We start from the raw sequence: 522493 nt of genomic DNA on the forward strand, positions 1-522493 counted from the left end.
GAATCGAGTTTTTCTTCTAGTTCTGCAAATTTTCCCCTAGTTCAGTTTTATAATCCAAGATCTAAGGTTACCCAGAACCCCATATTCAGTATTTTTTTCCCCCATGAGTCTCCTAGAAGATGAAGCACATTTGCAAGAAACTTATAAGGGCATTTGAATAAAAGTATAACCATCTATAAATGACAAAAGACTTAACAATGGCCACAGTTAAAGACCTGGTTAGAGTTTATTACAAAGCAATTGACATGGAAATTTGGTTATTTTTGTGACATACAACCCTTCGAGATAATGACATATCAAGACATCAGATTTCTAGGTGTCTCATATAATTTTTACAAACTTATTTTAATAACATATCTATATAAATATTATGTAAGAGTTTAATATCACTTATTTGATATACCAAATAAGCTCATAAGCTGAATTTCTCATAAAAAATTTATTTTTTGAATGTTCCAGGGGCTCACTGGAAAGTTTCAGCTAGACTATGGTCAATATACTTCATTTTAGAATTTGATTTTGAGAAGTATGTAAAAGAAATAGCAAAAGGTTTGAACATTTGATTAAATAGGATTACAGATCATTATGAAAGAATCATTATCTATTTAACCAAAGTGACAAGGAAAGATTTCAAAGGTAAATGCAGAAGATCACTTAGTTGTGAACAAAATTTAGTTTCTTTAATATGAGACTCAGTTTTCTTAAGACATCAAAGAGCTGGGGTGCCTGGGTGGCTCAGTGTGTCAAGCCTCTGCCTTTGGCTCAGGTCATGATCTCAAGGTCCTAGGATAGAATCCTGCATTGGGCTCTCTGCTGGCAGGGAACCTGCTTCCTCCTCCCTCTCTCTCTGCCTGCCTCTCTGCCTACTTGTGATCTCTCTCTGTCAAATAAATAAATAAAAATCTTTTAAAAAAAATATCAAAGAGCTGATAAAAACAGGAAATTATTTTGGCAAACATGAAATCATTGTCTTTAGGCAGACGACTTAAAGAAAAACTTTTGTTTACAATTTCTTATGAAGAGCAGGTCAATGGTTATAGAGAAAATTGTACTTTTAACAAAGAGAAAACAAAAACTTTGCATCAATGATATCAAGATTTGATATCACGATTCATTTACTTATTTAAATTATACCAATCTTAGCAAGTACTGAGCACATATAAAATTTCTTTCCAAAGTTTTTTTCCTCCATAAATCTTCTATAACTTTTTTTTTTTTTTTTTACACATTTAGATTGTGTCCTAAATTTTCCATCTTTAAATAACCAGTCTTAGTTTAGGACAAAACCATTTTTTCCCCCAACAAATATATATTTTTATTCGTTATACTTTCTCTTACCAAAAACATGTATCTTATTTTTCTCACATACAGAGTTGTTTCCTTTATTATTTCTAATAGTCTTAATTATATTTAGTAGAATTCTTAATGCTTAGCAACTCAATTGCTAGTGAAAACTAATAATTATGAACCTTGTTACACTAGAATTCTTTAGATTAGCAAATTTATTAATATATTTCATAATTTTTAGAATTGTGTTGTTTTTGTAGTACAATCTTTCTTTCTTCCTTCCTTTTTTTTTTTTTTTTTTTTAAGGTAGGCTCCACTTCCAACATGGAGCCCACTGAGGGGCTTGAACTTACCACCCTGAAATCAAGACCTGAGCTGAGATTAAGAGTCAGAGGCTCAACTGACTGAGACACCCAGGCATCCTAGTGGTACAATCTTTCAATAAAGCATAAAACATGTTTACTAACAAACCCAAATTTCTCTTTAGTTTCTTTATAAGACAAAAGTAGGTAAGCATATATTCATTGTTTTATCTTATGTACATCTATTTTAATTAGCTTGTTCTTAACAATTATGCTTAGACCACCCACAAAACTTCATGGAGTATTAGACAAAGTCAACCATTATTCTGGGGGGGGGGTTGATAAATTTTGTAACAGAGATACCATGAAATTATGTGACTTTTAGAAAACACAAGCAGAATAAAAGTTTTATATTCAATGCTGATAATTCTATGGACAGGTCTATTTTAATTAAACCAACAACCTTAGATTAGCTTTAACACCAAATATGTTCCCAGATCATGTGAACTTGAAAAACATTTGGGTTAGTTTCTATCTTTCTGAGTTTTAGAATGTCCACCCCTTATAAGTGTGTGCCTTCAAATCAGCTAAATAAAGCTTTTTCACAAATTAATTTTAGCAATACCATCCAGAGGTAGAAAAAATATCTCACATTTATAACATACATGGACACACACATACAATATACACAGACAAGATGTATATGAAATCTTAATTTTGTTTCTACTAATATTTCTGGAAAGGACATTGCAGCCCCAGTTTTTAAATACTTTTCTCTTTTTTCCTTCAGTCTCGGGAGACTGTGGGCTGTGTTTACATTTCAAAGATGTGCTAAGATTTATAATTTCAAGGGACAGAGAAAGAATGTAAAAACTTTTTTCTAGAGTTTCAGGGTAACTGCTATTTAAAATGTACTTTTTTTTTTTTTTTAAGTAGAGAACAATTTTGTTCCAATACCCTGATCTTTTATAATAGTGACAAACATTTTGAGAGGAATAGTTAAGGTAAGGATAGGTAGGATTTAAGTTGTTTCTGGAGTTGTATTCCTGGTTTTGTAGAGATTTGTAAGATAAAGCCCATTGTTTCTAATTCCCCAAAGACCTGGATTACAGTTCAAATATCAAGGGATGGCTCATCTTTTTAAGTAGATTTACTCCTTTATATCAGGGAGAATTTTAACTAAAATGGGAACCGAAGGATTTATGCCTTTGTAAAATTTGTTTAATGCATTTTAAACAAAAGCCTTTTTCCTGGGTACACAATTTAAACTTGGCTTCTATTAGCCCCTGAATATTGGCCTTTTGCACACCATTTCTAGGAGGGCCTAGGAGAAATTGTGATCATCTATTTCCTCAGGAAATGGAAGGTTGTAAATATAGTCAAATAATCTTTCTAATTATTCTCTAAATTTGGTAGGGTAATAGGGATAAAATGGCTGTATAATTTAAAAGATCTGCTGCTGTCCAAGGGACACAAATTTTGTTGCAGTGGTGATGGGGAGCTCTAGTAGAATCCTGCAAGGAACATTGTATAGGGACATCTAAAACAGGCAGAAGTCAATTACAGAGCTCAAAGGTAGGGGCAAGCCAAACCTTATTACCAATCTTGGATGCTTTGGTTAAATTTATTTTCTGGCTTTCAGCATTTATGTGAGCAAACTATATACTTAGAACCTAGAGATAGGCCAGAGTAATCTCTGTAAATCTTATAGGAAAGGGAAGTTAACACATGCCTATGGATTTTTTTTTTTAAATTTATGTTATTTATTTGAGAGAGACAGAGCATAAGTGGTGGGGGAGCAGGAATAGAGGGACAAGCAGACTACCCACTGAGCAGGGAGCCTGATGCAGGGCTGAGATCATGACCTGAGCTGAAGTCAGATGTTAACCAGCTGAGCCACACAGATACCCCAGGTTGGATTTTAAGAAGAGGAATTAACACTGGATGTGGACATTCATTTTTGAGTCTTAAGTCTAATTTCTATGCTTTTATCTTGTTAAGGGAGTCCCTAAGGCTAGCTGTACTGACAATTGAGAGTTCTTTATAAAATATATATATATATATAGGGGCACCAGGATGGCTCAGTGGGTTAGGTATCTGACTCTTAATTTTGGCTCAGGTCATGATCTCAGGGCCTGTGTTGATCTCCACGTTTGGAATGGAGACTGCTTAAGATTCTATCTCTCCCTCTATCCCACCCCCTACCCCCACCCAGGTCACGTGCCCTCCCCCCCAGTCTCTATCTCTATCTATCTATCTATACATCCATCCATCTATCTATCTATCTATTTAAATACAGCCAATTTAAATGATCCATCATCCAGCCATCAACAGATAGGATCTATTAATAGTGACTCAAATCAATAAGTCTTCTAATAGCTTAATCAAAGACACAAGGAGTGTCCAGAAAGGTACAGTGTCGGGGACCGCCTCCGGCCGGGAAAGTCCCCGCCATTACAAGATGGCGCTTGGCTCACTGCCAGCAAAATACGCTGCAAGTAAACAACGAACTTTCTGGTGAAGCTTGCCTAAAGGAGGACATGGTCATTGGCTGTTTCAAATTTAATCAGCATAGTAACAGGACTCTCATTGGCTCTCCCCATTGCTTGGCCCCTTATTGGTCACCTTGTTCACTGATTGGTCATGTAAACGTATATAAGTGTGTAGACTTGCGGAAATAAAGAGAGAGAAGATACATCCGAACCGGGGCTTCTTGTTGTCCTTGCGGGTCGAGGGCGACAGTACAGATGATGTAGTCCTTGTAATTCAAGTTTAATCCCGAGAGTAGTGAAAGCAAAGGTCTTTTTGCACAGACAGTAAGGATGCTGTAGTGAAAATGGTGTCTCTGGTCTCCCATGAAAATATGAGATGCTTCCAGTCACAGGCCCACTCATCTGTGACACTGTACAAATGCTTCTGGAATGAGATGTTCCAGCACTACCAAGCAACACAGGCTGAGACAACAAAAGTTCCCGTGGGCTAGAACCTCTCATGACACACATTCCTGAGAACTGGCACTGCCGGATTCATACTTGGATCCCCAAGTCTATTTGACTGGCCACCAAGGAGCACCCCAGTAAGTACTCCTGAGTAAGGGCACCTACCCAAGTGGTGGAGACCAAAGAGAAATTTCTTGCACAAAGCCAAGCTCTCAGGACACAGAAAGAGACTAAGAGAAAAATATAACAGTTTTATCTAAGCCTTGGGTTTCTTGGAATCAAACTAATACCTATGAGAGATTTGCCATGGTTGGGGAATGCGTGTAGCTATACAACAGTACCTCACTGCGTGGAAGTTTTCTTGAAGCTGGCAGGTGACCTAGTGTGAATCTAACCCATTCTCCAACAAACTTATCCTACCACAGGAGTTCTCTTGAGGAGGCCACCACTCTGATAGCTTTTAAGTGTTCAGCTTGTGCCCATGAATTTTGAATTTTGCAGCTTTAACTTCCAAGATGTCCCTTAGCAACGGATGACAAGCAACATGAAAGACAAAAACAAAGGAAGACAAAGACCATTTCTGGGAGGAGGTGGACCAGTAACTGAAGAGTACTCTAACACAGTCAGCCAAAGAGCTGTCAGGCCCAAGGAATTGGTGCCACAAATATTTTCTCCTATGGATTTAAATTTACAAAGAGAAAAAGGACTCACATCACTCTTGCTCCACTGGACTCGCAGATAGAGATTCTGGGAGGCTGACATGGTAAGAAATCTTACCTTCCACTGGCCGTATGTCCCACATCCCAGGACCTCTCAACTAGAGCAGTACTGGGGTGAGCTATGTCCTGTGACTTAGTGTCTTGCTGACGAGGCCAACTGTCAGGAAGCAGGAATTCCTGTCCCCTCGAGGTCTGTCTAGCTGGATGAAGAATCAAATCGACATGAGACAGACTAACAGGAGGAAACGGAATTTGATAGTGTATAGATGGTGAATCCACACAGACGTGGAAATTCCAAAGACAGGCAAAATGAGGCCCGTGTGTCATTCTGAACTAAGGAGGAAGGAGCAGTGGTGTGGAACTTTGGAGGAAAGGAATGCCGTTCACGGGGCAAGAAGAAGAGCAGAAGTTTGCTCAGTAGATATTTGCCCTGCCATCCAGATGGGTCACTCCGATAAAACTGATCTCAGCTAATAACACTTACTCTGGGAAAGACCTCCACTGATACAGTTTGGAGGGGGCAAAAGTTTCTCTTGAGCCCGTGGGGTCTCTATTGCCTTCAGCTTAGAATAATCTTTGTGCCAAAGTGGCCCATCTTGGGGAAGCCTGCCCTCTGCTCTGAGAATAATAGAAATGATCACCCGACTTTATCACGAACTACTGCCATTCGTGTATACTCAGCAGATTCGCCCCTTTCTCTCTTCCAGAAGACCCTCACCAGGGAGGACCAGGTGCCTTATGGTGGACCTGCGATCCTGGGGAGCCATTCACAGTGCATCAAGAGGTAACTGCCATTTTCCCTGAGGTGCTGCTCCCATGTCTTTGCAAAGATGGGACAGTTAGGGTCCTTTCTTTCTTCGTTCCTTCATACAGCTCAATCATGAGAACCTCAGTTCATTTAAGGACTTCAACAAATATGCTTTAAGTGCTCCTCAGTACCAGATTCTGCTTTAAATTCAGGGTCTAAAGAAATGGTTGCCATCCCAGTCCTCAGCAAGCTCACGGCCTAATGGGAAACGAGATCGTTGTCCTCCTTACTACAAAACGATCAGTGGGATCCTATATTCGTGGTTGGACCAAGATGTTAATTGGAACAATTAGTAGGTAGTAAAACATTTGGCAGGGAAGATAGTGACAGAAAGTTGGGAGGAGGTGATGTGAGCAGAAGGGATTCTGGTTTTACTCTAAAAGCCCGTAGGAAGGGGAGAGTGGAGCTTCTGATGGTGTCCCTTGATGAATCCTTCCATGTTTCTGTCAAGTTTCTCCGGCGAGATAAACTCAACACCAGGCAAAGTGGGTACAAGGCAAGATTTATTAAAAACACTCTCCAGTGAAGTTTCAGGGCTCAGGAGAAGGGGAGCCAGGAAAGTTGCGCCGGGAGGAGGTGGGCACCCTCGGGAGAGGTTCCAGTGACTCTGGAAAGTCACGCCCAAGGCAGGGAGGAGGGGGCTTCTAAGGGGCCTCGAGGGGAGTTCAGGGGTCTTTTGTCAAGTTTCCCTTATTTGGATATTTTGCCTGCTCCTCGGGGTCCCATTGCTCCACTGGAGCCCGGGGCGGAGGGTCTCAGATTCCTGCTTGGGCTTTTGTTCTCCTGTCCGAGCTCAGGTCTTGTGGAGGGAACTTTCTGCCAGCCCAACAGTTTCTGGCCGCATCCCCCCTGCCGCAGATTTCTTAAACACTCACGCCACTGGGCTCACCTTAGTTCACCACATTTTCTAATGCAGCGATTCTCAAGGTTTGGTGACCGACCCGAGCAACACCAGCACCATCCAGGACTCCGTTAGAAATGCACACTGGGGCCCCCAACCAGAGCTGGGAACTGCTGGGATTTCACCTGACCCAGCCTCCCTGTTGACCACCACGGTTCTCACACACCCAGAAGCTTGGTGGGCGAGTGGAGGCGGGGGTGGGCACAGAGAATGACCTGGGCTGTTTGCGTGCGTGGGACCTGCAAGGACTGGGTGACCCGCTCGAGGTTCCTGCCTTGGCCTGCGGGTCCCAGGTTCCAACCGGACCGGTGGGCCACGTCGCGCTCCCCGGCAGTTTCTAAGGGTCGTTCTGCTCCAGCAAACACGCGCTCCCTGGGGTCCCTGAACTTGACTCTTTCTTCCCCACGAGGCGGTCAGACCGGGAGCTTCAGCCAACTCAGCAGCCTCGGGCCGCCGGGGGCGACTACCGGCCTCGCTGACGCTGCCCTCCAACGCCGCAGCGCCCCTGGGGTCCTCGGCCTGGGACAGCAGCCGCTCCCGCGCGCGCAGGGAAGGTTCCTTTGTCCTGACGGCGCGGTCAGGTGACAGCTCCGAGCCTACTTCGCGGGAGACCCGGAAGGCGCGCGCTGGGCGGCGGCGGCGACATGCGGCCCCAGGCGCTCCCGGGGCTCCGGCGGGCGCTCCCGCTGTCGCTGCTGCCGCTGCTGCTTCTGCTGCTGCTGTCGCCGTCCCTCGCGCCCGGTGCCGCCCCCCGCGCGCCGCGCTTCGACCCCACCTGGGAGTCCCTGGACGCCCGCCCGCTGCCGGTCTGGTTCGACCGGGCCAAGTTCGGCCTCTTCATCCACTGGGGGGTGTTCTCCGTGCCCAGTTTCGGGAGCGAGTGGTTCTGGTGAGCGCGCCCCCTCCCCCGGCCTGCGCCGCCGCCCCGCCCCCGGCTGGTGCGGGTTTGCGGCGCCCCCAGGGCCTCGCCTCCCGCGGTCTGGGCGGCGGTCGGCACTTCCGGGTGTTCGGAGCCCAAGTCCCTGCGTAAGTGCCGGGAAGAACAGGGCGTTTCTCCTCCGCGGGGCTGCGGCGCTGCCCCCTGCCTGGCTTCTCAGCGGCCTGGTGGTTGCGCGTGTCACGCGGGAGCTCCCGCCCTGGAACCGCCCGGGGACTAAGACGGCAGAAGCGGCTCCAGTTGTGCGGGGGTCAGACCAGGAACCGCGAGGCTTGGGCCTAAGCTGGTGTCCATCTCTGTTCAGCCATGAAGTATGGTTAAGACCTAAGTTATGAGTCTGTGATGCTTCTGTTCATTTGGACATGCACTGGCTCTTTAGGGTTAAAATGTTACCATGTGTGACTCTGGGAATTAAAAAGTTTGTAGAGGGGAGCCTGGGCGGCCCAGTTGGTTAAGCCTGGCTCTTGATCTCAGCCGGGGTCTTGATCTCGGGTGCTGAGTTCAAGCCCCTGTTGAGCTCTGCGCTGCATGGGGAGCATCGATGACAAAAAACAACAAACAAACAAAACAACAACAACAAAAGCTTCTAGAATGTTATCCTAAAAAGACTCCCTAATGTTATAAGGAAAGCTGCACAAAAAATTGTTCTTTAAACTTTACTGAGATCTATGCCAACATGCGCATGTAATCTCTTACAACTTTGAACTGTTTTATCTACCTTTCCTGATTAAATACACAAGATACTGAGTTCTTCAAGACAGAAAAGTTACCAAATGTATGCATATTTAATGTGCACACATATATAATGTATTCCTGTGTAAAACAAGAATATAAAGGAGTATTTAACTCTATTTATACTATACAATAATATGCATCAAACTATATACAATATAGAGTAGATATAATAGAGTATATATATTATATTAACATTACATTATTACATTATACCACTTTCTACAAAGACACTGACTTTCTGCAAGCAATAGCCTTTTTAAATTAAATTAGTCCAACTGATGTAAAAGAATGTGTAGGGTATGAGGCACAATCCATACATTCTTTTTGAAATCAACTTGTAAAACAAGGGACTTTTTTTCCCCCTACTGTCTATTACTAGACATAGTTACTTCAGGATGTTATAAATCTTTGTTTGCAAGTTTTGTGCTATAAGGCATTTTGAATTTATTTTTAAAATGTTTCAGATTAGCAGGTACATAAACAGATTTTCTTATCCTCATGTTAAGATGTAATAAATTATATGTTATCATTTAGTTCAACTAGGAATATTAGATAAATATACATTTGGTGCTAGAAGAGGATTTGATGTTAATTGAGACTAGTGCTGTGCCAAAAATACCTAGTTTTGAGTCCTATTATTCTTTGCAATGGTTAATTTTTCATGTTCTACAAATAAACACAAGGTTGTTTGTTTTAACCTAGAAGAATAAAGATACTGCTCATGTGAAACTAACTAGAATATATTTCTAATAATAAGTGCATTAACTCTGTAGAAGATTTTTCTAAAAAGATTTTATTTATGTATTTTTTTGAGAGAGAGAGTGCAGGGGGCGGGGGGAGGAGCAGAGGGAAAGGGACTCTGCACTGAGTATGGAGCCCTACACTGGGCTGAGATCATGACCCAAGCCAAAATTAAGAGCTAGACACACAATGGACTGAGCCAGCCAGGCATCCCAGCCCTGTAGAAGATTCTTTAATTATCTGTGGTCTCCCTTTGTTTCCTCTAAACCTCTGGTCCCCATGCCAGTTTCACTCAGGACAGGCAAACAAACAGTCAGCAGTAGAGATGAGTATATCTGACTGTCCTTAATAGCGATTCAAACCCAGGTATAAATGATGGATTCTTTACAGTAAGTGCCTCTTTTCATCTCTATTAGTATGGAATTTGAAAGTAACTCTAAACTATAGTAGAGAATGAAGGTTCAAATTAAACTGTACTGGGGAAAAAGAAATCCCTCATCCTTGTTCAACCTTCTGACTGTCCCAGTTTGTCTTCTGTAGTTCAGGCTTTTTAAATTAATTAATTAATTAATTAATTAATTTTATTTTTAAAGATTTTATTTTATTTATTTGCCAGAGAGAGCGCGAGAGAGCCTGTGCACAAGCAGGGGAAGTGGCAGGCCGAGGGAGAAGTAGACTCCCTGGCTGAGCAGGAAACCTGATGGAGGACTCAATCTGTGGACCCTGGGGTCATGACCTGAGCCAAAGGCAGAAATTCTTTGACTGAGCCACCCAGGTGTACCTGTAGTTCAGTTTTAAAGGCAGAAATGCATCATGGATCAGTTAGGATACTTTCACTTCAAGGTACAGAAAACCTAAGTAAATGATATAATAATAAGGGTTTGTTACTCAACACAAGAAATGTAGAGGTAGCTGTCTCACTGATGAAATCAAAGAAACTTACCGATTTCTGTCATCCTCAGCCTGTTGACTTGTCCTTTCATGGTGACATGATTACTGCCAGCCAGGCATTGCTTTACACAACCAGAGCAGCAAGAATTGCTCAGAATGAATGCATAACAAGTAATCCTTAAAGGCTGAGTCAATATGTTAAAATAATAGTATCATTTTAATATTACTGTTGCCAACTCCCCTGCTTGGTCTTTACTGGTGAATATAAAAGATGCATGCTGTTTCAGGCATGTGATCTCCCTTTTGAAGACTGTCACTTATGTTGCAAAAGACTATGTAAAGATACATACTACATTTTGTGATTTGAAAATGAAGAATTAAGAGCAAATATGTGGCTGGGTTGTCTAGAATGTTCAGAGGGTTAGATGGAAAGCAAGGAAAGTTTACAGTAAGCTTTCTTTAAGGCAAAGTCAAACTATTGGGGAAGTGAGAATGAGAATCTGGTAATATTTGAGTAAGGGGGAATTAGTAAGGGGAGCTGGGCCAGTTATTTCAAATGTTTATGTGTATGTCATTTATGTGTTCTCTTCCTTCCTTTAGGTGGTATTGGCAAGAGAAAAAGATACCGATGTATGTGGAATTTATGAAAAATAATTACTCTCCTAATTTCAAATATGAAGATTTTGGACCACTATTTACAGCAAAGTTTTTTAATGCAAGCCACTGGGCAGATATTTTTAAGGCTTCTGGTGCCAAATACATTGTCTTAACGTCCAAACATCATGAAGGTAAATAAATGCAACATTTGCAAACGCTGACAGTAGTTATGAAATGTAAAGTAGTTCTTTCGGAAGAAGAAACTAAAGCACATGAAATTAGTTTTCTCTTAGGAGCAGCAGTTAGTGGTTACTGACTTTTGCCTGTAATTTAAGGGACCACGTATTGCATCCACTTGAGAGGCATTAGGTTTGTAGAATGATCAGACATCCCCCCCACCACATAAAAACAAACAAAAAAGAAAAATAATCACATTTTGTTATGTGCATATTTAACAATATTTCCAAAATTTCATTTAAAGCTATTTGAAGTGAGATGTGGATTGCAGCTCCAAGTTTATCATTAAAATTGCCTCTTTCTTTCTTTCTTTCTTGATTTTATTTATTCACCTATTGGAGAGAGAGAGAGAGAAAGCAAGCTCAAGTGGGGGGAAGGGCAGAGACAGAGATTCTGAAGCAGACTCTGTGCCTAGCCCTGAGATCATGACCTGAGCTGAAACCAAGGGGCTAATGCTTAACTGCCTGAGCCACCAGGTGCCCTGCCCTCTCTGCTTTCTTTGCCCCTCTGTAATGCATTCTGGAAAGGCTTCCTCACCATGGAGATTATAGTGCTGTAGTTTTATGTCATTACCCACATACCTTGCTGCACTTTTGGCCAACTCTTAGGTGGCCAAATGGTGGATGGTTTGCCAGTGATAAAAGTGATGCAGATCATCCAGAGGGACAAAGATGATGGGACTGCCATGGTGCCCATAAAAGTCAGAGGTGGTGGAAGAATATCTACAAGGAGACACAGTGGTTGTATCAGTGAAGCTTCTCCAGAGAAGCAGAACCAAGTGGAAGTATGTTTATATAAAGAGATTTATTATTATAAAACATTGGGCCATGCAATTATGGAGCTGAGAAGTCCAGACCAGGAAAGCTGGCAGTACAGTTCCAGTCTGAGGCCAGTGGCCTGAGAACCAGGAGTGTGAATGATGATTTAGGTTCTAGTCCAAGTCTGAGTCCAATGGCAGAAAGTGTGAGCTCGGACAGGCAGAGAGAGTTCTTATTCAGCCTTTTATTCTGTTCAGGTCTTTAACAGATTGGCTGAGGCACACCCACACTGGAAAGAGCTATCTGCTCTACTCAGTCTACCTATTTAAACCTTAATCTCATGCAGAAACACCCCTGTGGAAACAGCCAGAAAATATTTAATCAAATACCTGAGCACCCTGTGGCCCAGTCAAGCTGACACATAAAATTATCCATCACAGGGGTCCTACATTAATAGGATAGTTTCTACCCATTACTGCTCTAGTATCCAGAAGATCAAGGGAATGTCAACAAATTGTTACTATCCCAACCACATTTTAATTCATTTGACAATCTCCTTTGCCTGGTATAAGAAAATTTGCCTCAGTGCTTTCTGCAGAGGGGGGAAGGGGAATAGGAGGAAAGAACCAAAACCAAAAATCTGTAATTATCTTAGAATACTTTTCCCTTTGGTACATTCTAGTGGCTTAATGACTTTCTCCTGTAGATGTTTCTCCTACTGAGGTAGATATTTAGAAAATGTATTTGCCTGAACATGTTGGTTTCCTGATGTCTAGGAACTCTTTAAGCTGCATAGCACAAAGTATTCCATAGTGAGCTTATTTAAAAGCAAAACAAAATAACTTTTAATCATACCATGAGGAGAGATAATGAAGCCCACATCTGTAAACTTTCTACGACTCATGTTTTCATGGCTTTATGGAAAAAACCCACTGAGCTTGGTAGGCAGGAAGATCTCTCCGTGAGCTTTTATGCTAGTGATGAAGACCCATGTGATTTTGGTACTATCTGGCAACAGAGCCTGTCAACTCAAAACATTTTTTTAAAAAAATATTTTTTCTTATTTTTAAGTAATCTCTACAACCCAACACGGGGCTCAACCCACAATCTTGAGATCAAAAGTTGCACGCTCTACTGACTGAGCCAGCCAGATACTGCCAGCTTGAAACATTTTGCATAGGACTTGAAATATCAAGACATTGCTTTGAAGCTTACCACAAACTCCTTTGGAACAAGAGCGAGACGTTTTAAACTCTTCCTGAAAAGGAATCCAAAGACTGTGTCCATCTTAGACTTGTCCTAATTCATGAGAGTAAATAATAGAGTGCCTTATATATGTCTATTCTCAAAGATTCTTTAGATTTCAGTGGGATAGTAACAATGCATTCCAAGCAACATTCCTAGGCACTAAAATTTCTGAGGCTTTTATTATTACTTCACGTTATATAGCATTTCTATTACTTTTATATAGAACAATCTAAATGCAAATTCCTTTTAAAATAATGAGCTATTTCAAAGTGCTTATTTAATGGCAGACATTGTTTTTCTTACCATTTAATTGGTAGATAATTGCAGTTAGTTTAAAGAGTACCATCTGAGTTTATGACTCAGAAGGATGAGATTACAAATGGTGGGAATATTTCAAAGAACAGAGCTACTGGGGAAGCATATTTTTTCCCTTCTGGTGATAAAGGATGAACGATGAAGCTCAGTGAAGCTCAGGATGTACTATTAGATATGGATCGCCTGTGTTCTAAGACTCACACTACCTAAAGCATCCCCAACCAGGGAACATACTTTAATCTTTGGTTTAGGAGACAAGTAAGAATCTTGCAGGGGTGCGTTTCAGGATCTCCATTATAAGTAGTAGTGTCATTGTTAAGGACGGTAGATGTGGAGTAGGTCCCCCTCTTAGCTGTGCTCTGTTTCTGTTATTGATTTTGTGCTAGATCTTGTGCTAACAGAAGGCTGCAGGCATGATGCTGTCCTTCAAGGAGCTTCTATTCTAAGAAGAAAATATTCTTCTTAGAGTTAGAGTTCTTCTAACTCTATTCTTCTTAGAGTTAGGTCAGACTCCACAGACCTTAAGGGGGCACCCAGAAAGTCACTAAAAAAACCTCTTGGTCCCACCTTGTTGAAATTCTCCTTTGTTATTCATAAGAATACATGCTATGAAAAAAAAATGCCATAAAACTGATGTTGTAGACATTTTTATATGTCCCACTTACTATCTAGTGTGTTTTGGCATTGTATAGGTAGAAATTTGCTAGAACAAATTCATGTTCTTACAAAGACTCAATATCATTGTGCAGGCTTCACCCTGTGGGGCTCCCAGTACTCCTGGAACTGGAACGCTGTAGATGAGGGGCCGAAGAGGGACCTCGTCAAGGAACTCGAGGTGGCCATTAGGAAGAGGACTGACCTGCGTTTTGGACTGTACTATTCCCTTTTTGAATGGTTTCATCCTCTCTTCCTTGAGGATAAGTCCAGATCATTCCAACAGCAGCAGTTTCCAGTTTCTAAGACGCTGCCGGAACTCTATGAGTTAGTGAACAAGTATCAGCCGGAGATCCTGTGGTCGGATGGTGATGGCGATGCTCCTGACCACTACTGGAATAGTACAGGCTTCCTGGCCTGGCTGTATAACAGAAGGTGTGGGTGCGCTTAGATTGCTCCCATGACCCTCCGTGTTCCTCATTCCTGTCTAGCGTTTGCTTTGTGAAGTTTTCCCTCTCAGGCCCATCTATGGTGTGGGGTAGGTGGAAGTCGTTGTCAATAATGCCTAGTAGATATATCAGTTTTTACTCAGAGTAATCAATGAGCAAGAGTTATAACTCAATAGTCTGATTTTGAAATCACTAAAATCATGAATAATTTAGAATCACTGAGAAAAGATAAAATCACAGAATCAAGAACTTTGAAGACATTAATTTTGTGGGTCTCCCTTCTCATCTCCTGTTCTGAGACAATAGTTTACCACTCTTTGTGATTATGTGCTTTTGAATTCCTCTGATTCCTTCTTTTCATCTTTTGACCCTTTGGTAATCTTTGCTGCTCAGTTGCTATCACCCTTGTCTGCCTCCTCCTTTACTTCATCAGCATTCTTGCCACTTCCTGTTCTTTACCTGTTGATTTCTAGCATGCTCCAGACTGCCACCTTAGAACAGAGAATTCGGACCGAGCTCCTCCAAGAGACTTAAACCATGTGGACCGAATTTATATTTTAACTAGAAAATACTCAGTATTGTGTTTTTTTTTTTTTTTTAAGAGTTTATTTATTTATTTGTCAGAGAGAGCACAAACAGGGGGAGTAGCAGGCATAAGGAGAAGTAGGCTTCCCGATGAGCAAGGAGCCTGATGTGGGACTCGATCCCAAGACCCTGGGATCATGACCTGAGTTGAAGGCCGACCCTTAACAACTGAGCTGGCCAGGCATCCCTTGGTGTTGTGTGCTGAAGTCTGGGAGTGTTCTATGTGTGTTACCTGAACACACCTGGGGTGTGCCTAAGAACATTCTGGAGAGCTCTTTCTACTTAAAGCAGCAATTTCTCCAGGTACTTTTTCCAGGGGGAAAGACTGGGAATGATCCACTTCAGTTTGGAAAGCAAACTGTCTCTTCTAAGTGGGGAGGGGCAGGAGCTTTACACCTGCTCTGATGATAACGTTGTGGGGTTTATTTCGTGCCATTGTAGATTCCATGATGGCAGCAGTCCACTTGCTGGAGATTTTTCAACCTTAGACACAACTGTAGGAGGAAGACTAGAATGTATGTATGAGATTATTTAGTCATAGGTGAGAAGAATATTTTGTGTGTAAATTCAAATCTGATTATCATTCATAATATGTGGGACAAGGAGCTTCAAATAATAGTATGATAGTCTTATAAGTGCTCTATGTGCGGATTACTGGGCTAGGTGTTTTACATAAATTATTTCTGTTCTAATAGCAGTTGAGGAAATTGATTCTTCAGAGGAGTTAGGTCCCTTACACTGGGATAGGGAGCTTAGAAAGTGACAGAGCCAGGATTGCAGCCAACCCACTCTATTTGACTTCCAAACCATGGGCTTTGCATTATATTATGCTATGATGATCTTTCAGAAGTGGATTTCAGTTAGACCTCTTTCCAGTGACATTTCCTTTTATGTAAAATATTTTATGTTTTATTTAAACAATTATATTTCAGCCCAGTTCGGGACACAGTTGTGACCAATGACCGTTGGGGATATGGTACCATCTGTAAGCATGGTGGCTATTATACCTGCAGTGACCGGTACAACCCAGGACATCTTTTGCCTCATAAATGGGAAAATTGCATGACAATAGACAAGTTTTCCTGGGGCTACAGGAGAGATGCTGGAATTAATGACTATCTTACAATCGAAGAACTAGTGAAGGTACAGTAAAATATCTGGTGACCATTAAGGTAATATTCTTAATTGTGTGGGTATGTGAGAATTACATTTTTATAGTTTGTATTTTCTGTGTTTGTTCTTCTGGATGGTGATTACATATGAGGTGGAAGCACACAAATACAACTTATCATTAACACATTCACAATGGAATTGTTTCATCTACCTAAGAACTTTATTTGCTCTTAACTTTTCAGGAACTTGTAGAAACAGTTTCATGTGGAGGAAATCTTTTGATGAATATTGGACCCACACATGATGGCACCATTTCTGTAATTTTTGAGGAGCGATTGAGGCAGATGGGGACCTGGCTAAAAGTCAATGGAGAAGCCATTTATGAAACCCACCCTTGGAGGTCCCAGAGTGATGATGTCACCCCAAATGTGTGGTAAGTTCTTGTTACCAAGTACTGTTTGATGGAGGAAGGCATCTAAAATTTCTCAGCGATGTGAAGAGAAAAGTAGGATAAAAAAGGAAATTGGATTTTTGCCTATTTATTCAAAGCACTTTCCAGACTTTAGAAGAAGTCAGCATGTATTTGAACACTTGTTTATCAAAGTGAGCTTAAATCATCTTTAGAAACTTCATAATAGTGGGCAAATTTTAGTGAAAAATAGTTCTTATAAAAATCCTAAGCCATTCAGAAAAATGATAGATATTGAGTGGTTAATCCAAAAGGAAGACTTATGTTTAGTCATTTAATTCTAATTTTCACAGATGCTCCATCTTATGAAATTAGCAAGTAAGAGGTGCTGAAGGGTAGAAAATATATTTAAAATCAGCCCAAAAAATAGCATTATTTTAATTGAAAAAAAAAAAACAAAAAACAAAAACAAAACCAAAAACCTTAAAACTTGTTCATGTTATTCTAATAACTCTAAACTTGAAGTTTCCCTAACATTATTTTAACTTGCTAAATTTTCTTTTAACTAGAATCTTCTTTAAAAGCCTTGCTTCAGGCTTATGTCAGAGCTTATGTCCAAGCTTTCGTATGCCAATGAGTATCTGAACCACACTTTACAAATATGATGGTTTCTGATGTGGGGTCTTAAAATATATAAATAAGAGTCGTATCAGTGAAACTCTAAAAATTTACCTTTTGTTGTCACCAGGTGAATATAGCCAGGTCAAGTATAAATCAAAAGATTAGACTAAATGTTCTTCTTTGATCTTACTTGACTTATGACTTAAAACTAATTGTCAGCTCACTGGAGAAAATAAAGGAGAACAATCTAGACAGAAGCAACTAACTGTAGAACTTTAAAATGGCTGGGAGAAGCCATAGTGAGAACCGCACTAGCTGTCCTTCATTTTACAGGTACTAGTTTAAATCTGGTATTAAAATTTGTGTCTGGGCATATATTTGACCAAAAGGGGGTCTGATCATGATTTTGCAAGTATTAACCAATATTCCATTAAGTTTTATTTCAATAAATAAAAATAAAAGCCAAAATATTTAACAAGGCTTGTGAAACCCCTTGTTTGGCTCCTACTAACTTCACCAGCCCCACGTGGCCCTCCTTCCCTGCCAACCACAGCCACCCCCACAGCAGAAGGTGTTTCCTATACCTGTGTGCTGCCTCTCCTTGCTGTAGTCATCTGTAGACCCCCTTACAATCCTTCACCATTTCAGCCCTGACTGTCACTGTACCCAGAACTACTTTAACATCAGTCTTAGTGATTTGAATACCTATATTCACATTTCTTTTAATTTGCTGGCCCCTCAGTTCCTGGACTCTCTCCTCTAGGGACCTTCTCCACTCTCCCTTTGCTACCCCACCCTTTCGGGTCATGCCTTAGGTCCTACGTTACCAATAACCAAACCTCATCCACACTCTCAGCTTGAAGCATTCTGTGGTGTCCTACCACTTTTTATATCTCAGCTCACTCCACACAGCACTTGGGCTTCTGGAGGGATCTATAATCCATCAAGGATACCATCTGTGACTTGCTCACTTTTTCTCTGTCCCTCAGCCCTCTTCCCGATTCTGGTCAGATACTGTGGCTTGTCACTCCATTGCATACACTCTTTTTCTCTCTGTCATACTCACTTGACTTTGATTAAAACCTCAACTTTGGTTAAATTTAGCTCTTATTCCATACCTGCCCTTGGATAGCCACATGTGACTGAAATACACAGACGTAGACAGACACACACTCACACATATTTCTTGGTGTCCCAGATCTCAACAGAAATTAGCCACTCAAAGATATCATTCTAGCAGTTCTCTCCTTTTGCTCCTCATCTTCAATTTTCCCTCTTTATTAGATCCTTTCCTGTCCACATGCAAATGTGTTACTTCTTACATCTTAAAACAAACAAACAAAAAACCTCTTTTAACTCTTAGATTTATGGGCACCTCCCTATTTCTCTCCTTTCTTGTATAGTAAAACATGTTAAAATATTTTATTATTATTTCTTGTTATTATTACTTGTCAATTACAATTTCTTGCACCAGTTATCTCATGTACCACTCTGGTCAGACTTCCATCCCAGACTTCATAAAATCATTGTTACAAAGGCCTTTGATATGCTGTCCTTCACCAAATCCAGTGTCATTTCATGGTCCCTATTTTCTGAGTTTATGGCAGCATCTGACTCGTTGATTGCCCTCTCTTCTGTTTCTCCTCCCCCCCCACTTTTTAAAAAAATATTTTATTTTATTTAAGAGAGAGAGAGAGAGAACACAAGCTGGGGGAATAGCAGAGGGAAAGGGAGATGCTAAGATCTTGACCTGAGCAGAAGGCAGACATAACTGACTGAGCCACCCAGGTGTCCTGATTGCCATTGCTTCTTGTTGGCTGCTCCTTCTTAAGTGTCCTTTGCTGGTTCCACTTCCAGTTCCCAAGCACTAAACCTTGAAGTGCCCTGAGGCCTAGGCCTTGGATTTCCATTCTTCTTATTTATTTTTATTCCCCAGATGATCACATCCGTTTTCACAGATTCAGATGCCACACTGATCACCTCTACAGTGCTGACTTCTTTTCTTGAACTCCAGACTCATAATCAACTTCCTAGTCAACCGCTCCTCATGGAAGCATAAGCACCTTAAACCTGGTACTGTCCAAAACTGAGGTCCTCCTAATTTTTAAATTTTGCTCTAAACCAGCTCCATGCAATCTTCCCAATCTCAGTTAATGGCAGCTTCATCCTTTCAGGTGGTTGCGAGGCCAAAATCTTGGGAGTCCTTAACTCTCCTTTTACATCTCACAGCCAACCCATCAGCAAAGGTCATCATCTTTGTCTTTGAGGCGTATCTCGAATCCGACCGCTTCTCATCCTCTCTTGTGGTAACTCTCTTCTTTTTAGTCTCTGTTATCCCTCCCCTGGTTATTTCAGTAACTTTCTGAGTGATCTGTTTCTGTCCTTACCCACTTAATCTTTCTGCTATAAAACCTTTTAAATAATAAAGCCAGGTTATGTCACGCCTATGCTCAAATTCCTCCAGTGGCATCTAGGCTTAGAGAACGAGCCAGGTCTAATAGAAGTTATAAGGTCCTATAAAAACTGGCTCCTTGGGGCGCCGGGGTGGCTCAGTCAGTTAAATATCTGCCTTTGGCTCAGGTCATGATCTCAGGATCTTGGGATCGAGCCCTGAGTAGGTCTTCTTGCTCAGTGGGGAGTTTGCCTCTCCTTCTCCCTCTGCCCTACCCCAACTCATGTGCATACACGCTCTCTCTCTCTCACGCTCGAATAAATTCTTAAAAAACAAAACAAAACAAAACTGTTTCCTTGCTGTCTCTGATCTTGTCTGCCATCCTGCCATTCCTCATTTCTCCTTCTGCCCTCCTTGCTGCCGTGTCAGCAGGCCAAGCACACTCTTACATGGGGACATCTGTGCTTGCTGTTCTCTCTTCCTCCAGATACTCACATGTCTCTCCCTCATGTTCTTCAGGCCTCCTCAATGCCTCCTCCTCAAAGAGGTCTTGCTTGAGTATTAGATTCAAAATAACATCTACACTCCTCCTTTCCAACCTAGCACGCTCTGTCCTCACCTGGCTTGTTTTCCCCTTGGCACTTAATCATCACCTCATTCTAATTTTTCCCACTACCGTGTGAGTTCCATGAAGACAGGGACTGTGTTCAGTACTATGTCTCCAGCCCTAAAAAAGTGATTAGCATTTTAAGATTTCAATAAATATTTGTTGAGGGGCGCCTGGGTGGCTCTGTCTTCGGCTCAGGTCATGATCCCAGGGTCCTGGGATCGAGCCTCATATCGGGCTCTGCTCGGCAGGGAGCCTGCCTCCTCCTCCTCTCTCTGCCTGCCTCTCTGCCTACTTGTGATCTGTCTGTCAAATAAATAAAAATCTTAAAAAAAAAAAGTTTGTTGAAAAATTAAGTAAAAGAATGAGAGAGTTCTGTTTCCTTTGTCTAAGGCTTCTGCTTCTTACCCTTCTATCTTCTCTTTCATCCTCTAAGCTCAGATTAAATGTTGTTTTCTTAGAGAGGCTTCTTGCTGATGGTCTCATTTAAAGAGATCGCTTTGTTATAATCTTTCAATTTCCTTTTCTTTCATTGTGCTTGTCAAAACCCACACTTTTGACATTATTTGTGATTACTGAACATCAGTCTTCCTCAGTCTAGTCTAAGTTCCATAAGAACAAGAACTAAGTATGTTTTGTTTTTTTCTTGTATTCCTAACACAAGCTTCAGTACTTGGCCCAGCACTGACACATGCATGTCTGTTGGTGAGGGAATATGATGATTGGAATCAGCAGGTGGAAAGGCATTTACTCTCACAACTTACCTTCTTTGCTGATATTCCCCTGCCTATTTCTAACTCCATGAGAACTGTCTGATGGAGAGTAATATTAGAAAAATATCTGGGGGGCGCCTGGGTGGCTCAGTGGTTAAAGCCACTGCCTTCGGCTCAGGCCATGATCCCAGGGTCCTGGGATGGAGCCCCACGTCGGGCTCTCTGCTCGGTGGGGGGCCTGCTTCCCTTCCTCTCTCTCTCTGCCTGCTTCTTTGCCTACTTGTGATCTCTATCTGCCAAATAAATAAATAAAATCTTAAAAAAAAAAAAAGAAAAATATCTGTTCCTTTTAGTTAGGGGAAGTTGGGGGGAGGGAGGTACTAGGATATCATGATTGACAATAACAAGTATATATTTGGTCTTGTCTCCATTTCTGGCACAGAGCTCCTAAAGCTCTTGGAATTTCCTAAGTGATGAGAATCATAAAGATGTCTTTTGTTATGTTACCGAGGTGAATTTTCCACTTCACCAAGAGGTGAGGCTGGTTGCCTGGAGATCCAACCTTGTGACTACAGGGTTAGAACTTTTAGTTCTACTCTCTGCCTCCAGGTTGAGGAGAGAGGCTGGAGGCTGAATCAGTCCCCAATGGCCAATGATTTAATCAATCATATCATTAAAAACCCAAAAGGACGGGGTTTGGAGAAGTTGAGGATTGTTGGGAGAGTGTGTGCCTGGAGAGTTCCTGGAAGCTCCAAGCCCTGTCCCCATACCTTGCCCCATGCATCCCTTTTTTATGGCTGTATCTGAGTTTTATCCTGTTGTAACAGACTGATAACCCAGTAAGGAAAATGTTTCTGTGAGTTCTGTGAGCTGCTGTACAAAATTAATTGAACCCAAGGAGGACGTCCTTGTAACCTCCCGTCTATAGCTTGTGGGTTAGATGACCAGGTGATAACCTGGACTTGTGATTGGTGTGTGAAGTTGAGAGTGGTGCAGGCAAGCAGTCTTGTAGGATGGAATCCTTGACCTGTGGAAATCTGACACTGTCTCCAGGTAGAGTCAGAACTGAAGAACTGTAGGACAACTAGCTCGTGTCTGAGAATTGCTTGGTGGGGTAGGGATCCCTCCCCAGCCCCTAATACACACCCTGGAATTGGGTACCCCTTTTGGGTGCTTTTTATCCTACCATGGAGTTATTTTTCTTTCTCTCTATTAATGAAGATACTGGTAAATATTTACTGCATGGAAGTATCTCTGTAAAATAATTCCAAACCTGACCTATAATGAGAAATATTACTACACTTTTTTCCCCTTTTAATCAGGTACACATCCAAACGTAAACAAAAATTGGTCTATGCCATATTTCTTGAATGGCCCACGTCAAGGCATCTGTTTCTTAGCCAACCGATAGCTACTCTGGGAGTAACAAAGGTAAGGGGATTTTATCTTTATTTAAATTATCTTTATTTCTATTATTTTATATCTCCTAAGACTACAGGTTTCCCCCACTATCTGAAAGCAGAGCATTCCTATGAAGCCTTTCATAAACTGAAACGGTGTGAAGCCAAGATGCAATTACCATTAATTTACATGGAAGTTTTTTTTGAATAGTTCCAGACCCCCAAAATAACCTTGGGCTCTTCTGAAACCTTAGAACACATCTTGCTAATAGATGCACAAAATGAACTGTGACAAAACACAGGTGCTCACAGACATAGTTGAAAGCTGTGGCAGCTGGATGCTGAGATGCTGAGTGTAGGAAGGAACTTGCTGCCGCTTGGGCTGCTGCTTGGGCTGGGCATGGCCTCTAACCCAGCTCCCTGCAACACAAACACTGACTGCTGGTTTTACTTTTTGCCTTATTTTTGTAAAAGTAAAAATCCTCTCTAGATTTCTCTGTTATAGAAACAGGTACTAACTACTATAGGTCCTTCATAAAAGTGACGTGGCATAACACAAACTTTCAAGAAGTGAGGGATACTGTAATTTGAAAATGAACTTCCTCGGTGGTAATGTTTGGCCAAAGCTTTGGAAGTTTTAATTTCCCAGAAAACTAAAATTTAAAGAGCTATGTTATCTCCCTGCATATCAATGTAAAATAGATATTCTTTCTCACGGTTATTTTGGGTTGTTCAAGTTCTGCAAGCATCCAAAATGAATTCTGGAATTCACAAATACATACACATGCAGACATACATAAAATGAATTCAGATTCTTCCCCAGACATCCCATCCCAGAACACATCTGAATAAAAGTAAGATGTGTGGCATCACTATTTTAAGGTCATTAAAAAAATGTGGAGAAAGTTAATCTAACAGTTGTAACCAACAGATCTGGCACTGAGTTCTTTTTTATATATTTTATAGCTTATTTTTAAGAAACTGACAATTGCCTTGGATGTAAATTGTCCATATGCTTCTCCTTGCATCATTTTCCATATTTCATCTCTAACAGGCAGATCAGGCAGAAAAACAGAGTTCAAATTTAATGTTTAATTACAGCTTAGTGGCCTAGGTATGACATCAGCTTTTTATTTGATCTGTATTCTGTTTGACTCCCACTAATACTGCTATTTAAAAGTTCATGGGCTTTGTTTTTGTGTTGCTCTACATGATAGGCAAAGTTTTCTTTTTCAGAAAAACTGCAGATATATAGGAAATTACTTATATCTAAATCCACTTAGTGTAAAGCTAAGGATATAAAACAATTACAGTAATAATTGATCAGACTTATGTACTGTTGATTTGTTACTGGAAAATCCAGGGAGGGAGGGTTGCTAGATAAGGGGTCGGGGTGGGGGTGCTTTCTCCAAACATTCTGTGCAAGAACTACACAGGCCTTATGTTGGGCAGATTGGGTCCAGAGTCCTTTTCCCCAATCCTCTTTCTGTTCAGTGTTTACCCTATTCTGACACTATTCAACTTAGTCTTTTCAACTCTTAAGTACTTATATATGAGAGGAATACACGAGTAAGATATGTATGCACTCATTTGGATCAAGGGTTAAAACAGTATATGAACCACTAAATAAAACTAAAAGACGAGTCTCCTGTCTACAGTATTTTAAAGAAATACCATCTACTCTTTCCAAATAAAGTGGGTGAGTCAAAGAGATACATTCGGAGATATTTGTGTGTGCTTTTAATTTCAGATTAAACTGCTGGGACATGGACAGCCACTTAACTGGACTTCTTTGAAGCCAAATGGCTTATTGGTAGAACTGCCACATCTAACCTTGCATCAGATGCCCTGTAAATGGGGCTGGGCTCTAGCATTAACTAATGTGATCTAACTTGCTGCAGAGAGGTTCATGCTGCAGGTACACTGGAGACTAGAAAATATCAGGTTTCTATAATTGTAGCACTTAGAGAAAGCAATTGTAAAACTGGTCAAGGAAAGTCAAGTAATTATTTAGGCAATTCAGACTTTTCTTATGTTTCTAATGTTTTTCTTAAATTACCCATGTTAACTGTTTTAACTCTACAGTGTACTTTGCCATCAGTCTCTTCACATTGAGTTTATTTCCATGTGTGATTAAGAGGTGGGAATTTTTGTTTTATAATAGCTAGGAATTGGTGGTGGTAATGACTGACTGATTTGTGTCTCCTGAATTGTGTCTCAAATTCATTTGTTGAAGCCCTAACCTGCAATGTGCCTATATTTGAAGATGGAGCCTTTGAAGGGGTAGCTAAGGTTAAATAAAGTCATAAGAGTGAAAACCTAATCCAGTCTGACTGGCATCCTTATTAAGCAAAGAAAGAGACACTGTAGATGCAAACACACAGAGGAAAGGCCAGGTGAGGACACAGGGAAGAGGCACCATCTGCAAGCCAAGTAGAGGCCTTAGGACAAACCCAATCTGCGAACACATTGGGCTCTCAGCCTTTGGAATTGTGAGAAAATAAATTACTGGGATTTAAGCCACATAGTCTCTGGTATTTTGTTATGGCAGCCTTAACAGACTAATACAGGTGATAGGTATATAATAAATGTGACATATTTCCAATGCACATAGTAATTGTCTTTTTATTAAAAAAAAATTCTTTTTTTTCCTGTCTTGGTAATAAAACTGATATATGTTTACTTTAGGTATTTTAAAACATACAAAAATGCTCAAAACATGTTAGAAATGCTAAAGCCACTGTTTAGAATAGCACTGTTAATATTTTAGTACATTATCTTTCAGGGTTTTTGAGATAGGGTAGAGGGTATGTGGGATTGGAGGCACAGGCCAATTTTTGTAGGTGAGCTAATTTGAGCTCCAATTTACATTAATATGTTTCCTATGTTTGCCTTCAAGCAAATTGGATTTGAAAACCTAGCTGAAAATTAGGAATTCTGTTCAATTCTTGCCTAAGAATGAAGCAAAATAATGAAGTAAAAACAATATTGATTTTGATGTAAATTTAAAGAAACATGATTAGAGAACTCTCTGTCCTCAACAAAAGATGTTTAATTGGCCAGATCTTTATTTGAAGTCCTGCAGGTTCCATTTGTTACATAGTCAAATGCAGACATGTCACTGTTTCCAAAAAATGGTTCAGAGAGAGAATAAAACCAAAGCACATATTTATTTCCTAAAATCATGCTATCATTGAAAACTTTTAAAAAAATTACTCACTGTTAAAGTTCCTAAAATTACCAAATTTTTGAAATTATGCCAAGGTATTTATATACATAAATATATTAATAGTTCTAAATTCCAATTAATATTTTATTAGGGATTCACTTGGACAGATTTATATGATCCCAAACAGTATACTAAGAAAAAACAAAAAAAGGAAGTTTTGTTATTTGGTAGCTACGAGGAACCTAAATGACAAAACACAGTTCAGCATTGAACCCAACTATATAAAAAAAATCTATGATATGAGGACAATAATAATGGTAAGGATAATTAAAAATCAGATCTCTCATTACCTATTTTAAGCCAATAGTTTTATCCTCCAATCAAATAATCATTTTCCCAGAGTTATTAAAAAGGTATAAAATGGCCTGATTTGAATTTCACTAACTTCTGGTTTTCCTTTAATGACTAGAGAAATGTTGAAGGCAAAACAAACTGGATTATTAGACTGAATAATCTAGTTATTGATATTTTAAATATGGATACCACTGTATTAAGATTCTCTCTCTCTTTTTTATGAGTACCATATTCAAGCAACACAATTCTAAAAGGTCAGGCTATTCAACTAAATATGAATCAAGACAACAGAAGACAAGACATATTTTTTTTTTTTAAAGATTTTATTTATTTATTTTGAGAGAGAGACAGTGAGAGAGAACATGAGAGGCGAGAAGGTCAGAGGGAGAAGCAGACTCCCCATGGAGTTGGGAGCCCGATGCGGGACTCGATCCCGAGACTCCAGGACCGTGACCTAAGCCGAAGGCAGTTGCTCAACCAACTGAGCCACCCAGGCGCCCCGACAAGACATATTTTGCCTTCTGTTCATTTCAGTTTTGTAAGTGAAAAAACTCATTAGATCAAATCTTCCTACTTTCCAAGCAAATAAAATAATGGTCTTATCAAATTTTTATACATACACAGTAACAAACACATTTATACAAGTTTGAAGGAGAAAAAGTAGAGGCAGTTTTAAGTAATCTCCATTCAACCAATTTACTGGGTTAATGATGCTCTCCATCTTCTTGGAAAAGCATACGGATGGTTCCTAGGGCAAGCTACATGTTTCCTGTTAATACACTTCTGTCTGGCACACCCTTCGATTTCTACTTGCTGCAATCAGAGTATGTTTACCAAGCTGAGTTGAGTTTGTTTCTATAGTGGGTTGAAGAGTATTTCTTAACAATTCATGTTCACCTGGAAGCCAAGAATGTGATCTTACCTGGAAATGATGTCTTTGCAAATATAATTAAAGTAACTGTTGAGATAAGATCATACTGTATGTAGGTGGGCCCTAAATGAGAGCATGCTTGTAAGAGATACAAAGACACACAGAGAAGGCCATGCGAAGACTGAGACAGAGACTGAAGTTTGCTGCTATAAGACAAGGAACACTTGCGCCACCAGAAGCTGGGAAGGTCAAGAAAGGATTGAAGTCTTCCCTAGAGCCTTCAGAGGGAGCATGGTCCTGCTGACACCTTGATTTTGGACTTCCAAGGAGCAGAAATGGTGAGAGGATAGATTTCTGTTGTTTTAAGTCACTCAATTAGTTACAGTGGCTCTAGGAAATTAAAAGTTATCAAACAAACTGATCATGACAGTTGAACTTTTTATCATGATTATACAAACTGTGATAATGTGAGTTTGAAGAGTTGTAGTCTCAGCAAAAACCAAGCTGAACTTTGGAAAGACTAGATAAAAATGTGTTGCTTTTTTTAGGGGAGTATGGCTGGCTGTCAAAAGAACACTTGACTCTTGATCTTGGGGTTGTGAGTTCGAGCCCCATGCTGGGTAGAGATTATTTAAAAATAAAATCTTAAAAAAAAAAGTGTATTGCTTTTTAAAAAAAAATTAAAGGTTTTTGTAAATTAATTGTGGGCAAAACAGTTCTAAAAGATTGGAGGAAAATATAGCAAAAATCTATAAAAATTTTGTATCCTGGGTTCCCAACTATAGCATGTAATGCAATTTTGCAATTTGTACAAGAAAGATAATTGGAGGGCATCTTTAAGTAGACCTTATACTAAAGAGACCTTATACTAAAAAGAAAAGACCTGGGTCCTACATTAAATAACTGACAAAGGATATTTGATTTTTAGTTAAAATATATAAAAATTAAGTTTTTTTTTTAAAAAGATTTTATTTTTCTGAGATAAAGAATGTGTGCACATGAGTAGGGAGAGGTGCAGAGGGGGAAGCAGACTCTCCACTGAACCGAGAGCCTGATGTAGGGATCTGTCTGACCTGAGCCAAAGGCACACGCTTAAACAACTAAACAAACCAGCCATCCCTAAGAATGAGTTTTTGGTGCATGATACCCTGCTTTAAATGACCTTTTGGATCAACCAAACAACTAAGGGTCTCCAATAAGAGGGCTCTTACTGTATTAGTTGAAGACAAATTTAGAATGTCTAAACCCAAATAGCTTCAAATACATGTGGTTTTTACCTTGTCATCTCTAACTGCCACAACTCCACAGATGTAGGACTCCAGGTAAAAATTTTCAGCTGACCAGGGTTTGATTCTTTTATAAGGCCACACCTGTTCAGTCTCAAATATTCCTTGAATGAAATCCTGGGTTAATACTGCTGGAAGAGATGCATGCCCTATTACACAATACATTTACTAATTTTCTAAAATGTAGTTTTTCAGTTACCCTATTAGAAAATAATATCACTCTATTCTGTCAAATTTTGAAGAGAAGCATTTGCTCTTCTTACCACTTTTACATCTCTTTTTTCTTTTCTTTTTTTAAAACACTGTAGACACAGAATACCTAGTGGTTGGCTTTGGGCCTTGCCTGCCTCTCCTTGGAAGAGACTTCAAAACTAATTTTGTACCTTCTACTACACTCAGCTATAATGTTATGCTTGAGGAAAATAAAGCGATGTCACTGAAAATATTCTTATATTACTGAAAATGTATCTACTATACGGATGATTCATATATTTCTGCCCTAATTACCCTTATAAATATAGAATATAGATTTAACTAGAGACAATGAAATATTTCTTTTCAGAAGGAAACGTTACTTATTTTTTCCAAACAAAAAAGTTAAAAGAAAGCATCAGTTATATTACCAGTTAAAATAAAACTTGAAAACTAGCATATTCTCCCAAAATAAGAGCAAAAAATGCTATGGGACAAATAAAATTAATGGCTCTAAGGTATTAACTCAACAAAACCACATTTTACTAAAATATTTTATTGCAATAAGATATTTACTGTCTCAAAATCAATACAAAGTTATTAAAATTATTTACATAAAAATGAATGAAACTATGTAGCTAATAATAGCTGTTGAGTAAAGAGCATCAGCACAATTTTAGTCTCTAAATACCTAATTTTCTAGGAATTGTTAACAAAGTAAAAAAAAAAAAAATTACTGATCATGGTTGTTAAATTCACTGATTTCCATAAAAAGAAAAGTGCTTCATCAGGTTTATTTACAATAAATAATTTATACCTTTGAAGAGTAACTGAAGAAAAGTCTGATTCCCTCATCTATACTTCAGTCCACTGAACTTTATGATTAGTTAAGAAGTACATTTTTTTCTAAACTTCACACTTATTTCTCATATTTTTTTCTCAGTATTAATGTCAATGTATATTATATTTCATATAATAGTAAAAAAGTATCTACACTAGTTTTTAGTCAGTTTGGAATTAATATTCCACGGTGTAACAAATATTTGCACTGTGTACACTCAGATATACCCACAAAAACTAGTCTGTTGGTGACCTGACTTTAAAAAAATATATTAAGATGCCAAATAAAACTATTTTATTATGAAATGAAGACTTCGATTAAGAATATATTTTTATTAGGCATTTTGGTAACAAATCATTACCCTATATGTAGTTGATTTATTCATTGTATTTTTAAAAGTAAATGAATTCCATTGTAGTTTTTCTGGAAGCAAAAGAAATCACTTCTCCAGTTGCTGGGGAGTACTAAAAGCTTCATACACATTAGCAGCAAAATCTTTCACTTGCTCCATCATCAACAGATCCTAGCAAAATAAGAGTAAAACATTACAATTTGTAAGAAGTATAGATCATTTGAATCCATATCTGCAATTTGAGCAATAAATTTAGCTCTAAGTTTTATGGCACTAAGGCCAAAAAGAAAATCATTTAAAGAAGGGAATACTTTTTCTTATAATAAAATCTACGAGATACTTATTGTTTAGGTTCTTATGTGAATGATGGAATGATAAGTACTCAAGTGTGACTTTGAGAAGATGACCCAAAACAGTCTACAAATGGAATTTTATGTATGCCAAGGGCTAGATACATTATTTGTTGAATGAATGATTATAGTACTAAAGATACAAATCTAAAGGTACTTTTGCTAGAAGCTGATATAACATGGTTGTGAGATATATTACTTTTTTAGAAGACCTAACATAGAATACATGTAGCATGTCATATATTATTGCATATATGTACATAAACTGCACATAGACACTTTAGAAGAAGGATTCTTAAGAAATTTGAAAATGTAAGAATAAGAAAAAATTACATTTTTATTTTCATTAACCTTTAACTAAAACCTAGTATCTTTCAGTTATGAAATTGCCAACCAACTATGATAGTATTAGCATGGCCTATGACTTTGTCTTCAATAGAAATCAGACATTTTCATGTACGATAGTTGTGGAAGTTGGATGAACTGCTGTTATAGCTTGTTATTTAATGCATGAACAAAAAAGCAATACTGCTTCTTCATAAATTTGATTTTAAAAAGCATCTTGAAAACGGTTTATAATTGGTTTTCTTTAAAACCCATGTATTTTGTAATATACATTTATAGATATTTTTCAGAGAAGGGGCCCATAGGCTTCACCAGATTGTGAAAAGATCCATGACAAAGAAGCATGGGAGTGCCCTGGTGAACATCAGAGAAACAGTGAGTGAAACGGTCCTTTGTGTTCTCTCTTAAGTATCAGAAAACCCAAGTGATCTGTCTTGATCTCAATAAATTCATGATTCAATTCTCTGAAGGCAATGTGGCATTTTAACTCATAAAAATTATGGTTAAAAGAACAGGTGGGAGTCTTGTCAAGCAATAGTGTAGTATATTAGTTTAATCTACCTTCAGTCACACTCAAAAACTTTAAACAATATCAATGGTGTTTTTATAAGACTGAAATCTTTTGTTTTCATTATAAATTATTCAGATTTTAATTAATGTAGTGTATGAATTACTTAAGGATTGAAGCTGGTGGTGGTATATTATGTATGCCTGCTTGTATTTCTCAATCGTTACCAAGACCAACAGCCTACTGATGAAACTAGAGACTTATGAAAGTGGAGAAAGGTAAAGTGAAGGTTTAAATGCCAGAAGTTACAACCTTTTTCTCTCACTGATACTAAAAATTTAAACTAAGTTTTTGATTAAAAAAATTGAGCTGAAATTAAACTTAAAGTGAAAGGAGATCAGTCTCATTCACTCATCCTTCTGCAGTCTGAATGTCTAACTGTCACGGGTGAGAAAGATGACACAAACGACTGAAGAGAACAGTGAGGGAAAATAAGCATGTGAAGGACAAACTGATGAAACTATACACAAAAAGGAAGAAACACAATCTGTGGTCTCAGTGCTTTTCACCTTCCCAAGTGGATAGTACAAGGAATATAATCTGACTTGTCTGAGACACAGGTTACTGAGAAGATGCCACCCTGACACTTCAGCCGTAGCGTCTCCTCACTGTCCATTACTGCAGTAGTTTGGAATTGAGGTGTATTACAAACAAGTTTTACTTTTTTTTTTTCCTTTTAAGTAGTTCCACACCTCGTGTGGAGCCCAACATGGGACTTGAACTCATGACCCTGCGGTCATGACCTGAGCTGAGATCATGAGTTGGAGGCTTAACTGACTGAGCCACCCAGGCACCCTGCAAACAAGTTTTTACTTCTAATACAAGTTTTAGTCTTTTAAACCAAGTTTTCTAATCCAAGTTTGCAAGTGACTCAGAAAAACAACAACAACAACAAAACCAACAAAAAACTACATAGATTCAGAGTTACTATTTCAATAATAGTAGTCTTAATGCATTCCAAAATGCTTTTTGGAAAGGATGGAGTTATGGAGTTTCTAAGAAAGGATGTAGTACTGTCTTATGCCGCTTTTCATGAGATTATTGGTACACTATCAACAGTCATATTTATTAAATCTAGAATGCTTTACTTCTCCACAAAAGTTTTTTAGTTTTCCTCAAAATTTGTGGAACTGGATTACTGATCTCACAGCTCAATCTTATCACCAATAGTTTAAGGCAAAACATTAACATAGTAAGTTCAACTGACCACCAGAATGTATGTGGACTAAAAATGCAGGCTAATTGCTGTTGGACCTAACATGGAGAAAGGTATTCCCAACCTCATAAATTTGCCATGATACCCTATTGCTCTCATGGGGCATTCTACCACACTCTATGTGTGATTTCAAGTTTTTGGTTTCTTTGAACATATAAATATCACAGGAGAGAAATGTAATTTAATTTCAGACAAATATAACCGCAACCAAAGATACAATGTTTTTTTTTAATAATACCCCCCAACTTTCTTCTTACCTGAACAAAATGACTAGGTGTTTCACTGCAAACTGAATGGATCTGTCCATTTACTATTGGAATTATTTTAGCTAGTGGCAAGCTGACACTGGAAAGACTGAAAAATCATCATAGTAATAATTATTTTCTGAAATTTTCTTATGGGAACTTAACATTTTAATTATAGTGCAATACAATCACTGAAGAATACTCACAAAAATGTATTAAGAAAATAAAAATCACACATAATTCTACCCCCTAGAATAACAACTGTAACTGACATCATGGTTAGTTTCTTCCAGTAATTTTATACATATCTATGCTTTTTTGTGTGTTTTTTAAACACAAGACTATAACTTCCCCAGCAATATTGTTTTGTATTTTTGTTATTATGTCATGAACATTTTTCCATCTTACTAAAAGTTCTTCTAAAGTTTTTATCTAGTTTTTAATGATTATAAAGCTAATTCATCCTCTAGCTGTGACAATTTAGATCTAGCTCCTTGGAGTTGGGTGTTTAAGTTTTTGCCTCATTTTCCTTAAATAGTTTCTTGTATTAACACAGAATTACTGGGTCAAAGGATATGATTATTTATTTGTTTGAGAGAGAGAGAAACTGGGGGAGAGACAGAAGGAGAAAGAGAGAGTCCAAGCAGCCTCCCACTGAGGGCAGAGCATGAGGTGGGGCTTGGTCTCAGGATCCTGAGATCACTACCTGAGCCCAAATCAAGAGTTGGACGTTTAACTGACTGAGCCACCCAGACGCCTCAAGTGTATGAATATTTTTAAGGTTTATAATGTATATTGAAAGATGCCCACTGCTGCAGCAGTGTGTGAGAAAACCTGCTCCATTATGCCTCTTTCTACATCAACCATGAGTTTTTAAAAAAATCTTGATAAAGAAGTCTTGATATGTCTGATAGATCAAAACAGTACCTTCCAGTTTTAGTCTGTATTTCTCTCAATTACTAGCAATGTTGAATGTTTCTCCTCCCTACTCCAGTGAACTACACCATTATCTATCTGGCTATATAAGAGGAGACTTAGGCACTTCTCTATCCTGATTATATCAAATCCGTCCACAATCCTAAATATTACCTAAGTGGGTCTACCTCTCCCTATGGCCAAACCTAATCCAGGCTAAGCAGTTTCTCTTGTCTGGACTATAGCAGTGACCTTCTAACTTGTAAGTGCTTAACAATCATTTTTTTGGTGAATAAATGAATGTGTGATTACGGATGATATAGTGACTGTTAAATGATGAAACAATTTGTAAACAATGATGAAATAATTTTTGCGTGTGGATTACAGATGTAGGTTTATTACATTAAATGAAACATTTCATATATTTATACCTGAGGCTACATTAGAAATTTCCTTTTAAACATCATGAAAATGCTGAAGCTATGTCATCTAACCAGTATGCTATGCTGAGATTTGAGGCAATGTATAAAAAGAAAAAGCAGTATAGTGATTTATGTGTTCCTGAGAAAATTACACATTATTGTCCTTTATGATAGCATTTTTCAAAATCTGTCATGTCTTTACCTGCTTGATGTCTCTCTTTTGTACATTAATTCTTCTTCAATAGAAACTGAAGAAACCACTATCATACATGTCTATTTTACTCACTGTATTATCCCAGTACTTAGAAAAGGGCCTGATGCACAGTATGTGCTCAAAATGTACTTGCTGAATCAATTAATAGAAGTTGTTAATAGAAGTCTTCATTCATCAACTGCTATATCCCACCCCGATTCTCCTTTCCCACTTCCTTCTCCACAGAGCAATCCAAGTGATCCTACAATGTAAATTTCATCATGTAACTCTCCTGCCACTTCCCTTGTGGTTCCCCCAGGACTCTCAAGATGACAACCATAATCTGTATGTGCTCAATTCTCCAACTTGACTTCACAATTCCCCTTTTCCTATTCACCTGTTCATTTGTTTTTATTGTTTAAACCTCCTGGCTTTTTTGGCTATGTGTATGGTACAAAAGGGTCTAAATTTATTATTATTTTACATTAGTCATTGTAAAATGACTAATCTGTCTTACTGTTTACTAAATAATACATCTCTTCCTCACCTTCATCATATACTAATTTCCTGTATATTTTAGAACCTGTTTCTGGATTTTACATACTATTCTATTGGTTTACCTATTATGAATAACATATTATTCTAATAATTTCACCTTATATGTTTTATAAGGAAAGTATATTTGCTGCTTACTTTTTCAATAATTTTTTGAATATTATATATTACGTGCATATGTTAAATGTATATAGTATTATGGGAATATATACATATTAATACACAGACACAGACACAGACACAGACACACAAACACTCATATATAATTTGATCTTGTATTAATTAGCATCACTTTTCAGTTGATTTTCTTAAAGGTTCTAGACCATTTTGTCTCTTTGCCAATAACTGAAAATCTATTTTCTTCACTTACAGTGATGGCTAGAACTTTCACTACATTTTAAATAAAAGGAATAACATAAGGCATAATGGAAATATTTCTAGTATTGAATTATGGAGTATTAAGTTGATTACTGATACAGAAGAGAAAAAACTTAAGACAGATATCTACTGAATACCTAGTGTGTGTAATGAAATATGCAAGGGCATTAGATAATCTCTGACTTTGAGAGAAGCATTAAAATATAACTGAGGAAACATGATTTGAGGTGAAAAATGTAGGTTGTATGGGAAAGTAAAATATGGAAAACTGTAAGAGTTTAAACTACTGGCTGATGTGGTTATATTTTTGTAATTCTTTAGGGTATAAGGTCAAGTATTTGTATTAAAACAGCGATTATAATTCTTTATCCCTACTCAGGAAATAACTAACACCTTGCTAGGCAGAGATTACAGTGAAGTTTTATTAATTGGAACAACGTGATTTAGGGAGTATACAGGGGCTGAAATTTATTTTTGTATAACTTATCTAAAAAAAATTTAGGGTGATATTTAAATTGTTAAAGAAAATAAATGTTATTGCTCTAAGTATTCCAAATCCTCAATGTTAATTGCGAATTATTCTTTTTTATACAATAAAGAAGGGTTCCAGAGAACTGAGTAAATAATTTCTTACCCTATATATTTACGAATTAAATTGGACATTACACATAAATACTGCATATCACTTACTGTTTCTTTTCATTTTAATGGACTATTTTATAGTCAGTTAACATTGGTTTAGTACTTACTGTTTTCTGAGTCTAACATAAAAATCTACAAAATAGGTTATTAAAGAGTATAAATTCTGCTAGGACACCCAAAATATTCATGCCAAAATAAGAATGTAATAAAATCATATGATACATTTTAGCAATATGACTATATGACTTAGAAATAATTGTGATTAAAATTACAAACAATTGCACTAACTAAATACTCCCAATCCTACAATAAGAGCTAAAAATGAATATATTATGTAGTTGTGTAAGTAAGAAATAATTCATCAAATGGGAATTTATAACAAGACTGCTTGGTTATTTTAATGTCCAAACTATTGAATTATATGGGCCAATTATGGTTTATAGTAATTAAATACATTTTCAGTTTTATATTCTAAAGAGTTAAAAAATAACCCAAGCCCACAAACTGGAACTGGAACTTGGCTTACAGAAAGGTAGTTTCACTATTTATTTCCATATAGTGGCAAAATTTGGGTAAGAAATGAAATTTTTAATATTGAATCCAGAAGGGGCTTCTACAGAGTCATTGGTTTAAGGGAGTTTAATTTGTTGACAAATGATCAATCAAATTTGGAACAAAAAAAACCACATTCAAAGCACTCTTTTATTAGAGTATTCATTAGACACATAACATTTTTTGTTATCTTACCTACTCATGGAGTTGCTATGTTGAAGGTCCTGTTCAGTAGGTCGAAAGAACTCAGCCATATTGTCTAGCAGTCTGCTAAAACCTCGGTTTAAACATGTATTCAAAACTGTACTAAAATCTGGACTATACAAATAAGAAGGATAAATTGCTTTTTAGATTCTCAATGGAAAAGGAAATAAATTCAGTAACTATGTTGTTATATTTGACAGCCACCAATATTTCTACTTACAAACTACTTTTTATAGCCTAAAACACTGTAAGATTATATCAAGGAACTAATCTTTAACAATGAAGCATAAAAAGTGAGCTTATTATTTAGCACAACACAATGATTTTGTGAGTTTTTTTTAGTATCATCCAGCATTTTGTACAATGCGTTTTCAAAAATATCAAAAACAGTATTACTTCTCTCCAGGGAACATTTTTTTTTTAAAGGTTTTATTTATTTATTTGACAGGGAAAGAGAGAACATGAGCAGGGGAAAGGGTAGGCAGAGGGAGAAGGATAAGCAGACTCCCCACTCAGCAGAGAGTCTAATGTCAAGAGGCTTGATCCCAGGACCCTGAGAGCAGGACCAGAGCTGAAGGTAGATGCTTAACTGACTGAGCCACCCAGGCACCCCTCTTTAGGAAATTCTTGAAGAGGAATCATCTTATAGTCACAGATAATGGTTTGCTTTACATACTGTGTAATGACATCCCAGTAAGACAGAAAATTTTATTATCATGTACAGATGAGAAAATGGATACTTAAGAGATGAGGAAATTTGTCCAAAGGTATGTAATTAGTAAATGGGAGAGCTAGAATTTGAACCCAGGCTTTTCTCATCTTAAAGTTCAAGCTCTTTTGTTATATTATGTAAGTATCTCAAAAAACCTCTTTTTTTTTTTTTTAAAAGTAAGGTTCCATGCCCAGCTTGGAGCCCAGTCTGGGGACTGAATTTACAACCTTGAGATCGTCTATCCAAAAAGGACAGCTAAAGAGCCGAGATCAAGAGTTGGATGCTTAACTTACTGAGCTACCCATGAGCCCTAAAACCTCTTTGATATAAAGAATAATATATATGTGTTATAAAGTTAGAAATACCTAGTTGAACAGATTAATTTGATTTTTGACATCTAGAAATCTCAAGTGCATGGGAGTGTTGGGCAAGGGGCTATACATTTGGGAATTATTAGCATACAGATAGTTGTTAAAGCAATAGGGGAATATGAAATTACTTGGGACAGCTGAGGATGAAATAAGAACAAATACCTTAGAAAACTAATGTTTGTAAGAAAGACGGATAAAGAGGAAACTAAGAAGAAATAATCTGAGAACGTGGAGAGTAATTAGGAAATTACGGTCATGGAAGCCACTTGAGAAAAGAATTTTAAGAAAGGCTTGATCAACAGCGTTAATTATCAGAGAATGGCCAAGTAAGATGAACATTTTTGGCTGGATTTGGCAAGAGATCAATGATGACCTTTTCTAGAAGAATTTTGTCGAGTGATTTGGTGGAAACTGGAATAAGAAAATATGTGGAAATGGCTATTGTAGAAAATCAAGAGACTACAACTTGATGAATCATACAGTAGATTCAGTAGCTGAGTTAAACTTCAAGTTTGCTGATTTTTGTCATGATCAAGAAAATATAAGTGGAGACTATAATTCCCCTGAAAATAAAACTAGAGAAAATGGTTCTAAATTATCTTGAGGACAAAAGAAACTTTGATATATTAACCACTTAAGACTGGTACTACTACTCAGATTCTACAATGATAAAATCACCTCAAAGAGTTTAAGTGGCTCAGCCAATGCTGAACAGCTAATGAACAGGAAAGTCAAAACTGAATCTAGGTCTTCCAGACTTCTACTGCATAGTCTGATGCTTTCTCCATTTTTAACACTCTGGTTGTCTTCTGGGTGACTTAAAACAGTAATACTCAATTTGGGGAAGATGTGAAATTTTTATCCCTCAAAGTTTTAGGGACATTATAGTCTATCCTGAGAGGATTAGAGGATTAGGGGGAGTATTCTCAAAACTTGAGTGTGTGTGTATGTGTGTGTGTAGGGGGGGGAGTGTACACACACATTGCATATGTGTGCGTGTGGTATATATGAGGACTACCTGGAGCTGGCTATCTCTGGCTTGAAAGTGCACTTCTCCCCAACTCCTCAAGTCAGTATCAAGTGATTTCAAGTTGGTAGTAAGAACTGCTGCCGCTACAATTTCAGTTTCTGGTTTGTTTGTTTGTTTTAAAGAGCTAGTTGTTAAACATTTACTAATACACTGAGTATATCAGAATCACCCCTGAGAGTTTTTCTCAAAATATAAATGCTTACTATCTTCTAGTCCCTCCACTAGTATTTCAGAATCTCTAGGGCTAAGGAAGTAGCTTGAGGAAGGCATGGACATCTTGATAAAAATCTGTTTCTCTCATCACCTTAATAAAAGAAACATTAGATAGGAAATGCTACCTAAAGACAGGGAATAGATTCAAAATGTAATTTTAACAAGATACTACATTGCATATGTCATTTAAGAAAAGCTAAAAACCGTCATAAGTACATTCTAAATAGAAACACATTTTCTGTTACATGCAGTATACATACCTTTCCAACATGTCTCTAGTTTCATTGAGTAGTTTAATAGTGGTAACATCTCTAGGAGAAAGCCCGCAGGCCTGTGAAATAAAAATGCTATACTTTAGGGTTTCAAATATTAGCACAAAGTTATGACAAAACTAATCATATTAAAAACCCCAAGAGTTCAGGAAATCTACAAGTCTATGTTTTAATAAAAATCAAGAGATGAGTTTTTTAAACCCAAGAAAACTGTAAAAGTTCATATGTATAGGTGAGTACTATTTAAAGCACGAGTCAGAATCTTAGTTATTGCAAATAGTGTTGCAATAAACATAGGAGTGCATATATAAAATTAGTGTTTTTGTTTTCTTTGAGTAAATACTCAATAGTAGATTTACTGGCTCATACAATACACACACACACACACATATACGTGTGTGGGAATATTACACAGCATAAAAAAAGGATGAGAAGATACCGTTTAAGACAACATAGATGGACATAGAGGGTATTGTGCTAAGTGAAGTAAGAAAAAAAAAGACAATATGGTATCACTCATATGTGGAACACAAAGAAATGAATGAAACAAGCAGCAGAATATGACCTATAAATATAGAGAACAAACTGATGGTTGCAGAGGGGAGGGTTGTGAAGGGCTGGGCAAAATGGGTGAAGGGAGTGGGAGATAAAGGCTTCCAGTCATGGAATAAGTAAGTCATGAGAATAAAAAGCACACCATCAGGAATATAATCAATAATATTATAACAGAGATGTATGGGGACAGATAGAAATTATACTGTGGTATAGCATAATGTATAGGTTTATGGGATCACTATTTTTTTTTTTTAAGATTTTTTTTTATTTGACAGAGCTCACAAGTATGCAGAGGCAGGCAGAGAGAGAGAGGAGGAAGCAGGCTCCCTGCTAAGCAGGGAATCCGATGTGGGGCTGGGATCACTATTTGTACCTATGAAACTACCGTAACATTGTGTGTCAACTATACTAAAAAAATGAGTCAAAGTAAAATTATACTTTGTAAGACTCTTATTTATTTGGCCTCTCTTAAGCACATTTCTAGAATACATTTACAAAGAAAAAAAGAGTCCTTTGAGGTTCCAGAGGCCTGGGATTTTTTTTTTCTTTAATTGGTAAGACACTTTATCAAAATCTCCATGTCTTTCTTCATCATGTCTAGTCTTGTCTGGGGCTGTGTGTGTCCTTTCAGTCTAAAGTTTCAAGGTTTAATTCAGTACAGGTAAGATTGGGTCTGTCATTCCTTTCTTCACCTGTTCTTTGAACCATTTTCTTTTTTAGTTCCACTGTTGAATTTTAAAATTTGGAAACCGTTTTATCATTCCAGAAAGTTTTTTTTTAATATTGCATCTTCTTGAGAAGAATTTATAAGTTTTCTCCTTTTTCTTTCATTAATTCTGTTTCATCTATTTGCTTATTCAGTTTAGCCTCCATCCTATAGGTCATGGGGTTCCCCTAAATGGCTGCAACCCTTTCTTTGGCCTAGTCATGAAGGCAAGGTCTCTGGACACCCAAACAGGACTATCTTTGGGGATGGAAAAACAGCTGGCATTGAAAACCATGGTAGTCTTTGTTCTAATGGGGCCTCTAAGACAAGGTATAGCTTAGAAGCCTCTTGGGTTTAAGGTTTCTCCAGTTGTCAAGTGAGATCTTCTTCTTAACTGTAAAGAATGGTATAACCTGCTTACATATGAAAAAACCCCAGTATTTAAAAATGAGATATGTAACCTGCAATCTTTGACATTTTTCTTCTTTTTTTTAAATTGTAACTTTATTTATTTATCTCTACACCCAAGATGGGGCTCAAACTCATGACCTGAGATCAAGAGCTGCATGTTCCACTGACTGAGCCAGACAGGTGCTCCAACATTTTTCTTATTCTTAATCAATGAATAAATCACAACTGCCCAGGACACACCTGTATGGAGCAACACCATAGTTGATAACTGTTAGATCAGGCCTTATTTGTTTCTCAAGTGGATGATTAAAATTTCCTTTAGTCCATTTTGATATTGCCTTCATTGATTTATTTAAAAAGCAGATTGTGTAATTGTGGTATTGGTCTATAAATTGAAGTTCATGATCTTGATCATGATCTTGTCCCAGCTATCAGCTCTATCTTCTGCTATTTGGTCTCATATAATATAGTTTAGCCACAGAAACTGAACTTTTCTCATGAGTTCCTCCAAATTTAATGAACAGGTTTTATTCATTTTTATATGACTCAGATATCACAGTGTCTTTCGCATAACTAATACTCAATAAAAATTTGCTGAAATCTAAAATTATGTTTCTAATTAGAAATTAGTCATAATTGCTGTTTGCTTTGTAAATTAATGAGGTTTTATTTAAGTTATTGGAATACAGGCCTTTTATTTAATTTTTCTTTAAAGATTTTATTTATTTATTTGACAGAGAGAGAGAGAGACAGCAAGAGAGGGAACACAAGCAGGTGAAGTGGGAGAGGGAGAAGCAGGCTTCTAGCTGAGCAGGGAGCCTGATGCGGGGCTCACTGCGTGGCTTGATCCCAGGACCCTGAGATCATGACCTGAGCCAAAGGCAGACGCTTAATGACTGAGCCACCCAGGTGCCCCGGAATACAGGCCTTTTAATCATGAGTCTTTCAAGAACCTCAGAAACCTAATTTCAAGAGATAGTAAAAATTTTTTAAAAATATAGAATAACTGGTTTGATTAAATGGTTGTGAATTAATCACCTGAACTGCTAATGGAGTTTCTTCATCTGGCATCATATAATGGCATAATAAAGATTTGGATCCATCTTTATTAATCCAAGAAGAAGATTTATGCTGTTCAACTAGATTTCTGATTTCTTTTAGTTTTTGTTCCAAGTCCAAAAGAGACAAAGAATGTTTAAGAGAAACGCTAGAAACAGAGAAAAGGGAATTGGGATAAATTGAAACTATACAACATATCCTATACACACTCTTTTTTTAACAGATTGCTCTCTGAGATCCAGTCAAACTTGAAACTGCTGACTGAAATCACTAGAGTAGATTAAGAAATCAGTCATCAGTTAAGTGTCTTTATTACAGAGCCACATCAAGTCTTGCTGTAGACTTCACAAGAAAATTTCCACTGTAATTATAGAAAGTACTAGTATAAATGGAAGATAAAAGGCTCAGAGGCAGATTTTAAAGTAGGTATTTCATGTTATGACCTAAATATTTCTGGTTTGTTTGGAAGTCAATCAATAAACAATTAAACATTAAACCTGTTCCCTTAGTATCAAAAGATTGGCACTAATGCATAAAATGGGTTCACAATGCAGTATCTCAGGGCTGTGTCTATATAAGGTTACAAAGAATTTTACAAACTACCATTTGTCAAATCACCAGCTTCACTAGAACAATTCTAATTTTTCTTTTATTCACCAGAATCAGGAAGTCAGAGAAGCCAAAGCAAAATGCCTTACCTTCCTAAAATCTTCTGCACAGCTTGTTTAATGACTGTGATCAATTCTGTTAGGCCTATTATTAAAGGAAAAACAAACATAAAAGCCTTGTTCACTTTAAGTTCCTCAATAATAAATATGAACAAATAAAAAAAATTAGTTTCCAAGTCACAAATAATCTCACCATCTCCAAGGAGGTGTTGAATACTTGACAAATATTGCTGTTGGACATCTGGGGGAGCAAGAACTGTCTGTACAAAATAGAAACAAGGTTAAATTATCTAATATTATAGTAAATAATCTTTACTTACTAAAAATATATACTATATAAGTTTACTATAAAGCATAACTTGAGCTGAGACTTTTCAGGACCTGAAATGATAGAAAAAATAATATTCTTTATCCTAACAAAAAGTCTAGTTTCAAAATATGAAAAATCATGCTAGAAGTTTATAATCACATGAAATATAAAGATACTTATTTTATAGAAATTATCAGGGTAAGTAATATTCAGTTAAATCCAGTTAAATCTTAATACAAAAGGGATTATATATGTTAAGTTTATAAAACTTACAGTGCCATTTTTGCCAACTGCTGCATTATCCAGGTAAATATATCCACCAATTATGTTTAACTGGACTCGCAAAAGAACCACCAGCATACAAGTACTGTATACTGCTACGATACTTCTTGTGAAACCTTCACAGAGAAAGATAACCATTTGGTACTATTATTAAAACAAACAAATATGTAAAATCACAAACAGTCCCTATGATTATTCTTTTTTACAAGATGACTTTAAGAAATACATTTGCAATTGTTTCAAGTACAAAAATATATCAATTCAAAATAGTCATTGTCTATCTCCTTACAACTTGTTTAATGTAAATTAGGTATGATCTCCTAATTGAAAAAATAACTAATAAAAGCAATAATCAATATATTGAGTAAAGAGTTATATATTATTAGTTAGAAAGGAGAACACAAAAAACCTGGGAAACACTGAGATTTGCAGCCTCAGAACTCTGAGCTGTTCAGGGAGCTAGCCAAGAGCTGAGAATAGAGGGCTGAGCACGGAAGAACTCCAGTTTGCAACAGCAGGTAAAGGAGGCTGAGACCATCTAAGGGCTGGAGAAAGGTACAGATGGGGGACACCCAGAGACTAGCTTCACAGCAGCCTGGGACAAAGTGTTCAAAACAGAGGAGAAAGCAAAGGTGTTAAATGCTGCCAAGAGGTCTAGAAGGACGAAAATGGCCGGTAGATTTAGTAATACAGAAGTTACTATTGGTGCTTGTGAGATATGTTTGGGTGGAGACACAGAAGTAGGAGTCAGGCTTTAGGGTGTCAAAGAACGAGTGGGAGGGAAGAATGTAGAAGTCTTTGGTATTATATAAGGGGTGGCTGAAATAGAGTACTATAAAGGTTTAATTTATTTTTAAATAGGCAAAGCTAAAGCATAATTTAGTTGATAAGGATCATATGAATGGATGGGAAAATGTAGGGATGCTTAGTAGTATAAAGTACTGAGACCTGTGTGTATACTCTGTATACACTATATACTCTGCTGGTCTCCTCATGTACTCTTTCTCTCCCTCTCTCTCTCTCAAAAAAAAAAAAAAAAAGACATAATATTGTAGGTATCAGTATCTAATGTAGGCATATGTGGTCTAGGATAGGTTTACATATCATAATAATAACAACAGTAATACTACCACCACCACTAATATTTCCTGAATACTTTCTAGAACCAGATATTGATCAACTTGCTTTATGAGAATTATTTAATGTGGACAACTTTATGAGGTAGAAAAGGGTCATCCACATAAAAGAGTGAGTATAAAAACTTCTCTTTATATGTATTTTAAAGATGTGCTCTCACACAAAGTAGGAAGACTTACTTATTATCTTTAGATCCTCCCATATTTCCAACTTGTTTGAAGGCCTAATGAAGAAAATATAAAGAATAGTAATCAGGTAATCTAACAGAAAACTTAGTACTTTATTATCTTTATAATTAATTTTATTTTATTACAGGATAACTATAGGAACTATAGGAAACAAAGCCCACAAAATATAGTAAGTATAGTAAAAAAAAAAAAAAACAAGTGTAATTTCAGTAACCAATGATAACAGCCATTTTCACAGGGTACCTGAGTATCTCAAAGTGTCTTCCTTCAGCCCAGGCTATGATCTCAAGGTCCTGGGATTGAGCCCAGCACTGGGCTCCCTGCTCAGAGGAGTCTGCTTTCTCCTCTACTTCTGCCTTTTCCCTCTGCTTATGCTTGCTCTCTCTGCATCTCTCTCTCTCAAATAAATAAATAAAGATTAAAAAACAAAACAAAACAAAACCCACCACCATTTTCACTAGTGTATTGGTATATATCCTTCTGCTTTTTATCCTCCTTCTGAGCATATTCATATATACCATAAAATCATATAGGAAAATCAAGAAAATTGTTTCTTTCCCTCATTTACCATTTCACAAATAATGAAGCACGTCAGTAATCCTTCAAAGGTAAATAATAAAGTATTTTTTGTTTTGAAATATCATTATAAACATAAGAATTTAAATATATATAAGTATATATTTAATGTTTGACTCACTGTATTTATTATTCTTATTGGTGTTCAAATTGCCTGTCTTTGACCCAGTATTGTGGGTGCTATTTCAGATTGGTTCCTGAATCCTTCTGACATTACCCTACTAGTTTTTGATAGCTTCCTTGCTTACTGACAAGCTGTTCTAGGTTCACCTTTTTTTTTTTTTAAAGATTTATTTATTTTAGAGAGAGAGTGCATAAGTGGGAAGAGGGAAGGGACAGGGGCACAGGGAGAAAAAGAAATCTCAACCAGATACCCTATTGAGCATGGAGTCCTTTGTGGAGCTAGATCTCGGGACCCTGAGAACATGACCTGAGCCAAAAATCAAGAGTTGGACACTCAACCAACCGAGCCACCCAGCACTCCATGAGTTCATCTTGTTCAATTTTTGCTACAGACCGGAAATCACCCTTTCTCCAAGAGTCCTGCTTCCAGGACTCCTGGGTAGCTCATCAGTTAAGTGTCTGCCTTTGGTTCAGGTCAAGATCCCAGGGTTGGGATGGAGTCCTGCAGCAGGTAGCCTGCTTCTCCTTCTGCTGGCCACTCCCCTGCTTGTGCTCCTGCTCTCTCTCCAACAAACAACTAAATAAAATCTTAAAAAAAAAAAAAAAAAAAAAGAGTCCTGCTTCTTTGTAGCAGAAAATGATAGTCTGTAACTACGTTCTCTGATTAAGGATATTAATTGCTACTAAGCCCTTTTGGTAGACTAAGCTAGTAACTGTGTTAAAACTACAGGGGTTTTTAACTTCATCTCCTTGATCTTACATCTATTTCTTTTTGCCTACACTAAGTCAATGAAACCAATGTAACTACTAATTTGCTTCATCCTTCCCTCTATGAACAACAGTCTCAGAACAGCAATAGCAATATTGAAGAGTTTTAAGGATTTTGTACCTGGTATAGTTTCTATCTTTGTGGTTTTAACAGCAACTACACATTTAGGTTGGTTTATTTTACCATCTCTTTCTAGACATTGTTTTGTAAACACTAAATATAGTTTTATAAATATGTAAAACATTTACATGGTTCCAAAGTCAAATTTACACAGCACAGTATATTCAAGTAAGTCTGTTTGTATTCCCTTTTATTCTCTCCCTTCTTCATAGGTGACTATTAAAAATTTTTACTTTAACTTATTGTTTTGCCTTATATATGCAATTTGCCCTCTTAGATAAATGGTAGCATACTATACACATTTTCTTTAGCTTTAAAGTATATATATAACAATATATCCTGGAGATCGTTCCACAGGAATACACAGATAATAGCCTTTTTTTTTTTTTTTTTAACCATGGCATAGTGCTCCACTGTGTGGATATACCTTGTAGATGGAGTTCAGTGCTTTTCAAACCATCTACATGGAAGGACCAATTTTATTTTTCTTTTTTATTTCCAATCTATCACAGACTAGTACTTTTGTAAAATACAATAAAAACAAATTAGAAGGAAAATGAAATAAAAAGCCACAAAGATATACAAACTACAAACCCATATTCTTTATTATTATATTTAGACATAAATTTACATTTTAGTGAAAAGTTGAGTTACCATTACAATTGTGGCATATAACTAGCTTCTTATCTTTCTTTGCCATTGAACTGACTCTAGAGTTCAGTTATCCCATTCCCAGATGACACAGGTTCAAGACGTATGGTGTACATCTTGCAAGGTCCTTACATCATGAAATGAGGAAAATCATTTCCTTATTTAAACACGTTTGTAAGAGCTCAAGCTCCTCTTTATGCAAATATTTTTCAAATGGATATTTTTATCCCAAACTACAAACAGTAATTTTATGTCAAAAGAAAGGCAAGAAAAAAATAGCATTGAGAGACTCAAAAAAAGGAAACAGTAAATAAGGAATAATAAACTCAGGAATTTAAGAAATTTTGTGTACTAAGAAAAGAGGAACGACACCTCTTTTTGAAAGCTGTCCAGGGTTATCCATCAAAATAAATCCCTTTCTTCTTTAGCTTCCTACATTTTGTGCCCACATTTTGCTTTCACTTTTTATCATAGACTAAACACAATATATCTTGAATTATCATAATCTGTCATATACTCCCTTCTTTGGGTGACAAAGTCTTAAAGGGAAAGAGATCTTAATTATCTCAAATACTCCAAAATATAGGCAACACAGGGCCTTGCAGGAAACAGTCACCAAGAGGGAAGAATGCTACTATATTTTTAATATGTCTGTTATTATGTTGATTTTATAAATACTATTCACTTATTTCATTTGTCTTAGTTTCCTAGTAAGACTAAAACTTAAGGCAATTAAAACCTATTTCTGTTCTTCATCTACTTCTTACATATATTTTTCCTTTTCCTTTAAGATTTATTTATTTGAGACAGACTGAGTGGGGGGAGGGGCAAAGAGAGAGAGGAAGAAGGGGAGAAGCTAACTCCCTGCTGAGCATGGAGCCCCATGCAGGGTTTCATCTCACCACCTTCAGATCATGACCTGAGCCAAAAATCAAGAGTCGGATACTCAACCAACTGAGCCACTCGGGTGCCCCATGTACATATTTCTTTATCTTCTACTTATGTACCCACAGGTGGTAATTAAGCATTCATTTGACCAAGAGAAATGTTTTCATGTTTTTTATGTATATAATTATAAGAACTAATTTATAAGCTAAACTTTATAACTATCAAGTGGTGAATATGCATCATCCTCTACAAATGATAAAATTTGTATGACTAGCATTATACTTTAATCAGATTAAAAAAATCCCAAGCAAACAAATCCATTGTTATTTTGGGAAGAATTCTCTGAATAGAGAAAATGCTTTTAAAGAAATTTTCTAGCTTGTTATTTAACCTGAGTAGTAAATTTCTCTCTGCAAAATACAGATGATGATAATATCTGCCTCACAAGGATATTGTGAAAATGAAATGGAAGCATGTACATAAGGTGTTTAGTCCTGGGCTCAGCATAGAGAGACCCTCTAGGAAGAGTATTTCCTTCTCCCTGGCTATTGGAAGGTAATTACAAGGGAAGTGAATACAAGGTCACAATGATTAACATTCATTTACTGAAAACATTTTCCTTCATCTTGTTCATTAAAATAAAATAAAATAAAACATTTCCCTTCATCTTGTTCATTTCCCTTCATCTTGCCATTTCCTTCTGGAAGTCTCCTCAATGAACACAGCATCACACTAAATTACAAAATCCCAACACATGCTGTACTCCAAATATAAAGTCCTATGTGTAAAAAGTGCTTTGTGCTCAGAGAACTGTGATGGTAAGGTAAATTATTATTATTGTACACTCATGTTATATTTGCACTTCATTTTGTTAATAATATAAAATGTAAATTCATATGCCTTTCTCAAAATGTTCACGTTTCACCTATTATACTGTAAACTCTTTAAGAAGCACAATGTTTAACATAACTTAGCTTCACAACATCTGGTTCAGAAACACATTCTATAAGCACTCAATAATTACATTTCTGAATAAGGCCAAAGTGATAAAAGATCTATTTATATGAAAACCAGAATACACACAAATATTGTTGACCTAAATATATATATTGTTGGCCTCCTTTGTGCAGCAAGGTAGAGAAAAAATACATAGACAAAATAGAATGAATTTAGTGACAGAGTCAATAAGTACTTTTTCAAATGAGTATATTACAAGCATCAAGAAAAATAAGGAAACAAAGATGTTTGAAAAATATTTCAGTTCATTCTATAAATTTAAGTGACCTGGATAAACAAAAAATGATGTTAACTTGCTTTTACCTGTTTTTTAGCAGAGCGGTTAGGCTCTCAGAATTGAGTTGTTGCATCAAGGCCTCTCTCAGTGTCGGAAGCATGGACAATACTGTGATGCAAACAGAAAATAAAAAAGGTCGCAAGTGATATGACTGCCTTCACTGAGAAACACACGTTGTTTTAGGTCATATGATTGGACTAACAACTAGCAAGGGTTAGGAGGGAATGTCAGGGGTAGAGTTTCAAGTTGTTATTATTAGGAATAAGAAAAACTGAGTTTATGCTAATAAATCATTTATCTGCTTACATTAAGTGACAGAATTATATATATACTATGACTATAGCAATGTAAACATACAAGAAAGAATGGGAAGAATTATTCTGAGACGTGAAAAGTGGTGGTCTCTGGATGGTGGAGTTATAATAATCATCTTTTTTTCTCTTCTTTTCTGTACTCTCCAAATTTTTTTTTAAGATTTTATTTTATTTATTTATTTATTTTTTTTTTAATTTTTTTCCAATTTATTTATTTTCAGAAAAACAGTATTCATTATTTTTTCACCACACCCAGTGCTCCATGCAAGCTGTGCCCTCTATAATACCCACCACCTGGTACCCCAACCTCCCACCCCCCCACCACTTCAAACCCCTCAGATTGTTTTTCAGAGTCCATAGTCTCTCATGGTTCATCTCCCCTTCCAATTTACCCCAAAGCACATACCCTCCCCAATGTCCATAACCCTACCCCCCTTCTCCAACCCCCCTCCCCCCAGCAACCCACAGTTTGTTTCGTGAGATTAAGAGTCACTTATGGTTTGTCTCCCTCCCTATCCCAGATTTAAAAAAAAAAAATTTTATTTGACAGATAGAGATCACAAGTAGGCAGAGAGGCAGGCAGAGAGAGCAGGGGAAGCAGGCTCCCTGCTGAGCAGAGAGCCGATGCGGGGGCTCAATCCCAGGACCCTGGGATCATGACCTGAGCTGAAGGCAGAGGCTTAACCTACTGAGCCACCCAGGTGCCCCCCCAATTTTTTTTTTACAATGAATTTATTTCTGATATAATAAAATGATCAACATTTTTATCTTTATACTTTCTGTATCATATTTTATTTCTATTTTTAGAGAAGTTTATTAAATATTATAAAGCAGTAAGCATGTACTAAAACCTAGACAAAAGTGCATCAGGCTGGGAATTAAGAACTGCTGAGTTGTACTTTGGTTTTGCCAAAGGTTATTGCCTATAACTCCAAGAATAACATTAAGACATAGTGCTCTATGGAAAAAAAGACTGCATGTAATTTATAGAAGTTACTTTATTTATGGATCCTGCATGGTATAAGAAAAGTTGGAGAAATGCACATATAATAATTTAAAATGAGTTTCTAACACTAAATAAGTCATGATAACAAAATGAAAAAATATCAAGAGATCACAAATACCACATTCTAAAAGGGAAAAACTTCAGTGTGTGATTTTTATTTCTTGACTAGGTAAGACATACTAATTATAAAACCCGTATTATTTTTTTCTATAGAACATTTAGCTTTTAGCCTACTCTAGACATCTATTTCAGTGCTGTACTAAGGAGCTTCAGTGTATTTCCTCCAGCCGTATGATTAAATCACCTAAGTCATTTAGATTATTTACTAAAGTCACAGCTCAGGGCCAATGTAAAGGTAGCTTATTTCAGCGTATTTGGTACCCAAAAAAGTATTTGGTAGCCCAAATGCGATATGTTAGCCAACCAAGAAAAATTACAGTTTAGAGACCTACATATAGAAAATGGAGTTAGTAAGGAACTAATTCAAAGATTATGCAGTAAAACAACATGATTTGAGAGGAGTCTCTCCAACAATTCTGAAAGATAAGAGCTTTTCACTTTCCCCTTCAGCTATTCAACTGAAGACAAGTCAATTCTTTTCTTCCAGGCAGTTTTTTAAAAAACATGGACCAAATATGTTTCTGTACCTAGCTGAATGCAGCATTCATGTTTTCCTTTAGCCATCTGGTCTCCATGATAACCCCCAGTCCAACCACAAATCACAAGACAACCCTTCACCAGCTACTGAATCTGTGTGACCCTGAGCAAGTTATTTAACCCCCCAGTGCCTCTGTTTTCTCTGAAAACTGAGGAGAACTTTGGATCTATCTTACAGAATTGTTGTAAGGTTTAACTGAGACATACAAAGCATTTAGAATATTTGCACATGAGAATGATCAGTGTCAGCCCTTATTATTATCCTTGTTTGGCCTTTTCTGACACATTCTAGTTTGTATCTTCTTCTTCTTCTTTTTTAAAAAAATTTATTTATTTGAGAGAAAGGGAAAGCATGAGTAGGAGGGGCAGAGGGAGAGAGAGAATCTCAGGAAGACTCTGCACTTAGCATTGAGCCCTGCCTGGGGCTGGATCTCATGAGGCTGAGTTTATGACCTGAGCTGAAACCAAGTGTTGGGCATTTAACCAACTGTGCCACTCAGGCACCCCTGAGGCAGAAGTGGACCTGCACTCTGACGATTCCAGAGCATGATGCAACACCTGTGATCTGAATCAGATTTTATTTTTGTGGTCTAAGATTAAATAAGTACTTCTAGAAATCATATTAAAGTCTTTATAACCAGTTTGTGCTCAACTAGAACTCCCAAACCTTACTCATATATCCTGCTTGCAAGCAAGATTAGATAATTGTGTATCTGTACAACTGACTTTTAATGCAGAACAATTCATTTATCCCAGCCTAGCACTGTGTCATATATAAATTTAATAAGTATCTCTCCTGAATATTCAGTAAAAATCATGAAGAAGATAAAGCCATAGGGCAGAATACAGAAACATTTTATTAGATGGTATCTTTCAAGTTGAAACTTTCAAGTTTCAAGTTTCAAAAGGGTCAACTTTTTGGGTAAAAAAACTAGTCATATATACCTAAAGCTACTAAATTTTTCTAGTATATCCATTGCACCTTATTCAAAAGGATAGAAATTTAATCATATGATTTATAACCCCATTATCAATGCATACCAGAAAGCTAATTTGGAAAGTGTTCCAGTGAACTTCTATTTGGCTCCTACAATATTTTATTTTTAATTACCTATCTGCCGCCATTTATTCATCTGAGGGTTATGATGGTCATGGAAATATTCCACCAAATCTGCTAGGAGCATGGTTGGCTGGCAGCCCAGCTGTGACCCCCTTGGATCCATTACCATGTCTGCACCGCCCCCAGCCAATAAGAGTGGTGTGGTGATACTAACAGAGATCCATTCCAGAGAGCTTTGACTTAAGGACTCCCCACTGGCCTGCCAAAACTTTCTTGAAACTGTGCGATAGGCTGAAACTCTTCTTATCTAATCTTCCCTTCTCCCTTTCCATTCACCCATGAGACCTGCACTATGGTCTGAAAGCTTCCCTCGCCTCCTTCTGCTCCCTCCCCTTTGTTCTTTGCAGGTGTTCCACCCCCCCCCAATATATCTCTTGCACATCTAATCCCATCTTAGCATCTGTTTTCCAGGGAACCCAAAATGACACAAAAGTCCATGTCAAATTGAGATGGATTTGCAGACTCTAGACTACCTATTTCTATTTTCTGAAAATCTGAGTAATAACCAGAAATGCACTGTACTTATTTTCTAAAAAGTCATTAACATGTCCTTGATAGCATCAATTCATTGAATGCTGAATATCAATTTAAAGAATTATGTAACTTTTTTTTTTTCTTTTAAGTAGGCTCCACATCTAGTATGGAGCCCAACGCAGAGCTTGAACTCATGACCCTGAGATCAAGACCTCATCCAAGATCAAAAGTCAGATGCTTAACTGACTGAGCCACTCAGGCACCCCAAAAATTATGTAACTTTTAAAAGTTATCATTTACTGATATCATTTACTGAGTATTTATTTATTTATCATTTACTGAGTATTTATTACACACCAAGCACTTTACATGCATTATCTCTTCACATTCTATAAAATATTTATGAAGTGGGTTTTATGATGATCCTTTTATAGAAGAGAGAATTGAGATATAGATTTTCCCAAAGATACAGGGATATTATAAGGAAAACCTAGGAACTCACTGCTTTTATTTATTTTATTTATTTATTTTTTTTTTAAAGATTTTATTTATTTATTTGACAGAGAGAGATCACAAGTAGGCAGAGAGGCAGGCAGAGAGAGAGAGGAGGAAGCAGGCTCCCTGCTGAGCAGACAACCTGATGCGGGACTCGATCCCAGGACCCTGAGATCATGACCTGAGCTAAAGGCAGCGGCTTAACCCACTGAGCCACCCAGGCGCCCCAACTCACTGCTTTTAAAAAAATTTTATTTTATTTAAATTCAATTAATTAATATATAGTGTATTATTAGTTTCAGAGGTAGAATTCAGTGATTCATCAACTGCATATTAACACCTAGTGTTCATTACATCATGTGCCCTCCTAATGCGTTTTATCTGAGTTGTCATTACATGCAGTATTGATGATCACTATTCACTTTATAGAATGAAGTATTATTATTGTACTAAATTTAAAGTCCTTTAAACTCAGAAAAAAATTCTGCTTTCAAAAGTAAATAAAGAGGGGCGCCTCGGTGGCTCAGTGGGTTAAGCCTCTGCCTTCGACTCAGGTCATGATCCCAGGGTCCTGGAATCGAGCCCCACATTGGGCTCTCTGCTCCGCGGAGAGCCAGCTTCCTCCTCTCTTTCTTTGCTTGCCTCTGTGCCTAATTGTGATCTCTGTCTGTCAAATAAATAAATAAAATCTTAAAAAAAAAAAAAAAGTAAATAAAGAGAACCTACCTTTACAAATTCTTTCTAAATTAACTGTTATTAAAAGAAGTGTTAGAGAAAAGATTAAGCTTTAAACAATAACAAAGAAAAAGAGGTTTGACATGGATTTGAGAACTAATTCTTTAAGGGGTTATACCAGTTATAAAGCCTATTCCCTTCAAATGTGAGCAGTTGATTTTGTTATGGCATTCCCCCAGTATATTTCCAACTCTGGAGGTTAAATCATTACTATTAATTCCTGTTGAGTAGTGTACTCTTCTGTGCTGCACTCACGGGTTTGTAGCTGCCTACTGTAAGTTTAACACACTTAGGAATTTTTACTGCAGCTATTAGGCCTAATGAAATCAGGCATAGCCTTACAGCCTTACTTCCCACTACTCTTACATTGCTCATTCTGCTCTAGCTACATACCCCTTTTGCATTCTTGAGTGTCAAGCCCATTCCCATTGAAGGCATTCTGCATGGCTCCCTCCATTGAATCATTTGGTTTTCTTCTAAGGTCACCTCCTCAAAGAGGCCTGACTCTCCTGATTGCCATTTCTTAAAGAACCACTCCCTTACACATCTTTATTCTCCTTAAAGCAGCCATCACTGCCTTAAGTTATTTATATGTTGTTTATCATTTGTTACTCTCATTAGCATATAAATTCTAAATGTCAGGGATTTTAAAAAAATTATTCTTATTTCCCCAGCGCTAGGTACCCCAAGTATTTGCTGAATGAATAAATAAGCTGAATGAACAAGCATTTATTGTATATTGCATATTGATTTATACTGATTTTAAAAATCAACATTTAATGATATATTTCAGTTAAATCATATAAATCCTTTTGCCTTTTCCTCTTTGGTCCTGGAGGTATGCAAATTAATATAAATCATCAAGTAATTTTACATACATGTATAAATATTTCTCTTTGCCTTACCTGTCATATTGCAAGTCCTCTGGTTACTTTCAAAATGATACTGTCGTCTTGCTTGAGCAATGTACTCTGCAGCTTCTCTTTCTTGTATTTCTCTGATTTTCTTTTGTCCATATTTTCCCAGGATATATACTCCTAAAATTATTTTTTAAAACAAACAAGTATGTTAATCTAGTTAATTAGGGTGGTAAAAATTCCAAACAGTATTTTTAACGTGCTTCATCCAAATTTAAGGTTTATATCAATGAAGAGTTAAAAATAATAACTTTTAAAAATCTAATTAAAGACTTACTTAGGAATTGTGACCTAAATGTAAGGAAAAGGAGATAGGCATTTTAACAGCCAATGATGGGTACCATAAAACTAGATCTGAAGAAAACAGAAAGGAATTAAGTGCAAAGTCTGGCAATGCATTTAATAGTGAAGTGGAGATATTCTAAGTGTCCGGCAATAAGGGACTGTTAAGTAAATTATGGTCTACCCATACAAAAATCTTGTGAAATCTTATGTGGCTGTTAAAAACTGCATTGCTAAATTAGCCAACAACTCAAGGAAATATCCATATATGTTGTTAGTTTATAAAATAAGATCTTTTAAAAAAAAAAAGCTTTCATTTATTTATTTATTTATTTAACAGAGAGAAATCACAAGTAGACGGAGAGGCAGGCAGAGAGAGAGAGAGGGAAGCAATATAAAATAAGATCTTGATGTCGTCCTTTTTAACGTAAGTAGATACATGGAAAAAAACATAAACTATAATCATTGTTGAACAGTAGGATAGTGGATGATATTTTTCTGCTATTTGCTTCTTTCCATCTTCCATATTTTCTTCAGTCAACATATAATACTTTTTAAAAATGTAAGATAAAATGTTTATTTATTTATTTATTTATTTAAAGAGAAAAAGAATACAAGAAAGGTAGGCAGTCAGATAGACATCGAGAACTAGCACTTTCAGTGGAAAAGGGAGAGGGAAGAAGGTACAGAAATTCCTAAATTATAACATCACATCATAAAAATATAGGTGGGGTCATGAGGCCTATAATTTTGTTGAACACATTTCAGGATAGACAGATGATATAAATGTGCACATTTTGGTCTATGCCCCAGGCGCAGTCAGTTGTCCTAACTTACTGGAAACGTGAATACTCCTGAGTGGTTGGTTAGCATTTGACCAAAGCCCACTCCAAGGTTTAAATACTTCAACTAACTTTTATCTAGCATAATGAGTATTAGAAGTGGATTTTCATAGATTAAATTAGTTGTGTTTAAGATACTGGATTAGCCAAAATGTTTTAGTAATACTCATTTGAGCAAGAATATATGAATCTATAAAGTCCTTTATCCTTAGGAATGACTTAGCCTTGAATCCTCAGCTGCTACTTAGGAGGATTCTTAGTCAAAGGAGTTAACCAAATGGCCAAGGAATCCTCCAAAGCATTTACTTCAGGCAATTTTTCTTTTCTTTTTTTTTTTTTTTTGAGAGCGAGAAGTGGGTGGAGGAGAGGCAGAGGGAGAAAGCAAATACCAAGGGCTTGACCTTTGTACCTTTTTATGCAAGGTTCTGTTGCAGCACTGGAAGAGGATGGTGGGACTTCAATAAGCTTATAAAACAAGTTATGATACTGTCTTATTTATACTGGCTAGCCAGATGCTTTTATGTGTGCCAGCATGTGTTTCATTATAACCTGGCAACAAATTTGTAACAAATCCTCACCTATCTCCAACCAACTGCTTGAGGCCCTCAATATCTATCAAAGAGAACCTAAGAACTGTGCAGGACCTAAATAATTGGAGTTAGTCTGTTTGTCACAAGTGGGGGAGGAGATAGCCCTGTAAGAACTGCAAAGAAAACACACATCCTGAAATATTTTTTTTTTCCCCAATTTATTTATTTTCAGAAAAACAGTATTCATTATTTTTTCACCACACCCAGTGCTCCATGCAAGCTGTGCCCTCTATAATACCCACCACCTGGTACCCCAGCCTCCCACCCCCCCGCCACTTCAAACTCCTGAAATATTTTCACTAATATAAGCATTATGGATAAACTGATAACATATTATATATTTTTAAAAATAATAGTTCAGGGGCGCCTGGGTGGCTCAGTGGGTTAAAGCCTCTGCCTTCAGCTCAGGTCATGATCCCACGGTCCTGGAATCGAGCCCCACACTGGGCTCTCTGCTCGGCGGGGAGCCTGCTTCCCCCTCTCTCTGTCTCTGTCTGCCTCTCTGCCCACTTGTGATCTCTGTCTGTCAAATAAATAAATACAATCTTAAAAAAAATAATAGTTCAGTAAAAGGTATGTCCTGCAAATAATTAGACAGAAATAAACTATGACTGCAGCTATATGCAAATAAATGTATTACAATCACGCTTAAAGAGCAAATGAAAGTTATATAGGTGGCTTCAGAGCAACCTTTTTGTAACCCATCCTCAATAAACTGATGACAGTGCCATAACACCAGTAGAATGAAGAAACTGACTTATATTTCATAAAGTAACTCTTTGATAGGCAATTCTTAGGTAACAACTACTTCTCAATGAATTGCTTGTGTTTTACTTGCACAATAGGCTTCTTAAGGTTACGTGTGAAATGATTACTATTTCTCAAATAAAAATAATAATAATGTAAGGTGAAACACTGCAATGATGACATTTGCTTATCTAAGAATTTTCTGGAATAATAATAAATGACTGATATATGTGTTTTCTGGGAGAAAAGGTAAACTGCTTTCATTAGATTCTCAACAGTGTCTGATAAAAAAATTTCAGGAGCTACTGTATTTTATAAGTGTTGTATATTCTAACTAAAGCTAAAAGAAAATGAATTATTATGGGTTGAACTATGTCACACACACCCATTCCCTATTCATAAATTAAAGTATCCCTACTTCAGAATGTTACCTTATTTGGAGAAAGGGTCTTTACAGAGGTAATCAAGTTGAAAGGAGGTCATTAGGGTGGGCTCTAATCCAACATGAAGGTATTCTGGTATGAGAAAATTTGGACACAGACGTGTGTAGAAGGAAGATGATGTAAAGACACAGAGGAGAAAACCATCTAAAAACTGAGGAGAGGGGCCTGTAGAAGATCCTTCTCTTATAGCCCTGAGAAGAAACAAATCCTGCAACACATTGATCTTGGATTTCTGGACTCCAGAACAATGAGACAATACATTGCTGTTGCTTCAGCACTCAGTCTGTGGTACTTCCTTATGGAAACAATAGCAAACAAATACATGAAATTAGGCTAAAATCCCACAACCCATTATTATTATTATTTTTTTGAGTTAGCACTGAAGTAAGTTACTACATAAAGGCAAATTTAGCCAAGCTCTCATTCCTAAAATTAATAAATTCTGATTTTTTTATTACCTAGAAAAGTAAGTATGAGAGCACAGAATTTATTAGCTAAAATATGGGATTCAGGATCATCTATATACTCGAGTGGCTGCCTGCATCTGACCTGAAGACAATAGATATTGATGGTTATGGCACCATTTAGGTAGGTAATTTGAAGTAAGTCTCTTCCTCTCTCTGTATCTATTTTTTTTCATCCATAAAAGGACAGGCTGGGATTGTAACCTTACAATCTTATTTATGGATAATGGAAACAATCACTAAATACTTCAGAAAATGGGGGCGCAAGGTAGCTTAGTCTGTTAAGTGTCCAACTCTTGGTTTCAGCCCAGGTCATGACCTCAGGGTTGTAAGATCAAGCCCTGCTGTTGGTCTCTGCACTCAGTTTGGACTCTGCTTGAGATTCTCTCTCCCTCCCCCTCCGCCTCCCAGGTCTCTGCCCTCACCCCTGAACTATCTAAAAACAAAAACAAAAATAATCCTCCCTCCACCTTCTGAATCAATGTAAAATGTTGTGAGATTTCTTTTCAGAACATCGCTGGTAAAGCAAAACATCTTCTAGTCTATCTACATTATAAATTCAGGGTTTTTTTCCCCAAACTGTCTTTTAGTTGTTTTCTTTTTCTGGACAAAAATCCCTGGAATACAACTATTTTACCAGATTATTACTAGGTTAATAATTTCAGTAAGAGTTTGAAAATAGTCTATTCTATTATCACTGCTCAAAATCTAACAAAACAGCAAATCCTGCTAGTCTGATTCTATTTCAGAAGTATTTTCTAAACTTTGCCACTTTACTCCAACTTCTTTACCATTGTCTTCATTGAGATTCTGAATAATGCTCTTAAGAACTGGTTTCCAGCTTCCTCCTCTCCTCTTTCCTTCTGGTCTCACACCTTCCCAATCCACCTTTCATATGCCAAGTAATTTTCTAAAATTTAAATCTGACTACATATTCCTGTGATTCGAATTCTTCAACACCCTGCCACCTTTTCTTAAGATGGATTCCCTGTTTCACTTAACAGCACCTGTTAAAAACATAGCTTTTAAGGGAGTTCCCTGAGATCATCCCCAAATATTTTGTCTTATACAATACTGCATCCCCAATACATAATATTGTTACACAGAGGAAGCTCAATAAATACTTGCTGGATAACTGATGAATAAATGAACTGGTCTGGATCAGAAGAATCAGAATCTGAGAAAGAAAACTATGTTTTTGGATGCCTGGGTGACTCTGTTGGTTAAGCGGCTGCCTTTGGCTCAGGTCATGATCCCAGGACCCTGCTCAGCAGGGAGTCTGCTTCTCCTTCTGCCTGAGACTCACCAAGCTTGCGTGCACTATCTGACAAATAAATAAATAAAATCTTAAAAAAAAGAGAAAATTCTCTGTTTTTACTAAGCCCCTTAAGTGATTTTTATCATAGAAAATCGAGAAGCACTGGTGCCCAAGATAATGTCCAGATCTATAGAATGGCACAATATAGAAGGCCCTTCACAAATTGCACTCAGGCTAGTTTCCCAAATACATCTTTTGCTGCTCCCTTTTATTCCCTGTTCTTAGCCATAGTGAAATACATGGATTCATCACAAGCAATATATTTTAATCTGTTGAATATCCCTTTTTCCAGCTGTGTCCCATTCTTTTGCTAGCTATACAACTTGACTCAAGTGAATTCCTGAGTGAAGCCTGCCAGACACCTTCACATTTATTTCTCTCTCCTCTAAGTCCCCACAGTACCAGCTCTACTATGGTACTCTATTATGGTACCATCACTGTACTGCTTTCCAGTCAGCACCAAGAGTTCCTCAGAGTCAAGAACTGTCTTATTCCTTTGTATTCCCAGAGCCTGATATAGTGGGAGGAGGCACTCACTCTTACTCAGATATTTGTTGATGAAAAAAAATGGAAAACTAATGAGACCAAAAATTACAGAGATTAAGACATAAATTATAAGTCAATGCTCTGAGATTTTTAGAAATCAGCAAAATATAATCTGGTTATTCTCTGTTCTGCAACATTTTCTCTTGAGTATTGGTTCTCGAAATGTGGCTTGGGTACTCTTGGGGGTGTTCAATACCTTTTTATGGAATCTGCAAGTCAAAACCATTTTTGTAGTTTTTGTCTTTTTTATTCTTATTCTCTCACACAGCAGAGTATTCCAGAGGCTGCATGATGTGGTAACGAAACTGACCAGATGCAGAAAGAAAGACGGGAATCCAGCTTTCTTTAATTAAGCCAGATGGTGAAGAGATTAGCAAAAATGTAAAATGATGCCTCTCTTTTCACAAAAAAATTATTAAAAAATAATATTTGTGTTACTATGTAATGGTTTACTATTGTTATTTAATATTTTTAAAAATTGTTTTAATTTCTAATATGGCAACCATTAATAGATATAATTTTTAAAGGCTATTTAGAGTCTTTAATTTTTACAAGTATAAAGGAGACCTCAGACCAAAAAGTTTACATTTCATAAACTGGTCAAATTGTACAAATTGGTCTAAAGCAGTTACTCATCCAAAATGTAGGAAATTCCTATGAAAGGCCTGTACCTCAAAGTTTTAGTTTTTTTTTTCACCACTGATAGCCAAACTTCTTTGAGCATATATGTTGATATTGTACCTGGTTTTCAAGCCTGACAAAATATGCCACTTCTTCCATGAAGACCTTTTCTATTTTTATCCAATTGCACACACTATCTGCTGGTTTGATCTGTATGCCGTATTTTCCTCCAGCTCTCAAACTGTTTTGTATTTTTATTATTTATATACTTGTTATATTCGGAATGTTTGTGTCCCCCCAGAATTCACATGTTGAAATCCTAATGCCTGATGTGATGATATTAGGAGGTGAGGTCTTTGGGAGGTGCTTAGGTCATGAGGGTGGAGCCTTCATGAATGGGATTAGTCTTCTTACAAAAGGGACTTCACAGAGACCTCTCCCCTTGTGGCCATGTGATGACACAAAAAGTCTGCAACCTGGAAGCAGGCCCTCACCTAACTTTGTTGGCAGCCTGATCCAGCCTCTAGAATTGGGGGAAATAAATTTCTGTTGTATACAGACACACAGTCCATGGTATTTTGTTATAGTAGCCCTAGCGGACTAAGACACTTGTTTTCCATTCCCGTCAGACCATGAAGTCCATGAAGGCAGAATGGTAAAGTATGCAAAGAGAAAGTGATTCAGAATCTAACACACCTGGTTTGAATTCTAGTTTCCTTATTATTAACTCTGAGATCCTGGGCAAGTTTCTTCAATTCTTAGGACTCTAATTTTCACATTTTTGAATGGAAATGACAATAACTACTCTTGTTGTCCTGCCCACTGAACACAAGAGCTTAGCACAGTGCCCACTGGACACCCAGTAAGTGGTAGCTATTACTATGAAAAATCTGTAACTCTTGCATTTCCAATCATACTACCGTAAACACTATAGGCACTGGATAAATATGTCTTAGATTAACTGAAATGTAACATTTCAAAAGTTGTAGGAAGATATAAAACACTTGGATTATTTTCTCTTCCTGTCCCTCTGAACTTCTTTTTTTCCTTTCTCATTTCCCTTAATCTGTAATTATAAGCTCTCAAAAGATTTTTGAAAAGAATCTATAACTATGTCTTAAGTATACTCTTTAGCATCCCCTGTGATTATCTCTCATCTACCATTAAGTTGTTCCATAAATTGGAAGGGGTATGCTATTTTGAGATTGCTAGAGAGATTATTTTCCTTACTTCAGTAGAGGCAAAAAATATTTTATTTTTACTTCTTCCATCATATGTATATCTTTAACTTTGCAAATAAAATGGACTTAGTGGTTTTAGCATAACTGAATTATATAGATAGTCCCTGAATTATACAAATTTTTGACTTTATGATGATGCAGAAGTATTACACATTCAGTAGAATCCATACTTTAAATTTTGATCTTTTGCTGAGCTAGCAAATATGCGGTAACATACTTTTGCGATGCTGGGCAGTGGCAGTGAGCCCCAGCTCCCAGTCAGCCACACAATCTTTGAGAGTAAACAACTCTTACAATCATTCTGTAATCATTCAACCAGTCTATTTTTCACTTTCAGTACAGTATTCAATAAATTACAGGAGATATTAACACTGTTACAAGACGGGCTTTGTGTTGGATGATTTTGCCCAACTACAGGCTAAACTAAGTGTTCCTAGCACATTTTATGTAGGCTGGGCTAAGCTATGATGTGTGGTAGATGAGCTAATATTAAATGTACTTTTGACTTATGATATTTTCAACTTCCTTTATGTTTACTGGGTCATAACCCCATTGCAAGTTGAGGGAGAGCTGTACATTAGATGTCAGTGGCTGAAAATACTGGAGAGTTTATTTGTAAAGGATTTCTCAAAGAATGCTGTAAAAATTCACACAAAAATGTACTGACTTGTGAAAGACCTCAGAGATGAGGAAGACTCTCCTTACCTCATCAATAAGCTGATTTCAAACTTTCCAGAATCAACAGATCTGAGTTACCAATGCCAAAAATATTGTTAATCTCAAATAGTTTGGAGGCAATAGAATATTATCTAATAGTCTGATAAAAGCAACCAAACTCCTTAGAAAACTTCTGTTCTTGTTTTTTAAGTACTTCTGTAACCAAAGCACGTAGTTAGTGATATTTCTCAAAAAAAAAAAAAAAAATCAAGCGCTAAAGATTCTTCTTTACATTCCTACATTTCTTTCCGTCTCACAAAGCTTTTTATTCTCACCTTCAAATCCCTGCGTGTTATGACATGACCACCAAATAAGGCAAAGGCTCTCACCATTATCCCACCTGTATCTTAATATCTTAATGTCTTCTCAACCTAAGCTGACTCAGTTATGCCAGCCAGACAGACGGGCATTGATCCTAACCTTGAAGATCCAGAGGAAAATTGCACAACGACTTCCAAACACCTTCTCACTGCCTGACTGTATTCTCAAAAAGCAGACACAGAACTAAAACACTGATTTGCGTTTCTCTGTCTAGTACACATCTTCCAGTCCTTTACATGTGTGCGGTTAAAAAAAAAAAAAAAATTAACCTAAAACAACACCGGAAAGTGCAGGCTTTAGGTTCTCCTAGACTATGACGAAACTTCTGAGAAGGGTGAAAAGCCAAACTGCCGAGAACGCGATACCCGTGAAGAATCTCACAGGAAAAACCACAACTTAAAAATACGTGTCTGTGGGGCGCCTGGATGGCTCAGTGGGTTAAAGCCTCTGCATTGGGCTCAGGTCATGATCTCAGGGTCCTGGGGTCGAGCCCCACATTGGGTTCTCTGCTCAGCAGGGAGCCTGCTTCCCCCTCTCTCTCTCTGCCTGCCTCTCTGCCTACCTGTGATCTCTGTCAAATAAATAAACAAAATCTTAAAAAAAAAAAAAAAAAAGTGTCTGAAACAGAAACTTAAGTGTGGCGGCTTCCCCCAAGGTCCGCGAGAGAAAAGGAGAGGAGAGAAGCAGAGTAAGCGGCCGGGTCAGGCCCAAACACACAAATGCCACGACTGCAGAGGTGGGAAGAACCTCGGAGGCTGGTGCCCCCGCGCCGCGTCCGACGGGTGAGCGACTCTCCTCTGCATATCCGGCACTAGGGTCGCCCGGCCTCTGTTTTAGAGGACAGTCACCTCTCTTCCGCCCCTGGCTCCCAAAGAGAACGCCGAGAACGCCGTCACCCACCTCCGAGCACCGTGCCCAGGAAGATGCATTTCTTTTTATGACGTTTTAGAAAATTCCACATAGACCTCAGCATCTTCAGGCCCTACAGGTACGGGCTGCCCTAAGTGCGCGGGGGGGAGGGGTGGGCAGTTCGCCGGGAAACCGCTTCCTCGTCGCTTGGCCCGAACCACCGGGCAAGACCGCCGTCGTCGTCCCGCTGGGTGCTCTCCAGAAATCACAAACACGACTTTCCGCAGAGACTGTCACCGGGGCGGGAAGGGGGCGTGGACTACAGCTGAGCAGCGGCGCTTTCTGTCGCTGCCGCCGCGCCGCGGTCCCCGCTCACTGGTCCCGGGCACCCAGGTCCGTCCAGAATTCGCTCCCGAGTGCGTCGCCGTTCGACTTCCCTGGAAACCGTGGCCCGCCGTCGCCGCGTTCCGTTACCCGCGCTCCTCCGCGGCCCCAGCCCCTGGCGCCGAGCACCGCGGCCCGGGCGCGGCATGGAGGCGAAAGCTGCAGCCACGCCGGCTCCTGGCGGCTGCGTGGGCTCGGTGACCGCGGAGGAGACCGAAAAGTGGATGGAGGATGCGATGCAGATGGTGAGGGCTGCAGGAGGTGGACGCCGTGGGTGGGAAGTTTCATTAGCCCCCTTCGTGACCCGAGCATTTGAGCAGACGCCCGGGGTGTGCCTTCTCATCGAGAAGGAGTCTCGATGGCAGTCACGTTTTCTGGGGTGGACAGCTGGCTTTACTGCCCTGAAATGGTCTTTAGTCTCACAGTGCTGTAGGGGAAGGAAGAGAGGAAATAGAGAAGTCGTTTCTTTTGTCACTGGCATGTCTGAGCCACACATCCTCGTTCAGCTGCTGCTGGCACGGAACGTGCTGAGTCCCCTTCTTTCCCGCAGACACACTCCAAATCCGGAGAGTCACATTCTTCTGTACTTAGGACCTCTTGAACCTGTCCAGGAGGGGAAAGGACGCTGATAGATCAGGATAAAAACAAGTCCCTGCACAGCCAGATCTCACCAGTCATTCGTCTGTCTTCCTGCCCTCTGGCCTTTGCACTTCCTTCCTTCGTTCCCTCCAGGACGGCTGGCTCATTAGGGCTCTGATCTGATGGGTGTCCAGTCCGACCTTCCCCATACTTCAGTGTGCCAGTGAGCTCCTTCATGGGGAGAAGACTGTGTTTGGCATACGTATGTATAATGTCCTTCCGCTTCACATTTTTTTAAAGCTGCTGTAAAGGAAATCTATTTCAGACATGGTTCTGATTGTATTTTTCTAGTGGCCTCTGGTCTCCAGTAGTTAATTGATTGCATAATTATGTATTCATTCACTCCACAGATGTTTATGGAGTACACCATGCTTGGCATTGGGAATTCAGCACTGAGACTGATTTTGGTATATTTCTCTCTGCTCTCTGTTCAGACGGTTTCCCCGGCATTCATTCGCTGTTACAGCCAAATGTTTTTCTCTATTCCCGGATGCATGACAGTGTCTATCCATTTGTTTCTGCTACTTACACAATGTACCTTTAAACGTGTTTCTCATACTTTTTGGAAAACGACCCAGAGTAAAAAAAAAGACCATTTTATATTGCAACCCAGTGAATAACACACGTAGCTATCACCGAAACAAAAGTTTCACAGAACAGTACTTAACCTTCCTTTGTACAGATTTCCTGGTATTTTTTGGATGGGGGAGGGGTGTGCTTGTATTTCTGACAAATATTCCACATCCGTGAGCCTCTTCAGTCACAAGTTTTTTTGGAACGATGCTGTTGGCCTTGGCCAGTCGGAGGATGGAGTCATCTGACTCACCCATCCTAGTAGTGGCCTTACAGATAGCGTAGCGTAAAGTGGTACTTGAATCTGCCTGTTGTCCGGTCACTCAGCCACGTTAGTCTGAGTGGACGCGTGAGCCGTGGTGCGGACGGGGCGGACAGTGCGGTTGCTGACAGAGCGTTTCCGCGACAGGTCCAGCCAGGTCCACGAATTGGCCAGCATCGCTCTGCAGGTCCAGAGCGCGCCTGCCGCCACCGCCACCACCGCCACCACTGCCCCCACCACTGCCCCAGCGCAGAACGCTCTTTTGTCCATTTTTGAAAAAAATGCTGGTCCTGACCCACTAACTTGATTTTATGACCCATTCTTGGAGCTCACTTCATAATTTATTTCCTCCAATAAACTTATAAGATATGTAGCATTCCAAAACTTTAATTACTGTTCGCATATACATTTAAAAATTAATTTGTAACTTGTGATATGGATTTGTTTGTCCTGAACCTCTTTTGTGTTACTAAATCCTCTACATTGGAGACAAGGAGTTTGCACGTGATATCAAAATCTCACTCTCCCTTCTCCAAATCATTTCAATAATGTGTATGCCGGGCAGCTTCTTCCTAAATAGTGAAGATGATAACATATACACTAAAAGGCTAAAATTCCCTAGAGTAAGCTGCATTTGTATCCTTACATGGGTGAGAGTTCCAGAGGGCAGATGATGCCTGAATGCTGAGAAGTCAGAATTTATGGGCTCTTCTGTTTATTTTCATTTGCTTCAGGAGCTCTCTCCTTAAAGTATTTATTTGTGGAGGCTGCTTAGATGAAATTTTCAGAGATGCTACCATGGAGAACTTAATAGTGTTTTTGAAAACAGATAACTTTATCAGTCATTGGGCTTTCTTGCTCATGTAGCAGAGTTGGGATTTTTTTCCCCCATCCTTTCACATTTTGGGCCTTTATTTTCCTTTAAGTGTCTTTTGGTCATAATATATTGGAATATTTCCTTCATCTATCTCTGCACTTTTCTCTAGACTTTGCACTAAATACTTAAGTCCTTTTACTACTTTTTGCTGTGACCTTGCATAAGTCATCTCCTACCCCCTTCCCTTCCTACCTTGTAATATGAGATGGTTGTACTCCACATAGTTTCTCAGATCTCTCTGGCTTTGACATTTTTGTCTCTTATTGGATTATGTATTTTTTAAGATTTTATTTTTTTATTTGACAGAGAGAGGCAGGGTGAGCAAGAGAGGGAGAAGCAGGATAGGGAGAAGCAGGATAACCGCTGAGTAGAGAGCCCTATGTGGGGCTCAATCCCAGGACTCCCAGGATCACGACCTGAGCGGAAGGCAGATGCTTAACCACCTGAGTCACCCAGGAACCCCTCTTAACTGGATTATAAAAACCTAGGGGATGTGATTACCTAGTTTACCTATACCTACATAAGGTCAAGAAGGATCTTAACTTAGCTCTTGTATTTTGGTTTTGACATATACATGTTCTTCTAGGTCTTAAAGAAGGGGAAAAGTGCTTGTCAGAAATCTTGTGCTTTGTTTAGTCTCTCCCTCCCCACTACAGAAACTTCAAATCCTGAACTACTTCAACGATTGTTGAAGTAATTCAAGGTTTACTGTGTACTTCTGAGAAGAGTTTAAGATTCAACAAGAAGCATAGCCAGTGCCAAATGTGCTCACGCCCGAGGAATTTGACAGGGAAATATGCAGGGTACATGTAGTAGGGAGGATACTAGTATCTTCATAGCACTTGTGCAGAGTAGACATATGTAAATGGCCAATATGGATAAGTAGAATGTCTGGCTCTGATTGGACCAGCCAAGTCATATAATTTCTGGGTCTTACTGTTTAAAATAAAGGGGGTAGTGCTAGAAAATTTCTATCCTAGTTTATGATTTTAATCTATAGACATAAGCCTGAATTATAAAAGAAAGGAAAACAGTTTTTGAGAAAGCTTAAAATCTATTTTTTAAAATGTTGTCTAAAGTAAGTGAGTCTGAGCAAAAAGCCATACAACCCTAATAGTTCAACAGGTATAACATTTTTGGAAGGCAACCTGGCATGATATGATTAATAGCCTCAAAAAAAAAATGTTCTTATCATTTGACATAGTAAGATAAATATGTGGCACTTAGCTTAAGGAAATAGTTTAGAAAGATAAAGGTAATCATTGTCATTTCAGTGTTTCATGTAACAGGGAAAACTAGGAAGCATTTCAAACTTCCGATGAAGACAAGTGGTTAAATTATGGTATATTACTGTGTTGAATAACGTGCTTTTATCAAAACGGTTATGGCTATTAGGTACAAACATGACATTAACTATGACAGCTACATATGGTATTCAACATTAAGCAAGCAGAATACAAATTATTTTATACTATATATATACATTTAGAGGTTAGGCATATGTTCAAACCCTAGAATGACTACTGACAGCCAGCTAACCTTGACAGTTCTTGAGCGTTCAGCCACAGAGGCCTCTTCTGTAAAATGGGTATATAGTATCTATGTGACAGGGTTGTATAGGTTAAAAGAGATAATGTTTGTAAAGTCCCTGACACATTATGCTCAATAAATAAAAGCTGTTTTTTTTCTTTATCAAATAAACAAAGACTAGAGGAGAACACACACACAAATAATTAGTTAACACGGTAAAGATATTGGTCTTTTTTTTTTTAAGATATGGGTAATTTTAAAGAAATTTTTCACTATGCTTTTTTAGTAAAAATCTAATAAAAAAGATAGCGTAAGAAGAATAAAAACAGAAAGGAGCCCGTGGTAAGTAAATAGATGTTAGTGGAATAGAGTTGGGTTCTTACTGAGCCACCCAGGCGTCCCGGGTTCTTTATACCATCAAAGGCAGAAAACAGACGAGAAAGATGGATGGGTTTTAATTACATAAATATTAAAAACTTCTGCATGTTAAAAGGACAAGGTACAAAGTAACAATGCAAATTCACAAAGAAATGATCAGATTTGACCGAAAGTTGGTGGGAGAGTTGAAGAGTATAAGAGGAGATGGATTGAAAACTATGTAAATTATTTAATTCGTTTAATTCTATTTTGAACTTGACAGCAAAACAAATATGTATTTTATTGAACAGCATTTCACCTAAACCCATTTCCGTGGGCTTTTAGGGTTGTTCTCACCACCTTCTCTCTAACCCACCATTCCCAGCTGCTCAACCACTCCCCTTCAGCATGGTGGGCTGGGCTAGTGCTCATTAATAACCTGATTTGCCCCACTGCTCATGTTTCCTCTCTCATTTGGACATCAGCTAAAGGCTTTTCACAAAAAAACGAGTTACTCTAAGCAAATAGGAAGATAGTGGAAGAGAGGAAGGGGCGTGGAATAAAGGAGCTACATTTGCTGGAAGGAAAAAGAGAGAGTCGCAAAGAAAGTATGAAAGGCACACGTCCAGTCACCTGGGGCCCTGGGTGGAGCAGGAGGCTGCCAGGCTTTTTCCCAGGTGACCTAAGTCAGGACTTGGAAAGACAGTGGGCTCCACAGGTTCTTCCTGTCCTATGCCACTCCTTCCCCACTGAGCCTTGAATTCCCATCTACGTACTTGAGGTAGCTACACAGCCACACATAGAATTACCTCTTCAGGAGATAGTTTTACAGAAAATCTGTGTCATGTGGCCCCCTGATTTGTTTCTTGCAGTTTTTTAGCCTTCAACTTTCTAGGTCTCACTCTCCTTTTGTCCCTTGAACTAGGCCTCTTTTGAACCCCAAAAGTGACAAAGTAGCTGGTCAGTGGTGACTGGAGTAGAAATTTGAGGCCGAGTGGCCAGGAACCTTGTAGGTGTTCCGTAAATATTTGTTGAAGAAATGAATACCTGAAACAGATTGCCTGGATTTTGGCCTCGGCCTCTCACAGGAGCAAATCCCCTAACACCCCCATGTCTCCATTTACTCATCTGTAAGCTGGGGAAGCTCACTGAATCAATCTCATAGGGTTGTACGTGAAATGCATTAATAATGATAAAATGCTTAAAATAGTCCTGGGTCAAAGTAAATTTTTCTTTTCTTTTCTTTCTTTCTTTTTTTTTTTTTTTAAAGATCTTATTTATTTATTTGACAGACAGAGATCACAAGTAGGCAGAAAGGCAGGCAGAGAGAGAGAGGAGGAAACAGGATTCCCGCTGAGCAGAGAGCCTGATGTGGGGCTCCATCCCAGGACCCTGGGATCATGACCTGACCTGAAGGCAGGCAGAGGTTTTAACCCACTGAGCCACCCAGGCGCCCCATCAAAGTAAATTTTTCTATAGTTGTAAGCTCTTATAATTTATAAACTCAGAATCAGAACAATTGTTATGTAGACATAATAGTCTAGGGTAATAGGTAGAAGCTAGAAATTTAACCTGTAGATAGGTCACTCTTCAAGCCACTGGTTTTCATTTTCACCCTTCCACCAAAATTACATCTGTGTCACCCACCCTTTTTTCTTGGTCTGTGTCCATCCCCCGTCCCCGCCACTCCGGGCCGCCATCTTCCCTAACAGCAGACACTTCTGATTTTCTTTCTCCCTCCCTCCCTTTCTCCCTTTCTCCCTCCTTCTCTCCCTTTCCTTCCTTCCTTTCCTTCTTTCTTTCTTTCTTCTTTCTCTTCCTTCCTTCCTTTCTCTTCCTTTCTTTCTCTCTCTCTCTCTCCTTCTTTCTCTTGAAATAGTTTATTTATTTATTTTAGAGAGATCACACAAGCAGGGGTGGGGCAGTGGGAGAGGGAGAAGCGGACTCTCTCCTGAGCAGAGCCACCCAGTCGCTCTGACACCCTTGATTTTCCTGCTACCTTCCTAGGCATTTCTTCTTAACCTCCATTGCAAGGTATTTCTCGTTTACTCTACTTGTACTATTATTTTTTAAATGTTTCCTTTTGAAATAATTATAGATTCACGGAAGTTGGGGGAAAAAAAAAAAGTATATAGGGAAAGCTCCTGTACCCTTCACCCAGCTTTCCTCTGTGGTAACATCTTAGGTACCTGCCGTGCAGTGATCAAACCAGGAGAAGGACATTGCTGCAATCCATAGAGATTATTCAGATAGAACCGGCTTTGTATGAACACGTGTGTGCAGTTCTGTGCAATTTTGTCATGGTTGGTTTTGTTGACCCTCCACCGGAACTGCTCGGTTACAAGGCTTCTTCGTGCTATCCTTCATAGCCGCTATTCTCTCAAACCTTTAAACCCCGGCAGGCACTAATCCATTCTTAGTAGCTGTAATTTTGCATTCAGGAATGTTATATATGTGAATATAGAATCTTCGGGGGGGGGGTGGTTCTTTTCATTCAGCATGATTTCCTTGAAGCCCATCCAAATGTTGAGTGAATCAGTAGTCTGTTTCTTTTGTTGCTGTGTAGTATTTTATGGGATGGACGTACCATAGTTCAACTATTCATCCTCTGAAGGACATTTGGATCATTTCCAGTTTTTGCCTGTTATGAATAATATACCTACAAACATTTGTGTCTGTATATGAATTTATGTACTGTATGACCACAAGCTTTTGGTTCCTTGGGATAACGTCTGAGAGTGCAGTTGCTGGGTCATGTGTTCACGGCATGTGTTGCTTTTTAAGAAGCTACCAAACTGGTTTCCAGAATGACTGTAACATTTTACAGTCCTACCAGCAGTGTATAAGTAAGTGACCCCATTTTTCTTCAGCCTTACCAGCATTTGGTGTTTTTACTTTTTATTTTAGCCACTGATGGTGTGTATTAGTAACTCATTGTGGTTATAATTTGCATTTCCCTAATAGCTAATGCTATGAATATCCTTACATGTACTTATTCACCTCTTTGGTGAAGTGTCTTTTAATGTCCTTTGTCCATCTTCTAGTTGGATTGTTTTTGGATTTTTTTGTTGTTGAACTTTTAGAGTTCTTTGTATAGTCTTGATAGTAGACCTTTGTGGGTTATACAGTTTGCAAATATTTTCTTTCCGTTTTAGCTTGTCCTTTCTTTTTTGTAACAGTGTATTAGTTTCCTATGGCTTCTGTAACAAATCACTACAAACTAGGGGGCTTAAAATGACACAAGTTTATTCTCTTACAGCTCTGGATGCCAAGTTTTTGAAATTCATTTCATTGGGCCAAACCCAGTGTTCCAGCAAAGCTCTGTGCCCTCTGAAGGTTCTAGAGGTGGTTATGTTTCCTCAACTTTTCCAGCTTCTGGAGCAACATTCTTTACTTGACTCATGGCTTCTTTACTTGATTCATGGCTCCTTCCTCTATTTTCAAAGCCAACGGTGTAATGTCTTCAAATCTCTTTCTCTGCCTCTCTTATTAGGAGACTTGTGATTGCATTTAGAGCCACCCAAATAAGCCAGGATAATTTTCCTGTCTCAAGATATTCAATAAATATTTGTGGGATGAGTAAATGATTTCTCCTTTGTGTGTGCGTGGGGTTCTGTGTACTCCCAATCTAATTTTAAATAACATTTTCCGTGTGCTGATTGCCTTAACTATGTGGGTACTCAGCATCACCATCCTCCCTAGCTGTCAGTCCTCCTCCTGGCTTTTCTTTCTCTAGTAGCCAATGGTGCATTTGTGTATTTATTTATCTGTGTATTTATTTATTATTTGTATATATTCACCAAACCTTGGAACTCTTCAGACTTTCGAATTTTGCATAACCTGGCATGCTTTAGCCATTGTTACGGAACTGAACAGAGCTAGCCTGTGGGTGGTTCATGACCCGGTTCAGAAGAATGCAGTCTTACTGCTTCCGCGACTCTCTCCCTACATCTCTGTAGGCCCTAGCTCTGCCCTGCCAGTCTGGAGGAGGAAGGAGAGATACAGTTTGCTATCCCTGTGCTGTGTGCCTCTCCTTTCACCTTTATTGGCCCAAGGATAAGTTAAGTGTCAGTTAAGAGCCTGGTTGAAGTGGCTAAGTAACCCATGTTAGCATGGTGATAGAAAATTATTGCTACTCTAAATAAAGTATAGCTGGGAATTGGGGCTAGTGCAAGAGGTAGAACGTGCAGTCTTAAGCAATGTCTTCAACCTTACACTGTACATGCCTTAGGCTGTATGTGAATACCAACACTTAATTGGTAATCTGATCTTCCAAAGTGTCTTCAGGTCTGTCAAAATAAGAAATGCTGTGCCTTTCTAAAAACAGCTATACTTGGATTTTCTTGACTACAGTGAGTTGGAAATGATTACACACTAGTTCCAGGGTTGTATTCTTCCTTGTTCGCTCTCAGCAACAGGATCAAGGAGTATGCAGATATAACCTGCTTGCTTTTGCCCTCTGCCCAAAGAAGTACTCTTTAACTATTTTGGGCCTCGACTGCTGTGGTTCAGTCAGCAACAAAGCCAGAAGAAAAATGGACAGCCTCTGATGGAGGAGACTTTGCATATTTAACCAGTGGTTTGCCCTTTCCAAGATGCAGGTGGTGGACATATCCTTAAGCATACTTTTCTAATGGATATTTTTCAGTCGAGATGTTCTTTACAGGCAATGAAATACACGGGTCTTAGATAAGTTGTCCATTCAGTTTTGACTGATGCAAACATCTGTGTAACCCACCCCCTTTACAAGATAGAGTTTTGACCACCCTGGAAAAGTGGTCTATAGATGCCTTTCCAGGAAGAAATTGCTATCATCGTGTTTAGTTTTGTCTGTTCTAGTACTAAACCTGAAGGGAGCCATACAGCGTGTATGCTTTTGTGTTTGACTTCTTGCGCTCAGCGTGTCTGACATTCACCCGTGTTGTTGTGCGTATCTCTAGCTTGTTCCTTTCCATCGCTCAGTAGCAATCCATCGTGCCGCTGTGCCGCAGTTTGTTTCCCCGTTCTCTTGTTGGCGCACACCTGTGCCATTCGTAGATTTGGACTATTATGAATCAAGCTATTATGAACGTTCTTTTACAAGATTTTTTTTTTTTGTGGACATGTATTCCCTTCTCTTAAATATATACTTAGGATTAGAATTTGTTCATAGGCTACATGTATATTTACTTTTTAGAAAAATTTCCCAAGCGTTTTCCAAAGTGGTTGTGCCATTTTAGCATAGAGCGCTCCAAAGCTTTTCTTGTGTCAAAGCAGAAAGAGCACAGAGAGTCCAGGCTGGTTACCTTCATGCTGTTTGAACTTGAGAGGGTATCTTCTATAATACTTAGTGAAACAAAAAAATGAAGCAAGTGGAATTTCAACAAGGAGAGGACTTCAGTAAAATATTTATACATTCTTTTATATATAAAAGTTTTATACATTTGTCTTATATATTCTTTTATATTTATATATAAAATTATTTATATATTCTTTTCCTTTGCAAATATGTATGTGATCTCCAAAAAGCTTTACAGGCCCTGCCACCATGGGAAGAGGCAATAGCAGCAGCCTTTTGCTCACTTCTGCTTCCAGTGAGAAGAAAAAGAACCAGGAACTTGGAACCAGTGAGGGGGTTTTGTTCCCGAGTCTCTCTTAATACAGATAGAACAGAACAGAGGCACTAAATACTGAACTGTACGTGAGGGAAGGGAAAGCTCAGCTGTATTTCTTTGTTCTGGTGTTTATACATGTGTGCTTGGCTGCAGGTATTGAACATTACGTCTTAAATTTTCTACTTTGTCTTTTAGGCCAAGGAAGCCCTAGAAAATATTGAAGTTCCTGTTGGCTGCCTTATGGTCTACAACAATGAAGTTGTGGGGAAGGGACGAAACGAAGTTAATCAAACCAAAAATGTATGTTGATTGAATAGTTGAATTGCAGACACACAACAGTAAGGGTAGGAATGCACTGCACTGCATCACAGTTGGCCAGAAGGTGGGTCTGTGTCAAGACCTGTAGCTATGAATGGAAGGGTAGTTTCCCTTAACTTTTCTTTTTCTGAATGCCTTCCTCTCTGATTATAAAAATGATCCATGTTCATTGTTTAAAATTTGGAAAATATAAAACGTCTAAGGAAACAAGACAATCTTTAGGGCTAATTTTCTATTTCATGGAGTTTTATTTTAGCATTGAGTGAAACTCAAGAAGGAATTTTATCACTTTGGAGTGTTAGTACTGAAGAAATGAATCTAATCTCCATCTTAAGCAAATCTAATATAGAAAAATTCCACTTTACAAAACTCATCAGTTTAACTCATATCACATTATGTAGTACCTTTAAATAATGTTTTCCTCCCAGTAAATTTAAAAAAATCACCTTTAGTTTATACCTTTAGAGGTATTAAAGTATTGTGTAGAGGAAACTGTTCGTTTACTAGATAATTCAATGGAATAAAGTCTCTACCACCTGCTGTCTCTGTACCTACATGTGGTATACACTTTATTTTTTTTATTTTTTTTCCAATTTATTTATTTTCAGAAAAACAGTATTCATTATTTTTTCACCACACCCAGTGCTCCATGCAAGCCGTGCCCTCTATGATACCCACCACCTGGTACCCCAACCTCCCACCCCTCCGCCACTTCAAACCCCTCAGATTGTTTTTCAGAGTCCATAGTCTCTCATGGTTCACCACCCCTTCCAATTTACCCAAAAGCACATACCCTCCCCAATGTCCATAACCCTACCCCCCTTCTCCCAACCCCCCTCCCCCCAGCAACCCACAGTTTGTTTCGTGAGATTAAGAGTCACTTATGGTTTGTCTCCCTCCCTATCCCATCTTGTTTCATGGATTCTTCTCCTACCCACTTAAGCCCCCATGTTGCATCACTACTTCCTCATATCAGGGAGATCATATGATAGTTGTCTTTCTCCGCTTGACTTATTTCGCTAAGCATGATACGCTCTAGTTCCATCCATGTTGTTGCAAATGGCAAGATTTCGTTTCTTTTGATGGCTGCATAACACTTTATTATTTTTTTAAAATTTTATTAATTTTTTAGAGAGAGAGGGCACACATGCATGAGTGTGGTGGGGAGAGGGAGAGAGAGAATCTTAAGCAGGCTCCACACCCAGTACTTGATCTTATGACCCTGAGATCATGACCTGAGCTGAAAACAAGAGTTGGACGCTTAACCCAGGCACACTGATATTACACATTAATGTTATTAATGTGCCTTTATGTTATTGTGGTTAGGTTGAGAAGTTTGTGAATTAAGGCAACGCTTCTTGGTACCACAACAGTGTGTCACAGTAAGTATAAATGAATTCTAGTTTTAGGATTATCAGAAATACTAGGTGGACTCACAGCTTATAACCATAACACTGCTTACACAGACTTTGATCTTATCGTTCAGTCGTGGGAACCAGAGAACAGGCTGGGCTGGTACCGGTGCTATGGGGTATTTAATGTTTATCCATCACATCTATCAAAAATAAAACACATGCAAAGTAGGACCTGGATTCACAGAGCAATTATTATTTGGATATCAAAACATTTGTAAGGTAAGTAATAAACATGATGCAGCAATTAGTAAATACACAGATACTTGTCGGGGAGTAGAATTCTGTATTTTAAGTAATTGCCCTCTCTCCCTATTTTGTGTATTTTGTGCTTTGGGATGATATCTTTAATATCAGAACTTTGAATGCCCTGATGTCCATCTAATCCCCCCATGACCTGGGTTTCTTCTGTATCTTGAAATTAACCTGCATTTATTTTGGTTTCTGTACCTGATAGAAGATTGCCCTATAAAATACTATACAAAGACCTTTGACCCCAAATGAGGAAACCTGAGTCCTGCTTTTGGCTCTGATACTACCATCACCTCTCCCACTGTGTGTTTTTGACATGTCCTAAATTAGCTTCTGGTTCTTCAGCACCAAAAGAGGGGTGGAGGGGCGCCAGGGTGGCTTAGTTGGTTAAGTGGCCAACTCTTGATTTCGGCTCAGGTCATGATCTCAGGGTCCTGGGGATCAAGCCCCAAGGTGGGCTCCATGCTCAGCAGGGAGTGCACTTCCTCTCCATTTGCCCCTCCCCCTCCTCTCTCTCTGTCTTTCTCTCTGATAAATAAATAAATCTTAAAAAAAAAAAAAAAAAGCCCAAGGGTGCCTGGTTGGCTCAGTGGGTTAAAGCCTCTGCCTTAGGCTCAGGTCATGATCTCAGGGTCCTGGGATCGAGCCCCACATTGGGCTCTCTGCTCAGCAGAGAGAGCCTGCTTCCCCTCTCTCTCTGCCTGCCTCTCTGCCTACTTGTGATCTCTGTCTGTCAAATAAATAAATAAAATCTTTAAAAAAAACCCCAAAAAACATACAAACAAAAAACCCAACACTTTCTTTACTTGTTTCCAGGACATTACATCACTCTGGATTTTCTAAAAAAGTGAGGTTGGTTGCAGGGATTCAGTTAAACAGTTACTTACTGAGAATTCTGGGCAGATTTGACTCAGTAATTCTGAGGCTGATTGTTAAAAAGCCCCTGAATTGGGGAAACTTTTTTTTTAAGCACCCCAGTTACTTCTGCTATGCAGGTGGCTTTGGGAATCTGTTCTCTAAAGTCCCTTCCAGCTCTGAGATCGTAACTCAGGACCAGCCTTGCTTCCACCTGCCTGTAGTTTCTATGGCACCTTGGGCCACTGTGCCAGCATCTCTCACACCCTACTCCACGCCACAGGTTCATGAGCACTTCCTGTTTGCCCCAACCAGATCTGTACTTGCTGAGGACAGACTTTGTAGCCTCATGCAGTATTTAGCACTATGGCTTGTACATCGTTAACAGTCAGTGTAAGCTTATTGATAAATGTGATTATTCTGAATATCATTAATAATTCTTGCATGTCAGAGCACGTGGACTGCAAGGAGCATATGCTTCTTGTAATTCAGTGTTTTATAAGGTATAGATGCCAGTGAACCCTGTTTTACATACGGGGGAACCAAAGCTTCGAGAAGTTGTGTAACCTGCCCAAGGCCACGTAATAAGCGTTGTCACAGTCAGGATTCAGACTCAACTATGGTTATTTCCACACACTGTATGATTTCTCCTATAATCTCTGCCACTCAGGAGGTATCCGAGACTGATACCAAATCTGCTTTTCTCTAGAGTCTGCCAGAGTGAAAAATCTCATTCCAAAGAAAATATAAGTGATGACATCCTACTACCTACCTACAGATTTGCCTAGAGTCAAGTGAGGGACGGCCTTGGAAATGTCTGGAATGGCCCACATGCTTGTGAAGACTTCAGGCTTCCTCTCGAATATTCACAAGCTCTAGATTACTTTTTTCCTCCCTGAGACTAATATTCTCTATTGCATTTTAATTGAAAGAGCATTTAGTTAAGAGGTACTTAACTAAAAATGCAGCATAATTCTTGTGCTATCTCCTATTTGGTGTCTTTTGTTGGTGAGGTTATGGGACTTGAACTGGGAAACACATTGCCAAGCACTAAGAGCATCCCCAAATGTTTATTCATTAAAGCATTGGCAGAAGCATTAGACCTATTTTTTTTTGGTATTGGTTTTCATATGTTTGCACAATACAGTTACATGTTGATGTAATAAGCCCCTCTCTCACCAGGCTACCCGACATGCAGAAATGGTGGCCATTGACCAGGCCCTAGACTGGTGTCATCGAAGTGGCAAGAGTCCTTCTGAAGTATTTGAACACACCGTGCTGTATGTCACCGTGGAGCCCTGTATTATGTGCGCGGCTGCTCTCCGCCTGATGAGTATCCTTTGACTTTGTGAGTTAATGTCGTGTGCCCTTCCTGTAACCTTGAAAATGGCCAGACACATAACCTGCTTTTCTCATATGCAAAAACAGATTTATGAAGCAAGTTGAAATAGATTGTACCCCTTGGCCAAAAATTTTTAGGAAGGATTTTTAAATCACAAGATTTCTTCATTTTATATCAATAGATGTAGAACTATTGACCAGATGAACTAGAGGAAGAAAAACTCAGAGCTAACAAACTTACGTAAGGATAAGTCACAAATTAAAGTAGATTATAAAACTGCAGAGAAAATGTCTGAAGAATATGTACCTTTGAATAATAGATTATAGGCGATTTAACATTTTTCTTTCTCTGTTTATATGTTTTTGTTTGTATGTGTTTTGTTTATATATTTTTGCCAAGAATACCTGTTAAATTGTGTGAAAAATTTTAAGTCAAAAGTAAACACAAGGTAAATAAAGTCACTGATGATATTATAATTGTAAATAAATGGAAATTGAGAAAGTTACAGCTCTTTGAAATGTGTCTTTCATAGAGTAAGTGACACAAATACCGAGTGTTAGCAAGTTTATCTCTAAGATCTTTAAAAAATTACTTGCTTGTTCAAAACCTCAATTTCATACTTGCACATTTTTATGTACTTATTTTTCTATGTATATGTGAAAAATTTTTATCACTTTAAAAATAACAGAGGGTTTTGAGTATTACATGTATAGTCTCTACTTTGTGAAGAAGGAGGTTCTGGTAAACTTAGAACTTTCTCCCCATCCTGCCTCACAGAGTGGCTCAACTTTGGTCTGTTTTATATTGGGGAATGGGTTATATTTTATTTGGCAAAAGGTTAGGGGACCTTTTTTTACCTATTTTTAAAAGGTAAAAATCCCCAGATTAAATTCCTGCTTCCTTTCTGGCTCCAATTCTCTAATGACTCAAGGAAAGTGAATTAGGAAAGACAAGAGAGAACACCAAACAATGAACACCAAACAATGAACATTCAGCAACTATGTATTTGGTTTTCATTATTTGCAATTGTGAGATGTTAATCTCTAAATCCTTAAAACTTCTTCTGTGTAATGGTATTGTATGGTTTTTAAAATTAAGCCTAAACTTAACTGTTTTTAAAAGTAGCCTGAGCTTGTCTGTCCAGGGTGGCCTGGTTTTGTTACTCTATGCACTTGTTACTCTATGCACTTGAGCTGCATACTCTTTTCAGGACCTTAATTCTTTTTCATAAATCCCGCTGGTCGTGTATGGCTGTCAGAATGAACGGTTTGGTGGTTGTGGCTCTGTCCTAAATATTGCCTCTGCTGATTTACCAAATACCGGGAGACCATTTCAGGTAATGTTTCCCATTTATGCTTTTTCTTGCTGATGACTTTGAGCTTTTCACGGGCTTGGGAATAGTTCATGTGTGGTCAGTACACCAGAAAGCCATGCTGGGACTAGACAGACTCTAGGACTTCTCGTCAAGTTCATTTGTGCCTCGGTGGAAGACAGGTAATCATTTCCAGGTGAGTGCTTGCCTCTCTTAAATAGCAGAATCTCTCCAGAAGGAGAGTCCATGGCCTTCTCAGGTATCTCCTGACAGTGTTCACCAGCGCCTTCAGGTATGTTTTGGAGACGCTGTCACTGTTGACATTTTCCCTCGGTGAGTGTCCCCAGCTCCCTGCTGCCTCGCGCTTGTGTGAAGCTGGGCCTCTGTCAGTGACAGCAGATACTATTTACGATGCACACACAATATTTTTGCTCCAAGTCCTTTTGCTTTATCACTGTGTACTATTTGTTTTACATTTTTAAAAAAGATTTTACTTATGAGAGAGACAGTGAGAGAGAGAGTGTGGGGCGGGGAGGAGCAGAGGGAGAGGGTCAAGCAGACTCTGCAGTGAGCTTAGAGCTCGACATGGGGCTCAATCTCAAGACCCTAAGATCATGAACTGAGCCAAAACCGAGGGCCACATACTTAACCAACTGGGCCACCGAGGCATCCCCGTTGCTATGTACTATTTTTGTGTCTAGCAATGAATATTTGTATTTTCATTATGTTCCCCCCTGTCTTTTTAATATTGACATTTTCCCCAGACCCAAGTATCCACATTACTTTAATCTTCTCTTTCTCTCTGTATCTCTCTCTCTCTCTTTTTTTTTTTTTTAAAGATTTTGTTTATTTATTTGACAGAGAGAGACAATCAGAGAGGGAACACAAGCAAGGGGAGTGTGAGAGGGAGAATCAGGCTCTCCGCTGAGCAGGGAGCCCAGTGTGGGGCTCTATCCCAGGACCCTGGGATCATGCATGAGCCAAAGGCAGATGCTTAACCCACTGAGCCACCCAGGCACCCCTGCTTTCATCTTCTCTTAAAAATTTTATTTTCCCTTTAATCTTGCCAACTGTCCCAAAGTTTTTATGTTTAATGCTATGTGCATTAAGAATTGGTAGTTCAGAGTTTGGCTTACAGACACATAGCATTTTTTGCAAACTGGTTTGATTGTTTTTTCCAAGGTTAATCCAGAAATATAATGTTTTAAAAAGAAAAGGATTTAATAAATGCTGGACATGGTGGGTGGTTAACTTCAAAGCCCTCAGATATTCTTAGGAGAATACTGAGCACCTATGAAGGGCTAAATTTGGCTGAATCCCACTGAGAATAAGTTTTGGAAAACATTCTATTTTGAGTCTTCCCAGCTGAACATTAGCTTTCCTAACAACTTCTGTACATTTTAGAATAGATGACATTTAATATCACATCAGAAAAGAAATTGTAATAAAATGATGGCGAGTAAACAATATAATCAGCTTGACCATTTAAAAAAACCTGTGGAGTGATTTTATTTTTCCAATCACTTATATCAGTAGCTTGAATTTTGATTACCTAACTCTTTGCAAGTGAATTGCTGCTGACTTTGTACTTCATTTATGAGAAAGAGGTAAAGAATTTCTAAAAGTTTCTGGGCAGAACAAGGATGTGCCTTTGGATATCAGACATGGGTAAAAAATTTCTCTCCAACACCTCAGTGACATTGGTGCATAAATAGTCCTCTCCTGTGCATCTCTGCACAGCACTGATCTGGCTGAACTGAAGAATAAGTCTGTTTGTAGTGTGTGTACCTGGAAAAATTGGCTTTAGGGAAATGAATGACCATGATTTGAAGCCATATCTCCAGGTTTGATGCCAAATTATGGTGTTTTTTTTTTTTTTTAAGTGTCTGAGATTTTTTTTTTAAAATTAAGATTTTATTTATTTATTTGACACACACACACACACAGATCACAAGTAGGAAGAGAGGCAGGCAGAGAGAGGGAAGCGGGCTCCCTGCTGAGCAGAGAGCCCAATGTGGGGCTCTATCCCAGGACCCTAAGACCATGACCTGAGCCAAAGGCAGAGGCTTAACCCACTGAGCCACCCAGGTGCCCCAGTGTCTGAGATTCTAAAGAAAACATACCTTAGGTCTCTGGATCCTGTGTTTTCTCCCTTTATTGGACTGGTTTGGGTAGGTGGGTTTGTGGGAGGTGGGATGTTGTTTCTGTACTGCAGAGTCGTAGACTCATTTAATGCTTCTAAGCAGCATTAAGCTCATAGAGGAGACCTATAGAATTATTCTTTTCCGAGAAGATGGTGGTTACCTTATAATACAGACCTGGTCCATTTTTTAAACGCTTATTTTAATAAGAATGTGTGCTTTTTATTAAAGCCACAAATTTGTACTTATAATGAATAATTGAAAATACTGTCTTGGTATCACAGAGTGATGCAGTTTCCTTCTCCATCTAAAACTCAGGTGGTTTCATCCCAGACTGCATATTATAGAGCTTTTAGGTGTGGCTGTGGGAGGTCCCCACCCCAGACCCATTGGATAAGAAGGTGAGAGGGTAGAAGAGAATATAGTAATTTTTTTTTTCTTTTTTAGTTTTATTTATTTTTCACAAACTCTGTGTCCAGGGCTAACTTTCACTAGATCGCAGGGAGGGAGCTGCTCTGCTACGTGGGAAACCCTTCACCCAGAGGCAGGTTTTCCATGAACATTCATTGATGATGGGTGAGGGGACAGGCCCCTATATGTGTTCTCCCTGTTTCTCAGGAGAGGGGCTCACCACACCGGACCCTTTCCGAATGGATCTGTGGGGGTGGGCGGGTGGGGTCACCCAGGCAGCCTTGGGCTGGGACAGCAGGGGGACCAGCTATCGGGGACCAACCAAGGCTCCATATCACTATCTTATTTTCCACCTGGGGGGGATTCTGACAGAGAGGCATTCAGCCATAATCCCACAGAGTTCCCAGGTGATTCCACTAAGCAGCCAAGATGGAGGAACACTGGTCTAACTTCATAGGAGAGGAGCGTGCTTTGTGCTAGTTGGTGTTCATGAGAGCATGAGGAGAGGTGGCGCTCTGAGCAGCATGAACGCTTAATGTGGTGTGAAGAGAAGGGGACTGACCTTCTCTTGGTTAGCATGATCTGAGAAGGTTGTGAGAACTAGAAGCCAAGGGAGGAGAGAGCTCTAAAAGGAAGCAAGATTGGTCAGTAGTCTCCCCAGCTGCAGAGAATTGAGGAGGTTGGAAAGGGAACCAGCGTTTTGGTCAGTAGGGGCCGGTGGGATATCTGGAAGCAAAGCCAGTGAGGAGGAGGTTGAGGAGGAAGTGAGAATCACATGAGCAACAGTGAGGAGTCTGGAATGTTCTCAGGGACCAGCAGGGTAGCAGCTTGCCTGAGGGGCAGGGTGGAAGGAAGGTTATTGGGATCCCCCGCCCAAGCTTTACTGAGCTATAATTGACATATAACGCTGTGTACGTTTAAAGTATACAGTGTGAGGATTTGATAGATGTATAGATTATGAAATATTTACCGCAATAAAGCTAGTTAACACACATCCACCGCACATAATTACCCTTTTGTTGTTGTTATGGTGAGAACATTTAAACTCTACTCTCTTAACGTAACAGTTTTCAAGAACACAATATAGTATTGTTAACTAGAGTCGCCCTGCTATACCTTAGTTCCTCAAAATTTACCTTAGAACTGAAAGTTTGTATCCTGGGATCAGCTGTCTCTTCATTCCCTCCAACCCCCCACCCCTCCACTCCTGGCAGCTACCATTCTACTCTCTGCTTCTATAAAGAAAGTGTTTTATAGCTACATATATCATTATATATATGCAATAGAGTATTCAGCCGTAAAAAAGAAGGAAATTCTACGATTGGAGACAATGTGGATGGACCTTGAGGGTACTATGCCGAGTGAAGTAAGTCGGAGAAAGACAAATACGGTATCATCTCACTTACATATGCAGTCTAAAAACATCGAACTCTGAAAGGTTATTTCTTTTAACAGGGAAGGTTTATGTGGGCCATAGAGGCTCAGGTAAGAGCTGACTGAAGGCACAAGAAAACGGGAGGTTCGTTCTGACCAACAGACCACACCGGCCAGGCCCTTGTGTCGGCGCTCATCACCAGCCTCCCCTCCTGTGGCTGCTTCCAGATGTGCCTCCCCGGAATCTCTGTCCATTTTATCATTTCATGCACCTTAGAAGGATGCCATGTATCAAGTCCAAATTCCTGTGACACAGCTTCAAAGCCCTGCATATTTTGACCTCATTTTATCTAATTCTTTATCTACAGGTCCCCACCCCCCATTAGTTGGTTTCCTCACACAGCCCAAGCATATTCTTACTCTTTCCCTGAAATGCTCGGCTCAGTGTCTTAAAATATTCGTTTTTCTCTTAATTTTAAATTTTTATTTATTCTAGAGAGCACATGTGCATTTGCATGAGAGTTGGATGATATGGCAGAAGGAGAGAGAGAGAGAGAGAGAGATTGAGAACCTTAAGCATGCTCAGTGCCGTGGGGGGAGCCCGTCTCGAGGCTCGATCTCATGATCCTGAGATCATGACCTGTGCCTAATTGAGAGTCGGACGCTTAACTGACTGAGACACTAGACACCTCAAATGTTTGCTATCTTTAAGACAAGTTCAGATTTCATCTTCTTACAATATTTCATGTAATTTCACTCCTTACCATGATCACAGTTTCTTATTCTTTCACGTATCGATCTCCTGTCTAGTTAGATACCAAAGACGGATCAAACTGAACACTTTACAAAAGATTATTTATCTGAGAGAGAGGGAGCACAGGGAGGGAGGGGCAGAGGAAGAGAGAATCTTAAGCCAGCTCTGCACTAAACACAGCACCTCCTGGGGCCCAACCTCACCACCCCAAGATGGGCCACTGGTAAACAGGAGTAGAGAAAAATAGCTCATGCTTAACAAACACTGAAGATGTGCGAGGTATGTAACAGGTGTTATTTTTGTAATCTTATTTAATCTTCATGAAATCCCTCTGAGGTAAGTGCTATAATTACCTACCTTTTACACATGAGAAAGCTGAGGCACAGAGAGTTTAACTGTCATATGGAAGATCACATAGCTAATAATTTAGTACATGGTTGAGAAAGAATAGTTGATTGGAGTGATGTGTGAGTCCATACATCTGTTCTTTTGGTAATGTTCTTACTTACCCACATTGCTGCTATCCCCAAAGTATATTAATGTTATCTGAAATAAGTTTATGTAATTATGTATACTTTGCTGTGTTTATGGGATATAGGCCACATTTTCATATGCCAAAAATCATTCTCAGTTCTTTCATTTCATCAGTGCATTCCCGGATATCGGGCTGAGGAAGCGGTGGAAATGTTAAAGACCTTCTACAAACAGGAAAATCCAAATGGTCAGTTTTCCCCTGTTGTACATAACGTAACCTCACTGAAGAAAAATCAGTGTGAAAAGACTCGACCAGGGTCCACCTCTTCATTTTCTCTTTTCCTTTTCTATTCTTTTCACAGCACCCAAGTCAAAAGTCCGGAAAAAGGAATGTCAGAAACCTTGACTTGCTCTACTGGAAGGCTGATGCCCCTCGATGACATTCTTGGACTGAAAGCTGTTGACATCGTTGACTCATGTTTACATATGTCCTTAACTCCTGGGAAAATCATCTCTCCCCATTTGCTCTGTTGATGGAACCAATCAGCACTTTTAAAAAGTCTCCCAGTTGTGAACAATGATTAGCTTTTCTGTAAGCTTAAAGAACATTTTAAGAAGGGGGGAAAAAAAACAAAGATTGAGGTTTTAGAAATTAGTAAGCAGTGCATAACCTTCTTGCCAAAATTCACACTGCCCAGGCCAGGAATGTCCTGAGTTTCAGCGTATGTGCCTCCAGACCCAGTTGGCTGGCATTGGCCTCCAGACCCAGTTGGCTGGCATGTATCTGGACTGGAGTGCACCACGCGGGGGACACCTGCTTTATGCCTGGCTTTTCAGAATCGGATGCTTCATTGTTTGTCGTCACTCTGTTCTCCCAGGGGTTGAGGGCCGTGACTTCCTTGGAATCTGTAGAAGAGTTATGTACATCTAGACTATGAATGTTTGCTCCTCAGAACAGGTTTTTTGTTGTTTTTTTGCTTTTATAAAGCAGAGAAAATGCATATTTTTAAGACAAGTACTTGAGCGTCATTTTTTTTTGAGCATAATTTTTAACTCATAGCATATTGCTATCAGAAAACCATCCTTATGCCTTCTTTAAAAATGAAGATGAATATTTTCTTAAAAATAAAAGGTAAAAGCAGAAATAAGACAGGTCCTTCTTTATTATCAAGCAGCTGTCCTATGCTAGGCTCTATTCATTAATTGAATCCTCAAACAAAACACAGAGCTGCTGTTGTAGCAGGGGGAGACAGTAGACGCCACCTAGATTATATATTTTAGAAGGTGTTAAGAATTAGGACAAGGGAAAAGCAGGGTAAAGGGGATAGACATGGCATTTGGGGTTGGGACTGCTGGTTGTGCAAGTAAATAGAACGGTTCGTTTAATCTGAAATCAAATTATTTCTTTTTATAAAAGTCCATATTTAGAATTAAAAGCTAAAATGCAAAAATGTGCATTTCCACAACCCTGGAAAGGGTCTCTGCAGCAGGAAGTCCCCGATACTCAGCCTTCTGACTGCAGCAAGCAAGGGGCCCATGCGGGTGAGCGAGCAAGCTTGCCGAGCCGCCCTGGGTTTCGCTGCGTCTGCCCAGAAGGGGGCCTCGCTGTTCCACCAGAAGCTCAGCTCCGGGCCCCTGTTGCATTTCTTCGGTGGATTCATTTCCTTGATGCAAAGCATCTGTATTTGTTGGTTCTGCCATTTGAGCGATGTCTGACTTGTTTGTTTTGAATTACATTACAGGCTGGAATGTAATTGTGGTAAAAGTATTTTTATATTGCTGAGAGTAGCAGCTAATCACAGTTACATGCTTCAGAGGATTTATAATTGCTTGGTTTTGTACGTGTGTGTGTTTAACTGCATTTGAGAAATTTTATGGGGAAGAATATGCACAATTTTAAATCTATAGTAATGTTACATGTAACTTCTCAATTTCACCTACTTTAAAAAATTATCTCTTCATTAAATTTTAGTGCTTTGACTAATTTATTCCTTTCTGCAGTTGGTCATAATTCATTTCTGGCTCCTTATGCTTTTCTGCAAGCTGACATTAGTGTCCTTACTGTCTTCAAATCATCGCTTTTTCAGGGATTATTCATAGACAGAAAACCTGGGACCTTTCCTCCAGTGCCAGTAAGGACCAGTAACTTTGTCCAGTGCATCTATGGCAAGTAGGTTCTTGGTTAAACATTTGTTAAGTAACATTATTGATTGAAGTTTGGAGAAAATAACAAGGGGGATATCTAGGATAAACAGCCAAAGCCCAAGATAGTATATGGGCATTTTAGCTTAAAAACTGTCAATATTGAAAGTGTGAAGAAAGTAATAAAATGAAACCAGAAAGGATCGAAAGAAAAGACCTACTGATATATTCTGTCTCTGCTTTGTTTTGGGGAATGGGTGCTTCCTAATTTCTAAGCATGGCCGACAATTTTAATTTTGGTTATACCTTTTTGATTCTCTCTCCAGTGATTGATTGACTTATAGAAAATTCTCTCCTATATTTTTAGTCTTAGGCAGAGTTTCCTCTTCTGCTTTTGGGGAAAAAATCAGGTCAGACAGCATATGGCAGATTGCCGGTCAGCGCCTCTAGTGCTGAGATGGGAGCATTGTGAGGGCATAGACGTCAGTCAAGCCTATGGGAGCCTGAAGGCAGTTTCAAAGCTGAGTTGTGGATGTATGATGAGGTAATCCTGCTCCCCGAGCTCCACGTTCTCTAGCTACTTAGACATGGCTTAAAATGTTAGGAAGCTCCAGTTCAGATAGAATCCAACTGATCGACATGCATAGTGCCTGTCTAAGATACTCGCTGAGAGACTTGTTTTGCGCATGGGATGAATCTGGAAGTTGTGGATGTGAAAGGGTTTTAGAATCACAGCCCTGTTTGGAGGGGTTTGTAGGAAGTGATTGCATCTAAGTTGCTAGAGTATCCGGTGTTTGCTGGTCTTTGCAGTGGACTCTGCTGAGAATGGGTGGTGTGTAATGCTTTGGCAGGCTTAGATCACTGATAAAAGATTATGTTAAAATAACTTTGCATTTTCTTGTTACATGGTATAAGCATCTCTTCCTGTGTTGTATTTGGAATATTACAGAGGCCAAATAGATAGCCAAGAATGCCAATGTAGAAAAGAACTCTTAATTTTTCTTTTATTTTTTTTTAAAAAGATTTTATTTATTTATTTGAGAGAGAGAGAGAGAGAGAGAGCACAGGCAGGGGGAGGGGCAGAGGGGGAAGCAGACTTTCCACTGAGCAGGGAGCCCTATGCAGGGCTCAATCCCAGGACCCTGGGATCATGACCTGAGCTGAAATCACGAGTCCCACGCTTAACCGTCTGAGCCATCCAGGCACCCAACTTTTCTCTTTTTTCAGTAATGGTGTGTTCTTGTGATTAGATTCAGGTTATACATTTTAGGAGATGTTATATTCTCAGAATATCACATCTGAAGGCACCCAAAGGGCATTAGTTCCTAACTGGTGATGTTAATTTTGGTCACCCAGTTAATTTTGATCACCTTACTTCTATGCGATATAATTAGTGTTTTTTTTTTTTCCCCTCTCCTTTGCAATGAATAAGCAATCTGGGGAGAAAAAGTTAAATTTTTAAAGGAAAATGTATTTGACATTAGTGGAAAGGAGGAGGAAAAATCAAAGATACGAATTTCAGAGCAACTGTCAGGTTATTCCTCTTTTATTATGTCTGCTGAAATTTACAAATTCTTTTTGTAATAAGAATATTTCAAATAGGGCTGTCTTCATAAAAATGAAAAGGAAGTCTCAAATAAGTTCTTCTTCTCCTCAGCAAAACTAATACTTACATCAATTTAAGTACATCTGATGAGAGAGTTTTGGAAACATAAGTCTGAGATGTTTCTGGTATCACAGATGGCCCACAGTGATCCAGTAGGATGTATAATCTAGGTAGGTAGTCATTGGCCATAAAAGCGGAGTTCTCTTGGGTTTCCATAGAGACATCTAGACTTAAAATGTTTTAAACACTGCTGCTTTTAAAATGAGTGTCAGTAAAAATAGCAAAACCCAAGGCTCTTTAAAAAAATTGTTAAAAATTTTTAAAGTAGTAAAGTTCCTGGTTAAAAATCCACGTTGAAGCCAAAGCTTGTCCTTCCTAGTCATTCTTCATCAACTGGCCTTGAATAGCCTTGGGGAGAAGAGGCATCAAGAACTGGTTTCTCTGCCTTTTGGCAAAGGAATGAGACTACACTGACTTCATCTATGAAGACAACTGCCAACTATTTTCTTACTCCATAAACTGTTAATTGTGTGTGGTGAAGAAAAGGGTGATGGGTGACGTTATTTTTATGGGTAAGCCTGGCATAAGTTCTGGTGAAAGTTTGACATCTTTAGGATCTTGTGTTTTTTCAAGTTGAGCTAATAAAAAAGAGGCTCATGGGATTATTTCACACCCAGTTTTTAAGTGAATATTGAGCTAAACACCATGTGTCTGTGACTATTAGGGAGACTTATCGTGTCGTGTGGTTGAAGAAGCATGAATCTTGTGAGTCTAGAACAGAAGTCAGCAAAATATGGCCCGTGGGCCAAACCCAGCCTGCTGCCTCTTTTGGTACCGCTAACAAGTGAAAGATGGTTTTATATTTTGAAATGGTTGAAAAAAAAAAATCAGAAGACTTGAGTGACCTGTGAACATTGTATGGAATTCAAATTTCATTGTCCGCAGATTGCTTTATTAAAGGGTAGCGCGCCCATTTTCGTGTGGGCTGGAGTTGCCCCTTCGCTACTACAGTGGGTGAAGTAGGGGTGACAGGCCAGTGCCTCTCAAAGCCCAAAATATTTTGTGTCCAGCTCTTTAGGACACTGTTTGTGCCCCCTGGTCTAAAGACTAGAAAATGTGGAGGTTCGATCTCTAAGGTGCTTGTTGAAGTTGTAGGATGTTGGAACTGAAGAGTGTGGCTCACTGGGAAGCATGGTAAATTGCTTTAGTACCATGATTTTTTTTTTTAAGTTGGTTTATAAATATGAAAGAGAAATCCAAGCTCCTAAAATATTTATTCTGGCTTAGAATATTTGGTTTCCTTACATCCACTTTAAGAGGCAAGGGGAAAAGATCATTTATCAATTTCTTTAGGTAAGAATAAACAATATTTTATTTATGATTTTCACATTAAACATATTATCAAGTATTTATCATCTGTAAAAAGTTACTCTAATGGCAGAAATCTGTTGGATCCTTTAGGACTCAAATGGAAACTGTTTCTATACCATCCCCATCACTGTGCCTCCCCCAGTTCTCTCTGTAACAGGTTTGGTAACTCTTTGGTACTAGAATTACATACGCTGAGTTTGGAGAAAAGACAAAAAAAATAAACATTTATTAGGAAATTTGTTTATTTTACCCAGCATTGAGTTCAGGACAAAGCCTTACGTCTAACAGACAAATACTATGTCTTAATTTTTAAGTTGTGAAAACAAAGCAAAAAACAAAAAAAACCCAAACTCTAAGTTGTATAGTAAAGCAGGATTGGAAGGAGACTTATGGAGAAGGACACCTGCTGTGCATGGAGAGACGGGTGGGGTTTGGAAGGTAGGTGAGACAGCATGGTAGTGGGGGCTAGAGTAGATGACTGTCCTGTGAAGACAAAGGGATGGGATGTTTGGGCTGTGTTATCATAAGATCTCCCTTTTTCTGAGAAAGGGTAATTTTTTGGGTACCTGGGTGGCTCAGTGGGCTAAACCTCTGCTTTCGGCTCAGATCATGTTCCTGGGGTCCTGGGATCGAGCCCAGCATCAGGCTCTCTGCACAGCGGGGAGCCTGCCTTCCCCACCCCCCACCCCCCGCCTGCCTCTCTGCCTACTTGTGATCTCTCTCTCTGTCAAATAAATGAATAAAATCTTTAATAAATAAATAAAATCTTTTTTTTTTTTTAAAAAGGTGTGATTTTCCCCTTCTTTCTGATGTGTGATTTCCCACTCATTCCTAGAGTTTGTGTGTTTTGGGGTGGGGCCTTGCCAGAGACGAAGGTTCTGACATCACAGTCATTGTGGTAAGAAGACTGGAATCACACATCACCCGGCAAGATTTGAGCCGTGGGGGGGATGGAGTGTGTCGATATTACATGCTAGTATTCACGTCAAACTTGCCAGGCTCTATTCATATGTTACCTCGTTAATCCTCATACTGTTCCCATCTCCCCTTTACTTCAGGGAAACTGAGGCCCAGAGAGATGAAGTACCTTGCAGGTTGCAGAGTACGAAGAGACGGTGTCAGCCGAATCGACTGGGTTATGCCAAGGTGGTAGCCTTCAGGTTCTCCTGCCTTCGAACAAAGTCTTAATTCCTTCATGCTTCACTTCTTGTCCATCTCAGGTCAGGCCAGGGGTTCAGGTTAAACTCCACTGTCTGGATCGCCATCAGTCACTGTGGCAGGGATAAGAGAAGGTGGTGAATACAGCTCTGTGTCTCAGAATAGGGTGGGCTTCACCAACTCGAATGTGCATCTGAATTGCCCAAGGGGCTCATTCAATGCACGTTGGTTCTGGAGGCCAGGGATGGGCCTGCCCTTCTGCATCTCTAGCGAGCCTCCGGGGCATTCCTGTAGGGCGCAGGGCCCCCTTTCGAGTAAGGAGTGCTTACTGGCTTTTGCCCGGAAGTGACAGGTTATTTCTGCTCACATAAGCCTTGTCCAACGTCAGTCAAGCTGGCAGGAGACGTAATCTACCATCTATGTCAGAAGGAGGAGAATTGCAGTGTTTGTGAACCATCCAACGAAGAGGAGAAAATGTGAAGTCAGGACTTGAATTCAGACAGGCTGGCCCAGAGTGGGAGGTCTTTATCACCCCATACAGTGGTGGGTGTTGGTCCCTTCCCTGTGGAGAAAGGACAGCGTCATGGCAGCTGCCCTACTTGGTGGCCACCAGTCAGGGTAGTCCTCCCTCAAAACTGACCAGTTGCAGTTGTCTCATGTGACACCGATACTGGGTGTCCCAGGCAGTTTAGTGTCAACGGCAGCAGTTGTCAACATGATGTCGCAACCCTGTGAAAACGTTTCAATTCATTTTTTTTCTTAATAACAGGCTGACATCTATGAATTATTTATTCTTATTCAAATCATACCTTAGAGCAGAGTTGAGCCTTTCCCCATGACTCCCTCTCATCCACTATTCTGCCATGCTTTCCTGTTCCGGACAAGGGGTGCGGTTAGAGCCAGCATTCAGGGAGTTGTGCAGGATCCTGGGAACGCCCCTGGGTGCGAGTCCACACAGGCACACCACGCATCACGTACGTGGGCTGCAAAGCGCCGGAGTTGCTGTTCTCGAAGCATCCTAGGCTTGTGGTCCGTCCCCGGATGGTGGTGGCTGAGAAGCGGCTCTGAGCCTGCAGCCCGCTCGTATGACTGCGATCTTCTGATAGGATCATGGGCACCTGAGAACTGGGGGAGTGAGTGGTGGAGTCCAGGCTTCCCAGAGGGTCTCTACAGGGAACGCGGTAGACGGGGTTCGTCACAGCCCAGGGAACATGGCACTGCTTTTGACTGTCCTTCCAGGGCCCACAGAAAGCCCAGCTCTCCCTTCCACCACAGCCTACTCTGCTGTCGGTTCCTAGGTCGAAGTGTTGACAAATAATTCAGAAACACAGGTTTCACTGGTCTGTCTGCTTTGTGGAAACCCGGATCTGCAAATGGCCCTTGGAACGATAGGAGATTGTTCCTCCTCCATTAAAAAACAAAACAAAACAACCCAAAACGCAAAAAATAAAACTTCCCGAAAATGAGAAACTGAAATAAAGGTGCGTCTCTGTTTTACATAATAATTACAGTTGCGATTTCACAGTAACCCCACTACCCTAGTGGATTCAATCAACAATTTAGCTAAACATGAGGGAGAAAATGGGCCTTGACAGTGTTTTCTTTGGAAAGTCAGGTTTGCCATGTTGAAAAATGTTTGCGCCCTGGCCCGTCTGTTCTGGCGTCGATCTCGAGAGCTGGGTAAACCGGACGGTTCCTCCAGACACAGTTGGTCCTGTAATGCCCTGAGTTTAATTAAAATACGCAAATGCATGCCAAGTTAATAATTAAGGGAAAATAAAACAAAGTAGTAACCATTTTTATTCACTACTCAGACTGAAACCTACAATAGGCCTTTTCCAAATCAATGGCCCAGAATTCTACTGCTTGCCTGTTGTCATCCTAATCCTAGGAGGTCTTACCAGTGATCCTCCTCGGCTGTCAGTGTCCCTCGGAGGAAGCCCTGTTGCTCCACCAGTGATCCTAACTCCACAGGAAAGGGCTTCCAGCTTTTAATCTCGCCTGTGCTAGCATTGATAGAAAGTCATTTCTTTTAGTGACATTTCTGTATTGGAGGGCTAAATAAATTAAGGATGTCAGCTTGATTCTCATAGGGGCAATGTCACCATCCTGCTTCAAATGCTAAACAATTTCAAGAAAGATTAAATTTCTTCTGGACCTGAGAGAAATCCCATCTTCTCAGGCAGAGGCTGTGCTGGCAGGATGCCAAGGGGAGCGCCTTGGGCTGCCTGCTCCCGTAGATGTCCTGCTCAGGTAAGCCCGCAACACCACACACTGTGTTCTTTTATTACCAACTTCATAAGCCTCTAGCATGATTTTGCTCTTCCCTTCAAAGTCCTGCGTTCTCCATGAAATCTTTTCCAATGACTCTAGCCCGCAATGATCGTTTTCTTCAAAACTCCTACTTAGTGTCACATAGTTTAATCTCAATTGGTCTCTAATTACAGTAATTAGGTCGTAAGCTCCTCCAAAGCAAGGATTTAGCCCAGTGCTAGGCCCAGAGGCGGTTTCAGTAAATGCTTGCCGAGTGATGGATTTGCAGCTGTGGATGGTTTCCAGTAGTCAGGACGAATGGGTGAATTAGCACTCCCAAGAGGACCCTGTCCAGTCTTCCTGGACCGAACAGACCTGGTCTAGAAGCATTTTGGCTAAGACCGTCATTGCCAGACAGTGGGGCAGCCAAGGGAGCACGACAGACGATTCCGATGTCTTCCTCTAGCTCATCTCTTCTCATCTGGAAACCTACATTTTGGACTCAGGCTTGAGATTTCCCATCTTCAGGTTTGAGAAATCAGGAAGCCATAGAAGGTCAGGGAGGTTAAAAAAAAAAAAAATATATATATATATATATATATATCTGCCTTCCTAGAAACTACCTTTCTTGTGGAGGGGTAACAAAAGAGAGGACACGTTGCCTATTTCAGAGCAACTCAGATGCTGTGTGGAAATTGATTTATATAACTTTCTTGCTAGATTAGTCCAGAAACTGGATTAATATTTTAATCATATCCCCTGGAGAGGAAAAGGCAGCTGGTGAAATTGTTGGAGGTGACATGCCAATCTACATAGAAACCAAGTGTGGTTTGGAGACCACCATGGAAATAGTAACTTCAGTCATTAAGTGGAGAATGAAAGGAAGAAAGAAACCAGATAAGTTTTCCAGGATCAAGAAGTTATTTTTATTATAAACTAACCTTAGGGAGACCATAAGATTTATTATTATTTTAACATTTAAATTCAAATCCTGATGGCTTTATCTTTTCATTGCTGATTACTCTTGGCAACAGCGGAGGGCAAGGAGTGCAATTGAACATCCTTCATCTTTTTAAGTTGCCATTTGTGTATATAAGCTCAGTTGTGCCGGCAAATCATGGCAATGAGCACGCAGTGGCACAGTTCATATCTCACTACAGGATTTCTCTCTCCCTGGGAACATAACTTCCCAAGACCTGAATTCGAACCACTGGCATCCGAATTCACTGGCATCCTGAAATCAAAAGGAAGACAGAGGTCTTTTTCTGGAACTTTTTTTTTTTTCCTTTGTGGACCTGGATAACACCAGATCTTTACAATGGTCTGTAGTTGGCACTAGCAACAAGTATCTGGAGTGTAACGTGTTAGACTCTGGGAAATGCAATCCTCTGCTTGGGAACTGCCCTCAGTTGGAAACTGATGTTTAGATTATTACTGGGAATTTGTTTGTGCTTCTGAATTCTATGGGATTAAGGCTGGTGCTGTGATATTCTCATGTGTTCTGTTGACCTGTAGGTATTTTAGAAAAGAGGGAAATGAGAGTCTGAGGGTTGAAATAATCAGACTTTGGAGGTGCTAAGGCTCCACTCCGATTATATTGGCAGACAGCCCAGGGCGCAGCTGCTGACGAAGGATCCCAGATTCCATCCGAAGGCCCAAATACCACCTCTTCTGTCTGGAACTGAGTCAGTAAAAGGAAATAGGGTAGGGCAGCATTTTGGACTGAAATTTCTCTGTGGGAGCAACAGATTGAATTGATAATGGGAGAAAGTTTGTATTGTTAACTTTTATAAGGTGGCCCAGTAAATTTCATGAGTTTTATAGGATGGGCACATTATTTGGGCCACATTTTCATCTGGTGCTCATTGTTTACCCTGCCTGGTTGGCTAGCGGAGCTGAGCAGGATCCAAGATGAGAAAGAGAAGTGGGGCTGCCTGTGGCATTGGGGCATAAGGTAAGGAATGTCATGACCTGTTTCAGTGGCTTCTGGAGGCCACAACAGAGAGGCACTCATAAAAGCGCCAAGGGGATGAAGTGGCCGTCTCTTTGACATCAAGAAAATGTGGAAAAAGAGAAGGGAAGAGAAGATATGGAGAAAGTGGCTCCATGGAGAAGAATGTTCTCTCCTGTCCTCCCTTTCTGAGGGGGAAAGCATCACTTGACCTGGAGATGCTCTGACTAATTTCACTGGCTTAATTAAGACAAATAGACAACAAGGGGAGAATATTGGTGTCTAAGGGAAGGTAAGACACTTCTCTATTCATGCTCTTGCTTAGGGTAAGAGCATTGATTTGTGTCCATGTCAATGGACAGAAATACACTGCGAAGTTAGAAGGCACTTTGAACTCTCATTTGAGGCTGGGAAAGATGGCTTGGAAGCAGCTGGGAAATATTGCTCTTGGCATTTGTCCAAACCCTGTGTCTTCTCTCTCACGAGTGGCTTTTCCTTGCATTGGAATGTAACATCTAAGATTCAGTTTTTGATTTACATTTAGGGTGGCTATGGGTAGTTCCACACCAAAGGTCTGTTTTGAATCGAGGCCTATAAGCTCACCTTACTAAGACAGTGTTCTCCGCAATGTAGCCTAGTTAGAAATGAAGCTGATGGATGCTCCTTCATTAGAAGAAGTAGTAGTAGCTAATATTCCTAGCCTCCCTATTGCTGCCAGGCTCAGCGGTTAAGGCTTTGCACCTATTACATGATCCTAGAAGCATACCTAGGAGGTTCTTATTCTTTTTCCCACTTAAGGAGTGAGTTAACAGAGGTTTATAGGGTTTAATTTGCTCAAGATCACAGACCTAGTGAGAGACAGAACCAGAATTTAAACTCTGGAAGCTCACATTTCTTAACCATCATAGTAAACTATTTCGAGAAGATTACCCAAATAGGAAAAGAACAAAAAGGGTGCTGAATCTTGTTTCCTGCCCAGCCCTCCACTGAAACAAAACACCATAACTTGGGTTTATTCATGAGGCTAGTTTTTGGCTTCTTTCAGTAGATAATGAATTTGAATGTCTTTTTCTACTGTGTGTGTATATCTTGTATTTTTAAAAAATTTAATAAAGCAAATCTTCTAGAAGGAAAAGAACTGTTTTATTTGTGAGAACAGATCCTAAGGTACTTCTAAAATTAAAAAAATACAATTGGATCATCAGCTTGGTTCTTTTCAAAAGTTGGAAATAAAATTGCATGATTCTGTAAAAAAAAATTCCAGTAAGACGGGTTCTGTTAAGGAAGCATGGATGAAGTACCAATACCTTTGCATGATCTGTAATTGTTTCCTCAAAACAACAGCACATGTTTTCACTATTATTGTTATTATTACCATTAGGTATTGTGTTAACTGATTTACATGTATTCTCACATTAATACGTATGTGATAGGTTTTACCATCATGTATCACTTACCTACTATCACAGCAATGCTGCATAACAAGAACCCACAAAACCTCAGTGGCATACAAAAATAACTCTTTATTGTTTTTACATCTAGAGTGATTGGCTAAACGGTTCTGCCAATCTTGGCTGGGCTGACTTACAACACATGGGGTTTGGCTCACTGAGGACTGATCTAGCCTGGCCCTGGTTCAGATGAATGGGCAACCGAGCTCCTCCATTTATTTGTCTCTTATCCTCCAGCAGGCTGGGCTGGGCATGTTCTGTTGGTGATTAAAGAGCTGCAAGCTCTGATTGCAAACTCCGAGCAAGCCTGATTGCATAAGTGCATTTCAACTTTCTGCTTGCAGTGTCTCTGTTAATATCTCTTGGTCAAAGCAAGTCATGTAGCTAAATATAAGGATAGGGAATTATGCACTCCATCCCTTGGGAGAGCATTGGGAAAAAGTATGGCAAAAGGCATGAGGATAGGCAATGCAGAACAACTGGGTCCATTTTTGTAATCAATCACATATTCTTTTTTTTTTTTTTTTTTTTTGGTTAACAGGCAAAGAACTTGAGACATGGAAATAAGTGGCTTGCCTAGATATTAAATAGCAGAGCTTAAATTTGACCCCGGGTTTATCTTTTCTCAGAGTTGGAACTCTTAATAATGTATGATAAATGCAAGATTTAGAAACTAGTTCTGCCTCCAATTCCTTTCCAGATATGAACAATCTTTTTGCTCCCTTTTTATGCATCTTCACCAATGAAGACAAAATGCCGCTGTTGATATTATAGAATGAGAATGCTGTGAGGAGTCATTAATGTTAGCAAATTTCTCTGAACAAGTGCTAGGTATTATGATCAAAGAAATATACAGACTTTTAAATCTGTGCTTGACCTCATTTTACATTTTGTAGTCTTTCAGATCTCTCTCACCTGCCAGAGTTTAGAATTGTACTGGGTGTAAAATATCTTAATGCTCTTACTCCTCCTCGGCAAACCATCCTAGAGGTACCCCAATCTGCCTATATTAGCAGTAACTATACGTGAGGATTATACTCTATACAGATTCCTTTTTCAAAAATTCCAGGTGACAGTAGCGTCTTTAAGACCGGCCAGAAAGTTGTACATTTTGGCAGTTGACAAATGTGGACTCTGAGCGGATAGAAAAATCTAGTCTTTTGTATCAAGTGCCCTTTCAACAAATGCTTCCTGGCCTGGTTTTGCCTCGTAACTTGCTGCTACTATTGTTATTCCCTTTATTTTTTATTTTATTTAATTTATTTATTTATTTTTTGAATTTTGAAGACTTTTTAAAAAGAGATTTTATTTATTTATTTGACAGATAGAGAGACAGCAAGAGAGGGAACACAAGCCGGGGGGAGGGGGCAGTGGTAGAGAGAGAAGCAGGCTTCCTGTTGATCAGGGAGCCTGATGTGGTGCTTTATCCCAGGACTCTGGGATCATGACCTGCGTTGAAGGCAGACACTTAATGACGGAGCCACTCAGGCACCCCTGTTATTCCTTTTCTTAAGCCAATTTCATAGCACCGGGTTTTGAAGAAAGTTGAAAAGTTTTTTCATACTTCTGTTGACCCTGGGAGCAAAACATCAGAAGGACACATTCATACTTGGTGCTTGCCGAAAACGCATTCCTAAAGAAATTCCGTGGTGTACCCATTGGCTCTCGACCTCCTGGTCCTGTCCTGGAGCACTGACTATAAAACAGACACAACTTTCTGCTTTCAGAAAGTTGAAAGGAACTTTTTTATGGACCTCTGAGGACCGCTGAGGGTCCTTCAGGGTCCTTGTGAAGGCATCATGGGTCAGAAAGGTGTGGGGGATCTCCTTAGAAATTCAGAATTTGGAAGGGGACTATAACGAAGAAAGGGGGAAGTTTAGAGAGGGGATGCTGTGAAGATGAAGGGACATTGGCTCTGAAAGGAGGGAAAAACCAAGGAGGGAAAAACTGATCAGTTTCAATCAAGATACAAATGATGGAGAAACACAGAAATTCAATTCAGATTCTTTGTGAACATAAAAATTTGGGGAACTTGGGAACATGCTGTGTCTTCTCACCCTAGCACCCGCTTCACATATGGCCCTTACCTGTTCTCCCACAAGACCATAAATAATGAGGGCAGGGACTGTGTGTGTCTTGACTGGTGCTATTATTATTATTATCTTTATTTCAGAAAGCCACGAGAGAGAGAGAGCACAAGTGGGGCTGGGAGGGGCAGAGGGAGAGGGAGAAGCAGACTCTGTTGAGCATGGAGCCCGGTGTGGACCTGGAATCATCACCTGAGCTGAAGGCAGGAGTTTAACCGACTGAGCCACCCAGGTGCCCCTTGACTGGCATTATTAACACAAGGTAGCTCAATGCATTGCACTAGTGTCCACTACATAAATATTTGCTAAACACATGTCCCGGAACCAGCTAGTACTTCTATTGTTTTCCTCTAGCAAAAACTCAGAAATTGCCTTTATCTGGTACAACAAAAGAATAACCTATGAGTTGGATGTAATGTGGGAATTAAATAAAATATAATACCATTATTTAATTGTGTCCTGAAGGATGTGTTTCTCATTCCAGTAGAGAGGGAAGGAACATCACTATAAGTCAAGGGACCTGTTTTCTCATTGTAGCTCTGGTTTTGATCTTGGCCACATGACCTAACAGCAGCTTTCCTATGTATCCAATTGGAATAACAAATAATGCATTGTATTTGAAAATGCTTCAGAAGTAAAAGTACAAATTAATACTAGGTACTATCATTGTGTAAGACACAAGTTAAACTGGAAAGTGGAACTCCAGATATAGGAGCCAGGGAAGGGGACTTGTCTTTTGTTTTTTCATCTTTTTTTTTTTTTAAAGATTTTATTTATGTATTTGACAGAGAGAGAGAGACAGCAAGAGAGGGATCATGTCCAGAGCCGAAGGCAGATGCTTAACGGCTGATCACCGAGTTGCCTCCATTTTTTTCATTTTGCGCACAACTCCTGTGCCCAATTTAGTGCATATTCAATAGTTGGTACTTGGAATGTGTTTATGGAATGAATGAATGATCCCCAACTGCAGCAGAAAATCTGAAGATGATCTTAGGTGGCTGTTCTTGTCTCTTTGTGTTTAGATGAGGATTTTCATATGTTATTGTCATGCAGTTGAATTGTTAAAAATTTATGTAAGGAATATAGAGTCATAAGACAGAGTTTCTGCCCTTAAGAAATTTTCTATCTCATTGGTTCACAAGACTTCATTAGCTTCTTTCTCCTCAAATTAAACAGTAATAAAAGGCAATAGGAGGGTCCTAGTTAAGTTTATTTGGATGTAGGGAGGAATATTTACTCTGGCCAACTTAAGGGGGGGAAAATGTATGGTTCACAGAAAGGAAGGACATATGAAGAGCCAAGTCCAGCCCAATAGTGTACCTCTGAGAATCTAGGGGGTTGACGAAGACTCACCAGGTCTCTGCAGCCTGGCGGGTTGAGCTTCATCCATTCTCTCCTTCCATCACTCACTCCATACAAGGGTCATATTCCTTGGAGACAGAGTCCAGTTGGCATGATGAAGCATACATGCTCACACAGTTTGGCCAAGAAAGAGCAGCTAGGCAAGACTTCGTGAGGAATGGACCATGTAGGTCTGCAAGCACAGTTAGGGGGCCCCTCTGAGATGCAGTGAATCCTATACCCGGTATTACAAGAGTTCAGAGAAGGGAGATTCTGGTGAGACAGATGCAAAGGGACTCAGCTGGATCTTTAAGGATGGGTAGGCATGAGATAAATGAAGAGGAGAGATTTCAGCCAGGGCCACAAGAGGAACAAAGGTTTAGGGTTAGGACTGAGCCTGATGTGTTCACCAAAGGCAGAACTGGTGGAGACAGAGAAAACAGATGTCAATAAAAGGTCCTTGGGTTTTTTTCTGTAGTGAATTAAGGTTGGATAGCAGGTTTAAACAATAAACCAACTGTTCAGGCAGAGAAACAGTGTGGAGCTATGGAGTGCCTGGGTGGCTCATTGGGTTAAAGCTTCTGCCTTCGGCTCAGGTCATGATCCCAGGACCCTGGGATGGAGCCCCACATCGGGCTCTCTGCTCAGCAGGGAGCCTGCTTCCCCCGCCCCCTGCCTACTTGTGATCTATCTGTCCAATAAATAAATAAAATCTAAAAAAAAAAAAAAACCAGTGTAGAGCTAATTGTACAGGAAACATTCCCTGGAAAGCATAGGAGAAGCCTATGTATTTTTAAAAGAAAACCAGAAAACTAAATGGTACATTGGAAGAAGCTTTGGGTATGAGATTGAGAACACAGGTGAAGGGAAGTGTCTTGAAAAAGTAGAGAGTGATTGGAGTGCCCGGGTGGCTCAGTTGTTAAGTGTCTGCCTTTGGCTCAAGTCATGATCCCAGGGTCCTGGGATTGAGTCCCGCATTGGGCTCCATGCTCTGCGGGGAGCCTGCTTCTCCCTCTACCATTCCCCCTGCTTGTGTTCCCTCTCTCTGTGTGTCTCTCTCTCTATCAAATAAAATAATAAAATCTTGAAAAAGAAGAAGAAGAAGAAGAAGGAGTCACTGCTTGTCCAAAGGCTGAAGGACAGGATGCGGACTAGGTGGGGATGGAGATACCAGCATGATGCTTTAGATGACACTTGTTCTAAATATACTAAGTCTTAGCAACATGAGGTATAAATCACTGCTGAGTGAAGGGGAGTAATGTTGGGTGAGACTCAGAAGGAAGATGCTTTAGAATATCCCATGTGCTCAGGCCACAGTGCTTAGGAATCAACAAGGAGTCAGTGAACAATTACAAAATAACACCTCCGCTTGGTTAAAGTTAGCATGAATTTGAGCAAAGTTTCCAATGACTGGGTGGAAACTCTTTTTGGTTAGTATTCAAAAGCTAGGGTTTCCAAACCTTTGGAGCAGATTTTAAAGATAAGGGAGTTTATTCAGGAATTTAACTTTTGTTCCTAGACTTAAAGGATTATTGGAAATATTTGGAAGACGACAGATTGGCATATTTTGTGATGATTTGCACCCTTTATTTACATATGGAGCAGTTGCCACAGAAGTCTCTTGGTCTTATATCATTTCATAAAATAAATGTATTACTAGAAACACCAGACGTTTCAGTGTTTGACTTAGCACTGAAATAGCACTGAATAGAATATGCTTAGCCATTTTCAACCTTATTCCATGCTTCTCCAGTGTTTATGCTGGAGTAATCTCAAAAATGGACTCAAGGAGAAAGCATGAACCTACAAGCAATCCTTAACCTCAAATATTTGATCTATGTCATCACATTTAAGTAGTTCAGAATCTGCTTAGAAAAGACAAACCAGGGAGTCTGGCTTCTCTTTACACCTTAGAAAGCGTCAAGCTCTAAGGCTTATTGGTGAGCCAGAATCTCCCCTCTCCTAAGCCACCCAGCAGTGGCCCCTACTCAGTCTACTTCAGGCAATGCAGAAATATTTGCTTTATGCCATAGACCTGTTTCTGCAAAAATTAAAATAAGCCAAACATTATTCTCCCCCCAAAAACCCATGAATCGCGTTTTAATAAAAAATAATCACTTATTATGTATCTGTTTAAAATGTCATGTGTTAGATCTACTTACAATGAGATGCATCAACACTTTAGAAACATGGTCTGGGGGTACCTCTCTGTTCTTGAGGGGGCTCATTAGTGCGCAGGATATAACCATTCACAAGGAATAGCCTTGTTGTTGATGGGGCTAATCATAATAGTCGCAATAACAACCATGGAGAATTCTATTAAGTTGAGTTTGTATTGAGTTCTCTACAAATACTGTTTATTGAATATAGATCATCACAGTAGGGATAGGAATGTAACTAATCATAATCAATCATAAAAAGTAGGTATTATTGTGACAATCTACTTTACATATTGGTAAACTGAGGCTTAGGAAGATTAGGGCATCACACAATAAGTAACAAGGTCAGAACTGAGGCCACGTATGGATAGTTCCAGAGCCTGTGCTCTCACTGTGCATTCTCATTTCCTAACTTCTCAAGTTCTCCCACTTGTGACATTATGCGAGCCTCTCCACCAATATTTCTTAATTAAAAACTTTTAAACTTTTTATTTTAAATTAATTTTAAACTTAATGATGCTGTACAAATAGTACAAAACAAAAATTCCTGTGTATTCAGAGTCGTCAAATGTTAATCTTCTGTAACCACAGCACAATGACCAAAATCAGGAAATTAACATGGATGCAATTCTATGACATCATCTTCAGAACTTATTTGAATTTTCCTAGTTTCCTCATTCATGCCCATGATCTAAACCAGGATGACACACTGCATTTAGATGTCATGTCCCTTTGGTTTCCTTCGGGGCCAACCCTATGCTGACTTGATCTCGGGGGTGAGCACCTCCCATTTCCCTCTTAGCCCCTTTGCCCAATTCATCCCTTTAAACTAGAACAGTTCCTTGTCTTTCTTTGTCTTTCGTAAGCTTAACACTTCAAAAAAGTACTAGCCAGTTATGCTTACAGAATGTACCTCATTTGGGTTTGTCTGATGTTTCTTCATGAATAAATTTGCATTGTGCATTGTTGGTAAAAATACTATGGAAGTTATGTTGTGTCCTTCTCAGCATCCTACCAAAAGATACATGATTTGTCACGTCACTGGTGATCTCAACTGTGATCATTTGGCTAAGGTAGTAGTATCTGCTAGATTTCCCCACTGTGAAGTAAATATTTTTCCTCTTTTCTTAATTAGTATTTTGTGGGGGAGCTACTTTCCAACTGTGTAAATAGCTGGTTTCTCATAATACCTTAGCCATTAATTTTATCATTCCTTGATAATTCTTGCCTAAAACAATGATTATTATAGTCCTTAAAAATGGTGGCATTCTTTTTCCATCATTATTTATATATATATTAATTGAAATTCCATCATAAGGAAGAGCTTCTTCTTCTTCCCTTCTTATTCAATTATTTATTTATATCAGTATCGACTCATGGATTCTTACTATATTCTGTGGGGTATTTTAATATTATTGGTTATTTTGTTTGTCTAGACTGTCCCCTATTTGGCCGAAAGAGCCCCTTCAAGTTTGGCTGTTAGCCTTTTGATATGTTTCCCATCATTTTGTTTTTTTATTTTTATTTTTTTAAGCGAAATGTGCTTTTTTTGTTGTTGGTTTTTTTTGCGGTGGGGGGGGAAGACTTGCATTTAGAACTTGAAATGGTTGTAAACTGTAATTTCTTGTCCAGCAGTGTTGATGCTTGTGCTGAAGTCCACAGCCCGGACTACTTTGCTACCTCGAAGTCATGATTCAGAAGGTTTTAAAAACAGAGAGTCCGAGGATATCCTCTTGGTAAAAGTTTCTTTTTAAAAAATTAGTGTGAATGGCCTGACACTCATTTCACTCCAGCACAACACAGACAATGCTGAACCCACACACACAGCAGGCCACCAGGATGAGTGTTGTTGTCACCCAGGGTGGGGGCACCTGGAAGTGGGAGAGGGCCTTCCTGCTCGGTGGGGCAATGTCTAGACAGTTTATTCTTCACCCATGTTTCTGCACAGCATCGTGCAATAAACCAATTTTAAATGTTTGTTTCCAGTAAACCAGCTATGACAGCTCCTACTAACGAATTGAATTAGAACCGATTTAAATAAGTTTTAAATTTGTTTTTTCATCTTTTTTTTGTTTTTGTTTTTAATACAAAATCTTGACTGTGCGCTGTTGTCAAGATGCATGCATGAAAAACTAGCCAGCCCAAACAGTGTATTAATCACGGGCAAATGGAACTGCAAGGAGTCTGCTAAGCGCTTCCTTATCATTAAGGTAGGACAAGGGTTTATATTGTAAAACATGTGTAGCTTGATCTTTAGGGCACAGGAACCACCAACCAATATGTGCAGTTTTTGTGGGTGTGCACACAAGGCACTTTAACATTCAGTTTTGCTATACAGAAACAGAATGTCTACATGAACTTTTTTTTTTCCCCTCAAGATTCAGTTTGATTCTTCTAGAGGGGAAAAAGGAGTTGAAAATAGGTTTTCATTTGTCAGTCATCTTCAGTAGGAATTCTCCATAGCTGCCTTGTCCATGGCTTCTCTGATCATTTCATCTTCTTCATCTGTTAGCTTTTCTCCTAAGTTGGTCATGACCTCACATCGCTCTGCCGCACTGATGTCACCGTCCTCGTCAGAGACTCCCCATGCCTTGTGAATTTCTTCTTCAATGTCTCTTTCACTTTTCTAGCCATTGTAGTCAAAAATTGCAGGAAGTCAATGAGGCCATGACCGTCAGCATCCCCCTCGTCAATCAGATGCAGAAATTTGGCTCCTATTGGGCTCTGATCCGGTGACCTCACGCAGTTCCAAGTTTGTCAAATAGGGAGAAAGCACCCTTGAACTCAGGGATTTGTCCTTCAGTCAGCTGTTCATCCAGGGGCTGAGGAAGGGAGGTAGATCAGAGGGAGCGAGGGTGGCTGCACTGGCACAGGGGGTGTCCCGGCAATAGTGGGGGCAAACGGTGTCTCGGCGGCCACTCAGGCTCCGGAATGTGCTCAGCAAGGAGCCTCCCTTCCTGCGGCCCCACCAGGCTGCTGTGAGGACCGGGCAGTGCCCACCAGGCTCCCAGCACCACTGCCCTCCCAACCGTTTGCTTTAAAACACTTACGTTCTGGCATGAGAAGATGTTCCAGGCTCCTCTTGGACTTTCTCTGCCTGGCCATGGCAGGACCATTTCTCTGAAAAGCCCCGGTTCCTTTTGTTGGAGAATGGTATGCCGAAACCCAGATCTGGGCACTCATTGCTTTGGGTTTCTCCTTTCCTTTCTCTGCGGTTCTGTTCCTGATTTGTTATTATGTAGTGAGGTTCATTTGTTTGGTCTTCTCGCCCAGTCATTCATGTATTGCCCCTCATCCAAATTCAGCCTTTGTGACTTACTCACAATAACGGGGCTGGAAATGAAGCATTTCTCCTCCCCAGAGAGCATGATTTACCAGGGAGGGACACTGAAGGGACATTATAGGTGACAGGCGCTTCTTCTCTTCCCCGTTCTAGTGTGCTGCTGTTTTGTCCCCTCACTCCTACCACATGGCTGCCAGCAGTGTGTGGAAAAATCCAGGGCTGCTCGGCCCCAGCTACTTGTCCAGACCACATAGTCACTTGATGAGCTCACAGCTTTGGCCTCCGTCCAGCGACCACCTCACTGTGGCGCTCCCACTGTGGACATCACACACTCCGGGCCTCATGCTGCTCTTCTGGTGAGCGGGCTTCCAGTCTCCCAACCCCTTTTGTGTGCCTGTCTGTTGTCTTGGCCACATCTACCCCAGGGGAGTGCTTTTGGCTTGCTGGCCCTGGCTGCAATTCCTTCCCGCCAGCTTCTGCCGGCCTGCACCCCAGAAGGGTATTTCCTGCTTGTTTGGTGACTGTGGGGCAGCTCTGGGCCAGGCAACCCACCAATTTTTAGCATTCAGTGAATGTCTCCATCTACCACACCCTCTCCAGTGAGATCTGAATCTCATCCTTGGGGAGAGACCCTTTCCAAGTTTCTTCATTCCTTGGGCTCTCCGTCTCTGCCTGACAGCATTCTTCAGAGTTCTCTTTACACCTTTCCAGTTATTCCCCTGTGACAGTTTATATTAAATTTCCCCGTTCAAATGACTGTGTGATTTCTGCTTCCTGATGTGATCCTGACTCATACATACCCCATAGTGGATTCCCTTTCCCATCCTTGATGATTTTATTTATCTCTCTGTCCTCAGTAAGTGAATCACGACAACAGTTGCTTAAAGTCCAAACTGTATAAAAAGACTTCCTAGGAAAAGTCACTCCCCTCCCCTCCCCCTCCCTTCTGTTCTGCTCTCATTTCCCATGCTTTCCAACTCCTTCCACCTACTCCTTGATTCTGTCTCACTAGTTCCTAGTTTATCCTTTCTTTCCTTTTGCACTATTGAGAAGATACGTGCATAATTTCTGATTTCCTTTTCCGTAAAATGTAGCATCCTACTGACATCCTTTTACATTTTGCTTTTTTCTCCACGTCACAGACTCTCCTGGTGAGCAAACCACGCCAGTTCACAGGAATCTTTGTCATTCTCTTTACAGCTGTGTAGTACTCCACTGCCTAACCTAAGTGTACCAGACTTTACCCAGCCACTCTCTCAAGGATCGATATTTAAGCTGTTTCTGCACAAGGCTGCAGTGAATAATGTGTGCATACATATTTTTTTGTATTTTTGGAGATGTATCTTCAGGGTAGATTCCTAGAAGTGGGATTGCTCAGTTGGAAAGTCAGTCCATGAATTGCTTTGTTAGTCATTGCCAAGTTCCCCTTTCAAAGGGCTGTGCCAATTTGTATTCCCATCAGCCATGCATGAAAGTGCCTGCTTTTCCCAGCCTTGCCAACAGGATGTGTTGTCATACTTTAAAATTGTTGCTTATCTGATAGGTGAGAAACGGTGTAGTCCTAACTTGCGTGTCTTTAATTGTGAGCTATTTGAATATCTTTTCACAGGTTTAAATGTCATGTCTATGTTTATAAGTGAATTTTCTGTTCCTGTCTTTTTCCCATTCTTCTGTTGATTTTGGTCCTTTCCCCCCTTTTAAGAACTCTTTAAATATTGAGGGAATTAGCCCCTCATCTGTGGTGTAAGTTACAGACCTTTTCCCCAGTGTGTCAGTTGTCTTTTGACTTTGGTACGGTCCTCCTGCTGTGCAAATGTTTTTATATTTTTATATAGCCATGTTTTTTGATCGATTCTTTTATCTTGTCTGGATTGTGAGTTGTGCTTACAAAGACTTTCCCTGTACCAAGATCAAGGAGGAATTTACCCCTGTTCTTCGTAGTTTTTCTATAATTTAAATGTTTATATTTAATTCCAGATCCATTTCAAGTTTATTCTTATGCATGGTGGGAGATACAGATTTTCTCTTGTCAGTAAGTACCCAGTTCTCTCAATCTTTGCCCCAGCAATTTGAAATGCCCCCTTTATCACACACTAAGTTTCCATACATAATTGGGTCTCTTTTGGGACTTTTTATTCTCTTCTTCTGGTCTGTTTGCCGGATCCTGTGCCATTTCCAGACTGTTTCAGAAAGAGAGCCCCCAGAGCAGCCCTCAGTGCCTGGTAGAGCTAGTTTCCCCTACAGCTGTGCATTTTAATTGATTTCCCAGCTATTCGTGTACATTTTATTTTTCCATACTAACTTGTCCTTGATAGTTAATATGATTCAATTATGTGATGCTAGAGGAACTGAGGAAGCAATTCAGGGGCTCAGAGGTACGTTTGCTTTAACAGTTAATACTTTAGCCAATGGGAGTCTCCAGCAGAGACCTGGGCCCTGGAAGAAGATTGAGGACCAGGTATTAGTACCCTAGATGGGGTGAGGGATGAAGAAAGTCATAGAGGTAGGAGGCAAACCCAGGTCAGAGTGCATCTCGGAAGTCACAGTTGGCTACAACATCAGATCGGAAATTCCGAAGCAGTGATCAGGTCCTGAAGAGGCTGGGGAATCATGACTGTATACAGCGGGTGGCAGAGAGCCCTTGGGTTCCATGTGGGAGCCCACCAGTTCTGAGTCTGCAGCTAAGATGAGTTTATATTATCTGCTCGGTAGGAAAATCCTCAACTCTCTCATTCCAGCCATCAACAATGTGGCTTTAAAGGGTTTTGGTCAAGTGTATTTATGCCCGACATATTTCTGAAGTAAACTTTGTTTTATTTTGTTCCTGGTAAATCTAAGTCCTTTCTTCCAGAGTTCACTAATTTGAAACTAAAAGTTTTAAATGCATTTTAAGCAGCCACTTTCCCTCCCCTACCCACACATTGACGAAAATAAACAGGGCCACCCTACCAGCCACTCTCTGATTTGCATCACAGCAAGAGCTGATGCAAATTCTCACATTTGGGGCTATTTCAGAGCTTGTGGAGATGGCAAAGGGTTCCTTTCCTTAAATAGCCTTGAGAATGGCAACTTGGATGCGTGCTCTCTAAAACATTGTTACTGTAAAGTGAAAACCTTTGATGAAATAAAATGCTAATGATAAACGAAGCATTTTTGATGGTGTCCGGTTTGATATTTGCAGGAAGAAAACATTGCAGCCCTAAGTGGAGAGTCAGTTTGGGGCTCCACTGTCGTCTGTGGCTCTGCCCTAGGTCCCACCCTGCTCCCTGTCCCATGGGAGCCCCACCAGTGCTGCCCTCCACACACACATTTCACTTCCCTCCTGCCAAAAAAGTCAGACATGAGACCTCTTGGAACTCCCTCCCGTAGAGCATCGTGCGCTGTTTCGCTGCATGGCATTTAGCACATATGTTCATAGATAGGAATACGGTACACCATGGCTTGTCACACTTGGGAAAAGACTGGGAAGCAAAGACAGTTTGTCATGGCTTTTCTCCTGTGGTACCACTCGTGCTGCTTCCCTGGCTGGAGGAGCCCAGTGTCCCCAGTTCTGGGTTCCAGTTCAGGGATTGATAATGGCATGTTAACTGGTAACGGGAATTGGAGGAAGGGGGTGGGGAGGATTAATATCTGCAGAGCAGCTACTCTGTCCAAGACAAAGATCTGTTTACATACCTTCTATCCAATTATTTTAGCTTTCTATGCACTGGGGATTTGTTTTTATTTTTTATTTTTTTTACAAGCTAGCAAATAAAGGGAAGGGATCATTTAACATGCCCTCTTTGTAAGAACTACTCCTACCAACCGAGTCGTTGATGAGGCGGTGTTTCCTTTTTGTTCTTTTAAAAAAAAAAATTCTTTTTTTGAACTGGACGTTTTTATTCTCATTTTTCACTTCCATTAGTTGAGCCAGGATTTTCTGTTACCTCTGCTTATCCCAGAGCCCGAGCTGAATAATGGTGCTTTTTGATTTTCTCAATGCCTAGGACAGTGTCCAGCACATAGGACAAACTTGGGGTTGCTCATGGACTTTTAAAGATTCAAAGCCTGACCCCCAAAAGCATAGCTTTCGAAGTTCTGGGCTCTAGCAAGGATACTTTGGTAGATGAAGGCTTTTTTCGGTTTGACCCCTTTATCCCAGTCATTCGGGTTAGCATGCTGCCTTGTCTGACCCTGAGTAAGATTCCTCTGACTCCTTCGATTCTGTTTCTTCTCTTTTCTGTGCCTTTGGCTGACCCCAAATTTAGAAAACCTCGTAACATAATTTGGCCCTCTAGATTTTCTCAAAAGTGATTCTGTCCCTAATGACTGAGCTGACTCTACAGCTAAAGTTCCAGCAAAGTCTGACCTCAAAAGCACCTAGTCGGTTTTCTCCTAATTGAGAATGTCATTCACATTTCTTTGAAGATTCCGCCCACCACAGGAGGCTTCTTCTAGGGGCAGCCAAATACAAATGACCAATAAATATATATACACATGCTAGACTTCACAAATCATCAGAGAAATGCTAATTAAAATTGAGAAGCCATTATTTTTCATCCAACAGATTTCTCCAATCTAAAAGATTGAAAACATCCAAAGTCAACATGGTTGTGGGAAAACCTATATTTTGATGAGAGATGGACCTCTGTAGATACCCAGTTAAGAGTGTTGATCAAAATTTGAAATATGCATATTTGCTAGTTTACTTTTGGTTATCTTCTCATCGTTTATTTTGAGTTTTTGTGTCTTTTCTTTCTTTCTATAGTAGTCAGGTTTCTCCGGAGAAACAGACCAACTGGAGATTTTATCTATGTTTGTATCTCTAGATCTACATCTCTATCCATAAGAGATGTAGAGATTTATTATAGGAACTGGTTGACACAGTATTATGGAGGCCAAGAAGTCCCACTATCTGCCAGGTGCCTTGTGGAGAACAAGCAAAGTCAATGGGATGATTCAGTCTGAGACCAAAGGCCCAATAACCAGGGAGTCAGAGACCAAGTCTTGGTCAGAACCTGAAGGCCTGAGAGCAGGACCACTGCTGTGGGAGGGCAGGAGAAGATGGTTGACCCAGCTCAAGCAAAAACAGCAAATTTCCCCTTCCTCCTCCTTTTTGTTCTATTCAGGTCCCCAGCAGATTGGATGATGTGGGCTCACATTGGTAAGGGTGGATGTCCTTTACCCAGTCTACCTATTAGAATGCTAATCTTTTCCAGAAACACCCTCACAGACACACCCAGAGATCATCATGTTTTACCAGCTATCTGGGCATCTCTTAGCCCAGTCACACTGGCACGTAAAATTAATCATCACACTTTCTTTCTTTTTTGTTTTTTCTTTAGAAATCTTGCTGGTTGAAATTTGCTTCCTTAGTCGTGTCTTCTTGTGCTGTAAGCTCTTCACCTGCTTTCCCTGTAGTCTTCTTATGCTCGCCTGCCTAGAGAGGGAGAAGCACCTACGAGCAGGTTATTTTTTACTTCAGGGACTTCGCTGAGAGCCACCCTCACTCTTGGACGCTAAAAATAAATGAGACGTATTTCTAAGGAGAGGAATGAACAGATACAGAAAGATGTGCCCCTCCTCAACCCTGCCACACACACACACACACACACACACACACACACACGGGCTGACTCCACCCACGGCTTATCTACTCCTGGACCTTCAGTCTCTAACTGAGGACCCAGGGCTGTCAACGAGCCCACATGGGCGCTGTGTGATTTGTAAGAAGGCATCACTTTGGGTGAGAACAGCCCTGTGGGCCCATGGTTGGTGAGCAGATGTTGCCTTTGCGTGATTTGGAAAAAGGATTTATCTCTGTTTGCAGAATGGAGCGTGAGCTTGATTCCAGCTCCTTCCACTCACCGCCTGGGCCAGGCATCCTTTCATAGGGCCCTGCTGGTTTGTCTATCAGATCTGACACTTGGGAAATTGGCATTTTGCCTGAGCCCTAGGGTATGGTCCTCACCCTTCTTCCCCACCTCAGTCCGGGCTTTAGAGTTTTTTGGCATTGTGTGCTGTAGTTCTGTTTGGGGTCAGCTCATTTTTTTGTTTGTTTCAGTTAGTTTTAAGAGAGGAGAGTAAAATAAAATCCCTCCTTCCTTTATCATGTTTAACTGGAAGTTTAATTTCAGAAACATAACATCATAACTTATTTGAATTGTCTTTCATTTTTCACTTCTTCGCACTGCTTACTCACTCCTAGTTGGCTTGTGTTAGTCATCACATTCTCCGCTGAGAGAACCTGTCCTTAGATTGCTACAGTGACACCGTATTGTTCAAAAACAATTTTCCCTTGAATTTTGTGCCTGCACCATATTTCCCAGACTCCTTCAAGTCATGTACACTCTTCCTTGTGTTTTTTGTTTTTGTTTTTGTTTTTTTTTGCAGTTTTCTCAAGAATGTAGCCACTGGAAAAGCATTCTAATGGGATCAACACTTAGATCATGGAATAATTCACCCATCTCCAGTAAACAACACTACACCATGCATAGCTTGTTCAGAGCTCCAGTTGAACAGGATGAGTATTTTAGCTAAACTCTCAGGGAGCAGCAGGGTTGTTGGAATGGTTTCAGTTAGGCTGTGGCTGTTTGTATGTCCATCTTGGAGAGAGGCAGGGGAAGAGAAGCAACTCCTCCATAAAAAATGGTCAATTCTGTTGAAAATTTTTTTTTTGTTTTCCTTGTTTTAAATTTTCTTCTTCTTCTTCTTTTTTAAAGATTTAATTAATTTATTTATTTGACAGAGAGATCACAAGTAGGCAGAGAGAGAGGAGGAAGCAGGCTCCCCCGAGCAGAGATCCCAATGTGGGGCTTGATCCCAGGACCCTGGGATCATGACCTGAGCCAAAGACTTTTTTTTCTTCTTCTTTTTCTTTTTCCATTTTTTAAATTTAATTTTTAAATTTTAAATAAATATATAATGTATTTTTATCCCTAGGGGTATAGGTCTGTGAATCGCCAGGTTTACACATTTCACAGCACTCATCATAGCACATACCCTCCCCAATGTCCATATCCCTACCACCCTCTCTCTTCCCCCTTCCCCCCAGCAACCCTCACTCTGTTTTTTGAGATTGAGTCTTTTATGGATTGTCTCCCTCCCAATCCCACCTTCTTTCATTTTTTCTTTTCCTACCCCCCAAACCCCCCACATTGCATCTCCACTTCCTCATATCAGGGAGATCATATGATAGTTGTCTTTCTCCGATTGACTTATTTCACTAAGCATAATACCCTCTAGTTCCATCCACGTCGTTGCAAATGGCAAGATTTCATTTCTTTTGATGGCTGAGTAGTATTCCATTGTGTATATATACCACCTCTTCTTTATCCATTCATCTGTTGATGGACATCTAGGTTCTTTCTATAGTTTGGCTATTGTGGACATTGCTGCTATAAACATTCGGGTGCGCGTGTCCCTTCGGAGCACCACGTTTGTATCTTTAGGATATATACCCAGTAGTGCAATCGCTGGGTCATAGGGTAGCTCTATTTTCAGTTTTTTGAGGAACCTCCACACTGTTTTCCAGAGTGGTTGCACCAGCTTGCATTCCCACCAGCAGTGTAGGAGAGCTCCTCTCTCTCCGCATCCTTGCCAGCATCTGTCATTTCTTGACTTGTTAATTTTAGCCATTCTGACAGGTGTGAGGTGGTATCTCATTGTAGTTTTGATTTGTATTTCCCTAATGCCGAATGATGTGGAGCATTTTTTCATGTGTCTGTTGACCATCTGAATGTCTTCTTTGCAGAAATGTCTGTTCATGTTCTCTGCCCATTTCTTGATTGGATTATTTGTTCTTTGGGTATTGAGTTTGTTAAGCTCTTTGTGGATTTTGGATACTAGCCCTTTATCTGATATGTTGTTTGCAAATATCTTCTCCCATTCTGTCAGTTGTCTTTTGGTTTTCTTAACTGTTTCCTTTGCTGTGTAAAAGCTTTTGATCTTGATGAAATCCCAATAGTTCATTTTTGCTCTTGCTTCTGTTGTCTTTGGTGATGTTCCTAGGAAGAAGTTGCTGTGGTTGAGGTCAAAGAGATTGTTGCCTGTGTTCTCCTCAAGGATTTTGATGGATTCCTTTCTCACATTGAGGTCCTTCATCCATTTTGAGTTTATTTTCGTGTGAAGTAGGTTTCTGGGGGCAACATCTGCATGAGGCTGTCCAATTTTCCCAGCACCATTTGTTAAAGAGGCTGTCTTTTTTCCATTGGACATTCCTTCCTGCTTTGTTGAAGATTGGTTGACCATAGAGTTGAGGGTCTATTTCTGGGCTCTCTATTCTGTTCCATTGATCTATGTGTCTGTTTTTGTGCCAGTACCATACTGTCTTGACGATGACAGCTTTGTAATAGAGCTTGAAGTCTAGAATTGTGATGCCACCAACTTTGGCTTTCATTTTCAATATTCCTTTGGCTATTCGAGGTCTTTTCTGCTTCCCTATAAATTTTAGGATTATTTGTTTCATTTCTTTGAAAAAAATGGATGGGATTTTGATAGGGATTGCATTAAATGTGTAGATTGCTTTAGGTAGCATAGACACTTTCAGAATATTTGTTCTTCCAATCCAGGAGCATGGAACATTTTTCCATTTCTTTTTGTCTTCCTCAATTTCTTTCATGAGTACTTTATAGTTTTCTGAGTATAAATTCTTTGCCTCTTTGGTTAGGTTAATTCCTAGGTACCTTATGGTTTTGGGTGCAATTGTAAATGGGATTCACTCCTTCATTTCTCTTTCTTCTGTCTTGTTGTTAGTGTAAAGAAATGCAACTGATTTCTGTGCATTGACTTTATATCCTGACACTTTACTGAATTCCTGTACAAGTTCTAGCAGTTTTGGAGTGGAGCCTTTTGGGTTTTCCACATATAGTATCATATCATCTGCGAAGAGTAATAGTTTGACTTCTTCTTTGCCGATTTGGATGCCTTTAATTTCTTTTTGTTGTCTGATTCCTGAGGCTAAGACTTCTAGTACTATGTTGAATAGCAGTGGTGATAACGGACATCCTTGCTATGTTCCTGACCTTAGCAGAAAAGCTTTCAGTTTTCCTCCTTGAGAATGATATTTGCAGTGGGTTTTTCATAGATGGCTTTGATAATATTGAGATATGTGCCCTTCATCCCTGTACTTTGAAAAGTTTTAATCAGGACGGGATGCTGCACTTTGTCAAGTGCTTTTTCAGCATCTATTGAGACTATCATATGGTTCTTGTTCTTTCTTTTATTAATGTATTTTATCACATTGATTGATTTGTGGATGTTGAACCAAACTTGCAGCCCTGGAATATATCTCACTTGGTTGTGGTGAATAATTCTTTTAATGGATTGTTGGATCCTATTGGTCAGTATTTTGGTGAGAGTTTTCGCATCTCTGTTCATCAAGGATATTGGTCTGTAATTCTCTTTTTTGATGGGATCCTTGCCTGGTTTTGGGATCAAGGTGATGTTGGCCTCGTAAAATGAGTTTGGAAGTTTTCCTTCCATTTCTATTTTTTGGAACAGTTTCAGGAGAATAGGAATTAATTCTTCTTTAAATGTTTGGTAGAATTTCCCTGGGAAGCCGTCTGGACCTGGATTTTAGTTTGTTTGGAGATTTTGATGACTGTTTCAATCTCCTTACTGGTTATGGGTCTGTTCAGGTTTTCTATTTCTTCCTGGTTCAGTTGTGGTAGTTTATGTGTCTCTAGAAATGTATTCACTGCTTCCAGATTGTCGAATTTGTTGGCACAGAGTTGCTCATAGTATGTTCTTATAATTGTTTGTATTTCTTTGGTGTTGGTTGTGATCTCTCCTCTTTCATTCTTGGTTTTATTTATTTGGGTCCTTTTTCTTTTCTTTTTGGTAAGTCTGGCTGGGGTTTTGTCAATCTTATTAATTCTTTCAAAGAACCAGCTCCTAGCTTCATTGATTTGTTCCATTGTTTTTTTGGTTTCTATTTCCTTGATTTCTGCTCTGATATTTATGATTTCTCTTCTGCTGGGTTTAGTCTCTCTTTGTTGTTCTTTCTCCAGCTCCATTAGATATAGAGTTAGGTTGTGTATTTGAGACCTTTCTTGTTTCTTGAGAAAGGCTTGTACTGCTATATATTTTCCTCCCAGGACTGCCTTTGCTGTGTCCCACAGATTTTGAACCATTGTGTTTTCATTATCATTTGTTTCCATAAATATTTTCAATTCTTCTTTAATTTCCTGGTTGACCCATTCATTTTTTAGAAGGATGCTGTTTAGTCTCCATATATTTGGGTTCTTTCCAAATTTCCTCTTGTGATTGAGTTCTAGCTTCAGAGCGTTGTGATCTGAAAATATGCAGGGAATGATCCCAATCTTTTGATACCAGTTGAGACCTAATTTATGACCCAGGATGTGGTCTATTCTGGAGAATGTTCTATGTGCACTAAAGAAGAATGTGTAGTCTGTTATTTTGGGATGGAATGTTCTGAATATATCTGTGATGTCCATCTGGTTCAATGTGTCATTTAAGGCCTTTATTTCCTTGTTGAACTTTTGCTTAGATGATCTGTCCATTTCAGTGAGGGGAGTGTTAAAATCCCCTACTATTATTGTATTATTGTCGATGTATTTTTTTGATTTTGTTATTAATTGGTTTATATAGTTGGCTGCTCCCATGTTAGGGGCATAGATATTTAAAATTGTTAGGTCTTCTTGTTGGACAGACTCTTTGAGTATGATATAGTGCTTTCCTCATCTCTTATTATAGTCTTTGGCTTAAAATCTAATTGATCTGATATAAGGATTGCCACCCCAGCTTTCTTCTGATGTCCATTAGCATGGTACATTGTTTTCCACCCTCTCACTTTAAATCTGGGTGTCTTCAGGTCAAAATGAGTTTCTTGTAGGCAGCATATTGATGGGTTTTGCTTTTTTATCCATTCTGATACCCTGTGTCTTTGATTGAGGGCATTTAGGCCATTAACATTCAGGGTAACTATTGAGAGATATGAATGTAGTGTCATTGTATTGCCTGTGAGGCGACTTACTGTATATTGTCTCTGTTCCTTTCTGATCTACTACTTTTAGGGTCTATTTTTGCTTAGAGGACTCCTTTCAATATTTCCTGTAGAGGTGGTTCGGTGTTGCAAATTCTTTCAGTTTTTGTTTGTCCTGGAAGCTTTTTATCTCTCCTTCTATTTTCAAGGATAGCCTAGTTGGATATAGTATTCTTGGCTACATGTTTTTCTTGCTTAGTGCTCTGAATATATCATGCCAGTTCTTTCTGGCCTGCCAGGTATCTGTGGATAAGTCCACTGCCAATCTAATATTTTACCCTTGTATGTTACAGACTTCTTTTCCCGGGCTGCTTTCAGGATTTTTTCTTTGTTGCTAAGACTTGTAAATTTTATTATCAGGTGACGGGGTGTGGACCTATTTTTATTGATTTTGAGGGGGGTTCTTTGCATCTCCTGGATTTTGATGTTTGTTCCCTTTGCCATATTAGGGAAATTCTCTGCAATAATTCTCTCCGATATATCTTCTCTTTCCCTCTCTCTTTCTTCTTCTTCTGGAATCCCAATTATTCTAACGTTGTATCGTCTTATGGTGTCACTTATCTCTCGAATTCTCCTTGTGGTCCAGTATTTGTTTGTCTCTCTTTTGCTCAGCTTCTTTATTCTCTGTCATTTGGTCTTCTATGTACCTGATTCTTTCTTCTGCCTCATTTATCCTAGCAGTAAGAGCTTCCATTTTTGATTGCACCTCATTAATAGCTTTTTTGATTTCAACTTCATTAGATTTTAGTTCTTTTATTTCTCCAGAAAGGGCTTTTATCTCTCCGGAGAGGGTTTCTCTAATATCTTCCATAACTTTTTCGAGCCAAGTTACAACCTTGAGAATTGTCATTCTGAACTCTAGATTTGACATATTACCAATGTCTCTATTGATTAGGTCCCTAGCCTTCGGTACTGCCTCTTGTTCTTTTTTTAGTGGTGAGTTTTTCCGCCTTGTCATTTTGTCCAGATAAGATTTGCTTTCTCCTCCTCTGGAATTCCGCTCTTCTCCTTGGTGAGTGAAGTTGGTCTTGGCTGGATTTCTTGTTGATCCTCTGGGGGAGGGGCCTGTTGTAGTGATTCTCAAGTGTCTTTGCTGGAGGTGGAATTGCCTGCCCTTATCAGGGGCCAGGCTAAGTAATCCGCTCTGGTTTGCTTTCGGGATCTTTTGTTTTCTGAACGCTTTCCATAGAGTTCCGGAGGATGAGAATGATAATGGCAGCCTCCCAATATCCGGCCTGGAGGAGCTGAGAGCTCGGGGTCCCTCTCCTCAGTGTGCCCTCAGAGAAAAGCTCCCAATTGTTCCCGTATCCCTGGCCTCTGGTCATACTTGGAGAAAAGTGCTCAGTCACTTCTGCCTCCCTGGCCTCTGGTCATGCTTGGAGAAAAGCCCTCGGTTGCTTCTGCCTCCCTGGCCTCTGGTTGTGCTTGGAGAAATGCGCTCAGTTGATCACGCTTGGAGAAAAGCGCTCGGTTGCTTCCGTCTCCTTGGCCTCCAGCCACGTGCTTGGAGAAAAGTGCTTAGTCACTCTGTCTCCCTGACCTCTGGCCACACTCCGAGCTTACCCAGCCTGTGCCCAGTTCAAGGTAACCCCAAGCCGAGAGCTCACTCCTCGGCTTTGTCGCTGTAGCTGGCTTCCCCGCTCTACAATTTGCAACCTCTGTGACACTCAGACATCCCTGGTCCTTCTGTGACCCTGCGGGACCTGGGGTTACGCTGACCCCGTGTGGGCTTCACCCCGGTTTAGCCTCTGGAGCGATGTCCCTCAGTAGAGCATACTTTTAAATGTCCTGATTTTGTGCTCTTTTGCTCCACTGCTTGCTGGGCCCGGCCTCTCCCCCTACGGTCTATCTTCCCATCACTTTGGATTCACTTCTCCACAGATCCTACCTTTCAGAAAGTGATTGATTTTCTGTTTCTAGAATTGTTGCTCTTCTCTTCGATTTCCCGTTGGATTTGTAGGTGTTCGCAATGGTCAGATAAGCTATCTAGCTGATCTCCTGCTACCTGATGTCGTTTCAGACTGCTACTTCTCCATCATCTTGACTCCTTCCCTGAGCCAAAGGCTTTAATTCACTAAGCCATCCAGGAACCCCTTAAATTTTCTTCTAATAGACTGCTCATTCCAGTAGGAATATTTGGCCAAGTATGTAAAGAGTTGAGTGTGGAAATCCAAATTAATCATGCCATATTTTTTCTTAATTTTTTTCTGATATCTTACAGATTGCCACCTTTGGCAACTGGCTTTGTAGGGAGTCACAGTGAGGCGAGCTCTTGAACACCTTTCTTCCCCACAGGCTGTTTTTAATCTTAGGACAATTGCTGATGCATTCTTGATGAAGACCAGACTCCCCTTGGGCATGGAAGCTTCTGTTATGTACTTAGACTTTGTGACCTAGCCTCCAGGGTTTGAACAACAGCCCTATTGGTAAATAGCTTCAAAAGAACACCTCAGTATCCCCAGCATTATATTGAGCCATTTCTTCCTGTTTTGCAACTCTGATTGATGGAGTGCAACGATTTTCTCAAGAGAAAATGTTTTCTTTTAAATACTTTAAAAAGATATATGTAATTATTTGAGAGAGAGAGAGAGAAAGAGAGGGAGCCCGTGAGAGTGGGGGGAGATGTGGGGTAGAGGGAGACAGAGAAAAGGAATCTCAAGCATACTCCCCTGTAAGTGGAAGCTGACACGGGGCTCGATCCATGACCCCAAGATCATGACCTGAGTCGAAATCAAGAATTGGACGTTTAACCAACTGAGCCACCCAGGCACCCCCAAAATGTTTTCTTTTAAAGAGTCTTTATTTAAAATAATATCCTTTGGTGTCCAAATTACTTTTTATGAGGAGAAACCATAAAAACATACTCATTTGTGAGGAGGAGTGGGTAAAGAGAACATAAAAGCAAGGCACGCTTTAACAAAACAGCGGTGAAAATCCTTTAGCCTAACCAGCATGGTCCAGGACATCAAGGGGATAAAAATCCCAGTAGCCAACAAACCTTTCTTAAAGGCAAGGAAGTTGGGAGTGGTGTGTACAGAAGGTATCTGGTTTAAATGGGAAATGTAGAAGAGTCAGGATGCCCATCCAGGTTTTGCTGAATGCTGCAGCTAGCGCCTGCCCACTGCTGAGCATGGCCTCAAACATACACTCACCGCCCAGGTCGTTTGTAATTTACATTGAGGTGTAATTGAAACTATTTTCTAAAACTATTGACAGTCCCTCCTGAAAAAATCAGGGAGTCAGAACACGATCTCCTTGACCTGCTCGGGCGGGATGTTCAGAGGAAGCTAGGGAGAGAGTTAAGGGAAAGGACGGTCCGGAGCACCCTGGCCACGTGAAACCCTGGAGACATACATACAGCTGAGGAGTTGTTTGTGTCCAAGTGTGTGTTTACACCCTTTCAACAATACAATCTTTAATATTGCCACTTTAAATAATGGCCTTGCCTGTGTTGCTAAGATGGGTCACACTTCTCTGTTTCTTCAAAGCACAATGTTTAAGTCGGGGTGAGGACTTTAAAAGCATTAATTGCTGCACTGAGCGGCTGGGGGAATTTTTTTTCAGGGCCTGTGGAGGTTTCGGAGAAAGCCTGGAGATCATCCTTTTTGAATTGTGTGTCTTGCTCTTTTTGGTGTGCTTTGACAAGTGTTGTTTCTTGCTTGGCTCTCCAAGGCGCCTTATCACTCTATCGGGGCCTAGCCCATGGCTCCCCGCCTGTCGAAGCTTTTCTTCTTTTTATTTCCTTGCTAGTCCCAGTCGTCTGGGAGCTTGAAAAACCTTCAAACAAACTTGTTAAGGTTATGAAACTGGAGTCCAATTCACTAACAAAGGCCCGAGGGGGCTCCCCACGATCTGCAAGTGTGCACCAGGGGGGGCTGTTTTTGCCTCATAGATGCCGGCTAGCTTACTGCCTCATCTCTGGCTGCGTTGTGCGAAGATGAAGATTTTGTATAATTTAATTTAAGACAGAATAGGAATGGTCATAATTTGAAGGAATGAGAAGAATAAAAGTATGGGAAAGGCAATATTGTATTTGGAGTTAGTTTTGTGCTCTGACCACTTAAGGGAGAATACCTATACTCACTTGCTTCACTGCCAGGTGGCTGAGCAGTAGGAGACCTGTTGCCGAGTCCGGACATTGGGGGACTGTATATCAGAGCCACTGCAGGGAGACTGGGTTGAATTGGGTGGAAGAAAATGTGACTTTTAATTCTGGTTCTGTTGCTAGCTCGAAAAACTAACCATTCACCCTGGATCTATTACCTTAACAGCAAGTTGAATGATTTAAAACAGAAAATAAGATTCTTCTAGCTTAACACTTTTAGGTGTGTGTGTGTGTGTGTGTGTGTGTTTCTTTAAAGTCTTTTAAAATACTGAACTCATGGGTCGCCTGGGTGGCTCAGTCAGTTAAGCATCCAGCTCTTGACTTTGGCTCAGGTCATGATCTCAGGGTTGTGAGATCGAGCCCTGCATAGGGCTCACAAGCTGGTTATGGGACCTGCTTAAGATTCTCTCTCTCTCCCTCTGCTTCTTCACCTTCCATCTCCACCCCCCTTGAGAGAACGCCCATGCTCTCTCTCTTAAAAAAAAAAAAAAAAATACAGGACTCATGGCAAATGGCCAAATAGCATACCAGATCTAGTGCTGTCCTGAGATCGGATGTCAGGACAAGGTGACAGAGCAGATTACCTAGGCCTTTCTCATCAACCCCAACTTGATGAAACCAGGCAGATAAGATTAGAGATGGGACCACTTTTTTGCACAGAAACCTTTTAACCAACATCCATTATTAGGGTGTCTGCTGGGGCCTAAGACCCATCAAAATCGACGAAGAAGAACAATTATGACACAATCCTGGCAGTTGGGATCTGGTTGGTGTTTGCTTTGCTGTCGGGATTTTATAATCCTCTCATTCTAAAAATGTTAAATCTCATCCTCTATGTTCCCTGATGATGTGCGTTGAATATTTTTTCTACCCCTTTAGATGTTGCCATCTGCATGCCGATGCGTGAAAGAATATCTCCTTCTGGAAATCTTCAGCAACTTTTCTTTCTAAGCAAACTGCAAAATTCATAAATTTTAAAAGGAAGCGGGAGGGTAAGGAGGCACGTTTTACTTTCAACATGTTGTCCGAAATGAGTGAGATACAGTCTGGAGATAAAATCTTGGCCCTGAAATGATGACTTGAGACCAGTGACTGATCTGTCGCAGTGATGAGAACAGACAGATTGGTTCTTCCCGAGCGTCCTGGGGGCCTCCTGAGGATGGAGGCTGGTGTGGAGCATGAACCAAGATTTCCCTTTCTCCCTTTCTGACTGTGATCGTGGCACATCTGCCAGCCACGGAGTCTTAGCAGAGACACCAAGAACATGGTATGCAATGTGTAGAATTCATTGTATTTTAAAGTTGGATATCATTCATGACCACACACGTGTGTAGGAAATGGGGTATACATATGTTATTTGAACACTCATGGTACAATATATGTACCTGGGAAAATACTTCCATGTAAGGACTAGAGTCTCCTACAAGGTCCAGAAAATCCTGTGTGGATCTGTTTAGTGTGTAGATCCCAAGAACACCCGTCATCCCTAGTCAAGCATCCTTTCACGCATGTCCCAGGTACACAGTGAGCTTCCAGGATTGCCTGCTAAGGTCTAATTCATACACTGTGTTTATAGGTTCAATTATAATTATAAGCTTATTTTACTTAAATCTCCCTCTTGCTTTCCCATAACATACAACGGCAAGGTCACCGTCCTTGTTATGAGTGATGGTGTTCTGTCCCCTGCTGCATCTCCCACCTCCTCTCCTGTCCTCCTCCTTCCCTATCACTCTCATCAGCTGACCACCTTGACCTTCTTTCTGTTCCTAGCACACACAAATCTCCTGTCCTCACGGCCTTTGCACTTTCTGTTCCCTCTGCCTGGAATGCACATCTCACTCTGCAAATTTGGCTGCTTCTTGTCATTTAGGTCTCTGCACAAATGTCACAACTGCAGAGAGGTCACTCCTAACTCCCCTCTCAATGCTACGCCCATCCATTACTTCATCTCTCGAATGCTTTATTTTTCTTCAGACACATTATCACTCTGAGGACTGCCCTCTGTTTATTCACTGGGTATTTGCCCATCTCCCACATAGGAATGTGGACTCCATGCCAGCAGGGACAATGCTGGTGTTGGGCCAGGCCCTGTGCCAAGCTCCTGGAAGAGGGCCTGGCACAGAGGAGTGGCTGGACACCCACTGTGGACTTGATGAGCACAAGCGCCCTGACTGCAAAGTGGGCTTTGTTTTGAGCGTCAGAACAGCAAACTCAACTAAAAGAGATAATTCCTCTGAATAATTGTCCCTACCAGGTCACTAATCTGTGTTTTCTGGTGGGTTCCCATCACTTGCTTTCGAAGAGATTAAAAAAAAAAAAAAAAAGCGAAGTCCTATCATCCCATAAGCTTTCCCGCTTCTGTGGTTCACTTCCATCCTTGTTCTTTTGGAGGCCCCTCTCTGCCTGCCAGCCCCCTGCCCTGCTGAGTAACCCCACCCCGAGGATGTTCTTCTCATCAGCCTGGACTTCCCGCTCCCTGCACATTTTTAGATGGCATCTGTTGTGTCGATTTGCATTTACTTATATCTTTTCCTAGAAGAATTACTTCATTCTTTTGAGGGTGTGTGGTGTTGGGGAGGAGAAGGCGAGAGAACTTGGTAATCATATTTTCAGGTATTTGAAAGGAAATATGTGATTTTTTTCTTTTTCCAAACACTTTTTTACTTTATTACCTGATATGAGAAGGAATCTGGATCTTCTATTAAATGGGTCCACCGTCTTCTTCAGAAAGTTTGTTGCCTGAGAGAAACAACGAAGTCATTTTTGTCTACTGCCTAAAATTTAAAATGCCCCGTGAGTAGTCATTAATGGACTCATACTTTCCGGTAATAAAAAACATGCAATTTCATGGTCCTTGACCTTGCAACCTTATGAAGGCTACTCATTTCTGTGAATCCCAAGGTTGAAGGATGTTGGAGGTCTTCTCTGTCAGCCTCCCACCCGGGAGAGCTCCTGTGAAGCCACTCAGTGACGGCTCACAGGCAAAGGCTAATAGTCTTAGTCATCTCGTCCTGTTTCCTGTCTCTGGGCAGTAACACGGCTAACCCCCTCTAGTCAAATAGAGAGCCTTTACAAGACATACAGTCTCTCTCTGGCATTTCCCAAACAACACCGTGGTGTGGTCACGTGAAGTGACAACACAAGAAGTCAGTTGTGGGACCAGGCCAACTGGGGATGCTCAGTTCTCTCTCCCAGGCTCAGAGCCCAGCCCACATTCCTGCTGTTTCTATGGAACCAAAATGTTTGTGTGGGTTTAGTAATCTCCAGGAGAAGCTGGTCTTGAGGTGGTGTCCTCCTTCACTAGCACCGGGAAGAAGAACCTGGTGACTCTCTAGAGCAGGCGTTCCCCACCTCCCACCCATCCTCCACCTGAATTTCTGAACCTTAAGCTTACGTAACTCAACCAGAATCAGAGTGAGGTGTTACCTAATTCGATGGCAAAATGAGGTACATATTTTACCCTGTTCACACCTGTGGGATTTTGAACTACAAGAAGTAAGAGAAGAGAAAGAACAGAGGCTGGTGAAATCCTATAAATCATTTTCATTTCCCAGCACTCCTGCTTCTGATACCCAAGCGTTTCATCCTGCTACCATTTTCTCTTCACTGAGTCCTCACAGCTCAGGTAGAAAACAGACAAGGAAAGAACCAATGGGCATGATCCAGGGAAAGCATCGCTTGGGAGATAGGGGCCTAGATGGGTTCATGCCTCCTGTGTTTGGAACGCAGTATGTGCCGGCCAGCAGCTCACACCGGGGCTAAGCCCCTCAGCCATGACTGATGGGTCTGTACACACGCACGTACGTGTGTGTGTGTGTGTGTGTGTGTGTGTGTGTGTGTGTCTGTGCAGGGTGGAGGCCCATGGGATGGGGAGGATAGGAAAAAGCCTCAAACCTGTAAAGAGGATGTTTTAATTCAAGAGAGTCCCCACCAAGGAACTCTAGTACCACATCAGAGACAAACGCATACTTTTTCTGAAAGGTGTTGCCAAGAAACATGTTGAGTACTTATGCTTTTCATTCAAACTTAGAGTTAAGTCACATTTATTGTGCTCATCAAGATGGCTAAATAAGGAATCCGGCCAGACCAGAATTCTCTAGAGTTCTGCAAGAAGTCTGCCATGTGCTGTCTGTCACTGGTTCAGCAGATGTTGCTGTGTCCTGAGCGTCCCTTTGAACTTGTTCTAGCCAGTGCTTACACTACCTTTCTGCGCCCCCAACCCTCACCCCCAATCAGTCATTTTATTTGAATGATCTCTCATGTGTCTCTTTCAAACAGAAAAGAGCAGTGTCACTAGTGCCCTACGAGGGAGTGTCCCAGAATCATGGCTGTGGCATCTCAGCAGCACTCCACCAGTGAGCCAAAGTTGTCTCTGCTTTGCTAAACGACAGATTAGGAAGGATACAGAAGGGACTTTTTCCTCAACTTCTGACTGTCTTGTACTTTAAAGCATTTTCAGTCAGGTTGCCCAGAATTATTAATATTTTATAGCACATTAGAAAAGTGATTTCCAGGTCATTTTCTAAAGTCTGAATTTTATCACCAGCTCACCTGTTGACCTGGTATATAGACCACTTTCAGTTTTCGCATTTAAAAAGAAAGGTAAATGAGGGGCATCTGGATGCCTCAGTTGCTTAAGGCTCAGGTCATGACCTCAGAGTCCTGGAACTGAGCTTCACCTCAGGCTTCCTGCTCAGTGGGGAGCCTGCCGGCTGGCTCCCTCAGCCCCTCCCCCTAGTTGTGCTCTCTCTTTCTCCCTCTCTCTCTCTTCGTCAAATAAATAAAATCTTTAAGAAAAAAATTAAGAAGAAGGGTAAATGAAATTGGCTTTCAGTATGTGTTCAAGAAGCCATGATTTTTAGAGTCATTCTGAACAATTTAGAAATGAACACAATTGCTTTTTCTGTCCCTTGGCTGGTTAGTAGAGAATAAGGTTTCTTGAGTTTAAGATAGGGACTTCTAGAAGAATCACGAGCTCTATAGCTCTGGAAGTCTCCTAGCTGATTTTAATAGGCAGCTCAAGTCTGGGCTGGGAAGGATAGCTAAGCCTCAGCTTAGATCAAAAGTGGTGGTGGTGGGTGGGCTGGAAATTCAGGAGGTGGTAAAACAGGACAGGAAAGTTCCAGTTCCAGCCCAGCCACTGATGTGCAAACTTGGTCAAGTAATTGAACATCATTCTGGATCAGAATGATAAATAACACCATTACATTATAGTGTGTTTGTCCTATTTAAAATGAACTTGGTCCATTAAAAATAAGAAAAAAAAAAAGATTTATTTATTTATTTCAGAGAGATGGCCAGTGTGAGAACAAGTGGTTAGGGAGAGGGCAGAGGGCGAGACTCTTCAAGCAGACTCCTGCTGAGCAAGAAGCCCAAGGCAGGGTTTGACAGGACCCACGAAATCATGACCTGAGCGGAAACCAAGAGTCAGATGCTCAACTGACTGAGCCACCCAAGTGCCCTGAACTTGGTCCATTTTTTTTTTCTTTTTTAAAAGATTTTATTTATTTATTTGACAGAGGGAGAGAGATCACAAGTAGCTAGAGAGGTAGGGGGAAGCAGGCTCTCTGCTCAGCAGAGAGCCCGATGCGGGGCTCAATCCCAGGACCCTGAGATCATGACCCAAGCCGAAGGCAGTGGCTTAACCCACTGAGCCACCCAGGTGGCCCTGGTCCATTTTTGAGTTTTTGGATTATAATTAACTTTTTTCAAAAGCTTGGGGGAAGTTCTTACTGAAAATACCCAGGTAAATTCCAGAATTACAGCAATTCTTCTCAAAGCACATCCAGAGAAACAATTCTACAAATTGTTAGATATAAGATAAATAAGGTCTGGGCACCTGGGTGGCTCAGTGGGTTAAGCCTCTGCCTTCGGCTCAGGTCATGATCTCACAGTCCCAGGATTGAGCCCCATATTGGGCTCCCTGACTCAGCGGGGAGCCTGCTTCCTTCCCTTCCTCTCTCTTTGCCTGCCTCTCTGCCTACTTGTGATCTCTGTCTGTCAAATAAACAAATAAAATCCTTAAAAGAAAAAGATAAATAAGGTCTGGAGTCTAATGTATAACATGGCGACTGTAACTGACAAACACTGTATTATATCACTGAAATTTGCTGAGTAGAACTTAAATGTTCTCACCAAATAAATAATAAATAAAATAAAATAAAAAAGAAAGAAAAGAAAAGGTGGTGACTGTGTTAACTCATTCATTGGGGGCAAGTCTTTCTCAATGTATGTGTATGTCAGATCATCATGCTGTGTACTCTAAATATCTTACAGTTTCTCTTGTCAATTATACCTCAGTAAGCCTGGGGTAAATAAGTAAATAAGAACAAATGATTCTACCTCATCTTGAATGAAAAAAGATCTTTGGTCAACAGGAAGAAATTTCTTTTCCTCACTTCTCTCCTCAACTGTCACTGCAAGTCCAAATCAAAATTGTTTAAATTCCCCCAATTTTCTTAACAGTAGTCTCCTAATGCTTACTGTCCACCCGTGATTGAGCTTCTTTCTCTTCAATTCCTTTCAAAAATTGGAAATTAAACAGGGAACAAAGCATCGGCTCTCTCTGAGTCCAAGGTGTATAGAGGGATAGAAATTTGAATAAGACTTTCTGCCTCATGGGGCAATAGTGACTATGCCTCATCATCATCAGCATGTAGAAAGGAGGTCTCCAGCCCAAAAAAGCCAGAGGTTCCTCCTTCCAAGTTTTGTGCAGCCCTGGGATCAGGAGTGACTTCTGGGGCCAGTGCTCCCTGCCTGCATCACCGTGCAAGTTCCATGAGGCAGACTTGGCCCAGGGACCCTGGGCTCTGTTAATGGCCCTTCCTCCAAATCCTTCTCCTCCCTCACCTTCTGCTCACCTGGGCTGTCTTGAATTTCCCCAGCATGTCTCCTTCTGCCCCCTGGAGATCTTATCTTCACCCTTAATGGCTTTGGCCAACCCAGGTCTGGTTGTGGGGGTGAATTCAGGACAGGCTTTGCACCATTTCTGAGTTTCCTGGGTTTTGTCAATGGAAGCCAGACTCTTAATGCTATTTTAATGCAGTTGTTTTGTGTGTGAATAATATGCTCTTTTTGCCAAACCTCAAACCCTGGAACTAAGATCTCATAAAAATGCCTAGAGTCCAAAGCTAATAGCTGTTATTCAGCTGTTATGGGGTAAGGCCCAAAAAGCCTCAGACTCATATTATTCTTACTAGGACAGTGGGGGGCATGAAGCTTCCGAGGGGTGGCTGGGGCTCCCGATGTCCAAGGACTGGGAAGAGATGTGCCCCATCAGGCCGCTCCAGTCGCTCCACCTCAGGGTGGTCTCTGATGGAGGTCTTTGTTGTTCATTCCCTCTGCAGCCCCTGGTCACTGCTTCCCCTTTTGTGATCCTGAATTCAGTGAAGGGCCTCACTTCCCACCACTCCCCACAACCCCTGCCCTTTTCATACTTTATACCTGATCATCCCCAACATTCGTTCAACAAGAACTTTTTTATTAAATTGTAGCCGTCATGCATTGTTCCATTCAGATGTACAACATACTGAGTAGACAATTTTATACATTATGCAATGCTCACCAAGACAAGTGTCGTCCCCATCTGTCAGCATACAACATTATTATGGTAGTGACTGTCTTCCCTATGCTGTACTTCTCATCCCCATCACTGACTTATTTCACAATTGGAAGTTTGTACCTATTAATTCCCTTTGTCTATTTTATCCATTCTCCCACCTCCTGCTCTCTCTGGCAACCACTGGTTTGTTCTCTGCATTGGTGAGTCTGTGTTATTTGTTTGCTCATCTGTTCTGTTTTTTTAGATTCCACATATAAATGAAATCATATTGTATTTGTCTTTTGATGTCTGCCTTCTTTCACTGAGCATAATACCCTCTGGGTCCACCCATATTGTTGTGTGAAGATGGGAAGATTTTATTCTTTTTTATGGCAGAGTAATACTCCAGAATCTATCTATCCATCTTTTTAAAAGTTAATTTATTTGAGAGAGAGAGAGAGAGCGAGCGCACAGAGGGAGAGTAAGAAGGAGAAGCAGATTCCCCACTGAGCAGGGGGCCTGATGTGGGGCTTGATCCCAGGACTCTGAGATCATGACCTGAGCGAAAGGCAGATGCTTAACTGATTGAGCCACCCAGGGGCACCTCAATCTATCTAAAATCTATCTATCTATCATCTATCTATCTATCTATCCATCTATCATGTATCTAATCTACCACATCTTCTTTGTCCATTCATATACTGATGGACAATTAGGTTGCTTCCATATCCTGGTTACTGTAAATAATGCTGCAATAAACATAGCATATTTTCTCATTTAACAAGAATTTATTGAGGGTCTATTATGTGCTGGGCACTTTTCTGGGTGTGATAATAAAATTCATCATTAAAATTCAGCCTGCTTGTAAGAAGATTCTAGACTCATGAATGGACTCTGAAGCCAGAGGTCACATGCTGGCTCTCCCACCCGTTAGCTATTAACCCAGTGACCTTGGGCAAGATATTCCTATCTACCTATGTACAACAGAGCTAATACTGGCACCTGCTTCACAGTTACGTTTTGATATATAAATGGGTTAATATCTCTAGTTCAGTGCCCAGCACATGGTAAATACCATGTGAGTGTGTAAGTGAAAAACAAAATAATGGAGAGGAGGTGGGCATCAAAGTCCTCCCACAAACATGTGAAGTAACTTCTGGGAGGAAGAAGAGCAGCCTGTGAGATCTGAGAAGCCTGGGCCGGGTTGTGAAGAACAGGAGGGCATCATGTCCCATGGGACATCTCCTGCCACTCTCTTGGATCAAACCGTGGTCACTCTCCTCTTGACCACAGAAATGTCCCTATAAGTGATTTTCCTCCCTGTTCCCCTCCTCTTCAGACTGCAGCCAATGGGTTTTTTTTAAATATATTAAGTGCGACTATGTCATTTCCTACATGGCATTCTTCAGTGGCTCCCAAGTACCCTCAGGTTTCTATCCAAAATCCTCAGAAGACTTGCAAGGCCCTGCATCATTTTCCTTTCAGCCTTGTCTCTGCCTCCCCCAACTTTCCTCTTCAACATCCAGGATGTTCCCTCACATGCTATCTGCTAATCCTGAGGAAATCCTTTTAGTTCTTTCTGCTGGCCACAGTCTTTCTTCTCTCTAGACCTTTTCTCTTCTTGTGGCCGCTATCTGGAATGCCCCCCCCCAAACTTTCCCTTTGCAGATTCCTAGTGGCCTTCAGACCTCCCCCTCTACCCCACTTCCTTGGGACAGCCTCCCTGGGCTCCATGGCTGGGTTTGGTGCTCCTCGTGTCTTCTCGCATGGCCCCTCCTAAGGCCCTATTGCCACACAGATCACTTTACTGATGGTGTAATTTTGCTCTTCACTCTTCCCTTGACCAAGCTCTGGGAGGGTAGAAACTGCCTTTCATGTTCAAGAGTATGTCCTCAGAAGTCAGCACAGTGCTTGACATGGGGTAAGCTCACAATACATATTCTAGGTTGGATTGTGTCTTCCCGAAAATTCGTATGTTGGAGCCCTAGCCTGCAGTACCTCAGAATCTGACCTTATTTGGACATAGGGTTGTTGTAATGAGTTAGATGTAATGAGTTAAGCTTAGGGTAAGCTTACCCTACTCCAGTGTGACAGGTGGCATTGTAAAAAGAACACCATGTGAAGGGAAAGACACATACAGAGGGAAGATAATGTGAGGACACACAGGCAGAAGGCAGGCATCTACAAGCCAAAGACAGGAGACTAGAACAGGCTCTTCCTTCACAACTGTCAGCAGGAAACAACACTGTCAGTGTCTCAATCTCAGACGTCTAACCTCCAGAACTGGGAGACCATAATTTCTTTTGTTTAAAACATTGACTGTGCGGTATTTTGTTATGGCAGCTCTAGAAAATGAATATAACATATTTCTTCACAGACTGGGTTTCCAACTCTTTTAAATGTGCTCCTATAAGTAAAGACTTTGCATGTACACAAATATACCCTAAACGGCTCCATATTCCACAAATAGATGGATCCACAAGAATGGCAGGCCCAGGTGGCTGTTAGTCATCACAGCAAGCAGCCAATTTTAGCTTTGAATGACCCCCTCTTCCTGGGTATTCCAAGAACTTCACCCAAGTGGGCAGGGGAGGCACCCCTCTCAGCAAGCCCCCACAGCAGGGGGAATGTGAGATGATGGGCAAGCAGGTGTTTGTTTTTCTCTCCCTGCCAGGAGAAACAGCTGAGAAGGAGCCAGGGGTTGGGGGTGGGGGTGGGGGTGGGGGGGGTGGGGCAGGGCAAAGTGCAAAGAAGGGAAATAAGAGCAGGAATGTGGAGCTAGAGCCAGTCCATTTTGGACTCCAGAACCACACCACAGGATGTCAGTACAGTCTGTACAGAAGCCAAGATGTCAGGGAGAAATTTTTCCCCCTTCTCAAAAAAAAAAAAAAAGTTCTTCTCCATTTGATTGCAGCCTCTAATAAGCAATTCTTCCAAATTTCTTCTGACTTAAGAAGTTCAGAGTATGTTGAGCTAAAGAAACACTAGGATCATAATTACGGTTATTATAGGGAGTTGTTGTATGCCCATCACCACAGCATCTGGCTGTAATCACATGCTTAATGGAATGCAAGATGATCCTCTGCTCATAATGGGTACTTTCCAAGCCAGGCAGCCACCAAGTGCCCACCCTCCCACTCGGAGGCCCAACAGAACAGATGTTTGCGGAAAGAGAAGATGCTTGTGCCTGTCTGGGGGGCCAGGGACCTCAGGACAGTGCTAGGGAAAGCCAGTTCCATAACCAGGTCTTGGGGCTTTTATGGTCTGTCCAGCCAGCAAGGGTGAGAAGCTCCCCCCTCCCCCACTCTGGGTAGGAAGGAAGAGGTTGGGAGGGGTCTGTCCCAATGCGCACCTCTGATCACATTGAGCCTCGCAGATGGTGGAGAGGCATGACTATTGGCTGTGGACCCATATTTGCTCCTGATAATGGCAAGCCCTCTGGCCCCATTCTTTAATAACTTGGATGCCTCAACACATTGGAAATGTACAATGAAAATCCTTCTAAATTTAAATCCCTTTAAATTCCTCTAAAATGTGATGGTCTTAGCTTGTGCTGCCATGACAGGACACCATAGACTGGGTGACTTAAATAATAACACTTATTTCTCACAGTTCTGGAAATTCGGAAGTCCAACATCAAGATGCTGGCAGATTTGTTTTTTTGGTGAGGGCGTTCTTTCCAGCTTATAAACTGTCACTTTTGCCCTCTCACTGTATTCTTGCACAGTAGAGGGAGGAGCCTCTAGTGTCTCTTGCTCTAAGGTCACTAATCCCATCATGGGTGTTCCACGGCTCCTGACCTCACCTAAACTAATCACTTCTCAAAGGCTCTGCCTCCTAAAACTCTCCTGTTGGGGTTAGGTCCTTAACATATGAATTTGGTGGTGGGGTGGGGGAGGAGTACAGATATTCTATTAATTAAGCTCCTTATCTATTTTTTTTTTGTGTGTGTGTGTGTGTGTGTGCGCGCGCGTGTGCGTGCCCGCTACCCATTTCTTTTCTTTTTTTTTTTTTTTTAAATTTTATTTATTTGAGAGAGAGAGACAGAATGAGTGAGGAGAAGGTCAGAGAGCGAAGCAGACTCCCCATGGAGCTGGGAGCCTGATGTGGGACTCGATACCGGGACTCCAGGATCACGCCCTGAGCCGGAGGCAGTCGTTCAACCAACTGCGCCACCCAGGCGTCCCTACCCATTTCTTTTTTCACACCTCTGTTTTGAAAACCAAAAAGTCACAGATGCCTGAGCAGACCTCATACCATACAGACAGGGCTTCTGATGGCTTTTGGCCTCATCCTGCCATAGTCTACTGCCTTAGTCTACTGGCTATTCCAGATTTTGACTATGGTGGAGTCTTGGCTCATGTCTTTTATGAGTTCCTTTTGATTGGTACTATTAGAAATCCCAAAGCCACTTGATTGTACATACATTCTAGGTATCTTTGTTGACTTTCCCTTCCTGAAGCAGAAAAACTTATAGTCACATGACCTTTCCTATCTCATCATGCTCAGTCTCTATGCTTCTTCCTTTTTATTCTAGTTTTTCATTGCTGTCTTCTTTCTGTGGATCCAATGCAAATAAACTTCCCTATTTCCTTAACCAATTCCTTATCTAAAAATCTTCTATATGCCCCCCTGGGCATCTTGAATTCAACATGGCTAACGATGGACCTTTAATATCCCCTTGCCCACACTACTCCCTGTAAACCTATATCTTTGCCATTAACTAGTTCAGTTGTTATTACCACCACCCATCCAGGTGGCTTATCCCTCTTCAGTCAAAATCCTTATCTATCAAGTCCTATAGGGTTTACTCTCAAAATACTGCACTTATCAGAATAGAAGAAATACACATTTAGCATACAACTCCCTGCTTTTTTCAGTTAGAAGTTCATCCCCCAAAACCATTTTTTAAGGGTTCTAATTTAATTGATACATAGTCAAATGTCTATCTATATTTTAATTATTAATTTAGCAACGTGTGTATATTTAACATAACACACAAAAGGTGCTGGGTGGCTCAGTTGCTTAAACCCCTACTCGTAGCTCAGGTCATGATTCCACATGATTCCAGGGTCCTGGGATTGAGCTCCAGGTTGGGCTATCTGCTCAGTGGGGAATCTGCTTCTCCCTCTTCCTCTGCTGCTCCCCCTGCTTGTGCTTGCTTGCTCTCTCTGCCAAATAAATAAAAATAAGTTCTTAAAAATAATAAAATAACACACAAAATACTAGGTATTAGTTTAGAAAGTAATATACTCATACATATTTCATGAAAGAGTTTTATCTAAAGTCCCCGCATATAATTTTGGCATCAGGGTCTTTGTCATCACTGGAGGCACCTGTAGAATTAATATGGTTTTCTAGAGCAAATCATGGTCAATTCTGTGGTGTTTGAGACACAGCATTTTTAGAATCCAGATGTGATTCTGTCTCTGGAAACATTTCCTAAATGTCACAAGAATCCTTGAAACAGCTGTTTTTTTTTTCAATTGTGTATTATAATTGTCACTATGTAATCACTTAATATGTTTATTTTAAAGTAACCTTTCAAATACCTTTTCACAACACCCTCTAACACTTGGAATTGTGAATCATAATCCCCAGAAAAATTAATGCTGCTCGATTAATTGACTTTGCCTTGAAAATTTTTCTCAACTGAATCAGTCATAAGACCAAACAACCCAAACCAGCATTGAGTCAAGCCATTTCAGGCCAATGTGCCTTCTCCAAACAGAGGGTCACCATATGCCCAGTTGGCATGGGAAAGTCGTAGTCCTAGTTTAACACATTATCCCTGTGTAATTGTCAATAAAACCAGTTTAGACAATTAATCATATCAAGTACCGGCGTGTTGATGAAATGGAAACACATGAGAGAACTCACCTAATAAGGACTTAAAAGGACTCAGATATGAGGTCCTGCTGTGTTTTCTGAGGGATATGTGAGGATAGGGAACACTGTCTCACCTTTAGGAATAAATAGCATTTCCCATGAGCTCTCACAGTACCCCCCCCCAAGTGATTTCTCTGCTTTCAGCATGTCCCCCTCAATCCAGCTTCTACTGTGCTGTCTCTCCCCTGCTTATGACCCTCAAGGTTCCCCACTGACTATAGGATTCCAAGCTCCTGATGTGGCTTACAATGCCCTCCTTTACTGGATTCCCTTTGCTTTCCTAAAACTTTTCCTGATGTTCGTTATATGCTAGAGTGAATCATAGCCCCCCCAAATATGTCCATGTCTCAGTGCCTGGTACCTGTACATATTACCTTATACAAAGGGACTTTGCAGATGTGATTAAATTAAGATCTTGAGGTGGGAAATGATTCTAGAATTATTTAAGTGAGTCTGAGGTAGATACAGTGGTACTTTGAAGAGGGAGGCAATGTCAGTGAGGAAATAGGAAATGGGAGGCAAGTCAGAATCATAGGAAGATATGATATGATGACAAAAGGAGAGACTGGAGTCTTTCACTTTGAATATGATGGAAGGAGCCACAAGGCAGGGAATGTAGACCCAAAGTTGAAGATGGAGACAAGGAAACAGATTTTTCCCTTCAGAGCCTCTGGAAGGAGCCAGTACCACTGACACTTTAACTGTAGCCCAGTAAGACTGAGTGTGGATTTCTGACCTCCAGAACTATAAAGACAATAGATTTATTGCCACCATGTTTAAAACCCATGTTGGTGGTAATGTGTTATGGCAGCCATAGGAAATACTACATCCAACTTAGTACTTTATGTTCCAACAACCTCTGTCTTCCTGACACTCACCACCAATCATGCTCTTTCCCACTTCTCCTATTTGGCTGCCATCTCTGCTGCCTAGAATGCTCTTTATGGCCCCACTGTCCTTTCTCCCTCTGGCCACCATTTGCTTGACTCACCTTGGATGTTCCCACTGACCTCCACCTAGGAAGAGTCTTTACCCCTCCTCTGGCTCCCACAAATCCATCAGCATTTCTCTAGAATTTCTTTCACCATAGTTTACTAAAATTGTCTGATTGTCATCTCCAACAGTCCAAGAAGGGATTGTGTGAGAGGACTCGGTCTTATTTTTTTTTTTCCTATCTCCATCTTCAGTAGACAATAACTGTTGAATTAAAAAAAAAAGAATTTGAATAACTTAATTAACAAATATTTCCTGAATAAGAAACATTGGGTTATTCCTTGCCCATTTCCGAGTGATTTGAGGAAGAACTACCTATGTTCAATATTGTATTATGTATCATCCTAGAAGTAATTGTGATTTGCTGTCAATTGGAGAGATCCTAGGAGTCAAAATGGAAGAATTTCTGGACTTGTACATACCCCACTGAGAGGTCTTTCTGGAATCTTGGTTCAGCAATGGATGTTTACTGTACTACAGGAAGCTTTCCCCTCAGATGGACTCATTCATCAGGGTCCAGAGGTTCAGGCTCTGAGCTCTATTGGATAATGGGGGCTGAAGTTTAAATCACTGTGTACCAGAAATGTCTCACCTCACACTCTAGCCCAGCTGGACTGTGCTTTTCTTTAGACAGGTCTTCTTGTCTTGACAGCTTTGCTCACTCCCTTTCCTCCTCCTAGAATGCTGTTCTCTCTCAATTTCCATGTGTTTATATTTCAACTCACCCATCTACAGAGGTACAGCTTCTAAAACTACCTCAAATCCTGGTTGGCCATTTCACAGTTCAGATGAGAGGATATGAGTAAATCAGCCCAATTCCTCACTATCATAAAAACAACTGAAGGTCAACGTCCTCCAAGATGGAGCCAACATCCTTCTCTACAAAGGAGAGAATATTTTCAGAGGAAAGCGAGCACAGCTTTAGCATGGTGGTGAAATCTGCCATATAGGCCTTTGAACATTCTCTTGTGTATATTTTGCGGCCCATTATGGTAATTTCTTCTCCTCTTTACCTTCTTTGTAACTGGGCGATTATACTGCCAATCCCTGGGTACTATAATTTGCATTGCAATATGAGGCTCCATTTGATGCTTGCAAATTATGGGCCCAGGGCTGAAGCTCTGATGTGGGAGTTGGTTGCACGTAAGTCAGAAGAAGTTACATATATATGAGTGCAGCTCTGGGAATAAAGAACCTCTTTTCATAATCACAATTTAATATTTAAAAATAAAACCTCAGTTAGAGAAAAATAATAGGAGCAGGCCCACCATAAAAGGAAGAGAACTGAAATGAAGTACTCTCATAAAAGTTTCATAAAATACAACCACACACATATTATACACTGGGGAGAAATGCCATAAAATTACTACACTGGAAGAGGCAATGTTCCCTCAATCTCCTTTCCTGTTCAACAGGATTTGGCCTGAATTCTGAAGTCCCTATAGGTGAGTGTTGACAGGCATCATGGCATTTCAGAAGAAAAAAGTTACAGTCACTGGGCTGGGAAGATGAGAAAAAAGAAATGAGCACCATCCAGGGAAATCATAGGGTATTGGTATCAGAGGACAAGGATTTTAATACAGATGTGTTTTTCCTAACTCAGGTTTTAGAAGGATACATGGTTTCTGTTAATCGTGAATTCAGGATAAAGCATGTTAGGCCGAGGAGGGCAGTTTCTCTGAAGGTAAGAGGATCTAAATTCTAGTTTTATTTTGCCTTCTAATTGCTCAGCAACCTTTGAACAAGATCTTGGTTTTTTCATCTATTTATTATGGAGGTTGAACATGGATATCTTCAAGGTCCCTTCTATGTTTAATATTTTAGTTCTGTCATCCAGTGGTCATGGACAATATTATTCCAGCATTGACCTACATAAGGGAGTTAGTGAGACACCACATCCAGACCCTGGTAGCAGGAACATCTCTGTTTTATTGGTTTGAGCATAACAGTTTTTTTTTTCTGAACCCCAAATCTTCTATAGAGTTAATTTCTCTATAGAAGACACAGGTATGTGTGTGTGTGGGGGGGTGCTGGGGAGAGAAAGACAGAGAGGCAGAGAGAGAGAGACCGAGGAAGAGTGAGTGTACTCTCAGAAGTAGTGTTGAAATAGATAGAATTGGCAAAACCAAGGGCATATAGGTGAAAATGAGGCTGACTCGAACCAGTCTCTTCACAAAAAAAATAACAACAAAAAGGACTGATAATTGTAAATAACCCTCAGATAATGTTCTGTTCTCTACTTCAACTATTGTCTGTTTAAATATGATTTGTTTGGAGAAAAGTAATTTTAGGTCCTAGGAAATTCATTAAATGAAATTATTTATTTAAAAATTGTGTATGTCAAAAGTCTTCTAATTTTCAATTAAGGTCTACTTATCTCAAAAACTATCCAACAGGGGCACCTGGGTGGCTCAGAGGGGTAAGCCTCTGCCTTCAGCTCAGGTCATGATCTCAGGGTCCTGGGATTGAGCCCCACATCGGCCTCTCTGCTCAGTGGGGAGCCTACTTCTCCCTCTCTCTGCCTGCTTCTCTGCCTACTTGTGATATCTGTCAAACAAATAAACAAAATCTTAAAAAACAACAACAACAAACCCCTTACCCAATAAAATAAGTTATGATAAAAATTCCAAGGCTGCTTCCCTTAGGACAGAGATTCTCTTGACTTTTACTATGAAATTTGACCCAGATGGAATTTAATATAAAGCAAACTGATAAGAAGAACCTACAATGACAATTAAATCTTATTTTCTAGTCATGTGACCTATTTAGGGGCAGCATGGCAGGAGACAAAATGTTCAGACTTTGTCATTAGGCAACCCTGAGCTCCAATCCTGGCATTGCCACCCTTTTTTTTTTTAAACTTTAAGGTTTTATTTATTTATTTTAGAGAAAGAGAGCACACATGTGTGGGGTAAGGATGAGCAGAAAGAAGCAGAGGAGAAGAGAAGGGGGGGGGGAATCTCCAGCAGACTCTGAGCTGAGCACAGAGCTGACATGGGGCTCTATCTCATGACCCTGAGATCATGATCTGAGCTGAAACCAAGAGTCAGAAGCCCAACCGACTGAGCCACCCAGGCGCCCCTTAGTATTGCCACTTCTTATGTGACCTTGGGTGAGTTCTATAATCTGTCTAAACTTCAGGTCCTTAAGGGATAGTTGTGAAAGTAAGAAATAATGTATTTAAGTACATAGCGAATAGAACTTGATAGGAACTAGAAGATAGTAGCTAATGTTACTCCATGCAGTTGACCTGGCCTGTTGCAGAACTTCCAACTACACATCTACACACAGGATGAGAAAACACCAATATATCCTGGGTATAGCCATGACAGCAGGCTTTCTCCTTATTGAGGTAGGGAACCATGGAGGAAGCCCTGGTAATACAAACTCACGTTCATACGTGAATCATATTTAGTTACATGAATTGTCATTAAAACTCTCCCACAGTCACTCCATGCTCATGGGTCACTGGGCTAAGATGGACTTGCTTACTCCCATTCTAATTCCAATGTCATTGTAAATGTTCCTCACCTCCCACCACTTTCCTGTGTTCCCACTGGAAAGTCTAATCACCACTTCTGAGGAGATTCTTAACTGCGTGAGGTGGGAAGCTGGCCTGTCTAGAATCCCTTTGAACAACATATGGAATTTACAGAGAACACAGTCTGGGAGAAGTGCTAAGAACCTTACCAAAACAAAAGCCCTGGGCCCTGAAAAGAGGTCCCATCATGCCCCACTCAGAATACTCCAACAGCTTCTCGTCATTTTAAAAAACAACAAAACAAAGAAATAGACAAAGAGAAAGAGAAATGAAAATGCCTTATTCTGGTTTACATAGTCTGACAGGATCTAGATTCTGCCTCTTTCCCATCATTCTTTCCTCACTCTGTACTCACACTCGCCTCGTCTTGCTTCAGGTCCTTGCATTCCTATTCCTTCCGCTTGCAAAGCTCTTCTCTGGATCTTGCCTGGCTCACTCTTTCTCTACATTCAAGCATCTTCTTGAAGAGGTTCCCCTGCCACTGTGGGTAAAAGAGCTTCCCCCAGTTCCCCCCTGCCCCCGCCTTCTCTTTCCCTCCTTCCCTACCTTCTTTCCCTTCCTTCCTCCTGGCTCCTTATCTCCTATCCTCTCTTATTCTTGTTATTCATTGCACTTACCGTTACTGGAACTTTATTTATTTTTCTTATTTTCTTTTAATTGTCTTTCTTGTCCATATTTATTTAAGTCTCACAGGCATAGAGGGTTTATGTCTTGCTCGTGGCTGTATCTTGATTGCTTACAACATCTCCTGGTATGTAGTAGGCACTCAATCAGTATTCTTACATGGATGACTAAATAAACAGAGAAGCAAGCGTTGGTCATCAAAAAGATGCGACTGCTGGTTGACCCATGAGCTGGACCTGAGTGGCCCAAGGCTCCCCACCTTCTTCCCTGTCCTCGGAATTTGGGTTCTGTCTGCCTTTCCTGCTTCCAGAGGTTGTTCCAAGAACACAGTCTTGAGGTAATGATGGGGTGTTGAGAACACCTGCACAGTATATTTACCTGAACCCAGGTTAGGCCTCTCTCTACATAAAAGCATGTAGAAGGCAGATGCAGGGATCCATTCATCTTGCTGTCACCAAGATAAGCCTCATATGTAAGTTCCCTTTGCTTATTAAAACTGCTACCTACAACCTGGAGTGGCCTGCCTCTTTCTTCAGTCTCTCCCTGTACTCTGAATGTGGGATTCAAGTTCAGATCACACCAGGGAAGTTCCCAAGAGAATTGTAAACCATAAGCAAGAGAAGCAAGAGGCTAGATTCTCTCTCCTACTAGGTCATGACTTTCCAACTCCAGGAGGCTGGAATGTTTTCCAAGCACAATTAGGTTTGGAGTTTTTTTTTTTTAATTTTTTATTTTTTATATACATATAATATATTTTTATCCCCAGGGGTACAGGTATGTGAATCGCCAGGTTTACACACTTCACAGCACTCACCATAGCACATACCCTGCCCAATGTCCATAACCCCACCCCCCTTCTCTCAACCCCCCTCCCCCCAGCAACCCTCAGTTTGTTTTGTGAGATTAAGGGTCACTTATGGTTTGTCTCCTTCCCAATCCCATGTTGTTTCATTTATTCTTCTCCTACCCCCTTAAACCCCCATGTTGCATCACCACTTCCTCATATCAGGGAGATCATATGATAGTTGTCTTTCTCCGCTTGACTTATTTCGCTAAGCATGATACACTCTAGTTCTATCCACGTTGTCGCAAATGCAATTCCTATCAAAGTACCATCCATCTTTTTCAAAGAAATGGAACAATAATTCTAAAATTTATATGGAACCAGAAAAGACCTCGAATAGCCAAAGGAATATTGAAAAAGAAAGCCAAAGTTGGTGGCATCACAATTCCGGACTTCAAGCTCTATTACAAAGCTGTCATCATCAAGACAGCATGGTACTGGCACAAAAACAGACACATAGATCAATGGAACAGAATAGAGAGCCCAGAAATAGACCCTCAACTCTATGGTCAACTAATCTTTGACAAAGCAGGAAAGAATGTCCAATGGAAAAAAGACAGCATCTTCAATAAATGGTGTTGGGAAAATTGGACAGCCACATGCAGAAAAATGAAATTGGACCATTTCCTTACACCACACACAAAAATAGACTCAAAATGGATGAAGGACCTCAATGTGAGAAAGGAATCCATCAAAATCCTTGAGGAGAACACAGGCAGCAACCTCTTCGACCTCAGCCACAGCAACATCTTCCTAGGAACATCGCCAAAGGCAAGGGAAGCAAGGGCAAAAATGAACTGTTGGGATTTCATCAAGATCAAAAGCTTTTGCACAGCAAAGGAAACAGTTAACAAAACCAAAAGACAACTGACAGAATAGAAGATATTTGCAAACGACATATCAGATAAAGGGCTAGTGTCCAAAATCTATAAAGAACTTAGCAAACTCAACACCCAAAGACCAAATAATCCAATCAAGAAATGGGCAGAGGACATGAACAGACATTTCTGCAAAGAAGGCATCCAGATGGCCAACAGACACATGAAAAAGTGCTCCATATCACTCGGCATCAGGGAAATACAAATCAAAACCACAATGAGATATCCCCTCACACCAGTCAGAATGGTTAAAATCAACAAGTCAGGAAATGACAGATGCTGGCGAGGATGTGGAGATAGGTTTGGAGTTTTAATGAACTCCTACATTCAGTTTGCAGATTTACATTGTTTAAGCAGCCATGTGTGTGGTAATGTGTTACAGCAGCCATAGGAAGTACTACACCCTGCTTGGTACTTTATGCTCTGGCAATGCCTGTCTGCCTGACGGTCCCCAAAAAACATGCTCTTTCCTGCTTCCATTTTGCCACCATCCCTGCTGCCTGGAATACCCTCCACGCCCCTCACCTTCCTTTCTCTCTCCAAATCCCATTTGCCTATCTGACTCAGCTTGGACATTCCCACCAACCCCCACACTTACATCTACCTAGGAAAGGTTAAGCATCTTTTCCAAAACTACCACAGCTAGTAAATGGCAAAGCCAAAATTTAAGCATAGATGTATGTATTGATGCTATCATATGTGTATTTATTTATGCCATGTAAATTATGTGATAAATCATTCTCATGTTTATTTATTTTCAAGAAAGTTTATAATTAAAATATAACCTTTTCTTTTTCCTTATAAAAGCCTGGCTTTTGGGAGAAGGGATAACAATCAATGACAGATGTCAGCAATTTTTAGAACCAAGAAAGGAGATTTTATTTGTCATAAAATGTAAACACAGGATATTTATTTAATAACAGGTTAATAAATCTATATGAGGATTGTAGGAGAGGGAAAATGTCTGTGGGTGGGAATTTTAAGTGTAAGAGGCCTAATTCCTCATTGCCATAGTAGGAAGTCAGTAGGGAAAAAGTGGGAATATTAAGAAAGAAAGGTTAAAACCTGTATTAGAAACATGGAAGTAAATAACAGAAGATATAGGGAAAAGAGTTGAAAGTAATGAGTCATATAGCAGGACTTGAAGATGGGGAGGGTTGGAGCCTTATAGTATGCTTAATTTCAAAATTCAATTTGAGTATTGTCCTGGTGCAAAATAAAATAAAACTAATGCATGCACATTATAGATAACTTAGAAAATACAAATTAGTATAGCAAGAATGAAGGTCATCTCTGAAAATTTCCACCACCCAAATTTAGCCATAATTAACACTTTAGTCTGTTTTCCTCCAATAAATATTTTTGTTAAATATATATATTATATATGTTCACATACCTATTAAAAAGGATTCTTTTAAAAAAAATGCTTAATATTGAGGCTCATGGATGGCTCAATTGATTGTGTCCAGCTCTTGATTTTGGCTCAGGTCATGATCTCAGGGTTTTGAGATTATGTTCTATGTCAGGCTCCATGCTGGGTGTGGAGCCTATTTAAGATTACCTCGCTTCTTCTTCTTCCACCTCTCCTCCACCCTTCTCCTTCCCTAAAACAAAACCAAAACCGAAAAAAAAAAACAATCTACCACCACCACTGCCAACGAAAAACCCTTGATATCAGGTATTGTTTTACGTGCTTAAAACTTTTTCTTATTTTTTTGCTTGATATTCATTTTTATGGATATTATATAATTAACTATATAATTTTATATAACCTATAAAATTTTCCTACTGATTGATATTTAACTTTTAAAATGTGTTACTTCAAAAAAAGTATTACTTCATTTAGTCATTATAGTAGTATTATGAGTTACTTCTCATTATAGTCTTCTTTTTAATAAAAGGAATCTTGAAAAGGTAATGTGCTTTTATGTGCTAAGTATGTGACCCCCTTTCATATGTTGAAGTCCCAACCCCCAGAATGGACTATATTTAGAGAGAGAGCCTTTAACAAGGAAATTAAGTTAAAACGAGGTCATCAGGTGGACCCTAGTCAGTATGACTGCTGTTCTTATAAGAAGAGGAAATCAGGACACATACAGGAACAAAACGAAGACCATGTGGGGAGAAAGGGAGAAAAAGAATCATCATTAATAAGGCCTCAAAAGGAACTAATCCTGGTGACACCTTGATCTCAGACTTCTATCCTCCAGAACTGTAAGAAAATAAGTTTTTATTGGTTAAGTGTCTAAATCTGTGGGATGTTACTTTGGCAGCCCTAGCAAACCAACACATGTGCTAAGGTCATGTCAAAATTAAGGTCTAAATCTGGGTACAAAATGCAATCTTTGACTCTGTGCACATGCACACATGCAGAAACATGCATTCGGCTTCCCTGATAGTCACACTAACATTGTACACAAGTTGATATTCTCATCTCCTCTGCTTTTATTTCTGTTCTTTTCTCTACCTCTTATAATGTTTATAAATTCACCTTCTTTTCTTTGTTCCATTCTTTTCATGGAAATGCTTGGACCATTTTTCTTTCCATAGACATTCGTTTTGGAACTCACAGATCTACTCTTTATGTCCTGACTTGTAAATCTCTAACCATCTTATATTCTGTCTCCTCAATTTGTTCTTTTTTTTAAATTTATTTTTATTTATTTTCATCTTAACAGTATTCATTATTTTTTCACCACACCCAGTGCTCCATGCAATCCGTGCCCTCTATAATACCTACCACCTGGTTCCCCAACCTTCCACCCCCCGCCTCCCAGTTTATTCTTCAAGCCACATTATGGTTAAGAACATAATGCCACCCAAGCTCTTGGTTGTTTTTAGGGATAGACAGAGCAACAAATTCCATGGCATGATGTAATCTGGAGTATGACTTGAGATTTGATGTGATTAAAAAAAAAAGAAAAAGAAAGAAGAGAAGAGAAGAGAAAAGAAAAGAAAGGAAAGGAAAGGAAAGGAAAAGAAGAGAAAGAAAAGAGAAGAGTTCAGTTATTAGCTTGGGACGGTTCTTGACTTGTAACTATCATAATTTTTACCTAGTTTCTTTTTGTTATACTCTGAGGCCTTTATTCCCCATTCCCTGAAAAAAAATTGTAACTTCTTCTCCAGGATTCTGTAATCAACAAAAATAAGTAACACTTTTTGTTTAGAGCAATTCTTGCCTTTATTTAAACAGATGCTAAATAATTATAGACATACTTAGCATTTAAAGGGTGTGTTTCCTTTTAAGTCCTTAAAGCACGTGTTCACATTCATGTTTCCAATGGAAAAACTAGATTTCACAGAGAAGAATCAAAGAGAACAATAAAATTTGAAAATCTTAAATCTTGATGAGTTCTGTTAAATAGAAATGGGACAGGTGGTTTCCTCCTCCTGGAATCAATATTTCATTCTACAGAGAATGGAAGTCATTCTCGCTTAGAAATGAGGGTTTGAACCTTTCTTTCTTGAAGTGCAGATGTAAGTCATGTATACTTTCTGGGTAGTCATACACCGTTGGCAGATGAGTTGACATGCAGAGGTTATTTGTACCATAGATCTATTTTCCACGCTCACAGATTTAATCTTAACAATGACAGTGGGAATTGATGATTAGGGTGCTAGACACTGAAGATTTTTTTGGAGTTGCTGTTCTTGTATCCTGGAATCCATTTTCTTGAACGTCTTCAAAAATTTGATATGATCTTATATTTCCCCAGTGGTTTTCTAAAGGCAGAGTAGTGGATTCTCAAGATCCCTTTGAGCTCCATTGACTCTGAGTTTCCTACCCATCCTGCTGGCCACCAGGTGTTAACAATTAACCGCAGGAAGTGCCATAGTCCATGAAAATAGTAATTAATGAAAGCCTTAGCCAAAGTTGTCATGGGATCTGTTATTCTTATATTCTTATTCTCTTCAGGTGTTTTAAATGGGTTAGAATTAAGGTTGAGGAATGTTTACAACATTCAGAGAATTGATCTGCAAAAATATTAAAGAGAATGTCATTTTCTTTCATCTTTTCATTTGCACAATTTCTAATAAAGGTAAGTCTGTGGAGATTCACTGATCTGTTCTAAAGAGCTGTAACTGCAAGAGTGAAACCTCTATAATCTGGAATTTGAACTAAAAACCACCACCAATATAGAAAGGTGCCAATCATCCTTCTTTTAACCATGCAGACAGAGTATAATCCCAGTAGAGTTTTTCTTAGAACTCATTGGGATGCCTGGAAAAAATAATATAAAGAATCCCAAAATGTGTACGGGTGCATAAAATAATGAGCATGTTTTTACGTGTTTCCGTTCTGTTAAAAATTTTCACTCCATGAGTGTGAAAGTAAGCTTTGGTCTGGAAAATATTCCTGGATTGTATTAGGACTACTATTTGTTTTTTCCTGTAAAGGCATATTTTTTAAAAAAAAAATTGCAAATGTTAAGGAGACAGAGAGAATTGAAACTTGCATTACAGTAAAATCTGGGCAATTATATGATTAAATAGTTTTCTTCTTCCCTAGAGACACGTGAATAATAAAAATAGCCCCAGATTCATTTAGCGTAACCTTTGTTCATTCCGACATTCACTCAGCACTTCTTACTTGGGGTTGCGTTTAATTTGTTTTATTCACATTATTATAATAACAATAACATTTATGGAAATATTATTTGTGAAACTTAAAGTAAACAACTCTTTTTAAACATTTTTTTGGAAAGCACAAAATTTTAATGTTTTCATATTTATTATCCTCGTAGTTTTGTTCGCTATCGTTTTTATGACCTCAAGTTCATACTGTGGGTAAAAGGTAATTCAACATCCTTGGGTGCTCTTTATGTGTTCAGCTACATGTCAGTGTACTTAGTGGGGGATACAGATATGTTTAGAGCCCTCTACTCCCTACCAGTTAGTCAATGTTTGTTTTCTTCTGTATGTTTCTGGTTTTAATATTTTGAGGTTTCAGTAGGCAAAAAGTGTTGGTAATTCTCAAGGTTCTGTGTTTTCCTTTCTATGCTGGTCCAATTTAGGAAATGGGATCCTCTCATGTCATAAGGGGAGAGGCAAAAGCCTTCAGTTGCTCCTATGTTACTGAAATCTTTGAGGTAAAATACCACATATTTGGGTCCTTGAACTTCACGTATGTTGTCTTGTCTTCCTCATAACACTTAAGCTTTTGAGGTCAGAGCTGTGTCTCAGGTTTATTTTGAATTCTTCTATCTGAGTCCCTAATAAATATTCAGTAAAAACTTGTTTAAGTGAAACGAGCTTTTAGTATTTGATAGGATGGCAATTACCAGTACCAAACAGTTTGGTATTAAAGTCAGTGTCCTTGGGTCATCTTCACAAATTCTATTTACCCAAAGCAATCCCTGAGCCCCGGTGCATTTCTTTGGTAAAATAATTCATTCAATTATTCTCAAGCAATTCACTCTTAGTTTTCCTAATTCAAGTAGAACTCTGTATCAAGTCTTATTTTCTTCATGTTTGTAATTCTTCCTAAACTTCTCTATCTTTCTGTACTATATTCCAAACTTCTCTAAGTTCCAAAACAGCTGAACTTTGACCTTCAGAGGGATTTACTATCATTTCTCCAAAACAGTTGCTGGGTATTGTGAGCTCATTTGTCTGGAGTTTTTGACCACAATGAAGCCACTTATATTTGTTCTGGATGCTTGGCTGCCCAGGCCTACATGATTATTATATTTCTTCCCATCTGGGTATACCTCGGGTTATGGAGGCGGGTCTTTGAGGGTTATATCAATCTTCATGTGAGTTCAGTTAAGTCAGATCACTCTGATCACACAGATCATTCCTTAACCAGAAAGGGGAAATTATTGAATAGTCGCCAGGTGCCTCATGGAGCGGAAGAACTGTGTAAGCCAGGAGGCAGATTGGCTACACGGATGTCAGGCCTAGAACTGGGGGCTCAGTAACCATCACATTCCTACTGCCCTTCCTTTCCCACATCTAATTCCTCCGTTTCCTTCTCTGAGTTGGTTTAATTTTCTCCTACTTCTTACAGGCTTTCTACATGTAGTAAAAACATGTTATAAAAATATGGCTGGTTCAGACTCATATCCTTCCAGCTCTACAAATAAAAAGACAGGATCCTGTTTCAAAAACAAAACAAAACAAAAAAAACCAAAACAAACAGTTAAGGTTTTTGCAGTGGAGGAGGTAGGTAGGGGAGCGGGAGTTGGTGATGTAGAGAGAGACCTACTTACAGAGAATAAGTATAAAATAAAATCAGAGGCCAAAACAAGTTCGTTGGCTATCTCTCTAAGTGTTCAGTGCCCGGGGGTCCAAGTGGAGGCTGGTTTGCTACAGCAGAAGGCGAACGCTGGTTTGCTCTCCTTCTACTTGGAAGCATGGTTGCCATTACGTGATCCAAAATGGAAATTCAGACAAAATGAAATAATTTTCTACATACCTCCAAGTCTCTGTTTATAGAAGTTTCTCCTGTCACCCCGTGTTTCCCTTTTGTTAAACTTTTCATCTTGAGAAGATGTATATTTTCATTCCACTTATTAAAAAATTCTTCTAACTCTCTTCAGTGTAGTTTCTCCCTTCATCACCTCCCTGGAATCACCCTGCTAACCTTCACAGTGGCCTCCTACGGACTAATTTGTGTGATTCCTTCTCCAACAGGTCTTCCTTGTCCTTTCAAAGACTCAACACGAGTGCTCTTGTTACATTTTCAAAACTCCTTTCTGCTTTGTCTTCTAAGATGCCTTTTTCCTGTGGTTGTCTTTCTGTGTGCCTTAACTGACTCCTTATTCCTGTGTTTCCTATAAATGTTGGCATTGCCAAGAATCTGGATCTTTTCTTTGGTATTCTTCAGATTTCATTTGGATGAAATCAGAATTATTTCCAAGTATTTACTCGTAGGGCATTTCTTGATCTTGCTTTTCAGATCTGTTTTTCTAATAACCATTGGGCAGCTCCATTTTTATAGTCTCCAAACCCCTGAAACTCAGCATGACACACACCAAAGTCTTTTTCTTTTGTCTTTACCTCTTCCTTCTTCACTCTTTGTCCGGTTCATTGATAATATCCTCTAAGGATTAGCTAAGGTCGAGATCCTGTTGTGTCTCAATATCTATTCTCCTGTCCTTCCACAGAAATACAATTTCATATTTTTAGCTGGGTTAATGACCACTCAGAATAAAGGTTACTTTCCCAATCTCTCTGTGGCTAAGTTTTGGCCAAAGGAATGCAAATGGATGCATCACGTGATGGTTTTTGAAAACCTTTAAAATACTACTAGCATCTTTCCTTTGCCCTTATTTTCTTGTTCCCCTCCCACCCCATCCTGCTGCCTGGAATGTGAATGGGTTGACAGGAGCTTGAGTGGCCACCTTGAACCACAAGACTGAGATCCACACCTGGGGAATACTGAATTATATGCAGAAAGGAGCTGGGGTTTCTGAGGGTTTTGTGAAGCAGAGGCATTCATCCTACATGGCCAACTTCTGGATTTACATGTAAGAAATTAAGCATCAGTCCTCTCTAGCCTTTGCTATGTTGTGTCTTTGTGATTCACAGCCAAACCTAATTCTCCCTGATAAATCAGCCAAACCCAAATCTTAAAGTAATGTTAGACTAGGCCCTCTCTTCCAATACCCACATCCAATCAGTCTCCAAGTCCTATTGAGCCTATTACTCTGGTATCTTTCTCTCTTCTCTTAAGCCCCTGTGTTTTCAATGCTAGCCTTCAGTTTCATCCTTGTCCAATATATGCTCCACAATGCCCCTGGAATGACCTTTACAAAACACTTTAAATCCCCGATTAGCCTCCTGAACTTATTCCCACTGCGTACAGTTCTTAGTATGGAAAGCTATTCATGATCTGGGTCTCACAGTCCATTTCCTGCCACTCCACAAAACTGGTGACTCTCCAAACTAGAGTTCTGGACCATCCCACCATATTTCATATCTCTGTGCCTTTGTATGTGCTGATCCTACCATTTGGCATGCCTGATCCTTTTTCTTCCTCAACATTCTTCTAGATCCTTTATGGAGCATTTTCCTAATTCCCAAAGAGAGGAAGGGGACCCATCACTTTTCCCTTTGTGGTAGGATGAACCTTATATGTACATCTGTATTGCAGATTTTACTCTGTCCCATAATTGCTTGTTTATATGTCTCTCACTTTTTGACTGTGTGCTTTTTGATGATAGAAACCATATCTTTCTTTTTATTATTATCATTTAACCCAGGGTGGGACACATGGTAAGTGTCTCTCTGCTTCCACTTTTGCACACCATCTGTATTAGTTCTTACTGCCTCTGTAACAAATAAGCACAAAATTTGTGGCTTCAAACAAAGCAAGTTTATCATCTTAGGTTTCTGTATATGAGAAGTCTAAAATGTGTTGGCTGCATTCCTTTTAGAGGGTTTGAGGAGAATCCATTTCCTTGTCTGTTCCAGCTTCTAGAGGCTGCCCACATTTCTTGACTCATGGCCCCCTTCCATCTTCAAAGACAGGAGTGATGGTCAAGTCTTTCTACAGGGCATCACTCTGACTCTTCTAGCCTCCCTTTTCACTTATAGGAGCCCTTGTGGTTACAGTGGGTTCACCCAGAGAATCCAGGATAATCCTCTTATCTCTCCCCATCTGATTAGACAACTTAATTTCATTTGCAACTTTAATTTCCCTTTGCTATGTGACATAGCAAATTCGGAAGTTCCAGGGATTAGGACATGGACATTATTTTACCTACCACACCAAATGCAAGTCTTTCCTTGCCACCAGAATGGTCTATTAAAAACATTTGTTAGATAACATCACAGCTCTGCTGGAAACCTGCCAGTAACTTCTGCTCTCAGTTAGGGTTAAAGTCCTTGTAGTAATACTTCTTACTTCTTACATTGTCTGACCCTCTTCATGTTCCCTGACCTCTGGCTTGCTCTGTCCCAGCCAATCCCAAACATACCAGGACAATCTTCACAGCCTTTTCCTCAGATAGCTATATTTCTCACTTCCCCATTACCTGTAGGAATCTGATCAAATCTCAACTCAACAGTGACTTTCTTGACAAAATTTTATAAAATAGCAACTCTCACTCTTCAATCAATTCTTATTATATTATTCTGTTTTATTTTTTCTTTAGTCCTTATACTTAAATGACTTACTCTATATTTACTGCTGTCATTTTTAATTTTCTGTCTTACTCAGTTGGATTTTTTGTTGTTGTTCATTTTTGTAGCTCTAGTCCTTAGAAAAATGCCTGACATAGAAAATGTCCAATAAATATTTCCTTAGTAAAATAAGTGGATGGATGCATGTATGTATGAAGTACTGTTGTTCTATCTAGACCCAGAAAGGGTTTATGAGGCGAAGGAAAATGAAAGGTCAGTGTTAAGCTGAGTGCCTGGATTTATCTCAAATCTATTTTTTAATAAGAATTTTTTCATCTTTATCATTAAATGAAGAGGCCCATATCAGCCTCTTAGGAGAGTTCATAAATCAACATGACTAAATTTTCAAAGAGTTAAAATAATTGGCTCTAACTATACTTCAGGAGAGGCAGAGATTAACCAGTACCATGCCAGTCCCATGGCTGATGCCATACAGAGCCAGCCCCCAGTGAGCTTCTGCAAGCCTATTCTGTGAGCCTCAGAGCCAAGACAAAAAGTAGCATATCTTAAGACTGACGGGTGGCTCAGTGGGTTGGGCTGCTGCCTTTGGCTCGGGTCGTGATCTCAGGGTCCTGGGATCGAGTCCCGCATCCGGCTCTCTGCTCAGCGGGGAGCCTGCTTCCCTCTCTCTCTGCCTGCCTCTCTGTCTGCTTGTGATTTCTCTCTGTCAAAATGAATAAATAAAATCTTTAAAAAAAAAAAAAGACTGACATGTTTTAAAATTTAAGAAATTCTTCATTTGTGAGTGAAAATGATACCTTTCCTGTTAACTTTCTTTCAAATTGTTTTCTTTCTGTTTCTTGGAAATGTTGAAAATAGTTAATACCTTCTATAAAGCACATACATGTTCCTGACAGAAATCCCATGTTATTCAAATGTTTAAGTGGTAAAACTTCTAAGATGAAAAACACATGTACACAAAAGAAAAAATATGCTCAGAAAATTTTAAATCTCAGAGTGAATTTTCTGAGGACAATAGAATTCTCTTCAGTGTGGGCATAATGGTAATTTACTGAAAGTAGCCCAAATTTCATGCAAAAAAATGTTCTAGGAATGGCTGACAGTTCCTGCCTGAGGCAAGTGAAGAACCCTGATGCAGAAACTACCTCATGATTTTCTGGGTCCCAAATCATGTGTCTGAACCTATTTCTTGCCTTCATCATATTCCAGAACTTTTGTCTTGGTTGTAAGATTTTTTTATATAATTTTGAAATTGGAAAAAAAAGGAACCTGAAGGAACGAAGGTCAGAAAAGGCATCATGTTATTTTTTGCTGCATTTTATACTGAAGCAAACAAAGAAACAGCTGATAAAATTTAGTGTCCTTTAATGTTTATCCAGCATCTGTTTTTGGGGTGTATTAACTTTATATATAATTTTCAGAGTGATGGATATGCTCACTGTCTTGATAGCATTGTGGCTTATGGTATATGCATATGTCAAAATATCAAAATGTGCACTTTAAACATGTGTAACTTTTTTTTGCCAATTATACTTCAGTGAAGACATTTTAAAAAATTTAAAAATGCATGCACACACACACAGTTCTACCTTCTAAAGCTCCCCGGTCCAATAAACTTCTGCAGCTATTTACGTTAACTGAAATTAAAGAAAATTAGAAATTCAGTTCCTTAGTTGCCCTAGACACAGTTCAAGTGCTCAATAGTCACATGTGGCTAGTGATCCCCATGCTGGACAGCACAGGAGTAAAACGTGTGCATCATTGCAGAAAGTTCTACTAGACAACATCATTGTAAATAATTCTTCATTTGCCCCTTACTCACATTTCCATGCTTCACCTAACTTTATGCCCTTATCAAAGCAGAGATCTCCTTTCTTTCTCATAGAAACTAGGGCAATTTTCTTAAAATGCAAATCTGCTTGTCACTTTCCTGCTCAAATTCTACCCCCTCTCCCCGCCCCCGGATGAAATCCAAACTCCTGTGAGCGGAAGCTCCGAAAGGACCTCTCCATCCTCATTTCCTACCTTCTTCCTTCCTTTCATTCTCTGTGCACCTGTTCTTTAGAAACGTTCATTACCTCCATTGTCCAGAAAGCTCTCTGCTTAACCTCTCTACTTAGTATATTTATGCTTATACTTTTGAATTAAAAATATGATCTTACCTGTGAATTCCTCTTGCTCAGGTGGACAATTAAGTGGCTACTATCTTTTGCCCCATAGCCTATTTATTCTAGGGATTTATTAAGATTTTCTTTGTGGGCTAATATATAGCCATCTCTATCAATGTTCTATGTGGACCTCAAAAAGAAGGTACAATGTCTTATTATAGAGTAGAAAGTATGATATGCATATTTTACATCATCCCCACTGATGGCATTTTGCAATACAAACTGCATTTTCTCTCTTCAGACCTAGTCTAAAATAAAATATAATCATATATATATATTTATATATATAATATGAGGTGATATATATATACATATATGTTCATATATATATATTCATGTATTTTAGAGAAAGAAGAGAAAGAGCATGCAAATGGGAGTGGGATAGGGTATGGGGAGAGGGAGAGAAGAAGACCCTCCACTGAATGTGGAGCCCTAGGTGGGTCTTGATCTCACAACCCTGAGATCGTGACCTGCCAAAATCAAGAGTCAGACACTCAACTAACTGAGGCACCCAGGTACTCAACATAATCACATTTTTAATGGAAGTTTTTAAAGGTTTTAAACCTAATTTCTTTGACTGTCATAATAAATTGTATATCTGAATTCCCTCAATTGAAAAAATTCAATACAGTTTTAGTCTTTCCTATTCTTTACCAAATACTTTACCATTTCTTAAACTCAGGTTTCAAGTCAGGTGATTATGTGTATGTATGTGTGTGTGTGGGATGTGTCTGTCTGTCTATCTATCTATCCCATCTATCATCTATCCATTATGGTTGAGACCTTCATGAATGAGATTAGTGCCCTTATGTCTCTATAGGAAGAGACACGAGGGCTTCCTCTTTCTGCCTTCCCCTGTATGATGATACAATGAGAAGATGGCTTTCTGTAAGCCAGGAAGAGGGCTCTCACAGACTGACTTGCTTATACCTTCATCCTAGACTTCCCACCTTCCAGAACTATGATAAATAAATGTTTGTGGATTAAGCCACTCAGCCTGTGGTATTTGTTATAGCAGCCTGAGCTGACTAAAACAATGTACCTATGTATAAGACACACACACACACACACACACACACACACACATGCACACACGCTATAAATCCTGAATGCTGACAACTTTCCCCATCATTCCTCTCCGTATTTGACTCCCAGAGCGCTGGCAATTAGATATTTGGACTCTAGGTCTTCAGGCGGGAGTTTGAAAGTATCTTCTCAGAATATCTGAAAAATAAATGAAGACCTACAAATATAATTGAACAGCATTCAGCTGTCCAGATAAATAACACGAAGGATTTGGCAGACAGTTTTTTCTGCTTGCTGAAAGATCCCAATTGAGTCTTTAGTCTTCCTCTTTTAAACATGAATGGACAATCAAGAACTCTCTTGCATTTGAGAGTAGTCTCTAAAATGAAGGAACAGCACCCAAATAACCAAGCAGCAAAAACAACTTGTAATAAGGAAAAACTATATAGAAAGGAAGAATCTATTAAAAATGTTATCAATAGCCACAAGAAATAAGTGAAGAGATTGCATCCAGAAAGAAAGAGCATATAGATAGTACTATGAAATGGAACATTCAGGAAACATAAATGTTTCTTCCAAAAGAGCTTTTGGAAATTAAAAACATGTTAGCAATTGAGAAGGTCAAATGAAAGATTGGAAGAAAGCATAAGGAAGTTTCCAAAAAAGAAGAGCAGAAAGGCAAAAACACAAAAGATTAGAGGGAGGATTGAAGAATAAGAGGACTAGTCCAAGCTGTCTAGTATCTGAATAGGATTTCCAGACACAAAGAACAGAGAAACGTGAAGGGAAGGAATTACCAATAAATAATTCAAGGTATTTTTTAGACTTGAAAGACATGTCTCTTAATTAAAAGGGATTTGAAAAGGATCTCTGCACAGCACTATGAGTGAGAACAATGCATTCCAAGGCACATCATCATGGAACTTAGGAATGTTGGGTATGAAAAGAAACTTAGACAAATAGAGAATCTCTGAGAGAGAACAGATCCATACAAAGTATCAGAAGTCAGTATGATTTTGGACTTCTCAAAGCAGCACTAAGGCAAACGATACAGAGCTAGAAGACAACAACATTCTGAAGGAAAATTCTGTCTGACCCAAAATTCTATGCTGACTCAAAACTCTTCACTCACATGTGAAGTAAAAACAATTTTTCTGCTTTTAGATATATAAGATCTCAGAACATTTCTATTCATCATTTCTTATGCTGTTATTAGGAAATATACCAAGTACAGAATGGGGAACAAACCACGAAGAACCATGGGATATGGTAGAACAAAAAGAAGATCCACCACTGGAGAGAGGTGGGAGGAATCTCAGTACACCAGGCCGGGGTTAGCCAGTGGCCATCACCATGACACCTTTGGCCACTGTGTTCACGTTTAACCTGACAATACCAAAGTGTACCTGCCTGAATTCTGATCTGCCCCCGGTTTGTCTAAACCACATGCTGATGAGTTCTGTCTCTTCCTTCCATGCTCTGCTGCCAGATTAGCTGAGGATTCTCATTGCTCTACTTTGACTTACTTCTGAGGGCTTGAGATTGACTATGGTAGAAACAGAGAATACAGAGCAACCCCAGCATCTGATCCACACTAGATTTCTGCCAGATGCCCTGAGTATGGAGAATCTCGTTTTTTCTGAACTTACTAATGGCCTTGCCCACTGAAAGCCTCATAAGGGCCCCTTCTATTTGCTCAAGGAAACTGACACCTATGACCTAGACTGTTGAGCTTTTATCTTATAACGTGGTACAAATGGCTTTTTTCTTATGCAGCTAAGTTTGTGTTTGCTACTTTAAGTGATCAAAATTTAAATATGTTAAGTGATTAATAACTAAATGTTTGTTTGATGAAAAAGGAATGCTTTCATCCTAGGGTCTTGATTGGTCCTTGCAGGCAACACAAGAGTTGAAGAAATGGTTGCATGGGAGTATCAAAAAGGTGGCCTTGACCTGTGGATGATTAGACTGAAGACCACCTAAAAAAGATGGGTAATGGGAACTGATGTGATCAGTGGTTGACTGTCCCTGAAAGATGCCTAAGATCATGTGGCAGAGGTGAGCAACCTCACTGCCCTCTCCACAATTAGCTTATTAAGAGCTTATTTCAATGGTCCTTTTTGATATGACTGCCACACGCATTAGGGCAAAAGGTGAAGACTCTGGCCAAGTTCAATATGTGTTGTCACAGAATTTGTCCTCCAAAGCTTGTGTAATTTCCCACTGTCTCTGGACTTTGAGGATGATGAAAACAGTATTGAATTGCTATACATTAAAAATTACTGATTTCACAGAGCTAAACAAAAATTCTGTGCCCTTTCTAGCATTTTGACCCCCTTCCTCAGTGTTCACAAATTTCTCATCTCCTACAATGGCTACTGTCTATAATAACACTGACCTTTTCCTGAATTACATTGTTACCTTTTCTTTGAATTTTGTTTCTTGATTAGATTGTGAGCTCCCAAAGGACAGCTAATACCTCTCACTTCTAATTTGCCCTTTACGTTCTACCACTTGGCATTGAAATAGTAGTACCAGTTTCCACTCTTCTTATTCCAAGCCAGGTCAAGTACGCTATTGCTCTCTCACTGCACATTTGTTACAGCTCTACCAGAAAGAGGAAGTTAGCCTCTCCACTTCCCAGAGGAAAACACTGAAGCTTAGAGGGGTTCATGGGGGCATCCCTCAGCCAGTGAAAGGCAGAACTGGGAGTCAATCCTGAGACTGTCAGATTATGCAGCTTCACATCCTAGGCACTATGCTATTCGAGTTCGCTATTCAGGTCCCTTTTGTTTCAGACAGAATAGTTTCCTTTCAGCTTTAGGAAGGTTAACTTGGGAAGTTGTCACAGAGGCAATGAACATTGTTATTCTGTTCGATTCTGCCTTTTCTTGTTTCAGCTCTCTATCATGATTGTTCCTATTTATTAACCGGAGGGGCTGTGGCTGGGACAGTGACAGGAATGAGGGAATGCTGAAGGATCTTGGGGAGATCCAGAGTTTGGGGGTCTGTGGCAACAATCAATATGTTAATTGCCTAACAATCATCAGACAATTTAGCAGTAATACTTGCAGTATCCTGGGACGGGTACTTTCCATTTCTATTCCCATGTGAGGGAGGGCACAAAAGAACGCTATTCAAGATTAGCAGGGGTCCTGGCAGAACCCCAACTCTGCTCTGTCCCCATGCCCCCACCCTTGTCTCAAGCCTCTCGCCTGTCATTTCTTTGCATAAAAGGGATCAAGCCTCTCAGTGTGGGGAGTGGTGAGCACTTACATTTAGGTTATGAAACCCGCTGTTGCAAAAAAGCAGAGAGAAGGAAGATTGTGGAAGGGGGTGGGGCAAGTGGACAGGAATAAAGAGAAGGGGCTGAAGTCCGATAAATGGGCAAAAGTAATGAGCTGAGAAACTGACTTGCTAGCAAATGGCCAGAAATCTGTGAAGCAGAGAAGAGGGTTCCTGTGGAGAGTGGGGGTGGGGCATGAGATAGGAGAGAAGGCTCCCTGAGAGAAGTGAATAGAGCACAGCTGCTTTTAATACTGATCCATGCCTGGGCCATCCCCCAACTATTTTCCTGTATTGTCTTCTTAAATGTAACATTTGATACGTGCAAAAAAGAATATGTATAGATCCCAGGTGATGTTTAAGCCATTATAACTTCATGTCTAAATAAAATGAGAGAAAGCATATAATAAGTAAAACAGGTTCTAGTCTTGGGTAAGAATGGAAGAAGTATCTGGAATCTGGAATCTGGAATCTGGTATCTGGAATAGGAGACTGATAATTTCCCCCCTTACTCCTCTAAGAAGTATACTGCATATAAAAAAGCAATTACTATTAGCTTTCCCCAGTTTACAGGGCTTACCCTACATCCCTACACAGCTGGATTAGAGACAGTACGCTCAGGCCCTCCTACAGGGAAATGGTGTTTTCTCCTGGTCACAGTCTTAACTGATGTTAAAATGATAGAGCACTGTGAATCCCTAAGAACGCTTTCTCTAAAAATTAGATTGTGTAACAAGAAGTTAATTCAGGGAACATTACCTGCGAAAATTAAATAACTCCCAGCTTGAAAGTGCATTCATCAAGAGTGATCCACCTGAAAAGGAGCCTGACTAATATTTGGTCGCACTGCATAGTGACCCTCCCATAATGACAACCCAAGGGTTTCCAGCTTCTGTTTACTGAATGTCTTCCCATGTCCTCTGGGACCTTGCCTGAGCCCACGTAACTTGGATGGAGGCACACAGGGAGCTGAGATAAAAAGTGTCAAATCGTCCTGTGCAAAAATCCTCCATCCTAAACAGGAGACAGGAACTGTCTGGGAGAAGTTGCTGTTGGGTGTTCATAGTCCCTGTCATCAGCAGATGAGGGGCCTCTAATCTGGAGAGGTGAGAGAGCTGGACAAGAGCTGAGAGAGTTGATTCCAGAGCAGGGGGCTTTGCAGCCCTCCCCCACGTTGAGCCAAGTCATGATGGGAGGGGGCAGAGGAAGATAAGAGAAATGCCATGGAATTCACAATGTTGCTCAAGCAGAGAACCCATGCCTTGCTTTTGGTCTGGAATTCTCTCCTGTAGGAATATAATCAATAATGCAGTGTGTACACATACAAACACACCGTTTGTTTTCCTTTGTAATGGGAATTGTGGAAATAGCATTTAAAAACATCTGCATTCATAGGGCAAAAACCATACAGACAATAGTATATTTGTGTGTGAAGTTGCATGTTTATTAATCTTGAATAGCAATAATAATAAACAACTCACTGGACTATGCTAGAGGAAAAAGGTAAATTATCTTTTTAGTTTCTCCACTGAAGACCGTATCACAAAAGCAGTATGAGTCAGAAAAGGCCAAAAAAAAAGAAAGAAAGAGGAGAGGCAGGCAATTAACGAGTAGTAATATTTGTCAATTTTCTGGATTTTCGGTTTGTGGTCTTTTCAGCTTTGTAAAATGAGTGAGTTGTTGTGATTAAATAAATGTTCATGTTTGTACCTAATTTTTAGTGTGTGTTGCATTCTCTTTCTTAAGGAAGGCCTTCAGAATTGTTTAATTTGCTGTCCCACCAAACTACTTCCTTCTGATTCAGTTATAGAAAAATAAAAGAAGAGGAGCAATCTCTGTACACGGAATCCAGGTCTCAAAAATACACTCATGAATTAAAAATACACTCAAACGGCCCTTGGTCACTCAGCTGGTTAAGCCTCTGCCTTCATCTCAGGTCATCATCCCAGGATCAAGGCCCCCAACACGCTCTTCCTGAGTGGGGAGTCTGCTTCTCCGTTGCCCCCCCCCACTCTCTCTTTTCTCTCTCAAAAAACCAAAATAAAATCTTTTAAAAAATACACTCAATATACAAAAAATATATAATTTTGTTTTTAGTAGAGATTATGCTCAGTTTTTTCTTGTTTTCTTTTTTTTTCTTCCTAACAGTACTAAATGCAATTTCCTTCAATGAAATTAACTGTTCTTTGTAGGAGGCACTGTGGTGTGGGAAAGGGATGTGGTCTAGAGACAGACAGGAAAATGTCTGTGTTCTAGCACGGCTACTGACCAGTGGCGGGCTCTTGAGAATGTCTCTGATCTCCCTTCAGCCACAGTCTCTCATTGGTCCTGAACTGATGCATAGTAGATATACCACAGTGAACCAGCCCCACAACAGGATCAGTCCCTCCCTATTTCAGAAAGGCCTGTCCCCAGGCCCCTCTGCCAGACATGAAATGCTTTCATGAGTAGATGTTTAAGTTTGTGAGATGTTTTCCCTGCACGTATCTAGATGATTATGCGGCTTTTCTTTTCTACTCAGCCAAAATGGTGAACTGATTGATTTTTTATAATGTGAAACTTTGTATAACTGGGATAAACTCCACTTATTTATGGGTATATTAATTATTCTTTTTCTATATTGCTGGATTCAACTTGCTAATGCTATGCTAGGAATTTTTGTGTTTGTGATCTTGAGGGATACTGGTCTACAGATTTCTTTTCTGTGTGATGTGTTTGTTTTTTTTGTTTTTTTAAAGATTTTATTTATTTATTTGACAGAGAGAGATCACAAGCAGGCAGAGAGGCAGGCAGAGAGAGAGGAGGAAGCAGGCTCCCCGCAGAGCAGAGAGCCCAATGCAGGGCTCGATCCCAGGACCCTGGGATCATGACCTGAGCTGAAGGCAGTGGCTTAACCCACTGAGCCACCCAGGCGCCCCAATGTGTTTGGTTTTGATATCAGCAGGAGTGTTGCTAGGGTGTGTGGGCTCCAGGCAAATATTTTTTTGCCAGGCCTTTGTCTATATAAACAATTAGACTTCTTAAAAAATTTAATTTAATTTTTTTTAATGTTTTCTTTTTTTAATTTATTTTAAATTTTTTTTCAGCATAACAGTATTCATTATTTTTACACCACACCCAGTGCTCCATGCAATCTGTGCCCTCTATAATACCCACCACCTGGTACCCCGACCTCCCACCCCCGCCCCTTCAAAACCCTCAGATTGTTTTTTAGAGTCCATAGTCTCTCATGGTTCACCTCCCCTTCAAATTTAATTTAATTTAATTTTTTTCTCAGTGTTCCACATGCACTGTAAAGTCCATAGGCCTCTGTGAGGCATGGGGAAGAAATAAAAGAGGTACTTATGCATTTGTTTATTATCTAATTGGTGTACAGAAATTTTCTTTGCAGTATCCATCTCTTCCTATTTAGGGCCCAAAGCCATTTCTTCTAGTTCTTTATCATCAGATGTATTGCTACTTGCTTACTTCCTATCTCCCATCTAGAGAAATGCTCTTATTACTCACAAAGCCAGAACCTATTTGTATCGAAACAGCACAGATCATCATACACCTATAATTCTGTACTGTCATTTACTTGATGTTGATTATGTCATTACTCACGATGCCACATCACCCATCTGCCTGCACCCCCCCCCCCCAAGAATACTGGCTTCCAATGAGACACAGTGAAAGTTATTACCAGGCTTTGTTGATGATGACCACAAATGCAGGTCTTACCCAGAATGTGAAGGGAAATGTGAATGATATTTCATTTTCTGGTCATGTTTAACTTACTGTTTGGTACTTTATAGCACAAATGTAGAAGTTTTAGGCTCTAATAGGTGCATTTCTAGAACGTGATCTTCTTAACGTTGACCACTTTTTTGCATTCCATACATTGCCACTGTCAGGAAGAGGACTAAAGGGAGTCTACAAGTGAAGCAAGAGGGGCAGTCCCATTTGTACATGAAATGTCCACCTGTCATCTGGTGTGACTTAAAGCCATCCTGAAATAAGATAACCAGTCAGAGGCAAGAGAGAACATCAATCTGAAGGACAATGGGTATTGCAGAGCAAAGATCTCAAAAGCCCTTGGAGGAGACAGGCATAACCACTTCCAGAGGACAGCTGACATATCTGTGGAGCTTACAGAGTGGCTTGGGCAATCAACCAGGATGGAGGAAGTGCATAGGGTAAAGCATTCTCACCACCAGGGCGGAAAGACACCTGCTGCCTGCAGATGCTGTGATCGTGGGTGGCACTGGAGTCAGAAGGTAGACGTGTAAGTGTTGCGGCATAGGTCCAAATACGTAACCTGAACCCAAGGGTTGGCAGTGAACTCTTAGTAGCCGGGAAACCTAAACTTGCTACATGTCCAACATGAGTGAGAGTTACTTAAAATCAACATGTCTGTACCATTCTGGAGCCCCAATCTTTCATGATCCCACAAAAACAATATTATTCCAGCCAGAGGGAGTAATCTCCTTGCAAGGCATCTCTGGAACTAAAACCTTGCTATGGGGTCCTGCGTTGACTCCATAGGTATGAATCCCTGAGTGAACTGGGGCATATGGTTCATAATAGGTGAAGAGTAGAGGGTCTGAGAAGGGAGAATCTGGGACCAGGACCAAGAGGTGAAATTTTTCTGTCATTTATTCAAATATTATTTTCTGCCTCTCCCTCTTTCTTTCTTTTTTTCCATAGGGCTCCAATTACATATATATTATTCTATAGGTTACTGAGATTGTATCCTTTTCTTTTCTTTTTTTTTTTTTAGTCTTTTTTTCCCAGTGCTTCTGTTTCGATCATTTCTATTGCAATCTCTTCACATTTGTTGATCCTTTTCCCTCCGTAGTCTCTAATCTGCTGTTAATTCCATTCAGTGTATTTTTCATATCTAAAATTTTTATTTGCATTTTTTATCCCTTTAATTGGTCTTCCACTCCTGTTAATTTTCCCTCTGCCTGCTTGACATATGGAGTGTAATTGTTGTTTTAGTGTCATTGTCTACTAATTTCCTCTATCAATTCTGAGTCTGTTTCTGTTGATGGACTTTCCCCCTATTTGAAGGTCAAGTTCTCCTGCATCTTAACATGTCTGGAAATTTTGATTGGAAGTCAGGCATGATAAATTTTGTCTTGAGTATCGGATTTTTTTCTCTTCCTTAAAGATTATTGTGCTTTATTTTGGCAGGCAGTTAAGTTTCTGAGGATCAGTTTAATAATTTTGAAGCTTCTATTAAAGCTTTTAAAGAGTGGGTCTTGAGTAACCTTTACTCAAAAAATGTGACTATCACTTGACCCTTCTGAATGCTGTCTCTATTCAATGAAGTCTCTTCACTCTGGCTAAGTGGGGAAATGAATTATTCCTGGTCTTCTGTGAGCTCTTGGCTTCATCCAGAGTATGGCCCCTCAGTAATTGTTCTTTCCCCCAAATATATTCATGTGAAGATTGATATTCAGCCAGACTGAGGGGATTCCTTGCAGATTTCTGGCGCTCCTTCACTTCATAACTCCCTTGTGTCCAGGGCTCGGCTCCACAAACTCTAGTCACCTCGGTCTCCCTGAACTTTGGGCTCTTTAACTCAGTGAGGCCACTGGACTTTGTCTGGGATTCCCTTCCTAGGGTGAGGGTCTGGAAATTGCCTCTGGGCAGAGAGCCAGGGTGATCATAGGGCACACCTTGTTTATTTTTCTTTCTTCAGGGATCTTAGTTCTATGCAGCTCTGTTGACAAGTGTCTGAAAATGAGTGTTTTTATTGTATGTTACCAATCATTTCTAGTTTACAGTTATGGGGGAGATCATTCCAGATTCTATCGCTTCTTCATGGCAGGAAACAGAAATTCTCCAGACACAATATATTTTCTTTCAGCTTTGAGTATTCCATTCTGAGTGCAGAATGAATGTTGCAGATTGCTAGCTTCTCTCACAAATGCAAACTCTATTTATTCTGGGGCTTTCCTCCCTTATCTTTTCTACCCTTAGTTCTCAGAAACTTTTAGCCCAGAATTTCAGCTGAACTGTTGAAATTGATATACTGACCTCCTGAATTATAACTTAACTAGTGCCAAGATTATAGTCTCAAGCTGAGCTGTTTCAAATGGAAAACTCATTTCTTGGAGGCATGTTATTGGGGATCTATTTTTGGAAAACCGCTTTGTAATATAAAAAATTCCAAAATTAATGATGACTGTAAATATATAGAAATAGTGGTAAAGGGATGATGAGGGACATTTGTGCTTCCCTGAAACTGCCAACTAGAGTATATGGTTCAGGATAAAACTTGCCAAGTGTCTCACCTTTTAAGTTCAGAGGAATGTCTTCTGGATGCCAGTCCCAGACTGTGAGATTTGCTAACAGAAGGCATCCAGCAGAACCAGTTTCTTAAACCCCACTCCTTTGGTCTTTATAGAGTAAAGGACACAGAGCAGGGAAGGATATTAAATCTTTGAAGGAAGGTTCTTGAAGTATTAACAATACCTTCTCCCTCCTCTTTCCTTGGTGGAGAGCCTTGGGAGGCAGGGAGCTGGGGAAGTTTCTATTGGTTCCACCCTCTTGTGTCGAAATCTGTGTTTCCCAAGTTCCCTCTACCCCCAGTAAGAACTGTGGGGGTGGGGGGCAGTTTTGTGTGTGCTGAACTGACAGAGCATTTGGTGTTGTTGATGGAACTTCAAGAGAGCATGCCCCAGGGCAGCCTGTGTTCCCACCCTTGGCTTGGCAAGGACTGATGAGTGCTTGCCATGAAAGGTAGCTTGGCCTTGCCAGAAGCAAAGACTTTTGGGTGGATTAGGTATTGCCTTCATAATAGGGGAGAAGAGGACAAGGGAACTGTGCAAGGGTGGGCCCTGTGGAGCTGCCTAATGAGCTGACAATTTCATTCCCACTCCAGCCCCTTGGTGTTGGACTGGGAGACAGAGAAGGGACTCGCCAGCTCTGATGTCACTTGCTGTGTAAGCAGAGATCATCCCTCCTCTTTTCCAAGCACAGGGCAAACAGAGAGGGAAGGGGAGTTTTGACAGTTTGGGTTTCACAAATCACAGGATCAAATACTAAACTCGAATGAGGTGAAGAAATAAGATGTCTGGCCTAGGCAGACATCTTGAGGAAGAGTGTAGTTTTGGGGATCCAGAATATTTAGTGTTGCTTGAAAATAAATGAATTTCATTTTGCATGTATCTATATTGAGACTACTCTATCAAACATATCAAAGTGCTTATGCATGTATGTCAAACCAGAGACAGCATTTTTAAAAAAGCTTTCATATTGTGCCCGATATTAACACACTTGCAAAATTCCCTTGAGAGAATTTTACTGCATGGATTGATTTGACTGAGGCTTTAAAAGTGTATTTTTTCAATAGAGCTCAGCCATAAGTTGTCTACCTCTCTTCCTGGCAAATCTCCCTGTAGCAAGCCTAGGCATTTTATTACTCCCAAATCCTTTGAATGGTACTTGAAATCAGGGTCATCTGTCTCAAAAATGTTCATTGCTCAGCTGATGAGTAGGTATGAAAGTGTCCAAATATCTTTGAGTGTTTTCATGGGGACTTCTTCAGTCATCTTCAGCACTTTCATTTCAATAAATCAGATGAATTTGAATGACTTTGACTGGCTCATCAGCATTGGATAATTGGTTTGGCTTGGTGAGGGACAAGTGTTGGTCACTCAATTATTAGAGAGTCACAAATATGAATTTTGGGTATCGTAGCTATTAATCTGGGTGTGTGGCTTTTTTTTTTTTTTTAGCAAAATGCAAAGTAGCCCATATAAATATGTAAAAATGCTTAATGACAACACATATATTAGTTTCCTATTACTGTTGTAAAAATAGTACCACACACTCAGTGGCACATTTATTACCTAATAACTCTGGAGGTCAGAAATCCTCATGTGAAGGTGTTAACAGGGTAGAATTCTTTTTTAGCCTCTAGGGACAGAATCCATTTCTTTGGCTGTTTGAGTTTCTGCAATCTTTGCCCTTCCTCACTCCAGAAGAAATTGTGACATTTCTTCCTTTCACTGGGACCTCCTCCCTCCATCTTATAAGGGCCTTGTAATTATAGTCAGTGCGCTGGGTAATTCAGGGTAACCCACATCTCAAAATCCTTAACTTAATCACACCTCAGAGTCCCTTTTGACACAAAAGGTAACATATTCAAAGGCTCTGGTGATTAGGATGTGGACCTCTTTTGGGGTTACTACTACCACATTATACTCACTAAAAAAGCAAGAAATAGTATGATTTCATGCCCCTCTAAAACTTCAACAGTCTCTGTTTGTGACTTCTTTTTTCTTTATTGTCTTCATTTCCTTAACACATTTTTCCCCCCAATTTTATTGAGGTTACCAATTTCCGGTCCCTTTTATACTGTCCATGTCAGTCCTCTATCTTTCCTCTTCTGTTCCTTCTAGACCCCATGACTCATCCTTCCAATCACTCTTGCCAATACCCTGACACTCACCTCTTGTCTTTTTGTAACACCTATACTTGTAAACCAAATTTTCCACTTCTTTGCTCTGTCTGGCCTGTTGAGGTTTCTCGGGGAAATCCCACAATAAGCTTTGTTACTATCAAGGTAAATTAGTGATCTTCAACCCTCTCCAGGGCCCTCAGTGTGGGCTAGAAAGCCTTCTATGTTTTCACAGTCTGTGCCACTCTTCTCAGGATAAATTACAAGCTTCAACCTCATCTTCTGTGCTCTCTCTCTCTTCAGGCAATGCTTTGAGGGAAAAATTACAACCATTAAAGCCATCAGAAGCACGTCCAAAAACTTTGTCTTTGGTCTGGTAAACATACATTGAAGGACATTTGTCTCTTTCTCCTTCTTTCCTGTAAAGTGGGGGAGGTGTTCCCTTCTAAGGCTAACCCAGAATAGTTGTGAGCCAACAGTATCTACATTGTTCACATTGTCTGTGGAGCGTGTTTTTACTGTGTAAGTATAGTTTTTTATTTTATTTTATTTATTTATTTTTAAAGATTTTATTTATTTATTTGACAGAGTTCACAAGTAGGCAGAGAGGCAGGCAGAGAGAGAGGGGGAACAGGCTCCCTGCTGAGCAGAGAGCCCCACGTGGGGCTCGATCCCAGGACCCTGGGATCATGACCTGAGCCGAAGACAGAGGCTTTAACCCACTGAGCCACCCAGGCGCCCCAAGTATAGTTTTTTAAATGGTAATCTGTAACTGCTATCTCTACTGATTTAACATTCACTAACACCAATAACTCCTCAATTCTTTGGGATCTAGATTCTGCCCCTACAATTTCATTGAAATAGCCCTTGATCTACACGTAAGAAAATCCAAAGCCAAGTTCATTATCAAACCCTATCCCAGTCTAGTTCTCCTCCAGGTTTCTTATTTGTGAAATGTTACTATCATTGCTTAAAAACATCTTAGATGGTTTTCTCTCAATAACTTCACAGTAGGGGCGCCTGGGTGGCTCAGTGGGTTAAGCCGCTGCCTTCGGCTCAGGTCATGATCTCAGGGTCCTGGGATCGAGTCCCGCATCAGGCTCTCTGCTCAGCAGGGAGCCTGCTTCCCTCTCTCTCTCTCTGCCTGCCTCTCTGTCTACTTGTAATCTCTCTCTGTCAAATAAATAAATAAAATCTTAAAAAAAAAATAACTTCACAGTATATCAGCTACCAAACCCATAGATTCAATTTCTTAATATATATTACATTCTACTTTCTCATATATATTATATATAACATTCAATTTCCTAATATATATTATATTCCATTTCCTCATATATATTATAGAGTTGACACTTAAAAAATGTTGGAGCTGGGGTGCTGACCCCTCACATAGCGAAAAATCCATGTAAAACTTTTGACTCCCCCAAAACTTCACTATAAATAGCCTGCTGTTGACTGGAAGCCTTACTGAAAACATAAACAGTCAAGTAACACATATTTTGCATGCATTATATACTGTATTCTTATAATAAAGTAAGCTAAGAGAAAAGAAAATGTTCTAAGAAATGTTCTAAGAAAATGTTTCTCTTCTAAGGAAGAGAAAATACATTTATATACAGGATTGTATTTATTGAAGGAAACCTACATATAAGTGGACCCATGTAGTTCAAACCCAGGGTGTTTAACGGTCAGCTGTATATAATGTTCAATTTCTAAATATATATTTATATGTAATAGTTATGTACTTAACACAGAAACGTTGATTTGAAGGGACACATGTACCTCAGTGTTTACCAAAACATTATTAACAGTATGGCCAAATTATGGAAAGAGCCCAAATTTCCATAGACTGATGAATGGATAAAGATGCAGTGTATCTATAAAGTGGAATATTACTCAGCCACCAAAAAGAATGAATCTTACCATTTGCAAAAACATTGTTGGAGTTAGAGTGTATTATGCTATGTGAAATAAGTCAGTCAGAGAAAGACAAATACCATATGACTTCACTTCTACATGGAACATACAAAACAGATGAACATAGGGGAAGGGAAATAAAGAGAGGGAAATACACAATAAGAATTTCTTAACTATAGAGACCAAACTGAGGGTTAATGGAAGGAGATGGGTGAGAGATGCATGAATGGTTGATGGGTAGGGAAAAGGGCACTTGTTATGAGCACTGGGTTTATATTTAAGTGATGAATCACTAAATTCTATTCCTGAAACCAGTATTACACTATATATTAGCTAACTAGAATTAAAATAAAAATTTGAAGAAAAATTATACATATATGTATTTGTGTGTGTGTGTGTGTGTGTGTTTCCCATATCATTAAAGGATATGGGATATATTCATCTGTATTTTCTTATATTTCTCCTATACCTTTTTATATGTCTCACCATTTAATCTATCTGAAGTTGTATGTGTGTGTATTTTTTGTTTGTGTGTTTCAAGAGAGGAATGCAGCCTTTTCTTTTTTAACCAATTAGTTAGTCATCCCTTGTAGCCCATTCATTCAATCACTTATTATGCTCTTACTGACTTAAAATGTCATTTTATTATTTGCTAACTTTATATGTATAAATTAAGACCAGCTTCTGGACATGCTTTCTATTTTGCTGATTTTTCTTTCTATTCTTGAGCCATACCACATTATTTTAATTATCACACTTATGATTCCAATATATTTTAATGATATGAGTGGCTTTAACTACTTGTTCTCAAGATTTTTCAGTTGTTTTACTTGTTTACTTTTCTGTTAAATTTTTAAAAGTTTGCAACTTTAGAATGGAGTTATATCGTACCTATAAATCATTTGGAGGAAGAAATGACATCTTTAAGAATAGCATTTTCTTTTTCAGAGTTTAGCATATATTTTCATTTTATTTGTCTTTTTAAAAAGTTCATCAAGAGAAAAATATACATTATATATTCATGGAAAATTATTATTTTAATATAGTATTAGATTTATAGTGATAGTATTTTATCTATAAGAAGTGAAATTTGGTGCTCTTTTGGGTTTATTTTGAGGTGTATTTTTAGTAAAATAAGTTGAGAAGATTTCCATTGTTCCGCTTCTTTGGTACAATTTATTTTGATTTTTTTGCATTATTTAATTATTAATTTTCATGTTCCAGAGTGGAGCTGGAAGCACATTCTGCTCTGAGATTGCAGATGGTAGATTTCTCTTTACATACATACACAGAGAAGAGGGTAAATCATGAACATCCTCCTGAGAACTGATGGGAGAAAGTGAGCTTGCAAGCAAAAGGGAGAAATCACTGATAATTTATTCCTTATCACTCGGTGATTACACAGCAGTCAGTAGACTCATTCCCATAGATTCTGCTCCAGGGCAAGCAGAGTTTCTGTGATGGATCAGTGGGTGCCTAGGCTGGGTAGGGGTGTCTTGGTGTATTCCATGCACTTGCCGTGACAGCCCTGGGCATCCTGTAGAATGTGGGGCTGGGGTTCAGGGGCTGGAGTTCCTAAAGCAAAAATGATCCATCACAAGAAAACCAAACCAAACCCCAAATCTGAACACGTAATTATATTTGAAACAGAGTAGTGATGCAGAAATCTAGACTGCTCCAATGGATGTAAGTGGAATCAGCTTTATATCTAAAATCCACTGACATTAACTTCTTTGTCTGCCACTTTGGTGGGACACAAGGTCCCAGAGGAATTGTTCCAGGAAGTCCTAAAGGTTTAGGTTTACTTTCAGGTTTACTTCTTCAGGTTTACTTTCCTGAAGGTCACATGAAGAAATGGTTTCCTTTTAAATAGTGACTTTGCTCTTTTTCTGGTTTTTCTTAAAGCATTCACTTTTCTTTTCCAATATTGATTCTGTAGTTACATACCACTTTTTTTTTTTTTTTTAACATAGAACCTTTCTACTCCAGGTTAAAATATAACTTATTCTATGCTAGACCTAACATTCTCAAATACCTCAGAAAAATAATAGTAATGGTGTCATGGACATCTATATCTTATTATTATTATTTTTTAACCTTAAAAGGGAATGCCTTTGGTCTTTGAGATGACTATTCCTTCCCAAGATATGGGGCACTTTTACATTATTAATGTTATTGTCAGAAATAACTGTTAAAATTTATCAGATGCTTTGGAGCAACAGTGGAGAGAATCATATGACTTTTTTCTTTTTTCTTTTACACTGGTCCCCACCTTCTCTGAGTGCTCTCTATTCATAAGTCTCACTTTCTGTGGTTTCAGTTGACCGCAGTTGACTGAGGTCTGGAAGTACATTATACTCCTTCTGACACAGTGTCAGAAGGTCAATGGTAGCCCAATGCTGTATTGCAGAGCCAGTGTCCTTAACATTACCTCATGCCATCCATAGGCATTTTATCATCTCACATCACCCATCATGAGAAGGGTAAGTACAGTACAGTAAGATATTTTGAGAGAGACCACATTCACAGAACTTTTATTACAGTGTATTGTTGGAATTGTTTTATTTTATTATTATTGCTATTAAATCTCTTGTGCCTAATTTATAAATTAAATTTTATCATAAGCATATATATATAGGAAAAAACATAGTACATATATGGTTCCACACTGTCTGGGGTTTCAGGCATCTACTGGGGATCCTGGAATGTGTCTCCTGCAGATAAGCAGGGTTGGTTCTATTGAGACAATGTTTTTAAATAAAAACCCTAGTATTTACCCATCCTTAAATTTTTAGAATAAACCTTATTAAGTTTTGAAAAATTATATGTATTGGATTTATGTTGTTATGTTATGTTATGCTAAATCAAATGATTTTTTTTTCTACATTGGCTTTGTTTTGAGGGTTCTATTAACTTTGGTAAATAATTTGGGAAGTGTTTCATCGTTCTGTAATCTTGGAACAGTTTAAATAACATGTGAGTTGTTACTTGAACGTCTTCAAAGATTTGCTCATGAAACACTCTGGACCCAATTCCTTTTTTGGAGATAGTTATTTGAACATTAAAAAGAAGTCTTCCATGAATATCAGTCTGTTGTTATAGCTTTCCAATTCTTATTGAATTCATTTACTTGAAAATTGCACATTTCACTGGGTTCTAAGAATTTGTTGCCATAGAAATATAAAGTTTATTTTTATAATTAAAATAATTTGTTTCACATCTATGCTTATATTGCAAAGTATTTGTTTCTCTTTGTTTGCATATTTTAGTGTTATTTGTATAGATGAGATACTGTATCAATTTACTTATATATCAGTTCCTCTGTTATTTTTCTGCTGTCTTATTTAATTTCTGCTTTTATTTTGATTAACTTTTCCCCTACATTTTTCTTTTTTTAAAATTAGTTAATTAATTTATTTATCCTGCATTTTTCTAAGATTTATTTTTATGTATTCTCTACTACATGTTCTGCATTAGTCTTATTTTAAAATAATTACGGTCAAAGATTTTATAAATTAGCTTTTAAAAAAATATTCTTTTTAGAGTTATCAAAAAGATACAGTTCCTAAAATAAAAAAATAATTAAGAATTAGGTTCAGTAAACCCATTCTCAACAGGTAATAGAAACAAATAAGAAAGGAGACTCCAATGTTTAATACACCATGCAGTTATCACACTGGGGTTGTTTGGTCTTTATTAAAGTTTCAGTTTGCATATAAGAAAAGTTTCACAAGATTAAATCATGAGATCCAAATACACTCAGGGTTTTGACTAAATTGATGTAATTATTACTAACATTGCCTGTTTGAGGCAACTGTGACATCATTGCAATAGGGAGCAATCCATCCCATTTCCCTCAGACTTGCCCTGTGGCCCGGGTTCATTTTCCCAGCCACCTGCAGGACTCAGTACTCAAATGCCGTTCTCCACATCTGCCCCTTTGACTTTCACGTATTTCTTAACAAAAAACACAATAGAGTTTTATTCTTCCTCAAGTAAATGGAATTACAATAGCAGAAATTAAAATCCAATGCCCAATTTTAGTTTTAAAAACTAGAAGAGGGAAAAAAAAAGATGTTATTATCAATAATGAATTTGGAAAGAATTCTTTAAAACATAATAGGGCAAGTTATTTGGGATATGACTGTATTCTATTCTTATATATGTTTCTTTATAAAGGTCCCCCCCCCCGGGTGGGGGAGGCAGGAAGGCTGAGATGAATTCCACTGCTTTCTTGGATGCTTCCTTTCCTGCACTGCCAATGCCCAGGGGGTAAGCAGTCTTCAATGGCGATTCAATCCATCTCTTTCATTTAGACTTAGATCTCATTCCAATTTAGGCTTCTCTTTCTCTTCTTCCATACCTAGAAATTCAGGCAAAGTACTTTATTTTAATATCAGATTGAATTGTGAGCAGATTTGCCAAGGCTGCTCCAAAAAACCCTCCCTTATCCCCACATCTCTCCCTTTCTACCCTGCTGCACCCACCGCTTTTCTCCTAGTTTAGAAGGAAAAATCTTTTACAACTTTCTCCAGGAACTTCCTCGGTGACCTGTGTCCCCACCCTTTCCCCCCAAGTCAGGACACTTCCAAGTCTTAACGGCTTCTGGGAGTGATGGTGCAAGTTAGTTCCTGACTCACGGAGTTTTGCACAGAAACCCCAACCAGACTGCTTTGTAACCAGCTTCTAGCAACAGGAGGTGTGCAACTGATGAGTCTCAAACAGCCCTCATTTATTTTTATTTTTGTTGTGTTTCTTCTCAAGGCAAGAACTCTAGATTTTCAGAAGTCAAGAATTTTGGTTTTTTTAAAACTCATAGAGAGCTTTTTAAGCACAGGAACGATTTATTTCCATATCTTTGTGGAAGATCTCCTTCTATTCAACCCAATCCTGGTAGAACTATGTTTCACCTCCTGAGAGACTCATATGTACTGGACCAGCAAGAGCTTTGCCTGTTGTTTGTGGTGAATAGTGAATTAATGATGTTTCATTTTCCTGAAGATGAAAATGTTGAAGTCATTCTCATGAATTAAAGTTAAATCTGATAAATGTTTCCCACTTCTTTTTTCCTTTGCTTTTTACTAAATACTCATCCTCTGAAACCAAATTCTCAGAGAATTTTGTTGGAACAAAAAAACTCCAAATACTGTTTTGCAGGTATTGTTGGTATTCTTTTGTAAGTTATAAGCTCTCTGAAGGCAGAACCCTTAACTGGTTTGTTTCTGATAATATCCCTAGCACCCAGAATAGTGTTGACTCATGGTTGGAGCTTAATCTTTAATGAATCAGTTAATAAACAATGAATGTAAGGAAAGTCTCAGAAGGCTATGTTAGTGGGAAAGCAGAGTAAAATATGGAATTTCACAATATAAAAAAATTTAAAGCCTAATCCCAGAGGGTCATCATCATAAGGCTTATATTAAGAAGGACTCCCCTTCCCCCACAGGTTCCAATTCCTAGTATCTGTTTTGTGGAGTCAGGGTAGTAATGGGGGAAGGCAGGTAACATGCTCTGAACAGGTGTCCTTAGGCAGTCTTTCTGGTTTGGTTTTCATGACTGAGGAACTGGCAGAGATCTGTAACACTTTTTCCAAAGTACTTCTCAGAAATCATATTAAGGAAAACTTCGGTTTCAAGAGTAAGGACATCTGAAGGGAGGAGGAATAGGGTTAAGGGGGAGAAGGCCAAGAGATGCCTTAGTTGTTGGTAACCAAGGCAAAGGCGGAAAAACACAACGTGGATTCTGTTCAAACAACACACATGACTTGGGTCCCAACTTTGTCCCATGTTCCCTCTCCTGTGGAGAAGCTCTCAGGAACTAATAACTGCTTGCTTTTCTTTAAAGTCTGTTTCTTCCTAAGTGTTCTCCTGCAGATGGGTTGACTTGGCAGCAATAGTGGAATCTTCAAAAGTGGGGGTGGAGAACAGGGGGTGTTCATTGACCCAGACAGGAAAAATGGCTCCCCACCTACTTTAGTTTGGCAGCTTTGAGGTAGAGGGAAAAAATTAGACAGCTGTAAATAATATTTGGAAGAACCAGAGGTATAATTTCCACACGAATAGCAGAAAGAAACCTGTCACAAAGCTGAGGCAGGATGTGCTTTTGGGAACATAGAAGAAGAGTTGATTGACCCTGAGAGTTAGTCACATGTGATTCTGCCAGGCAGGGAGAAGGGCTCAATCAGAGGGCAGCACTGGGACATTGTAGGCCTGGGTTGGTCTGTGTGGGACATGAGCTGGATAGGCATTTGGGGGAGAAGGTTTCTGTCACACAAGCCTAGCTCCAAACTCCTTTCTCTTTTGCTTGCTTTCCCTGTCCTTAACCTAACCTTTCACTTTTGGACACTTTCATTTCTGGTCGTTTAAAATTTTACTTTAATAAGATTGGTCACCCCAGTTAGACACACTGGAATTGGAATAAATTCTTAGATTAAGTACAGAAAGATTTCAGTGGTTATAGAATTGTGTGTTGCCCCACACCCTGCCCCCAAAGTCATATGTTGAAGTCCTAACCTTAGAACCTCAGAAAGTGAAAGAAGGCCAAGGGTGCAGCTGGACAACCCTTTGCTAAGGAGATTAGGCATATCATTCATGGATCCAATTAACCATTTCAGCAGAAGCCAGGAAAGATTTGTGGGGGACCTTCTTGTCTGATGACTTGGGCCCCTGTGAATTGCATGGGAAACCAATAAGGTTTTTTGAGAATTTTGTACTAGCAGAAACACTGTTAGCCTGGATGAAAGGGACTGATAGATAGCATGAAATGAGGAGAAAATGACTCCTAAGGTGGTTCAGGGGATACCCTCTTCTGTGGGTAGGGCTGCCACCCAGGGCAGAGCCACATCCTCCTTCTGGTGAGCCCTGAGGATGGAGCATTCAGCTAAAGAGGCTCATTCTCCAGCCTTTAAATCTAGAAATTTCCCTGCTATGTTTCAAACTTTGTTGAGAACTGTGGCCCCTTTTTCACACCCCTTTTTGGAATGGATATGGGTATTCTATGTCTGTCCCACCAATGTGTTTTGGAAGCAGGTAACTTTCTGTATGGCTTCAGAGGTTCACAACTGGAAAACAATTGTGCTTCAAGATGAATCATACCCCAAGTCTTAACCATACTTGATTTAGGTGATATTTAAGATGAGATTTTGTACCTTAGAGTTGATGTTGGAAAGACATTTGGAGCTGTTGGGGATGTATTTTGCATGAATGAGGACATGAGTTTCGGGGACAGAAAGCAGAGTATTATGGATGGAACTGTATCTCTCCTTAGAATGTGATTATATTTGGAAATAGGGTCTTTGCCAAGTTAAAATGAAGTTATCAGGGTGGACCTAATCAAATATGACCATTGCCTTTATAAAAAGTGAATTTTTGGAGACAGCCTCACATGTAAGGATGAATGCCATCTGGAACATGAAGACAGCCATCTACAAGTCAAGGAGAGAGGCCTGGAACAGATCCATCCCTCATGGCCCTCAGAAGAAACCAATCCTACTAATACCTTAATCTTGGTCTTCTGGCCCCCAGAGCCATGAGACATTACATTTCAATTGCTCAAGACCCCCAGCCTGTGGTATTTTGCTGTAGCAGCCCTAGCAAACCAATATAGCAGTCTCAAAATCACCTTGAGTTACCTTCCTTTAAAAGAGCAAATGCCTGACTACTAATTCCTTATTTTGAGAGCTCTTTGTTCATAGTTCATATCAGGCTGATCTATTTTGTTATCTTATAAACTAGGCCTATGGATCTTAGTGAAGTTTCTAACCTCTCATGTGCTGGGTTTTCAATGGTGACAACCCAATGGCTCATTAGAAATAACACTGGATTGAACATTACTCAGAAGGTATTGGCCCTGCAACCACCATTTTGGTGGGTCACCTAGGATTTCCCAGCTCAGCTGCTGGTTAGTAAAAAGAAAGGGCCAGCTTAGATTGTTTCTAATATTCTTTTTAATTCCAAGATTCTGTAATAATGTGATTTTTATCTTCAAGTTGAAGTCAGTATAACCTAACCAAGTGGAGGAAGTGGAGCCATTAAAAATCATTATGGATACAAGGAAGGGCACTCAGCATGGTATCCCTGCTTCTTGGGAGATTTTGCTTAGGGTGTAGTAAATGTACTCAGGATTGTAATACTGTACTTGATTGTATTCAATTTACTGTGTGCGCACATACACACACACTCACACACATATAGCACACCCTGCTTTTAATCAACAGTTTCAAATTTTACTATCTACAGAAGCAGGCAGCTAATGTAATGGAGAAAAGTGGCCGGGTGAGAACTAGGAACACTTAGGGAGCCATCTCAAGGAGCAATTTATCCTCAGTGCTAATCCATTGTTGCCAGAAGAGAACAGTGAGCTCAGTGTTGCAAGATCCATTTGATAAGCTGATGAATCTGACCTGTTTGTGTAATCTCTCAATTTTTAAATGTTGTTTCAAGAACAAAAATCCCACTTTATGGGTCTAACAAGCCATTTGGCAGGTCAAATTTAGAGGAGGTCAAGAATCTGCAATCCTTTTCATAAATGAAAAGCAAAATGTGCCTACTTGACATGAAACATCCACTTCTGTGGAATTAACTAGATGGTCCCATGTAGATAAAATTAATACTAAAAATGAGTTGCAAAATGTTAGTCAATCTTACATAAGAGAATGACACAAATTAAGTTGAACAGATCATTTAAAAAACCCTTAGTTTCAGTATTCATTTTAACTTCTCACTCTTTTTTTTTGTTGTTGTTTGTTTGTTTTGGTTTTTTTCACTCAGTGTTTTTAAAGAGCAGCATTCTATGAAGCGACACTGGATTTTTCTCTTTCTTAGTTTTCAGGCCATCTTCCCTTAGAAGTAGTTGAACAATGGTCTAATGACCATTGAAATCAAGCTAGTCAAGGGGAAAGAGTAATAAATACTTCCTGAATAACATATATTAAGTATATTATCCTAAATTTAAATATGGCTTTCCTCCCAAGAAGCTGAGAAAAGTTTACATTTTGTTCTTAAAATATTTTTTTAAGTTAGCTAACTAATGAGTTAACTAATAAAGATTCCTATTCTCATTGAACAGAGAAGGAATTATTAAAGGGTTCATTTCTGGTTTCCCAAGTTGTGGTCTGAACTGAATAACAATTTTTGAGACTTTTTCTAATAGACCACTTAACTAAAATCAAGCCAGCTGCTGAGAAAAGAAATCCTCAAATTCCTCTGGGCCATTTACCATGGACCAACACCTTGACACGCACAATTTTAGAAGATCCACACACAAAAAAGTCCAATCCAGTAACTGTGCAATGACTGTGTTTTATTTGTCTAATTAGATCAAGTTCCTGGCACAGTGTCTGGCACAAAGTAGGGTGTTCCATGTTTGTGGAACAGAGATCATTTACGGGTGATGTCTAGAATGTTGTGATTATACTGGCGATGCCCAGAGCTCTCTAAAATTCCCGGACCATCTTGTCCTTCAATATACTTTCATGCAGGACTCAAATGGCTGCATGCCGCGCTGTTGCTTTTTCCACCTTCCCGTTTTTCTGCTATCTGACATACACTTTGGATCGGGTGTGCACAGCTTGGGTAAGATTATGTGCCTTGCCAAGATGGAGGCTCTGCCATAAATGGAAACAAAAGAGAAATCAAATCATAGGTTAAGAGAGTTTGGCAGCAATGACGTATTACCCTTTATTGCCTGTGCCTCTTTGCCATCTTCAGTCCTTGAAAATGACAGTCACTGGTGAATCACAGTGGCTGCAGGCGTTCTGCACAGCTTGGAGCTCTAGCAGAAAAGTGGGGAGACCTCCCTGAAGGATGATGTAAGAAGTGGAGGTCTGGGTGGCTTTTAATGGGACTATTTGGTTACATTTAATAATTTGTCTATTAATTGGGGGGGGGGAGTCCCTTTAGCTAAGGCAGTATTTTGTTGATCAGAATGAACTTCTTAAATTTTTTTTTATTGTTAACACTACATTTCTCCCTATAAAATTCTATAGGTATGCTTCTTTTTCCTTAGATTTGGTTGTTTGACTAGCTAATAAGACAAAGTGAGTAATGAACCTTTCAGGTAACAGCCAGCAACTCTTAAATTAACACTGTGTAGTTATAAAAATGAAACTCTTCCTAAGTGATCCTGTGCTATGATGGAATTTTCCTTCAGTGTCTGCACACACTCTTTTAGATAGCAATTCTCCCGTTTTATGCTCCCCCAAACAAAACTTACTTCTTTGTGTATCCCAGATATAGCTGTTCAGAACTTCTCCCAGCAGGTACAAAAAGTTCATTAAGATGGTTGTAGACCCAAAGAAGATGATTCTGGCTCCTGGGCCAATGTGTTCCAGGAAAGGGTACACCCACATCCCAGTTACATGATGCACCCAACACACCCTGCAATAGAATTGGAAAGGAGACAAAGACAGGAGTTCTTCTCATGTCAGATTTCAAAGCTCCTGCTATCACAAATATAGAACCCCCACTCCAACCATCCTTCAGCAATGCCAGTTACAAGTTTGCTTCTGACACCTAGGAACTACCAGAAACTTTGTTGTTGTCATTTGTTTTCTTTTACTTTCTTTAGGATTCATTTATTTATTTGAGAGAGATAGAAAGAGTGTGGGCACAGTGTTCAGTGGGGAGGGGCTGAGGGAGAGGGTCTCAAGCAGACTCTGCACTGAGCACAGAGTCCCATGCGGGGCTTGATCTCATGACCCTGAGATCACGACCTGAACAGAAATCAAAAGTCGGACACTTAACTGACTAAACTACCCAGCTGCCCATGTTTTCTTTTACTTTTTGTTCTAAAATAATTTTAGACTCACAGAAGAGTTGCAAATGTAGTACAGAGTTCCAGCAAGCCCTTCACCTAAGTGTCCCTGAATGTTAACATCTTGAATAATGACAGTACAATTAGTAAGGTGCCATTAACATTGGTACAACAAGTGGACCGCAGACTTTATTCAGAATTCCCATTTCCCCATTAATGCCCCTTTTCTGGTTCAGGATCCAATAGGGTCTTTGGTAGTCACTTCTCCTTAGTTTCCTCCAATCAGGCAGTTCTTTGGTTTCTCCTTCTTTTTCCTGACACTTGATGGGCTCTGATCAGGTGTTTGAAACTGTTGTTTTTCTCAATACTGTTATACAATCTTAATTTCTTCCTTACATACGGCAACAATATAGCATCCGGCAAGCACACTGTAACTAAATCTAGGTGAGTATGTGCCATACGGCCTTCCAACCAGATAACAGTGTGTCCTCAGCAGTGTACTCAGTGCAGAGTGCAGTGTGTACCTGCTGACGGAACCATCTTATAACCTCACCAATACCTGGCTAACCACCATCTGGATCTTTGGATCCTTTATTTGTCCCCCCCCCCACATTTCATAAATACAATGGAATATTACTCAGCCACCAGAAAGGATGAGAAACAAGACAAAGGATCATAGGGGAAGGCAGGGAAAAATGAAACAAGATGAAACCAGAGAGAGGGACAAATCATAAGAGACTCTTAATCTCAGGAAACAAACTGAAGGTTGCTGGAGGGGAGGGGGGTGAGAGGATGGGGTGGCTGGGTGATGGACATTGGGGAAGGTATGTGCTATGGTGAGTGAATTGTGTAATTATAATTTTATAATTATTTTATAATAAAATTTATAATAATTTTATAATAAATTGTGTAATTATGTAATTGTGTAATAAATTATGTAATTGTGTAAGTGTGAATTGTGTTAAGACTGATGAATCACAGACCTGTACCCCTGAAACGAATAATACATTATATGCTAATTAAAAAAAAGAAAGGATGAATACCTACCATTTACATTGATGTGGATGGAACTGGAGGGTTTTATGCTGAGCGAAATAAGTCAATCAGAGAAAGACAATTATCATATGGTTTCACTCATATGTGGAATATAAGAAATAGCACAGAGGATCATGGGGAAGGGAGGAGAAAACTAAATGGGAAGAAATCAGGGAGGGAGACAAACCAAGAGGGACTCTTGATTCTGGGAAACAAACTAAAGGTTGCAGAAGAGGAAGTGGGTGGGGGATGGGGTAACTGGGTGACGGGCATTAAGGAGGGCATGTGATGTAATGAGCACTGGGTGTTATATATAACTGATGAATCACTGAACTCTACATCAGAAACTAACGATATACTGTATATTGGCTAACTGAATTTAAATAAAAAATACTTGCTTTTAATTATTCTATTGTGTTCAAGAGATATTTTAGGCTCAGTGGGAATACAACATCATTAATCTCCACTGTTCTCAGAAAATTCGTTAGAATATTTGCTCCGTTGGTTGGTCCTGACACAACTTCTAAGAGCAATTTTCCAGAACATTCTTGGGCTCATCACTTTATCAATTCTTCTCAATGTTGAAGACTAATGAAAATACAATAACATTACTGCATGGGGAACAAAGATGACTTTTTATACTTATGTGCTTTGGGGTCATCTTCCTGGTAATCCATGGCTTCAATTTTCATTAAGGAGACCTACATATTTACCTAATCAAAGCAGGAAACCTGGGGATCTTTCCCTAGAGCTTGCAGTCCCAGTGAGGGTGATATCACTCCTGCTCAAGGAGGTGAAAATTTGTTCTGAAGACTTCTTCAGAAATCTTACTCTTCTTATGTGTAAAGCACAGATGCATACATACAAAGAATATAAACAGATACACAGTTTACACGTGGTCTTAAAATTTCACAGGCCCAGCAATTTCACACCTGGTTATACATCCAAAATAATTGAAGGCAGTAACACAAATAGACATTTGTATACTGATGTTCATAGCAGCATTATTCACAATAACTAAAAGGTGGAAACAACCCAAGTGTCCACTTAGAATCAATGGATACACAAAATTGGTCTATTTGTACAATGGAATATTATTCAGCCATGAAGAGGAATGCAATTTTGATATATGCTACAACAGGATGGACCTTGAAAACCTTGTACTAAGTGAAATAAGCCAGACACAGAAAGACAAATATTGTATGATTCCACCTATATGAGATACTAGAACAGGCAAATTTATAGACAGGAAAGTCTAAGAGAGGTTACCAGGGGCTGGGAGGAGTGGGGAATAGGGAGTTAAGGTATAATGAGCAACGAGTTTATGTCGGGAATAAGGAAAATGTTTTGGATAAAGATAGTGGTTATGGTTATATAACACTGTGAATGTATTTCATGACATTAAGTTGTACAATTATAATGGTTAAAATAATAAAAATGTTATGTCTCTCTTACACAATGAGGCATTTTTGTACGTTGGATATTAGGAGGAAAAATACCTAAAAAGTTTCCTTGGTGGGGGGCTTCTTTCATTAGAAAGAAAGTGGAGAAATGCTGTCTTAGTGGGAAGAGATGGTCATTAGGTCCATCTGGGTCAGCTTGAATAACTGTCCAAACTAAAAGCCTTTTACCAAAAGAGGAAGGAGAACTAGTCAAGACTTTTCCTTCCTAAAAGGCTGAAGGATTTGTGAGACTCAGGAGAAATTAAATTGTTAGAACTACCCTGTGGGGTTCTGATGCATCATATTCTGTTTGTCCGTAAATTAGAGGCAGTTTTAACTTCCTAATCTTTTCTTCACTGGTATAAAGAGTACTGTGTGCTCATCAAGTGGTTTATTAATTTCCACTGAGATAATAGGCAATTCTCCAAAAATGTAACACCGTAAAGCTACAATTGATTTTGCAAATCAAGTTATAAAATTATAATCTGACTCACTGTAAAACTGTTTCCTCAATTAGGCAAATTAGGAGCCATTTGAATTATGAATGCTAATTGTGTTTTTTCTACCTGTTCCTGGCTTTCTACTTGTTTCTGGTAGAATGAAACTGTCACTAGCAGCTTTCGGTAAGGTGTCTAATGCAGGCCTCTGCTCCTCTGACGTTGTTTGTGATGCACTGTTAGTTTGTATGCAACCATCTCAAACTATTGACCAGATATAACAACCACAACCGCATCCCCTTTATCTAAAGATGACTCCTAAATTTATATCTCCAGTCTTGACCTCTTCCTGATCTCCAAAGTTCTATACCCTGGTGCAAACTGCACATCTCCCATGGGAGGATGCATCTCCAACCCAACACTTCCATGATGACATCATCATCCTTGTATCCTAATTCCTCATGACTGCCCCCAACACCCCCCCAACATATAACATGCATCTCCCACATCTTTCCCTTCTCACATCAATGGTTGCTGCATTACTGCAGTAGTAGCTTGGGACAGAATATGTGGAGTCATCTTTGACTTTTCTTTTCTCACAACTCACATCCAACACATCCTTAAATCCCATTGGCTCTATTTTCCAAATATACCCAAGACATCTATCTGTCATTGCCATCACTACTATCTGGGTTCAAGCCATCACCACCTCTCACTAGAACCCGTGCAAGAGCTTCCTGTGGCTTTGCATTTACATTTGCTATAGTCTAGTCAATAGACTATTCTCATTAGAGCAGCCAGACTGATCTGGTCTAAACGGAAATCAGGGTGTGCCACTATTTTGCTCAGAACTTCTGCTTCCCCTCTTGTTAGAGTAAGAGCCAGAGACCCCCAGTGGTTCTTCAAGGCCCTACATAGGCTTGCTGGGCACTCTACTTACTTTTCTTCTCCTCTTGCTCACCCACTCCAGCCACATTGACTCCTTGGCCTTCCTTAAGAACACTGAGCACTCTATATTTGTTTCTGTGTCTGGAATATTACTCCTTATCCCGATCTCCCCTATAGTATTCCCAGCGTTCCCTTGTGTCCTTCTGGATTTTGCTTAAAGGACACCTTCTCAATTAGGTCTTCCCAGGCCACTGCATCTAAAAGTTGCAACCTTTATCCTGAAACTTCCTATTCTCCATCCCTTTATTTTTCTCCCCAGCCAGTTAATATACTGTATTTATTTTTACTGATCTGTTTATTGTCTGTCCAACAAGCACAAGTATTTTTTATCTGTTAGGTTTATCACTAGATTCTGTGGCTCTTGGAGCAGTATCTGGCACACAGATTGTGCTCAATAATTGTTGAACTAATAACTGAATAAAGAAATATAAAAAACAACAGCATCTATTTATTAAACCTTTACTATATGACAGGCACTTTGCCAACAACTTAAAAAAAATTAAAAAAAAAAGAAGTCTCAACCCTACCCTCCTCCCCAATCCTTATGTTCTTTTTAAAAAATTTCTTTTCAGTGTCCAGAATTCATCGTTTATGCACCACACCCAGTGCTCCATGCAATACGTGGTCTCCATAATACCCACAACCAGGCTCACCTCCACTCCTTTCCCCTCCAAAACCATCAGTTTGTTTCTCAGAGTTCACAGTCTCTCATGGTTCATCTCCCCCTCCAAATTCCCCCAACTTACTTCTCCTCTTCATCTTCCAATATCTTCCATGTTATTCCTTATGCTTCACAAGTAAGTGAAACCATATGATAATTGACTCTCTCTGCTTGACTTCACTCAGCATAATCTCTTCAAGTCCCTTCCATGTTGATACAAAAGTTGGGTATTCCTCCTTTCTGATGGAGCCATAATACTCCATGATATATATGGACCATATTTTCTTTATCCTGTGCTCTTTTCTGTAGAAAACTGGATAGTAAATATTCCCAGTTTTGTAGGCCATATGCTCTCTGTCACAACTCTCAACTTTGCTATTTAGTGCAAAAGTAGCTATAGATAATAGGTAGACAAAAGAGTGTGGCTGTGTTCCAATAAAACAGTGGAAATGTAAAATTCTCAGGGCAGGGTGGTGGATAGCTACTCTGAATACGGTGTTTTACTAGCATATGTAATCCCCTTCACTATTCAGCCACCCTATGAAGTATGATTATCCCTATTTCACAGATAAGGAGCTGAGACTGAACTAAAGAACTTGTCTAAAAATTAGAAAAGCTGGAAAAGCAATGCACAACTGATTTCTTTTCTGCTGCATGGACTTACTTCCCTAAGCGAGGATTTAGCAGAATCTCCAAAAACGGAGTGAAGCTTTTTTTTTTTTTTTTTTTTTTTTTTTAGTTTTCTTGACTATATCTCAGATGTTAAAGTCCTGTTATGTATGTGGGTTTCACTGGATTGGTGTGAATGATGCACCCACTTGTCCTAACAAGTTGTGCTTTTACCATTTGTTTCCTTGATACAATCAGGGCTCAATTCCCTGCACAAAAATGACTCATAGCCTTGCTCATCTATCTGTAGAGTGTTCCCAGTTCTTGGTTGACTTCCATGTCTATCTTGTTAAAGCCTTTCTGTCTTAGTGCCCGAATGGCTTATTCTTAAGGTAATAAAACCAATTTTAATTTTAGCCTAAAAAATGGATAATTGTGGTGTGTGTGTGTGTGTGTGCGCGCGTACACAAAAATATGCAGATACTCTAGTATCATATGACTTCTAGGATTGTCTATTATTAAATATACCTCCATTTTAATTCAGTTGAATGTGCAATTTAAAAATAATATTTATTAATGCCTCCTATCTAATTGCTACATGACACAGATTTTTTAAAAAAATACTTTATTTATCTATTTGTCAAAGAGAGAGAGAAAGCACAAGAAGGGAGAGGTGCAGACAAAGGGAGAGACAGATGCATGATTCCTACTGAGTAGGTAGCCCATTGTAGGACTCGACTCCAGGACCCTGAAATCGTGAACCTGAGCTGAAGGCAGACACTTAACCGACTGAGCCACCCAGGTATCTCTTGACACAGATATCTTTTATTAAAGCACAACCAAAAAGTTTCCATCAACTTCGTAAATACTGTTCTATATGTCTTCTCTTCAAAGGCAAACTTCTCCAGGGAATCTGTACTCATTGACTCTATATCTATACTTTGCAATCATTCCTCCCACAACAGTCTGGCTTCTAGTCTTGATACTCCACCAAAACAAAGCAGCTCTTTGACGTCAATTTCTCTTGGTGTTCCTCCTACCACTTTGGCCATTCTTTTTGGTTCTCTTTTTAAGTTCACCCTCCACCACCCACCACTAAACACTGGATTTCCTTAGGGTTTGGTTTTTAAGCTTTCTTCTCATATTGTACATTCTCGGGTAATGAGTTCATTTATGTTCACTGGTTCATGTCTAAAACCTATACATGGAAATTTCACAAATCTATGTCTTAGTCCAGACCTCTCCTCTGTTTCAGAGAAGTTTATAAAACAGTGCTCAATACACCTTAAACATACCTCAAAATCCATATATCTACAGACAAAGTCATGCTCTTCTTCCTCAAACCTGGTCCTCCTCTGATATTCCTTTATCCCTGTGAATGGTATTACTAGTCATTCAGTTTTGCAGCTCAAATCTGGGAGTCATTTTTACTACTTTTCTCTCTTGCATCACATATATTTAGTCTATTATCTTGTCCTGTCAAGGTTATCTCACACACCTCTCCAATATGTTCCCCCCCATCTCCATCACCTTAATTTGTGTTATGATCATCTCTGTTTGGAGTAATGTAATAGTTTCTAGTTATCTTGACATCTACTATTGTCTCCTTCTGATTCATCCTTGCAATTGCCAGAGTAATCTTTTCAAACCAGAAATCTAAACACATTATATCCCTGCTTCAAACATGTCAATGGCCTTTCATTCCTTTTTTGTTAAAGACCTAATTTTTTTTTAAGTGACCCTGAGATCACAACCCTGAAATTAAGATAAAGAGTCTGGATGTTTAACCAACTAAGCCACCCAGGTGCCCCAAAGACCTACATTTTTAACAAAGTCTAGAGTGTTCATCATAGACTGGCATCTATCTGATTCATACTCCCTCTCATACCTGGCTCTTACACTGACTTTCATTTGCTTCCTTGATTTTACCATATTTCTTCCTGCCATGTAGATTTTTACATGTTCCTCTTTCTGCCTATGCTGTTAGCTCTCTATCCCTTAGACTCATTAGGTTATATTTCTCCTTTATATCTTAGCTCAACTATTATAACTTACCAGTCATCACTTAGGAAAATTTTCCTTGATCTACTAGGTTAGGTCAGATTTTCATAAACTCCTTATGGAGTCATGAATCTATTTTATAAGCTCTTCTTTTATTAGCACTTAAATTTGAATGATATCTTTATTGGAATATGTTTCTTCCCATCTAGAGTACTAGAGTATCTAAATTCTGTGAGGTGAGAGACTGTTTTCCCTTCTCCTTTAAAAAACCTTTTTTTTTTTTTTTTTTTAAAGAGAGAGAGAGGGCAAGGAGGGGCAGAGGGAGAGAGAGAATCTTAAGCAGGCTCCATGCTCAGTGTGACCCTGACATGGGGCTTGATTTCACACCCTGAGATTGCAACCTGAGCCAAAATCAAGAGCCAGATGCTTAGCCAACTTTAACCAACTGAGCCATCCAGATGCCCTTATTTTTACTTCACGTTGTGTCATCAACATTTAGTCTGTCTGCCATCTAGTAGAAGAATGAATGAATGAATGAATGAATGAAAGAGTAGCATTTAAGCTGTGATAGGAAGGATAAGTAAGAGTTAGGTGAACAAAAACGGAAGGCAAGAACTTTCTAGCCAAATGGAATAACATGTTAAAAGACCTGAAAACAATGGAGAGCTCCCAGATATACAAGAAGGAAACATTTTTGTTGAGATCAATGGAAAGAGGGTAAGAGGGAGCAAACAGACACCAAACTGTAGGTGGGTTTTTAAGCCATGGTAAGGATTATAGACTATATTCTTCTGTGGACAACAGAAAGTCTTTGAAAGGTTTCAAATAAAAGTGAAACAGATCAGTTGACCTGGAAACCCATTATATCAGAGTTGGTGGTAGCCAAGATTGGAATGATAGCACTGGAACTCAAAATTAGTGGATAGATTTAAGAAATATTTAGACTGGCATCTATCAAATTGTGGGTCATAAATAGTAGCATGCTGAAGATGGTCAAGAGAGCTGATTGTTGGATCTTTGGGATGTTTCCAAGCTCTTCATTTCGTAGCTTAACTTCACCCAGTAGAAAATATCAGAAAACTTTACATAAAATGATGACAAAAATTGTTTTATGAAACTTGTGTTTCACTTGTGGTGTGTGTGTGTGTGTGTGTGTGTGTGTGTGCATGCACATGCATGCTGGCATGATGCAATAGATGTCTCTTTCACTGAAGGTAAAATACATTTAAAAGAAACTGATTTAGAAAATAGAATTAAGAGAACTTGGTGATTGACTGGATTTAGGCAGTGAGGGAACTGAGATGAGTTAAGATTGAATCATAGATTCCTGGCTTGATTAACTGGGTGGAGAGTGCTGCCATTTCCTGAGATAGGGAAAACCTTAAGGGAGCCCGTCTGAGAGGATGATGAGTTCAGTTTGGACATGTTGAGTTCAAAGTGTCTGTAAGTGATCCAAGGGGAGATTTCCTGAAGGCAATTACATGGGTTTGGACTGTAGAGAAAGAACTGATGTAGCAATACAGATATAGGGTTCCTTGGCCAAAATATGGTGGTTGGAGCCATCAGAAAAAATTGAGATCACCCAGGTAGAGTGTAAAAGCTGAGAGGTCCATGAGAGAGACCTAGAAAAGATCTAAGGGGCAGTTTGAGGAGAATGAAGAAGCTAAGAAGCAGACCTAAATAAATAAATAAATAAATAAAAATGAGCTAGTGACAAGAAAGGAAGACAGAGAAGTATAGTGTCTTGTAGGCAGGGGACAAGTGGGAAAAGAATAGACTAGACAGCATCTAGCAGCATAGTATATTTGAGAATTGAGAATAATTAGAAAACTAACTTCCCTCCTACAAAGTAGAAGCAAGAAAATTTTCAGATTCTAATTGGTATGTGTCTCCTTCAAATCTCTTTTGGATTTTGACAGGGTACACATGATAAATAGTGAGTAAAGAAAAATTGCCCTTGTTAAGCTCAGTAGCTCTTACGCCACCTAGCCAAATTTCATCCCATCACATAAATCATGAGTTGTGCTGATCACTGGAGCCCTTGAGGAGATGTAGGGAGGAAGACATATCATCTTCCCTTTTCTGCCTCTGTCACCCTTATTTATCCTGGATAGACATACATACTTACCTATCTTATCACTGATGATCTTTCAATTCTTAAGATTAATTTATTTTTAAAAGGCTTTAAAAATTGCTTTGTTATTCACATTTAGTTAAGAAGCTAGGATATTCAACAGCTGGGCTACTACTCATAAGACGCATAGGATGCAGACTTATGCAATAACAGCTAATGGTTAATGTCACTGAATTCTCAGTGACAGGCACTGTACTGAAAGTTCTACATGAGACACTCTTTGGGAAAGGTCTTATATTATTACCATTTTGCAGATGAGGACACTGAAGCCCTGAGAGGTTCAGTAAGTGAAGAAGTAGGGATACAAACCTCAGCAGTCTGGCTCTCAGCCTATGGTCTGGCCTCCTCCAGAGCTCTGAAGAATAAAAAGCGATGGATAGGAACAGGGTTCTGGATAGGTTTTAATGTGCTCAAAATCAAAAAGTGATCCAAGTATGAAATCTCTGTGTAGAATTTTTGTTTTTCCCCACTGACTATAAAAGTTATGGAAAATGTGTGAGATATAGAAATATTGCAAAATGTAAGATCAATCAGTTTTGGTGAAGTTTTAACACGAGAGTGAGTCTCTTATAAAACTCAAGGGTCAGATTTTGCAACTTCCTGAGAGGGAAGGAAAATCACTGCAAAGATAAAATAACAAACACTTTCTTCAGAAAAGGCATTGACTTACGTCTTAAGAAAGAGTCACATTGTATGTGCATTTAGCCTACTGAAATTTACTACACTGCTTGGCAGGCAGAGAGCATGTACTCCAAGGTGGGGCAAGATAAGGGATGTGCATTGATCAGCTTCCTGACCAGTGGGTCTCTTTATGTCTTCCATGGTATTTCCAACTTGATGCTTTTGAAAGACTTGCCAAGGCCAGTTTTAACTTTTGGTTCAAAATGCTGACTTTAGACGTGGCCCTCTTTTTAGATGTAATAATCTCAATTTAGGGCAATATAAAGGCACCTTGGACCATCTCCTGGCTATTGATTGCAATCAATAGTTTGATTATAGATTGCAATCAATCTAGGAGGTTGGTTCTTGCTACACTTTTGAGAATCTAGAATTCTGTTGGAGTTTTCTGGAGGTTGCGTACTCATTCATTTATTCAACAAACACTTCTTGAATCCTTTCTGTGTGCCAGTTGGAATAAGCAGCAGTAAGGATGCGATGGTGTGCATTGAGGAGATCATGGTGGAGAAGGCTGCCAAGGTTCCCACTGTAATGGCCGCGGGCCCCAGGAATATGACAAAAGATATCTGCCTAGGTGGGAACAGGGCTCTGGAAACAGGTCTCAAAAAGTTTTCTATGGTGATGTGTACAGTAATGCTAGAGAATTAGTGCATCAATTCATAGGCAAATACCACATGGAGGGATCCCATCTGAAGCAGTGTTAAAATATCCTCTAGCTCAGTTATAGAGATAATTTTAGAAGTTACAGATAAAATTACATAACTCTTCATTTACTGTGGATTTAATAGAGTATTCTTCAAGATAATCTTAGGGTATAATCATAATACACAATTTATCAGTGCCTTTCTAATTTTCTCATTGGAGTTAGCCCAAATTGACATCAGTTGGAGGTATCTAGACATGAGGCCAGCTTTAGGTATGTGCACCTTATGCAGTTGCATGTGGTCTCTGACTCAGAAGGACCCTACATTTGACTTAATACTCTGCTTCCTTATCTTAAAATTCCTAATCATTTTTTAATCAGGGGCTCCAAATTTTTATTTTGCACTGTGCCCCACAAATTATGGAGCTGGTGCTGTCGGGTAGCTTTACCATTTATACTTTGGATCATCTTCCAGGTTATCCACATAGTAGTTAGGTCACCCTGAATATTATTTAACTTTAGAAGTCTCAAGTTTCTCTCTGCTAAAGGAGTATAAAGAATACTGCCTATCTTAGAGATCGACTCAGAAGATAACATAAAGATATTAGCAGAGTCAACTTAGGTTAGATAAAAAAACAAGCAAACAAAACAAACAAAATCTTCCCACTGCTTCTCCATATGCAGAAATTCATATTTTTTCTCTACTCATATACACAAAGATATTTTCAAGGTTACAAGTCCCTCCGCCCATCCCTGGGGAAAAAGACAAATTGTGCATGCCTCCCAGAATGAATTCCTGTAATGAGATAATGAAGAAATGTGTTTTCTTCCTGATTCTAAATCACAAATATCAGAGTAATTTATCCACACAGGCAGGCCAATAGTCTACTTCAGAATATTTTCTCCCAACACATTTCCTGGCACATATCTAAAAAGTGGTTTCAAATGATTTGCTTCTTTTGAATCCTGCTTTCTATAGCCTACCTCATCTTATGGTGATATTTCCCCCAGAGAGCTCAATTTGAATTTCCCTAGTAAAATTCATGACTGATTTTGCTTAACTTTAATCATTTGGACTTTCTTAAAGTATATGAATGCAAAACATCAAGTTGACACATTGAATGTTGTAGGAAACATATGTTCTTTCTAGAAAGAGGTGGGGAGTATGGTCAGCAAGGGATTCTCCTAACCCGAACAATCATCAGAGTTGGCTGTGGTAGTGGGAAATGCATGCGCTTAAACTGCTAGCTCTGGAAAGGGAAGAGGAACACCTAAATCCCACATACGAAAATCACAATAATCCATATTTTGTAGAAATGATCTCTAGTGTCTCTCTAGCACATTTAGTGCTTCTCCTTCTAGTAGATTCTTATTTTTAGGACTGTAGTGTTCTCGTTATCCCTGCCACGATTATATCTTCCTTGATCCTGCCATCTCTAACTACCAACCTTTCTCTCTTTCTAATTGCCAATCTCCTTAAATAAATAGCAAATTTCTAGACATCTCTTGAGCTCTTGCTTCGTGCCAGTGTCTGGTTTCAAATTGCAGTGAGGCCATCTCTGTACTATTTGTCGCATCTGTCCTCTTTGTGCTTCTTCCATAACTGTTAAATGTTTCTTTTTTCATTCAATAAATATGAACAGTGTCTAGAATGTGTCAGGCACATAAATATCGCAGTATGTAAAGTAGATGTAGTCCTGCCCTTGTGACAAGATTTCCAGTATGACCGAAATACAGACACTGTAGTACATTATGCCCTCGCTAGTGCAAGGGAAGGGTGGGGGTGTCTGTTATTATTTTTCCAAGCTGAGTTGTAGTGTTCATTTTTCAACTTCATTTTAATTTTTATCAAAATTAAACCATCAGAAGTCTAGAAAGTTTATATTAAAAGGCAAAAAGTCAATGCCATACCCAACTTAGTCTCCTTCAAATACCCTGTCCAGATTCCCCAGAGGAAGCCATATTCATCAATTTTAGTTGTGTCTTTAGATTTTATATTTCTTAAAAATTGCCATATAATGCCAATATTTTTGATTTATCAACTTTATATAGTATCTTCTGATTCCAAACACGAAAGATATGGGTTCAGCCACCTCACAACCCCTCCCCTCTTTTTTTATCTTTTATCCATACATTTTTTGATATTATATTTGGGTGGGCTAAATCAGTCCTTTGTATTTACTTTTCTCATGTTTTTGGTATTGTATCCAAAAACTTTACCAAACCCAAATTCCTTGTTTTCTTCTGGAAGTTTATATAACACTGAACTTGACAGTTTGGGTTATGACGCATTTTGAGTTAATTTTTGTGAAAGGTATAAGGTTTGTATCCAGATTGACTATTTTTTTCATATGGACTTTCAATTGTTCCAGTACCATTTTAAAAAATTTATCCTTTATTCATTGAATTGCTTTTGCTCCTTTGTCAAATATCAGTAGACTATTTTTATGGATCAATTTCTAGGCTCTCTATTCTGTTCTAATTATATCTATTCTTTTGCCAGGACCACATTGTCTTGATTACTGTAGCTTTATAGTAAGTCTTAATAGTAATATCAGTTCTCCCATTTTTTCTTTTCTTCAACACTGAGTTGTCTATTCTATGTCCTTTGCCTTTCAACATAAACTTTAGAATTGGTTTGTCAAGATCCACAAAATAACTTGCTGGGATTTTGATTGGACTTGTGTTGAATCTATAGATCAAGCTGATAAAAATTAGCATTTTAATAATATTGGGTTTCTCAATCCATGAATATAGATAGACTCACTCTCCACTTACCTCTTCTTTCTTTCATCAGTTTTTTTTTTTTTTAAGATTTTATTTATTTATTGACAGAGAGAAATCACAAGTAGATGGAGAGGCAGGCAGAGAGAGAGAGAGGGAAGCAGGCTCCCCGCTGAGCAGAGAGCCTGATGCGGGACTCGATCCCAGGATCCTGAGATCATGACCTGAGCCGAAGGCAGTGGCTTAACCCACTGAGCCACCCAGGCGCCCCCTTTCATCAGAGTTTTATAGTTTTTGCATATAGATCTTGTACATGTTTGTTAGATTCATATCTAAGTATTTTATTTTTTGGGCGCTATTGTAAATTTTACTGTTTTCAATTTAGATACTCCCTGTAAATTGCTCATATATAAAAAAATCAATTCATTTTTGTATATGAAACTTGTATCCAGTGACTAATTAGTTCCAGGAGGTTTGGTTTTTTTTTTTTTTTTTTTTTTGGTTCATTCTCTGGAATTGTCTGCATAGATAATCATGTGATCTGTGAACAAAACAGTTTTATTCTTTCCTTTTAATTTGTATAAAAATTTTACTTTCCTTTCTTGTCTTATTGCAGTGGTTAGAGCATTCCATATGATATTGAGTAGAAATGGTGAGAGAAGACATCCTTGCCTTATTCTCAGTCTTAAGGATAAAATATCCTTTTTTTTTTTTTTTTTTTTACCATTAAGTATGATGTTAGCTGTAGTTTTTCAAATAGTTGTTCTTTACCAATTTGAGGAAGTTCTTCCCTACTCATACTTTGCTGAGTTTTCTTTTCTTTTCTTTTTAAGATTTTTTAAATTTATTTGAGAAAGAGAGAACATGCGTGAGAGTAGAGAGGGGGCCAAGGGAGAGGGAGAAGCAGCCTCCTTGCTGAGCAGGGAGCCTGATGCAGGGCTCAATCTCGGAATCCTGGGATCATGACCTGAGCCAAAGGTAGACATTTAATCCACTGAGCCACCAAAGAACCCCACGTCTTCTTCTTTTTTAAAAAAATCACGAATTGGGGGGCGCCTGGGTGACTCAGTGGGTTAAAGCCTCTGTCTTCGGCTCAGGTCATGATCCCAGGGTCCTGGGATCGAGCCCGGCATTGGGCTTTCTGCTCAGCAGGGAGCCTGCTTCCTCCTCTCTCTCTCTGACTGCCTCTCTGCCTACTTGTGATCTGTCAAATAAATAAAATCTTTTTAAAAAATTATGAATGGGTGTTGGACTTTGTCAAATTACTTCTCTGCATCTATTAATATGGTCATATTATTTTTCTTCTTCAGCATATTGATGGGATGATTATACTAATTGAAGTTTGAATGTTGACTTGCTTTGCATACCTTGAAAACATTCCACTTGGTCTTGGTGGATAACTTTTTTTAAAGATTTTATTCATTTATTTGATAGAAGGCACAGCGAGAGAGGGAACAAAAGCAGGGGGAGTGGTAGAGGGAGAAGCAGGCTTCCTGCTGAGCAGGGAGCCCGATGCAGAGCTCAATCCCAGGACCCTGGGATCATGACCTGAGCTGAAGGCAGACTCTTAACAACTGAGCCACCCAGGCACTTCGATAATTTTTAAATACATTGTTGGGTTGGATATGCTAATTTTTAAAGGGGGGCTGTTGCTTTATGTCTCATTTTCTTTCTTTTTTTCTTGAATTTTTTATTCAAGTTTTTTATTCAAGTTTTATTCAAGTTTCAGGGATAGAATTTAGTGATTCATCAGTTACATATAATACCCAGTGCTCATTACATCAAGTGCCCTCTTTAATGCCCATTACCCAATTATGACACCCTCCCACTCACCTCCCTTCCAGCAGCCATACTTGTTTCCTATAGTTAAGAGTATCTTATGGTTTTCCTCCCTCTTTGTTTTTTCTTATTTTATTTTTCCTTCCCTTCCCCTATATTCATCATTTTGTTTCTTAAATTCCACATATGAGTGAAGTCATATGGTATTTGTCTTTCTCTGACTGACCTATTTCACTAAGCATTCTGCCCTCTAGTTCCATCCATGTCATTGCAAATGGCAAAAATTCATTCTTTTTGATAGATGAGTAATAGTCCTGTGTGTGTGTGTGTGTACACACATGCATATACATACTACATCTTCTTTATTTATTCAGCTGTCCATGAACATCTGAGCTCTTTCCATAGTTTGGTTATTGTGGACATTGTTGCTATATACATTGGGGAGCATGTGCCAATTTGAAGTGCTATTTTGGTATCCTTTGGATAAATATCTAGCAGTATAATCGCTGGATTGTAGGGTAGTTCTATTTTTAACTTTTTGCAAATCTCCACACTGTTTTCCAGAGTGGCTGCACCTCTTTGCATTCACACCAACAGTGTAAGAGAGTTCTTTCCCAACATCCTCACCAACATCTGTTGTTTCTTGAGTTGTTAATGTTTAGGCATTCTGACTGGTGTGAGGTGGTATCTCATTCTAGTTTTGATTTGTATTTCCCTGGTACTGAGGGATGTTGGGCATTTTTTCATGTGTCTGTTAGCCATGTGCTTGTCTTCTTTGGGAAAATGTCTGTTCATGTCTTCTGCCCATTTTTTTTTTTTTAAATTTTATTTATTTATTTGACAGATCACAAGGAAAAGTTCCAAAGGAACTCAAACACCTGGAAGCTAAAGATCACCTTGCTTAAGAATGCTTGGATCAACCAGGAGATCAAGGAAGAACTGAAACAATTCATAGAAACCAATGACAATGAAGACACTTCGATCCAAAACCTATGGGATACAGCAAAGGCGGTCCAAAGGGGGAAATACATAGCCATCCAAGCCTCCCTCAAAAAAATTGAAAAATCCAGAACACAGCAGCTGTCTCTACACCTTAAAGAACTGGAGAATCAACAACAAATCAAACCAACTCCACACATAAGAAGGGAAATAATCAAGATTAGAGCTGAGAACGATGAGGTAGAAACCAGAGATACAGTAGAACGTATCAATGAAACTAGAAGCTGGTTTTTTGAAAGAATCAATAAAATCGATAAACCATTGGCGGCACTAATCCAAAAGAAAAGAGAGAAAGCTCAAATACATAAAAGTATTAATGAAAAGGGAGAGATCACAACGAACACCAAGGAAGTAGAAACAATCATCAGAAGTTATTATCAACAGTTATATGCCAATAAGCTAAGCAACCTAAATGAAATGGATGCATTCCTGGAAAACTATAAACTCCCAAAATTGAATCAGGAAGAAATTGACAACCTGAATAGACCAATATCTAGTAACAAGATTGAAGCGGTGATCAAAAACCTCCCAGAAAACAAGAGCCCAGGACCTGATGGATTCCCCGGCGAATTCTACCAAACTTTCTTTTTTTTTTTTTTTTTTTAAAGATTTTATTTATTTATCAGAGTGAGAGGGAGAGAGCGAGCACAGGCAGACAGAATGGCAGGCAGAGGCAGAGGGAGAAGCAGGCTCCCTGCTGAGCAAGGAGCCCAATGTGGGACTCGATCCCAGGACGCTGAGATCATGACCTGAGCCGAAGGCAGCTGCTTAACCAACTGAGCCACCCAGGCATCCCTCTACCAAACTTTCAAAGAAGAAATAACACCTATTCTCCTGAAGCTGTTTCAAAAAATTGAAGCAGAAGGAAAACTTCCTGACTCTTTCTATGAAGCCAGCATTACCCTGATCCCCAAACCAGGCAAAGACCCTACCAAAAAGGAGAATTTCAGACCAATATCACTGATGAATATTTGATAGAGATCACAAGTAGGCAGAGAGGCAGGCAGAGAGGGAAGGGGAAAGCAGGCTCCCTGCTGAGCAGAGAGCCCCATGTGGGGATGGATCTGAGGACCCTGATCATGACCTGAGCTGAAGACAGAGACTTTAACCCACTGAGCCACCCAGGCGGCCCCTTCTGCCCCTTTCTTCAGGGGAGTTTTTTTGTTTTTTGGTTATTGAGATTGACAAGTTCTTTATAGATTTGGGTACTAGCCCTTTATCTGATGTCATTTGCAAATACCTTCTCCCATTCTGTAGGTTCCCTTTTAGTTTTGTTGATTGTTTCCTTTGCTGTGCAAAAGTTTTCATTTTGATGAAATCCCAACAGTTCACTTTTACTTTTGTTTCTTTTGCCTCTGGAGATGTGTCTAACAAGAAGTTGTTGCAGCCGCGGCCAGAGGTTACTGCCTTTGTTCTCCTCCTTTGTTCTCACATTTAGGTCTTTCATCCATTTTGAGTCTATTTTTGTTTATGGTTTAAGAAAGTGGTCCAGTTTCATTTGTCTGCATGTGGCTGTATGATTTTCTCAACACCATTTGTTTAAGAAACTTTTTTCATTTGGATATTCTTTCCTGATTTGTCAAAGATTGGTTGACCAGAGAGTTGAGGGTATGTTTCTGGGTTCTCTGTTCTGTCCCATTGATCTATGGATCTATCTGTTTTTGTGCCAGTACCATACTGGTGTGTTTTTTTTTTTTTTCAAGATTTTATTTATTTATTTGACAGAGAGAGAGAGAGAGAGAGAATTCAAAAGTAGACAGAGAGGCAGGCAGAGAGAGAGGGGGAAGCAGGCTCCCCGCTGAACAGGGAGCCCCATGCAGGACTCAATCCCAGGACCCTGAGATCATGACCTGAGCAGAAGGCAGAAGCTTAAAACACTGAACCACCCAGGTGCCCCCAGTACCATACTGTCTTGGTGATTACAGCTTTGTGATACAGCTTGAAGTCTGGAATTGTAATCCCTTCAGCTTGGGTTTTCCTTTTCAACGTTTCTTTGGTATTTGGAGTCTTTTGTAGTTCCTTACGAATTTTAGAATTGTTTGTTCCAGCTTTGTGCAAAATGCTAATGGTATTTTGATTGGGATTACACTGAATGTGTAGATTGCTTTAGGTGGCATACACATTTTAACGACACTTGTTCTTCCAACCCATGGACATGGAATATTTTTTCATTTCTTTGTGTCTTCCTCAATTTCTTTCATAAGAGTTCTATAGTTCTCAGAATATGGATCTTTTACCTCTTTGGTTAGGTTTATTCCTAGGTATCTTATGGTTTTTGGTGCAACTGTAAATAGGATTGATTCCCTGATTTCTCTTTCTGCTGCTTCATTGTTAGTGTACAGAAATGCAACAGGTTTCTGTGCATTGATTTTATATCCTGCCACTTTGCTGAATTCCTATATGAGTTCCAGCAATTTTTTTTTTTTTTGGTGGACTCTTGGGTTTTCTACAGAGTATCATGTTTTCTGTGAAGAATGGAAGTTTGATTTCTTCTTTGACAATTTGAATGCTTTTTATCTCTTTTTGTGGTCTGATTGCTAAGTTGAGGACCTGCAGTAATTATGTTGAACAACAGTGGTGAGAGTGGACGACCCCATCCTGTTCCTGACCTTATGAGAAAAGCTCTCAGTTTTTTCCCCTTGAAGATGGTATTTGCTGTGAGTCTTTCATCTATGGCTTTTATGACATTAAGGTGTATTCCCTTTATTCTTCTATGTTGGAGGGCTTTTGTCAAGAAAGATGCTGTATTATGCCACATGCTTTTGAGAAGATCATATGGTTCTTATCCTTCTTTTATTAATGTGTTGTATCAGTTGATTGATTTGTGGATGTTGAACCACCCCTGCAGCCCAGGAATAAATCCCATGTTGTGGTGAATAATCCTTTTAAAGTACTGTTGGCTCCTATTAGCTAGCAACTTGGTGAGATTTTTGCTTCCAGGTTTATCAGGTATATTGGTCAGTAATTCTCTTTTTTAGTGGGATCTTTGTCTGGTTTTAGGATCAAAACCCAAATGTTTTTGCTGACCTCATAGAATGAGTTTAGAAGTTTACTTTCCATTTCTTTCTTTCCTTCTTCTTCTTCTTCTTTTTTTTTGAGCAGTTTCAGAGGAATATGTATTAATTCTTCTTTAAAGGTTTGGTAGGATTCTCCTGGGAAGACGTCTATCTGACCTTGGATTCTTGTTTGTTATGAAATTTTTAATTACTGATTCTATTTCTTTGCTTGTTATGGGTCTATTCAGGTTTTCTATTTCTTTCTGTTACAGCTTTGGTAGTTTATATGTTTCAAGGGATTTTTCTGTTTCTTCCACATTGCCTAATTTGTTGGCATTTAATCATCCATAATATTATTTTATAATTATTTGTATTTCTGCAGTGTTGGTTGTGATCTCTCCTCTTTCATTCATCATTTTATTTATTTGGGTCCTTTCTCTTATCTTTTGATAAGTATGACTAGGGGGTTGATCAATTTTATTAATCCTTTCAAAGAACCAGCTCCTAGTGATCTCTTCTTCCATTTTTTTTATTAACTTCTATAACATTGATTTCTTTTTTTTTTAATAAACATATAATGTATTTTTATCCCCAGGGATACAGTTCTGTGAATCACCAGGTTTACACATTTCACAGTGCTCATCATAGCACATACGCTCCCCAATGTCCATATCCCTACCACACTCTCTCGTTCTCCCTTCCCCCAGCAACCTTCACTCTGTTTTTTGAGATTGAGTCTTTTATGGATTGTCTCCCTCCCAATCCCACCTTCTTTCATTTTTTCTTTTCCTACCCCCAAACCCCCCACATTGCATCTCCACTTCCTCACATCAGGGAGATCATATAATAGTTGTCTTTCTTCGATTGACTTATTTCACTAAGCATAATACCCTCTAGTTCCATACACGTCATTGCAAATGGCAAGATTTCATTTCTTTTGATGACTGCATAATATTCCATTGTATATATATACCACCTCTTCTTTATCCATTCATCTGTTGATGGACATCTAGGTTCTTTCCATAGTTTGGCTATTGTGGACATTGCTGCTATAAACATTTGGGTGCGCGTGCCCCTTTGGAGCACCACGTTTGTATCTTTAGGATATATACCCAGTAGTGCAATCGCTGGGTTATAGGGTAGCTCTATTTTCAGTTTTTTGAGGAAACTCCACACTGTTTTCCAGAGTGGTTGCACCAGCTTGCATTCCCACCAACAGTGTAGGAGGGTTCCCCTCTCTCCGTATCCTCGTCAGCATCTGTCATTTCTTGACTTGTTAATTTTAGCCATTCTGACAAGTGTGAGGTGGTATCTCATTGTAGTTTTGATTTGTATTTCCCTGATGCTGAGTGATGTGGAGCATTTTTTCATGTGTCTGTTGGCCATCTGGATGTCTTCTTTGCAGAAATGTCTGTTCATGTCCTCTGCCTATTTCTTGATTGGGTTGTTTGTTCTTTGGGTGTTAAGTTTGCTAAGATCTTTATAGATTTTGGATACTAGCCATTTATCTGATGTGTTGTTTGAAAATATCTTCTCCCATTCTGTCAGTTTTCTTTTGGTTTTGTGGACTGTTTCCTTTGCTGTGCAAAAGCTTTTGATCTTGATGAAATCCCAATAGTTCATTTTTGCCCTTGCTTCCATTGCCTTTGGCGATGTTCCTAGGAAGAAGTTGCTGCGGTTGAGGTCAAAGAGGTTGCTGCCTGTGTTCTCCTCAAGGATTTTGATCGATTCCATTCTCACATTGAGGTCCTTCATCCATTTTGAGTCTATTTTCGTGTGTGGTGTAAGGGAAGAGTCCAATTTCATTTTTCTGCATGTGGCTGTGCAATTTTCCCAGCACCATTTATTGAAAAGGCTGTCTTTTTTCCATTGGACATTCTTGCCTGCTTTGTCGAAGATTAGTTGACCATAGAGTTGAGGGTCTATTTCTGGGCTCCCTATTCTGTTCCATTGATCTATGTGCCTGTTTTTGTGCCAGTACCATGCTGTCTTGATGATGACAGCTTTGTAATAGAGCTTGAAGTCCAGAATTGTGATGCCACCAACTTTGGCTTTCTTTTTCAATATTCCTTTGGCTATTCAAGGTCTTTTCTGGTTCCATATAAATTTTAGGATTGTTTGTTCCATTTCTTTGAAAAAAAAAATGGATGGTATTTTGATAGGAATTGCATTAAATATGTAGATTGCTTTAGGTAGCATAGACATTTTCACAATGTTTGTTCTTCCAATCCAGGAGCATGGAACATTTTTCCATTTCTTTCTGTCTTCCTCAATTTCTTTCATGAGTACTTTATAGTTTTCTGAGTATAGATTCTTAGCCTCTTTGAGTAGGTTTATTCCTAGGTATCTTATGGTTTTGGGTGCAATGGTAAATGGGATTGACTTCTTAATTTCTCTTTCTTCTGTCTTGTTGTTGGTGTAGAGAAATGAAACTGATTTCTGTGCATTGATTTTATATCCTGACACTTTACTGAATTCCTGTACAAGTTCTAGCAATTTTGGAGTGGAGTCTTTTGGGTTTTCCACATAGAGTATCATATCATCTGCGAAGAGTGATAGTTTGACTTCTTCTTTGCCGATTTGGATGCCTTTAATTTCCTTTTGTTGTCTGATTGCTGAGGCTAGGACTTCTAGTACTATGTTGAATAGCAGTGGTGATAATGGACATTCCTGCCGTGTTCCTGACCTTGGCGGAAAAGCTTTCAGTTTGGGGCACCTGGGTGGCTCAGTGGGTTAAGCCTCTGCCTCCAGCTCAGATCATGATCTCAGGGTCCTGGGATTGAGCCCCGCATCGGGCTTTCTGCTCGGCAGGGAGCCTGCTTCCCCTCTCTCTCTGCCTGCCTCTCTGCCTACTTGTGATCTCTGTCTGACAAATAAATAAATAAAATCTTAAAAAAAAAAAGCTTTCAGTTTTTCTCCATTGAGAATGATATTTTTCATAGATGGCTTTGTTAATATTGAGGTATGTGCCCTCTATCCCTACACTTTGAAGAGTTTTGATCAGGAAGGGATGCTGCACTTTGTCAAATGCTTTTTCAGCATCTATTGAGAATATCATATGGTTCTTGTTCTTTCTTTTATTAATGTGTTCTATCATATTGATTGATTTGAGGATGTTGAACCAACCTTGCAGCCCTGGAATAAATCCCACTTGGTCGTGATGAATAATCATTTCAATGTACTGTTGGATCCCATTGGCCAGTATTTTGGTGAGAATTTACACATCTGTGTTCATCAAGGATATTGGTCTGTAGTTCTCTTTTTTGATGGGATCCTTGTCTGGTTTGGGGATCAAGGTGATGCTGGCCTCATTAAATGAGTTTGGAAGTTTTCCTTCCATTTCTATTTTTTGGAACAGTTTCAGGAGGATAGGAATTAGTCCTTTAAATGTTTGGTAGAATTCCCCTGGGAAGCCATCTGGCCCTGGACTTTTGTTTATTGGGAGATTTTTGATGACTGTTTCAATCTTCTTACTGGTTATGGGTCTGTTCAGGTTTTCTATTTCTTCCTGGTTCAGTTGTGGTAGTTTATATGTCTCTAGGAATGCATCCATTTCTTCCAGATTGTCAAAATTGTTGGCGTAGAGTTGCTCATAGTATGTTCTTATAAATGTTTGTATTTTTTTGGTGTTGGTTGTGATCTCTCCTCTTTTATTCATGATTTTATTTATTTGGGTCCTTTCTCTTTTCTTTTTGATAAGTTTGGCCAAGGGTTTATCAATCTTATTAATTCTTTCAAAGAACCACCTCCTAGTTTCGTTGATTTGCTCTGTTGTTTTTTTGGTTTCTATTTCATTGATTTCTGCTCTGATCTTTATGATTTCTCTTCTCCTGATGGGTTTAGGGTTTCTTTCTTCTTTCTCCAGCTCCTTTAGGTGTAGGGTTCGGTTGTGTACTTGAGACCTTTCTTGTTTCTTGAGAAAGGCTTGTACCGCTATGTATTTTCCTCTCAGGACTGCCTTTGCTGTGTCCCACAGATTTTGACCTGTTGTGTTTTCATTATCACTTGTTTCCATGAATTTTTTCAATTCTTCTTTAATTTCCTGGTTGACCCATTCATTTTTTAGAAGGATGCTGTTTAGTCTCCATATATTTGGGTTCTTTCCAAATTTCCTCTTGTGATTGAGTTCTAGCTTCAGAGCGTTGTGATCTGAAAATATGCAGGGAATGATCCCAATCTTTTGATACTGGTTGAGACCTGATTTATGTCCCAGGATGTGGTCTATTCTGGAGAATGTTCCATGTGCACTAGAGAAGAATGTGTACTCTTTTATTTTGGGATGGAATGTTCTGAATATATCTGTGATGTCCATCTGGTTCAATGTGTCATTTAAGGCCTTTATTTTCTTGTTGACCTTTTGATTAGATGATTTGTCCAATTCAGTGAGGGAAGGGTTAAATTCCCCTAATATTATTGTATTATTGTCGATGTTTTTTTTTTTAATTTTGTTATTAATTGTTTTATATAGTTGGCTGCTCCCATGTTAGGGGCATAGATATTTAAAATTGTTAGGTCTTCTTGTTGGACAGACCCTTTGAGTATGATATAGTGTCCTTTCTCATCACTTATTATAGTCTTTGGCTTAAAATCTAATTGATCTGTTATAAGGATTGCCACCCCAGCTTTCTTCTGATGTCCATTAGCATGGTACATTGTTTTCCACCCCCTCACTTTAAATCTGGAGGTATCTTTGGGTCCAAAATGAGTTTCTTGTAGGCAGCATATTGATGGGTTTTGCTTTTTTATTCATTCTGATACCCTGTGTCTTTGATTGAGGGCATTTAGGCCATTAACATTCAGGGTAACTATTGAGAGATATGAATTTAGTGCCATTGAATTGCCTGTAAGGTGACTGTTACTGTATATTGTCTCCGTTTCTTTCTGATCTACTACTTTTAGGGTCTCTCTTTGCTTAGAGGACCCCTTCCAATATTTCTTGTACAGCTGGTTTGGTGTTTGCAAATTCTTTCAGTTTTTGTTTGTCCTGGATGCTTTTTATCTTTTCTTCTATTTTCAGTGATAGCCTAGCTGGATGTAGTATTGCCGGCTGCATGTTTTTCTCGTTTAGTGCTCTGAATATATCATGCCAGTTCTTTCTGGCCTGCCAGGTCTCTGTGGATAAGTCTGCTGCCAATCTAATGTTTTTACCCTTGTATGTTACAGACTTCTTTTCCTGGGTTGCTTTCAGGATTTTCTCTTTGTCGCTAAGAAGACTTGTAAATTTTACTATCAGGTGATGGGGTGTGGACCTATTTTTATTGATTTTGAGGGGCGTTCTCTGCATCTCCTGGATTTTGATGTTTGTTCCCTTTGCCATATCAGGGAAATTCTCTACAATAATTCTCTCCAATATACCTTCTGCTCCCCTCTCTCTTTCTTCTTCTTCTGGAATCCCAATTATTCTAATGTTGTGTCATCTTATGGTGTCACTTATCTCTCGAATTCTCCTCATTGTCCAGTGTTTGTGTGTATCTCTTTTGCTCAGCTTCTTTATTCTCTGTCAGTTGGTCTTCTATGTCACTAATTCTTCTGCCTCATTTATCCTAGTAGTGAGAGCTTCCATTTTTTATTGCACCTCATTAATAGCTTTTTTTTATTTCAACTTGGTTAGATTTTAGTTCTTTTATTTCTCCAGAAAGGGCTTTTATCTCTCTGGAGAGGGTTTCTCTAATATCTTCCATGCCTTTTTCAAGCCCGGCTAGAACCTTGATAATCGTCATTCTGAACTCTAGATCTGTCATATTAGCAATGTCTGTATTGATTAGGTCCCCAGCCTTTGGTACTGCCTCTTGTTCTTTTTTTTTTGTGGTGAGGTTTTCTGCCTTGTCATTTTGTCCAGATAAGATTTGCTTTCTCCTCCTCTGGAATTCTGCTGTTCTCCTTGGTGAATGAAGTTGGCCTTGGCTGGGTTTCTTGTTGATATTCTGGGGGAGGGGCCTGTTGTAGTGATTCTCAAGTGTCTTTGCCCCAGGTGGAATTGCACCGCCCTTACCAGGGGCCAGGCTAAGTAATCTGCTCTGGTTTGCTTTCGGGAGCTTTTGTTCCCTGAGCACTTTCTGTAGAGTTCCAGAGGATGGAAATGAAGATGGTGGCCTCCCAATCTCCGGCCCGGAGGAGCTGAGAGCTCGGGGTCTCTCTCCTCAGTATGCCCTCAGAGAAAAGTGCCCAACCGCCCCTTTCTCCCTGGCCTCTGGTCGCGCTTGGAGGAAAGCGCCCAGTCGCTTTTGTCTCCCTGGCCTCTGGTCACACTCCGAGCTCACCCAGCCTGGGACTGGTTCAAGGTAACCCCGAGCTGAGAGCTCACTACTGGGCATTGTTGTTGTAGCCAGCCTCCCAGCTCTAATACTTGTGAGGTCTGTGACCCTCAGACACTCCCAGTCCTTCTGGGACCTCACGGGACTTGGGGTTATGCTGACCCTGTGTGGGCTTCCCCCCGGTTTAGCCTCTGGAGTGATATCCGTCCGTGGAGCAGACCTTTAAAAGTCCTGATTTTGTGCTCCATTGCTCCGCCACTTGCTGGGAGCCAGCCCCTCCCCCCGCAGTCTATCTTTCCGTCCCTTTGCATTCACTTCCCCGCAGGTCCTACCTTTCAGAAAGTGATCGATTTTCTGTTTCTAGAATTGTTGCTCTTCTTCTCTTTGATTTCCCGTTGGATTTGTAGGTGTTTGCAATGGTTAGATAAGCTATCTAGCTGATCTCCTGCTACCTTATGTCTTCTCAGCCTATTACTTCTCCACCATCTTGATTTTTCCCCGTATAACATTGATTTCTGCTCTAATCTTTATTATTTCTCTTCTCCTGCTGGGTTTTGGCTTTGTTTACTGTTATTTTTCTAGCTCTTTTAGATATAAGGTAAGGTTGTATATTTGGGGTTTTTCTTGTTTCTTGAGGAAGGCCTGCATTGCTATATACTTCCCTTTTAGGACCTACCTTTGCTGCATCCCAAAGATTTTGAACTGTTGGGTTTTCATTTTCATTTGCTTCCATGTATTTTAAAATTCTTCTTTAATTTCCTGATTGACTCATTTATTCTTTAGTAGGATACTGTTTAACCTCCATGTACTTGTGGTCCTTCCAAATTTTTCCTTGTGGTTGAATTTGAGTTTCATAGAATTGTGGTCTGAAACTATGCATGGTATGATCGCAATCTTTTTGTACCAGTTGAGTCCTGATTTGTGATGCACTATACGATCTACATGTGGAGAGTATTCTTTGTGCACTCTAAAAGAATGTGTATTCTGTTACTTTTGGATGAAATACTCTGGATATATCTGTTCAGTCCATCTGGTCCAGTGTGTCATTGAAAGCCTTTGTTTCCTTGATCTTCTACTTATATGGTCTGTCCTTTGCTGTGAGTGTGGTGTTAAAATCTCCTACTATTATTTTATTATAACCAATGAATTTCTTTAATTTTATTATTAATTGATTTATAAATTTTGTTGCTCTCAAATTAGGGACATAAATATTTACAATTGTTAGATCTTCTTGTTGAGTACACCACTTTATTATGATATAATGTCCTTCTTTATCTCTTCTTACAGTCTTTGGTTTGAAATCTCGTTTGTATGATATAACGATGGCTATTCCAGCTTTCTTTTGATGTCCGTTAGCATGATAAATGGTTCTCTACACCCTCACTTTCAATCTGAAGGTGCCTTTGGGTCTAAAATGAATCTCTTGTAAGCAGCATATTGATGGGTCTTCTTCTTCTTCTTCTTCTTTTTTTTTTTTAAAATCCATTCTGGTATCTTATATATTTTGATTGGTGCATTTAGTACATTTATATTCAAAGTAAATATTGAAATATATTAATTTAATGCCACTGTATTACTTGTAAAGTTGCTGTTCCTATAGATATTCTCTGTTCTTTGTTACTTTTGGTCTCTCTCTCTGCTCAAATGTTTCTCTTTTATATGTCTTGCAGAGCTGTTTTAGTGTTCATAAATTCCTTTAGTTTTTTTTTTTGTTTTGGTAACTCTTTACCTCTCTTTCTATTCTGAAGGACAGCTTGGCTGGATAAAGCTTTCTTGCCTGCATTCTTCTTTCCATTTAGCATGTTGAATATATCATACCAGTCCTTTTTGGCCTGCCAGGTCTCTGTGGACAGGTCTGCTGCCAGTCTTATGTGTATACCCTTATAGGTTAAGGACCTCTTGTCCCAAGTGGCTTTCAGGATTTTCTCTTTATCTTATTATAGTGAATCTTTATAAATTCACTATAATATGCTGAGGTGTTGATCTATTCTTATTGATTTTGAGAAGAGTTCTCTGTACCTCTTGGACTTGAATGCCTGTTTCCTTCCTTGGATTAGAGAAGTTCTCAGCTATAATTTGTTCAAATAAGCCTTATTCCCCCTTTTCCTATTCTTCTGGGACTCCTATAATACGGATATTATTTTGCCTTATGGGATTGTTGAGTTCTCTAAAATCTATCTTCATGGTCTAATAGTTTCCTTTCATTCTTTTCAGTTTTATTATTTTCCATAATTTTATCTTCTATTTCATTTAGTCACACTTCTGTTTTGTTCATCCTTGTTTTTATGGCCTCCCCTTGGGACTACATCTTGGTTATAGCATTTTAAATTTCAGCCTGACCAGATTTTAGTTCTTTTATCTCCATAGTAAGGGATTCTCTAGTGTCTTCTATATTTTTGTCAAGCCCAGCTAGTATTTTTATCATTTTTTTAAATTATAGTCCAGACATCTGACTTATGTCCATATTGATTAAATCCCTGGCTGTGAGCACTACCTCCTGTTCTTTATTTTAGGGTGAATTTTTCCATCTTGTTATTTTGTCCAGAAAAGAAAGGAGGAAAAATAACAACAACAACAACAATAGAAACTTCAGAAAGTGTTTCTGGTGTATGTTGCATACACTCTGTTATTGAGTTTTGGCTACTTTTCCCCACTGGTCTGTTCTCTACAGTACCTCTTTGCTTGCAGTAGGGAGTATCTGGACCTTTAACTAGGTATGCTTATTGACTTTTTGTTAAGATAAGCCTGGAGAAGGAAAAAAAAAAAAAAAGCCTGATCCAAGACAAGAGAAATGGAAAAGGAATAAAAATGCAAACAGACAAACAAAAAAACATAAGCTTGACTCTAAAGAATAAGAAAGAAGGAAAAAAGAGTAAGGAAAGAAGAAAAGAGGAAAAAAAAGATGTTTGATCTGAAAAATAAAAGGAAACCAACCAACCTACCAAAAAAATGAACAAAGAATTATAAGCCTGTCATCAAAAAAGAAAAAAAAAAGATAGAAAAGAAAAATAAATTAAATAAATTTAAAAAATAAAAAATAAGAAATAGAAAAATAAAAAATTTAAAAAGTTAAGAAGAAAAAAGAAAGAAAGCTAGAAATAAGAAAGAAGCCTGGTCCCATTTCCACCAGAAGCTGACATTTTAGAACAATCTTTAACTTGGTACATGCGAGGGGCCTGTGTTGGTCTTCTGAAGAAGAGGCCTGCTGGGTTGGCTCACGATTTGACTTGTCCTTCCAGGTGCAGGGGCCACAAGATTTAGTGTAGGGGATTCTAGTCTCCACTGTGTCTCTCTCTGAAGTCTGACTGTACTAGTGGGTATTGTAGGGTGTGGTGGTGGAGGAGGAAGATGGCACACCTGGCCTCTCATCCTGGGGAGAGGAACACCTGGCTACCACTGTTTGGAGGCCCCCACAGAAAAGGGAACTGAATCCCAGGATTTTGTTATTTCCCTGCCCTTAACCTGTCTGTGCCCAGGCCATCCACATGCTCAGCACCACAGATCTCCTGTATTTTATCTCCACCCAGAGGAGAGACTTGTGGTGCACCCAGCACCACCCTGTCCCAGAAAAGCAGTGCACAGTGTGTGTACAAAGGCTAGAGGTTATTGTGAAGTGCAGAAAAACTGCAACCAGATTATCTGCCATCTGCATGAGATTATTCCCTACTCCAGTCTGTCCCAGAAAATCAGTTGCACAGAAGCTTGAATCTATTGTGGCAGACAGTAAAAACAGGGGCCAGGTTATCTGCAGTTTGCATGTGTCTCTGCTCTCTGCTCAGATTTGTCCCAGAAAAACAGCTACTAGGCATGCCCACCGTGGTTTAGGTCTAATGTGGCTCACAGCAAAAAGCTGCTACAAGGTTATCTGCCCTCTGTGTACACCTTTCTCCCTGCTGTTGAGCACCCTACCCACTGTGCTCGCTCTTGCTTTTTTCCTGTCCATGACTTTGCTCCATGAAAAGGGTCCCCTCCTCTTCATAGCTCTGTGGTTTTCCTCTCCCACAGTTCATGGCTCCAAACCTTGCATCTGCCACGTTCTCTTCCTCCAACTGTGCAGACTATTTTCTTAATCCTTAGCTTGTATTCCTAGTTGTTCAAAATAGTTCAATGCTGATCTGTGTTCAAGGGACAAGGCAAGCTCAGGGTCCTACTACTACCCCACCATTTAGCTCCTCCTTGTTTTACTAATATTTTTGAGGATTTTTGCCTCTATGTTCATGAGAGATACATGTCTGTAGGTTTCCTTTCTTGTAATGACTTTCTCTAGTTTTGATATTATAGTAATGTTGGCTTCATAGATTCAGTTAGGAGGTGTTCCCTCTGCTACTATATTCTGAAAAATATTGTGGAGACTTGGTATCATTTCTTCCTTAAATCTTTGGTAGAATTCTCCAGTGAAACCATATGGGCCTGGTGCTTTCTGTTTTGGAAGATTACTTATAATTGATTCAATTTCTCTAGTAGATATAGACCTACTAATATGATCTATTTTTCCTCGAGTGAGTTTTGGTAGATGGGTCCATTTCATCTAGATTATCAAATTTGTGGGCATGGAGTTGTTCACAATTTTCTTTAATTATTCTTCTAATGTCTATGGAATTAGTGGTGAGACTGTTCTTCAATTTCTATTAGTAATTTGTATTTTCTCTGTACTTTTCTTGGTTAGCCTGGCTAGAGCTTAATCAATTTTACTGATCTTTTCAAAGAATTAACTTTTGGTTTTATTTCCTGTGTTTTATTTCATTAATTTCTGCTCTAATTTGTATTATTTCCTTTCTTCTGTTTGCTTTTAATTAAATTGCTCTCTTTTCTTTGGCCTCCTAAAGTAGAAACTTAGATGATTGGCTTTAGATCTATTTCTTTTCTAATATATGTATCTAATGTTCTAAGTTATCCTCTAAGCACTGCTTTCTTCGAATCCTACAAATTTTGATAACTTGAATTTTCATTTTTTTTTCAGTTCACAATATTTTAAATTTCTTTTGACACTTATTCTTTGGCAATATGTTATTTCTTAGTGTGTTACTTAATCTCCAAATATTTTGAGATTTTCTAGCTATCTGTTCCTGATTTGTAATTGATTTAGTATTATTTAGTATTTATTTTTATTTTTTTTTTTTAAAGAGAGAGAAAATCTTAAGCAGGCTCCACACCCAGTGCAGAACGTGACCTGGGGCTTGATCTCACCACCCTGAGATCATGATCTGAGCTGAAATCAAGAGTCAGCTTCTCAACCAACTGAACCACCCAGGTGCCCCTTGATATGTAGTTTAATTCCATTGTAGCCTGTGAACATACTTTGCATGATTTCTGTTCTTTTAAATTTGTTGAGGTGTGTTTTATGGTCCAGAGTATGATTTGTCTTGGTAGAATGAGAATGCGTATTCTGCTCTTGTTGAATACAGTATCCTATATATGTCAATTAAATCAAGCTGATAAATGGTATTGTTCGGGTCAACTATATCATTGCAATTTTTTTTGCCTACAAGAGTTGTTTAAGTCTCCAACTATAGTTAATAGAGGATTTAGATGTTTTCTTGCAATTCTATCAGTTTTTGTCTCCCATATTTTAAAGTTCTGTTGTTAGATGTATACACATTAAAGATTATTATGTCTTCTTGGGGGAATTAATCCCTTTATCATGTAATGCTTCTCTTTATCCATGATAATTTTGTTTGTTATGAAGAGTACTTTGCCTGACATAAATATAGCTATACCATCTTTATTTTGATTAACATTAGCATGTTATATATTTCTCTATCCTGTTAAGTTTAGCCTATCTATGCCTTTACATTTCAAGTAGGTTTCTAGTAGGTAACACATACTTGGTATTGTTATTTTATCTACTGCAACACTTTTTTCTTTTGATTGCTATATTTAGATCATTCACATTTAAAATAACTATTAAGGGGTACTCGTGTGGCTCATTTGGTTAAGCTTCTGCCTTCAGATCAGGTCATGATCCCAGAAGTCCTGGGAATGAGTCCCAAATCAGGGCCCCTGTTCAGCAGGGAGTGTTTTTCTCCCTCTGCCCCTCACCAACCTTATTTTTTCTCTTTCTCTCACTCTCATGGTCTCTCTCTCAAATAAATAAATAAAATCTTAAAAAAATATAAAAAAATGATACAGTTGGAACAGTAACTACTCTGTTTGTGTTTTCTATTCCTTGTGCTTATTTCTTCTTTTCTTCCCCCTCTTTTCTGTTTTCTCTGCTTTAATTTTATATGCTTCCATTTTCTCTTTCTTTTCTCTTAGAATGAGAATTATGCCTTTTTTCTTGCAGTTTTCTTTTTTTCTAGTGTTTCCCTGGAGTTGCAATACAAATTTAAAACTAATCTAAATCCGCTTTCAAATATTGACTCATAGATAGTGCAGATATGAAGCAATAAGGTATTATCAATTTCTCCCTTCCATACCTTATGACTTTATTGTTACTCATTTCACTTATCCACATACAATAATCACCCAATATATTATTATTATTATTGTAACTGTGAATAGCACTTCTCTAAAAGATCAATAAAGAATAAGAAGAATGAAATATTTTGTTTTGCCTTTACTTATTCCTCTTTCTGCTTCTCCTTTCTTTATGTAGATCTAAGTTTCTGACCTGTATGATTTTCTTTCTCTCTTAAGAACATGTTTTAACATTTCTTCTAGGGCAGTTCTCTGGACAATGAATTCTCTCAGTTTTTGCTCACCTCAGAAAAATCTTTATCTATCCTTCACTTTGTTTTTATTTATTTATTTATTTTTTAAGTAACTCTATGGCCAACGTGGTCCTTGAACACAACCCTGAGATCAAGAGTCACATGTTCCACATATAGTGCCAGCCAGGTACCCCTTATTCAATTTATAGAATAATGTTGCTGGATGTAGAATTCTAGGTTTTTTTTTTTCCTTTCAACTCTTTAAACATCTCACCCCACTCCCTTTCTGCTTGCAGTGATTTCTGATGATAAGTATGCCATAAATCCTATCCTCATTGTTTTATAAGTAAAAGGTATCCTCCTCTACTCTTGCAACCCTTTCCCTCTTAATCCTAACTCCTTTCCATTTCTGCATCACTGGCCAAATTTCTATCTATTTCCCTATTAACTCCTGTTCATCTCACTGATGTTTTCTTTTTAAAGTATTTTGAGGGGCACCTGAGTGGCTCAGTGGGTTAAGGCCTCTGTCTTAGGCTCAGGTCATGATCCTGGAATCCTGGGATCGAGCCCCACATCGGGCTCTCTGCTTGCAGGGAGCCTGCTTCCTCCTCTCTCTCTCTCTCTGCCTGCCCCTCTGTCTACTTGTGATCTCTGTCAAATAAATAAATAAAATCTTTAAAAAAATAAAGTATTTTGAAATGTATTTAATATATAGTAGAAATTTTACACACCTCCATACATGTTATACCTACTTACTAAGATCATTTATAATGAAGGCTAAAACAACTTGGGAAAGCCATACAATGCCCTATGGAAATCTCATAAATTAAAGTAGCTAAAACTGAAGTACTAAAATCCTACCAGTTCATAAGTGTTTTTGGATCTCCTAGCCTGGGGAAAAAAGAAAATTAAATTAAATTAAATTAAATTAGAGTTACACTTTTTACTGTCTCCTGAGTAAGTAGCAGAAATGATGTTTTGGCAGAGCTGAATAGAAGAACAATGCTAAACCTTAGTAAATTCTTCTCTTTCTTTGAATAACTGCATACCAGGTGACTTTTCTGGTGATCTCTGTTAGAACAAGACAGGGCTGCATAACAAAGTTCCCATATGCTGTTATGGACTCAAATAATTGAGTCACAACCAAAGGGAAGTGACACTTACCAGAATTCGTTTGTTTCAGACAACAAAAACAGTAAGAAATCCAGGTGTTGAGTCACTAAGAAAAATGAACACATACAAGAACACTACAAAATCCAAAGCTATTTTCATTTTTTAATGTTATCTTTATATTTTAAGAAGTAGATCTTTTTCTGTGATAGTTTTAATATTGCACTCTTATTAGTGTACAATTGCAAACTTGTATTTTGTTGGGTTCAGTACTGATGAAATGGTTCTAACCATCATTTAATTCTACTTGTCCCTAGAGTATAAAACGAAACCACCAAAGGTCATTGATAGGTCATAAGGTAATAAGATGAAAGGGACACCAGTCTCACTTGGTGGATGGCTGCTTAAAAGAAAATCTGAGGAGACAGTATGCCCTCCCTCACTGTTGCATCCAAAGACCAGCTTCCTGACTAATACTGGCATTATTAATATTCTATTTCTTTTCATTAAGCAGTGACACAGTGAGTATTTGGATACTGTCTATGTTACAAATGAGAATAACAAAAGGAGGACTGCTACCATGGAAACCTACCTGATGGCCTTTGTGGTGAGCTTCTTGCTACTTGAATGCAAGCAAACTCCACACAACAAAGAGCCGATCAATGTTAGGCAAAAAGCTTCTATGCAAGAGCACTGATTATTAACTTTAATGAATGCCTTCAACATTGCAATCCAAGGCAGCATTATTCTTGTCCAACCTCATTATTAAATAAGCACAGGGGAACTTGCATTAAGATATACTTTGGATTGCAAAGCAAGAGCCAATTTAGGGCCATCTTCCACTATTTGTCTCTTGTAAAAACAAGCTATATAGCTAGCTTAAAGATGCGTGCACTTAGAAATAAACTATTAAAAGAAAACTAAAAGCTGGGCTGTTGCCAGCTACATTTCAATAGATCAACCTCACTTAATTTGTATGTGTCAGATATTTCTTCCTCTAGACAGTCCTTTCCTCAGAGGAAAATTCATTCAGAGGCTTGAAGCATACAATGTTTTAAATGTAGCTGTATTTTCTGTGTGGTTATTTTAGAGAAGAATTTATTTGGTCAAGTTCAGACACTATCCCTACTAACCCAATATGCTATTAAAAATCCAGATTTTTCATAATTTAATAATTTTGGGAGTATACATAGCCAAAATTCTAACTGAGTGAACAAAAAGGAATAAAAATTAAGTTAATAAAATTAATGGTAATGGGACAGACATATTATTAATAGTTTTCTTCCTTTTAGAAAACCACTTTAACCCTCCTCAATGTCAATTAAGAAGTTATCTCTTATGCTAGATTGTATTTGTGATCCTGGCTAGTAGTCTATTCTTTTCTCTCTGTGTCCACCTGAGTGCCACTTTCCAATTTTGTTCTAGAAGTCTTCATTCAAGAATGGAACAACAAATGTGGACAAGGACAGAAAGTGGGAGAATTGATAACTGCTAATACTTGTGAAAAATTTATTTTTCCTTTGAGAGGAAACTTGTTCAGAACTACAAATATATATATGTTTTGACAAATATTACAATTCTCCCTTATTTTTAAGGGAGTGAAAATTCATCTGGGGAGAGTTGCTATGGTCATTGTGTTGAAATGACATCCACATTACTGTCTTGCCCTAGTTTTTACCATCTTTGACCCTCATGAATTTATGGTTTTGAAAGTATGCATCATTCATTTATTTATTCCTTCAAAATATATAGGCCCCAGTTATGCACCAGATACTGTCTCAGGTGTTGGGGGTAATTTGGAGAATGTCTTTGTAGTTCCTGCCCACAAGCTTATAGTCCAGTGGTGGTGCAGGAGTGAGGTTTCACAGTAGTGTTATAAGTGCTATAATAGGGTGATTAGGGATGCCATGGGAATACTTAAAAGGGACACCTACCAACAATCAGAGTGTTGGGGATGACTTCCTTGGTGAAGTGACATCTGATTTGAGACTCAAAGATAGCTGGTAAGTGGAGGTAAGTCCTAGAAGCAAATGGTCCCCACAGAGAGGTGGAGTGAGTGAGACCAAGTTTAAGGAACTATAAGAAGTTTAGTGGAACTGGTGTATGGAGTTCTGGGGAAGAGGCAGAGCTCACTTCAAAGGGTTTTGTGTACTAAAATTTTATAATAGTGCAGCATTATTTTGTAGTATCAAATTTAACCTGGCTTCCTCGTGGCCTGAAATCCTTATGCCTCCTTATAAACTTTTTCTCCCTTTAACTATGTGGATACTTTATACATTCACACTTCCATCCTTAGCCAAGAAGCAGGAAACAACCCCCAAATGCCCATCAATTGATGAATGCATATACAAATTGTACTTTATCTAGACAATGGAATATTATTTGGCCATAAAAGTAATGTAGGCTAATACATGCTACAACATGGATGAATCTTAAAAACATCATGCTGAGCAAAAGAAGCCAGACACAGAAGGCCACATATTGTATAGTTCCATTTATATGAAATATCCAGACCAGGAAAATTCATATAGACAGAAAGTAGGGTAGTCATTTCTAGAGGCTGAAGGGAGGGGAGAATGGGGAGTGACTGCTTAAGGGGTACAGTGATAATTTGGGGGGTAACAAAAAGGTTCTGGAATTAATAATAGTGACGGTTGCACAACCTCATGAAGTCTTAAAACCACTGGATTATATGTAAATTATATATCTACATAAATCCAACAAGTATCAGGTGTAGATGAAACAAGTTTGGCAATATATTGATAATTACCGGAGTTAGGTGATGGGTAGTAGGGGTTTATTGTATTATTCCCCCTTAAAAAAAGCAAAACAAAAAAACCCTTTCATGTCACACATAGAAGCCAAGAGATACCAACTCATCCAGTGTGTGGTCACTAAACCTTAACATTTGCTTACAGTCTCTTCTTATTCATTCATTTCTGTGTTTAACACATGCTTTGAGCCTAACATTTTGGTAGGAGGTGGGGTTATTACAATGAACAAAAGAGGCAGAGCTTCTACCCTCAGAACTTTGCCGTCTGGAAGGAAAGCCAGACAACAGAGTACCAGGTGAGGGAAGGACATGGTACGAATGCTTTGAGAGCATGGTGTGTCTGAAGGATGGAAAGAAGACAGACGTAACTGAAGGGTAGAGGGTGAGCGGGCAAGGGCAGGAGATGAGGTGGCATAGTTAGGCAAGGGTGAAGTTAGACAGGGCCTTTGAGACCACTAAAGGGTTTCAGCAATAAAAAGTTCTCCAGATGCTGTCACTTCTTCAAGGCCAGTTCTTTTTCATTTGTGTAGGCCAGAAATCAAAGCATCAAGAAGAATTGAGAAGTCACTGTCCTTTCCCTTAACAGTGGCCCATGTATGAGCAAAGATGTCTCTGCTAAGGATGATAATCAGTGTGCCTGGTTGGTTCTGTTATTTATTGCCCCAAATAACAGGATGTAATGGTAAGTATGGGGCAGAGGGAGAATCATATGGGTGGTGAACCCAGAACAAGAGCAGTATTTGCCATCAAAGAATGCTATTGAATGAAGCTCTCTTCCTGCTGGGCGGGTGGGGAATGTGACACTGCACCTTCGGCAGTGATTCCTGTAGCTCCTGAGAAACTCCATGTTCTTCTTCAGTGAAGCTACCTTGAGCTTCAAGGCCACTGGTCAGAGGTCCTTTTTGACACCTCCAGTAGCCCAGCTGTGCAAGTTGTTATTCTGCATGTGCCATCCCTGTAAGCCTCTGGTCATACGCAGGTGGGTGTACAGACTTGGATAACGGTGTTACCTGTCACCCACACAATGCCCATTTCTGAGGTTTACGCCTGGTCCCTGTTAGCTTATTTATGAACCTGGCAAGCTAAGACTTGGAACAATATTTCTAAAGGTTATAACCGTACTACTGCAGAAGAGAAGGAATTGTACATGATCTCAGGAGAAGTGGTGCCACCCTATCCTGGATGTCCAACAAGAGGTACCACCATCCTCTCTGGAAGTTCACCATCCTCTCTGGAGAACAGACCCGAGCTCCCTGAGGCCAGCTCACTTCCCTCTGGAGGGAGAGGGTCTTAGACCCAGAAGCTCTTTCTAGCCACCCTTCCTAGGCATGGAATCATGGCATTCATAAGAATGCCTTTAATGCAGCCACGAGATGTGATGCTTATACTGGCAAGGGCCTAGATGTCAGTACAACGTGTGCCATGTAGCTGGTGGTATTTTATCAAGTAGCTCAGTGTTACAGACTTTAGAACACAGATGTCACAGCCCCAGAGCCAACTACAATGAAAATTAAGATTACTACCCCTGTGAGTGCAATTACAGTATCTGGCTACTCCTTTGACTTTCTAGCAGATGTGGATGAGCAGATAGAATTCCGATGAGTTTAGCCTGCCTGTTTGCCATTGCAAATACTTTTAAATGGACTGCTAGCAGATACATAGCACTTTTCTGTACAAGTTAGTTCACACGTATAAGTTTTCTCTGGCAAAGGTACACATCTTGTTAGACTTATGTACCAGGGACATGCCATTTTAAAAAGAAACCTGTCCTTGTCTGACAGGATGGCAAATGGCACTGTTTAGCACTGTACTCCAGTTAGCTATTTTTGATCATGTGTTTTCTGAAGTTGTGTACATACATTTGGTTTAAAGTTTATACAGGCATTCTGTGTGACAAAGGAAGGCTAAGTGTAATGTGTTTATGGAGGGGACTTGGCCTGACGTGATAGTGTTTGGCTGACTGACAATGTCATGTGAGCTGTTCACTCCTCTGGGGCCTGATTAGATCTACACAGAGTACTAATGGCAATTCCTGAATTTCTCAAGAGGCTGGCAAGACTTTATGAATGAACTATCACTTCTTTTTTCTTTTCTTTTTAATTTTTTTTGTCACTTCTTTCTTACAGTCCTCCAGCAGAGCTAGGAAACAGAGCTAATCCAAGCCTTCGGACTCCATTTTCCTTCTCATCCAATGTGTTTTCAACAGAATAGCACAGGGCTTAAACTACTTGTTATGGATGCAAAGCAATTTGTGTATTTATACCTGTAAATTTATGCATTGTTTTAATTTACGTAAGATTTTGGTATCATTTCTCAGCTTTTAAGGATGACTTACACATCTTATTTTTCTACTGTTATGTGAGAATATCACAGCCCAGGGATACATCATGGCATAAGGAAAAATAAAAGTGCTACCCAAAAAGAAAAAAAAAATCCAAACAGGAAAAAACAAACCATTGAAGGGTTTTAAGTAGGAGGATTGACATGATCAGATTTGCATTTTAAAACACTCTGCCCAAGAGGTGGAAAGGGGATGGGAGACACTGTGAGAAAGGTAGTGAAGAGGGTTTGAGTGTGGGAGGGGCTAGATCAACAGGGCCTGCCAAGGAGAGCATGAGCAGGATACCAGAGGCAGTATGGCATCATGGGAAACAGGCAAAACAACCAACCACCCAACCAAAGGAACACACACAAAACAGATTCAAACAAGGATGTTGTAGAGAGGTAAAATAAAAGTAGCCCTAGTGGGAAGAGGAAAGGTAGAACTGAGCTCGTCCTGGCTGGAGGAGGACAAAATGTGGCCAGTTCCAAGTGCACTGAACTTCTTTGCCTATGATTTGCCATCTCTTGCTTCCAGGCCATCTCCTTTCTCTGCCTGACCCATTTTTGCCCTGGCCCTTTTTATGGCCCCTCAAGGGCCAGCTCCCATGTCACTTCTTTTGGAGAACTTTTATGATGCTATGAGTCTGGGTTAAGGAATGTTCATCTGGACTTTCAGAGCCTTCTGTATTTCTATTATATAAACAGCCCATATCAACGTAAGGTAATTGCTTTTTTATTTTTCTGTATTCTTAAGTAGACTGTCAGCTCCTTGAGGGCAGAGTTGAAGCTTAATACATCGTTTACCACCTGTATGTAGCACAATGCCTGACACACCATAGAGAAACAGACACTTGAGAGACTTTTAGCATTGTACTCAACAAATCCTGTCCCTAGTCTACACTGTCCCAGATCTCTCAGATTAAGGGAGAATTAAGATGTTATAATAATAATCAAGCTAGTTCCTTGTCTTTGAAAATTACTAGGAAAATGGGTCTACTTAAATGTATAAAGCCAAAGTTTTGCATAGTTATTTTAGAACAAGATTCTCTTGCCATTTCCTTTATATCTCAATCAAAAGATCATTTTGGCTGCAGATTTCTTTTCACTCTTGTGGCATAAACTCAAATCTGGTACTGCAGTGCCTGGGTGGTGTAGTCAGTTAGGCATCTGACTCTTGGTTTCTGCTCAGGCGTGATCTCAAGAGTCATGTGATTGACCCCCATGTCACTAAGACTCTCTCTCCATCTCTCCGCCCCCCACCATGTGCATTCATTCATGTTCTCGCTCTCTAAAAATAAATAAATAAATCTTTTTAAAAATCTCCTCAAATCTGGTACAAATATGTCCTCATCTGAATTTTTTTTTTTTTAATCAGTGTTTATTTGTGCCTCAGAGGAGACCAGCAATGCTGGGTGCTGTGGGAGACACAAATGTCTGCAGGCTGTGGAAACCCTATGCCAAAGATGAGACTGAGCAGGGCTAATGGTCACCGTGGAGTTGTTCACATAATCCCCTCCTGCAGCCGCCAGAGAATATGTTCTGAACCTTCAAAACGCTCCCATATTCTCAAAGACACAGAGAAGGCTCACCTCAGGGAAATGAAGAGTCTATAATTTGACTAATAAAAGGATCTTTCCTCTACTTGAAATGTTTTTATTGCATGACCTAGGTCACCTCCCATACGTAGGATGACACTCTGACAAGGGGTTCAGTCTGTGTGGTTCTTTCTAAAAGTCTATCATCTTCAGTTGGTAATTTAAATGAATCAGGCAGGTAGGAGAAGAGACAAGCCAAAATTCAATATTAGAGAAATGGGTGGTAGGAATATTATAAACTACTTTATATGGTTACCATTGAGCTAAGTGTAAGGTAGGTGTGTGTGTATGTATATATATAATTTAAATTTTCCCTACTTTGTCTGCTTGCTTTTAGAACTCATGCACTGTCACAATTTCTCTTATTAAGCAATCTATCTTAAGAATATTTTCTGACATTTTGACTGATGTGATGTCTAAAGGAAACGTGTTTGTATTAACCCTTAGAAAACTGTAGCTAGGAAAGCTCTCTTTATTTTCTTTAAGACCAATTCAACTGCTGACCTTTCTCTTGCTCTAGATAGTGAATGGAGGGGATCTGTTTGAGGGCAGGACAGGCTTTGAAAAAAATCAACCAGATAACCACATAACAACAACTGCTTTTTAACTCCTTAGATGGAAAGGAATAGAGCATTACAGTAGTGTCCCCTAGAGAGGCTGAACCCAGTCTTGGGAGTCAGAGAAGACCTCCCTAAGAAAGAGATAGTTGAGCTGAGATGTCAAGAATGAAGAATTGTGGGGGTATGACTAAAGGGAGGTGGGGTGGAGGTATGAGGAAGGTGAAAGCTTTGACTTTAGAAGAAACTTAGATTGCTCTTAACCATTAAAGAGAAGGTCACTGTGGCTGGATCCAGTAAGCAAAGAGGGCAGAGGAGGATGAGGGAGCTAGAGAAGTCAGTGGGTTCAAATAATGCAGGTCCCTGCAGCCATGAAAAGAAATTTTGGACTTCCTGGAAGCAATGGGAAGTCATCCATACTCTCTGAGCAAAGGAGTGACATGGTCAGTGTGCTTTTAAAGGATGTGCCCAAGGATCCTGCAAGTGGACAGGCATGTGGTGGTGGGGGATGACAGTTCTGTGTGTGGTTCAGGAGAGGGATAACAAAAGCTGGGGCATGGTGTTGGCAGTGGAGAGGAGCAAGCACAAAGATTCTTCAAGTACTTTGGAAGAATAGAAGCCAGAAATTGGTGAATGACTATCTGTAGAAGGGCCCAGAAAGATAGGTTGTCGGTGTCTTATAAATTTCTGGCATGAACATCTGGGTGGATGGCAATGCTCAGGGAATACAATCTTGGGGTGCAGTTGGGAAAGTAGGTACTGCTTGAGTATGGTGTGCAATTGCAAGCATGAGAGGCTTATGAGGCTTATCAGAAGAGAGCTCTGAGTTGCAGATCTGGGATGGAAGAAATCACAAACACAGAGTTGATGAATTTACTAAGGGAGAGTAGGCAGTAAGAGAAAAGGATCTTGGTTAAGAAGGTGGATTCCAAGTTGAGTATTCTCACCACAATAAATTTAAAAAGTTAATAAATTAGAAAAGGAGAAGATCATGGGCTGGTTTCCAAAGTACTCCAGCAAGGGGGTTTAGGTAGAGTGGGAAGAACCTGCAGATGATGCTATGAGGGATGGTTTTGAGATTGGGGAGGGAAACTGGAGATTGTGACATCCAAGTCTGAGAAGACAATGATTCAGGAAGGGGCATAATTTAGTATCAAAACTGCTACAATATCAATGGAAGAGAGGCGGTATAGAAATTTTTCCCCTATTGTCATAAGGAGGGAGTGGGTACAGTAAAGATGTCTATAGGAAGAAATGGAAAGAGTTCCTATTTAAAGTCTTTTAGAGTCTCTGTGAAATACGAGGTCAGGCCACCTGCTGGGAGATCACTGGGGAGTATGAGCTGGGGGTGGAGAGAGGACTGGCAGAACAGGTAGAGGAAATGCAAAGTAAAATTGCCAAGTAAGATAGAGGACACAAGCAGCCTCAAAATGGTGATGCTAGACTACAGAGAAAAGAAGTGGTCATGTTGGTATGGATGTCCTGCGGGGAAGTGTGGGAAAGGTCATAACCACATAGAAGATGATTTTGGGGTGGGGGACATGGTTAATAGCATATGGGGAATTCTAGTTCTTCATGTGCTCTCAGCAAGTCTGAGAACCAGCTGTTGGGGTTAGAGAAGACAAAACTCAGAATAATAAGTACTGGGAACTGAGATGGATTATACACACAAGCCTTTTCTGTCCAGATGCAAATCTAAGGAACTGATTTAATCAACACCCAAGTGGGCATTCTGAGGGGCTGAGTGCAAGCCATACTCTCAGTTGGTAAGTCCTCCATTGTCCAGAAGATGAGAAAACAACAACTCATCTCAACAACGTGTTTGTAAAAATAAGCAGATCAGAATAATGGAAAAACAATGACATTTTTGGTTCTCAGGGGAAAAGCAGAGCTTGGGAAATAACTTAATGTTCGAACAGTAAGAAATTTTCAGAAAACCCTTTAGCATTCTTAATAGGTTGTGAGGGGACATGAAGCCCATGAAGTAGGACCAGAATCCATAAGAAGAGCAGAGAATAAAATGAAAATAAGAGTTGTGGAGACAAGAGAGAGAAGGAAATGGAACTTTCCCATACACTCCTCAGACAGTCAGGATTTTTGTGGTGGGAGGAAGGAAAGACACAATCATTTCCCAAGGGGCCCATGTGCTTCTTAATCCTCAAGGCAATTCTGTAGTGCAAATGTTACTCCCTTTTTAATGGTGGTAAAAAAGTGCTCGGAGAGGGTAAGTGATCTGCTCAAAGCAAGGGAAGAGGGGAACTGAACAAAAGATGGTGTGAATTCAAGGATCTGGACCTCCACCTCCCAGAACAGGCACAAGAGGTTAATGAGGGAAGAAACATGCAGAGAGGGGTGGGTTAGGCTACTTTTGGTCTGAGTATTCTTAGCATATAAAAAGAACAACAAGGATGGCTACTAGACTAAGTGCCAATTATGTGGCAGGCATTTTACACACATCTTCCTTCCTTCCTTCCTTCCTTCCTTCCTTCCATCCTTTTGAGAGAGAGAGCAAGAGAGAGCGAGAGAGCCTGAGGGTGGGGAGGGAGGGAGAGAATCTTAAGAATCTTAAGCAGGCACCATGTGCAACATGGAGCCTGATAATAATGGGGCCGGATCTCTCACCACCCTGAGATCATGACCTGAGTAGAAATCAAAAGTCCAACACTTAACTGACTGAGCTACCCAGGTGCCCCTACACTCATTTTTCTGATTCTCACAGTAATCCTGCCTAAGTGTTATGGCTCTCTTTTTTTTCAGTTGCAGTAATTGAGGCCAACAGAGACTAAGTGTTTTGCTCAAATGTGTAAGTATTCTACTGCTGGTATAATACATTGCTACAAACTTTGTGGCTGAAAACAACACATACTTATCTTACAATTCTGTAGGTTAGAAGTCCAACACAGGTCTGTTGAGGCTATAGTCAAGATGTCGGCAGGGCTGTGTTCTTTCTGGATCCAACTCCTTGACTTCGCTAGCTGCTAGAAGTAACCCACATTACTTGGCTCATGGTCCACTTCCTCTATCTTTAAAACTGGCAGTGATGGTTTGGGTCCTTTTCCCGTAATATCTCTCTGACCCTTCTCCCACAGTCCTGCTCCCCAGAGGATCAGTTTGGGCCCACTTGGATAATGCAGGCTAACCTCCCCCACCCAAGGTCTTAAATGTAATCACATCTGCAAAGTCCTTTTTGTCACGTGAGGTGACACATTCACAAATCCTAGAAATTAGGATGTGGACATTTCTGGAACCATTATTCTGTCCACCATATCAAATTAAAGAGGTATTGAAGGGCTGAACCCAGAGTTTAATTTAGATTCGGTCAAAATTAAGTAGGAAATCCTATTGGCTCTATCTTCAAAATATAGCCAGAATTCTTCTAGTTCTCACACTGCCATTTCTATCACCTTGGTCCAAGCCATGCCACTGCTTCCTAGAAAGGACCACTTCTATAGCTTTGTAATTGTTTTCTTGCTCCTTTCTTGCCTACAGTCCATTCTCAACATAGTAGCCAAAATAACCCTTTAAAAATGTCTCAGATTATGTCAGTTTTCTGTTCAAAACCTTCCAATAACTCTTGATTTCAGTATGAACTAAGGACACAGTCTTTACATAGCCTACAAGGCTTACATAATCCTTCCTCTACTCCAGGGGTCTCCGACCACTCTCCCCTCACTCAGCTCCAACATAAGCCTTATGCCTGCACTGAACATACCAGAATTATTGCCAGAGTCTTGAGCGGAAGGGGGCTCTGTATTTTTGTTCTGCCTCCTCCTCCAGTACCTTGAAGTAGAATGGGAGGGCATAGCCTGGTTCTGGGATGCCTCTTTCCTAGCTGGGGATCTGGGAGGGGAAATGGGAGGAGGATGAATAACTCCTGACTTCACTGTCCATGACTGTGCAAGTGGTTTCCCCTTTATCTTTGCTAGTACCCGCTTTCCACTGATAAATGCTGTGAGGCTGATGTTTAGATCCCTACTTTTGCATGTGGTACATATGTGTGAGGTTTGTAGGGCTCTCTGAGGGGCTTCTTTAATTCAGAATTTCCATATGTGGGTTATGGACTGGGTCCTGCTCATGGCAGGATGCTATAATTTCTTGCTGTTTAGAAACCCCTGCCTAGGGGCTGGCCTTCTTGGGTGGGCCACCATTGAGACAGTTGAGCCTAGAGCTCTCCCTCAATGTCAAACCAGATCCACAAGAAACACATCCATCTTTGCCACATACAAGTGATGTGGTCATAGGCTGCTTTACAGCTGTCCCTCCCTCCCTCCTGCTCAGGCAGGAGGCAAATGAATGTTCATAAATCTCTTCCTAAGTTAGATTTCTGTCTTATACCTGATTTACCAAGGATTCTTTTGGAGTCTGTTACACTTGGTTTTGGTGAATATGGGGAGGCAATTCCTTCCCCAATGGCTACCCTAGACCTCAACTCAAGACTGCAAAGACACTCTCCTTCTCCATAGCCTGGCTGAAGAAGGAAAGTTCAGAAGATAGGCATGGCAAAGAGTGTGGATGGTTTTGGTGATGTGTAAGAGAACAAAGTGTTTGAGCTGTCTTTTATAGGCCCCAAGAAAGACACCTTTCTTCAGAATGTGAGGCATATGCTGCATTACTCTTTCACCTTGGTCCCTGGTCTCCACTGCCAGGACATTAGGAAGACTTTCATGCACTGTTAGAGATGTAAAAGTCATCAGGACAGGCAGTTACGGGAGAGTGAAAGATTCAAGTTGAACAAAGGAATATGTCATCTGCTGGTCAGAGAACGACATGTTGGTCAGTTTACTCAACTGGTAAAGAAGCATCCACTTAAATAGGGGGACTTCACATGTCTAAAATTTACATGGTCTAAAATTTCACTTTTTTTAGTGAAGATGGTGTGAATTTTACGCTAAAAGTTTTACTTGTTCATGGCTAAAAATTCCTCCCAAGACTTAAATTTGAGTACAGACTTATTTTTAAGGTTTTTTTCCCTCTGTTTTAAAGAAACAATATTTGTTTCCAGCACAGACTTGAAGAAATAAAGAAGTTTCAATAGGAGAGCAAAAATAATCTGCAATTGCATAACTAAAGTATAATCAAGTTTGATGGAGCTAGAACTCTGATTTAGGGCAGTTTAAGACTGTGTCATGTAAGAATGATCATCCTTCATCTTGATTTTACTTTGTTTTGTTTTCTATTTTGAGAAATTGCACAATGGACACATTTGGGGTAATGAGATTTGGAATATGAAATTTATGAATTTATGAAATTTATGAAAAACCATTAGGGCCCAGAGACAACAGAAATCTCTATTCTGCTTTAAATAAGCTCACTGTAGTGACAAGAAATGTTTATCCATTAGAAGAAAGTCCTCTGACTCATTATCTCCCCTTCCCTAATGCCTCCTTGCTCCTGCTGTGCCTTGCATTTAGTGTTAGCATGTATTATGCATGGGCCCTGAGATCTCATGTGGGGCCTGCTGAATGAGAACCACCATGGGAGGGGGGGTATGGGCAGGAAATGGAAGAAACTTCAGGACAGAGGAGACCTGCTGAAAAGCAAAGTAGTGTCTTTCAGATTGAAAAACAAAGTAGTGAGTAGCACAAATGCTATACAGGGAGACAAAGGCGTGAGGTACTGCCGGGGCCCCAGCCAAAGAATAGATTGACCACCAGGAGGAGTCCTGTATAGGTAGAGTAAGGATACCGTCTCACACAGAATTTGTCAACTAGAAGATGACAGTAGTCAACATTCCATGATCTTTTTTTTTTTTAATTTAAATTCGATTATACAATGTATAGTACGTCATTAGTTTTTGATATAATGTTCAATGATTCATTTATTGCGCATCACATTCCATGATGTGATAAAGCTCTCTGTTTTACTCGGTCCCCCTTCAGGATCTCCTGATGGTTCTTTTAAATTTCAAAAGCAAACAAAAGTGATATTTTCATATCCATTAGGGCTATTTTGGGTTTTTAAAGTGAAGAGTGTATGGGTGAGTGAGAAAGAATAAAAGTAAAAGCAAAAGGCTTACAATATTGTAACTAAAATTCTCAGACCGTTGATAAGAAAACACTCTCTGCATTGTCCTCAAAACAGTAAGTATAGAAATACTAATACTAACACTACTACTACTACTATTGACAATAAAAGAAAAATATAAATTTTTTTTATGTGTGTCAGGTATTGTTCTATGGCTTCTATCTACTGTAACTGAATCCTCAAAACTGCCCCATGAGGTCCTTGTCCCTATTTCATACCTGACTCAGTTAGAGCTCAGAAAAGTTAAGTGATGGAGTCAGAATTCCAACCCATAAAGTAGTCTTAACTATTAGACATGCTGCTTCTGATGTATTGCTTCAAAACAAAACAAAAACTAAACACACAATCTATTCACCCACAGAGGTGCTCTTCTCCCAGAAGAAGGCAGTGGAGAACATGTGAATTGTACAGACTGTGGACACACAATGCTTCCATTCCAGATCTGGCAACAACAAGGATACTTGGCTTTTTCTTGGGCAAGTCATATACTCTCTAAGCTTTATCTTATCTGTAAAATAGGCCAGATAATGCCTATCTCAAAGGGTTATTTGGAGAGCTAAATAACATATTTGAAAAGCACTTGGCACAGAACTCAAAAGAATGGTATTCCTTATAATTCCTGTTAATTACAGTTGCTTTAGAAACCAAGAGGACCTCTGTGTTGTATCCTGCATAAGCTAATACAGGTCATCCTATTTTTTAGGGGAAACCTCACAACTAAGGTATACAGAATGTGTGGGGGAATGATGATGGAGGAGATGTATGCAGACAATGTATTGAGAGCCCACCATAAGTGGATAGGGAGATGCTGATGTCCCAGACCCTGGGTAAGTGGAGAGAGGTATGGTGGGAAGCAGAAGGAGGTAGAAAAGGAGTCTGGAATGACTTCTGACGCTCAGTTTGGGAGGACTGAAATAGGGATTGGGAAATGGAACTGCTCAGGCTGGCCGTTCAATGGGCTCCAGTCTATGAGTGAAAGTTCCCATATGCTGTTGCAACTTTGGCTATCCAATCTAGAAGGAGAACAGGTTTAGGTGGAGCGGGAGCCATGTGGGAATGGACAGCAAGTGGGAATCAGAGCAAAGCACAGACAGTCTGGCCAGCAGATGCAGAGGTACAGATTCAACTCAACCATGCAGGGGATGGCAGGGGAGATCTATTTGTTTTATAATTAGCATATGATAAGAGGAATGCTTTCTTCCATTTTGGCATGAAGTTCTGGAATGTCCAGTTACAATTCTGGTATGCTACCAAAAGATTTCATATCCTGAAACTTCTACTATCATGTCATTGGTATGGCAGCTTTGAGATAGTCTGGAAGGAGCAAAAGCCAGTACCTTTTTGATAACAATGAAAATCCTTGGATTTATATACTATGACAGGATATGAGGGGCATTGTTTAGCTCTTGGCATAGCTATGAATACCTAGGGCAGAACACCAAAGGAAAAAGTCTACTTTGAAAGCTCTCTCAGAACAAATCTGAGAGAATTTGCTGGTTAATGCAATACATGTCCAAACAAGTACTGGTTTACTTAAGGAGTATGCAGGCCTGGCAAGCCTCACTTGGCATGAAGACTATGAGTAATGATTCATTTTAATGAGGGATCTTGGGGGTCTATAATGAAGACGATGTGGTATTTGCCATGTGTCTCTTTGACATGTTGACTGAGTGTACCCACAGTGGAAGAAAAGCTATCAGAAAATACATAGTTGATGAGACTTCTGGGACTCTATAAGGTTCAGATAATTTAATAGTGTATAAATGAATTCACAGAAGTACACCCAGAGATCTCAGAGAAAAAAGCTTCTCTTCCCACAGGTAAGCAAATATGAGCACAAAGTAATGAGACTATATTTTTGGGAGCAAGGGAGGGATTTGATTTTTTAATGATTTTTGATTTTAAGATGAATGTATCCCTGGAATAAATCATAGCCTCTCTACATGATCTTCTGAAAGATAAGAGTCATTTGAATATCAAATGCATATATATAAAGTATGTATATTCATTTTTGAGACATAATTTTAGTCACACTTCACCTGTAAGCCCTGATCATTTGGACTTTTTCTTTCTTTCTTTTTTTTTTAAGACTTTATTTATTTATTTGAGAGAGAGAGTGAGAGAAAGAGAGAAAGCACAAGAGGGAGGAGGGTCAGAGGGAGAAGCAGACTCCCCATTGAGCAGGGACCCTGATGTGGGACTCGATCCTGGGACTCCAGATTCATGACCTAAGCCAAAGACATTTGTTTAACTGACTGAGCCACCCACGTGCCCTAGACTTTTTCTATTAGAGAAAATCAGTACTTAACATTTTAGGTTGAAACAAAAAAATCTAGAAAGTGATGAGGAAAACAGACTTTGTTTTCCAACAGACTTTGACTAGTCAATGAAATGGCAGATAGAATGAGCATTTCTGCACGTTTGTTCTGGGGTCTTTCATCTGGATGTCCGTTTAGATCTAGCCACAGGGTATGACTTCCTAGAAACAAATTTCCTTTCTGGTCAGATCTGGGGCATTATGTGGTCATTCACGCAAAGTACGTGAAGTACTGTATTGAACTTTATTTTGTACTTATGGGTTGGCTAGAGCAAATGTTCCACAGAGACTGGGCCTCCCAAAAAGCTCCGGGATTTTGGAGGGATTAAATACAGTTCTGGGGGTGTTTGGAAGAATGTGATGCAATCCTTGAGGTTTAAGGGAGGGGATAGTGACCCAGAACTCAGGACAAGAGAGGCAGAAGTGCTGGTGGGAGGGACCTCTTCTAAGTGTACTAGTCCTCCAAAAAAGGACTTGGAATTCCAAAGAGAAGTAAGAAATTCTGTCTTAAAAGAATTTTGAAATTTTGAAATATTAAAATATGGTAAGAACTGAAACTAATGTGAAGTAAACCCAACAGTCAACTGTGCTGTTATCAGATAAATGTGGCACCACCCACTTGAGACTTATTCGTGCCCAATGGAGCAAGTGGAGATTTCTTGTAATTTATTTATCCCAATTAAAAAACAAAACAAACCCTTAAATGCCTATTATGTGTAATTGCTAATTGTAAGACATGTTCTAAACTGACTCAGGAGAATGTCCGTTTTCACTTGTTTCCTATGAAGTTTAAGATCACTCCTCTAAAGAGGCCATTTCTTCTGTCCTCATTTGCATTTGCTCACCAACAACAGCAACAACAAAAAAAATCCCAAGCAAAAAGCCCTTAAGCAATAAAACTACTGTCCAAGAAAAACATTTAGTTTGAAAAAGAGTTGAAAAATGTAGCCTTGGAAGAACCATTGCTTACATGGGATTGTTCAACAAATTCCTGTTGTGTGAGGTTTGGCATATACTTTCTAAAAATATAAGCATCTGGGGAAATGAGACAAAGCCCAGGTCCTGGACCAAATGAGGCACGCAGTGTGAATCTGTTAGTGATTATATCCATAATGAAATATGTGCCCAAATTTAGCAGTACAAAATCTAATACAATACGAAAGCCCAGCAGGCACTGTCCTTACCATAATATATAGCCAACAGAGAAGGCACATATGGCGGCGAGTCCGCTGCTCCTGCTGGGATACGCATGGTGTGATGTCCTCATCTCGATTAATATAAAGGGCAAAACTGTTGTGTGCTGAAAAAGAACAGAGAGCAGGTGACACAGATTCTTATCATTGCTCCTCAATACTTGTTTTGCCTCCAGCAGGAGAAGGGATAATGCAAATTCCTAGCAAAAGCACCATAGCAGAGAGCAGCTGTATATGGCTTGTCTAAGATGTAGGATGGACAAGAAAACATGTGATCCATCGATTGCTCTACTGGTGTTTTTCTTCTATATCTGGATTTTTAAAATTTTATTTTATTTATAACTGTCACAGGAAATTTCAGTAATTTTGAAGGATGTGTAGGAAAAAAGTTAGAACATAAGAAAGGAATAAAAATAACCACTGTTAATATTTTGGTAGATGTTTTCCCTCCCCCTTGTTTATATTATTTATACAGAGTTAAGATCATACTGTACACAGAATTTTGTTTTGGGACCATACCATGAGAATTTTGGGGGGGTTGCAGAGGGAGAGAGAGAATATTAAGGAGGCTCCTCTCCCTGTGTGTGAGTCAAATTGGGGGCTAGATCTCACAACTCTGAGATCATGACCTGAGCCGAAATAAAGTGTCAGACACTTAACCAACTGAGCTACCTAGGTGCCCCAACATGAGAATATTTAATATGCCATTTTAGAAATTCTTCTAGAATATTAACCTTAACTATAGTTGCTCAAAACTCCATTTTATGGATATATTGGATATACCAAAATTATTTGGCCAATTCCTATTCTTGGACATTAAGTAGTGAAAGATTTTAAATTATTAATTTATGAAAAATTTCATGATGAATATCTTTCATAGAATTCTTTGAATGTTAAATAATTTTCTTATAGTTAAAGGCATATTGCCAAATTATGTGTGTAATAGCAGCAGGTTAAGAAATAATGTCAAATTAGTTTCCAGAAAGGATGTACTCGTTTTTACCAGCAGAGTATGGATCTAGATATGATGTTTGAAGACTGACTCCAGAGAAGCTTGATGGGACCTTCGTATTTGTTTTTTGGACTCAGTGACCACTCATGCTCAGTTCAGTGGGCCAAGATGGGGATGAAATTTGGTAAGAAGTAAGGAAAGTCAGTTTATCCTGGTGTTGAAATTTGATGAACAGATGTAAGGGACAAAGGTCTTTTTAGGTAAAACTGGGTTAGGATATAGATTTTTCTTCCAACATTGAAGTTTCTCAAGAGTAAGGAGATGGAAGAACTGAGAACTGAGCCATGAATAAGTTTGAATTCTACTTGGTATCTCCTTAATGGCCATAAAAGAATCTTTGCCCTGTTCTTCCTATATTGTTTAAATATTCAAGGAAAATTCAGGAAATTGAATATTATAATTTTCAAACTCTCATAAGTATCATGGCACCAGGTGGCAGGTGGGCCTTGACAGGAAAATACATGGTAGTGATATCAAAGTGAACATCTTAGAAGAAACAAATTGCTTATATTTATAGAAAAAACAGAAATACAGGATTTTTTTTTTAAAGATTTTATTTATTTATTTGACAGAGACAGATCACAAGTAGGCAGAGAGGCAGGCAGAGAGAGAGAGGAGGAAGCAGGCTCCCTGCTGAGCAGAGAGCCCGATGCGGGACTTGATCCCAGGACCCTGAGATCATGACCTGAGGCGAAGGCAGCGGCTTAACCCACTGAGCCACCCAGGCGCCCAGAAATACAGGATTTTTAAAGAACTACAAAGATAGTGGAAATTCTTTGCTTTAAATGTTCTCCTCTAGATAACTATGCTAAATGCCAATAGATTGGTAATTAGAGTCCGGTATTCCTAAAACATCAGGTGGGTAATTCCACAGTTGAGTAGCTTTATATTTCCTTATTCTTTGCTTCTCTATTGTCTTTCTAAAACAGTATAATTACCTCTGAAAGGAACTATGCAAAATGTACATGTGTGTTGATACAGAGACAGTATGTGTTTTAAAGATCTATTTTATTGTTTTATTCACTATAATCTAGTCACCTGAGATGACATTGGCCTGGAGTTTCAACAACAGTTTGAGAAGCCAACAGTAGTTTTGCAATGGTGCATTCATGTGTAAAATTCAAATGTATAGCTAACGATAAGTCTAAGTCTTATCAAATCTTATACAGGGAAAAAAAAAAAAACACCAACATTCTTTTTTTTTTTTTTTTTTTTAAACCACCAACATTCTTAACGGGAACTATTAACTCCATTTTTACACTGAAGATAGTGCCAACTGACTCTGGTGGCCTGTGTGAGTTACAAAATCATGGTGATATATTATTTTTTGATTTATTAATATTAAAAAGCATTTAAATTCTACCTCTTCATCCATTGCTTCAAGCTGAGTAGAAAATCATCCCTTTTCTATAAAATTATATAAGTTCAAATAACTTATCTGAATATTCTTAGTTATCCAGTTATCATTCTTTTACTTAGCCTCTTTGTTGATTATCAGATGTCATACCTAGAAGGGTTAGGGTGTATTTTGATAATGCCAGACAGAAAATCTCTGAAAAATGAACATCTTTCTAGATCACTTCATTAATGGCATCATCACCGCTAAAAAGGAGCTACTTGTTCCATCAACGACACAATCTGTGACATAAGATCTTTCTGTGTGCCAGTTGGCCCAGTGGCAAATCTTGGGTAACAGCATGTCATTCAGAATTTTCAGGCAATGAAGAATGTATATCTCCCTTTCTAAAAATGTGTAATGCAAATGATGTTTACTGTTAAACAGTACATACTGACAAAAGTAAAAGTAGTGTAAAATATTTAGAGCAAATAAAAACATTGCTCTGCAGGTAGTTAAGGTTTTATAAACTAAGAAAATGGTAAAAATCTACAAATGGGCCTGCTGAATCTCTAAGTAACCTTTAGCAGCTCAACTGTAACCCAAAATCTGTAGCAACAAGAGGGATAATTATTTTAGAACTACAGATACAAGAAATCCAGTTCTAATCCACTCCCAGTCAACACTGTGCTTGAATGACTTAAGAACCAGGAAGGAAATACTCAAGTCCATTCAAAACGACCTGCTGTTCAAAAACAGTAGTCCTATGTTTTGTTCACTATGGTATTTGTAGAAAAGAGCCTGGCACATAGGAAATGCTCAAAAAATACTCATGGAGATAATTTAATCTTCAAAACAACATTTTTAATGGGAATTTTTAACTACATTTTGCAGATGAGATAACAAACACTCAGAAAAGATCATTGTCTTGCCCAAGATCATAGAGCTAGTATGTCTGGAAGTAGGGTTCAAGACAGCTCTGTTTCCAAATGCCAGGCTCTGTTTTCTACATCAGAATTGTATTTGTCAAAGATATAGATAAGTAATATTCGACTCAATAAACCTGTGGGAATGCATGACTTAAGATCACTTACATTGTCACTCAATTGACCAGAACTATTTTTTGCTTGAGCCTCAAAATAAACAAAGAGGTCTTCACTGTTAAAAAAAAAAAAAAAAAAAAAAAAAGTATTTTGCCAAATGTGTTCTTTCCTATGGCATATAAGCATTCTGAATAATAAAACCAGCTGGCATAAAGTTAGGACTTCTCAGTGGTGCACTGATAAAGATGAATGGAGGCAGTTCTTCCCCTTTTTGGCCCAAAGGAGGTCAAGGTGTAACTATCTTGATCATCCAGCCCCTGGTTTATCTGGCAGCTGCCTTTGTCATGTTGCCCAAACTCCACACCAATGAGATCAAAGTCACAGACTGAGTGCATGAGCTGGGGAGTCGATGCCACATCTACCTCAAGCTCCAACACTGGGCCTTGGTCTGTTTCCCAAAAAAGTTGGTGACATGCAAGGCAGAAGGGTCTGAACATGACAGTGAAACTGACCATTTGGAATAGGCCCAGATTGGGTAGTACCATCTGTCTGTGCCCTATTGTCAAAGGCCCCCAGGAACCAGTCAGAGACAGAATGAAGCAAAAAACCACCAAGTACAGTGAAAGTCTCACTTTTGATGAAATTGTCAACATTGCCCAACAAATGCATTACCAATCTTTATAATCAGAGAGCTCTCTGGAGCCATTAAAGAGAACCTCTGGGGACTTCCTAGTTTGTGGGTTGCATTGCTGATGGCCGCCATCCTCCTGACATCATAGATGATATCAACAGTGGTACAGTGGACTGCCCAGCTACTTAAGAACCACAAAGGAACATACTTCAATAAAAGATTATCTGAAAACTTAAAAAAAATAGGGTATATTCAAGAATGATCTGTTTCTATTTCTCAAACACAAATACCTTTTATTTTGTATTATTATTTTTTAAGGATTTTATTTATTTATTTGAGACCGAGAGAAAGAGAGAGAGCATGAGCAGAGGGGAGGGGCCGAAGGAGAAATAGTCTCCCCACTGAGCAGAAGCCTGACTTGGGGCTTGATCCCAGGACCCTGAGATCAGGATTTGAGCCAAAGGCAGGTGCTCAACTGACTGAGCCACCCAGTTGTCCCCACAAAATACATTTTAAAGTTTCCTCAGGTTCCTCAGACTCTGAATGAGTAAAGAAAGATAAAATCTGGTTGCCAGAGAGGGTTCTTAAGAATTGCACTGGACTGTTTTCTGCAGTGCATTGTCAATAGAACAATTGCCCACAGCGGAGTTACTGAGGTTCTACTGTTTGTTTGTAAGTGCTAAGTCAGATGAAAGGTTGAGAACCCAATGAATAAACCTTTGATTTAATCTATCAACTCTGCCCTGGAAAGCACTGATCTAAAATATAAGCAGTTCTCCTATCCCAAGCTCCAGTTTCCAGTGCTGCTAATTTTAATGAGACTGTGTTCAAAAAACTGCGTCCAAAAAGGGAAGCCCAAACCCATCTTGGTTTTGGGCATCCTTTGTGGATTTTCTTAATGAGGTACAGGTGATTACCACTACGAACTGACCAGTAACCCAAGGCAAAGGTCAGTCCGGGAGGATCCACCAGGTGTTGTTACCTCTGCACGGAGACACCCAGCCTTGAGCAGAGGACTAGATTCAAGGAGGGACCCATAATTCAATCATGATGTGAAGGAAATGGGATAAGAAAAAGGCTTTGTAGGAGAGGCTCCAAGGAAGAATGCAGTCTTATTAAGTAGAAAGACCAGGGAACTGGCATTTAGGATCTAGTTCTGATTGTATCCTTTTTACCACATTATAAGACTTTAGTCAGGCTCTTTTACATTTGTGAAGCTCAGTACTTTTTTTTTTTTTTTTAAATGAGGGGGTTGCATTAAACTAGTGTACCTCAAACTTCAGTCATGATAAACTAGTATTTTAAGCTTTGCTACATCCCATACTAGGGGTCACCCAGGCGTGAGGCTTGGTAGACACGGTGTCCAGGGGCCATGAAAATGTTTCAATTTCTTCTACAATCAGAAGAAAAAAAATGAACTTTTAGAATTGATGATTATATCCATCTTCATATAATGCCATCATAAAAGGTTACATATATAATATATACATATAAAATATATAAAATCTATAATAAATATTTATAAAAATACATATATTTAAATAAATGTATATATATATGTGTGTGTATATATAAGTAAATGTCAGAAAGGCCCCAAAAGTGCAAAGTGCCTAGGGTATACTAAAGTCAACAATCATACTTTAATCCTGTCTCAAGCTATCTCATTTTTTAAAAAATTATTTTTAATTCAATTCAGATTTTAAAAATATATGTATTTAATGGGAAACTTATAAATTCTTATAAATAGAATATTTATAAGACTTATAAATTCTCATAAATAGAATATCACTTGATAGAAGACAATCACAAAAACAAATACAATGAAAACTAATTGATCTCAATAAATATATGGCTAAATATGTGAGCCTGATTGACAGCTCTGATTCTGAGGCCTCAACTTGATGTGTTCAGTAGGGAGGTTAGTAAGCATTAGAGAGGCATTAAAGATGTACTAGCATGAAATAGAGACTCCCCTAAACAGAAGCAGAAGGATTTAAAGATAATTGAGAGGGAATTACCTTTTCACTACTTGATTCAATATTGCTTAATGCCCGGTCCCTGTGCCACGTAAATTATCTTACCTATCATCAGAGCTACAATGTCAATGCACTGGAATAGATTACCCATGAGTTGTAGCTCTACCTTTTAAGTGATGAATTATTTGATTTATGAACAGATGTTCTTTTGCCAGAAAAATGGAAAAAAGATGATAGGAAGTTGAGGTATTGATGGAAGAATTCAAGGGTATTTAACAGGATTATAGAAATGGATTTACAAGGCACGAGGAGGATCTGGACATGCTCCTACAAAAGACATTTTGATTATCTGTGATGGCCATCAGTGGCCTACACCAAAAGGGGAGTCTTAGAATAAACTTTGCTGGGGAATACATAGAAGGATAAAACGATGCTGTGTGATGGCATGAATTCAGGCCAGCAGAATGAATGAATTAGGGAACTTGCTCAAGATGATTTTAGAGCTCTGGAATCTAGAATACTGTTTTTTATACAATACAAAACAATAAGCTAAAGATCTGAAGAGCATGTTCTACTGTCATTTCTCAGGTCTTCCTCCTCTCCAGAATAGTTTTTAATAGGAAAGTACAACTCCCATACCATGTGAATCTCAGACAAAAATCATTTCTTCCTTGGAGGCAAAACTGGCTTCTGAATGTGAGGTATCATCTACCAGCCTCTGTTCGGCTGGATAATAAGAAACCTGGCAACCCCATATCCACCTCCATGCATCTGGGGGACACAGGCAGACCTCTGGGTGCATTCTCAAAGTAATGTATACATCCAATCACCAGATAAGCTTCTTAAAAATGAGATTGCTGGGCCTTGCTTCCAGGGTGTCTGGTGTACTAGATATGGAGTAGAGCTCACAGTGGTCCCCATGCAGGTAAACCACAGTTCCTGTCTTTGCATTTGTGATGATATCTAGGGTTTCTTATATCCCTAGGACCACTTTTGACTATAAATAAAAAGCTGAAGGATGGTTGTATGTGTGTGTATGTGCACAGGGGTCACCATGCACCTGCATTCTTGGAGTGCAGGCAGGGCTGGAGAAATGACTAGACCTTCCTGGCAGGATGGGGTAAGGGAGAGTCCCTAAGGTGTCCTAACAATTTACAGGTCTATCACAAATAAAAATATCATGGAAAAGTGCTCTAAGAAACAGGAAGTTGTACACTCCATTTTATAATTCAATATTTTATTTGCTCCCCTCAACATACACCTGTAGATTAAATGGGGGATAGTAAAAGTGAGAAATCTTATTCTGTAATAAAGCAAGAAGGAATATCTGAGTTTGAAGATAGAGCCCTTTGTATTAGCAAAACATCTAAAATGTAAGAAAAGGTGACATCAGAGATAACTGGCAAAAATCACAAATGCTCACTGCTCCGAACTTGGCAAAGCTTCTGGGCTCTCCAAATAAGTCAAATGTTTGAAGAATCCAGGAAGAAGCAGGGCCAGGTGGGGACATGCACAGAGCAAGGCAGCTCTTCTCTTGGGGCAACTGTAGATCTAGAGTCAGTAGAGGGGAGGAGGTGCCCATGACATCCCAGGCACCGAGGAAACAAGCCAATGAGGGCTCTCAGATACCTAAATTTTTAACTCGAGAAACCTGTCCATGTGTTTCATCCCTGCCACCAGAAATGGTTTTTTATTAATTTTACTAATTGGTCAGCTCAAAATTTGTCATCTTCCCTTACTCTCTTCCGCAGAAGAGATTTTAATGTGCTGCTATCTTAACCACCATAGTTTCCAGTTTTCCACAAGTCTGAGGGAGCCTTTTCATGGCATAAGCTTCCTGCTCCTAAGGTCTGAGGTGCTGCTTTTGGTGGGGCTATGCCACAATATGGACAGTGATGACGTAGAATCTTTCCAGAAACTGACAGATCTTTTTTGATTGTGCCGTGGTGGTGGATAGCTGTTCCTGCTGGCTTACATGGGCATCTCAGAATACAGAACTGATGAATCACAGAGCACCACACCGTACTATAGGTTGGCTAATTGAATTTAAATAATAATAATAATAATAATAATAATAAAGAATCAGGTTAAAATGTGACCGAGGGTCAGAAACTTAGATTCAGGTGGAACCAATATTTATCGAGTGCAATATGCTCTGGGCACTTCCAAAACTTTTCATGAGCTCCATATCCAACGTGGGACTCACTCTCACATTAGCCCCAACCATCTTTAGGATATGGTTCCAATAATTAGGCCAAATAAACAAAACAGCGCCTCGCCTTATACCAAGACAGGCATATCTTTGCGAATAAGAGCAAACGGTGCATCACAGAAACAGTTACGGTGGGACAGCGGCACCATTTTACTGGGCTATTATTTTTGCACTTAAAAAACATTTTTAAGATGACTTGAGGTCAGTTAATATCTCTTGCTGAGTCTTCCTAAGGAAGAGACTCACAAGGTACTAAAGGTCTGTGACACGGTTTGGGAGCTTCAGCGCGGAGCCAGCAGCCAGCCGTCCACCAAAAAGAATTCTTTTCAGGAATGTGATGCCAGAGATGACCCATGTTGTACCTTAAATTGCAACAGCAACTTGAAAGTGACCTATATTTACTTCTTCCATGAACACTGCACGAGTGTCTGCAGTTGTCACAGAATAGCACCTCTAATTGCTGACCTCAGACAGTCAAACAGGTACAGTATGATGAAACCCTCACAGTCCCGCAGACTTGTGATTGTACGATGGCCCCGGAGATTTGGTCTGCTCGGGGTAGGGGTGCACAGCAAAACTTCACGTGACAGGAGACATTTGAACTGGGTCTTTAAGTGTGACTCAGTCTTCAAGGAAGACGTTCATTCACAGAGCCAAAAAGTGTGTGAAGGCACAGCACACATCACTGAGAGATCTGTCACCTCTGTAGGACATGAAGGAGAATGACTAGTTCAGTTCAAACAGGTCAGGTAGGCATAACCCAAATCATGGAGGGCTTTATATGGACTTTGTCTTGTAGGAAGCAGAGATACTGCTGGAGGCTTTTAGACTCCTTCCATGGAGTTTGATGTAGATAACGTAGGAGAAATGGACTTGGATATTAACGGTAGAAAGAGCAAGCTGGAGGTAGAGCAGAGGATGGATTGGTGAGAGCAAAGAGTTCTCTACCAACCCACTCCTCTCTCCGTCTAGTCTTCTATCTTTGCTTTTCTCGTTGAATAGACCCCATTCTCTCCCTGACTTCCTTCTAGAGCTTCCTTAGCCTGCTTTCTCCCTTACTTCTCTGCAGCCTCTCCCCCTACCGGTCCCCTTTCTGCTCTTTTCTCTCTCACTTTAGTAAGTACCATAATGCTGAAGACAACAGAGGGAAAAGAACAAAAAGAAAGCCAGCCTTTAATTTTCCCAAATACATATTTGACACATAAACACATAAACATGATTTCTTTAATCTCGCTGCTGTGTTGCTTTGCCTATATTAATTTATGTGCATAAATACTGAATACATAGCAAATGGATACTCAGTAATTTACTGAACTACTAATATATCCTCACTTTTATGCTGGACAGTGTCCTCCAGTATTGTGTTTAGTTCTCACAGCAACTCTAAAGCAATAGTTATTTTCACCCTCATTTTATAAACAAGGAAATGGAAGAAGAGAAGGTTGAATTTGTCAGAGGTCATGCAGATCTAGTAAATCGTGCAGCCAGCATGAGACCTCAGATCTACTTGACTCCAAAACCCATGCTTTCAGGGAGTGACACACATTGCTTCCCAGGCTTGTTTGTTCTTTCATTCAATAAATACTTAACGGTACTCCCACCATGTGCCACTCAGGAGTCCAGGTACTTAAAATATACCTCAGAACAGAGCAGAAAAAGAGTCTTGGACCCCATAAATGACTGTTCTTGGGAATGCATTTCTATTAGGCTCATAGAGATGTCCACTGACAGTGAATGGATAAAAAGATGTGGTGTATATATGTACAAAGGAATAATACTCAGTCATCAGAAAGGATGAAATCTTACCACTTGCAGTGACGTGGATGGAACTGGAGAGTGTTATGCTAAGCGAAATAAGTCAGTCAGAGAAAGACAATTATCATATGGATTTACTCATATGCGACACTTAAGAAATGAAACAGAAGATCATAGGAGAGGGGAGAGAAAATTAAAATAAGACGTAATCAGAGGGAAAGACTAGGAAACAAACTGAAGTTTGCTAGAGAGCATGTGAGTGGGAGGATCGGGTAACTGGGTGATGGACCCTGGGTGTTATATGCAACTGATGAATCACTGAACTCTACATCTGAAACTAATGACACACTATATGTTAATTAACTGAATTTAAATAAAATAAGATTAAAAAATTAGGCTTATACAGATTTTAAGCCTCTCACCTCAGAAAAGGCCAAATTTATTAGGGTTGCATGAGGATTATATGAAATCCTACTGTAAAAGTGGCTTGTGTGGTATATGCAAAAAGTAACTGAAGTATTTTGTGAGATCTCCCACTTCAGGCATGTTGCCAAATAATAGTCTAACATTCACTGCATGCCAGGAACTGTTGAAAGTACTTTAACATGAATTAAAGCTAATTTACATCTCACAATGATCCTTTGAAGCATATATTATTATCAATTCTATATTACAAAAACTGAAGCCCAGAGAAGTTAAGAAAGCTGCTCAAGGTTGCCTGCTGGAAGGTGGTAGATTTGGGATTAGACTTGGGCTGTTTGACTTTGGACCTACCCTTTTAACCATGATGCTATCTATATTGCCTCTGGAGCAGAAGACCCAAGGACAGGGGAATAGCTAGTGGAAGAACTGGTATCAGAGAAGGGTACTTGTTGGTTTTATGGCTATTCCTAAGAGAAGGAACCCATCTCTTGGGAATAGAACCCATCTCTTCTCAACCACCCATTCATCTTGGGAAGATCTCAGGGGCTGAGAGATGAATGGTTCTACATTCAAGTTTATAAGGAAGGCTATCAGACCAGACTTTTTGCTCATGTTTGGAGGTAAATCCCATGTATACTGAGGGCCTCAGCTAGCCAGAGGGGCAGGAGTGAGAATAACCCCAATCCACTGACACAGAAAAGCACTCTTTCTGAGATGCTATTCATGCTACCATTTTGTTGTGTCTTTGGCCAACCCTCCTTAAAAGTGTTTTGAAGTTTGGAAGAACATTCTAGAGGGTGGTTTGAGGGGTGGTGGAAGGGAGAGCCATGGGGGATGTGGTACAGAGAGAAATCCAGGGAAATGTAATTGGGTGTTTCTGCAGTCAGTAAAACCTAAAACCTTCTTAAGGATCAAGATGCACTGACAAGTTTAGGGAGCAAGTATAGAAAACAAAACCCACTATTAGGAGCACTTTGAAACTAAAAAAGAAACTTCAACAATGATAAACTAGGATTTTAATGTTATTTGCATGCTTCTCAAAAATTATTCTGAGCTCAGCAGAATGTACTTATCCATATATACCAGCATCCTCCACTTGAAGGCTATTTCTCTAAAAACACAATTCTGACCATTTGGTTCCCTTCTCTAAAATCTCCTCATGATCTTCAGAACAAAGTCCAGGTTTCTTAGCCTTGCCTTCAAAGGCTTGTACTTTTGGATTTAATCTATTTTTCTAGAGTAACCTCAGACTATTCTGACTAGTAACTCTCACTGTTTCCCCCAAAGGCTTCATGTGTTCATGCCTTTGCTTGTGTTCTTCTCTCTGAGTGTAACTTCCTGATGTTTGGGGCCTTCTCTGTAGTATATACTTAAGACAGGGTCATTTTCTGCTTACCAAAGAATCATCCCTCATGGTTCTCTGCACCTCCACAGTTAGATGGGGACATTGTGACTAGTTCTGTTCGGTGGCCTATTATTAAAAGAAGTGATGTGGATACTTCTAGGCCAATACATTTCCAAGCTGGAGTGATTATATAATGCATTTATATACCACATAATGCTACAGTTAACATGAAGGAAGGAGACCCCAATGTAGTGGAACAGTTCTTTAGGGAGAAGGAACAGAACTTCCTGGTCATTGCATGCTCAGCTCCTTGCACTGCACAGAAAACTTTATAGGGTCTCAGTAAACTTGTGTTCAAGAACCATGATAATATGACTTTCTCTTAAGTAAAGTTTTGTTTTTTAAAAACTCAGCAATTTAGGAGGAATAAACAATAAGTTCCTGGATGCAATACATAAGTAAATTTAAATAATGCATTCATCTTGAAAGCACAAAAACTGTAATTTTCTATTACAGGAAAAGGGGACTACTTTGCCCCAAACCATATTCATATGGGAAAAAGTCACCAAATTAAAGTTGCATATCCACAAAATATATAGTTACTAATTTTTTGAAATGAGAAACAGTAACATATTTTCACTGGCCTTCATAATCTCATCACACTCTTCTCTCAGAGTGTACAAGCAGATTTCAGTAATCCCACAGAAACTCCTTTCTTAAAAAATCTAAATTCATTGACATATAATGTATTATTATTACCAGAGGTAGAGGTCAGTGATTCATCAGTCTTACATAACATCCAGTGCTCGTTGCAAAACATGCCCTCCTTAATGTCCTTCACTTAGTTACCCCATCCCTCCACAACCCTCCCCTCCAGGAAACCTCAGTTTGTTTCCTAGAGTTGAGTCTCATGGTTTGTCTCCCTCTCTGATTTCAGCACATTTTATTTTTTCCTCTCTTCCCTATGATCCCTTGTTTTGTTTCTTAAACTCCACATGTGAGTGAGATTGTACCATAATTGTCTTTCTCTGATTGAACTATTTTGTTCAGCATAATAACCTCTAGTTCCACCCATGTCATTGCAAATGGCAAGATTTTGGTTTTTTGATGGCTGAGAAGTATTCCATTGTATATATGTATCTTCTTTATCCATTCATCTGTTGATGGACATCTGGGCTTTTTCTATAGTTTGGCTACTGTGGACATTTTTGCTATAAATATTGGGGTGTATGTGCCCCTGCAGATCACTGTTTTTGTATTTGTGGGGGTAAATACACAGGAGTCCAATTGCTGGGTCATAGGGTAGCTCTATTTTCAACTTTTTGAGGAACCTCCACACTGTTTTCCAGAGTGGCTACACCAGCTTGCATTCCCACCAACAGTGTAGGAGGGTTCCCCTTTCTTTGCATCCTTGTCAACATCTGTTATTTCCTGACTTTTTAATTTTAACCACTGAGTCTGGTATGAGGTCATATCTCTTTGTGGTTTTAGTTTGTATTTCCCTGATGCTGAGTGATTTTGAGCATTTTTTCATGTGTCTGTTGGCCATTTGTATGTCCTCTTTGGAGAAATGTGTTCCTGTTTCCAGCCCATTTCTTGATTGGATTATTTGTTCATTGGGTGTTGAGTTTGATAAGTTCATAATAGATTTTGGATACTAGTCCTTTATCTGATATGTCATTTGCAAATTTCTTCTACCCGTTTGTTGGCTGTTTTTTGGTTTTGTCAGTCATTTCCTTTGTTGTGCAAAGGCTTTTTATCCTGATGCAATCCCAATAGTCCATTGTTGCCTTTGTTTCCTTTGCCTTTGGAGGCATGTCTAGCAAGAAGTTGCAGGACCTGAAGGATTCCTTGGGGAATTCTACTAAACTTTCAAAGAAGAAATAACACCTATTCTCCTGAAGCTCTTTCAAAAAATTGAAACAGAAGGAAAACTTCCAGACTCTTTTTATGAATCCTGCATTACCCTGATCCCCAAACCAGGCAAAGACCCCATCAAAAAGGAGAATTTCAGACCAATATCCCTGATGAATATGGATGTTAAGATTCTCAACAAGATATTAGCTAATGGGCTCCATCAGCACATTAAAAAATGATCCACCCTGACCAGGTGGGATTCATCCCTGGGTTGCAAGGATGGTTCAATATTCACAAATCAATCAATGTGATAAAACAAATCAATAAGAGAAGAGAAAAGAACCACATGGTCCTCTCAATCAATGCAGAAAAAACATTTGACAAAATAAAGCATCTGTTCCTGATTAAAACGCTTCAAAGTATAGGGATGGGGGAACATTCCGCAACTTCATAAAATCTATCTATGAAAAACCCACAGCAAATATCATCCTCAATGGGAAAAAGCTGACAGCTTTCCCACTGAGATCAGGAACACGACAAGGATGCCCACTCTCACCACTCTTGTTCAACATAGTATTAGAAGTCCTAGCAACAGCAATCAGACAACAAAGAGAAATAAAAGGTATTCAAATTGGCAATGAAGAAGTCAAACTCTCTCTCTTCGCAGATGACATGATACTTTATACGGAAAATCCAAAAGAATCCATCCCTAAACTACTAGAACTCATACAGCAATTCAGTAATGTGGCAGGACACAAAATCTATGTACAGAAATCAGTTGCTTTCTTATACATGAACAATGAAAATACAGAAAGGGAAATTAGAGAATCGATTCCATTTACTATAGCACCAAGAACCATAAGATACCTGGGAATAAACCTAACCAAAGAGGTAAAGGATCTGTATTCAAGGAACTACAGAACCCTCATGAGAGAAATTGAAGAAGACACAAAAAGATGGAAGACCATTCCATGCTCATGGATCAGAAGAATAAACATTGTTAAAATGTCTATACTGCCTAGAGCAATCTATACTTTCAATGCCATTCTGATCAAAATTCCACTGGCATTTTTTGAAGAGCTGGAGCAAACAATCCTAAAATTTGTATGGAATCAGAAGAGACCCTGAATTACTAAGGAAATGTTGAAAAAGAAAAACAAAATTGGAGGCATCACATTGCCTGTTTTTAAGCTTTAATACAAAGCTGTGATCACCAAGACAGCTTGCTACTGGCACAAAAACAGACACATAGACCAGTGGAACAGAGTAGAGAGCCCAGATATGGACCCTCAACTCTATGATCAAATAATTTTTGACAAAGCAGGAAAAAATATACAGTGGAAAAAAGACAGTCTCTTCAATAAATGTGCTGGGAAAATTGGAAAGCTATATGTAGAAAAATGAAACTCGACTATTCTCTTATACTATACACAAAGATAAACTCGAAATGGAGAAAAGACCTCAACGTGAGGCAAGAATCCATCAGAATCTAGAGGAGAACATAGGCAGTAACCTCTTCAACATCAGCCACAGCAACTTCTTTCAAGATATGTCTCCAAAGGCAAAGGAAACAAAAGTGAACATGAATTTTTGGGACTTCATCAAGATCAAAAGCTTCTGCACAGGGGCCCCTGGGTGGCGCAGTGAGTTAAGCCTCTGCCTTCGGCCTACGTCATGATCTCAGGGTCTTGGGATCGAACCCTGCATCAGGCTTTCTGCTGAGTGGGGAGCCTGCTTCTCTCTCTTTCTCTCTCTGCCTGGCTCTCTCTGCCTACTTGTGATCTCTCTGTCAAATAAATAAATAAAATCTTAAAAAAAAAAAGCTTCTGCACAACAAAGGAAACAGTCAACAAAACAAAGAGCAACCCATAGAATGGGAGAAGATATTCGCAAATGACAGTACAGACAAAAGGCTGATATCCAGGATCTATAAAGAACTCCTCAAACTCAACACATGCAAAACAGATAATCATGTCAAAAAATGGGCAGAAGACATGAACAGACACTTCTCCAAAGAAGACATACAAATGGCTAACAGACACATGAAAAAATGTTCATCATCACTAGCCATTGGGGAGATTCAAATCAAAACCACATTGAAATACAACCCTACACCAGTTAGAATGGCCAAAATTAACAAGACTTTAAATAATGTGTTTTGGAGAGGATGTGGAGAAATGGGAACCCTCTTACACTGTTGGTGGGAATGCAAGTTGGTACAGCCACTTTGGAAAACAGTGTGGAGATTTCTTAAGAAATTAAAAATACAGCTACTCTATGACCCTGCAATTGCACTACTGGGTATTTACTCCAAAGATACAGATGTAGTGAAAAGAAGGGCCACCTGTACCCCAATGTTCATAGCAGCAATCAATGTCCATAGTCGCCAAACTGTGGAGAGAACCAAGATGCCCTTCAACAGACAAATGGATAAAGAAGACATGGCCCATATATACAATGGAGTATTATGCTTCCATCAGAAAAGGATGAATACCCAACTTTTATATCAATTTCGATGGAACTGGAAGAGATTATGCTGAGTGAAATAAGTCAAGCAGAGAGAGTCAATTATCATATGGTTTCACTTATTTGTGGAGCATAAGAAATAACACGGAGGACATGGGAAGATGGAGAGGAGAAGGGGTTTGGGGGAAATTGGAGGAGGAGATGGACCATGAGAGACTATGGACTCTGAAAAACAATCTGAGGGTTTTGAAGGGGTGGGGGTGGGAGGTTGGGTGATCCTGGTGGTGGGTATTATGGAGGGCACGTATTGCATGGAACACTGGGTATAGTACATAAACAATGAATTCTGGTACATTGAAAAGAAATTAAAAAAAAAAAAAAAAAGAAGTTGCTGTGGCCAAGGTTACAGAGATTGATGTCTGTGTTCTCTAGGATTTTGATGGATTCCTGTCTCACATTTAGGTCTTTCATCAGTTTTGAGTCTATTTATTTATTTATTTATTTTTTTAAAGATTTTATTTATTTATTTGACAGAGAGAAATCACAAGTAGGCAGAGAGAGAGGGGGGAAGCAGGCTCCCTGCTGAGTAGAGAGCCCGATGCGGGACTCGATCCCAGGACTCTGAGATCATGACCTGAGCCGAAGGCAGCGGCTTAACCCACTGAGCCACCCAGGCGCCCCGAGTCTATTTTTGTGTATGGTGTAAGGAAGTGGTCTAGTTTCATTCTTCTGCATGTGAATATCCAATTTTTCCAACACCATTTGTTGAAGAGACCATCTTTTTTCCACTGGATATTTTTCCCTACTTTGTCAAAGATTAGTTGGCCATAGAGTTGAAGGTACATTTCTGTGTTCTCTATTCCATTCCATTGATTACGTATTTGTTTTTGTGCCAGTACCATACTGTCTTGATGATTACAGCTTTGTAATAGAGCTTGAGGTCTGGAATTGTGACACCACCAGCTTTGGTTTTCTTTTTCAACATTCCCTTGGCTATTCGGGGTCTTTTCTGGTTCCATACAAATTTTAGGATTATCTGTTCCAGCTCTGTGAAAAAAGTTGATGGTGTTTTGATAGGGATTGCATTTAATGTGTTGATTACTCTATGTATCGTAGACATTTAAATAATATTTGTTCTCCAATCCATGGGCATGGAAAGTTTTCCATATCTTTGTGTCTTTCTCAATTTCTCTCATAAGTGTCCTATAGTTTTAGAGTACAGATCTTTTCCCTCTTTGGTTTGGTTTATTCCTAGGTATCTTATGGTTTGGGGTGCAATTGTAAATGGTACTGATTCCTTAATTTCTCTTTCTTCTGTCTCACTGTTAGTGTATAGAGATGCAACTGATTTCTATGCATTGATTTTATATCCTGCCACTTTGCTCAACTCCTGTATGAGATTTAGCAATTTAGGGGTGTAGTCTTTTGGGTTTTCCACATAGAGTATCATGTCATCTGTGAAGAGTGAGAGTTTGACTTCTTCTTTGCCAGTTTGGGTGTCTTTTATTTCTTTTTGTTGTTTGATTGCTGAGGGTAGGACTTCTAGTGCTATGTTAAACAATAGTGGTGATAATGGACATGTTTCTGACCTTAAGGGGAAAAGTTCTCAGTTTTGTCCCTTGGGAATGATATTTGCTGGGCTTTTCATATATGGTTTTTATGATATTGAGGTATATTCCTCCCCACCCCTACACTGTGATGAGTTTTAATCAAGAAAGGATGCTGCACTTTGTCAAGTGCTTTTTCTGCATCTATTGAGATCATAGGGTTCTTGTTCTTTTCCTAAAGAACCTTCTTCACTGAGTCTCCAAACACAATGATTCCAAGTGGTTTTAATTTAAGCTTGTTTATGATAAGATAAATGTTATTCTGATTGATTGGCAAATGTCTACCAGCAGCAATAAGAGCAATTATATTTGACATGAAGACATTATAAAATCTATAACCCAAACCTTTGAAGCCTGATTTGAAATGTCAAATTTGACTTATGAGAAACAGTTATAATCCTACTTCATGCAAAAAGCATTAGGTTAATGCTGGAGCAAAGTACTGTTGCCAAGCATGCGCTGGCATAATTAATCAACGATATTTCAGAAATGAGTTGTCTCCAAGAGGTTATTGATTTACTGTCACGACACATTCTCCTTACGGCGGCGATAGTGCTCCAGAGCTGGGATGCCCTGGCATGCATGTTTCAGTGACTAAGCCTTGATCTGTCCTCCTGGACGCCTGCCATCCTGCACTGACATCTGCAAACACTCACATTTGACAGCTTCATGCCTGAGTGTGGTGGCTTCCAAGTTGATTAGGATGAGTTCAGAGGGGTTTTGGACCAGTCTGAGTATAATTGAAAGCAGAGAACTGTGTCTCCAGAGAGAGAAATGCACCTAGTAAATGGCATCATGTTAATAGAGACTGTACATGTTCATACATTGCTCATGTGCATGCAAATGCACATTGCAAATATATCCATATGCACATGCATGTGTAAACACACCCCCACACACATGTGTGCACACATAAACATAGCATACATAAGGGATGGCACCGATCTTAGTTTTAATATTGAATATTTAATATTGAGGCTTATCTCCATTATTTTTTAAGCTAAATTCAAGTCTTACAGAAACGTTATTTGAACACAGACAAAGCAGCTATAACCCAGCTCTTTTTTACAATTGATTTCGTGATCAGAAGGCCTCACAGCCCATAATAGTCTAATGTTCTGCCAAAGACCACAGGGAAAAGTCAAGGGAGAAAGTGACAATTTAGCTCACAGCTCAAAAACTTTTCTCTGTAGCCTTTTAATTTGATTTTGCAAACAGAAAAAGACACACTTTCTACACCAAGTAATGTTGATGGTTACAGAAGTATAGATGGACCCACAGTAGATACTGGGTGGAGAGAGGCCTCTAGGAAATGGATAACATCTCTGCTACAGTGCATCAAGTTCAATGTCCCTTCTAGGTCTTTTTGCAAGTCATGTTTTCCTGTAAATTTTCTATAAATTTGGCTGCATTGCTGATTGTATGGACACTGAATATGGATGAATGGGGCCTCTAGCAGCTGCATAAGCTCTTCTCTCTAATGGGGAGGTGAAGAGAAGAAGAGCCACGATTGGCAGACTACATGACTTCATGGCAACTGGAGCCCTTCTGGACCCCAGGCTCCTCATCTGTTAAGAGTCAACAGCAGTCGACAGCAGGGATCCTAAGTTTTGAGAATTCATGTCTATATCCTTGATGATACAATTCTGTGTCCAGTGTTTGTATCTGCCCTTCCTTCCTCCCTCACCATAAACTTTCATCTTAATGATAACACATATGGTGCACAAATATTAAGTGTCAGGGGCTTGTGTGTTCACAAAGTGAACTCACTCCCATAACCAGCACCTACAGCAAGAAGCCCCCGTCATATCCCCTCTTGTCAACTAATCTCCCTCTCAATGTGACCACTACTCTGACTTTGAACACCAAAGTAGTTATGTTTCATTTTAAAATTTATATGGCTGCAATATTATATATATAGATTTAGATATAGATATATAGATATAGATATCTATATAGAGATAGATATAGATACAGATATAGATATATATTTGATGCCTGTTTTTGCTCAATATTACATTTGTGAGATTCATCCATGTTGAGGCTTAGAGTTGTGGGTTTCCATTCTTGCTGCTGTATAGTTCTCTATTGTGTAAATACAACACAATTTATTCATTTATTCTTCTGTCGATGACACTGTGGCTTCTTTGCAGTTTGATCCATTTAGAAAACAGGCTGCTAAGAACATTCTTGTTTTCTTCTCTTGGTGAACACATGTTTGCTTTTTTCTTGGCTATATGCTGAGGAGAGGAGTTGCAGAATATACAACGTCAGGGGGTTTTTCAAGGTGATTGTACCAACTTACACTCCTGTTAGTGGTGTACAGAATTCCACACATTCCACATCCTTGTCAGCCTTGATGCTGTCTGTCCTTTTCGCTTCAGTAGTTCTCATGCTTGCCCTTTAAACAACAGCATTGCTCTCCTAACGGCTATCAACTTCGGTCCCAGGGGACCCAGATTGTCACAGTGTTGTAGGTCAGATTCCTGTGGAGCAGACTCTGAGGTAGAAACCAGCATGCAGAAGGCCTATTGGGAAGTTTCTGAGCATTAGTGTCTGTCAGAGGAGAAGGAGGAAGAGCCATGATGCAGAGGGAGAAGGGAGCCTGGGATGCAGTCTTAGCCTGGCTAAACCATGGTGAGCTTGGAAGCCGGCCCTGCCCTTCAGAGCTGCCTTGAACTGGAGTAGGTGGACCGGATCTTTGTACCATCCCAGACCAGTTATGGGTGTGGGCTTCCACAGCGAAGGGACCTGACCTCTATCAAGACAGTTCTCCTCTGGAGAGGTTCCAGGAGAGGACATCAGAAAGCACTGACAAGGACAGCACTCCCAGCTGCTAGCAAAGTAAGTCTCTTGTCCCAGAGGGGCCTGGATGGCACATCACCACTTCCACTGAACATGGATGGTCTTTGTTCAAATCCTATTTGCTAGCCCATTCCGTGTCTTGGCCATAGGATCAGGAGTGAAGCTAGCGAAACTTCTATTTGTGAAATTCATGGAGGGAATATCTACCACCACAAGAGCCTGACCTTTCCCACTTCACTGCAGGTCTCTGAATGCACTGACATTGGCACTGAGGTGAACTTTGCATTTTTAGGAGGCAAGAAGCTGGTCAGTGTATGGTAAAATCCTTCACTACCCCTTCATCTGGGAGCTATAAAGTCAGCTGTTGTAATTCTACACATGGTCCAGCATTAATCAGCCTTCTTGACATGCAACGGGGTTTCGTATTACATAGGATATAGTTGGCACTTCATGCTCTTCACAACTTGTTATCAATTTGTAGCTATTCAACAATTTATTTAGCTGAATAAGGCATAGGCTAGACAGTCTAGTTTTGGTGACCATGGATTTGAGATTCTAGGAATCATGCCAGTCATTCTCTTGTGAGAAAGTGTATATGGGAGGGGATTCTCAAGGAAGAAATAGGCTTTAGGCTCCAGATGAAGATCTTAACAAAGCGACCTTTGATTTTATTTTTCCTTATGGCCTATGTTTTGTTATTTGCACCCACAGACCAGTATTTTAAACAACTTTTGTTTTACAAACCATATATATCATCTCATAATTCTCCCCATTTTAATATAATTAATCAAAGACATACATTTTGGCCAGCATCAGATCGGTATGAGATCAACAATATTACTACACAGCTCACAGAGTTCAGCCAAATCAAAGAAACCTGACATTTTCATTAGCCTCTGTAGCCTAATCAAGGGCAGAGCTTTTTGTAAGCTTAAACACAACTCATAGGCTATTCCCCATACCTACTTTTCTTGACCCCTGGGAGTCAGGTCTCCATTGTGCAGATATCTTGGGTAAGCAGAAAAATCCCCGGTGTACATAGTGATGACTGAAATTTGTGTCTCTTCACAGAAGACCTCCTCACTCATGGATATTGGACCTTCAAGGGTTGTTCATTGGCTTTTGTCTTTAGGTCGACTGACCCCCTGCTCCAGCCAGCATTATTTTCTGACTCAATGTTCCTCTTTCTCTGATCGTCATGGATCAGAGCTTTAGGGGAGCCCCTAGAGAAGGAGTAGGATGAGAGCAGAGCTCACTGAGAGAGTGAGAATTCTCACTCTTAAGAATCAGAGAGGATGAAGGAGAAAGATGATTCCACAGTGTAAAATGAGGAGCATTTGGGCTGTATGAACTAGGTAACAGCAGTCAGTTCCAGAATCCTGGGGCAAAGAATAAAGTGAGCTGAACGTTGTACGAAAGCCGTGTGCTGGACTCTATGAGGATGGGCACCTTAGGGGTTATGAAAGCGGAATACACTGAAAGTATAAATTGATTCAATAACTCTTCTGTTAAATTTATGAACATGACCAAGAATAAAAGATTAGTAGGGAAAGCTAGGGTCCATTGAGAATACCAAGCATCCTTATAGTTAAGGAAACTATATATATATATATATATATATATATATATATATATGTCCTTCTCCAGTGTTGAGGAGGACCCCTTCCTCTGGCCTTAACTGGTCTGGGGTCTGACCCACCATGGTGATGGCTTCAGTCTAGAAGAAACAAGGTGGCTTCCAGTATTTGAGCAGAGATGCTAGAATCCGTTAGATACTTGAACAGAAGATGGTTTACAAATGTCGATGAGGAACAGGAAAGGGGAGGAGAGGGAGGCAAGGGCCAGGTTGCTCCTCTGAGTCATGTGAGTATTCTTTGACTCTGCCTAAATTGGTCCTTAGTGTTATTATTGTCTTTAATCGATTCTTGACAGATCATCTCAGGTGATTTCCATCTAATTCCTGCAGGGAATGGGCCCCTGTCTTATCCTTAATTCTTTTTAATTCATCAGCTATGGAGGATTACAGATAAGCAGGATTCTAAATCAGAGTAATGAAGAGAAATGTCATTGAGCGATATCTGGCTGCCCCTGGTGTGCTAAGCGCTGGAGCTGAAGGAAATGAAATGCATAGTGTAAGAAACCGACTTCACAGCCTTGCAGAGGCAGCCAGGAAGGAGCGTGTGCACAGGGCTTTCAGACAGTAGGTGCTTTGTACATCTTTGTGCAATGGGGGAGTGGGTGAGGGGTCTGCAGAAACATGGCGGATGCTGAAGGCATGACCCGGTTACATTCTGTCATTTTAAGTTCACAAGGAGGATGAGCCAGTCTTCCTATAAGTGTTTCTCTACCAAAACTCTCTCCTCCAAGTGAGGTATATTGTGTTCAGCTCTTGCCAAACTTAAATTGCATCCATGTTAAAGAGGAAAAAAGGCTTTAGCACATTCCTTAGGGGAATGGAAACAATTTATTTTGTTTGTTTCTAATGGAGAGGGTTAGCTCCAAAATCTCACTGTGAGGTCTGAGAATCTGGGTTGAGGACTGCAAGGCGGCCAGAGGGAGCGGGAGAAGGAGAGAGAGAGAAAGAGAGAGGGGGTGACAGAGTGGGAGAGAAACAGGGAGAGGGAGAAAGAGGGGGAGGAGAAAGGGAGAGAGAGAGACTAGTCACTGAGACCTCCTCAGGTGATTGAGACAGCAGAAGCAGCCACTTACAAAGCCAACACATCAACTATAGTTCCTGGATTTAGGGCAGGAATACATACTTAGCTAAGTATTATATGAATTGATGTGCTTTCACAATATTTAGTTTTTCTTAAAAATGCTTGTTTTGTTTTAAAATTAAAACCTTCCTCTGCTGCTCAGCACAACCAAGTATAATACAGTTTTGGGGGTGGTAGTGGTGGTGGTTTCTGTTTGTTTTGTTTTTCTCCTTGATATTCAGAGAATGGAACCGCCAAGCTTACAGTTCACCTCGCTTCAGAGGAGGGACGTTGAAGGCATAAATGCAAATGACCTGGGCAATAACAAATAATGAGCTTCTGGAAAGACTCTCTGATTTCCCAACATGAGCTGGATGATGAGAAACATAAGCATGATTTCTCATCTACTGGTGTCCCCAAAAGTTTATTTTATAATATAATTTCTATCCAAAGGGTGGGCTTAGGCTCCTAACTCGAGTGGAGCATCATCACTGCAAAGCTGCAAATGTCAGTATACAGCCTCCGGGTTAACACGGGCAGCATAAATAACAAAGAAAATGCATCCTTCTCTGAGTTCCCAAGCCTGTAATAAGACTGCTGGCATTTCAGTGATATACAGTCTCTTTTTATGTTCGGCAGAGAGCAGTATGCTGTGGGTCTTGGAGATATTGTTTGATTGCTTTACAGAAACCAATCAATAACACACAGGTAAAGTTTTCTGCAAGATACATAAATCCTAGCATGGGGAGACCAGCTGTTGTGAGATTCTGGATGGGTGCCAGTTTCCAACTGGGGAGTCTCAAGGAAATGATCCTGAATCTGGGGCTTTGTTTGGATTTCAATGGAACATAATCGGGCGACATCTGGTCCCCCCACCTTGTGCTGGCTTGGCCACACTTCCTCCGCTGTGGCTCTGGGCACCTCCTGCAGGGCTTCCTTTGAGTGCCAAGGACCAGTACCCTGCCTGTCACCAGCTGCCAATCAGTTTTTCACAGTGGGGGACAAAAAAACGAACTTGGGGCCCTGAAGAGGCCTGCTGAGAACGACTCATAAAAATGATCTTTAAATCCAATTTGGGTCCTGCTGCCCTACAAGTTACTGGACATGAGACAGAAAAAGAAATTTAAAACTAACTTTGGGGCGGGGGCAGGGGCAGGGAGGGGAGCTAGCAGAAGAGAATCAGGAAAAACATAGAAAATTGGCAGCAGTGTGGTGGGGCACAGGGTAATGGAAATGGAGAGAAGGGGTGAGAGACCTAATGAATGAGGGATAATAATAAACAAATTCATGGAAATAGATGCACCCTTACTAATAAGCAGTGACATTCAAGTGAAAAACTCTTTTCACATATTAAATTAGCAAGTCTTTCTTGTAAAATAAGACTATGTTGCAAGAAGGAGGTGAAAAATGCATACTCCTGAATATTGGACAAAGAACGTGTGACAACCACTCTTTTCGATGGGAACTGGCCTTATTATCAAGGGCCCTGAACCTTTTCCCAAAGACTGTAATTGAACTTCTGGGTCTATGCTAAAGAAATAATAATCAGCCTAAATAAAACAAATAAGCACAAGATAAAAACATACCCTTCCTCAGCTTAGTGAACAAAGATGTTTTACCTAACCATATTTATAGCAGCAGAATAATTAAAAATTCTCTTAACGATCTACAATGAGGGAAAGGTTTTTAAATTAAGGTATAACCACTCCACAAAATACTACATAGCCCGTAAAAGATATCAAGAAAAATACTTATATTATCATATTTAGATATCAATGGACATCAAAGACTACTGACATTATCATATGCAGTTTTGAAAATCTTGTTTTTGTTCCTAAAAGGAAGACATTATAACATTAACAATGATTTCCTTTGTCTGCAGGACCATGAGTGACCATCTTTCTTGTTTCTACAGTTTTGTATTTTCTAAAATACTCTTTAATTTGTATGTATTACTTTATTATTAAAGATAACTTCATGAAAAATTTTATGCATTAAAGAAAAGGTATATGGAATATATGTAAGGAAAAATAGTTGAATGTTTTTAAGAAAACCCAGAAATATGAAGAAACAGGGCTCAGCTTACAGCAGAAGCTAAGAGGAACAGGAAACAGGGTGAAAAGGAGAATGTTCTAAATATGAGAATTAAAACTGTAAGGGGAAGGGAGAAACATAAGTCAGTGATAAGAAAGGAAGAAAACCAGATAAAATCGCAGGACACAGAAAATGAAAAGGAAGGGCTAGCAAATGAAAATTCTATTGTTGACTACTGGATCCCTGTGGCTTTGCTGGAGAACATTTAGAAATGTTTGGTCATTGGAAGTAGTGCTGTGACAAGGCCACATGCCTTTACAAACAGTGAAGTCAGAGATGACTGGACCCAGCGGAGGCCATGGATGAATCTGATTTTCCTTGTTCACTGCTATGGCCAGGAGTTCTGGAGTTTTTGGTTTCAAGTTCTCAAGTCAGTCGGCTAGGATGTAAGTGCCCCAGCAGAGAGTCCTTATGGCTTTCCCATTGCCAGTGGATGGTCTCCTGCTTATCTCGGGTGGTCATTTGATGTATGATATCTCAGGCTAGCTAATCAGATTTGTTTGTGGAGAAATGGAAAGGGAAGAACTTAGAGAGCGTGGCAATAATCAAGCATATTGAAAATTGCTGAAAAATTGATAATGTAGTGTAGGCAGAAAAGTGTACTTTGCATAAGTGTCATGTGTGGTCCCCTAAAGAGTGTCTGTCTCTGGCCTTCTGGGAAACTCAAGGGGAAAGCATAATTGTTCAATGTTTTCCTAAGATCTTCCACTTGCTAGATTGTAAAACATTTTTATTTTTTAATGAGTCTTAGATTTTAGTTCTGTTTGATGTATATTGGCTGCCTCTATCTTTTCCTAATCCTGCCTGAAATCCCTTCCTTCATTCTAGAAACCCTTGAGAATCCCTACTTCTTAAAACCCATATATGATCAAGTAGTAAGTTAATGGGATTTCTGGCAGCAATTTCCTTCATCTGAAGGCCACAGCTTCCCAGAATTTCCGTATTTTCTCTGCCTCTGCTTCCCTTTGGCTCTGCAGCTTCACATACAGTAAGATAAAAGAGGACAGTTCTTGTTTTCCAGCATCACTGTAAAATCAGGCAGTGCTGCATGGTAGAGTGTTTCCCACAGTAAATAATTCCTTTTACCTCTCACTTGTGGATGGAGCCTTCAATTTCCTAGAGAAAAAGTATCCTGGCAATGATGTCACCCTGTTTTAACAACATGAAGTATTTAATATTTCTGATCCTACTTGGATTATATAAACCCATTTCCCTTCCCCTGGTACAGTTTAAATTTGCAAGTAGATTTAATAGAGAGATGCTTTTTTGCTAAGCTATATTACGAAAACACTTCCTCTTGCAAATTCTCCCTTTGCCTTCTGTTAGTCATTTCGCTGCCACATCCATGGCTGGGCTGAAGCAATTGTGGAAAGCCTCTTAGCCTCAGCACCTTGAATGTGTCATTCGAGTCTTTTTTCAACAGTGGGATGGGGTATATACTCCCTCTCTTGCTCATAACTCACACGTTTGCTGAAAGATAATCACTGAGAGAAACTGACCATAAACTAACCATTTGCTTTTCCCAGAGTCCAAGGATTACCAGCCAATTTAAATTTACTGCACTAGCGTCAAGGAAGGAAAAGAACTTGAAGAAGTTCCTTTAAGTCATTGCAAGGTTAGAGTTATTTGTTTAGCTCATTGCTCTCATTGGAGGTGTCCTTAACTAGATTTCTCTTTTTCACCGGAGACAATGGCAACTCTAAGTGAGTGAGGGTTCTTAGAACTCACTCAACCCATGTGGGGTTAGTTTGGAGGTGATTCTGTTTCTCCAGGTGCATTGAAACACTTTAGGCTCTGGCATTTGAAACATTTTTATATGGAGGAAAGGTGTTACAATTTATATGTATTATTGTAATAGCTTTATACTTCTCCCCTGTAGATTCTGACATTTAAACAAAGCTACTTTTCTTGCCTGCTTAGGTCAAGGCCACCAATGTTCACATGCTACCCCCAAATCCAGCTTTGCAAGGTTTGCAAGTCGTCAACATTGAAGAGCACCCAATGCTTTCCTTCTTCCTTCCACAGCCCTCTGGAACAATCAGCTGTGTGTGGGTAACAATGAGGGTCCCAGGCCATCATCTCAGGCTGTTTTCTTGGGTTGAAACTCTGGGACTCTCATTTTTAATTTTCTTCCCTTCCCCTTTAACTAAAGAGGTGAAGCCAAAGAGAAAGGCGTGCTTTTATTTTTTGTTAATTTTAATAGGCAAAAGAATGAGGTCGACTGTGGGTTTTCTTTATGCAAAATGTACTGATCAATGAATAAAGAACTTTTGCAGGTATGAGATGAGAAGCAGCTGGTTAAGGGAAGGGTTCTGAAGTTGGATGTGGTTGGCATTCTAGATTTGTACTTACTGGCTTTGGGGCAGAAAGTCAGCTTATTTAAGCCTCAGTTTACACATCTATAAAATGGGATTAAAAAGAATAGCTCACCTAATGGTATTTGGAAATAAATCAGACAAAGTATATAAAACATTCATCATAGTACCTGCCACAGAGTAAGTGTTCCAGAGATGTTTGTGTTGTCATTGTTTTATTGTCCCAGCTGTAATCTTTCCTTGATTCTTCCTTGTGACCACAGTACCTTGGAGGGTTTTGAGTGAACTTGAAATACAGTGACCTTAACCAGCCCATATAGGGAATTTATGATCATGGATGGATGAAAGAAAGAATGAATGGATGGATGAAGTTTACTGGCTCTTAAAGAAAATCAGAGGATAGTAGTAAATTCCAAGTATTTAATAACCAACTATTTAATAATAATATATTGAATTGACATGATGGGGGTAGGGAGGGATGTCTGTAAGGGTGGAATACTCTTACTGTCTTTATTTACCCCCTTCTCCAATATGTATTTGGTCCACATACTCTACCACAATCTCTATAGAAATGGTTCAGTTGGCCTCCAGGTTATTATATCCAAATCTTAGCATACTCAATCTTTTAGGCAATTAACTTCAGTATGTTTAAAGCTAAATTCATCACCAACCATCTTCAAGTTATTCATTATTTCAAGATATGGTTCCCCATCCATTATCCAATAAAGTGTTCAAACAAGAGACTGAGAGTCATTCTGACTTCTTCCTTCAGATTCCTGTTGGTAAAACTGGTTGGGAAACACTGGGAACAGATCAGGTCTTTTTTTTGGCAGGGGGCCGGGGGGGGTTACATTTCTAACTTTGGCTATGAGCATTAGACATGAGGAAGCCTTATGATGATCAAGTACATGTAAGTTGGCAGCTTGGAAAGAAGCTTTAGCTACATAGTAAATGAAGCCTTGGGTAGATAAGCTCACTTAGGAGAAAAGAATATATTAAGACCAGAAGAGGGCCTAAGAACAAGCCTTGGAGAACTCTGTTTTGTGCTGGATAGAGCACAATGGATTGTGCTGGATTGAGCCTGCAATGCACAGTAGAGGAAGTAGCCAGAGACATACAAGGAGAGCCAGAAAATGTTGTATTAAGGAGCCAAGGGAAGAAAGATCTGAGGAGAGAGCAGTCAGTAGCTTTTAATGCCACTGAAAAGGCAAAACGAGGACTGAAAATGTCTACTGATGTTCTGGCAAATGGAGGTCAGCAGAGACCTTGGTAAAAGCCATATCAGTGGTTGATGGAGATAGAAGACAATAGTGTAGTCAATCCTGCTAGTCCATATTATCCAATCTAAACTCTTAGGCCTAGAATTTAAGACCTTTCCTTAACTGTTCCTCAAGTTATTTTCAAGGTAAGGTTTCATTTATAATCTCCAAAGTGACTCTTTGCTTTAACTATGTCAGTCAGTACCCCTGTCCCCCCAAGGATTTCTTTCTGCATTCTATTCCCATGTCCCCTTTTGATTTTCTCTACCAAGAAAGTCCATGGAATACCTTTGTTAGTTAGCAGAGGATGCGGGGTAAGAAGCATGTGAAAGAAGAAAAATCTTTAAGCAAATGTTTTATGAGTTTTGCAAAAGGGTGTGGTTGAGAACAGAAGATATTGCTCTCTTTAATGTTAGCAATGATTAAGAAGAAATCTTTGCATGGTAATGACTTGGAGTTCAGCATTGCTGAGTCAGTGCAAACATTAATTCTATTGATGATTTGAGTCATAATTTGCCAGTTGATTGTTCACAATTCATGAAGAGGCTGAATAAACTCAGCTCATTTGAACTTGTTCAGCATGTTCAATACTCTCCCATTTTATGACAGATTAAACGATGTGGAAGACTTTTGTCTTTATTTTACTGATGAGGAAATTGAGGGCTTGCATTCTTTAGCGTTTGTATAGGAAAGGTTCAGTCTAGTGGGAAACATCTGACCTTTGTCTTTGGAGAAAACTAGATTCAAATACTGCTGATGTCAGTGATTAAATTGGAGGACTGTGGACATTTATTTGGCTTTTCTGATTCTCAGTTTCCTCATCTGTTCAATGGGGACAATACTATTCACTTGTGATTGTCATGAGAACTAAATTATATAAACCCACAGCTGTGCAAAAACTAGAAAACTAGTAAAAATAGTTACTAGTTTCCTTTCCTTTCCCTCCTTAATTTTCAAAATCCCAACAGAAAAAGCAACACCAGATGCACATGGATATGCTTAACCTGAGAGCTGGCAGGATGTGATGGATGATAAGGGAACTCAGCCTCTCACTACAGTATATGTGTTTGGAGCTAAGTCTCCATCTTCCACAGACATTATTGGACACAAGTAAGAATTAGAGCTCATAAAGGGGTTATCTTGGCTTGTTGGACTGACTGAGCTCATGGGGTCAAGACAGAGTGTACTTGTGTGAGGAGAGGGACCATGATTTATCTTTCTGTCTCCACATGCCTTGATACAGGATCCAGAACCTACCAGACAACCCAAGAAACATGGGATGGTGTGTTGGCTAGTTAATGCAACAGATGAAAAAAGCCTCGGTGTCTCAGATGGTTCAGTATCTGCTTTTAGCTCAGGTCAGGATCCCAGGGTCCTGGGATTGAGTCCCGAGTCAGGCTCCCTGCTCAGTGGGGAGTCTGCTTGTCCCTCTTTCTCTGCCCCTCCCCCCTGCTTGTGCTACCTTGCACTCTCTCTCTCCCCCCCTCTCTCTCATATAAATAAAAAATTTAAACAAAGAAAAAGAAAAAAGCCTGGCTTTAAAAAAAAAAAATTTCAACTTGGCTTTGACACAAACTCTGCTTGACCAGGGGCAAATTACATAAAACATCGCAATTTTAGTTCTTTGCGAAGCCCTTTAGAGCCAAAATGTTCTGAGAACCAAACCAAATCAAATCCAAACCAAAAAGGCAGGCATAAAACTTTCTGTAGAAATATAAATGCTTAACTCTAATACTTTAACCCATACACACATGTAGAAACAGTTATATATTCTCACTGAAAACTCCAAAGATTCTTAAGTATTGCATTTGCACTAATTTCAGAGGTTTAATTTGTTTTTTAAGGGTTTTCTCAATTCTTTGCAGAGGTCAGTGATTTTTTTGTTTCTATTCTTTTTTTTTTTTTTTTAAACAAAGTTATACTACCTGGGAATATTCAAGTTTTCTCTAAATAGTAAAGAGTACATTTTAAACTTTATTTTCGCAACTCTGATGCTATTGAAAAGCAACAAAATGGATGGGACCCCAGGATCTTGGAACACTCCCTAAAAGCCATCTGACATGGATCAAGGCAGTAAGCTTCCAACTTGTTTTTGAAACTGACATAGTGACTTCAGCTAAAATGGCATGGCAGCTTTAAAATGATTCTTTCCAAAATAGCCATTCACCAGAAAGTCATAGGTTGTCTTAAATATTTACTTTCTGTGACTCCAGCTGCATGCTTTAGTGGCAAATGAGACCAAAGGTTGAAAATATTTCCTAAGCCAATTAGATGACTTAAGATTTCCAGGTCCCTGTCATCATTGTCCTCAAATGAGGAAAGGGAAGTGAGCATTGTCTTAATTTTTCCATCCACTACTGACATTTTTACAAGAGGCTGCAGTCAGAGGAAATAAATATATTTAAAAGAAACTTCATAAAAAACCAAAAAACTGGGAATATAATTTTCTTCTGATTATCTCAATATATAGAGAGTACTAAACAAAGAAAGCAATTCATACTAAGAACTGTTGATGGACCTGATCCCATCAATGGAATTCCATGGAGTGTACTTTGCATTAGGGAAATACCTTATTGATAATATGTTATATTCAGTAGGACCCTTTCTGACCTTATTTTAGCTATTTGTTCCATTTTTATCCATTTTGTCTGGTTTTAATAGCTTCATAACTAAAAAAAATAATAATTTGGAAATCACTGGGCAAGAAAAATGTCTATACATACCAAAATAAAATTTATTTTATTTTTATTTTTATTTACTTAAAATGACCAATGAAAATATAAAGCCCAGTTTTAAAAAGTCAACAGGGCAAATATGCAATAAGAACGACAGCCCCTGGGGCATGTGGGTGGCTCAGTCTGTTAAGCGTCTGACACTTGATTTCAGATCAGGTCATGATCTCACACTCACGAGATTTAGCTCTGCACTGGGCTCCGTGCATGGTGGGGAGTCTGCTAGATTCTCTCTCTCCCTTACCCTCTGCCCCTCCCTTTGCTTTCTCTTTCTCTTTCTCCTAAACAAATAAATAAATAAAATCTTAAAAAAAAAAAAAAAGTAGCCCCAGAGAACAGCATATGATAGGACCCATATAAAGGTGTAGACCTAGAAGATGTGGAGAAAGAGTAGGGGTAATTTTTAAAGTATCAGTCCTCTTCTATTTTCCATTTAAGAAATTATAATTTCTTTCAGTTTTTACCATAAGGCCCATCTCCCTGACCATTTGTTTTCAGTGCTTTCCTCTGCACATTATATAGGCATGAAAGCCACTGCTTATCACTGGGAAGTTCAACCTTATTCATTTATTTTTGCAATACTGTTATTACGTCCTATATTCATAATTGCTTTTTAATTGGCTCTCCTTCCTCAGTTATTTATTTAATTTATAAAAATGTATTTTTCTTAAGCACATAAGCCATCATTTCCAAAGGAATACACTCTAAAATACACTATAGTGAAAAATACACCATCATGTCAGTCATCTTAACAAGCTTAAAAAACCATGTTCTCCAGTGATTCCCTAATCTTTAGAGAGAGTGGCGATTTGTAGGCAAACAAAATACCTTAAAATCTAGACAGGATGGAGCAATGGAGTTTATAGAATCATAGACTCTTTATGAAGGATTACCAATTATCATCACACCTAGAAAAATAATTAGAAAGCCTGATGTAAAACAGTGTATCCTATTAGCATTCTTTTGAAGTTCTCATGAAAAGCATGAACTCTCCCTCTAGAAATGTCCACAAATGCACACACCCGTACATACATTTTCACAAGCTAGTTGTCACCTTCAATCCACCCGTGTATGCTGTTGGGAACCTCATATTATGGACTGGATTCTGCTCCCCCTCTACATTGATATGTCAAAGTCCCCAACCCTGAATGTGACTGTATTTGAAGATAGGGCCTTGAAAGAAGTAATTGAGGTTCAATGAGATCGTAAGGGTGGGGCCTCAATCCAGTAGGACTAGTCCTTATAAGTAGAAGGAGATACCCCTGGGGTGTGCCCACATAGAGCAAAGGCCTTGTCAAGACACAGGGAGAAGGCGACCATTTGCAAGTCAGGGAGAGAGACCTTGGGAGACACCGACCTTGCTGACACCTTGATCTTGGACTTCTAGTCTCCAGAATTGTGAATAATAAATGTCTGTTGTTTAAGTCAACCAGTCTGTGTTATTCTGTTATGGCAGCCCTAGAAAACCAGTACATCACATGACTGAAAGACCCATTATTATAAATGAAGGATAATGTGATTTGATGGATGTTGCTAATTACACACTAGTGCTATTTTATACCTGAACACTGACTAATGCTCATACCGGACAGTTTACCTGAGATCACAGAATCAGAGACTTCTAGAGTGGGAAGGACCTACTTTTAATTGCCTTATAAGCCATCATGTCTATTATCATCTTCCTTAGGATACAAAGATATAGTTCATTAGAGCTAAAAGTGTTATACACTAAGTCAGTGACTTAAATTGGAAAAAAAATAAAAAGCTCAACAGAATCAACTCATAACGAGTCCACGAGTCTATGAGTCAATATCATTTTCCTTTTTTTAAGATTTTATTTATTTATTTGACAGACACAAAGACACAGAGAAAGACACAGTGACGGAGGGAACACAAGCAGGGGGAGTGGGAGAGGGAGAAGCAGGCTTCTCGCAGAGCAGGGAGCCAATGCAGGGCTAATCCCAGGACCCTGGGATCACGACCTGAGCCGAAGGCAGACGCTTAACGACGGAGCCACCCAGGTGCCCCATGAGTCAATATCTAAGAGAAAGAAAAATTTTCTGGAATTTTCAGCTTCAAGTTGTATTTATGCATGAAACAAAACAAGTGTATCACCAGGATGGCCAGGTCTTTGGCTCACTATAAGGTCTAATCGCTAAGGTGCCTGAGGAAGAGTCCCACTTAAATAACTTAAGTTGTTTTAAATTTGGACTTTGCCATGTCTGATGTCTCTGGGATGTCCACCTGGGCCAGAGTTACCATCTACAAATGGGCCACTTTAGATGCCATCCCTTGCTTCATGTAAGTTATAGAAGCTGCAGCACAATTAAGAATAAGGCATGTTAATGCCCTCTCCTCCACGTAATACTGCAGAGTGGTCTTCCTTTAATTTCCACATTTTCTCCAGACTCGCTAAAATTACCAAGACCTACAGCTGCTGCTTATTATTACTGTTGTTTATTGCTGCTTACTGCAACAGACCCATGTAAGGCAGGAACCCGCCATTTTCAAAAGGTATTTTCTCCCTGCACGGAAGGGAAGAAGCCTTTGAAGAGGAAACAGGGTCAGTGGGGGCTGAGTTCAAAGCACTCCCCAATGGCTAGGAAGCAAGAGAAGACTTCAGAAAGGAAAAGGGCCAGTCTTTGATGAATTGAAAAATTCAAAAGAATTTCTTCTGCTAGCCTTACAGGGAGATTCTTCCACCGTGAGCGGCAGGGAGAGGAGGTGGCATCGTTACCAATTTAGCGTAAGCAAACCAGGACCAGGAACTTCGGCACCGGGGACTGCTGCAGTGGAAGATTTGTTTAGTCTTAAGAATTTAAAAATGATTTGAAATCATTCCTTGAATTACGCATTATGAAAGACTCTGAATGATTTACTGTCCCTGTTGAAACATTTAGATTTTCAGTATAAGTACTGGGCACTGCCTGGAATGACTATAGTAAGTGCATCCTTGATAAACATCAGCTTCTGGTGAAATATTTTGCTTGGGAATAATCTGTTCATATACTTCATGTGAAACAGTTAATGAGCCCTGGATGGCAGAAGTACAGAACTCCTAACTTCCCTACATGGCTATGCTAAAGATCTGTTAACTGGACTGTTTGTCCCAGCATCCCAACTTGACATTTGGGAAGCATATCCTCATAGAATAACAATGAGTGTTATTTTAATAAGTGTAATAAATATACTTTAAAACATATTTAATATATTTTAAAAATTTGATAATAAATAAAATAAATGTTGGCTAAAGCAATTTGGTTAGTATAATACTTGGTCTGTTCTGGGTCAGAGGACACTTACCTGGTGGTAAGTCCAGGAATCTAATACCATTTATATAAAAAAAACCAGACTAAATTCTATATCCAACTGAGCAAGAAATAACTTTTTGGTAACATGACCCATTTCAAATACTTAGAAATACATAAGAGTGCCTAGGGTAGTTACCAGATAGGGCAGACAATTCTAAGATGTGTCTTCCATGACCCCAGCTTCCTGGTATTCATGCTTTTGAGTATAGACTGGCCCGCTGGCTTGCTTCTAACTAAAGTATATGGCAAAGTCAATGGGATGTTACTTCCGTGACTGGAGTAGATAAGACAGGGACTTCTGTTTTGCTATAGGCTACTTCCCTTGCTGGCTTTGATAAGGCAAGTGGCTATGTTGTGGAGGTCCCCATGGGGTTACTTCCCCATATTGAGGGGGTATGCTCTGGCCAAAAGCCAGTTAGAAACTAAGGGCCTGAGTCCAACAGCCCTGGAAAAACTGAATCCTGCCAACGGCCACATGACCTTAGAAGGAGATCCTTCCCCCCTCAACCCTTCATATAAGACGCCAACACTGGCTGCCGCATTCACAACACCCTATAAGAGGCTTTAAAGCAAATGACCCAGCAAAACCATGTTTGGACTCCTGACCTACAGAAACTGAGACGATAAATATATGTTGGTTCAAGCTGCTAAGTTTCTGGCAATTTGTTATAGAATAATAGAAAAAAACTAAGAAAGCAAGTGTAGATTCACCTAAATATTTTGATCTTACCCATACAAGTTCAAACTAGCCCTTTACCATTTCAACTGGGCCCTTAATGATGTTTCAAAATGATTTCATTTACCTTGTTAACATCCTAGCACATTAAGGATTTTACCACAAAATTTCTCTACTCTTGTTTAACCTCCCCATTCCCCCCCATTTTCTACCTATTCAGTGATCCGGTATTTGTTCCTATACTGTGCTTTGAGAGAGGGACGAACTGGATGGCAGAGTGCTCTTAAGTCTGCCAGAGGGGTAACATTCACATAAAAAGCTGGTTTTCAAGAGAGAAATAAGTGATACAGAAAACAGATAATGCAGTGTGAAAGTTCTAAAGAGGAGAAAGTTCTATCTGTGGGGATGGAGTTTGATTAGGCTTTAGACTTGCAGGGAGCGAGAATAAAAATGGAAAGAAGCTGTAATGGGGTTTATTTCAGAAACAACAGTTTGCTTCATTTAAAGGGAACAAAAGGGAGGGCCGACTGCCTTTCTTACCCAGAGTGTGTATGTAGGTGGTTGAAGGAAGAACCGTGGAAAGAACTGCAAAAGGCCGGGGAGGGGGCCAGGATGGGGGAAAAAAGAAAGAAAGAAAGAAAGAAAAAAGGCCTGAAAAGCTGCAGCTTTAAAATACAGTGTGATCTGGGGCTAGAGGGGTCATTTGGGTGCATGGAACCAGAAAATTAAAACACACACACACACTTTTAGGAGGAATTCATCTGAGGAAGTCATGTATTCATTCAACATATAGTATGAAGCACCTGTCTTGTCCCGAGCAGTTCCACTCTCACAGAGCTGGCCCTTTGGCCACCTCAGGATGGCTTGCCACCAGGCTGTCCTGAACCACCCTCGTTTGCAAAATAAATAAATAAATAAATAAATAACATCCCGTAGGCTGGTTCTGAAAACAAGAACTCTGGAGACGTCCATGGGGCATTTAAGGTAGTGTATCTATTAATTTCCCAGGGCTTCTATAAAGATTACCATAAAATGGGTGGTTTAAAGCAAGGAGAATTTATTCTTTCACAGTGCTGGAATCTAAAAATCTGAAATGTAAGGAGGTGGGGAGGCAGTCCGTCCAAAGGCTCCAGAGCAGCATCCTTTCCTGCTTCTTCCAGCATGGAGAAGCTGCTGGCATTCCTTGGCTCGGGGCTGCATTACTCTGGTCCCTGCCCCTGTGGCTCTGCTCCCCTATCCCGTTCCGCATGTTTACCTCATCTCACGCCGCCTTCCTCACAGTAGGACACTGGTGATCCAAGAGATCACCAGTTCTGGAGATTAAGATGTAGACCTATTTTCTGTCAATTTGTTTTGTTTTGTTTTACATTTCAAAATAAGCTTACTCATGGAATGCTTTTAAGATTGAGAACTTCCCCAATGTTTGGCATGCTCGTCAGTCCCTACTCCAATTGCCGTAATTAGGAGAAAACATTTAAAACAGAAAAACCATGAGTTATTTCAGGGAAGACTATAAAGAGCTGCTTCCTGTTGCAGAGCCAACCTTGATGGGAAAAGAAGACACAGGTGGTCCCATTTATGGAAAAGAGTGACGTAAGCCCAGGGCCTGTGCACAGGGCACACAGAGAGCTGGGCCAGAGAGGGGCCTAGGTCTGGGGTTCAACAGGCAGGGGTACTGGTATGGCTCGCCTTGGTTTGGACAGGCCACAGTGCTCTCTGAGAATCCCCGTGCTGCCTGCCACACTCAGTTTCCTTCTTCTAAGGGATTTCTTATGCATGGTTTGTCATGCTGTCTATCCCATGACTTGACTTTCCTGATGGAAGCCAGTTAGACAAGGATCCAGCACTTGATCCAAAGGCAGCCTACTATAGGCAGGCAATGGACCCAATGGTGACCTGCTTGTTGCAATATATGCCCAATGGAACTGCTTCATATGGGATCATGGCAGCTGACCCTGGTCTTTCTCTAGAGGCTTTAAATGGAAGACACACAAGAGCATTAGCCAAAAGTAGGGTGGGCTGAAGCAAAAGACACAGGAAAAAGGCAGGAAGCAGAAGCCACAAGACCCTAGAAGCTGTCAAGTGGAAAGGCAGTTTGTAACAGCAACAGAACCCATATGGTGGTGGTGGAATAGCAAGTCTGAGCTGGTAGACGGAGAGGTGGGTATAGCAGAGCTGAGTGTTGAACTTACGAGGCTACTGGAGCTGCCATTGGGTTTCCAGAACTGCTGTCAGATGAAAGGCACTTCTGTCCATGGCTGGCTATAACAATGACCCATGTTCACTTCTCTGTGAGGCCTCTCTGTAACCTAGCCTGACAGGGAAGGCTAGGTTATCACGTGTCCTCCTACTGCATCCACACAAGCTTCATGGACCCTTCCTGGTTTCTTTCTCATAACGAGAACAACTTGAAACCCAACCTGCGTATCCCACTGGTGCCTCTGTCAGCATAATAGGAAAGGGCTTCAAACTGACCACTTGTCCCCACAGAAGAAATGCCAGTCGTCAAAGGACATCTCCATACCTGGAAGTGGCTTCATGATTTCCCTCAGTTGTGGTCATTAACATATGGTGTGAAAACACTTCAAAAACTGCAATGTATTTATAAATGATAATTAAATTACTTTGTGGTAAACGTGCCCTAATTTTAAAAATATATATACTATATAATTATGTGCTTAACTTTCAGTTAACACTATCAACCCTTCTTATAAGCCAAAATGAAATAAGCAGGGATTGGACATTTCATTTCCCTTAAAAGGAATGAACCTGGATGCTCAAAATGAGTATAGAAGATAGGTTGTCCTGTTCTACACATTTCACAAATTTCAGTTTTTCAATGGTGGCATAATTTCAGATCTATTACGCTCTTGACATTTCTGTGCTTCAGAATCTCTGTGGAACTTAAAAATGTATATATAGAGTTGCCTAAAACTTATTCTGGGAAATTCTGATTAACAAGGCAGTCAACTAACGGAAGGGGACCACAGGAAGTAGAGGAAAGATACACTTATTTTTTTCCTCGATTCAAGTTCACTTGACCAAACTCACACAGCTTGACTCCTTGGACACCAGCATGATCCGTGGGTAGGAGATGCCACCCCTTTGGTTTTCCTCAGTGATCTTTCTCTGTTTGCAGTGGTTACTCAGGAAAGCTCTTCTGGAGGGTGGGGGGAGGGGAGGTGCGGATCTCCTCCCACTTCTCCCCTCACAACCATCCTGGATGACAGACAATAAAGATTGGGTTTTTAAAAGAACAAGTTGTAACCTGTATCTGTAATTAAATCTTAAATTTCAGGGTACTGGAGACAGCCACCCAAGATGTGAAACTGTGTCTTCAAGAATATGTAAGGACGAACATCTCTTACATGTGCCATTGTGACATACTAGATGCCAACAACAGGGGGCGCTAACTCTGCTTTCATAAAGGCTTGGCTTTCAACTTGCTTGCATATATTGGTAAGACCTGGTAGCACTCTTTTTTTTTTTTTTTTTTTTTCCCTCTACACAAAGAAAGGATACAGAACTACTAGCTTCATAGATAACATTATTTTCAAGGCTCATAAAAACCCCATTGACTCATAATAGTCACTCCCGGGAGATCACAAAGGAGCATTTCCCTTTTGAGACAGACACTGATGGCTAACTGTGCTAGAGGAAGAACTCAGTAAGGGTTATTAGCAACTTCACTTATTTCTGGGGTAGAAGAAATAAGGCAGTGGTCAGTGGGCCTCTTGTGTTTTTGCAAGGGAAAGCCAGAGGAACACAGAAAGAACAAGAACTCTTGAATCAGATCCACCCAAGTTCAAATATGGGTCCTACCATTTCATAGCAGTCGGATCCCAGGAGAGTCAGTGAACATAGCTGTAGGCAGCAAAGGGGGACGTTTACAGATCCCAGAGAAAGACTGCCAGGATCTGAACCCTGGCTCTCTTGCTTACCATCTAGGAGTTCTTAGGCAAGTTTCCTAGCCTCTCTGCATATCATTCAATTCATCTATATGGGAAAGTTTTACTGACCTCAAGGAAAGATCTGGCCTTTGCTCCCAGGTATTAGGAGCGGCTCTCTACATTCCTGGAATAACCTGTCTAACCAGAGTGTCTCTGCCTTGGTGCTTTGGCCACCAAACAGTCTAACAATGTGATTTTATGATGGAGGTTTTGGGCCACATGGTAGCAGTTCTGCCTCGGAAAAGGCCTCAAGACTAAAGATCAGCCATGTGATGGCACACGTCAGTGTGTGATTGAGCCCCAGGGTAAACTCTGGCCACCAAAGGCTCGGGTGCCCCTGGTTGACAATACTCCAGGCACGGGTGTCATACATCCTCAGAGAGAGAAACTGGTGCCATTCATAGGTCTCTGGGGAGAGGACAACTGGAAATTCCAGTATTTGGGTCTGTCTGGAATCTGCTCTATAAGCCTATTCCTTTGGCTTACTTTAATACTCTTGTAAAAAACCAAAAAACAAAAAACAAAAATCTACAGCCATCAATATGACAACATTCAGTGAATTTTGTGAGCCCTTTTAGCAGATTTTTGAACCTGCGGATGGTTTTGAGAAGCTGTGAACTTGGCAAATGGTGTCAAAGGAAAGGATGGTCTTGTGTGAACACTGTTCCCTCTAGTTTTCTGGTTGGCTAACTCTAACAGTGGGGGAAGCTTCTGCATACCCTCATGGAGTTGTTGGAAGGATTACAAAATCTGATATGTAGAATACATAGTACATAGAACAGTATGTAAGGTGCTCCGTGAGTGTTGGCTACTGCTTTGTGAACGTCACACACAATCATCGACAAATCATTTTTTAAATAAACATGTACTACATACTAGTTTGTGAGTTGAATAGCTCAAATGTATCATCTGAATTCCCAATAAACTCTAAGAGTAAATGAAAAAAACTTAGAGGGGTTCAGTAAATAACCTACATCAAGTCAGTTAGTAAGGAGAAGCTAGGACTTAAACCATGTTCTTTGTGTCTTGAACACAGACTCATATTTCTTTTTTTTTTTTTTTTTTAAAGATTTTATTTATTTATTTGAGAGAGAGACAGTGAGAGCATGAACGAGGAGAAGGTCAGAAGCAGGCTCCCTGTGGAGCTGGGAGCCCGATGCGGGACTCGATCCCGGGACTCCAGGATCATGACCTGAGCTGAAGGCAGTCGTCCAACCAACTGAGCCACCCAGGCGTCCCCAGACTCATATTTCTGAAAGCCTATGCTTCCAGCTCTTAGGCTAGACTGCCCCATAAGATACCTCTGTTGAAGGTGCTCATGGACTACACATCTATAAGGATTACTGAGGATGTTCCCAGACACCCATGCAAAGTGATGAATAAATGGGAGAAATGGCTACCAACCTTCCAGTGTTCTTCCTTGTAGGAAACAATCATCCAAACAATTCTAAAGAGCCCCATTTCAAAAACTCCTTCATTGGATGGCAAAGAAGAGCACCCTCATCTCAAACTTCTTTATTCCTTTTCAAAGCAATTATCATTCTGTAGGATTATAGCTTTGGGAGGGGCAATATTTATTCTTGATTGGGTTTTCTACTGACATATGAAATGAATAAACATCTTAGTTTCTGAATTAGAGTGTATCAAATTCCATTATAGCATCAATAAAATGAAAGAAGCAGTAAATTTAGGTCAGAGCCCTCGGGGGGTTAAAAATCAAATCACCATGAAACTCTACACACTTAAAATCTTCTATAGAAGCTGTGTTCTTTTTTTTTTAATTTTTTTTTACTACTTTTGTATAAATAGATGCCATTTCAGTACACTTTGCTGCTGCATATATCAAAATGTTGCCTAGAAAAAGAACTGACAACAATTCCTCTCGTTTTGGGGATTGGCCTAATTACACGCCCACTACTTCACCTCTCCCCGGCAAATAGCTCCTCTTCCCTTTCTCCTTCCTGGTCTTATTCATTTCAACCTCAGTTTCTTACAAATTTGACTTCATTCTTCATGCTTTCCAGTACATTTTGTACTTACGAACATGTGCTATTAATAGCAATGTTTCAAATTGGGATAATTCCTCAAATTGCATGCTGCCTGGTTGCCATGGGACCCAGTCTGTTATTAGGTTCACTCGGTTCATCTTTAGGGTGCCAGCTCACCTTGAAAAGTATTATAGCATTCTCATAAACCTGAGTAACCCTTCTATGTCTTAACTGGCATGGGATAAGAAAGCAATGAAACACTTAATTGTCCCCAAATTCTCACTACAGATAATTATTCAATCTTGTTTTATTCTGTTTGTATAGGTATTTGGCTCCCTTTCCGCTCCTTTCCTCCCTCCCTCCCTTCTTCCTTCCCTCCTTCCCTTTCCTTTCTTCCTTCCTAGGTATCTGTTAAGAAAAATAAATCCATATCCTGGATAATGGCAATACAACCACTAAAATAGATGTAATGATACTTTTCCATCTACATTGAATGGTTACTGTGAGGCCAAATGATATAACGTAGGTGAGAGAAAGTGACTTGCCAACTATCCTATACAAATGTAAGCGATTATTGTAATATTAACTTGGGAAAAGAGGGCTGGCTAATGTTCAGTGTTTGGAAGAATAAATCCAGAAACCTTGTTTATTACCTGGGCTTTGAGAGGTGCTACCCCTCCAACTAAAAGCAATAATGGTCACTGGTCCTTAATGATGCTAATTTAGTGATAACAATGGTACCAACTGTTTCTTCTTCTTCTTTTTAAATTTAAATTCAACTACCCAGCATATAGTACATCATTAGTTTTTGATGTAGTGTTCAGTGATTCATTAGTTGCACATCACACCCAATGCTGATCACCACACATGCCTCCTTAACACCCCTCACCCAGCTACCCCATTCTCTCACCCACCTCCCCTCCTCACTTTGTTTCTCAGAGTCAAGAATCTTTCATGGGTTTTCTTCCCTGTCTGATTTCTTCCCATTCAGTTTTCCTTTCCTCCCCCTATCATCTTCTGTGCTATTTCTTACGTTCCACATATGAGTGAAACGACATGATAATTTTCTTTCTCTGATTGACTTATTTCACTTAACATCATACCCTCCAGTTCCATCCATGTCAATGTAAATGGTAGGTTTCATCCTTTCTGATGGCTGAGTAATACTCCATTGTATATCTGTTTCTTCTTCCAAAGGGGACCTATTAGTCAGATTAATGGCTAAGCTTATTTCCTCTGTTGAGTATTTATTTAAGTAAAATGACTTCTCAGAGATGGAACCTGAGTTCAAGTACTCTGGGTTGTCAGGAAAAGGTTATAGTGGTAACACATGCTATGAGCTTATGAACCCAAACTGAATTTATACATATTTCAAAAAAAGAAGTAACCTGATTATGTAACAAATTGTAAAAGCCCCTGAGTTCATGTTCAGATGCCAGGACTCTTCCACACTCCCCACCTTTTCCCAGCTTGTACGGGAATTTTCATAATTAAATCAGTTGTCCATCTGGTACCTTTAAGCGCACAGTGGCTTTTTTTTTTTTTTTTAAGATTTTATTTATTTGACAGACAAATAGAATACAAGTAGGCAGAGAGGCCAGCAGAGGGAGAGGGAAAAGCAGGCTGTCAGCTGAGCAGGGAGTCTGACATGGGGCTTGATTCCAGGACCCTGGGATCATGACCTGAGCCGAAGGCAGCTGCATAACTGACTGAGCCACCCAGGTGCCCCTTCAGTGGATTTTTTGGTGGCATTTCAAGTTAAACTGTCAAGGGGGAAAGCCACCTTTTTCCTAATCTTCAGCTCCACATACATTGTGAGTTCTTAGCGCTGACATCGTAAGAGTATACAGCTATGTGAAGCATTTACCACATGCTCAGGGGCTACCCAGTGTATGGGGGATTCATGGGGTCATTGTAATAATTTCATTGTTGTCAAGGAATCCACATGCCCCAGACCAGGAGTTTTTCTACCAAAAAAAAAAAAAAAAAAAAAAAAAAAGATCCTTAAGATTTTACCTGGCGATCAAGAGAGGACAACTCCTGACCCGAGGCCTTCCTCCCACCCCCACTCCGTGCCATTCTGCTACTCGGACCCGAGGCTGAGAAAACATCTTCATAGGCTGTGCTATTTAGAGCTCCCACGCTGATCTCACCTTGACTGAAAAGTGAATTCTCTCCTCCTCCTAACCTCATTCATATTCATTTCCTCCAGGAAGCACTCCTTCAGGAATAGACAGCTACTCTTCCTTTTGCGTTCCCACACCACTGAATGTATAATCCTGCTATTTCATCCTGCAGTTTTGTAAGCCACTGTTGCTAGGTCTGTTTCCTTCAATAGTCTGAGAACTGTTTGAGGTCAGATGCTGTTTTATTCATCTTTTCATTACCAGCGCAGACCCGAGAAAGCAAAGAGGTTTAATTCATGTTCCAATTGTCGTGGCTTGAGAGGATCTCCGGAGCACTAGGGTGAGAAGGATTCTGATGCCAAATCCTGGTACAACACAGAAGAGGACAGCTGAGATCTGAGTGCCACATGCACACATCCCCATAGAGGGGGAGGCCTGATAACACTTGCTGTGTGCATGGAGTATACTTTCTGGTTCAAATCGAATGGACATTCAGTCAAAGATGTGCCTGGCAAGCATCCATGATAAGCGCCTATAGCTGTTTTAGCCCCCTTTAACCTCAATTCTTTCCAGAAAATCTCCATCTGTTAAACCCCACTTTCCCTCCACACTCTAGGGGATTTCTTTTCTTATTGAATCCTCAGTAACACTAAGGCAGTGGTCTAGGGTACTACTTCTGAACCACAGTCAGTTGTCAATATGGGATAATTTCTCCTCTTAAGCAAGTACGGAAAGTGTCCTTCCTCCACTGTCTCATATCCATACTTTAACAATGCCCACGTTACCACTGTTTTACCGAAGAAAATGTACAGGTTCATCTCAGGTGACTTAACATCAGATATCTGGAAAGATGAGACTTCACCTGGTCAAAAGATTCCTGGCATTTTGGAATCCAGGATACTTTATCAGGTTATTTTTAACTGGGAGGAAATTCAAAGAGAGGTACGACTAGGATTTCAAACAAGTATGTAATTAAGGGGATGTACCTTGCCAGTTCCAAGAATGCATGGGCTTCTTTTATTTATTTTTTTGAAACTCCTATCAATGCTATTTCCACAATTTCACTGGACATTCCAAAAGTATCACTCTTTCTGACCCACTCTGGAATTATTAGGCTTTTATTATCTTCTTGAAATGCTCTAGATAAACTGTGAATATCCTAGATAGAATTCCAATTCTGCACTCAATAAGGCTTAGCGTCAACCTATGCAACTGCAAATGTTGCCACACAATCAACTGATTGTTATCAAGAGCTGAAAAAAAGCTGGACCAAAGCTTATTGTAAAAGGAAGGGCATGAATTGATTCAAGCCCCATGGAGTAATAAAAACACCCTCCAGTCTGGTCTCAGGAACCAACTCTATCTGCCAACAAACTTTATGTAGATCTAGGAGGGAAATAATGTTGGCAGAACCCAATAACCCTAGTGGGTCATCCATCCAGAGCATCAGATAGGAGTCAGGCTGAGTAACATTTCGTCTTCCACAGACCACACACAACCTGGTCTAAGAGACAGACATAGCAGGAGTCTCAGTGAGGTCATATTCTCAGCCATCATGTCACACAATTTCCTCTTGCAAGGTACATATGACAGGACCATTTGCGTGAAATGGAAGTGTTCTGTATCTAGTTAATGGGTGGCTAGGTTTATCTTTCTTGGGTTTTCCCAATCGAAAGCAACAAATAACTAGTTTCATTTTACCTGTAGGTGCCACAGTTCTGACAATTCTTGGACACATATTGACTTAACACACAGATTTAGAATTCTCTTAATCCAGTCCTTGATGGCATGGGGTCACTAACTTCGATTTATGGCAAGTAAAAATGGTCTATGATTTGAAGTCAAGATAGAACTCAATAGGAAATTTTGGCCCTGCCAGTCAGGAGCTGTAGGGCTCTGAGAAACTCATTATACTTCTTTGTGGCTTTAACTTTTTCATCTGAAAAATGGGGGTAATACTGTTTTTCCCTCGGGGTTGTGAAAAACTGAACAAAGGTATATATGTAAGCTACCATATAGTAGAGATTCAAAAAAGTATGGAAATGTTATCTTTCTTGTTATTGTTACAGATATATTATTATGTCCTTTGATATGAGTTTGTTATGATATATATATGATTTTGGTTTTCTTTTCTTGTGTCATGTCCCAATCCTACCACTCACTTACATTTGTCTTCCTTTACTGTGGCTCGAGTCCCTATCTGTTATTTCTGAGATTTGGAAGCCTTCTCCTGCCGGAAGTCTTGAGAAGTCTCAGTTCTCCGCAGACTGCTATTACTCTTGCTCATTTTAAGCCCTTCTCCCTAGTTTTCCTTTTTACTCCAGAGAAGGAAACATGTTGACACAGATAAAAACCCAGCTGCGTGACCTTGGATATGGCTTCAAATGCTCTGTACTCTTGTTTCCTCATCTATAGAATAAGGAGAACAACAGAACTTATCTCATAGGGTTGTCATGAGGATTAACAGAGTTCGAATAGTACCCAACACACAATTCAGCACAGTGAAAGTGTTGCTGAATAAAAATAAAAGGAAATGAAATGCAAAGTGGAGCTTTGATAGGAGATGTAACGGCAGGTTGCATGGTAATAAACTCTCTTTGCCTGGCTCATCTCTTTCTGTCTTTTAATGCTCCATCCCAGAAGTGGGAAGATGATGAGAGTCCAAACAGGAGTCTGAATCTGAGGGAAAAGTTGTCGAGAAAGTTTAGTTTGAGCAAGGAATATAAGCCGAGGGATAAAAAGGCTCCACATGACTCTAAAACGGCTCCATTTCATTCATGAGGTCTGGGGATTCCTCTTGCGTCTTTGGATGAGTTCTGTGCTAAAATAGTTTCTGAAGTATGCCCGGGGTCTGTCTCTCAGGAGCTCTCTCAAACCTTGGTTAAAAGAGACTTTAATATCTTCCTTGTGCCCCGCAAAAGATCAACTTTAGAGGTTGTGATTTTGTTTTGTTTTTTGTTCTTAATTTTCTTTACAGAATTCTTCCAATATCCTCTGAGATGGACTAAAGTTCTCCAGGGGGCTTTGCAAACATTAGGTCAGTGTTTGTATAGGAAAACCTACAGAAATCTGAGTAACCTCCTTATAAGCGAAGAGCAAATAAGAATATGTTAAGATTTCTGCTTCAGTGGTAACTAACTTTTCATGAAGACCTTTTAGTCAAGACACTGAGAGTGTGGTCTATGGATCAGTGACTGGTTGTTAGTACAGATCCATGAAAAGATAAGTAAAGGAATTGAGAATAACCACTAGAAACTTCTAAAGCAATTTGCCCATTGAACATAATACATGATTTGGGATTTGAATGTTGTTTGTTTTTTGTTTTCTTTTTCTAATGATCAATTTTTATTGTATTTTATAAAAATTTAGTTTCATACCAGATTGGAAATTAAAAAATAAATGCTCTTTTACCACAGATAGTTTTAAGTATTAGAAAATGTCTACCAGCTGTTGGTCCAGAGGTGAGGAGCCATGATTGACTGATGGCTCAATGATGGAATCTATGATTCCATAATTTCATAATCCCAGGGAGAAAGTGGTATCTGTGGTTTATTTGTTTTTTTGCAGAAATACTAGGTTTGTTAAAGAAAAAATTCTTTGTGGAAACCTGAGCTACTATCTAGCCTTATTAAGGTCCATAGATTGCTACTAGCAATCTACTTGTGGTCATTCAAATTTCTTACAGCAGGGGTTGTAGTGTCAGATCGAAAATTCAATCCGGATTCTGTCATTTGCTACCTACTTGACCTAGGAGATCCTGATTCTCCTTTAATTTCTCTAAGCTTTAAGTGTGAATGTACTATTTATTTCCTAGGGCTGTTATGAACCTCGGGTAGTTAGCACTTGTACAGTATTCACTATTTGCCAGGCACATAGTAACATAAAACACACATATATTCATTAAATCCTCACAACAGCCTCTGAGGTAGTTACTATTTCCATTCCTATTTTGTAGATGCAATACAGTTGGCATTTAAACCCAGGAGGGCTGGCTAGTCTATCATTTAATCCCCTATATCAGGATTCTTTTCATGAGTAGTTTGAATAAATGTTTGCTCCTTATGCATTTCATCTCTTTGCCCATTGTAAGTGGACTTAGGTAGTGGCTCAGTTCTATCAGACCCTTATATATTATACATACATAAATATAGGGAATTCTGCCTTTATCCCCCACCTATTGACACATTTTACAAGTTCTACTCAGGTAAAACATCCTGAGCCAGGTATGGTTAATACCAGATCTGGTATTAGTTAATATCTGGTATTAACTAATACCAGATCTGCTATTAACTTAGCTTCACTAAGCTAGAGAGTACTTGATAAGTTCCAGTTGCCTACATTGCCAAGCATAGAGGCCACTGTTGGCCAACTTCTCGCTTCATTTACTCAATCACCCATTTGTTCAACATCCATGTTTTGAACACCGTGTGTGTCAGGTGTTGTGCTAGAGCACAGGAAAGACAAATATGTAATGACACACACTATACTATTAAGGACGTGATGTTTACTGGGTAAGAGGAGCTCATAAATATGGATGTGGAAGTGGAAAGATGTGAAGAAAACAAGATCACATGGTAACACAAGTGGGGAGATAAATACATGGTCCTTCCTCAATTTATTCCTCCTGTCCCTGCCAAGGGGGCTTCTCAGCTCATCAGCAAGCAGCCATAGATAAGCATCCACAACCTCAATATTCTGAGGCTACGACCACAGTCTATCTCAACAAAGAAAAAGAGTCCATGTTTTCCAAGCAGTGAGTGTAAGCATTGTTGGTTCTTTGGGTCATGAAAGTGTTAATATTAAATATCTGCTAAAAAAAACGTCAGAACTTCAACTTCTGTTAAAATTCCCTTGGACTAGATTGCCCTTCTCCTATGTTTTAACTCTGGATGCCTTTTTTTCCCCCTTCAGAACTGAGCTCAAATGTCATTTCCATTCTACGTCTTCCCCATGTCTTCATTTGTCCCATTCCAAGAACTGACAAGTCCCTTTTCAGTGTTCCAACTGTATTCTGGGCATACCTCTAGTAAAGCATTCATTGTACTGCAATTTCAATTGAAAAATGTGTAAGATTATAAATTTTTTTTTGCCTGTGAGTGGGCGGTATTTTGCTCATCATTGTATCTTAATGTCCTGTTCAATAAAAACTTTTGGAAGAGCAGGGTTCATTCAGGCTGCCATACCAGATGTAAATCTGCCTTGTTAACTACTTCTACAGTGTCCACATTTAAGACGAAAGAGAAGTTGTCACTGGTCCTTCTCCATTCCAAATGTAAGCCAGTCATGTGGAGTTCATGTCTCTTAGTGGCAATCTTATCCCCTACCTTTCCCTTCTAAAGATTCTTTCCTCTGGTAACATAAGGTCTTTTTGGAGAACAGAAGTTCTTCAGGATCTATCTTTCCTAAGATTATCTTGAGTATTCCCACTTGTTGCCATTTCTTCAAGTGTTTTGGCTCTTCTAGGCCTAAATGACCATTGCTTGAGTGTCTGCTTCTACCCAAGGCTCTATGACAAACATCCTTTATTCCTTATAAAACAACCCAGATATTGTAGCTGGTGGAGATCCCCAGACTTCAGAGAAAGCAAAATCCCCACCTTCACATCCAAAGGATTAATTATGATTCATTTAGGGCTTGATGTGTTACCAAGTTCTAGCCAGTGAGATAAAAAGGAAATGCTGGCTCCTTTTCCAGAGTGAAAACAAAAACAAACAAACAAACAAACAAACAAAAAACCAGAAACAACAATAATAAAAATGCCACAGTAGGGAGAGAGGCTTTTCCTCTTATGGCTTCCTTTTTGCTTTGGATATCATTACAAGAATATAATTCTGGAAACAAAGGGAATCATCTTGTAACCACAAGGCAATAACTTTGAGGATAAAAGGCCACCATACTAAGGGTGGCAGATTGGAAAATTAGAAAGAAACTAGGTCCTTGGTGGCATTGTTGAGTAACTGAAATAACACCAGAAATACTTACCATTTGATTTCTTTTTATGTGAGAAAATAAATTCCCAATTTTTTAAGTCACTGGTTATGTTTTTTATTACTCGAAGCTAAAATCTTTCTGATTAATATAATTCTTGAAGTTTTTCCTGCTTTTTTTTATGAACTGAGACTTACTTCTTTTCTCTTTCCTCATAGTTCTAAACCCTAACCTTCTATCAAAGTCAAAGTTCAGTTAGAGTAGAAATGATTTTTTCAGAACTGGAGGTAAACTTACATGATATCTGTTCAATAGATGAAGAAACCAAGGCAGAGATACGGTCAAAGATTTGGCCAGGACACACACAATAAACATTGGTGCTGGCATCCAGCTCTTCTGCTTCCTAATCCTGGAACTGTGACTCCTGGTGTCCTGACATACCAGAAAAGATGAACCGCTAGTGCAACACAGTTAAGGCATAGTATTATTTTTGACATTATAGCCCTAGACCCTAGCACAGTGACTACATGCTGTTGGATATAAAGGTTTGTGGAATAAGTAAATGTAGCCCCAACTATATTGTAAGCTCCATGAAATAAGGCTTCCTCATAATAGGCTACTCAGGACTCAGCCTGCATGGTACCTGGTAGATTTCTCCATAAATATACATATTTTTTGGTGGGTGAATGACTGGGAATTGCCAATGGACGTGTGATATTATTTTTGAGACTTCAGTCAAAGGCACTGAAACTCAAAGCATTGGATAAGATGGAGGAAGATGGAAGAAGGACATAAAACAAGTTAAACTCTTGTGCTAAGAAGTCAGTCAGTGAGCTTTAGAGTTAGGTGTCCTCACTTACCAGTGGCATGGTCATGGGTAAGTTACTTGTCTGAGCTCCCATTTCCTCCAAAACAAGAACAGGGATGGGGATGGTGCCTCCTTCTTTGGGTTTTGAGGAGGATAAAATGGAATTATGAGAACATAAAACATATAGCACAGTGACGGGTATATAGAAAAAAATTATATAGTCATAATTACTATTGTCTATGTTTTTAAAGAAAATAATATTCTTAAGGAGGTATGAGAGAGGAATGTGGCTTAGAACAAACAAAACAGTCATTTAGGTTGACTTGATGCAAATGTGTTTTAAAGGAGGGGGTGCATTTAGGGTTTAGGTAGCTCATGTTGCTTACAGTTTGAAGAGGGAAAAAGTGAAGCAGATGGCACGGTGACACAAAGGACTGCAGCCTACTGCTGCTAGAGCTTGTAAAAATGGAAGCCCATGGCTGCCAACTTGGCTGAACTTCAAACAAGTCCCACAAAGAGTGTAACTCGCTCAAGAGGGGGCAGGAACTTGATGTGAAGCTCTCTAAAGTGCAAAGAACATTATCATTACATTCATGGCAGCTTGACTCAGTGCTGGGGACTGGCCCAGATGGGAAGCTGGTGTCAGAAAACTGTGGTCAGAAAGTGTGCCTCATGGAGGGACTCCAGAGATGGAGGCCTTTGCAAAAACCCTTACTCCAGAATAATGACAAATTACCAACAGATGGCGTGAGTCACGGAAGTGGGGTCGGAGTGAAGCATCTGCAAGCTCCAGGCAGAGGCCCTGCCCTGCTGAGCTAAGCTTGCAGAAGCAGGCCTGGCCCAGATGGCCTCGAAGGTCACCAGGAGGGGCACCAGCCATACGCGCTCTACTCCTGAGAACTGGCACAACCTGTCAAGCCTACAGAGGCTACCCAGGATCAAATAAACCAAAATACCCTCGTCAGGGAAAACGTCACACTTCCTTTTGGGCTTCCTGGTTACAAGAACATAAAAATGTACTGCGGCTGGAATAGTAAAATGCAGAGCCTGAGGGAGGTATGCAGCAGAAAAAGGCTGCCGTTCTCCATTTCGGGAGCTGATTTGATACATTTCCTTTCTCGTGTACAGGTTTAGCTCCAAATCAGAAAAAATATTGCAGATGATGTACCTTTCCCACATAATTTCCCTGCCAGGATTTTATAAAATCTAGCCACATGCAAAGCTGAGTGCAAAAGTATCCCAAAAAATTATGATTTTTCCCCACCTCTTCCAACAAAGTAGAAATGGATACATGTAACCTGTGCCCTGAGGGACACCTGCAGTGGTAGAAGAAAATACTAAATTTGATTAAAAAGAAAAGTCTTGCATGGAATAATGACCTCACAGCATTCCATTTGAGGAAAAGTCTGTCTTTTGGGGTTCCATGGCACCTCGTACACATCCTGCCTCCTCACCCTGGTTAATTATTCCCTAACTCACTTCTGCCACTAGAATTTCAGGCCTCTATGTCAGCATTGTGTATTATTCATTTCTAAATCTCTGACACGTCCACCTAACATTTAGTAGGTCCTCAAGTAATGAGTGATGAATGAATGCATACATACGGGGCTCTGGAGTAATAACTCATTTTTGTTGTTGTTGTTGCTTTCTCCCTTTCCAGGAAGGGAAGTGCATTGGAGCTCAGCATGGAATAATCCTTTTGCTACATCAGACAGTCTGATTGAAGTTCACTACATCCTCATCTCCCAGTTGGTTTTTCCTCGTATAACCCATCATAGAATATTCACCACCAGTCACGAAAGGCCGTTTTCTAAAGCAACGTCTAAGTATTTCTGTTCCACCTTGTTATCAATGCTGTGAGATTAGGTCCTTAAATCTAATCTGCATCCCTTCTTCCCTGATAAAAGGATTCTAATCAGGACCTATCTGTGGAGTCCTCACTCACTCTATTCCCAAAAGAACATCTGGAAAAATCTAGATTAAGAAAAAGGAGGACCTAGCAAAGTGACATGGGCTGGATAGATTTTTTTTCCCCCTTCCTACTTTATTTCTCCAGCATTTATTATTATTTTTTTCCCATGAAAAGACAAAACCTAGTCAGTGCTCTATCAAAATTTTCTTCTTTTTTCAGATAAAACTCCTGAAAGGTGTCTAATGCTCTCAACCAGGTGGGGCAATTGCAAGGTATTTCTCTTTTCTTTGGGAAACTCCCATAGGGATACTCATTTTATTACTATTATTCACTTTAGTTGACCTCTTAAAGAAGACAATTGACAAAAGCAATTGGACTTGACCTCATGCAGTTTTCCAGAGCAAAAATTACTTTTTCTTCCTCTATGAATGAGCACATTGTGTGAAGAGAGGATGAAAAAATCCCTTAACTTTGAAAAGGCAACTTGCCTAGTGTTTTACTTTAACCGTGGGAAAAACTGTCAAACCCAGCTCTTCCTCTCCTAGTGATGTGGTCCTCACTCCCTCCCCACCTGGCATTCCCAACTCCATGACACTGGGCAGAGGTGTGTTTTTTTGGGAGAGGGATTTTGTAGTTTTCAGAACATCCTCACTGGTGCTCAAGCACCATGGACAGATGCCAGATAGCTAGCTTTCCAGAAGCACCTAACTCAAAATGCAGATCCCTTTTTTTTTTTTCCTAAAGTAAAAAAAGAAAATAAGCCTTTTCTAATGATTTACTACCTTGGTAAACTGTGGACAGGATAGAGAGGAAAAAATAGCACTTATTCACCACTTCGTGTTTCTTCAACTACACAAATAAGGTTCATTTGCCCTTCCTATTTATTATCTCATCAAATCATCCATCAATCCCAAATCTCCTGAACTGTGATTGGAGCAAAAGGAATTAACCAAGGTCATGTAATCAGAGGACCTGGTTTTAAGATTTAAGAAACTATAGATTTTAAGATTTGGGTTTCAAATGATTTCAGAAATGGCTGCAGGGCTGGGCAGAGCCACCCCTATTGTCCATGCCCTGAGGTAACAATCATCATCACTCGTGCTTCAGCCGCTTTCTGGGCTTCAGGGAGAAGGAGGCTGGATAGTACCTGGAGCAGGACCAGAAATGACACTCATGGACACCCCTCCATCAATCAACACCTCCCTCTGCTCATGGCCTCCAGTCTTGCTGGCTATCCCATATACATTTAAGTTACTATTATTTGGCTCAGGGGGTTTAGCATAGGCTGGGAGCTCCCAGAGCATAAGAAAGAGGTGGCATGGTCAGCATATTACTTTGAAAATTTAAATGTAAAATAAAAATTTGTAAAACACCATTTTACATTTCTATGTTCCTTCGTCCTATCTTTAGTATCTAATTTTTTTTAAAAGATTGTAATTATTTATTTGACAAACAGAGATCACAAGTAGGCAGAGAAGCAGGCAGAGAGAGAGAGGGGGAAGCAGGCTCTCCGCTGAGCAGTGAGACCGATGCGGGGTTCTGTCCCAGGACCCTGGGATTATGACCCAAGCTGAAGGCAGAGGCTTTATCCCACTGAGACACCCAGGTGTCCCAATACCTAAATATTTATTGATATGCTGTCTTTTTTATTAGAACTCAATGGAGCCAAAAGGGAGCTGTGGAGCAAAATGGTGGAAGAGCATATGGGGAGAAGAAGAAAGGGCCCAGAAAGCAGGCAATCTTGAGAAAAAATAAATATAGGTAGCTTGTTTTCTACCATAAAGGGAAAAGCAAAGTGAGGAACTCAATTATAAGCAGGCAAGATGATAAAATAAGTAACCTATTTAAGACTTTTGTCTTTTTAAGAGAAGATGCCCAGGAAAAACCCTTTATACTTCAAAGGAAAGCTGCATCATCTAGAATTTAGGGGTATATGTATACCTTGCCATTAAGGACAGATGGCCTGCACACGTGCATTTAGTCATCGCATGATGCCTGTTTGTACTACTCTGTAGTGGTTGGTGGAGGGCAAGGTCTATTTGACCTAAGAACTCCTTAGCCAGTGGTGTCCACACCCTTTTCTCTGCTACAAACTGATATTCTTTGTTCCTCACCCACCTTCTCCTCAAAATTCTCATAAGCACCTACCAAATGACACAAACTCATAAGACTCTAAAAACCGATAACAGCTGTCTCCTAATTGCGAGTCTGTATGAAAGCTTCCTTACGTGTAGAGAAACACAACAGATTGAGAAACACCATCACTGCTCTCTGCACTGAGCCTTCCCAGTCAACCCTTCACACAGTTGTCAGCATCATCTTTCAAATTTGATCTACATAAAATCTCTCAAAGGCATCAAAGGCTCCTGAATGGCTTCATGATTAAATTGAGACTCCCCAAAGCTGGCATCCAAGACCTTCGTGCTCTGGTGTCTGACGGCATCTCCTTCATCTCCCACCAGCCATTCACATACAGCCTGTGCTCTGGCCATATCAAAGAACTCTGTTTATTTAGTATTCCAGAGTTTTCCTCTGTCATTTATTCCTGTGCTGTCAAATACAGTAGCCACTGGACACAGGAGGCTATTGACCACTTGGAATATAATAGTTCGAATTAACCCAGACTGTCAGCGTAAATAAACACCAGATTTTGAAGACTTAGTATGAAATAAAAATGCAAAGTATCTCATGAGTAATTTAAAAATGTTGGTTAGCTTTTCAATGATAATACTTAGGGTTTGTTGAATTAAGTAAAATATGTTGTTACAACCAATTTCACCTGCTTCTTTGAACCTTTGTTTCATCTGGCTCCCATTCATGGTTTGTGTGGTGTTTCCATTGGGCAGCACAGGTCGACTGTTCTGCCCATGCTCCCTCAGCAGGAAGTCTCTTTTCACTTCATTTACCACGTTATCTATTCCTCATCCTATTAAAGCTCAGCTTCAGCATCACTTCTGGGGAAGCTTGCCTAGTTAACTTCATGCTCCTTCCATCTCAATTATAAAAACATTAACATAATACTTATATTGCAGTCACCTTTTTAGGTGCTCATCTCCTTTAGATTGAGTCTTTGAAGGGAAAAACGCTTTCCCCATTATTTCTGCATGAAGGACATCCCATGAATCCTTGCTTAATTAAATAAATGCCATTTCAAACTTGAACATCAGTGGTATGCACCCATTTATTCCCTAACACATATTTTTCCCTAATACATATTTAATGAGTACTTATTATGCACTGTGAGAGCGATAAAGCAGAAATATAATCCTTTATATTAGTATAATATGTTGCAGTTTACAAAGTACTACCATATCTAGTCATTTTCCTCAAAAACTTCTGTCAGTGTCAGGCCACTTATTTATGTTCCCTTTTCAGACAAGGGGACTAGGGTCCAAAGAGTTTAAGTGACTTTCCCAGTCATGCAACATTAGAACTAAAAAATGGGAGGTGTGACAGTTAATTCCATGTTCAAGAAGCAGCACATCGTTCTGAGTGGCTGAAATAAAGGGTGTGAAGACACACAGCTGGACACATGCTGAAGAGTCACACTTTTTCCGGTTGGCCAACATTCTTCAAATTTTAACCAGTCCCTACCATCTTTATGAGCTTTACCACATCAAAGAGCAATGCAGACTCTTACTTACTTAGTATTTTTTTAAAAGGATTCTATATTGACTCACTTACTTTTCTTTTGGTCCTAAGCAGTAATAAAAATGGTTTGGTATACATATACTATTATTAAAATACAATGAGATGATCATATACTATTCTTATTAATTATAATATATTCTTAATATATAATAATTAAGATGTAGTATGTTATATATTATAGATTACTTTAATATATGTTAAATTAATTAAACAAGGAAGCCATTAGATTGAGTTGGTTCTAATGCCTTACCAGCTTACATAAGCAAACCAAAACCTAAGTTTATAAATGTCTCAAGATTAAGAAGTTGAAACCTAAGGACAAACAGTTATAAACAATCAAAGAGCCTTTCCCAAATAAAGCAATTCCTTATGCTATAGACAAATAATCTCCTTGTTTTTCTTCAATGTCTTCTCTATAAAAGTGTTGCCCCAGCTCTTGTTTGTGGACTTTTCTTAACCATTTCTGGTTCAGGTTGATGTTTGCTCAATTAAACTTTTTAAAATTTTAATATGATTCAGTGTATCTTTTAACATATAAATGTTTATATTTTTCCTAATAAACTTTAAAATAAATATATATTTTTCCTAATAAATAGTAAATATTTGACTTATGTAAACATATAAGTAAAATAAATATATGTATATATAATATATACATAAATATAAAATAAATTTCACTAGGAATATCTATACCATCCACTGGGAAACTGTAATGGACATTAGGAACCCATTAAGGATCTTAAACTTGGAAATGACATAATGAGGTTGACATTTTAGACTTCTAGAAGCTGATCTCCTCCTAATCTGAAGGAAAGGAAGGAAGGTGATGGCATGGTAACGCTAGTCAATAATAAGTTAAGAGAAGTTAATGTGAACTTGGAACCACATTTTTTAAAGATTTCTTTTTAATTTTTGACAGAGAGAGAGAGAGATCACGAGTCAGCAGAGAGGCAGGCAGAGAGAGAGGGGGAAGCAGGCTTCCCACTGAGCAGAGAGCCCAATGCAGGGCTCGATTCAAGGACCCTGAGTTCCTGACCTGAGCCGAAGGCAGAGGTTTAATGCACTGAGCCACCCAGGCACCCCTGGAACCACATTTTTAATTCCCTTTAAATAAAAGAGACACTGAGATCATGAAGTGCCATGTGGAGAATGATGTGATGTCATTTCCTGCCTCTGAATGATGAGGCTTTGTAAATGGGGCAGGCTGCACATGATAGAAATAGTGCCAGAAGGATCAGCAAAAGTCTTCCTTGCCCATGGTCAAAGATCATTGTTCTGGAAGTCTAAATACAAGAAGCATCCAAATAATAAAGTTATTAAAGAGAATCAAGAAAGAAACCCAATTAAATGGCATTGGCCTGATCATTTTCTGTGGAGGGTGGTTTGTGGAGATGGTGTCATCTACCGAAATAAGAATGAGTTGGCAAGGTCATGGGGCATAACTCATTTAAGACACATGATCAGTGACATCATTACATGATGTCTTTTTTCCACTTCTGAACAAGCTACATTTATCCATTTGTAATAGAACCCCAGAGAAGATGGAAGAGAGTTGACAACAGGGTGGTGAGAATGCTTTGCTGGGATTCCCAACTTGGGCAATATTAGCAGTAGAATGCTTCTTTCAGAGAAAGAGAAACCAGGAAGCTAAGCAAGGGGAACTCAATTACATAATAGGGTGATGTCAGTGCCACAGTTATAACTTGAGTTTCTTCAGATTAATTGCTTTCTGTAGGGAAAGGTCTTCCCATGTGAGTGTAGTTAAGAAAAAATAGTTTTATGTGCTTTGTTCATATTGCAGGAAACAGAGCTGCTCTCTTTACAGTGCCTTACCTCCAAGTCCAAAGGCACTCCTGGAGTCAGGCCTTCCCTCTGCTGGAGGCACAGGACCTACTGAGGGCCATATTCTCCTGCTTTTGGCTGAGAAAATCACAGCTGCTCTTATTGGCCCTCAATCTGCATTTCTACCAGGTGTTGGTACGACCCAACACTGCCAAAAAGGACCTTGGCCAGGAATCCTTCAAGGCGATGTCTCATGTGGCCACAAAGGCAACTTTTGCCTTTTCCGGGGAATAAGAATTGAACTCTTAAATTGAGAATGAGTTGGCGTTTTACACTTGACATATTGAGAATGGAAAGAACACATTTTTCAAAAGCTAGCTAGCTCCACACCTACACAAAGAGGCAGATGAAGGTTACCTTAGTATTCTCTGCTCTCCAGACCACACCCATCACTTTGGTGACACTCATTTCTTTCTGTGTTTTGAGCTTCCAACAGCCCCCTGAGTCCCAAACCCTGAGTCTCTCTCATTTGAGGTTCAGATTCCCACAGTGGCTACTTTGATTCCCTTTGCTGTTCCTCAGCTCTTTTCTTCTTGAGGGCCTATGGCTGTGTGATGCTTCTGCCTTTCCATACACTCTCCCGGTTTGGCTATCAGGACAGTCGCTCCCCCCCATAGTGCACTAGACATGGCAGTTGTGACGCCTGCCATGTTAGTCCCTGACACACAGTCCTTGCAGTAGCCACCACTGTCCCCAGCCCCACTTAGCCCAGTGCCTAGAATATAGCAGGCACTAAAGAAGTATTTGTTGACAGGCTGACTAACTGGATAGAGGTTAAGAGTCTTGTGTTCTGGGATGACCACCTCCCCCACCGCACCTGAGAAGCCCATTATTTTTGCTCAAGAATCATAACTCGGTGAAGGAAATTCAGAAAGTTAATGATCTTTCTTTCAGTTAGGTTGTTTCTGAAAACAGGATGCTTGGTGGCTTGCCCTGACATCTCAAGTTCCTTGAGAAGGAGTGTGAAATCACTACCTTTCTGTAATTCCATTAATTTTTTTTTAATGGTCACCTGAGTAGTTTCTACATAATTGTCATAAAATTATGCAAATTCTGAGGCCTACCCATTTCAAATTCAATGAAAGTTAACTACCTATATTTTCATTTTTGAAAACTCATACTGAGATAAAAGTCTTGGGTAAATAGTCACAGCAGTTGACAGAATTATTTGAGCAATTATTTAATGTAAAGAAAATGATCTCTTGAATTAAAAAGTTACAGAGAATAAGCCCAAGACCTGCATTTTAAGGTAAGATTGTACAGGTGTGACTTTTTTCACTCTGCCAGAGCACTTCTGTAAGTGAAACAAGTGGATAAATACCAACACAGAAGTCAGAAAATTATGACTGAGTTCCTCTGTTATCATCATTTCAAATGATCTCTTTGCAAACAAGGAGCTTCCTCTTAAACATATTCTGAGCACAGATGTCCTCTTAAAAGAATCTGTATGTCTTATTGACTATAAAACAGTTACACAAACAAATATACACCAAGAGAGATAGTAGAGCCACATTACCCCAGAATACACACAAATTGCTTCTCGAACTGGGACAGAGCAAGGAAAAAGAGAGACAAATTTCAGAGTTTGGAGAGAAGTAGTCAAGAGGATGGACTATAAGTATTTTCCAATGCCTGAGTCGTAACAGATGCCTGACTTTCACTGTAGGCATGTGTCAAATTTGCTGCTTTGGCCAATAATTTTTTTTTAAATTATCAATTTATCTTGTCTTTTTTGGGCAAATTAGGCTTAAAAGAAGAAAAATAAATGAGTACCATTACCATATAGTTTTAGGAACTTTTGCCTAATTGAGGAAACTATGGCGGTATTTAATTACCAGCAGGGCAAAAGTGACTTTCATTCATTCATTCATTCATTCCATAAACATTTACTGATCTCTTATGTGCCAATTATCTGAGGCAGAAACATAAACCACGTGTACCTGCTGCTCCCTCTCACTGTTCTTCCTCCTATTTGTGGGATGTCTAAAACATAAAGCTGACTAACCACAATACAAAACAGAGCACCCCTCTGTGCTATAGGATGTGCACAAGACATTGTGAGTAGATTTCAGGGGGCAAAGGGAGAGCTTTTCACTGGGCGGATCAGGGAAGGCTTTTTGGAAGATGTTGCATGTCAACACAAAGGGCAAAGAGGATTTCAACAGTGGAGACAGAAAGGAAGGCTGTGAGGGTCAAGCGAGAGTGTTAAGCAAAGGCACAAGGGAAGACGGAAATGGGGAAATGGGGGAGTTCGCAAAGAACTTGCTATAGAGAAAGGACAATGCTTTGTATTAAGTCTGAAAAAGCAGACTGGACCCCGTACAGAAGGACTTCAAACTCCATGCTGGAGAATTTTAAGTTTATTAGGTAGGCAATAGGAAGTCATGAAAGGGTCTTGAGGCAGAGAATGCTTTAAGAGATGTAGTTCCACGAGATTAATCTGACAAGAGCCCATGGGATATATTAGAGGGGAGAACTGGAAGGCAAGGAGCTCAACCAAGAGAACAGTGTTATTCTCCAAGTGACAGAGACTGAGAACAGCTTTAGGGAAAGGAAGAATGCAAATGAAGGGCAGATTCAGAAAACACTCAAGGCAAACAGCAGGTTGGCCAGAAGAACGGGAAAGGGAGCTGGTATTTATTGAGGACATACTACATGTTGCTCCGAACACTAAATATACAGAATGAACACGTGTCTTTTTCTGTTGAAGCTCTTTTCTTTGAACAACGAGATAATTATTAACGATGGCTTCTTTTGATCTCAGTATGTTCTGGTTTGGACAATACATTACAAAATCCTATTTTTGTATACTTTTCCTCTTTGCTCCCTTAATACAACCTTCCAGTTTACACCTGAAGAAGCTGAACATCTGAGGAATCGCCTCATGGCACGTGGCCAGTAGGTGGCAGAGCCTGGATCGGAGTCCGGATCTATGCATTCTGAACCCCGTGAAATTTCTGCTATACCTGGTTTCCTGCCCCCAACTTATGACAGCTTGTGGTTGGAACAGAGTGGGGAAGTTTCATTAAAAGGAAGAGGAATGTCAGAGAGAATCAAGTTAGGCGCCCATGATGACGGTGCTGGTTGGCATGTGTCTATAAGATCTTTAGGGCGATGGAAAGACATAGAAAGGATTGGAGTAAGTGGCTGGAACTTGGGAGCAAAATCACTAGCTACAGATTCGTGAGCCTTCCAAACCAGCAGATGCAGGACCGTAGGATTAAGGATGTGGCCAAGCTTGAGACTGCAGGACAAAGGCCACAGCTCAGATACCTGCAGTGGCTGGGCAGGTCACAACGTGAGTGAGGGGGCATGCGCGAGGCATGACAGAGTGGCGGAGGTGTTTGTGAGGACGATTTTCATTCTTCTCAGAAATTATTGGCAACTTCGGATAGAAACAATAGAGTCATTTAAACAGGAGTCTATTTCTCTCTTTTTTAAAAATGGTTGTCTATTTCTTAATTAAAGCTGGTAACTAGAGTAATTTCCAATATTGAATTAAAAAATCACAATGTATTTATTTATTAAAATAGTTATTTTGTTAATGATAATAACTTCTGTTCTAAATAATAGAACAGAAAATGATGAATTACAGTCTTTCAATTTTTGTCTCATTTTTCCCCCCAGGAGAGCTCTCAAATGGGAATTTTTAAAAATACAATTAGTTCTTATCAGAATCACTAATTATGTGCAAGAATGTTGAAACAAATTGCAGTACACTTTTGCTGACCTCAACAACGGCCAAATAACTCAGACACCATTGCCAGGAGCCCGTAAGGGAGGACAGGCTTGGGGCGGCATAGGGTTGAGGAAGCTGGGGGAGGGGAGGTGGAGAGCATCTCGAAAAGCAATATGCTCATTTCAAATTTACTTACCAGCTTATATACATTAGAAAAAAATTTTAATTTATTTAGGAGAAAAAGTTAACTAGTCTCTCCATTGCTTCACACTTTCAGTTGAAAGGTAATAAGTGCCTGTAGGCTTCATGGACCTGCACCAGTGGTTCTCAAACTTTTGCCAGTGTTAGATCTACTTGGACTTCTTTACTGGAGGACTCATCACAACACAGATTGCTGGACCAACTCTCAGGGCTTTCTGTCCTTAGGTCTGGGATGGGTTGTGAGAATCTGTATTTAACTAGTTCCCTAGCAGTGCTGAAGTTCCTAGTCCAGGGACCACACTTGGAGAACCTCTATTCTACATACTGGTGGGCATGCTAGGCAGGAGCTGGCTGGCTTCTGCCTTTTTCAGAATTGCCGTGGAACATAAACATCTACTAAGGCCCTGTTTCTCATGGCACTCTGGAAAATGATTCAACGACATGGCTTGGAAAAGAGGTCCAACTTTTTGCCTCATTGTCTGTGTTCTGAATCCAACCTAGTTTAATATTTTGGAAAATGTTACCCTTTTCTGTACCGAGCAAAGTAAATATTTTGTCAGTTGTTAAGGATGAGCTGCAGAGTAAGACCTAAAGATGTATCCAAATTCAGCAGGAAAGCTTGGAGCTGCTTTGGAACTTTTTCCAGATTGTGATTTGTAATGTATTTCAGAAGCCAGCAGAAATACCAACCACTCGATCTATTAAGAAAAGGCTGAATGAACCTTTTCACAGCAGTTTTTTTTTTTTTCCACACCAACTCTCATTACGCTTGGCAAAGAGTAGAGAAAGAAGAGAAAAAAAAAATGCTTTTCTGTCCATAGGATTTCATCTGAGTATTGTTCTCCCATAAAGAATGTAGCGGCAAAGAGTGAGAATTGGGAGAAATTTTTAACAATCCCTTTTTGACAATTAAAACAACAAAGACCCATGGAAGGTAAGTCATTTGCCTGCAGACCAGTCAGTGGTGGAGCTGGAGCCGGAATGAAACTCCAAGACTCCTGGCTCCTGGGCCAGTCCTTCTTTAGCACAACACACCACCTCCCATGCAGCAGAATCCTCAGAGACACATTTTTAAAACAAACAAAAAACAAATCCTACCAATAGTGTATGTAATTCATGCTGTGCTTTGCCCTAAGCCATTTGGGTAGGGTTGGCTTTGCACACTGGCGGTGGCGCTGGAGGATTGACAGGAGAGGTCCTGGCGGGTACCTGTCGCATCCCTCTCCTTTGCTCGACATTTCCTGAGTCATCTTCTGTTATAGTAATCTGGGTCTTTCCTGTGATGGGTGGGCGGCGATGGTCCAGACAGAAGCCTCATTATGGTGAGAAAGATAAGCCCCATATTTCAACAAAGAAACATGTGGGGCAGACTTAAAGGGGCCAAGGGATCTTGGAGATCATCGGGTTTGCACATCTCACATACAGAGGAGGAAACATGGCTCTCAGGAGCCTAGGAACGTGCTGGGTGTTTAGTTTATTCAATGGCACAAGTCATGCCTGATCACAGATCTCCTACCCTGCACCAGGTTGCTGCTTAGACCTTATTGTATAATGTGTTGACTTAAGCCAGAAAAACACATTTCACTGTGAGTTTAGATCCAAAAATACTGAGTCTATTCAATACCAAGAAAGAAATATGGTAATATTTATTGAGTGCGAACCCTATGCCAGGCACTGTCCGGAGCACTTTATTACATGGACTACGTGTCTAATCCCTCACATCGCTGAGAAAGATAGAAAACCATAAGGTAGGAAATGGAAATGAAGCCTGAAATGAAATAACGAATGTGAAGCACTCTCAAGGCCTGTGCCATTTTCCCAGGATATGCCATTATCTATGAAATGTGATAATACAAGTAAAGGGTTGACAGCAGTTCTTGGTTCACAGAGCATACTAAATACTACCCGTTATTAACACATTTTTCTCTGTTTCTTCAGGTGGAACAGATCAAAGAAACTGGATCCAGATAAAAGTTATGAGCCATATTAGATTCAAACCCAGGTAATATTTGGGAACCAGCTGCCACCAGCAGAGACCACAGAGACCACAGTGTAACGGGGAGAAGAATGCCCTCCAAAGTCAAAAGCCGAAGTCAGAGACCACAAAAGAATGGAATTAAACAGGTTTGTACTGGGCCTTGGTTTCAAGGAGCTCAGTGGGTTGACTAGTCTTCTCGTTGTCTGCCTTTATCACACCCAAGTTAAGAGGAAAGTGAATACAGGATGAAGATGTCTTTTACATGGAGGCAGTTTGCAAAAGCAAAATGGATCATTCCAAGCTAGTGGTGAGGACCCAATTTCCTTAATCGGAATGCACAGATCTACTGGTGAAGGAAAAGAATATCACCATTAATTAAGATGAAACAACAGCCGTACTACTCATTATAGTACCCGAGGCAGGTAAGCTACCTGGTAAATTGCTCACTTGGGAATGTGTGACTTCCCAGGTTCTGGCATACTGGTAAGAAACTGGGGAAATCCAGAAATCTAGACAGAGTCCACCCCGCTGCTTCTCACTTCCTCTCCTGCCTGGAGGTCAGAAAGGATTTGCTCTGTTTTGTTATAGAGGGATAGACTAGGATGTCTGAGTGGAACACTCATGAACATAGATTTGGGCTCAAGAGAACACGTTTTTAACATCAGACGATCCAACAACGAATGTGCTGCCTAGTGGAAGTAAGTGATCAAAGAGAAGTCCCAGGAACACTCAGATGGTGTGCAATTATTGGCATTCTAATTTTCATTATTGTTGTAATCATTATCTTGGTAGCATTCCATCAGGTAGATGTGGACACTGATTTGTATTGAAATGGCCCCACCAAGGGAGTCCCAATAAGTTCTCTTCAGTCAAACTTGAGTTTGAAGGCAGGTTCTATCATTTACCAGTTACATGACTCAAAGCTGGTAATTAAACCTCACTGATCCTTCGTCAGTTTCCTCATTTGTACAGCAGAGATTACAATAAGTACCTCTCTTGCTCATTTATTCATTTGCCCCATACTTATGAGGCATCTACTGTGGGCCAGGCACTTTTCTAGGTGTTGGGGACTTGGTGATGAACAAGACAGACAAGATCTCTATTCTTCATTGGGTTCAAACTTCAGTGTGCGTAGAGGAAGTCAGAAACTATACAAGATAAATACAACAAACTAAGAAGTATAATACTAACACCGGTAGTAATAAACGTTGTGAATTAAATAAGACAAGATAGCTTTAGTTACAATGACCACGGAAGATTTCTCCTAGAATGTGATACACACATTGGAACCCAAAATAAGAGAGGAAGCCCTAGGACCCCACCGAGCTAGATTAGTGCATCTGGAGTGGGTTGAGATAAGTAGTTGTAGATGAGCTTGGTGATGAGGATTAAAGGGGGAAATGTAGCATGATCTGCCCTGCAGATCATGACACACAGAAGTACTCACATTATTCCTACTAAAAAAATTCCAGGACATATCGATGACCTCGAGTAGTCAGGGCCGATAAAGGCATCCCTTCTCCAGTCTTGGACACCCCAAAATGCTTGGACTAATACCTAATAACTCACCACCCTGCTAACACCCAATCCAAGGCTAGGAAGATCTACATTTAGAACCACTGGAAAGCACGGAATTTCAGAGCTGGAAAAGGCCTTGGTCTATCCATATGTCAATGATCCCGTCACAATTATGGGTAATCTGAGGGTTCCTTGGAGCAGCCTCTGAAGACCAGTGAAAAGGGAGGTTGGGCTATTAAGAGGATGGGACCCTACGCTTCCTGTTATTACTTCAACCGTAAGAATTCTACAAGGGTCTGCTTTATTTTTTGTTTTTCACTTGAAAATGGAGTTGTTTTGCTAAAGACAACCCTGCAGTTGGGAAATCATCAATTGAGTCCAATTTCATAGGTAAGGAAACTGGGTCTCAAAGGTTAAATGACACACTCAAGGTCATTTAGCTGGTTTGTGGCCAGCTGGGACTAGGACTTAAAACTTCTCCATATGTTTTACTAAATAAAACACCTATACCCATCTTTATAGGTGTGGGATTTGTTTCTGTTCAACTTCATGTGAACAAATATCCTTTATTAAAAGTGTATATCTGAGTTCTGACTCTTTAGAAAATATCACTTTTATTTAATTAATTTTGAACAACAAATACAGGTCCCATTTTCAGGATCTTAAATCTCACAGAGGTTTCCTCAAAAAGAAGAGATGTTTCAGTTAGAGCCTAGGAGGAAATTCTGAGGGAACAGGATTAAGGCAGAAATTTCTAAAAACTGTTTTTAAAAGTTGAATTAGTCTTTCCTCCCTAAGGGAAAACTAAAGCTGAAAATTGGTGACTTACACAGATTCAGTATAGTTTGCTAGAAAATTCATGTAGTTAACTAAAGTGAGCTGTGGAGTCAGGGGTTAGAAAGTAGCAGAGGTTTAGGAAAATGACAAAAGACATGATTTGCACAACGTTGAGACTGAACAAGGACACCCAATTTTAGGAATCACTACCTTTGATAGTGGGAACGGCTCTTCTTCTATTTAGACTCAAGTTCTGTGGAGAAGGGGGGGCAGTTGGCTACTTTAGAACATTAGAAGCAGGGACGCCTGGGTGGCGCAGTTGGTTGAACGACTGCCTCCGGCTCAGGGCGTGATCCTGGAGTCCAGGGATCGAGTCCCACATCAGGCTCCCAGCTCCATGGGGAGTCTGCTTCGCTCTCTGACCTTCTCCTCGCTCATTCTCTCTCTCACTGTCTCTCTCTCTCAAATAAATAAAATAAAATCTTTAAAAAAAAAAAAAGAACATTAGAAGCAGGTTTAGAAGAAAGCAGAAATCTGCAAAGTTACATAAAGACATATGTCAAACACCTGCTTTGGAGACGAGAAAGTGGGCAGGAGAGTTAGGTCAATTGGAGGCAAATTTTCTAGTTGGAAAAGGATAGTAACAATGGGGAGCATATGATCCTTTATTTCTACTTTGGACCATTAAAGCACCACTGCCACGAAGGATGAGGTAATGTAAATTGTTTCCCGGATGAGCTGACGATAGTTAACGGATAAGTTGTCCTCTTTTGGTCAGTTAATGCTGGCAGCTAAAGCAAGGGAACAGGAGCATTTTCATAAGGTCACAAACCTTTAGAGCCCAAGGTACTCTCAGAAGAAGGCTAACAGTTTTCTCTTCAAAGGAGAGTAAAAGGGGTGCCTGGGTGGCTCAGTGGGTGAAGCCTCTGTCTTCAGCTCAGTTCATGATCTCAGGGTCCTGGGATCAAGCTCCGCATCGGGCTCTCTGCTCAGCAAAGAGCCTGCTTCTCCCTTCCCGTCTGCCTGTCTCTCTGTCTACTTGTGATCTCTCTGTCAAATAAATAAATAAAATCTTTAAAAAAAAGAAAAAAGAGTAAATGTGTTCCAAAAAATCCTACAACTAAATGGAAGAAAAAAAAAAAAAGAGAGATCCAAATGAGGACAGTACTAGCAGTAAGTGTAAGATTCTACCTTCATTCTCTATAGACTTCCATTTAAATTGCTTAAGAAAAATAAGTAAATTCAGAAATGAGAAAACAAAACTAGTTAACACACAAATGAGGACACATTCACACTAAAATCACAATGAGATGCTGGACCTTCTTCTAGCACATGAGTGCTGACAAGGGTGTAATGAGGCTGGTGACCTCATGCACTGCAGGAGAGCAGTGTAAATCGATACAGCCCTTCCAGAAAGAAAGCGATTTGGCAACACATCTTGAGCTATAAACATGGTCATACCACATGACCAGTAATCCCACTTGTAAGAATCCATCTTAAATAAAAATATGTGAAGAGCTATATCCATAAAGATGTTTGTTAGAATACCATTTAAAATATTACAAAGTTAGAACGGGCAAGGAATTTCAATTCAATTCAGCAAATGGTAATTGAATACCTACCAGTACCTGGGTATAATAAAGGAGAGTTCTTTTCCTCAATAATTCATCATCACAACTTAATGCCTGTACTCTTTTCAATATTACACAACTATTAGAAAGGAGGTTATAGAGACACTAAGAGATTAAAATGTGTGCAATATATTAAATTTAAAGAGCTGTACACAGACATTATATTTACCATAATGTTTAAAGCTTTTTTTAAAGATTTTATTTATTTATTTGACAGAGAGAAATCACAAGTAGACGGAGAGGCAGGCAGAGAGAGAGAGAGGGAAGCAGGCTCCCTGCTGAGCAGAAAGCCCGACGCGGGACTCGATCCCAGGACCCCGAGATCATGACCCGAGCCGAAGGCAGCGGCTTAACCCACTGAGCCACCCAGGCGCCCCTACCATAATGTTTAGAGGGAAAAAAAAAATAAAAAGCCCTGAAGGAAATAAACCAGAATGGTAACAATGATGGAATCATGGTTCATGTTTTATCTTTATTTTTCTGTAATGTTGGTTATACTACCTTTAAGATAAAGAACAATAATAAAAAGAAGAGAAACAGAGAAAAATAAAGCAGTGATTGACTAAAGATGAAGATTAATGAGGAAAGTACCAAGTACGCTTAAAAATTTTTATTTATTTAAAAATTGCTTTTAGTTATATATCTTTAGTAATTGAGTAGGACTAAGGACTTGTTAATTTTATAAACTATTTTATTTCAGTTGAAAAACTATGAGGGTGTTAAACCAGAGATTTACTAAACCTCACTCATGGAGACCTTCAGAATCCTTCATAAATAAGTTACTCGGAAGGAGGTGTTTAGGAAATGCTGTGACCTAAAAAATGATGGGCTAAAATTAACTTCAAAGGTTTGGGCTTGAAGAAGAGATAAGATTCTGGTGTCCTAACCAAGACAAAAAGAGTGGCTTTTCCTGGCAAGGAACACCCTGTAGGTAATGGAGCAACATAACCTCTCCAGCAAGGAGGTGAAGCCATGCCCAAGAGTAAAGGAGGCCTGTGGGGGCAAGAATTGCTAGGTGTTCTGAGTTCCCCAAATTAATTGCTTCAATTCTCTGGGCCTTGCTTTTTCTAGGACACCTGAAGACCTTGTAAGTCCAACTAACATTATCATCTAAAATCCCCCAGGAGGGGGCATCTGGGTGGGCTCAGTTGGTTAAGCATCCAACTCTTGATTTCATTTCAGATCATGATTTTAGCTCAGGTCCTGATTTCAGGGTCATGAGATCAAGCCTTTCCTCAGGCTCTGTGCGGGACCTGCTTAAGATTCTCTCCCTCTCCTTCTACCTTCCTCCCCCTGCTCTCTGTCTTTCCCTAAAAACAAATAAATAAGCAAACAAACAAAAATCCCACGGCAAATTTTGCAGGATTTAAATTTTTTTTACTAAAGTAGCTTTGCTTTGAGGCCACATAAGCGTTTTTTTAACATGACCATCAAAAGTTCTTCATTTTTTCTTGTACCTTGAACCAGGCATGTTTGGGTTTGAGCTTCTCAGTCTATTTCTCACCTTAGGGGCCTTGAATTGCTCATATCTTTCCCCCCCTCTATTATGGCAGGGGTAATCCAAAACCTTGCCCTCCTTCCATGAGCAGTTGATGCTAGATGCACACAGATGCATTTGATTAAGTCATTCACCACTGGGTGCCATGAGCTGTTAGAATCACATTCTGGATATTAAAAAGGACTTTGCACTCTACCTGATGTAGGTTAGAGAATCAATTCCTGATTTCTTCATATTTCCCTGAAAGTCTGTTTTCTGAAAACCACTCCCAGGATCAATTTCCATATTAAGCATAGTTCTTGATTGCAGGCAATAGAAACTGATATGATCATAATTAATCCAGCAACAATCACGCCCCCCACCTGCCAAACACAATTTTTGGAAGGGCACCAAGGGCTCATAGAACTAATGGAGTCTGCAGGATCAGGCTCATAAAACACCAGGAACAAGAGCTCTAGAAGCATTGGCTGTGAAAACCAAGCAAAATCTCACTAATGAGCTGGTTCAAGTTCTATGGAAGAAAGAAATTATGAAAAGTAGTGAAAAGTGTAAAAAAGATCTTATTTACGTGTGTGTATAAGTAATGAAAAAAATCATTGACCTGATTGTGATTTTGCCACTCACTAGTTGTATAACCCTGCATTTTATATTTCTGAGCCTTAATAATGCCCTCCATAAAAGGAAGAAGCAGGTTAGAGCCTGGTTAAACTATGGCTTCCTTCTAGCTTTCATAATCCTTGAGTTTATCCAACAGCAGGGACCTGCCTGAGATCGCTCCTCTCCCGTGCCCAGGCACCTGGGAAGGACACAACTGTTAAACCCCAGTGCAGCCACAGAATCCTCCCAATTACAGAGCTCCAGATAGCTACTACCCATCAGCTGGAGTTTGCGGAGAACGGGAAATCAATTTGCCATTCCCCGTCTGTACTATATTGTTCTGCTTTCACAGGATGAGCCGAACCAGAAAAGCTAAGATATCCTAAGAGCATCAGGCAAAGTCTTTTCTGAAAAGAATCTTTAAGACCAGCTTGTGTCCTGCTGCTAAACATCAGTCCAACTTGTAAAATCTCCCTGGTAACACAGTACAATAAGGCATCATCCGGTCCGCCTGGAAGTTTTATCATATAATTCAAACACATTTTGGGAGCTCTCAGCATGGCGTTCTTCATTCAGTTCTCACAGGCCTTGTTTTTTGTCCTCCATTCTCCTTGTCCACACACCTGACAACTGTCCCATTTATATTCTGCTGGAATCCTCCAAACTGAACATAATAGAACGGAGGGAAACCTAGAAAAGCCCCGGATCTGATTCACTTGGTCTTCATAATCAAAAGAGTCTGGAAACAGAAATGTCAGAACTTTGTAAAATTCAATCAGGTTAAAATAAGAGAGAAACTTGTCTACTGAAAGAAAAAGTGTTCAAAAATGAAACAGGAACCTTGATAATTTCTCTCTTCTAAATCAGAAGGTTCATCTCACCCAACAAGAAGCATTAATTAGGTTGGATTTGGCTATAAATCACAAAGACTCGGCATATGTCAGTGCCTTGGAGCAGGGATCAACAGGGGGCAGCCCATGGACTCCATCCAGCCCGCCGCCTACTTTTGTGTATTGAACTTGTATTTGAACACAGTGCCTGAAGCTCAGGTGTGGTCTATGGCTGCCTCCACAATCCAACAGCAGAGTGGGGAATTTGGCACAGAGGTGATATGGTCTCCAGAGCCTAAAAGTGTTATTAGCTGGCTCTTTGCTACAGAAGTTCCTGACTCATTTGTTTGTAACTTGTAAGTGTGTAAGTTGTTAACTGCTGCCTTGCAGTGTCCATGTAGCTCTCTCGTGTAAGTAAGCCCAGAAGCCAGGGACATAGCAGTTAATAGTGTCATCAGAGAAGGGACTCCTGTCTTTCTGCTTTGACATCCTTGTACACGGCTTTCCCCATCAAGACCACCGCAAAGTCCAGAATGACTCCTGAGACTCTCGTTACCATTTCTAAGATGTAGGATAGAAGAAAGAGGAAAAGCAGAAGAGTAAAGAGGGGGACCTTCCTGACGATCCCTGATTAAGTAGCTTTCCTGGAGTCCCACAGAGCACTTCCATTTACATTGGATTTGGCAGAACTTAGCCATTTGCCCTATCTAGCTGCAAAGGAGACTGGGAAATAAAGATATAAAAATTTTTTTTTGGTGGCAGTATGCCCAGCTAAAAATAAGTCCATTATTTTGGAGAAAAGAGAGTGGGCTGAGTTAGCAGGTAGCAGTCTTGGCTACAAAACACTACTTAGTGAAATCACATGTAGCAGATTTACAGGTAGCTGATACCTTGTTTCATTTCGGGGCAGAAGTTTTTGAAGAATGAAGAATTTGCATTCTGGCATTATAAGTAGTACTTCTTTTGCCTTATGTTTAATCATTTGGTGTGTATACTAGTCAATTAACATCAGTGATTGTCTTGGTCAGTTCGTTTGGGATCTTTTTTAAAAGATTTATTTATTTATTCTGTGGGGGAGGGGCCGAGGGAGAGAATCTTCAAGCTGACTTCCTGCTGAGCGTGCCTGAGGCGGGGCTCCTCTCAAGACCCATGTGATCATGACCTGAGCCAAAACCAAGTCAGATGCTTAACTGACTGAGCCTCTCAAGCGCCCCCGCTGGGGTTCCTTTAATAAAAATGTTAGAACTAGCATGCACTGGGACGCTTAAACAACAAGCGCTTATTTCTCACAGTTCTGGAGTCTGGAAGTCCAAGATCTAGGTGCCAACAGAGTCATGTGTCTGTTGAGGACCCAGTTTCTGGTTCATAGCCAGCCTTCTTCTCCCAGGGCCTCATGAGGTAGAAAGAGAGTGAGAGAGCTCTATGAGGTCTCTTTTATAAGGGCACTAATCCCATTCATGAGGGCTCCACTCTCATAACCTTACACCCCCCAAGGACTCCACCTCTCACTACTATAACCTTTTGGATTAAGACTTTAACATGTGAATTTGTGGGGAACACAAAGTTTCAGTCCATCGCAGTGATGGATGCATTTACTCATACAACAAGATTGACTGAGGACCTACACTGTTCCAGGCACAGTGGGAAGCAAAGGCAAATTGCAGTGATCCCTAGGCTCTGCCCTCAAGGAGTCCAAGTCAACAAGGGAGAGAGGCAAGCCCATGGACAATGGCCTTTCAGGGAGAGAAGTTTCCTGGGGAAGTAGATACTGGTGCACATGGAAAATACACTGGAACGTCTCAGGACTTGTGCTGAATGCTGAGGAGCTAGCTTGAAGTATTTTGCGGGGTGAAGAACTGGAGCAAGGGCATTCCAAATGAGGGAGTAGCGTGTGCAAAGACATGAAGAGAAGAGAAAGTGGCCCATATAGCCTGGTTGAACACACATCGCGTGTGTCGGGAGGCAAAAGAGATCATCCAGAGATGTGGGCACAGATGGTCAAAACAGAAGGGACATTTGCACAAAAGGCATGGAATATCCCTTGGACAGTGATAAGGAGGCACTGGGGGGTACCACTTAGAAGAGGGGCATGATCAATCCCTTCTTCATAAAGATCATTCTGGTCATGGTGAGAACAGATTGGGGTGGAGTGGGAGGTAGGAAGGCAGGAGAAGTCTTCATTTTGCAATTATGTTTTAAGTTAAAGTACGATCTTGTAATTGTTGTAGGAGATCCCTTCACCCAATGGCTACTTAAGAAAAACAACAGAATGGATAAAAATTACCTAGCTTTCATTGAATCTCCTCAGTCATTCTGTGAAGCCCCATCTTATGCAGGAAATCACTGAGGCTAAGAAAGGTGAAGCAGCTTGCCTACAATCTCACAGCTCCTTAAGAGGCACAGTGGGGGGCTTGCATTAAGGTTTTCTGATCCCAAGTCCGGTGCTGTTTTTCACTGCATGTTGAGAGCAACAAGCATTCCAGACTCAACCTGTCACCCCTAAATCCAGTCCAGGCAGAACTATTTGCATATCTTGGCAGCAACATATCTTAGTGGCTTTAAATGTAGGAAAACACGGAGGCATTTCCCCTCAGTCACTTTATGAGGCAAGATATCAAGAGTATTTTATTAGGCTTTGGCAAATACTCTTAATAGGAAAAATCAACCATATATTTTGTTATTCTTTTGTTCAGTGCTGTGGCAATTATTCAAACACTCATGAAAGATCTATGTTTCTTTAGGTGTCCAACTTTCTATTTGATTATAGTCCATTTTTCATCATTTATGTGGGGAATAAAAAGAATTCTCAAAATAGACTTGCTTAAAGTCTCAAATTAACTAAATTAAGTAATATTTTTATTTTTTTAATTGCTCTTACAGATTTTTGTCTTCTCAGAAAGAGCTTTCCAGATACCTGTTCTCGTCCCATGACCTCTATGTTTGAGTTAGAGGCCGCCCCTCATTTATTACGCTATCCTATGCTCTGCAGAAACACTTAAAAACCTGCACAGTACTAGTTAGTTTCCTCATCTTTTTCTCCACTAGGCAGAAAGACCCTTGAAGTCAGCAACACAATACATATTTATCTTTATATCTCTGGGCACACTAACTGGCATTTAATAGCCCACCACAAGTGTCTGTAGATTAATTAACAAAAGGGACTAACACACAATTATATTTAAAATGGTACTGTGATAGAGTATTTAACATATTTTTTAAAAATCTATCTTTGCTGTAATTTTACTGCAAAAAAGCAAAAGCTCTAGGAACAGCCTCAGGGGTACAGAATCCAGTGGGGCTATTTAAGGCTCCATTTTGGTATTTGTTCAGACTTAGGAACACGATGCTTTTTAAGAAGTTGGTGCAGAGATGGCTGCTTCGGGCTTCCGTTTCTTCCTCTCCGTCACATCCCACGCAAAGCAGAGGCTCTACAGAGTAAGTCTGCCTTTCTTGGTTTCAAAGCAGAAAGCCTTTCTGTTTTGCTGAGCTGCTGTCTTAGGAGAACAGATGTACGCTGGGCAGGCAGGCCTTTATAATTCAATTTAACTTCTATTGTCTGACTGTTCTCCATGCTGCCACCTCACCATCCGGAGCTTCTAAGTTTTGGTGCAAACAGGAGCTAAGCTCGAGGGGCCCTCCTGTCTCAAGCATACCCTCTCAAAGCTCTTTCAAGTTCATACATCTCACCTCTTCTCCTCAAGAGTGCAGCACCATACACTCCCAGGTTTACATTTTATGACTCTGTCCTAAAGCCTGAAGAGGTGTCACAATAAAGTAATGAGACATTTTCCCCAGCAGATCGAAAGTCATAATCTGATCAGTCTTTTGCTCAGAACTGCCATTTTTCAGAAGTGCCTTGGGCGCTGCTCATATCCATGCTTTCCCCCAGTCTAGAACTCTAGATGGTTCTTTCCACCCTGACCTTTCTTTTCTACCTTGTGGGTGGGGCTGAGGTCTAAAACCTACGTCAAACTTTGTTCAGGGCAAGGGGGAGCTGAGGGCTGATCGTCTTCCTTCCTGTACATGCTCCTTCCCACCCTGAGGCAGCCAGCCTTAGAGGGTGTGTGTGTGTGTGTGTGTGTGTGCGCTCGTGTGTGTGTGCACACGTGTGCGCGTGTGAATTTAAGAACTATAACTGATGAGCTCCAAAAACTGCAGTGTCTCTGGGAAAATGGAGCTGAGAATGGGTTGAGCATTAGGCAAAGTACTTGGACTTTGAGGAGAGGTAGAATTTAATTATTGGTGGCTTACCACTGCTTCTCAGCCCAGGCCCATTTTGCTCTCCAGGGGACATCCAGCAATGTCTGGAAGCATTTTTGACTGTCACACTTTGGGGCAGGGAAGGGTCACACTACTAGTGAGAGGAGGCCAGCAGTGTAGCTAAAATCCTGCAATGCACCCCCTTCACCACAACAAAGAATTATCTGGCCTAAATATTCAATACTGCTGAGGCTGAGAGATGCTGGGCTAGACAAAGGGCATTCAGGGCAGGTGTCAAAAGTATAAGAAACAGAAAATATATGGACTTATTCTTGGAATTTTAAAAAATCATTCAGGTGACATGTCATCAACCTCCACTCCCATGTCGATGACATGTCACCTGAATGATTTTTGTGTATGAGGCACTTTTGCAGACATTTTCACATATAAATATTCTTCTGCTCTTGGCACAGAATGTAAATAGGAGACCTGTGATGTGGCTGGCCTCGGGTGCTCTCCAAACTGGGTTAGTCCACCCTCGTATTTATTCACTTTCTCATGATCCTGTGCCCTGGGTCTCCTCCATGGCACCAGTCACCACAGGCATCTGGGTCATTCTCACTTGCGATATGCCTGTCCTGCCCAAGAGTAACCCTCACGAAGGACTGGGTCTATCGCGCATCCCGTCCAACCTAGGAACCAGCCCAAGGTCTGGTGTATGGAGGGGGAGAGGAGCAGCTAAGAGAGTGGACACTGGCGTCAATCTGCCTGAGCTTAAATCCGCACTCCATCACTAACCCACGGCGCGACCTCAGGCAAGTCACTTAACTTTTGCACACTCAGTTTCCTCATCTATCAAAATGAGGATATGTGATACCTGCCTCATGGGTAGAATTAAATAAGTTAATTTGTGCAAAGTGCTTAATAAATATTTGATGGTGAGTGACACACCAAAGAGCAAACAAAGATAGGGTTAAACATCTGCCTGCAAACCAGCAATGCAGAAAATGAACAAGAAAGAGAAACACATAAAACACCCAGATTTACCTTTGTGGGTATTTCTAAACATAATATTTTTCTTCTTTGTGATGTAATAAATGTGGAAAGCTGTTTGTTAATATTTACAGACAAAAGCAGTGAAAGCCTCAGCAGGATATACATTGTTACCATATTGATTTTACTTCACAACAAATGTTCTACTCAGTTTCTCTGCTACGTCCAGTTTTCTCACTATATTTATTGCTATATGTTAATTTCATTTTTTTATTGTCTCCTGATAAAAACTGATTTATAGCACTAGGTAAGTCAGTCAAAAAAAGGAATTTAGCAGTTTTCTGTGGTTGAGCACCACTGGTCCTCTAGTGTATAAAAGTTACTTTTTCTTCAGTCTTATATTCTTTTGTATCAGAGGGCTCTTTCAAGCACACGGAGGGTTTAATTGTTCTGTAATTGATATTTTCAGAAAGTTTATTGTGCTCTTTCGATCTACTCATCCTATGGGTCTCTGGCCCTTTACTACCCTTCATTGTCTCGTGGTGATTTCCTATGTATATATCCTGCAGAAGCTCTAGAGAGAAGCTTGATTTCTTTTTTTATTTTTTTTTATTTTTTTTAAAGATTTTATTTATTTATTTGACAGAGAGAGATTACAAGTAGGCAGAGAGGCAGGTAGAGAGAGAAGGAGGAGGAATTAGGCTCCCTGCTGAGCAGAGAGCCTGATGCGGGACTCGATCCCAGGACCCCGAGATCATGACCTGAGCCGAAGGCAGCGGCTTAACCCACTGAGCCACCCAGGCGCCCAGAAGCTTGATTTCTAATCACTCATTCATGCACACGATTATTCACTTTACACTCAGGAGGCAATTCTTGAGCACCTGTGTATTCCAAACTCTTTTCCCAGCTCCCAGAATGAGGAATGAACACACCGGTGGGGTCCTGCCCTCCTGGAGGGGCATTCTTGAGTACAAAGGGAGACCATAAGAAAATAAAGCACGTGAACAAGGTAATTTCGGACATGATATGAAGGAAATCAACAGCACGGTGGTATTGGTTTTCTATGGCTGCTATAACAAACTACCACAAACTTGGTCACTTAAGATAACACAAAATCTTTGTTATAGTTTCTGGAGGTCAGAAGTCTGGCATGGATCTCATTGGGCTATAGTCCTCTAAAGAAGAATCCATTTTCTTGCCTTTTCTGGCATCTAGAGGAGACCGTATTTCTTGGCTAGTTATCCTTTCTTCCATCTTCCATCAGCAATGATGCGTTGAGTCTTTCTTCCATTTCATGGCTCTGACATTGACTCCTGTGCCTCCCTCTTCCACACTTAAAGGACCTTGTGATCACACTGGGTCCACATGGATGAACTGGGTAACATCCTTCCCTTAAGGTCAGCTTATTCTTGATGTGCATTCCAGCTACAATCTTAATGACGCCCCTCCACTGTATAACACAACAGACACATATGTTTCAGAGATCAGGGCAGGGACTTCTCTGGGAGCCATCAGTCTGCCTACCACAAAGATATGAGGAACTATAGTTTTAGTATCCTATTTGCCATCTACAAAGAATAGATGTTTAATCAATTCAATACTTAGGAAATAGATCAGAATTGTAACATTTGTTTCTTGTCAAATAGTCACAGCGAGAGCTATGCTTCCTTTACTGAAAAATCGGGGAGGGGTGGAGTGCTTTTAGCCAACCTTCCAGGTAAATACAAAGTTATCCCAAGGCAAGGAGAGGCTCAGGTGAGGCTCTGGGGAAGAAGCTCCCTCTGCATTTCGCTGACTTCTCCTCTGGGTCTGGCCCTCCCCCTGATCACTAGCCCAGGACCCTGGTGCTGATCTTTTCTCCCTTCTTCTTAGCAGCCCCTCTTCCTGTGGCTTACAGAGGGCTCCACCACCTTCATTTTTCTTGGCTGTGGCAATTTTCCTGAATTATAAAATGGAGAATTTTTAAAGGACCCTGGGATAAGGAAACTGAATTCTAGAGTAGCTGGGGGAAATATCTGAAATGGTTGAGAAAGGCTGTGGTTGGTGGATGTGAGATTAGAGAGTTTTATGGGATTACTTTTATGCGGGATGAATGTGGTGAGTTTGGGGCGCCTGGGTGGCTCAATGGGTTAAGCCTCTGCCTTCAGCTCAGGTCATGATCTCAGGGTCCTGGGATCAAGCCCCACTCAGGCTCTCTGCTCAGCCCCTCTGCCTGCCTCTCTGCCTACTTGTGACCTCTCTCTCTGTGTTAAATAAATCAATAAAATCTTTAAAAAAATATGGTGAGTTAAATTTTTAATTTCTGCAGTGTTGCTCGATTTTATGATGTTGCTATTTTGCTGAATGCGTCTGAATCACGTTGTTCTTCCTCCTCACTAAACTACAGCCTTTGGTTCCTCAAAATGTCGCCTAAGAATTAAGCCTTGACAGTCTAACAAGACCTTGCCTCACTGACCCTTTATGCCCCTGGATTATATAACACAGTTGGCTGCTTATGTGTCACTTTGCTTCTTTTGTTTGTAGCCCATCTATTTTACTCTGGGTTCATGGCTGTGTTCTCCATGCAACTGAAAGCTCTCCTCAGGAAGGGAGGAAGTGGCCCATTGCTCTTATTTTGCTGGTATTTCTACACAATAGCTACAAAGTTCTGTGGCCAAAAGTTGCCAGATTTGAATATCTTAATAAAGGATGTTGCTTGAAAATGTTGCAGAAAAATATTAATTTTATTTCCTAGCTAGCTTTTACCTGCACAACTGAACACAGGCCATGTCCACCAGAAAGGCTTGAGAATTAGATTTTCAGAGAAAACTGCTAATGCCAAACCACATTTGAACACTCGAGAAGGCCAACCCTACTTGTATGAGGATAAAAACCCAGCAGTGCATTCCTTAGCATGCTTACTCCAGATGCCACTCTCATCTCACTTTATACGGAGTTAGATCTAATTAGAAATTACCATGCACACAGACATTTTTATTTCTTTGTAGAATGGCCACGGAAATCTCTGACCTAGATCATGAAGCAAAGCTGAAATACCCTACATTAAAGACATGCCTCTACCCACTGCAATTCGAAGAGAGAAAAATCTAGGCAGGATAAAAACGTTACGTCTATGTTTCACAAAATGAGCTGCGAAAAACTGGAAATTTATTTTCTTTGTTTCCTCTCCCCAAAAGACTCCACCCCCAAACTACTAGAACTCATACAGCAATTCAGCAACGTGGCAGGACACAAAGTCAATGTACAGAAATCAGTGGCTTTCTTATACACTAACAATGAAAATACAGAAAGGGAAATTAGAGAATCGATTCCATTTACTATAGCACCAAGAACCATAAGATACCTGGGAATAAACCTAACCAAAGAGGTAAAGGATCTGTATTCAAGGAACTACAGAACACTCATGAAAGAAATTGAAGAAGACACAAAAAGATGGAAGACCATTCCATGCTCTTGGATTGGAAGAATAAACATTGTTAAAATGTCTATACTGCCTAGAGCAATCTATACTTTTAATGTCATTCCGATCAAAATTCCACCGATATTCTTCAAAGAGCTGGAGCAAATAATCCAAAAATTTGTATGGAATCAGAAGAGACCCTGAATCGCTAAGGAAATGTTGAAAAACAAAAATAAAACTGGGGGCATCACGCTACCTGATTTCAAGCTTTACTACAAAGCTGTGATCACCAAGACAGCATGGTACTGGCATAAAAACAGACACATAGACCAGTGGAACAGAGTAGAGAGCCCAGATATAGACCCTCAACTTCATGGGCAAATAATGTTTCCTCTCTATATTTTTCCTTGAACCTACCTTAAGGACTAAATATCAGTACAATCTCATTTATTTTATATTGTTCTCCCTTTTGGAATTGAGAACAGGGAAGAACCCAGTTTCTAAGGCTCAGTAGGTGAGCTGTCTGAGCTTTCATTCTGGTATGGAAGCACAAGGAACTGGTCATGTGTCAGCTCCATGGACAGCTCCATAGCTGATGCCAGGGTGTTTGTTTATTTATTTTTTCTTTCTTTCTTTTTCTAAGTTTAAATGCAATTAGTTGTGATCTCTCCCCTTTCATTTATAATTTTATTAATTTGGGTCCTCTCTCTTTACCTTTGGGTTAGTTTGGCCAATGGTTTATTAATCTTATTGATTCTTTCAAAAACTCAGTTTCTAGTTTCGTTGATGTGTTCTACTGTATCCCTAGTTTCTATCTCATTGATCTCTGCTCTAATCTTGATTATTTCCCTTCTTGTGTGTGGGGTTGGCTTAGTTTGTTGTTGATTCTCCAGTTCTTTAAAGTATAAAGATAGCTGGTGTATTCTGGTTTTTTCAATTTTTTTTTTAGGGAGGCTTGGATGGCTATATATTTCCCCCTTAGGACCACCTTTGCCATATACCATACGTTTTGGACCGAAGTGTCTTCATTCTCATTGGTTTCCATGAATTGTTTAAGCTCTTCTTTGATTTCCCAGTTGATCCAAACATTCTTCAGCAAGGTGGTCTTTAGCTTCCAAGTGTCTGAATTCCTTCCAAACTTTTTCTTGTGGTTGAGTTTCAGTTTCAAAGCATTGTGGTCTGAGAATATGCAGGGAATAATCTCAGTCTTTTGGTATCGGTTGAGCCCTGATTTGTGATCCAGTATATGGTCTATTCTGGAGAGATCACAACTAACACCAAGGAAATAGAAATAATCATCAGAAACTATTACCAACAGTTATATGCCAATAAGTTAAGCAACCTGGGAGAAATGGATCCATTCCTGGAAATCTATAAACTTCCAAAACTGAATAAGGAAAAAATTGACAACCTGAATAGACCAATATCTAGTAACAAGATTGAAGTAGTGAAAAAAACCTCCCCAAAAACAAGAGCCCAGGACCTGACTGATTCCCTGGAGAATTCTACCAAACACTCAAAGAAGAAATAATACCTATTCTCCTGAAGCTGTTTCAAAAACAGAAACATAAGGAAAACTTCCAGACTCTTTTTATGACGCCAGAGTTACCCTGACCCCCAAACCAGGAAAAGACCTGGGTTCTTCAATAAGAAAAATTACAGCATTTCTTACCATCTCTGCTGTCATCACCCTAATCGCAGCCTCCATCATTACTCTCCTATCATTTCAGTGATAATACTAGCATTTAGAGGGTACTTTTTCTGTGTGTGGACACTGCTTTAACTGCTTTGACAGAATTTACTTATAAACCCTCACAACTCAGAGATCTCAGAAACCTCCTCTATCACTGGTCTCCATGGGTTGGTCCATCACTTTGTCTCTCATAAACAACGTGCGGAACAACATCTCCATTTCACAGATGAAGACACTGGGTCTCAGAGGGACTAACTTCTAGGAGACATAGCTAGCCTGGCAGAATTAGGATGACCCTCAACTGATTTGGTGTGTGGTCATAAGGCACTGCCTACAGCAGCCAGAGGAAGGTGAGCTTTTCAAAATTTCAGACTCCTCCAAACTTTTCAATGGTTTCCTCCCGCTGCTGGGATAAAGTTGAAACTCCCATTATACCCTTCAATGCTCCCCTCCCCCTTTCTGTTCCTTAATGGTACTTTGCTGTCTCTGGACCTTTGCATTTGCTTTTCCCTCTTCCACAAACACCCTTACCCTACTTATAATGCTGGTTTCTTTTCAACCTTCAGGTCTTAGCTTCAAAGTCATGTTTTACAGCAGACCCTGTCTGACCACCACCCCCGCCCTCTCCATTATATCACCAGAGCACTTATCTCGACCTAAAATCACTTTTGTCTTCTATTTGGTGCCAGAACACACTCCCCAACTCCAAAAAAAAAAAAAAAAAAAAGAATTTCAGACCAATATCCCTGATGAATATGGATGCTAAGATTCTCAATAAGATCCTAGCTAATGGGATCCAATAGTACATTAAACAAGATTATCCACCTTGACCAGGTGGGATTTATTCATGGGATGCAAGGGTGGTTCAACATTCACAAATCAATCAATGTGATAGAACAAATCAATAAGAAAAGAGAGAAAAACCACAGGGTCCTCTCATTGATGCAGAAAATGGATTTGACAAGATACAGCATCCATTTCTGATTAAAACGCTTCAAAGTATAGGGATAGAGGGAACATTCCTCAACTTCATAAAATCTATCTATGAAAAACCCACAGCAAATATCATCCTCAATAGGGAAAAGTTGACAGCCTTCTTTTTGAGATCAGAAACATGACAAGGATGCCCACTCTTGCCACTCTTATTCAACATAGTACTAGAAGTCCTAGAAACAGCAATCAGACAAAAAAAGAAATAAAAAGTATTCAAATTGGCAATGAAGAAGTCAAACTCTCTCTCTTCGCAGATACATGATACTTTATATGAAAAACTGAAAAAATTTCACCCACAAACTCCTAGAACTCATACAGCAATTTAGTAAAGTGGCAGGATACAATGTCAATGTACAGAAATCAGTTGCTTTCTTATACATGAACAATGAAAATACAGAAAGGGAAATTAGAGAATCGATTCCATTTACCATAGCACCAAGAACCATAAGATACCTGGGAATAAACCTAACCAAAGAAGTAAAGAATCTGTACCCGAGGACTACAGAACACTTGTGAAAGAAATTGAAGAAGACACAAAAAGGTGGAAGACCATTCCACGCTCATGGATCGGAAGAATAAACATTGTTAAAATGTCTGTACTGCCTAGAGCAATCTATACTTTCAATGCCATTCTTATCAAAATTCCACTGGCATTTTTCAAAGAGCTGGAACAACAATCCTAAAATTTATATGGAACCAGAAGAGACCCTGAATTGCTAAGGAAATGTTGAAAAAGCAAAACAAAACTGGGGACATCATGTTGCCTGGTTTCAAGCTATACTACAAAGCTGTGATCACCAAGACAGCATGGTACTGGCACAAAAACAGACACATAGACCAGTAGAACAGAGTAGAGAGCCCAGATATGGACGCTCAACTCTATGGTCAAATAATCTTCAACAAAGCAGGAAAAGATATACAGTGGGAAAAAGACAGACTCTTCAATAAATAGTGCGGGGAAGATTGGACAGCTATATGTAGAAAAATGAAACTTGACCATTCTCTTACACCATACACAAAGATAAACTCAAAATGGTTAAAAGACCTCAACGTGAGGTGGGAATCTATCAAAATCCTAGAGGAGAACATAGGCACTAACCTCTTCAACATCAGCCACACAACTTCTTTCAAGATATGTCTCCAAATGCAAAGGAAACAAAAGCAAAAATGAACTTTTGGGACTTCATCAAGATCAAAAGCTTCTGCACAGCAAAGGAAACAGTCAACAAAACAAAGAGGCAACCCACGGAATGGGAGATGATATTTGCAAATGACACTACAGGCAAAGTGCTGATAGCCAAGATCTATAAAGAACTCCTCAAACTCAACACAGACAAAACAGATAATCGTGTCAAAAAATGGGCAGAAGATGTGAACAGACACTTCTCTAAAGAAGACATACAAATGGCTAACAGACTCATGAAAAAATGTTCATCATCGTTAGCCATCAAGGAGATTCAAATCAAAACCACATTTAGATACCACCTTCCACCAGTTACAATGGCCAAAATTAACAGGTGTTGGAGAGGATGTGGAGAAATGGCAACCCTTTCACACTGTTAGTGGGAATATAAGTTGGTACAGCCACTTTGGAAAACAGTGTGAAGATTGCTTAAGAAATTAAAAACAGAGCTTCCCTATGACCCTGCAATTGCACTATTGGGTATTTACTGCAAAGATACTGATGTAGTGAAAAGAAGGGCCATCTGTACCCCAATGTTCATAGCAGCAATGGCCAAACTGTGGAAAGAACCAAGTCGCCAAACTGTGGAAAGAACTAAGAGGCCCTCCAACAGACGAATGGATAAGGAAGATGTGGTCCATATACACTATAAAGTATTATGCCTCCACCAGAAAGGATGAATACCCAACTTTTGTATCAACGGGGATGGGACTTGAAGAGGTTATGCTGAGTGAAATAAGTCAAACAGAGAGAGTAAAATATCATATGGTTTCACTTACTTGTGGAGCAAAAGGAATAACACAGAGGACATAGGAAGAAGAGGAGAAGTGAGTTGGGGGAAATTGGAGGGGGAGATGAACCATGAGAGACAAACTGAGGGTTTTGAAGGGGATGAGGGTGGGTGGTGGGTGAGCCTGGTGGTGGGTATTATGGAGGGCACGTATTGTATGAAGCACTGGGTGTGGTGCATAAATAATAAATTCTGGGACACTGAAAAGAAGTAAAATAAAATAAAATGGAAAAAAATTTAATTAGCCATCACATAGTACATTTTTAGTTTCAGATGTAATGTTTAATAATTTATCAGTTGTGTACAACACCCAGTGCTAACACAGATTGGAAGGGGTGTGTGTGTGTGTGTGTGTGTGTGTGTTGTAGTGGTTACAGGAAATCTAAATTGAAACTTTGCTACATGTAGCTTTAATGTTCACTTAGATAATTGCTCTCTTTGTAAACATGGTTTCTTACAAAGTCTTAGCCTGCTGCTATGGAAGCAATGACATTAACAGAAATAACAGTGGTGCCACAAATCTTCAGGGATTTTTTTTTTTTAATGGAAAGGAAAATTCTAAAACTAAAAATATACTTTTTATTTGCGACTATGGGAATACAAACACCAGAAAAACACAAGAGGACTGTATAATTGGGACATCGGAGGTATGCTATCTGGCAGTTTTAGGGAAAGGACAGTCATGGGATGGAATCTAAGTCTTAGGTCATTACGACTTGGTCAAAAGAGAAAAAAAATCTGCATTTATGAAGAAGATTATATCTGGGAGGGAGAGACAGCTTCCTCAACATGTTCCTTCACACACCCTTTGCATTACTCTCCTGGAGTTGAAGGTTCTCATCCTAATGTCTCCTGAGTTTATATTACTTATGATATCATGAACCTATGTCCCCAGGCATAGAGTTTTTAAACACAGATAATCACCTACTACAGAGATACCATCCCTTATTTTAACTGTTAATCTTAGTTGATATTTATTTATTTTATAGAATCCATGAAAAAAAGTCCAGATCTAAAAGTGTTGAAATATAAAAGAAATGCCTTCTTTATCTCAACAGTTTGGAAAACACCAGTTGGATCTGAAGACATATTATTAGGATTAGTAGTCTACCTCATTTAAATTGGCCTCTATTAGCACTATTAGTAAAGACCATGACATGGTTTTCTGCTTGCTTGACCTTAATGATCTTTTGATAACAGCTGTAAATTATTTATATCAAAATGTTGATTCATAAAACTTGGTTACAGAAAAGTTTTCTTTCCACCAAGGAGCACATTTTCTTTGTTTATTTGTTCTGTTTTGGGGTTTTTTGTTTTGTTTTTGCGGTCCCCCCCCTTTTTTTTTTTGCTTTTATATTTTTTGTTTTCTTGTGGATCTTAAAATTTTTAGGGGCTTTTAAGGAGACATGCTGCTTTCTGTATTTTAAAATCCACCATAAGGCTAAGGTAAATTTACAGTAAAAAAGCAATAACAAACAAACAAACCCCAAATCAAAACAAACAAAAAAACTTGTCCATGCTTCTGTTATCAAATAGATATTTGAAAATAACACCTGAGGAAATTGAAGAAGAGGAGAAGGGGATTTATGCACCCTGGTAGCGGGCTACAGTAGCATCTTCATTTCCAAAGCTGAATATATTCTATCCAGAATGTTTTTATTCCATTAAATTTTACACCAGTTAATTGAGCTAGCAAAATACAATTCCAGATTTTTGTAATAGGGAAAATATGATGACTAAAGATTGAAAACTACCTTGAGAAAGAAAAAAAAATTAGTTGTTACTTAAAATAGGTCCAGAATGAGCCAGTGCCAGTTACATCAGCGTTGCACTGCAGAAAAGTTGTCTGCTCACTATTTACAATGGAGGGTGAAGAATTCCATTTTAATTTTTGCAGCTTAAGCTATGTCACACATGGGGATATGTCAGCTCACAATGAAGTCTGGATCTGACAACATGACTACATAAACACTGGAGCCGGCAGACACTTCCAAATAAAAAGAGAGGTTGTGGAACAACACAGTCAGATTCTGGGTCATTGAAAAGATTCAATAAATGAATAGATATAGACAATGACTAATGATTTAGAGGAATAAAATTAGAGAACAATTGCCATGTATTTCCATTGGCAGGTTTATCAAACATTGATTCTTTAAGTACTTTTGCTAACCATAAACTCTCATGGTCGATGTTTTCCTCCCCTCCCCGTCCCCCCTGGAATCTGTAGTTTATTAAAAACTTTAGTTTGGGAAATTCTTTGCTGCTGGCTGAAAGAACACATGCATGCCCTGGGGTGTTATAACAGCACATTAATGCAACATTACATTAATCAATGGCACCACAGACATATACTATTTTAAAAAGAAAACAACTGCAAAATCCACATGTGTGTTGTCTGGGCAAGTAAGAGTCTGACTTGGCAAAATGTCACATTCCAAATTCAGCCATCCTGAAATAAATCCAATTTGTACTCTTTACATCAACCATAGAAAACACTGATTGAGCAAAGGTAAGGTATTTATGCATCCATCATTTATCACCGGAATATATAACAGGAAAAGAATGAGACATGATGCCAAAGAGAAACATTCCTTTAAAATTAATTAGCAAGCTTCTAAAGATACTTATCAAAAGGATACATACAGGAAGACCTGCGCTAATCAACCCAATCCAACAGCTCTGTGCATAAAACAGGAGCCAAGCCACAATCACTAGAGCTTTGAATCCAGGCCAGAATGTCACCCTCATGTGGCTCTGTGTTTTTATCCAGAAGAGGCTTGGAAGAGATTATCTGGATAATTTGTAGAAAGCGGATTTCACGTTTTGCTACTCAAGCCTTGGCATATGGCTGGTCTGCTCAATCTTTTAAGCATGGACTGGGAATGAAGCCACAGATGGGCTCATTTTCCACGGAGACCAATTTACCTATCCCATAACCCTGGACTACACTAGTACACTGCTTCATGGGGGTACATGAAAAGCATTAACATATGAGCCAAAAGCCTTGCAGTGACTTCAGACTAAGTGTGCGAGGCATGCCTCTGGTGAAACCAAGGAAGACATATTATCTGGATGAGGAAGCAACCCAGAGGTAAAATATATGGACGAGGGTGGCTAGCCTAATTTCCATTACATGAAACGCCCCTTCCACTAGATAGCCTTGGATTACTTGAACTCTCTGAAAATAACTCCTTCTGCTTTCTCTGGTTTTCATTTCAAAGTCTGTCTCCTTTCTCTGAAATCCTTTCTCTTTGTTCTTATCCCTAGGGCAGGTTTCTCCACCACTCTAAGGATAACCTTTCACCCTTGCTTTCAACTTGGACTCCCCAAATTGTTCAGAATCTTGTTCCATCAATTGTTTCTGTGGGAAACTCAAGATGGCTATAAATTCTTTGTTATTCCTTTCTTTAAGAGGTGACAGCAAGCTCCTTTTCCCTGGGATCTGACCCTGCCTTATTGATTTGATTGATCAACAAGATGCAGAGGAAGTAATGCTCTGTGCTTCTGAGGTTAGGACTGAAGAAGCCTTGCGACTTAACTTTGCCTGGATGTCCTGGAACACTTCTTTGGGAGATACACTTGGCCACATAAGAAGCTGAACTAACCTGACAGACTGATGAGGCCATATGTAGCTGTTCTGGTCAACAGCCCCAGCAGAACACAACTGTTCAGCCATCCCCATCAAGGCACAAGACATGTTGGCTAAAGACCACTGAGCCAGAGAGCACTTCACTTTGCTGGATAAAGACTGGTCTGCTGATACCACGTAGAACAGAAAAATCACCTAGCAAAGCAGTGCCTCAATTCCAGGTCTACTAAACCTTGATACATTTCCATTGCTGTCAAAAGTCATCAAGTGTTGGGGTGGTATGTTATGCAGCAATTGACAATGGAACTTAATTTTCCTTTTTCATCAGTTCTTCACCTTCTACCTATAAATCTGTTCAGTTCTTCCCAGTGTTAAAAATCTTCCTTCAACTCTACAGTATAATACAATAAATCTCTCTTCTCCTCAGTGGTAACCATCTTCAAAAAAGACTAGTCTATACCACTGCTTCCGTGTCCTCATTTCCCACTCTAAACACACAGCAATCTGGTGTTCACAATCTCCATTCCAAAATGGCAGGATTTCAATGTTGGAAGGGACCTTAAAGGCCACGTCATCCAGCCATATGTTCTCTCCTGAATTCCCCTCCATTCTTAGTAGTAGGCGTCTTGACGATGCTCTAACAACTCAAGGAATGTAGCACTTGGTGTCACCCAAGGATGCTCATTCTATCTTTGGGTATCTGAGATTATGAGGAAGTTCTCTCTGATTCTGCACAGAATTCTGTCTCTGTGAAGCTTCTATCCACTAGTTTTCTTGCTCCTAATTTTATAGAAAAACCTAACCTCTCCAATTTAGAGATACTTAAAATTATCCAGGTAAGACATGGGTGAGGTGGTGGCAGTAGAGATGGAGAGAAGAGAATGTATCTTGTGTTTATTCTAGTTGAAGACATTTTAGTGTCACAGTTACCTTTTATCTTTATCCAATGTCATTGAACTTAAGTCTTGAGCTGCTATTCTGAATAGCTGTGGGAAATGTGGAGACCATAGGGACAGCATGATACAGCATAAATGATGGTTTAGGTGATGGCCCATGAGGTCAGACTGCCAGGCTAGAATCCTGGCTGCAGTATTCTCTAGCTATGTGACTTAGAGTAACTCAGCTACAAAAACTACAGCCACTTACAAGGGAAACTCAGTTCAGTTCAGTTATTTCATAGTCAAATTCAGAATTCCAACATTCAAATTAGGGTTCTGCCTTTCCTTCTCTTTTTCCTATGGTAGGATCTAAATTCTAAGAAGACCTGTATGTGCCATGGCCCCAGGAAGGAGTCATCCAGTCTGTTAGCCCCCATTCCTGCTGATTTTTGCTGGGGATGTTGGCCCGTACTGCTTTTGCCACTGACATTGCTTCTATTCCACAGCCTCCAGCATATGGAATCCACATCACATCTGCTGATGGCATCCTTTCTGCAGGACACCAAGGCCTTTGGGAATCCCTCCCAGGGCAGCCTCTGGGGACACAGGGAATGTTAAGATATTTTCCATATAGTCCAAACATCTCAACCAGTCATCGCTGCTTTCCCACTCCACCATCATGCTGCTACAAGATTGCCCTATTAGGTGTGGCCTTTCCTGGAATGATGACTGGATGCAAACCCAGGTCCTCTGGGACTTCCACAAATGCTTCTGGGCTTTCTGTTCTCTCTCATCTCCAGAGACACCAGGGCATGGCATACCTTCTCAGGGTACTTCAGCATCTATACTCTAGATTCCTCTGCCAACAGCTAAAATGTCATCTTCTGTGGAACAAGGGGCTTCTCTGACTTCACGCTCCATGCTCCTCAACTCTACTAAGTTGTCAGTCTTTGGCTTTTGATGGGTGAAGCAAACTTTGAACGCAGTTTTTCAAGTTTATCTTTTAAAGAAAATTTGTCTTGTAATTAACCAAATGAAACAGAAGAAAATCTAAACCAACTGTGGCTCCAGACTCTTTGTTATGAACCACATGATCCAACTGTAGAAGTAAATAGCTAAGAATTTGGTTCTTTGTTTTTTGCACTTATCCCTGAAGCTTAAAGCCTCAGCAATATGAGGTAAAAGAGAATTACCAAGAAGGAGGAAAACATTGGTTAGAATTTTAAAAGTCAATCTCATTACAACAACACTTGATTAGATAGTGCTTTCTTTATTTCTGAAAGTTATTATTAAATTAAATTGATGTTACATCTTATATCATATGGCACAATAAAAACGAGGGGGGGGTGTAATTCAGAGGTAGTTTGTGCTCAACTTGATATAAGGGGTGGTGAAGAGGGTTTAAAGCCATAACTGAAAAACCTGGTTTTAAATCCTAGGTGTCTTTGGGTAAGTTACTAATTTCCTACACCTCAGTCCCCACATCTGTTAAATACTAATAGTAATAATACTGAACTCAAAGGTTGTTATGAGGATCACATGAATTCACTCACGGAGAGCATTAGGACTATGTCTGGCACAAAGTAATCAAGTAACATTAGTTACTATTCTGTGTGGGATGAGGAGAGAGGTATAGAAGTAAGGACAGCTCTACTAATCAGAATTGCAACTAACTTGCTAGTTTCTGGGGTGGAACTAGAAGCATGCTCTCCTTCCTCCAAATCATTGTCTATCCACTGGGAACCTAGACTCACAAGACAAGGATAAAATGCCCACCCCCACTAGGGTTGGAAATTGTCCCCAGTTCCTTACCTAAGAGGAGAAGTAGGGTTAGTGTTTTTCACCACTCCAGGAAGAGCAGAGGGTGGTAGAGAGGTATACAGCCTGTGGATTTCTAATCTGATTGACAGAAAAGCAGCATTTGCATTTCTTAGATGATTTGTGTGGTCACCTCTACTTATGGAGCCTCTGGGTTACTCCTGACTATAACTGAACCACGAAATCCTTTCTAATATACAGCTTAAAGTCAACCACAAATTTAGATTTACAGCTGGCACTGATGCCTAAATCAACCTGCTTTGTTGCAATGAAGTTATGTGGTAAAGCTTTATTTTTATGGCTTACACACTTCAGCTACTTTAGGGAACTGTCTAGGGATCAATGGACATCTCATAACAAAACACTTCTCATAACAAAGCAGTATTTGCTTGGGCTTCCTAGTCGAAATGTCCTGTGGACCTTTGGCAAATAAAATGATTACTTTATGGGCTGGAGTAGCAAGGTGAATGACAGTGACATTTACTGAAATGGAGAACAGGGAGGGTGATCAGAGTAGCCCAAATTGCAGTTTTGGATGTGTTACATACAAATGCCTATGAGAAATCCCGGTGGAGGTATTAGGTAGGTCCAGAGCTCAGATGAGATATAAATATGGGAGTTCTGTTGACTTTTGTTGGGTGAAATCATAGAACAGGAAAATAGGAGAGATTGTAGGAAGAAAAAAAATTCAGCATTGGTCCCAAGACACCACAATATGTAAACTTTTAGGAGAGGAGGAACCTGCAAAGAAAATGAGAAGCTGCAGCCAGGAAAAAAAAAAAAAAAACGATAGGCCAAGAAGAGAGGGTTCCAAGGAAGAGGAAGTAGCTAGTTCGGGAAAATACTGCTAAGAGAGTCAAGGGAAGTGAGGAGGAAAATGTGTCCACAGAATCGGTCAACATGGAGGCAGACTATGAACCCTCCATACTGCCCTGAGAGCCATCTCAGTGGAGTGGTGCAGCAGGATTCTGATTCAGAGTGGGGTAGGGAGTGAACAGGAGTCTGGCAGCGGAGACAACCTGTGTAGACAACTCTGTAGAGAAGCTCAGGCTGAAAGAAAAGGACAAAATAGAGATATGTAAGCTCCGTGAGTGTAAGGAGTGATTCAGTAGACAGCAAAGGACAACACTACAGAGGATGTCACATCGGGGATTCATGTCATCTTGAACATCACCTGAAATCATTCTGCTGTTTTCATGTTGCAGCTGTGGTCATAATCCTCTACTCTCGTAAGACTGAGCTTGAAAAGTCTTTTCTCTATTCTCTTCAGCAGTGAATTCATCACCTATCTACAGATTCAACTAGCAATTTATGCAGCTGACTACCCACGCTAACCCCTCTGGGCTCCAACACCATATGGTGAGATGGGCAGCTCACGTGGAGTCTCACCAGTGTCTCAAAAACAACATGTCCCTATAAAGAGTAGAAATTTTCTCAGCCAGGTCCTCTCTGCTCCCCTATTTCCTTTAATGGGACATTCAGATACTCACACTTAAAACCATATTTCCCTCTTCTGTCATCAGGAAACCATCTCATATTCTCTGACTTGGAGACTTTCTCTTGGTGGTCCCCCTGCTCAGATCACTTTCCCCACCACTTCCATCTGTCCAAAACCTACCCATCCTTTAAAGTTTATGACATGTGATCCAGGAAACTCTGCTGATCCCTTCAATTTGATGAGATCTCCTAACAGTTCAGCCTTCTCAAGCACTTCTCCTCAGTTAGATTTATTTGAAAGATTGTCTTATCTGCCTGATTAGACTCTGAACTTACTCCTTTTTGCATCCCTTGCATCGCTAGATACAACAGGCTCTGACCAACTTTTGTTTAACTGGCTCAAAAGCAAATTAATAAATTCTTTAGATGAAATGAGTTTTTTCCAGTTGTGTGCATGCAGAATAAATAAAACGCTGGAAACTTAAGAATGTACTCAACTGGAGTACAGAAATGAGGTCATATGAACATCAGGGCACTGCCAAAAACTGCTTTTCTTTGCTGGAACAAGTATTTACTTAACTTTTTATTATGGTATGGAATATTTCAAATATACATAAAAGTGGACAGACTAGCATAATGAACCCCCATGAACCTATGATCCAGTTGCAACAACTCACAGTATTTTCCCATTCTAATTTTGTCCATTCATCGACCCCTCCCACTTTTTCCTGGAGTATTTTAAAGCAAACTCCAGACTTCGTATCATTTCACTTATATATACCTCAGTAAATATCTCTACCAGATGAGGTTTTGTTTTATAATTTCACCACATGTCAAACCTAATGAAATTAATGCTAATTTCTTAATCTGATTTAATATCTAGTTTTTGTTCATTTGTCCTCAATCTGTTGCAGTCATTTTTTTCAGGGAATGCTTAATTTAATACTTATTGCCCATTTTAAGGCAATTTAGTGCTGGACATTAACTCTTGATTCTTTTAGCACATGTGCTGGAAGAGGTTAAGGAAAAAGGAGATATTCAATTTTTGAATTAGTTTCCTTGGTTCATTTCCTTCCCTCTTCAGCTACTGCTGTTTTGGATCTTCCTCATTACCATGTTTATCAAAAAAATGGGAAGGAAAAGAAAGTGTGGCAGAGACCACTGTTTATTTGTCCCCCAATATCTTTTGTCCCTTTTCTCTAGAAGAAAAGAAGCGGCACAAGACTAAAGATGACATTTCCTAGATTCCCTTGCAGTTAGAAGCCACAGGACCATGCAACTTTGTGAGCCAAAGTGATGTGTGCAATTTCTGGGTCATGCCTTTAACTAGAAAGACGTTTGCTGTCTCCTCTCTGATACCCCCTTCTTAATGGCTTAAATGCAGATGTAGTGTGGAGTGTGGTAAGCTATTCGCCACCAAGCACATGATGAACAGCCCTAGAGGATCCAGAAGCAACCCGATGAAAGAGCCTGGCGCCCTCGTTGACCTCATCAGGAAGAGCTGGCCTGCCAACATGCAGACCATCAGTTTTAAACTACTAGTACTTTGGTATCGGTTACTAGTACTTATTTAAGTTAGAAGGTAAAACTCAACCATGTCAGTCATATAAATCAAATGAAAGTTTTCTAAAAATCTAATGAGAGTTTCTTTTCCCTACATCACAGTCAAATGTTCTCTGCATTTGTTTCCAGTCACTACCAGCTATCCTTCAGTCTGGGAGCATGCTAATCAACTGACATGAGTTAACTAACTGTTTACCACGAGAAACAGCAAAGTAGAAAGACTGGCTGGGTTTGGGTCCAAACAAATTTATCCTCCCTTGTTTCTTCCTAGCTAAGAAGAAATTATTAAAACTATGTGACCCTTCAAAGATCTGTAACATGGGAATGACAGAGTTCCCTAGAAGACTAATTAGGGAGAATAAATAAGTTTGCATGTATCAGAGAAGTGAACACAGGACTTGGCACAGAGAGGTATCAAGAAAAGGCTTATTTCATTTCCTTTGGTTCCCTGTGTACATAAGTCCCAAGGGTCTGATGATATTGTTCTAATAATCTATTCTATAGCTATTCAGGCCTCCAGTTCTTGTTCAAAACAGCAAAAATGATCAGACACTGAGTAGGAGCACTGAGATTTACAATGCCAGTCTCTTTTGAAAGGCCGTGAAAGAAACCGTGGAATGCACTAATGGATGAAAACCTTTGCCGAGGATTGTATGGCTGCTCAGAAAGAATGTCGGTAGGCAGTGTATTAGTTGGGGAAAAAACTGGCTGATACAGCACCCTACTCTCTCCTCTCAGAGGGTTTGTCTCCTCTGTGTAACATCAGGGGCTCCTAGAGCATGAGGCTCTGCTCTGTGCAGTTCCTCAAGGATCCAGACGGGCAGAGTCACTGACCAGCCTGATAACAAGGGATGGGAGGATTGTGTGGGGGGATATTTACGGGCTAGTCCAGGAAGTGATTTCATAACTTCCTCTCACATTCCACTGTCCCTGAGTCTTACCCTGAGACCTAACTGCAAGAGTTGCTGGCAAATATGGTCTGGTGAGTGCCCAGGAAGAGGAGAGATAAATGTGGGGATCAGCTAGCAGTATCTGTCAAAAGTAGTTACCCTGAAAGAATTTACTGAGCTATTTTATTTAGCTTCGACTTGAGTACTGGGAGAAGACACTTAGAAAAACTTGGCCAAAACCTCGATTAGCAGAGTCTCACAAAAATCCTTATATGATACAAGAAATGAATCTAGGGAAGATGATTTTTTAAGAACTGATCAGAGAAAAGTCTCCCGAAAACTTCAAAGCGAAACTTCCCCAAAACTTCAGTAAGTAATAATAATCACTTAAAAAAAAAAGTTTTAATGGCAGAAACCCCAAATTATTTTAGTTAGAAAAAGACTTAAGTGTTGGATCCTTTTCCTCTAGGAAAAAAACCAAGCACTTTTCTTTAGTGAAGGGTTTGAACTTCTAAGGGATTTTCAAGAGTCATAAACTTCACGTTGTCTTTTCCTAAATAATGGTGTCCTAGTTACTGGACCAACAGCACACAGGTGGCCCAAAAACCACACACGCATTGGTCACAGTCACTGTGAGAGTCTCAGACACATGGCGAAACCTCCTAAGAGGCTGTTGACGATTATGTTTCATTATAATGATATTTCCAGAAATAAAGGGAATTACACATTAATAAAGCAATGGAACTATGTGCATAACCATGACAACTGCTGTAAATTTAATAACATTTTATACTCCTCAAGAGTTTTTTTTCTTTTCTTTACTTTTCTTTTTTTCTTTTCTTCTTCCCTCCCTCCTTCTTCCTTCCTTCCTTCCTACCTTCCTTCCTTTCTTCCTTTTTCTTTCTTTCTTTTATTGCCAGAAAGATGAAAGAAGTTCTGAGAAAGAGCTGAGAAGCACTATGTCTCTCATCTGTACCCTCACAGTTCCAAAGATGTCACAGCCATGCTCAGCACATGATAATAGTGACCTCACAGTAGCCTCTGGAAACACCCTTCCTGGTTCCCACATGCGTATTTAATCTTGAAGGATGGTCACAGCCTGGAGCCCACAGTCCAGTGTCTTTAAATGACATCTGGTCTGAGAAATGTTTCTCTAAGTCAAGTCCAATTTCATTTGTTTTCCAAAGTACATTTCTCTTTTTGAATTCTCACCAAAGCAAATGGCTCTCAGGCATGTCTATGGAAATTTCTGAATATCTAAATAAAATTTTAGAACATTTTATTTTTTTAAACATTTTATTTTTTAAGTAATTTCTGTACCCCACATGGGGCTTGAACTCACAACCCTAAGATCAAGCGTGTCATACTTTACCAACTGAGCCTGTCAGGCGTCTTAGAACATTTTAAAGAAAGACACAATCTCAATTATGCAGCCTTTCAATTAATTTCAATTAAATCAATCAAGTTTTTGTTTTGTTTTGCTTTTTTGTGTTGACAAATGAGAGGTCACAAATGGGAAGGATTATTTTAAAAATTTCTCTTCCTCCTCCCCCAATTCAAGGAAAGCACAAACGAGTAACTTCTTTTTACCATTTTTCTGCATATTCGTCTATGACCTCTCCTTGTCATATACAGATGAGCATTCAGATCAATATAGAAAACGTATTCTGGATGACTACATTATGTGGCAGAAAGAAGACCAAAGGCCCCTCCTGGGGAAGCTTTCTGACCCTCCTAAGAGCATATGTCAGAAAAAGTGCCTCTTTCACTGGGAGGAAATGAGGGTCTCGAGGAGGTGAGGCCATCAAGGGAAAATTATCTGCCCTTCAAGTGTTACTCCATCTGCCCTCATTTTAAAGTGAAAGATGAAGAGGTCTGTCTTCCTTCACCTCAAAAATTGCCATATACGGGGGGTTTTGTTACTGCTTTTTGCTCATTATGCAGGCTCTCTTTTCTCTGAGGCTTGTCCCCTTGTTGTTTTGCTGCTCCTCGGCACCCATACCAGTCACTGTCTTTTTCTGATGGGACCTCTGAGTGGCTCAGGATGTTCCTTCTTCTGGAAGTGCCGTCCTCCAGGCTCTTCCATCCCTTTTCTCCCTGGACTCGTTGCCCATGCCCATGCCTCCTTCTCAGTCTTCTCCCTTTACCCCTGGGCATCGGCCAAGGCTCTATTCCTAGCCTTCTCCTCCCTCCTAAACCCAGGCTGTCCCCAACACTTCTTCGCCTCAACCCGGAAGCAGGAAGCTTCCTAAAATGCTGCCCTGACCCAACTTTCTCTCTGTTTAAAATCCTTTAACAACTTCCCAAAGTAGGATCACCTTCAGTCTCTTCAGCCAGGACACCAGGAGCTTCTGGCTCAGTCCTGGGTGACTGCCAAGAGCCTCCACCTCCTGGCACCTCTTCGCAGGGAGGTCAGACTTTACGCAAGTCAAACATATGGCGGTATTTCCTGCCTCTGCTTATGCTGTTCCTCCACCTGGGCTGGCTTTCCTTCTTTCCCCCCGTCTCTCTAATGTGTAAATCGAATCATCTTCTTCAGGCAAAACTTTCTCATGCTCTAGCATTTCTGAAAGATAAAACCTAAACTACTTTTTGGTACAGAGGGCTCTCCCAGATCTGAGCCCTTGCTTCCTTCTCTAACCACACCTCCAGTTATGCCCTATCTCTGACTCTGCTCCCAGATAATCCAGTTATTTTGAGTCCCCAAACTCAGCACGAATGGAAGTTGTTCCCCAAATCATCATATCTGCTCTAAACTTTCAATTTCAGCTCCCCAGGAGTGGTCCCTGGAACTCTTCCTTCTTCTGCCCCTTCTTGGAGCTTTAATGGTCTTTTCCTTGATTGACTGTTCTTTCTGTAGAGGAACAAAATCATTGCCCAGAATGTCCCAGGCACAAGGGGGTTAAGTAAATATCTGTAGAGCAAATATCTGCCAAAGGGTTAATCTCTGACTATTGATGCTTCCTCATTCCCTGGAGAGGCCTGGTAATACTGCTGCAATGGAGCATCTTTTTTTTCCAGTGTGAATGGACAGAAGGGGATCCTGTTTCTTTGTCTTTCTGCTCTGCCAGCCAGAGATGTGCCTGGAGAGCCTTGGGTGCTGCTGCTGGAAACAGTAATGACTGGGAGCTGCAGAGGGGGTCACCTACCAAGCGATAGAGGGATCCAGCACATGTCCTGACCCTCCTAGGATCCAGGCTGGGGGCAGGGCAAGTATCAGTCCAGAGGATAGACTTTTAGGTTTCTATCCATATATTAAACTGTATAACTTGAAATTATCCAAATAATTATGTGGATTAAAGAGATTTCTAAGTACAACCCCTCTACCAAAGTTGTGATGTTTCTAAGAGAGAATGCCTCATATAAAAAATAGCCATTGGCAATGTGACTTGTTGAAGCCTCATGGTCAACAGAACATGGCATGGGCAGAAAGAGTAATTCCCTTATAAATCACTTATGATTCTTCCCAGTTTTCTGGATTTTACTGATCATACTTAAAGCAATTTATTTCTCTTACATGATCCTTTCTCTTCTCCTACTTTTTTTCTCCCGTGTCTTGCCCACTCACCAAAAGAAAGGCTATTGCCTTGTTTTCCCCTTAACTGCTCAAAGTTAGAGCTCAAAGCTCTAATCCTCATTTTCTGTCTCTGTGAAATGGGAATAATAATAGGGCTGCAAAAATTAAGTAGAGAATATTTAGAAAGTGCTTAGCACAGCAAGAGAGGGGAACGTGATGCATGTTAGATGAGATCATTGTCCTTTATATTCCATTTATGAGTGATAAACAGAAGAAAATACAAGAAATAAATCACTATTAAGGAAAAGAAAAGTAGTAAGTCTTATGATACAATTAACTTAAAAGCCAGAGACATCAACTTCGTCTTCTTTAAAATAACCAGACCTATCCTTCTGAATTGCTATACTGAATAACCTCTCAATCAATACTTATTTCTTACTCCTAAGTACATGACTTATTCTAGGTCATGTGGAAGATACAAAAAGAGAGCTTTGAGGAATTGACACTCTAGAAGTCATATCTATTTCTTTTCTATTTCTGTAATGTGTATCCTAGCTATTCCTCAAAAGGACAAGACAGCTTGCTGTAAAATGCTCAAGGTGGTGGAAGGCAACACAAAATGAAGAATCAAACAAACAAACAAACAAAAATATGGTGGGAAAGAAGGAGAGAAATCTATTTGGAAGCCACAAATAGCTGGCTTTTTTTTTTAAAAATCTCAACTTTATTTGGCCAATGTGTTCAATTCCAATATTATGGTAGAAATGCCTGAAGAATTGTCAACACTTGATTTAGCTCAAGCATCCTTGGCTGTCTCCCAGCCTAGATGGAGAGGCCTTGTTCTGCCTGACACCAACCGCAGGCCACATAAGAAGTCACAGAGCAGGGTTCCACAGAAGAGGTTCCTGCCCATACCTGTCCTGGGTCTCAGCTGGCAACTACCTCTCATCCAGTTGTAATACAGCCCATGCTGTGGCAGAGACCAGAAGTCCCTGTTTAACCAAACAGTTCGAGAGACATACTCAATCATGGCCACAGTGGCACGAAGTGAGAGTGACTGCATCCAGCCTGACTTCGCCCCTCCCCACATGGGACAAGAGTCTCTAGGGAGTCCTGGCCAAGTTAGAACGGACATCCTGACATCCAAAAATGTCTCAAAAATTTCACAGATGGAATTTTAAAAATAAGTGATAGTATAAACCTCACAGAAAGGAGACTTTGCCAGCATGAGGTTCCAAAATGTTTTAGTGAGCACTCTGGGAAAGCCACATATGAAAAAGAACATGACAATTAACAACAAAAAAGATGGCCCACAAAAATGGGCTGGCCTGAACATAAGTTCCCTTCCAAAAATTGAAAAGCAAAAAAAAAGGGGGGGGGAGCTTATTTTTTAAATTTTTAAATAGTTTTTAATTCCAGTTAGTTAACATACAGTGTTAGATTAGTTTCAGTTGCACACCATAGTGATTCAGTAGTTCCACAGTCACCCAGTACTCATTGTAAGTGCACTCCTTAATCCCCATCACCTGCTTCACCCACCCACCCCTTCTCCTCTGGTAACCATCAGTTCTCTATAATTAAGAGTTTATTTCTTGATTTGTCTCTCTCTTTTTTTCCCTTTGCTAATTTGTTTTGTTTCTTAAATTCCACATATGAGTGAAATCATATGGCATTTGTCTTTCTCTGATGGACTTAATTTGCTTACCATTATATTCTCTAGCTCCATCCACGTCATTGCAAATGGAAAGATTTCATTCTTTTTTATTGCTGAATAATTTTCCAGTGTGTATATAACACTTCTTCTTTGTCCATTCATCAGTCAGTGGACAATTTGGGTTTAGCTCTTGTAAATAATGTTGTTATAAACATAGGGGTGCATGTATCCCTTTGAACTAGTGTTTTTGTATTCTTTGGATAAATATCCAATAGTGCAATTGCTGGATCATAGGATAGTTCTATTTTTAACTTAGTGAGGAACCCCCATACTCTTTTCCACAGTGGCTGCACCAGTTTGCATTCCCACCAACCGTGCATGAGGATTCCTTTTTCATCACATCTTCACCAACACCTGTTTTTCTTATGTTGTTGATTTTAGCCATTCTGACAGGTGTGAGGTGAGATCTCATCGTAGTTTTGATTTTCATTTCCCTGATGGTAAGTGATGAGGAATATCTTTTCATGTTTGTTTGTCATCTGGATGGCTTTTTTTTTTTTTTTTAGAAATGTCTGTTCATGCCTTCTGCCCATTTTTATTTGGATGACTTCTTTTTGGGTGTTGAGTTTTATAAGTTCTTTATACGTCTTGGATACTAATATTTTATTGTATATGTCATTGGAAAATACCTTCTCCCATTCAGTAGATTATCCTTTAGTTTTGTTGATTCTTTCCTTTGCTCTGCAGAAGCTTTTTATTTTATTTTTGTATTTTTAAAAAGATTTTAAAGATCTTATTTGTTTATTTGACAGAGAGGGAGAGAGAGAGAGAGAGAGCACAAGAAGGGGGAGGGACAGGCAGAGGGAGAGAGAGAAGCAGGCTCCCTGCTGAGCAGAGCCTAATGCGGGACTCAATTCCAGGACCCTGGGATCATGACTTGAGTCAAAGGCATATGCTTAATTGACTGAGCCACCCAGGCACCCCAGAAGCTTTTTATTTTGATGTAGTCCCAGGAGTTTATTTTTGCTTTTGTTTCCCTTGCCTTGGGAAATATATCTAGAAAAAAGTGACTAAGGCTAGTGTCAAAGAGGTTACTGCCTATCATTTCTTCTAGGATTTTTATGGTTTCAGGTCTCACATTTAGGTATGACAAAGACAGGTTTAAATTTATATGTATTAGAAAGAAGTGTTACTTCAAAAAAATTTTCTGCATTTCCGATTAATGTCCCCTCCTTATAGTGAGGATCTATGTAGTGCATGAGAGCACTAAATGTGGCATCAGAGGAGAAGTAGAAACAGCTCGCATTAACAGAAAGGAGGCTGCCAGCATCAGGGGATACAGCACTGTTTTCACTATTAAATTTTAGGAGGTTACTGTATAGATAGTTATCTTAAAAGTATTGAGTAAACTAATTGGCTATATCTCCAGAGTGATTTGATGGAACAGGCTGGAGTCATATAAGCTTGACTTACACTCAGGCTTTTCTGCCTAAAAATAGGCAGAAGGCATGGACAGACATTACTACAAAATGGAGAAATTGGCCATATTTTTAACTTCTGAGACTCAGCTCCTCGTCTGTGAGATAGTGATAACAGTCCCTAGTCCTCAGAGTCATTCCAAAAGTAAAATGAGATACCGGAAGTAAAGTGGCTAGCCCATGGCAGGTATTTAACAAAGATTTTGCCTTCCTATCCCCAGGTGTATCCTATACAAATTTCCATTATTCCTTGTACAGATGTATTGACTTTAATATTCATATTGTGATATTTCATAAGGACGGATGAATCATAGGTCATCTACTTGTACAATTATTTCATTCCCTCCCCCATTAGAGTATAAGTTCCACAAGGAGGGGGTTCTGCCTATTTCCTCCTAGCATAAGTGGTAAGGGGCGTATCACACATAGTACATGTTCCATCAGTATTTGTGGTATGAAGGGAAGAAGACATTTTTAATTGAGGACTTACTAATGTGGTCCAAGTGTGTTCCTTTTTGGTGACCACCTTGAAGCATACGTGTGGCTTCAGAGACTCTCCAGACAGAATGCTTCCTGCTCTTCTGACTGGAGCTCTCAAATAGCAGCATTAGATGCTCTGAACATCCGTGGGCTCCTCAGATTAAATCTGCTTTCCCTCCAGCACCCACATTCAAGTGAAAAGTTTGAAGGGACTCAAAAATGGATTTTATTGCTTTGATGTACTTTTGATCTACACATTTTCAACAATAGAATCTATTTATCACTGTAAATGCACAACCATTCAGTTTCAAAACAGAATGAGGGCAGATTATGAGCTAGCTTAGAAAATTAATTACCACTTACATAACAAATTTTTGTGGTAAAATATATTCTCAGTTCCAAATGACTAGCTCATGAATGAACTTCTAAAACCCAAACCATTTGTACTTCAGGGCTGTCTATAACCCACTGATGAGAAATCATGGAAGTTTTAACTTTATAATGTCATAATTTTTAAAAAAAGTAATCTAAAGTAAAATCTAAAGCCTCCTTTTTTCCTTCCTTCTTTCCACCCTCTCTTCACCCTCCCCTCCCTGTGTTTCCCAAACACAGCTTAAAAAAAAAAATAAAAATAAAATTTCCTCTGTATTCCAAGCTGCACTGGCAGAAGAAGTTCCAAAAAAGTGTTAAGACTGTGACTCACCTCATTGTAATTCTGCTTATAGAATTTATGGAAAAGGAATGAAATCCAAGAAAATAAAATAAAACTTTAAAAATCCCACTGATAAGCAAAAGTCCTTTCTGTAGGAAATAGAGTTATATAAAAAGATTTATATTTTGTTTCGTATAACTCAGAGGAAACCCATATCCCCTGTTAACTGCCACCTCTAATTAATTACAGACCATTTAACTCCATAAATGTTTTCCAGGATTAATGATAATTGACACATGTATTATGCTTTTAATCTTTTAAGATATGCTAATATTGATTCTTTTTCCTGCAATCTTGGGATGGTGCCAGTATTATCCCAGTCGAAAAAGAGGTAGAGATGCCACCTTGTAACTGGCCCTGTAATGGTTAAATCAGCCTGGTTATGTGTGTTGGCCGGGGGCTGTCTCTTTGCCACATCCTTTACTTAGCTCAGGTTCAGGCACTGCCAGGGTGATTTCCCTTTGTGTTCTTCCTAACCACTTTCATTGAACCCCAAGGAAGCCTACGGACCAATGAATGCAAAGATTCTCAAACTTGGCTGTGCTTCCCCATCCACGTGGCAAACATTATGAAGAATGCAGATAGTGCATGGGCCCCATCTCAAACCGAGTCCATCAGAACCTCTGAGCGTGAGACTTGGGCCAATCAGGCTTGACCAACCTTAGTGCAACTTTACTGGAAGCAGAACAGCATTATTCAGATCTCTAACAAATGGAGTTGACTTTCAAGGAAGAGAGGAATTTTTAATGGGGATCTGTCAAGGTCGATTTTATGTGTCAACCCAACCGGGCCACAGAGTACCCAGGTATTTGGTTAGACATTATTCTGGATGTGTTTGTGAGAGTGTTTCGAGCTAGTAGGCTAAGTAAAGCAGATTGGCTCCCCATTGGGGGTGGGTGTCATCTAATTCACTGACGGCCTCAATAGAATCTCAGGGTGAAGATCGGAGAATCTACTCTCTTCGCCTGTCTTCAGTCTAAGACATGGGTTTTCTCCTGTCCTTTGGACTCAGACTTGGACCAGAACCTCTGCCGTCAGCTTTCCTGCTTCTCAGGGCTTTGGGCTTGGACTGGAACCATCCCATTGGCTCTCCTGGGTCTGCAGCTTGTTGACTGCAGATCTCAGAACTTTTCAGTCTCTGTAATCACATGATCCAATTCCTTATATGTACGTACACACAGACACACTTGAGCTCACATGTACACACACACACACACATCCTACTGATTCTGTTTCTCTGGACAACCCTGACTAATACAGGATGTTTCTTTTGACCATGTGTGCTAGTAAATATATATAAAAAGGTACACAGACAATGTTTGAGAGATCTTTTACAACAATGAGACAAAGAAGCAGAGGGCAAAGTGCCATTATGTAATTACGTAGAATAAAGGTTGAGAAGGTCCCTACCTGGGACTTTGGAAAGAAGGCTCCTGTTGAATTAGAAGGAGCTGTGCAAGGATACAGAATGAAGTGTCTATATATATATATATATATATATATATATATACACACACACATATATATGTATATATATATAAAATATTTCATTTCATATATATATGTAATTACTTTACATTCTATTCACATACACATAAATAATCTCATATGATTCTAAAAAACAGGATGGTGAGACTGAATATAGTTTAAAGGTGAAGGTATATTATCTGGTGGTCTTGAATAATGATAAGCTCCTTACCTCTTTGTATCTAAAATGTTTACTGAATGGATAAAAGAAAAATATTATCAGGAAGAGAAAGGCAGCTGAGTGCCAAACCCAGCAGCATGCAAGGGCACAAGGTTTCTCAGGGCATCAGAAGCTCACTGGCCTGGGCCGCCTTTTTTCATTCTGTCTCTTGGTTCCTGTGAGCTGTGGTCTATCATATCAAGTATCAAAAATGCTGGTGTTCCTTAGGATTGATGCTTCCTGCTGCATTTGCCTCTTTTTTTTTTTTAACCCTTCTTCAGTCTTTCTCTCTTTTTTTCCATTCCTTCTTTATTTAAGCAGTGGGTATGTGTTTGAGGAAATACGTTAAAAGTCAGTCATATTAATATGATGGGGCTTTAAGCTAGGGATGAAGATTTGGGAAAATGTGTTCTCCAGGGGCACCTGGGTGGCTCAGTGGGTTAAAGTCTCTGCCTTCGGCTTGGGTCATGGTCTCAGGGTCCTGGGATTGAGCCCTGCATCGGGCTCTCTGCTCAGCGGGGAGCCTGTTTCCTCCTCTCTCTCTGCTTGCCTCTATGACTACTTGTGATCTCTGTCTATCAAATAAATAAATAAAATCTTAAAAAAAAAAGAAAATGGGTTCGCCAATAAAAACATTTAAAAGTAAAAAAAAAGGTCTGGTACTGCAGTTTAAAGCAAATTACCTAAATACAGGTAAATGAAATAGGGCAAGATAATGACATCTTTCTGAGTTTCCTACACCAGAACTTTTCAAGCAAACTTACCACACACAAGCAACTGGGGAAAAAGAAATTCACAAGTGAATAACTCAACATATAACCCTCAGCAAAATCTAATGAAAAATCACCATGCTGGTTTTCAATATAAATTACTACATACAAAACCTGTTTTGCAAATATGTTATGGGTTTTAATGTAAGTTGCGGCATAAAATGTGAACAGTTTTATGACAACAATATTCTGTAATTTAGACTTTCAGCTTAGTTGCATGGATTACTTATGTAACTCTATAAAATGATGAGCTTATAAGGGAAAAATACCTTCACTTTAGAGATTCCAGTTTAAACTTACAGAAATATCAAATAACTTATTGAAAAAAAATCCCAGATGAAGTAAAAAGGAATGTTCTGGGAAGTTGCCATTTACAGTAAGTTGCCCTGATCTTATAGATGTTTGTTTCCCAGGATTACTTAGTGAGGAATATCAACAGTTTAAAAATAAGAATGGCCAGAGGTCTTTAACAGTCTCATCAGAGGGTTCTAGACAGGCTGACTCTTTTCAGTCTTTTTTTTTTTTTAAAGAAATATTTAATCTAATCCTATATAAAAATCCGAGAGCAAACTAATAAGGAATAAAGATAATTAATTAAAAATGAATTAAGAGACTATGACTTGTTCTTCACTATTATCCCAACAGCCCACTATTATCCCAACAGCCCACCCTGACCTTGGACTGTCTCTGCTACTCATGACAGTGGAGGCCAGGTCACAGGAAGGGAACCTGGGGAGGGAACCTTTCCAAATCATAGGAATCTAGGAGCCTGATCTCTGACTTCCAAATAAGGTTAAAGCACAGCTTTGTTATCCAGATCCTGAAATGTCAGCCAACTTCACCAGCATGAGGAGTGCAATCAAAAAAAAGACTGTGCACCAACAGAAATACATCAGTCACTAAAATGGAAAGCCATATAGCAACAGCTGATGTCAAAGCCGACGAGCATTTTTAAACAACAACAACAGACTAGTGCAGGGGTATGCGTACCAAGATAAAGGAACATTCTCCTCCAAGAGCCTAAATCTGCTGATTAGGAATCATATCAACTGGGCAGTAAACTGCATATAGAGATTTACCTCTTCCTACCATGTTGCCTTTACACACTAACACCCCTTCACTTCCAATTGCAGCTAAACCTTTTTTTTTTTTTTTAAAGATTTACTTATTTATTTTAGAGGGGGGTCAGGAGGGGAAGAGGGAAAGGGAGAGAATCTCAAGCTACTCTCTGAGGATCACAGGGCCAGACAAGGGGCTTGAGCTCATGACCCTGAGATCATGACCTGAGCCAAAATCAAGAGTCTAGATGCTTAATTGACTGAGCCTCCCAGGCACCCCTCAGTCTACCCTTCATTTTAAACTCCCATGTCCTTATTTTGAGCATCCTCCTTTCCTCCAGTGAAAGCTTGAAACAAACTCACCTAGGAGAAAAAACAACAATTTTCCCCATCACCTAATGTTTCCAACCTGTTACAAAGTGTAACTCATAAAATCAAGAGGGAGCATCATTCTTTGTGTGTGTAAAGCAATACCAAAGTGAGGAGCCAGGATTCAACAACGCTACGGATACCCTTCTGGAAATTGCTTGTGCAATGGCACTCCTTGAAGGCCCATATTTCATTGACTTGGCAAAATTCCCTTTCAAGGTCATTTCCAAATGCTCGTCTTGTGCAGAGCAGCATGCGTGGAGCCACACTAGCATGGCACCAGGTCAACCCATTAGTCATTGCTGGAGCGAGCCTTCTGCGGAGAGGCAGCCTGCTTCAAAGTCAGATGGGCTTGGCAACAGCATGCCAAGAAAACTTTCAGATTTGAAATGTTACAGAAAAGAAGGTCACAACACCTTTTAATGGCCTCCTCTCCTTGCAGAAGGTGGCTTTTCATATTTTTATGCAGATATTCATATCTACCCAGTGTGAAAACCAGGTTAGGAAATGTGGTGAGTGAGGGTGCACATATGTCTTCAATTGAGCACCGTGGCGGGTGCCAAATTCAACCGAGCTGATCGGACCATAGGTCTGTGTGAAAGCTGGAAGGGGTGGAATCTAGTTGCTATAGCTGCAAATTAAACAAATAAATGAGACACCGTGGAATGCAGCAAAATATCTGTGGTTTGATTAGTTCACATTTGCCATATGTGTGAATATTAGCAGTCAAATTCTTAGTTTAAGCAAAGTGGTTTACATTAGGTGCAAGCGAGGGGAAATGCTTAAAAATAAATAAGGGAGAGTTGACTTCTACCTCCAAGGATAAATCTCTTACCTGTTATATAAACTTTTAAGGAATTTCATTAATTTTTTATGTTAGGAATATATATATAAATTTGGTGTTGCTAAAAATACAAGATTTCCACCCGAGCATTTTTCCTTGAAGCTTTAGACAAGAGTTTGACGCTAGCTTCTCACCTATTATATGATAATAAATGAACATCATTAGCTATAGGGAAATTTTATCTTATCATTGCCATAAGATTCCTATCTTATCCTCTTTGAGGGGACTTCTATTTATGGGGCATATTAAGTAGCAGGCACTGTGCTATGTATTTCCATGGCCAATCTCCGGAATTCCTACAAGAAGCTGTAAGTTCCCCACTCGTGGAATTCAAGAGAGAAATTTCAAAAGACCATTGAACAGAGAATTCTATTCTGACTAACTTCTTAAATCACTTACACTAAACCCTTTTCACAGAATGACAAAACCAGAGAAAACTGGAGAGGTCATCTGGTTCAGCGGCCCTTTCGAGGTGGCTCATGTGTCTGCATCTCTTAGAAGAGCTGCCTACAGAAACAGAGTGTGGCAGCAGGGTAGATAATAGAAGGGCTGTTTACTAAAATCAGTCTTTTTATCCTAACGCATACAGATGGTGGCAGTGTGAGGAGTAGCACTTGGACATATAATTCAATATATTACCAGGTCACATAAATGAATGTATTTGATAAGGATGAAAGGGGCTACCTTAAGGGGAAACATTTCCACCCACCAGGGCTAATCCCTACAACTAGGTTAAAATGTATCACGGGATGCCTCGGTGGCTCAGTGGTTTAACCCGCTGCCTTCGGCTCAGGTCATGATTTCGTTGTCCTGGGATCGAGTCCCGCATCGGGCTCCTTTCTCCACGGGGAACCTGCTTCTCCCTCTGCCTCTGCCTGCCACTCTACCTGCCTGTGCTCTCTCTCTCACTCTAACAAATAAATAAAATTTTAAAAAAATGTATCTTAATTAGATCATCAAGGGTAAGTTCATTTTCTGAATATGGATATGGTAAAACAATAAGAAAAAGTCACCCTTGCTTAGTTGAAAAGGAAAATCATCAAAAAATGCCAGGGATGTTTATTAGTGTCTCGGTGAGATATGTTTATGAAATATAATGACAATTCATGGTGAAAGGCATCTGTTCACTAGATATTAACAAAGCTCCATGAAGAGAGACCCTGGGTATGATAAGTGTGATGGATTGGGTCGCTCAGCATCCTACCTCCAGCTAGGGCGCTGGCTCACTATGCAAGCCTGGACAAGTTCTCATGCTGCACACTTGAAGCCCAGGAGACAGAGTTCTGCTCTGGAAAAGGGAAAGACTGATTTTGAAAATTATAAGCCAGTGAGCTTGACAAGGATGTTATGAGGTTCTAAAACAGGTCACTGAAGAACTTAGGTGGGAAATAGAGAAGTAAATGGTGATCACAGGTACCAGCCTAAGTTCACTTAGAGAAAATAATCTTACTTCCTTTCCAGAAAGTCTTACAAGACTGGGAGAAATAGGAAAGAAAGGCATTCACCCCACCATTATTCACTCATCCTTTCCAAAACATTTTCTGAGACCTACTATATGCCAGGCACTGATCCAGAAGAGGGGACTATGTGAGGAAGCTAAGAGCATGCACCTGCCATTAAAGAACATCCAGTTCCAGACAGATGCAACAACATAGTACAAGTATAGGACAGTGGATGCTATCATAGAGGCACATGCGGGGTAGAGGTTCCTAAAGAGGGGATGGGCAGTTCTGTGATGTAAGGCAGAGTTGACGCATGAGTGCACTGGGAGAAGGGGGGTTCTGAGAGGGAACTCAGGGCTGCGTGAACACCCAGTCCCAGAAAAGCCCCATCGTAACCTTAAATAGGCTCATGGAAGTTAACCAGTATTCCTAAAGAACCAGGCAATTTAGAGACAAATTTGGTAGCTTAGGTTAAGATTCAAATAGAAAAAAAAAAAAGAAGAAGAAGAAAAAGTTGGGTTGAACATTTCTTGATGGGTTGCCACAGACTTTCCTTGCTGTTCTTCATTTACTTTTCAACATGACTCAGATAAAGGAGCATGTGGATGAAATGAAGATGGTAGCGTCTTCATGATCTGGTATGAACTTAAGGGTTTGGAACAATGATTCTGGACTCCCAGAAAAGTTTCTTTTCCCACTTTATCTAAATGTTTCCAACACAATGAACCCTCGGAACCTCTAGATATCTCGAATCCAGGCAAATTGGGAAACAGCAACACCTACTCTTCTCAGGTGATTTTGTCCCCAAACCACCATCCACCTGTTGCCAATATCGTTTTATAATCCTTTTCCTCACCAGGTCCCTTGGTGTCCAAGAACTCTCTCTTCATTATACATATTGCATTAATTTCCTATTTCTCCAACCCTGGATAATTTTCAGTGGCCAATACCGCTGTCTGCTCTTCCCTTCTGCTACCACACAGGTCAGTTTTATCTAAATTACCTGTCTTGACTTTAGGAATCAGCCATCCCCTTGGCGCATGGCTACAAGGTGGTTAAAATTCACCGTTCTAAAAAATTAGGTTCTTTGTTACTGACTTTACTCACAGTGGGCGCCTCCAAAGAAGCTTCAACTCAGGCACTTCAATATGAAACAGTTTCATAAATGAATCATTTTATTAAATTCCAATAGATCCATTTAACGACCCTTAAAATCTCAGTACTGTGGCTTCCCCAGGGCCCACGCTGTATCTCAATTGAGGTTAACAATATGGAATTCACTAAGAATATGCCTAAGGATCCTACATTTTGTATACAAAAGAACAAAATAACAACAACTTTGAGTCTTAGCTAAGCCACACGCTGGTCAGGTAAGCAGGAAGTGCAAGTGTCAGAGTATGGTATAATGAAACTGCCAAAAAGAGTTCATGGAGCTCGGACAACACTAATAAGCCAAGACTTTGGCTGAACTGCTCTGCTGTCTCTTGCCAAATCATACGGAACTGTAGAAATGAATGTAGACAAGCCGAAGCCTCATCGGGGATACTAAGCATGATGCTAAAGGGCCCATATGCCATTTTCTCAGCAAACATTTCTGGAGTGTGCAGGAATACCAGAGACTATGCTAGGTTCTCGAGGAAAAGATGAAAGAAAACAACAACAACAACATTTGCTGCCGTTTATGGCCTCATAGCTCATGGGGGCAATAACCAATAAATACTAATCAGACAATGTGATAAGTGAAATCTTGGGTGTCAGGACAAAGTGTTCTGAGTGCAGGAAGAAGGGACCCGCTCGGGTGCCTGGAGACTCGGGACCACTTCACACACAGGTGGTTTCTGAGAAAGGAATGGAGCAAGGAGTCTTCACAGCTTCAGCTCTTCTAGGAAGGTAGCTGAGGCAGCAGTGCGGAGAAAGTTCTGGTGAGGAGGGAGTGGGGAGGTGGGGAGAGAAGAGACTAGCCTATTGCCTCAGTTCAGCTGATTGATGATGAAGCCTTGAACTAAAGCAGGTATGGTGGAAATGAAGAGGTTGGGGCAGCTTTGGGAGCTACTTTGGAGGTACATGGAATGGGACTCGTCAACTAACTGTGAGGCATGTGGTAGAAACAGCTTTCAGATGCTTCTGCCATTACTGAAGTGGCAACATGAGGGGAACAATAAGATGAGAGGAGGGGTTAACATGATGAATTTGTTTCAGTATGTTCATCTCAAGGTCCTTGTGTCAAATGTTGAGTGTGATACCCCTTGGAAGTTGGGCCGGGAAGTATAGACTTGGAATGACCCACATTTAACACAGACTGAAGTCATGGGGAGGAGTGAGATCCCTTAGAAGAGAACATGAAGAGAACAGAGACAGCAGGTATTTGAGTCCTGCAGAATGGATGAACAGTCTGGGAAGATTTGAACTGCAGGAAAAAAACAAAAGTTTCATTCCTTATGAGAGTCTTCCATCAGCTGAACACTCCATGGCCTTGGTCCACTGTTGAAGCTCCATCATTGGAGATGCTCAAGTAGAGACTAAAAGGGAATTTGCCAAGACATTGTTCAGGGAACTGAGGTATCACATGGTGCACGGACCAGATGGTCTTTAGAAACACTTCCCAAGTTTTAAGATGCTAGGATTCTGGTTCTCTATGATAGAAAATGCAGCCTTGTTTTTCCACTTCACTTTCTTTGGCAGCTATCACTGATGCTTGCTGAGGTTGGAGCTTCAATTAAAAGGGAACTGGAAAGGATATAGGGATGGACTTCTGCCAAGGAGCTGGGTCTGTGGCTAATGAATGATCTGTTTGTGGTAATGAAGAAGGAAGCCAGTTCCTAAGACAACACCTTCGGGCCTGGCCCTACCTCTCCCCCAACTATGAAGAACTGAGGGCACGTGAATGGGAAACATATGAATGAAGTTTACTTTGAAATATCTATGGATTTAAGGATTAGGGGTAAAAGAACTTGAGTAAACCACACTTTTGGTTTTGCTAACCCCAAAATATCTGAATATAATTTATAGACCTTTTGATGAACTCAAAATACCGCTGGGCCTGCTCATCTATTCAGTGTAGCTAGAAACAGGGCATAGTGTAAGGCAAACTGTATTAGCCTTGAATTCTATCCTTACGTGGAAAATTAGTTCTACAAAGGAATTTGGGATATCAGAAAATTGCTTTAAAAAGACATGGTCTAGGGGCAGGTGGGAGGGTGGGCGAGCCTGATGGTGGGTATTATGGAGGGCACGTATTGCATGGAGTACTGGGTGTGGTGCATAAACAATAAATTCTGGAACACTGAAAAGAAATTTAAAATATATAAAATTTTTTTTTTAAAAAGAGATGGTCTATTGCTCTAGAGAAAAAACAACTAATACTCAGATAAAATAATCAATATATGGAAGAGCTTTCTAATAAATTTGACCCAGGCTTTTCCATTTACCTGGCCCATAACTTTCAGATGTTCCAGGGACCACACTGTGTTCTTTGGACATCATTTCAGGCCTTCTCAGGCAGTAACAACAATATGATACGTACCAACCAAAAAGACCCTTAGAGGGGACAGCAGGCTATTTATATAAGATTTTACTGCAGCGCAGCTGAGATTGAAGTGGGAAGTAAAGTACAAGTTAGGAAAAAAGTGAATAGTTCGGGGTTGCATTCTCTGTCAACTATTATGAAAAGGAAAAGATAGAGTGGGGGGAAAAAAAGACAAGAAAAAAACATGGATATAGGATATTTGATTCTTGATGCAACAAATATTCATTTGATGCAACAAATATTCATTTGATTTCCATGATGTAGAGGCACTGTTTGAAGTGCTTGGGATGGATGAGTAACTGAAACAAAGAACCCTGCTCTTATGAAAATTATATTCCAGCAGAAGGAGATGGACAATAAGCCATAGACACAACATGTAAGTAAAAGCAGATTATATGTCAAGGATGGTAAGTACCACCAGGGGGACAAAGAGCAGGGTAAGGGGACTCTGGGGACACAGGGGTAGCCTGCAATATCCAATAAGCAGCTGAGCGGGCTTTACTGAGAAGGTGAGGCTGAACAAATGAAAATTCACAAGGACAAAGCGATGATCAGTAAAATGAAGTGAGAGCCGTATGGAGAAATTCTGAAAGTATTTGCCTCACTGCAGATGGAACTCTCCTTCTCGTTCCTGGGTCTTTGGGGTCTTATTTGTTTTCTTTGGGAGGTCCACTGGGAGTCTTAGAAAGTGGTTCCCAAGAAATTTCTGACCTCTGTTCTAGTCTTCCTTTTAGTTTTGAAAATTTCCAGATATCTTCCAGTTACTTTAGAATATAATGGGAAAATAAGAAAGGTCAGTTTTTTTCATATGAAATAGAAGATAGCCTTCTCGTGACCAACAGCTTTTTTTGGTGAAATACCCAGTATTGGGGTGGCACAGACTCCACGGGTCATGATATGCATCATCCGTGTGGCTCTGAACTGGAAAATTTTCCATAAATTGTGTTATTTAACAGAAGAATAACATCAAATCTGAGTTCCTACAAAACCAATGACCATCCAAGCAGTATTTAATGCCTTCTCTTCTAGGAAGGACAGATGTACCAAAACTTTAGTAATTACCAAAGGTCAAAATAATATCAAACAGAATAAATAGTTACCTAAATTTAAATTCCCTTGAGGATCAGTTACATATAACAGGAACAACTGGCAAATCAAGCATGAAGAGAGGTGGAGGTTATTTTCTTATCTCCTTATAAATTACCCAGGGAATGAACAACTGCTGTAATTACAAGAATATCTAGGTCATGTATGCTTACAGATCTGTGATAATAATATAAATATCTAAACTTCTGCAGTGCTTGGTATTCTCAAAGCATTTTATAAACATTAATTAGGTCTTCACTAAGCAAAGACACTTGTCTCATTGTTGGTTCTTCCTGTTACAGCATCGCTGAGAATTTGCAATCTTTCTAGAGTTTAAATATTTATTTATTTACTTATTTACTTACTTATTGCTCTTCATGTATACTTATTCCATTGACAGTGCTTTAAACTTATAATCAGCAGAAGAGAAAAATTGGGGGCTCTAGTTTTGCAGCCAAGTAACAGGCCAGAAAAACAAGAGGGCTTCTCCTTGTCAGAGTGAACAAAGCCCACAGGACACACTCTGTTAGTTTGTGGAAATGTTTTCCTACTCACATTCCTCCACCTCAAACAGGCCATTTCTATCCTTTAAAAGTGGAAATATTCTTCTCATCCTACAACTTACACAGTGCCTAGTAGGGTGCTTTGCATTTAATGGTTTTATTAAAACCATTTATTGAAAATTAATGTTTGCCAGATTGAATTGAATCAAAGCTCATCTCCCAGGAGTTGTGACCATGTAGACCCTGTAATTAGCATTGCGTTTTGAAAATGATTCATTTTGCTGATCTCCAGTTTTCTCTTGTCTTATCATCAGTGGACTGAGGACAGAAAGGTGGTAGAGGCAATAAATGTAAACATGACATCCTTCGAGGTTTCTTTTTTTTTTTTAAGAGAGAGAGCACATGCATATGTGTAAGAGAATGTGGGAGTAGGGGAGAGGGGCCAAGGGAGAGGAAAAAGGACAATCTTAAGCACTCAGGGCCCTGAGATCACGACCTGAGCAGAAATGGAGAGTCAGATACTTAACCTACTGAGCCACCCAGGTGCCCCAATTTTCTTTCAAGTTTCAAAAACAAACATGTAAATACCCTTTTAAATCCCCAACCGGGGGGCGCCTGGGTGGCTCAGTGGGTTAAGCCGCTGCCTTCGGCTCGGGTCATGATCTCGGGGTCCTGGGATCGAGTCCCGCATCGGGCTCTCTGCTCAGAGGAGAGCCTGCTTCCCTCTCTCTCTCTCTGCCTGCCTCTCCGTCTACTTGTGATTTCTCTCTGTTAAATAAAAAAAAAAAATAAAAAATAAAAATAAAAAATAAAAAATCCCCAACCGGGGTAGAAAGGTCTTGAATCCAGTTAAATGCATTGTGTTTTATAGGTTTATATTTTTAATTATAATACATGAAAATTTTGTGTGTGTGCACATGTTATTTCAGTAGAACCTGGAGATAAGCTGGCAGTTACCAGCGAGGCTCTGTTACTGTTGCAGCCCATCTGGGTACCCATTTCCTCTTCTCTTCTCCCAAAAACCTCTAAGATTGCTTGCTGAGAGAATGGAGGGAAACAACAGAAAGGAAGAGATGGGATACTTTCCTTCAGTTACAATCATGTCTAACAGGTACTTTAGAGTAAATCAAAAGGAAAGTCCTGTGAATTCCAAATCCTCTGAGTTTTTTTTTTTTTTATGCGTGTTTTAACTAATTTTTTTTTTGCTGGGCAGTTGAGTGGTATAAATTCAAGACTGACTTGGAGATTTCTTCTGAAATAGTGCCATGACAAACATATAAACTACATTAGGCATCTAGGTCTGGAGAAGTTATGCTGAGACTCTTCAAATAGTAAGTGTGACTCTACACCTAAGAACAGGGCACATCTTCTCTTGGAATGCTTGTAGCTACAATGATCTAGAAAGGTCAGAGCCAAAGGCCTAATGGATCAGAAATCCATCCACAAAAGTATTTAAAAATTACAAATTAAGCTAGTAAAATATTAAATATGCTCTATCCTCCTAGATTGTTAGATATATATTTTTAAAAACAAAATAAAAAATATGTGATGATATAATAAAGGCGTATAGATTTATAAATTATAATTTTTAATTATAAAATTATATTATTTAATATAATATAAATATAAATATTCCAACATTTTATTTTCTTGCCTTCATTTCAGCAAATTCACCAAATATGTTGTTAGAATGGAATTTTAACAAAATTTAAGCTCTACTGACAATATTAATCTAAGGCATTAAAAGTAAAATGTAAGTTTAATCAAAGTATACACAATTTGAAGGTTTTCATCAAATTACAAAGATTCAAATGAATGTAAAGATGTTTAGTTATTTTCGTACTTAAGACCAAATATTGAAAATTATCTGAGATTAAAATACAAATGATAATTATTGAACTTTTAAGTAACATTTAAAAATAAAGTTGAAAATTCTTATCTGATTTGTGTTTCATAAATACTTTTACAAATTTTTATAAAAATTAAATTATTCATGATTCCAGTAGTTAGTGTTCATATTTTAATAGCCAATGTAAAGAAACAGCTTACTATATAAAGTTACACATACACAAATTTAGAATAATGCAAATTAATATTGCAAAATAGTCCTCAGCCACCATATGCAACTTCTTGTAATTCCGAAACCATGAACTGGAACATGAAGAAAACCAAAGAAACGATCATTCCTCTCTACCAACGGACAAAGTTCATCAGGAAAGGATCTATTGAGCTCTTACTATCTTAGGGGATTTGATATGTCGATTCATTTATCTTTTCCCTTTCTGAAATATCCCTGTCACTCAAATTCTCTTTGAATTCCTAAGGAGTGTTTGTCTCCAAGAGAAATTTAACTCATCAAAGTGAATTGAGGGGAAGTTCTGAGAGTCAAGTTATCGTTCTAATGGCCTCATCAGTACCTGGAAACCATTCATTTGAAACATTAAGTAGCACCCGGATCTGCAAAGGTTGTGATTTATTCTCTGGCCTACAGGTAGTTTCATGCATTTGAGGGATATAGATCACAGGCCAAACAGTTAAGGCCCATTCTCCTCTAACACATGGTGCGATCGCTGGTTCTCTGTGAAGGACCTACTCATGTTGTTAACTTCATACTGTGCTTAATGTATCCACTAAACTTTATCACAGGTGCATATGTATAGGAAAAAAACATAGTATGGTACTGTCCTGGGTTTCAGGTTTTAGGCATCCCCCCCCCAAAAAAAAAAACTGGGGATTTTGGAAGGGAGCCCTCTCAGATAAGGCGGGGAGGAGAGGGATGACTGGATGCTGAACTCTTGCATCAGTCGGGCAAATAGGCATTGATCTTACTACATGCCAGGTGGGTGGGCGCAGTGCTCGGGGCAGGAAAGCTGCTGTTGGCATTAGGAACTAACACTTGTGCAAGGGATACAGACGTGTCTGATGGAGACTTGAAGGTGTCCTGCAAGTCTGACAGGAGAGCTAACCAGGTCTGTGGGGCTGAAAAGAGACTTCTGAGAGATGTTATAGAAGCTAGCAGGGTGAGCAAGGGTTCCCCAGTAAAGAACGGAAAGTGCACGGGGGGCAGAGCATGACAGATACAAGGTTACGCAAAAGGTTTTCACATGCAAGAAAAGCCAAAAGTTGGCGAGGCACAGAGTAGTCACATCAAGCCCCTTAGATGGTGAAATGAATCTGACGAGACCCGACTTATTCGTTTGGAGCTAGAGCAGAGGTGCCATGTTAATCCTTCAACAGCGTGGCTCTAATTGATGTCCAAGAAAATGCTAGTTGTCTGAGCTGTGCCACTTTTGAGGAGTTGGCTTAGGAAAGAATTAATCAAAGCCCCTGAGTACAGTAATATTTGTTTGTTAGTACACACCACTTTTCTCAAAATATACCAAAATTGGGGGCAGAGAGGAAACTGTTATTTTGGACCTATGACGTGTAATGTCTAGCTCTTCGTTCCCCTATAATTTCTGTGATGGGTTGCCCTTTTCACCAGGAGCACCCAGTGACATATTCTAAAAATTACTGTAACCAAAAAAATGCAGACTTCCTAGTTAATAACAAAACTGCTCAATTCCAGAAGCAGAAAGGGAAGACAATGCAAAATTTCTCTGCAGAAAATATATCCTCAAGTCTTATAAGGTGACACACAAACCATCCAAAATACTTGACTTGAAATGTGTGAAGGCAACACCATGTCTAAAGCATCAGAAGGAATCAGACTGAGAAGAAGGGAAAGAGCTCACCACCCCGGGCAAATGCCCTCTGATGGGCACATCCTGCCAAAATCACTTCCAGTGCCTGCAGCAGATCTCTCAGAGAAAATAATAGTCTTGCTGCTCCTCTGAGGCCATTTCTCCCAGTGCCATAGTGATTTCCAACACAATCCCCTGATGTGAGGAGGAGGCTGCAGGGCCTCAGAAGTGGTCTAGGTGAAACTAGGTTCTTAGGCTCCAACAGGGGACAAGTCTTTGAACAGCACAGAAATTAAATTCATCCATAGAATTTGCCAGTTGCATAATCCAACACCACCAATCCCTTACAAACTGTGAATTCATCTACTACGATCTACTACGTAGTTTTAATGGTAACTCCGTTTCATGGGAAGATGTTTTTATTGACATTCAGTCTTCTCTAATTATAGTGTCTCATAACCCCCATCATTGCACAGGCAGTTAGCTACATTCTATGGAAAACTCAAATCAGAAAATAGTTCTTTAATACCTTTTTTTTTTAATGAAAGGAAATTATTTGTTTTAGTCCACTCACCATTCCGTGATTCAGCCACCCTGGGATAAAATTATCAAGCAACTTCGGGTAAATCATCTCTCTGTCATAGGCATAAATGATCCAGAACACCGCTACCACGAACTGGAAGGGAAAAGAAATCCATTATTTCAAATTTACAATATACAATGTGTTGGTTATCCATTCTTCAAAGAACCCAACAGAATTGTAATCTAGAGTGAAAGACGAATCAGTAAACCAGCTAATGACTGGAAAGGGATTTCTAACTTCACTCCATTAGTGGGAATGCGTGGGGTCCTTCTGCCTTCCTTGGTCTCCCTACTGTGTTCTTTCAGGCAAAGGAATCTGTTTTCAAGGGAGAGATAAATGACATGTCTCTCATCTGGAACAGCTCCCTTCTAGGGCTAACTGTGTTGGTTTGAATCCTCTCAAGAGGGTTTAAAAGTTCACTGGTGGTTTTTTGGATCCCATTCCCCACTGTACAGAGTCAGCACACATTCAAGAAACTGTAGTGTATTTTCCTTGAACCCATCATGTGGTTTAAATTAATCTTCACATTCTCAAGTTTCCATTTCACCACTAACAGCATTAAAATTACTGCTATATAAAATGTCCCAAAGTCACATTTCCTGCAAATGTATTAATTTATATAGCCTAAGCAGGGGCTTTGGCTGCATTGAAAACAGAGCGTATGGAACACAAAGGAAGAACCCTAAATCTCTTGGAATAACTTACATGTTCATCTGGGCTCCTGAGGTTTATTTTGACCCATCAGCAACATAGCCATTCCAAAGAGAGTACAGTGCTCAATTTATTCTCTTGTCTTTCTTCAAACTAACAGTGAGATAAGTTCAGATAAAATAAAGAAATGAATGGTCCAGGGTCTAGACCTTCAGCACAGAATTTTAAAGAAAATGCAAATGCTTTTGTAGGTAGTCAATAAATGTGGCATGGAGACAGCAGCTACCCCAGAGAGAGGGGAATCACAGTCTCTGCAGAGTTGCGTCTCATAATAAATGGTACAGAGTGATAAAATGCAGATGAATATTAAGCAGAAACAATTTTTATCTCATTTCTTGTAAGTCATCCATACCCCCACATTTTATTAATAAAAGTAGTAAATATTTTAATGCCACTTTTCATAAAACTCCCAGCACAAGCTAGTAATCAGAAGAGTTCCAAAGTTCTTTTCCAAGTATGTCAGTTATGACATGGGTAATCATAACCTGAAAAGAAAGTTCACCCTTAAAACCTAAGATGTTATGAACATTTCTCCTTTCATAAAACATATTGAAAGATAATTACAAGAGGCAATCATAGACACACATTGTTTCAATTCCAGACTGGGGTCTCCTGTTACTTATCCTGCTTTTGGGTCAACTATTTTCAGTTGATAAATGCACAAGATGGGAAAAAAAAAAACAACAAAAAAACAACCCACCCAAACATTATTAGCTTAATGTTAACTATCATTAGGATCTTTCCAAGTACAATGGGTAATTTAAAATTACTGACAACTTCAGTTTAGTCATTTCACTACAGACTTCAAATGTACTATCAATGTTACCTGCCCTCACACCTGGGTGCCAAATTTACAGCTTCACGGCTCAGAATGCAGTCCCAAGGATCACAACTCCCATGTCCCCTGAGAGTTTATTAGATGTGTAGACCACCACGTCCTTTCCTGATATGCTCTGATTCTGCATTTTTAATAAGATCCTGGGGTCATTCATACGTAGTCTGAGATACCCGCTGTGGAAGGTCCTACTCCAGCCACCTTGAGCTTCTGGGCCCTGCTATGGAGTGAGGCAGTCACTGAGCTGAGTGACTGGTCTACCCAGAGCCTCCACCTCCTTTTCTAGACCATAAGCTGGGAAACCATGATCCTGGAATTTCCTTCCAAAAAAGACACAAGTATTCCTGTGTGAACCTCCTTCATGGGTCTGAACTGGAGGGTTGAGCACACAACCAATGGGTGTACCCCCTGACCTGGGAGGTGGTTAAGATGTATCTGTTTCTGAAGACAGGGACGAGTTTTACATTTAGTCTGGGACTCCACACACAAGCACAAAGCTAACCCTGGATGGAACCATAGGTGGAAATCCCTTCATCTTTGCCATCTAATGTAACCAACTGTGGATGACATCCCATCACATTCACAGGTCCCCTCCCATAGTCAACGGGAGGGGATTAAATAGGTCTGCATCAATAGGGGATGTAATCGTGGGGCCATCTTAGAATTCTGCTTACCATATGCTTCCACGCTTCCTCTTTTCCAGACTGTTTCAGCTATTTTAAGTCCTTTGCATTTCCATTTAAATCTTACCATCTTAGCTTGCTAATTTCTATAAAAATATCCTCTGAGAGTTCTGATTACGACCGTACTGAATCAATACATTCAATCTGGGGAGAAATGACATCTTCACAATATTGCATTTTCTGACCCAGGAACATCACTGATGTCCCCATTCATGTAGATCCTTGGCTTTTCAGTTTGTAGTTTTCAGTGCATGAATCGCACACATTTTTTTTTAAATTTATCACAAAACATTTCATGTGTTTGTTTTAATGTTATTGTTGACAGTATTGAATTTGTTTTTACATTCTTTGTTACTCATATATAAAAGTACAAATGACTTGTATATTGAGCTATGTCCTCTATCTTGGTTAAATTCACGTAGTTTGAGTCATTCTTGCATAAATTATTTTAGATTTTTATATGTATGTGATCTGCAAATAAAGACAGCTTTTCTTCTTCCTTATAATGTGTATAATGTATAATGTGTATTTACCTCTTTTTTCTTTTCTTAATTGCACAACCTACAAACTTCAGCACAATGTCGACTAGAAGGAATGAGCAGCAAACACCCTTGCTTTCTTCCCCATCTTAGGAAGGTGTCCAGTCTTCAACATTTAAGTTTGATATTATCTTCAGGTTTTTCTTAGATGCCTTTTATCACATTGAGGAAAATCTCTCCTATCCTTCATTTATGTATGAAGCAGACAAGAGCCTACTTTTTCAGATAATTTTGCTGTGTATCGTCAGGTGATCTGATAATTCTTTTCCTTATTCTGTTAATATGATGAATTATAGAGATTTTTAATGTTAAACTAACATTTTATACTTGTTCATGATGTATTATCATTTTTATATATTGCTGGATTTGACTTGCCGATATTTTGTTAAGGATTTTTCTCCCGTCTTTATTTATAAAGTATTATCAATCTGTAGTTAGTTTTATTTTCTTATGTCTTCTTCTAATTTTGGTGACAGGATAACAGTGGCCTCAAAAAATAAACTGGGAAAAGCTCCCTCCTCTGTTTTTCAAGGGACTCTGGGCATGACTGGTATTATTATTCCCTCCTAACCTATTTAATACACTTCTTTTTTTTTTCTGATCTTTTTTCTTTTTCTTTTTTTTTAACTTAAATTCAATTAGCCAATGTATACTACATCATTAGTTTTTGGCATAGTGTTCAGTGATACATTAGTTGCGTATAAAGTGGTATGTTTCTCTAGTGGAGCTATCTGGACTCTAAAGTTTTCCTATGAGAAGACTTAACTGTGAATTCCATTTCTTTAATAGATATAAGGTTTTCAGGTTTTCTGCTTTCTCTGGAGTCAGTTTTAATCATTTTTTGTGTTTTGTGGAATTTTTCCATCTCATCTAAGTTTTTGAGGTTATCAAGCTTTCTTACTATTCTGCTATAGAAATCAACAATTGCTATCAATCAGGTATTTTTTCCTTGGAGAGCCCGTGGTTAATGATTGACTAGCACACTGCTGTGGAGAACAACTTTCTGATCTCCATTCGAGGTGGCCTTACCCCATGGAGAGCGTTGTGGGGTCAGTACTTACCTGTGCAATGTGATCACTTCTTTCACCCCTACCATATATTGAGGGAATTTTGTGGGTTATTAAAAGTGAAGTGACTTTCAAGGAAGTGCTACCTTTCTTAGTGTAACACTAGAAGGTTAAGAGGCCCAGCTAACTGAATAATCAGTCTTCTAAATAATTCTTAAGTTAGAAATACAGCACAGATGGTGGCTCCTTGGCTTCAAGCACTGATCTCCTCTTGATAGTATGGTCATCAGCAAACCCAAAATAAGTTTGAACTCTACTACCAGGGCATGAATATGAAACAAAAATAGGTTCTCTTGGACAGGCGAAGTGCCACGGAAACGTTCCACCATTGTGGCTGGCTAGTTCTCAGCGGGCGCCTGCCGCTTCTCAGTGGCCAGGCCGGGAATACTGTACTCGCACTTGACAGTCCTTCAAGCTTCCCAGACAAAGTCCTCGTGTTACAGCTACTCACTGAGGCCTCTCACTTGATGCCCTGGAACAATTAGAAATGAATGCAAAAGAAAACTGGATTCACGCTTTGTCTCCTTCTGTAAGGAGCCTCTCATATGGTTTCCAATAGAAGCTGAAGTTAATCAGCTTTTGTCCACTGCTAAGAAAAGGCTGTACTGCTCAGTGAAAAATTCTTTGGAATTTAATAAAACCAAGTAGAGTGCAAGAGAAATGTACCATTTCTCTGTAACATTTCAGAGAGGCCTGTGCTTTGCTGCCCCTTGCTGAATTTGAGGGTATGGCTGAGGGAAGTCAGCCAGGAGAGCATGTCAGGACTCAGAATCTTCTAGACCTGGAGGATGGGAAGACTAGGAAGTACCTTGTCAAAATGAGAGAGTCCCTCTCTGCTGGCACCCATCAGAGACAAAGCCAGCTAGTATCCAAAACACAACATATTTTCATGCTTTCTGTGTTTGGAAGGAGAGAGCACAATGGGAAACATGTCTACCTATTACCACTCAGCAAATATTGCCATGGAAATAAGTGATGGGAAAGCAAAGCATTACAAGGAAATCTGGAAGATGAGAAATGTACCATGAAGGAGGTCACAGGGAAAAGTCACTTATCTATAGATTGATCTATAAAAGCCATTTAGCATATCTCAAACATCCACTGTTGAAGGAGGGAAGGAGGAAATAAATGAATACATCTCTAAATTCTTCAACTTCAATATGACATGATCTATGAAATTGCTTTTCTTTTAAAAACTAAAAAAAAAAAAAAAAAAATCTGGGGCTCCTGGATGGTTCAGTCGTTAAACATCTGCTTTTAGTTTAGGTCATGATCCCAGGGTGCTGGGATCAAGCCCTTCTTCCAGCTCTCTGCTCAGCCGGGACCATGCTTCTCCCTCTCCCACTTCCCCTGCTTGTGTTCCCTCTCTGCTGTGTTTCTCTCCCTCTGTCAAATAAATAAATAAAATCTTAAAAAAAAAAAACAAAACCCTAACCCATTAGTACTCAGACTTTACCAAATACCTATTGGGGGGAAGAAATGAATCCTATTTTGAGCTCTATTACTTTGCTTGCAGATTTCCTTGTAATGCTTTGCTTTCCCATCACTTATTTCCATGGCAATATTTGCTGAGTGGTAATAGGTAGACATGTTTCCCATTGTGCTCTCTCCTTCCAAACACAGAAAGCATGAAAATATGTTGTGTTTTGGATACTAGCTGGCTTTGTCTCTGATGGGTGCCAGCAGAGAGGGACTCTCTCATTTTGACAAGGTACTTCCTAGTCTTCCCATCCTCCAGGTCTAGAAGATTCTGAGTCCTGACATGCTCTCCTGGCTGACTTCCCTCAGCCATACCCTCAAATTCAGCAAGGGGCAGCAAAGCACAGGCCTCTCTGAAATGTTACATTATCTTCTGTTCCAGTGTATAGTTAGTTTCTAGTCCTCATTCCTGGAAATGTGACATAGAATTCCTCTACTTGTAATTATGAGGCTGTGAGGAACACTACATATTTTTTACTCTGTGAACTATGCTCAAATCACCTTAAAGCCAGAATTTGCATTTAGAGGGTTTCTAAAGCACATGTTGCCACCTTTTTTCACAGCCTTCTACTATAATCTTTGTGGTAGAATTTATAATTTATCCACCTTTACCTACATTTAGGTCCTTGGTGGTCCCTTCTGACTGAGTAAATAGTTTGGGAATAAAAACCCAGCTCCTGTAGTGTCCATGTGGCTTGATGCCCATCTTCCTCTCTGACTTCAGATTGTACCACCTTCTCTCTTGCTCCAGAAGCTCCAACTGACAATTCATTCCTGAAACTCATTAAGCTCTTTCATGGCACAGGGTCGTCACATTTCCTCCTTTTTCTGCCAGGAATTCTTGGACCCCATTTTCTTTTCCTTCGTCCCCCCGCCTCCGACTGGATTTTGTAGGATTTATTTACAACTGACCAAGATTTTAGAGAATTAAATTTCCCCCATATTTAAGGTATCAGGATTTTTAAAAATTAACATATAATGTATTATTTGCTTCAGGGGTACAGGTCTGGGAATCATCAGTCTTACACAATTCACAGCACTCACCACAGCACATACGCTCCTCAATATCCATCACTCAGCCACCCCACCTCTCACACCCCCTCCCCTCCAGCAACCCTCAGTTTGTTTCTTAAGATTAAGAGTCTCTTATGGTTTGTCTCTCTCTCTGGTTTCATCTTGTTTCATTTTTCCCTCCCTTCCCCTATGATCCTCTGTCTTTTTTCTCACATTCCTCATATCAGTGAGATCATACGATAATTGTCTTTTTCTGACTGACTTATTTCTCTCAGTATTCACTCTAGTTCCATCACATTGTCGCAAATGGCAAGATTTTGGGTTTTTTGATGGCTCCATAATATTCTATTGTATGTATATATTAAATATATATGCATATTTATATATACTACATTCACCTGTTGATGGACATCTAGGCTCTTTCCATAGTTTAGCTATTGTGGACATTGCTGCTATAAACATTGGGGTGCATGTGCCCCTTCAGATCACTACATTTGTTTCTTTGGGGCAAATACCCAGTAGGGCAATTGCTGGGTCATAGGGTAGCTCTAATTTTCAACTTTCTAAGGAACCTCCATACAGTTTTCCAGAGTGGCTGACCAGCTTGCATTCCCACGAACAGTGAAAGACCCCATTTTTACCTGGCTGCATTCTCTATCCCTTCAGGTCTGGCTTAAAGGACACTTCTTCACAGACACCTTGCCAGTGACTCAGTGACCCTGTTCTTTTCTGTTATAGATGCTGAGGGAAAGTACGTTTGTGGTGTTGTTCAGTGCCTGGCTCTCTTCAGAGGAGGTGAAGCATCGGAGAATAGAGACTTGTCTGTCTTGTTCATTGCTGTTTCCTCACCACTTCACACATAGAACATTTCTGCTAAAAATGTGTGGAGTAAATGATCAAGATGCATTGGTGCATCCTGTCTGGGTCACGGTCCACATCTCCCATAGGAGGAAGCTCCCTTCAATTTTTTCCCTAATGACCTAAAATTCCTTTTACACGTTCTCCATATTTTTTGGCCTCCTCTCTGTGAGGAAGAGAAACCCTTCTTTCCAACATGATTCTTCTAACCAATCTCGTCTCAGACCTTCATTTGCCAGCCCCTCCTTCACCTGTTTGAGTCTTCTGTCATCCTGACATGATCTTTCTCTGGATTTCTGGATCAAGATGGAAGACTAAAGGCTCTCTTTCTCCCAAATCAGCCAGACACAAGAAAAAGTGAAACCAATGAAATAGGAAACACCCAGAGTCCATATACCACTCTTTTCAACAGGCTGCTCAGTATTAGGAAAATTAAGCCAGGACAAGGTATGACTCTGATGTAAGAAATGGGATCCAAAGGTTCTCTGGTTGAGTGAGCAGAACAGAGAAACTGCTGGAGGCGATGCCCTCTAAAAGACACAGAGTGACCCTTGCTGGGAACAGGAGGTCTGAGATGCATGGGAGCACTGTGGAGATGTTCTGATCCCTGCCTGGCTTCAGGTGTCAGAGGTGATGATGCAAAATGTGGCCACAGGCCAGCATGTCATCTCTGCAAGAAGCAGGATGTGGGTATGTTATAGTAAGCAAGAAAGGATCTGTGGTAAGCAGCCTGCGTGGCCAGCTCCTGCTCACCCAATGAACCCTAAGCTTCCTGTCACCATACAAAACGGTTGTGATCAAAATGAGTGAAGGAGAGAGAAATGGGTGTAGCACAGAGAGAAGCCATTCTCCAAAGGAGGTTGGGGGAGGTGGTGGAAAAAGACAGAAATTCATGCTGCCCTAGCTCAGGTCCCTAGCCTGTCTCTAGTACTATCGTTTCGCAAATGGCTGGCTCAGAAAGAACCAATTTAAGGAAGAGTAATCATAAGAAAATAAATACATGGAATGTGTTCATAAATATCATGAGAGAGAGAGAGAGAGAGACAGAAAGTGGAATATGACCATTTCCCCTCAAAAAAGGACAACTGAACAATACAAACCAGAAAAATGATTAATTAATGATCAAATAATTCTCCATGAAAGAAAAGAGGTCAAAGATGAAAATCTGAGATTAAATAAAGACAGAGCAAGATAAGAATGGAGAGCTTAGGAAATAAATAAAATATAAAATACAAAACCACATAAAACTGAAAGTCACATTATAAGCATTAAAAGGAAAAACTGCCTTTGGTAAAGACAGTGGGGGTTTAGCTTTCTGTAGTACCGTGGACTATATACACTGAAAAATTTTCCTACCGGGAAACACTAGGTGCTAAATAAATTACAACAAATATACTTTCAAATATATTGCTGAGCAGACAAGAAAGGAAGGGAAATGACTAGGAGTAAAAACAAACAAACAAACAAAACAAAACCCACCCATGTAGACAAAAACACAGAAGGGGGAAGGAACAACACTAGCAAACACAGAAACTGGAGCTTCCCCTGGGGCAAATGCCCATACCAGAATCAGAGTGCTCTGTGGACAGTGACCATGGACATGGATGATCGTGGCCTTGGGTCCATGCAAACTGGCGGAGTGGGTACAGGCACCCGTGGGCCTTGTCCCACAGAAGGGTCAGAGCTTCAGTGAAAGGGTAGGCTCAAGGAAGTGCTCACAAGGCTAAAAAACTGGTTTTTACTCATAATTGCTAAGATTTTTTCATCAAAAATGTTTCATTTCACTGAATTTTGTGCTGCATCGAGATCATCATTTTTCCTCCTTTATCTTTGTATTCACTCCAGCTAAGTGTGGTCACTCAGCAAGGTCTGCAAAGACAGAGCTTTTATGCTTGTATCAGATAACTGGGGCAGGTATGCTAGCGCGTCTCCCAGATTCCCACTCCAGGGCCCATGTGTGCATCCCTTAGATGTTGGGAGCACTGGTCACCAGCCGCTGGGAGCTGAATCCCTCACTGGGAACTACTGTCTTGCCTGAAGTCATGTCCCTTCTCATGGGGGAGTGGGGGCAGTCTAAATCCAATGTCTGACTGATGCCAGGAAACAAACACCCAGGCCCTCTGCATCCATTTCATTTAGGGCAACTCTGAGCGGTCATCCCAGCCCTAGAGGTCTCAGGATGCTGGTTTCAACTGCAGTGTGGGTCATCTCCTTCTACCCAACACCATCTTCCTCCCTTCTGAACAGGTGTTTCTCCCAAGAGCCCCCTTCTTCTGCAGGTACCCTGAGCCTGTTCACAGGAAGGCCAATCTAAGACCATGCCATGCACGTGTGAGTGCCAGACAGGCAAATTTAAGCATGAAAACCTTTGTAATACACCACCATAAGGAAATGTAATGTAAAAAAGTAAAAATTCTTTGTAATCACACCCTATAGAAGTAAAAGGATGGATATACCCTTAAAAGTCTTTTTCCTATGCATTTAATGGGCATTCCATTCACTATTTTAGAAAATTAGACCACACTAATAGCTAGTGTTCTACAATTTTTTAACTTAAATATGTTTTACAGTGGTATCCCATTTTTCTTAAGCACCTCAAAGTACCACGCTGCCTGATTATGCACCACAATTTACTTAAGCACTCAGTAATAGATATGTATCTTCAGTCCAATTGTTGCAGTTTCCAATAATGCTGCAATGGTGTGTGACGTGTATGTTTTTTATGTACCCACGTGAGTACTTCAGAGGAATAAATTAAGTGAAGCTCCTGGATCCAAGGTCACATAGCCTTTTGAGTTGACTTTCACAAAGGCTCCTCTCTCGTTCCCTGCTTCCAGTGCCTCCTGCCTTTACCCCAGGTCCAGACCACGCTCTCCCTGTTCTGGACTGTTGCGGTAGCCCCTTGGCTAGAGCCACCGGCATCAGTTTCCTTTAAATTCTATCCATGCTTTATCTTGGCCTCGGAGTTACCTTATTAAAAATCTTTAAGAACTTCTCAGTTTAAAACTTCCAATGACTCCCCCTTGTTTGTAGAATAAAACCAAAACTCCCGTTGTGATCTGGTCCCAAATTCTCATTCCAGTCCCCTTCCAGCTTCTTCCAGGAACCCAATCAACCGACTACGTATAGTTTCTCAAACTCACCACACTTCCAAGTATCCATGCCTCTGTGTTTTTTTTGTAACTACAGCTTGAGATTCATTACTTTTTTTTTTTTTTTTCAAAATCTAAGCTCTATCAAGTGTTACTTTCATGGTGCTGTTGTCCCCACCACCTAAAAATCCCCCACAATTTCTTATCAAAAGTAATTAGTCTTTCTCTGACACACCTCAGTCCTCTGCTTATAACACCAGCCCATTCAACTAAGTCTTACAAGTCCTTTAACCTGCTGGCCCCTTTAAGCTGCTGGAAGGTTCCATCTGTTCTCCAGCCCCTCAGTGGGGCTCCATTTGCCTGGAGTGCCTCCCACCAGCCCCACCAGCTCATCATCAGCATATAGAGGGGGTCCGAAAGAGCATAACCTCCAAGAAGACCCCCTGAGTTGTCCCTTTTTCTTGCATGAGCTCTAGTAGCAAGTTACGTTTTTCCTTCATGATGCTGAGCATTCTTGAGACGGAATCAGTGAGCGTGTCCTTACTGGTTTCCCTCCCAGTGGGATGTGAACTCTGGGAGAGTAAAGACCAGTCAGTCTCTTCTCTGTTGCGTCGTCACATCTCCCTCGGCGCTTTATATGTTTATTTCTTAGCTCTTTATTCTGAAATAATCAAAGACTAACTAGAAGCTGAAAAATAACACAGAGAATTCCTGTGCCTCCTTCATCCAGCCTCTTACACAAGACTGATGCATTTTCAAACCAGAAAACTGACGCTGGCATAACATTATAACTAAACGACACATAGATCTATTCTGATTTCACCAGTTTTTACAGGCACTCGCTTTCTGAGGGGTCACATTATACTACAAAATTCTGCCACATGTACACATTTGTGTAACCTTTACCACAACCAGGATACTGAAGAGTTCCATCACCACCGAGAAAGTTCCTAATGTTACCTCATTAGGGTCATGCCCTTCCCCAGCCTTAGCCCCTGCCAGATAGCGAGATGTGCTCTCCATCACTGTATGTCAACATTCTGAGAATAGTATATAAACGTAATCTTTTCCAGACCTTTATGAAGGCAGGTTTATACTTATTTATTCTCTACTTTGCATAGAACAGGAGCTTCATAGGCAAAATATTATTTAAGAGTTACAACTACTTTGAGGTAGCTACTATTATTCTTTTGGTTTTATAGATGAAGAAATAACTTTCCCAGGGTCAAAAAGTGGCCAGGCGATAATGTGAGGCCAGACAATGAGATCCCAGAGCCAATGCTTCTAACCTCTCTTAATACTTCTTATACATAATAGTACATACTTTTGAAGCAATTAATAATTGAATGAGTGAATGGTTAAATACCAAAGACTATTTCATTTCTAAGTCCTCTAAGAAAGCCTGCATGTTACAGGAATTCAATGAATGTCTGGTGAGTAAAATGTTTGGTTAATCATTCTAGAAACCCCAGAAGAAAAAGAAAGATGGTGACACATGGAGAAAAATCACCAGGCTGCTCTTTTGGATCAAACATGGCATCCAAGGCCATAAGACAGGAGCACGGAATGCAGACCCAGTCAGGAGACTCATTCTTGTCTTTGCTAGGAATCAATGCATCAGTGGTATCTCAAGCATCTCAGGAAGGACTATGTGACCAGGTTCATCCTCCCTCCGGCAAATTCATATTCGCTGGAGAGAGAAATAGAATATTTGCTGAGCCTAACTGATATTTGGGTCTTGTCTTGCAGCTTGGAGTCATGCTCCCTTCCTTACTCAAGTTTTACCAAATAAGCTCCTGTCTGATTCTCATGTCATCTTTGGGATGCAAGTCTTTCCCCAGAACACCAGCTTATGTATGGGCTTAGGTGCTTAAGACCAAGTCCTGAGGCACCTGGCCCAGGTCAGGCTAGGTATCATCCCTGTAAGTACGGGCTGAACCCACCAGTCAGGCCACATTCCTCTGGCTCGGCTCTTTTCAGTGTCTCGGGTATCTCCGCTTGGCCTGTTTCAACACTGACTGAAGCATAGAAATGATAGCTTTTATGGTCACCTTTAGTTCCCACCAAGTGGATCCGAAGTTGCCTGGGGGTGGCTTCTAGTGGAAGCAGCCTTCTCTTGAAGGTTTACTACACGGCCCTGAGAGTGTCCTGCAGGCTGTGGGCTGGTTGGTAAGGTGGTACGCCCTGTGAGGAGGTAGGGTGTGGAGAAGATGAGCCCTTGAGGGCGGAAACCCTGTCTGTTCCCCTTTCTGGTTATCCATCAAGCTCCAGAAAGAAATGGGGGAAGGGGAAGAAATAGGAAGGTCTGACTGATAGAATAAGTGTGAATCAGGAGTAGTTGCCACTCGTTGGAAAACTATAAAGATTACAGCCAGCTGCCCAGACTGAATAAAAAGGATGATCAAGTACTCCAGAAAAGTGCCCAGTAATATGGCTAGAGCTAATAAACACGATGGGAACAGTTCATGTTCTTTAATTCCACGATGGTATAGGTTAACCCTGATGATCTGGCACAGACATTTCTTGAAAAGGGACTTCAAGGGAAGATAACTTCTGTTATGGAGACACTGATACAAAGGAGATTCAGTAGGAGCCCTAGATAAACCCATTCTCTAGATAAGATGTGGTAAAAAGGGAATCAGAACTTACTTATAGATCCAGCTTATGATGGAATAAATGTTCCAAACCTACTCTCCCAATGAAAACTACCATAAAAAAAAAAAAAGAAAGATAAAAAGTTTCATTAAATATTTAGGTAACCATGTATCAGTTTCTCTTTCATTCTTCCAGTGTTTCTTTTGGTAAAAACAAGAAAAAAGGTATACATTCACTCATATAAATGCCAAATGTTCATATCTGTGTGCCTCCCCTTCTTAAATATACATATCATACTATAAAACCTTGATTTTGTTGTTTCATAACATACCCAGGAAACATGAAGCATCTTTTGAAAGAAACTGCAATGTGACAAAAAGTGAAACTGTTGGTGTCAAAGTAAAGTGAGGGAGAATCCAGGAGATCAGCAAGCACCAGAGGCCAGCTTTCCTCCGGAAGTATCTGTCAAACCACAGGGACCCTAAACTTATCTTTGGAGGCTCTGTGGAATTCAAGAGATACAAGATAAATGCTGCCGTGTGTGGGCAGTCCCACTGAGGCCTCCACCTAAAGCTAGTACCCCAGAAAGTTACGCTTTCCATGAAAGGGTATTCCTTAACCTGACAGAGAAGTGGACACTAAGGAAAACATGGCTGTTGGAACCTGAGCTCTGTACTGAGAAGACAGAGAAAGAAAAACTACACTGAAAATCCATAACCATAATATAGCCATCAGAACCTTAAGATAGCAATCATGTGGGTTTGTGGCCTAATATGAGCTTTCAGGAAGATGCAGTGATCTCAAATGTGTGTTCTTTTAATGCTCAAGTTAAGAATATAAAAATCTGCCACCATTTAAACTAAAAAGCAATTACGAAAATTTCAGAATATTGGTATCTTACTGATCATAGCCTCCGGCCAAAGGGCAATTGGGTTTGAAATCAATAATAGAAACATAAAAATCCCTGTATGTTTGGCAATCTAAAAACATGCTTTAAAAACTGGAGATCAAACACAAAATCATAATGGTCTCTGGAAAATATTTAGAAATAAAGAGCAATAAATATGGTAGATAACAATTCTTGTGGGATGTAGTTAAAGTATTAAATGAGGGAATTTTGCAGCCTCCTACACTTACAGTAGAAAGAGAGGTCTAAAAATTAATGAGTGAGGTGTACATCTTCAGATGACAGCAAAGAATAGCCAAATGATTAATGAAATTGAAAACAAGCATACAGGTGCTTGAATGCTGTAGGTACAGGAAAAAAATCTGTAGGTACAGGAAAAAAAATCTGATAAAACGGGGTCATAACTATGGCACCCCAGACCACGCTTAGGTTCGCAGGGGCAGAGGTGATGGACATGCCTTGGCACACTTGTATTTCATTGCAGCTTACTGTTTAGGAAGGTTTTGTCCTGGAGAATCTCTTACACACGTGGAGCAGGAGAAGGAATGTGCAAGAATGTTCAAAGCAGTATTGCCCAGAACTGCCAAAAACTTGGAAAAAGGCCTAATATTCATCAATACTAACGCAGATAGATTTCTCTGATGAAAATTCTAAAGACAGGTCAGAACTTTCAAGAAATCAGAATTTTTCCCTCTTTTGTGCAATTTTCAACCTGCTAGTTCAATCAATCAGTTGCTTATTTGCACTGGAAAATAGAAGATGTATCCACCACCCCTCAAATTTCTAGGTGAACTAAGTTGGAAATGGTGGGTGAGGAAGTTGTAGCAGAGCAGACCCATTTCTAACTTAGGACATAAACCCCACCAGTGGTATATTATTTTCCCTTGAAGCCTTTTACCAGTATTTGAACCTTTCCTTCCACCTTCTACTGCCTTCCTGAACCATAAGAACTTCTGGGATTTTGGATGGTATGACCATACATACCCTTGGAATTTCAAGAACTTACACACTCTAACCTTTTGAATGAGTGTCTGCAACGGAGCAGTGTGAATACTTGGCTGAAAGATGCTCTTGTCTCTCAGGACATTCTCTGTGATGTGAGACCACTGTTGAGGCAAATGGAAGGAAACTGACACTCTTTACTTGTCATCATGCTGGATACTGCTCTAGCTACTCTGTGACTTTCGTTGTCCTTCACAATAACCCAAGTGAGTTAGGTTTCGTTGAGCCCACCCATCACATTAGAAAACCAGGATTGGGGGAGCCTGTGAAATTTGTATTAGGAAGTGGTGGATCCAGAATTAAAACCCACATCTTCCTCCAAGGTTCACGTTCTTTTAACTACTTCTGGTCTCCTAATGCCTCACACAGATGAGATCACCCCATAATGTTGGTCATTTTTGCATTCTAATAACTAACCCTCCTTCTATAGGTTCAAAGTTTAAAAATGACCCATTTTAAATTGAATTCCATTTGAACACAAATTGAACAGGGCTTCTTTCATTCTCTGTCGAGTGGCAACAAATAAAATAATTAAACATATCCCTAAACCTCACACAAGACTATTTTTATTATGTTGGAGAACCACTGCCAATCAAATAGCATGGATAGAAATTTCTCTTTCAAAAAACTATTTAGACCTTTTGTCACATAAAATCACTAAATAATCAAATTCTTGCTCTCTGTCTCTCTTTCCCTTTCTCTTTTTAATAAAAGGGGACTGTAGTCTATTATTAGATAGGATTGCATTAAAATGAATATCTACAAGCACATGGGAGAGATATCCAGCTAACTACAACTTGAATTTAAAGTTACCACCTGAGAATAAAATTAAGAAAGATCTAATTTAATCTAATCTAATAAAAGTTAATTAAGTAATTAGAACATCCTTTTGTAGAAGCATCCTGTTAGGTAGCTATGGATCAATGACTGCCTATATTCAGTGTCTTGGGTATAATATCATAATGGCCTGACCAGAACACTATTATAACAGTGGACTTTGAAGCCTGATTAAATGAATTACGGGCTTCCCAAGAAGGATCTGTTAACAGGGAAAAGTATCATTACCAAGGACAGGCTTATGGATAGAACAGGGCAAGAATGGGTCTCCTGCTTTGCATAGAAAAGAGGTGCCCCTGGCCCCCCAAGGTTGCTTCTGATTACTTGTTAAGTCAGTCCCTATGGAGCAAAAGGATGCATCAGACTAGTAATCTGACCACCTGGATACTCTCTGTCTTCTTCAAATTGTTCTGTTCTAGAGAGAATTTATGCAGATTCTAGTCTACCTAACAGCTTTTTTTTTTTTTTTATCATTACAAATTATTCAATTATCCTTCTGAGTTAAACTTTAGTCTGTTATCATTTAGTTTGCATTATTAGTTCATTGGCTGAGAGAAGGATCCCCTTAGAAAAGATTGATAAAATTGAGTGTCTGGGTCTTTGGTCCTGGACTACAGTGACATTTAAATACTGTCCCAGCACACTGGGATACCCACAAATGGTCACATAGCTCTCTCTGAATTGCTATGGAGACAGGAGAGGAAAAGCACTAAAGTTTTCCTTAGTTTAGGTTATAGGCATAAACAAACTAGGAAAATACATAGAACTTTCTGTGCATAGTTTGCAGTGGGGAAAGAACTTTTGGAAAGGTTGGTGTGTTTGTTTTTGAACATCGTATCAACTGCATATCAATCTTATTTCTTCTTCTAGGAATAATTACCCTTTAAATTTAGAGCATAAACATCTGCAAATGACAATACATTTGCAAATGAGAATATACATGAGATTTTCTTACTATAAAAGAAATAAATGCTCACTATGGAAATTTGGGTGGACTTTTGTTTTTGCCCTTTAAATTGTTCTGTGATGATCTCTGCTGTATAAACAAAGGTGGAAGGCGTCAACAAACAAATGGTCATCTCTGGAACCAAACTGGCCCAGAGAAGCCTCTATACAGCCAGAGCGTCAGCATTCTGTCTACCCAACAGCATTTCAGGAGTTGTGTTCTGGTATTTGAGCTACTTGAATTCTTTGCCATCTGCTTAGGCTCCTCTAGAATTGCTGATCAATTATGGATTTATTATTATTATTATTATTTTTTGGTTGAAGAATACCTCTTGTCAATTAAAAGCCAGGGGGTTAGGCTAAACTAATTACCTTGAAGATCAGCAGTTCAGGAATGTGCCAAGATTGGAGAGAAAATCTATTTCCTGTGGATGATTCTTTTGCCTGAGAATTCGCTTTCTCTTTCTCCTTCCTTCCTACTCTTTTTACTTGAGGCTCTTAAAGCATCAAGCAGGCATCAAGCATGACTGACCAGGTCCAATATGGCAGGCATTATTCTCCAGGAAGGACCACACAGGACAAGAATTGACTGCTGCCGCCTGTTGTGGCAACATCTTGTCTACCCTCTCTCAGGGTGCTGGGCTCACAGCCTTGGGGATGTGTGAGCTTCGTCTTGCCTACTGCTCCTTGTTTTTATAAGATCCCCTTTGAGAGTAAGTGAAATTGTGTGAGGGCGTTTAACACAGTGACTGGCACATAGCATTCAGTAAACTTGCCAGAAGGTCTATTGGAGATGTGTTCCCATTTTCCTGGTTTGCCTGGCATTGCAAGATAAAATGCACAAGAAAGTTCTTCTGTGTATCCTGCAACATAGCAGAGAAGACGCTCATCCAAATAGACAAGATTATTTACAGGCAGCCTCCACTGAACGAGGCTAAGGCCCAGGAGAGTAGTTCAATTTGATGAACTGATCTGATTTAGACCACCTCAAATCCTTGGTGAAAATAGGTGGAGGTATAAATTATAAATTTAAAAAGAAAAGCAGATTTAACTGAAAAGCTTCTCCTGATAAAGCAGAACAAAATTGCTTTCAGGAATTCCGAGTAAAATTTTTTCTGGGATAGGCACAGTTCATTTGTTAGGATACCCATAAGGATTGTACTGGATCATTTCTTGCCGAAAATATTCTTTTGCAATCCTGTAGCCACGAACTGTGCCTTCTTGCAACCCCAGAGATGAGCTGCAGGTGATACTGGATACATTTAGTAACCATTTTTAATAATGATGCTAATTCTATTGATAAAACCTGATTTTCAGATATTAAAAACAAGCACATTGGGTAAATGGGTGAGCTTAAATCTATACTCAATGGTTGATACAAGAAGACAAAAAGGGATGATTTTTTGTTTGTTTGTTTGTTTTGTTTTGTTTTTGCCAAAACTTATACTTTGCAAACTGGCCTCTAAAACTGTATAAAACCATTGGCCCCATGGTGTGAAATAATACATCAAATGGAAACAGTAATAAGCACAAATGAACAGCTTTTGTTAAATAGCCTCAGGGAAAAGGATAAACAGTGGCTTTTAATCCAGATTCTGCAAAACTCCCTTTCTTACTCTGATGCATTCTCCTAAATTAGAAACTGTGGTCAGCTCAGAACTTCTGTATATAGCTAAAAATACCCATCAGGCGAATGATGAAAAGCAAAGTTAGGTCTGGTCTGTCAAGAAGCAGAGTACCTGCTAACAGCAAGCTCCCCAGTGGTCAGGGTCTGGGTGAGGTCCTGGCTGCACCAGGGGCCGCAGACTTGCACCCTGTAAAGTGGGAACCCCATCTGTACAACTGTACCATAGAAGCATCTTCTGTGAAGTGAGAATGACAGAAATTCCTACCGTTTGAGGCTATGAGGGTTGAATACGCAGTTAAAGTAAAGCCCTTTGCACCGTATCTATCCCCCAGTAGCAGGGAGCAAAAGTTAGTGCTCATTTTTAGATTTTTTTCAGCCCTTTGAGTTGTTTGTGGGTTTTGCCTCTGTGGGAAGGGAGAGGGTGAGAAGTCTCAGAACGTGCAAATGGAACTGCTCTTCCACGGGCTGGAAACAAAAAAGAAAGGCGACTGCAAATGCCTCTGGGTGTGTGGTGTCTTCCTGAAAATTCTAAGGCAATTGCAGCAGGAGGGAGGAGCAGGTAGCACTTCTGAGTATTCAGACAAAAATGTTACTCTATTAATGAATCTAGGGACTGTTTCTCTTTGTTGATTCAAGGCTAATTTTGACAGCATCCCCTGGGCATATGTGTGCTTGTATTATTTTCTGGGCACGGGAGGGCTGAGGCTTCTTCCTGCTTCATTATTTGTGCTTGTAGGAAAGTCGTCATTCTTATTTTGTAGTGGAGTTCTAAGGTGAGGAAAGGGGAGGGTCCCTCCTTAAGGTTAAGTCGTGAAGGAATCCAAAAGGGGAGAGAAAACTTATCTCCGTTCACACTGTCCAACGTGGGCACACCTCCACTTATGCTCGGAATTTTCTTGCTTCCTATTCTTCCCCAGTCTCCCCTTGGGGAACAATGAACAACATGGTAGAGCACCCACAAGCAGACTGACACAGAAGGGCTCCTTCTGGTTCCTTCTGAGACACGCTCCCTTCATTTTCTCCCCATCCACCAAACCTTAGCAGCACAGCCCAACACCCAGTGTGTTTGCTCCTTTGTGCGGATGGAGCACAGATGTAACCTACGGGATAAATGGGCATTCTGGAGAGGGAAACCTCTTGGCAGGTGCCCTTCAGAGGAGTTTAGGAGACCATGAGCGGGACTCCAGGACTCCCTGTGAGCTGTGGCTCCACGCATGCTCTCCCCTCATTGTCCCCCAGTTCCTCATCTTCTCACCTTCCCACCTGTCCCCTGACATGTCCCACAAAGTTAGAATCACGCCTCAACTTCCATTTCTAAGATAGCTAAAGGAAGACATGATGAAGGAAAGTCCTATGTAGAACCTGCTATTCGCAGTAAGATAAGCAAATCATTAGCACGGTCATCCCACAGGCACCACTAATAGTGAATAAACTTTGCGTAGGTGGAAAGTCCACTGGCTCCTTCCTTGGGGGGAAATGTTCCTTGTACTATCAGCTGATGTGATACAGCTCATTCTGATCCAGCTAAAACAGGTAAGAGTCACCTGAAGACGCCCATAGGGACTATAGTGATTTCAGGGCACCCACACAGCAAATCACTGTTTCTTCTTCTACAGAGAAGGAGATGAGGTTGGGGTAAGTCAAGAGGGCAAAAGGTGAAAGCGGGAGAGAGAGAGATTGAGAAGGAGGAAGAAGATAAGCAGAGAAGGAAGAAGAAAAATACTGTGTTCCTTTTTTCTTTTTCTTTTTAATCAACAGTTAATATTGCATCTTGTTCTTGGTTTCCCAAACAAGGGCATACAAAGATCCTGACTGGGATTGGGAGGGGGGTGTGGTCTTATATTTGAGAACAAGAATCGTGTGTCTATTTTATAATATGCGTTATTAATTATTAATGTTATTAATGTTACTGAAGATCAAGTCTACCATTTCTCAATCATGTACTTCAAATATATATCATACTTATGGGTATAAATATGGAAAAAAGATGTCTAAATTTCCTGAGACACTTTGTGGCTCTTTGGCCCAGAGAGAGTGGGAATTCTGTGAAATGACACTCAGTGCATGACTGGTTTCTACCACTTCTAGGGGGCTAGTCAAGAAAGACTCTACTCGTTGAACTTGGTCGTCCACCTGTCTGAGTTGCTGGTCTGTGGCAGGGCCAGCTCTCACAAATTTCCTCAGGAGTTTCAGAAACTGAACAGAAACCATTTAGTCACTTGTATAACATATGGGACTTTCTTTGAGAAGAACTGCAAATACCAGATTTTGATAGCTGTTTATAAGAACACGAATTAAAATGTACAAAAAAATAAAAATGGTGCTGGCAGAGAATAAATGGAAAAAAATATGCCTTCCTTGGCTCAGATAGGAAATGTCCATGATAAGTCTCATTAGTTTTACTCTCTTTTTCATAAAACAACAGATAAACAAAAAATTACTTAAAATCCCATTTGTTTTTACTCAGTTTACATTTAATAGTTATTCTCAATATTTGTTACTTATCATAGTTCTTAAAACTCCTGATTTTATTTGGGCAGCAATGTGCCCAGTCCCTAAGGATAAATCATAATTCATTGAAGCCCTTACAGTAAGCTCATTTCCTTTTCCCACTTGCTTTCCCAGCCTCCCTTGCAGCTGGTTCTAGCCATGTGACTCTTCTAACAAATGAAACCTATGGAGAAGTCTGTTGACAGGGCTTAGAGGAAATATTCATTATCCTGATGAAGAGACAAACACATGGGAGAGCTCCCTAAAGAACTTCTTCCTCTTCCTGCCCTGAACATGGTTGGAGAGGAGGTGATGTTTGGGACTTTTATCAACCCTCTTGAGACTGTAGGTGCAAGTCCAAGGCAAAAAGCCAACACTTGGGAGAAAAGAAAGTGGATAATACAAAATGCCTAAGTCTCAAATGATAACACCAAGCAATACCATTCTGAAACTACCTGCTTACAGGCTTCTTGCTTTGTGAGATATTAAATAGCTTTATTGCTTAAGCCACAGTTGAATGGATATTCACTCAATAAATACTGAATTATTTAGGTCTTGCTCCTGAGGCTTGGGTTACAGCAGTAGATCCTCTCTGGCCTCACAGGGTGCAAAGTCAGAGGAGACATCTGTTACAGAAATAAAAGAATAAACATAGAACGTGCCAGGTAGTGGTAATCATTATGGATTACATAATGCAAGTTAAGGAGATTGAGAATAATGGAAAGCTAATTTATATTGATTATTCATGGAAGCTTTTCTGCGAGGTGATCATATGAACAGAGACTTGAATGAATTAAAAGAGTGAACCAGGTGGATACCTATGGGGGTTCTGTTACTTGCAGCTGAAAGCATCATTAACTTAAACATCCAATAAGTTTGTGGTCATTTGTCAAAACAGAGCTCCAACATCATCATTTCTGGGAAGTCTTCCAAGACCTCCCACTCACTAAAATCAATCCCTTCCTCTTCTAGGATAATTCTTCACCTTAGACCCCTGCACTGTTATCTATACCATGCCTCTTCACTGTAGTTGTTCACAGAGCTTATAAAAAGTCACTTTCTCTAGACGTTGAGATTCTTGAAGGACAAGATCAATTCTTAGTCACTAGTATCTTGGCTTCTAGCACTCAGTACTACTTACCTAGTGATCTCCATGTATATACAAATAATTATTGACTTGACTAGAGTTTCTGTCCTTTGAATGTTCTGGATATAAATGTGTGCTTTCCACTGGAGTGTGATTAAAAGTGAGCACCTATAGAAAATGTTATTAAACTGTGATTATTTTTTGTGTTGAAGAAATTTATTTTGCAAGCATCAAGCAAGCTGACTGCTCTAGGAAGCTGTACAAATTACATAGATCACATAGGCAGAAAATCTTTGGTTTCCATCTAGGAGATAAATATATGTAAGATTGTCGAGAAGCAACCTGGTTCACTATCAGGTACTTCTGTCTAATCACATTATGTCCTTGGTCTTTGGAAAAGGCTATCCAAAAAATGATGTAAGACCACTCACCTAGGTTAGGTAATTACAGTCTCCCAAGTATTTCTCCTGGTAGAGAAGGAAAAAGTTCATTTCATTTACTGATCTTTCCATCTGTGAACCCTCCCTCATAGGCAATCCAACTCATACTCACTTCAGTGCAGGAAGAAAGCATACGATTGGTTTAACCCAAAATGAACTGGGTTTTACCATAAAATATGACCTAACACATATTACATTTTTAGCTTCAAAGGTGAAGAGAAAGGAAAAGGACATTTGAAGAAACTTAAAACATCAATGAAGGTTTAAAAAAAAAAAACAGAAAAGAGTTTGGTTTCAGGTATCTGTGTAAAAATTTAATAAAGAGAGGATCAGTGGATATGAAGTGCATTTTTATGTTAAATCCAGAGTTTGTAGAATAAAGTAAATAATGTGCTTTTTTAAAAGTTTTCCCTTAATATCAAAACAGAAGGAAAGGCATTTGCTTCATATACTCTCAAACAGAATAAAATTCCCTTCCTTTATGTGTTACATTAACAGATATTTATATTAGTAATTAATATAAATTAATGTTTGCTTTCCATTTAAGCCAATCTCTTACTTAAAAATCAGAAAGGAAAATAATTTTTTTTAGATTGTAGGGATATGATCTAAATTCGTACACTTCACAACATTTTTGTGAATAACAGCTTAGAGTTAGCAGGTATGTCAATAAATGAAGCCTTACGAATCACTTTTTGAAAATACTTGCTAGATACTTTTTCTTTAAGTTTGCATTTGAGATTTCAAATTACATTTTCCATATATCCTAAGGAAATAGGTATCATACAGCCTCTAGCACAAGCAAAAACAAATTTTTGAGGTATCTAGACTAGGTTGATACATATCAAATCTTTACCACATCTTCACAAAAATGCACTTGTAACACCGGAGACAGTTACTGAATGAATAACTTTGAGACTAAACTCAGATAAAAAGCCCAAATTCCAGAAAACCCTATCTTGGCGCATCCTGGTTTGCTCGGGATACCCTGGATGCCACCCCTGGGTAGAACATCTATCAGGTCCTAAAATCTCCAGGTCCTTCTCGGATCCTCTCCCCGTCTCCACAGAGAGGGACATCCTCATCCTCAGCCATCAGCAACGTTAGTTAAACAACAGCCCAGCTTTGGGTCTCGAGCAACCCAAGCGACACCAGGGACAAAGATGTATGGGGGAGGTGGGGAGATCCGATGACATGTCTCCTGCAAGCTGAGAAGCTGCAAATGAATGGGATACATACACTTGAATAAATGGAGAAAGTATGAGAGCTCTAGGTCATTAAAGGGGCTGCTTTGGAGAGCAGTTGGAAACACATTTAGAATATCTGAAAGAAGCACTTTCATTCCCATCATTTTCTCTCTCTTTTTTTTTTTTTTTTTGGCCACTCTTCCTCTTTTTCTTTACCTTTTTGTTTGTTTGCTTGCTTCGTTGCAAGTCTTAGCTGATTCTCTTAGCTAGAAGGGTATCTGCTAACACAAAAGTCAACGAACTCACAGGAGACAAAAGACATTCTTGGTTTGATTGCTCCTAACAAACTTCAGTCCTTCCAGACCACATAATGTCATAGAGTTATTTGTAATGCTTCTTTAAAAGGGTGACAGGGTTCAGAAATAAACTGCACATGGTACAAAGAGCCTCCCATGGGTTATCCCTGCAAAATGCGTTGCAAGGCTTTGGGAGTGGTGGTGGTTTCCGGCCATTAGTGTTACTAAATCAAGGCCAGCTTTGCATTTCTGGGCATCTACACAAATCAGGATGATACATGCTATGTTCACTCAAGCAACCCCGCTGATTTCTTCAAGGTTACGCTCAAACAAAACTTTGCGCCAATTATCTTTGATTGGAATGCTTCATTATTTTTATATATCCTAGAGACAGAGTCCATGAAGTAGACACTTAGGTCTATGGGTCACAAAAATCATATTTAGTGCTTCATGCCCACATAAAGCAATTACTGTCAACTCTCAATTAACCTCGTTATCGGAGGAAGCATTAATGGAGACAATACAAATCCTAGATAACCTACCCATGTCTTTCTTGTTGCCATAGTTGCAGCTAAGGTGAGAGAGAGAGAGAAAGAGAGAGAGATAATGGGAGCACCAGGCAAAGCTTGGGGTTCAGAGGTCTCTTTAGGAAAATTTGAGTGGAGGTGCCACTCTGCCCCTTATCATGCCCCTTGCCTCTCTGCCCTGCCTCAGGAAACAAAAATAACATGACTTTCCCTGCAAACTTCCGGCTGACCAACAAAAGGTGAGAAGCAGAGGAAGCCAGGAGAAAGTGGGGTGAAGGGGAGGTACCCTGCGAGGCTGGCAATCACCGGCAGTGAGAGCCTGGCGGCCTCTGGGGACCACAGGCAGGTTCTCAGTGGGGGCTGTGCACCTTGGTCTTTAGGAAGCTCCAGCCATGTTCAAGACTCTCGGGCACTGGGCAAGTGCTTGAGTGTTGTGCTCTTTCAGATTTTGACTATGTCAACCAACACAGTAAAAGGTGTTTAATTATAAATGTCATAATTAATCATTTGCACACATGATAAGCATTCTTACGCTATAGATGCCTATGCGGTAGGGACATTTCCATCAAATCAGCTTGCAGGCATGCTCCTCCTGTCCTTCAGAAGAAACGTCCCAGGCCAGGAGCCACAGGAACGGTAAAGATGACCCCTCGTCACGTGATTTCAAGTGGTTCTGCTCCAGAAAGGGTTTTCCATTTTAACAAGGAAGAAAAACTTCAGTGGTAAAACCACACTGAAATTCCAGACACTAGTGAGTAACTAAGGGTCTGGCAGAGACACAAGAGGGGCAGAAGAGAACCTCCGAAGCCACAGCAAAGACAAGAGCACACCAGAAAGGAAAGCTAGGACGTTAACTTGGGGAAAGGAGGGCAAGAAATCATAAAATTATGTTTTAATGAAAAAACTGTGTTAAAATGCTTATAAAGAGACACATTTGTGTCCTTTGTAAATATGACTTTGCTATAAAATGAATGGGGTCTGGCTGGAAAGAAGCTATTTATCAATTTTTTGCCTCAGAATGAAGTTCTGTGTATTAGCTTGAGAAACTGGGGAAATAGATGCAAAAACTCAAATGACAGTAAGAAACAGTGGAAAACATAGGAAAATTTCTGGAGAATATAGGCCAGAATTCTTCCTAATACCAAGGGGAGACAGAGACAGAGAGAGAGAGCGCGCAATGTAGCAGAGGGACCTCAAAAAGTGTGACCCAGCAATCCCACTACTGGGTATTTACCCCAAAGATACAAATGTAGTGATCCGAAGGAGCACGTGCACCCCAGTGTTTAGAGCAGCAATGTCCACAATAGCCAAACTGTGGGAAAGAGCCCAGATGTCTGCCACAGATGAACGGATAAAGATGTGGTTCATATATACATATTACTCAGCCATCAGAAAGGATGACATCTTACCATCTACACTGACATGGATGGAACTGGAGGAGATCACTCTGAGTGAAATAAGTCAATCAGAGATTGATTCATGACATTATTCGCTCCTATGTGGAATATAAGGCACAGCACAGAGAATCATAGGGGAAGGGAGGGAAAACTGAACGGGAAGTAATCAGAGAAGGAGACAAACCATGAGAGCGGCTTAACTATAGGAAACAAACTGAAGGTTGCAGGAGGGGAGGCAGGTGGAGGATGGGGTAACTGGGTGATGGACGCTGGGGTGGGCACGTGATGTGATGAGCACTGGACATTATATGCAAGGGGGAGTTATTGAAATCTATATGAAGTGGAGATGTAATACTTGTTGATGTAATGAAACAAGTGATGTAATATTTGTTAACTAACTGAATTTTAAATTAAAAAAGTTCAGGAAAAAGAAAAGGCAAGTGTCTGTAAAAGGGAAATGACTCATGATAACAGGGAAGATTACAAAAAATGTAAATATTGACTCTAAAATATCAGTGGGTAAGCCAAAAATAAGAGTTAAAGAAATAAGTGAAGCTGTTCATCCGATTGATTCATTATTCTTTAAATTCTTCTGCAAAGCTCATCAGGGTGGGAAGGGGCATACCCGTGGAATGAAATGTGATGTGACTTCCGGGCTAAAAAGGAGGGGTGAAATTAAAGGTATAATTACTTCTCGTCCCTTTTTCAAAACACAGAGAAAAGAACAAAAATAGTGAAATAGAGTAAAGTATCAAACATGATCAAGCAAACAAAAAGTCCCCCATCCTCTTTACAAACCATGAGGCGCACATGGACCAAATTCAGAAAGGACACTGAAAGCGGATGGGTATCTCGAGTCTCAAGCAGGTGCAAAGTTTCTGGCCAAAGTAATGTCAAAAATGTCTAAAGGGCATAGGCAATCTGCCTTTGATGATAGTGCTAAGAGGCACAGTTTAAGCCCTAGAGACAAAGTTTGATATGGCATAACAGAGGGAGAGGCAGAGCTAAGAGAAAATGTGTTAATACTGTATTCCTACTTATTTTTGTATTGTGCTACTATATTCCTTCTAGCCAAGGAGGGCTTCCAGAGGCAATGACATGCCTACAGAAATTCCAAGGGAATAAGCCAGTAAAGAGAAACAAAAGATGCGCAGGCTTGGATTTTCTAGATAATTCTTTCATGTACAGAGTATAAGCCTTTATACTTTATGCCCATGGAAGTTTTCTCTTCGATGATTTTTCTGATAGAAAGTATTTGAATTTTATATATTAAGTCCAAAGAAGGAAATACTAAATAGTATGGCAAGCATCTAACTGTCAGGTTAAGCAACAGAATTTGAGAGATTTGCTAGATGGTTTCAATATGAGCACCCATTTATTTTTTCAAAGGAAAAAGATGAGGGAATGAGCAGAGGAAGAGAAGTGTGATCAGATTACAAGAATCTCCTTGTGTTGCTTTCAAGAGCCAAGGACTACTTCATCCAAGAAAATACAATTCAGTACATAGGAAAAGCAATTCAGTGATAATCTGGGTACTCATTACTTGGTCTTAGAACAAGCATCTTCTGCCAGTTATAGATCTGGAAGGACTTTAAAAAAAAACAACTTCCTGATTCTGCCCAACATGGACCTTGGGCTTGATACACATTCTAGATCAGATCACTGGGGCCTGTTTTTTTTTTTTTTTTTTTTTTTTTCTATACAATGGCTGGCAAAGGAAAGGTCTGAATTTGAATTAGGTAACACGCGCTTCCTTGTTTTCACAATTTGAGATTTAGAGGAGTTTTCTCCCTCTTTTCCTGGCGATCCATAGGTTAATATCTATAGAATCTCATTGGACTCTGGCCCTTTAAAGAAACATGGTTTATGGGCAGATAATGGATGATTAACGGACTTGTGAAGGAAGTCAAGCAATGGAGGGACTCTAACAGAAAATAATGAAAATCAATGAAGCCAGAACAGACACAAACATAAAGCAGCATTTACTTAAGTGATATTAGCCAATGGCACAGTCGGGAGGGCGAAGCAGTTTGAGCTGACTTCCTCTCTCAAGTTTAAAAAATACTAGAATAGTCATAGACCCAAGGACCATACATTTTAAGTTCGGGCTGCTAAAGACACTGCTATGGGTTGAACTGTGTCTCTCTAAAATTCATATGTTGAAGTCCTAACTCCCCAGTATCTGGGAATGTGACTGTATTTGGATGTAGGGCTTTTCGAGAAGCAGGTAAGATTAAATGAAGTCAGTGAGGGGTCCTAATCTAATATGACTGATGTCCTGATTGGAAGAGGAGATTAGGGCATGGATACACATGTGAGGAGATCATGTGAGGACACAGAGAGGAGGTCACTCACTGGCCAAGGACAGAAACCTCACAAGAAATCAGCCTTGCGGATGCTTTGATCTCAGACTTCTAGTCTCCAGAACTGTGAGAAAATAAATGTCTGTTGTTTGAGCCCCCAAGTCTGCGGTGTTTTGTGACAGTAACCCTAGCAAACTAATTCACAAACCTGCTATATAACCAGCCCTTCTTTTTCTCTTAGAAGTCTGAAATAAGACCCAAGTTTCTTTTGTGGTTAGATGCCTTCTACATCATACTCACAACCCCAACAGGAAAGGCCAGGACGGCTAACATCCAGTCCCGGAGAGAGATGAGCTTCTTGAGCTGCCTTTCTTGTTCTTGGTTCCCACTTCCTCTAGTCAGGAGACTGGAAAGATCAGTCAGCACGCAAATGCCAAAAAAGACAGCCTGGATGACCTGGAGGGAGACAACAGCTGGTGTTAGTCAGGAAGATCTAAGGAGGCCCCAGCTGTAGGACAAGCGAGCAACAACTTTATGACAGACATATGATAAAAGAAGACCAGAAGCATACTTAAAAGACTAGCCCTACAAATGAAAAAGAAAGAAAGAAAAAAAAAAAGCAAAAGGAAGATATTTACAAATGGCTCTTATGGGTGAGAGAATTCATCCTAAAAACACTGCTTCCATTTTTGCTCACCTCAGGACACGTGCGAAGTAAGCATGCACATATATATCTAAATAGACCCAACAGAAAACAGTATCAAATATCATAATGACATGTCTATATTTTGAAAATATATCTATGATCTAGTTATATTGACTAGTGGGGTTTAACAAATATTGAAGAAAAACAAAGAAAAGAATCAGGGTAGCCTGAATAAGAAACAAGACACTTTTTTCTGAATGTGAAGAATTCTTCCTATGCTTTAATCTCCTAAATTTAGAAATGTTCTTGCCAAAGCTTCCAGTCCTTGAGTCACAATCAAATGAATGCAATAATCAAAACTGATACAGAGCGATTTTCTGTTGTCAAACCTAAATGATAGAACCTCTTTCTCAGGTTTTCTGTTTTTGTGAAATAAAATCTTCCCAAAGTAATATAAACAAAGATAAACCACACCTTATTCCCCAAAAAGCTTTCAGTTGTACATTCCCAAATCAATTACTAATTAAATTACTCACATCAGCTATGTGTAACTTGGACTATTACAGGGAGGATTCTGAAACACTACAATTCAGTAATCTGTGAAATTCCCTTAGTGGGGGCAAAAGTATTAATGACCCAGAGCTGTAAGTAGAGGCAGGAAGCGACTGTCATGTAGCTTAGCAAATGATAATTCAAATTATGGAAAGAGTAGAAAATACATTCCTTGGGCTTAAAAAGGCATCCATTTAGCACCAAGAATAGATTCAGGGTAATTTTTCTGGCTTCTTTTACCAGAAATCATTTACTGATGGTATATTTATAAGAGATACAACTTTACTCACTACTTCTTTAGAAAACAACAAAAAGTGTTGTGTAAATGTCCATGTTGGCAGTGGAAAGAACTTGTGATTCAATGGATGAGAGGATGAGTTCCTCACTGAGGCACAGAACAAAGGGAACAAAGACCCTCACAATCACGTGGTTCCATCCTTTAGCATAGTACTCCACACTCAGATTCTCAATCATTCTGTTCAAATTCTTATGTAAGCCATTTTGAAAATTCTGAATAATGGAGATACCATTGCTGACCTTAGTGAAATAAAAATCCTGCAGTATTTTTACATAAAGTGCAACCGCTGTGGTCTTCCAAGCTCACCAAATCCTGCCATTATTACCCAGTCTTAGCTAGAGTAATGTTCTCTTCCTTCTCATACCTTAGCCTGTCCTATAGCTTCAATGACCTAAGGTTTATTGTTATTCTTTCTACAACCAGAAACACCAGAGTGGGAGAAGCTGAGTCTGCGATTACTGAGCATGACCCGACTGAAGGGGTGGCAAGAATCATGTTGTGATGACCAGACATAATTTCAATGACTCAGGGAATAATTTTACACTTAGGAAAACTTTCCATACCATATCTTATCACTGTAGATGTTTGATCTTTACGTCTACCCTAAAGGGCTTTGAGAAATTGGAGTAGCTCGGCTGGGGAATAATAATCTCCATGCCAGTTTGGTCAGTGAACATATGAAAAGGTGTCCTACCTGATCAGTTATCAGGGAAATGCAAATGTAGATGACAGTGAGATAGCATTTCTCCCCTATATAATTATCTGTAATTTAATTCTCACAATACCGCTGGTTATATAGATGTAGAACAACTGGAAACCTACAGTGGGAATGCAACTTGGGACAAACCCTTTGAAGAATACTTGGCAGTATCTAGTGATTTAAAGATGCATATACCTTATTATCTAGTGATTTCATCACAGAGGGTATTCCCTTACTGGAACTCTCATACATGTGTTCTTGTCACATGCACACAAAAGTTAATTTCTGTATTCATTGCTTCAAAAAAGTCAGCCTATATGTCTCAATTATTGACTCGATAAATAAACAATGCTATATCCGTACAATGGAATTCTAAGTACATATCCGTTTTTCACTGTCACAACAAAACATTAAACAAAAAAGAAAACAAAAAAAATTTGCTACATTTTGCCAGCATTAAAATAAATTTCAAAAGAATGCAAAGATAGTTTTAAGGATGCATGTATATAAAGTAAAATATGAAGAAATCCATGGAATTAATAGCACTGAATTGAGGTACCTTTATAAGGAGAAAAAGATTTGGGGCACTTGGGTGGCTTAGTTGGTTAAGCATCAGCCTTTGGCTCTGGTTGTGATCCCAGGGCCCAGGGATCAACCTCACGCTTCCAGCTTCCTGCTCAAGAGGGAGTCTGCTTCTCCCTCTCTCTTTGCCCCTCCCCCTGCTATGTCCTCACTCTCTCTCATGAATAAATAAGATCTTTAAAAAAAAAAAAAAAAAAGAGGGTAAGACTGGAGGAAAGACACAAGGGCCTCAATTGTATCAATAATACTTTATTTCTTAAGTTGATTATTTAGGTATATAGAAGTTTATTGTATTATTTTCTATGTACTTCATTCTATGAAATATTTCCAAATACCTTAAAAATAAAAGGTAAACAGAATGGTTTTCATACTTTGGGGATGTAGTTGGCTAGTCTCTTTCAGCTATTATGCTTCTAACCCAAGTTTCCTCTATTTTAAAGATGGGCTAGTAATAGCAGGATTTAGTGAACTCCAAATGAAGTGAATTTTAAATTTCATGATCAAGTAACTGCTATCAGAGTTGCCTTCCCAGTATAAACAACTAGACATTTGTGCTAAATATATAAATCACCTTTTTCATATATTGAACTTTTTCCTCTGCAATCAGCCAAGAAATCTTTTTTAATTAAATGGCTCACCTGATGAGGTCAGGCCCACCTTGAATAATTCTCCTTTTGCCACATAAAGTATTGTAATTACAGAGTTGGTTATACTCACAGGATTTTACAAAATCCCATGGGAGGAGATTATACAAGGGTGAGTATCATTGAAATTCATTTTATTATTCCATATACCACAAGCTGTGGGTTAAATAATTTTCAGAGCTCACACAGAATGGAGAGTTATTCAAGTTCTGACCAGAGAGGCCTTACTGACTACAACAAGCATTCAGTAGAGACCTAAGAAGTTTATTACCCAAATAGTGATGTTAAAGTAGCCTTGAAATAAAAGCTACTTTACATCCACCCCAACAATACTTCAAAACAATCATTTAAAAAAAAGTTGATCTACAAGTAACTTAAATACCTGTAAAAACAAAATTCTACAATTTTTAAAAGATTTTTATTTATTCACTTAATTGACAGAGATAGTGAGAGAAGGAACACAAGTGGAGGGAGAAGTAGGCTTTCTATTGAGCAGGGAGCCCAGTGTGGGACTTGATCCCAGGACTCTGGAATCATGACCTGAGCCGAATCAGACACTTAATGACTGAGCCACCCAGGCACCCAAAATTCTACAATTTTTAAAGAAATATATCAAAATCCAGACATTTGACAATATCCAACATTATAATATTCAACATCTAATCAAACATTACTATATTTTCCAAGAAGTAAAAAATCTTTAACCAAGAGGAAAACAGAGAAATAAAAACAGATATTAAAATGACAGAAATATTAGAATTAATAGACAGGAACATAAATCACTAAATTAAAGTAAGTTCAAGAAGTTAAATGAAAATAAAAAAGACATTAAAAAGAACCAAACTGGGGGTCATGATCTCAGGGTCCTGGGACTGAGCTCCACATTGGGCTCCCTGTTCAGTGAGAAGTCTGCTTCTCCCTCTGCCTCTGCCCCTCCCCACTGTTCATGGTCTCTCTCTCTCTCTATCTCTCTCTCTCAAATTAAAAAAAAAATCTTTAAAAATTAAAAAAGAATCATAAAAGAATAAAACTGAACATTTAAAAATTAAAGATATTGTCTGAAACTTAAAAGTCACCTGGTGGAAATAATAGCAAATTAGACACCTGTAGAAGAAGAATTTAAAAATTGAATATAAAGCATCATAAACTATTCAAAATGAATCACAGAAAAAGATTTACGGGGCACCTTGGTGGCTCAATGGGTTAAAGCCTCTGCCTTCGGCTTAGGTTATGATACCAGGGTCCTGGGATAGAGCCCCAGGCTCTCTGTTTAGCAGAGAGCCTGCCTCCTCCGTCTCTCTGCCTGCCTCTCTGCCTACTTGTGATCTCTGTCTGTCAAATAAATAAATAGAAAAGAAAATTGAAAAAAAAAAAAAGAAAGAAAAAAATTTTAAATATCAACAGAGTCTCAATGAACTGTGAGAAAATGTCAAATGGACTAACCCATGTATACTGGAGTCCTAAAGGGGCAAGGAGGGAGAAGGAGGGATCTAGAAAAAGTATTAGAAGAAATAATGGCTGAAGTTATTCCAAAACTTCATTAAAACTATAAACCCACAGATCCAAGAAATGAAACAAATGGAACACACACAAAGAAAACTACATCAAGGCATAGTACAATCAAACGCTGAAAAACTAACACTTTAAAGCCACTGGAGGAGGGGCGCCTAGGTGGCTTGGTCAGTTGAAGGTCCAACTCTTGATTTTGGCTCAGGTCATGATCTCATAGTCCTTGGAGCCAGCCCTACGTCAGGTTTTGTACTCAGTAGGGAGTCTGCTTGAGGATTCTCTCCTTCCCCCATTTGCACACACATGTGCTCTCTCTCTCTCTAAAATAAGTTAATAAGTCTTAAAAAAAAATAAGCATTGGAAGAAATAGATATATCACAATCAGAAATATAAAGATAAGAAACTTCAGACTTTTCATGTAAAACAACACAAGCCAGAAATCTATGGAATGATATCTTAAAGCCCTATAAGGGAGAAAATTTCTCAAAGGTGAAAGATTTTTTCAAATTCTGAAAGAATTTATTGTCACTAGAGTTTCACTACAAGAAATGTCAAAGGAATGGAAAACATGATACCAATTAATTTCAAATCTATACACAGCAATGATAATTACTAAAAATAGTATATATGTGGGTAAAATATAAAATATTTATCTTTTAATTTATTTTATTTTTTAAAAGATAATTGACTAATGCAAAAATATGAGAACATATTGTGAGGATTTAAACACATTCAGAAATAAAATTACAGCAGCACAAAGGGAAGAAATGGGAGGCATAGGTTGTTAAGTTTTTAATTTTACATAAAGTGGCACAATATTATTTGGCAGCAGAGAGTAATAAGTTAAAGTGTGTTCCATAAACCCTAGAGGAACCACTAAGAGAATAAAATGGAGATCTTCAGCTAATGCATTAGTTGTCTGTGCTGCATAACAAATTACCACAAATTCAGCAGCTTAAAACACCACCAGTTTGTTCATTCACAGTTCTATATTTCTGTTGGATGCCTGGCTTCTATGCCATCAAAATCAAGGTATTGGTCAAGCATAGTTCTTATCTGGAGGGGCAAAGAAAGGAGCGTCTAAGCTCACTCTAGCTGTTGGTAGAAGCCAGTTCTTTTTTACTATAAAACTGAGGTTCATACTTCCTTTTTACATGTTGGCCAGTCATTTTCAGCATCTTGGATCTGCTCTCCCGCCCTTGTACCTGATCCCACCCCCCAATCCTCAAAACCAGCAACAGAACAGCAGATTCTTCTTGTACTTCAGATCTCTCTGACTTTCCCTTCTGACATCAATTTTAAAAAGCTTTCTGCCTTTAAGGGCTCAAGTGATAAGATCAAGCCCACATGGGTAATGTCCACTTCTTAAGGGCAGCTGTGCCATACATAAGGATACATAATCAGAGAAGTTATATCTCATTAATTCACAGGTACTCAAGATTAGACTAGGGCATCTTTGGCAGCCAATTTAGAAATTCTGTCTATCACAACTAATAAGTTAATACGGAATATAAAATGGAATACAAACAGTACATTAGGGTAATCCAAAAGAAGGCAGAAATTGGGGAAAAGGAACAACGGCTAGATGAGACAGAAAAAAAAAAACCAGTAAGATCTCGGAATTTAACCCAATAATGCCTATAATTACATTAAATACAAATGGTTTAAACTCTCCCAACCAATATCAGAGATTGACAGACTGCATTTAAAAGACAAACAAAAAGCACTTTAGGGGCATCTGGGTGGCTCAGTTGGTTGAGCCTCTGCCTTCGGCCCTGGTCATGATCCCAGGGTCCTGGAATCAAGCCCCACTTCAGGCTCTCTGCTCAGCAGGGAGCCTGCTTCCCCCCTCCCCCACCTGCCGCCTCTCTGCCTACTTGTGATCTCTGTCTGTTGAATAAATAAATAAAATCTAAAAAAAAAAAAAGCACTTAAAGTCAATAGGTATGGATTTGTTAAAAGTAAATGGATGTAAACACCAATTTTAGGAATGCTGGAATACTATATTAATAATATAAAAAAGTAGGTTTCAAGATAAAGGATGGTACCAAAAATAGAGAAAAACATTTCATAATGATAAAAGGGCAATTCCTTAAGAAAGTGTAATGATCTTATAAAGCAAAAATTAATTTAAAATGGGACTGAATTACTCAATAAATGTCTAATAATAATTTAATGATAAATAATTCACTGATTCTTGGGAAATAAGTGCCTTTATGAAGATTTACAAGAAAAGGAGAGGAGAAACCGTAAAATGCAAGGGGGGGAAGAAAGGAAAGGGAGGAACAGAATCTCATATTCGAGAAGAGAAAAACAAAAGTAAATCTGCAAATATAAATGTAATAGTCTGAGTAATGGTTTGCCAAACTTGGAAGATCGACTGCATTGTGCAGTCTTCCGGCCTTCTACAGTTGAGCCATCTTCTCATCCCGTGGTGTCATCTGACACAGCAGCCCCCTTACTATTGTCTGGTAGCTCTCCCTGTCCCTCTCTGTAGACTCTCCACTGGGTCTCTCTGCCTTGTAACCACAGTGCGGCCTCCCACTTCACCTGAACTGCCGTGGAAGACTTCTCCAATGAGTGTGTGGAGATCAGGGAAAGGAAGTACCACAAAATGATTTTCTACTCCTTTCCAACTATCAGAAGACTGAGAGGAAATTGTCGGCTTCTGTTAGTTTTTGTTTTGTTTTGTATTTTAACTCACAGTGGCTAGTTTTCAAAAGATAATCCCTAAATATTATAGAACAGTCCACCATTCTCTAGGGAGAAGCATGGACAGACTTTTGCTTATGTTCCTCATTTAAGCAGTCAGCCAGTACTGTTAAGCTAACACTTGAGATTTCTGCTGCTTTATGAGAATTTGATTTGAGCTGACAGGCAACCAATCGCTTTAGGGACATTGTACTCTATTGCCTATCTGTATCATGCTGTCCACTGCAACTTAAAATTCATTAACATAAGAATGGGAAAGTCCTATGGAGATGCACAAGTGAATCTTAAGTAGGATTACCTTGAAGCATTATTTGGCTCAGGCCACTCTGCAGAGCTGGCATTTCCAAACCATCAACTCAGCATGACACACATATACACCATCTGGCTTGGAGTTCTTAACAGGCTGGCTGCTCTTATTATTTTGTATCACGTGTAGAAATGAAGTGGTCAAATGTACCGTATCTCTCCAAGAAATATAAATAGGAATTTATCACAATGAAAAAAAAAAATCCCAGGGTATTTTGAACTCACTCTAGTATTTGTTCCTTTAAAATGTTCTCTACTGTTGAATAATTTCTTCTGCATCTTCTCTCCACCCCCTCAACTCTCTCTGTCAAGAGATAATACATTATTTACTGAGTCATTTTAGGCTTAGGATTCATTTCCACTAGTATGGAAATGTACCCAAATTCCATTCATATTTTTATCTTTTCTTACCCATAAGTGGATTTTATCAAATTAACTTAATATTATTTTTCTTTTTTCTCTGGAATGCACTGAACTATTACAATTCTGTTTCTAGCATAAGGCAAATTCTTTAGACTTCTACCATTTAGTCCCCAACGTTTACGATACGGTTTATCCAGAATAGGTTTTATTTCACTTCGTTAGGATCATCTTCAATGTCCTCAATTATATGTAATTACACCAAAGATTTAAAAGAAAAGGAGAGGAGAGGAGAAAATGTCTATATATTAGGTTATGTCATTACCATAATTATTTGCTAATTTACATTTCCATCTAACAGGCCAATTTCAGGCAAGAATAAAGAATGCACCAAAGTAAGAAAAGCAGCATTTTACATAAGAAATGCGAATCACTGTTTATATGAATTTTTAAACACCACAGTATGCTTCTCTTGACCACTGGGAGTAAACTTCCAATGGCTTGTATGTTTCATGTACCATGTTTTGACTATATTGGATTTCATAAGATTAACATAAATATTACCATAATATTTGAAAATGTTGCCTATTTTGAAGTTAATTTAGACACAGTGGCAGAAGAAACAAGACAACTCTAAGGGGGTAGCAGTGGACACTGGAGTGATGTGGATCATGGGCTGAAAGAAAACCGGAAAGAACAGATGGAAAGAAGGCAGTAAGTTTTTCAGGTGTCATAAGGGAGGGCCTGGAGGAAGCCCCTGTGTAAGGATCAGAGCATTAACTAAAGGGAAATTTAGATAAAAATGAAAGCAATTCATGGCAATATCTGTGTTTAGTGAAGAATAAATTTAACTGGGGAGTGAACATGTGGAAACAATATAAGGGCCATGAAATAGCAGTACTATAAAACACAATCTTCAAGGAATTCCCCCCTCTATTCGACAAATAGCATATTTTTTAATAGCACAAAATTCCTTCTTCTTATTATTAAGATAAAGTGTGAATGCCCAAAGGATTTCATCACCACGAGACAGTGACTCAGTATGAGGTCAAATGAGTGAATTCTGCAAGGATATCCTTTGCATTTGTTTCCAGTGCGTTCCTTGCCTGAGACATCTGAGTATCTGTAGCAATTCTACAGTCCCAGAAGTCCATCAGCTACAGGGAGGTAGCCATCAGTCACATGTTTGGACGCTACTCTTTGGAGAAATCGATGTCTTTAAAACTACCACAGACTCTCTCATCCACAGAGATTGTACCCGTCACATGCACTGGCTGTTGAATTTTCCTCTACTTCCTGCCCTGAACAAGACAACGTGGTTCTCACACTAGTGACTATAACTCTGGTTTTCTAAAACATTTAAGTGATGTGCTGTAAGCCCAAGGTTTTTCAAGAAATCTTCACCACAAACATTTTTGAGGAGATGGACTCACTGCATCCTCAAGCCCGTGGTTTTCAAAATGTGATTTAGAATCCTTGCCCATGTACGCAGACATTTACCTCATACTGCTCTATCTCATTACTGAAAATCGATGAAGTAAGCCATAAGTCACCACAGGCAAGCAATCCATTCAGACAGACAGAAAGAAAAATAAGCTTTTCAGTCAGAAATAACGCACTTCAATGAGCAGCTTCGGAAAGGAAAGCTTGTCAACAAAATTCATTACAATATCATGTAATTGCTTTCAATATATAAGGAGCAAGGAGAACAGTCGTCCAAAGTAGGCATTTGGATATGCTTCACAAAGTAATGGGTGCAATCACACCATGTTCCAGCAACAGCCCGCTAAAAGTACAGTGGGGACCCTTCCAGAGACTCCATTCGAATCTGCAAATAATGAGAGAAAATTCCCTTCGGGTGTTCTCACTTCGTTTCACTGATACTATGAGCTACTCAGAACCTGTAGGCTTAAAGACTTTTTAAACTATTAATATTAACACAAATCCCTTTTTAACACTGAATTAAACACACCATTGATTTATTTAACAAATATTTATTGATCACTGTATACAAAGCACTTAGTGAACTAGTAATGCAGAAACGTGGGTTATGAAGTGATCGTGTGTTGAACTGCAAATGCGAATGCAAATGCAAATGCTTAGAAGTGTCTAACCTCTAATCTGGTGGCATCTACGTCTGTTAAATACATGGTATCTAGATGTAAGCACAATAATAGTGATAAACAATTACTGAAAAAAATGTTGTGTCTTAACACAAATCTGTTCTGGAGTGCATTGTCTGTCCTAACATCATAAAATGTGGTCCCACTACCTTTTTCCTCATTTCAGCAGAAGACGATTTAAGTGTCAAATGTAATCATTAAAGAGCTAGATAAATCTGAAAACTACATTTAAAAGGACATTGACCTGAATTAAGACCAAATCAGATCTTAATTGATTAGATGATATAGAATCAGATAATCATACATAACCTGTGTATAATCTGTATATAATAAAATGAGTTACATATATTAAGAACACAAGCACATATACATGTGAACTTGTGTTAATAAAATCAATATGAAGATGTGGCCCCTGTTCTTAGAATTTTCTATTGTCAATATTTAATAATCTACTGATTTTGATCTAACATTGAATCTACACAAAGTCTATGTCTATACAATTGTAGGTAACTGTTTGGCAGGAACTGATGGCTAACATAGTTACGAAGGTGCTCTGTTTCTAGATACTGATTTCCGCCTTCAGAAACACATCTTTCAGACAAAAATTTCTGGGTGGCTTTGAGAGATCTCACTCCTTATCAGCCAGTATTTGCTCAAATTGGCCAGTGTTCTACCATATTCACTAATTCAATATATCATTTTGAAGTTTACTGTTAGAGTCTGAAAAGTAGAAGATCATTCTTTTCATGTCTATTGTCCAGTATTTCATGTAAGACTCCACAATATTTGCCTCTAGACTGGAAATATTAATTAAATCCCAGAGCCCTTACAGTTTGAGAAAGTATGAAGCTACTGTTCAAAGAGTCTTCCCACCATCTAACGTAAGTGACAATGAAAATATCAGACAAAATTAAAGGTCTCTAAGACATTTTAAGATTTCATTAATGACAAAAAAAATTAGATAATACCAAGTAGGGGAGACGATATGGAACAAATTAGTGGGAGTGTAGCTTGACTAAATCGCTTTGAAAGACAATGGTATTACCTAGTGAAACTGAGGATTCGTATACCTGTGAATGGTTTTATGTACATCTGGAGTTCATAAATTGGAATGAGATTGGAGATTTAGGTATAGGCTTTCATCCTTCAGTCTAGTATGAAATTAAAGAAAAAAAGATGCGGTACCATTATTTATTATACTAGGAAACAAATAAATATATCCAATTCTCAGTTACTTAGGTAACAAAATAAATACAGCCATTATTTTTTTTTTTTTTTTTTTTTTTTTTTCCCAATTTATTTATTTTCAGAAAAACAGTATTCATTATTTTTTCACCACACCCAGTGCTCCATGCAAGCTGTGCCCTCTATAATACCCACCACCTGGTACCCCAACCTCCCACCCCCCCGCCACTTCAAACCCCTCAGACTGTTTTTCAGAGTCCATAGTCTCTCATGGTTCACCTCCCCTTCCAATTTACCCAAATTCCCTACTACTCTCTAACGCCCCTTGTCCTCCATGCTATTGGTTATGCTCCACAAATGAGTGAAACCATATGATAATTGACTCTCTCTGCTTGACTGATTTCACTCAGCATAATCTCTTCCAGTCCCGTCCATGTTGCTACAAAAGTTGGATATTCGTCCTTTCTGATGGAGGCATAATACTCCATAGTGTATATGGACCACATCTTCCTTATCCATTCATCCGTTGAAGGGCATCTTGGTTCTTTCCATAGTTTGGCGACTGTGGCCATTGCTGCTATAAACATTGGGGTACAGATGGCCCTTCTTTTCACGACATCTGTATCTTTGGGGTAAATACCCAGGAGTGCAATTGCAGGGTCGTAGGGAAGCTCTATTTTCAATTTCTTGAGGAATCTCCACACTGTTCTCCAAAGAGGCTGCACCAACTTGCATTCCCACCAACAGTGTAAGAGGGTTCCCCTTTCTCCACATCCTCTCCAACACATGTTGTTTCCTGTTTTGTTAATTTTGGCCATTCTAACTGGTGTAAGGTGATATCTCAATGTGGTTTTAATTTGAATCTCCCTGAGGGCTAATGATGATGAGCATTTTTTCATGTGTCTGATAGCCATTTGTATTTCTTGATTGGAGAAGTGTCTGTTCATATCTTCTGCCCATTTTTTGATGTGTTTGTCTGTTTCGTGTGGGTTGAGTTTGAGGAGTTCATTATAGATCCTGGATATCAACCTTTTGTCTGTACTGTCATTTGCAAATATCTTCTCCCATTCCGTGGGTTGCCTCTTTGTTTTTTTGACTGTTTCCTTTGCTGTGCAGAAGCTTTTGATTTTGATGAAGTCCCAGAAGTCTATTTTCGCTTTTGTTTCCTTTGCCTTTGGAGACGTATCTTGAAAGAAGTTGCTGTGGCTGATATCGAAGAGATTACTGCCTATGTTCTCCTCTAAGATTCTGATAGATTCCTGTCTCACGTTGAGGTCTTTTATCCATTTTGAGTTGATCTTTGTGTACGGTGTAAGAGAATGGTCGAGTTTCATTCTTCTACATATAGCTGTCCAGTTTTCCCAGCACCATTTATTGAAGAGACTGTCTTTTTTCCACTGTATATTTTTTCCTGTTTTGTCGAAGATTAATTGACCATAGAGTTGAGGGTCCATATCAGGGCTCTCTACTCTGTTCCACTGGTCTATGTGTCTGTTTTTATGCCAGTACCATGCTGTCTTGGTGATCACAGCTTTGTAATAAAGCTTGAAATCAGGTAAGGTGATGCCGCCAGCTTTATTTTTGTTTTTCAACGTTTCCTTAGCGATTCGGGGTCTCTTCTGATTCCATACAAATTTTTGGATTATTTGCTCCAGCTCTTTGAAGAATGCCGGTGGAATTTTGATCGGAATGGCATTAAAAGTATAGATTGCTCTAGGCAGTATAGACATTTTAACGATGTTTATTCTACCGATCCAAGAGCATGGAATGGTCTTCCATCTTTTTGTGTCTTCTTCAATTTCTTTCATGAGTGTTCTATAGTTCCTCAAGTATAGATCCTTTACCTCTTTAGTTAGGTTTATTCCCAGGTATCTTATGGTTCTTGGTGCTATAGTAAATGGAATCGATTCTCTAATTTCCCTTTCTGTATTTTCCTTGTTAGTGTATAAGAAAGCCACTGATTTCTGCACATTGACTTTGTATCCTGCCACGCTGCTGAATTGCTGTATGAGTTCTAGTAGTTTGGGGGTGGAGTCTTTTGGGTTTTCCATATAAAGAATCATGTCATCTGCGAAGAGAGAGAGTTTGACTTCTTCATTACCAATTTGGATACCTTTTATTTCTCTCTGTTGTCTGATTGCTGTTGCTAGGACTTCTAATACTATGTTGAACAAGAGTGGTGAAAGTGGGCATCCTTGTCTTGTTCCTGATCTCAACGGGAAGGCTGCAAGCTTTTTCCCATTGAGGATGATATTTGCTGTGGGTCTTTCATAGATAGATTTGATGAGGTTCAGGAATGTTCCCTCTATCCCTATACTTTGAAGCGTTTTAATCAGGAACGGATGTTGGATTTTGTCAAATGCTTTTTCTGCATCAATTGAGAGGACCATGTGGTTCTTCTCTCTTCTCCTATTAATTTGTTGTATCACATTGATTGATTTACGAATGTTGAACCATCCTTGTAGCCCAGGGATGAATCCCACCTGATCATGGTGGATAATCTTTTTAATGTGTTGTTGGATCCTGTTGGCTAGGATCTTGTTGAGAATCTTAGCATCCATATTCATCAGTGATATTGGTCTGAAATTCTCCTTTTTGGTATGGTCCTTGCCTGGTTTGGGGATCAGGGTAATGCTGGCTTCATAGAAAGAGTCTGGAAGTTTTCCTTCTGCTTCAATTTTTTGAAACAGCTTCAGGAGAATAGGTGTTATTTCTTCTTGGAAGGTTTGGTAGAATTCCCCAGGGAATCCGTCAGGTCCTGGGCTCTTGTTTTTTGGGAGATTTTTGATCACTGCTTCAATCTCGTTATTAGATATCGGTCTATTCAGGTTGTCGATTTCTTCCTGGTTCAATTTTGGTAGTTTATATTTTTCCAGGAATGCATCCATTTCATCAAGGTTGCTAAGCTTATTGGCATATAACTGTTCGTAGTAACTTCTGATGATTGTTTCTACTTCCTTGGTGTTAGTTGTGATCTCTCCCCTTTCATTCATAATTTTATGAATTTGGGATTTCTCTCTTTTCTTTTGGATTAGTGTAGCCAGTGGCTTATCGATCTTATTGATTCTTTCAAAAAACCAGCTTCTAGTTTCATTGATACGTTCTACTGTATCTCTGGTTTCTCCCTCATTGATCTCAGCTCTAATCTTGATGATTTCCCTTCTTATGTGTGGAGTTGGTTTGATTTGTTGTTGATCCTCCAGTTCTTTAAGGTGTAGAGACAGCTGGTGTGTTCTGGGTTTTTCAATTTTTTTGAGCGAGGCTTGGATGGCTATATATTTTCCCCTTAGGACCGCCTTTGCTGTATCCCATAGGTTTTGGACCGAAGTGTCTTCATTCTCATTGGTTTCCATGAATTGTTTCAGTTCTTCTTTGATCTCCTGGTTGATCCAAGCATTCTTAAGCAAGGTGGTCTTTAGCTTCCAGGTGTTTGAGTTCCTTCTGAACTTTTCCTTGTGATTGAGCTCCAGTTTCAAAGCATTGTGATCTGAGAATATGCAGGGAATAATCTCAGTCTTTTGGTATCGGCTGAGTCCTGATTTGTGACCCAGTATGTGGTCTATTCTGGAGAAGGTTCCGTGTGCACTTGAGAAGAATGAGTATTCTGCTGTTTTAGGGTGGAATGTTCTGTATATATCTATGAGGTCCATCTGGTCCAATGTGTCGTTCAATGCTCTTGTTTCTTTATTGATTTTCTGCTTCGATGATCTGTCTAATTCTGAAAGAGGCGTGTTAAGATCACCTACGATTAGTGTATTCATATCAATATGACTCTTTATCTTGATTAACAGTTTTCTTAAGTAATTGGCTGCTCCCATATTGGGAGCATAGATATTTACAATTGTTAGATCATCTTGGTGGATAGTCCCTTTAAGGATTATGTAGTGTCCTTCTGTATCTCTGACTACAGTCTTTAGTTTGAAGTCTAATTTATCTGATATGAGAATCGCTACCCCAGCCTTCTTTTGAGGCCCATTGGCATGAAAGATGCTTCTCCACCCCTTCACTTTCAGTCTGCGTGTATCTTTAGGTTCAAAATGGGTCTCTTGTAGACAGCATATGGATGGGTCCTGTCGTTTTATCCAATCTGCAACCCTGTGCCGTTTTATGGGTGCATTGAGGCCATTCACATTGAGAGTGATTATCGATAGATACGTTTTTATTGACATCGAGTTACCTTTGAAGGCTTTCTTTCTGTAGACTGTCTCTATATTTCTGTTCAATGCTATTCTTGGGATTTTTCCTCTTTTATAGAACCCCCCTTAATATTTCCTGCAGTATCGGCTTGGTGGTTGCATAGTCTTTTAAGTCTTGCCGGTCTTGGAAACTCTTTATCTCTCCATCCATTTTGAATGTCAGTCTTGCTGGATAAAGTATTCTTGGCTGCATGTTCTTCTCATTTAGTGCCCTGAATATATCTTGCCAGCCTCTTCTGGCTTGCCAGGTCTCTGTGGACAGGTCTGACGTTATTCTGATGGGCTTCCCTCTGTAAGTAAGGAGCCTCTTTGCCCTGGCAGCTTTCAAGAGATTATACCTACAATTATAATTTCTCAATTTGACTATCAGGTGTCGTGATGTTTTTTTGGAGTGTATAATCTTGGGTGGAGACCGTTCAGCCTCTAGTACATGAACGCTGGTTTCATTCGCGAGATTCGGAAAGTTTTCATGAAGGACTTGTTCCACGACATCTTCTAGACTTCTTTCTTTCTCCTCCCCTTCAGGAATTCCAATAATTCTGACGTTGGAACGCTTCATGGCATCACTTATTTCCCTAATTCTGCTTTCGTGGGATCTAAGCTGTTTGTTCCAGGCTTCCTCCTGATCCTTTCTCTCTATCTGTTTGTCTTCCAGATCACTAATTCTATCTTCTGTCTCAGTTACCCTAGCTTTGAGAGAGTTTAGATTGGATTGGAACTCATTGAGAGCATTGTGGACCTCCTCCCTGGTAGCTTTAAGCTCCGCCCTAACATTGTGAACATCCTGTCTGGTCGCTTTCAGTTCGGCTCTAATCAATTCTGTTTGGTCATCCATGGCTTTCTCCAACCTAGCTATTGCCTGGATAATTGTTAGCCTGAATTCTCTTTCCGACATATTGTCTATGTTGATAGCCGTTAGCTCTGTTGCGGAAGGTCCATCCTCTGTATTTTTCTTCTGTTGGGCATTCCTCCTCCTAGTCATTTTGGTGGGAGAAGACTGAACAGATGTAGCTGGATGTATCAACTCTGGTGCAGTCAAGGTGCACCCTGGAACACTTCCTGATCTCCGTCTCAGAAGCCTCAGTCTGGGTGCAGAAGCTGAATAAATTCCCCCTTGGACGCTGGCAGTGCAGGTTCCAAGTTAAAGACCCTGGGGGCGCAGGATCTTTTGCTCGTCCCCAAAGCCAAGGCAGTGGCGGCTGTCTGGGAGCTCCTGACCGCCAGAGAGGTTCCAAGCAGCGATCGCACACTGAGATTTTGCCGCTGGCCGGGGCTGGGAGTGCCCGGCTTGCGCGCACCTCTTTTCAGAGGCGGCTGTGGGTCGGGCGCGCGTCTGGGGCACTGAGAACGGGGCGCTGGTCCGTAAGCCGCAGGCTGGGCTTTTGCGCGCCTCTGTCCGGGGAAGAGTTTCGCGGGCGCGAGGCTTAGACTTTGAAACAATGGCCCGGGTCAAGAAGCGCCCCAGGGCCTTAGAAACCCAGGAGAGCTGGAGCGACGTGCACGCGCATCTCAAGCTTTGTGGTAGGGCTAGCGCGCGTTCTGCAGACCGGCTCCCATCCCCTCACAGGAGCCGGAACCCCGCGCTCTGGGGCACGCTGGCGGCTTAGGGACCAGGAGCCGGTTTCTCCGCCGCACTCTCTCTGCCTCCGCGCCGGGGAGGCCGTCTGGGACCGGGGACTCAAGCCCCTGTCTCTAGCCGCCCCGATTCCCACAGTTTGCCCCCGCGATCCTTTGCTCTTTTGGAGTGCTTTCAACCAGTCTCCGAGTTAATGCTGGTCCCCAGACGCAGGGCACTCTCGCTCGTATCGGGGTATTACTTTTGCACCGGTCGCCTCTGGTGGCTCCCTCCCCCTTTTGTTTATCTTCCGATATCAGTCCGCTGTTCCCATTCCGCTTTACCTGCTCACTGGCGTCTTCTGCCCCTGTAGAGATCCAGACGTGTATAATTCTGATCTCAGGCTGATTTCATGGGTGATCAGAGTTCTTTGGTAGGTAATCAGCTCACTTTGGGGTACCAGCTGAAAAGACGCCTCTTCCTAGTACCCCGCCATCTTGTCCCCCCCAGCAATACAGCCATTATTTTTTAAAAAGAGTTTATTTACCTATTTGTCAGAGAGAGAGAGAGAGAGCACAAGCAGGGGGAATGGCAGGGAGAGGGAGAAGCAGGCTCCCCACTGAGCAGGCAGCCCAATGCAGGACTAGATCCCAGGACCCTGGAATCATGACCTGAGCTGAAGATAGATGCTTAACTGACTGAGCCACCCAGGTGTCCCCAGCAATTATTTTTTTAATGAAGTTATTACTTTTAAGTTTCTCTTAAGAAACAAGCTTTTCTTATAGGTTCAAAAGTAATCTAATGAACATAATTTTGAATCATAACTAAAGTATAGTATGATTTTATAATGTAATGATTTTATAGTTCTTTAAAGACTTGGTGACATTTAGAACTGTAAGTTTATGTTGAGTTTTAGAATTGAATTCATTAATTGTTCTTAAAAAATGACAGAGGTTTAATATAAAGAACATTTGAGCTATCATAGGAGAATAACTGTAAGGTGTAATAAGTACTCTTAAAAGGTACTCTGTGGCTCAGAGAGACTATCTAAGGAAAGAAGAACTTAGAAGAAGCTGTCCTTCTCAAGGATGGGCTTCAGAACTCACTGGAAGAGGTAGGTTGCAGCCTCTTGGACGGTGGGAAAGTTCTCTGGGTTGCTTGAGCAAGATCTGGTCCATGGTCACTAAGCAAGGAAGAAGTAGCCTTCCCAGATGCAGATGAGCCTTGGCTGATGTGCGGGAGCAGGGATGGTGCTGAGCAACCATTGTGGGCAGGAGACTGGGAACCTGAGAGGCCCCTCTTGGGAGGGCTACAGGGATGTGGTCAGTAAGGGTCCACACTCCCCTACCTGTGACAGGGGAGAAGTAATACTAGACATCCTTGTTCCCAGGTGGCTGATCCATGGGACAGCAGCTAGAACCAGTAAGTAAAACCCCTTCCTCATGCCATGTCCCTTCAGCACCCTCCATTTAACATTACTGTGAAGGAGAAAGTCCGGTCCATTATGGAAAAGCAGATATTACAGGGTTAATCTGGAGCTGAGAAACAATATATATTCATTTAACTCACCACGACTTCATTGGTATTTAATAGCACTGATGACACTGTTTCATTTTTTCTAATGAAAATGCAGAAGAATCAGGGACGAATATTTGCTTTTAATTATTCAGCCTGGCAACATGAGTCCTACCTGACTTTGGGCCATTTAATTATTTTATGTCATCTTCCATAGAGAGTAAATTAGGAAAGCCAATGGAGATATTACCTTAACATTTTAAATATGGTAGAACATTCAAGATGGTCTATTTTTGCTACTAATTTGTGAGACTTGTGTTAGGCAGAGAAGGCTAAAGTGAAGGGCCAAAATGAAATATTGCATACGTGCTGAAATTTAACCAATCATTATCATGACCTTCTTGTTCATTTCAGAATTGTAATGATAAAGAAAACAACCATGGATAAGTAAATAGAGATATTAGAAAAATAACATGGCGGTGAAAATAGTTACCTGTATCAACATAGGTGAATCCTTCAAGCATAATGTTGAATAATAAAAGTAAGCTGGAGAAGATGGAAAAGCTATGATATTATTTAAATACAGTCTTAAAAGAACTGAATAATAATCCACCATATTAGCCCAGGAATACACATGTGGTAAAACTACAAGGAGAAGACAATGATAATAAAATGCCACCCACAGCCGTTAGACCTCCCTCTCCCCTTCCCAGTACACAGCTCAAATCCCCTTTGACCTTGTTTTTCTGGCCACCTGATTCAAGTATAATGAAATCATCAATAGTGTTGCTGTTTTATAAATTCTTGACTCTCTCATAGGCCAGTGAGGGAGGGTTTGGCTGTAACACAATATTGCAACCCTTGAGATTGCCACACCATGTGGCATGTAGTATTACTACCCATTTGCCAATTACAGAATTAATCACAGTGGTGACAGCCAAATGGGTGGCTGGGAGCCTGACCTGGGACTGATAGAAGGATGGCATGCAAGTGCTGAGGGTCCCGTAAGGAAGGCTCTGGCCGAGCTATATTCCCACTGACCCGACCTGCCGTGACACTTGTTTGCACTTGCGCATGGTGCCCTAATTATAGCACATCTGAATGGGATCTAATGGGTTTGGGTGTTTGGAAGCAAGCCCAGAAAGACCCTAGGGCAGTGAGGGTATCAGGAGATGAGTAAGGAGAGACAGATCACGGGGTTTTGGCTGGCTACAGAAAAATCAAGACGAGAGAGACAGAGGGAGAGAGACATAATGGGAGTCCTTTGCCCAGTGGGGGCGGTCACCTGTCTGGTGGGAGTGAACGAACTGAAAGATGGGAGACTGTGATCAGAGGAGTTCGAGGTCGAGTTGTTCTCGATGACAACGAGATCTGAGGGAGGCTGTAGTGTAGCACCAAGCTCCAGGCTGGTGATTAAAAATCAGCAGAGTTGAGGACAAAATGTGTTGTGAGGAGTGAATTTCATGTACTAATTATGTTATTGTAAATGTGGGGGCAAAAAATAAAAAAAAAAAGTTAAAAGAGACTGGAGTCAAAATACAAAGAAACATTGATCCGAAAAAAATCAGAGACGTTTTGGGAATGCATCAGTGAAGTATATCGATATGAAATACATCTCTAGAACAATAAATAGTAACTGTCTTGCATTAATTGGAATATAAACGGTGGCGGCTTTCCTTTTAATTACATTAAAGTGATGCACCTTCTTCTGACCTTACTGCATTTCTGTTCTCATAAGCAAAGTGTGTGTTTTAATGCTAATAAATAGAGCCAAATATCAATAGCTAAAACTGTACGTGGAGAGAACAGTATAAAAACGTTGATGAGTACATATCATTTTGATACCTCAGTTTGATTTATACCTCACAGAGGGATAAAACTAGTCTCATCACCTTTATTATGGATGGAATAAAGCAAGAAAATCCAAAATCCTCTGGAGAAGTTCCAGCAGGTATTAATAAAAATACACATTTCTTCTAAAAACAGTATTCATCCAGAAACTCTGAAAGAAGTTAAGTCAATACCATACATCAAGAAGTCAAATAAAATTAAAAAGTATAAATTCAGGAAGAGAGAACACATAGAGCGCTAAGAAATCAAAACACAGGAAATAGTATTTTATGTTGCTTTATAAGGTACATAATTTTGAAGACAAGCAATCATTTCCTCATAGAATAATAAAAATCATCAGCTCTTTGTTAGAAACGGAAAGTACAAATTTGTCCTAAATTTTAAAGATAGCTAGGAATAACAGGGTTGCTGGGGGGTGGGAGGGTAAGGATAGGGTGGTTTGGTTGTGGACATTGAGGACGATATGTGCTGTGGTGAGTGCTGTGAACTGTGTAAGACTGATGACTCACAGACCTGTACCCCTGAAGCAAATAATACATTATATGTTAATAAAGATAATTTTAAAAAGATGACTAGGAAAAACAACTTTATGGACACTATCTTGTTCTGGGTATACTAAATTTAGTAAAAAGCCTTTTATAAATTTCTAAGTGATTCTGAACAAGATTTCTCCGAGAATATTTTGTCTAAATCAGAATAGTCAAGAATAATATTATTTGAAATAATTACCGCAAGCTTTTGCCAGTAGAAAATCAAATGCTTACTTATGGTTTATGAGAGTTAACGCTTGTACCGTGAAGCCTTCTAGCACTTGCCAGTGATAAGGTTTTGGTTGCTACCCACAGTGCTAACACAGTGGTTCTCACAGCTTCTCCAAATAGCTAGCAGTGACTATTGATGGCCATTTTGCCTGTAGGTAATGAAGGAAGGAAAAGAGAGAGGGGTGGAAGGGGAAGGAGAGAATGGAAAAAATGAGTAAGGAACATCCTTGGGAGAAAAGCTTTATGTCACGTTGTCTTAGTCTGTTTGGACTGACATAGGAAATACCATACACTAGGTGGCTTATAACCTACAAAAACTAATTTCTCACAGTCTGGAGGCTGAGGAGACCAAGATCAAGTCCCGGTGAAAACCCCATTCCCAGACAGCCATCTTTTCACCGCATCACCTCCCCTCCCCCTGGAACCTTGTATAAGAGCATTCATCTGATTCATGAGGGCTCTACGCACTCGACTTAAGCACCTCCCAGAGGTCTCACCTGCTGATACCCTCACCCTGCGAGTCAGAACTCAACACAGAATTGTTGGGGGGGGGGGTAGGGGTTGTAGCAGACGGATGGGACCCAAACATTCAGGCTGTAGCAAATAAAAAGTTATAACATGATCAGATACTCTAAAAATATATATACCTCGACCTCAATACAACATAAGATGCTCAATTTTGACAATAACTCTCTTGATTAGAATGCAGCCGCTAAAGGTTAGGGTTTCAAACTCGTAAATGCTAGAGAATATGGTGGACAAGGAGGAGCGAATGTATCCATCTTTTCTATCGTTAATAGACACGGCACGAGAGTTGGATTGAGAATATTATCTAAAGGTGTTCAACAGATCAGGTCAGGTTTACCGACTGTCCGTGAGGAAGCTTACATGCGCTATATATCTCATCAGCCTCTGTCACTTTTTTAAAAAAATCCACTGTTGATGCTGAGCCAGAACAGAGTATTTAGTCAACATTACAAAGCCCAACTTTTCTTCTGTGACTTCAAGATACCCTGAAGGAAATCTCCCCAAATGCAGAATCAGAAAAAAATCTTTCTTTTAGTGGCATTATTTCCCTTTGTTATCCTGTGATTGTGCTAAGCACACCCATCAGTTTGCTGAATAGGGTTCAGAGATAGGGATGAATGCCTCTACCCAAGGCTCTTGAGCCAGGCAGGAGCCCCAAATTCCAAAATAAAGGCAGGGATCTACCCCTTGTGTAACTAAGCCCAAAGTTTTCATGAGCCACTGCAGACACAGGACTGTTCTCTCTGTCAGAAGTGAAGGCCCCACAGTTTTGTAAGATCACGCTCCCTCTCGGAATACAAGGAAGCATCAAGGCCTCGGCTCCATTCCCTTCCACAGTATCCACCTGGTGCAATCAGAACAAGCTGCCTGTGTGTTTGCCACTAGTGCTTGTTACCACTACTTAGAAATGGATTTTACTCCCCTCCCCCAAATATTGCCCCACTGATGGATCTCTCTCGAGAGGGCCACATTCTATGGAAATTATTACATACTTCCAAGTTGTTTAGCTTTTAATAACCTCTAGTTTAAAGCTCTATAATGCAAGATTTAGGATGTGTTTCATATTTAAATAAGCACATATGGGCAAAAGCTAGGATCCTCTGGTAGCCACAGTGCTCCCAGACATGATCTTAGAAATTTGTGGGTAAGTGATAAAGAGGAAGTCCTAGGAAATTCTTTCTTTGGGACACTCTCCAAAGGTCTGTAGAGGAGTGGCTTTGGTAATGTTTTTATTTAGGTCTCTCTAGTTCCTCGTTGAAAAACTCACCCTAGGATCTTGCAGTTCAGTTACTTATTAACACTATCAATCATAAGGTAACATAAATGGTTAAGTTTTGGGGTTATGCTACTAAATTTCCTTTTATACTCATACTTATATTTATCATGGTACTAATACTTACCAGAAGATCTGCCCTCTTAACAGATTTTTTTTTTTAAGATTTTATTTATTTATTTATTTGACAGATCAGAAGTAGGCAGAGAGGCAGACAGAAAGAGAGAGTGGGGGAAGCAGGCTCCCCGCAGAGCAGAGAGCCTGATGCGGGGCCTGATCCCAGGACCCTGAGATCATGACCCGAGCCGAAGGCAGAGGCTTTAACCCACTGAGCCACCCAGGCACCCCTTAACAGATATTTTTAAGTGTACCATAACATACTGTTAACTGCAGGCTCAACGTTGTACAACAGGTCCCGATAATTTATTCATCTTACATAACTGAAACTCTACACCCATTGATTAGCAACTGCTCATTTCCCTCTCTTCCGCCCCTGGCAACCACTGTTCTACTCTCTGTTTCCATGATACCTTCCTCGATACCTCATAGAAATGAGTCATGTAGTACTTATCCTTCTATGACTGAATCATTTCATACAGCATAATGTCCTCATGATGCTAAACTAATTTCTGTCAATTGAATGAACATAGTTGACACATGGAAAAGCTTTCTCTACACAGAAGGTAACAAAAGCCGACACAAACTGTTTTCTGGAAGGTATCTGTAATGACGAAAACCTGGCCCTGGTCTTAAATCCAACAGTTATGTCTTACCTGAATGTAGAAAGCATAGTGTAAATGACATACACATCCATTTTGGATAGATTCTCAACTCTGTGGACCTAAATTCCTTTTGTACTTTTCTGAATCGGTGTTTATACGTAGCACATTTTGAGGTTGAGGTCACTACCTCTGCTTGAACATTATCATGGAACATTCTGCACACGGCTATGTGTAACCAGCTCAGTGATGCCCAAACATCCTTGGGCTTGAGTCAGCTCCTGATAGAAAAATCTTTAAATCTCTCACATCATGAGGACATCAGGGCTTCATTTAGTCCAAAGACAGGTTTGGGGCAGTGACCATAGTGAGCAGGATAAAAGCTATACATGAACAATATCCTAATCAAAACTGGCACAAGAAATCATGATGTACTAACTTTTTTCAAAAGTGTAAAATGGTTGCCTCATGATCACCTATATGGTAGTTTATGACCCAGAATATGTTTTGGTTGTTCGTCAGGTTGGCCTTTTTGTCTTTCCCAGTGGACGCTCCTCCATCTCTTTGCTTTTCCCTCCTTAACTTCTCCAACTCCAGACTCTGACGCACCCCAGGGCTCAAACAGTGGGCCTCTTCTCTTTTCCAGCTGCCGAGGGCTGACCCAATGTCCCACTTTGAATACCATCTCTCTGAAATGACTCCCACACTGACATCTCCAGCTGTGCCCTCACCCTTGAATGCCAACGGTCTATTTGACATCTGCGTTTGAACGTGGAATAGGCAACTCAAACTCCACGAGTCCCAAAATGAGCTCCTGGTGTTCCCCCACAAGTCTGCTTCTGCTACAACCAGCCCCATCTCAATCAATGGCCACTCGGACTTTACAGGAACGAGGGCCCCAAGCCCTGTGAAAGCAGTTCTTTAGCAAATCCTGTTGGCTTTATCCCGTCAACATCGTGCACCGCTTCTACCACTGTCTCGGGCTCTGCGTTGTCACCAGCTCTCCCTTGGTTTTTCGGAAAGGCCTCCCCAGCTGACCCCCCTTCTCCCCTCTGCGTATACGGCAGCCAGAATGCGGCTGTTACAGGTCAGATCATGACACTCTGTTCACACCCCTTCAAAAGCTTCCTACCTCAGGTCCAGTAAAAGCCAAAGTCCTTCACAACATGCGTCACCGGGCCCTTCCCTGTTGCCTGCCATCGACCACCTCACTCGTGCTGTTCCAGTGTCCCTGCTCCCCAGACTCGGGACCATTGCACCTGCTGCTCCCTTGAATCACCCTCACTTGCTTCATTCAAATAGCAGCTGACGGTGAGGCTCTCCCTGCAATTCTGGGAAACCGCAACTCCTCCTCACGGAGGATGGCACTCTCTGGCGACCTTTGCTCCTCTCTTCGGGGGTTGGGGAACAGTTTCTACACCCTCTCCCCTCCCTCACTGGAACCTGGACTCCACGAGGTCAGGCGCTGGCTCGATCTGTTACTCACCGATGGATCCCTGGCACTCAGTAAATGCTGGCCAGATGAACGAAGGACTGAATTTTACCTCTTTCCATTTTCTCACTCAAAACACAGTGGCCAGCCTTGCTCAAAGTCACTCAACAAGGACATTTTGAAGCCTCAATGTGAACCCAGGTCTTCTGACTGAAAGCCCATACTCTTTGTACTAAGACACGCCATTTAGCCTACCTCCAGCATTCTTACCATCTCCGAGGCGGGGCCTGGTTTGACCATGTTTGCTTACAACCCCAAACACCTACCAGAGCACAGTGCAAATGAAGAGTACAAAAGTGTTCACTAAATAAAAGAGAAGAACTTCATCCAGAAAAATATGCTAACCACATCCTGTCTGGATTTCGAACCTATCTGGGGCAAAGTTATATTTTATTCATCCCTGTGTCACCAATGATACAAGCTTAGTGCCTAGAACAAGGCAGGATCCAAATGGATGTGCCATCAAGGAACAGAACTGTATCACGTTAACCCAAATCAGGACAATCAAAAATGTATAAGTACAGCTGAAAGGTCATGGAGTTCTGCCCTCAGTTCATGTATGGAGCAGCCAAGACACCTAATGGGAACTCCACCACTGTATAAATCTACAGATACCAGAAACTGAGGAAGGAGAAGGCTTGCTCTTCAACAAAAATTACACTCTTGGTCGGTAAGACTGTGGTCAACCCCAGGTTGCCACATGCCAGGACCTATGCTTGGTGCTTTTCATGCACAATCTTATTTCACTGCCACAAAAGTCCTTTAAGACACACATTATATCACCATTTTACAAATTGTGAGTGTGTAACTCAGAGAGGTAGAGTGACTTCAAAGTTATATCTACTCCTGTATCAGTCAGTATAGGAATCAGGCCTTTTGACTTCAGCGCAGTGTTTTTGTTTCAATACACAAATGCTTCTTTTAAACATGAAAAATAATTAAACATCATAATATATCTGCTTCCTTCCTATGGTACAAATGAATACAAATATTCTAGTTCTGAAACTTACAGCCTTCTCTGACATTTCTCCACAGTCTTCTGCATTTACTTAGTTCTTATTTAAATGCAAGTGGGCATTTCCAAACAGGTAGAATCTTTCAGAATGTAATTTGGACATAAGAATCAAAAGTCCTTAAAATACTTTCAGAAATGCATCTTACTTAGTCACAAAGACTTATGGATAAAAATGTTTGTTTCAATGGAGTTTATACTATTAACAGTCTGGAAATTGCTAAATTCACCAAAATGACATTACTTAAATCTTAAGGGAACAGTGGAATGTTATATATCCATGAAACACCACGTCTCTGAATATATCCATGAAACACCACGTCTCTGAACAACAGTTAACTACTTGAGGAAATGCTTAAGAAAGATAATCGAGTATAAAAAACAGTAACGAAAAGTAACCATCAGCACAACAGCAGTAACTACTACTACCTGAATGCTGAGTGAGTGACAGGCACTATGCTGGGCACAATACCAACTCTCTCATTTCATCTTTACAACAACCTCATGAGCTGGGGGCTCCAGTCATCCTGATTTTACATGGGAAGAAGTACAGGCAGAGAAGAGCTTTTTATATACAGTATGATCTCAGATTTATGTATTACATTTGTACAAAGAAAAAATGATCTAGAAATAAAGCTTTTCGCCAGGATACTTTAAACAACTGATGATCATACATAGTGGTCGGATACCTGTAAGCTGACATTCATTGAAAATTTGATTGCAGGGGGTGCCTGGGTGGCTCAGTGGGTTAAAGCCTCTGCCTTCAGCTCAGGTCATGATCCCAGGGTCCTGGGATCAAGCCCCACATCAGTCTCTCTGCTCAGCAGGGAGCCTGCTTCCCCCTCTCTCTCTGCCTGCCTCTCTGTCTACTTATCATCTCTGTCAAATACATAAATAAAATCTTAAAAAAAAAGAAAATTTGTTTGCAGTCTAATGAACTTTCGTAAGTGGAAAAATACAAACGAAACATTTTACTCAAATTATAACTCACTATGTCTGATTGTTAATAAAATAAAAATAGTGCTGGTCTCATATTTGCTCATATTCCCTTTCTCTCCCTGCCACCACTCCCACCTTTGTGCATTTTCCTTCCCACATTTTGAAAGTGGAATCAGATGGGTTTTTTCCATTCATATTTCTGAGAACTTATTGCAAATATGTAACTAAAACAGCTAGCGAAAGCATAAACTAATTATGTCAAAGGTTCTTGCAGCATTTCCCCTGAGGAATTATCTAGTGTTGTTTTTAAACTAGTTATGCTGTTTTTTGGGAGAAAAAACCCCAGGTATTAAATTCATTATCCCTGTCAGATTTTTGAAAACAGATATGTGCTTTGATAGCTCAGCACGAAAATATACTTTTGAACTAACTTTCCTGCTCTTCGGGGCCTTGAAATAGTTGAAGCCGTTAACTAAGTGTTTGGGTTGGTTGTTAGCCTTGGGATTTTGTTTGCAATCAAATTAGGTTAAGAAAATGTTTATGGTACTTCTCTGTCCTAAGAGAATTTACAGAATCAAAATGTCCTTCTAATACTTCTCAGAAGATGAAGAGCACATGTCCTCAATCAGCTTTGGGGAAAAATATCTAAAACCTTATTTTAAATTGTGGCTACCTGTATAGCTGGGCTAGTTTCTGGAAGGGAATTGTAGATAATGTTAACTGAGGTGGAAATACACAGGGCAGAACTTGATTCTCCAATGCCTGTCTTTCCATTCTCTCATATTCACTTAATTGCTTATTTATGTGCTCACCATTCCTAAACACTAGCAATTTTTCCCAGGCAGAAGGTTAGCTCACAGGGGTATGTTTTACAAATGCTTTTATCTCAGCCTGGCATGTTTTTCTACTTTCAGCCCACCTCCCCGCCATTACTCATCCTTGGAGACCCAGCTCCTCTCTCGCCTTAATAGCTGAAGGGACCCTCTATGCCTTGGTGCTAAGATTTTATGTCGTATATTCCTCTAACCTTGCATGTATGTCCCTGTATTTAAGTGTTGTTTCTGTCTGTCTACTCTAGAAGACTGTGAACTTCATAGGGAGGAGCTTAATTTTCTATTTGTGTGTGTGTGTGTGTGTGTATACACATGATTATATATATCATATGTATATTATATACTATATATATATTTTTTTTCTTTTTTGAGAGAGGGAATGGGGGGAGGGCCTGGGGAGAGAGAGAATCTTAAGCAGGCTCTAAACCCAGCACAGAGTCCCACATGGGACTTAAACTCATGACCCTGAGATCACGATCTGAGCTGAAATCAAGAGTCAGATGCTTAACCAACTGAGCCACCCAGGGCGCTCCTGTCTTTAGATTTTCAAGTCCAGTCTACTTGCTTAAGTACTCAGTTGCCCTTAGGCAAGTTCTTTTTATACTCTGAACCTCAGTTCCCCCCCCCTCTTTTTTTTAAAGATTTTATAAAAAAAAAGATTTTATTTATTTATTGGACAGACAGTAATCACAAGTAGGCAGAGAAACAGGCAGAGAGAAAGGAGGAAGCAGGTTCCCTGCTGAGCAGAGAGCCAGGTGCAGGACTTGATCCCACTTGATCATGACTCTGGGATCATGACCTGAGCCTAAGGCAGAGGCTTTAACCCACTGAGCCACACAGGCCCCCCAGTTTCCCCTTTTGTAAAATGGTCATATGAATATGACTACACAGATTTATTGTGAAGATTAGGTGAGATGCTGCATGTAGAAGCACCTGGAACATAGGTTCTCAATTAATGCTAACTTGAATCTGAATCATTTCATGCATTCATGCAACACACTTTGCAACAGTGAATTAGCACTGAGCAAAATGACTAATAGCTAAATCCTCAACACATGATTATGAAATAAAAAAATAAACATAAATCAAAATGTGTAGACCAGTGGCCCTTTGAATTACAAGAACTTTAAGGATATGATAAGAATTAGAGCTTTTCTCCCTATAGGCATAGACTCAATTTTGCCTGCAATTTTAGGGGCTCTCCAAACTCCCCGAAGCCCAGTCATGTCCCTCAAGTCTATAGGCATCTGCAGGAGTCCCCTCCTATACTATAAACAACCCTGTATAAAGCCTAGATCGCCTCGGCCACAGATTCGCTTCCTTCTTTAACTGCTACGGGTCATCCTAACTCACACGGGGCTGTGGCCCTTCCCATTGAGGCCTGGTAATCTGCCTGTGAAAGAGCTGTTGACCATGAAGTGCTCTATCCTGGGATGTGAGTGGACAGAAACCAAAATGTAAAGATCCCAGTTGCCAGACTGTTTTTTGGGATTTAACATTGTATGGGGTGGGGGGGGGGGACGTAGTCTGGGCCTTTCAAGAATTTAGTTCTTCTTATTCACCATAAAGGCAAACATTTATAAAGTCAGGGTGGACTTTTTTCTCAATTAGGATCAGAATTTTTGTCAGAGAGCTCCCAGGCACACAAAATAGGATGCTGATTCTTTCCAGTCTCAACTAAGCTGAATGTGTGTGTCTCTCTGGCCAAACCACCTAATGTTTATTGACATGTTCGGGTATCATTGGCAAATATTTTAGCTCCCTTGCAATTCTGTGCATCTGGAGATGTGAATGAACAATTTCTGGACAGCATCTGTAAAACTGGCTATGAATTTGCCGGGAATTTTCCTGGAGATAATCCTCACCTGGAGGATTGTTGCTCCACACATCATTTCTCTGGAGATCCCTTGTGCCTACTTAAATAGAACTTCCTCAGACCCAGAATCAGGCGCTCCTTTTTCCATGTTTTAAAAATACCTGTAATGTGACACTCATCAAATTACACAGTGATTATCTGTTCATGTTTCTGTACTTCTATACTGTGAGAAACCCATGGGAGGAAGTGATGTCTTAAACTTTGTAAACCTATTGCCTGACACAGTGCCTGTTTATAAAGCAGCCACAGAGGAAAGACACAAACACTAAAGGCATGTTTTGCCTTCAAGAAGTTCAGAGTGGGATGATCAAAATAAATACTTAAAGGTGATAGAATATTACCCAGACTATATTCTGGGGGGGAGGGGGATGAGAAAAGGTTTCCCCAAGGGTGTGTCGTATCTGAGTTGAGTTTTGGAGAGTGAATAAGAGGCAGTCCTCAAAGGAGGGTGACGGATAAGGAGGGCAGGGTACCCGTTCTAGGCAGAAGCAGCAGCAGTTCTGAAGGGCAAGCAGAGTGATGGAAGGAGCGGCACGTAGTTCTGGATAACTCGTATGTCATGTGAAAAAGGGGTAACTCTCACCTTGAGAGGTGAGACCGGAGAAGGCAGAGGACTAGCTATTGAAGGCGTGCGAAGAAGTGTTACATTTATGTTAAAGGACAAATAGAACCACTGCAGAGCTTTAAACAGAGGAGCAGCCCATTCTGGAAAGATCACCCTGAGAACAGCTATTGGTTTGGAGAGTGATGATACTGAAGGCAGAGAGGCTGGGGAGGAGGCTATTTATTTAAGTAAGCTGGTGCGAGAACAGAAAAAAGGCAGTGGAACTAGAAAGGAGGAAGACTAGAGTGTAGCCAGGATGCAGCCACTGGCTTTGCGAGGGGAACGGAGATAGAAGAGCCCATAACCACTCCCGGCCTTTAGGTCTGTCAGAAAGGGTGCTATTCGCCAAGACGCAGAGCATGCTAAAAAGTCTCCTCCTTTGACGTATTAAATTTAAGGTGGCATTGGGGGCACTTAAACAGAGAAGTCCAACAGGCAGTTGGACATAGGTTTATAATGTAGGGTCTTTCGAGAACAGTAATTTGTTGCTGATGCCACGAGCATGAAGGAGCTCCCCCAGAAGGACCGTTCACAATGAGAAAACAAAGCATCTGATGCCAGCCACTTGCAATACCAACATTTAGAGAGTACAGAGCTCCTGAAAAATAGCTCGAAAGGGAGTGTCACGGAGAGAGGAGGAAGACTGTGGAAGAACAGTTCCATGGAGAAGGAATATTTCAGTAACCCCAAGCGCTGAAAGAAATTAGAGAAGTGCACACATTCTCACTGAACCTGACGATGAAGAGGTCTTTGTGTCTTGACCATGAGCACAGTTTCAATGGACATCAGCAGATACCAGCCAGTGTGGAAAGTGAATTAGAGCTGAGCCACAGGACTGAGCACGAAATAATCTTTCCCAAAGCGTGACTACAAAAGGGAAGAAAAATAAAGCAAGTATTTAGAATTCCAAGAGACTTCAACTCTGAAACAGTAGCTCTTGCTGACTCATGCACGGTTTATTAAATTATGAAGATTTTTAAAATTTAGTGGGAAATATGCTTGATGGTGAATTCAACAAATTTTTTCCTTACTCAGCCACCTTGAGAATATTTTGATCAATACTTCTACAACTTTTAATCTCTGTTGATTGGTGAAGATAAATGGAAGACTCAGGAAGGTAAGTCCAGGATAGAGACTATTGGCTTAGAATGGACATCCATTTCATATGGGTGAACGTGCTTCAGATACTTAAAATATGCATCGGTTTCTTCATTCAACTATGCAATTACCCAAGGCAGTAAGTCTGCTTCTCTATATACTGTCATTCTTCCCACACACATCTGCTGCTTTTAAGGATATTCCAAAGATTCCATCTGGACAAGACTTACTACCTCTCACCTACCTCAAACCAACAACAACACAAAACCCCACACCTCCTCCTCAAGGCGCAAGGGCACTTCCTCTCTTCAGTTTCAAAATAGAGTTTCTCTGTAATATTTTGTGTGAGGGTGTGAGTCTAGAGGAAGAGTTTGCTTCTACACAAACTAGAAACAGCTCTCTACTAAAAACAGGGCACATACGTCATAATAAAGCTAATGAAAGATGTGCAAGATTACCACAAAGAAAAACTACAAAACTTTACTGAGAGAAGGTTAATAAAGGCCTAAAGAAATGGAGAAAAATACTATGTTCTGGAAGGTGCCATTTTGAAAAATGTGAATTCTCCCTAAATTGATTATAGATTCAATGTTATTCCAATTAACAATCTAAAACTTTTTCTGTAAAATCTGGCAAGCAGATTCTAAAATTAAATGAAAATGAAAAAGGCCAATATGAATAAAAACAGTATGAAAGAACACAGTTGGAGGACTTATACTACCAGATATCAAGATTTAATTTACAGTACAATAATAAATAGAATGTGGTATCAGGGGCACCTGGGGGTCTCACTCAGCTAAGCATCTGCCTTTGACTCAGGTCATGATCCCAGAGTCCTGGGATCCAGTCCTGCATTGGGCTCCTTGTTCAGCAGGGAGCCTGCTTCTACCTCTGCCTGCCACTCCCCTGCTTATGTGCTTGTTCTCTCTCTCTCCCTGGCAAATAAATAAAATCTTTATTTAAAAAAAAAAAAAAAGAGTGTGGCATCAGTGCAAGGGTAGATTAATAGACCAAATGAGTAGAACAGAATCCAGACACAGATTCCCATAAGATCAGTCACCAAATTTATAACAAAGCTGCCACTGCTGTCCTTTGGGCAAAAGAATGGATATCCATGTGAGAAAAAAAATGAGCTTTCACTCCTACCTCACACCACACGCAAAAATCACTGCCAGATGGATCATAAATGTGAAAGGCAAAATGACAAAACTTCTAGAATACAGCAGAGGAGAATAACTTCATAACCTTGGATTATGTACATATTTCTTAAGAGGATAATAGAAAACATGTACTGTAATGGAAGAGATTAATAAATTAAGCTTTACTCGAAGAACTTCCACTGATCAAAAGATACCAGAAACAGTGTAGATAAGCTATAAAGAAGGAAATATATTTATAATATATATATATATCTGAAAAAAGACTTAAAAAAAAAAAGCCTCCTACAAACCAGAAAGTAAATGGGAGAGTACCCAACTTTTTAAAATGGCAAAGGACTTCAACAGGCACTTCATCAATGAGGCTACTCAAATGGCCAATAAGACAATTAAAAAATATAAAAATATAAAAAATTAAAAATTAAAAAATTCTCTGGTCACTAATATGTGACCAGATAAACACACTTTGAAACCACAAAGAAGCATTACTTCATACTTCCAAATAGCTAAACAAAAATAATGACATAAAATAAATCCCCCAAATGGACGTTATGAAGTGTTGGTGTGGATACAGACAAACAGGAATTCTTAAAAACTGCCGACAGGAGTGTGTATTTTTAAAGCCACTCTGGAAAGTGTCCACAGAGTTTGGCAGTATCCACGAAGCTGAACATATGTGTGCCCTAAAACCCAACAATTCTACTTATAGACACACAAGCACATACAGGTGCACCAAACATATTTATAAACATGCTCATAGATGCTCTAATAGCTAAAAACTGGAAATAACTCACAAGTGCATCAGCAACAGAACAAGAAATACATTTAAAATATATAAGATGGAATTCCACACTGCAATGAAAAAGACCATATGAATGCTACTTGCAACCCTAGGTAGCAGCAAACCTTACAGACACAGTGCCTAACAAAAAGAAGCTAGAGAAATAGTCCGCGTTGCATGATTCCACTTCTACAGAAATTAAGAACAGTCAGCAATAATCTACAGTGATAGAGGTCAGAGGTCAGAATAATGATTAATCCTGAAGGGGTAAAGACATGGAAGGGATGCAGGATGGTTCCTAGGGTCCTGCTCGTACTTGATATGCTGTTCTGAGTGTCAGTTATACAGATGTGTTCCCCTTGTAGAAGTTTTTTGAACCACTTATATAAGATTGTGTAGGTCTCAATATGTCTGTCATGCTTAGAAAAAAAATCAATAGGACAGAAGAAGCAAGATAGAATCAGGTGTACAGAATTATGGCATTCCACACTAATACACCTATAGTCCAAGGGTTCAAAGGCTATCTCTAATAATAAATACCCGACAAAGGTAAATATCTATGGGTATACTGTGTATATGTGTGTGTGTGTATGTGTGTGTGTGTGTGTGTGTGTGTGTGTTTGAAACTGGCAAAGGCAAGTGTTAATGTCCTCACATACAGTTAAAAGAGTAATTTTATACACCAGAGCCAGATTTTGGGCCCCATCCAGCTGAAGTTGTTAAGTGAGAATTCTCTGAGCTGCAAACTGCCCTTCTGTTTTTTATTCCTAGAAGCAGAGGTTAGATCAGGGAAAAGGAAAAGCAAGGAGTTCTATTTCGCTTCTTGCACTATCAAATAGACACCACAAACATTTGACCATCACCGTCAGAAGATGTTTTCCTTCCAAGCCCTTTTACTTGGTTTTACGTTTCTCAAGATACAGTCTTAAATTGAGTGAATTTTGTCTTAAATGCTAATGTAGTAAGAAGTCTTAAAGAAAAATTTAAGTCCCCATTTTAAGCACAGGAAATCTGGAATGTCTTAAAAACAGATTTGAGTCCAGTCCCTCTGATTAGCATGAACATTGCAGAAATCATATGCAGCAGATACCGTAGAAAGAAGCCACTCAGGAGTATCCTCTGACCACAAAGGAGATAACCATCCCTGTACTCTGGAAATACTTTTTACTTAACTGCAGATTGAGAGATATAATTCAGCATAAAAGCTTTTATGCAGCCATTTTGCAAAATCTAAACATTTAAGCAAACCATAGAACTCCAGTTAAAACAACCCCAATTCAAGGAAACAGGTTTTCAGATGGAAGTTTTATGTAAAACCATGCTGTCCATCATATTTTTTCACTGCACCAAACATTTAATATAAGTATGTGTACTTCATTTCCCTCTTTAAGAAAGAAATATAACAAAACACAAAGAACCACAGGAACTGAAACACAAAGGATAAACTGAGTTGAAAGTATTTTGAGGTTATTGTGCCACAAGGGAATTTTAGTTGATCACCAAGCTTTCAGGAAAAAAAAAAAATTTGTCTAGCTTAGGGATTCGGAGAATTATTACAGAGGATACATCCTTTCCAGCTGACCTGGAATTTCTTCCCTCTTCTCTGTGTTCTGCCAGGTCACCTCATCCTCTAAGAGTCTCCAGAAACCTCCTTCTCCTCTGCTTCTCAACCATTTGGTACAAAAGTGAAAACTCAAGTAAATGGATGCTGAGGCTTCCACATATGGCCAGTTGGCATATTTTTGTTGTTTGCATTCATGGGGGAACATTTTCCAGTTGACTTTTAACAGCCTGCATTTTCCCCTCCAGTTCAAAGCTGTGTCCATTCATTCAGGAATCACTGCAGTTTTGTACAGCTCATTTGCACAGTCTGGGTGGTCAATGTCTACTACATCTATGGATATGTTTTGGATAAGCTATCACTTTGTTCTATCTAAATAAATTGTCCATTTATACTCTTTGTTTACTCAAGAACATCTCTCTACAAGGAGGAAGCACTTTTATATTAAAATGAATCCTTGGCTTTATTCGTCCATCCATTAAAAAAGATTGCTTTTCTCCCCTCAAGACAATCTTAGCCCAATGTCTGATACAACCTATACAAATTTGAATGTAAATGAAGGCTTTTCTAGAACAGTGGTATTAAACAGTTTCACTTCTCTGTAGATACTACAAAAATTGCTATATTTAACTTTAAATACAGAAATGCTTCAGTGAAGGTTAGTAAGAGCATCTGGGGAAAGGAATTAGTGGAGGGAAGCCACCCTAAACCTAACCCAGGGTCAAAATTACTAAACTGGAGTAAGTGTGGGAATTGGGAGAATAGAATATACACTCTTTATTGAGAGATATCCAAATTTTTTTGGTAGAAACCAACAGATTTATTTATTTATTCCATAAATATTTGGGGGTACCCTTAAGTGTGCTAGAGACTGTTCTATGCTATGAGGATTTGGATATGCCCAGGACATAGTCTCTGACCTCAGTGTGTACAGACTGCATTGGAGACAAAAAGCACAGATAATACACCTAATCATTTTCTAGTACCACAAACCGCGCAGCTTAAATAACAGAAATAGATCCTCTCACAGCTCTGGAAGCTAGAAGTCTGAGATCAAATTATTGAGACATTGGTTCCTTCTGAGGGTTGAGAGGGGAAATCTGTACCATGTCTGTCTGCTTTTTCAGCAATCCTTGGCACTGTCTGGCTTGTAGAAGCATCATTCCAATCTCTAGCTTCATGTTCCCGTGGTGCTCTCCCTGGGAGTGTCTGTGTCAGTTTCCCCTTTTTATAAGGGCATCAGTCATGTTGGAGTAGGGGTCAATGCTAGGCTGTTATGACCAGCAACCACCCTCACCCTATTTCTTTTTTTTTTTAATTAAAAAAAATTTTATAAACATATAATGTATTTTTAGCCCCAGGGGTATAGGTCTGTGAATCGCCAGGTTTACACACTTTACAGCACTCACCATATTTCTAAAGAAAGTTCATTCTGAGGCATCAGGAGTTAAGATTTTGATATAGGAATTGGGGGTGTGTGTGTGACACAATTCAATCCATAACAATGTAGAAAGAAAGGCATGAAAGCTCACCAGACTTTGAGGAACCCTTATAGAAAAGCCCCCATATCCATAATGGCCTCCAATCCTACCACCAGTTTCAAGTCCTTCACCTATTCCTACCGACTGGCCTGTTTGGAGGCTGGCTGCCGCAGAGCCAGAATCCAGTGAACGGCAGCCACTACAACTGAGTGAGCAGAGAGCTGTGGGAAGGTCCTTGCCTTCTCCTTAACTTCCAAAGCAAAGCCCTCCATCAAAACCCAGACTACTCAAATTTCAAAAGTACCTATCAGAGAAGTCACTAAACATTCCCCTACAGAAAATGAACCATTTCACTCGTGTTGCCAATTCAAGGATAGAATTTTGCTTGTGGACACATTTTTTCTGAAGCTGTGGGAAAAATATTGATATCATTTGACACTTTTTTCTCAGTAAAATCTACACTTCAGGGTGTTTTTAGTCAACTTGAGGAAGCATTCCAGTGATCATACTCCTAGGAAAACATTTTAGACTCAAGGATATATGCAATATTAAAATTACAATACACAACAGATTCTTGAACTTCCTGATTTTTCTCCCTGAAGGCCATTGCTCTGTTTGCTCACCCTTATGGGTTCATCAGCAGCCTCATTTTTAAGATTTCTCACACCTCCCCCTTCTAAATGCCATATGGGCTCTGCCTTCTCCCTTCACATGGCTCTAACTCTTAGTGTTGTATCGCATCTTCTTCCTTTGGTCAAATTCCTTTGGTTTATCTGGCTTTCTTGGCCTGGGATCCTTCCTTAACCACTTACATTCCCCTAGCTCGACCATGTTCTCAGTATTCTACTGTGTTCTCATTGGCCTGTGACATGTTGCTCTGATTTTTAAACAAATTTCAGTAAAAATATAGAAATGTGGCAATGAACTGAGAGGCACAACAAGAATCCTGTCTTCGGGGCGCCTGGGTGGCTCAGTGGGTTAAGCCGCTGCCTTCCGCTCGGGTCATGATCTCAGGGTCCTGGGATCGAGCCCCGCGTCGGGCTCTCTGCTCAGCAGGGAGCCTGCTTCCCTCTCTCTCCCTCTCTGCCTGCCTCTCCATCTACTTGTGATTTCTCTCTGTCAAATAAATAAATAAAATCTTTAAAAAAAAAAAAAAAAAAAAAAGAATCCTGTCTTCGCTGAGCTAAATTGCTAGTATGCCATTTTCTGCCCAGAACAGATACCTGCACTTCTGGGGTTTAGTTCTAAGCTCAATAGTTAGAGCTCTGGGATGAATTCAGGATATTCTGTGGCTTCTGAGATTTTTCTCATTCAGCACTGAAAAACAAAAACAGAAGAGCTCATACCTGAGCGAGGTTAAAAAGTCTTTAGTGAACCAAATGTCATATATATATGTATATGAATATGTGTGTATATATGTTTTATACATATATGTATACATGTGTTTATATATGTATTCAGAGGTCTTCAGAACTACAAGGTGCCCCATTGAGACAAAGGACCACTGTCTTTCTGCAAAGATGGCATCCTTGGGATGGAAAAAGGGGTCCTCATGAAGAAAAGAATCCCTCCACTAAAATGAGGTCAGATGGAAGCACCACCCTCAAAATGAAAAGGAAGGTGGGAGTCCTTCACTTACTACTGTGAAGGGATTAGAGGAATATAAGGTTAAGATCTTTCATAATAGGGCTATAGGCATTTCAACTTTTCAATGTTTCTATCTTTTATTTTAGTACCTCATCTGTTTCCATGGAAGTGAATAAGCTGTAAAACCCTTAAATAAATTTAAAAAAAGTCACCCTAAGGAGACACTAGAAAGATAATGAAGAGGATTCTCAGACCAGCATAGACCAACTGTTAGATCTGCCTTTGCTTATCACATGGGTTCTGGGGAACACCTCTGGGGTTGATCAAAATAAAAACAGAAATCTCCTTCCATCTTTCCCAGCAACCCCAGCAGCCACTGCTGCAGCAAATCAATTTCTTCCATTTAGGGCAGAAAATCAAGGCAAAAATATTTTGATGGGCAAGGATTTTTCACTCAGTTACTCCCCAGAATCCTGGCTAGTGACCAAACCTCATCCAAGGCCCTAGTAATTCTCCTTTAGTGAACAATTTAGGGTTAGAACTCATCAAGAAAAAGGACATTCAGTAGCTCTTTTTAGAAAACATCTATATTTATCACATGTGCCCTGTCAATGCTATAAATGAAACCTCAGTGAGCTAAAATGTGAATTTCTAAATACAGCCATATACTTCACCAGGCCAAGGCAGAATGGATATATATGTTCTAGTAAGCAGTGTGGTTCTTTAGGTGGGTGAACCTAATGTAGCTAATCAATGCTACCTTAGAATCTAGCGATAATGATTAGGAGAAGACATTTGAAACACTCATAAGATCTGGTATGTCTCTCTTCCTATACTTCCACATTGTCTTGTGATTGCTTGGGCCTGACACCCTCCTTAGACTTCAACATTATTGGAAGCAGGACTGTATACTACTTGTCACTATATTACTATAATCTAGCTTAGTGGTACACAGTAGGTATTCAGAAAGTGTTTGTTGAGTAAACATGTTAACTAATAAAACTGGTTATTTTTCATTGCCTTCATGTTGATTTTAAACATACAATCCAGTGATACTTTTCAAAATAAAAGATTCACTGTTAATAGCCTAAGACACATACATGTCCTAGATATTTGTGTCTAATGTATACACAGATTTTCAGGGACTCTGATATATATATTATATTAATTAATATATTTATTAATTTTTAAAATAATATATTTATTGATAATAATAAATATTAATAAAATATATTATAAATAGATGGTTATATTATATAAATATAATAAATATATGTTATAATATTTATATATAATATAATATATAAAAAATAACATAGCAATCTGAAGAATGGAATTTTATTATTTTTTTCTTTCTTTAGTTTTGGCTTTGATGAAAAACTGAATGGTTACTTTGACTTATCTACATCTGTCTCTGCTTATAACTAACCCTTGTATTAAATTAAATCAGATATCTTTTAAATGGAATAAAAAATAAAGGTGTGTGATGGTGATGAAAAAATATTACCAGTCATTGTTATTTTATCTAGGACACTTATAGTCAGGGTTCAGATTGTTAAAATGAATGCAACGATGAAAAACTAACACAATCTCTCATTGAGTCTGTTGTGTCTAAAGCCTTTAAAAAATACCGAAGTCCTGAAAGGGTGGCATTTCCATGGAGCATCTCCTGGACATTTTAATTCATTCTTCTGACTGAAAACCTTTGCTCAGATGTTAACTCAGGAATCATAGTAGGTGGTTTCTATGGTGATTACACCTGACAAGACTTTCTGGACTCCATCATTTCAATTTTCAGGGCCCTGCCACTCATGCTGTCTTCCCCCAGTCTCTCGCCTCTGCAGATCTGTACCTGCTCCAAGCTCTATTCTAGGAGGACTTCATGTCCTTAAGTGTGATCTTCCTCTCCCCACTCTTCCAACACAAGCCTCTTTCTTCTAAGCAATAATTCCCCAGAAATTAGGCTAAGATGGTGGAAGGCAAACAATGTGATTAACCTAATTAGAGTAATTCACACAATGGTGTGAATAATTGATATGTATCACTCTTTCAGGCTACTTGTACTTTAACTGATAGACTGTTCTCTCCAGGATTATTTTGATCATTGGGTTCAGTGGTTTCCCAGATGCCTCTGCATGTGCCATCTCGCTATCACATTTTCTCACCATATTCTCCTAAAATAGAAGTTTAAAGAAGAAAAGCCAGCAATGCAACATCTCATTTTTATCAACTTACCTCCACCTGCTACTCGAAAAAGTTTGACATAAGGATAAGTAAAAAGAGTTTATAAGAAAAACCAAAGCTTCTCAGATATGCATACAAAGATGATACAAAATAAAATTCAAACTTTTTAAAACAGTTAGCTTGAATTAATTTTTTTTATGAAATAAACTTTAAGTATGACTACGTTATTCTATTCTCTGCTAGCATCTTATAAAAGCTTCATGGGGAGGGGTATGTTTGTATATCTTACTTACCTTTTAAAACAAAGGTAAGATAGATCAGAATATTAAGAGACCACTTTTTTAAAAATTAGGTAGCTTTCAAATACAGTTTCATTAATATGGACTCCTACTATTTCCTAAAGTAAATGAATCCTTTTTTAATTTGTAGATTAAAGCTATGGTCAAATGTCAGTCTCCTCTGTTTCTGCTTTCCGTAAAAAATAATAGATAGATAGTGGGAGACAAGATGGTGGAGAAGTAGCAGGCTGAGACTACATCAGGTAGCAGGAGATAAGCTATATAGTTTATCTAAAGATTGCAAACACCTACAAATCCAAGGGGAGATCGAAGAACAGAAGAACAGCAATTCTAAAAACAGAAAATCAACCACATTCGGAAAGGTAGGACTGGCAGATAAGTGAATCCAAAGCAACGGGAAAATAGACTGCAGGGGGAGGGGCTGGCTCCCGGCAAGTGGTGGAGCAACAGAGCACTAAATCAGGACTTTAAAAAGTCTGTTCCACTGAGGGACATCGCTCCAGAGGCTAAACTGGGGTGAAACCCTCATGGGGTCAGTGTGGCCATAGGTCCCGCAGGGTCACGGAAGGATCTGGGGTGTCGGAGTGTCGCAGAACTCACAGGTATTAGAACGGGGAAACCGGCTACAAAGACAGAGCCGAGGAGTGAGCTCTCAGCAAGGGGTTACCTTGAGCTCAGTGAGCTCGGAGCGCGGCCAGAGGCCAGGGAGACGGGAGTGATTGGGCACTATTCTCTGAGGGCACACTGAGGAGTGGAGCCATGAGCTCTTGGCTCCTCTGGGCTGGAGACTGAGAGGCCGCCATTTTCATTCCCATCCTCCAGAACTCTACGGAAAGCGTTCAGGGAAAAAAAGCTCCTGAAAGCAAACCCAAGCTGATTACTCAGCCTGGCCCCTGGAAAGGGCAGTGCAATTCTGCCTGGGGCAAAGACACTTGAGAATCACTACAGCAGGCCCCTCCCCCAGAAGATCAACAAGAAATCCAGCCAGGACCAAGTTCACCTACCAAGGAGTGTAGGTTCAATACCAAGGAGAGCAGCGGAATTCCAGAGGAGGAGAAAGCAAAGCACAGAACTCATGGCTTTCTCCCCATGATTCTTTAGTCTTGCAGTTAATTTAATTTCTCTTTCAATTTTTTTTCTTCTTCTGCTAAATTTTTTTAAAATTTTACCCTTTTCTTTTTTAACATTTTTTAACTAGTTTATCTATCTATCTATCTATATAAATATATATATTTTTCTTTGTTCATTTTCTTTTTTTAATTGTTTCTTTTTTTTTCTGAACCTCTTTTTATCCCCTTTATCCCCCCCCCCCACGATTTGGGATCTCTTCTGATTTGGTTAAAGCATATTTCCCTGGGGTCTTTGCCACCCTTTTAGTATTTTACTTTCTCCTTCATATACTCTTATCTGGACAAAATGACAAGGCAGAAAAATTCACCACAAAAAAAAGAACAAGAGGCAGTACCAAAGGCTAGGGACCCAATCAATACAGACATTGGTAATATGACAGATCTAGAGTTCAGAATGACGATTCTCAAGGTTCTAGCAGGACTCGAAAAAGGCATGGAAGAGATCAGAGAAACCCTCTCAGGAGAGATAAAAGCCCTTTCTGGAGAAATAAAAGAACTAATCTAACCAAGTTGAAATCAAAAAAGCTATTAATGAGGTGCAATCAAAACTGGAGGCTCTCACTGCTAGGATAAATGAGGCAGAAGAAAGAATTAGAGATATAGAAGACCAAATGACAGAGAAAAAAGAAGCTGAGCAAAAGAGTGACAAACAGCTACTGGACCACGAGGGGAGAATTCCAGAGATAAGTGACACCATAAGACAACACAACATTAGAATAATTGGGATTCCAGAAGGAGAGAAGGTATATTGAACAGAAGGAGCAGAAGGTATATTGGAGCGAATTTCCCTAATATGGCAAAGGGAACAAGCATCAAAATCCAGGAGGTGCAGAGAACTCCCCTCAAAATCAACAAGAATAGGTCCACACCCTGTCACCTAATAATAAAATTTACAAGTCTTAACGACAAAGAGAAAATCCTGAAAGTAGACCTGGAAAAGAAGTCTGTAACATACAATGGTAAAAATATTAGATTGGCAGTGGACTTATCCATAGAGACCTGGCAGGCCAGAAAGAGCTGGCAGGTCTTATTCAGAGCACTAAACAAGAAAAATATGCAGCCAAGAATACTACATCCAGCTAGGCTATCATTGAAAATAGAAGGAGAGATCAAAAGCTTCCAGGACAAATAAAAACTGAAAGAATTTGTAAACACCAAACAAGCTCTACAGGAAATATTGAAAGCGGTACTCTAAGCAAAGAGAGAGCCTAAAAGTGATAGATCAGAAAGCAACAGAAACAATATACAGTAACAGTCACCTTACAGGCAATACAATGGCATTAAATGCATATCTCTCAATAGCTACCCTGAATGTTAATGGGATAAATGCCCCAATCAAAAGACACAGGGTATCAGAATGGATAAAAATATAAAAAACCATCTATCTATATGTTGCCGACAAGAAACTCATTTTAGACCTGAAGATACTTCCGGATTTAAAGTGAGGGGGTGGAAAACAATTTACCATGCTAATGGACATCAGAAGAAAGCAGGGGTGGCAATCCTTATATCAGATCAATTAGATTTTAAGCCAAAGACTATAATAAGAGATGAGGAAGGACACTATATCATACTCAAAGGATCTGTACATAAGAAGAGCTAACAATTTTAAATATCTATACCCCTAATGAGGGAGCAGCCAACTATATAAACCAATTAATAACAAAATCAAAGAAACACATCAACAATAATACAATAATAGTAGGGGACTTTAACACTCCCCTCACTGAAATGGACAGATCAACCAAGCAAAAGATCAACAAGGAAATAAAGGCCTTAAATGACACACTGAACCAAATGGACATCACAGATATATTCAGAACAATCCATCCCAAAGCAACAGAATACACATTCTTCTTTAGTGCACATGGAACATTCTCCAGAATAGATCACATCCTGTCACATCAGACCACAATGCTCTGAATCTAGAACTCAATCACAAGAGGAAATTTGGAAAGAACCCAAATACATGGAGGCTAAACAGCATCCTTTTAAAGAATGAATGGGTCAACCAGGAAATTAAAGAAGAATTGAAAAATAATAATAAATCAGATAAAGGGCTAGTGTCCAAAATCTATAAAGAACTTAGCAAACTCAACACCCAAAGAACAAATAATCCAATCAAGAAATGGGCAGAGGACATGAACAGACATTTCTGCAAAGAAGACACCAAATGGCCAACGGACACATGAAAAAATGCTCCACATCACTCAGCATCAGGGAAATACAAATCAAAACCAGAATGAAACATCACCTCACACCAGTCAGAATGGCTAAAATTAACAAGTCAGGAAATGACAGATGCTGGCGGGGATGCGGAGAGAGGGGAGCCCTCCTACACTGCTGGTGGGAATGCAAGCTGGTGCAACTACTCTGGAAAACAGCATGGAAGTTTCTCAAAATGTTGAAAATAGAACTACCCCATGACCCAGCAATTGCACTACTGGGTATTTACCCTAAAGATACAAACGTAGTGATCCAAAGGGGCACATGCACCCAAATGTTTATAGCAGCAATGTCTACAATAGTCAAACTATGGAAAGAACCTAGATGTCCATCAGCAGATGAATGGATAAAGAAGATGTGGTATATATACACAATGGAATACCATGCAGCCATCAAAAGAAATGAAATCTTGCCATTTGCAATGATGTGGAAGAAACTAGAGGGTATCATGCTTAGTGAAATAAGTCAATCAGAGAAAGACAACTATCATATGATCTCCCTGATATGAGGAAATGGAGATGTAACATGGGGGTTAAGGGGGTAGCAGAAGAATAAATGAAACAAGATGGGATTGGAAGGGAGACAAATCATAAGTGACTCTTAATCTCACAAAACAAACTGAGGGTTGCTGGGGGAGGGGTTTGGAAGAGGAGGGTGGGGTTATGGACACTGGGAAGGGTATATGCTATGGTGAGTGCTGTGAAGTGTGTAAACCTGGCGATTCACAGACCTGTACCCCTGGGAATAAAAATATATTATATGTTTATAAAAAATAAAAAAAAAAATTAAAAAAAAAGATAGCATTTTCTAGCCAAATCGCATTGAGACAAAATGCTGAAGACAAAAGAATAATTTTAATGAAAACAAACACCAACCATGTCTGAGACCAAAGTAAATAACCTGGGTCAATGAGTAGTACTTGGAGTTTTCTAAGAGCAAAGGGAAGGCCTCCTCAGGTAAATCTCATGGTTCAGAGGGTCCCAGCAGTTGATATTGGAAGAACAGAAAATCCTAACATAAGCAGAGACCAAAACTAAGCTGGTGTAGTCAGTGGGTGGTATCAGGGCCTATAAGATATATCCATGTCTGTTGAAAGTTTCAACAATGCTGGCCGAAGCTATACAAAAAGATAAATATATTTTAAAATCAGTATTGACACCACTAGCAAACAAACATAACTGTACTCTAATGGAATGCAAGTTTGGCTGAATTCTCTTAAAAAGCTCACCGCAGGTCTGCCATTTAACACACATATTTTGGTTTGGCACTGGGCATCCCAAACAACGGAACAGGTGAATTCCACACATGTACATTTCTAATACATCATTCTGTCAGTTAGGCAGTAACATTTCCATATCACCCTTCCAATTCCTAATTGTCTAATCAGTTGCAAGACCAAATTACACATCACTCAAGGCAATATAAAACACAGGCATGTAAACAGTATCACAATGGCTCATTGTACTGTCATATTTACCCTCCTTAGATATGCTCTTTCTACTGGGGCAAAGAAAGCTTCCATAATGATACCATTTTTATAAAGGCCCTAACCAAAACTAACCAATGCAATATACTCCTTGGAAGTACATGCTATTTTTTTAAAAAGGGGAATGATAAACACAAAAGTCAGGATGGTAGCCAGCTCTAGGTAGAAGGCAGAAATACAGGATGGGAAAGGAACATGATATGGAAAGCAACAGTAATATAAGCTCAATTGTATAATTATACTTAATAACTTGTGCACCCATCTATTATACTGTTTTATGTTTAGCATCTGACTCATGACTGACTTTTGAAAAGTTTCTGTCTTGTTTAGAATGTGGAGTGCTCTATGCGATAGAGCATGGCAAGCCTGACTTATGCAGAGAGAGAACCAATATTTATTGTTAGTTTGAAATCCCTTTGAAAGCCTCTTTGATCTTTGCAATATTACTGGCTAAAAAGCTTGTGAAGTTTTCTTCAGGAGCAGCAGCATATAAAGAGAGCTAATGAAGCATTTCTACTTTGATATTTCATATTTACTTTCTTCAAAAGTAAAACATTTTTTAGATTTATTTATTTGAGAGGGAGAGTGTGTGTGAGTTCAAGCGAGGGGAGGAGCAAAGGGAGAGGATCTTGAACTGACTCGATGGTGAGTATGGAGCCCAATGTGCGGTTGACCTCACAACCCTGGGAACAGGACCTGAACCGAAATCAAGTTGGACACTTAACCAACTAAGTCACCCAGGTCCCACACCCCCACCCACCGCCAAAAGTAAGACTTTGAAAAGAAGTTTTAGATTCACAGCAAACTCAAGAGATGTTATATATTTCCCATACACCCCGTCCCCTCCTTCACAGCCTCCTCCATCATCAACAACCCCCGCCACAGTAGTGCATTTGTTATAACTGTATAACAGTTGTAACCTACATTCACTTGTCATCATCACCCAAAGTCCATACCTTACCTTACAGTTCCCTCTCGGTATTGCATAGTCTATTGGTCTAAACATATGTATAATAAATGTATCTACAATTATGGTGTCACACAGAGTATTTTCACTGCCCTGAAAATATGCCTATTCATCCCTCCTCCTACCAACTCCTGGTAACCAATTATGTTTTTATCGTGTCTATAGTTTTACCTTTGCCAGAATGCCATATGTTGGAGACATACAGTATGTAGCCCTTTCAGATTGGCTTCTTTCATTTAATAATATGCATGTAAAATTGCTCCATGTCTTTGCATGGCTTATAGCTAATTTTTTAATGGTGAATAAGATTCCACTGTCTAATGTACCATGACTTATTTATTCATTCACCTACTGAAGGACATCTTGGTTCTTTCCAAGTTTTGGCAATTACAAATAAAGCCACTATAAACATCCATGTGCAGGTTCCTTTTTGGACATAAGTTTTCAACAACTTTGGGTAAATACCAAGGAGCATGACTGCTGAATCATATGGTATGAGTGTATTTAGTTCTGTAAGAAACAGCCAAACTCTCTTCCAATGTGGCTGCACCTTTTCCAGCAATGAATGAGAGTTCCTGTTTTTCCATATCCTTGCCTGCATTTGCTGTTGTCAGTGTTCCAGATTTTGGCCATGCTAGTTGATGTGTAGTGGTAACTCACTGTTGTTTTGATTTTTGTTTCTCTGATGATAAATGATGTGGGGGATCTTTTCATATGCTTATTTTCCATCTGCATATTTTCTTTGGTGAGGTGTCTGTTAAGGACTTTGCCCTTTTTTAATCAGATTGTTTTCTTACTGTTGAGGTTTAAGAGTTCTTTGTACATTTTGGATGGCAGTTCTTTATCAGACATGCCTTTTGCAAGTATTTTTTCCCCATCTGTGGTTTGTCTTCTCTTATTCTTATCTTTTGCAGAGCAGAAGTTTTTCATTTTAATGCAGTCCAGGTTATCAAGAATTTCTTTCATGGATCATGCCTTTGGTGTAGTATCTAAAAAGTCATCACTATACCCAAAGTCATCTAGGTTTTCTTCTATATTATCTCCTAGGGGGGTTATAGTTTGGCATTTTATATTTAAGTCTGTGATCCATTGTGACTTAATTTTTGTTAAGGATGTAAGGTCTGTGTCTAGATTCATTTTTTGCATGTAGATGTCCAGCTCCAGCAAAGACAATCTTTGCTCCTTTGTCAAAGATCAGTCATCTGAATTTACTTGGGCCTATTGCTAATCTCTCCTCTTCTGCTCCATTGATCCATTTATCTGTACTCTTGCCAATACCACACAGACTGGAGCAAGTCTTGAAGTAGTATCAATGTTATCATTCCTCCAGCTTTGTGCTCCTTTAGTCTTGTGTTGGCTACTCTGGGTCTTTTGTCTCCCCCAAAGAACTTTAGAATCAGTGTCTTGGTACCTACGAAATAACTTGCTAGGTTTCTGATTGAGATAAGATTGAATCTAAAGGTCAGGTGAGGAAGAATGACATCTTGACAATATTGAGACTTTCTATCTAAAATATAGAATATCTTTCCATCTATTCAATTCTTCTTTGGTTTTCCATCAGAGATTTGTAGTCTTCCTCTACCTATTATGTTAGATTTAAACCTAAGTATTTCATTCTTGGGGGCCCTGATGTAAATGGTATTGTGCTTTTAATTTCAAATTCCATTTGTTCTTTACTGGTATATAGGAAAGTAAGCATATCCTGCAATCTTGCTATAATCACTTATTAGCTCCAGCAGCATTTCTGGTCAATTCTTTCAATTTTTCTACATAATATGATTACTTTCTAATTCAAAAACAAATATGGACATTGTTAGCAGAATTTTAAAAAGTGTGTGGTTACCCCTTTAAATGTTAAGTAAAACATGATTAAAAAAAAAGGCAAGAAACTTTTGATAAAATTTAGCCAAGACTTAAAACTGGTTGGAGGTTTTTGTTGTTGTTGTTGTTGTTTTGTTCCCATTATGTGCTTTGGCCAATATGAAAGCTAATCTCTGATTTTCACAATTTCTCACACAAAGGTATATTAGTTGATCACTTTCATCACGTCATCACTATAGTAGCTACTGAGGTAGGTTGACAATTTCAAAAAGCCTGAGATGGGTGCCAAATTGTTTACATTTTTAAGTCTATTTTGAATAAATGAGATGTCCTCTGGGAAAAATCCATAGAAAATACAAATGGAAATTCATTTAACCCATACAAACAATGCACTCTGAATGTGTCCAACACCACAGTCTTAGATGATGGTGCTATTTGCTGAGATAGAAAACACTGAGGTAAGATGGGAGGTGGGAGAGTTTAATCAGAATTATATATATTCTAGATAATAAGATTGAAGGCAAAAAGGGAAGTGCTTATAATATAGGATCAAAGAACCTATGCTTAAAAAAAGTGAGGGGACATAGGACTGGGAAATGTGCTGCAGTAGATTATTACTACAAAATAACACAGCAAGCCCCATTTCAGCAAAAAGCAAGGCAAGTTCCATTTGACAGGCATTCTTCTAGAAAAAAAAAAATCATACTTTTCCTTTATGATTTAGATTTTCTGGTACAGTGCTGCTCCCTATTTGTGCCAAAGGTCACTAATAGCAATTTTTTAAATGTCAAATTAGGTCACAGCATAATGGCTTTCTGTGGCAAACACAAATTGGCTCAGATATGTTTAGTACAGTCTAATTATGAGTTTAATTGGTATTAATATATGGAAAAAGTTTAAATTTTATTAGAAAATGTTCATTTTAAATTATAATGCTAGACTGCCCTCCAGTAAAAATGTAAAGTAGAAATAAAGCAATTGCCAATTGTATTACAGTATCTACGATATGTTCCTATTTACTTCTAACTTATATTTGATAGAGATCCACATTTTGATTGAAAGATATCTTTCTTTTTTGAATTTATTTTTTCAAAGATAGAGAAGTCACTAAGAAAACTGCTTAAGAGTTATTGTCATATAGTATGGACTGACCATATCAGCATAGCACTATGGTAGCATAAACATAAATGAAATCTTAACCCAAGGAAATTCATATTGTGAGTTTTTAAGCTTAAGTCTTATTTATAGTGACAAAAACACAAAAGTTGTTCTTCTTTTTAATTCATGTTATTTGAAATCACAATTTAAGAGCAAAGACGAGAGCAGTCTGATTGGATGAGGTCTTTAAAATATCTTAGTCATTCTCATTCAAGATAGGTCTGAGTAAGACTGGAATTGACCTTTGAGACTGACTAATGATAAAAGCATTCTAATGGTTTAGAAAAGATAATTTAGCAGTTTAGGCATCATAATTTATATTCATCCACGTAACTGTAATGGAAGCAGCAAAAACCAACATGGCTCAGCATCATACTTTCAGTTACCAGTTATAAAACATGATCATGTTGTCAGAGTAGATCTCTGCTATGAAATATTTGGTGTTATTAGGTCTGTGTAGAATTTTGTAAGCTTCCATGTAAATAACCTCCGCTCTATTGAGAAGGTATTTCTTTGGACTTACAGGTTGGTTCTCTGTCACACTGAAGTAATGGAGCACATGAAAAAGAAACTCTAAATCCCTACAACAGGTCTCTTCTTATTAGCAGGAGCCTCCAACACTTTGTTTGTATATAAGACATCTTCCAGAATGCAATGCACTCTGTCAGTCTTCTTCCTATTCCTTCCTGCCCTCTTGCTTTCGGGGTTTTACAGAAACCAGTCAGACAACACTTTGGCTGCCTTCCAGATCTACCCCTTGGAATAAAAAAGTAAGTGTTTCCAGATATTTTATCCCTGACTCGGAAATAAGAAAAGAGCTTCAGAACCATCATCTGTTCAGTTGCCTTTTTTTGTTTTTTTCCTATTCACTTAGTTATTTATTTATTTTAGAGAAAGAGTGCATGCACGTGAGTATGAAAGCCAGCAGACTCCACTGAGCATGGAGCCTGGTGCCTGGTGAGAGGCTTGATCTGGCAGCTCTGAAATCATGATCTTAGCTGAAATTGTATGGTCAACTGTGACTGAGCCACCTAGGCGCCCAACATCATCTCAGCTTTTAGACCTGGAGATATGGGGAGCTATCAACTACATATTTGAAAACTATTTCCCTAGTCCTGGACTTCATGGATTATTTTCTCAGATTCTAGAGAATAAATCTGGCTATAAATTCTAAACTTTTGACATTACTGTGAAGTTCATCATATACATATTATATTTATGTATATTATATATATAAAATGTATGAATATATATGTAATATTCACACACACATATACAAACACAAATGCTTTTCTTTCACCCCCAACTTTCAGATGAAGAAACTAAGGCACAAAGCTGAGACATTACTTAAGAGGCTGTGTACTTAATCATTGAACTCTCTATCCTTTCTGAACACTATACTCAGTGATGCAATTACTTTCATCCTAAAATGACCAGAGTCCTCTTAAATCATGGTTCTAGTCTCTGATTATAGGTATATATGTAACAATTATAATAATAACAGATAACATTTATTAAGTATTTGATACATGCCTGGCATTGCATTATAGGACTATTATATTTGATCCTCAAAACTGTATGTGATAGATACTATTATTATTTCCATTTAACAAATGAAAAAAAATTAGCCCTTAGAATTCTAAGATAATGAATTTACCCAAAGTCAAATAGCTAGTAGATGGGATTCAAATTCAATCTGACTCCTGAACCTAAGTGCTCACCTCTTACACTATAAATCCTCTATGTAATAGGTATGTAATAGGTTACATGTTAAAAATTATCATTTTATATATTTGACTATAAATAAATAACTAGTGAAACATAATGTTCTTTCATCATATATAATGCATAAGCATATATTTGCAAATTAGCTGAAGACTTCTGAATGTATTTGTGATAGGAGATTTAAATTCAATAATTCTTCCTATATTCACTTTGGTAGATCTTTGTGCACTGCATGAAGAGGATTTCTAACCTTATGACTTCTTATAGGGTTGAAACAATGGGAGGTACTGGCAGGAAATCAGACAGAAGAAGAAATGGAAATGTGGAGTAGTTGTTTTACTTACTCAATTCCTGAAGGGTCCCCCCCTCCATGTTGCAAGAGCACCAAGTCACTGCTCAGGCATAGCAGGGGTCACCTGTCCCCTGTTACTAGCCTACAAGTTCTGTACTATAGTTTGTGACTTCCCTCTATCCTGTCTACCCTTGTAAATCATTCCTTCACTAAACGCACTCAAACTACCCAATTTAAGAGCCATCTTTCTTCTCTGGACAAGACCAAAACTAACACAGAAGTGATAAGTTCTGGCATAGAACACATGTCTTATATGTTAGTAGAGAATATATCTGCATTTTATATGCATTTGTAACATTCATATGTCTTTTTTTAAAATAGCAAAGATGTATCAGTGTGTTTATAAAGAAAAAGATGTGTAGTGTTACAGCAGACACACTTTTTTCAGACTTTTGATGTTGGCTTTTCAAACTGGATCTTGCAAATCACTCATGACTCAGCTAAAGTACAATTTTAATGCAAGATGAATGGAATGTACAAGCAAACCCAGAATTATTTTGTGCAGAAAATTATTTTTGCTCACTTTAGCTGTGACAATTTCAATCTAATTAGGATGCTCTAAGCAGCTAAAGATTTATGCTTTGCTGAAATATTGATGAGCCCAAACAAATTATGTCTAATACCACTATTTTTTTGTAAACATAGAGTCAAAGACACCTAGTCACTTACACTTATGAGATATGTGAGGAAATATTTGCAGGGCATCTCCTGGATAGGACATTGTGAAGTTTAAAGACCTTGAGTGATCAATGGTAGTATTTCTCTATCCATAATGTTAAGCTAGAATATAGAGAAATAAGTACTCCAAATATGGGAGAGTATGTAAATTGATTTAAAGTTAAGAAAATCTCTTGAAGACTTTAGTAGAGCAATTCTGCCTCTAAGAATTTATCTGAAGAAAAAAATCACAAACGTCTAAAGATTTATCTATTTATATGTTCACTGAGACAATCAATACAAGCATCCATATTAATTATGGACATTATGACATTATGGAAGAATGTATAATGGCAGAGGCAAATGTTACCAAATATGCTAGGTGGAAAAAGAACAGGTCATAAAATTATATATAAGCTACTTCTAGTGCCAGCCAAGATGATGAAAACTGACTACAGACTATCAATTTCACTAATTACAACTAAAAGCTCTGAAAAGAATACAAAAAGCAGCTACCTGAGGGTTTTGAAAAGTCACACAGCATGTGGATTGGGAACTGTAAAACCTGAATGAGGATCCACAAGGGGTGAGGTGAATTTTAATTTCCCTTTTTCCCTAATTGTGACCTGAGGGCAAGCTGAGTCTTGGAGTTGTACAGCAAACACTGACACCAAAAACTCCAGGATAAATACCTTCTAGCCAGAAGACTGGGAAAAATGTTCCTGCATGCTAGAGATTGTGAGGAAGACCTTCTCCACCCCTATTTTTTCTGCTTTAATTACTTCTCAGTTATAGAGCTGCACCAACAATAGTATAAGTATTTAAAACCCCAAGTCAACTCATGTCTCTAGCCAGAGGAACTGGGAAAAAGGAAGCCCCCTTGTATGATGTGTTGGGGCGGGGAAGTATTTTTTTTTCTTTTTTTCTGTATCACTGTGAAGGCAACCCCAATTGTGTAGGACTACATGACAGAATGGGAGGTTAAAATTCTGAAAGGATTCCATCTTTCCAGCCAGAGGAACCAAGAAAAGGAGTTCTGAGGGTTGGAGAGTATGAGAGAAATCATGGAGAGAAGGGAGCTGAAAAAGGACACTCCCAGCAAAGTAGAAATAGAAGGAAATGTACTCAAACTGATAAAGACTATTTGCAAAATGATTTATAGTTATAATTGATTGCAAAAGACTATTTTCTTCCTAAAAAAGAAGTAAGGAAGAGGTATCCAGTCTTACAACTTCTGTCCAATATTGTACTAGAAGTCTTAACCAATGTAATAAAACATGAAAAAGAAAAAAAAGTTATGAAGATTGGGGAAAAAAAAAGAAAACTCTATTATCAGACAACATGACTGTCTACATAAAAATAAAGAGGGGGGGAGGATTCAAGATGGCGGAGAAGAAGCAGGCTGAGACTACATTAGGTAGCAGGAGAATCAGCTAAATAGCTAATCTAAAGATTGCAAACACCTACAAATCCAATGGGAGATCGAAGAGAAGAAGAACAGCAATTCTAGAAACAGAAAATCAACCACTTTCGGAAAGGTAGGAATCCAAAAGCAACAGGAAGATAGACCGCGGGGGGGAGGGGCCAGCTCCCGGAAAGTGGCGAAGAAATGGAGCAAAAAATCAAGACTTTTAAAAGCCTGTTATGCTGAGGGACATCACTCCAGAGGCTAAACCAGGGTGAAGCCCACGCGGGGTCAGCATGGCCTCAGGTCCCGCAGTGTCACAGAAGGATCTGGGGTGTTTGACTGTTGCAGAGCTCGCAGGTATTAAAAAGGTGAAGCTGGTTACAGAGACAGAGCCGAGGATTGAGCTCTCAGCTCAGGGTTACCTTGAACCGGTCGCAGACTCGGTGAGCTCAGAGCGCGGCCGGAAGTCAGGGAGATGGGAGTAATTGGGTGCTGTTCTCTGAAGGCACACTGAGGAGTGGGGTCCCGAGCTCTCGGCTCCTCTGGGCCAGAGACTGAGAGGCCGCCATTTCATTCCCGTCCTCCGGAACTCTACAGAAAGCATTCAGGAAACAAAAGCTCCTGAAAGCAAACCCAAGCTGATTACTCAGCTTGGCCCCTGGTAAGGGCAGTGCAATTCCGCCCGGGGAAAAGAAACTTGAGAATCACTACAACAAGCCCCTCCCCCAGAAGAACAACAAGAAATCCAGCCAGGACCAAGTTCACCTACCAAGGAGTGCAGGTTCAATACCAAGGAGAGCAGCGGAATTCCAGAGGAGGAGAAAGCAAAGCACGGAACTCATGACTTTCTCCCCAAGATTCTTTAGTCTTGCAGTTAATTTAATTTCTTTTTCAATTTTTTTTCTTCTTTTGCTAAACTTTTTTAACTTTTGCCCGATTCTTTTTTAACGTTTTTTAACTAGTTTATCTAATATATATATATATTTTTTCTTTTTTATATTTTTTCTTTACTCATTTTCATTTTTTAATTGTTTCTTTTTTTTTTCTGAACCTCTTTTTATCCCCTTTATCCACCCCCCCCCAACGATTTGGGATCTCTTCTGATTTGGTTAAAGTGTATTTCCCTGGGGTCTTTTGCCACCCTTTTAGTATTTTACTTTCTCCTTCATATACTCTTATCTGGACAAAGTGACAAGGCAGAAAAATTCACCACCAAAAAAAAAGAACAAGAGGCAGTATCAAAGGCTAGGGACCCAATCAATACAGACATTGGTAATATGACAGATCTAGAGTTCAGAATGACGATTCTCAAGGTTCTAGCAGGGCTCGAAAAAGGCATGGAAGATATTAGAGAAACCCTCTCGGGAGAGATAAAAGCCCTTTCTGGAGAAATAAAAGAACTAAAATCTAACCAAGTTGAAATCAAAAAGCTATTAATGAGGTGCAATCAAAACTGGAGGCTCTCACTGCTAGGATAAATGAGGCAGAAGAAAGAATTAGAGATATAGAAGACCAAATGACAGAGAAAAAAGAAGCTGAGCAAAAGAGTGACAAACAGCTACTGGACCACGAGGAAAGAATTCAAGAGATAAGTGACACCATAAGACAACACAACATTAGAATAATTGGGATTCCAGAAGAAGAAGAAGAGAGAGGGGAGCAGAAGGTATATTGGAGAGAATTTCCCTAATATGGCAAAGGGAACAAGCATCAAAATCCAGGAGGTGCAGAGAACTCCCCTCAAAATCAACAAGAATAGGTCCACACCCTGTCACCTAATAGTAAAATTTACAAGTCTTAGCGACAAAGAGAAAATCCTGAAAGCAGACCGGGAAAAGAAGTCTGTAACATACAATGGTAAAAATATTAGATTGGCAGTGGACTTATCCATAGAGACCTGGCAGGCCAGAAAGAGCTGGCAGGTCTTATTCAGAGCACTAAACAAGAAAAATATGCAGCCAAGAATACTACATCCAGCTAGGCTATCATTGAAAATAGAAAGAGAGATCAAAAGCTTCCAGGACAAACAAAAACTGAAAGAATTTGTAAACACCAAACCAGCTCTACAGGAAATATTGAAAGTGGTCCTCTAAGCAAAGTGAGAGCCTAAAAGTGATAGATTAGAAAGCAACAGAAACAATATACAATAACAGTCACCTTACAGGCAATACAATGGCATTAAATTCATATCTCTCAATAGTTACCCTGAATGTTAATGTGATAAATGCCCCAATCAAAAGACACAGGGTATCAGAATGGATTAAAAAAAAAAATCTATTATGTTGCCAACAAGAAACTCATTTTAGACCTGAAGATACTTCCGGATTTAAAGTGAAGGGGTGGAAAACAATTTACCATGCTAATGGACATCAGAAGAAAGCAGGGGTGGCAATCCTTTTATCAGATCAATTAGATTTTAAGCCAAAGACTATAATAAGAAATGAGGAAGGATACTATATCATAGTCAAAGGATCTGTACATAAGAAGAGCTAACAATTTTAAATATCTATGCCCCTAACGAGGGAGCAGCCAACTATATAAACCAATTAATAACAAAATCAAAGAAACACATCAACAATAATACAATAATAGTAGAAGACTTTAACACTCCCCTCACCAAAATGGACAGATCATCCAAGCAATAGATCAACAAGGAAATAAAGGCCTTAAATGACACACTGAACCAAATGGACATCACAGATATATTCAGAACATTCCATCCCAAAGCAACAGAATACACATTCTTCTCTAGTGCACATGGAACATTCTCCAGAATAGATCACATCCTGGGTCCTAAATCAGGTCTCAACGGGTATCAAAAGATTGGGATCATTCCCTGCATATTTCCAGACCACAATGCTCAGAAGCTAGAACTCAACCACAAGAGGAAATTTGGAAAGAACCCAAATACATGAAGACTAAACAGCATCCTTTTAAAGAATGAATGGGTCAACCAGGAAATTAAAGAAGAATTGAAAAAATTCATGGAAACAAATGATAACACAACAGTTCAAAATCTGTGGGACACAGCAAAGGCAGTCCTCAGAGGAAAATATATAGTGGTACAAGCCTTTCTCAAGAAACAGGAAAGGTGGGGCACCTGGGTGTCTCAGTGGGTTATAGCCTCTGCCTTCAGCTCAGGTCATGATCCCAGGGTTCTGGGATCGAGCCCTGCATCGAGCTCTCTGCTGGGTGGGAAACCTGCTTCCCTTCCTTTCTCTCTCTGCATGCCTCTCTGCCTACTCGTCTACCAAATAAATTTAAAAAAAAAAAAAGAAAGAAAGAAATAATAAAGGTCTCAAGTACACAACCTAACCCTACACCTAAAGGAGCTGGAGAAAGAACAAGAAAGAAACCCTAAACCCAGCAGGAGAAGAGAAATCATAAAGATTAGAGCAGAAATCAATGAAATAGAAACCAAAAAAACAATAGAGCAAATCAATGAAACGAGGAGGTGATTCTTTGAAAGAATTAATAAGATTGATAAACCCCTGGCCAGACTTATCAAAAAGAAAAGAGAAAGGACCCAAATAAATAAAATCATGAATGAAAGAGGAGAGATCACAACTAATACCAAAGAAATACAAAAAAGTATAAGAACATACTATGAGCAACTCTACGCCAAAAAATTTGACAATCTGGAAGAAATGGATGCATTCCTAGAGACATATAAACAACCACAACTGAACCAGGAGGAAATAGAAAACCTTAACAGACCCATAACCAGTAAGGAGATTGAAACAGTCATCAAAAATCTCCCAACAAACAAAAGTCCAGGGCCAGATGGCTTCCCAGGGGAATTCTACCAAAGATTTAAAGAACTAATTCCTATCCTCCTGAAATTATTCCAAAAAATAGAAATGGAAGGAAAACTTCCAAACTCATATTAAGAGGCCAGCATCACCTTGATCCCAAAACCAGACAAGGATCCCATCAAAAAAAGAGAACTATAGACCAATATCCTTGATGAACACAGACGCGAAAATTCTCACCAAAATACTGGCCAATGGGATCCAACAATACATTAAAAGGATTATTCACCACGACCAAGAGGGATTTATTCCAGGGCTGTTTATTCAACATCCGCAAATCAATCAATGTGATAGAACACATTAATAAAAGAAAGAACAAGAACCATATGATACTCTCAATAGATGCTGAAAAAGCATTTGACAAAGTGCAGCATCCCTTCCTGATCAAAACTCTTCAAAGTGTAGGGATGAGGGCACATACCTCAATATTATCAAAGCCATCTATGAAAAACCCACCACAAATATCATTCTCAATGGAGAAAAACTGAAAGCTTTTCTGCAAAGGTCAGGAACACGGAAGGGATGTCCATTATCACCACTGCTATTCAACATAGTACTAGAAGTCCTAGCCTCAACAATCAGACAACAAAAGGAAATTAAAGGCATCCAAATCAGCAAAGAAGAAGTCAAACTATCACTATTTGCAGATGATATGATATTCTATGTGGAAAACCCAAAGGACTCCACTCCAAAAATGCTAGAACTTGTACAGGAATTCAGTAAAGTGTCAGGATATAAAATCAATGCACAGAAATCAGTTTCATTTCTCTACACCAACAACAAGACAGAAGAAAGAGAAATTAAGGAGTCAATCCAATTTACCATTGCACCCAAAACCACAAGATACCTAGGAATAAACCTACCCAAAGAGGCTAAGAATCTATACTCAGAAAACTATAAAGTACTCATGAAAGAAATTGAGGAAGACAGAAAGAAATGGAAAAATGTTCCATACTCCTGGATTGGAAGAACAAACATTGTGAAAATGTCTATGCTACCTAAAGCAATCTACACATTTAATGCAATTCCTATCAAAATACCATCCATTTTTTATTCAAAGAAATGGAACAAACAATCCTAAAATTTATATGGAACCAGAAGAGACCTCGAATAGCCAAAGGAATATTGAAAAAGAAAGCCAAAGTTGGTGGCATCACAATTCTGGACTTCAAGCTCTATTACAAAGCTGTCATCATCAAGACAGCATGATACTGGCACAAAAACAGACACATAGATCAATGGAACAGAATAGAGAGCCCAGAAATAGACCCTCAACTCTATGGTCAACTAATCTTCGACAAAGCAGGCAAGAATGTCCAATGGAAAAAAGACAGCCTCTTCAATAAATGGTATGGGGATAATTGGACAGCCACATGCAGAAAAATGAAATTGGACCATTTCCTTACACCACAAACGAAAATAGACTCAAAATGGATGAAGGACCTCAATGTGAGAAAGGACTCCATCAAAATCCTTGAGGAGAACACAGGCAGCAACCTCTTCGTCCTCAGCCGCAGCAACATCTTCCCAGGAACATCGCCAAAGGCAAGGAAAGCAAGGGCAAAAATGAACTATTGGGATTTCATCAAGATCAAAAGCTTTTGCACAGCAAAGGAAACAGTCAACAAAACCAAAAGACAACTGACAGAATGGGAGAAGATATTTGCAAATGACACATCAGATAAAGGGCTATTATCCAAAATCTATAAAGAGCTTAGCAAACTCAACACCCAAAGAACAAATAATCCAATCAAGAAATGGGCAGAGGACATGAACAGACATTTCTCCGAAGAAGGCATCCAGATGGCCAAGAGACACATGAAAGAATGCTCCACATCACTCGGCATCAGGGAAATACAAATCAAAACCACAATGAGATACCACCTCACACCAGTCAGAATGGCTAAAATTAACAAGTCAAGACAGATGCTGGCGAAGAGAGATGACAGATGCTGCGGAGAGAGGGGAACACTCCTACACTGTTGGTGGGAATGCAAACTGATGCAACCACTCTGGTGGTTCCTCAAAAAACTGAAAATAGAGCTACCCTTTGACCCAGTGATTGCACTACTGGGTATATATCCTAAAAATACAAACATGGTGCTCCGAACGGGCACGTGCACCGAATGTTTATAGCAGCAATGTCCACAATAGCCAAACTATGGAAAGAATCTAGATGTCCATCAACAGATGAATGGATATAGAAGATGTGGTATATACACACAATGGAATACCATGCAGCCATCAAAAGAAATGAAATCTTGCCATTTGCGATGACGTGGATGGAACTAGGGGTATTATGCTTAGCGAAATAAGTCAATTGGAGAAAGACAACCTTCATATGATCTCCCTGATATGAGGAAGTGGAGATGCAATGTGGGGGTTTTGGGGATAGGAAAAGAAAGAATGAAAGAAGGTGAGATTGGGAGGGAGACAAACCATAACAGACTCAATCTCAAAAAACAGAGTGAGGGTTGCTGGGGGGAGGAGGGATGGATGAGGATGGTGGGGATATGGACATTGGGGAGGGTATGTGCTATGATGAGTGCTGTGAAATGTGTAAAGCTGGCAATTCACAGTCCTGTACCCCTGGGGATAAAAATACGATATGTTTATTAAAAATAAATAAATAAATTTAATTTAAAAAATGAAAAAAAATGCACAGTAAAAGATGCTTAACATCATTAGTCATGAGAAAAATGCAAATTAAAAGTGCAGTGAGATACCACTAGAGAGGGGCTGGAATCTGGGCGCCAGAGTGGCTCAGTGGGTTAAGAGTCAGTCTTTGGCTCAGGTCATGATCCCAGGATCCTGGGATGGGGCCCTGTGTGGGCCCAGCCTACTCAGTCTGCCTTCCCTCTCCCCTGTTCCCCTCCACCTCGTGCCCTTCTCTCTTAAATAAGTAAGTAAAATCTTTATTAAAAAAAACAAAACCCACCCTCCCCCCCAAAAAACAAGGGCTGGAATCATTAAAATAGAAGAAAGACTGACAATGTTACACTTTAACGAGGGCACAAGCAACTGAAACTCTCATGAATTGCTACTGGCAAGGCAGCACGGTACATCCACTCTGGAAGACAGTTTGGTGGTCTCTATCAAGTCAAACATATACTTGCCTTATAACCAAACAATTCCACTCCTGGGTACCTACTCAAAACAACGAAAACTCATGTTCACACAAAAACACATATCTAAGTGTTTATAGCAGCTTTTTTCATAATCACCTTAAACTAGAAAAAATTAAATGCTCTTTAACTTACGAATTGATGAACAAAGTGGTACACAATGCCATGAAATACCACTCAACAATAAAATGGAACAAACCACCAACACACACAACATGGAGGAATCTAAAATGTATTGTGCTAAATGAAGAGAGTCAGACTCAAAAGGCTACATATGGTATACCTTATATATATTTTCTATGTATATCTGAAAGTATAGCAATAGGGAACAAATCTGTGATCCCAGGGAAGGGTCTGACTGTAAGGAGTCAGCATAAAAGAATATTTTTATGTGATTATGGTGGTGGCTACAGGATTCTATGCATCTGTCAAAAATCACTGAACTGTACACCAAAAAGTGAATTTTGGTGTATGTTAATTTAAAAAATAAATGTATACAAACCATTTGCACACACTGAACTTTTGTTTTAAAGGAAAAAAAAAATATATATATATATATATCTCAAAAGGCAAATACCAAAATACTAACATTAGTATCCTTGAGTGATAAATATTTTTCTCTATAATTCAAAAATAATTTTTTGCAAAGAATGTGATTTTTTGTGAAATCTGACTATATATGTGTGCATACACATATATACATATACATATATTTCTGCTGTCTGATTCTCTATATATGTATATATGCAAAACTCTGAAATAAATACCATCTTGGGGTGACTAGGTGGCTCAGTCGGTTAGGCATCCAATTCTTAGTTTCAGCTCAGGTCATGATCTTGGGGTCATACGATCAAGCCCTGTGTCAGCTTCTGCACTCAGTGTGAAGTCGGCTCGAGATTCTCTCTTTCCCTCTCCCTCCACCCCTAGCTCATCCTCTCTTTCTCTCAAATAAATAAATAAGTCTTTTTAAAAATAAAATAAATAAATACCATCTTGAAGCCCTAAAATACTAAGATGCACAGAAAATCAGAGATCATTAAAATAGAATATATTTCCTTCCCAATGGCTTTCTGTATTGTACAAATTTTCTATAATTCTATGTGTTGTTTTTGATATTAAAATTTTAAATTATAACATGGCCTGACATGTCTAAATATGTCAATACTTAAGGGGCTAGATCATTGTCAAACTGACTTTTTAGAATTCTACACTTCTAAAGCCCTGTAATGAACACATTCCATATTCTCAAGCTTCTGAATGATAGCAATTCTTGCCACTTTGCAAATTCAAGCAATTTCTCTGGTTGTTCTTGATTAGCATATCTTGATCTAGCATATCAAAACTACCTTCCATATCTTGCTCCATCCCACAACAGTTCCCATCAAGAGGTCTTTCATGCTCAAAGAGTTCTCTGTCCTCAAGGTACCTGGCAGAACCACCCCCCAGGTGAGAAATGGGCCCTTGAACTGTCTGGCCACGGGCTGCAGACACAAAAGAACGCTATGTTGTTATGGAATCTGAAGCAATAAGATTTTTCCAAATATACTTGAATCACAGGAACATCTGATTCAATATGGAAAATTGTACTATTGTTCACACTTCCACAGAAACATATGACATTTCAGGGGAAAACAGAGAAACAAATGAAAACCCTCAAGAGCAGCTACCAATTTTGCTAAATGTTATACCAGACATGGAGGATGGCGGGGATGGGGAAAAAAGTGACCTCAACTAGTGGTCAGATGACTTTCTGTAATTTCAATAACATTTGCAACTAAGAAAGGGAATGGGTGATTATATCATCAACTATTTTCCCCACTCTAACAAAACCAGGCCCCTTTTTTATGTCTAATCCAAAAGAAACATTTTCAAAGAGGGTGAAGAGGATTCTATGTGAAGTATTATACTCATAATGCTTCCCTTGGGCTAGAAAAAGTGTTATTTCATCCTTAAAGCTTATGTGCACATTTTAGGGTCAAGTCTAATTCTACTGGAAAAAAAAATGTGCAGTTTCACCTTCTTTGTGTGATATCCAAATAAAACAAAACAAACAAACAAAAAACCCATGTAGTTTTGTTCAGAGTACTCAATGAACTACTGGCCTTCACATGACTGGCAAAGCAAAGTACCATAGTTACATAATGATACACAGAATCTCCTCTTAAGATATTTTTTTCCTATTTAAAATTAAGCCATGAACTAGAGTCAAGAATATTTTATTACAGCTACATAAGTAAATATAAGACAAATTTAAAAGCTTCAGTCAGTATACTTATGCAATTTATTCTTTTCAACATTTTTTTAAAATGTCAAAAATTCTTAGCATGTCTAAAAGCAAAAAAATGTATCCCCCAGGTATATTTGACCATTTCCTGCTCTTTGAACACCCCAAGCTTTTCAACATCTGAGCTCTTATTTATCCTACTCCCTCTGTGATTTCCTTAAATTCTTTTGCAATAAGGATTTAGATAACAAAAATAAATACCTAGATTATATTACTTTAAGCCTCTACAAAAATGCCTTCGCCCAGTCAAAATATAAGACCACGTTTTTGGCTTTCATAAAAATCACAATGTAAGAAACATAGTTTTAAGAATATTTCTGTATATTCTGCTAAAAATCAATCAAAGGCATTATTTACAACACTACCCAATGTCCTTTATAAAACAGTCTGAGGGATAAATAACCCTGAAAAGTCAGTGCCTGGAAAGAACCACTCTGTTTTTCCTGATAAATTGCTATGCTTCCTTTATTCCAATGATAAGGACAACACAATCAAGTATGTATTCTTTTTTCCCTTGGTTGCCCTGAAGATTACCTAAATTTGTTTTTTAATTTCAATAAATAACCTCTCCCTAGTTCTTAATACATATTTCTCTTTTATTTTTAAGTTGTAATTTTTTTTCAACATGTTTCTAATTATGCCACAGTGGAAGTCACTTTAAATATGTTTCAAAATAGGTTTAAATATACTTTAAATATAGTGGGCAGAAATAATGCTGAGACTGCAACCTACAAGTTATTCCATGTTAAGTCATAATACAAAACCAATATGGCCTAGGGCAGCATTTACCAAACTAGAACATGCCAAGCAGTCACATAATGATCTTACTAAGAGTGTGGATTCTGCTCAGAAGGTCTGGAGTAGAGCCCGAGGTTCCATAGCTCTAACAGGCTCCCAGATAAGGTCACTTCTACAGGCCCTCAGACCACATTTGGAGGAGGCAGGATCTAAACAGTGTTCTGTCCATGCATGAAGGAAAAGTTAGGACAAGACAAGCAATGAATATGGTGGAGGCATAGGTCACTAGAACCCTCACAATGGTGAACACTAAAAATTAGAGCAAATGGGATAGCCTATTTCTGTATCAGTCTTTAAAAATTAAAAGATCTTAAATTCAGTGTCAATATTAATTTACTTTTTTATACAACAAATGTCCAGCTCATGTTTTTCAGAGAAGTTGATTCTGAATGATGTGTTAGACATTGCACCATAGACATTTAAAGAAAATTATGGTTGGTATGTTTCAAAAATCCCTCTTATTCTGAATGTTTCAGGAGGAAAAAGGACAAGAAAACTCATCGAATATTTGGAAAGTTTCCATTTATTCAAATGTTTACTAAACATCTATTACACTCCAGCACTACGTTGAGGTCTCAACATACAATTGCCTTTTTCTTTTAATTCATTTATTCTGGTTTTATTCCAATTCTTCATTTTTACTATCTTTGGGAGCAATCACTGTACAAGTTGGGGAATTATCCTTTAATCAGCAAATAAGTGAATGAATCTGCATCACTTCAAGAAAATTCATCAGCTCTGATACTAGATAAGGAGCTATTTAAACAGTTCGTATAGATTTTCTGTCTTTCTGTCTTATTTCGGTTAAGGGAGTATTCCTTCTCCTGACATGGCCTATTGCATAACGATAGATTCTAAAATACTTCACAGAATGAAAAGACCTAGTTTTCCCTATGTTGTTCAGTTTTTATAGATTCTCATAGTGCCCATTGTTATGTCTCCTCTGCATAGTTTCATGGATGCAGTAGGCAAAAATCTATATTGTGGTTAAAGCTAAAGCTAAAATTAACCAGTTATCTAATATACGTAAAGAACTAGCTGAGTCATTGCCTAAGTATGACAACATTTAAGTTTCTTTCTGGGTCAGAGGATTTAAAACCAGGTGTACTAGTTTTCTATTGCAGCTATAACAAATTACCATAAATTTAGTGACTTAAACAGTACAGATTCATTATTTTACAGTTCTGGAGGTCAGAAGTCCCAAATGGGTCTCACTGGGTTAAATCAAGGCATCAGCAGGACTTGGTTTCTACTCAAGGCTCTAGAGAAGAATTCATTTTCTGTTCTTTCTGGCTTCTACATACCTCCCACATTCCTTGGCTCTTGGCCCCTTCCCTCACCTTCCAACCCAGCAAAGTTGTGTCTCTCTGTGACTTTCTTCCACAGTCACATTTTCTTCCAACCAACTCTTCCCTTCTGCCTCCTTCCATTTTAAGAACCTCTGTGATTATATTGGGTCACATGGATGATCTGGGATAACTTCCCTATTTTAAGGTCAACTGCCTAGCAACCTTAATTTCCTTTGCTGTGTAACCTAATACACTCACAGGTATGAAAGGCTTAAGATGTAGTCATCTTTGAGGGTTCATTGGTCTGCCTAACACACCAAGACAGGGTTCCATTTCTATTTACTAACTTGAATTTTCGAAACACTTGAGTTCTCTTACAGTTTTTTCAATGCTAGAAGTTCTTAGGGAAAGAACAGGGTAGGATTACTGATAGCAAAAACTTGTGTTTCAGGTTTTAACCATGAACTCTGATTCTATTGCAATGACTCTGACCCTCAGTGTAAGATATGAATATAGCCGAAATGGCCACTGTCCCAGAACGAACCGGTCCCTGATACAAGTGGCCTGAGACTCCTGATTGACGTTCTGGTAAACTCATGAGGTGGACCATGAAATCAGACTGTGGCCACCAGGATAATTCCTGACTCTGCACTCCAAGTTGGCTAGAAAAAGGGCTTTCTCACTAAAGTTTTAGAAGCTAAACCCTCCTCCAAAATTGCTCCAGTGAGCTTAGAATCATTAAAACTGTCCAAGACACTAAGTAATCAAGATTATTTGTTTTAAACATGCAAAAAAATGAGAAGTCAGGTATATTAGAGTAGCCTAATTTTTCCATGCCATTACTAAGGACTGTGCGGGAGACTATTTCAACAACTTTATAGTGCATAAGCTCTAATCATTAAAAGAATAACACTTTGCATGAATGTTTTTATGAATACAGTCTAGACAGACCTTCTCATAGGAACTCTTGATTAAAGATAATTATTAGGTTTCAATCAGAAGTCACAGAAAGTAAAAAGTCTGAATAGGCTGAAGGCCCTACAAAAACTGAATCTAAATATAAAACAAACAGAATCAAGTTTGAATTTATGGCCTGAATTCTAGGAGATAAAAGTATGTTTGTGGTGATTAAATACTTAAAGCAGCCACGTCCCGTCATCAAATGCTAAAATAGAAACTGCATGGCAGTTTCCGCAGAGTCAAATAGCCTCTACTGTGCTATCATGTCATACAAAGGTTATGGGAAGTATATTGTTTCTTGAGAGCCTTGTTATTTAACACACAGTAAGCAATGCCCAACATGAGAAGTCGTCATCTCTCATGGGTTAATGGATACCCCAATTTCTACCCCTCTCACCTGCTGTCCTCCACCCTCACTCCCCTAAAACTGTTCCTAACACAAAGGTGCTTCTGAGAACTCTCCATAGCTCCCATGGTCCTGGTAGGGTCTCCAACAATACTTCAGCTCAGCACTGCTCCTTGGCGACACCAAAGTGGGCTAGTTCTAAGTGAGATCTGATTAAGGAATGGAAAAAGGGAGGGATCCAAGAGGAATTTTATTTGCATAGCCCCTGAAAGAATTCCGAAAATCTATGCACATATTTTTAAATAACATCTAAACATTTTTAACAGAAGTTTAAACACTTGAAAAAGGAACATGATTTCAAATGCTCTGATACATATTTATCAGAACCTCAGGCCTGCAGATTTCACTCAATCTATGGAAAATGTCTGTTCTATCACATAATTGGCAGAGCCCACTCTCATTGACAAGCCAATCAACCCAATAAGACTTTCTGTCAAAACAAGCCTGACTTCGTTTTTTTCAGTCAAATGTGAAGATAGTCCTGGTGACAGTCTGTATTCTGAATGCTAAAAGGAACAGATAAATACAGCACAGAGCCTTGTCATGTGCTCACCCCTTGGATGAATGAGGAAGAAGGAAGGAGAACTGACAGGCATTATCCATGTTCAGAGGCAGATCAATTTCGAGGAAGAGAAGCTGAGAATCTGAAAACTGAAACCTTGAAACCCTCTATGCCCTGGGAAGTCTTGGAGCCCAAAGGCACGTACATGGTTTGGAAACTGCTGAGAAAAAATGCTTAAATTCTTCTTTGAAAGTATCTAACGTGAAACAAATATGAAGTGGTGTTTCTAAAGAAAAGGCCCTGTGACTGCATTTCTTTGAGGGATTTTAAGCCTCTGGAAATACCTTAACACAGGTATCATGTTCTCCTCATCAAAAAGGAGGGTCAACGATTAGAGATTATAATCTTGCTTATCTGCCAACCTTGTGTATAATCTTGGATGGGCAGTTGTGCTGTCCCAGGATGCTTCTACATTATCTCTAGTCCTTGGAACTCCTTGATTTGTTCTCACCCTCTACCCATATTTGGTCATTGTTGAGTGTGTTTCACCAAATCTAAATTAGTCACCTTTCCCCTTTAAACTCCTAGATTTCACCCCATGTTGAAAGGCCTAATGCTCATATTCTGATGCTCTGAACTTTTTTAGTGCCAAAAGTAGATAAGCTTTTTTTAAAAAAAAACAAAAACAAAAAACAAAAACAACAACAACAACAAAAAACCCTGCAACTGTCAAGGCTATCCTGTTGTGCCAACAGGGCTGCTTATGCAAACTATTGAAAACTCAGTTGGAAATCGAGTGTAAGGACATACTGGTAACGCATTTTGAAAACCTCTCACCTAATGTTTCTGGGAGAAAGGTTAGAAGTAAATTACTGACAATGGGCAAGAAAACAGATGCAAAGGAGACAACTTTATTAGGGGCTTTCTCTTCTTTATGAGGATTTTGGTCCTTTCAGAGGAGCTCCAAGTAATTCGACAATACCCAGTTTCCTTCAGTCGCTGCAACTTGATCCCACGGTGGGTGCTCTGGAAAGCACGCTGCAGGCGAATGGGTCTGAGGCCACTCAAGATCAAGGTCGTCTGATCCATTTGTTGAGACTCCTTCCGTGTCACCTCTTAGAAGCAGGTCTGTGTTCCCCTCCAAAGAGCCCACCACCTGGCTGTGCCCACTTCCATTCGTGCCCCAGCTACCACGTAAGGGGTGGTTCAGAGGTGCTGCTACGGGGGCAGCCAGGCCTTTACGCGCAAGCACTGGTGGAGAGGCGAGCACACCCGTAGAGGCTGGAGGGGCGCGCGCGCGCGCAGGTGCCCGCGCACCCACCCCACCCCCCTACACACACCGACTCGGGGTGCAGGGCGGACGCGGGAGGGGAGCGGAAGGCCTTACCAGATCAATGAACGTCAGGAATTTCCAGCTCCCGCCGTAGGTCTGATGCGAGGGCATTTCGATGGCCTTGTAGTTGCACAGGATAGAGCAGTAGGACAGCAGGATCGCCACCCGCAGCACCTGGCACGGGACAAGCGCCATGTTCGCGAAAGGCCTGGCAGGCTGGAAGGCGAGGAGGGAAGGCTGGAGGCGCAGGGCGCACAGGGGCGGGCGCCTGGGGAACCCTGGCGCGGCCAGCCGCTGGGCGGGCCGGGCCGGGCCGGGGCGGAGCCGGGCGGAGTGGGGCGGGGTCTGCGGCGGGCTGGCCCCGCGGGACCGGCGACCAGGAGCGCCTGGCGACCTGCGCGGGCGGGGCGGCGGTGGCGGTCCCTGGCGGCGGCCACGGCCTGGCGCCGTGGCGTCAGCTCTTTCGTCATCTCCGTCATTCTGCTCCTGCGTTCGCGGGGCCCCGGGACACCCGGCCGGGGCGCCCCCTAGGCGTCCTTTGGGTGGGTGGGCGGCCTCCGAGTGCGGCCGGGGCTGGAGAAGCGGGCGGCGAGCTGTGGAGCCGCCGCGGGTGGCATCTTCAAGGCGGGGGCGGCGGGGTTGTGTCCTGACAGAGGGGACCCCAGTGGGGACAACCGTCGCAGCCGGGGGGGGGGGGGGATTGCGGCGAAGATGGTTCCTGCTGGCCGAGGCGGATGCTTGGTGCGGAGGGACCGGTGGAGGGCTGGACGTGGGGTGTAAATCCGCGCGCGGGGTGGGGGGGCTCCCGAGTGACTATTTATTTTGAACCCAACTAGATTTTTACTGGTAAGACTTTTAATCACTCTGAAATTACCTTATAAATTCTATTCCAGCGGACGGACTGCCCTGTGCTCCTCCTCCACAGGAGATTTATAAATAGCATGTAATACAACAGGACAGACCATGAACTTGGGACAGGAGGTTTATAAGTAAAAGGTTATAGAGAAAGGGGTGTCAGATAACTGTTTCTGCTTGAAGATTGCGTTCAGCTTCAAACTGAACAAACAGAACAAATCGTTCTGAATTTGGAAGCAAAACCTGGTGTGTAACTTAATACTAATCTTTTGAGGGTTAAACTGACATTGCCTTTTTACTTTTTTCTTTCCTACCGTACATTACCAGAGCTTAGTGGAAGGAAAATAAATATAAACTGGATTCTCTCTGCCTTCCAGTAAATGTTGTCACAGTGAAGTTGCCTCAGTCTGTGGGCAGCATTTTTTTTTTTAAATCATGATCACATTTCAGCCAACCAGATGCATGGTCAGAGTATGAAAAGACAACATAGGTATTTCCTGTGGATCCGTTTAAAACAGGTGCCCTCTCCAAATAGTCTCTGAGTCAGTGAATGTGGAATAAGGGGTCAGGGAAAGCAGAGTGTTAGAAATAAAGAAAAAGTAGCAACTCACGAATGTTTTCCTGAAAATTTCCAATCAAACTAAACCAAAATAGAGAAACCCATGAGGTTTTTTTTTTATTATTGGCTTTATAATTATGCCAATAGAAATCGATGTCACGGGGGGCGGGGGCCTGGGTGGCTCAATGGGTTAAGCCCCTGCCTTTGGCTCAAGTCATGATCTCAGAGTCATGGGATGGAGCCCCACATCCGGCTCCCTGCTCAGCAGGGAGCCTGCTTCCCCACTCTCTCTGCCTGCCTCTCTGCCTACTTGTGATCTCTGTCTGTCAAATACATAAATAAAAACTTTAAAAAAAAATTGATGTCACAAAAACCATGATAATTCCAAGATCCCTCTAGCATAAAACTATTCAATTTCAATATTTGTAGTTTTATGTCCATGTAAAAATTAGGTCTGTTTCTTTTTAATTGTCATGTAAATAAGATTGCAAAATAAAAAGTAGATCTACCCAAGATCTTACTAGGTCCTTAAAGTTTCACAAGTTAATATGAAAGTCTCAAAGTTTGTAAAACCCTTCCTACCATACATTTTAGAGAGCCATTAATAAGATTCTCATCCCCGTCATTAGAAAATATAACATTTTCATAAAGCCAATTAAGATTTTCATCTGTGGTCACTTTCTTTTTAAATAAATAATTATAGCACTCAAATAAATGTTTGAATCCATTCTAATGGGTTTGCTTTTGTTATTTTGGATTAGATAACCATTATTAAGTAATTTTGTGGAGTTCCTTTTTGTTTGTTTGTTTGTTGTTTGTTTTGGAGAGTTTGGTGGGTATGGGAGGGGCTGAGGGAAAGAGAGAATTCCAAGCAGGCTCCAGGCCCAGGGTGGGGTCCGATGGAGGGCTCCATCTCACATCCATATCACAACCCTGAGATCTTGACAGGAGCTGAAATCAAGAGTCAGATGCTTAACCCGGCTGCCACTGGAGTTTGTTTTATTTTGTATATATATTTTTTAATGAAACACCTGGATAAACCTTTATTCAAATATTTTATGAGAATGTCAGTCCATAATTTTTGGAACTTTTTGTTAAATATTTATTAGCCTGTCCAGGTTGTTCTTTTGGCTTTTTATACCACATCTAATAATCTTATGTTTTAAAGGTATTTTTTGTGAGAAAATTTTACATACATTGTGTTTTTACAGTATAAATAATACAATGGGATATTGATCCTAAAACTTCACTCAGTAGGTAATCCCTTTTTATGAACTATAGTGTGTTATTTACGAATATGTATTTACATGATGATTCAGTATTGGAATTAGAGAAGACTGTTTTTCGCTGTATAGAGATAATACTTGCATGTCACTTCTTTAGCTTTTTCATTCTACCACACAATTATTGGTGATAAAGAATAGCTTTATTCAGCTGAATTTCATGAAAACATGTTTTCCAAGGGAAGATTTCAAGACTGTATCTTAATTTCTAGTTACCGTATTGTTCTTTGATTATTGTAATAGCACTTAACTCTTAGTTCATACTATATGGGCTGGAGATACTCTTCCTTAAGAACTTCTAAAAACTGCTACAGACTCTTATTTGTTTCTTTCTTCCCTTTTCTCTCTCTCTGTTTCTTTTCTTTTCTTTTCTTTTTTTTTTTTTTGAAGGAGAGGGTGTCTGACATATTGGTGATGATAATCCTTGCTAATCTTGGAAATGACAGGGACCCCTGTGTCTCCCTTATGTTGTATCCAAGTAGCCAACTTTATAGAGCTGTGAGTCTTTGCTTAGAAATTCAGGAAGAAGAATTATATATATGCATATCCTTATAATGGTCAATTTCTATGCATTTCCTTTGGTTCTTTATTTTCATTAGATAAACATTTTCTAACAATATCAATATATTTGAGCAAATCCTTTACTCCCCTTCACATTCGTCTGTGCCACAAGTGTAAATGTTGGGATATATTTCTTGGGCATGAGGAAAATCCCCTCAGTATTGTAGAAAAGACACATTTGGGTTGCTTATTTTTTCCTCATTATAGAAGTAGCATATGTATGGGATGCCTGGGTGGCTCAGCGGGCTAAAGCCTCTGCCTTCGGCTCAGGTCATGATCCAGCTGGGATTGAGCCCCACCTCTCTCTCTGCCTGCCTCTCTGCCTACTTGTGATCTCTGCCTGTCAAATAAATAAATAAAATCTTAAAAAAAAAAAAAAGAAAAGAAAAGGAAAAGAAAAAAAGTAGCATATGAATGATATTAAAAAAAAAAATTACCCCTGCTCTCATCAACCAGAGAAAACACTACAAACATTTCAGCACATACCAGACTGTCTCTTTACAATACACACATAACTACTTGTGACATACTGTGTAACAATTTGCATCAAACAGACTTTTATTTAATAAGAATAATCTCTAACTATTTAAAACTCTATAAAATCATGCTTAATGATTCCATAGCATGATGTAATATGAACATATCATATTTTTCTTAAACTTTTCTTTGGATTTGGGCATTTAGATTGTTTCTAGTTGTTTTTCTTTTTGTCTTTATAAATACAGTATAATGTCTGAGTTTTGAAGTGAGAAAGTCATTTTTAAGGATTATTTACAGTTCAAAACCATTTAAGAAACCACCCTTTTATAATCTAATGTGTGTGTTTTTTTACACGGGTTTATATGAACTGAGGTACCAAAGAGAACTCCTTAGCCCTAGAGGGCAGTTGGGAAAGAGTAAGATCTAAGTAAAAGAAGTAGGTAAAATCATTGTTTTTTCCAGCAATTGATGCTCATTACAGATTTTTAAAATTACCTTAGCTATCAGACACAGTACCAGTGATTTCCTCCATCAGATTTTTTTGCTATAAAAAAAGAAGAGTAAAAAGAAAGAGTAGCTGCTTACAGGCTAACTGAGCAACCATTAGAGGTTGTGTCCATGTTATTGGCTGTGGCAGTTTTCACAGATTTAAAAATGGGCTGTATTTGCTATAGAAAACTCTACTAAATTATGAAATTGCTAAAAAACCAAGGATTCTATGGAAAGTCACTGAAAAGCTTTAGAGAAAGTAATGTTGAAATTATACACAAGTCACCAGCTAGCTCCCATACAGACCTGAAACCTCCCCCTGAATCCCTGGAGTCTAGCAGTGCATTTGTCAATGATTCCCACCCTGCTTGGGACGGAACTTTGTGTGCATGTATCCAGATCCAGCACATTCAGCAGGACTTGGCATAAATCCACTTTAACAATCCTCTTCAGGGGCACCTGGGTGGCTCAGCTGGTTGGGCATCAGACCCTTGATTTTGGCACAGGTCATGATCTCAGGGTCATGGGATCAAGCCTGGTGGGGGGCTCCTCACTCAGTGGGAAGTCTGCTCAAGATCCTCTCCCCACCTCCATCCCACCCCCACTTCCATGTGCATGTGTGTGCACATTCTCTTTCTAAAACAAATAAATAAATAAATCTTTAAAAATTTTTAAGAAAAATGCATACAAACATACATACATAAATATATAAATAAAATTAAAAATTAAAATAAATAGTTCCTCTTTAGGATATAGGATGTGGTCTTCCTGCTCTAAACGATCCACATGGGAGACCTACTGGTGATTCAAATTCCACATGTACTCGTCGTACTCATCATTTCTTTCTCAAAAACTAGCCCTGTGGAAGTGTTCTTATTCTCTGGGTACAGCACCAGTGTGCTATGTTAGAAACGTCAAGATGGAGCCAAATGGCCTGGAGGTGCCAGTCATAATATACATATGGAAGTATGGCAAGTTGAAGGCAATTCAGTCGCCAGAATTCTCAGGGAGGGGACTGTGTGTTGTTAGAAGAGACATTTTCAGAACCAACTTGGGTGAATAGGGTGACAGGGAAGAGAGACTTAGAGCATCTAGAATAATCTCCCATGGTATCGGGGTAATTGCATAGCTTTTGGTTTGCTGAATGAACTATACACAGGAGTCTGGAACTAGAACTCAGTTGTTCTGCATCATGGAGTTGAAAGGGGCTTTCTTCCCCATAGCCTTCAGCCTCTATTCTAAATAAATACTGAGCAGATATTTAAAGATATCTCAGCGTTCTTAAGCTCAAATCCTTTGGAAGCTAGGCATGTATCATAATTAAGAAAAGCTTATTGTAAGGTTATAGTGCATAATTTGCCTTGTTAAAAAACAGAGTAAATGCCTAACTAAATGCATTTCAATTCAAAATTTTAAAAATTTGAGTGCCAAGATGCATACACACACACACACGCACACACATCTGTGTGCTTGAGTCAGCTGTAGGTAGGAACCTTGGAATTATAATTTTGCAAGAGTGCCATGTTGATATCTTACCCAGGGTGTCCAAAAACAAAACAAACCAAATAAAAAACCCACAGTCACTCACTACTCCTCATCATCTATGAAAGTTAAGGCCACTTTGGCTATAATGGACAACTCTATTCCTTGAAGCAGGATGAAGGAGAGTATGAAGATGGGTGAAGAGAACATGTGTACACTGTCCCTTAGGAGGGTTTATAAAAGAAGATTCCACACGATTCCACCTTCACCTAATTAGCCAGCACTCTTCCACGTAGCCACAGCTAGTGAAAGCAGCGTCCACTCTGGGTGGCCACATACCAAGCCCCAAATCAGGGCTCTTTCAGTGGGGAAGGGGGCTGTTATCGGTTGAATTGTGTCCTCTCCAAAAAGGTATGTTGAAGTTCAAACCCCCACTACCTCAGGAAGTGGTGTTACTTGGAGATCAAGTCATTGTAGATGTAGTTAGTTAAGATGATGTCATACCTGGATAGGGGAGATCCTTAAACCAATGCAACTGGTGTCCATATAAGAAGACAGAATCAAAGAGGAAATGCCATGTGAAGATGAAACCAGAGATTAGAGTCATGACAAGCCAAGGAATGACAAAGGATGCAAACTGTCCCCAGATGCTAGGCTAAGCTTGGAACAAGCTCTCCCTCACAGGCTTTAGAAGGAACCAACGGTGCTGATGCCTTGATTTCTAGCCTCCAGAACTATGAGACAACAAATTTCTGCTAGTTAAGCCATCCAGTTTGTGATACTTTGCTAATGGCATCTCCAGGAATCTAATACAGGGAAGAGAACAGATATCGGGAGATCACTACCAGTTTCCACCACAACATCTAACCAACAGTTAAATTCCGGGAATATTTTTTCTCTGCCACATTTGTCAGCTCTGGGCCTTCATTTCTATTTCTACTGCTCTTGCCTTCTTAAATGAACTCGGTTACTTTGGCATCTTGGCACCACCCTTATCACTTACACTAGAATTATCTTCCAGAAACCGCAGGTCCGATTGTATCACTCCCTCTCAACAAAAAGAGTGATTTCCTCATGGCCAACAGGCAATCTCACTTTCTTATAATGGTGTTCAATGCCTTCCTGAGTTTATCTGACCTTAACTCAATGTTTCAACTTCCATGACAATACCTTTTACAATAATATGCATCTCATTATCATAGGAACCAAAAACTCAACACTTATTTCTATTCTTCTATGCCTCTTAGGTACCAATGATTCATATCACTTTCTTCATCTGTTGAATGTCTTTTCATCTCTCAAGGCCCAGCTCTGACTGAAATTTTCTAATAATGCATGTATTTGCAAATACTTGCCTACTAGGAAGTTCTTTCACATTATACTAAATGACAATTGTCGGATCTTTTGATGGGGCAGCTCAGGAGTATCGCTGGGACAACCACCATCACCCTCTTGGCAGGGGATTGCCCTAAGATTCCCTTCACAGGGAAGTGGCCAATTCACTGGGGATGCAGTTGTCAGAGAACATTCTCTCTTTTGTAAGATGGAAAGCATATTTCTCAATAGTTTGAGATTATGTGAAGCAGCTAATTAAACTATTCCCTCGGGTTCCAGACTCTTTGTCCATAAAAGGCAAGACTTTGGGGGAATTGGTAGCCTCGGCAGTCAGGCAATATTACAGAAATGTGGAATGCAGGGATAGTGGGATGGGTTGCTATTTACTATATAAAGCAAACTTTTCCCAGAATTCAGGGAGTCCATTTATTGGCCCTCTGTGTTAGTTATCCTCAGAGCTAGTTAAAAGTCCAGTTTAGAAGCTAGTATAATAAACATTCAGCACAAGAGAGGAGTTTGATAAAATTAAACCAAACACCATCATTTTGTTTTCAGAAAACATGATTTACCTTGAGAGATGGTAACATCAAGCCATCCGCCAAGTGCCAGAAGCCAGATTAAATTATCTGTGAAGTTGGCCAACCAAGAACAGAGAGAACTTCGGCTTCCCTTGTTCCAAGGGAAGACCTTGGTAGCCAAGCTGGCCTCCTGGAGCTGAGGCTGGTTCTGACACCTAGCCCCAGGAACCGAGCATTCACTATCGACTTCAAAAGTTCATGTGTCAAAATTAGCAGGTGAATTGTTCACATTGCTGACAGCTGGACTCTGAACACAGAAGACGATAGGACACCCATAAGGATGTTTGGAATGTTACCTGTGAACACAGTGATCGGTTAAGCCAAGACATGATTCTGAGTAAAGTTAGAAACTACTGGAAAACTACTGAAATATTCTGCTAGCACAGCCTTTCCTTAGTCCTTTTTATTCTGTTTCACTGCGATACGATGATGAGCTTGAGTAGCCATCTTCTTAGTATGAGGAAAACAACCAGGGACATTGGCCCAGACATCCGTAACCTACTGAACCAATGGCAACAGCAGCCTCCCTACCTGTGGGCTTCTTGTGAGGTGAGAAGAATATCCCCCTCTTTGTTTCAAGTGGTCTAGTAGGGTGTTCCATTGCCTGCAGCTAAAATGTGGTACGGGAGGTAACTGGGGTCATTGCTTGGTATGCCTTAAAACGTGCTGAATCACAGTATAGTAGGACAGTAGGAGAGTACTAAGACTGGGATTCCAACTTAGGTATGTTTTTATATAACAAACACTCCTATAACACTGCAGGCCAGGCTCTGATCTAAGCACTTGACAAATATTAACTCATTTTCTCTTCACTAAGGTTGGTTACTATTATTATCCCCATTTTAATTAAAAGAAAATGGAGGCATAAAGAAAATTAAGTAAACTGCCCAGGATCATACAGTCAGTAAAATGGCAGAGCTGGGATAAAAAGCCAGCTCTTGGGGGTTCTTTATTATTACATCACGCTGCCCGATGATGCTAGTCAGTTCATATCCCATGCCAGGTTCTAATTCTCCTTCTGCTACTATTGGGCCATATGATTTGGTTTGTGTCTCCTCATAGTTTACAGTTTTGTACCCTCCTCCCTGAGGCAGCTGCCCACTTCACTCACGCTGATCAGACAGAAATGTATTGGGCAGAAACAGCATCTGTATTTCAGCATCTTTGGTGACATTTGGTGAAGCATACATCATTGTCTGATTCATAAGGATGAGAAAATTTGAGATAAGAGTTCCACAAGCCCACAAACCACCTTATCATAGCCTTCATGAAACTTTCATTATTGACTATCTTTTTGTTATCATTTGACCGTGTCATTGAATTTCATGGCAAGTGAGGCGGCTGAAGGTGTCTTGGACAAACTTGAGCTCTATCTTCTTTAAATGAATGCTTCATCATTTCTTCATTATGCTTATGCTCCATTTCTCCATTATTCCTTGCACATAAATTATGCTCCATTTCTCCATTTTTCCTGTCACATAAATTACATCTGATTACCAGATTCATCCAATTTATTATATTTAGTGTAATTTTTTTCCCCAGAATTTTGTAATGATGTTTCTTTAAATTTTGCTTAAACTGATGGATTATTTTCTTTCACAATACTCTGCCCCTCTACCTTAATATTTATTGAAGGCCAGACATCTTTGTATCAACAGTCACAGAATGACAGACTCTTCTAGTCAGAGGAAAACTTAAAGATTGTCTGTTCCAGGCTCTTTATGGTATAAATGATCAAACAGGCCCAGAAATTTAAGTGACTTGCCTCAAGTTCATTACTGGCAGAGCTGGATCTAAAACTTTCCTTAGGGCAATTTTTTCTTTCCTTTTTATTTTATTTAAATTAATAGATTTTATTTTTTTAAGGAAAGAGTTTTAGGTGTACAGAAAAATTGAGCAGGAAGTATAGGAAGTTGTCATACACTCCCTCTCTCCCCACCACAGAGTTTCTCCCATTATTAATATCTTGCATTAGTGTGGTACCTTCAATAAAATTGAGGATTATTACTGATTAAAATTTATAGTTACATCAGGGAAAACTATAAAATCTTCAACAAAATATTACTAAATCAAATTAATAATGTATAAAAAAATCACACAACCATGACCGTGTGGGATTTGTGCTAGGTGTGCAAGTTTTGTTCAACATTCAAAAATTTATTAATGTAAAAAAAATTTATTAATGTAACCCATCACACCAACAGGCTAAAGATATAAATCATATGATCAAATCAACAGATTCAAGGAAAAGCATGACAAACTTAGCAAACTCAGCAAACTAGAAATATAAGGGAGCTTCCTGAATTTATTAAAGAACATTTTTTAAGAACCTTCCAGTTAGCATTATACGTAATGGTGAGAAATTAGAAGTCTTCTTCAGATCAAAAACAAGACAAGGATGTTCTCTCCCATCATTCCTTTTCAACACTGTGCTGAAAGTTCTGGTTAATGCAGTAAGACATGAAAAGGAGGTAGAAGTATACAGACCAGAAGGAAGAAATAAAGCTGTCTTTGTTTACAGATGATATTGAATTGTTCATGTAGAAAAATCCCAAAATATAAATCAAAAAACTGGAACTAGCAAGTGATTATAACAACTTTTCAGAATTAAAGGTCAATATGCAAATGCTTATTCTCTTTCTACATAACAGCAACAAAGGCTGGAATTTGAAAGTAAAAAATAAAACTCTGTTCACATTAGCAACTAAAAAGAATACTTAGGTGTAAATCTAACAAAATATGTACAGGATCTATATGAGGAAAACTGCAAAATGCTGATAAAAGAAATAAAAGAATATCTAAATAAATGGATATTACATGGTTACAAATAAGAAGACTCAATATTGTTAAGATGTCAATTCTTCCCAACATTATGTCTATTCATGCAATCCCAATCAAATATCAACAAGTTATTTTGGAAAGCTATTTCAAAAGTTCATGTGGAAAGGTAAAAGATCTAGAATAGCCAACATAAACAAAACAAAGTTGGAGGACTGATACTACCTGATTTCAAGACTTACTATAAAGCTACAGTCATCAAGACATTGTAGTATTGGAGAAACAACAGACAAATAGATCAAGGGAGCAGAATAAACCTACACAAACACAGTCCACTCATCTTTGACAAAGGAGCAAAGGTAACTCAATGGGGAAAAGATCGTCTTTTCAACAACTGATGCTGGAAAAATTTGATGTCCACAAGGGGAAGAAAATGAACCTAGACACAGACTTTACATCTTTCACAAAAACTAACTCAAAATGGAACATATACCTAAATTTAAAATGCAAGAGTATAAAGCTTATCACTAGATCACAAATAAAGTTAATCACAAAAAGTAAAGCATACCAAATGCTATAGCTTTCCCCTATCATCCTAAATCCTAGAAGTTCCCTAAAAATATAAAACTAGCAAGTGAATCTAGAACCTTCTTGGAAGATCCTTAAAGATGTCTCAGTGGATCAGAAGCTATATTGAATAACCGAAAGACAGAAAACAGTCAACTGAAGAATATCATCCAAATGCATACAGAAAAGCTTTCTTTCTTTTTTTAAAAAAAAAAAAGATTTTATTTATTTATTTGAGAGAGAGAGAGCATGAGAGAGGAGAAGGTCATAGAGAGAAGCAAGCTCCCCAAGAGCCAAGAGCCCCATGCAGGACTTGATCCCAGGACTCTGGGATCATGACCTGAGCTGAAGGCAGACACTAAACCGACTGAGCCAGCCAGATACCCCCACACAGAAAAGCTTTTTAAAAAGAGTTTTTCATGCCCTGTGTAGGGAGGCACAGTAGTCGGAAGGCATCAACAATACTGGATTAGGTGATTAGTTGGGGTAATTCAGCAAGAGAAACCAGGCGAGTCAACCCTTCCCCATGCCCCTAGTACCCACAGGGCAGGCAGCAGCCTACAGATAGAAGCTGTGCCCAAGCTGCATGGGCCAGCATGCCCTAGATATGGAGCCCCCATTCCCAGGTGCTACTGAGTACTCAGAAGGGTATCTTTATCCTTAAATGCATTTGTTAGGAAAGACAGATTTAAAATAAACTTTTAGGAGCTCCTGGGGGTCTCAGTCGTGAAGTGTCTGCCTTCTGCTCAGGTCAGAATCCCAGGGTCTGGGGATCAAGCTCCATGCTCAGCGGGAAGCCTGCTTCTGCTCTCCCGCTCCCCGTGCTTGTGTTCCTTCTCTCTCTGTCAAAGAAATAAATAAAATCTTTAAAAAATAAATAAATAAAATAAGTCTAGTAGTAAAGTAAAAAAAAAAGAAAAAGAAAAAGAAAATCCAAATAGTATCACTTGAAAAGTTTTAAAAAGCCTACACAATTATATAAACGCTGGCAAAATCTGCCAATATTGACTTTGAACTTCTGTTTCAATGTGTTTAAGTAGCGTGGCCTCACTTTGCATTTGCAGTCCTGTGATTGATTGAATTTAGTATTATGACTAGAAAATGACCTGGGTAATTTTCTGTCTTACTCTAACTTTGTTTTTTTAATTTGGCATAATATAAAGATTATCTATTTCTTGAGGCTTGTTAAAAACTTGAAAAACTGGGCATAGAGCCTCTTGTGCAATGGGTGGTCAAAGATTATTCTGACTAAAAGTGCAATTTTTTAAAAGATTTTACTTATTTATTTATTTATTTGAGAGAGAGTGACAGAGATCGATAGAGAGAACAGAAGCAGAGAGGAGAGGCAGAAGCAGGCTCCCAGCTCAACAAGGAATGGGCAGAGCTGGGTCCCAGGACTCTGAGGTTATGACCTGAGCCCAAGGCAGACACAAAGCTGATTGAGTCACCCACATGCTCCTAAAAGTTCAATTTCTTAAATAATTGCTTAAATTTTCTTTTTCTGTTTGGGCCAGTTTCATAAAGTACATTTTAGGTAAACTTGTCCATTTCACCTAATTTCTCAAAATCATTAGCGTAAAGTTATTGATATGTTAGCTCATGATTTATTAATTCTCTACCAAATCTGTGCTTACATATCATTTCTGATATCATTTCGTTGTGACTTCTTTTTTCTTCTTGATCAGGCCCACTAGAAGTTAATCTTACTTATTAATATTTTTAAAAGTTGATGTTTTTTTATTCATTTTTTGTATCTTTGCCCCTATTTTCTAAGTTCTGTAATCTTTAGGTGTATTGTTTTCTCTTATAACTGAGTTGGGCATTTACCTAATTTGTTTCCAATAGTTCATATTTTGAAATAAATTTCTCTTTACCAGTAGCTGTATCTTACATGGTGTGGGATGTAGGTTTCTATTTCAGTGCAGGTAGACAGATGCCATGATTTCTATTATGATGATTCTTATGAATTCTTATGACATTTTTCTGGTGACATCTGAATATTGGTAAATGTTCAATGTATGATTGAGACGATTTTTTTTCATGTAAGAGAAGGATTCTATACAGAAATGTTAGATGTTTATTAATTGTTTTTCCCAATGTTCCAATAAACCTTTAAAAAGTCAAATGAGTGTCTTTGTTTGTAAATGTGAATAGTTGTATTTATTCTGCTGCTGAATACCCTTTGTCACATGGATGTAGCAAACAAAAATGGATTAAGTTTTCTTTTCTTTTTTTTTTTTTTTAAAGATTTTTTTATTTATTTGACAGACAGAGATCACAAGTAGGCAGAGAGGCAAGCAGAGAGAGAGGAGGAAGCAGGCTCCCCACAGAGCAGAGAGCCCGAGGCGGGGCTCAATCCCAGGACGCTGGGATTATGACCTGAGCCGAAGGCAGAGGCTTTAACCCACTGAGCCACCCAGGCGCCCCAAAAATGGATTAAGTTTTCCATTTGATTTTGTTTCCTGATAGCACCTCCCTTTATTTTCTTGACTGTTTTGAAATTTGTATGTTTTATCTTTATTGTTTGAGTGCTCACACTTGAAATTTAACATACATATCCACTCTCATAATTTTCTCATGAAGTCTAAGACCAGGCAAAAGCTCTCTTTTGGTTTTGAACAGATTGAGGACCTTAACACTCTAGCTTCCCTTGGGCCTTCTTTCATCCCATGTTTCATGACACTATTGGCATTTTATTTCCACCTTGTTTTTTTTTTTAACATAAATCTAATTCTATTATTATTTAGTGAATGATGATTTAGATTTGCTAATAGATTTTTCTTATTCTTGTACACTGTTATTTCTGGCATCATATCCTTTCAGTATTGATACTTCCTGCTGTATTATATTTTTAATAATTCTTTAAATGAGCACAAGTTGGAAATAAACTCTGTTCATTTTTAAATGGTTCCAGAAACATGTTTTGCAAGAAACCTTGAGTAATATTTATTGGGATTAAATTATACATTGAAGGTAAACTTTCTTTAGTATTTTGAATATATTTTACCATTATCTTCTAGAACTAATTGAAGCCAATGAGAAATCTGTTGTCATCTGCCTTTCATTTCTTATGGGTAATCTCTACCCATAAGCTATCCTTTGTAGCTTGCAAGACTTTTTTTTTTTATAATTGATATTATATATGATGTTTTGAATCTAGATATGGATTGTATATTTAAATACTTGTGCATTTTCAATATTTATTCAATTCTAGAAATTTATCAGGTACTATTTATATAACCTTTTGAATATTTCCTTTCCTTCACTCTTTTTATTCTCTTCTTTAGAGGCTTCCATAGCAAAACTCCACCATCAGACCTTCAGCATTTCACATTTTATCTCTCTTTATCCCTCTGTGCTGAATTCAATTATCTCCTCAAATATATCTTTCAATTCATTTGTTTATTCTTATGTTGTGTCTAATTTACTATTAAATCCTGTATTGTTTTTCTTATTTCAACAACCATGTATTTTTTACTTTTAGGATTTTAATTAGGTTCTTTCCATATTCACTTGTTCTTGATTTATCGTTATTGTCTTCCTTTTGTAGACCAAATATTTTCTTTATTTCTTTGAATGATTTAAGCATACTCATATTCAAATCCCTTTCCAATGAGTCTAATATTTTTACTTAGTTGGAAATTAACATTTTCATTTGCTGGGTCTATAGTTTATCTTCCATGATAATTAGGTACTTAATATCTTTAAAGAGTTTGTCACATGCTCTTGGTCCTACTTTGAGCAGCTTTGTGTTGCTTTTGCTCTATGAACCCAATAATTTTGAAGAAATTTCTACTTGGTTTTATGACTCTGGGTCTTTGAAGCTATGTGAATGTATTTTGTCCTAGGCCTAAGGCAGGTAGTTTGATTTATTCTCAAACTCCAGCTGAAGGGTGGAGAATTTCAAGTCCCTATGCATAGAAGCGTCAGAGTTTTCTTGCTCTCTGCTTTATGCAAGCTATCTAGTGCAAGGGATCTTGATTCTGATCCTTTAAGAGTTTAAGATCCCCAGCCCTGGAGAAGACTCCAGAGGATGTTATGGATCCCTAGAAAATATAGCTCCTACAGAAGACAAGGTCACATACAATAAGTGTAGTACAGTACTAGTTACTAGTGATAGCATGCAAATGAATAGTACAGAGCCTGAAAGAAAATACAAATCAATCACTAAAGTTCCTGCTAGAGATGAGACTTGAGGAAATTGCTTTATGTGCATTAAATGAGTCATTCACAATAATAATGGATTCATATGCTACTTGTGGAATTAAAATTTATGTATTTGAAGATTAAAAATGTATACAGAAATATTATTTGATTCTATGCAATAAATGTAAATATTAACATCAAAAGTGTCCAGTTTTAATATAAGGTGGAAATAAAAATACAATCTTCTAAATAACTCCTATAACAAAGGTGAAAGAAACCTGATAATATAATAATGTAGGAGAAGTTCCTAAATTATACCTTACAAGAAATATTATTAAAAATAATTTAAACATATAGCTCAGGAAAGCTGAAAAAGCAAAAGAAAGAGGAGGATCTAAAAACAATGATTTAAATATGAGGAGCCAAATATTGGCATTTATTGGTAAAAACAGAGAGCTATTATTTGAAAAACCGTAAAAACAAAACAAAATGGACAAACCAACTAATCAACCCCTGGCAAATCTAGTCCAAATTAAGTCTGAGAAAACACAAACATAATGTTAGCAAGGAAAAAAAAAAAAGGATGTAAAAAAGAAAATAGTAATTTTAAAATAAAGTTTGTATACTTTTGTGTTAATAAAAGCTTAAAATAGATGTTTCCCTTTAAAAATACAAACAATTGAATTTGGCTAAATAAAATCTAGTAAGCCTAAATAGATTAATATTCTTAGAAAAGCTCAGAATTTTATCAAACCTCCAACAAAATGGCTCTGGGCCCTGTTGGTTATCTCAAAAAAAATTATCAACTATTTAGTAAACACTTAAATTCTATATTATTTAGCCATTGCAAAGCTCTAAAAAGCATAACTTTTATACAAAAAAAACTAATAAATAATCACAGAATCATAGGCCAATCTCTCTCATAAGTACAAATTGAAATGATCTATTATGAAATATCAAATCTGCAGTAATTAAGAAAGTTATATACCTAGTCTGATCGAATTTATTCAGGAACACAAAGATTGTTCAATGTAAGAAATATGAAAATTTAACTTGAGTAGATATTGAAAGGGCATATAAATTCAGCATTACTTCTGATTAAAAATCCTAGTGAGCTGTGAAAGAAGCATACTTTCTTGACAAGGAGTATTTTTCAGAAATTTCAGCAAATATAAAACTGAGTAGTGAAATATCAAAAGTAATAACATTGAAGTCATAATTTAAAGAAATCTTTCTGCTATACCACTATCAGTCAACAATGTTTGGAGTTTCTGATCAATGAAAGAATGTAAGAAAAAGAAATAAAGTATTTATATTGGGAAAAAATGTACTATCACTTACCAAAATATATAACTTCCTTGGAGCAAAACCAAGAAAATTATTGGATATATTTAATAGCAATGGAAAATAGGTATAGGAAAGTAGTAGATTCAAGAATAAACACAAAAAATCAATAATAAGTCAGAAAATGAAATGGGAGAGATGACTTATTAACAACACTAATAAACATAACTAGAAAGAAATTGAACAAGAAAAACACAAAATCTTTAATGAAACATAAAAAGCAACTGAAATACAGAAGAAACATAACCACATGGGGAGAGAGTGTGAATGATAAATTCCAATAAAGTTATGGCAACTACAGTCAAAAAATAAATGTAGCATCTTTAGAACATTGAACATTAATTTTAAATTTCATTTGAAAAAGTATAAGATCAATCAAGAAAAACATTAAAAAGATTAATGAAATCTAGACTTTTAATTTATTAGAACATATTACAAAAATAATGAACATACCATGAGAAAATAATGTTTATGTGGAGGTCACCTTGTTAAATAGTATCATGATAGAAACCATGAAGAAAAAGAGGAACAGAAGGTATTATGCAAACAGATAAAAGACAAATGACAAAAGGAGAAAAATTTAAAAGTCAATGTATTAAATTCTAATACAAATCTATGAGATAAAGGAAAACAACAGTACAGAAAATACACAAAAATATGAACACAAAATTCACAAAACAACCACAGATAATCATTAAACATAATTTTCAAAAAATGTACTCAAACTCACTTATAATTAAAAAAACTTAATTTCACTTAACTCTGACAAAGACTAAAAAGGATGAAAAGGTGACAATATGATGCATGACCATAGGGAAATTAAGATTTTCATACACTCCTGGTAGAAATGTAAATTGATTTATTTTTTCCTAGTTATTTTTCTTTGAGGAATTGACCCTGCAGAATATTGCCTTAAGTAATCATTGACATATATATAACAATGTTACCTTCAGCATAAACACAAACATAATCCAAATGTCCATGATTGAGGGACTGATCAAATGAATTATGATACCTCCATATAATGGAGGGTCACACTACACAGTTATTAGAAAGAATAGGATGACTGTGTGTATTGATACAGAAAGATGTCCAATGCACGTTGTTGAGTAAAAAAGCAAGGGCAAGTTGCACGCATGTGTGCGCGCACACACTCACACACACACACACACACACACACACCATATGATGTATTTTTGGTAGTATGTTTACACACACGTTTGCAGATACACAGTAAAAAAGCTGGAAGGACATCCACCAAACGTGGTCAGTGGTTTTCTCTGAGAGACGGGGTGGATATTTTTCATCATTTATTTTCTTCTGAATAAGTTTTTCAATAATGCCTATGCTATTTTATTAGAAAATATAAAACAAAGAAAAATGAAAATTAAGAGTATATGACATAAATGGGATTAAAAGGTAAACTTGTGTCTAGCTCTGAGTTAAATGCCTGAAGAGAAGAACTTTAGAAAGAAAATTACTTAGGCGACTCCTAATATCTGGAATTGGATAGTTTCCCAGAGATTTTTACTCTGCCTCTTCCACTGATTTCTCTAGGATTGTCTACTGTGCTGATTGATGGGGAGTCCAAAGGGCTCTGCCTGTGATCAGAACGCCAGTGTGGGATGCCAGAGAATCACCAAGCCCCAAACCAAATCCAAGCATGATACCAGGGTCCGCAGTCAACAAAATCAGGAACTCATACCCATCAAAGCAACAGTCAGAGCTGTTAAGCCATTCTACAGTCATCTCTAGTTTTCTGTTACTTCATGAACCATCACTAAGAGCCAAGTAAGATGAGAGGAGCTGCTGTCAGGAAAATCACCTGAGATAGCAGCTGGGTGGGCAGAGCAGATGCTCTAAGGAAGTGAAAAGATACATTTAATGTAGCAGGACATGGGCTTGTAGGGAATGGAGAGGATATTAGAAATTAACTTGGGTAGCTCTTTTGGAACACAGATCGCTTGTGACTGAAGCAAAAATTCCCTTAGAGAAAACTGCAGCAAAGAGACTGCAGCCACAAAATAAAGAACAGTCCAGAATATATGAGTGAGCAGGCCTGTCCCTATAAGTAACTGTATATTCTTACAGCATCTCCTTCAAGGCTAACAAATTCCATTTCCTTTACGGCTTTATAACTCTTCAGAGAGACGATTTTAAAAAACAACACCACTGTTTACACTATTAAAATTTTAGCACATAGATGTACTTGCAAAATGGGATTAGATGTTGGGGGGGAATCCATATGGTAGTAAAATTATTTTATAAATTATTAACCAGCTGGCATTTTCATTTAAGTAAGAGAATCATGAATTTTTCCCAGCATCGCCTTTTCAAGAGATAATAAAGTTCGGCTGTAAAAGGATTCACAACATCCTGCTGGAACAATAGATGATCAAGTCCAGGCAAATAGTTACTGGCACAAAATTTTTTCTTTTTATAGAAAGGGAAATTTCAAGAGTAACCCTGCAAACAAAGTAATTTTTATAGAGTGAAGGCAACACTGCAGTAAAATGTGCATCTGGCTAAGGTAGACTACTGGATTTAGGCCCAGTGGTGCAATTTCTTAACATATGGAATAGCATAGCCCATCCTGGGAAGCCTCCTCAAACCCTAAACCTCAAGTGCTTTATCAAAAGTTGGGATTGAAGTAGATATCTACAGTTATCAAATACAATGGAAAGTTTTCAGAAAATACTGTCGGATGTATATGTGTATGTATAATAAGGTTACTTATTCACAGGGAGTTAAATAGTGTTGGAATGTGGAAGAATTCAAAGAAGAACTTCAGTGAGAACTCAGTAAGAACCTCAGACCTATTAAAACAAAAAATAAAGGAAACGGGAATGATGGAAAGAAAGAACAGAAAGAGAGGGGGCAGAGAAAAAGGAAAAAGAGGGAAGAAGAAAAGAAGTGAGAGAGTAAATTAAAACTAATTTTTATTGACAAGAGTAAGTTTCTTTTTTTTTTTTGATGATGATACTGTTTTTAAAATGTGCTTTTCCAAATTGATAAGAAGTGTGTTTTCAAATTAGTTACTGTATTTGAAGGCATAGTATATGTCGTTCTTCATTCTTAATAGAGAGAGAGTGGTATGTAAGCAAATGGGTCTGTTTTTGTATATGATATACACAAAATATATGCAGAAATTATATCACTGGAAGACATTCAGAGTAGTATAATAACAAAAACACTCAGATCAAATAAATTAGAATTGCTGTTTTCTCACCGAACAAGGAAAAGTGTTTACAAGAGAAAGAGGAAAAAGAAGAGAAAACTGATAAGAAGTCTAATTTTTTTAACCAAGATTTTATTTTTGAGTAGTTTTAGTTTTATAGAAAAGTTTCCAGGGTAGTGCAGAGGATTGCTGGACTATACCCAGATTTTCCTATTGTTACCATCTCACAGTGGATGATACATTTGTATGCAATTGTATGCATAGTATGCAATTGATACATTTGAATGAACTGAAGTTTATACTGTATTCAGATATCCTTCCTTTTTACCTAGTGGCCTTCTGTCCTGGGATTCTATCCAGGATATCAAAGCACTGTTAGTTGTCAGGGCCGCTCATCTGAGCCTCTGTACTGCCCAGATCCCCACAGTCTGATCCCTGCCCGAGGTTCTTCCAATCCTGTAGGATTCCCATCTATATTATGTTGAGCTCATACCAAAATCAACTGCTGAGGTAGTAAGTCAGTTCTGAAGTACAGACTTTCCATGGTGCTTTGTTCCAAAAGCAGATTTTCTGAGACCAAGACCCTTTTCCTTTTACTTAATTTAGAAATAAAGTGTCTCTTGTTGACCTTTGACTTCTACACTCATGTCCTAATTACAGTGGACTCAGGGACTCAAAGGACTCATGTCCCTTCAGTGCCATATTCCCCAAAAGCGGTCTTAGCCCCAAACCCACCCCTTGCTATTTGCCTGTGATTCTGAATTGGGCTTCTGCCTTAATCCCATTCACGATCTTTTTTCAGTCACCTGCCTGGATCTCCTCAGGAAGCCAGGGACTTTTTATTTTTCTGGGCCAATCCGCTATGGGGTATTGGAATCCTGTCCCTGAAATCTAGTCCACTAGTTAAGGCCTTATTTCCCCAGAGACACCTGGGGCTCTTGTGGCCAAGACCCACACAGACTCTTATTTTGTATTACGGATCTGCCCTCTCAATCCAGTCCTCGGACATATGTGCCAAGGATTTCCTAGACAAAGATAACGATCGCAGTGGGTGTCCTGGTTCCTGGCATGGAGGGTATTCTTGGTCAATGTTTTCTGACTAAATGTCCGTGAGCTTGAGCCCAGCTGTCAGCCTTAGAATCTGGGTTGGGTTTCCCAGTGGACAGAGTGGGCCTTCCTATCAGGCCTGACTCCTGCCTGATCACCCTCTCTCACTGTGAGTCATTTAGCCGCATTCTGCTAAAGAAATACTGTTTTAAATAAATAACTCAATGAAAGGGGGAGATTCAGTCTTTGAATAACAAAATTTAGGACCCTTTAGGAACAGTTTCTGACTTTATCTAAGTATGTGTTAAATTCCACACTTTATTTTGTGATTTAAATGGCCAAAATTATCATACTGATCGTCTTTAACAGTGATCTTTCCTTGTTTAATGGTATGGAAGTCACTGTTGAGAAATGTGGTCGAGGTGAACTGCTTGCTTTAGCTTTTATTGAACATGAAGTTGAGTAATAAAAATTTGAAAATGAAATAAAAATATTCAGAAATACTTAAACCACTGGTTATGTAAATATGAAATTCTATTCATTTAGGAATCTTTTTTATCCAATGGGAATTTTTTTTTAAAGATTTTATTTATTTATTTGAGAGAGAGAGTGAAAGAGAGGGAGAGCATGAGTTCACAGAGGGAGAGGGAGAAGCAGATTGCCCGCTTAACAGAGAGCCTTATGCACAATCTGATCCCAGGACTCCAATCGGGATCATGACCTGAGCCAAAAGCAGACTCTTAACTGACTGAGCCACCCAGGCACCCCGTGAATGTTTTGTTGTTTGTTTGTTTGTTTGTTTGTTTTTCAATTTGAAAAATCTGAATATGTATTTTTTTTACCCAATTGCCCAAATCGGATTTAGACAATGTGAACCATAATTCCTATAACAATTTCCTAAAATAAGCTATGTTGATAGATACAATCTAGAAGGTATTTTTCCTTATATTCCATTCATGTAAATTTAGAATTAATGTTTACTATGGTTACAGTTATTCTCTATTTATAATTATTGACACCTTTGTATTTAAGTGCTCATGCAGTCTAGAGAGGATACACCTATTTGTATGATAATAGAAAAATGATTAGTGTGCCATTTGCTTTTCATGTAATTGATGGATTCCCTGTTGCATTACTTCTCCATTCTTATTTTAGCTCTGATGCCAATGAGTTCTGTCACTCTACAATGTCTACAATGCCTGCATAAAAATGAGTAGGGCTCCTCATGTTTCTGACATCTGCTCTTTTTCTTTTTTCATTTCACAAAAATGGTCTAAAAGGGGCACCTGTGTGGCTCAGTGGGTTAAAGCTTCTGCCTTCGGCTCAGGTCATGATCTCAGGGTCTTGGATTGAGCCCCGCATCAGGCTCTCTGCTCAGTGGCGAGCCTGCTGCCTCCTCTCTCTCTCTCTCTGCCTGCCTCTCTGCCTACTTGTGATCTCTCTCTCTCAGTCAAATAAATAAATAAAATCTTTTTAAAAAATGGTGTTAAAAACAGAAGGTGCAAAATGGAGCTTCAAATCAGGATATATTTTCCTCTGTTACCACTTTGCTATATAAAATTTATTTTTCAGAAGCAGAATCTTTGGGCTACTTAGTGGGAAATAAAAAGGCAGATAAAGTAGAGTAGAAGCAACTTTTCATGCCTGAGTTTGCAGAGGTGATGCAAAATGATAGAATGGGCCTTCTCGTTCCTTCTGTGCATGTTCACAGAGCTTGGAAAGGGTGACCATGACTGAGGTTGAGAATTTCAGGTAACCTCAAGAATGGTGAAAAGGCACCTGCCCAGCAAGCAAATACCCATGCATCTCCTTTACTTACATTAATATTAAAAGAAATATAGATGCTTTATTTCTACCAAGAACAGGACACAAAGAATAGGCTTAAATTGAGATATAATATACATAGTACATAACTAATATATACATTTAATTACAATCAAACTAAAATTGGAGAAAATATATCCACGACAGCAGGATATAAATACTAAATAAACCAGTGTCCAGATCTTTGTTCCTACTACTATTCTCCATTGAAAGGAACCAGGCTCCATGGAGAAATGGCTGATTCTAAAACTGGGGCAGGAAATACACAAAATGAGCCTGGAGAATTTTGTAGTGCCATGAAGTAAAAAAGTACTAAAAACGAAACAAAAGACCAAAATAACAAACAAACAAACAAACAAACCCTCAAACACCATCACCACCACCACCAAAACAAAAGATGAAGGTATGTGAAAGGAACATAGCAAGTCAATAGATGAGCTTTTAATGACCAAAGCTGAAACAATTTGAACAGGAAGAGATATAATGTAGCACTGAATTATAACCCAAAGTCTATAACAAATATCCATGAGTTCATAGTGACATAAATAAAGGATTGAATAAATAATGAACCCATGAAGAACATTTCTTAATAGTTTGTATAGATACTGCCCCCTCAAGGAAGTAGAGGATAACTTTCACCCATTAAGTATGGGCTACTCATAGGGAATTCCTTCCAAATAGTACAGTATGGAAAGGGGTGGAAGGAATAACCTCACGGTGCGGAAATGCTAAGAACACTACCTAAATCAAGTGATCAAGCTTAACAGCATTAGTGAGAAGTCTACTGACAACATGTACCCTTGATATGGTGTGATAGAATGGTATTCTACCTCTGTGTTCTTCCTCCCCCAAATTATTAGTAACTTTTGTCCAGTGATGAGGAAAACAGTATTAATTGAATATGATTCAACAAAATACCTGACTAGTATTCCTCAAGACCATCAAGGTCATCAAAAACAAGAGAATGCTGAGAAACTGCCACCATCTAGAGGATCCTAGGGATACATAATGGCTAAATGATAATCTAGATGGGAATCTGGAGCAGAAAAAGGACAACAGGTAAAATCTAAGGATATCTCAATAAAGTGTGGGCTTTAGTGAATAACAATATATCAATACTTATTAGTTGTAACAAACGTTTGTTACTGATAGGTGTTAACAACTGGAAAAAAGGGACACAGGGTTATGGAAACCTTCTGTACTAGCTTTACAACAATCCTAAAAGTCTAAAACCATTCCAGAATAAAAGTATCAGTTAAAAATTGTTTTTTAAAAAAAAACTTAAAAAACTTTAAAAAGGTACTAGACCACAACATCAAAGTGATAGAAGCTGACATTCATAGGCCCCAAATAATCCAAGATGCAGAGAAAAATGACACACAAAGCTATTTAAAACAGAATTATTCAGGAGAGCAAAAAGTTAGGGAATATTGGACAAGGGTAAAAATAAAATGATCATATAGTCATATAATGTAATATTAGGTAAGTATTTAGAGTCAATTTTTAAAACATAACAATAGTATAGGAAAATGCATGTGAAATAATAGTGAGTGAAAAAAAGAATACAAAACCATACATATAATATGAACAAGAAATGTATACAGATACCCAGTTAGAAATATAGGCAAAGAATATAACTAGGCAAAAAAAGTTGTTAATGGTAAAGGAGATACATTTGAAAATAATTTTTTAATTAATAATACCAAAGTCTAGGCCGTCTGGACAGAGGGCAGCTGACACTCTCCAACATCATTGGTGAGAGTGTATTTCGGTCCATGTGTTCTGGGGCAATTTTAGCATTACGTTTTGTTTTGTTTTGTTTTAATTGCAAACTCTGTGGATGGCTACCCCAAAGACGTTCAAAGCCCTTTCTCCTGCCTTTCCCTATGATAGAATATGAAAGACAAAAATAACTACCTCCGGTTCCCTGGTAAGAAGGGTGTGCTACTATGCCAAGTAGGCAGACATCCCCAGGAAGGGCCTTTCCAAACAAATGATGAAGCCTTGCAAGAATACAGTTTGGGGACTTTCCTGCTACTTTAGACCAGCAATGCTAACACAAGTACTGGCAAGTGTGGGACAGTGAATTTGCAACACAGAGAGTGCAAACCAAATGCTACTTTGTAAAGCTGAAAATCAGAAGACGGGCTCCCTGGTGATGTTGAGCACCTGTTATCAGGTGGGCCCTGACCCTTGTTTTTGTTTCTGTTTTTGTTTTTTTGTGGCCTGAGACAAATAGACATCTTTTTAAACCTCTGTGGTAGGTTTTTCTGTTTTCTGTAACCAGATGGAATCCTGGTGATTACAACAAAGAGACGGGGAAATAGACATGCTTAAAGAGTGTAATTCGCCTACTTCAAGAGGCAGCATAGCAATGTGTGATTAAAAACTTTGAAATTTTAATACATCTATATTTTACCTATATGTGTTAAAAATATTAAAAAGTACTCCTTAATGTCCCAACAATGTTATTGACTTACTTATTATATAATATTTACATAAATTATGGCTAGTCTTCCAGTAGAATTACTTAACAGTCATTTAAACTCAGGTTGTATAAGTTCACGGAAAAAATTTCATGATGAGTGTAAGAGGGAGTTTCAAACAAGTTGGAACCATCTAATGGTTGGATTTATTAATATGAAATTTAATGGATGGATTAATTAATTAATGGATGGATTTATTAATATATTAATAAATCTTAATAGATATAGTGATATAATAAAATCAAATATAATATATGCCATTGTGTGTCATAGATACATAATTTATATAATTATAAATGTAATTTTATGATGTAAAAACATATTAGACAAGAAATAAATATTGGCAAAGATGTAGAGAAGAAGGAGCCTTTGTGCTTTGTTAGTGAGAATGTAAATTGGTACAGCTACAATGGAAAACAGTATGAAAGTTCCTCAAAAAATTAAAAACAGAGATATCATATGATCCAGGAATTCTCCTATTGGATATTTAACTGAAGGAAATGAAAACACTAACTTGAAAAGATTTCTACACTCCATGTTAATTGCAGCATTATTTACAATAGCCAAGATACAGAAATAACTTAAGCGTTCATCAGTGGATGAACAGATAAAGAAGCTGTAGTATATCTATATAATGGAATATTATTTGGCCATAAATAAGAAGGCAATCCTGCCATTTGTGACAATATGGATGGACCTTGAGGGAACTATGCTAAGAGAAATAAGCCAGACAGAGAAAGAAAAATACCTGATGGTATCACTTACATGTGGAATCTTAAAAAAATTTCTAAAATTGAAAAACAAAAAGCTGAACTCACATATACAGAGAACAGATTGCTGGTTGTCATGTTAGAGGCAGAGGGTGGGTGAAATGGGAGAAGGCGGTCAGAGGTACAAACTTCAGGTTATAAAATACCTAAGTCATGGGGATATAACATACAACATAGTGACTACTAGAGTCAACAATAATGCATTGTATATTTAAAAGTGGTAAGACAATAGATCTCAAAAGTGCTCATCACACACAAAAAAGTATAACTATGCATGGAGTTGAATGTTCACTGACTTACTGTGATGATCATTTCACAGTCTATATACTTGTCATTGTGCTGTATACCTGGACATACATGTTATATGTCAATCATATCTAAATACAAAGGCAAAAAATAAAAACATAACTAATTTATTCATTTTTTGTATTTATTTATTTATTGATGAAGAGAGAGGTTGGGGGAGAGAGAGAATCTTAAGCAGGCTCCAGGCCCAGCATGGAGTTCAACGCAGGGCCGTGTCTCACAACCCTGAGATCCTGACCGGAGCTGAAATCAGGAGCTGGATGCCTAACCAACTGAGCCACCCAAGCGTTCCAAAATTTAAGTACATTAATATGGACAGAAAGGGGACTTTACTGACCAAAAATTATAATCTTTAACTCTCATGTTTATGTTTTTATATTACATTTACATTACATTTCACATATTTATATTACATTTTTCTGTGTTTTCAAAGAAGTCTACATTGATCCTGTATTACTTTTTAGGTCAGAAAGAAATAAATATTATATACAAAATTTCATAACCATGCTTAGAACTAAGCTCTAAAATGAATGTAAAGTCAATGGGTATAAATTTATTTTTAAATGGGTTGACCTAGTCTTCTTGTTAGTTAAATGCATTCTGCTGTGAGAAGACAGTCTGTCTGTCTTCTAGAGTCTAGAAAACCACAGTTTAGTGTAACTGTAAAGTTGGCTCTTGTGCATGTTAATACAACTTTCTTGCATGCTCCATGGAGGAGAGAGACAGTGATGTTTTAAACATAGGCCTTGGAATCTGGAAACTTGAGTTCTAAATTTGAATTATTTTCATCTTCTCTTGTGTCTCCACTGTCTCCTCAGTCTTTGGGAATTTTGTTTTCCTATATGTAAAAGGACATCTTCCATGATTAAATCTGAGGCATTCTGGGAAAATAACATGTTGGGCAACACTATGCCCTCTGCAAAGGGTGCAACTGAAATGCTTTCCTTTCATTTGAACACATATTACCTCTGTCATTGCTACAACCTCCTGAAAGGCAGATAAGCAACAGATGTTACCGTTACAAACAATCATCAGATGAAGCAGTGGAATAAACAGGCACAGTGGGATGAGGATAAGTTGATTTGCAGACCGTGTGGGAGGAGAAGCTTTCAGAGCCAAGGATGAACACAGGGTTACAGTATCAGGTAAAAATGTACTTGCTCAACATTCCAGAGAGGGAACTCCTCCACTGCGTGACTTCTCAAGGCAATTCAAGGCCAGCTTCTAGGGTGGAATAAGAAGCACAGCTCACATGACTACTTTATTAAGGTAGAAATGACATGCTTCAGGGAGAAAAAAAACAGGAAGAGACCCCTATTAACACCTTCTCATCCCCCTGATAGATTTCTAGGCTTTCCCACTTGAAAAAGGGCTTACCATCAGCATGATTCAGGGGCCTGGTGAGTTCTTTATCTCTCAGAAAGTCTAGCTTAACTCCAAGTGGCCTGGGACGGAAGGAGAGGAGATTCTTTCCAGTTTTTTTTTTTAAATCAAAGTGCTGACAAAAACCATACAGACTAGAGAAAAGATAAAGAAATGTAAAAATGGGGCACCTGGGTGGCTCAGTGGGTTAAAGCCTCTGCCTTTGGCTCAGGTCATGATCTCAGGGTCCTGGGATCAAGCCCCACATCGGGCTCCCTGCTTGGCGGAGAGCCTGCTTCCCCCTCCCTCTCTGCCTGCCTCTCTGCCTACTTCTGATCTCTGTCTGACAAATAAATAAATAAAATCTTAAAAAAAAAAAAAAAAGAAATATAAAAATGAATATAATGTACTCCTGAAAAAAAGGTCAAGACTGTGCCCTCTCTCTTCCTTTCTCTCTCTTTATGCCAATTTGGATGGGGAAACGTGTACACTTTCTGAGGGTTGGTTTTTTTTTTTACTTTTTGTGAAAAAGCCTAGAATTTTACCTAGGTAGCTTTAGGATTTGGGCACTAGGCAAGCATTATGATTCTGGTTACATACTAATCATACCAATTTTCACTCCTGTGTTGAAAAGATATGAAATGATGTTTGAAGTTTGATTAAAAAATCAGGAGAGTCATTCTGAAAACTGAGTTTACGGGTGAAAGGGACCAAATGATAGTCATTTCTTTAAAATTGTGACTGAACTTCCCTTTTCACAGAAATTCCAATGGAAAAAGTCTTCTAGAGTTGCAATTCCATTTCTCAGTGCAAAAGACACTGACGATCTCTTTTGGATTCCCTCACAGAGGTGGTTGAACCTCAGCCAGAGCTCAGTGGGGTATTGTGAGCAATTCCCTTACTACCAAGTCATTTGGGGGAAAAGGTGGCTCATGCATTGACTCTGAACTCAGTTCCTGTGCACGATGCTCCAAGCCCAGAGTTTTATGATGACTCAAACATTAGCTCTCTGGTCCTGTTCATGACCCATGTCTGAAGCTCTGTGCAGCCTGGCAAGATCCCACAGGGCAGTTTAACACCACCCTCCATCATCACTTTCTGACTCCAGTAAAATTTTAATAGTGTCTAAAATACCGAGATATGTTTCAGCTGGTAAAACTGAAAGCCAACAGCATTTTTGTTTTAAAGCTGATCACTTGATGAAAACCCACGCTTTCACATGTCTTTTCTTGTCTTTCTACTATGATCTACGACTCACAATGTTTCCTAGACTAATATTTTAGGCTTGACTTAAAGTGTTGGAATATGAGCTCTCATTTTCATTCACTATACATTAAACTAATCCTTAATAAAAGAAACCAGAGCTCCATAGGGAAATGGTTGATTCCAAGACTGAGACCAAAAAAAAAAAAAACCTTCAAGATAAATCTGGAATATTCTGTGGTACCAGAAAATAAGGAGGCACTCCAAAATGAAGGGAACATGCCAAAATGATACAGGACTCAATTTGAAAGAAATCCCATGGCCAAATATGGGACAATTCATGCAAAAAAATAAATGGACCATATATTCAGCAGTGGCTAGGACTATGAGTTATCTTCACTGCACTATGAGATAGGCAAGGCATCAGGTCAGGGTCCAGGCTCTAACACAGCTCCTTGTTTGGTGGTAGCCTGAATCAGACCTGAGTCTGCCCTGAATTCCCTGATTCAGTGAGGCCTCTGGTTCTGCTCTGTAGACAAGGGAGGCCATGGGTTGTGCTCTCTGTTCAAGGGCCACTGAATGTAGAGCTATGCAGCTTCCCATGGATTGGTTAAGTTCCCTGGCTGGACAGGTCAAAGGCTATATTCAGTAGTAAATGGGTCTATAAATTAGAGTTCCTGCTCAGGTGCAGTGGGAGAAGCAGCTCTAAAACCAGTAAAGCTCCTGTTTGTTGTCTTAACTCAATCCAAGCTACAACGCAAGTTCCCTGGCCAAACAGGGCCATTAGTTTTGCTCTGCAAACTTTTGGCTCTTTGTACCCTTCTTTTGGCTAGAGCATCACTGAGCTCACAGCTTCTAGACGTTTACACCAGCCCTTCTGGGTAGATGGGGCTGAAGACTCTGCAGCAGGTGGGGCTGCATCTCAGCCCCCTTGTCAAGGTTGGAGGAGGTGCTCCAGGCTACTCGCAATTTCCCAGATAGACTTTCCCACTGGGGAGTGGTCAGGAGCCACCCTCACCCTTGGCAATGAATTAGTCTCCTGCCTGTGGGAAAGAAGGCTTTCTCTGGGTATGATAAAAAAAATACTTATCAGAGATCACAGATATGCAGCGCCTATTGCCAAACATCTAGACACAGTTGTTTCATGTATTTTGTCCATTGTTTCAGCTGTTTGTGGTGGAAGGGTAGATCTGAGTTCTATTCCCCCATTAAAAGCTATATATTAAGGTCTACTATTTTTCTTGTGATTTGCTAAATTATGGTTTACAAAGTCACTATTTCCTAATGTCTTTTTCTCCAGACTGACTTCTGTGTTCTATAGGCTGCAGAGGGCTTTCTGCTTTCCTTTTATGATTCAGTTCCTTCCAGCAGGACCTGAACAAGAACTGACACCATATCAAGCTCATGAACTAAATAATGAATAAAACATTGAAATGTTATCAAGGTCAAAGTGACATTTAATAAGCATAAAGATGAACTGCATCTTGATGGCGCCTAAACCAAACTCTTTTCCAAGAAGGGAATGCTTTCCAGTCATCATGCAGAATTTTCTGAGTACTTACTAGGCACTTGGAGGGAAACAGTTAATTAGATAAGAAAAGGTTCTGGACTATTTTTGGCTGCTAAGACTTCTAACATCAATAGAGTCATATCTAAAGATAACAATAGCCAAATTGAATAAACAACATACAAACATTCTATATCAGAAAAGGGAAAACAATATATATTATGTAGAGGCAATTATGTTAAGTGTATTTATTTCAATCTGTACTTGAAAACCTTTTGGGAATCCCCCATGTTTTCAAGATGATTGGGATATAGACCTTTTAGTATCTGGTTGAATTCTATTTTCCCAGACACTTCCTTTTTTTTCTTCAACTTTATTGAGATATCACTGACATATATGTAAGTTTAAGGTGTACAATGTGATGATCTGATACATGTATATATTACAAAATGATAACACAGTAGGTTAGTTAAACCTTCATTTCCTCCCATAATTACTGTACTGTGTGTGTGTGGTGATATTTAAGGTCTGTTCTCTCTACAACTTTCAAATATATAGTGCAGTATTGTTAACGGCAGGCACCACTCTGTGCATTTAGAGCCCCAAAACTTATTTTATGGCTAGGAGTTTGTAACCTTTGACTCATAAGTCCCCACTTCCTCCACCCTACCCCAACACATGGTGATTACCATTTCATTCTGTACTTCTGTACTTCATTCTGTACTTCTATTATTGTACTTCTATTATTTCATCTAAAAGATTCCACATATAAGTGAAAATGTACAGTTTTTGTCTTTCGCTGTCTGACTTATTTCACTTAGCATAATTCCTTCAAGGTCCATCCATGTTGTCACAAACGGCAAGATTTCCTTCTTTTATGGCTGAATAATATTCCATTGTATATACATACCACAACTTTTTTACCCATTCATCCACCGATACACACTTACATTGTTTCCATTTCTTGACTATTATGAACAATGTTGCAATGAACATGGAAATACAGATATCTCTTTGAAATAGTGTTTCTGGGGACGCCTGGGTGTTCAGTTAAGTGGCTGCCTTCGGCTCAGGTCATGATCCCAGTGTCCTGGGATCGAGTCCCACATCGGGCTCCTTGCTCGGCAGGGAGCCTGCTTCTCCCTCTGCCTCTTCCTACCTCTCTGTCTGCCTGTGCTTGCTCTCTCTCTCTCCCTCTATCCCTGACAAATAAATAAATAAAATCTTTTTTAAAAATCATTAAAAAAAAAAAAAAAGAAATAGTGTTTTTGTTTCTTTACAGTGTATACCCAAAAGTGGGATTGGTGGATTATCTGGTAGCTCTATTTCTGATTTTTTGAAGAAACTCCATCCTGGGAAACCATAGTAGCTGTACCAATTTATATTGCTGCCATCGGTGCACAAGAATTCCCTTTCCTCCATGTCCTTGCCAACACTTATTTCTGATCTATTTGGTAACAGCCATTCTAACAGGCATGAGGTGATATCTCACTGTGGTTTGATTTGCATTTCCCTGATGATTAGTGATGTTGAGCCTCTCTTTCATGTACCTATAGGCCATTTGTATACCTTCTTTGAGAAAATGCCTAGATTCTTCTGACTGGCTGCTATTCAATTCCTCTCCTGCTCTTCCTCGCCTCCTGATGGGCACCTACACAATTTTTATGACCCAACTCTTCTGGGAAGCTTCTCCTGTTTCATCCAAAATACAGTTTCTTACGTCTTCCTCTGTACTTACATACCAGTTAGCACCTTTGTCTATCATATATTATATTTTGATTATTTCTAAACCTGTATCACCATTAGTCCATGAAGGCTGGAAAATTCTCCAATCCCTATTTCATGACTAGATTAAAATATTGTGGTTGACACATTTCAGTCAGATAATAAACATTTGCAGGAAAAATAAATGAATTGGGGTGCCTGAGTGACTCAGGGGGTTAAGACTCTCCCTTTGGCTCAGGTCGTGATCTCAGGGTCCTGGGATAGAGTCCCACTTGGGGTTCTCTGCTCAGCAAGGAGCCTACTTCCTCCTCTCTCTCTGCCTGCCTTTCTGCCTATTTGTGATCTCTCTCTCTGTCAAATAAATAAATAAAATCTTGAAAAAAAATGAATCAGTGAGTGAAAGGATTAACATAAAACAACTTAATGAAGACACATGGAATTTCATGCTTAGAATAAGAATAGAAGGAATTTGCTAACTGGGAGTTTTTACTAAACAGAACAGAATCGGGTCTTCTCCTGGCAAGCCTGCATAGTTTTGGGAAGATGTTTATGAAAAACAACAAAATATATAAAGAAAGGATAGGCAGGAGTCAGCCAGGGGAGGGAGCATTTCCATGTGTCTTGACCTAATGGGGAATTTAATTATTGCTTATTGAAGGTAGCTTCCTTTTAAGAAACAATTCTGTCAAAGAAATCTTTGTGGAAAGCACAGAATTTAAGGAACTTCTCCCATACCATTATAGGAGCAAAAGGTTAGGCAGACCATTGCATGTAGGCAAATTATGAAAGAAATACAGTAAAGCAATCACTTTGATATTATGATATATTTTTGGTGGGGTGTCCTGGGGGCTCAGTCATTAAGCCTCTGCCTTCGGTTCAGGTCACATCCCAGGATCCTGAGAATGAACCCTGCATGGGGCTCCCTGCTCAGCGGGAAGCCTACTTCTCCCTCTCCCTCTCCCACTCCCCCTGCTTGTGTTCCCTCTCTCACTGTCTCTCTCTCTCTGTCAAATTAATAAATAAATCACCTAAAAAAAAGAAATTATGATATATTGGGACACTAAATATATGTGACATAATTCAATAGAAGACATTCATGCATTTTTAAATATTGGTTTTAAAAAACAATGTTTTCTTATTCTATTCATATCCTTAGTTATTTCTTCTGTAAGCTTCCCACAGCTCAAAGGATAACATTGTTATGCAGAAGAGTAATAAAGGGTATTCTCAAGAAACTTAGAAAGCCTCAAGTTTCAATAAAAATCTCTATCCATCTATCTACCTTATCATCCCTATGAGGACCTAGTAGGCCAAACAAAAGGCAGGGCTGTAGGCAAATAGAAAATTAGTATGTGTAAAACAAATATTTATAATCAAATTCATTGAAAAAAATCCATAATTTTTCAGAAGGAAAGAGAAATTATTGAACAAATAGATCTTAACCTTTATCAAATGGAGTAACTTGGGCATGTAACAATATTCTGCTCAACTGAAGAAGAGATCCAGGCTCCAAACCATTTCTGTGCTTTATAAAATATAAGAAAGGAAAACAATAATATTAAATTATTATATATTAACAGTTAATCTGATGAATACAAAGGACAAGCCCTAAATTCTATAACGCTTTTTCAGAAACCATTTACATCATAGCTTTCCACTGAATTTATATTTTTACTCTATTTCAACTCTAAGTACTCTTTCATATTGAGTCTAAATAGAAATACAGGGTTTTGTAAAATATTATTAATTTTTAAATATGATAGAAACAATACAGACTCATTTTGATGATGTCAATACTGTGACGAATATGTCCAGTTTTTAAAATGTTTTTTAATGTTCACAGATAAGATGAAACTCAGTATGGTCAACTTACATATAAGGTTGTATGTATGACAAGCTTATATATATATGGTATGATAAATATCTGTATGACACATTTCTACCTCTAATTGTAGAAAGGAAGCAGAGAATCACACAATTTTGCATTGAAAGGACTAGGGAGATGTGCTGTTCCTTTATTATAGATTGCCACACATCATATATTGTGACACTATATCTTATCTGAATTAGGTACAACTTTCACCCAGAAAGAAGCAATGTTTTTGACCTGAATGACATTATTCATTGAATGTGGCAGAAATTATATATTTTTCTTTTCTTAAGATTTGTTTATTTATTGGGGTACCTGGGTGGCTTCTTCTGCCTTTAGCTCAGGTCATGATCTCAGGGTCCTGCAATGAATTCCCACATCAGGCTCCACACTTAGCAGGGAGTCTGCTTCTCCCTCCCTTTCTGCCCCTCCCCCCTCCTGCTTTCTCTCATTCAAATAAATAAATGAATTTTAAAAGATTTTATTTATTTATTTGAGAGGGGGGAGGGACAGAGGGAAGAAATTTTTATTTATTTGAGGAGGGTTAGAGGCTAAGGAAAAGAATCTTTCAAGCAGATTTCCCACTGAGCACGGAGCCCAAAGTGGGGCTCGATCTCACAGCCCATGAGATCATAACCTGAGCCCAAACCAAGAGTCAGGCACCTAACTGATGGAGTACCCCAGTGACAGGAGTTATCTTGTGTTGAGTTTCTCGGTCATAGAATAGCAGAGAAAGCAGGTATGAAGAAAAGAAAGAATTACGGAAAGGAAGGTCATCTGAAACTTGTCACATGACTCTAAGAACTTAATTAGATTAGACATCAAGCTAAAATTTAGGGTCACTATCCATTCTAAGACCAAGGCATTCAACTTGAACTGCTTGTAGTCGAAATACAATTCAGTAGTCAGGGCTGAAATTGGTGAAATGCAGGAAGTAGCATCCAAATACCAAAATCAGACTGAAGAATTCTCTCTTTGTGCTGATTTTAAATCTTTAAAAAAAATGTTTTTTAAAAGACTTTATGTATTTATCTTATAAAGAGAGCACACACACACCCATGACCAGGAGGAGGGAGAGGGGGAGAGAATTTAGAGCAGACTCTGCACCCAGAGGAGCCTGACTGGCTCAATTCCATGACCCTGAGCTCATGACCCAAGCCAAAATCAAGAGTTTAACTCACCGAGCCACCCAGGCACCCCACGACTTAAAAATATTTATTTGAAAGGACCTGACATAGAATAGATATTTAATATATGTTGGCTTACCTTCTATGAAATAGGAAATACAAGAGTAACAGAGCTGCTAGCCAGCTTTTGGTTAACTCTTGAACAAATCATTTAACCCCTTTGATCTTTAGTTTCTTTACGTAAAATTCATGCAATGAGAGCTCTTTAATACTAAGACAGCTACGACACAAAGCATTACAATTTCTATATTCTGAGGACTAGCAATACAGTACAATTTTCAAGTGTGATTGAAAGATATCTCAACAGGCTCTTATGTTTTCCTAAGAGTATTCAACTTGACAGGCATTAGGCATTGTGTTATGGGGGTTTCCATGATGAGTAAGACACAGCCTCTCCTCTTAGGAAGATATGTCTTCTTGAGCATAATGCCACTGTCATTGGGCACGTCTTTTATTCCGGGTCCTGAGTGACATTACTTCACTTCCTTCCATGTTGACAACAACACAATAGTTAAGTTACTAGCATGGTAAAGAAGCTATTCAGAAAAGGCAAAGAAGAGGATTATGGTCACACCTTACACAAACAGTCAGTAACAGAATCGCAAGCACAAAACCTGAGTTCCTCACCCCTGGAACACTGCGTCTTCTCTCAGGCCCTGCTTTATTTCAAGGACGAAAGGGTAAGTACTAAGCAGCTCCTCCAACAAAATGCTCAAGAGTCCCTGGGGAAGGAAGGAAGGAAGGAAGGAAGGAAGGAAGAAGGAGGAAGGGAGGGAGGGGAGGGAAGGAAGGAAGGAAGGAAGGAAGGAAGAAGGAGGGAGGGAGGGAGGGAGGGGAGGGAAGGAAGGAAGGAAGGAAGGAAGGAAGGAAGGAAGGAAGAAGGAGGGAGGGAGGGAGGGAGGGGAGGGAAGGAAGGAAGGAAGGAAGGAAGGAAGGAAGGAAGAAGGAGGGAGGGAGGGAGGGAGGGGAGGGAAGGAAGGAAGGAAGGAAGGAAGGAAAAAAGGAAGGGGGAAAGAAAGGATTTTTTTTTTTTTTAAAGGGGCATCTGAATCGAAACTGTAACATGAGTAAGGTGATGCCAAAATAGTCCCATGTCAAAAGAGCGTGGTCAGAGCAGCTCTACACTGTTAAATGTCCCCATCATGGGTTAGGAAAGAAAACAAGAGCCACTAGATGGGGACAGATCGTTTCTGAGGGAACTGGGTTGGATGATAGACAAGAAGCCTGGGACATGAGTCGAAACCTAAATGTAGTGATTGATCCCCCACTTCTGAGTCTGGCAGGGAAATGGTTCTAAAGTACACTCTGAGCCATTTAGTGAAAGAGCTATTGCTGTGTGATAGCTGCTGGTTAGTCAGAACTGTGCCTCTTTGCCTTTGTCAGTGTTTTCACTCTGCTTAGAATATACCCCCTCTTTAGTTTTGCATTAGCTCTCCAGTCAGTACAAACTACACTGGATCCATGAGGCTTTCCCAGCGTAGGCTTCCTCTGTCTAGGTCTTTCTTATCTATGTGTTTGCGTTCTTTAATAAAGGTTTTTTTTTTTAATGACTTTAGGTTTTCAGAAAAATTGCAACGATATTGCAGAGAATACCTGTATGTCTCTCACTCAGTGTCAGTGATGATTAACTCTTAAATCCCAATGGCACATTTGTTCAAACTGAGAAATTAACAAAGATATATATATATATATAAAACTATTAACTAAATTCTAGACTTCAGATTTCGCTTTTTTTTTTTTTTCCCACTAACATCCTTTTCTGTTTCAGGATTCAACCCAGGATACTATGTTGCACTTAGTAACCACACTTTTAAAATCTTAGTGTTATTATTTGTGACCCATATATCACTTTTTTACCTTGCTTGTGAATAATCTGTAGACACCTAATCATCTACTGGGCTACCATTACCTCGAAGGCAGGATTCATGACAGGCTGATTCTTTTGGTTAACTTGAAATGACCTGAACTGATTATATACTTAGCGAATATTTTAAAATTGTTATATATGAAATGAATTTTAGAGGAAACTTACCATTTCTTTATAATCTCTTGGATTTTCTTTTCCCTCATGGGCCCTTCATTTCCTTGTTACTCTTCTGTGCACTAACTTCTGAATATTTGCAGGCCCATCTCTCAGACTTTAGGCTATCTTCTTTCCTTCTTTCCTTCCTTCCTTCCTTCCTTCCTTCCTTCCTTCCTTCCTTCCTTCCTTCATTTTGATGCTATAGGTGACAGTAGGTTATCTCATACAGTCCTGAGGCATTAAATACTTCCAGTATGTTAAAGATTCTAAAATTGTACCTCTCACCCGGACCTCTCTTAATATCGAGACTTACATAGCAGTTGCCTTCATGTCCTCTAAGTTTATGTGTTTAATTGGTGGTTTTCTTTCTCTCTCCCTCTCCCTCACTCCCTTCTTCTGCCCAAACTCTCTCCCCGTTAATCCCTAATGAAAACTCAAATCTCTAAAGTTAAAGTACCCACCTGTGCTTGCCACAAATCTGAATTCTGGGAGAAAAGGAAGCTAGAAGGCAGGTCTGCAGAATGGAATTATTCTTCTACCACTTTAAAAACATTGCTTCAAATTACTCAGATTTCAATATCCCTGTTTCCTTTCTCTTCCGTTTGTAATTATCATTAGGATTCTATCAACAACAAAATTTTAGCCAATTATGCTACTGAATGCTGGGTTAAAAAAAAAACAAAAACAATTACAGATGGCAATCTACTTTGCAAATCTCTTCTATAAAAATAAAATAATTCGTTAAGTTGGTTTGCTGGCCAGACAAAAAAAGTTAAATCAAAGGAGTTTGGGCTTTGTTTCTTATTTAGCCTTGGTCAGTTGCACACAAAAAAACTGGCAGAAGGAGCTGCAGTACTTTCCATTTGGTGAAGGTTGCCAAATAGAGTCAATTTATTTCCAGAATAACCTTGAAAATGTTCTAATTTTCACCAGATACGGTTTTGCTGAAGTCTTTGGCCTTTAATTAGGGTCTTTCTTTTAAATAGCTTTCCTTTTTCCTGTTCCTTATTCGAGATTGTAGTCTTTCTGATAAAGTGACAGAAATCTCAGTTTTGACCATAGATCAGCATATGCTGAGTCACTCGATTCTATAAAGGATCTTAGTCACTGGGCAGATAAAAATATGATACACTTGCCATCTGAAATGCCCATCTAAAACATCTCTCTCCCCATGCTTACAAGTTTCCTTTTATTCAAAATTATCTTTCAAAAGATTCCAAAAGGGGAAATAACACAAATGGCATGAGACAGTTAGAGTAGGCTTGGGACATCTGGGTCATGTAGGACCATATTTAAACAATATCTTGTTGAAAGTTGTGTGTATGCGCACACATACACGTGCTTGTGGGCATATACTTCAGTTGTACGCATTGTCCCAGTCACAGTCAGAAATGCAGTGGGCCTCAAGTTGACTAACATTCAGTTTATCCAATAGAATAGGATACGTCTAATTTAATTAGACTTGAGGTAACACAATTTTCTATAGGTAGTGTTTTTAAAAACTGTTAATAACTGATTGAACATTTAGAATTTAAAGTAGTTTTTTTAAAAGACTAAACATATTTAACTATTACCTATGCACTGACCTACACATTGAATTGAATAATTTCAATGATCATTTGGAATGTAAGGAATACCCTTTGACCAATTGGTACCATACTCTTTATGTGTTGTGATGATTTAAGTTATAGTAGATGCTTCCAACCTGTTATGCTGTGTCATGTGAAAATTACATTTCAGGTAGAGGTTTCCTGTCATAGTATAAGAAAATCTTAAGTGAATACCCAAAGCATTATTTATTTTTAAAAAGCCAAAGTGAAGTTCGCGGAGGAAAAATCAGTCAGCGTTTAATGGATGGAACAGAGAGTGGAAACATCTGACAGAACAGTAGGAAACTTTGTACTGTTTTGAATGCCTCACCACTACTCATACCATCTGTCATGCATTTCTCATGAAATAAACAATTTTCAGAAATGTTGTGTCCAGGGAAGACACATTTTACATTTTATTGATTTATTTATTCTACGGGGACTCAAAGTCATGGCGCCTAAGAAAATCATTTGTGAGGGAGATAGCCTTTATACTACTTGCTAGCCATTTTTTACTTGAAAGTATCCATTGAGATCTCAGAAGTGGATACATAATACAACGGATAGATGAAGTGGGAAATGTAGGGGGTGGCCTAAAAGAAGGCAACTGTTGCCAAGAGCAAATGCTGAATTTCCTGCCGGTTTTATTTCCTCAAATCAGAGTTGCTGAGAGAAGTCTGGCTGATAGAAGGATGGGGCGGGGGAGATGACTCTTCTCCAGGGGGGTCTCCTTCATATAATTCTTGTACTGTTGCCACAATCTGGCCATATTTTTATGCCAGAGGAAACATGGCATTCGCTACACTATTTACAATTTTCATACTATGTCTCAGTTGATTAATATAAGACTCTTCCCACCCTTCCAGCCTTGAAAATTAAGTTTTCTTAAATAGTTATCATTTCCTCAGTAGTCCAGGGGCCTTTCCCATAGCAGTCCAGTGACACCCTTGATTTTGAAGACTGGTGGCTTGTCATGTTTTAATATCGTGTTTCTAGGATTTCCTCTATTTAATAAGTTCACCTTAGCTCTTTTCCCTTTTGTTTCTTCTATCCTACAGATGCTATTTGCTCATCCCAGGAAGACAAATGTTACGATATCAGGTTCTGAATACAGTCTCAAATCCACTGTGACTCTGTGGTCTTGGACACATCACTTAACCTCTTGTTTCTTCAATCGTAAGAAGGCGTTTCAGTGATGTGTGCTCCTCGAGGCTCCGGTGAAGGTTGAATGAGATAATGTATTTAGAGCATCTGGCTCATGTTAGGAAATAAATGTTTATTCCCTCCCACACTTTCTTTGAAACACTCCCTCTGTTTCTTTCATCATTATTCCCATTACTGTGTCTGTCTCTCCTGTGATGTGTCTCATCCATCAGCTTCTCGTCTACCCTTGTATCTGTGGCACTGCCTTTATCCTTCTTGTGGATTGATGACCCACAGAGGTGCTGTGTGCTGAGACCGTGCACTCCCCCTATTATGCTATGTTTGAAACAATTTCAAGGCTCCACAAGTCATACTTTATAGAGCAATAAAAGTAGCAGGCATTCTAAAACAACCAGAAAGATTCTGGCCCTTTCTCATGCTTTTCAAAATTTTTTTTTTAAAGATTTTATTTATTTATCAGAGAGAGAGAGGGAGAGAGAGCGAGCACAGGCAGACAGAATGTCAGGCAGAGGCAGAGGGGGAAAGCAGGCTCCCTGCTGAGCAAGGAGCCCGATGTGGGACTCGATCCCAGGACCCCGGGACCATGACCTGAGCCGAAGGCAGCTGCTTAACCAACTGAGCCACCCAGGCGTCCCATGCTTTTCAAATTTAATGTGTCTCTCCTAGACATACCTCAGAGTATCTTCTGAGCTCCAGCCATATATTGTTGCTTTCTTCTTTTGTTTCCCTAGCCTCATATCTCTTGTGGTAATTTCACTATTCCTTTGCTTTTCTTGAATGCTTGTCCTCCCTTTGACTACTTTTCATTTGCCATTAACAGTGATTTCTTCTGCCTAAAAATCCAGTGACCTTGCATCTCTAAATTTATTTGCCCCAAGACTGGTGTTCACACTCACTCCTGATCTTGCTGTTTAATCTGTTTGGTGGCAGCACCTGCTCCCTTGCATCTCTCATGCCAGGTCCTCATGCTCATCCGTGGCATAGCTTCAAATTACATTACCTCTTGATCAGAAACATCTTGTATAACCCTTTTCTCCTCCCCCCACTTTTATCCAGGCACAAAGAAAAATTCTGAAACTCTACTTATTTTCCATTTTATTTGCTACCATGTTGTATTAGTCGGGGATCTCCAGAGAAACAGGACTGATAGGATACAGGAGATTTATTACAGAAATTGGCTCATGTGGCTATGGAGGCCAAGAAGTCCTTCAATCTGCCATCTGCAAGCTGGGGAATCAGGAAACCTGGAGACATAATTCAGTCTGAATGTAAAGGCCTGAGAACCAAGGGGCCACTGGCGTAAGTCCTGGAGTCCAAAGGCTGGAGAACCAGGAGTTTGGATATCTGAAGGCAGGAAAAGATGGAGCCTTTTTGCCATATGAGGATACAACAGGTCTGGTACCTGAAGAGGGCCCCCGACCCTACCATGCTGACCTCGGACTCCAGCTTCCAGAACTATGAGCAATAAATTTCTGTGGCTTATAAACTATTCACACTGTGGTATTTTGTAGTAATTTGTTATAACAGCCAAACAGACTAAAACAGAGGCTTTCATCTTGGAAGCTCCCATAGATCTCTCCCGTCTTCCCCTCATTTACCTTATGACAGTAACTACCATTAGAAGTTAAAATCTTATTTTAATTCTTCCTCTCTTGTTCAGAAACTTTCATGCTTCTCAGTTGTTTTTTAAAATTGGTACTCAGACCAATTTCAAAGCTTCCTAACCAGTAGATTTCTGAAATTGGCTTATTCTTTATTTTTCTCTCTAGGTTTTCTGCATAGGCTTCAAGGGATGCATTAAAAAAAATCCTGTAATGGGTGTACTACTTTGGATACTCCTAGGCCAGTGCATAGCCAGGGATAAAAACTGGAGGAACACGTGCAGAGTTATTAGAGATCATCATGGTGACAGTGGGGGGGGGGGGACGATTTGTTTGAGGACCTCTGTGCTAATTCATATCAAGACACCAATGGACCTGCTTCATATGCGCTCACTAGCTTTTCTCAGAATCACTGAACTGTTCGAGGTTATTTAAAATCATTAATATGGTTGGCTATTACTACGTATAAGAAAGATTAATAAATCCCTGGCATAATAATAATAACTTAGCTTTCTAACTCTTCTTTTCAACAGCATCAAAGCCAAGTATTTGAAGAAGAACATTTCTTACCAACCCTTTTCACAAGTGCCATCTCATGGCCTCCATGCTATGTGTCATGTTTATTATAAGGACTGGTGGCATGGTACTCACATTTCTAATAGATGCAAATACCTACTATGCTGACATTTTAATTGGTTTGGCATGATCCCCATGGTCTCTGCAGTAGGACAAAGCTAATTGGCCCATTCTCATTTTCAACTCACATGCCCAAGCATCAAGAGATTCTTCTCTGTCACTTTCTCCTACTACATAGTTTCTCTACACTCCTTTCCTTTCCATATTCGTAGACCCATGAAATTGATGCCTTTCTCACATAGTGCTTGGGTTTTTGAAACCAGGTTGATCTTCCTGTCCTCAGTCCTGCATGGCATTAATCTACCTACCTGTCTCAGCAAGGTGAGATTTCGTAGATCCAAACTGGGAATCCTTCCACTTTCCGCTCCAAGACTTTAATGCTCTTCCATCCAGGATACCATGAGTGGGGACAGTCAGAGATCTACAGTTGTCCAGCACTATGTCCACATTCCAAGCAAAACTTACCCTTTATCCTTAGTGTGTCTTTTCTTTATCCTTTTTCAAGAGGAACCCTCCCCTTGAAATATTTCACGACTTTCCTCCAATCTCAGTTTCTTAAAACCTTATCCATCCTTAAAAAAGAATCCAGACAAAATTCCACCTCCTCTATGAAGCCTTCCCAGTATTCCCTTAAAAGTGTTTTATTTGGGGCACCTGGGTGGCTCAGTGGGTTAAGCCGCTGCCTTCGGCTCGGGTCATGATCTCAGGGTCCTGGGATCGAGTCCCGCATCGAGCTCTCTGCTCAGCAGGGAGCCTGCTTCCTCCTCTCTCTCTCTCTGCCTGCCTCTCCGTCTACTTGTGATTTCTCTCTGTCAAATAAATAAATAAAATCTTTTAAAAAAAAAGTGTTTTATTTGTCCTTCTGAATTATAATAATGTGTTACCTGGATTATAAACATGAGACTTTTTAAGGCTCTAGATCTATGGGGAAGCTAACATTTCATTTTGTGCTTGAAATTGTCTTCTCAATGCTTCAAGAGACTCCATGGATTATAATCTTCTCATTTTGTTCTCTACAGCTTTTGTTTCATTATTCCCTACTATGTTAATTGGGACATATAGGTATATCTTCTGAAAAAAAAAAAAGTTTGAAGTACAATGATATATCGGGTTCACATTGGCCTGTTGAGAGCAGGGAATTAGAAAGCAGGAATGGTACATGAGCCACATATGTTAATTGAATAGACAAATGTATTAAAATTATACATTTCTGTTTTATTTCCTTTTGGTCTGTTCTTCACACTGCAGCCAGAGTGATCTTTCATGCTGCTCCCCTACTTAAGCCTTTAAAGTCTTGCCATTGCTCTTAGGATGTTTAAACTCTTCAAAGTTCTTGCTAATGTCTGCTTCAGCTCAGGTCATGATCCCAGGGTCCTGGGATCCAGCCCCACATCGGGCTCTCTGCTCAGTGGGGAGCCTGCTTCCCCCCTCTCTCTGCCTACCTGTTATCACAGTCTGTCAAACAAAATAAATAAAATCTTAAAAAAAAAAGTTCTGCTAAGATCTGGGTCCAATTTATTGGACCTATTTCTCCACTCCACTTACATTCTCATGTTGAACTTCTTAGGTTTTAGAGAGTCTTTTATTCTCTCTGGGCCTTTCTAAATGCTATCACCTCTGTAGGACTAATCTCTCTGTCCTTCTGCCACTCTTATTCCTCAGCAAATTTCAACTCAATGTTGGAGCTCAGCTTGGACACAGTTTCTTCTGGAATGTTCTCTGTGACTATCCTTGACCAGGATAGGGGCCCTTCCAAGATTCTCTTATAGCCTGCATGCTTCTCTAGCATCTTTCCATGCTGTTATTGCCACATTATCAGGGTCAGTCTCCTACTAGATGAACTATGGCTCATACCTCAATTGTATCTCTCTATATTTCACAATGGTGTGAATATCTATGTATTTATTTATAAAACATGTACATACGTGTATAAGACAAGATGATATGGTGAGTGAAAAGGCAGATGTCAAGAAATGACATAGACAAAATGTCTCAAAAGCCACCTAACTTACATCCTGTCTTATATTTCGGATCCTTAATAAACCTCTACTTCTCATATGCGTAAAATATCTTCCAAGTTACTCCTTTCTCACTTCCTCCTTCAGAATGATTTTTCATACTACTCTCCTTCTGATAGAGTTCCTCACTTTGACAGAAGCAGTGTGTTATTCTTTGGGCACAAGACATCCATTTTACATATCCTCAGCAAATCTTGCTTTCTAATTTGTCTTACTTTTTAAAGTAAACTAGACTACAGAACTAATTTTTTACATTTTGACTTCACATTCTATTCTTGTTTTTGATATTGCTATTAGTATTACTAATTTCACTTCTGCAGACTGTCTGTAGCCTGAAGCCCATTAGGAGGTCTTGGAAATCATTTGTTTCCTCATAATTGGTTATCACGGGTCATTCTGTGTTAATGTTCTCAGCAAGTCTGTGAAGCAAGACATTCAGTCACCAGCAGAAATAAACTGAGATAAAAGTTAACTGAGTATTCCAGAATAGAAATAATGGTATTTATTGGCAATTTTTGATGGTTTTCATCCATCTTCTGATCCATTAGCATAGAAACTTGTGGAAGTAGGTGTCTTAATTTCTTGTCTTTCAAATGCTAGATGACACCTTTAATAAACCATGCAACCAGCAGTCAGCCTTCAGTAGAAGCATGCAGGTCTGGCAGCCCTGGCTGCTGCCTAGCTCACATAATAAAGACCTGCTATGGCCAAAACAACTCCACATTCTTTGCCCTACTCCCTGCCCAGCTTTCTCATTCATCCTCCACCTACCGGCAACTGTCCTCATCCTTGCCCCTCCTCCACATACTTGGCATCTCTGGCTTCTTGCCTTTCAATTCATCTACAGACTCACAATGTATTTCTTGCTTTCTGGTCTAACAAAGTAGAAAGGACAGCAAGATCATTCCATTACTCTAACTGGACATAAGAGTTATTCTGGATCCTTTGGCCTCCCTGGTTCTGCCTCCAGAGGGATCAACATTGGTCATAGTTTTCCACAGCCCTGTGGAATGGGAATGGTGAAAAGCTTGAATTTTGATCAACGTCACTGCTATACACTTCAAAGCATGCAGTTCTTGAACCCATCCAAGTTCTCGAGAGGTGTTCTCTCGGATTATTCATGCAATTGAAAGACTGTGCTCTTCTAGACACTGTCATCTCCTCTTTTTGTAATAACTGTCTTGAATGTTACCTTTATGATTCCAAAATAAAAGTCATCAATAATACAATCCACATACACATAGACTCAAAAACTTAATATTCAAACTAATATAAAAGATATAATAGAAAAATAATTTTTAATAGACTAATATGGATTTCATTGTGTAAAAGCTTAGTTAGGAATGAGCACTCTAGAAGATATAATAGTCAGATGTGGTCAGGTGGTTGTATCTATGGACCAAACCAACTTGTAGCTACAGCAAAGGCAGATGGTTAGAGGTGTGTTTTATTTGAAAACTCAAATAGCATAGAAAAGGAACTACTATCAGAATGTGATTTTGAAAAAACGGTGATAAAATCCAAGCAAAACAAAATACAATCTTCCTCCTAGGAAATATGTTGCTATATAAAATGCAATTAACTTCTAAACTCAGATAATATAAATAGGTATTTGACTTCTAGGAATATCTTCTGGGATATTGACAAGTTATGTGAGAGGCAAGATAATTTTTTTAAAGATTTTATTTATTTATTTGACAGAGAGAGACACAGCAAGAGAAGGAACACAAGCAGGGGGAGTGGGAGAGGGAGAAGCAGGCTTCCCATTGAGCAAGGAGCCAGATGAGGGGCTCCATCCTAGGACCCTGGGATCACAACCTGAGCCGAGGTCAGCCACTTAACAGCTGAGCCACCCAGGCACCCGCAAGATAATTTTTGTTGCCTGGACTGTCTCCTGTCTTACAGGAGACATCTGGCAATCCTGGATCTTGCCCACAGATCAGGTCAAAAGCAGTAGCTTCTTCATCATGGCAGCCACCAAAAAATATTCCTACCCCGCATTATCAAAGGCCACCAAGAAAATGGCAGAGCACCCACTGAAAAGCACTGCTCTAAATTTTCCATCTGCCAGGGAATATGAAAGGGGAAAAGGAGTGGCAGTGGGGGTGTGAATTGACATTTATTACAAACATACTATGCTGCAATAACTGGTAAAGAATTTTACATGTTTTTTAGCTTCATCTTCAAAATCGATCGTTGCAGTAGAAAGCCTAGAGAGGTTGAATAACTTATTCCAGGTCACACAGCTAGGAAGTAATGAGATAAGTAGAGCTTGATCCCATAGCTGGTAGCATTCTTGGCTCTCTGGCTGGACAGAAAACTAAGGAATGGCCAATATCACACTCACAGCAGGAGAGACCCCTTCATGGAAATTTCAAGGGGGTTCCCAGCTGAGCCATGCCAGATGAATGAAAGTGCAGGCCAGGCAGAGAATGTCAGTCAAGCTATTCACAAGCTCCAGCTGAGTAAGGTCCTGTCCACCACTGTGCCGCAGAGTCTAAATCTTGGCCCAAGACCCAGCTCTAAAACAATGCTGCTTTCTGTGGCGTTTTTCTTTTCTTCTACTTCTTCTTCTTCTTCTTTTTTTTTTTAAAGGTCATTGTTTTTCCCTCTTGTGATAGGAATAATAGATGCTTATTGTAAAATGTTCTGACAATGTAGAAATGTATAAAATGGGAAGTGAAAATTCTGTAATGCCATTAATCAGAGATAATTATTGCTAACCAACTGGTAGATATCCTTTGGGATTTTTCTCCTGAGCATATAAAAATATGAATGTGTCTTAGAGATACTGAAGGTTAGGTACCAGACCTCTGCCATTGGGTGAATAGCACAATAAAGTGAATAAAATGAATTTTTTTGGTTTCTCAGTCCACATAAAATTTATGTTCACACTATATTGTAGTCTACTAAGTGTGCAATAAAATTGTGTCTAAAAAGGAAATATACAACACTTTAATTTAAAAATATTTTATTCCTAAAACATGGTAATCATCCTCTGAACTTTCAGTGAGTCATAATCACTGATTACAGATCACCATAATGAACATAAAGATAATGAAAAAGTTTGAAATACTGTAAAAACTCCCAAGATGTGACAAACGCTTGGAGTGAGTAAATACTGTTAGAAAAAAAAATGGTGCTGATAGACTTGCTTAATGCAGGGTTATCACAAAACAATTTGTAAAAATAAAACAAAGCGTGGGGTGCCTGGGTGGCTCAGTCAGTTAAATGCTTGACTCCCGATTTCAGCTTAGATAGTGAACTTAGGGTCCTAAGATCCAGCTCTGCTTGGGCTCTGCACTGGGCGAGGGGTCTGTTTGAGATTCTCTCCAACTCTCTCTCATGGCTCCTCACCCACTCTCTCTCTCTTAAAAAAAAAAAAAAAAAAAGAAAGAAAAGGAAAGGAAAAGAAAATTAATAAATAAATAAAGCGTCTGTGAAGCGCAACAAAGCAAATTGCAATAAAAGAAAGCATGCCTGTAATAATGTTAAATGAGATCCCACTCTACATACTGTTTTTCACTTACTATTTTAAATAAACAATATATTGCAACATTCTATCCCTATCACCTTATAGAAAAGGATCCCTCTCTCCTGCTTCTCATGGTTGTGTAATACATAAATGTTTGTGTACTCTTACACTAGACCCGTAAGGAGACTTTGCCTGGAGGACAGCAGCCACAAAAAGTGACTACTTTTTTCATTTCTGCCACCACAAACAATGCTATAATGGGCAGCATTGGGCATACATCTTTGTGCAAGGGTAAAAATACTCCTACAGGATACATTCTTAGAAATTGAATTGTCGAATTGCCCTCCAAAAAACTCAACCAATTTTCAATTATACCAATGGTACATGAGACTCTCAATTCTCTACACCCCAGCAAACTCTAGTTGTTAACATTCCTTTCTTTTTTTTCTATTGGTTTTGGGAAAACAACGCATGTTCCTTATTTTAAAATACAGGTCAGCATAAGAAAAAGTAAAAATCTCTTGAAATCTTATCCTTTGAGAACTTCCACTGAGATGTTTTGCTGCACATCTCTAGGGTACTGCTTGGTGCCCCAAAAAGAGACACATCCACTGGGAACCTGTGATTTATTTGGAGAAAAGTATGAGTATCAGTACTTGGATTAGTCAAGGCTCTCTAGAGCAAAAGAATAAGAATATATTACATATTGATAAGAGGAGATTTTTTTTTTTAATATATAGGAATTGGTTCATGCAATCATGGGGGCCAAGAAGTCCCACAGTCTGTCATCTACATGCTGGAGAACCAGAGATGGTGGTGGTACTCTGAATCTGAAGGCCTGAGAGCTGGGAAAACCAATGGTGTATCTTCCAATCTGAGGCCAAAAGCCTGAGAACTGGATCCGCTGGTGTAAGTCCCAGAGTTTGAAGGCCTGAAAGCCAGGAGCTCTGATGTTGGAAGGCAGGAGAGGTGGGACCAATGATTTGGGGCATATAATAACCTTTAATGCTTCAAAATATTCCATTGTATGTACATTCCATGATTTATTTCATAACTTTTTTTTTTAAGATTTATTTTATTTATTTATTTGACAGACAGAGATCAGAAGTTGGCGAGAGGCAGGCAGAGAGAGAGGAGGAAGCAGGCTTCCCACAGAGCAGAGAGCCCAATGCGGGGCCTGATCCCAGAACCCTGGGATCATGACCCGAGCCGAAGGCAGCGGCTTAATCCACTGAGCCACCCAGGCGCCCCTATTTCATAACTTTTTAAGGCAGTTCCCTACTAAAAGGCATGCTGAGATTCCCAAAATCCTTTTGCCATTATAAGCAATTTTGCAGTAGATCTATTTACTTGACTCAATAAGGAAACTTCTTTGGTGTGAAGTCCTGGGATCATGAGCGATGGTTTGTGAGAAAGCATACTCACTTTGCATGTTGATGCATACTGTCAAACAGGCTTCCTACAGGCTTCCTAGGTATGCTTATTTTCTGGTGGTGTCTGTTTCTCCCCATGTTGCTTAACAATGTTGCAACTGAGTCACTTTAAACTTGGGTATGCAAGAAATGTCATTTATTTTATTTATTTAAAACAAACTCAGAGGCCTATCTTGTTGACATGGAAGAGTGGATTAAATTACACATCTAACTGGGGATCTCCCTCAAATTCGGCCCCCAGGCCAAGCCACAAGGTCTTGAGAAGTACCTGGAGGAGTCTTAAAACTACTCAGTGCTGCAGAGAGCTCTAGCCTTCTGTCCATAGGGCTACTGCACAGGCACTTGTTTTCCCAAGTTTTTTTTTTCCTTGTGGTCCCCCTTGTGATTCTGCTGTTTCCATGTCATACTCGGGGATCTTCGAAGAATTGTGACTCTAGAGCTAGTGATGCCTTCATCAGGCCACTACCCCAAGCAGCCCTCACCACATCTGAACCACTATCTTCTGTGTCTCCATCTGTCTGTCTCCTTTGTCTCTCTCTTTCCCCACTTCTCTTTAAAGCCAGACGTAATCTTGTCAAATAAGTTCAGATGTATGCTAATGTCAGGAAAAGCCAGGCAGATTTTGCCTGCCATATCCCTCAAATATCTTCAAAGTAAGAGAACAGAAAAGCCGGCAAAGGATAGGGCCGACTTACAGGGAAAACAAACATGTTCACTGGCTATCAAATCTTTTAGTTTTGAATTTTTTACTGAGGGTCTCAATAGGTGTTTTTCATATCAAAAAATCGTCTCCTATATTTTGTTTTAGTGCTCCAACACTCCCATATTTTATTCTTCATATTCTTTATTTGCATATTTTTAAAAGATTTTATTTATTTATTGAGAGAGAAAGACAAAAATAGTGAGAGTGAGCATGAGCAGGGAGGAGAGAGAGAAGCAGGCTCTCCACTGAGCAAAAAGTGAGACACGGGGATTGATTCCAGGACCCTGGGATCATGACCTGAGCCAAAGGTAAACTCTTAACCAAATGAGCCACCCAGGCCTCTCTTTATTTGCATATTTAAATCATCTGGATTGTGTGTATGCCATCTGATGAAAGAATATAATTTTATTTTCCTACTTGGCTATCAAAATTTCCTAAAACTATTTATTAATTAACCAATCAGTGATTCATTGATTTAAATCCTGCCTTTCCCTCCTTTACATTTTCTAATTAATGTTGCCAATGTATAATAAGTTCTATGTATTTCCTTACTTCTAGCCATATTACTGATCTCTAGTGTTAAGATATCACTTATATCTCTTGTTTTTCTATGTATCAGAATGATAGGCATCATCGGAGAGAGAGTTTTAGCCCTCATACAAACTCCGGTGAAATTGTACAGTTTTCTTCAAATGGGTTTTATGTATTTCCTGTTAGTTTTTACTAGTACTGTTGGGAATAGAGGATATATGTGAATGTGGGTCTGTTTCTCTTATCGCCTAAGTAGGACATTTTGAACAATATTAAATTATAAACACATGTATTTCCAGTGTTTCTTCTGAGCTCCTTCACCCTTTTAAAAAATCTTTGGCTCCTAGCGAATGCACATTTAAAATATTTAAGGGACTTGTCAAATTTTCTCCAATTTGTACTCCCACAGAGTATTTTAGAGGGTCTATTTCCTACACCTATATTGGAAAGGGGTCATGATATGTCATAATTTATCTGGGCATAAGCAGGTCTTTGAAAGGGCAAATCAAATTGCCCTAGCAACAGCCTGGCATATTTTTCTCCTGGTCCTGCTTTTCCAGGCACCAAGTGTGGACTCAAATTCCTTGCCATGCTGCTGTCACTTCACTCAGCTCATGTCCTCTGAACTCATCTCTGTCTTGGCTCTAACCTAGCCACCCTCCCCCTTGTTTGATTTGCTAACTCATCCCCACTTGTCAGAGATGGAGCTGTCTTAGTCAGTCAGATACTTGCCAAGTGGAGCAGAATATTATCAAATGGAGGGTTCCCTAGGGAGCAGAGCTCAAACTAAGTCCAAGTCTATAGGTTGAAATGCAGAGGATACCCCATACAAATAACGGGAAGCCCATATGCAAACACTGCACCCAAGCTTTAAAACCCAAACCCAGGTAGCTCACTTCTGAGATTATGAGCCCCTCTCTGACTTGGACCTGGTAACAAATCTTTAGGCATCATTGTTAATTTAAAAGCTTAAAGAGAGTTGATTAAAGACCTTGTCAGAACCGTTCATATATTGGAATTATACTTGGTTGTGAGTAATACAACTTCTTTTTCTGAAAGAGCAGCTTAAATTTGGTGAAAATTCATTTCTTCTCTGGGTAAAAGTGTGGAGGTAGGTAATCTAGGGCAGGTATGGCAGCTTTGCTGCACAAAGTTCTCAGGGACCCAAGCTCCTGCAATTTTCTACTTGATTATGCCAAGAGTAATTTTTTTTTTCTCCAAGAACCAAGGTAGAACTTCAGTCATCACATCCATGTTCGAAGCAGTAGGTTGGAAGAAAGGAAAACTAAAGGGTAAAGAGCTGGTGACAATTGCCTCTGATAATTCTTAGATGTTGGCATAGGACACTCTCACTTAGATTCCTTAGATTCCATTGGTGAAAACTCAGTCTCATAGCCACACCAAGTTGTAGAGGAGGCCAAAAATGTAACCTTTGTTCTAGGTGGCCAGGTGCTTAGGTAGAGTTCTATTGTTGTCGAAAAAGAGGAGAACGGATATTGATGGGGTCATTAGCAATTGTTGCCACAAGTCTCTTAAATTATATAATAAATTAGGCCTCACAGTTTAACACAGGAAGACAAACATGTGAATGAGCAAATGAACTACTTTCCTATATTATGGCTGTACATGAGTGAAGCATGCAAGAGGAGGTTGGGATACCAAGGAAGAGTGGATCAATTCTGCTGGGCAAAAGAGAGAATGGGAAGGTTTCATAGGAGAGAAAATGTTTCAACCATGTCTTGAAAGTTAAGTAGATTTTTTCCAGGTGCTCTATAAAGAAAGATATTTGAGGCCATGGGAGCGGCTTAGGTATAAAGGAATAAAATATAAAGGCATCTTAAAATTTAGAAGCATTTTCATTTAGATAGTAGGCATAAGGGAAGTAGGTAGCTCAGCAAAGAGATGAGTCTGGAGAAGTATCTTGGAACCAGAAAATGAATAGCTACCTGTACCCTATTTAGGATTCTAGATTTTTATCTCAAAGCAAGAGGGGAAAGATCTGAGTTATAGAATTATAAATCATATCTGATCATTATTTTAAAGAATAATTTTAAAAGGATGTGGCTGATGAAAGCCTTAAGAAGGAGAAAGAGTTGAGGAAGTCTCATGTTCTTAACATTGCTTATCTACGTGGATGGAATATCAGGCACGTCTGGTATTTTCACTGTTAGCATCTTTGTGGTAAACATCTTTGCCACAAGCATTTTCATCACAAATATTGTTACCACATAACTAATTGGCCATAAGGCAATTTTGCCATAAAAGATAAAATAATGGGTAGACAGTTTGGTTTCATTACACCATTACAAATCAACCATCTTCTGAAGAATTACTGTATTGAAGTTAGTTGTCTGTTTGGCTTCATCTCCCCATTGACAAAGCTCCCATTTTTACATTACATAAATCTTAACCAGCCCTCCTAATGGTCTATACAGTGATGAGTAGATATGGTGGTCTTAAAACAGTAGTTAACCACTACATGTATCAGCTTAAAAAATACAGTGATAAAACTTACTAAAAGTGTAAGAGCATATAAAGCCAGATTGTGTACTATATGGGAAAATGATAACATATCATTTATGATGATAACAAAGCTCTGTTACAAACGCATGACAGTGTTAGCATTTCTTCCACGTTTCCAGTGGAACTTTGGGATGTCTGTCAATGGACATGTGACAATATGCCAAGGTCGAACAATAGCGTAGACTCTCATAAACCTCAGTAACAAATATGCATCCTCATATTTGAAAAACTGATACATTTTTAGATGCAGGAATAAATTAATAATTACTTTTACAAATTTTTTATGTTTTATTATGTCCTTTATTAAAAAAGACCTTAAGTCCCTCTTCTAGATGGTATTTTTTGTTTGTGTGATTTTAATCTTTTATGGCAGATTTGCCCTATGGCCAATTCATTTTGTGGTGAAAACATTGGCAACAAAGGTGTTGATGGCAAAACCACCGAGAACCTTAGGTCAGCGCTCTCCAGAGGAGGAGAAGCAGGGGATTGTGGGTGCAGGAGAGTCTGAATGATATCGCACGAGTCAACGGGCTAAAAACCCTCAGGCAGGAGCTGCTGCTGCTGTTCTAAGGCTGAAGGACTTCAGAGAAGTCTTGGGTTTGCTCTTAAGGCTTTGCAACTCATTAAATGAGGCCCAGTCAGATTATCAAAGATCATCTCCTCTACTTAATGTCATTTGATTGCAGATGTTAAGCCACATGTACAAAATATCTTCTCAGCCAAAGTGTTTATTTGAATAATTAGGTAATAAAGCCTAGGCAGGTTGATATATAAAGCTAACCATCGTGGATGGCAACACTATTAACTGTGCTAACCACTGTGGATGTACAGGGGCTAGAGGAACAAATTTGGTGGCTTATGAGAAAAATAATGTGCTTGGTTTTGGACATGGAGGATAAGGAATCTATAGCACATTTAGGGGGAACTGAGATATTATTTTAGTGTTTACAGATGCATTCTGGATTTGAATTTTAGAGCCGGGGAGTTCAAACCACAGGAAAGGATGAAATCACACAGGGTGAGTCACCTATATGAATGTGTTAAAGTGGTGGGTCAGGGATGTAAGGCAACTGGAGACCAAGTGTCCAATCTTTATGCAGCAACTTCCATTTACTTCCGACTAATCATTGCCCTGCATAAATGTTGGTCCACTGTTGTCAGATCTTTCTGTTTTCCAAAACTTGGAAAATCCAAATGGGTAACTGAAGAGTTCCAGTTTTATATATTGTTTCTTAAATTTGCATGGAATACAGTTGAGCCCAAATTGCATACACCTGTGTACTTTATCCAGTCTGTGGGTTTCCACTTTGAGAACTTTGAAGAAGAGTGAGAGTAGAAGGCAATGGATGGGAACCCCAACACTGAAGGGTCAATAAGAGAATGTTCCAACTGCATACTATCAGGACTAAAATGAGGCCTTAGAACACGACAGTTAGAAGTTAATTGGTGAATTAGTTTGTCAATAGTTTTAGCAATATTGTGGAGGCAAAAGGTGGATTGTTCATGCTGAAGAAAGCTGAGGCTATTCTATTAAGACGTACCTCGTAATTTTTTTCACATAAGCAGTTTAATAAATCCCTCTTTCCTTTTAGCTCTTGAGAACGTATTGTACAAGTCTTGCTACCTTCATGGTTCTGTGCTCAGACTGAGGGAACATGCGGTTCTATGTTCCTATTACACTTTAATCTTCCTGGTTCCTGGTTAAACTCCAGGAAAGGGGTGCAAAAAAAAAAATTGAAGCATAACCACAATTTATTTCTACCCATAAATTATGCATAAGTGTATACAAGACAATTAACAGAAATGATACATTGCAACCATCTGTGAACACCACCCTAAAAAGAATCCCTATAAATTCACATATTTGGCAAACATAAACATTTGTTTAGTAAATAAATAAATAAATAAATAACATACACAAAGTACTCATTCTTCCCAAGATTCTCTGAGACCTCTAGAGAGTAAGTTAGTCAAGTGCAAAACTTGAAGCTTATAGCATCTATGCATGTCACTTGATAATTCAGGATTTAATCAAGTCCCCAATCGCACCTGTATTTTTCTGTATTCTGATACCAGAAAGATGAAAAAATGCCCAATGCAATTGGAATTGTATCTGCCTATGAATGAGGAAAAGTGCTACTTTGTGTGTGTATGTATGTGTGTGTGTGTGCACATGAATGAAAAATTTTATTTCCTCATGAATTTATGCCAATCAGCAGGACTCTGCAATCTGCTTTCATGCTCCATGAACAAAGCTGCATTCTTGGTGTCAGACTCATGATGGCAGCCAGAAGTGACTGCTAATCCCTAAGCGGTAACCCTCCTTGGGTAATAAATGCAGCGTCTCTAGAGATTGATCCTCACCAAAAGGGAAAGGAGCTTTCGTGTGCATTGAAAGTTAAAGGAATGAAGAGAAGTCTGTTGCCCATAGATATCTCCATCCTGTAACCTCAGTCCCCTTTAAATTCTTTGGGGATTCCATTAATTGTAGATGAATATGGGTTAGCATGCTTAAGATGCAAAATCCCAGGAAAAAAAAAAAAGCAGTTATTCACACTTGAGTCTTGATTAGCTGGTTTTTCTGTTTACATCTCTCTGAGATCAGCAGGTCTGAGACGATGTAAGTTGGATGGAAAAGGAAGCTGAAGAAAAAAAAGGTAGTAACCATTTTGGAAGTGGACAGCCTTCAGGAGGTGTGCTCAGCTGAGCGGCCTGCATGGAGCCGCCAGATTCCTGGGGTCAGAGTGGGCATGGCTCTAGGGAAGGGTAAGGAAAGGGTTAGGAAAAAGAGGATAATGAGTACTAAGAAACCGAGGGAAAATGGTGCACAACAAAGACAAATTCTATTTCCATCCTATTGCCTCTTGAGTCTCCTTGTGGTTAGGGGATGAAGTGCTTTTCCTGTTGCAGTTTAGCAGGCAGCTGCTGGGGCTGGAGTGGGGGCTGCTTACGGTGGGGAAGCGGAGGTCCACCCCACCCAGAGATGCTGGGCTGAAGTGAGAATGAGGAAGAATCTAATTAAAATGTCTCAAATTAATTAAGAAACCACGATAGCTGAGAGATGAATCATCAGACTACTGAACGTCCTCACCTGTGGGAGAGGAATTTTTCTTAAACCTGGTTTTTCCATTTGGCTAAGCATATTGAAACTTTGTGTGTATGTGTGCTTATCTGTATGTTTCATTATAATAGCAAATACAATTTAACTGTACAGTTTTACCTGTTAGTAATTCGACTTTATCACAGGTTATTTCTATGTGTGTGTCCATATTTGGGCCAGTTCTTGGATTTTAAATACATTTTGCTATAATTTATATGTCAGAGGAGGAGTGAAAAAACTGGTGCTCAATTATCTTCAATGTTTTATATTCACATAGAGATTTACAGCCTTTTTTTTTTTTTTTTTTGCCCTGAACAGTGAAGTTTAAGAGAACATTTAGCCTTTTAATCTTCACACATGCCCTGAGGAAAGCATCAGTATTTCTACTTTACAGCTTAAGAAACTGAGACTCAGAGAGGTTTAATGATTAGGTTGCCAAAATGCAAGTACAGGGCTCACCTCTGAGCCAAAAATCTGGGCAGCAGTATCTGGATGTCCTGTTGTGCTTCAGGATTATTCTCAGCACTGCATGAAGAGGAGAACAGCTTCCTTCTCTACCCTGTCTGGGCTATTTTTTTCACATGAGTGGTACAGAGGGCATCAGGAACAGGTAGGCAAGTAGGAGATAATCTTGTTAAGGTGGACACCGTATAGAATGCCATAGAGTTTGATTAAGACTAGAACTATTGATATTTAAAAGAGTAAAGTACAACATGGGATCCCTAAAACTTGGCTGTCCACAGGTTTTCATAGTATCCATGACAGAATCTAAGCAAATTTTGTTTTCAGTTTGTTGTGAAAGAGGAAGTCCTTATCACAATCTTCATAGCTCTTTGTTCTGTTCTGACGACCAAGTAAAATGAAATGAAGACAAGAGCATGGCCAAATATGATAGATAAAAATAAAAGAACTATGTGTCAGACATGAAAACCTAACAAGACCTATGAGGTTTTTACATTGTTATTTCTCTTAAGCTTCCCGGGGGATGCTAAATTTTTGCAAAAAGTCAGGAGGCTTAGAAACCACACAGAGAAACATTCCTTGGAAAGAGGAACTCTTCAATGGTCTAAGATTACAGATCCTTGAATTGGAATGGTATGCAGCTGAGTTTTCCATTCTCAGTTCCAGGAAAAAAATGGGATTTTTTTCCCCATTAAGAATACTGTTAGTTATTTTGAAGTATACAGTACATACATACTTCTTTCTAAAACCACTAGATTTCAAAAGAGGCACACATCTGAGTATTGCAAACCTTCTCTGCTGATTTTAGATCAGACCTAGAGTTCAACTGTGAAACAAATTTCATTTTAAGTACAGAATGGAACAGAGGTATCCATCACATGGCTCCTAAAGCATTCATTTACTATTTGTTTCTTGAGAATGACTCAGCATTATATTTATAATAATACAATCAACAAAACAGCCGTCAATAAATATTGGAAAGCCTGAACTTTCTAGATACAGTGCAGTAATTATTCTATCCTGACAAGACTTTTCTTCAGTTTTGATAGGAAAAAAATTGCCTTAAAACGTAAAAAGAATCTTAATTAAATAAAGTATAATTAAAGCACTGCCCTTTAAGTCAGGTTTTCTTTCTGTTTTGTACTACTAAGTGCAGACAGCAAATTGCTTAGGCTCTCTAAACCTCAGTTTATCTTCTCATAAAGTTAGGAAAATGTTAACAGCCTGACCACAAGCATAGGACTCCTTTGGCTGCAGAGACAAGATACTCAACTCAAAATGGAAGAAGGAAGAAAAAGAATGCCTTGACTCCTGTACGTGAGAAGTCCAGGCATAGGCTTTGCATCAGTGTGGTTGGGTCCCAGTTCAAATAATGTTGTTAGGATGCAGTCACTGCTGTGGACTGAATGTTCATGTTCCCCAAAATTCCTATTTTGAAACCCAGTCTTCAATGTGATGGTTTTATTTGGAAGTGGGGCTTTTGGGAGGTGATTGGGTCATTCCTCATAAATGGAATTAATACTTTTATTTTAAAAGGCCCCAGAAATCTCCCTCATCCCTCTGCCTTGTGAGGGCACAGAGAGAAAATGGCATCTATAAACTGGGAAATGGGTCCCTACCAGACATCCAATCTGCCAGCACATCAATCGTGAATTTTCCAGCTTCCAGAACTGAGAGAAATAAGTTGCCATTGTTTACAAGCCACCCAGTTCATGGTATTTTGTTAGAGCAGCTTGAGCAGAGTAAGACAGTGTTTCTGCTTCACTTTCTTCAATTACATGTAACTCTCAGGCAGGGTCTCCTCATGGGACAAGATGGCCTCCAATAATTACGGCTCATATCCAGTCTGTTTCTCAACTGTTACAAGAGTAGTCCAATCATTGATTAGCAATGTCTCCCACTTAGCATGACCTGGATGTTGTGTTTATCTCTGAATCACTCCTTGAAATCAGGCAGCTATGAAGTATGATTAGCCTTGTTTAGGTCAAATGCCCACTCCATAAATGGAAGGTAGAGTCAGCTCTACCAAAATGGTAAGAACTGGAGAGCAGGTACACTCCCCATTGAAAATCTGGGTATTGTTATGACAAATAGAGAGAATGTATTAAGGTGGTCGTGATGATCAAATAAGATAGTATATGTACATAAGACAGTAAGTAAAATAAAGGGCTTCTTTATTATGCCAGGTGTTAATTAATATCTCTAAAAAACTATTTATCCTTTTAATGCTGATAGAGATTTTGCAATGTGAAGCTTCTGTGTTATACCTTAGTTGGAGATCTCCCATTTCAGTTTATCAGATTCTTCTCTGTAGTTATGGTAGCAAATTCCCAAAGAACAATTGCAAGAGAAAAGAACCACCACTAAGTATTATCTTCAGCATAAGTGTTTGAATTCTTCTAAAAGAATGAAGCAAGAATTAAGCAATTAAACATTTGCCCTCCAAACAGCAAAGTGTCTTAAATGAGTAGAAGAGAATAAAAAGATCTAAATTTGTCATTATAAAACAAATGATAAGTTCTTGGAACAGTAACTTTGCCTGGGAGCACAAATGTTAACTATTTGTTATTTGAGTACTATTTGAAAAACAGTTCTTTGATTTTCAAGTGTTATAAAGACTGGTTAGATGGTCATTGATCCTAGTTCCTGTTCCTGTGCACAGGATTTACCCGCGGCTTTGCTTTGGGTTGAGAGAATGTGACTTCTTCTGCTCAATGGAATGTGGCAGTGATGATATAAGCTGCTTTTAGGCCTTGACCTTAAAATGTTGGTTAATCTTTTAGTCCTATCATCTAATATGATGCCCTCAGAAGTCACATCTTTAAGGATGGTTTTAGATTAGATGATATTGGATGGCATTACTATCAGAAGCTTGAAGCCCTGAGCTAGCAGGAAATTGGCCAAGGGGAACCACTAAACTCACTTTGAGATGTTACAGAAGTGAGTAAACTTTTACTAAGTCTCTTATTTTGGAATTGAGTATTATGCCTTGCTGAATATAATAAGCAGGTCTAGAGCAAAAGAAAATTTCACGAATAACAGCATCACTTCATTTCCTTTCTACACAGAAGTACATGAATTCATGAGAGCAACAATTGAGTCAGTCTTTCCGCGATGGTAGAGGAAGTTCTCCTTATCTTTTTCATCCTCAGGATAAAAATAGTTGAAAAAAATAATTCACAATTGATTCAGGCTTTCCGCAATGGTAAAGGAAGTTCTCCTTATCTTTTTCATCCTCATTTCATCATCATCATTGGCATTTTTAAAAATTAAAAAAAAATTTTTTAATAGTTGAAAAAAATAATTCACAAGTTAATAATACACCTATTTATTGTTTTATTTATATCATACCATGTCTATGTCAACATTGTGCCAAAAGCTTTTATGTGTCTACAGACCCTCAAGCACAATGTATTCAAAGTGAATATCCAATCGTTCTCTCTATGTCCCTCAAACCTCCACCTCAAATCCCTATGCAATTGAATAATATTGCCATCTACCCAACTACTCAGGCTAAAAGCTTAAGGAATTGAATCCTTAATTCCTATGTCTCTTCTACTAGGTCACATGAATCTCACTCATATATAATTCTTGCCATTTTCATCATCACTGATGTAGTCGAAAACATCTTTATCTTTCACCTAGATTGCTGAAATAGACAAGTCATTACTAATATTACCTTTTATTATCCTAGTCTGTCCCTTATCCTAAATTCACTTTGTAGCTAGATCAATCTGTTGAAAAGGCCAGTCTGATTGTGTCAGTCTCTTGCTGGAATCCTTCAATATCTCTAAATGACTCTTAGGATACTCCCAACTCCTTGGTACAGCTCATAGTACTCTATGATCTGGCTTTTGTTTCCCTCTCCAAATTATCTCTTGCCATTTTCACCAACTATTATAGGCCAACAATTAGTACTATGAATAATTCTTATGTATCTGACCCTCCCAAGAGGATATTTTTGTTGACAGACACTAGAACACTGAAAGTAAGTTGTATCTGCCTCTTTGGTGCTCTTCATTCTATCCACCTGCTAGGCTTATCATATTTGTGGGGCCCAGAGAAAAAGGCACATTCACTATATGTCTAAATATTTAAAAGTTATCAATAGAGCTAACAGACCATTAAGATATACTCTACCTTTCCATCTCACCCAATATATTCAGACTAAGTTATATTCAGGTTTTAATTTTGAATTCTCAGTGTCTTCAGCTATACTGGAGAAATATACTGGAGAAATGACAACAGTGTGAGGAGAGAGGGTTACAATGAATGGAACAGAACAGAGAATCCAGAAATAGACCGGCACAAATAGAGACAACTGATCTTTGACAAAGTGGCAAGTGCATTTTAATGGAGAAAAAAATCCTCTTTTTCATAAATGTTGCTGGAACAATCGGACATCCCTATGCTAAAAAAGAAAACAAGGGGTGCCTGGGTGGCTCAGTGGGTTAAGTCCTCTGCCTTTGGCTCGGGTCATGATCCCGGGGTCCTGGGATAGAGCCCCACATCGGGGGTCTCTGCTCAGTGGGGAGCCTGCCTCCTCCTCTCTGCCTGCCTCTCCGCCTACTTGTGATCTCTGTCTGTCAAATGAATAGGTAAAATCTTAAAAGATAATAATAATAAAAATTAAAATTAAAAAAAGAAAATGAGCTTGGTATCCATACCTTACATCTCAGAAAAAAATTAACTCAAAATGGAATGTGCATCTAAAGGTAAAATCTAAAACAATTACACTTCTAGAAGTACACAGAAAGTTCTAATCTTTGTGACCTTAGGTCAGACAAAGATTTCTTAGGTGTGACATCAAAAGCATAAGAAGGAAAAAAATGGTTATATTAGATTTCATTGAAAGAAAATGAAAGATAAGACATAGACTGGAATACATATTTGCAAATCAGATATCTGATAAATTACTTCTATCCTGAATATTCAAAGAATCTTAAAACTCAACAACATGAAACGAACACCCCAATTTTTGAAAGTGGGCCAAAGTTCTCAACAAACAGTTGACCAAAGAAAATATATGGACCGCTAATAAGCATAGGAAAAGATGCCCAACATCATTACTCAGAGAAGTCTAAGTTAAAACCACATTAGGATACCACTCATACCTATATAAATAGTCAAAATTAAAGGACTAACTGTACCAAGTGTTGGCATGGATGTAACAGAAAAAGAGTTCCCATAAACTGCTGATGGAAATGTAAAATGTTTGGAAATCATATTGACAGTTTCTTTTCTTTTCTTTTCTCTCTCTCTCTTTCTTCATTTTGACAGTTTCTTAAGAAGTTAAACATATACCATACACCTGAATCAACCATTTCACTTTTAGATATTTACCCAAGAAAATTAAAGTTTATATCCACTTGAAGACCTGTGCCTGAATGCTTATAGAAGTTTTATTTGTGATGATCAAAAACTGCAAACTTAAATGTCCATCTACAGGTGGATGGATGAAAAAGGGAACACAATCAGTAATGACAAACAATGAACGATTTGATGCATGGGACAGCATACAACAATACCTTGTCTCCATGGAAAGTACTTCATCGCTTGCCAATATTCTACATTTCCTAATGTTTGGTGCTATGGACTAAATGTTTGTATCCTCCCCAAATTCATATGTTAAAGCCCTAATCCCCAATGTAATGGTATTTAAGGAGGTGGGGTCTTAGGGAGGTGATTAGGTGATAAGGGTAGCGCCCTCATGAATGAGATTAGTGCTTTTAGAAGAGGCACTAGAGATATGATCTCTGTCTTTGTCATGGGAGGATACAGTAAGAAAGCATCCTTCTATAAACCAGGAAAAGGGTGAGCCAGGAACCAAATCAGGCAGCATATTTTTCTTGGGCTTCCCAGTCTCCAAATCTGTGAGAATACATATCTGTTGTTTAAACAGTCAATGGTATTTTTGTTGTAGCAGTCTGAACTAACGTATATGGATAGTCATTTCAGAATAAGGTGACTGCCGTCTTGTAATGCTTATGGAAGTCTACACTGGGGGTTGGTAAACATTTTATGTAAAAGGCTAGACAGTAAATATTTTAAGCTTAGCAGCCACTCATCTGTCACACTATTCAATTCTGATTTTGTAGCACAAAAACAGCCATAGACAATACATAAACAAATGGATGTAGCACTTTACAACAAGACTATTTACAAAAATAGACAGTGGGCGGATTTAGTCCACAGGATGTAGTTTGTCAACCTCCGTTTTAGGCTGTTAGAATTGGTGTGTGTCTTTCAACCTTTCCCCTGCTTGATATGATGGATCTGGGTCCTATTGGCCATTTGCCTAAGCCATTGATCCTGGATATCAAGGAGGGTATCAGTGGATCTTAGCCATCTCTATGGTGCCAAGAAGCCTGGGTACTTAAAGCTATCTGGGGACTTTTCCAGTGTCGGTAAGCAGGTTCTTTCTTTCACAAGATGCCAAAGGTCTATGAGAAGAGTGGGGGATTAAATATGACTAAAAATTCTATGTTATCACCATAGAGAGATTGAGTTTATTTTGCTCCTCTTGGATCCCCTTGGATTTCCTTGGCACTGTGACTGAGGTAACCAATAGAACTGATGAAAATAAGGTTGTACTAGTTCTGCACCTACACCTTAAAAAGCTATTAGAAGCTTTTCACTTTGTACTTTTGGGAATTCTGAACCAGCATGTAAATCACCTGCTGACTCTATAAAGAGACCATAAGGGGAATTCATGTGGTACAATCATGGGAAGAGCTGGAGTCTCAGAGACCTCATGGATAGAGAGAAGCCCAGCCATGCCAGCATCCAAAGCTTAGCTCAGCCTTTCAGCCATCCCTAAAGAGACATAGTAGTGGGCCATCCTGGACGTTCCAGTCAAGGCAAGCAACAGATAATTGCAGGCTCAAATAACATTATATGGAGAACATCTTCCCAGATGATCCCAATAAACAAAGATGAGAAAACAATTTCAAGCTACTAAGTTTAGATAGGTCAAACAAGGCGATAAGAACACTGAGTGAGACCTTATCTGAAAGAAAGATGTAGAGTACATTACTGATCCTCAAAGTAGGTTCTGTGAGATGCATATAGGTGTTCATTAAATAAGAGCATCAGGGTTTTGTGTGCAATCATCAAGTTTGGTGTCCAGATTTCCAATTAAGGTTGGAAACTATTTTGTAAACCAGGATTAAATAGGTCTACTTGTTGCAGAACATCCCAGAGGCTTTAATATATACATTTTAATAATAAACATTATGAAACTCAAGGAGGAGGACATAAAATTTGCCTGTGACTTTTTAAAAAGATGTACTTATTCATAGCCTGTCGCCCTCGACCCGCAAGGACGACAAGAAGCCCCGGTTCAGATGTATCTTCTCTCTCTTTATTTCCGCAAGTCTACACACTTATATACGTTTGCATGACCAATCAGCGAGCAAGGTGACCAATAAGGGGCCAAGCAATGGGGAGAGCCAATGAGAGTCCTGTTACTATGCTGATTAAATTTGAAACAGCCAATGACTATGTCCTCCTTTAGGCAAGCTTCACCAGAAAGTTCGTAGTTTACTTGCAGCATATTTTGCTGGCAGTGAGCCAAGCGCCATCTTGTAATGGCGGGGACTTTCCCGGCCGGAGGCAGTCCCCGACAATAGCCCGAAGAAGGATTCCCAGAAGTGATGATGTCTAAGCTGCGTCCTGACCAAGAAATAAAGTCTGGGATATGCTGAACAACATGGTCTCTGAGCTTATTTCCAGCTCTAAAATGTCATTATCTAGAATCCATTATGAGATGGTCTCTTTTAGCATTATTAGCTCTCCAGTACAAGAAGTGGAGCAAGCACATGGAGTTCCTGGTGGATATCCAAATCTTATACAGCTTTCATTCAGTTCTACTCATTATGGATAAAGGCTTCTGCTTTGAGCCACTTCAATACTTCTAACTTCCAATTCTAATCAATGCCTTGAAGTGAAAATATGGTCACTGATGAAGGACCAAAAAATATCATGATTTAATGGAATGAGACCTCAGCAAAAAGTTTATACAAAGACCATATCATTTGACGATCGTATTTCAAAACAATATTATCTCTCCAATAACTCTGCTCCCTCAATTTGAAAATAGACTCAATTGGGTTTTTTCCCCTTGAATTAATTTAAAAAAAGTGAAAACAGTGTAACACTATTCAATCTCATCTACCTGTTAGAATATTGTCTCAATTGCCCTACTTGACATCACCATACTTCTTGAATTAGTTATCCATAGTTTATATAAGAAATGCAAACTTCCTTCTCTCCCTGCTTATTTCATAATCTACTACATTTGGTTCCCTTTTGTCACTTTCAATTATTTTAAAAAATGGCTCCTTTTCCCAGGTTAACTCATCTAATTCCGAATCTGAAGTCCTGTATACAGTATGACTGAGAGTAAGCAGTGTTCTTATATCTGTGCACCAGCCCAGCTCCTGCCCATACCCTAAGCCCAATACTCACACTGTAGACCTTTATTCCAACTGGTTATTTCCACCTGAATATCACACAGGTATAAAGAAACCTCTCCACTCCCAAAGGCAACACAAGGCCATCCAAGTATTTATTCATTTATTCAGCTAGTATTTGTTGAGCACCGACTTTGGGTCAAGAACTTCGCTAGATATTAGATTCTAACAGTGAACAGGACTCCACACTTAGGGAGCTTATGGCCCAGTGGTGAAGATAAATAAATAACCAAACACTTCTAGGGGGAAACAGGAGTTTCTATGGAATTGCCCAGGAGAGACTCTTCCTTCAGTCTTCATAGTGGTGAAGAGGGTTGGAGGAAGTTGGTGTAAAGTCCTCCCAGAATAAAAAATGACTAAGTGGAGTTTTCAAGGATATATAGGGCAAGAAGAATAAGAGAGCAGCCAACCAGAGGTAGTACCTTGCGGGAGACTTAGAAGGAAGAGACTGAGTCATATACTCACATACTCATACAGCAAGCCATTCTGCACGGCTGGATCAGTGAACGAAGGTGCACAAGAAGTCACAGGTGAGCAAGACAGGTGGAGGAAGTGTTGTCTTTACAAAACCCAAAGTCATTGACATTTTGGCATTGTGCAACAGTTACAGGTCTTGTTTTTGTGTTTTCCTTGTAGATGGACTATTTTAAATACATATGCCATGTTTCTAATCAAGTTAAACATGCTTTTATCCTGTGACCTAGCAATCTTATTTTCAGGTATTTACCCAAGAGAAAGGAAAACATACTATGTCCACACAAAGACTTGTATAAGATTGTTGAAAGCAGCCGTATTCATATTAGGCCCGAGCTGGAAAGAACCCAAATGTCCATCAATGGGAAGATGAATAAACAAATTGTGGTAAACTTATACAATGGAATAATACTCAGTAATAAAACAGAACAAATTACTAAGACACTCTACCAAGGTCAACAATCTGGCTGGTCCTCAGAATCATTACGCTGAGTAAAATAAGACAGACACTGCTCACATACTATATGATTCCATTTATATGAAGCCCAAGAATAGGCAAAATGGATTATGGCAAAAGAAATCAGAAAATGGGTGCTCTTGGTGTCAGGGTGATAAGAAAGGGACAAGGAGAACGTCCCGGGTTAGAGATGCTCTCTCTCTTGTTTCAGGTGCTGGTTGCGTAAGTTTATTCACAAGTCATGGAGTTCAATGCTATGATCTATGCATTTTATTGAGTGGTAATTATACATCAATTTTTAAAATGCCAACGATGTTGCTTTCAAAAGTCTAGGGTGACAACATGATTTGCTCATACTAACGCTGCTCAGATCTTGCCACATGCTACACTGCAGTATAATGATTCTAAAATATATTTTCAGTGGTGTGGAAGAGAAACATAAATACAAACAAGATGGGAAAAGTTTATTCAAAAAGATGATAAAGCTGAAATACTTTATTTTAACTGAAATAGATATTTTAAAAATTTTAGATTAAAAAAAAACCTGAGAAATCAGTAACTTCTCATTTGGACACATATAAAGGATACTTGTTTTCTCACCTGTGAATTAATTTACTAAACCACTGAGACTAAATCCAGATGAAAATTAATGGAATATGAAAGAAAACTGAGTGACAAAATCAATAGAGGTTATTTTGACATCAAGCAGTAAATTGTAATAAAAATATTTTTCAGATAAGACAAAGAGCAATAATTCATTAAAAGGAAGAGATAAATTTTGAATTGAAGTACTGAGTAGGTTATTTATTCCTTGATAATCTAACAAAGAGGAATGAATCACAAGAACATATTGGAAAAATATTTAAATTTCTTTCAAATTGGATATACAATACTGACATTGACAGAAATAAAATCATATTCACAATATGCCTTTACCACAGCTCACCAGTTACACGCTGATTCATAAATATCGTCAATTGAGAGAGTATTTAAAATTATTCATATACAAGAAAATCTGCAGTGCCCCCAAATCTTCTAACTCTTACAATTCACATATGAAAGAAGTTTGATTGAGGTTTCTCTGAGCTTGACAACAATCCTGAAAATTTGCTTATATAGTTATGAATAAGTTGTGAACCAGAAAGAAAACACATTTTGATCAAGCATACAGAAGAATGACTGAATTATCATTTCCTTCTTTCTACAGAGAAGGATATAATATATCTCTTGTCCTGGGGTCACTAATATGCAATGAAAACATAAGAGAAATAAAATTATAGGTATGATTCAGGCACTTAGTAAATAATAGTCCCCCCCCCCAGATTTTGTGATGTTTTTGGAATTTGTCAGAATTTTAAAACTTGTAATTTGTTGTGATTTCTTTTCTTCCTGCAAGAAATATTCCCTTCCATTCTTATTTTCGTATCTGTAAATTTGTATTCTTTTTCTTAAAATGCAGCTCCCAAATTATATTGTTATTAGGCCCCACCACCCCTGGGCCCACCTGCTTGCTTCTTTTTATAGATTGTGCATTCCTCAAGGTCAGAGATTGTGACCCTTTTCTCTTTGTATCACTGGCACAGTGCCTGACAAAAAGTAGGAGCTTAAGGAATATATGTGCAATTAAATGGAGTGGGGGGAAGATACAGAATAGCTTCGCTGAAAACAAAATGTCAGTGTTGGAGGGGGCTGTGTGGATATACCAGAACAAAGGTTGTATTCTCTCCAGAGAATAAATATCCTTTTACCTCTTCGGGTACTGGTCTGGCAGAGCCTAATTTTTAGTAAGTTTCGTCCAATCCAGCTCTCCTGTAACCTCAATTCCCTGGATACAAGTATTACTCAGTTAAAATGAAAAATAGGATTCCGTGCCTTGCCTTAGCTATAGCTTTCTTATAAGGAAGGACATAAACTCAGTACCTTTTTGGTTTCATAATATCTTGGGGGAAATATTACAAATGGTTAAGTAAGTTTTGAGCCTTTGCCGTTAAGTTCAACTATAACCTGAGTTATTTAGTTAACTTATCTCTGCATTGCAAAACCCAATGAAAATAGTTTTATAACAAAATTAAAATGATAGACACCATCAGTCCCAGTTTGCTAGGTGAACTGAAGTTATCTGTTACTTTTCACGAGCAGAAATAGAGGTGGTGGCATTACACGGCTAGGGGTTTGCTGCAGCAGCTGTCTCGACAGGCAGCTCAACATTATCCCATCCCAACAGATGTGATCCTATTTTTAAAGGCTTCTGGAAAAGGGAGATTCCCTCACCTCTCTTAGCAACCCATTCTGATATTTTTACTTAAATATTTTATGTATTTATTAAAGAGAGAGCAGAGTGAGAGAGCACAGAGTGGTTGTGGGGGAGAGCAGAGGGAGAGGGAGAAGCAGACTCCCCACTGAGTAGAGAGAGCAGAGCCAAAGGCAGAGGCTTAACCCAATGAGCTCCCCAGAGCCCCCCACCCCAGGTTCTGATATTTAACACTTCATCCAGGGATGCTGGTTCTCTAAGACTGAGTCCAATATTTTCAAGTATCTGTGCTGGTGTTTTCCCTTATTCTCATTTCCTCTTTTAGTATTAATTCTATTCCATCATCCCTTTGCCTTTTTTCCCCATTAATTTTGCTTGTAGACATCTTTTTTTTTTTCCAAATACAAACAGAATTTAAACTTAGCCAAAATCTAAAATAAAAGAAAAACAGGTAGAATATTATTAACAATGTCACACATACTTGAGATGGAAATGAGTTTGAGCTTAAATTTTATACAAATGGTACCCAGGCATTTGATAATCTGTCCCTATCTACGTCCATTAGATGTGTGTGAACTTGGGTTGGTTGAAGACATACATAATTTGATTGAAAAATGATGTATTGTGGTAGCTTTGAACATTTAAAAGCCTCTATAATTTTGTTTTACTTTTTAATCTCTTTTAAATCCTCCCCAATTTTCCATGCGTTTCCTTTAATTGATGAGTTCTGAACTGAATATGAATTCTAACAGAGGTCTAAGGGTAGCGCTGAATGTCTTGGGCAGAATACATTTTATTTCTGCCTCATTAATTCAGTGTTTACCTGTGACTCTATCAATATACCTATGTAGCCCACCACCACCAGCTGGCCAACTCTCCTATGAGAGTTGTAATTTGATGGGTGCCAGGAAAATAGAGTTGCTTTGAAATAGTTCCCATTATCAGATACCTGATTGCTTAAAATTCTGCTGTTAATGATTCATTTAATTGAATCTGTTTCTTTGCAGGATTTTTTAAAATGGAAGAACTTCTGACAATAAGATTTTAATCAGTTTGCTCCCCAAAAATCAGCAACTGGCTGGAAGCACTGAGTGTGTGGTAGATGACTGGGAATAGATGTAGAGAGAGGGTGACCATACATCCTAGTTGGCCCTGGACTGTTTTGGTTCATGCCCATTGCCCAGGCAGATGTCTTTTCAGCTTTTCCTTTTACTTGCAAAATGTGTGATCACCTCAATGGAGTCAACCATAGTGGGAAATGGATACTAAGTGCTGGGGTGAGGAGTCTGGGGCATGGATTCAGAGTCCTCATACCCGGACTTGAATCTCTCCTCTCCCACTTGCTGACTGGGTGATTGTAAGTAGATTATTTAACTTATTTCACTCTCAGCCACCCCATAGACAAACAGGGACTTAATATTACCTGTTGGGTCGGCATCTCCGGGAATGCAGGAGGAACAATAAAAATGGCTGCTGGGCTGTCCTCTTCCAGGCCGTCCTCTTCCTTTACCCATGGCTCTCCCACCGGAAGGAGTATGCTGAGGACAGGTCACCATAAGCAAACCGATACCTATGCAGGAAACAGAAACATCAGGACTCCCCCTACCCTCTAATCACTGAATACCTTACCTTATGTGGCTGTGAACATATGCCCTGTCTTTTTTTTTTTTTTTAAAGATTTTATTTTTATTTATTTGACAGAGAGAAATCACAAGTAGGCAGAGAGGCAGGCAGAGAGAGAGAGGGAAGCAGGCTCCCTGCTGAGCAGAGAGCCCGATGCGGGACTCGATCCCAGGACTCTAAGATCATGACCTGAGCCGAAGGCAGCGGCTTAACCCACTGAGCCACCCAGGTGCCCCCATATGCCCTGTCTTAACCCAAATAAAAGACCGCTCGACCCCCTCCCGGACTCTGCTCTCCTGAGTTGCGGAACCTTGCCCAAGGGCTCTTTGAATAAAACTTGCCTTGGGCCTATCTCGCCTGGTGTCGTATGTATCTCACCTGTAAAACCTTACATTAACTATTTCTCGAATACTTCTAATAACGGTATAGCCATTATTATTGGAAACTACCATTTTGCCCAGACTTTGCATTTCTAAAGCATTCCAATCTACCAAGACACAGATATTTTTCTACTCTAAATCACTCCCCATCTTATTACTTGCATTTCATTTCTAATTGTTTCCCTAAATTTCACTGTTCAAAATTTTCTTTGGGGCACCAGGGTGGCTCAGTAGGTTAAGCGTCTGCCTTCGAGCCCCACATGGGGCTCCCTGCACAGTGGAGGATTCTGCTTCTCTCTGGCCCTCTGCCCCACTGTCCCTCTCTCTCTGTCTTTCTCCCTGCTTGTCCTCTCTCGCTCTCTCTCTCAAATAAATAAATACAATCTTCAAAAAAATAATTTTTTTATATGTACCAAGAAAACTGATGGCACTTACACTCTGTCCCACTCTGGTTTAGCACTGACTTTCACCTTCATGCTGTGGTTCTGCGTGTGTTAACTCTGCCCTTCTAACCTTGCCAAAAATTTCTCGAAAGCCATAGGACTCATTATGCCCTTCCCCAGAACCCAGAACACTATGAAGAACACCAAGGAACTGCCAGATTCGTGTGGCTTCACTGAGTTAAAACTCCAGGCTACCCAGCACTCTCAGCTTCATTCTCCATTTATTTTACCCGAGGGTAAAAGGTGTCAAAATTATTAATGTTTTGTAAAGGGGGACAAATAGCTTACAGGAGATTCCAACATGCTTCAGAAGGGTAGGAACTGCATCCTTCAGGATTGAGATCCAAAATAAGGACGACTTTGATAGTACCAAGTGCTTTGCAGCACAAACCAAGAAAATGAGTTTGCCCTGAACTGGAGGAAACTTCTACAGAGCTTGCGCTGTATCTCCATGGTTCACTGGATTTTTAGCCTTCTCGCTGGGCCTGCCAATCAAGATGCTTAGGAGAGTGCATTTTTGGCAGACAAGCCCTGACTACTTGAAATGAGGCAGGCATCACCGGAGCATTTCAAAGGCCAGACGCCAGATGGTAATAATACATTTCAACTATTAGAAGTTTGGATCAGAAAGCTAAAGGTGAAGGTCTTATCTCATTTGTCAAATGATGTAATTCATTATTAAATCAGGACAAACCAGTTAACATCTGAAATATAATTCTGGTGGCTATTTATAACGCACTCACCGGTTCATTTAGTTTGACTGGCTTATTTAATTGTGTGCAGCATTTCACAAAAACGTAGGAAATGACCTATGCAAATCACAGTTCTAGATAAATCAAAATTTTTCTGCATATGACAATTAAATGTGAGCATGTTTGACTTACTCGATGAAATTGTATCTTACTTAAAATAATTCAAAGCAGAAAACACTCCAGGTAAATTTAGTGAGCTACGACAACTTGGGTGCTGTGCTTTTTTCAGAATGAAATTGTTCACAAAAAGTGCTCATATCCAGGCTCTCAAGAAGAGAGGGTGGCCATAAATGAGTCAGTTAATCCTTCAAACATTAATACCAAAAGTGAAAACAAAGACGTTAGCAGACTCTACCCTGGGAAGTCTCCATGTACTTCTTAGTGAGAAGTGAATGCGTTTAGTCTTCAAGAACGTTTAGAAGGTAAAATCCTGGCAATTCTGGCACTGACTAGGGAGGGACAGATAATATAATCAATCCGATACTGAATGTTTTACAGCTATCACACAATTTACCACTGGAGTCACCAACATCCTTCTTCATCATCTGCATCATAATCATCACTATCATGGTGATTTTATTAAGCATTTCCCATGTGCCAGGCATTGTTCTAAGAATTTCCACTTGTCTTAATTCATTTTACCCTCTCAAAAATTCTAGGAGGTGAGTGCTTTTATTATGCCCATTATAAGGATGAGGAAACGGTTCCCTCAGTAAGACTCACAGAATATCAAAGGTGGAAGGAAATTTAGGGCTCCCTTCTTTGAACTAGCAGTTTAAAATGAGGACAGGCAGGCCCAGAGGTTAATGTCTTGCTCTGAGTCACAGAAAAAGTTAGTGGCTGAACCACAAACATTAAAACTACAGGTCTATATTAAGTGCTTTCTGTATGCCACACAACCCTTACAATAACACCATGAGATAAATACTGTTGTCTCAATTTGCAGAAAAGTAGGCTCTCAGAGATGTTAATGTATTCGGGCAATCACCCTCAGGTCAATGAGCCTGTTCAGCTTTGGACCCTAGCCCACCCCTAGAGGTCTTACTAGTATCAACAGACTTTCTCTCCACCTCTCTTCTCTCAGACCACCTCTCTTCTCTGTGTGCCTTCCCCTATAGCTCCGTGGCCTCCTACCTAGGCTATAAACGGCTGCATTTTAATCTCTGGTCTCATGAGGAAGGAAACAGTTCATGGAATCCTGGAATGATTAAGAAAGAAGCCAAAATAAGTGGCAGCCCCTTTTCTAAGTTCTGAAGCCCAAAAGCAGTTAGAGCCTCTCAGTTGGTCCTACAGAAAATTAAATATCAGTGATAATGGAAATCTTAACAATATATCTTTAGGCTTTCAGATCTCCTGATATTTAAAATCATGCGTACTTTCATTTCCTCTTTCATTTAGGTTTCTTGGGGGCATTTTGCAAACTACTGTCATTATGATTGTAATGCAATAAACTTAGCGTGAAATCTCTTACTGAGGACTCACACTCGAATGCAATTGTCTTGAGTTTTTTCTGCCTCACATTTCACCCTGACCATGAAATCAATATTTCCCATCATGTACGCTTGTTTTTTTAAAAATCACATCATGATTTTATTTAATAAAGAGAGTTTTAAAGGTGACACCCGGTGATTTGTTTTCAGCGTATATTTAGGTTTCCCTGTTTGGGTCAATAAATATTATTATGCAAACTTTGTAAAATGAGAAATACACACACGATGTACCAAACAGGAGATAAACACACACGTATATACTTGAGATTTTACATAACCGTTCATTTTTTCTAGCTACATACATGTGAAACTTGTTGATGCTTCCAGCGCCAAGCCCAAGATCGCATTTTCTGTATAAAGGGGCAAAGCTGAAAAATTAGATTTTCAAGAGCCAAGTAAATCTGGGAGTTGCTTCATTAACATGGAGATGTGATCTGAACTTGTTAAGTATTTGCTAATAAGAGAAAGGTACCCTTTATAGATATTCGGAAGGCTATTATTTTTACTCATCTACTCTGATAATACAATGCATGTTCTAAGACAAGCTGGGGGTGGTAACCAAGGGCTTCATTTATCTGAAATTAGAAGTGCCCATAATGGGTTGGCAGGGCTGTGGGCAGCATTGTGTGTTTCCCAGTTCTCTCTAATTAGCCATAGAAAAATGTGAAGAATAGCACCCACATTATCCAAATTCTCTTTAGGATTTGCTACCTTAAAAACTATTTTCCTTTTGTTATGTTCAATATGTATAATTATGCTTTCAGAAAGCCCTCTTTTGGAATTCTTTCCTTGCTGACCTGCCACCCAGTTGCAAGCCATATCCAGCAGCTACTACTTATTTATTGAAGGTTCTCTTGGGGAAAAGCTCTAAAAATTAATTAAAAGAATATATCACATATATATTAAATCTATATTTAAAATATTAGATATAACATATAATAAATATTTACTATATTAGATATAATACATTAGACTATATTAGATAATATATTATAGCTAATATATAATATATAATACATAATTTATATATAATATATAATATAATATATATGAAATATGTTTTAAAATATCATATTTAAAATATATATTTAAAACTCCAAAGTCTGTGCCCTTTTTTAAATCACCTACTTGATAAAGGAATCTTCTTCTGGCTTCTGGTGGCTTTTATTACATCGTATCTTACTACTTTCTCCCCCAGCTCTTCAACTCTCTCATCTACCCACACTGGCCTTTCAGTTCCTTGTGGCATGAACTGCTTCTTGGCTTAGGGATTTTATACTTTCAGTTCCCTCTTTCTGAGGCACTGTTTCTCTGCTCTTCTGCAATTGGGTCACAGGCCAAGTGTCAACTCTGCAGATACCCCCCCCAACCAATATTATTCCACCCTACATTTTTACTGTCTACTAACTACCTTCTTTTATTCTTCATGTTCTCATGATTTGAAGTGGTCCTTTTTGTTAATTTGGTTACTATTTGCTCCCCAAGCAGAATGTGAGCACTACAGAATCCAGAGGCCTCATCTGCTTTGTTTACCCTGGTGTCTCCAGTGACCAAAGGGTGCTCAGCACCTAGGCACTTGATATGTTATTTCTGGAACAAAGAGAGAGTTGATAGATAGATAGATAGATAGATAGATAATAGATGTCTTTACTTCAAGGTAGAAGTTATGATATAGACTACCTCAAGGGCACATTAGTTGGGAAGTGGCACAAGAGAACATTCTAGAAGGTTAAAAATATTCTCCATCTTGATCAGAATAACGATTACACAAACACATGCATATACATACCCCAAAATTAATCTGGCTGTACATTTGTGCATTTGCTTAATTTATGTACCTAAATTTAAAAAGATATGAACTGTTGCGTTAATCCATCAAGGACTAGACTACATGCATGACATTTGGTAAGCTTGGTAACACTGGTGCCTGGGTCAGAGATCTCTAGACATCCAGCACAAAACCTTTGATTGTTGGAAAATAGTTGTTGCCTTAAAGGACAGATCTAAGATCAACCACACACCAGGACGCCTTTCTAAAACCACAGGTTGTTCTTTTAATGTGCATCTGTTTTACCTATTATTTACCTGTGACATTGGGTAAGACTTTATTTAGCTAAGGGAGTCTCATATTTTCTCAGTGGCTCTGCCATCTCTTATACACAGAGCCCAGGAAAAGATAAGAAAGCAGGAATATAATACTAACCTTAAAACTCAGAGTCCTTATTCACCATCATTTATAGCTGGCACAGCCTCCGCTAGTTGAGATTCCACAATGCATATCAGAAGAAATGATTATAAAACAAAGATGGATGAAATGAGAGGGCCCTAGGGGACGTGGGTATATCAGTTTGCTAGAGAGATTTTGTATGCAAGAAAATGCATTATTCTCTATATGAAGAATGTCAGTGGGAAATGACATACTGAATAAGTGGTTCCTTTATGAATCTTTTTTAAAAAGATATAAAACAAATAATTAACTTTCTAATGCTGTTATCGTCTATGAAAATCAATGACAATGGCCTTGTTTATATAAATGCTCTTTTCAAATAATTGAATCTTAACCCTCTTGAGTAAAAAGTATTTTAAAAACGATTTTAATTTTCTATTGTAGGAATCTTTCTAAGCAATCATGAATTTCTTCCTTCTCACTTACAAAAGGTGTTGCTCTCTCCTCTCTCCTTGCTTTGGGCTCATCAAGTGTGTTGATGGTTGCATGGGACCCTCTCAGCAGTAACTATGTTGTTATCCCAGCAAAAACCTCCTCAACCTACCCCACTCCCTGGTTAGTTGTCTATTTTCATTATCTCTTTCCTTGCTGAGAGCGCTGATACCATCCTCTACTAGCACGTCTTCTCTTTAATGTAACCCTTTTAACTTACTACCTTATTATACATAGAATTTCTAGCTAAACTTGTCACAAGTTTGTGACAGTTATTTGTGCGTGTGTGTGTGTGTGTGTGTGTGTGTGTTTCCTCTTCTGAACTCATGGTTCAAAGTTATATAAAAGAGGGTCCAATCTATCAGAGATCTGACCAACAGACAGAATGAGAGTGCATCAAGTCTCTGGTCTCAGAAATCCTAAAAGGTAAAGGACTGAGGTACCAATAAAAAACTTCATTGGCAAATTCAAGAAAAATGCATTTGTTCCTCCAAAATGTTTTAAGGTTTGATAATGAGAAATAACTCTTCTCATTTCTGAGCATGTAGTATATCAAATTTACATGGCCTAGGTTTAAGCTGAAATCTCTCTCCCCTCGACCACCATAGAACTTGGTAGGAATGTGAAGGTGCTTGATAAGCTCTTTCCCCTGTTCTTCCCCCTTTCTGCTCTCTTCTTTTCCTTTTCCTACTTTTTTTCGTCCCCCTGGGTTGTCAGCAGTTCAAACTTTAGAATTTATGACTGTAAGGGAACCCCCACAGATGAGGAAGTAGGGGCCCAAGAAAGGGGAGGCAAGTCTCCTGCTGGCTCAAGGTCAGAGCTGGGACCTGTGCTCTTTGCTCTTACCTAAGGAGCCCAGGTCATCGTGGCTCCCTCTGCACAGGCCCTGGCAGAGGCTTTCTCAGTTGGTACCCAAGTACCCATTTTCCACTTTGCCTCTCACTTTATATTTCCACACCCTTTCCCCTTCAGTCTGTGTCCTATTCCTAGACCTCTATTGTTCCCCGACAGCAACCCTGCCCAAACATGGGGCCTCTCTGTGTCACCCCCCTCCACGCTTCCCTATATCATCCCCATCCTGTGCTTTGTCAAGATAAATCAGTTTGAGTCTTAAGTTAGCTGTCACTCTGGAAAAGCAATCTAATAAATTAATCTCTCATAAGAAGTTAATGACTTATTAAGAGCTTAGGATATTAAGAGTTCACTACTCATATTTGGCTTGTACTGGAAGATTTTCATCAATGCAAAGTCCTAACCCCACGCAGTGACTGTTAAGTGGAGAAATTTCAACTGTAACCCATGTTGGAGTGGGGTAAGGTGATAGCAGAGAAGGGGGGGGCTATTGTTAATGACATACCATAAGCCTATGTTCCCCTGTATCTAAGGGAGCACGCACTTCAGGCTTTACTTATCCTGGACAGTCTACTGACTGTTTCCTAATTTGGTTTTTTGTTCTCAGTCTTCTGGTTTTCCTATCTTCCTCAAGATAAAGATTTGCTGTGGGCAGCCCTTGAGGGCTCTCTAGAATGTAAGAAGCTAGCCTACTAGCAATTTAGACTGCTGAAATGTGCAGAGCCCTTCCGTAAACTGTGGGCATGGCTCATCCTAAATGAAACCAGAAAATCATCAAAGTTTGTTTGCATTCTGTTCTTCCCCACCAATTACCTCTCTCCCACCCCTCTCCCCACTGTACTTTCCTAATTCTATACCCCACAAACCTTTGTCCTCTCTCAAATCTTCTCATCCCCAGCCTTGGTTCATTCACTGGGGACTTTTCTTTCTGAACATATGTTTACACAGAGGAAATCTGGTTAAGCTAAAAGTCACAAGAATATTTTTGAGGCATAAAAAGGGCCAACTTGTCATAAGGGATCACATGAAGCCTGAAGAAGGTGATATACTGCACAGAAGGGGGTTCCCAGGCAGTCAGCTAGCTTCATTTCAATCTTAGGGACAAGTGTAAAGCAATGGTTTTCAAGGTTTAATGAGAATGGGAGTCACAGGTAGCGGGGTTTTCCTTAAGAACCATGGAGTTTCCCAGGACTAATTGTGAGGATTCTGATTTTACAAATTTAGGGGTCAGCCCAGACTTTTACAAAAGCATTTCAAGAGATGTTATGGATGACTGGATGGTTCAGTCAGTTCAGTGCCTGCCTTTGGCAAGGATCCTAATCCCAGGGTTCTAGTCCTGAATTGGGCTCCTTGCTCCCTGTCCCTCTGCCTGATGCTTCCCCTGCTTGTGCTCTCTCTCTCTGTTTTTCTCTTTCTCTCTCTGATAAATAAATAAATAAATAAATAAAAGAACCTTTGCTATTGGTGGTCTTTGGTCTTTGAAACATACCTAGAGAAACTCTGGAGTATGGGGTGATGGTCACCAGATGGTTGGAAGTCTATGAGCTCCGCCCATCCTATGAAAGCCAGGAGGATGAACACTTGATCCTTCAATCATAACAGATGTCACCTTCAGCCTCAGTTAGTATGGCTCCCGCAGACTGGTCCTTAATTACCACACCAACCTTCCACTTTCCAACCAAAGGAAGTTATAATGGGATAGACTGGTCTACAGTTAAGTGTTTGGCTTCTATCCTATTAACAATTCAACAGACAGACATATTTTTCCCACAAAATTCTTTCCCGACTAATTTTTGGAATCCTAAGCTTCCTTGATACCACACAAATCATGAAACTGCTTAATTCTTCACCATAAACCAAGTAAAGCAGGTGAGTAGAAAGAGGGAGAGCCATCGGAAAGGCATTTCTAAATCATCACTCTTTACCAAGACCCAATGCTATATTCCATTTACTCATCAGAACTCTATAGCAGGTAACCCCTTTATTTTTTTTTTAAGATTTTATTTATTTATTTGACAGAGAGAGATCACAAGTAGGCAGAGAGGCAGGCAGAGAGAGAGAGAGAGAGGAGGAAGCGGGCTCCCTGCTGAGCAGAGAGCCTGATGCGGGACTCGATCCCAGGACCCTGAGATCACGACCTGAGCCGAAGGCAGCGGCTTAACCCACTGAGCCACCCAGGCGCCCCGCAGGTAACCCCTTTAGAATCTCATTTATAGTACTATAAATTTATCTGAGGGAATGGCATGCTAGTTAATTCATTTTACAGTTTTGTGGAGGGATTTTTTACAGAGATTTATATAGAATTTGCAGTCATAAGGAGTTAGGTACATCATTTTGACCAATTCCCTAACTTTAAAAATAGAGAAACCAAGGCCAGAAACATAAAGGATATAGTGGACACACGCTCCCCACAAGAACTGCTGCTTCTCTTCTTTTTTTTGGGAACTACTCTTTCCATGAGGACCACCCCCAACTCCAAGTCTAGGTATGAGCAATCACATCACCCTACCACCCCTGCCCAGTGATTGGCCCAAGGGCAAGGAACTGACTAAGGCGGCCCTGAACTCTTGGGAAGAAGGTCTTTTCCCACTGGCGTTGCTAAATTGGGAAAATGATAATCTGACACTGCTGCCACCACCCTGCAGAATATTTGTCTGAAGAGCAAAGTGAAGCAGAGGGATAGGAAAAGTTGAGAGAGGGAGAACAGACCAGGGTAAGATCATTGGAGACCCGGGAGCGGGCTGAGTTAGAATTTGGTTCTTTACTTCTAGTTGTATGAGTCAGTGAAGTCCCTGTCACTCCTTTGTTTGTTTGTTTGTTTGTTTTTAACTTACCATAGAAGGTATTATGTGTTTCAGGGGTACAGGTCGGTGAATCATCAGTCTTACACAATATACAGCTCTCACCATAGCACATACCCTCCCCCATGTCCACTCCCAGCCACCCCATCCTCCCCACCTCCCTCCCCTCTAGCAACTCTCAGTTTATTTCCTGAGATTAAGAGTCTCTTACCGTGTGTCACCCCTTTCATTCTTAAACTAGTTTGAGTTGAGGATTTAAACTGATTAGTAAAATGGACTTGGCTGGTTCTAAAGCTTTTGGTAGGATGTCTTCTGGCACTCAGTTTTCTTGCCCCAGTGTATCAGTCTCCATGCCCTGGGGCAACAGGTCTTGAGTTTCAGAATGCCTAAGTGTAAACTGCATTATCTGCTAAGAATGCAGATTACTAGGTCCACAAAGGTTCAAATTTGGTGGGACTGGGTGGCAAAGGCCATAAACCTGTCCCCCTTATCAAGCTTCTTCCTGAATGAGAAAAGTTCCGGATGGCCTACGAGGCTGTTCTGTCCCCTAGCTGTCACCTTCTGTTCCAGTCACACTGTTTGCCTTGAGGTCTACAAACACGCCAGGCTCGCTCTAGTCTTAGAACTTTATCTTAGCTGCTCCTTCTACATGAAAAGCTCTTTACTTCACCTAGATATACTGCTAAACCATTCTCTTTAATTACTGGCAGAAGTGTCACTTTTAAGAAGTCTATTCTGATCTCCCTATTTAATACAGTAACCCAACACCCCTTACCCCACCCATATCCCTTACCCTATTTTATATTTTCCCCCAACTCTTTTCACCTACCATAATTCTATACTCTTCATTTCTTGTTTATTTTCTTTTCTCTTCCTCCTCCATTCCCCCTCCCCCTTGCTAGACTTCCCCCAAGCTTCAGGAAATTGGGGATCTTTGATTTGTTCATTGACATATCCTAAGTATCTTCAGCACACAGTAGGTAAGTAATAAATATTTTTTGAATGAAAATGCTTTCAGTTCAAGGTGATTTCTGACTCTGAAAAAAATGCCATACTGCCATGTGGACATTAATTATTTTATTAAGCCCTCTCAATCCAGATCCCCAGATTTTCTTTACCTTTCATTGGGAAAAGCAGTAGGAAAAGTAATGGAAAGAAAGTTCTTACCTCACTGCTGATGCTATGTATGGGGGTCCAAGCTGGGTCACCTATGCTGGAGGGACCCTCACTTTCCTTAGAGCCCCTTAGGGCCGAGGGCACAGTTTACCATTGCTGATTTTGTCTCTGGAGGTTTTCTGGGAAGAGGAGTTCTTCTGTTACTCTATTTCCCTTGCTTATAAGCAACTGGACAGACATATTGCAGCATTAGCAGTTGGAGACAGGGATGCATTTACTTCAACATACTGATTTTTTCCAAGTAGAAGGATGATAACTAGTTTCACATATTCACACATTCTGCTTCAACTTCATTCAGGCTACCTTCTTTAGAAGCTTGATGATTTTGGAACAAGGTAATAAGAATTGAAGTTTGACTAAACACTGCCTTTAGGGGTCCTCTTTGGTAGTGGGATCAGGTCATCAAAACTGATATATATTTGCTTTTTAAAAAAATTATTTTAACTGCCCAATTAGCTGAATACCTTAATATTCACATTATGGTACATAATCTCATCTTTTAAAGAGGCATTTAAGATTTCAACTAACACTCATTCTAGCGAAGCAAAACGCTGCTTGCTATCCTTGCTCAGTTTCTGGGAGTTTGGGCAGCTGCTGTTGTGTGTGCTGAAGAGAAATTGGATTCTTAAAGAAACTGCTTAATCTTCTCTATTAAGCTATTAAATAAAATGGGCTCTGGGAGTATGTAGCAGGTGGGTTTGGAAGTGAAAAAACATTTCCAAAATCATGTTTTGCGTTTCAAATGGATGTTTAAAAATGCAACGGCATACATTTAAGAGGGAGCGATGATGGGTGCGTTTTTATTAAGTGCCTTAAGTTAAGTGAAGAAAGGCTGAAAATTCAAGAACTTATATAATGAAAGGAGAAGCCGCTTTAGTGGAAGTAGGCCTTGAATTTAAATGGGATCAACCTGGAAGGACACAGTGAAATTTATTCCAAATCATTCAGATTTTTCTCCTTTGAAAAAAAAATCGATGAAAAACGTATCGCCCCTTTATTTTGCAGAGTCGTCCTTCAGGGCAATGTCGCCATTGCACGGGGACCTCAGAAATACACTGATTATAGGTCGAAATGACAAACAAAACAAACCAAAACCGAAACCAGCAGTGCAATTGTCGAAGTCATTAAGGGGGCTGTCCTCCCATTTAATGTATTCATTTTTAATGAAAAGGGAAGGGAATATTTGATACGCCCTGACATTTGGTCCCTTTCCGCGAAATCTGAAACTTGAGACGCAAAACATTCCGCAGTTGTCGGTGAAATACCGGCTTTAAAAGCAGAACCACGGTGAATGTCTTTGGCCCGGAATTCCAGAGACTAATTTCCACCCCTCCCACGGAGTCACCTGCTCAGGGGGAACCCCGGCCAGAAATCCGGGTCGCGCCAGGTCAAATCTTGCGCGTCTCTTGTTTACTCCGCCCGGGGCAGGGCGGCGGCGCGGCCGGATGGGGGGGGGTGGGGTGGCCGCTCGGGCCCACGGTGCCCCGGGCACTGGGCTCCGCTCGGCTCTGCGCCGCTGTTCGGGTGCCCGGGAGGGGCGGCGCGCGGTCCCCGCCGGATGGGGGGACCACTCGGAGGAGGCGCTCCGGGTGCTCGCCGGACCCTGCAGCCGCTCGCCGCAGCCTCAGGGGAACCTCCCCCGAGGGTGCACACGAGTCCACACACGCCGGGTAACGGCTGGAGGGAGCCCCGGTGTCCCCCGGGTGTCGCCGGGTTGGGAAGGAAGCCCAAGGCCCGGTCCCCACTCGCCTGGGATTCCCCTGCCCCCGGGCCCCGCTCTCCCCGCGCGGTCGGCTATTTCACTCGCGTCTCTTCCTAGGCGGGCGAAGCGCGCGGGCTGGAGGCAGCCGCTAGCCCCGGGTCCCAGCTCGGCCCACCAGGAAACCGGCAGCTGTTCCCCGCGCCGCTGCCCAAGCCAATTTGAACACCCTCGCGAGGGCGGGCCGCTCGCCCGGAGCTGGGTGCACTCAGGGCACCCTGGTGAGTGACCCCAGGGAAGGCAATGGGGGCATTTCAAACGCGTGAAAAGTTCGTGCTTCCTCAGCGGCACGGAAACTGCTAGTAAAAAGGTTTGCAAAGCCCCAGAAATGCAGCCAGAGCTAGTCTTATTTTTTTTTTTTTTTTTTTTGGACCCTAACATAATCGTGAGTAGAGGAGGGTGCGAGAAAGAGGAAAGGGAGCAAGAGGTACACGGACAAAATCATAATGACAGTACTAATTATTATATAATTCCGTTTGTCATCAAGACTGGGAAGATTAAATTATATAGAGAAATGGGGAAGTTGGGTGGGGGTGGGGGAGGTT

General features: G+C 39.5%; 4 protein-coding genes across 15 annotated transcripts; 2 read left to right on the forward strand and 2 right to left on the reverse strand.

The window, feature by feature from the left end:
• The first annotated feature begins 7585 nt into the window (after positions 1–7585).
• FUCA2 (alpha-L-fucosidase 2) lies at positions 7586–24881 on the forward strand. 3 transcript variants are annotated; one of them, XM_044247487.1, is made up of 7 exons: positions 7586–7845; positions 10861–11048; positions 14165–14504; positions 16036–16246; positions 16459–16649; positions 22281–22389; positions 24109–24881. In XM_044247487.1, exons 1-7 carry the CDS (start codon positions 7601–7603, stop codon positions 24247–24249), a joined length of 1425 nt encoding a protein of 474 aa, XP_044103422.1. In that variant the 5' UTR covers positions 7586–7600; the 3' UTR covers positions 24250–24881. The 3 variants fall into 3 exon arrangements, with proteins under 3 accessions (XP_044103422.1, XP_044103432.1, XP_044103440.1); XM_044247497.1 differs by having other exon boundaries at positions 14165–14288; XM_044247505.1 differs by lacking the exon at positions 7586–7845 and adding an exon at positions 8195–8204 and having other exon boundaries at positions 24109–24681.
• A 4507-nt stretch (positions 24882–29388) lies between these two features.
• Positions 29389–63439, reverse strand: PEX3 (peroxisomal biogenesis factor 3). 2 transcript variants are annotated; one of them, XM_044247520.1, is made up of 12 exons: positions 63094–63439; positions 54050–54181; positions 48370–48451; positions 43914–43957; positions 42589–42713; positions 42199–42265; positions 42036–42090; positions 41317–41485; positions 38595–38665; positions 36000–36122; positions 32160–32256; positions 29389–29594 (listed from the first exon to the last, which is right to left on the reverse strand). In XM_044247520.1, exons 1-12 carry the CDS (start codon positions 63164–63166, stop codon positions 29511–29513), a joined length of 1122 nt encoding a protein of 373 aa, XP_044103455.1. In that variant the 5' UTR covers positions 63167–63439; the 3' UTR covers positions 29389–29510. The 2 variants fall into 2 exon arrangements, with proteins under 2 accessions (XP_044103455.1, XP_044103463.1); XM_044247528.1 differs by lacking the exon at positions 36000–36122.
• Positions 63440–63539: 100 nt separating this feature from the next.
• On the forward strand, positions 63540–85891 carry ADAT2 (adenosine deaminase tRNA specific 2). 4 transcript variants are annotated; one of them, XR_006384514.1, is made up of 6 exons: positions 63540–63671; positions 73454–73558; positions 77278–77428; positions 78667–78773; positions 82757–84150; positions 84266–84291. XR_006384514.1 is itself a non-coding variant. In XM_044247537.1 (6 exons), the coding sequence occupies exons 1-6, from the start codon at positions 63573–63575 to the stop codon at positions 84307–84309; spliced, it is 579 nt and encodes a 192-aa protein (XP_044103472.1). In that variant the 5' UTR covers positions 63540–63572; the 3' UTR covers positions 84310–85891. The 4 variants fall into 4 exon arrangements, 3 of the variants coding, with proteins under 3 accessions (XP_044103472.1, XP_044103482.1, XP_044103490.1); XM_044247537.1 differs by having other exon boundaries at positions 84078–84150; positions 84266–85891; XM_044247555.1 differs by lacking the exon at positions 63540–63671 and adding an exon at positions 64251–64267 and having other exon boundaries at positions 84078–84150; positions 84266–85891.
• An 83756-nt stretch (positions 85892–169647) lies between these two features.
• Positions 169648–440468, reverse strand: AIG1 (androgen induced 1). 6 transcript variants are annotated; one of them, XM_044247585.1, is made up of 6 exons: positions 440232–440468; positions 372120–372275; positions 343893–343994; positions 226609–226724; positions 176197–176360; positions 169648–170347 (listed from the first exon to the last, which is right to left on the reverse strand). In XM_044247585.1, the coding sequence occupies exons 1-6, from the start codon at positions 440370–440372 to the stop codon at positions 170310–170312; spliced, it is 717 nt and encodes a 238-aa protein (XP_044103520.1). In that variant the 5' UTR covers positions 440373–440468; the 3' UTR covers positions 169648–170309. The 6 variants fall into 6 exon arrangements, with proteins under 6 accessions (XP_044103520.1, XP_044103505.1, XP_044103548.1 ...); XM_044247570.1 differs by lacking the exon at positions 169648–170347 and adding an exon at positions 175264–175588 and having other exon boundaries at positions 440232–440465; XM_044247613.1 differs by lacking the exons at positions 169648–170347; positions 176197–176360 and adding exons at positions 182955–183232; positions 210955–210961 and having other exon boundaries at positions 440232–440465.
• Between the last annotated feature and the right edge of the window lie 82025 nt (positions 440469–522493).

Source organism: Neovison vison, chromosome 1 (assembly GCF_020171115.1).
Source record: "Neovison vison isolate M4711 chromosome 1, ASM_NN_V1, whole genome shotgun sequence".
NCBI lineage: Eukaryota > Metazoa > Chordata > Mammalia > Carnivora > Mustelidae > Neogale > Neogale vison.

Bases quoted from the DNA above. Each gene is read 5' to 3' on its own strand.
- AIG1 (XM_044247613.1), bottom strand. From the start codon at position 440,372: ATGGCGCTTGTCCCGTGCCAGGTGCTGCGGGTGGCGATCCTGCTGTCC. The intron at 372,276-440,231 runs GTAAGGCCTTCC...GTCTCCCTCCAG, and splicing joins TCCTGACGTTCATTGATCTG to GTCATCCAGGCTGTCTTTTT. The intron at 343,995-372,119 runs GTGAGTATGATG...TTTCCCTTCCAG, and splicing joins TGGCCTTTCCTGTTGGGGTT to TTCGTGGTAGCGGTGTTCTG.
- ADAT2 (XM_044247537.1), top strand. From the start codon at position 63,573: ATGGAGGCGAAAGCTGCAGCCACGCCGGCTCCTGGCGGCTGCGTGGGC. The intron at 73,559-77,277 runs GTATGTTGATTG...CTCTCTCACCAG, and splicing joins AAGTTAATCAAACCAAAAAT to GCTACCCGACATGCAGAAAT. The intron at 78,774-84,077 runs GTAATGTTTCCC...TCATTTCATCAG, and splicing joins ATACCGGGAGACCATTTCAG to TGCATTCCCGGATATCGGGC.
- FUCA2 (XM_044247487.1), top strand. From the start codon at position 7,601: ATGCGGCCCCAGGCGCTCCCGGGGCTCCGGCGGGCGCTCCCGCTGTCG. The intron at 11,049-14,164 runs GTAAATAAATGC...ATCATTGTGCAG, and splicing joins AACGTCCAAACATCATGAAG to GCTTCACCCTGTGGGGCTCC. The intron at 16,650-22,280 runs GTAAGTTCTTGT...CCTTTTAATCAG, and splicing joins GATGTCACCCCAAATGTGTG to GTACACATCCAAACGTAAAC.
- PEX3 (XM_044247520.1), bottom strand. From the start codon at position 63,166: ATGCTGAGGTCTATGTGGAATTTTCTAAAACGTCATAAAAAGAAATGC. The intron at 42,714-43,913 runs GTAAGTCTTCCT...TTCTCTGTGAAG, and splicing joins GGAGGATCTAAAGATAATAA to GTTTCACAAGAAGTATCGTA. The intron at 42,091-42,198 runs GTGAGATTATTT...CTTTAATAATAG, and splicing joins TCAACACCTCCTTGGAGATG to GCCTAACAGAATTGATCACA.